Source organism: Pinus tabuliformis, chromosome J, assembly GCF_031772625.1.
Source record: "Pinus tabuliformis cultivar Carrire ecotype Pingquan chromosome J, CPIR1, whole genome shotgun sequence".
In the NCBI taxonomy this organism is placed as follows: Eukaryota; Viridiplantae; Streptophyta; class Pinopsida; order Pinales; family Pinaceae; genus Pinus; species Pinus tabuliformis.
The window spans coordinates 729,252,036-729,828,751 of record NC_142295.1 but is presented as its reverse complement, the minus strand read 5'-3'; the positions used below and the strand labels follow the sequence as shown (position 1 = coordinate 729,828,751).

The following is a 576,716-nucleotide window of genomic DNA, read 5'->3' as shown; positions in this document are numbered from 1 at the left end:
ATCTTTGAAGAGAGTCAACTCCCTTTGAATCTTGGACCTTTTCATTGACCTTGTATCAACATGATTTCATTCCTATAATTCATAAGAGTTAGTTTTTTTTTAGAGTGGAAACAATTAGATAAGGTTTATGTTCTTAGGGTTTTCTAAATCAAACCTTTTCTAGGGTTTACAGACCTTAGATTCTTCAATGTCTTCAAGATTTTCCATATAAGAATTGAAAATTATACAAGGATGCTAGAGAGTTAGTTGCAAACCCTAGAGATGCTATAGTTGAACTTTCTATGAATGAAGATCATTTAATTAAAAAAACCTATTCTTCGTATGTAAGAAAATAATATGAATACTATATCAATTAAATCATCGTTTCTAATGTATCTATGCATACTTTGTCACTATATTTTAATAGATCATTATCTTACTCTTTATGTCAAATCCTAGATGTGACTTCACTATGACCTAGAAGACATGTGCATTATGATTAAAATAGATCATTTGATGCAAGTGAATAAAATTTATACATACCTCTTCAAGTTTTACCTTGTTCATCCTTGCAAAGATTTGATCCCTTGACTTCTTCTTCAACTGGCATGTGTAATCTTCCTCCAACATAGGTGCTTCACATCTAGCAAGATTTAGTGTACTAGATAGGTTGGTTTTATTGATGTAAATAGTCCTTATTATATGTATAGGAGGAAGTCTTGGTAGTATTACTTCTTCATATTCTAGGGTCATAGATATATGTTCCATCTAGCTTCAAATTTGTAGTCACATTCCTTGCTATACTTCTTATTTGTCTCTTTCTTTCACATAGAAAATATTTCAATGATTCATCCACTTTACCATAGACTACAAAAAAAAAATGTATCAGAAATATATTTTGTATTGTTACATGTCTTGGAGACATGCCATACACTGTTTTGTGCTTTAAGCTTGTGGCCACACAATTGTAAAATGATGCTTTGACCTTGACAACATCAACATTGAGCAAGGAACATGATTTTCTTCTGTCATGGAGATTTTGAAAATTGTCAATTGACCATCATCATTTCAAGCGAAGTTCTTGTTACTCTCCACAGTTTGGATTTTGAACGCAACTACTCTTCCTCATGCTTGAACATAAAATTGTTATGACTATAATACTATAATATGTCATATGCTACTAAATTGAAGTTTCTCATAAGTTCGCGTATCCATAGAAGAAATATAATCAAAGGAGCTCGCATAAAATTATAGTTCGGATGCCTTGGATATGTCATGTCATGGATGGCTTGAATACCTCATATATGTAATTCCAAAATTATGTCAGATGGCACAAAATTATAGTACTATGGAGGAGTTCGGATTACTAAGACTGTTTGGATTACCTTACTATCTTGCTTGTGTATATCATAGATTTAAGAGATGGATAATTCATATGTTGCATGAATGTCTTCTTTATACAAAAATTTCCTTCATCAACAAGGATCTTAAGTAAGGGATGATACTATATTCCTTTTTCTGGTTCAAACTTAGAGAAATAATCTTTAGATTTGTAGAATTCTCAAAACTTTGTAGAGTTGTAATCTCAACCTTTCACAAAGAAACAAATGATTAAGGTTTTATTCCTTTCCATAGAGACATTCATCATTTTATTGCTAAAAAAATTTCAAATTCTCTATGTAGTTCATTTTCATCATAGATGTTGTGATGTTATAGTAAGAAATGTTGTCACAGAGCCTTTGTATGAATAATGCTTTTGATATTTGCATATAACAAAGAAATTTGTGCCTCAAAGTATTAGAACTTTGTAGAGTAGATATGTTTCATCCTTCAAATCACATATATTTCTCTATGTTTTGTCCTTCACAATATTGAACACAGAGAGATTGTCATAATTTTGCATTACACAAATATATTGTCACGGGTCACATAAATTCACTTTTATATGCCTCAGACTCCATGTCACATACTTGCGTTTTTCTTAACAAATGAAAACTTGAGCCTTCTTAGCAGATATTAATAGGTGACTTGTTCTTGGCCTTATTTACAAACTTCATGCTTCAAGTTTTTTTTTCATCTTCCAATTTTTTGGTCTTTGTACATTCGTCCTTTATATGAAGATAAAACACTATTTTAGTATAAGACTCTCTTAGATGTTATAGAGTTTGGATCATTGTCTCAAACTTTAATTTGTGTCTCTACAAAACTTTGAAATGATGGCACAAATGAGATATACTTTCTTGCTCCATTGATCTTCTTTAGCTTTTATTCCTTGTTGAAATTCTTATAGATGATATAATTTATTTTCATAGTAATTGCTTGTGACTGATATTCATTATTTTCTTATATTTTTCTTGTTAGTTATGTCATCAAGAAATTACATATTAGCAAAATATAGAGAAAATAATGCACAAGAGACAAGAGACACCAAAAATTAGGCTCCCAGCCAAGGAAAACCCCACAAGGGGGGAACCTAATAAGAATCATTCTCTTATAGAATCATATCAAAATGAGATATCCAAGACCAAGAGTAGACTCACAATTTCCACCAAAACATCAAGTTCAACCCTCCTCTAAGTCACCTTCACACATAAAGTCAATATAAGTCAAACTGCATCAAATCTGGTCGAACTATTCCACTTCCTAAAACTTTGGCCCCTCAAATTTTAGGCCTCCCTAAAATTTTGGGGCTGCAACAATCTTTAAAATTAGGTCTTATATATAACTTCTAAAATTTAGCCTTCTTCCATATGTGCAAGCTCATTCTTCTAGGTTTATTACTCCAATTCAACTTCCTTTATTTTTGTTCTAGTTCAAAAAAAGCTTCTTGAAAGTGTGCATGATGATGGTGCCAGTAGGTCGAACTTTCTACTATAATATACATCTATCTAAGAAGGCAAATAGGTGGCTTTTGAAGCTAGAAACCAAATTGTTCCCAAGGAGGGATGACTTGATAGTTTTGGTGGTCTTTGACTTGATAAAAAAATCATTTTTCTTTTCTTTAAAAAAGTCCAAATGGGATTTGACTCAAGTACAATTTTATTTGACTCAAAATAATTTTCCTTTTTTCTCTTGAGCATGAAGAAAATTCTTTGAAATATAATAATGATAAAATTTAATTTTATTACATTATGAAGGCTAACACTAGTTATATTTTTCATCACTTCACACCGGGGAGACCCCCGAATTGTTGGCGGGACATTTTTCCTCGTCAACGGGTTCAAAATAAATCATCATGAGACGTGGTTAGCAATCTCCCAATAGAACACTTTGAACTTACGGTCCTATGGGGATAAGATTTTTTTAAATGAATATATTTTTAAGAATTATTTAAGGTGACCTCTACCTCCAAAATAAAGACATGCAAGAAATCAAATAATGTTTTATGCCTATTGTATTAGATCTAGAATGTAAATGACTAGGAACTATTTGATAGGATTTACTTACCACTATATCCTCCTTCAGGGTAGCCGCTAATTCTCTTTTATTAGTTTATGTTGTATTTTTCCTCCACCAACCTATAGGAAAGAAATATCTCCAATGACACCCTAAACAATATATCTTCAAGAAAATATAATAACATGAAACAACACATTTGCAATGATGATGAAAATTTCTCTACAATATTTCCCAAGAACAATTGTAATTAATAGGAGGCTATTTATATAGGAGAAAAACTTAAAAACCTCCCAAATAAAATAATCATATATCTCTTACCTCCCATACTAAAAATAGAAAATCTCTAACCAACTAATGAGAATAGAGAAAATAATCAATACAATAAGGTGGACTGAATGCCACATGTACAACCAATTCTTCAAACAAGTGGGTGTCCTCCAAATCAATGGTTGAAAAACACCTCAAGAAAGTATGAGTGCTATAATGACAAGTAATTCCTCCAAAAATTATCTAACAAACTATAACACGTGGACATAAATATGCACATGAAAAGAATGTGCCTTCAAAAAGTACCCTATCCAACTCAATCCAACCTATAACAACCCACAAATGTGGATGTGGATCAAGGAAAGAGGTGAATTCGTCTAGAACATCCAGCAAACACACACATGTGGATAATTATGCCAAGAGAGAAGCTCATTCCATCATAGGTAAGGTTTGATCTAACTCATAGCCTTCTCAACTACCACAAGAATGGTCTAAGGAAGTGTAATCACCTCTAACAAACTCCAACCACCTCACACATGTATTCCAAAAACGTGTAATTAACTCAACAAACCCACATTTGTGAAGGAATCTCTTCAAGTAGAAGGTATTCCCTCCCAAATATTCTCTAGGAAGCACATGTGATGATGTATAGTTCTTATCACATAGTCCACTACTCTGTCACAAATAACAATGTAGTGTCACATCCCCATGCAGATACAAGGATACCAATGTGGTGTCATGAATCCAAAAGAAAATATATAATTCCATATGTTGATGAATGGATCTCAATGCAATGTCACAGATTCAAATGCAAATGCAAATTTTGAAGCATAATACATGGATTTCAAGGCATATATGTGTTGAAAAATCATTTAGTTTACATATTATGGTCGATTTCTCTTTCATGATAATTACTTGTGAGAGTTTGTTGGCTTATTATTACTATATTATCTTCTTCTTCATCAAGAAATTATCAAAATGTACATGAATATCACAAAGAAACAAAATAACACAAGATATAGGTTCAATTCAAGGCAAAAAACTCACAAGGGGAAAAGCCTAGAAAAATACTTTTTCTTATAGAATTAGATCAAAGTGAGATATCTAAGATCCATGACCATGACAAGACTTCACACCTCAAGATGACAAGTCAATCCTTCCTTCCACATAGCAACAAATTCATCAATAACAACAAGACCATCAATATGTCCAATAACAAACGTTTCAATAGAAGATGTGTCATAGCAAAGCTATCATATATATGAGCTCAAGAATACCTTCCTTTTCACGTGAAAAATTTAGACTTCGACCTCTCTTGACTCTGCTCTTCTTTCTTCGTTCTATTTCAGAATGAATGATGATCATATCATACATAAATATTTTCTCCAAATGAGCTCAATTCATCCTCTATACTATTCATAGGGGTTCAAATAGATGTTTCTTCTTGGGCATGGCCAACTTGACATCTTGAGGTGACTTTGACTCAAACTTCATATTTAAAAAATTCATTTTATAGGCTATAAATAAGCCTTTGACTTTGACTAATACAAATAATAATGAGCATGAAGGACATGCTTGAATACAAATAATATTTTGACTTGAGCATGAAATCCATGTTTGAAAAATAAGGATTTATTTTTGTTCTTTTTGTTTTTACATGAAATATACAATGACACAAGCACAATGACAATTATGAAGACCAAACCTAGTTACATTTTACAAAACTCCCTCTTAACTAGGGAGGTATTCATAATTACACATCAGGATACACAAATACTTTCAAATTGAAATATTATCATTAGAAGAGTTTGGATTCATAATCATCACCAAACATCATCATCATAACCAACATTGTCAATTACAAAATAGCAAGGCCTTAACTGAAAGTCTCTAACTCTCCACTAGATTAGAACATAATACTGGGATGTATACATTTGGACACCACCACCTATGCCTCTAAAGGCTCATACCCCATTTGGATGTTCACTAGGTATGTCTTTATAGGACCATTCTTATATTGGATTCTCAATCCTCAAAGAATATCAATCCTCTTCGACTACTCTTATCTTAAATACCCTGTCCTATCCTCAAATAATATTGGTCCTTGGGACTACTTCTATCTTGGATTCCAAATCCTCAAGAAGTATTGGTCCTAGATGATTATCCAATCCTCCATTCTCCCTTACAGTGCTTTCATTAGACTTATGATTGTTAGTCTTTGCTAGGTAGTGCATGACACATGGAGAATACAATGTCCGTTATCACTCCATCTCAACCAGGGAGACATATCCACAAGCCTCAGCTTGTCTCATTCATCAACTACTTGTTATTTTGGTGGAAATATAGTTATAGTTGTAGGGATCCTATCTCTCATCACACCATACCAAACTTCAACCTCCTTGGATGTCAATATTCACATAGCTCTTATTATGTCAACAATTCAAACTTTGTATGGAGCCAAACTCTTTTACAATCTATCTTCATGATAAGGCTTTTTCCTTCATTCTTTCATAACATAATTCTACCTCAAACTCTTCAAAAGTAATATAATCTTTTAAAACATCAAATCTTCCCTTATGCTTTTCTAAGCCATCATTAGTGTTGTCCACACAATCCATGTGTTCCCAAAATGAATCAAGCAATTACCGATATAATATCATCAAATAAATGTCTCAGCTAGTATCATTTCAACTTCCTTACATGCTTATACAATATTCCCTTCCAGGGCGTCAAACTATATCCCAAACAAAACATCATTATCAGAGTTGCCAAATCACAATAGTCTCTAGTCAAGGTTCATTTCAAATTATTGTTGCTAGCTTCCTCTTTGTATGGTATATCTTCATACTAAAAAATATAATATCCTTCAAGCCACTTATGCTTCTAGCTCCCTTTGAAATTGTCATTACTCTCTTTCTTACGTTTTTCAAGAGAACATATTAGATGTTGTGAACATCAACATGTGTACTACGCATATGTCATGCTCCTATACATCAAACAACCATATGGAAGAGTCATAATTTTCCAGTCTAACCAACACATTTCATTCTTATTCTCCCAATTATATTTATGCATCCAACTCTTCCTTCAAAACTTTCTAAGGATATGAATCTTTCTAATGAAGAACCTTTTTCTAAGATAAACATTCTTCTTTTCTTATTGTCTAGTAGCTAAGGTAGGTAAAATTTCATCTGCTGATCCAAATCAGACATATCATTGCCACGTATTTATATTTTTATCATATATATCATAATCATCACATCACTATCATATACATGTATTGTTGCCACAATGTCTATTATCCATTATTGTCCAATAGTGGATCTTCCATCCATCTTTGTCATATAATTTTCTGCATTACCTAAGATCATTGTTATGTTTTCCATTTCATTGTTACACAACAAGGTTATTGTCATAGTCTCCAAGTCACTATCACATATATTACAATCATGCCTCTATCACAAGGATCATAATATCATTGTCAACATGGCCATTGTCTCATTGTCCATATGGATCACTGTTTTATTGTCAATCAAGGTCACTGATATGTTAAGGTTACAATCATGTAAGGTCAATGTACAATGTTATGAATATAATTTATAGAAAAATAATAAAAAATAATGTGAACAATAATAATCATGATTAATGATTAACTAACTAATAGTTAATATTGAAGAGACATGTTCTGAGGACATGTTCGTTTGTGAAAGGGCACCTGCCTACGATATATAAGCAAACCCCCACCCTCATTTGTAATCATATCATCAATTCTTTTATATAATATTCAATAAGTCCTACAATGGATGTCTTGTCTTCGAAGTATTTTGAATATTATTATTGTATAGACAAGTTTTGTTCATAACATTGGTATCAGAGTTGTTAGATCGTATGGCTAATCAACCTCTACATAGAGCCAGTTTAATTCGGCCTTTAGCCATCAAGTATTCGTCAACTTCATTGCTGAGTGATTGAGGATTTTAGCCACACAAGTAATTGGAGGTTCTCCATTTCACCAGTTTCGTCATTCATTCAGGCCCTTGACCATTAAAAAAAATGTGATTTTTTTTAAATATATATATATATATATATATATATATATAGAAATGAAAATTTTATTAAAAAAAATTATCAGTGAAAAAAATATTAAAGAAAAAAAATAGAAAAAAAATGAATTACCTGTGACCATCCACAATCGCCGTCACCACCTCGACTGCATCCAACTTACCGTCACCGTCTGAAACACAATCTATCATTCGAAATCTTCAAAAATATAGAACCTTCTGCTCTTGTTCCTCTCCACTTCCCGCATGCTGCAACCACCATTCCACCGTAAATCTATCCTTACTGCAACCTTTTTACCGATACTATTTGTTTACCATAGACCTTTCCTCTACCACAACATGTAACTTCCTCTGCCTCTTTCCTCTTGTACGCCAACATTCCTAACAAGTCGTTACCATCTGGATTGGAAGCCATCTTTCCCACCACAGTTCCTTTCATGCCCTACTAATTCCGGATTTATTGTCACTCGACATTGCTCAACTACACATTGCATCCAATTCGCCATCTATGAACAACTCCTCTATTGAATACAATCCATAGAATTACGGACATAATCTAAATCATGTCAATTCAAAAAGTCACAACCTTCCATAAATTAATCAGTCACTAAATTAATCTAATCGTAGTTGCAGACATAAACATGTTTTGGATTCTTCATTCCAAGAATTGAAAACAAGTCTATGCAATTCCATTCATAAAAATGGCGATAATATATACAAAATATTTTTGTTTTATAAACCTTTGGAATTCAAATATAAGAGTTTTTAATATATTTTACCTCGCTCCTATGTGGTTTATTTTTTATGTCAACCTTGATCTCCTCACTTCCAAGCTCGATCCTCGCTATTCTATTGTGAATAATACCTGCAGGAGAGATCAAACAAAGACAATAAAGGAAAAACATAGCATATGCATTCTATTGTAAACCATACAATGGATCAAGGAACATCATACTAAGAAAGTATGCATTTACATGCTTATGGAAAGTAAACATGCATTGTATTAATAATAAACACAAGAGAGAAGCATACAACCACTTCCTTGATGTTGGAAGCCTCCTTCGGGATAGGTTTCCAAGTCTAAGCCAAGACCTTCAAGCACTCCTTTCTCCTTCACAAATTGGTAGCAATTAGGCACAATTTAGCAGTAGCATGACCAATCTAGTCTAACCAACCATTTGAGGGTATAAGGGAATGTATTTATAGGGAAGGAGAGGGAGTTAGGGATCCAAAAAAGGGGGAAGAAGGTCCACATCTTAAGGGGAAGATCCCTAAAGGTAGGATCAAGGACTCAAAATGGGAGAACTCGACCATATCCTTATTCAACAATAACCAACTCGTCGTTCTCGAGGCTTCTAGTAAGAGAAGCTTTTGCTCCATTTTTGGAGAAACTGCCTGAAGAGGATTAACGTAGATTTTCCTATCCAAAGTCACATTGCCAGTGCTAGTCACTAGTTAGACCAAAGGGTACTAGCATAAGTTTGCCTGCTAAAAGTAGTGATGGGCTTGCAAATAGGGTTTTTTGACAAGCTCTTCCAGAATTACTTTAAGGCATTTCTTCTTCTTTTCTTCATGGATGCTTTGATCAATGTTTTTCATGGTGAATCCATTGATAACTTTTGTCTATTTGTGACATTTTGGACAGAGTTCGACATCTCAGGGTATGAGACAGGGAGTGTGACACATTACTATATAGCAGATGCCCCCTACAGCATGAAGTTAGAATAGGAAGTGATGGTTGAAGTGCTTTACAAGTCAAAGCAAGGAATTTGGAGAACTACCATCAAGAGACTTGTAAATCAAACATAATACAACATATATGTCATCTATGATTAGGCATTTAACAATACAGAAATCTACAGCATGGGCGCCACAACCATCCGACTATAAATAATCATGTGTATGGATCCATGGTATGGATGCAACCATTCGACTAGAAAGGATCATGTGTATGGATTCACGACATGGACACAACCATCCGACTAAAAAGGATCATGTATATGTATCCATGACATGGACACAACCATCCAATTAGAAAGGATCATGTATACAATCATGAATACTAAATAAATCCATGAAACCTGGACTTATCAGATGAAATCCAGGGTATTCATCTCTATCTCTATTTGGAAAGAAAAGTATGAATCTAACTGTGTAAGACGTGTTGAAGTTGAACATTGTAGAAAATACTTGATTACTGGTCAATGATGTGAACCATTAACAGGCACGAGAGAAACCACCAATAATGTCAATGGATCTCAAGGTACAATAGGACAATTCTAGATAATGAGCTGAAGTCAACAGGATGTGATCCATCAAAGAAGGAATATAATGTTTCCCACAACATCGAAATGAAACATAGGAATTTTTAAATTTGGTGAGAGCGATTCAGAATTGTGGTATAGAATGTCAAATGGGGTATAAGAGGTTTTAATTTGTAGACGAAACTTCTCTTGAACATATCGATGATACAGCTCCGGAGTTTGGCAAAATTTGACTCAAAAATAGGATTAAAGGTCATGGTGACAATGTAATCAAATGAGAGGAAAACAAATTTCCCAAAACCTAGTAAGACAAGAAACAAAATGAGTATAACCCAAACCCTACACGAGATACAGATAAGTGTCATGTTCAAGAGAGACATGTTGCCTTTATAAAAAATATATGATATATGTTTACTTCCATTTTTCCCCACTATTTAGCGAGTACCTCTTTATTTTTAATCCCACGTTTGAAGAAGATATCATTGCTTGTCTTATAATTTCATCCTTCGGATGAATCCATCCTAGTAAGTTTAACGAGCCCTGGGAAGGAGTAGCTCGGTCTCTTCATGGTGACAAGTCCTATGTCGTTTAATGTTAGGTTCCTATACTACTAGTGATTCCCCCATTAATATTTTCATTGTAGCCCCTTATTGTTACTGTTGTGCCCCAGTTGTTCCCACATTTTTATTATTGTGCCCCATAGAAGCCCACTATTGTTATTGTTATGCCCTTGTATTAATATTGTTATGTCGGCTTTGATTATATTGTGACCCCTTAGACTCCTATATATAGAAAGGAGGTTTTGTCATTTGAATCATCTAAGAACTATTCATTTGTGTAATGTAAAGGAGGTTCTCCCCTTGAAGAGGTTGATTTTGAAGTCGTTTACCTATATTTTCTTCTATTTTGTGAGCTCGTTCATAACATTTGGTATTAGAGCTTTGGATTCTAGGGTTTCGCTGCTCCAAACAGGTCATTGTGGCATTTTTTCTATACAATTTTTTATACAATGTTTCAGAAGCTAAAAAAACACCCATTTGAGCTGAAATCTTGATGATCCTTGGGTCCAAATTTTAGAGCTTGTATCACTATATTTTTGGATATGTGATACAAGGAAGTTAGGGTTTTTGCAGGATCCAGAATTACATCCCAAACAGGTGATCTTGGGAAAATCATCATAACTTTATCTTTGAGTATTAGATTAAAATTTCGTAAGAAGTTAAAGAAAGAAGATGGACTATAGTTTTTGGTGTGTCATTTGTAGGTCTAAAGGTTGAAACATTGACATGTGGAACTTCGTACAAGTTCGCTCTATTGAAAAAGTGTATAATCATGTCATCTTGGGAGATTGGGCATAACTCTTTCTTGGAGAATCCATTTTTGATTAGACTGGTGGCATTGGAAAGCGAACTCAGAGGGATACCATAGTTCGCATTTTCAGACCTTTGAGATCCGAAATTTTAGAGATACATCAGATTCAATATCATGATCCTACAAAACAAAAACAAGGTGTATAATATTTTTGAAAATTTGCATAAGTCTTGTTTGAAAACTTAGTTTGAAGTGATTAAAAGGAAATAGTGAAGAAAATTATCATTAGTTGATGCCGATAAGAAAGAAAATGGAAACACCTAGTAAGCAACCTGAAATCTCTACTATGACATGTGAAGAAGAGGAATAAATGCAACATGATATATCAAAATTACGAGACCAAGTGCAACAAATTTTTCTCTCACAAAAAGTAACAGAAGCTAAGATGAATGGTTTGAAAGACAACACTGAATATTGGAAGAAAGACATGGACGATTGGAAGGAAGGTTTGAAAGACAACATTGAATATTGGAAGAAAGACATGGACGGTTGGAAGGAAGGTTTGAAAAAGTTGCTACAAGAAGGGCTTCCTAATGGCGAAAAGGTAGTAGAGAAAACTCATAATGAGAACAAAAGAAATGCTAATCATGATTCAAAGAAGGAAAACATTGAATTTGAAGAAAGATGTGGAAGGTTTGAAAAATTTGCTACAAGAAAGGCTTCATAATGGCAAAAAGGTAGTAGAGGAAACTCATGATGAGAAAAAAAGAAATGTTAATCATGATTTCATAGACTCTAACGTTGGATTAAAGACCCACAATGTTCCAAATATTGATATGAGGAAGTTTGATGGTAAGGATCCCATAACATGGATACTACAGATGGAACAATATTTCGATCTCCATAATGTGCAAAATACACAAAAGGTATGCATTGCAACTTTATATTTGGAACCCAATCAGTTTGTATGGTATCGATGGCTTTTCTCTCGTAAACAAATTGTCATTTGGTCAATTTTTATGGACGAAATGATAGCACATTATGAGGATACAAAGAGCAACACCTTTTTTCTCCAATTAATAAATCTCAAACAAAAGGGTTCAATGGTGGAGCACATTGAGGACTTCCACAAATTGTATATAAGGGTAAATGATATTATAGAGGAGCATATTATTGATGTGTTCATAGGGACTTTAAAGGATAACATCCAACATGAGGTTCACCTTTGGGAACCTTATTCATTGGAGAAGGCATTCATGTTAGCAAGAAAAATTGAAAGCAAAATTATGGCAACAAGGAAGCCTACCACTCACAACTATAAAGACGAAAGCATTGTTGCCCCTAGCCTTCCACAACCTACAAGCTTGACACCACAACAATTTGAAGAAAAAAGAGCAAAGAGGCTTTGTTATAGTTGTGATAACAAATACACTAAAGGTCATAAGTGTGCCAAGAAGAAATTATTTTACATAGATTGTGAAGAGGAGGAAGAAAAGGAACAAGAAACGTCAAAAGAAGAGGATATACATCAGGAATAAACCCTAGAGAAAGAAGAAATGAATCCAACCATATCTTGTAATGCATTGGTATGAATTACTACTCCTAAAACTCTCTATATAAAAGGACATATCAAGAAGAAAAAGGTAATAGTGTTGATTGATTTGGGTAGTACCCATCATTTTATTCATTGTAAGATAGCCAAGGAATTGAATTTCTTCCTATATCCAACATCAGAGTATCAAGTGATGGTTGCAAATGGAGGAACCATAAATTGCTCTGGAAAGTGCCATAATATCAAGCTATCCATGGGAGAATATGCATTGAATAATACTATGCTTTCTATTCCAATGGGTGGTGCTGGTGTTATACTAGGAGTCCAATGGCTACAATATTTGGGTACGATATATTTTAATTTTCTAGAACTTTTCATGAAATTTTGTTGGGAAGGAAATGAAGTTGAATTAAGGGGCATCACAAGGAAACCAGGAAAGATAATTAGCTCTAATGGCATGATAAAGCATCTAAAGAAAGAACAATGGGGCATAATTTCACAGTTATGTTCACTAGAGGTTCCCACATTGAAATCATCTATTTATCTAGATCTCCAAAAAGTCTTGGACGATCATTCCAAGGTGTTTGAGACTCCCAAAGGTCTCACACCTATTCGTAATAATGATCATGCTATTCATTTGATTCCAGGAAATGTTCCTCCAAACATTAGGCCTTATAGATATCCCTATGCCCAAAAGAGTGAAATTGAACATATAGTTGCAGAAATGTTAGAGGTTGGTATAATTCAACCTAGGAAAATTTCTTTCTTTTCTCCAGTAGTATTGGTGCACAAGAAGGATGGATCATGGCGCATGTGTCTGGATTATAGGGAGATCAAAAAGCTCATTATTAAAGATAAATTTCCCATTCCCGTCATTGATGAATTATTGGATGAATTACTTGGAGAAATTTTCTTCACCAAGTTGGATCTTTGTTCAGGATATCATCAAATCAGAATGAACACTAAAGACAGTTTGAAAACAACATTTAGAACTCATGAGGGTCATTATGAATTTTTGGTCATGCCTTTTGGCCTTACCAATGCACCTTCTACATTTCAAGGTTTTATGAATTCCACTTTAAAACCCTTCCTTAGAAATTTTTGTTAGTATTTTTTGATGATATAATAATCTACAACAAGTCTTGTAAGGATCATGTTCAACATGTTGATAGGGTGCTCAAACTATTGGAGGAGAAACAATTACATGAAAAAACCTCCAAATTTTTCTTTGGAGTACAAGAGGTGGAAATCTGGGTCATATTTTATCTCATGAAGGTGTTAAGAGAGACCCTAGAAAAATTAAAGCCATTAAAGAATGGAAAATCCCCACATCTATAAAGCATATGCAAGGATTTCTCAAGTTGATAGGGTATTATTGCAAGTTTGTTAAGGATTATGGGAAAATAGTAGCACCTCTAACAACATTACTGAGGAAAGATGCATTTTCCTGGACTCCAGAAGCAACAAGGGACTTTTAATATCTTAAAGAGGAAATGTACCAAGAACCGGTCTTAGCTACACCAGACTGCACAGAAACCTTTATTTTGGAATGTGATGCCTCAAGAAATGGAATTGGTGTTGTTTTAATGTAAGAAGGAAGACCCATTTCTTTTGAAATTCATCCAATCAAACGAAAGTATTTACACAAAGCTATTATGAGAAGGAAATGATGGCAATACTACATGCACTTAAGAAATGGCGACCTTACCTAATGGGAAGGCACTTCAAGGTAAAAACAGATCATGATAGTCTTAAATACTTTTTAGAACAAAGATTAACTTCAGAAGAGTAGCAAAAATGGGTCACAAAGATGTTGGGTTATGACTTTGAAATCATCAAAAAAAAGGGAGGAAAAATGTTGTTGCAGATGCACTCTGAAGAAGGGATGAGGATGTGAAAACATTGCTTTGTGCCATCTCTATCATCCAACCAGATTGGGTAAATGAAGCAAGGGATGGATGGAAGAATGACGAAGAAGTGTGAGCACTCATTCAAAAGTTGCAACAATATCCCAATACATCTGATACATTTAGCTGGAAATATGATTCGTTATGGTAAAAAGATCGCTTATATATCTGTAAGAATTCCCAACTCAAACAAAAGATTTTTCTGGAATTGCACACCTCTCCCTTACGAGGACACTCAGGATTTTTAAAAACTTACCATAGGGTTAAGAAGGAATTTTTTTGGGATGGCCTTAAATCTGACATTCAAAGGTTTGTGGCATAATGTTTGGTTTTCCAACAAAATAAAGTTGAGACAATTAAGACCTCGGGTCTATTACAACCTTTATCCATTCCAAGTCAATGTTGGGAGGAGGTTTCAAGGGATTCTATCACAGGTTTACCCAAGTTTGAAGGAAAGAGTGTCATCATGGTGGTAGTTGATAGACTTACCAAGTATGCAAACTTTTGTGCATTATCTCATCCATTTAAAGCCAGTACATTTTCTACTACATTTATGGAAACAATTCAAAAGCTACATGGAAACCAAAAGATTATTGTAAGCAACAGAGATCTCATTTTCACTAGAAATTTTTGGACTGAATTATTTTCTTGTCTAGGTACTCAGTTAGCTCATAATTCATCTTATCATCCTCAATCTGATGGGAAAATTGAGATAGTGAACAAATGTTTGGAAGGATATCTTCGTTTCTTTGTATTTGATAAATAGACACAATGGGTCAAATGGTTGCCTCTGACTAAATGGTGGTATAACACTTCGTTCCATACTGCAACAAAAATGACCCCATTTGTAACACTTTATGGATATCATCCACCATCCATCACAACATATTTAAGAGAAAATTCTAAGGTTCAAGCAATGCAAGATCACATCGAGCATCAACAACAAGTTCTCCAAATCTTAAAGGATAACCTCACTTTGGCGCATAATAGAATGAAACAACATTCATATCAACATCGCATCGAAAGAAGTTTTGATGTAGGTGACTGGGTATTTCTACGACTACAACCATACAAATAAATGTCCCTCAAGCAAGCTAAGAAGGATAATAAATTAACACCAAAGTATTATGGTCCATACAAGGTGTTGCAAAAGATTGGTACTATGGCATCCAAATTGGAGCTTCCCGCATCTTCCTGAGTGCACCCAATTTTTCATGTTTCATGCTTAAAGAAGGTTATAGGTGACAAGCTCCCAATTCAAAAAATATTTCCATAACTTGACGAGGAAGGAAAAATCACATTGGAACCTGAAGCAGTCACAGAAAAATAACTTGGTAGCTGCGAAATCGATCAATTTTAGAGTATATCATTAAGTGGAAGAACTTACTCGCTAAAGATTCCACATGGGAGGATGAGAATTTTATACAAAAGCATCCAGAACTACTCAAGCATTGAGGACAACACTTTTTTGAAGGAGAAGGGCATGTTAGGTCCCTATACCACTAGTGATTCCCCCATTACTATTGTCATTGTAGCCCCTTATTTTTATTGTTGTGCCCTAGTTGTCCCCACATTGTTATTATTGTGCCCCATAGAAGCCCACTATTGTTATTGTTGTGCCCTTATATTATTATTGTTATGTCGGCTTTGATTATATTGTGAACCCTTAGAATCCTATATATAGAAAGGATGTTTTTTCATTTGAATCATCCAAGAATTGTTCATTTGTGTAATGTAAAGGAGGTTTTCCCCTTGAAGAGGTTGATTTTGAAGTTGTTTACCTATCTTTTCTTCTGTTTTATGAGCTGGTTGCATAACATTTAAGTTTTACGATTATGATGGAGGGGTAACTCGACATGTTTTTCATGTTTACAGAGTTCGAAAAAGAGGCGGAAAAGAAAACTCCAAATGTCCCTTTTTGTAGATATTCTCTCGAATCCGAAAAGGTAGAAAACAATATTCAATAGAACCTCTTAGTGATGTCTGACTAAGGTATTCCTTTTCATAGCTAGTCCATCTCAGTCCGAAAAAGGGTTAAAATTATATTGAGTATACTTATTTTCATTTACTTTTACAAGTTCAAAAAGACAAGTGCTCACCAATCTTTTCATATTTTTGGAGTCTGAAAAGAGATGAAAGAGGACCCCACATGGAGGAATGAGTGGTATAAAATGATAGAAATTGGTTCCAATCATGATGCAACTACTCAAAACATGTAAAGGTAAAGAGCTTGGCTAATAATACCACTCATCACGGATGTTACTCAGGCAAAGGTAAAACAACAAAGTGAAAATGTATGATCGGCCAAAGAGAAGGTGATGATGGAGAGGAAAAAAACAAGGCACATCTAGCAAAAATAGGTTGGTAAAAAAACAATCAGGAGAGGTAAAAAGGGAAATAGTTTCATTTTTACATAAGCTTGAAACATGGGAAACTATGCTTGAGGATACTTGAAAATGGTTTCATTTTTTCATAAGCTTGAAACACGAGAAAAAACTATGATTGGATTTGGTTTCAGTTTTACATAAGCTTGAAACGGAGAGAAACCATGCTTAGATTTGGTTTCAGTTTTACAAAATCTTGAAACAAAGATAAATTATGCTTGAGTTTGGTTTCATTTTTGCACAAGATTGAAACAAAGATAAACTATTCTTGAGACAAGTTTGCATGCCCCTAACATAATGACTCAATTCGAGGTACATGCCCCCCAAGATTCATTTCATTCACCGAAGCAGACTACTAGTTACTAATAGGTGGATGGAATGAAGGTTCGCTTACGAGATCAAGTGAAAGACTCGACTGGGATTTTACGAGATCTAATCAAAAACTCGAATTGGAAGAGGATTTGTTTCATTTTTAACAAGCTTGACACAGGAAAAGAACCATGCTCATGACACCTTGTTTTATTTTTTAATGAGGTCGACATAGTAAAAGAACTATCCTCACGGGGACCTATTTCATTTTTAAACGAGGTTGACATAGTAAAATGACTATCCTCATGACCCCTTATTTCATTTTTTAATGAGCTTGACACAAACAAAGGAACTCTTTCTGGGAACCTATTTCATTTTTTAACGAGGTTGACATAGTAAAAGAACTATCCTCATGACATCTTATTATGACCTACAATAAGTCATAAGCTTCCAAGAGGTTCTTAGCAGATCGGAGAACAGTGCTTTGGAAGAGATACATGTGAATTGATCTAATGGAAAGATAAGGTTCCATGCCCCAAATACATGATGCACTATATCACTGACTAGATTATAAGTAGATGCGGGCATGGAGTAGGTGGCCACATAATTAACCTGCGGCGAGGGTGATACCACTTGCATACAAGGACCATTTATGGAATATTGTTGATTGGGAGTCAAATTAGGACCAATAAACGAAAGTGAATCAATGACCACAATTATTCCTTCATGCGGGAAACATATGAAATGAAAGAGAGAAGAGAAAAGAGCTCCCATGACATAAACATAGTCACGACGAGGAGTAAATTAAAATCCAAAGGGCCTTGAAAAACCATCATGTTGAGATAGATGTTTTTTCCTCCCAAAGTAATAGGAAACTTAGGAAGGATCCCTAACGGTTGATTGATTCCTCTGTTAAAAGCTAGCAAATTATAGGTAACAGGCATAAGCTGCAGAGAACCTAAAGCTTACTAAGTAGTTGAAGACATAATACAAACAGACACACCTTCATCTATGATTGCACCAGGTATGGGTATATTATAAGCCTGAACTGTGATCTAAAAAGGAACATAGGAAGGAAGACGATATCCTGCCAATCAACTCCAATCAAAGAAAGTGACTAAACTACTTGGAGAGGGTGCCATTGGAATGGGAAGACTACCCTCGTGTGTTACGGGAACAAAAGGATCCCCCCCTGTACCATGGGAATTGGAGGGTCACCCCCCTATATTGTGTGAATAGGAGGGTTGCCCCCTTATACCATGGGAACATGAGGATTGGCCCCTAATTCTTTGGAATATGAAGAAACTAGAAGAACTTGAGTAGTATGAACTTCACTCCCGAAATGATAGATATGATCAACTGAAAACAGAATCAGGTCAACCATTTTTTCGAAAAATGGTTGGTCAGAAACAATCTAATGGGATTCACTTTCAGAGAGAGTGGGATTGACTATATATGAACTCTAATCAATCACTTGGTCAACTAGTTGATGAGGGGAAAGCTTTCGATAACCTGTCGAAAGACAAGGTTGAGAATATGTAAGGTTATCCAACATGTTAGAGGCTTCATCTATATAAGCAAAAAGGTGAATGGATGATGCCCTTCACACACCCTACAGGGAAATTTAAATTTTCCCTTTTTCTCATGGGCTTTACTGTTACTAGTTGAAGGTTTATCACCAACATGATCTCCAGAGGTTGATGACAAAGGTCGATGTGAACCTGTGGACCAAACTTCTAATATCTTGGGAATACCAGGACATTCTCGAAGAAGGTGGTCACCCTTACAAAGCTTGCAAGGGAATTTCACTTTACGAGGTTGATTGGAAGGTTTCTCAACATCAATTGCATCAATAGAATTGATTGCTTGGTTTCCCCCTTGATTGTTTTGCTTCTTCTTAATCTTCCTTTTCTTCTTCTTATCCATCTAGTTACTATCTTGCATGTTTTCACCAGAAAACAAAGATGAGGAATAATACCAAAAAAGCAAAGAAGGCAAAGGGTCAACTTTAAGATCAACTGGAGGTTGATATGGTTCAGGTGGAGGAGATCCCGGTTGAGGAGCAGCTTGGACAATCAGAACCATAGGGGTCGAAAATAACCAAACCGACAAACCAATGGTAAATCCAGGAAGGGTAACGTCGCCATATAGGGAGCACCAACATTTACAAAAGAAGTAAAAGGACTAGGATTCCCGTCAGAGGGGTTTCCTTGGTTGGTATACTAAAGAATGGTTTCCCTTAGTCTCAACTTAAGGTCTACTAAGGAGTATTTCCATAGGAAGGATATTATTTCACGGTCAATAAATTTTAGAAATTAACAACAAATAAATCAAAAAGGGGTAACTAGGCATAAAGGTTTACCAAGCAACCATGAACTGCAATATACACCTTGGCAAACCAAGGAATTAATGTATGAAATCCAATCTCCCCAAATGTTGTGTTCAGTGTATCACTGTATACAAGGCGACATACTCGTTTAACTTTGGATGGATAGCAACCTATATGGGGCTCCCAATATATACTCAATGATACGTGGGAGAGAAGTTCGTAGTAGTGTTGTCTAATGCATAATTGTTCGATGAGAGCGTTCCTATATACTTACCATGTGTGGAGCACCTCCTGTATACTCGAAAGTATTGGAGAACGGTCCTATACACTTCCGTACATGGAACGAGATTTCACCCCCATGATACAATGCTAGAAAATAATGACAACTCATTCTTTTAACGACACGAGAACATGTCTCTAGCCTAGACCTCTAATTGTTTTTCATTAATGACAAATGCTCCTTAAGGTTAATAGAGGTAAATTTTAAGTTGATATTCAATTAAGTTTCGATTTTAAGGCTCAAAATGATGTCACCTGAACACCTATGATGCAAATACCATGACAAAATGATTCTTTCTTATTCGATGAAAGCTAATCTAGTAAGGGAAGAGATTCAAACAATGATGCAACAATGAAGAATGCAACAAACAAATATTTCCTAACTAGATCTTTCACTTTCATTTTCCAAATACAACCACCAAAAGAAAAATGTTTTCAATTTTTCTTTCAATGAATGAGAAATCACTCGATGCACTTTTAGCTTTCAATCACTAAACAATATAACCTATGTCCAATGATAAATCTAAAAAAATGACTTTTCAATGCAATGTGATCTAATGCACTTTACGAAAAGTAAATTATGAGATGAAAAATAAATGAATGTAAAATCAATTTTTTATATGGTCTCAAAAGAACTAATAATGCTCAAATAATAGAAAATCAATATTCCTTCAAAACATATAAGCACCAAACAACAATTTTAATTGACTCAAAGAATCAAAGACTCAACCAAATTTTACTTTCACCACTTCAAACAACGAGAGGGACTTTTACACACCAAAAAGGAACTAACACAATTCAAAGAAAATTCAATGCACAAAGAGTAAGAGGATTACCTCAAAGATGAAGACACACTAGGATTTTTAGCAGAAACCCTAAAATTTCTTGATTTTAAGGATCAACACTACTTTACATAGAAAACTTCCCACTGACAGGGTCACCAACTCCCATTTTCATAGAAAAAGTCATGTTGACAACACTACTTTACACAACAAAAGCCATGTTGGAGAAGAAAATGGACTAGCGTGGGCAGATATTGAAATATAGGGTTTCCAATGTCACTGTCCTCGAAAAATCAGTGCGACTGTAACTGATAAAAACGTGCTAAGCGAGGAAATTTTAGGAGAAACAAGTATATCTCGAGAAAAACCCTAGACCTGATACCCTAAATGACTGACTACTCAGAATACAAACTCAAAGGCAATCAAAACCAAGGATTATTGAAAGGTGGCCAAACTAATAAAAAAGGCCAAACAAAAAAAAGGAGGTTGAAAGGGCTATAGGCTCCCCAACAGAGTCGCCATTTTGTTATCTAGGAAATCCCTTCTTAAGCGATCCCTCTAGTCCAATGAGTGGATCTAGTAAAACCTGAAACAAATACATGCAAAACTCTCCTAGTTTAAATCATAATGACACGAGAGAGGAAAGTTGGCCTACCTTGCTCCTATGTGGTTGCTTTTCGATGTTGATATCGATCTCCTCACTTCCAAGCTCGATCCTCACTATTTTGTTGTGAACGAATACCAGCAAGAGAGATCAAACAAAGACAACAAAGGAAAAACATAGCATATGCATTCTAATGTAAACCATACGATAGATCAAGGAGCATCATACTAAGTAAGTAGTCATTTAAGTGCTTATGGAAAGTAAACATGCATTGTATTAATAATAAACACAAGAGGGAATCATACAACCATTGCCTTGATTTTGGAAGCCTCCTTTAGGATGGGTTTCTAAGTCCAAGACAAGACATTCAAGCACCCTTTATCCTTCACAAATTGGCAGCAATTAAGCACAATTTAGCAGCAATATGACCAATCTAGTCTGACCAACCATTTGAGGGTATAAGGGAATGTATTTATAGGGATGAGAGGGAGTTAGGGATCCACAAAAGGGGGAAGAAGTTCCATATATTAAAAGGAAGATCCGTAAAGCTAGGATCAAGGTCTCAAAATGGGAGAACTTGACCAAATACTTATTCAATAATAACCAAATCACCGTTCTCAATGCTTCTAGTAAGAGAAGCTTTTGCTCCATTTGTGGAGAAACTTCCTGAAGAGGATCAATGAGGATTTTCCTATTCAAAATCGTGTTGCCAATGCTAGTCACTAGTTAGACCAAAGCGTACCAGCATGGGTTTGCTTGCTGGAAGTAGCATTGGGATTGCAACTATGGTTTTTTGACAAGCTCTTCCAAAATTACTTCAAGGCATTTCTTCTTCTTTTCTTTAGGGATGCTTTGATCAATGTTTTTCATGGTGAATTCATTGACAACTTTGGTCGCTTTGTGACATTTTGGGCAAAGTTCGACAACTCAGTGTATGAGACAGGGGGTGCGCCAAATTACTGTATAACACTACATTAGCTTTATTTTTATGTTACTATTTTATAAGGATCACCACATTTTCCCCATATAGCAAGCAATCAAGGGATCAAATATCATGAAATGATCTATTTTATTCTAGAATATTTCTAGCAACTAATTATTATATATGGATGTAAATTATAGTAAAACAGAATTTTCTATCTTGATAACCAGCTACATCTTCGACATTTCTCTCTTTCCAAGAAGAACAAAAGACACAGGATTTCATTAGCAGAAAATTTGATTGGAGATTTTTTAGTGGTACATTGCACCATGGGATTCCATTCTAGCAAAAATTACTATAGTGGTGGAAGAAAGATCTAAAATAGGAACACCCTACCATGTTAAAGGTCTAGATCATGATTTATAGTCAGTTAAAAGGTTAAATTCAATTAAAGTAGGAAAAACCTACATTGCAATAGGTTTAGAACATGGCATGTGCCAAGACAAAGTCAAAATTAGAAAAATCTCCCACCTTAGAGGAAGCATTAAGGATGATAAAGGGGAAAGAAAAGGAGAGAAGAGGAAATATCAACTTGGTTGTGCCCATGTTTTCATTGAAATGATCCTCTTCAAGGGGGGGGGGTTGGTTGCTTAATCATGTGTGTACCGAGCCCCTGTAGGAAGGATGCTTTGTGCAAAAAGCCATTTAAAGCATATTAAAACAACTTTATGGGGCATTACACATTATATGAGGCATATTCCAAATATTTGGAGGCATGCTCTACCCTTAGAACATTTAGGCAATGACACTTGGTTGGAGGCATGTTTTACATATTTGGTGGAGAGCCTTTTTCATGATGGAGCACCATGTGGCATAGTTGAATGGCCCATGCAGCTACACAAAATTAATGCACAGTAAATAATTTGAAAGATGAGAAGTGACAAGTGGACTTATGCAAAGTCAAAAGAGGCCTCAAGTCAATAATTTGAATTATAAGATAAAAGAAGATTAAATGGAACATCATTTTCACTCTAGAAGAGGGCCACTAGGGTTTGTGGAGCTCTCTAAGGGATGAATTATCATTCAAGAATCCCTAAATCACCTAAAGGAATTGCTAGGGAAGTTCCCATAGGTAGGATGGCACTTTCTATGGATAGAAATCATTTTTCACCTCTTTAAACTCTAGATGGATGAAACCCTAATTTGTTATATAAGAAGGCATAAGTAGATGAAAGACCTACTTACTAAAGGCATGGTTGGTGTTAGACTCCGTCTTGTATGTCAAATGTGAGATTGATTCTTCTTCAAAACCCTGTTTTGAAGAAGAAATCATTAAATGTGTTTTTAGAATATGTATCAAATTCTCCAGCTCTTCAGAAGGCAACAACTTCAGTAGCTCCAATCCTTGCAAAAACAACCAATTGTCATCAGTTCAAAGTGTAATAAAACAAAATGACAAAGATATGCCTGCATTTCCACTTCGAGTTGTGATTATAGCCCCATATAAACCCTTGTTTGAAATGAAGACACTCCTAGCAATTACAAAGTTCGTGTAGAGTTTATTGAGGGCACTTTTGACAAATTTGTCCAAGTCTGGTCTGGCTGTCTCTAGTCTTGGATCTGAACGTTGGATGCAGCAATATTCCAGTGGGCTTAAGCATGGAATTCTTTCCAGTGATATTACTATCTTTCTTTTACACATAAGGATTTCTTTTTTAAGAGGTTGCAGAGGTCATTTACCGAAAGCATCAAGTTATTCTTTTTGGCCTCGACATTTTAAAGGAGGATATGTCAAGAGGGCGTCAGATTTCATCTTTGGATGTTGGTTTAAGATCTTTGGGCTGCAGAGGAGGTTTCCAAATTGGGTAGGCAAGCTTCTTTTCTTTGCTCGGGGCAGAAGCTTTCGTCTTAATACAAGATAGTGAACTGTTAGAGGAAGTTAAGAAACGCAGACTTATTCAAATTACAAGATCCTTGGACACCAACGAAACGGATTTCTCTATCTCCAGTGATCATTCTATGGGGAAATCTAGTTCTGGAGGTTCTGGACAACAAAGGGGATTCAATAAGGTTAATTCTCCCTCCTGCGGTGGATCAAATCATGCAAGTCTTTGGGATTTTCTAAGCATTGTAGTATTATTATGCTTTTCTGCAGTTCAAGATCATGGCATAGAAGCACTCCATTCATTTTCTGCAATTCTGAAGTGTATCCCGCAATCACCATTTGGTTTTGGCTTCATGAAAGATGGGTTCAACAAATCTGTACTGTGGATAATATGTTCATCCCAGAATTTGACAGATAGTGATCCACACCACACTCAGCAAGTGAATTGGATAAAAAAAATATCTTCTAACCATAGGCCAAATGTTTCAAGCAACATATCGCTCCTGTGGGACCTACATTGCATGTTTGACCATACTTGTCACACTATACGTGGTCAATCCTAATTACATAGCATTTGGCTACCTCATCTTTCTTTTGGTTTGGATCATAGGCCGACAACTGCTGGAAAAGACAAGGAAGCGTTTGTGGCTACCTTTACTAATTTATGCCATGCTGGTCTTTATCTTCACCTATGTTTTGAGCAGCTTCCCAAGTTTGCAGATGTGGCTCTCTAGAAGGATATTTCTTTATCCATATACAGGGTCGAAGCCTGGAGCTTCTTTGTTTGAGAATATTTGGGAATCTCTTGCAATTTTGATTGTAATGCAGTTGTATAGATATGAAAGATGATCATCTCGTCGACTTCCCAGCTTTTCATACATATGACCGAAATGGCCTATTAGTTCGTCTGGGATCAGGACCAGGAGAACATTTGTCCTCCTCACTGAAACGTTACATCCAAGAGCTGTTGAAGGTGAAAATGCAGAGTGCATATGTACCCGAATGGGCCGCGGAAGAGAAAATAAAACGCAGAGAAATGGTTGCTCCTGAAGCATGATATATTTTTGTGCAGAGTATTCAAAGTGCTGACAATGAACATCTTTGCAATATAAATAATAAGGAAGAGGTGCATGAGTGTCAGTGGACAGGTGATGAAGACCCTGCGGTTGCTTTTGTGCATTATCGATTCATTATTGAGGAAGAAATTCCTGTAGTCTATGTTTATAAAATTCAGTTACAGAAATGTGTGCAAGGAAGAGGGCTTGGCAACTTTTTGATGCTTATCGCACGCAAGAACCAGATGAAGGCAGTAATGCTTACTGTTCAGAAAAGAAATATATCTGCAATGAATTTCTACACTAGCAAACTAAGATACATAATTTCCAGCATATCACCATCACGAGTAGATCCACTGATCGGAGCAGAGAAGAATTTGGTGCACATCCTTGACACCTGGCCCTTCACTTCAGCCAAAAAGACATCTGTTACTAGAAGAATAGGATTCGTATTCTTATCTATGACCTCAGTTAGTCACACAATGGGGTCTGCGCTCCAATTTTTAGTCTTTTTGGTTAGAGAATTTCGAGGAGAAAGTTGTTCTTTGTTCTATTTATGTAACTTCAGGTGAAACAGCGCCCAGGTTTTTGGGTTGATCTGTTTTCTCCTACAACAGTCTTATTTAATGTATTAAAAATCATTTGTAAAAGTGAGTTAGGAAGAGAGAGAGAGTTCTGAGAGCTGGTGGAGAACAAAGAGCTTCTATTGTACAGTCTTTGACAGAGATTTTAATGAAAAATACAGCTCTGACCCCTGAGATTCCTGTGGTATGACAATTTAGCATAAGTTTTCCTTCTGTTTCATATGTAACCTGTTATGTTTTCATTTCACTTCATGATCATTTCCAATTGAACAAATGAAGTGTTTAGGTAGAATTCATAATATTTTATGCTCTGCCTATAAGTTTGTTCATATTTAATGTTTTCTTCTGTTTGACAAGGATTCATTCCCTATGCCCTTGTCAACTCCTCAGCAGTCTTGCCATTTCATTTAATCTAAATTTGATGTTAAATTTCTTGCCTACCTTGCCTCAGGAGATAATCTATGTTTTTTATTATATTTCTCTGTTCAAGCTGTTTCTTTGCCCCATGCAGCCCAGAAAACCCCATTATCCATTAAAACTCCTTTTTCTATCAATTTACTAGCCTAAAATCAGTTTCTTTTAAAGTCATCTCAGCCCCTTTTAGAAAAATTTTTGCTGAGATAGACCGGAGAGAGCCCTCTCCTATCCTCGTAGGGCTAGCTACGAGGCTAAGTGGTTTGATGTTACCTGGAGTTTCGCCTTCTTCAGCCTGAGGAAAATTCGAGCGCTAACATATTGGCGACCATACTGGGGAGAACATTCGACTTGTTGATTGTATTGTCCCAGTACATGAAATCAAATTGCAGATCTGATGCTGATGGTGGACATCAGTCAGACACATATGCAAGCTGAACCATTCACCTGGTGACTCCAACTCGATCTAGACAGTCCAGTGCTCGCTGATCCATTTATGCAATGGTGGGGTATGTGGCAAACCCTGCACTTTGTGAAGCTCTAAACGAAGTTAGAGAGTGGTTAGTGGATATTGAAATTAATGAAGAATTTTTCAGTACCTTCCTTCAGTGTTTGAAATCTCCGAAGTTTCATCTTGAAACTAAAACTGGTGCCTGTGAGTTAATTGTTGAAAAACTTGAAAAGGAGATTCAATGTTTAGATGAGCAGATCCAGTCATATGATTGCCAAGACCCTAAAAAGTTTTTGGAAATCCTTCCTCCTTCGCAACAAGAATGCATAGAATTGCCTACAGATGTTTACATTGACAGTGTGCAGCTGGAAGTGTGTATTGCAGAGTTGGGGCAGCCAACAGAGTCCGGCTTCCGCGATCCAATGGCAACATACATGGACACATTTTTCAGTTTGATTGATAGATCAGGCTATCTTGTACGTGACCAGGATCATTACGTGCATGAAGGGCTGCCAGCAATTACATCTGTGTCCTGGCGGAAGCATTCTCGAGCGGCATCATTCTCAGGTTTACTTGAATGGTTAATCTGGCATTTCAGTATTACCTGATCTATTGTTTGTACAGCAGATTAGGGTAGATTTTGTAAATAAATAAGCAGCCAAAGGGCAGTATTTTGTTCCAGTTTTATTACAGTTCTAGTTTGAAGTTTGCCGAATTAGTCTTTCAATCAATTTAGTCAGTTTCCAGTTAATAAGTTGAGTCTTCAGTTGTGTTGATTTGTTGAAATAATGGACTCCATTGCCCAATGAATGGAGGCATTGTCTGCTCTCCCAAAGTTCTGCGGTTCTTGGCACCTCCACGAAGCGGCAGCTGCCATCCCAAGTGGAGCCAATGTTAGACTCCGTCTTGTATGTCAAATGTGAGATTGATTCTTCTTCAAAACCCTGTTTTGAAGAAGAAATCATTAAATGTGCTTTTAGAATATGTATCAAATTCTCCAGCTCTTCAAAAGGCAGCAGCTTCAGTAGCTCCAATCCCTGCAAAAACAACCAATTGTCATCAGTTCAAAGTGTAATAAAAACAAAATGACAAATATATGCCTGCATTTCCACTTCGAGTTGTGATTATGGCCCCATATAAACCCTCGTTTGAAATGAAGACACTCCTAGCAATTACAAAGGTCGTGTAGAGTTTATTGAGGGCACTTTTGACAAATTTGTTCAAGTCTGGTCTGGCTGTCTCTAGTCTTGGATCTGAACGTTGGATGCAGCAATATTCCAGCGGGCTTAAGCATGGAAGTCTTTCCAGTGATATTATTATCTTTCTTTTACACAGAAGGATTTCTTTTTGAAGAGGTTGCAGAGGTCATTTACCGAAAGCATCAAGTTATTCTTTTTGGCCTCGACATTTTAAAGGAGGATATGTCAAGAGGGCGGCAGATTTCATCTTCGGATGTTGGTTTAAGATCTTTGGGTTGCAGAGGAGGTTTCCAAATTGGGTAGGCAAGTTTCTTTTCTTTGCTCGGGGCAGAAGCTTTCGTCTTAATACAAGATAGTGAACTGTTAGAGGAAGTTAAGAAACATAGACTTATTCAAATTACAAGATCCTTGGACACCAACGAAATGGATTTCTCTATCTCCAGTGATCATTCTACTGGGAAATATAGTTCTGGAGGTTCTGGACAACAAAGGGGATTCAATAAGGTTAATTCTCCCTCACTGCGGTGGATCAAATCATGCAAGTCTTTGGGATTTTCTAAGCATTGTAGTATTATTATGCTTTTCTGCAGTTCAAGATCATGGCATAGAAGCACTCCATTCATTTTCTGCAATTCTGAAGTGTAGCCCGCAATCACCATTTGGTTTTGGCTTCATGAAAGATGGGTTCAACAAATCTGTACTGTGGACAATATGTTCATCCCAGAATTTGACAGATAGTGATCCACACCACACTCAGCAAGTGAACTGGATAAAAAAAATATCTTCTAACCATAGGCCAAATGTTTCAAGCAACATATCGCTCCTGTGGGACCTACATTGCATGTTTGACCATACTTGTCACACTATACGTGGTCAATCCTAATTACATAGCATTTGGCTACCTCATCTTTCTTTTAGTTTGGATCATAGGCCGACAACTGCTGGAAAAGACAAGGAAGCATTTGTGGCTACTTTTACTGATTTATGCCATGCTGGTCTTTATCTTCACCTATGTTTTGAGCAGCTTGCCAAGTTTGCAGATGTGGCTCTCTAGAAGGATATTGCTTTATCCATATACAGGGTGGAATCTCTTGCAATTTTGATTGTAATGCAGTTGTATAGATATGAAAGATGATCATCTCGTCGACTTCCTAGCTTTTCATACATATGACCGAAATGGCCTATTAGTTCGTCTGGGATCAAGATCAGGAGAACATTTGTCCTCCTCACTAAAACGTTACATCCAAGAGCTGTTGAAGGTGAAAATGCAGAGTGCATATGTACCCGAATGGGCTGCGGAAGAGAAAATAAAACGCAGAGAAATGGTTGCTCCTGAAGCGCGATATATTTTTGTGCGGAGTATTCAAAGTGCTGACAATGAACATCTTTGCAATATAAATAATAAGGAAGAGGTGCATGAGTGTCAGTGGACAGGTGATGAAGACCCTGCGGTTGCTTTTGTGCATTATCGATTCATTGTTGAGGAAGAAATTCCTGTAGTCTATGTTTATAAACTTCAGTTACAGAAATGTGTGCAAGGAAGAGGGCTTGGCAAATTTTTGATGCTTATCGCACGCAAGAACCAGATGAAGGCAGTAATGCTTACTATTCAGAAAAGAAATATATCTGCAATGAATTTCTACACTAGCAAACTAAGATACATAATTTCCAGCATATCACCATCACGAGTAGATCCACTGATCGGAGCAGAGAAGAATTTGGTGCACATCCTTGACACCTGGCCCTTCACTTCAGCCAAAAGGACATCTGTTACCAGAAGAATAGGATTCGTATTATTATCTATGACCTTAGTTAGTCACACAATGGGGTCTGCGCTCCATTTTTAGTATTTTTGGTTAGAGAATTTCGAGGAGAAAGTTGTTCTTTGTTCTATTTATGTAACTTCAGGTGAAACAGCACCCATGTTTTTGGGTTGATCTGTTTTCTCCTACAACAGTATTATTTAATGTATTAAAAATCATTTGTAAAAGTGAGTTAGGAAGAGAGAGAGAGTTCTGAGAGCTGGTGGAGAACAGACAACTTCTATTGTACAGTCTTTGACAGAGATTTTTAATGAAAAATACAGCTCTGACCCCTGAGATTCCTGTGGTATGACAAATTAGCATAAGTTTTCCTTCTGTTTCATATGTAACCTGTTATGTTTTCATTTCACTTCATGATCATTTCCAATTGAACAAATGAAGTGTTTAGGTAGAATTCATAATATTTTATGCTCTGCCTATAAGTTTGTTCATATTTAATGTTTTCTTCTGTTTGACAAGGATTCATCCCCTATGCCCTTGTCAGCTCCTCAGCAGTCTTGCCATTTCATTTAATCTAAATTTGATGTTAAATTTCTTGCCTACCTTGCCTCAGGAGATAATCTGTGTTTTTTATTATATTTCTCTGTTCAAGCTGTTTCTTTGCCCCATGCAGCCCAGAAAACCCCATTATCCATTAAAACTCCTTTTTCTATCAATTTACTAGCCTAAAATCAGTTTCTTTTAAAGTCATCTCAGCCCCTTTTAGAAAACTTTTTTCTGAGATAGACCGGAGAGAGCCCTCTCCTGTCCTCGTAGGGCTAGCTACGAGGCTAAGTGGTTTGATGTTACCTTGAGTTTCGCCTTCTTCAGCCTGAGGCAAATTCGAGCGCTAACAGTTGGAATAATGGAAGTTTCCCTCCAAGCTTAGTTGAACATCTTTTAGGATGAAGAAGTTAAATAACATTTCAATGTGCTGTTCATGATTTTTCTTTGCTTCTCTATTGTTGACTTGATGACTAGAAATTGCTAGTATGATATTTTATGAAGGTAAAGTTTACTCCAATAAGAAAATTCTAGGGTTGAAATGAAACCCTACTTTTGTCTCACTATAATAATTGTATTTTTTAAAATATATCTGTCACTGTAATTCTCTAGTTAGGGGTATTCAATATATTTTGATGGTTACCCTAGTTAGGATAAAAGGTGAAGTGTGGCATGCTTATTCCCTCTTAATCCTATGGTGAAATCACACTTGAATTGAGGCACTGCTCATTGTTCATTCAATAAAAAGGGAACTATATGTGTCTACCCTTTAATTATGCATGTTTGCATGTTATTACTTTGTTGATTTTGTACTTATTGTGAGGAACATCTTTGGAAGGGATTTCCTTTGATTTTCTACATATTGAATTTGTTCCTTCTAGTTGGTTAGATCATGTCTATAATAAAATAGATATGCCTCCTTACATATAGTAATAATTGTATTTATCAAAGGATATTTGTCATTGCAATTCTCTAGTTAGGGATATTCACTGCATTTTGACGTCTTCCCTAGCTAGGGTTGAAGGTTAATTGTGGCATGTTTAGGAACTCCTAATCCTATGGTGAAATCACACTTGAATTGAGGCATTGTTCATTGTTCATTAAATAAATAAGGTACAATGGTGTGCCTGTCCTTTAATTATGCATGTTTGCATGTTATTATTTTGATGATTTTGTACTTATTGTGAGGAGCATATTTAGAAGGGTCTTCCTTTGATTTTCTACATATTGAATTTGATCCTTGTAGTTGGTAAGAGCATGTTTATAATAAACTAGTTATAGCTTACAGTTTGATTCTTGATCCTAACTCCATCACCCAATTAGATAGATATTAGTCCTAGTAATCCAACATCACTTTATTTTGAAAAAACACCCTAAATTATCTTTTAGGGATTCCAACTTTGTATCGAAGGAGAGCTACCCTAGAGTGAGAGGAACAATTGCTATGATGTGGTAATTTTTTCTTAGGGATATATTGTTCTTTTGTTTGATAATTGCATTTCATCATTTACATATAGAATTCACCCCATAGCATCATAACATTATTCAAATTTACAACACAATTCAACATCATATGCAATTATATAGAAATAACAACAACATCATCAATGCAACGGAACATAAAGGAACAATAGAAGAAAAACATTCACACATAGAGACACCAAGATTGGTCGGATACCAAGGAAAAACCCACTATAGGGAAACCCTTTCAAATTCTTCTTCTTATTAGATTGTTATTGAATGATTCAACAAAGAGAGAGTACATTGATCCATATCTTCAACCATAAACCTATCTAATAAAAGCAACTAAACAAAATTCATGAGATTAACCCAACAATGCCAATAATAAAAAACCTTGATTAAAGACATTGTAATAAACTGTCATTGTCTATAGTCAACTGCCGAAATCTACAGTCAATGGGTGAAAACTGTAGTCAACTAAAAATTCAACCTTTAGGTTCTAGTTGTAGGGAAGATGTGTCATGCATGAGGCTTAAGGCTTCGGTTGAAATTTCTCCATGACATGCCTGTGATTGAGACCCAAAACCTTAAAAATAGAGATGTGAGCTTTAAACCTTGCAATTTCAGACCTATGCTAACCAATCTCTGTGAACTTGCCTCAAACCTGCGTGAGCCAAAACCAAAGAAGAGAATAGAAGAGTGATCCATGTTATTGTTCAAATGAGGTTCACTTCACTTGTATTTATAGCCTTCAAGGGTGTCCAATTTTATTTAGGGCCAACCTAATCAAGTATGCACATGTGGGCTTTAATTAAAAAATACACCTTCCCTTGTTCAAATGGGGCACTTCAATAGTCAAAATTGGTCCTCTCAAAAAGAGAAATCTAGTACCATGGTTGGAATTTTTCACTGAGATGCCAAATTAACACTTCCTCTCATCTAGGGAAAAATTCTAATTGTATCATGTAATCATCACAAGTATCCTGTCATCCCCTCTCAAGTATCTCATCAAAAAATGCTGTCACTATTCATCTTGGTTCATCTCTACTTATTTCTTCTTATCTTTTGATTGTCTCTTCTCATATGATGAACGTTCTCGAATTTAAAAAAAGAAGAATTTGACATTAGAAGGGAGCCTGAGCTATCAACCTCTATCACGTTGGAGTGCACATCTCAATCTAAAACAATATCAGGGAGCACATCTCAACTTGAGACTATATTGGGGAGCACATATAAACCTGGAATCACTGCTAGTGGGTTTCCCAATGCTACCATCTAGGAAACATCATAGAGCTTATCATCAGGGAGCCCAACTCAACTTGGAACCACATCGAGGAGCTTAGTATCAACCTAAAAACATACCAGGGAGAAAATATCAACCTGAAACCTCATTGGGGAGCATATTTGAACCCAAAATCTCATGGGGGAGCTAAACATATTCAAGCCCATATTGAGCAATAAGTGATATAGGGGAGCACATCTCAACCCATCATATTTCCCACAGATCTTCCAAACAATGACACTCAATAGTCATGTGGTAGAAACTTGCATCATAATCTGAGCTTCGGTAAGACACTCATTGTACCAAAGGTAAGGATCACACATACCCAAGCCTCCTCAACCAGTTGGACAGACAGGGAGGGACAATCCCAACAATCCCAACTCATGGATATGATTCCAATTGGGGTATACTCTACAAATACCAAGATAGGGGACCGACATCTATGACCCCATTTTTTAGAGATCCCTCATCCCCATGAGCCCTCTATCTCAATTCCTCACCTTGGGATCTCAGATGTGGGGGGCAAGTTGGCTCAATGTTCTCAATTAGTTCTGCTCTCAATAAATAAGAAACATATCATTGTTCTCATATTTGGTACCTAATTAATCATCAAATCATAATAAAATCAAATATCATATAAATATATATATATATATATATATATATATATATATATATATATATCTCACAAAAAGGATACTTTATTCATCCTCCCTCTCATGGAGGCAGAAACTACAAGCCTAAGCTTGTCTCGCACGACATCGCTATCTCAAATATGAATATATATGAGTCCCAACTATATATGGGAGTCTCTTCCAATTGGATCCCACTCAATATTATCACAATGTATCCCTGTCATATCTAGAACTTGCTCAAATAACTCTTCTAAACAGCTTCTTCAACCTGCCTCACAGCTAGTCGTGATAGCAACATCGTACTCAACCTAGGCCATGCTTAAAGCTACGAACATCTCATCAAATGCATCATGGAAGATCTCATACTAAGGAAACACCCAAATGTGCTCATCTCATCAATAACGATCCAAACAAAATCAGTATATCTATGCAGTCACATATCACAGGAAGAATGTCTTAAACCAAAAATTGGTCATCCAATGCAAGTATCTTGAAGTGTGCTCAATGACAACTAAATGTGTATGAAGAGGATCAATCATGAATTCACTCAAGTTGATTTATGAAAAACATGTATATACGAATGAGTGTTCACACTGAACATTAATGCTTCAATCGATTGTCGGTTGCCAAAGAAGGTTCAACAATATCTCTTCATAACTTATTGAAATTCAATCAGAGTGTCCAAGGATTTTCATTTCCATTTTCCAATAATTCTTCAATAGATTCATGATATAGGTTTTTCTTTTCCAAACTTCAAAAAGTAACTCACCATGTCATGGTCCGTAATTTCGAACTTCAGAGGCCAAATCCCTCTTAATTTGATCACCAAAGGCTCATTAATGGACTATCAATATATAAAGCCAAAATCAATGTCATACCTTGGACCACTTTTTAAGTATAGGTTTGGTTCGACACATCTTCCTGGCAGCACCAGGTGACTGTCAATGTGGACATACCAGGCTTGGGGAGCTTTCTTCATATAATTCTTTTCTATAAACATAACACTTTACGAAACAAATATGCTCAACCTTACATAAATCAATATTGTGTAATCAAATCAACTAAGTCAACTTATCAAGCCTTAGATGTTAGGTCAAAAATAATATCACAATTTCTGCCAATACCCCTAAGACAAACTCTTCGGACCAAATGTCAGGTAGAGCTCACATCCAAATACCAAGTTACAACAACCTTTCATTTACCAAGAATTATCCAATCTAACTTTATTAAGCCATCCTTATAATCATAGCATGAATCATTTCTGCCACTAAATATGAATGGATAGATCAAGGAAAAGTCATATAAGTTTCATGTATATACCAAGAATGAGTCACATAAGTTCCATCCGTTCATTGTGAGATTACTTCATAACGAATCACAACTATCTATACTTAAACCATTGTGCCAAAGACAATGAGGTAAATACAAAATCATTATTGAATACCAATATTAGTCACTGAAAGTTACGATGCTCACATAACATTATCATCAAGGAAAATTATCAGATATCAAGTCAAAACCCTAATTTTCCATCTCTGTGAATTCAATTAATCAATAAGCCAAAAACATATGAAGAATCATGTCAATGTCTTAAAGCATATTTATGAACATAATGACATATTGATATGCATATTCTAGTCACCTGCAAACACAAGTTTGGTTGTTATGAATATAATTTATATAAAAATAAAATAAATATAAATGAATAAATAATTATCATAAATATAGTGATTAGTTTATGAAGAGGCATGTCTCTAAGGACATACCCATTCATGAAGGGGCATTTGCCTAGGTATATAAGCAGACCCTCATTGTAACATTCATTCATCTTTGTTCTATCATATTATCAATAGAATATTATTTACAATAAAATTGTGTATTTTACATTTTAAAAGCATAAACAACTCTAAGTTTTGTCGCTTCAGTGGTATCAAAACAATTCGAGCCTTTGGACGTTATCTGCTGCATAATATGCCATTAAGTTTAGCTCTTGAAATTATGGAACTAAGCGAATCTCATAAATCTACAATTGAACTGTTAATTGAAATTCAAGAATCATTACAACAAATTAAAAGGTAATTTACATAATCCATAAAGTCTTTTAAAACACCAGATTTAACACCTACAATAGAAGTTGAATTAATGTCAAAGAAGATGACTTTGAGCCAAGATTTTTGACAGAGAAAAATATAAAAGAAATAATGAAAAAAATGATTCTACATAAATTATTGATGAAGAATCACTACAATTCAAAGAAGATCAAGAAGAGGTTATGTCAAATAAGGATTATGATGGTGAATATGACTATGCAGCAAGACTTGAAATGAGATTATTGGTATACCCAGAAGAGCCAAACTATATATATTTATTGAATGGAATCCTCTGCAGGTTAGACCATACTCTTCATAAGCCCAAGAACCCACAAATTTCCAAGTCAAATAGAAAAATTATTGCCGATCATAATATTGTCAAGAAATAAAAAAACAAAACCTTTCGAACAATTAATACAAAGAAAAGGGTTGCATTTTCTGAGGCTCCGATTCATCCCAATGAGGAGAAAATGGCATAAGTTAATTCTGTATTTATTGATGGATAACCCCATCCTAGAATGGAGAGGAATCTAAAATAAGCTGACATGGAAGCCACATCATTGATATACCTAGAAGCAGAGATTTTGAAACCAACAGTAAGAATAGTTACAAATATGGAATACCCATTAGAAAAGGCTCTAAAATCAGTGATGGGAGTTATAGAGTTGAAAACCAAGGCAAGGAAAACCCAAAACCAGTCATCATAGTCATAGCATTGAAATACCAGTGCCTATTGAAAATGCAACAAGATGATGGAGCTTAGTGAAAAGAAGTCGCCTTCACTAAGTGGGCTCGCACGCTATTTTTGGCGCAAAGTCTATTTTTAGACATATGGATCATGGTCTATGAGTTGCAGGATGCTATTTATGGATGATTGGTCATGTTGGTAAAAATAGATGGACCTCTATTTTTAGACATATGGGCGGAGTCTATTTTTAGATTGCCAGTCAAAAAATAGAACAGTCGAATATTATTAGCTCTTAATAATATTTGGACTATAAACATTATCTTATCCTCTTGCAACACTTCAGTTCGAGCTACGGATGTGGCACATGCAACTTAAATACACTTTTCCTATGGGTTAGTTGAGCTATTGCATGATGGACTTCAGTTAGAACTCAAGTGATTGAGTTTGGTGGAGTTGATTGAGGAGTTGATGGAGTTGTGTTCAGTTTGACTTAGTTGAACTAGTTGTATTTAGTCTAGCTGCCAAATACACTAGTGATGAGTGATGTGAATTAAGTATTAATTAATTCACTAATTATTAACTCATAAATCAACTAAAGAATACATCAGTTAACTCAGTGCATGGACAGTTCAGTGGAGACAAGTGTTAGAGGTGGGTGAAAGGGTGAGACTACTATTAGTTGTGACTATAGCTGTGCATGAGATTTGCACAATCATTGATTGAGATTGCCAATGAGGATTGCGCAGTACAAGCCAAGGGAATTCAAACTTGGACCTGATCTATTCTCAACTTGGATTGCACAGTAGAGGCAGGCAAACAGTGGAGGAGATTTGAACCTGTGACTTGTTCAGATCTGAGCTAGTTTGTGTGTAGCATGTGGAGATAGTACTGAGTACTTGTGAGGAGTATTGTACTATGTATTGTTACATGTTCTCTATCATTATAATATATAGATAGTTGGGGTTTTTCAGCTGTATGCTTTCCCCATTACATACTGTGTTGATATGTGTGATTGATGTTTCAATGTGCGCATGCGATTGTTTTTTTTAATTCCGCAAATTGATGATCAATGGTAGAGGAGGTTATGTATTATGCATGCATTCTGAAAATAGTGTATAATCAGGATAATCTCTGTGAATAAGTGTTATATTATTCAAATTTCTACATGGTATAAGAGCGAGGTTGATCATCAGATCTATTATTCAGAAAGTGATTACATTTTATTTCTTTAGGCAGAGTCTGTAATCGGGCCAGGTAGCCTCTGGATTCATCCTTCTTTTGGAAGGTGAGATATCCGGTAAATGCCCATATAGTCAATCTCTGTATGAGAAATACTTTGTTCTCACGAATTTTAGATCAGAAGCAGTTGAGTTTTGAGCTAGTGGAATTCAAATTTGCAGCGATGTTTTCTTGGTGTCGAAGTTGAAATTTCTTTCAACGGATTGCGATTGGAGTATGCCCTTGAAGGCAGCTTAAATTATATTGCATGGAAAAATAGGATGGAGGCGATGTTATATGACAATGGGTTGAAGGAGTTCATAGATGCTGAGGTCCCAAAGCCTACTGATGCTACTCAAATTGAGGCTTGGCAAAAGAAGACAACAAAGTGTCGAAGGATTCTGTTGGAGGGTGTGAAGGATCACATTGTATCCAGCCTATATGGAAAGGATTCTCCATACTTGATGTGGAAAGCATTGAAAGATTTATTCCAAAGCAAGAGCGACCAGAGGAAGTTGGTGCTCAAGGATAAACTCAGAAACATAAGTGTGAGAAAGGAGACAATATGACCAAGTATCTCACGAAGTTCACCCAATGCCGGGATGAGTTGGGAAGTGTGGGGGTGACTATTGATGATGAGGACTTCGTGAGCTTAGCTCTCCTTGGTCTTTCGAAGAGTTGGTATTCCTATCAGGACTCTATCAATGGTCGGGAGAAATTTCCAGGATGGGAGAGACTTTGGTCTGATCTTGTGCAAGAGGAGATCAGCGGAATACCAGGGACGAATCTTCATCAAAGGCATCTGATGAAGAAAATTGCACTTTGGCTGCCAAAGAAAAGAAGGGGAAGAAAAAGAAAGCTTCTCATTTTGGTGCGAAAGGCAAGAATCAGGACATGTCCAAGGTGAAGTGCTTTCACTGTCACCAACACGGACATTATGCCACAAATTGCCCGCAGAAGAAGAAAAATAACCAAGCTGATGGATCTGCAGCAGGAGAGGACTTAGCCTCGCAGTTTGAGCTGGATTTTTCGTTGATCGCATGCTTGGTATCAAGTGTGATGGGACCGATATGGTTCTTGGACAGTGGTGCATCTTTTCACATGACATGAGATTGAGATTTGTTTTCTGATCTGGATGAGAAAGATCTTGGAGTGCACATCGAGATGGGCGATGATGGTAGATACAGTGCGACCGGTATCGGTACCATTTCCTTTGAGAGGGAGTCTGGTAAACCCTTCGTATTGAGGGAAGTGATGCATGTTCTAGGATTGAAGAAGAATCTTATCTCTGTGGCGATGTTAGAAGACAAGGGATATGATGTTGTCTTCAACAAGGGAAAGCCTTTCCTGCACAGTAAGACAACTGGAGAAACCCGGAAGATAGGGGTTTGAGCCAAGAACCTTTATCAATTGCATGTATATGGCTGCGTAGCAATGGCATGCAAGGTAGAAGGATTAGTGAGCTGGGATGATGGAGAGCTGTGGCACCGGAGATTGGGCCACCTTCACCATGGAGCCTTGAAGATAATGCAGTAGATTTCTACTGGGCTTCCTAAAGGCACTCTTGCGCATTCAGATCAATGTAAGGGGTGTACTTTGGGAAAATTTGTGAAAGCCACCTTTCACGAGAAGGATAGTCATGCCACGACAATCCTTGAGAGGATTCACAAAGATGTGTGTGGACCTTTCTCAGTAGCTTCGACAACAAAGCACAAGTACTATGTGATCTTTGTTGATGATTTCTCTCGAAAGTGCTGGATCTTCTTCATGCAGAAGAAGAGTAAGACATACTCAAAGTTCTGTGAGTTCAAAGCACTGGTCGAGAAGGAATCTCGGAAGAAGGTGAAGGCTCTTAGGAGTGACAATGATGGTGAATTCATCTCTGGCAAGTTCAAGGTCTTCTGCAGTGCAAAAGGGATTCGAAGAGAGCTCATAGCTCCCCATAACCCATAGCAGAACGAGGTTGTTGTGGAAGAACAGAATGATCATGGGTGATGCATGAGCGATGTTACATGATCAGGGCCTACCTCTTCACTTGTGGGCGGAGGCATGCAATACTACAGTATATGTGCAAAACCATTGTCCTCACAAGATACTTGGCATGAGTACACCCGAGGAGGCTTATTCTAGTAAGAGGCCTGATATTTCCCATTTGAGGATTTTTGTTTCTCCTGTTTACATGCATGTGACGAAGTATGCGAGGAAGAAGCTGGAGCCAACTGCAGAGGTTGGGATATTTGTGGGGTACACTAATATGCCCCACAACTATCGTGTGTATTTTCCAGACAGTCGCAAGACTGTTGTGCGATGGGATATCAAATTTCAGGAGGAGAAAGCCATGAAGTGTTTGCTTGAGAGGGAGCCACACTTGCATGTAGATGAGGAGCTATTAGTTCCTAAGGATGAGCTTCAGGATGTGGATCAGCCACAAGATGAAGTTCATGGAGTGGAAGAGACCACTCATGCAGCACCAACCATCAGAGGGCGAAAGTGCACTATAGAAGTTGAGCGACTGGCTCAAGATGCAGAGAAGGTTGTAGGACCACCTACAGCATAGCGCAGACAGAGACAGTCACCTGATCGGTACACTGGATACATGGCTCTTTCGAGCAAATGTGTCGTGACTGAGCCATCCTCTTTCGAGGAAGTTGTGGAGGATCCCGCATGGTTAGATCCCATGGTGGAAGAGTATGATTCAATTGTTAGAAAGAGTACATGGGAGATTGTCCCAAGACCGGAGGGGAAATCAGTGGTGGGTTTGAGATGGATCTACAAAGTGAAGCAGGCAACTGACGGGAGTGTGGAGAAGTACAAGGCAAGATTTGTTTCCCAAGGCTTCTCATAGATAGAGGGGATTGATTATGAGGAGACCTTTTGCACCTGTCGCAAGGTATTCTTCCATACGGACGATTCTTGCTCTCTCAGCGCAGATGGGGTGGCACATCCATCAGATGGATGTGAAGACTGTGTTCCTCAATGGAGTCATTGAGGAGGAGGTGTACATAGAGCAGCCCGAAGATTTCGAGATCTTTAGCAGCGAGTCGCATGTGTGTAGGCTCAAGAGAGCGCTATATGGGTTGAAACAAGCACCTCATGCTTGGTACACACGAATAGACAGTTATTTCATTGGACTTGGATTCTCCAAGAGTGAGGCGGATCCTAACCTATACCATATTGTGGTGGAGGGTAAGTTGCTGATCATTGTACTTTATGTAGATGATTTGATTTTGACGGGAGATGAGTTGTTGATACTTTCATGCAAGGAGGATATTGCTAGAAAGTTTGAGATGAAGGACTTGGGCCTCCTTCATTATTTCCTAGGATTAGAAATTTGGCAGCGCAGTGATGGACTATTTGTTTCTCAGGGTAAGTATGCCCAGAAGATACTGGAGAAGTTCAACATGCTTGGCTACAAGCCTGTTGATACTCCTCTTCCTGGAGGTTGGAGGAAGGAGGATGCTACTTCAGCGGAGGTAGTGGATGCCACTGTTTATCGACAGTTGGTGGGGTCGCTTATGTATCTGGTCAATACAAGACCCGGTATATGCTATCCTGTTAACCAGCTTTCACAAGCTATGGTTAAGCCAACCAAGCTCTTCTGGAATGAAAGCAAGCATGTATTGCGTTATCTCAGAGGCACATCAGGATATGGATTGTGGTATAGACAAGAGGATGAGGTGAAGATATGTGGCTTCATGGATGCAGATTTGACAGGGAGCCCAATGGACAGAAAGAGCACATCTGGAGGGATCTTCAGTATCGGGTTGACAGCAGTTCCTTGGTACAATAGGAAGCAGAGATCCGTGGCACTCAGTTCAGCAGAGGCCGGGTATATGGTAGCAAGTTTGGCTACATGCGAGGCTATGTGGATGAGGAATATCCTGGTCGGGTTGTTCGAGTCACACTTGGAGCCTACTGCGATTTATTGTGATAACCAGAGTTTCATTAAACTCTCGGCTAATTCAGTATTTCATGATAGATCCAAGCACATCGACATAAGGTACCATCATATCGGAGATTGTGTGCAGCTGAGAATCATGTTACTTTCATACATTCCCACGGAGGATCAGGATGTTGATCTCTTGATGAAGGCGCTCCCCAGGAGCAAATTCGAATACCACAGAGGCAGGATAGGGGTTGCAGATAATCCATATCTTGTTGAGAGGGAGTGTTGAAAATGAAACAAGATGATGGAGCTTAGTGAAAAGAAGTTGCCTTCACTAAGTGGGCCCGCAGGCTATTTTTGGCACAAAGTCTATTTTTAGACATATGGATCATGGTCTATGAGTTGCAGGATGCTATTTATGGATGATTTGTCATGTTGGTAAAAATAGATGGACCTCTATTTTTAGACATATGGGCGGAGTCTATTTTTAGACTGCCAGTCAAAAAATAGAACAGTCGAATATTATTAGCTCTTAATAATATTTTGACTATAAACATTATCTTATCCTCTTGCATCACTTCAGTTCGAGCTACGGATGTGGCACATGCACTCGCCAGAAGGAAATACACTTTTCCTATGGGTTAGTTGAGCTATTGCATGATGGACTTCAGTTAGAACTCAAGTGATTGAGTTTGGTGGAGTTGATTGAGGAGTTGATGGAGTTGTGTTCAATTTGACTTAGTTGAACTAGTTGTATTTAGTCTAACTGCCAAATACACTAGTGATGAGTGATGTGAATTAATTATTAATTAATTCACTAATTATTAAATCATAAATCAACTAAAGAATACATCAGTTAACTCAGTGCATGGACAATTCAGTGGAGACAAGTGTTAGAGATGGGTGAAAGGGTGAGACTACTATCAGTTGTGACTATAGCTATGCATGAGATTTTCACAATCATTGATTGAGATTGCCAGTGAGGATTGCACAGTACAAGCCAAGGGAATTCGAACTTGGATCTGATCTATTCTCAACTTGGATTGCACAGTAGAGGCAGGAAAACAGTGGAGGAGATTTGAACCCGTGACTTGTTCAGATCTGAGCTAGTTTGTGTGTAGCATGTGGAGATAGTACTGAGTACTTGTGAGGAGTATTGTACTATGTATTGTTACATGTTCTCTATCATTATAATATATAGATAGTTGGGGGTTTTCAGCTGTATGCTTTCCCCATTACATACTGTGTTGATATGTGTGATTGATATTTCAATGTGCGCATGTGATTGTTTTTTTAATTCTGCAAATTGATGATCAATGGTAGAGGAGGTTATGTATTATGCATGCATTCCGCAAATAGTGTATAATCAGGATAATCTCTGTGAATAAGTGTTATATTATTCAAATTTCTATAGTGCCTACTAGACATAATGAAACAAATTGTCTAAAAAAAAGTAAAACCATATACAAAGGCTTTGTGAAATCTAGCAAGAAAGATGTATTATCAATTCCCATATTCACTCAGTTCAACTAGAGAAAGTTTAGAAATAAATTTAGACTTCTGGATGAAACTGATTTAGGTGAAGTAATCTATTTTGATATTTCTCCTGCAATGGTTACGGAAGGCCACACCCATGATATGTTCGAGCCATTCCTTCCCATCGATAGAACTCCCAATGCTTCTCTCAGAGTAGAGATGAGAAAATATTTTGCAAAAAACATGGGCACCCAATATACATGATGTAATGTCATTCCAAGCTATCCTCACCTCCTCGCAATGCTCGAATTTCAAGATATGATCACACAAATTCACCATTGTTTTCTCAACGAAGGAGAAAAATTGCACGAGATGAGAAATAAAAGTTGGTCAAACACCTAGAAATGACTCAGGTATCTGCACATGAATCTCCAATTTTAACCCCTAAATCTCCAAATCTTGATTTCAGACGAAAAAACCCTAAAATTGTTAGGTGAAATCATCTCCAGATCTTATTCCTGTACCCTAATGTCGGAAGAAACCACTTTATTTCATAGAGAGTATCTCAGAACCCTCTGTGTCCTTGATGTGAACACATAAAAAATATGGAATCACCTTAAACCCCAAGATCCCTCACAGTACTCTCGATTCATATAAGTTTTAGAAAGAAATTCACAATCCATAGACGAGGGTTTTCACTCTCTATTCCTCTGTCTTCTCTTGATGGAGTCCAACTTTCTGCACCAAAAACATTTCATTTTTGTTCTTGCATATATTATAACGACAAAACCCACAACCCTTCCTTCCACTAGTCTAAAAATCATAGCCAGTATTCTATACAGTTTCTACATTGCTAATTTTCTTGCAAGCCACATCAAATTGCTTGTGGCATGGTCAAATATCTAGTGGCAGGGCTTGTGAAAATGTTGATATATCTATCGGGTTTGTTCAAAAACCAAGATCGCTTGGGAGTCATGGAGGACGCTTAGAAGGCTCTTCGTCTAGTGCTTTCTCTCCTTGACCAGATGTTCAATGTTGATGAACTAGTTCAAGAACCATCTCTAGCTTGGAGGTGTGACATGAATTTATTGGAGATTGTCCATGAAATGCTCCTTGTTCTTTCTGCCTTAAAATTCAAGAACAATAGATGGACTTGAAGCCAACTTATGGTCATGATCATATCATACAACGCAAGAAGAAAAAAATTGAAATCGTAGATTATAAAACTATAAATTAAATAAATAATTAAAGTTTAAACTTAGGTACATTAAAATAATAACAATAATATTAATTAACTTATATATATATATATATATATATATATATATATATATATATATATATATATATATATATATATATATATATATATATATATAATATAAAAAAAATACTATTATTATTATAAAAAAATTAAAAAATGAAAAAAAAACAAACATATGAAGGTGAAACGGAAAAACCCTGATTCCAAGGTAGTACTATCGATGACTTACACATCCTCAATTGATGTGGGAAAACGAAGAAATTGTTAAGGATTAAGCTTTGAGGACAAATTTTTGAAGAGAGGGGCAGTGTTAACAATATAATTTATATAAAAATAAAATAAATATAAATTAATAAATAATTACCATAAATATAGTTAATTAATGGTTCATTTATGAAGAGGCATGTCTCTAAGGACATGGCCATTCATGAAGGGGCACTTTCCTAGGTATATAAGTAGGCCCTCATTTAACATTCATTTCATCTTTGTTCTATTATTTTATCAATAAAATATTATTTACAATATAATCGTGTATTTTACATTTTAAAAGCACAAACAACTCTAAGTTTTGTTGCTTCATTAGTCAACACATTCACATTTTCTCTAGTAAGTCTAATATTCAAACTTCCCTGCTAATAGAACCTTTTAACGTCTGCTCCATATCTGTAGGATTGTCATACTATTAGTGCATTCCTGATTTGATGCATAGAACTTCAAATTTGTGATCTACAGGTATAATCACACCGATAGGATTTCTTCTGTGCAATTTAGAGTCTACAACCACACTCTTAACCTTGCTTCCATGCGGTTAAGGCTTAGAGTAAGGAAAACTGTAGAAATTTATGTGTAGGTTAACCCGATAATGGAATATAAATCAAAGCAGAATACTATAACTTACTTCTACTATCAATTTATGGAAGCTTAAAGATTGAGTTGAATAATATAACCAGAAGAAGAAGAATCAATGCACAATACACATGAAAATAATTTGGGGAAAGCCTCAGCTAAAAACCCCACTATCTGTATTATCATACAAGGTGGAAATACATAGGAATTTTACAAAGCTTTAGCTCTCACAGCTAGCCAGCTCTCAGTACAATCCTCACAGATGCTCACAGGCAATCTTGGCTTCTCACAAGCCTTCCTCTCTGCCTCCAAGCTCTTATTTCCTTGCGTCGTTCCTCTGGGATGATTCTCCTTCAACCAAGTGGAACACTCTCTCACACACTGTCAGAACTGTGCAATCCTCAAGGAATGATTCCTTGACTGCATGCATGAGTTTTCTTTATAATAAAACACATGCAACTGATAGTACACTGTCCTTGTCTTTAATCTCAAATGGGTCTTTCTCAGAATAGAAATGCATGAGTTTCTAATGAGGGAATATTTAGTTAACTGGAGTACACTAGTTGAGTGCATGCATGCATCAACTAGCTGTTAACTCACCATTAGTTCCTCAAATAGTTTGGAACTAATTTAACTGGACTTAACTCAGTAAACTAAGTTAACTAATTACAACTCAAATATAACTCAATCTTATCTCCTTAATTTAAGGGATAACTCTTGCATGACTTCAAAAATACTTCTAACTTGAATTTATCCAACTAATTAATTCGAAATGAATTAATTAATTATTTCCAAGTAGCTGTTAAGACTAAATTTGATTTTAATTCACAATTTAATTCAAAGAAAAATTAAATTGGAATATTCTTGTTGCCACATTTCAACAAAAACCCTCTCTTCTTAGACCTGTTGCAAACCAACACTATCATATATTTGTCTATTCATGTCCAAAAATCATATTTCAACAATAGATATTTTTCTACATATTTAATGCAAATGACAATAGGTGCAGGGATAATATGAAGAGTTTCTACCTCTTAATGAGAAACCACTTCAGTCATCATAATTCAAGTCATCACCCTGTCTATCATAATGTTTTCATGCATCAACAAAGTTGTTAGATCACAAAGTCAAACTATTTCAAATTCTAAAACATATATCCATTATGGTCATAACATGCTAGCTTCAGCTAATCCATCATCATATATGAACATGAAATCAATTTTTTCATCAAGGGTTAGAGTCACATGATTAGGGAAACTGATAGGTGTATCATCATACTTCAAAGATCATAATCATTACATCACAATCATCAAGTTAGGGCATCCAATTTTACCATATGTCATAATTACATTGTCCAATTGATAAAATTATAAACAAGGTCAACAAGAAGATCTTGAATATCCATATTATTGTTATAATTCTATCATCGTGGTTACCATGCTTGTTACAAACACTATTAACAAATTAAAGCTACCGTATATAAGAATCAATGTGCTAGCCTTCTTTATAAGATCAATAAATTCATTATGTAAGATACTTTTCCAAGTATACCAATATATCAAAAATCAATGTTTCTAGGTAGATTTACCATGACTTAATAGAATGTAAGATACTTGTCCAATACCAAGTGCACTATTTCATCATAAGTACCATGAATCAAACTTATTTTCATATGCAATATGATTCATTCATGAAGGTGATCATACCTTAGGGCTTACCTTGCCATCCAATATTTTCAGTTGAAACATAACATTGAAACAATACATCATATATACCTTGTAGATACTTGTGTAGCTTGATATTGGTATCTTGGAGCACTTTGTCAACTTTTCATCAGGTGCCTATTTTCCTTTTTCCAGTAATCGCTCTTCTCTTCCTGCACTAGCCATATTTCCCGCACCTCAGATGATCCTCAATAAGGATCCACTTATCACATCTCATCAAGGAGTTAGAAGTATCCAAATACTCAAATATACATGCAAGAAGTATAATCAATAATCAAATCAATAAATATAAACAAAAATAAAGACATAAAGGAGTAACATAAATAAAAAAGTACTTATCTTCAACGAGAGGTGATCATCTCCCTCTTGAACCAACCTTCAAGAGTTGTGACTATTCATTATCCATATGATAATGTTGCCTTTAATATTTCAAGCAACTTCATAAAAAACCAAGCCTAATTGAGATTATCCCATCAAGGGCTACATCAAATATGTCATAAGTGCTTTGAAAATCTTCACATTGATTATGCTAGGGTTTCTAGACTGCATATCTCAAATCTTTTCCATAACCCATGGTTTCTTTCCAAAGCCTAACCTCATAGTATCCATCAAAACCATATTGCCTAGAGTTTCCTTCAAAGCCTAGTATTCTTTTAGGTCTCCTCCATATTCCCTTGCATTCATCAAAGGTGTCTTCATAGGGGTGATCTTCAGTGACTTTTCTTCAGCCCATCTCTGATACCAAGTTAATTTTTTCTTAGGTCTATATTATTCTTTGCTTTGATAATTGCATTTCATCATTTACATATAGAATTAACCCCATAGCATCATAACATTATTCAACAAAATATGCAATTATATAGAAATAACAAAATCATCATCAATGTAATGGAACATAAAATAACAATAGAAGAAAAACATTCGCACATAGAGACACCGGGATTGGTTGGAGACCAGGGCAAAACCCACTACAGGGAAAACCCTTTCAAATTATTCTTCTTATTAGATTGTCATTGAATGATTCAAGAAACAGAGAGTACAACAATCCATATTTTCAACCATAAATATATCTAGAAAAAGCAACTAAACAACATTCACGAGATGAACCAAACAATGCCAATAATAAAAAAACCCCGATTCAAGAAACTGTAGTCAACTTCCGAACTCTACAGTCAACGAGCGAAAACTTTGGTCATCTAAAAATTCAACCTTTAGGTTCTAGTCGCAGGGAAGATGTGCCATGTATGTGGTTGAAAGGCTTCAGTCAAAATTTATCCATGACATGCCTGCCGCTGAGACCCAAAACCCTTAAAACAAATATGCAAGCTTCGAACCCTGCAATTTCAGACCTGTGCCGATTGATCTCTATGAACTTGCCTTAGAGTTGTGCAAGCCAAAATCAAAGAAGAGAATAGAATAATTCTCCATGTTGTTGTTCAAATGAGGTTCACTTGAATTGTATTTATAACCTTCAAGGGTGTCCAATTTTCTTTATGGCTGAACTAATCAAATACACACATGTGGGCTTTAATTAAAAAATACACCTTCCCTTGTCCAAATTGAGTGTTTCAATAGCCAAAATTGGTCCTCTCGGACCCATGGTTGGAATTTGTCATTGAGCTGCCAAATTAACATGATGCAATGGAAAACCTTGAATTTTGTAGCTATGGTTGGCCTTCATAATTATATTTTTTCTCTTATAATGTAAAAAGAATTTGTAAGACTTTCTTCATGTCATTTTGATTATCTAGCACTTGAAAGAATTTATATATGAGTTGTTCCTCATGTCGGAATTAAAAGAGAAATTTTCGAAATTTGAAATTTATTTTTTGGTTCCAAGATTGTCAAGTCGACCCTCCCTCAAGTCAAGTCAGCCCAGTGAAGAGACAAAACCATTATGGACATGCAAATTACTATATAAAGGTATTCAACCTCCTCCACAAATGCACCATTCGACCACCACACATGAAAGACAAGTTCTGGGAATCCAAGCAAAGGAAAAAAGGAAGAAGAAGGACGAAAAAATGACAAAGATTTCTCCGTAGCTCACATTTCTCTCTCTTATATTTCGCATGTGTGACTCTTTCTGGATAGGGCGATTTTTTGGGTAGTTTTTTGGGTAGGCCAAAATTTTATGTAGCTTCTTGGCAACATATTTTGGGAAGGCCAAAATTCTGGGCAGGCTAAAATTTTGAAGGGTATAAGTTTGACTTGGTTTCACTTGACTTGAAGGCTAGAAACTAGGTGTGACCATATCTTGTTGATATTTTTGATGTGATAGCTGATTAGTCACATTCAATGTATCTCTTGTTGAACTAAACAATTTCTATAAGGAAAACATTGCTGGATTTTTTCCCACAAGTGGGTTTTCCCATGGTAAATGTTGTGTTCTCTTTTTGTGCATTGTGATCTCTACTACCTTTATGACTTATGGTTGAATTTCTGAAGTGTAATTACTTAATGATAAACTGGAATTGCTAAAACAAGATTTATATCATTCGAATTAATTTCCAATAGTTCAGAAATATTGTGCTTGCATCTATTGCACTTGAAATATCAACATGGTATCAGAGCTTTGGTGATGAAAAGGACATTGAGATCACTCTTGAAACCCTAGACCTAAAATCTATTTGCTTGTTTATGACTATGGGTTCCCACATGAAGGTAGAAAACAAATTAGAAGGAACCACAAAATTTAGAGCTTGGAAGACTAGGATTGATCTTCTCCTTGGAAAAGAAGGTCTCTTGGGTATTGTTAAAGGTAAGTTTGTCAAACTAGAAAACGATGAAGATAACAAAAAGTTTGAGAAGGACAATATCACAACCATAAGCATCATTATGGACTCTATCAAGGATCACTTGACTCGTTAGGTTTCATGTCTTCAAGCTTCAAAGTAGATATATGATGCCCTAACCAGTTTGTTCACTATTAACAATATTGGTCAAGCCATGAGTTTGAAGAACAAACATTGTGATGTGAGAATGATAAGGAATGATACTATAGCCTCATACTTTATTAAGATATCTTAATTAAGAGGTCAACTACAAGCAATTGGTAAAGTCATTTCTAATAAGGAATTAGTAGCTACAACACTCAATGCTTTACCTGAATCATGGGATGCTTTTGCAACAGGAATATGTGCTAAAAAATATGCTCAAAAATTTGATTAAATATGGACAAATTGTACTCAATAAGAATCAAGGCTCATATCAAGAGGAAAAATTCAAAGATACAATGAAGATGATTCTTAAGCATATGCAACATGTTTCAATAAAGGTGGAGGAAAAAAGAAGTTTGGTTTTCAAGGAAGAAATAAAGGAAGAAGAAATGAAGGAAGAATACTAGAAGAAAGAAGATATACCCATTAAGGAAAGAGAGACATGTCAAAGATTCAATGTTATCAATGTCACAAATTTGTCACTTTAGACACGATTGTCGTGAAAGATAAAAAGATAGAAAGAGAAAAGGGAAGAAACATCCCTCTATAGTAGATTTTGAAGAACTCCCAAAGAGACCAAAGAATGAAAATCCAGGTAATAAAGAATTCTTCTATTTCTCTACTTTTATTGGTTATGTTATAGATATTGAAGACTTGTGGCTAGAAGATAGTGGTGCCTCAAGGCAAATGATGGGAGACCAAGAAAACCTCACAAGTGATGGAAAGAAGATTAGCCCAAAAGGTGGAACTTGGAGATGGCCACATTTATGTAGTCAAAGGCATTGTAAAGACATCCATTAAGCTAGAATCAAGTGATAATGTTCATCTCAACAACACATTATATGTGCCAAGTTTAAAGAATAATTTGTTTTCTATTTCATGCTCGAAAGATAAAGGAGATAGAGTAGCATTTCTTGATGGCAAAGTTCTTATTTGGCCCAAAGGTTCTAGTATTGATTTTGCTAGAATAATTGGAGTTCGTGAAGGAAGGTTGTATAGACTTTTGTAACAACCCGTTCAAGCATTTGTACATAATGATATTAATCCATGTGAGCTTTGGCATAGGATATATGCTCACCTTCACTATAAAGATTTGTTAGCCTTAAAGAAAATGGTTTCAGGTGTTCCAAATTTGCAAGAAGAGCATGAGGAAGTATGTAAAGGATGTGCACTTAGAAAGAATGTCAAGAAGCATTTTCCAAGTAGCGAAAGGAGATACAAGGAAGTTTTGGACTTAATCCATTTTGATGTATGTGGTCCTATTTCGGTGAAGTCCTTTGGATGCTCTTTGTATTATGTAACATTCATTGATGGTTTCTCCCACAAGACATGGATCTATTTCATGAAGACGAAAGATGAAGTCTTTGAAAAGTTCCAAGAATTCAAAGTTGAAGCCAAAAACTTGAAGGGAAAGAAGATCAAAGTCTTGAGATCTAACAATGGAGGAGAATATACCTCCAAGGAGCTTGTTTCCTTTTGCAAAGAAGCTGGTATTAAGAGGGAGTTGATAGTCCTTTATAATCCGCAACAAAATGGAGTTGTTGAAAGAAAAAATAGAACCATTGAAGACTTTGTCAAGGAAATTATGCATGTCGAAGACCTACCTATGCTTTTTTGAGTGAAACATCAATGATAGTTGTCTATATTCAAAATATAAATCCTCATTAAATCTTGGAAGAAAATACTCCTGAAGAAGTGTTCATTGAACAAAACCCCATGTTTGTCATTTAAGAATATTCAGTTGTCTTGTCTATATTCATGTACTTAAAGATAAACGAAGGAAGTTAGAGCCTTCAAGAAAGAAAGGAATATTCATTGGTTATAGTGAATCAACAAAAACATATTGAATATATATTCCAGGACAAAAACATGTTGAAATTAGCAGGGATGTGACTTTTGATGAGAATGTGTATTATTGGAGGTCTAAAGAATTGGACTCTAATGAGGACGAAAAACATGAAGCTCCCAAGAAAGAAGAATTTGGTCCATAAAATCCTTATGAACATCCCATTGATCATCAAGAAGAGACATAAGGGCCAAGTGAATCAGTGGACCCAATTGTTGTTCCTAAAATCAAGAAAATTCCAGCTTGGTTGAGATCCACTTTGCAGGAAGCCAAAGGACATGCAACACCACATGGAAAGTAAAGCAAGATGCTAAAGAGGTATTCAAGTTATATAACTTTGATGACTAATATTATTGATGTTGAACCTTCCACCTATGAAGAAGTTGGTAAATAGTAAGTTTGGAAGGATGTGATGTTAGAAGAGCACCAATCAATTATGAATAATGAAGTATGGGAAAGTATCCATAGACTTGAAGGAAAATCAGTGGTGTCCTCCAAATGGGTATACAACATCAAACATGTCGTGGACAACGACACTAAAAAATACAAGGAAATATTTATGGCTAAAGGTTTCTCCCAAAAATAGGGAGAGGACTATGATGAGACTTTTGCTCTCGTTAATAGGTACACTACCATTAGATCCATTATTTCTATTGCTTCTTCCATGGATTGTAATTTACATCAAATGGATGTAAAGTTTTATTTTCTTAATGGCATAATTGAAGAAGAAGTGTACTTAGAGCAACCTCAAGGTTTTGAGGTCCATGGTAGAGAGTCTCATGTTTTCTGGTTGAAAAAAATCCTTATATGGACTTAAGTAAGCACGAAGAGCCTATTATACATGAATTAACAAATATCTAATGAGACTTGGTTTCTCCAAAAGTGATGTTGATTCAAAATTGTACTTCAAGGTCGGAAAGAATGAAACTTTGATCCTATTGCTACATGTTGATGACCTATTTCTGACAGGTATGGAGCATATGATTATTCAGTGTAAGAGGGACCTAGCTTCTGAATTTGATATGAAGGATCTTGGATTGATGCACTATTATTTGGGGATATAAGTATGGCAAAAGCTTGCAAAACATTTCTTGGTCTAGGAAAATACATTATCAATATCCTGCAAAAGTTTGGTATGATGGATTGCAAATCAACGTTGACTCCCATGGTTACAAATCTAAGAAAGTTAAGAGACTATGTGTTTGATTTGATAGATCCATCTATGTACTGGAAGCTAATGTTAGAAAATCAAAAGGACAGAAAGATTTTCTTATTCTTGGTAATTACTTGTGATGTTTCTTATTATTATGATTATTTATATCTTATTGCTTTTAGATCATCAAGCAATTACCAAAGTAACAACACATAAAACGATAGACACCAAATGTAGGCACTATGCCAGGGAAAAACCCCCTCGAGGGGAAAACCTCTTTCTTTCAATAATATTCTTTGAGACTCTTCACCCTAGACCAAGACCAAACCTTCCCTCCACACCAAGTCAACCTTCCATAACTTCAACCCCTTTCCAACAACTTCGACTAGGCAACAACTTCCGACAACTGGCAGCTTCTGGCAAAAGAGAAACTTAGAAGACTTCGATCTCCTAATCCAGACAGAAAACAGAGAGAGAGAGAGGCACCAAAATTTCGATATTTCCTTTCTCCTTAGACTTCCCCAAAATCGCACTCACTTCGACTTCCCAACAACAGACTTCACACTTTTCCCAGCTACAAGAGATATCCAAATTCTTGTGAGAGAGTAATACTCCAAATGACTTCGAATAACTTGTATTTATAAGCTTTTTGTGGGTCAAATTAGGGTACTTAGGCCGACTTGGTGTGGAGGATACATAAATCTTATTTGACTCAATAATTAACCTTTTTACATGATCCAAAAGCCTAAGAAGGGTATCTTTAAAATTACAATGACTCTATTGACTCATAATAGATCCAAGAAGTCCTCATGGGGGACTTTGACCTAAAACAAGGTGACCCAAGCATGAAACCTATGCTTTAATAAGTCACAATAATAATAATAATAATTAATTTCTTTATTCTTTTGACAAGTACATTACATGATGTTTCAAATACATTAAATGAAGACCAAACCTAGTTACATTTTCTAACACTCCCTCTTAATTGGGGAGGTATTCATAATGTACAAATAGAATGGAAGATCTCAAACTATATGAACCATGAAGAAATTTAGGCACCACAATTTCATGGACTAGATTCCTGACCAGGGAAATCTATCCATGTGGTCTCTTAACAATTTAGGCACCGCAATGCCACATACTAGATTCTTGACTAGGGAAATCTATCCATGTGGGAATAATATGGACTCAAGCTTTCAGCCTCTCTAGGTACCTTCAGGCTTATTAGCTAACCATTAACCTAGAAATCCAGGTGAAGTTCAGAGTTCAATGACCAACACCACCTTTCCAACTTCGAGAAGTAGACATCAACACAAAGTGTCGGCTAGATGTAGGGGCCTGATTCCTATTATTAGAGTCTCAATCTATTATACACTAACAGATCTATTTTCCTACTCTTTTAAAAGTAAAAAAAAAAAGAACTTGCTGACCTTCTTACATAGATTTAAAAATTTAACATCTTATCACTTTATAATAAGCAACATAAAATAAGGTGAGCATTCCATTGATATCAACTTAACAAGAGTGGTCCATGGAAAATACCTGTTCCGGCGGTTGATGATGATACCTTTGTCTTATAGCTCCTACTGAACGCTCCTTCTCACCGACCCAACTGGATTTACCTCCCAGCCAAATAGGAAATAAATTCCTAGCCCAGGAAACCTCCACAGGTTCCCTAGCCCTCTGTGCCCAAGTCCAACCAGATACAGTGTGTCCTCAAGAAGAATGTGCAAAACTAGATAATGATACTTTCCTCCTCTCAAACCCAAGAAACCTCCACAGGTTTCCAAGGTCTCCCAAAATCATGACAAGGCCAAACAATCACAACCAACCCCCACAATCCTAAGCAAGAATCCAACCCCCTTTTCTTCCTTCCCCCTTCCCTTTTTATACCCTCCTTCCCTTCTCCATCTCAACCACCTCTCATTAATGTCATTAACTTCTAATCCATCCTTACAATTGACTTCTCTTTTCCCAAGTAAGCTAGGGGTACATTTGGAAATGTGACATGAATATGAAATTGAGAATTTAATGGGAAAGGATCATGTCTTCTCCCAAGTAAATCTGAAAAGTACATTTGGGAATGTGAGGTGAATATATATATATTGATAATTAAATGGAGAGGACTATGTCTTCTCCCAAGTAAATATGAGGGTACATTGGGGAATGTGAGATGTAATTACATGGAGAGGACCATGTCTTCTCCTTAGTAAATGTGAGGGTACATTGGGGAATGTGAAATGAATATATATATTGATAATAAGATGGAGAGGACTATGTCTTCTCCCAAGTAAATGTGAGGGTACATTGGGGAATGTGAGATGTAATTACATGGAGAGGACCATGTCTTCTCCTTAGTAAATGTGAGGGTACATTGGGTAATGTGAAATGAATACATATATTTTGAAATAATGGAAGGAGACCATATCCTACCTAATATTAAATTTGAGAAGGTAAGTGGGGAATTTGAATAATGGAAATAATGAATTTTATATTAGACCAATATTTCTCAATATTTTTAGATAATGTAAACATTAACAAAATTTGTAGGATAAGATTTAAGTGGGGCATTACATACACCCCTCCTTCAGAGAACTCCGTCCCGAAGTTAGAATGAATGATGCAAGGAGTTTGAAAGCATAGCAACCAGAGAGAGTTATAGCAATAAAATCGGATAGTCCGACAATGGCATTTCTTCCCATCAAGAGTCTCCAACTGGTCTATATCCTCCTATCCACCCTGGCCTACTTCCATTCCCACCCTATCCGTCCTCTGCTGCTTTATCAGTGGCAACAACCATACTAACCTCTAATAAAACCGACATGGTGGAAGCGTCAAATACATCGACCTAACTTCCCCAGCAGGCAACTGGCAATCGTCATCACACATCTAGGGGAGCGTGTCCACCACTGCCCTCCCACAATTCCAGGTTTCGGAGGATACACAGTGGGAAATGCCTCCACCCCTCCTGCAGAACTAGGGTCAATACCCTAATACAGACCACACTACAGAGCTGGTTGGACTTGTCATCGAATAATCCAGTCAGGTCGTCTTGCCACCTGTCATTTGCATTTTTTCTCGTGTCATAAGAGTGCATATCAAGTAGATACCAAATGAGGTAAAATAATGTACATTATACCTTCCCCATGAGATGTCTCATCCTTCCCTCTTGGCTATCACATAGTTCTTTTCCCCTGCGGGTTAGCTCTCATTCATGCATTTATATAACAACAAGACATATAATCTCACATTACTAAGTCTAGTATCCATGTGTCAATCTAGGAATTCTCGCTAAGTCATTCATTTAAATAAATCATATCCACTTGAGCTATATATTAACCAAAATAATTATGATAAGTTACGCACTAGATAGTCCATCACTAAGTGAGTCATATATGTAGTCCATACATCAACCATTTCTATCATTAATATCAAATCTATCAACTGATTCATATAAGTAGTTTTATGTGTCAACCAAATGCATCAATATTACATAATGTTCATAAATAAATAACATGGAAATATGATCTTAACATAGGTAGCTATCTAAGTCAAAATAGGCATCACAGATGCTCAAAAAGTGAGGGGTAGTCACCATGCATAGTCTCTGCATCCTCCCAGGTAGCAGATCCTGGGCTATACTTGTCCCACTAGACCTTAACTTGGTCCACCGTGTGACGTCTGAGCTGTCAAACCCTACGGTACAATATGCCTAATGGTTCTACCATTACGGTTCCCATGTCCAAGTCCTGCCAATCCAGTTTGTGAGATTCATCAGAAACATAATGTCGTAAAACAGATACATGAAAAACATCATGAGTTTTATTCAAATGGGGCGGCAGTACAAGACGATAGGCAACTGGTCCAATCTTCTCTTTGATCCTAAAAGGTCCTACGAACTGAGGTGACAATTTCGTGCCCTTCCCAAACCAGATGGTGCTTTTGTTGGGCCAGATACGAATAGAAACTTGGTCCCCTACTTCATAACTAAGATCAATCCTATGTGAATCAGCATAACTCTTTTGTCTATCCTGTGCTTCCTTTAACCTTTGCCGAACCTGCTTTACCTGCTCCTCCATTTCTTGAACTAATTCCGGGCCAACTATCACTCGGTCCTCCAACTTTTCCCAACTCAATGGCTTCCTGCAAGGTCTTCCATATAGAGCTTGATAAGGAGGCATCCCGATTGAACTGTGATAACTATTATTATAGGAAAACTCTACCAATGGTAAGTACCTTTCCCACTGAGTCTGATTATCCATGACATACATCCTAAGCATGTCCTCCAGAACCCGATTTACTCTTTCGGTCTGCCCATCTGTTTCTGGATGATATGCAGTGCTTAGGTTTAACTGAGCTCCTAGTGCTGACTGCAAACTTGTCCAAAACCTAGATGTAAATCGGGAGTCTCTATCAGAAATGATCTTTGTGGGCAATCCGTGCAGTCGGATAACTTCATTGACAAACACTCGCGCCACATCCGTAACATCGTAAGTGTCCCTTACTCGGATGAAATAGGCACTTTTGGTCAATTTATCAACTATAACCAATATAGCATTGTGCCTCTGGGAAGTGAGTGGCAAATCCACCACAAAATCCATGGAAATTACTTCCCATTTAGATGTAGGGATGTCATGAGGTTGTAGGAGTCCTGCTGGATGGCGATGATCAGCCTTCACTCGCTGACATTCAAGACATTTGGCGACAAACTGGACTATGTCATGCTTCATGCCAGCCCAAAAGAAGAGTTTCCTTGCGTCTGCATACATCTTCTTTACCCCAAGATGTGCACAATAGAGTGCTCTATGAGACTCTCCGAGGATGGTTTCTCTTATACCCCCTTCCTTAAGTACGTACATTCTCCCTTGGAATCTCAATAGCCCATCTGGTTCAAGGACATATCCTTCAAACTTTGGTTCTATCTGGTTCTTCAAAGAGTTTCTCCAATATCCGCTCCCTTAAATTTACCTTTAAGGCTACTAGGGAGAAAGTTGTGGCCTCCTGCTTAGTGCATCCGCCACTACATTCTCCTTTCCCTTGACGTATGAGATTTCAAAATCATACTCACTCATGAATTCACTCTGTCGCCTTTGTCTGGCATTCAAATCCCTTTGAATGAAGAGATGCTTTAGGCTTTGATGATCTGTTCTTAACTCAAATCTTCTCCCAATGAGGTAGTGTCTCCATAGATTCAAGGCTAACATCACTGCTGCCAATTCTAAGTCGTGGGTAGCATATAACTCTTCATGCTTCTTTAATTTTCTAGAAGCGTAAGCTATTACTCCGCCTTCTTGCATCAATATTGTACCCAATCCCTACGTCGAAGCATCAGTGCAGACGGTGAAGTCTTTTCTCATGTCTGGTACTTGAAGGATCGGTGCACTAGTTAGTAACCTCTTCAGCTCTGTGAATGCAGTGCCACATTCATTTGTCCATTCATACCTAACCCCCTTTCGCTGTAATGTGGTGATGGGTTTTTCAATCCTTGAAAACCCTTCCACAAACCTACGATAATACCCAGCTAGCCCCATAAAACTACGTACCTCATGGGCATTTTTTGGTACTGGCCAATCCATTATGGCCTTCACCTTTTCCGGGTCAACTGAAATCCCTTCTCCTGAAATGATGTGCCCAAGGTAATGGACTTTCTTCTGAAAGAAGGAACACTTTGACAATTTCCCATACAATTGATTTTCCCTTAAACAAGTCAATACTACCCTTAGGTGCTTTTCATGCTCCTTTTCATTCTTGGAATATATAAGAATGTCATCAAGGAAGACTTGCACGAATTGGTCCAAATACTTCCTGAACACACCATTCATGAGGCTCATGAATACTGCTGGTGCATTGGTTAAACCGAATGGAACAACTATGAACTCATAGTGCCCAAATCGAGTTCGAAATGAAGTTTTTGAGATGTCTTCCTCCTTTATCCTCAATTGGTGGTACCCAGATCGTAGATCGATTTTTGAGAAGACCGTTGCCCCCTTCATTTGATCAAATAAGTCATCTATTCGAGGTATTGGGTACCTATTCTTTATCGTGGCTCTGTTTAAGTCTCTATAATCTATGCATAGGCACAGGGAACCATCCTTCTTCTTGACAAAAATTACTGGTGCACCCCAAGGGGAAATACTAGGTCTGATCAATCCCAAGTCTAAGAGCTCCTTTAACTACATCTGCAACTCACAAAGCTCTGGAGTTTTCATCCTATAGGGTGTCTTAGATATTGGTTCTGCATCTGGCTTCAGATCAATGGTGAAATCAATCTCTCTTACAGGAGGTAATCCAGGCAATTCCGCTGGAAAAACATCCTTGAATTCAGCCAAAACTGGATGATCCAGGGAAGGTCCTTTCTGGTCACTTATAGTCTTGACCAAATACAGTTTGCAACCTTGTCTGAGACAAAGTTTTACCTTCATCATGGATATGAATCGTAGGGACACTCCCCTCTTGATTCCACAAATCTCAATTGGCCTACCTTCATCATCTAAACAGATCACCTTCTTCTTGAAACAGTCTACCAAAGCTCGATGAGCTTCTAGCCAGTCCATTCCAACAATTACATCATACATTCCCAATTCTGTGACGTATGCCTTCAACTTAGTCATACACACCCCGATGTTTACCTGACATTGGTCAACACTAGGCCCTACTGCTTGTTTTATTCCAGAAGCCATCTCAACTTGTTTAAAGTCATCGTGCTCATAGGTTGCCAACCCACATTTTTTTAATGCAACTGGTGAAATGAAACTATCTGTAGCACTAGAGTCAAACAAAATTTTAACTTTTATTTTGTTTATCATACCTGAGGTTTCTACCACGGTAGACTAGTGTTCAACTTGCTGATTGTCAATTGTGGCATAGATTCGGTGGTGGCTACCTGTTCCCCCCATTGGTTCTTTTCCCTCTCTTCTATTGTTACTGGTTCGAAACTCTGGGCAGTCCCGCTGGTAATGAGGTCCTCCGCATCCCCAACAAGTGATGCGTGGTGTACCTTGAACCAAATGTTGTGGAGTTCTTTGGAAAGAGTTTCTTCCCTTGGAACCCCTACCCCCACTTGTTGTTCCTCGCCTATGACTTTGATTTGTACGCACCCTTGAAACTGTGGGTGAAGCTGCACTAGAAACCATTGAAATTCCTACTGTTGGTGTTCTAGGTATAACCCTGTTTCCATATGGTGGTGGCCTCCGACTTCCCCCCCTTGGGAAGGTACGAGGGGCCTTCCCCATAAACCCTGTTTGACGTGGAAAGATGGCTCTGCCTTCACCCTTTAAATCTAGGTGTTCTTCGACATAACGAGCCTGTTCTACAGCTTCTGCAACTGAGGATGGTTTCCACATTCGTACCATTGCCCTAATCTTAGGTCTCAATCCATACATAAAACGATCTGCTTGGCGCTGGTCAGTATCCATGTAGGAAACGTACTTGACCAATTCCATCAATCGAATTTCATATTCTTCTATAGTACGACCTCCCTGTATCAGGGCATGGAAGGTTCCTACCCATTGTTCTTCATAATATGCTGGTAGGTACTTCTTCCTGAACCTCTCCTCAAACAATTCCCAAGTAACTATGTCTGGAGTGAGGTGTAGTTGACGCTCCAAGTTACCCCACCAATTCAGAGCACTATCTTTGAGTTGGAATATTGCTATTTTGGCTTTGGAATTGGAATCGTAATCCCTTAGTGCGAAACACCTTGCCATCCCCTCTAACCATGCTTCTGCACGCTCACTGGCATGACCTCCTACAAATTCTGGGAGTTTAATCTTCTGGAGCTCTCTAGTAATGTCCTCAACTGGAGGTCTTCTATCATAATCTCTAGATCCCTCGGGGTTCCCTAACCTTGATGAAGGGTGTTCCCTAACCCTGATGAAGGGTGTTCCCCTTCCATTTCATTTGTTTGGCGTCCTCTTAAGGTTTCATTAATTGCTTCCAAGGAACGCAGGATGATAGTCAATTCTGGTGAAGGTAATGGGTTATTTGAAGGAGGTCCTTGTGAAGACTCTCCAAGCCCTTGGTTCCTTCGTGTTTTCACCATTTTGATTTGTTCAAAATCTGTGTGATATCTAAGACTTATTAGCATTATTCCTAACATTTTCTACCACATTCTAGATAGTTCATAGAGAACCCTAAGCAATAGATCAATTCAAGTTATGCAAGTTACTTCTTAGCCACAAAATTAAACTTTAGAACATGTTGATCTGTTTATTTTGGGAAGGCTGCATTTGTGTTTACTTCGATATTTATGCATTTAAATAACTTTGTTTATGCAAAGAACAAGTAGGAGATAGTAAACCAGAAAATGCAGTAAAGGTTCTGATGTGTTAGATTCAAAAAATTTCACAGAATGCATGTTTAACATTTATCTCAGCTACATGTAATATTGGGTTTGGGCATTAAACTTCATGCAAAAACTTGAAACTGAGTAAGGGCTACAGAAAACGATTTTCTTCATTTATGAATGTCTAAAGTGGGCCCCAATTGGGGGTCATAGATATCTACATTCGTGTTTACCAAGGTATTTTAATAGTCATTGATTATGTGAACTAATATTTTATTGCACAAAGTGGAAAAACCCTAACCCAGCTCCAACTCCAAGAGGGTGAAGAGAAGATTATAAAACATTCACAAGAGTATTTTCTTCTAGAAAGGAGTTTTCCCTTAAAAAAAATTGGGAGTTGACTCTCCCTCATCTTTCCTTCTACGTGTTTCATTCCATTAGGTTTTCCATATACGATTTACAACAAGAGAATGTAGTATTGATAACTTTCTATATCCTTCCATGAGTCCCCATCATATTATAGTACTAGAGGAATAAAATTTATGTTTTTGCATTTATTTATTTTTTGATAAATAAACAGAAAAATTAAGATAAAAGGATGAGGGAACCGGTGATATTAACAACTGTACAGTGCTATTTAGTGGCAACAAAATTTTCAAATCTTACATGGTATATATTTAAAATAAATGAAATTGGAATCTAATACCCATTCCTATGATTTTTCCTTTATTAAATAATAGAAAATTAATAATTGGTATCTTCTGCGTACTAAATAAGGAATGGAAGCGATGAAGTCTCCAAAGCTCCCAGAATCATACTTATGTGTTAATAACAAAATAAATTTGTTTCTAGATTTACGACCCCTCTGAAAAACATTGTAGACACATGAAATACCTACTTTGGCACTAGTGGTTGTACTCAAGTTATGTTACTATTTATATCTCCACATGATGGGATTATTATTAAAATTGAAGCATTTTCTCATGATTCCCTTGGTTGTGGGCAACATGGCCATTCATAAATGACTAAAAGGTTGTCTAAGGATGTGCCCAGTGAAATAAATGCATTGAAAAAGTTTTTCAATAACAGAATATTGTAGCTGCGCATTATCTTCCGTGAAGAAAAGAACCAGTCGTGCACTCAAAATCTGTGGATGTTGAGGCTTTCTATTAATTATTATTTTTTGTTATAATATAAATAATTTTATTATGAAATATTTAATATTTGTTATTGAAAAAATAAAATAAATACTTATATTTTGACCGTAAAGAAATTGCAAATTCCAAAGACCAATGTATTTACAATATATCTGATACCAAATATGTCTATATTCTTTTGAAAAATGAATAAATGTTTTCGTTTAATGAAATGTATTAGACTCGTCATTGAAATAAATTTTAAACTAGCGATCAATGTCCAAAGACATAGGCATCTCATTCCATTATTTCCAAAAAAAAATCTCATAAAGATTATTCCCAACACTTCGTGTCAAAAGAAGAACAGGAAGCTCATCCAGTCGGTGGCACCAAAATATCTGCTATTTCGTTTTCAAGGCTCCAAGGAAAAATGTTTATAAATAATTACTGCCGCTCAAATTATTGCTACTAACATTGATGACAAATTTCGTGGGAATCTTAGATGTCTACATAATCTGTTGCTTAATGGAATTTGGGGTTTGTAAAAATATTAATGTTAACTAAAATTTGAATTTGAATTGGAATCTATGCTTTATATTCAGATAACGCTAAGGAACAATTAAGTGGGCATGATGGTTGATATTAAATTCAAGAGCTGATTAATAAAATTTATTGTAAATTTCAAAATAATTAAATAATTTACAGGGTGTGGCTTTTCTAAAGCTCCGCAATGGAGCATATGTGCTCCAAGTGTTACAAAGACCATTTTACAGAGAGCTCTGATTATTTATCTTAATTTCATTAACCTATTTATTTTATTTTTTTTGGCTCCACAGAAAGAGAAATAAGTCTTCAACTATGTAACCCTTGGTGTTGATTTGGTAGAATCTGTTGGAAATGTTGCTCAATTTAATCTTTATATAAGGGAAAAACCAGAGGGTACAAACAAGGGATGCCAAGTGTTACACAGTAATTTGTCATTGTCTTCCTGTCAGTCACCCTACTGTGTCAAGAATTCACAATAATCAAGTTCATGCCTTCTGAACTGGCCCAAAACCCACTTTTCCAAAGTTTTCCTCATCAGCGCGTCTGTTTCTAAAATATCCGCGCTGACTGGCGGCTCGTAGTGTATTCGGTGCGCTGCCAGCGCGGAAGCACATCACTTTTCCGCACTGGTCGCATTTTATGAGCCAGCGCACCTCTCCTTTGTATTGAGTCGCACTGACCTGACTTTTCCAGTTATTGAGGCGCGACGTCAGCGCGTCAGTCGCCTTATAATCCGCGCTGATCCTGTTTGGGCGAATTTGTTCCAACAGCCAGCCTTCCAGATTATTCCAGGCTTGGTTGTTGGCTTTGTGAGTATCGACTCCCTTCTATGGCATGTCTGTTCGACCCTTTGCAACCACTTCCCTCAAGGATAAGCTCATCCTTCCACCCTTTTAGGAGGCTCCTTCTCCTATATAAACTTCCACCATTACCATGAGCAGCGAGTTTTGGAATAGCTTGGATTGTATAGAGCTTATAGTGCTCAGATTGCTACTACTATAGGTATTTGGTGTGCTAGGTGTGGAAGTGATTGATAGCTTAGGGAAGGTTGTTTTGTGTTGCTTGTGTGAGAGAGAGTTTCTTGTCTTGGGAGAATCATTTCCAAAGGTGAATTCTTGAGACGCTTGCTGACTGGCCCCTCTTGAGAAGGATACCGACGTCAGAACATTTGGTTGTACTCTTCTCTATCTTGATTAATAATAGATGACTGCTATTATTGTTCCATTCTCATTTGTACATGCAATGGTTAAATGTGAATTACATCTTTTCTGACTGATGTATGGTTGCTTTTATTAGATTTCACGCTTGCGTTTGTTTCCTCTTCGTGTGTGCAGGTATCTATTCGCGGGGATCGCGGAGGATTGTGACCAGCCAAAGCGAAGGAGCGAAGGCAGCATCTCTTCGTCAAACGACAGCGCTGGAATCCAAGTAGGTGCTCTTTACCTCTTGTTTAATTGTAATTAGGAACATGCATAGCAGCATTGTGTGATTGTTGCTAGACCCTTGCTGGGCTAGTAGGGATCGCCTCTATCCGTAGAGGGGATTTACCTCTCCAACAATTTTGGTGACTCCACTGGGGATCAGCCTTTTTGTCTCTTGAGTCCACTTTTGTGTTTGAATTTGATTGTTCTCCCTTTTCGAGATTCCGAGATTGTTCCTCTGTTTATAAACTTTCTGGGTGCATCTGGGAAGTGTTTTAACTTTTAAAAGGTCTTTACCTTTGGTTTGGGAAGTTTTTGCTTTGGCTTCACTTGTTTTTACCCTCAGCGCGCTTTAATTCAAAACAGACGCGCTGACGTCGCGTCCCTTCTTTTGTGTTGTCCTTGTCATCGCGCCTGTACCATCAATAGTCGCGCTGACCTCGTTTTTAGAGACAGCGCGCTTTATCCGTGTGCTTCCGCGCTGACGTCGCACACCTGCTTCTTTGTCCTCCCTGTCATCGCGCCTGTGTGATTAATAGTCGCGCTGACCTCGTTTTTCTGAGACAGCGCGCTTTATCCCTGTAGTTCTGCACTGACGTCGCAAAGTTGCTACGGGACCTCTCCTGTCAGCGCCGAGTTGCTGAAGGCCACCCGCGCTGATCCTGTAAAACTTGTTTTTGTCCAGATTAGCCTCCTGAACTTCTTGCTTAGCTTTCCCCTCTTCTCTCCACTTGATTTGTGACTTGTTTTTCATTATCTGAACTCTGAGCTGCTTGCTTGCGAAGTCTTGTTCCACAGGGTTTCGTTTTGCAAATACCTTCCTCATTGCTTTCGCTGCTTGGTTTGTGTTTCCGCCATCACTTTTACAGTTGCTGGATTGTGTTGAGTCTCTAATTGACTGGTTGTAACTCTCACCCTCCGGGTGTTTTCTTTTCTCCATTGATTTCGCACTCTAGCCCTAGGGCATCTAGTGGCCGTATGTGTGTCAAGCCTTCCGCAGGGATCTTGTTTGCGTATTTGACCGGCCAACTTCAGATTTGTTGTTGCACTTGTTCGGTGATTGTCGAAGTGTTTTGGGTTGTGTTTCCGAGTGGTTTTCGCTTCCTACTTGCTTGCAATCCTTGCTTGTCTTGCCGAGCTTAGATCACATAGCTCGTGCACAACTTAGTTTTCCTTTTGATTTGGGAATCTTTGTTGGATGTTTTGGGAACTTTGTGTGCTTTCATTAAGTGATTTGCTTGGTGTTCTGGTTCCTCCAAATTCATTTAGATGCTTTGTGCCATTGAAAGAAAATCAAACTAGTAGCTTTGCTTTTGAAAATTGAAAAGGAAGAGAACATTTCGTTGATTTGCATTTTCAAAAGAAAAAGTTTCCTTTCCTCGCTTTTAGCTGCATTAGGTTGTTGGTTTGCTTGTATTCGTTTTGTTTGATAAAAAATTGTTTACCTTCTCATAGCTAGAATTCATCGAACAAAATGAAATTCTTTGGCATGTAGTCTGCATCTAGGTAATTGTGAGAGAACATACGATAGAGCTTGAAATCGAAACTTAATTTCAAGATCAACTATAAAATGAACCGAATGAATCTAAAAACGCATTGGAACTAAGCGCAAACATCTAGAGGTCTAGGTTAGAGACGTGTTCCGGCGTCTTTAAACATAGTCACTATTGTTTCACATTAGGTTGGGTGATCCCTCCTTCTGTGACTCGATAGTGGTCTAACACGGACTGCGCTCCCACGTACCATCGCGTATATAGGGAGACCCCACTAGGCTTTTATCCTTTATCCATAGGAAGCTGAGTCTGTCGCCTTGTGAACCGTAACGCACCGAACACAGCATTCAGGAAGATTGACTGCAGTACGGAAAGTCCTTGGCTCTCATACGATTGCTAAGGTGTATAAGCAGTTTTACGGGTTGCTTGGTAAACCTTATACCTAGAGTCTCCAGAGCAGTCATTTTTTATCCTTTTCGGACTCCCTAAATGAAAAGGTGCCTGTGAGCGTCTTGTCACTTCATGCTCATTAAACATTCGAAGGAGACTGGAGTCAGCTTTTTGTCCTTTTCTCGACTCTTGAAACATGAAAAGGTCAAGTTTGGTTCCTGTGTCTTAAAAGTTTATTCGGCCACGATAACATCACCTGGTTAGATCTTGTGTGCGTTAGCTTGCGTAGGTTTCGTTTTCGTTTGCTATGGCAACTTTTCCGGGATTCACTAACCCAGGTTCCCCCTCTGGTGGGAATCCAGGACAATTCCCTCCTCTTGGGAATGTTGGTGCTCCGTATATGGCAACGTTGTCCCTCCCAGGGTTAACTGTCGGGTTGCCTGTGTGGTTGTTTTCAACCTCTTTGGTCCCTACCGTATCGGCTGTTAGTTCATCAGTCCCTCCACCTGAACAACATCATGTTGATCCTAAGGTGGACCTCTCCCCTTCGACGCCTACTTCTACATCCTCCTCTTGTGCTTCGCCTGGTGAAATTCTCGATGTAAGTAACCAGGTGGCTAAGAAGAAGAAGAGGAAGACCAAGAAGAAGAAGTCCCCTAGGGGAGAGCCTACACACACAGTCCCCCTCTCAAGTCCAGCTATCCACTCCAGTACGCCTGAAGTCGGGTCACCTTCTGCTCCTCCGCAGAAGGTTAAGTTTCCTTATCGATTATGCAGGGAGGACCATCTGCTTCGTGATTGTCCTGGCATTCCCAGGGTATTAGAAGTTTGGTCTCACGATCCGGCCCACCCCTCATCGTCCACTGTTGATCATGGCGATGCTACCTCACCAATTGGGAATGGTAAGGACAAAGGGAAGCTTCGAATCCCCTGTCGACTTTGTGAAGGCAAACATCCCCTTCACCTTTGTCCACTTATGGATAAAGCCTCTGCTGTATTGGAAAGTCTTGCTGCCCCTCCGAATCCATTTCCCGCTGGTTATCAAAGTCTTTCTACATGTGTAGATCGCTCCCCTGTTGACAAAGAGATTGTTTCAGATTCCCCTCTTGTCCAGGTCCCTCTTCCCGAACCTGGCTGTTCCCAGTCTGTTCCAGACCCGTCGTTGGTCGGAAAGGGTGTTGATTCGAGTTCACCTCCTCTCAAGCACTTTGTTTCGGAAGAGCAAAATTCTCATGTTCTTCTCGTCTCCTCAGATTCTCCCGAGTTTGATAAAGGTTCTCCTGAAACCTCTCCAGAGAATTTAGATTCGGTTCTTTCCGAGCAGGGGGGTAACCATATGGTTCCCCCACCAAGTAGTTCAGTCATCTCCTTTGATTGGAGTCGTTTGACTGCCCCTCCCCTTCCGTCCCATGTGCCTTTTTGGGTCACCGCCTATGCTTGCAATAAGGCGCTGCCCGGCACTGTGTTAGACGAAGGAGCATCGGTTAGTCTCATGCCCGTTACTACTTGGCGAGCTTTGGGTTCCCCATCGCTCGTACCTGTCGCGCCGCATCTCACCGCGTTTGATGGAGGAACGAGTCAGCCATTAGGGATCCTTGCCAAGTTTCCTATTACTTTGGGAGGCAAGACTGTCTATATAGACGTCTCAGTTACCCAAGGTTCTCTAGACTTCAGTCTTCTCCTTGGTCGTGATTATGTGTATGCCATGGGAGCCCTTGTTTCTTCACTTTTCCGTGTGGTTTGTTTTCCACACGATGGAAGAATCGTGACGTTCGATCAATTATCGTTCGTTCGTCCACAAGCCCCTCCGACGCACTCGTCTTTCCCTCCTGGCTTTCATCCACAAGTTGCATCTGCCTCGCCGCAAATCAACTATGTGGCCACCTACCCCGTGCCCGTACCCAGTGATGACACCATCGTCCATAGTGTCCTGGGGGCATTAGGTCCTGATTTCCGAGACGTTGGCCTTCCCTCCGGAGCCACTTTCTTGGAGGCCTCCACTTCCCGTTCATTATGATGAAGTCTGAATGGAGTACGGTTCCTTGTCTTGTGTCAAGCTCACTAAAAAATGAAACAAGGCGTTCCGAGGATAGTTTTGCTAATGTATCAACCTCGTTAAAAGAATGAAACGGCTTTGTTCCGAGGACAGTTCTTTTACCTGTGTCAACCCCGTTAAAACAATGAAACATGAGCTCGTGCAATTCGAGCGCAATAACCTTTTGGTCAACCTTCAACCCATTTTCAATGGCTTGAAGCTTGGGGGGCATGTACCTCGAATTGAGACACGATGCTGGGGGCATGCCCGTTTCCTTTCCCATCAAGCATAGTTTGCACGTGTATACGTGCCTTTAAGCTTGCATCAAAAATAAAATCCATTGTTCAAAGCATAGTTTGCATACGTGATTATCATGTGTGTTTTTTAAGCTTTCATAAAAATAAAATGCATGTGCGCATTCCGCAATGGGTCGTTTGTTATGCAGTAAATACACCAGATCACAGGAGTGTCAAACAAACGCATAGCATATAAAACACATTATCATATGTAAAAGATCCATCTAAGAATAAGCATATGTAAATAAGATATTTTCCCAAGCATAGTTTGCATGCGTGCGTGTGTGCTTTTAAGCTTGCATTAAAAACATTAAAATATATGGGTCATGTGTTTTGCAAATCCATACATAAGATCACACTTGTACTGAACATTTGCATAACAAAACATCATTATATGTAAACAAGATCCATCCAAAAATCGGTATGTATATATATATATATATATATATATATATATATATATCGTGTGGCGCACTGAGGCGCTCAAAAATAAGTGTATGTGTCAAAAATAAAGAGTCACTGTTCTCCATACATGCGAGACATATGTCTCTCAAAAACATCAAAAAGAAACCTAGGCGACTACTGTGCTGGGTTGTGCTCTCTATAGCACACAGCCGCTCGTGCCACCCGCCTCAACAGGCGGTGCACCCTGGGTGCCACCCCCACTGTATGGATCTGGTGCTCTATGGGAACCTCCTCGACTCCCTGATAGTCTGGCATGCCCTCCAGCAACCCCTCAAGGTTGCGAGCTATGGTCTCTGAAGTATCAACTCCTAGAGGGACTAAGGCAAGGACATTGGCTCCTTGCCCCTCTCTCCGTGCCTCTGGGGCTAAGCCAATGGGTCTAACAGGTCCCACATCTGCACATAGCGACATCTGTCAAGACATATGCATTAAAATAAAAAATATATATATATTAAAAAATTCAAAAAAAATCAAGTGTCATACCTCCATCATCCCAGTGATCTCCCGCGGGCAGTGGCATGTCGGGATCGTTGCGGAAATCCATGCCTGCGTACGGCCAATCCTCAACGAAAACGATCTGCTGCTCCAGCCACTCTCGAAAGACCACTCCCCAAGTAGCTGGCCGGCCACCACCCCCGCGTGGCATGATGCAAGCCCATCGAGTGGCCCTCGTCTCCCGTGGACTTCTAGGAGGATCCACGGCTATAGTCTGCAGCCGCATGACTGGTACCCGCTCCAGAATGAGTGGGAGTAAGAGCGACCCATAGCCAAACTGTTTCGACCCTCCGCGTCGACAGTTGTTGAGTTGCCTCTTCATGTTGTTGGTCACTGCAGTGGCCCAATAAAACACTGTAGGTTGTAGACAATCAAGAGCTAGTAGCAGGTGGGTCTTCGAGGCCTCGTGGTTGGCCAAGCATCCCGCTGCCCGGGTCACCATAAAAAGGATGGTGCGGAGGACTATATCTCTCACCGTGGGAATTGACACCTTCCCACTCCGCGTTTTCTCCGCCTCTAGACATACTCGAGCCATGAGTTGGTCGAGAGTCTCGCCGCTGGGCCACTGCCCCTCCAGAATGGGCCTCGCACCCCGGCGCGACAATCCAGTCAAGAAATATATGTCCATGTGGTCGAACTCAATGTCTTTACCGCGGATGGTAAATTTGCCATCTATTGGGTTCCATGACCGGATCAGGAACTCAAGTAAGTCATGATGAGCTCTCAAGCGTGGAGTCAGGAAGAATTTTAGAAATCCACACGCCTGCATGGCATCTCGGCAATCCGCTCTTGCAAAAGCGGCTACATCCTCAACATCATGAGCCCTCTCTTGCCACTGGAAGGCCATTGCGTCCTGCATGAGCATTAAAAACAATTAGAATGCTGGCTAATAAAAATTTCACGTTCAAATTATAAAAATTGAAATTTGACTGCGCCAGCGCGGCTGTTTTTAATACAGCCGCGCTGACCATGGCGGGTCTTTTGCATTTTCTCCAGGTCAGCGCGGAAGAACACGGGTTTTCCGCGCTGACCCGAAATCTGGTACGTGTAATTTTCATCGGTCAGCGCGGTCCCGAGCGGGAAACCTGCGCTGACCGAGAGCGCACCAATGGCTCAAAAAACCGCCCGATTGGGCCAATCCCACCGTCAAAATACTTATAAAAAAAAAAACTCAAAAAAGGGCGCATGGCAAGAGGAACCTACCTGGAGCAAGCCGTTCGCCGAATGGTGTCCGCACGAGGAAGAATTGGCTCTGTCAACTTCGCAGCTTCACAACGTTCTCAAAGGCTCAATTTGGTAACAATGGTGAAAATGACTATTTACCTTTCTATTTATAGTAAAAATGGCTCAATTGACTATAATTTTTTATGAATATGGGTTTTTGGTCATGCTTTTACCATGGATTTAGCACTTCTACATGTTTCCATATATTTGTAACATGTCGAACGGATTTATGCGGGTATTTTTATTGTGCAGGTCCTCAGAGACGGTGAAAATCATCATGGTCCTAAAATCACTTGGTCCCAAAATGTCGTCTTTGAGCTCTTTTCTGACATGAAACAAGAAAAGATGGCCGAGCCTCCTTTCAGCTCGTTAAAGGGAACGAGAGGCGGTCATTTTAAGCTCTTTTCCGACCGTGTAACTTAAAAAGATTGCCGGGTGTTTGTCGTTTCGCACTCGTTATCGGCTCTAAAACGACGTGTTTCCGACCGCTTTTTTACTTTTTCGGGTCAAAAGCACTATTTACGAAAAGCACTCCTCGATCGTAATGGTCGGGCGGTTCTTTCAAGCATCGTTTTATACTTTTCCGGGCTCGAGAGACACAACTGTACGAAAAAGGACCCCCCTGGAGTCTCCTTTTCTGCTGTCTTTTCAGACTCTCTAAACAAGAAAAGACGCCGAGTTTTTCCTTTGTCAGGCTCGTTAAACACTTGATGACATCGGGCATTGTCGAAATGACACTCTTCAAGCATATGCTATCCCCGTCAAGCTTGTCATCCAAAAATAACCGGGGTACCTGCCAGAAATGGTGGGGAAAATGGAACTGTAATCATAGTCGTGTCGGCAGTATGTCGCTCTTGAACATGGCACTCTTCTGCTTCGTGTCTGGGTGGGCCCATCTCATCTTGTTTTTCACTGGCCTCCGTGGGTTTGGGTTTTCCTATTTGACCTCTCATCTGCTCATTGCCATCATCACCATACCCTCTGCTCATTCGATGTCAAATACTGCCAAATCCGTTATGGTGCCGCCGATATGTTCAAGAGAAGTTGACCTCTGCAATAGTACAACCTCATCTGTTGTCTCACACAAATCATTTTTTCCTCTGTCTCGTGTCGATGATGTGGGAATCATTATGGCCCACCTTCGATCAAGGTCACTTCCTGTCGACTTCAGCTCATTATCCAGGAAGGTGACTTAGAGACTCCCTTCAGGTGCCTTAGAGCCTGCATGCCCTAATGGCAGGTTCTTCGTGTTCGACGCGAGGTTTACATCATTGGCCTCCGATCGAATGATTCCGTGGGTGTTCGACACCAGCTCATTGATTCACATGCCGCGGATTGTACCTATAGTACCTTGAGGGCCATTGTCATTATTGGTGGTACCTCTCGCGTCTGTTAACAGTTCTCATCATTGACTGGTAATTAGACGATGTTCATGCATGTTCGACTCCAACTCATGTATTCACATGCTTGAACTTGTACTTTGTTCGGATCGGGACGGAGCGCAAGACCCTGGATCCCTGTCTATTATGGTCCAGGTTCCGATTTTGTGGATGATCATTACATGACTCATTGATGGATGGCTGCGCCCATACCTGAGTCTTCATGGATGGCTGCGACCATACCTTATTATTATTCTGGTCTCTTTAGCTGGGTGGCTGCGTCCATTCCACAGACCTTGTCGCATGTCTTTTGGATGGCTGCGCCCATGCCTAGACTACATGTACTTGATTATCAGAGATATTCGGTCCTTCCTGGTGGTGTTCCGGTTCGGCAAAGTATTGTAAAGCATTTCACCCCTCCCACTCTCTCGGTCTTCATGCTTTAGGGGGCATCTGTTACACAGTAATTTGTCACTGTCTTCCTGTCAGTCACCCTACTGTGTCAAGAATTCACAATAATCAAGTTCATGCCTTCTGAACTGGCCCAAAACCCACTTTTCCAAAGTTTTCCTCATCAGCGCGTCTGTTTCTAAAATAATCGCGCTGACTGGCGGCTCGTAGTGTATTCGGTGCGCTGCCAGCGCGGAAGCACATCACTTTTCCGCGCTGGTCGCATTTTATGAGCCAGCGCACCTCTCCTTTGTATTGAGTCGTGCTGACCTGACTTTTCCAGTTATTGAGGCACGACATCAGCGCGTCAGTCGCCTTATAATCCGCGCTGATCCTGTTTGGGCGAATTTGTTCCAACAGCCAGCCTTCCAGATTATTCCAGGCTTGGTTGTTGGCTTTGTGAGTATCGACTCCCTTCTATGGCATGTCTGTTCGACCCTTTGCAACCACTTCCCTCAAGGATAAGCTCATCCTTCCACCCTTTTAGGAGGCTCCTTCTCCTATATAAACTTCCACCATTACCATGAGCAGCGAGTTTTGGAATAGCTTGGATTGTATAGAGCTTATAGTGCTCAGATTGTTGCTACTATAGGTATTTGGTGTGCTAGGTGTGGAAGTGATTGATAGCTTAGGGAAGGTTGTTTTGTGTTGCTTGTGTGAGAGAGAGTTTCTTGTCTTGGGAGAATCATTTCCAAAGGTGAATGCTTGAGACGCTTGCTGACTGGCCCCTCCTAAGAAGGATACCGACGTCAGAACATTTGGTTGTACTCTTCTCTGTCTTGATTAATAATAGATGACTGCTATTATTGTTCCATTCTCATTTGTACATGCAATGGTTAAATGTGAATTACATCTTTTCTGACTGATGTATGGTTGCTTTTATTAGATTTCACGCTTGTGTTTGTTTCCTCTTCGTGTGTGCAGGTATCTATTCGCGGGGATCGCGGAGGATTGTGACCAGCCAAAGCGAAGGAGCGAAGGCAGCATCTCTTCGTCAAACGACAGCGCTGGAATCCAAGTAGGTTCTCTTTACCTCTTGTTTAATTGTAATTAGGAACATGCATAGCAGCATTGTGTGATTGTTGCTAGACCCTTGCTGGGCTAGTAGGGATCGCCTCTATCCGTAGAGGGGATTTACCTCTCCAACACCAAGGAATTAGCGACAGTGCAATACTAGAAGCGACTAAACGAAAACGATGTGAGGTAGAATCTGCTGGAGATGTTGATCAATTTCATCTTCATAAAAGGCAAGGAACAGAGGGTACTAACTGGGGATTCCAAGTGATTAGTGGCAGTGCACTAGCAGAAGTGAATCATTACGGGTCCAATCTTCTTCCAAAAGCGTCAGAGCGTCTAGTGAATTTATCAGACAATGGCATTGTTCCAATTGTCTGTAGTGATGTTACAGATGAGTGCTTGCAGAGTCCTTATTCTAAAAGGAATAATGGGATTGTTTCTAGGAAAACTTCAAGTCCTAGGCCATGACTAGGTTCAATCTTGGACTCTAAACATTAGCACTAGGACATATTCTCTATCTGTATCAGTGTATTAAGAAAATGCCAAATCAAAACTGAAACTAGCCAGTTCAGTTAGTTCAACCCTCCCATCACAAAAGCAGACCTTGAACTGGACTATTGGTTGGTTCCGTAGTGAACCACCTGGTTTGGCATGGAATCAATTAGGTCACCTTGTTCCTGTTCTAAATAGGTCTAGACCCATAGAAAACAACAGTGAAATGCTTAAACTGTTTAATAATGCAAGGGACTACCTTAGAACGTGTAATTCTTAAACTACTTATGAAACTTCATGTCAGAAAAGAAAGAGCTGAAAGAGTTTAATTGAGTGGTGGCTAGGAATGGTGCTATATCTATGAGCACATAGTTATTAATAGTTATAAATTATAGAATGGAAAGAAAGCCTGTGGGTTGTAAGAGTTTTCAATGGAACAAATGAGAATGTTTGAGGTTCATATGTTTTGGTTATTCTAAAGAGTTCTAACATAGGAAACTTCTTAGAAGGTCCACTCCTTTTCAATTGAACACAGTTGTCAAAAATAAAAGGATGAGAAAAAACATAACAACTAAACACATAATGGTCTACACAGAAATTCTCAGAACTGTGTGTCAAATAAGCCTTTTAGATACAACTCAAGCACGCAATGCCAAATCAGTCACAGTATGCACCAGGTTGAAAAAGAGACCACAACAATTATATGTGAGTTGAGGTAATGATGAATCCACATTGTAACTAAGTTTGACATCTTGGCCATACATATCTTCTTGTTGATTCAATGAGGATTCAGAAAATATAATGTATGTCATTAAAAAAATGGTATATACTACACATGCATATGATCATATATCAATTTGGAGTGCAAATCTGGAGTTACTACCATTTTAATTTTCAAACAGAATATTTAAATCAAGTGTCCTGTGTCATCTAACTGAAAATGGACCTACTTAAGCTCACACCTTGCATAGACTGCTCTTCACTAGAAGCCTCGTGTTAACTGATTTCCTTTGATCTACGATGCGACCACATATCTTATACAAATAATAAAAGCACCACGATCAAGACTAAAACTAATCAACATTCGAAGTGCATCCTTACTCATAGTACCATCACCAATTTGTATAACATAATGCCACTGCTGCTCTCTGTAATTGATTTTTCCACAGGAAAATCACATCAAGCCCACAGTTTCAGAAACCTCAATACAGATCCACTTAATCTCGCACTCCCTATAAGCACGCTTACTTCTCCCTCTGACCTATAGAGACCCTATTTTGTGGATAAGACTAGTGCATTCGAGTTCTCCAATTTACTATATCATTGCTATACCAAAGGTTTGCTTCAGTAATACTACATACGACAAATTCAACCATATTTGAAAAAGGATAATGAGGAAAATGAAGAATAATCTTAGAACTCTGTGTTGTGTAAATGAAACATTGCATCATCCTTAAAAATTGGATGGAACAAATTTTTTTTTTTTCTAGCAACAAAATACATTATTCGTTACTACCAATGGTCGTCATAAATTCAACCTCACAAACAACTTCCCCGCCAACATAAGCCTTCCCTTCCATTCTTGCAATGCCAAAACGTCTTTGTAACTTCACCTGATTCACATAACCAATGTGTCTCCTGCTACAACAGGTTTTCTAAACCTCACCTTGACTACTCCTGCGAAAAAGAAGTTCTCACGGGAACCACCCACTTCAGGTTGCAACATCATAAGGCCTCCAACTTGTGCCATTGCCTCAACCATGAGAACTCCAGGCATGATTGGCCTCTCGGGGAAATGGCCAGGGAAAAAAAAATTATCATTTATCGTCACATTCTTAATGGCGACAACTAACACACCAGGTTTGTACTCCACCACTCGATCAACAAGCAGAAATGGGAATCTCTTCATCAATTGCCATGGCGATCGCAAAGCCATCACCCTCTACGGATCAAACGATCTTAAGCTTCAAACATTAGAAGAATTTTTTGGACCTTTTTATTGAAATTGGCCTCGAAATGGAGAAAGGAGAGCCGCGAATTCCTAAATATGGGGTGGCAATTCCACTGTGCTGACGAATAATTGAAGAAGAAACCAGAGAAAAGGGGTTTTGCATTAGATTAGAGTAGCCATCACGACAACTTCCCTCACTTCCATCGAGATCTTAAATGTGGCCAAAATGAGAAAGCCCCTTGTTCATGAGTGATTATTAGAGATTTTCACTTCTGAGTACTTCAATTTATTTAATTATTATTATTATTTTATTTTTTAAAGTAAAATCCAACATCAACCTAAAAATTATAGAAGTGGATTGGTTCATAGGTCTCAGTGTTTGAACTTGGCTCTGATACCAAGTGTAGGGACCTGATTCCTATTATTAGAGTCTCAATCTATTATACACTAATAGATCTATTTTCCTACTGTTTTAAAAGTAAAAAAAAAAAAAGAACTTGTTGACCTTCTTACATAGATTTAAACATTTAACATCTTATCACTTTATCATAAGCAACATAAATTAAGGTGAGAATTCCATTGATATCAACTTAACAAGAGTGGTCTATGGAAAATACCTGTTCCGACGGTTGATGATGATACCTTTGTCTTATAGCTCCTGCTGAATGCTCCTTCTCACCGACCCAACCAGATTTACCTCCCAACCAACTAGGAAATAAATTCCTAGCCCAGGAAACCTGCACAGGTTCCCTAGCCCTCCGTGCCCAAGTCCAACCAGATATAGTGTGTCCTCAAGAAGAATGTGCAAAACTAGATAATGATACTTTCCTCCTCTCAAACCCAAGAAACCTCCACAGGTTTCCAAGGTCTCCCAAAATCATGACAAGGCCAAACAATCACAACCAACCCCCACAATCCTAAGCAAGACTCCAACCCCCTTTTCTTCCTTCCCCCTTCCCTTTTTATACCCTCCTTCCCTTCTCCATCTCAACCACCTCTCATTAATGTCATTAACTTCTCATCCATCCTTACAATTGACTTCTCTTCTCCCAAGTAAGCTAGGGGTACATTTGGAAATGTGACATGAATATAAAATTGAGAATTTAATGGGAAAGGATCATGTCTTCTCCCAAGTAAATCTGAAAAGTACATTTGGGAATGTGAGGTGAATATATATATATATATATATATATATATATATATATATGATAATTAAATGGAGAGGACTATGTCTTCTCCCAAGTAAATGTGAGGGTACATTGGGGAATGTGAGGTGTAATTACATGGACAGGACCATGTCTTCTCCTTAGTAAATGTGAGGGTACATTGGGGAATGTGAAATGAATATATATATTGATAATAAGATGGAGAGGACTATGTCTTCTCCCAAGTAAATGTGAGGGTACATTGGGGAATGTGAGATGTAATTACATGGAGAGGACCATGTCTTCTCCTTAGTAAATGTGAGGGTACATTGGGTAATGTGAAATGAATACATATATTTTGAAATAATGGAAGGAGACCATATCCTACCTAATATTCAATTTGAGAAGGTAAGTGGGGAATTTGAATAATGGAAATCGTGAATTTTATATTAGACCAATATTTATCAATATTTTTAGATAATGTAAACATTAACAAAATTTGTAGGATAAGATTTAAGTGGGGCATTACACTAGATGTCTTTGAAGGCAATGCTTCACTAAAAAAGCCTCAACTCTCCTAGATCCAACAGATCAAGGATAACCAATCTCTCCCAATAAAACTGATTGGTAACTAGCATTCTATAAACACCTTCGAGAGATTCACATCTATAGTAACAACCCCAATCAATAATATACTTTCACATGTACATAATCAAATACAAACCTCCAGGGTCTTCCAGAAAACTTGATGTTTCTTCTCAACTTTTCATAGTAGGACTATCAACCAAATATTTGACAAAATATTCCTCAATCATACACTTTCCTTTCCTACTTCCCTTGCAATAAACATATCCTACGAAATTTATTCTTCAATCAAAACCAAGCTATGCCCTCCCTCTCAACTAGGGAGCATCTCATTATCTATACTTCCTCTTAATCTTAGAGAGATATCTTCTATTCATGATTTCTCAAGGAGATTAGCTTCTTTTTTTCGTCATCGAAGAATCTTTCATGGCTTCCAACCATTTCATCAGAGTTATCCTCATCATGCCTATCACATCAATGAGCATCTTAACCATATTGAATATTGTGTACCTGCACAACATAGATAGAAAGTACAACCAACTCTATAGAAACATGAAGTTAGCCATATCAAAATCACAGAAGCATTTAAACTTTATACATATTAGATACCCAGACTTAATTACAAACAAAAGACATATACTCTTCAACATATTTCTAGGGACTTTGTCATAAACCCTAGACTACTTCATAAAAAATTTCATGTTAACTAGGGTTTCAATGTTTCTTCCAAAGTTATGACATACCTTTCTTCAACACATAGCAAACCCTAGAAACAATTGAAACAAATATAGATCTACAAGGTATCTAACAAATTTTAGAATTCATATGTTAGACTTTCAACTAGGGTTTCATTCAATTCATAGATTTCATACAAAAGAATCAATCACCATCAATCACAAATTAGTCATTAACATGACTTACTTCCATTAGGGTTAGTTGCAAACCCTAGATTTCCAATCAACCATTAATCCCATCCAAAATTCTCAAATTATCATATTTTCTTCATACATCATAGATTTTTACGTCTACTAAGGTTCAACTCCAAAACCCTAGAATTTCGTTTTCAGAATCTCAACAATCATTAAATAAATATATCTCGAATTGTTATATCACACATACTAGACAATTTAACTACTACTAGGGTTTAGCTGCAAAACCCTATATTTTCAAACATTATCATCCTAGAATCTCATACAAGGACTTCCATTAAATCCTAAAACTTATGACCATCAATAACCAGGTCAACACACATATCTAGGAATTCATAATCATTCATAAGCATATCATATGTCTGACAACATTAATACATCTGACCTAGACCAAGCTAGGGTTTCAACCAAAAGGACATATTTGTACATGCCTAGATTTCATCATCATGCAAATACATTTCATATCATGTGTTAGTCAAACCCAACTTCACAAAAATATCAAATAAGAGTTAGACATACAAACTTGATTATACTAGGGTTTGATCAGACAAAAACACTCGTACCAAGGAAATCATTTCTAAGACATTGTAAGGGTATTGCTCACACATTCCACCAAACCATAATGAGTTAGAGTTTTAATGTAGAAACATAGCAAACCTAACATTACCAGAACTTCAATGGTTTGAGATTTTAGGCCTTATCATTCAACCCTAACAAGTTAGGTTTTCCTGATCATACCAAAATCCCAAACATGACATCATTAATAAACTTCAAATAGTATTTCACAATATCCCTAAGTTGTTTAGGGTTTCAGACATTCACATTATCATACCCTTAGGTTAGGTTTTTCCATAACTTGTCTAGGGTTCTACACAATTAGTTAAGAAAATGGGTGGGGTGGGTAGATTTATTAAGTAACGAATTACCCAAAACAAGAATCACTATGATTCAATATAGATAGACATAACAATGTTAGTAGATTATCAAATGAATAATCCTTTCAATATAAAGAAATGAATGTATTCAAAACATACCTTTATTCCTTGACCAATATTGTCTTGAAAGGTCCTCCTTCATACTTCTTACAAATGCTTTTACTAATCAAGACAATAGATGGAGAATGGTGATTAGTATTTAATATAATTAAAAACTAAATGAATACATGAAACCAAAAATTGAAAGGAAATGATATACCTATATTAGGGAGTTGTTGGGGGCTCCCTCCAAAGCTTGAGGGATACCTAAAAACTTATAAAAACAATAAAAGTGTCTTTTCCAATATATATTAAAAACCTATAAATTCTAAAACATATAAAACAAGATATCTAAAGCTATAAGCAAACGACTTAGTAGTGTAAGTCCCTAATGTCAGATTCTTCATGGTTGTCTTTCTTTGAGTCTCCTTCCTCAAAAAAGTTCGCAGGATCTCTATCTATCTTCTTATTCTTTGAATTGTTGGGACAATCGCTCTTGTAGTGACTCTTCTTATGGCATTGATAGCATTCTATCTTGGACATGTTAACTTTGTTCCTTGGTCCTTTCGATTTATGTCCTTTATGTTGAGCAATGTAGGAATTTGATACTCCTTCAGGATTGGCAACTAATGAGATTATTAATTCTTCCTGACTGAAAACAGTTGATATTTCTTCAAAGGTGGGGGCTACCTTCCAACCGTTGAGTTCTGCAAAAAATGCACCCGAAGTAGGTGGCAATCCTAAGAGAGAAGTGATCACAAGTTCTTTATCTGGAACAATTTCATCAATGGCCAAGGGATCATCCCTGATTCTTGCTATCTTCATAAAGAAGGATGCCACAATTTCTTCTTTAGTCATCTTTGTGGTCCTTAACTCATTCTTCAAACTTGCTACTTAACCAATGTTCTTAATAGTAAATAATTTTGAAAGGGCTTCATACATTTCCTGAGCATGATCGATGTTAGCTATGAATGGGAAAAGGTTTTCCTTTATTCCTTCTACCATCAGAGTCATGGCCACCAATTCTAATTCCCTGTATTTCACTTTGTCAACATCACTAGAATCCTATATAGGCTTCTTTATGTTTCCTTTGACCAAGTCTAGAACCTTGCTCTTCTCAAGGATTAGGTCATTCCTCTTCTTCCAGGACTTGTAGTTAGAGGCCCCTTCAAGTTTTTTCTCTCCCTTGATTGTGTTAGACATCTTCCTTGAATATAGTAGACTCTTTCCCTGAGATATTCCTTTTGAATGGTTCCTTGATCAAGTGCTTGAGACTGCGTTTACTTCCTTCTTCACCAAAGCTATGATACCATGTTAGAAAATCAGAAAAACAAAAATATTTTCTTATTTTTGATAATTACTTGTAATGTTTCTTATTACTATGATTATTTATATCTACTTTCTTTTAGATCATCGAGCAATTACTAAAGCAACAACACATAAAAACAATAGACACCAGATATAGGCACTATGCCAGGAAAATACCCCCCTCGAGGGGAAAACCCAGTCAAGAAATTCTTCCTTTTAATAGTATTCTTTGAGACTCTTCACCCTATACCAAGACCATACCTTCCATCCACGCCAAGTCAACATTCTAGAATTTCAACCCCTTTACAGCGAATTTGACTAGGCAACAACAAGCTTCTGACAACAAAGAAACTTAGAAGACTTCGATCTCCCAATCCAGGACACGAAATAGAGAGAGAGGCACCAAAATTTTGATTTTTCCTTTCTCCTTAGACTTCCCCAAACTCACACTCACTTTGGCTTCCCGACAACAAATTTCACACTTTTCCCAGCTACAAGAGATATCAAACTTCTTGTGAGAGATTGATACTCCAAATGACTTCGACTAACTTGTATTTATAGGCTTCTTGTGTGTCGAATTAGAGTCCTTAGGCCGACTTGGTGTGGAGGATACTTAAATCATATTTGAATCAATACTTAACCTTTTTAAATGATTCAAAAACCCAAGAAGTTCTCTTTAAAAGTACAATGAATCTATTGACTCAGAATAAATCCTAGAAGTATTTAATGGGGACTTTGACCTAAAACAAGGTGACACAATCATGAAACCTATTCTTTAAGAAGTCAAAATAATAATAATAATAATAATAATTCTTTTCTTTATTCTTTTGACAAGTACATTACATGATGATTCAAATACATTAACTGAAGACCGAACCTAGTTACATTTTCCAATAGCTAATTAGATTCGTTGATGTATCTGGTTAATACCAAGCCAGACATTTTCTTTGCAGTGAACACGTTGAGCTAGTTCTAAGTGTAACCTAGACACAATAATTGGATTGACGCAAAGCACATATTGAGGTGCTTACATGGTATGGTTGACCTTGGTTTGAGATATGTCTCAAAAGACGATGTTCAACTGAACAATTATATATATGCAGATTGGGAAGCAAGTGTTGAAGACATGAAGAGTATTCCGGAGGTTGCTTCAATTTGAGCTTCACTATGATTCTGTGGATGAGCAATAAGTAGACATTTATCGTACTCATACTGTCGAGGTAGAGTATATTGTAGCTATATTGGGGAGCTGTTAAGAAGTGTGGCTTTGTAAGTTACTTGCGAGATTGTTTGAACATGTGCTCGAGTCAACTATGATATATTGTGCCAATCAAAGTTGTGAAGATGACAGTGAATCTATTGTTCCATATAGGTTAAAACATATTGAGATCAAGTACCACTTCATCCGAGACATTATGTAGAAGGGATGAGTGAAGCTCCAGTTTGTCTCCACTAATGAGTAGATTGCAGATGCTCTGACAAAGTCTCTATCCCATGCGAAGTTTCTATACTTTAGAGACAAGCTTGGACTTGTGGAGAATACATTTCTCATTGAGAGGGATTGATGATGAGATAACAACATGGATTGATATTCTCTCTGTCAAGCACTATGACCCCCATTAGGGAGATTATCTTAGTGTCAAGGACTATGAACCGAATTATGGAGAATGGTCTAGAGGACTGACATTCTTCCTGTGTCATGTATGACCTAAATTAGGAAGAATGGTCTTGGAGCATCAACTTCATTTAGTATTGGGCCTCAAATTACTCTGTTAAGAGTGTGGCCTTTGGTGATTCACCATGTGTCAAGATGTTGACCCAAATTATGGTGGACCAAGACTAGTCCAAATGCCATGTGTCAAGTATTGACCTGAATTATGGAGACTAGTTGATGCTAAATGATGTACCAGATGTATAAATTACTGACCCGTAATATGGTGGGGAGATACCATAGGTATAAGGTAATGACCTGAATGATGTTTGTTGGCATTATGACACAGGTGTGGTGTTTTCCTTGATGGCAACTCACTCTGGTGACAAATCACAGTTCAGGCTCTCAGAATGAAGGAAAAGATATATATGCAGGTTCACCTTGACCAAGTCACATATACACGTGGGTTAGACGTTCCAAAGACGCGTATGCGTATACACGCACTTTCATGCAAGGAAAAGTGTGTACATGTGGGAGAACTTACTTTTGGTCCGTGGTATTTAGTTCTTGGTATTTGAACCTATGATTTTGGACCATGGTATCTCGTCCGAAGTGTTGATCCCAAATATTGGGTCCATGGTATTGATTTGTTATGGTTTTGGACCGTGGTATGATGAAAGGCCTAAGACTATAAAAGAGGAAGGAGATCATTTGGCAGAATAATCATCTGAATTATTGAATATCTAATGCAGAGCTAGATCCGGAATACTGGTGATTGATTTATGGTGCATAGCTAGATCTGAATGAAGGAGGAACCTAAGCGCAATGAGAAGTCTTGAATAAGTAGAATCTTTGAGTGATTTTTGATCTGTTATATTTGGCACAGGCTTGATTTATAAATCTGATAATCTGGGTATAACTAATGTTTGAATATTTGAAAGAGTGAATTATCTTTTATATATCTATACGCAGGTTCGTTTCATTAGAAGGGCGTATATACGCTGGCTCAGCAAATCAAAACAGCATATATGCAGGTTGGTGTTAACACAGAAGTGTATGCACGCAGGTTTCTGATTATTGAAGTAGCGTACGTCTCTTGAATTATGTTCTAGCTGCTTCTGTTTATTGCTGCATTGTTCTGGGTTCAGAATTGGTGTGTGGTTACTGTTACTGTGTACTAGGTACAACTGTCAGAGAAGTGTCTATTTGACTCAGTGTTGATTGGTGAAAAGGAGATTGTTTGACGTAGAAATCCTTGAAGTTTGATTGATGTTATTCATGGATCTAGTCTAAAAATTTATGAAACGTGGTCCTTGGAAGAAAGAGAAGGTTGTAGCCTTCTGTAGGTCAGCACCTACGTACTAGTACCTTAGCTAGTATAAGAGCTAAGGGGGTTGTAGCTCCCTTCCAGGAGAGGCTGGAGAAAGAGAGAAGGTTGTAGCCTTCTGCAGGTAGAAGCCTATGTACTGGTATAAGTCTGCACCAGTACAGAAACATTGTAAAAAGAAGTTTCTAATCAAAAGAAGATAGAGACGAATTGCAACAGGTGGCTTTTACCCACATTGGGTTTCCACCTTATATCTTGTGTTCTTGTGTGTGATTGTCTTCTGCTCTATTTTACTGTTCCTGGTTACTGTTTATATGATTCTGATGCACAGATTAATGATCAACATCTGTAGAATAAATTAAATTATAATTTTGCATGGTATACGCTAGTTTTATTATATGTAGTTGCGTATATATGCAGTTTTCCCTAACTGAAGTAGCATATATGATATGGGTGTGAAATGAAAAATAATTGACTTGATAATACTCATTCATCCTCCCTCTTAGTATTATTTCCAACAATTGGAATCAGAGCAGGTCCTTCAGAAGAAGCTTGATCGCTTGAAGGAAGATCTATCATCATGAGCAACTACGAGAGAGAAGCATCGATCAGGCCACCAATTTTTATGGGACCAACTTCGTCTATTGGAAGGTAAGAATTACAGCCTATCTTCAATCTCTTGGTACAAAAGTCTGGGATATCATAGATACAGGGTACACATTTCCATCAGCAACTCCTACAGATCCGGTTGGTAAGAAGCAGTATGAAACAAATGCAAAGGTTGTCAATACTCTATTAGGGAGTCTATCTCAAACAAAATTCGTCAAGATTATGCAGCTCAAAACCGCAAAAGAAATACGGGACAAGATCGTTCTGAGCTATGAAGGAGATGAACAGGTAAAACGAGAAAAACTTCAAACCCTCAGAATTCAGCATGAAAATCTCAGAATGCACAAAGATGAAAGTGTGGCTAACTATTTCCTACGTATAGATGAGATTGTTAATTGTATGAAAAACATGGGTGAAGAAATAAAAAAGGTTGTTTTGGTTGAAAAGGTTCTAAGATCTTTGTCTTCTAAGTTTGAATCAAAAGTTTTTGCAATAGAAGAAAACAGAATCTATAGAGCATTACCATGTCGCAGCTACATGAAATTATAATTTCTTATGAAATGAGGAAAGGGGGACCATCAGATAGAAGAGAAGCCACATTCAAGGCCTCAGGAAAAGGAGATTCCTATGACTCAAGACATATGTCAGAAGAAGAGGAAGAATCAAATTTTGTCAAGAACCTTCAACGAGGTTATGGAATATTCAGAGGTAAGTTACCTTTAAAATGTTTTGTTTGTGGAAGAGTCGGTCACTATGCTACCAAGTGTCCTCATAAAGATAAGCTTGACAAAGGTAAGGAACTAGTTAGATGGAACAGAAAACAGAATATAAATAAGAAAAGTTATTACACTCATGAAGACAGTGATGGACTTTCAAATAGTGATGAACATGAACAAGGTAATAATTATAGACTTTTAATGGCTTTTAAAGATGATGATTTCTTGGATGCTATCGATGAATAAGGTCTTTATGAAGACATTTCTAAACTCAAAATTTGCTTAGAAGAGAAAAACATGATTATAGATACTCTGACATCCCAACTTGCTGAAATGGAGAAACACGATGAAAAATTAGAATGCGAAATTGTGTGACTTAGAAAGGACATTAAGAAAACAAAATCTCTTAATCTTAGATTTGCTAAAGGCTCTGAAACTTTAGATGAGATTATCAAAGTGCAGCGTTCTCCTCTAATCAAGACAGGTCTTGGGTATACCAAAGAAACATCTCAAGCACAGAATCCATCTACCTCCAAAAGTTATCTTGAAGCTGCAAGGAGAAGTGAGCAAAGGCCCAATGGAGATCACCAGGTAAATCAGGGACAATTTACCTCAAGAATGAACAAAGACTACCAGGTAAATCGGGGGCAATCTACTTTAAGGATGAACAGAAGCTACAACCAGCCACAGGTAAAACATTCTCAATTTGCCTCAAGAATGGATGTCAATAGAAACTACAATCATTTGGTTGGTAGATTTGATAATCACAGGAGTTTATTCAATGGCCAATGTTTCTCTTGTCATAAATTTGGTCACAAAGCAGCTTAATGTGTTGCCTATAAGACAATCATGACTAGAGAAGCTCAAAAAAAAAGATGACTGGGATCATGAAAAGGACCTACAATAACTTTTCTGCTCTTGAAAATGAAATAGAATGTTCTATTTGTAACAAATTCGGTCATGAAGATTCTGAATGCAGGAGCAGGTTTCTGCAGACAACTCAGAAGGAACAAGCCTCAAGTGCCAAAAAATGGAGAATGAAAGAACCGCAACTAGAAAGATGTGGTATATCCTTATATGCGGAAGGGCAGGAAAATCAATGGTACATCGACAGTGGATGTTCGAAACATATGATAGGTGATAAAGAAAAACTTCAGTCATATAGTGCCTTAGAAAATGAGAAGAAGGTCTCATTTGGAAATGACACCCCTACACTCATAAAAGGTAAAGGTTCTGTTCTTTTAAAAGAAAAGGTCAAAGCGGGAAATGTTATGTATGTTGATGGCTTAAAGCATAATCTATTGAGTGTCAGTCAAATGTGTGATCAAGGAAATGAGGTGATATTTCAATCAAATGGATGTATTGTTCGTGAGCTTGATACAAGAGAAACAGTGATCAAAGGCGTAATGACTCCAAATAATCTATACATTCTCAAGGGAGGACAACAACAATGCTATATGAGCAAGAATGATGAACACTGGCTATGGCACAGAAGATTGGGGCATCTAAGCTTCTCTCAGATAAGGAAATCATGCAAATATCAGGCAGTTCGTGGTCTTCCAGACAATACAATATGCAAATCATGTCAGTTTGGCAAGCAAACCAGAACTAACTTCCCTGAGAAGGAAGGATCAGCTAGCAAGCCACTTGAACTTGTCCATACTGATGTATGTGGTCCATCTAGGAAAATTTCACCTCGAGGAGAAGAATATTTTATATTATTCATTGACGATTTTTCAAGGATGTGTTGGATAGGACTTATGAAGCACAAAGACGAAGCCTTTGAAAAGTTCAAATCATTCAAAGCCTTGGTGGAGAATGAATCAGATCGCAGAATCAAATGCCTCAGGTCTGATCGAGGAGGAGAATTTACCTCGAATGAATTTTTCGATTTTTGTGAAGAACATGGAATAAGAAGGGAATTCTCTACAACTAGGACTCCTCAGCAAAATGGAGTAGTGGAAAGGATGAACAGAACGGTTCAAAAAATGGCTCGTGCTATGCTTGATGAATTTGGAACTCCCGCAACCTTCTGGGGTGAAGCCGCATTTGCAGCAGTTACTATTCTCAACAAGACAAACATCCGGGTAAACAACACTCAGACTCCTCACGAACTATGGTATGGTAAGACTCCCACGGTAAAATACTTCAAAATTTTTGGGAGCAAATGCTACATCAAAAATACTGATGAAAATCTTGGCAAGTTTGAACCTAGAGCAGATGAAGGCATTTTCCTTGGTTACTCTTCTCACAAAAAAGCATACAAGTGTTACAAAAAAAGGCTTGGAAAAATCGTTGAAAGTATTGATGTAGTGGTTGATGAAGAAGAAAGCACTCCTAGGCAGGTAAGATCTGAAGACTTCGAAGATGATGAGGACTATCCATCAACATCAAATCAGATTCATGATGAAGAAGAAACCCATGAGGCACCAGAAGAACAGATAAGGATAGAAGAAAAGACTCCATCCAGGTACGTTCAGAAGAATCATCTAGAATCTCAAATTTTGGGGAAAAAAGAGGCAGGTGTACAGACAAGAAGGACCATTTCAGAAGCTTCAAGCTATCTAGCATTTCTCTCCTCCACTGAACCACGAAATGTAAGAGAGGCATGCAAAGATGAATGCTGGGTAAAAGCCATGGAGGAAGAACTTGAGCAGATCAAAAAGAATAACACTTGGGAGTTGGTTCCTAGACCAAAAGATAAGAATTCCATAGGAACAAAATGGATATTCAAAAATAAGTTGGAATGAAAATGGAGATGTGATTAGAAACAAGGCCAGACTTGTTTGCAAAGGGTATGCTCAATAGGAAGGCATTGACTTTGAAGAAACTTTTGCACCAGTTGCCAGACTAGAGGCCATAAGGACGTTCCTTGCTCTTTCTAGCTTTCAGAAGTTCAAAGTATTTCAAATGGATGTGAAGTCTGCTTTTCTAAATGGAGACTTGGATGAAGAAGTGTATGTTGAGCAATCAGATGGGTTTATCCTTGGAAATGATCCAAATCTTGTATGCAGACTCAAAAGGGCTCTCTATGGCCTTAAACAGGCTCCAAGGGCTTGGTATTATCGCGTGGATAAATATCTCCGTCAACAAGGTTTTATAAAAGGATCAACTGATAGCAATCTTTATATAAAAATTGACAATGATAAGTTGCTAATACTTGTTGTGTATGTTGATGATATCATCTTTGGTAGCAATGAAGAAGACATGAGTCAAAATTTTGCCTTAGTAATGCAGAAAGAGTTTGAAATGTCTATGCTTGGTGAGCTCACATATTTTCTTGGTTTACAAGTCCAACAAAACAAAGAAGGCATCTTTCTATCACAAACCAAGTATCTCAAGCAAATCTTGAAGAAATATGGGATGGAGGATTCGAAACCAGTATGTACCCCTATGGTGACAGGATGCAGCCTCAGCACAAATGATGAATCGGTAGTAGTACATCAACCAACCTACAGATCCATGGTTGGTAGCCTACTCTATCTAACAGGTACCCGACTAGACATTATGCATGCAGTGGGAATAGTTGGAAGGTTTCAGGCAAATCCAAAGGAAACTCATCTTCAGGCAGTTAAGAGAATTTTCAAGTATCTTCAAGGAACTCAAAACTATGGCTTATGGTATCCTAGAGGTACAGATCTCACACTTCATGCATATACAGATGCGGATTGGGCAGGAAGCGTGGATGACAGAAAAAGCACTAGTGGTGGTGCATTCTTCATGGGTCCTAGATTAGTATCTTGGTTCAGCAAGAAACAAAGTTCTATTGCTTTATCTACAGCTGAAGTAGAATATGTAGCTGTTGCATCTGGTTGCACACAACTCCTTTGGATGATGCAAACATTGCAAGATCTTCAAATCATTTGTACTCCACCTATCTCCATTTTTTGTGATGATACAAGTGCTATCAGTATCTCAAAGAATCCTATCATGCATTCAAAGACTAAGCACATACCCATCAAGTATCATTTTCTTCGGGAACAAGTGCTGGAACAAAAGGTCAATTGGAGTATGTTCCCTCAAAGGAACAAGTTGCTGATATTCTCACCAAACCACTGCCCAGGGAGACATTTGAATACCTCAAACAGAAGCTGGGGGTAGTTGATGCCTTATCTCGCTATTGAGTCCTGTCTGTGGTTGTACGCGAGTTTCATGAGGAGGATCCGCGCACATACGCCGGTTTTTGTGGATAAAGTCGCGTATATGTTGGTTTGAAGGAAATCAGTGGGGACAGACTCTGGTTGAAAAGAGTCTAATAGGGGTTTGACAGAGACCATCTGGCACGGATTTACGGGGAGCAGATAAACTTCTAATAATGCATTGTTTGCATTACCTTAGAAGCTCTTGGTTCGTGTACACAAGCTATTTTTGGTTTCAGGTGGATCAGGTGCCGAAGGAGAATAGAAGGAGATCATGGTTGCTGATCTGAATAGTGATTGACAGATGTTGTTGATATTAGTTATTAGTGAATTTCATAGTCTTGCTCTAGATATTTCGTCTCTATGTCATGTATATCTTTTATTATCAAGGTCATGTAATGGCCCATTTTGGTTTCCCCACTATGCCTGGGATGAATGATGTAATGTACTTGGTTGACATTTTCTGATATATCCCCACTTGGTTGGGTGATGGATGTATGTATAGAGTCTTTTGGTGATAGGAAGGTCATTTATGATGTATAAGTCATGGTTCTTCTTGAAGAACATCTTTTTGTAGATCTTGCCTACAGTCAGGGGGAGCATGGTCAGCACAACAGAGCAGAAATTTCAGCATGTACTCAGGGGGAGCATAATCCTTTGCCCTTGATGACAAAGGGGGAGAATGACTTTGAGGATCTTGGGGTTGCCATCAAGTCCAAAGGGGGAGATTGTTGGCATTATGACACAAGTGTGGTGTTGTCCTTGATGGCAACTCACTCTAGTGACAGATCACAATTCAGGCTCTCAGAATGAAGGAAACGATATATACACAGGTTCACCTTGACCAAGCCGTGTATACACGCGAGTTAGACGTTTCAAAGACGCGTATGTGTATACATGCACTTTCACGCAAGGAAAAGCGCGTACATGTGGAAGAACTTATTTTTGGTCCGTGGTATTTAGTTCTTGGTATTTGAACCTATGGTTTTGGACCATGGTATCTCGTCCGAAGTGTTGATCCCAAATATTGGGTCCATGGTATTGATTTGTTATGGTTTTGGACCATGGTATGATGAAAGGCCTAAGACTATAAAAGAGGAAGGAGATCATTTGGAAAAAAATCATCTGAATTATTGAATATCTAATGCAGAGCTAGATCCGGAATACTGGTGATTGGTTTATGGTGCATAGCTAGATCTGAATGAAGGAGGAACCTAAGCGCAAGGAGAAGTCTTGAATAAGTAGAATCTTTGAGTGATTTTTGATCTGTTATATTTGGCGTAGGCTTGATCTATAAATCTGATAATCTGGGTATAACTAATGTCTGAATATTTGAAAGAGTGAATTATCTTTTATAGATCTGTATGCAGGTTCGTTTCATCAGAAGGGTGTATATATGCTGGTTCAACAAATCAAAACAGCGTATACGCAGGTTGGTCTTAACACAGAAGCGTATGCACGCAGGTTTCTAAATATTGAAGTAGCGTACGTCTCTTGAATTATGTTCTAGCTGCTTCTGTTTATTGCTGCAGTGTTCTGGGTTCAGAATTGGTGTGTGGTTACTGTTACTGTGTACTGGGTACAGCTGTCAGAGAAGTGTCTATTTGACTCAGTGTTGATTGGTGAAAAGGAGATTGTTTGATGCAGAAATTCTTGATGTTTGATTGATGTTATTCATGGATCCAGTCTGAAAATTTATGAAACATGGTCCCTAGAAGAAAGAGAAGGTTGTAGCCTTCTGTAGGTCAACACCTACGTACTAGTACCTCAGCTAGTATAAGAGCTAAGGGGGTTGTAGCTCCCTTCCAGGAGAGGCTGGAGAATGAGAGAAGGTTGTAGCTTTCTACAGATAGAAGCCTACGTACTGGTATAAGTCTACACCAGTATAGAAACATTGTAAAAAGAAGTTTCTAATTAAAAGAAGATAGAGACGAATTTTAGCAGGTGGTTTTCACCCACATTGAGTTTCCACCTTATATCTTGTGTTCTTGTGTGTGATTGTCTTCTGCTCTGTTTTACTGTTCCTGGTTACTGTTTATATGATTCTGATGCATAGATTAATGATCAACATCTGTAGAATAAATTAAATTATAAGTCTGCATGGTATACTTTGGTTTCCTTATCTGTAGTTGCGTATATACGTGTTTTCTCTAACTGAAGTAGTGTATATGATCTGGGTGTGAAATGAAAAATAATTGACTTGATAATACTGATTCACCCCCCTCTCAGTATTATTTCCAACAATGTTACCATGATGATGATGTTGATTTACCACATGTCAAAAATGTTTGACCTGATTATGGTAAATGGTTGAAACTATTGGATTACCATGTGCCACAATTCTAACCCGATTACGATGATGATTTGTTTTTTTTTTTTTTTCCAAAGAAAAAATGAACTTTTTTTATAAGAAGTAAAAAAAGTTACATGCAGATGAGTTAACATTCTGAAATGTCTTCCTAATAAAAGGCCAGCCTCCTCTAGAGAGGATCCTCAGCACACCTACCTCGTGCTGCCCAGAAGTAAAAACACAAGCCCTCGGCCTAGACAGCCGAAACCAAAGGATGAAAACATAGTCCAGATGACCCAGATCCAGCTGGGCCTCCTTTCAAAAGGAAAACAACCCAGCTGATCCATACCCAAGTATCATAAACACAACAGCTCAACAAAAACGGAGCATCAATGTATCTGAAAGTAGTAAAATAAACAAGAGTTTTTTAGACTAGTGCTACTAGATTTCCATGAAAAAACAACAAAAAGAACTCTAGAGCAACTAGCAAAAGGAAAAGCTATGCATATGGAGGGAGATCCGACACACGGATCTGTTCCTGGATCTGCTCAGTTATTCTCCACGAGCCCAGATCTTGTTGTAGACCTGCCTTAGAAAGCCCATCTGCGACCTCATTGAATTCCCTGTATATATGTTCAATGGAGAAGACATTAAACTGCTGTTTTAAAGATTGTATTTCTTCTAAAAGGGGCAACAACATATAATTCTGACATCTGAATTTCCCAATGACCCAGTTTATAACATTCAAAGAGTCTCCATAAATCTGTATGGTGTGGATGTTTTTTTGGATGAGCCAACAGAGCAGAAGTTTTAAGGCAGAGAGTTCGGCAAAGTTATTTGATCTCGTTCCAGTTCCAACCGCAGCCTTGAGAGTGTGAGCGTTATTAATGTGAATGCATATCCCAGCACCCGTAATGTTATTTTGAGCAGCACCGTCGAAAAAAGCCCACGGGATCCCTTCCCGAATATTTGGTGCTGTTCTCTGATTTCGATTGTTTTGCTCCTCATTCAAGGGAATGCTATCAAAAATGGCAATGCTTTGAATGGCCACTGCAGCCACGGGAGATAACTTTTCTCTAAAAATGCTACGATTTCTTGCAAGCCAAACACCCCAGCAGATGATGGGGGGCAAATTCCTCAAGTTCCTCTCCAGAAAATGATTCCACCAGTATTCCCAGGTTGCATTTAAATCGACCCCTTCCCATCTTAGTTTTACATTCAGGAGCCTTTCTGCCTCTATCCAAATCTGTTTTGTGAACGGACATAGCAAGAAAAGATGGTCAATGGTTTCTTCATCCGCGAAACACAGAGGGCATCTGCCTGGTCCCTGTTTAAACCGAGCTTGCAGAACATCCCAGGAGGGGATTTTATGGTTTAAAGCACACCAGAAAAAAATCCTAGATTTTTTTGGGCATTTTAGCTTAAACAAAGGTTTTGACCACCAAACAGGAGGAGTCCATCCTTTATTCTTCACCAAGAAGATATAGCCAGCCTTTGGGGAGTAGAGTCCTGATTCAGCATGTGCCCAGACCAGAGAATCTGGCCTATCCATAATTCTGACATTTGATCTTCTCAACTCCTGAATATAACGCTGCCAATCATCTCGCCAAAGGACATTTAGACCAATATCCTCTCCAGTCTTCCAGGCCTGGCCCCAAATAGAAGTCTGCTCCATACTAGCTATCTGATTTAAACTTTTTATACCCATGCCCTCCAGATGAGTAATCAGTTCCGGGGAAAGGGCAAAAACTTCACTGCAACCTACCCAAGGGTCTCTGCCAATCCTCAGACTTTCTCCATTCCCAACTCTCCATGCCAAACCTTGTTCAATTACCTTAAAAGCCTCCGAAGTGGCTTTCCAAATGACAGAGCAATTCCTCCCTTTCTTATTAGGCCTTCTTATCCAATCTTCAATCGGGATGGGATCAATGTATTTCCTTTTTACCACCTTCGTCCAAAGATTCTCCATTATTATGATTCTCCATCCTGATTTAGCAGCTAGAGCCTGGCTAAAATCTACAAGATTTTTTAGCCCCCAACCTCCCCAATCTTTTGGCCTTGCGATTTTGTCCCATGCCACCCATGGGAGAACAGACTCTTCCTTGGACCCCGACCAAAGAAATCTACTGCAAAGCTGCTTTATTTTGTGGAGGATTCCTTTGGGTATCCATGTCAAGGCTGCCCAGAAAACTGGTATAGCCTGCAATACTGAATTCACCAAAGTGAGTCTTCCAGCCCTCGACAGCCATTTGAAACTCCAATGGGCAATTTTTTGTTCAATCTTTGCTACTAACCAATTCCAGTCCTGCTTCCTGTAGGAGGTTGGCTTGAGCCAAAACCCAAGGTATTTAAAGGGCTGCTCCATATTACATGTTCCAAAGGGCAGCTGAGTCTCAATTGCTGTCTCCTCTTGCCTACTGAAACCCTCAAAAATCAGCTGAGACTTTCTGTCATTTATTTTAAGTCCTGTTGCTTTTAGAAACAGATCAAGTATAGACTTTAGCTCTAATATTTCAGATATATTCCCATTTGTAAACAACAGAATGTCATCAACGAAAAGCAGATGGGTGATGAAAAGGTTAACAGCAACTTCCAAACCTTTGATCAAACCTGAACTTTTAGCCTTTGAGATAAGCCTACTTAGACCTTCTGCCGCAAGGAGGAAGAGCAGAGGGGAAAGCGGGCACCCTTGGCGAAGTCCTCTTTGGCTCTTGAAGAAATGGGAAGCAGCTCCATTTATCAGAACAGCAAAATTTACATTTGTGATGCATCCCATGATCCATCTAATGAAACCTGCTTGAAAACCAAGGTGCATCAAAAGCATCTTGAGATATGTCCAATTGACCCTGTCATAAGCTTTGGCTAGATCAATTTTAAGCACTGCCCCCTTCTTATTTGCCTGCCTGAGACTGTGTATTGTTTCTTGTGCTACTCCAATAGCCTCATGAATCTGCCTCCCGTTTAGGAAGCCAAATTGTTCCTTTGAGATATAGCAGGATAGGATAGGTTTCAGGCGTACCGCAATAATCTTTGTTATAATCTTGTAGATGGTATTGCATAGAGAGATAGGCCTGAAATCTTCAAAGGAGCCAGGATCCTCTTTTTTCGGAATGAGGGCAATGAAAGTTGCATTGAACGGCCCATATATTTCTCCTTTAATTCTAGACTCCTCCACCACCTCAGAAAGTTCTGCCCCAATGGATTCAAAGAAATGAGTGAAAAGTTCTATGGACCAGCCATCAGGTCCAGGACTTTTGTCTTTTGCCATGGACTTTATAACACTCTCAACCTCCTCTTTTGTCACCTCTCTAAAGAGGTCTTCTGCCTCCTCCTCCTCCACAAAACGAGGAAAGGCCTGAGCAGTCCTGATGATTTCTGGTAGATTAATATCCCCCGGGTCAGCAAAGAGGGACTGAAAGTGATCTTTCCCCATAGCAGACAGATCTTCGAACGAAGATGCCTCCCTACCTTCCGAGTCCCTCGGCTTCCAAATAGTGTTTGCATTCCTCCTCCCTTTTGCATAGTTGTGGAAAAATTTTGTATTTTCATCCCCTGCTTTTAGCCAGATAGCTCTGCTTTTCAACCTCCACTCTTCTTCTTTATCCAATAAAATCTTCGCCCTCTTCTTTTCCAACTCCAAAATTTTCTCTTTTGATTCCAAAGATGCATAGGCGTCAGCCTCTGGTTCTTCCAGAACCCTCAGGGCTTCATCAATGCTTACTAAATCTTCAGATTGTTTCCTCCTCCTTTCTGAGGCCCAGACAATGGTTGCTTTCTTCAACCTTTTTAAATTTTCCATGAACCTCCCAGCTTTGCTCCCCTCAAGGTCAGGTCTCGGGTGCCTCCAAGTTTCATGGAAAAGCTTTATGTAAGATTCCTCCTAGAGCCAGAGAGCATTGAATTTGAAAGGCGAGGCCGGCTTATGAGGGGGCTTTGAGAACTCAAGGAGAATGGGGAAGTGATCTGAAATTCCACCTTCCCCTACCCACTGCCTGAATAACGGAACCAGAGATGCCAATCTCTCGCTGATGAGGAACCTATCCAACCTTTTAGCAATTCTATGCTCCCCAGTCCTCCTGTTTCTCCAAGTAGGTTTAGCTTTTATGATGTTTACATCAATCAGCTGATGAGACAAAAGAGCATTTGTAAAGAAATCCGTCAAAGGATCCTCCCTTGCAAGAGGTCCCCAGGCTTCCGAAGTTCCCATGGAAAAATTAAGGTCTCCCCCAATGATGAGATTCTTGTCCTGTACCAAACTTTTGGAGAGAAACTCATTCCAGAACGTTGCCCTTCCTTGACATGGTCCATAGACATTTACAATTGTCAGAGGGAAATCAAACTCTGATGATACAACCTCCATTCCCAGGACATTTTGGAGTCCCCATGAGGATAGCACTTTCAACTTTCCTTTTTTGAAACCCATAGCAATACCTCCCGAGTGACCAGAGGCATCTGCAGCCATGAAAACCCATCCCGGGAGAAGGGAGCAGAGAGCTGCTTCAACTTCCATACTCTTTCCTAAAGTCTCCTGGAGGAAAACAATATCAGGGTTGCAGCGAGAAATAAGGTCTTTTAGAGCTAGTTTTTTAGGTTTACTAGCTAAACCCCTACAGTTCCAAGAGAGGCAGATCATTTGATAACCGTCTCAGGGGATTTTGCTGCTCTAAGCGCCCCAGGGATTGTCATCTGTTTCCCATCAGCAACATCAAAAATTTCTTTTTCCTGAGTAATGTGTAATCTCGATTTTCTACCTCTGCTCTTTTTTGTGTGGCATTTTGGAGTTTCTAACCCTAATCCTCCTACCGGTTCCATGACCTCATTCGAGACAATCGGTTTTTTGCTAGAGGATCTCAGGTTATAGGGCCGTGATACAGAGCTAGGTTCACCACCAGTCTTCAAAGGGGGAAAGTCCTCACCACCCAGATTTATGGAGACTGACTCAATAGAAAGGTTATCAATTTTTTTCATCACATCGTTACATGTGTTCAAAACAGAAAGCCCCCCAATACAAGAATCAGATATAATAGAGGAATGCTTTAAAGCTGTGGACGGCATACCCGATTGATTGCAGTTTGTTTCGACATTCGGCTCCATGGTGGTGTCCTCCATCGGCTGATTGTTTGCAAGATCCATCGGCTCTCCTTCCTCCTTGGAAAAAACTGCCTCTGTCTGATGAGAATGGTCCTCCCCGTGAGTCCCCGCGCGCACAGGCTCCTCTACCTGGGTCTCATCCTGCCCTATAGGCTCTTCCCAGCCCTCTGTCTCCTTTTGAAACCTCCTCCTTCATCTTCCCAGCGGGCAATCACGCGCCAAATGACCATATTCGTGGCAACAGTGACAGCGAAACGGGAGATGTTCGTAATCGAGTTTCTGCTCAATTCTGTAATCCTTATAACGAAGAGGAATAGATTTTGCTAGGCCCTCCTTTGGATTGAGTTTAACCAGAATCTGTGCCACCCTTTTCTCAAAGGTTTGTAGGTAGGATCTATCTGCATCCAGATAAGTCCCCAACACATTTCCAATCGACCTGAAGACCGAGTCCGCCCAGAGGTATGGGGGAAGATTTGGTATTCTTACCCAAACCGGAAATTCGTCCATCCTTTCTGTTTCACCATCAAACAGAGGCGTCCATCTCTTGAAAAATACCGGCCTATTCCCATATGCCCAATTCTGACCTTCGACCCACTCCATAGCCTCCTTACAGTCGAATTTGACCATAAACCAACCCTTGACCAGCGCATTTGATTTGAAGGTGGCCGCCATCGAACCCGCCCACTGATTCTCCGCCCAACGCCTAAAGGCTACACCTGAAACAGGCTGACCTCTAATTCTGCCCACCAGCGTGACCCCATCCACATCTAAAACATCCTCAACCTGCATATCCATCCCCAGAACCACCTCTTCAAACTCCCTTGTCTTTAAAGGTTTTGATTTCTTGCGTTTCCCCCCTAATCTTCTAACATCAGATGTCTCGAACTTGTCTCCAGGCTCCTGAGATTGTTCTTCATACCTCCTTCGGTCTCCATTATCCGCTCCTTCTGCATGCTCGATCCTATTACTTGTCTGGGTCTCGACAAGCCCTTCAATCGAACTGCCACTATTCCCTTCCCCGGCTAGAACATGAGGCAAACCGAGGCTTTCACCCAAAATATGCCTGACTTCTCTAGCCGCTTCCCCTACTTTCGGCCCCAAAAAACCCTGATCCAAATTTTTAGGGAACAGGTCCCTATTGACCGCACACTGCTGTGAACTCTTCCCAGATTCGATTCCAGAGGATTTTATACCCCCAACAGGTCTCCAGACACCGACATTTTGAACCGAGTTTATAATATCTTCTAAACCCCCAGATGGGGAGAAAATTTTTGAAGGGGATGGTAACTTACCAGACTGCAGATGAGTGCCCTCGTCTTCCCATGATGGCTTCGTGTCAAAGGTGGAGCCTTTTACAGCTTCTTTCCCAGGAGTTCCCAACAACCCCGACAGGTCCCAACTTGCTTCCGACAGAACTTTGACATAACTTGTGGCTCTAGTTGTATCCCCCACGCCCGCAGCAACTCCTGACCCTTCTTTCTTCTTGCCAAACGACTCTCCCAGAGCCTGTGCAGCAAACTCCCTTCCCCAAACGGTTATCAGGTCTTCCGGAGAGGGTTCCATCTCCAACGCTTCGCTTGAGTTTACCATTGTTTTGGTTTTGACCGGAAATATAGCCTTCCAACCACAGCCCGAGACAGTCGCTTGGTAAACCGCTTACAGCTTATGCTCTTAGGGTTGCAGCTGGCCAGAACAGTGAAAACTTCCACGAAAATTACTGAAAGGTTAAAAGTATTGAAACTGCCCCCGTGACCAGGTAAAGCAAAATCAACAAACCGCCGTTTGAAAAGGGGTTTTTCCTTCCTAGCTGTCGCCATCGGCTTCCCACCACGCTGAGTACTGTACTTTCGCCAGCGCTGCCTTCGCCGTACCTGCGTGTCGCCTGCGGAAGCCTGCTCTACCTAGGCCTAGGGCCTAGGGCTTCAAGAACGAAACCCTCCTCTGCCATCCTCACTTTTTCAGCTCTCAATCATGATGATTTGTTATAACCTTTTCTTAAAGAAATTTGTTCACAATGAAGAACATCTGTCTAGTCATTATGAATACCCCCTAGCTAAGAGGGAGTGTTGAATTTTGTAGCTATGGTCAATCTTCATAATTATATTTTTGCTCTTAGAATGTAAAAGGAATTTGTAAGAAATGTTCTTCATGTGATTTTGATTATCTAGCCCTTGAAAGAATTTATATATGACATGTTCTTCATGCCAAAATTAAAAGAGAAATTTTAGAAATTAGAAATTTGAATTTTTGGCTCCAAGATAGTCAAGTCAGCCTTCCCTCAAGTCAAGTTGGCTTAGTGAAGATGTGATATTCCCACTTAGCAACACTGCTAAGGGGAAATATCAATTTTGCATAAATTCGCACTTGCACTTAGGAAATGTGGGTTTAGAGGCCCCACATGAATTTTTGAGTAAAGTGAAGCCCAAACATTAAAGGGAAAAGGAGGAAAATTGAGCTACTAGTGGTACATGGGGGCTACCTTGTTAGGTCCCTCTATTACTAGTGTAACCCCTCATTGTTATTAGTACAACCCCCTTATTATATTTTAGTGCCCATGTAGTCCCCATATTGTTATTATTGTGCCCCATAGAAGCCCACTATTGTTATTAATGTGCTCTTACATTATTATTGTTATGTCGGCTCTGATTATATTATGACCCCTTAGACTCTTATATATAGAAATGAGGTCTTGTCATTTGTGTCATCCAATAATTGTTCATTTGTGTAATATAAAGGAGGTTTCCCCCACGAAGAGGCTTATTTTGAAGATGTTTATCTATCTTTTTGTGAGTTGGTTTCATAACATTTGGTATCATAGCTTTGGATTCTAGGGTTTCGCTGCTCCAAATAGGTCATCGTGGAAGTTTCGATATAACTTTTTTCGCTACGAAGTCTCAGACGCTTAAAAAAACCATTCGAGAAGAGATTGTATGAACCTCGAGTCCAAATTTCAGATCTTGTCTCACTATATTTTCGGAGATATGATCTGAGGAAGTTGGGGTTTTTGCAAGCTGTAGAATTTCATCTCAAACCGGTCATTGTGGAATTTAGGGAAAATTTTAAGAACCCCCCCTAAATTTACATGTATAATAAATGGGCGAATCTCCATGGTATATAGGAAAAATGGAAGGCGATTTTTTCATTAATATGATATGTAAATATAATTTTTTGGCGAATCTCTCACCAAGCATGGCGAATATTTTACTCAATTATAAAATCTTGTGTTTATTGAATACACAAATGAAATCATTGCATTTCTTTAAAATATCTTTTGAAATCAAAATTACCGAAATTACATATCGATAACCTAGTGGGTGTAGGATAAAATTCATCCGTGCCATTCACAGAAAGCATGAGAAAAAACCTAATACTATATATAAAACCAAGAAAAAATCAAATTCGTCACTTCTAGGGACCTCGTAACCACCTTGCCAATACACAAGTATGTTCCTGTTTGCAATTAAGAAAATTACCCAAATTACAATCTGCTTACTCCAGCATATGTTGGAAAGTTATAGAAGGATGACTAGTGCAATCAATCCATTCCTTTTAGCCCTGGATTTGTTTCAGTTTAAAACAGAAGTATACAAATATACTTGTCCAATGTCTATGCTTTAACCATTCACCTTAAGATGTTTTTACAATATAATTTCCTAAGTCTATTCAATATCTTCATTATCATAAAAGTAACCTATATCCATCTTAACTCCACATCTACCACTCTTATGGGGATGAAATCTATTTATCCCTCTTAGCACTTGGTAGACCTAGAATTAAGATGGATCTAAGATGATAGAATTTCCCCTTTAAATAGTCTATGCTCACATGAATACCATGGTATTACCATGGGTCAATACCATGGGTTATCATAAACTTGGAGCTTAAAGATTACTATTAGTAATTTATAAAAATTAATAAAATTAATAGTTGATTTTTATTTTATTTTTATTTTAACCAAGCTAAAATGTTTAACATGCATTATTACTATTAGTAATTTATAAAAATTAATAAAATTAATAGTTGATTTTTATTTTATTTTTATTTTAACCTAACTAAAATGTTTAACATGCATTAAATTACAACATCCATTTTTACTCAGATCAAATATTTTTTCACTCTATGCTAGTTTGCATATCACGATATTTGATACCTCTCGGGGGTTAGTAGATCCAGTGTAAAGATGGATCTATGCTAGTTTAATTCCCCCATTTAAGTAGGCTACATTCCAGGTGAATCCCATGGATCAATACCATGTGCCATTTTGGTGAATACCATGGGTCAATACCATGTGCCATTTTTATTTTTATTAATACTAATATTAGGGTTAATAATGTTTTTTTCCATGATATTAATAACAATCTAGTCCATGGTATTTGCCCCATAGTATTTTGCCCATAGGTTTCACCTACATATAACGCATTTTTTGAGTGTTCGTAAATATAAGGTGACTTATGGAGTAAATATAAAAAAATGTTTTATTTGTTTACCATACCTCTCGTTTATTTATATTTTTATTAATTTACCATACCTCTTTTACAAATATGGTATTTGGCCCATAGGATTCACTTAAATAAAACCTCTTTCTTGAGCCTTCATAAATAGAACGAGGGTTATGGACTAACTATAAAAAGAGGTTTTATTTATTTACCATGCGTGTAGTTTATTTATATTTTTATTTATTTACCATACCTTTTGAGTAAGTATAAAAAGACGTTTTATTTATTTACCATACCTCCACTTTACTTATATTTTTATTTGTTTACACCCTTGCATGTATATAAGGTGACTTATGGAGTAAATATAAAAAATGTTTTATTTATTTACCATACCTCTCATTTATTTATATTTTTATTAATTTACCATACCTCTTTTATAAATATGGTATTTGGGCCTTTGGCCCATAGGATTCACTTAAATAAAACCTATTCTTGAAAATGGGCGAATGGATTCACTTAAATAGAACCTATTCTTGAAAATAGGCGAATGGAAGGTTGTAACTCCTAATTTCAAGGGCTAAATTTACCTTTTTTACCCTCTCCCTTAAAATAAGGTGGGCTATTTGAGGTGATTTGTAAAAATGTACTATGATACAAAATATTCGCCCACTAAAAATTTAAAACCCCTTAATTTCGCCAAAGGGCGAACATTCGCCCCTAAAATTTCTATGGTGGAATTTTTTCTATAATATTTTTTCTACAAAGTTTCAGACTCTGAAATTAAAACCCATTGGCGCGGAAACCTTGGTGAAGCTCGGTCCGAATCTCAGATCTTTTCTCGCTATATTTGCGAAGATATAATCTAAGGAAGTTATGGTTTTTTTCAAACTCCTGAATTACATTCTAAACAGGTGACCTTAGGAAAATCGTCATAACTTCTCTCTGAGCAACAAATTGAAATTTTGTAAGAAGTTACAAAAAGAGGACAAACTATAGTTTTCTGTGTATATTTTTTAGGTCTGAAGGTCGAAACAATGACACGTGGCACATCGTACAAGTTCACTCTACTGAAAAATTATATAATCAGGTCATCTTAGGAGATTGGGCATAACTCTTTATTGGAGAATCAAATTCGATTAGACTTGTAGGGTCAGAAATAGGACTTAGAGGGCTACTGCAGGATGCAATTTCAGAACTTAGAGATCTGAAATTACCGAGTTACATTCATTTCAAGATCAAGCTCCTAAAATCAAGAAAAGGAGATATGAGGAAGTTTGATGGCAAGGATCCGGTAAATTGGATATTACAGATGGAGCAATATTTTGATCTACATGAGATTCAACTGTTAAAAAAGGTACATATTTCATCTTTATATTTAGAACCAAATCAATTTTTATGGTATAAAGGGCTTTGTTCTCATAAAGCACTTGTCACTTGCTCAATTTTGACGGAAGAAATGATAGCACATTATGAGGATACAAAGAATAACACCTTCTTTATCCAATTGATAAATCTCGATGAGAAGGGTTCAATGGCAGAGCACATTGAGTACTTTCAAAAATTGAATATAAGGGTAAATGATATTCCAGAGAAGCAAAGGATTGATGTCTTCATAGGGACTTTAAAGAATAACATTCAACATGAGATTTGTCTTTGGGTACCTAATTCATTGGAGAAGACATCCAGGTTGGCAAGAAAAATTGAAAGCAAAATTATGGAAACAAGGAATGCCACCACTGACGATTATAATTATGGAAGTGTTTTTTATCCTAGCCTTCCACAACCTACAAGGTTTACACGAAAACAAATGGAAGAAAAAAGAGAAAAAGGGCTTTGTTACAATTGTGATAGCAAATACATTAAAGGTCATAAGTGTGCTGAGAAGAAATTATTTTACATAGATTATGAAGAGTATGAAGAAAAGGATCAAGAAACATAAAAAAAGAGGATATACACAAGGAACGAACCCCACAAAAAGAAGAAATGAATCCGACCATATATTGTAAAGCATTGGCAAGAATACCACTCCTCAAACTCGCAAGATAAAAGGACATATCAAGAAGAAAAAGGTTCAAGAAGTGAAAGATCACGTTGAGAAAGAAGAAATGAATTCAACCATATATTGTAATGCATTGGCCGGAATTACCACTCCTCAAACTATCAAGATAGAAGGACATATCAAGAAGAAAAATGTTCAAGAAGTGAAAGACCACATCGAGCATCAAGAAATGAATCCAACCATATCTTGTAATGCATTGGAAGAAATTATGACTCCTCAAACCCTCAAGATAGACAAACATATCAAGAAGAAAAATATTCAAGCAGTGAAAGATCACATCGAGCATCAACAACAAGTTCTCCAACTTTTAAAGGATAACGCCACTTTGGTGGTAACTCATTTTGGTCATTCATGATTATTTGAGAATTGTCTTAGACTAGCATCCTTGAGTTGAAGCCAAGTATGCAAGTGTGGTTGAGCACAAGAGGTTTCTGAGAAAAAATATCAACCCTTGCCTCAGTAGACTTCGAGTCCCAGCCCAAGGAGGGAGTATCATTTATTCCAATTCGATCCAGGAAAAGCGAAGTGCGAGTTTAGGGGAAGCACTAGCAACAACAATGTAGTCCTTGGAGGTGTCACACATGGGATTTGAGGAGAGAAGGGAGTTTGGGGTTGAAACTTGAGGAGGAGTCTGGGGAGGAGAATTGTTGGAGATTGTAGTCATTTTGGGGGCTTTCAACAGAATATTTATCAGGTGGGTCGAATTACCCAGCAACAATGCCATTGAGGGAAATTGGGCTGAAATTCCAAAGTCAACGATCGACAAATTCCTTCGTGGGTTTTTGTGACTATTTGGTGGAGAGCCCGGGGTTAATTTCAAAAAAAAAATTGAGCACCATAGGAGGTACTATAAGCTATTCTTCACATCTAGCAGCTCATTTTCTAGGCATTTTAGCGCAGAACCAAAGGGAGATCAATCAATACGCTTGGGGGACTTCATATTCTTCACTTGGGCTTAGCTAGCTTGCCTTGGGCAAGCCCAGGTGCATACTTTCCAAGCATCCACTGTAACCTCATGCTTTATCAATAAAATGGCTCAGAAACATAGTTTTTGGCTCTATTTCGCGTTCTGATATTTTCGCAATTTTTTTGTGTTTTTTGTCTTTGTATGCTTTGTTTATTACTGTAAATTTTTCTTAGGGATATTATAGTGGTATTAGGTCTCATAGTCTGGCTCAACCTGTGCGGAGCAATATCAGTCTATGACACAAGAGGACCAACAAAAATGTAACTTACAAGAGGGAGAGGTACAAAAGCAGAGAGAGGCAACTACAAATCACCCCAGATCTAGAGGTTGTTGAACCAGAGGTCGAAAGGCCAAACATGGGGGATAACGTGGGAGACAGGGGGAGTAAAGAGGAGGAGTTTTCCCAACATCTTCTCAAGTCCATGTGTTACAGATCCATTTGGGCACATCAATCCCATCATCTAGATCAGTGTATTAGGGCTCATCAAACCTTAATCTCAGTTGTTTCATGCCCTAAACAAGTCACCCTTTTGAATGCCTCCTTCCCAAACAGTTTCATGACTTGAAGGCATCCAGAAATAACCTCTAGAGGGACCAGCGTAGGTAAGCCCTTGTAAAGGTGCGCTGCAGAGCAGTTGAGTCCACTACCAGGGTGCTCTGCAGAGCACTTAGGCTTCCTTTCACCTGTGCTAAGCGAGATTGAGTGAAATTCACATAGGGTTTGGGGAATATTCTTATCTTTTGGAGTCATTTGGAAGGTTCCCTCACTTATCAACTCCTATGAGCTCGAAAATGGATGAGGAATGAGTTAAGGTACATCCTATCCTCTCATCCCTTCCTCCATGGAACTAATTCTAAGTATGAAAGGCCATTCAATGCCACCATTTATGACAAAACCTCCTTCATCTTCCTATAAATTGACCACTCATCTAAGTGATCAGGGGTTGGATTATGTTGAATTGTAAGGAGATAATGCTGCTATGAGATTTGGCTTTGAAGCAAGTATTGTAATGCTACAAGTTTTTCATGCTTTTGATGTGATGTGGATGGGATCCAAGTTGAAGGAATGGCTTTGAATCAAACATCAATGGTTGTAATTCATTCTTCTACCTAATAAAATGTTTGAACCTTTCTCCCATATGTTTGTATTGTTTCATAATGCTTATATGTGTGAATTGTATCTGATTCCTTTCACTTATATTCAATAGGTCATGTGCTTTGATTGGTTATTTTTTTTCTGTTCTGTTCACAGGTACTTCTCAAGCATATTAAGTACGGGAAGGAGCGACAGGATTGATACAAGGGAGACGAGAGGAAAGTGGAACTACAAGTAGGTCTTCTCATCTTCTCATCTTATCTATTGCTTATAAGAAAAGTATAAAACACTTTAAACTGTTGTTCTAGATACAGCTACTTATCTAGGGAATTAGTATTTATCTGTAGATACCAAATTCTCCAACACCATGCAATATTTATCCAAAGGTATTGAGGAGCTGAGGAAAAAAAATTGCAGCAACAATAGGGGCAAAGGGATTCAAGGGGAATTCCAAATTGGTGAGGGCTCCGGTACTTCGCATCACCAAGGGGGTCATGGCCCCAACACAACCCTCATTCCCAACACACCACCCAGGTACACCATTCCTACATATATAGCATCTGGTGCTGTAGGGCTGCAAGGGCAAGGGGAGATGCCCATGGGGGACTATTTTGTAGAGTATCAGTCATATGGGTCTGACTTTAAAGAGGCCATTACCTTCAGGGAATTTTGTCAGCTAGAAGGTAATAACAAGGGAAAGGGACAAGGTGGAGGAAGCTATACTTATTGCACTGATTTATAGCGCACCATGGGGAGATTGTTCCTCCAAACTTTCTTTAGGTCATCCAAGAGCTCAACGAAAGCATGGGTTGAGAAGATGGATATCTATTTCTAGCTTAATTAGATGACAAAAGGAGAGATCACTTTGCATTTAGAGGGAGAAGCCCATGAATGGTGGTTCCTTAGGCTAACCACAATGGGGCATGTCAGAGTGGCAACCTACGAGGATTTCACTAAGAGGGTGCTGGAGCGTTTTGAGAGGAGAGACCTAAAGGAGAATTTTGGGGAGTTGACAAGGATCAAACAGATAAGAAGCGTTGAGGCCTACATTTCAGAGTTTATGAGGTTGTCAGTGATGGTGCCTAATCTATTAGAGGCTAGGAGGTTCTTCATGTTTGTAGAGGGGATAACATAGCCATTGAAGGGATGGGTGAGGTCCAATAGGTCCACTACCTTGCATGATGCAGTGGGGAGGGCCCGAGATTTGTAGGATGCCCTACCTAGGGCTAGAACACCGTTACCACCTAGACAGGGATTCCATCAGGGGGGAAGAGACACAAGGGCTCCACCACTGAGAGCCAACCAAGCCACCACACCCAGACATACAAGTTATTTTGGACAGGTACTCAGTGGTGTTTGGAAACATATTGCCTGGGCAACCTCCTGATCGGGGTTTTGAGCATACTATTGAGTTGGAGCCGAGGGTACAGGCTATGATCACTACAACTTATAGACATCCCAAGGCATACATGAATGAGATTGAGAGGGCCATCCATGAGTTGTTGGCACTTGGGCACACTAGGCCTATCTCTAGCCCTTTTGCTTCATCAATTATCCTCCTGAAGAAGAAGGATGGGTCCTTAGGCATGTGCATAGATTACCAGGCCCTAAACAAGAAGACCATGAAGAACCTTTACCCCATCCCACGCATAGATGAGCTGAGGCTTGGCTTGCGCTTGGGGTACCACCAAATTAAGGTAAGGGAGCAAGATGTCCCTAAGACAACTTTCAAGTGCCACTATGGGCACTTCGAGTTCTTGGTTATGCCCTTCAGGATGACCAACGCACCAACCACCTTCCAATCTTCCATGAACCACGTATTTCGTGGGCAGTTGTGATAGTTTGTGTTGGTGTTCTTCAACGATATACTGATCTACAACCGAAGTTAGGAGGAGCACTTACAACTTTTAGAGACAATATTCCATATTCTGGAGGAGCAACAATTCTACGCTAAGTTGTCCAAGTGTGAGTTTGGTTTGACAAAGATTCTCTATCAAGGGCACATTATTGAAGAGGATGGTGTGAGAGTCCATGAGGAGAATATCAGGACTATCTGAGATTGGCCAGAGCCCTAGAATGTGACGGAGCTGAGGAGTTTTCTGGGCATCTGCACCTACTATTAGAATTTCGTGAAGGGCTTCTCGCAATTAGCAATCCCTCTCACTGATTTGGCGAAGAAGGGGGTGTTCGAGTGGACAGATGGGGCACAGGAGGCTTTTGAGTGCCTCAAATAGGTCATGAGCAGCTGCCTAATGCTGGCACTCCTTAATCTTTCACAACCCTTTGTGCTTGAGTGTGATGCATCAAGGGAGGGTGTAGGAGCAGTTTTGATACAGGGGAACACTTGATAACTTTCGAGAGCTGGAAGCTACTTCCCCATGAGAGATTGTACTCCATTTACGATAAGATGATGCTAGCCATCATGCATGCACTAGCCAAGTTCAGGTAGTGCTTGGTGGGAAATAGATTCCGGGTCAAAACATATCACAACAGTATCATATTCTTCTTGGAACATAAGAAGTTGCAGGAGAGGCAACAAAAGTGGGTGAGGAAGCTCCAGGCATACGATTTTGACATTGAGTATGTCAAAGGGAAGCAAAACGTGGTAGAAAATGTGTTGTCTAGGAGGCTGGATACCCTTTCATTATTGAGCATTGCACTGGATTAGCAGGCACGGTTGTTGGTGGAGTATTCCAAGGACCATTTTGCATGTGAGGTCCTTGAAAATGCAGTGGTGGATGACCAGTATAGGGTGATGAACGAGGTGAAGAACCAGATTTAATTGGTACCCAACTCCAAATTAAGGGAGAAGATCATGCAGGCATCCCACGACTCACCAAATCTATCAGGGCATCATGGGTTTACCAAGACTTACAAGACCATAAGGGAGCACTTTGCATGGAAGGGCCTTAAGGATGATGTTCTGAGGCATGTTCAGGAGTGTGACACATGCCAGAGGAACAAGGGAGAGCAAACACACCCTGCTGGGTTATTAAATCCTCTTCCTATTACTGAGTGGAATTGGGAGAGTGTGTCAATGGATTTTATCACCGGGTTGCCCACAATGCAGGGCAAGGACTGCATATACGCGGTGGTAGATTGATTGATGAAGTTTTCACATTTTTTAGCCATCTTAGCCCGATCCTCGACCTCACTAGTGGCCGAAATGTTCTTCAAGGAGGTTTTTCGACTTCATGGTCTCCCGAAGACCATTGTCAGTGATGGGGAGAACAGGGTCATGGGAGGATTTTAGCAGGGTTGTTTCGACTAGTGGGCACAAAGCTCACTCTGAGCACCAATTATCACCCGTAGACAGATGGGCAGACGAAGATTGTCAAAAAATGGCTAGAAGGTTACCTGCATAACTACGTGATGGGTCAGTAGCGTGCATGGATACAGTGGTTGTACATGGGCGAGTACTATTATAACACCACATACCATATGTCCATAGGTATGTCCCCATTGAGAGCCTTGTATGGTTACGATGCATTATCTTTTACTGACGTGATGTTTGGAGACAGCAAAGCCCCTAGGGCCAAAGATTGGATACAAGAGAGCCAAGATATATTGAGGGCTCTCAAAGATAACTTGGAGACTATGCAAAACCAACAGAAGCTCTACGTAGATAGGGGTCGAGTAGAGAGGAAATTTTGGGGACTTAGTCTTCTTGAGGCTCTAGTTGTACAGATAGTCATCACTCAAGTAGAAGGGGGTCGAGAAGCTAAAGCCTCACTTCTATGAGTCGTACCGAGTCACTAGGAGAGTTGGGGAGGTAGCATATGAGCTGGAGCTACCCCCAGGGAGCAAAGTACACAACATTTTTCATGAATCTTTCTTGAAAAAGGCACTGGGGCAGCAGGTGACAACGACTACGAAGCTACCACCTATGGATGATGAGGGGCACCTAGTTAAGGAGACAAAGGCTATTTTGGACACCCGTGAGACGCACTTGCAGAACAGGGTTATCAAGGAGTTCTTGATCAGATAGAAGAACCTACCGAATGAGGATGCCACTTGGGATGGAGAGAAAAAAATTCAACATCCTTCATTACAGTTGCTTGAGGACAAGCAATGTTTTGGTAGGGAGGACTGTGATATTCCCACTTAGCAACATTGCTAAGGGGAAATATCAAAATTTCCAAATTTTAGATGAATTTGCACTTGCACTTAGGAAATGTGAGTTTAGAGGCCCCACATGAATTTTTGAGTAAATTGAATCCCAAACATTAGAGGACGGAGGAGGAAAATCGAGCTACTAGTGGTAAGTGGGAGCCACCCATAGAGAAATGTCGCCCACAAGGAAGTCACACACTCATTAGATGGATTTTGGTGGGGGAAAGTTGAGTTGGGCCCACATGGGCATTTTGGAAGCTCTTTGACAAAAAGAGGAAGATGCACTCATTTTGGCCATTCATGATTATTTCAGAATTGTCTGACTAGCACGCTTGAGTTGAAGCTAAGTCTGCAAGTGCTGTTGAGCATAAGAGGTTTCCGAGTGGAATCTCAACCCTTGCTTCGGTGGACTTCGAGTGCCATCCCAAGGAGGGAGTCTCATCTATTCCAGTTAGATCTAGGAGCAAAGAAGTGCGAGTTTGGGGGAAGTACCAACAGCAACAACATAGGCACTGCACAGTCCTTGAGGTATCACGTGTGGGAGTTGAGGAGGGAAGGGAGTTTGGGCTGAAACTTGAGGAGGAGTCGGAGGAGGAGAATTGTTGGAGATTGCAGTGATTTTGGGGGCTTTCAGCAGCAAATTTATTAGATGGGTCAAATTACCTAGCAACAGTGCCATTGAGGGAAATTGGGCCTGTTGTCGCACAAAGTGTCTAGGCACCGCGACAATTTTCAGAGTAAGGGTTGTCACTCTTAAATCTTTACTCACTCTGTTTAGACTCTCTCCTAGACAAGTCAAGGGGGGTAGTCCTTAAGAAAATGGATGAAATAACCTGTGGAAAACAAACTCTAGGATATTTTAATGATGGACAACCTTATGAATTTAAATGAATCTCGATTAATTCAGATGAATAGATTAAACACCAACATAAACAAGACACGACCACAAGATAGAAACAATTATAGACTAACGCCTTTACATTAAATTAACTGTAGATAAAGTAAAACAAGTTATCCATAACACTTTACAAATATATGACGAATAATGACAATCATGAATAATCAATATAAATGCCCAAAACTGTATCACGCAAGATATTCTAGATTTAAGATGATTATCGTTAATGACCAAGATCTAGAATTAATTAATTTTCTCCAACAGTCAATATAACTTAAAACATTTATCGTACTTTGACCATAGGAAAATCATAAAAATGCATTTAATGACCAAATAACACTAAGGAACTTTAAATTTAAATTTTAATTATTCCTTAGGCAATAACTAAAGAAGGAAAATAAATCAACGGGTTAAACAAAAAATAAATAAATAAAATAAAATTTATTTTAATGGGCCATAGGCTACATTAAAATTTTTAATGTTTAAGCAAAAACCCCTTCAATTTATTTTAAACTCTTTAGTCACCAAAGATTTTTTAGACTTTAAAATTTTGAAATGTTTTAATGTTTTTAAAACTTTTAGAATTTCTTAAAATTTAATGTTTTTAGATTTTTTTTTTTAGAAAATAAAAATAAAAAAGAAGAGAAAAATAAAATGTCAAAAGGCTAACTTTTTTAATTTTTTTTTTTTAGATTTTTAAATATATTAGATTTTTTTTAGGTTTTAGAATTTTAAAATAAAAATGAAACTTAATAAGTCCTAATTCAAGCTTAAATTTAATGAAATTAAAAAAATATACACCCTAGCTAAAACTAAACCAAAAAATATATACAATGAAAATAAAAATAAACTAACCCTAACTAAACTCATAAAGCGTGAAAAGTAAACCTAACCAAAAGACTAGTGCAATGAAACAACAAAAAGGAAATTGAATGAATTTTTTGTTGTTTGCAGCTGCAGGTTCGAATGGCGAAAGGAGAGCAAAGGAGGAGCAAGTTTTTGCGAGTTGAAGGATGAGGTTGGAGATGAGCTCGACGGGTAAGCGAGATACAACGTGAAACGCTGGACAACAATGGTGAGAATGACAGGTTAGGAAGAGAAGACGGCGTATGGAGCAGAGGGGCTGAGGCAGCGTGAGGCAGGAGAAAGATGGAGGAGACTGCAGGAATGATAGAAATGTATTTATTTTTTATTTTTATTTTGTTTGCAGGTTTAGGGTGAGAGCAGAACGCGCAGAGGATAGAGAGGAGGAGCAGGGTTATGAGGGCCGAGGGTTTGCAATGGACAGTAACATAGGGCAAGGAATGAATGCTGCAAATGAAGAAATGGGCTGATAGATAGGGGATGAACACAAATGGCAGAAATGGGCAGCGTACAGTATGAGAATAAGCTGCGGAAAGAGATAATTTCACGTGGGTTTTCGCAGGCAGTAAAGAATTTTTTTTTCGAAAATCTCCTAGAGAAGAGAAAAACGCGTAGCCAGAGAGGAATAAATCCCAGCCAACAAACAAATCCAAAAATCTTCTGTTGAAAACCCCAGGCAGCAAAAACGATTTCAAAAAAACAATTTCAAAAAAGCCTCAAGAAGACAACCCAATAAAACCCAGAAATTTCTAGATTAACTTGATATGTTTTGATTTGAGATTTATAATCGAAGCCCCTTCCAATTTTTCTATTTTTTTTTAAACCCTTGGACTATAAATAATGCCCTTGCAAAAGCCTCTTTTTTTTTATGGCCAGATCTTACCCTCCAAGGCCCAGATCCGGCTTCAAAATCAAATTTCATCTTCAGATCTGCAATCTACTCCTGAAAACACAAACACCCAGAACCTAGATATACAAAAAAATGAAACCCAGAAACCCTAGTTATAAAAAATAAAAAAATAAAATTACAGCTCTATGGACAGGGACAACAGATCTATCAGATCTGGTGAGTGCGAGTCCAACTCCACTCCCAGATTTGATAATCTAAGCCTCTTAAAAGCCAAATTTATCAATTTAGCACAAAAAAATTTGAAATTTTGATTTTAATTAGAGGTGCTTCGTCCAAAACCCTTCATGCATCATCAATAAAATTTCTCATGATAAGCTCAGGATCAAATAAAGCTAGGCTCTTCAACAAATACTAATCGGGAGTTGGCTGGTCCAACTGAAAACTTCTCTGAATGCTTTATGATCTAAAAATCAAGAATTCCCTGCACAACTCAATTCGACCATTTACGTGGAGCGAGAAGACGATAATAAAATTAAGATTTAATAGAGATCCCTGCTATTATATTCAAAACTTAAAATACCATTTAAATCCCAGTGATTGAACAAGATACTTGTGCTCAAATCACTCTTCAGAAAGCTATCATCAATCGCTAAAAGGAAATCTATGCATGAAATAACACATCTTACAACATTTCCACGAAGAGTAACACCAGCGGAAATTAACCCCAAAGTCTTTCTTTATTGCTCATAAAAAAGATTACAAGAGAGCTTTCACTTAGCACATGACTCCAAGATCAAATGATCTCAACTAACAACTAACCTCCTATTTAAAGATAAATCTTCCAATGGCTAGTTCGAGTGATCCTTATCAAAGTAATCTTGACCGTTGATAAGGATCAATTTTTTTTTAATCTCATCCGTCGAAATTTCAAATTATTGAGAAAATTTCAAATTTTTCAATTAAATGCATTTTAATTAATTTAAAAATTAAATTTTTGAATTAATTTACTTAAAATTTTGATTTTGACTTAACTCCAAGGACCAAAGGCTTAAAATTTAGCAAAATAATCAATTTACCTTAGTCCCTGGACCTCTTAAAATTTATTTTTTAAGGACCAATGAGTTTTGCCTTCGGAGAATTTAAATTTACCTAGGACCTAGAATTAATTAAATTTCTAGTTTAGGATTTTAATTAATTTTGGCCAGAAAATTTAAATATAATTAACTTATGAGGGGATCAATTATTTTTCCAATCCTCAAGACACTTTACATCATAGACTCTCACAGACTATCCATTTCTGTGACACAAATATAATCCAGTAGACTAAGCAATTTGTAATAAAATAACCTAACCAAATAGTTATGATCCAAATCACTTATACATAGACTCGATCCATAACACTAGGACTCACCTAAGATCCTGGTGACAAAATTCATTCCAACTTTGGGGTAAGGCTGAAGGAAAACTCTGCCAACCATTCGAGAATGGATCGGTTAGACAAAAAATTTCTCGGAATGTAGATTGCCACCAGAAAAATAGGTTTACCTAGGAAATTACATACATGACATAGATCTACTGAAATTATTTACATCACATACATGCCGAATGAGTTTATATTATAACATGAAAATCAGGCTAATGATGATTGCTAGATGACGCGGACACATCGATTAGGTGCTATCCCTTTTGGGAAAAAAATGGGTGTACTGCTATGGGTCGTTGACACATAGTGGTCAACATCTAGCTCTACTTGGGGATGCGTTGCTGCACTATAGGAATGTGAGAATCCAGAATCTGCATCCACGAAACACACAATATAACATAAGTAGCGTCCATTCAAAATCATCATATAACATTAAGCACAGGGAAGATATAAGCTCTTCATTTATTAACTAATTAGTAACATGAAAAGTAAATCTAATCCTAAAACAGAAATGAAATGTTGAAATGACAAGGTGTAGGGTTAGAAATACAATACAGAGGATGCCCTATGGCATCAGATGTCATCTTTGAAGAATAGCTTGAGAATTTGGCCATTCGCAGGTAAGTCAAGTGGTTTTCCATCCAATCTGCTCAAGTGGAATGAATTTGGCCCAACAATGTGTCGGATAATGTATGGTCCCAACTACAAACTGTCAAATTGCTTATGTTTTCTTGGTTTTTCATTCTTGTGATACCAAAGGAGTACCATATCTCGAACCTGCAAAGATCTAGATCGATATGATTTATCAAAGCTTTTCTTAATGTTAGATTTACTTTTACATATATTATTAAAAGTTGTTTTACGAGTTTCATCCAACTCCACAATCTGATCAATTCTATTTTGAATGACATCTTTATTAGTGGAAAAATGTTGAAGGAGTTGTTAAGCTGACAATTTCAGGTGCACGGTAAAGTTACATCCAATCCATAAACTAATTCAAAGAGACTTTTACCAGTAGCTTTCTTTTTAGTAATCCTATCTTCCCATAAAGCATACTTGATTTTGCTATCCCAAGATCGCTTATTATCTCCTACTATCTTATTGATAATGGTTATGACATTTTTATTACTTGATTCAGCAAGTCCATTACCTTGAGGATAGTAATTTGATGAATGAGATAAAACAATGCCATACTTGAAACAAAAAAGATGAAAATTTTGAAGAACTAAAAGCCTTGCCATTATCAGTAGTGATCTTCGCAGGGACACCAAATCTAGTAATGATATTATTTTCATTGAAATCCATAATGACCTTTTCAGTGGCATTCTTAGCAGGGATGGCTTCAACCCATTTAGTGAAATAATCAGTAGCAGTCAAAATCCATGAGTAGCCATTGCTAGACATTTCATGAAACTTTCCAATGAATTCTAGACCCCAATGTTGAAAAGGTGCCTCCACAACCACAGGGTGTCAGGGTAGGGAAACAAGCTTCTGTTTCCCAGTGAATAGTTGGCAGGCTTGACAACTTCTAACAAACTTATGCACATCATAAAAAATCGAAGGCCAATAATAACCAACTCTCAAAATTTTGTGGGCAGTAGTTCAGCATAACGACTACCACAAAACCCCAAATAAAACTTAAAAACTAACTTCTTGGACTCAATTTCGTCAACGCACCTAAGTACTATGCCCTCGGAATTTCTCCATCTAAAGCCATCCTTCATGAGGCAATACTTAGTGGCTTTTAATCTAAGAGCCCTTCTCTTATGAGCGACTAAATGGTTAGGACATGTAAGATTTAACAAGTAATAAATGATGTCCTTGTACCACTCATGCTCTCCTAATCTTTGCAGCTTAGGTGAAGATGAATCATTAAGATAAATCAAACCAAGTGCTTTTTCATTACCTTCGGTCATCATTTGAGCCAAGTCTTGGCCTTTAACTAACTTGGTGGGTCTAATCTCTAAATCATATTGTTGTATTTTAGTAATCCACCTAGCACGAGTCCCTAAACAATCAGTTTGATTTAATATATATTTAACCACAGAATGTGGGACAAAAGCAATGATTTTGGAATAACCCACATAAGTCTTGAAATGCTTAAGAGATTTGACTAAGGCATAGGATTTATTTTCCATGGTATTGTATTTTAATTCAGAATTTTGAAGCGCTCTACTCATGAAAGCAATAGGCTACTCGTGACCATCCTTATTTTTCTGCAATAAGACATCGGCAATGGTATCTTCAGAAGCGAAAGAGAAAACCATGAAATCCTTAGAGTAATCAGGACTAACTAAAATAGGGGCTTTTGCAATAGCACATTTGATTTCCTGAAAAGCCCTTTTGCCATCTTATTTCTAAACAAATTTTACATCTTTTGCCAGAAGACTTTGAATAGGCTTAGCTACTTCCGCATAATTTGGGATAAATCTTCTAAGAAAATTTGTTTTTCCAAGAAAAGACTAAAGGGATTTAAGATCATGGGGAAGAGGAATCTTTTGGATTGCCTCAACTCTTTCAGGATCAATTTTGATTCCATCTTTAGAAATGATGTGGCCAAGTACTTTCCCTTCAATTACTCCTAAAACAGAGTGAGCCGGATTTAAAGAAATCATGTACTCTCTACATTTATCAAAAACTTGCCTAAGATGACTTATATGACTAATACCATCCTTAGAAAAAATAGTAAGATCATCCTGATAAATTTCGATAAACTTCCCAATTAAACCTTTAAAGGCATAATCTATAGCCCTTTGAAACATAGCCCCAACATTAGTTAATCCAAACGACATTCTAATATATTCGTAAGTACCCCATGGTGTGGTGAATGTAGTTTTGTGACGATCCTCCTTCTTAACCCACACTTGATGATATCCAAAAAAACCATCTAGCAACAACATCATTCTAGAACCAATTACTATTTGCAACATAGTCACCATGTTTGGCAAAGGGTAATTATCTTTCTTACATGCTAGATTAAGGTTTCAAAAACCGACACAAAGTCTTATTGTACCGTTCCTTTTTCTAACAATCACCAGGTTGGAATACCATGTTGAATGCCACATTTGGGCAATAATTCTTGCTGCAAGCATCTTTGAAAGCTCATTTTGAACCAAAAGGGCTAACTTAGGATTTATCTGCCTAAGCTTCTGACGAAAAGGTTTATCATTTTCATCTTTCAAAGGCATAGTGTGCTCTATGACATCTTCCCGATAACCTTTTAATTCATTGTAAAAAAATGCTAAAACATCCCGATATTCACGAAGTAAATTGGTTAACTTTTTTCTTTCTTCAACATTAGTACCCTTACTAATTTTTATGATCTTCGGATCCCTAGAAGTACCAATGTTTACCTCGATATATTCGCCTGGATCCATTTTATTTTCCTCTTTCATCTTTGTGGCATCATGTTGATCAAAGCGTTGTTCTAAAGAAACCACATTCCTAGGAGTAGGATTTATGATATATTCATGATCATCAAATCCAACCTCCTTATAATCTCTCCGAAAATTTTCAAACTCATCCAAATTGTCAAGAAAACGAATCACTTGTTTTTCATTATCAAAGACTTGCTAATGCTCTGAGTTATCTGGAACAGAAGGCCTAATTATAACTTCCATTTTTATCTTATCATTAATCAGTCCATCAGATAACACCAAAGTAGAAGCGCGATTCAGCCATAGGTGATCTGGGATGGGTGACCTCCTGGGAAGTCCCGGTTACCGGGTGCAACCCCCGGAAGTGATGATTGATGCTATCGTTTCATTTCACTAGTTTCAATCCCACTTCTTCACCCCTGTGAGCATCACCGGATGCAACGAGTGCTAAGTGAACTATTCAAAAAATCATGAGAAATTAGTTAGTTACGACTACCTCTTATGGAAATGGTCATACGTGAATGACTTACTAAACACAGTTGAATCCCAAAATGATATCTAATATAATGCACTGCGTAAACCCCCCAATACTTAAAGTAGAAGCAGCTATGGAAAGCTCATCTGCCAAACTATTATGCTCTCTTGGGATAGCCTCAAAGTCAAGGGCATCGAAATATTCGATAATATCCCATATAACATTTCAATAATTCCTTAACCTTTGATTTTTACATGTAAATTTATTTTTAATTTGCATGATAATTAAGTTAGAATCTCCCTTGATGCTAAGCAAACTAACTCTTAAAGCCTTTGCCAACTCAAGACCCAACAACAAAGCCTCATATTCAACAACTTTGTTGGTTGCTTCAAATTCCAATCGATAGGCAAACTTGAAAATATGACCAAGGGGTGATTTTAATATTATTCCTTCACCTTTACCATGCCTAGACGATGCACCATCAAAATACACGCACCAAAATTTATCCTTGAGATCCCCAATTTTTTTATCAACCTTATTGTGAAACAGGAAAGTATTCCCTCTGCGGACAGAGGCAACCCCTCTAGCCCTAGAGTGGGTCTAGTCACAAACAAGGACAAATCAACAACAATTCTCCTTAAATAGTTCAAGTTGGAGGCCTACTTCAACCGGTGGTCGATGGAGTTTCGTTGCGCTGCTCCAGCTTCCGCTTCTTTCTCCTAGTGAGTAATCAACCTGAAACAAAGCAAGGAAATACAACAAAGCACATAACTGTATACAACAAAGAACTATTTACCCATAAAGTCAAGAAATCATGAGTTATCTAGTACATTGCATATGAGACATAGGAAAACATCATTGATTGTATTAAATATAAAATAGAGTAAGCTTACAACCCAAGTCTTGACGTCACAAGCCTTCTCAGGAGGGTCCAGCTAGCATGTTCCTCAAGCATTCACCCTTGAAGATGGATCTCCCAATACAAGTCTCTCTCACTCACAAGTTTCACACAAGATCAAAAGCACTTCAAAACCTTCCTCAAGCTCTCAAACAATCCCACACTTGTCACACCAGCTACCTATCAAGCTCACAATACTATCAGCAACACTCCAAAGACTAAGAATTCCAAACTATCCAAAAACTAGCAGCACATAGCAATGGTGAGAGTTTAAATAGGAGGAGGAGTCTCCATGAATGGTGGGAAGATGAGCTTATCTCCAAGGAGGGTAGCACAAATGATGGAACAGCCATGCCAGAGAAAGGAAGGCGACATAAACAAGGCCAACAACTAGGTCTGGAGTCATCTGGAAGGCCGACTGTTGGAACAAACTCGCCCAAACTGGATCATTACGGGCACATAACTGGTCTGCCGCGCTGACATCGCTATTGCATAATGGAGCTAGTCATGTCATCGCGGGAAAATATAAGCAACAGTTGCGTTGGCGCATGAAAATCGACCATCGCGGGAATCACGTGTACTTCCGCGATGGCAGCGCGTTTGGACTATTTTGGAGCGCTCATCAGCATATTTATTTGGCCAACAGACGCGATGAGGCAGAAACTTTGGCAAAGTGGGTCAATTGGAAACATTAGAGAGCATGAGCATAAATTATTTTGGACTCATGACACAGTAGGAAGACTAGGAGGAAGGTAGTGACAAATTACTGTGTAACAGATGCCCCCTAAAGTATGAAGCCCGAGAGAGTGGGAGGGGTGAAATGCTTTACGAAACTGACTGAACTGGAACACCATCCGGAAGAACCTGCACGTAAGTACAACTGATATCTCTGATAATTAATTACATGTAGTCTGTGCATGGGCGCAGCCATCCAAAAGACATACGAAATAGTTTTGTGGTATGGATGCAGCCACCCAGCTAATGAGACCATGATGATAATAAAGGTATGGTCGCAGTCATCCATGAAGACTCTGGTATGGTCGCAACCATCCATCAATGAGTCATGTAATCATAAAACCAATCCACGCAACCCGAACATGTGTAATCTGAGTTTGGGGTCTTGAACCCATCCGATCATAGTAAAAATCCTAACATGCAAATAGATGTGTTGAGGTCGAGCATGATAGAAAATCGCTTGATTACCGGTCAATGATGAAAACCGTTAACAAGCGTGAGAGAAACCACCAATAATGCTAATGGCTCTCAAGGTACTGTCCAGCACAATCCACGAAGTGTGAAAAAGGGAGCTGAAGTCGAACACTCGTGGAATCACCCAATCGACGACCAATGATGAAAGTCGACCGTCAGGTGCGAAGAACTTGCCATTGAGGCATGCAAGCTCTAAGGTACCAAAAGGGATCTCTAGGTCAATCTCCTGGATAATGAGCTGATGTCGACAGGAGACGACCCGTCGTAGGAGGGCCATAATGTTTCCCCCATCAACGACACAAGATAAGGAACAAGTGGTAGATGGCGAAACAGAGGACCAGAGGAGAAGGCGAGGGTGTAAACTGCAGAAGGATTATACTCTTGAACATATCGGCGACACGACTCCGGAGGGGGGTGGCAGCATTTAGTCATCAATGGATTAGAGGCTCAAAGGAGACGGCATGAATCGATTGGAAAGAGGCTAGAATGATAACCCAAACCCACGGAAGGCCAAATGACGATGTATGGATATCCCAACCCGACAAAAAGCAAAAGTGTCGATGTTCAAGAGTGACTAGCTGCCATAAACAATCAATGATAAACCCACTGTAGAGCCCAACCTAGTAATAGTTTAACAAGCCCTAGGAAGGAGAAGCTCGAGTCTCGTCATAGTGACGAGTCCAATGTCGTCAGGGTTTAACGAGTCCGACATAGGTAAAACTCGAAGTCTTTTTCATGTTTAGAGAGTTTGAAAACGACACGGAAAATAAAAATCCAGGGGGGTCCTTTTTCGTAGAGTTGTGTCTCTCAAGCCCGAAAAAGCATAAAACAATACTCGAAAGAACCGTCCGACCATTACGATTGAGGAGTACTTTTCGTAACTAGTGACTTCGACCCAAAAAAGTAGAAAAGTGGTCGGAAGCACGTCATTTCGTAACCAATAACGAGCCTGAAACAACAAAAACCCGGCAACTTTTTTGTGTTTAAACGGTCGAAAAAAGAGCTTAAAGGCGACCACCTCTTGTTTCTTTTAACGAGTCAAGAGGAAAACTCGGACATCTTTTCATCTTTAAATGGTCGGAAAAGAGCTGAAAGCATACCTCCATTTTTATTTTCTTTAACGAGTCAAAAAGGGAAAAATACTCGGCAATCTTTTCATCTTTTACGAGTCAGAAAAGAGCTTAAAGGAGACTTGTCCTGGAGGAATGAGTGGCATAAAGGGTAGCAACTGGTTCTGGCAATGGTGGAACTGCTCAAAACATGTAATGGTGAAGAGGTTGGCTAATAAAACCACTCATCGTTGCGGTTCCTTAGGAAAGGAAAAACAACCAAGTGAAGGCATATAATCAGCCAAAGAGATGGTGGCGATGGGATGAAACAACCAAGGCTCATCTAGCAGAATTTAGCGGATAAAACGGCAATCACGAGATGTAAATGAGGTATGGGTTCATTTTTACACAAGCTTGAACCATGGAGAACTCTGCTTGGATTCGGTTTCATGTTTACACAAGCTTGAAACAAAAAACTATGCTTGTTATAAGTTCGCATGCCCCCAGCATAATGACGCAAATCGAGGTACATGCCCCCCAAGCTTCATTGCATTCGACGAGGTGGATGGAATGAAGGTTCACATTCGAGATCTTGGAAAGACTCGACTTGGATTTTACGAGATCTTAATCAAAGACTCGATTTGGAAAGGGGAGTTGTTTCATTTTTTAATGAGGTTGACACAGTAAAAAAACTATCCTCATAACCCTTGTTTCATTTTTTAACGAGGTTGACATAGGATCAAGAACTTTCCTCAAGACTCCTTGTTTCATTTTTTAACGAGCTTGACACAAGACAAGGAACTGTGCTCCATGATCCTTGTTTCATTTTTTAACAAGGTTGACACAGGAAAAAACTATCCTCGTACACCCTGTTTCATTTTTTAACGAGGTCGACATAAGATCAGAACTATCCTCGGGACAACCAATTTCATTTTTTAACGAGGTTGAGCCAGGAACAAACTATCCTCGTGACTCCTTGTTTAATTTTTTAACGAGGTCGACACAAGATCAGAACTATCCTCGGCACCTTGTTTCATTTTTTAACGAGGTTGAGACAAGAACAAACTATCCTCGGGACTCCTTGTTTCATTTTTTAACGAGGTTGACACAAGATCAAAGACTATCCTTGGCACCTTGTTTCATTTTTTAATGAGGTTGAGATAAGAACAAAATATCCTCAGGACGCCTTGTTTCATTTTTTAACGAGGTTGACACAAGATCAAAACTATCCTCGGCACTCCTTGTTTCATTTTTTAACGAGGTTGACACAAGATCAAAACTATCCTCGGCACTCCTTGTTTCATTTTTTAACGAGGTTAACACAGGAACAAACTATCCTCGTACCCTTGTTCATGGGCCATTCGAGAACATGGCTCCAAGAGGTCTGCACGGGATGGAAGAAATGCACTCTGGGAGGAATACATGTTATGATGCACCAATGACAGATCGGGTTCCAATGCCCCCAGTACATGACGTAAGAGACCATCTGCATGATCATCAGCAGATGTGGAAACATAACAGGTAGCCACATAATTGACCTGTGGCAAGGAAGGTACTGCTTGCGAGCAAGAACCGAGAAGGGATGACAGCTACGCAGGAGGCACCGGGGGACTAAAGAACGATAATTGATCAATAGTCACCATTCTTCCATCGTATGGAAAACAAACCACACGGAAAAGTGAAGAGACAAGGGCCCCCATGGCATAAACATAGTCACGGCCAAGGAGAAGACTGAAATCTAAAGCACCTTGGACAATCAGTACGTCTATATAGACGGTTTTGCCTCCCAAAGTAACAGGAAACTTCGGGAGGATCCCTAAAGGTTGACTGGTTCCTCCGTCGAAGGCCAACAGATTCTATGTGACCGGCACAAGCTGTGGGGAGCCCAAAGCTTGCCAAGTAGTGAAAGGCATGAGACTAACCGACGCACCCTCATCCAAGATAGTGTCAGGTACTGCCTTATCATAGGCATGTACTGTAATCTGGAAAGGCACATGGGATGGAAGGCGGAATGTAGTCAAATGACTCCAGTCGAAGGAAACAACCGAACTACTTGGTGGGGGAATCATGTGATTGCCCCCTGCTCTACAGGAGCCGAAGAAGGACCCTCTTGATCAACGATGATAGGGGGGTCATTCTCAGACTCAGGAGAATCTGATAAGATGAGAAGAACATGAGCATTATGCTCTTCCGAAGCAGAGTAATCAACAGGTAGTGAACCCAAGTCGACACTCTCTCTGACCAATGGTTGGTCGGGAGCAAGCTTAGTACAGCCAGGCTCGGAAGGAGGAGGGGCAAGAGAAGAATCTAAGTCAATCTCTTTGTCGATGGAGAGAGGGTCTGAAGAGAGCCTCTGATAACCAACAGGAAGTTGGGATGAAGAAGTTGTAAGACTTTCCAAAACGGTGGAAGCTTTATCCATGAGAGGACAAAGGTGAAGGGGATGGATGGCTTCACATAGTCTACAGGGGAATCGAATCTTCCCGTCCTTCTTACCGTTGGCAGTTGATAGGGTGGCACCGTCTTGAGCTTCAGAGGACGATGAGGGACGAGCCGGATCGTGAGACCATACTTCTAGGATCCTAGGAATTCCAAGACAATCACGAAGAAGATGGTCACCCTTGCATAATTTACAAAGAAACTTAACCTTCCGCGGAGGAGCAGAAGGTGGTTCGTCCTGGGGTGGACTCGGAGCGGTAACTACACAGGTGGCCTTGGATTTATCAGACTTCTTCTTCTTCTTAGCCTCCTGGTTACTAGATGTGAAACTTTCACCAGGCGGAGGAGGAGAGGAGGAGGAAGAAACAGGGGAAGAAGGCGTAGGCTCAACCTTGGAATCAACATGTCTTGGTTCGGACGAAGGAGACGGTGGAACAGAAGTCATGACACTCGAGGGACCACCGAGGTTGCCATACGAGCAAACCGATGGTTATCCCAGGCAAGGACAATGTTGCCATATATGGAGCACTGGCATTTCCAAAGGAAGGAAACGGACCAGGATTTCCATCTGAAGGAAAACCTTGGCCGGTAGGCTCGGGGGATGTCGCCATCGAGAACGAGAAGGAACCCTACTCAAGCTAAGGTAAACAAGATCTAACAAGGTAAATGTGAATCGTGGCCGAATAAATTTTAAGACACAGGAACAAAACTTGAACTTTTCATCTTTAAAGAGTTGAGAAAAGGACAAAAGATGACTCTAGTCGCCTTCGAATATTTAATGAGCCTGAAGTGACAAGTGCTCAGATGGACCTTTTCTTTTAGGGAGTCCAAAAAGGAACAAAAGTGACTACTCTGGAGAACTAGGCAAAAAGGTTTACCAAACAAATCCATAAAACTGCATATACACCTTGGCAGTCATATGAAAACCAAGGACTTTCCATACAGCAGTCAATCTTTCTGAATGTTGTGTTCGGTGCGTTACAGCTTGTAAGGCGGCAGACATGACTTCCTATGGATAAAGGATGATAACCTAGTGGGGTCTCCCCATATACTTGACGGTACGTGGGAGCTCAAATCCGTACTAGACCACTATTGAGTCACAGAAGGAGGAATCACCCAACCTTGAGTGGAAACAAAAGTGACTAGGTTTAACGACGCCGGAGCATGTCTCTAGCCTAGACCTCTAAATGTGTGTGTTATGTTCCAATGCGTTGTTAGATTTATTCAGTTCATTTTAAATTTGATCTTGAATTAGGTTTCAGTTTTCAGGCCTTACCGTATTGTTATAGACATTTTTGTGCCTCGCGTCAAGGAGCATGGAATGTCAATAATTACAGGGATCCTCAGTCCCTAAATATGTTGTTCTTACCCCTAAAAGAACAAGGTCATCAAACAACAACACTTCCAATCAGTTCTCCACCTGAAAACACTTCAAAACAGGCTTATTTTGGATCATGTCAGCTGCTTAACTGAGCATCTGCGCTGTATTGCAACTGTCCCACTCTGTACCTGCGCTGGAAGTCAAAAACAATGAAGGCTACCTGCGCTGGGCGAGATTGGCCAAGTGGCACAGTCCTCCTGCAAGGTGTCAATTGCCCAGGAAGCTTCCAAACTGACACTTGGTTCATCAGATTCGCCTTGTGATGAGTAAGAGGTACTTGATCACCATGTGTAACCAAGGATCTCCAAGTGGACTCAAGAACTGAAGATTAACTGAAGAGGGAGAGGACACTAGTCAGCTCTATGCCAGCCTCAAGCTGACTCATCCTCTCTTCTTCTCTCCTATATATAGAGCTCTTCTATGAGGTCTAAGGAGGCTGGAATTTTGTATAAGCAAGGAGGTGCTGTTGGTATACTGCTAGGATTATTGGGTGATTGTTTTACTAGAGGTGAAGAAGAGAGTTCTTGCTGCCGAGGAGGTGCTGCTGGATTGGGGCCAACATCATTGGTTGTAACTTCCTCTGGAACCCTGTTACTTTCTATCAATAAAGTTTGCATGTTCTTCTATATACTTGTTTTACATAGATGCTTTTGTGTTTACATGTATATTTGATGCAACCTAATCCATGCTTCAATTATGATTGCTTGTATCTCGTAGTTTGCTCCTTTTTGTTGTGCAGATTCTGTGTGTAGCTGAATCGGCTTGGAGAGTAAAGAGCTGGGAACGGGATACAAAGCGAGAAGGACAAGGATCGACTAAGCGCAAGACACCAGGGTGGTTGATCCTCTTTCTATTCTCTCTGTGCTTTCATAAAGATGAACATGAAAACTTTGTCATTCAGTTGTTGCTAAAGTCTGTCACCTTTAGAAAGGGTTAGTGTCATCCGCATCGGATACTTTTCCCCACAACAAACTGGCGACTCCGCTGGGGAGCCTAGTATCTTGTTGGTGTTTGTAGTATTTTGCTATTCATTTCTTGAAGAAAAGAGTACCAAATCGAAAAGCTTTTGACTATATCAAAAGCGAAGTAGAGGGACTGCTACTCTTGCTCATTTGCTGAGCAAATTCAAGATTTGAAGAGCTTATCTACAAAAGACTCTTTACTCTTTGTGATAGATCTTCATCCTCTTGATCATCCCTTAGCCTGTACTTGACCTATAGCTTTTTATTTCAGCAAAAACAGTGCATTTTTGAGCTTTTTATGACCCGGAAACCCTTGTAAACGCAACTCTCGTGTCTCAGTGCAGGCTGTCCAAAGGCAGTCTGCATTTCAGCGCAGGTACTCCCTTCGGGAACTGCGCTGAAAGTCAAATTGACAGACCAGAGCCTGCGCTGATCCAGTTAGGCTATGTCCTCCTGAGGTTTCCCATTGTGTCTGAGCCCTGTTTTCACTGATTTCTTGCTGATTGCTTGCTGGTCATTGTACTTGCTGTAGACCACTTCTCCTTGACATTATTCCGCCTCAGTTGTGTGATGAAACTGTGAATGTTCTTTCAGTATTTCTTGTTTCAGTTCCAGTTTCCCATTGTGAAAAGCGAACCAGTATAGCTGTGACCTCTTAGATCCTGAACTGTAAAAGTGTCTTTGTGATCTTAAGAGCTAGTTTTATTACTATTCATGGCTGTTTGAGTTTGTTTGTTTTTCATCTTATGGTTTGAATTCATATATTTTTAGTGTCGAAACAAGTACCTGTAAGGTGTCTTTTCATTTTAGACAAAACTTGTTTGTTTACGCTTCAAATTGAATTCGAAAATTATACAACAGTTTCCTTTTGTCTACATCAACATTAAGGGAAAAGAAAAGAAATACATGCATCTTGCATTTGCATTTTGATGAGTTTGCGTGATTGATCTAGGAGAAAGTGCATTAGTTTGTGCTTTGTACTCTGTGTGGAAAGATAATGTTTTTTTTCTCCCCTCAGTAGTTAGGATTTTCAAAGCTAAAAAGATTTTAAAGCTTGCTTATCATTTTAGCTGCATTTAGGAATTTGTACCTATACAACTCGTGGTGATCCTGAAAGACAAACTGTTAAGAAAGATCAACATTAAAATAAACTCAATTTACATAACAACGCTTTGGAATTTAACGCAAACATCTAGAGGTCTAGGTAGAGACGTGTTCCGGCGTCGTTAAACATAGTGACTGTCGATCTCTACGAAGGTGGGTGATTCCTCCTGAGAGTCGGTGGCACTAATACGGACTTGTGCTCCCGCGTACCGTCGCGTATATTGGGAGACCCCTATAGGCTTTTATCCTTTATCCTTAGGAAGCCGTGTCGGCCGCCCTACTGATCGCGATGCAGTGAACACAGCATTCACGAAGATCGACCACCCGTACCGTAAAACGTATTCTGTGGTTTCGCGAAAGGTTTGGCACACCCTCTGCCTAGATCTCCAGAGCAGTTTCTTTTGGCCTTTTTCAAACTCTATAACTGAAAAAGTCCAACCGAGCATTTGTCACTTCGGGCTCGTTAATATATCGAAGGCGACTAGAGTCATCTTTAGCTTTTTCTCGACTCTTAAAACATGAAAAAACAAGTTTGTGTCTAAAAGCGTCGTTAATAAAATTTATTTTAAGCGGAATAATCATCACCCTTCCCTCGTTGATCTTCGAAGTTAGTCCACCACAAGTGGAAGTTCCTGTAAAATCGCTAAGAAATCTATTGGATAGACTAGATATGTCTGAGCAACCGTCGACATCTAGGACTGTGTCGTCCGACATAGCAGCAGCAGAGGCTCCTACTGCTACTCCAACGATGTTCGCTGGTATACCATCTGTCTCGGCAAGTTGTCAACAACAAGCCGGAGTCCCATCAGGGACGATGACATGGTTAGTTCCTATTTCTTCGTCCGGATTATCATCTGGTATTTCTTATGTTGAAACTCGCCAAATTGATCCATTTAGAGGTCAACCTGGGCAATCGATCCCCTTGAGTTCCGGATTGATACCATATGGGGGGCAGTATGCCTTTTCATTACCTCCTTCGGGAGGATGCCCATCCGTGAGTTCACAACAAAGTTCAGGTCAAACTGGAATTACATCCAGCAGTTGGGTACCAATACTGCCTCAACAACCAGGAGTTGTATATTCTATGCAACCAGTCCACCCTGGGTCGAATGTTACCACTATACCTGGTATGGCGAATGTGTCGCAAGTACAAACGCCACCTGTTGTAATACAACAACCTCTTGGCTCAGCGACTCAATCACAATCTCAGGGTAGTGCCTCCTTATCTGGAGCGACTCAGACTCAAACAAGTACTGTGACTCCTCATCCTGGTCAATCATCCGGTATTGGTCAACAGCAGATGGTCCAACAACCAGAGCTGCTTCAATCTCAACAACCGCCTTTCCAGCAATCATATCAAGGACCTGAGCAACAAGTCTTTGTAAGTAATGGACAACCATACTATAATGGTTACGCCCATCAACCTTGTCAAAGTTGTCAGCATTATGCTGGTCTGCAAAGACCCATTGCTCAGGCGATACCATCTTATCCTGGATATGCTTCGCCTAACCTGAATCAACAGTTGCCCTTTGTAGCAACTCTAGAATTACCAGATCTAAACCGGCTGACGAATGATCCAATTGCTTATGCCCCTTGGTGGCCAGCGATTCCACATAAACTTCCGTCAGATATTCCTAAATTTAATGGAAATCCGGGTGAAGACCCGTCGAATCATGTGATGACATTCCATCTATGGTGTTCATCGAACACCCTGAATGATGATTCGATAAGACTTCGCCTCTTCCAGAGGACATTGACAGGTCCAGCGGCTAAATGGTACATTGAATTGCCAAGAGCCTCTTTCGACAATTTCAGCTCCTTAGCCACGACTTTCTTAACCCATTTTCAATTACCGATAAGGTATGAAACAGGGACGGAACTCCTTACCAACTTCAAACAGACAACGGCCACTCACATATCTGATCATATACATGAGTGGCGACGTCGTCATAGAATGGTAAAAACTTACGTTCCCGATCAGCTGTTAGCTGAATGGTTTATAAAGTCATTACTTCCGGCTATAACGGAAGATGTGGCCAAGGGAGGAGTCGTAACAGAGGAGCAAGTCATTGCTCATGCTCAATATTTAGACTTAGTATATACTCAGTCGGGCACGCTCTACGACAAAATACCTGACGCCCCTAGACCTGAATTTTCAATTCCTCCCCCTCCTGGATCGAATACTAACTCTCACGCCAGTAATGGCGTGACTGGAAAACGCAAAATTTCTAATCAAAATGCGAATGAAGAACTTCTTACCTCAGAAGTAAATGCCATGTCGACCGACAAAGGCAAACAACTGAAGCAACCAGGGGGCAAGAAGAAAAAGACAGGAAGAAAAAGGAAACCCCCGACAGGGTGTCATATATGCGATGAGGATCATTGGACGAAAGATTGTCCACATATAGCTGAAGTTAAGAAACTCTTCAAGAGTTCAAAAACCCCAGCAGTATTGACTGATCCGTTTCCTAATCCAGGTCAAAATATGGTTGCTAATCAAAATGCTTCCACATCCCAAGTGCTTATGTTGTCTACCTCGAAGCAACAGAATAATGCTTTGACAAGGAGTAAAGATTACCGGAATCCACAGCGGTCGAATAACAACGCTGATAAACAACCTAGTAGTTCGACAACAACTTTGAACGAAATTGTGCCGCCCATCGTTCCTAAGCCAATAATAAACTCGCCAAAGGGAGTAGTACACAAATCGACATTTAATCCTCGTGCAAATGTAACACAGGATTATAATATAATAGAGGACCTGGCTCAATCATCGTCCGCTATGTCGACACCTGAGGTAGTGCAAAATTGCACCTCCCAAGAGCAAGCTTTATTATCAGCTATAGGTGAGATTGGCCCAATGGATTCCAATCTTGTGGCCTTTGATCATAAAGGATATGACCCTCAGTTACCAGCTCAACTAGCTTTCCTTATTCAAGTGAAAGCCCTCAACAAAACTGTTCATCGAACAATTATTGATGAGGGGGCATCTACATGTCTTATGTCAATGAGTTGCTGGAAAGAATTAGGATCACCACCCTTGTCAAAATCGTCAACGACGTTAAAAGCATTTGATGGACGATCATACACTCCATACGGGATTTTAAGTAACTTGCAAGTTGAACTGGGGGGCAAAACAGTAGGGATTGATGTTGAAGTAATTGATGGAAACCTCGATTACAACATCCTATTAGGAAGGCCTTGGATCTATGCCATGGCCGCGGTTGTGTCGACCTATTTCAGGAGGATTGCATTTCCCTCCCAAGAAGGAATTACAATCATCGACCAACAAACTTTTCTCCCCAACAGTTCACAAGTTACAGGAAGCATTCCAATGATCCATGCAAGGAATCATTTTTTCCAAAATATCGGAGTAGGTTTCCTAAAAGACCCTGCCTTAATGGGTACTTTCGCCCTACCGCCTCCAAGTAATCTGGCGGAAGTGGCCACAGTGGAAACCTACAAAATGAAATCTAATCCAATCTTCTGGTTGGATTCGGAAGATTCCTAGATATTTTGTCGGCGCCGAGGATAGTTCTTTCATTATGTCAACCTCATTAAAAAATGAAACAAATCCCCTTTTTCAAAATTCAAAGGTAAACCTTCATTCCAATCACCGAGTTGATTGCAATGAAGCTTGGGGGGCACCCTCCTTTGACATGCGTCATTATGATGCTGGGGGCATGCAAAAGATCCGAGCAGTTTTAGCATCATAGTTCATGCTCGTTAAAAAATAAGCATAAGCTTTTGAGCAGTGTTTTGGCGCATTCAAGCTCTTTAAAAAATGAACCCAGTACCGGTAAATAACCTTTTGAGATCGTAAATTCATCAGCCATAAAAGCCTTGGTCGTGTTTGTGCACCATCACCTCCACTTTTCATTTGGCCGATCATTCACTTCCATTCGTGTGTTTACCCATTTTGAGGAACAGCTGCGAAGAGTGATTTCACTTAGCCATCCTTGTGACACTGCCGTAATTGGGAAATTCCAACCTGTACCTGGAATCTGTAGCTATCCCTGTTTATCACTCGTTCCTCAAAAGACGAGTCTTCTTTCAGCTCTTTTCACTGACTCGTAAAATATGAAAAGTTTGCCGAGTTTTGGCCTTCCAGCTCGTTAAATGACCGGAACGCTATCCCTCCTCTAAATTTTAATCTTTTTGGACTTGAGGGATTATTGCACAAAAAGATCGAGCGCTTGCCTGGTTCAGCTCGTTAAAAGTACCGAACAGCCATCCCTTCTGTATTGTTTTATACTTTTTCGGACTTAAGGGATTAGCTGACGAAAAAGGAATTATGGAGTTAACTTTCTGTACCTTTTTAGACTCTCTAAAAATGAAAAGGACCGAGTTTTCCTTGTCGTTAGACTCGTTAAAATGATTAAATAGCGACAAACTTGTCTTTAGACGAGAACGAGTTTCCCTATCGCTAGGCTCGTTAAATCATAGCGATGGGCTTGCCCGAAGGGCAGGTTATAGAACAAGCATATGTTATCCTCCTCAAGCTTGACAAAAATAAAGAGGTACTGGTCAGAAATGACTGGGGAAAAATTGGGAGAACATCAAAATTTAAAGGTAGCAAGTCACTCTTGAACATGACACTTTTCCTCCGTACCACATCGGGTTGGGTTGTTTCATTCACCGGTCTCATCACCATGGTCCTCGCCACACCATCCACATTTGGGGTAATGCTACCGATCCATCGCATCAGTGTCGTTATATGTTCAAGAGGGGTCATCCTGAAAGTATCAACCGTGTCCCATCCACTGCCATACATTATCCTTCATCCATTCATGATCGCCACCCTGAATCATATGTCACAGTTTGTTTTCACCTCCACTAAAATCATTAGCTCCGTTCCGTGTCATTGATGTGGGATTCATTAAGGCCCTCCTTTGACGGATCGCTTCTTGTCGACTTCAGCTCATTATCCAAGAAGTTGATCTAGGAACACCCCCATCAGTACTTTGAAGCTTGCATGCCTCAATGGCAAGTTTCTCACTTCCGGCGACAGGTATACATCAATGACCTTCGACCAGAAGATTTTGCGTGGCGTTCGACGCCAAGTCCTTTTTCACGCCACGTGAATTGTACTGCAGTACCTTGAGGGTCATCGTCATTATTGGTGATTCCTCTCGCGCTTGTTAACAGTTTTCATTATTGACCGGTAATCAAGCGATGTCTTTCCATGTTCGACTTCAGCGCAATTCTCACATGGATCGACTTGTACTTAGAGTGAAGATCGAACGAGTTTGAAGACCCCGGATCTAGTTTCATCCATCCGGGCTGCGATATATATTCAGGAAATATAAAAACATTTGCCATGTACATCATTGCAGCAGATGATCATCCTATTCAAAGGATGATAGTTTCAGCAGAAAATTATCAGTCTATCTTCAGACGATCGTCTGTCATATGTACCAAAATGTATTTATAGAACGCTGAGCATGGGAATGCCCGCCTCAGCTAGATCATGAGAATAATGATGAATGAAAAATAATGTATTGTATTGTATTGTATTACAGGGCACTCTCCTCAGCACTGGAACGAACTTCGGATCCTCTAGCTAAAGCATTTCACCCGATAAACGGCCTCATACTTTAGGGGGCAACTGTTATAGACATTTTTGTGCCTCGCGTCAAGGAGCATGGAATGTCAATAATTACAGGGATCCTCAGTCCCTAAATATGTTGTTCTTACCCCTAAAAGAACAAGGTCATCAAACAACAGCACTTCCAATCAGTTCTCCACCTGAAAACACTTCAAAACAGGCTTATTTTGGATCATGTCAGCTGCTTAACTGAGCATCTGCGCTGTATTGCAACTGTCCCACTCTGTACCTGCGCTGGAAGTCAAAAACAATGAAGGCTACCTGCGCTGGGCGAGATTGGCCAAGTGGCACAGTCCTCCTGCAAGGTGTCAATTGCCCAGGAAGCTTCCAAACTGACACTTGGTTCATCAGATTCGCCTTGTGATGAGTAAGAGGTACTTGATCACCATGTGTAACCAAGGATCTCCAAGTGGACTCAAGAACTGAAGATTAACTGAAGAGGGAGAGGACACTAGTCAGCTCTATGCCAGCCTCAAGCTGACTCATCCTCTCTTCTTCTCTCCTATATATAGAGCTCTTCTATGAGGTCTAAGGAGGCTGGAATTTTGTATAAGCAAGGAGGTGCTGTTGGTATACTGCTAGGATTATTGGGTGATTGTTTTACTAGAGGTGAAGAAGAGAGTTCTTGCTGCCGAGGAGGTGCTGCTGGATTGGGGCCAACATCATTGGTTGTAACTTCCTCTGGAACCCTGTTACTTTCTATCAATAAAGTTTGCATGTTCTTCTATATACTTGTTTTACATAGATGCTTTTGTGTTTACATGTATATTTGATGCAACCTAATCCATGCTTCAATTATGATTGCTTGTATCTCGTAGTTTGCTCCTTTTTGTTGTGCAGATTCTGTGTGTAGCTGGATCGGCTTGGAGAGTAAAGAGCTGGGAACGGGATACAAAGCGAGAAGGACAAGGATCGACTAAGCGCAAGACACCAGGTTGGTTGATCCTCTTTCTATTCTCTCTGTGCTTTCATAAAGATGAACATGAAAACTTTGTCATTCAGTTGTTGCTAAAGTCTGTCACCTTTAGAAAGGGTTAGTGTCATCCGCATCGGATACTTTTCCCCACAACACGTATGTGTGTAACAAATCCTAGGATGTAGCTAGAATGAATGAAATATCCCCTTTTTCGATGAACACCTACCTATGGGAGGGTAGAAATATCATTCCCAAACCAAGACAAGTGAATGCAAACTCTAAGAAACACAATGCATCAGTATACTAATCTCACGATGCATCGATACTACTAATGAAAGATTTAAAATTTGCTTTCCAATTTCTTAAACATGAAAATTCGTAATGCAAATGTACTTTCACTTTCGTATGATAAATGAATGCAAACTGTTTTTTTTTTTTTTTTTGTGAATTCAAAGAGACAAACAAGCAAGTGTGAATTGATCAATCCAAACAATTGTGATCTATGTTTGGTAGTGAAGAAATCGAATCAACATAAAAAATTGGTTCAATAATCGACACTAAAAATCAACTAGCAAGAAAACAAGCAGTGAAAAAGCCTCAAGCAAATCAATAAGATGGTTGTGGATGAACCTTGAATAGACAAGTAACCCAAGCAAACGGTTTCTCGACGAAACTTCTAAAGGGCTAGGTCACATGGTCTAAAAAACACAAGACTCACTCAAATTAAATCAAAGAGACAGTGCCCCTAACCAAAAGCAATCAAAACAAGCTAATGAGAGACAAGGAATAACAGGGGATAAGAAAAATTGATGAATTCAGGAGGTAAAGTTATAAAAACAACTTTTCAAGAATCATCGCAAGTTGTACACTGACAACCCGAGATGATCACAAATTTTACACAGACAACCCGAGATGTCATCGCAAATTTTACACAGACAACCCGAGATGATCGCGGAAAAACACCTATTTTCTGCGATGATGTGATTTCAAGAGTCGTCACGGGAATTAAGCTATCAACCCAAGATCATCGCGGGTAAAAAGCTACAAAGTGGCGATGACATCGTGACTGTTAGGCTTTTTTCCGTGATGATGCAAAAAACAATGACAAATGAACAAAAACTCACGAACCAAAACCAGTCAACCCTTCAATCAAATAGAGGTATTTCCCAGATCAACCCAGGAAACTCAAAAGACTGATAATTAATCCCCAAAAACTTGAAAAGAGACCAAAACAAAAACTCAAGGCAAGAGTGAACAAGAAAAGAACAAAGGCCAGCTCCCCAGCGGAGTCGCCAATTTGTAAAGAAGGAAAGTGTTCCCTCTGCGGACAAAGGCAACCCCTCTAGCCCTAGAGTGGGTCTAGTCACAAACAAGGACAAATCAACAACAATTCTCCTTAAATAGTTCAAGTTGGAGGCCTACTTCAACCGGTGGTCGATGGAGTTCCGTTGCGCTGCTCCAGCTTCCGCTTCTTTCTCCTAGTGAGTAATCAACTTGAAACAAAGCAAGGAAATACAACAAAGCACATAACGGGATACAACAAAGAACTATTTACCCATAAAGTCAAGAAATCATGAGTTATCTAGTACATTGCATACGAGACATAGGAAAACATCATTGATTGTATTAAATATAAAATAGAGTAAGCTTACAACCCAGGTCTTGATGTCGCAAGCCTTCTCAGGAGGGTCCAGCCAGCTTGTTCCTCAAACATTCACCCTTGAAGATGGATCTCCCAATACAAGTCTCTCTCATTCACAAGTTTCACACAAGATCAAAATCACTTCACAACCTTCCTCAAGCTCTCAAACAATCCCACACTTGTCACACCAGCTACCTATCAAGCTCACAACTATCAGTAACACTCCAAAGACTAAGAATTCCAAACTATCCAAAAACTAGCAGCACATAGCAATGGTGAGAGTTTAAATAGGAGGAGCAGTCTCCATGAATGGTGGGAAGATGAGCTTATCTCCAAGGAGGGTAGCACAAATGACGGAACAACCATGCCAGAGAAAGGAGGGCGACATAAACAAGGCCAACAACTAGGTCTGGAGTCATCTGGAAGGCCGACTGTTGGAACAAACTCGCCCAAACTGGATCATCGCGAGCACATAACTGGTCTGTCGCGCTGACATCACTATTGCATAACGGAGCTAGTCATGTCATCGCGGGAAAATACAAGCAACAATTGCGCTGGCGCATGAAAATCGACCATCGCGGGAATCACGTGTACTTCCGCGATGGCAGCACGTTTGGACTGTTTTGGAGCGCTCATCAGCGCATTTATTTGGCCAACAGACGCGATGAGGCAGAAACTTTGGCAAAGTGGGTCATTTGGCAACATCAGAGAGCATGAGCATAAATTATTTTGGACTCATGACACAGTAGGAAGACTAGGAGGAAGGTAGTGGCAAATTACTGTGTAACACTTATCATGAGAAAGAACTATGGAATTAGACATGATAGCATAATTCTCAATCTCAGATTGTTCTTTAATTATCTCATTATCAGGTCTCTTAGGATCTTCAACATGGAATCTTCTCTCAGGTTCTCCATTAAGTCTCACAAAACCATCACCTCTAGGAGAAGGAATCATAGCATATGACCAATTCATTTGAATACTCCCTCCTAGGTCAGAGGCCCATTTTCTAAATAAAATCACACCCCAAGCATCAGACACATCAATGACAACAATGTCAATAACAATCATAATGTCAGGGTAAATTGATAAATGAACTTGTAAATCCTTGATCAGACCGTGAAATTCATTCTTCTTAGAATCCATGGCACATATATTGTAGTAAGGCCTAGAAACTCTTAAATTAAGATGTTCCATGACCCTCTTGGTCATGACACAAGTTGATGCACCAGAATCCAACATGCAATTATTCATTTTATATCCATTAACCATCAAAGTAATAAATAATGGCAGATGATCCTTGTTATCTGAATCTAAACTTTGCAAATATATAGGAGAAGATTCCATTCACTTGAGGAGCTTCAATAGCTTTTAGTAACTTAGCCCTTTGGGAAGGAATCTTCGCAATTTCGGCAACAGGAACCCAGATTTTTTCATTATTAAACCAACTTCCCAAATCGACATCTAATCCAGAGTTTGAACCTGGGTTAAAAATTCGAGGGGGAATTTGATTCCCGCTTTGATATTTATCCCTTCTTTGATAAGTTAAACCCTTATCTTTAGCAATTTCCATGATTCGCTCTGGAGAAGACTTTTCACCATATAATTTTACTATCATATCATCTTCACTCAAAATTATTTATACTAAAAGTTGATGTGGGAGGCATAACATCTCCACTGTTTTCCTTAACTCCTATCCAATATTTCATAGACAAAGAAAACTCTTTACCCACTACATTTATTTGATTACTTGCCCCAAACATTCCATTATCCAAAATCCTTCTAACTATGGGGAAAGTAGCCTCCTCATGAAGAGTATCAGAAGCCCGACAATAAGGTGGGGCATTATTGACCAAATTAGTATGTTCACGCGGATTAGGTGGTCTCTGCTCACTAGATTGACCTTTCTTCTGCCAATTGTTATTTCGATTATTATTATTATTTCTAGGCTAGAAATTTTGCGTTTAAGCTCTTTTCATTTGGACCAACCTATTTTGCAAAGTAGTTATTTCCTTAACATGGTTAGAGGTTAATTTCGCTTGGTTAATCTCCATGTTTTCAATTTTTTACAATAATTTCTGAACAAGGTTGTTATCGGATTTTTGAACCTCTTTTCCTTTAGGTTCTTTCAATTTCGTTGAAGCCTTATCAAAACCTGAGATTTCAGACTTCTCAGACGCTGCATTATCTTTTTCAAGCTCTATTACTAAAGCTTGACAATCCCTATAGTCAGGAAGTTTAGCATGTCTTAACTCATAAGAGGGCTCAGGGCTAAAGGCATCAATATAAAAGTCCCGAAGAGATTTATCAGTAGGTTTATAATCTTGAGGTAATTCCTTAATAATATCATTGAACCTCTTGTTAAATTCTTCTGCAGTCTCATTTTCTCTCTTTTTAATGATACTAATAGCTTTTACCAGATGTCTTCCTTCTCTCTTATCTTCATACTTTTCCTTAAAGGCATTAACAATCAATTGCAAAGAATCAAATGAATTTTAAGGCCTTTCTGTAAACCAATCTAAAGCATTCCCCTCCAAGGTGAGAACAAAAAGGGTCATTTTTGCATCTTCATGATTAAAATCAGTAGCCCTTGCATACTTACCCAACCATGAACTAAAAGATTTTAAATGAGAGTTAGCGCTAACTGCATTATTGCCCTGAAAGATTGGCAATTTATCCATTCCATGCTTTGGAATATCATTGGGATAACCTTGAATGTTAGCAAAGTTACAAGGGGTGAATATGTCCATGATGTCGTGCTCAACCAAGTTAGTAAAAAGCAAACAGAGATCAGAGAGGGTTGCTTGTCCGAGATTAACAAGAAGGGTACGAGAAGAAAGTTTGTGTAATCGTACTCTGAGAGCCCTTTCAGGATTAGGAGCAGGGTTAACCAAACTACTTGGATGTCTTCTAGTATGCACTCTTGCAGAAGATAGAGGTAGAGGAGTCTCCACCCGGACAAAAAGTCTAACTTGAAATAACCCAAAAGCAAGGAGCCAAGGACAAGAAACTTATTTTGGCAAGAGACGAAAGGATGAGAGGAAAGAAATGAGATAAATATCGAAGGAACCAAGGACAAAAGAACTCTATCCCTGACAACGGCGCCAAAAAATGTTGTTGCACAACTTGTCTAGGCACCGCGACAACACTCAAAGTAAGGGTTGTCACTCTCAAATCCTTACTCCGTTTAGACTCTCTCCTAGACAAGTTAAGGGGGGTAGTCCCTAGGAAAATGGATGAAATAACCCGACGAATCTAAATGAATCTCGATTAATTTAGATGAATAGATTAAACGCCAAAATAAACAAGATACGACCACAAGATAGAAACAATTATAGACTAGTTCATTCATGCCAAATTAACCATAGATAAAGTAAAACAAGTTATCCAGAACACTTTACAGATATATGACGAATAATGACAATCATGAATAATCAATATAAATGTCCAAAACTGTATTACGTAAGATAGTCCACATTTAAGATGATTATAGTTAATGACCATGATCTAGAATTAATGAATTTTCTCCAACAGTCAATATAACTTAAAACATTTATCATACTTTGACCATAGGAAAATCATAAAAATGCATTTAATGACCAAATAACACTAAGGAACTTTAAGCTTAAATTTTAATTATTCCTTAGGCAATAATTAAAGAAGGAAAACAAATCAATGGCCACATTAAATTCGAAAATATATATATATATATAATTCGAAATTTTTCATGGGTCATAGGCCACATTAAAATTTTAATATTTAAGCGAAAACCCCTTCAATTTATTTTAAACTCATTAGTCACCAAAGCTTTTTTAGACTTTTAAGATTTTAAAATTTTTAAATATTTTTAGAATTTTATGTTTTTTTTGGTATTTTAAAGTTTCAAGATTATATATATATATATATATTAAATTAGAAAATAAAAATAAAAAAGAAGGGAAAAAATAAAATTTCAAAAGGCTAGCTTTTTTAAAAGTATCTTTTTTTGTCCTTTTAAAATTTTAAATATATTAAATTTGTTTAAGTTCTAAAATTTTAAAATAAAAATGAAACTTAATAAATCCTAACTCAAGCTTAAATTTAATGAAATTTAAAAAAGTATACACCCTAACTAAAACTAAACCAACACATATATTACAATGAAAATAAAAATAAACTAACCATAACTAAATTCATAAAGCGTGAAAAAGAAACCTAACCAAAAGACCAACATAATGAAACCAAAAAACCATGGAAATCGAATTAATTTTTCGTTATTTGCAACTGCAGGTTTGAATGGCGGAAGAAGAGCAAAGGAGTAGGTTTCTGCGAGTTGAAGGATGACGCTGGAGATGAGCTCGACGGGAAAGCGAGATACAACGTGAAAGGTTGGACAACAATGGTGAGAACGATAGGTTAGGAAGAGAAGACGGCATATGGAGCAGAGGGGCTGAGGCAGCGTGAGGGAGGAGAACAATGGAGGAGACTGCGGGAATGATAGCAGCTTATTTATTTTTTATTTTTATTTTGTTTGCAGGTTTAGGGTGAAAGCAGAACGCGCAGAGGATAGAGAGGAGGAGCAGGGTTATGAGGGCCGAGGGTTTGCAATGGACAACATAAGGCAAGGAATGGATGCTGCAAATGAAGAAATGGGTTGATAGATAGGGGATGAACGCAAATGGCAAAAATGTGCAGCATACAGTATGAGAATAAGCTACCGAAAGAGAATTTCACGCGGGTTTTGGTAGGAAGTACAGAAAAATAAAAAATAAAAATAAAAAAATTGAAAATCTCCTAGAGGAGAAAAACACGCAACCAGAAAGGAATAAACCCCAGCCAAAAAACAAATCTGAAAATATTCTGTTGAAAACCCCAGGCAGCAAAAACAATTTCAAAAAACCGATTTCGAAAAAGCTTCAAGAAGATAGCCCAATAAAACTCAGAAATTTCCAGATTAATTTGATATGTTTTGATTTTAGATTTATAATCGAAGCCCCTTTTACATTTAATTTTTTTTTAAAGAAACCCTTGCACTGCAAATAATGCCCCTGCAAAAGCCTTTCTTCTTTTTTTTTTTTTTTTGAAATGCCAGATCTTACCCTCCAAGGCCTAGGTCTGACTTCAAAATCAAACTTCACCTTCAGATCTGCAACCTGCGCTTGAAAACACAAACACCCAGAACCCAGATATACAAAAACATGAAACACTAGAAACCTTAGTCAGAAAAAATAAAAAAATAAGATTACAGATCTATGTACAGAGACAACAGATCAGATCTGGCGAGTGTGAGTCCAACTTCGCTCCCAGATCTGATAATTTAAAGCTCTTAAAAGTCAAATTTATCAATTTAGCACATAAAAATTTGAAATTTTGATTTTAAACAGAGATGCTTCACCCAAAACCCTTCATGCATCATCAATACAATTTTTCATGATAAGCTTGGGATCAAATCAAGCTAGCCTCTTCAACAAATATTAATCGGGAGTTGGCTGGTACAACTAAAAACTTCCCCGAATGCCCAATCATCTAAAAATCAAGAATTTCCTACACAACTCAATTCAACCATTAAGGTGGAATGAGAAAACGATAATAAAATTCAGATTTAATAGAAATATCTACTATTATATTCAAAACTTCAATTACTTTTTAAACTACAGTGATTGAGCAAGACACTCGTGTTCAAATCACTCTTCACAAAACTATCCTCAATGGCTAAAAGGAAATCTATGCATGAAAATAACACATCTTACAGCATTTCCACGAAGAGTAACACCAGCAGAAATTAATCCCAAAGTCTTTCTTTATTGCTCATAAAAAATATTACAAGAGAGTTTTCATTTAGCACATGACTCTAAGATCGAATGATATCAACTGACAATTAACCTCCTATTTAAAGATAAATCTTCCAACGGCTAGTTTGAGTGATCTTTGTCAAAATAATCTTGACCATTGACGAGGATCAAATTTTTTTTTAATCTCATCCGTCGAAATTTCAAATTATTGAATAAATTTTGAATTTTTCAATTAAATGCATTTTAATTAATTCAAAAATTAAAATTTTGAATTAATTTCCTCAAAATTTTGACTTTGACTTAACCCCAAGTACCAAAGACTTAAAATATAGCTAAATAATCAATTTACCTTAGTCCCTGGATCTCTTAAAATTTAATTTTTAAAGATCAACAAATTTTGCCTTCAGAGAATTTAAATTCACCTAGGGCCTAAAATTAATTAAATTTCTGGCTTAGGATTTTAATTATAATTTTGTCTAGAAAATTTAATTAATTAACCTATGAGGGGATAAATCATTTTTACAACCTTCAAGGCACTTTACATCATAGACCCTCACAGACTACCCATTTCTATGACAAATATAATCCAACAGACTAAGCAATTTATAATAAAATAATCTAACCAAATAGTTAGGGTTATTCCCAAATCACTTTTACATAGACTCGATCCATAACACTAGGACTCACCTAAGATCCTGGTGACAGAATTCATTCTGGCATTGGGGTAAAGCTGAAGGAAAACTCTGCCAACCATCCGAGAATGGATCAGTGAGACAAAAAACTTCCCCGAATGTAGATCGCCACCAGAAAAATAGGTTTACCTAGGCAATTACATACATGACACAGATTCGCTGAGATTATTTACATCACATACATGCAGAATGAATTTACATTATAACATGAGAATCACGCTGATAATGATAATTGGACGACGCGGACACATCGATCAGGGGCTATCCCTTTTGTGAAAAAATGGAGTGTACTGCTATGGGTCGTTGACACGTAGTGGTCAACAGGGTTGAAATTCCAAAGTCAGCAATCGACAAATTCCTTCGTGGGTTTTTGTGGTTATCTGGTGGAGAGCCCGAGGTTAATTTCCCGAAATTTTATGAGCACCAGAGGAGGTTCTATCAACGATTATTCACAACCAACAACTCATTTTATGTGCATTCCAGCGCAAAACAAAGGGATATCAACCAGTACGCTTGGGGGACTTCATATTCTTCAATTGGGTTTAGCTAGCTTGCCTTCAACAAGCCCAGGGGCATACTTTCCAAGCACCCTTTCTAAGCTCGTGCTTCATAAAAAATGGTTCAACAACACAATTTTTGGCTCTATTTCGTGTTCTAATATTTGGGCAAATTTTCTGTATGTGTTTGTCTATGCATGCTTTGTTTATTATTGTAATTTTTCCTTAGGGATATTACAGAAGAGACACCTATTCTGGACAAGTAGATCACTATATAAAAGCATTTGACCTCCACAAAGGCACCATTTGACCATCACACAAAAAAGACAAGTTCTGGGCATCCAAGTGAAGGACAAGAGGAAAAGAAGGATGAAAAGGACAAAAATCTCTCTCTAACTTGCATTTTCCTCTCTCTAAGATTTCATACATGTGACTCTTTCTCGGCAACAGTGTTTGAACATGCTAATTTTTTGGGTAGTTTTCTAGGCAAGCAAAAATTTTGGGCAAATATGAGAAGGCCAAATGATTGAAGGGCAAAAGTTTGACTTGCCTTGAGGGTTGGAGACCAAGTTTGACATAGCTTCTTGATGTCATAGTTGACTAGCCACATTAGACATATCTCTTGTTGAACAAAAGAATCTATATGGAAAAGGTTGTTGGGTTTTTACCACCAAGTGGGTTTTCCCAGGGTAAATCTTGTGTTCTTTTTTTGTGCATTGTGATCTCTACTATGTTTAGAATTTATGGTTAAATTTCTAAAATGTAATTGCTTTACGATAAACTGAAATTGTTAAAAAAATATCTATATCATTCGAACTAATTAACAATAGTTCAAAAATATTGTGCTTGTATCTATTGCACTTGAAATATCAACAAACCTTCTTAAGTGCCTTTAGGATTTCATTTCATTAGTGTAGATGTGAGAGGTAACAAAACTTTTGGAAATAGGTAATCATTAGTATGGAATGTTTGCTTCGAGAAAACAGAGACAGGGCCGCTTGCAACAAAGGCAATGAATTGAAAGTGCTTTCTTGCATCATCAATTAACAAAAAGCATATCTACACTTCAAAACTTGTAGTTTAGCAACTACCAATTCTACAACGAACATGACATCATAATCAGTATTTTGTTCTCAAGTCCTTGTTCCATGATTATTTCATTTAATGTGATTAAAACTCAATTGCACAAAATAGAACAATTCCACTTTAACATGAGTATATTGTTACTATTTTCCTTACAAAATATTACAAAATAGAACAATTCCACTTTAGTATGAATATATTATTACTATTCTCCTTACTATTTTCTCTTGAAGTATGGATATCTTGAGAATACAAATATGTCTGATATACTGAAAAATCCATACACGCTTAAATAACTCTGTCGATATGCACAATTTCAAAGAAAAAGATGGATCATCTTGAGAATACAAATATGTCTGATATGCTGAAAAATCCAAACATGCTTAAATAACTCTGTCAATATGCACAATTTCAAAGAAAAAGATGAAGATAAAGCTGGCCTGATCTTTTTATGATTCTTTTTAAGTGTATCGGTAACTGTCAGAAAGATAGAATTGAAACAATGTCGACATTTACAAGATCCAAAAATAAGATTAATAAACAATGAGAAACAACAAAATGAATCTTGCACGTTACGATGTCCATCAATGCCTTCTGCATATTTGTTGTAAACTGTTTAGATTAACGTTCCCTACCATAAAATTATATAGCCTATAGCTTTATATATATATATATATATATATGCCACATCTTTACATGCGCTTCCTTCTACAAGTACAATCATAAAGAAACTGGAGGAAACCACGAGCACGTTTGACTTTGGGACCAGAAATAAGCTTCAAAGCTTCCGCAACCTTTGAGAACCCGATGTGATGAGAATTGAAACCATCACTTTTCATGCATGGCCGGGGAACTTCTCTAATAAGTTTAGGGGGTGCAAGAGCCCATTGCATTGCCCAAATAGCAAGTGGTCGCATATAGGCCAATGATCTGTATCTTCCATCAGAGTCCCAAGATTCAGGGGTTTGAAACGAATATCTGCACACAGCAAGTAATTGTTAGTAATGACAAAAGTAGAGACATCTGTAAACCAATCTAGCTACTATATTTCTGAATTTACTGTATTATGGAAGAAGGGATATCCCTGTGATTTATTCCTAGGGTAAATTTCAGATGTTGCGATCTTTGGACCATGCTATCAAACAATCTTGTGCACATCAGAGACTTTGAGGTGCTTTTAATGTTCATACTTTATAGGAATGAATAGTATATGAACTAGAGTCCAAACTACCTTCTAATAACATTTATTATATGAATATTTCAAGTTTCGATAAATCAGTTCCTTGAATCCGTATCTGTTCAAAACACAAATCAACACCCAACTCTCAAAATTTTCATCTTTTGAGTGAGAATCTCAAGATAGGCTACACTACTGGATTCAAAATTGATTGTGTTGTTTGCCAGAAAGAGCAGATGGTGAAGCATGTTTTTTGGAGTTGGAGGGTGCACCGCTCTTACTGGGAGTGGGTTGCAATATAATTTTCAATGCCTTTGTGGGTCCACATTGGTGGGAGAGGTCTGTACTCATGGTCACCTGGATAATTTAATGAACCAGCCAAGAGTTTTGATGTATTATCCAACTCACTGGACTTCCTTTTCAATGGAGTATAAAAACATTCAACAGGGATTACACCATGAACAAACTAAAATTGGGGGAACAATTGACGTAAAGCCTGAATTTGCTGCTCAAATCACAGCCAGGCCAGATATGTTTAAGAAACATATCTAGTCTCTAGGGATTCAGGTAAAAGCTGATAATTAGAAACTGCAACACAAACAATCAGCCATTCTTTTCAAGCAATATCAAGTTTCGATTTTAACCGAATTTCAGCAATTCATCGGATTTTAATTAGAGTAAAATGTTTGTAGTTTGCAAATCAATGGTTGTGAAGTAGTACATTGAAGACAAATTATCACTCTAATTTCTCACCATTACTAGCATTTAAATTTTTTAATGATTCACATATACTGAAAAACGATTTCTGATGATTAAGGTAGGGAAGTAGGGCCTTCCTACCTATGTAGAGGAGGCTTCACTGCAGGCCCTTAGCTTCTTGATGTAACATGATTTATATATATGTATTTATATATATTTTCTCCAAAAATACAAGAAATGAATCTAAATTTGAAACCTGGTTTGTGACTTTACAGATGAAGTGATTGTGTAGATTGTGTTACTGCCATTTTCCTTGTTACAACTTGCACCCTACTTAAATCATCTATATTTGCATGTTATTCTTCCATTGTGCAAATGCTACTCAGCATCTATATTCATCTACATTTGCAGAACCTAGTTTGAGAAGCAAACCATTCACGCCGGAAGTTAAACATGTTAAGAGTGTGACAACAATTAGTTAAAAGAAAAAAGTAAAAACCTAAATTTACCCAAGTAAATTTTATGGTTACTGTTACCCACCAAAAGTGGGTAAACCCATAGGAGAAAATCTTTCTCCTACTCTGGTCAGCCGACTAGTCAGCCACCCTACATTTGCTCAGTGTATGATGATATGCCACATTCCTCTGCCATTCGCACCAGTCAGGCACATCTCACCATCCGGCACTCCTCTAGAAAAATGGTGGGTCGCCACTCAGTGTTGAGAAATAGAGTCCTAGATAGTTTAATACTTGATTCCTCTTTCTTGATAATTACTCGTGAATGTTAGCTGTCTTCTTATTACTTTTATGTTCTCTTAATCAATCAATCTTACAAATATTCAAAGCATAAAGATATACAAAGAACACCAGAAATTAGGCTCCAAGTCAAGGCAAAACCCCACAAGGGGAAAACCCAACAATCCTTCTCTTATAGAATCAAATCAAAATGAGATATCCAAGAACCAAGAACAAGACCAAAACAGCCACAAAGATTCCAAGTCTCTAATCAAGTCGAAGTCAACGAAAGTAAACGTTGGTCAAAACCTCTGAAATCTAGTCAAGTCATATAAATTTTTGGCCCCGTAGTAGAGGCCTAATTTTGGCTCTGTAATGACCTCAAAAAACCACAGAAAATTTGCGTGTGAGCAGAACTAGGGCAGAAAACTCATCTTCTCTCCTTTGATTTTGGCTGTCTTTTCTTCTTGATTAGGTGAAGAAATGATGACGATATGTTGATGAATGAATGACCTTTGAAGATGTCGAGTTGACTTGTATATATAGCTGTCTAGAAGGGTCGAATAGGTGCCACATAGGCCGACTTGTCCAAGGAGGGTTGACTTGGTCTTTGTGTTGACTTTTGACTCGAAAAATTATAATTCAAATTCTGTTCTTACAAAAGTCCAAATGAGACTTGACTCAAATATATTTTCTTTTTGGACTCAATAAATTCTTTTTGACTCTTTTGACTTTATAAACATGAAGAACATGCTTTAACCAAAAATAAAAATAATAAATAATGAATATGATAAATATAGTAATGATGAAATTACATTACATTATGAAGACCGACACTAATTACAATTTCAACACTCAACAAGTACTTTCACTATTTTGGAATCAAGTGCTTTTAATTAATGTTTTAGGCATTCTAACATGGATAAAGGGGTGATTCAGATGATTCACTAATCTTGGTTGTAAACTTGTTCTCTCACCTTACTAGGGGGGTAATTTTTGACCCTAACCCAATGGGACCTCCTTTGAGGCCTTAGGGTTATAAGAGGGGCACTATTTGGGAAACTTGGATTGAAGTAGCGTGTCCATAACCTTTCCATACTTACCACTCTTCACCATTCCCCTAATTTCACATCCATCCTTTGGGTTTGTTGTCATTGGTTCATTGGGATTGACACCTTCATATCCTCATCCTTGAGTCAAGGCTGGAAACTTTGCCCTGGAGGTTGATGTAGCTAAAAGAAAGGTAAAAGCATAAATTGGCCACAATTAAAGAAAAGTTAACATGCAAAAGATGACTGGGACATTAATTAGCACGTGGGAAAAAGCAAAGAATGAGCTCTACCCCCCTCATTAGCCATCACCTATTGAGCACTTGATGCTCCATCACATAATAATGAACCCTTGCATCTCCCAACCTTGATGAGCGAGAAGTTGACTCATCAATAAGGGGTAAATTAATGCTATATCATTGAAAGCAAGGTTGGACATCTGAGCTATGCTCTTCATCAAAGCATTATCAAAAGGAAGTAAAAGGTGCATCTAAGGGGTGGCAAAAGTAGGGCGAAGAAAGGGGTAACTCATGCCTCCACGATGGCTCCCTCCATACATCTATGCATTCAGGATGATGGACCTCCATCAAATGGTCCCATGGCCATGACACCTTTCCAGGAAGCATTCCCCTCTATTGCCACATTATTACAAACACCTATGAATTGAAGGGTTGACCTAGGAAATGTCACTTGCCCTTGAGGGTTGGAAGCACCTAATAGGGTTGAACATTTAGCCATCCCTGACAAGCTAGGGAACACTTTTATGGGACATAGTCTAGTTATATATTTGAAGGTGATCCCAGTTTGGTCTTATTGTGCCCTTAACAATTAAGTATGGTCCACTATGATGCATCTATGGTCATGCTCTCTAACGAATGGTAACTTTTACTTGAGTTTGAGATGGTTTTTCCAGGTGGTCTTCCATACCCCAAAAAAGGCCTTGAGTGCACGCACTTCATGCATACACTACACCCGATGCCCAAGCCGTACCACACTCCTGGAGAGTAGCAATGACCTTCCAAAAGTAGCATTGTCACTTCAGAGTAGAGCATTGAGCATTTTGATGATTCCAACAATTGACCCTCAAAGCACCCCTAGATGTTGCAATGCCGATCTAAATTTGCTTAGTGTTGGAGATTCTTGATGATGTACCCAATGAAACTAGCATGCCCCCATGTTCGGCTTAACACTATTTGATGGGCATGACTTGATCTCGAGTCCAAATGATGATTTTCATCCCTAGGATGACAAGGGAGGGCTTGTACCACCACTTGGAGCCCCAACACTTGAGAGATATTGTGCCATGTCATACTTATACCCCCCTTGTAGATAATGGGCGACACCCAGAGTGGGTTTTTAACATAGAGGCATTTTGAGGAATGTCTTGAGGACTTACACTCAAGGATAGAGTTGATTATGGTGATTCGACATCCACCTTTCCCATTGGCCCCACTACATGCATTTTTAGAGCATTTATTGCCCCAAAAGTTCATGATGTTTTGCTAGAGGAGAGTTTCAATGCACACGTGTGGGATTTTGTGGCTTATTTTTGTTATATTGAGCTATTTGATTGGCTTGTAACCCATTTTCTTCATGTATACTAAAAATTAAACTTGTCACGGAGCTTTTAGGCTAATTATTGAGTGATAGAGCTCATTTATATTTAGGATCACTCATTTGTCATTTCTCATCATGACTCTTGGATTTTGGCCTCTCTTTTTTGGTGCTATTGCTATTGGAGATAGGCTTATGTCTGGGAGATGTCTTTTTGGGATTGAAAGAAGGCTTTTTCCCGAAACAAGTGTAAGTTTTATTGCAGATTTCTCATTGTTTTACATGTAATTAATTATTGCTAGGGTTTTTCTTTCTTACATGTCTAAATGCAAATCATTTATGGAAAATATTGGTTGATTATTGATGTTAAATATCACTTTCTTGAAATCCATAGGGGGCCTCCTAGAGAGCTTCACCTATTTAATTTCTCCCCTCACAAAAGAGATAGTTAGGGTTTACATAAGTGAGAAAAGAAGTTTCCCCCCTTACTCCATGCATTTTTCATCATCTTTTGAATTAGCCCTAAAGACACCATCACCCAAGTAGGATTAGGCACTGGTAACCTTGGCATCGATAAAAAATTTAGAAAACCTAAACATTTTCTCTCTTATTTTCTAAGTCATTTAAGGCAAGCCGCTAGGGCATTTTTGTAGGGTCAAATTCAATTAGCGCTCGTATCGATGAACATTGGAGGTAGTACAACTTTGATTCTAACCTTATTGCTCCTTGTAACTCAAAATATAGCCTTTTGCATGGATGAATTTACCCTAGAAGGGTTGAGGTCATCTTTCTCTAAGAATTATGCGCCCTAAAAAAGCCTTGATGCTAACTAGGGCTTGAACTTAAGGCTTAATTTAAGGGTTTGCCTTATTCATTTGTTGATTATATCTTTAGCAAACTTTTTCTTTGCTACATGTATGCTTAAGAACCCCCTTTGTTGCTATACATGCTAGAAACTGTTAGCCATACATGTCATATCTAGGCTTGGTACACTGGTCAGTAGTCTTTTGAGTTCAGAGAATGTTTTATTACATTCTTCAGCCCATTCATACTTAACACCTTTACGTTGAAGGGTTGTAATCGGCTTTGTAATTTTGGAGAATCCCTCCACCACAAATCTTTGGTAGTAACCGGCTAAACCTATAAAGCTTCGTACTACATGTGCGTTTTTCGGTATTGGCCATTCCATGAGTGCTTTTACCTTCTCAACGTCTACTAAAATCCCTTCACCTGATATGATATGTCCTAAGTAATGAATCTTTTCCTGAAAGAATGAACAGTTGGATAATTTTCCATACAACTGATGTTTTCTAAGGCAGGACAATACTATTCGTAAATGATCTTCATGCTCTTTCTTATTGTTGGAATAGATGAGAATATCATCTAAAAATACTTGTACAAATTGATCAAGATATTCGCAGAAAACACTGTTCATAAGATTCATGAATACTGCTGGTGCATTTGTTAATCCAAATGGTACCACAGTAAATTCATAATGTCCAAAACGTGTCCGGAATGCAGTCTTAGAAATATCGCTTTCAGAAATCCTTAGCTGATGATAGTCTGATCGAAGATCAATTTTTGAAAAGACAGCAATTCCTTTCATTTGATCAAAAAGATCATCGATTTGAGGCATAGGATATCGATTCTTTACTGTAGCTCGATTCAAGTCTCGATAATCTATGCATAATCTTAAGGATCCATCTTTCTTCTTGACAAAAATTACAGGACCACCCCAAGGTGATATACTAGATCGAATATGTCCTATATCCAATAGTTCCTTTAATTGAATTTGCAATTCTTGAAGTTCTGGAGCTGTCATTCTATAAGGTGTGTTGACCACTACGTGTCAACTACCTATAGCAGTACACCCCCTTTTTTCGCAAAAGGGATAGTGCTTGATCGATGTGTCCATGCCATTGGACTTCCATCATCAGCCTGATCGTGTTATGTTGTAAACCCAGTCTGCATGGGTAAATTGTAAATAATCTTAGCAAATATGAGTTATGTATGTTGCCTAGGTGGACCTAATTTTCTAGTGATAATCTACGTTCCAGAAGGTTTTTTGTCTCACCGATCCATGATCGGCAGAGTTTTCCTTCAGCGTAACCCCAAAGTCGGAACGAATTTTGTCATTAGAATCTTAGGGGAATCCTAGTGTATTGGTCTGCTAGATTATGTTTGGTCGCAGAACTGGGTAGCCTATGAAGGTCTATGTCAAATGGGTTTTCCCCCTTGAAATGTAAAATTGTAAAAGTCATGATGTAAAGTGTCTTGAGGGTTAGAAAATGTTTTAATCCCCTCATAAGTCCTAGGTCCTAGGTGATTTTTCCAAACGCTAAGTTTGAGGATCCAAAAATAAAAAAATAAAAAAACAATAAAAAATAAAAGATATAAATAATAAAAAAAAACTAAAAAAAAAAATTAAAAATAAATAATAATAAATTAAAAATTATAAAATTAAATAAAATAAAAATTAAAAAAATAATAATAAAATAATAATAAGTCAATTTTTTGAATAAATAAATGCAGAATTTTAATTGTTTAATATATTAAAATGCATTTAAAAATTTGACGGATGAGATTAAAAGAAATCTTGATCCTCATCGACGATCGAAATTAGTTTGACATAGATCACTCGAACTAGCCGTTGGGAATTTTTCCTTTAAATAGGGTGTTAGGGGTCATTTGAGATCAGATTCAATCTGGAGTCTTGTGCTGAAGAAAGCTCTCTTGTAAACTTTTTTTTGTGCAAATAAAGAAAGACTTTGGGGTTGAAATCTCGCTGGTGTTACTCTCCTGAAATGATGTAAGCTGCTTTATTTTCTACATAACTATGTTTTCAGCCATTGGTGATAGCTTGATGTAGAGTGATGTTGAACACAGGTGTCTCATTCACTTACTAGGGTTTGAATGGTAATAGAATTTCTGAAGTAATGGCAGGTATCTCCATTGGATCTGGAATTTAGTACTGTTTTTTCCCTCTTTATTGATGGTTGAAGTGAGCTGTGCAAGAAATCTAGATTGAGAAGATCAGTAGGCATTTGGGGAAGTTCTCAGCTGAACCAGCCAACTCCCGCAAAGCATTTTCTTGAGGAGCCCAACCGGTTTTAATTCTGGGTCTATCATTTTAATTTATCTTTTGAATGCATGAGAAGTTTTCTAAAGTGCCTCATAGTAAATCTAAAGTTTTGAAAATATTTTAGTGGATAACTGACAAATCTGTGTATTGTAGAGTCATAAAGCTGTAATTATTTAGTTAAATTTTGGGTTTTTTCCTTGTATATTTTGCCTCTGCTTTTCCTATTTTTGCATATTGCAGGAAGAGATTTCTTGTTGGAAGCCAGATCTAGGCCCTGGGGGTAAGATCTGGCCTCACAGCCAATTTTTGCAGGGTTACCGTTTTGTTGTCCGAGGGTTTCAAATACAGTCACTTGCAAGTCTGGAAATTAATTGCAGGAATTTCATTAGAATCAAAAGGAAGTTAAAAAAAATCCAAGGATGTCCAAAACCGTAGGCGAATCTGCCCCGATACACGCAGTTTCCTTCCCACACGGTGATCAGTAAGGAAAATCAATTTATTTTATTTTATTTTTTTATATTTATTTTTTTATTTTTATTTTTTTTTGCCACTGCTACTCCTTTATCCCACACTTCCTACGCTCCTCAACTTCCTTGATTACCTGCATATTACCTCACTCAGTCATCCCTCCACGTTGTTGCCTATTTTCCTTCTACCGCCGAGCTCCCTCACTCTCCAAGCTGCCAGATCTGTGTGCCTTCCATTACCTACGCACTTGTATTCACCTCTCCATCTACCTTTCAATTTTTTTTCCTTATGCTGCTCCTTCCTCTCACGCTATTCCCATCACCGAACCCTCGCTTCTCCAACTCTGCGTTTTCATCCACAATTGCTGCCATTCATCGTTTCAAACTTGCAAACATCCATTATTTCAACTCTTTCTTCGTGACCCTAGTTCATCTCCACGCAGCCTTGGAATCCTTCACGCTGCCCACGTTGTCTCCTCTTCAACCCGCGAATTTCCTCCCCTTCCAACCTGCCGTCAAGCAAATCTGCGTCGTCTTCTCCTTCCTACAGGGAAAACAAGTTTTCGAAATTTTTTGAATACGGGCCAGGGTTCTGCATTGAGTTTTATTACATGCGTACAATGATGTAATCTTAAGATAGGTTAAGTCTCTTATGCGTTTAATTTAGTTTTTATATCCATAAGTTAGGTTTATTAACTTTTATTTGGTGTTGTTTTATTTTAAAGTTTGGCTTTTCATTTTAGTATTATGTTATGGTTTAAATTAAAAAATAAAACTAAAAAGCTCTGATAGATTAGAATTTAAATTTGTTAAATTTTGGTTTAGTAAACATTTTTTTTAGATTTCTCTAAATTTAGTTTTAATCTTGTTTAAAGTTAAATTCAATATATATATATATATATATATATATATATATATATATATATATAAAAAAATCATAAAAAATTTGAAAAAAAAAATAATAGTAATAATAAAAAAAAAAATAATGTTTAGAAAAGGCATAAAAGGCTTCTTTTAATTTAGTTTAGATTTGAGTGTTATTTAGATTTTAGATTTAAAGTTTCATTTATTTAGACTTTAGTTAGCTTAGTCTTGTTTTATTTGAAAATATAAAAATATTTTGGAAATTTTTTGCTAGTTTCAGTCTTGGCTCAGGGATTTGTCATGTTTGCGATATATCTTTTCTGCTAAGGCTAAAATTTTGATGTGGGATTAATATTTATCATTTTTTTATGTGGTTAAACATGCTCAAATGTTCATTTGAAAATTAGCCATATGAAAGTGATAACTTGTTAGCATTTAAAATTATGTGGTTATTTAAAGCATTTAATCTTTCATGTTTTAATTGCTGGAATATCGTTGAGCCATTGAGCATTTATCGATTATCTTGCATTTGGTAAAAGTTAACCTTTGTTTGAGTTATTTGATGGTAAATGATTGTTAATGAGTTCATATTTCTGCAAGCATTTGATAAATAATCATTCAGTCATTAACTCCATAAGGCACTGGTCTATTAACTTAATAAAATTAAATAAGTGCTTGTTTTCCCTCGTGTCTCCCAACCCAACTGGTCCACAGATGGTCATCCATTGTCCCATAGGGTTTACCCCCCTTAGCCGCGGGAGACAGGCTTAAACGGAGAGATCGGGGATCAAGGTGACAGCCCTCGGTCTAAGCGTTGTCATGAGAATATGTGCGATAAGAAGGTGTTTTAGAGATTGGTTGAGTACCAAGTTTCAATTCAATAGTGAGATCTAGCTCTCTTACAGGGGGTAATCCTGGTAGTTCCTTTGGAAATACATCCAAGAATTCGACTAACACCGGATATTGTTCTAAGGATGGTCCTTTTTCTTTACTTCTTGAATTAAATATGCCTGACAACCTTTTCTTAAGCAACGCTTAATTTTCATTGCTGATATGTAGCGTAAAGATACTTTTATCTTGATTCCTTAAATTTGGATCGCTTCTCCTTCATCATTTATACCTAGAATTCTTTTTCCATAACAGTCTACCCAAGCTTGATGAGTTTCTAGCCAATCCATACCTATGACAAGATCATAAGTTCCAAAGGTTGTGACATAAACTTTTAGTTTAGTCATACAGACCCCCACGTCAATTTTGCATTGATCCACACATAAGTCTACAGATTGGAGTTCTCTTGAGGCCATTTCTACTTGTCTGAAATCATTTTGTCTGCGAGCTGCCAACCCACATTTGTTTAATGCATATGACGAAATGAAACTATTTGTGGCACCAGTATCAAATAAGATTTTGAGTCTTATACCATTAATAATACCTGAAGATTCCACTACAGTGGATTGATGTGCCGCTTGGTCATTGTTGACTACTGCATGAATTCTATGATTACCTTGATTATTTGACATTGGTTCCTTTCCAATCCTATGCAATATACTTAACAAAGCTTCTGGACAATCACATTGAAAATGCAGTCCTCCACATCCCCAACAGTTAACCTGTGTTGGTCCTCTTGAATCAAGACGTGAATTTCTACATAAAGAGCTTCGTCCTCTCATGTTGCTTCCTCTCGAATTTCTTCCTCTGTTAGCAGTTCCACGAGATTCCCATGGACTTGTGCTTGACGATTCAGCGACTATAGTATTAACTGCCATGGGCGCTCTTGTTCCTACATTTCTTGGGATAAATCTATTACTATAAGGTGGCCTTGAACTACCTCCCCTAAAGAAATTTCGGGGAGTCTTTCCTGGAAATCCTGATTGTAAAGGTTCTACTGGCCCTACATCCTTTTTGATTCCTAAATGTTCTTCTGCATAACGGCCACATTCTACCGGCTCAGCTACTGATGATGGTTTCCACATGCTCACCAAGGCCCTGATGTAAGGACTTAACCCAAATATGAAGCGTTCAGCCTGGCGTTCATTAGAATCTAAGTAGTGAATATATTTCACAAGTTCCATAAACCTTATCTCATACTCCTCCATTCTTTTATTAACTTGAACTTATGTATGAAAGGCCCTGGCTTGTTGTTGTTGAAAATATGGAGGTAAATACTTTGCACGGAATCTTTATATCATACTCCTCCAATGTTTTATTACCTTGAACTAATGTATGAAAAGACCTGGCTTGTTGTTGTTGAAAATATGGAGGTAAATACTTTGCACGGAATCTTTCCTCGAACAATTCCCAAGGAACATCATCCGTTGTGAGGTGTAGTTGTTTTTCTAGATTTCCCCACCAAATCAAGGCGCTTTCCTTTAGGTGAAATACAACAATTTTTGTTTTTGCAGAAGAAGAATATTCTCTTAATTTAAAACATCTATTCATTCCTTCTAACCATGCTTCAGCACGTTTTCCAGCTCGACCTCCTGAAAATTCTGGGAGTTTAATTTTCTAAAGCTCCCTAAAAATATCTTCCTTTGATCTTTTATACTCACAATTCTTTGGTTCAGCTGGATTGGTTGCTAAGGGTTGAATTTCTTCTTTGGTCTTAGCTATGGTTGACCCTTTTAATGTTTCCAGTTTCCAATGAGTTCATTATCACAGTCAACTCCGATGCTGGAGCCATTCGTGTTGGTGATGGTCTCAATAGAGATGATGATGATGGTGGTGGCGATGGAGATGACGATGATGACAGTGGTGGCATTAACGGTGATGCTGCCCGATCACGTCGTCGTTGCTCATATGTCCTTACCATTGTAATGTTTCCTGTATACATAATAAAATTTTATAAAAATTTGAAGTATACATTTAGACTTGACATATAGTTTTTGCAATTTCACATTTATAAACGGGTATAGTCTTTTTTGCTATTTTTATCTGCTAGGCAGATCTTACTAGTACCGAGGTCAAGGAAGATGGTCTCGCGGCCTCCTTGTCCTAATGCAAGGAATGCTATCTTAATGCGTAACTACTAACAATACTTTTCTAATGCATGAGTTTTCATAAATCCTCAAAGCCTAACCATGTAATAAAATCATTTAATTATTAGTGGACTCATTTTAATCTATATTATTATTATTATTATTATCATTTTAAAGATTTGTAAGTAGGTGGTCTAGGGTCCTCTTGCATGTGAATTTAGATATTACATTTAGCAGTATTCTCAGGAATGCAAATCTAGTGAATTATATATATATATATATATATTAAATTCGCACTTCAAATACAAGTTGTAGCAAATACGTGCTCCAAGCTGTCAAGTTCGACGTCAATTATACATTAAAAAAAAAAAACTTCCATTCACTCATATTTTTGAACAGTCAATTTTCTGACGTCGACGACACAGTCACTAGCAATATGGCCTACCTAGTGGTGTATTAAATGGCGGATCACATGGTAATTATATATATATATATATATATATAAATAAATAAATAAAGCCTCTGAATATAAAAAGCCAATTTGATTATATATAAAATGCCAATTTAATTACAACCGGCTTGATTGATTCATCTCTTGGTTAGAATAACCTTTGAGGGACGTAGGATATGCAGTTCTGCATTGAGTTTGTATTAAAAAATGAAATATCAAAATCTAATTTATTTGCGGAATTAATGCGTATGTATGTTTGCATGTTATTTATTATTTCAACCTTTTCGAAATTGATTGGGTATATAATGGCCCCTTCATCGGCTCCTTCCTTTGCTTTATACGGGACTTTGACTGTCGTTGGCTTATAAAATGGGCTTTCGGTTATCGATTTGAGGGCTTGTATTATGAGTTAACTGGCCTCGAGATTGGGCCTTTGGAGCCTAACAAATTTTATTGGTAAAACTGGACTCTTGATTTTTCTAGCATATGCTTTTCTGGCTTCCCAAAAGAAAGGGCATATATTCAAATATGCCTTAAAAGAAACCGCCATGGAGTCCCTCAATCTCTATTTCGATTAAGTTAACAAAATGAAAATAGAGATAACAACACCCAACCACGTCATCATCGTAAGAGTTTAGATGCTTCGTTGTGTGAAACATCGCTTCCTGTAATTTCATATGAAACATAGATCTAATCCTTTTCGTATATGATATAGAGTGGAGTTTGACATTTAATATTTTATATATATATATATAATAAAAACATCACTGGGCTTCAATAAAATCAGCCGACTGAACTTGAGCGTGTCAAGTAAACCTCGACTGACCGAACTTGAGATTATGTGTCAAGGAAGGCTCGAGCAAACTGGGCAGAAATTAGGGAAAAGTGACATCTTTCATAGTTCTGCTTTATACAACTAATTACCTATGAATTACTTAACTATTAATTTTCGCATTTGCATTCGATCAAAGATTCGGATCTCTTTATAAGGTCCCATGACACGGTGGCAATGAAACCTAAAAATCAAATTTTGATGCTAGTTCCATACCAACGGGCGATAAACAAAGGCGACCCCTGACCCACTTCATTTAGAATGCATATGGCACCTATTGAACTCGCCATTATTAAGTAGCATATCTTCATTATATGTTTGGTTAAGATATCTCGTCTTCACCTAAACTATCCAGGTATCCTAACTGGTTTGGTGTCAACAATATGTTGACTGTGAGCATGTGTTCGTGTCGAACAACTTTGAATTTAGCTGTCGAGCAAAAGTGATACCCTTCTGTCAACACCCCGAGTGATAAATAATAACCCTCTTTGCAATATTAACGAAGGATCGAAGGCTATCTCATCTCTGCAAAGGACCGAAGACTGTTCTAGGAAAGTAGTAATTCGATTGAGAGCTATAACAAGTGCGGAACAATGTTGGAAGAAATTGAGACTCAGAGACTCTTGTGGACCAAAGAAAGAGATCAGTGAAGACCGAGACTCTGTCATACAGTGCAAAAGAGAAAGATTGAAGTATGAGTGCCGAGGAATGCAAGAGATAGGACAAAGATATTAAGGGAAAACCATGAATGTGCTTCAATCAACAGAGTATATGGGTTCTATGATGAATGCAAGCGCCGATTCAATGTTCATCTATGGAAGACTTTTACAGATTGTTTCAACTGTTTGCCTGTTGCTGCACTTATTGATGAAAAGATCCTTCGTATGCATGGGGGCCTTTCTCCTGAGTTGCATAATTTGGATGAAATCAGAAAAATTGCAAAGCCTACAGATGTTCCAGATCAAGGTCTTTTATGTGACCTTCTTTGGGCTGATCCAGATAAAGATATTGTAGGCTGGGGTGAGAATGACAGAGGTGTGTCATACACGTCTGGACCAAATAAGGTCACTGAGCTGTTAAGAAACATAACCTGGACCTTACTTGGCATGGATAAAGTTATTTATGTATTTGGCTCATTGGTTGGGCTGGGAATGATTTCAATATGCACTGTCATCATATAATAGGAATGTACCAATTACCTAACTGGGCCATATGTTTGTGGCAATTGTTGTTCGATGATCATAGTCTTGAAATCCAGCTTACTTCATAGGAAGCAGGGTTTTTATTTAACAATGAGATTGGCTGGGTGCTCCAAAGCTAAAATATTAAGTAGACTGAGCTTTGGAAGGCATACAGGGCCATTGAAATAATTGGATTCACTTGTACAATAATAAGTGCAGGCTTAGTTTCTCAAGAAGCCATCATGTCAGCTTTTCATATGGAAAGGCTGGCTTATTTTTGGCATGTTCAACTTAGAAACAAAAACAACCAGAAAGGCTGGTTAATCTGCAAAAGCTTGAAAACGATATTTGATGTTCCTGTAAGGTCTCACAAGGTTCTAACTGGATCTGATGCCAAATGTAAGGTCTCAACTGAAGTAAAGGACCATTTCTGATTCTATAAAATATTTACTAAACTGTTTATCTATTTTAAGTTGTCTATCTATTTTAAACAGAGTATGGAACTTTAAGAAAATTTCTGTTCTAATTTATGCAAAAACTTCATATAGCTAATTGCTTCAATTAATGAAAAGTACTTACCTGGTCTGCTGCGAAGGTCTACTACGGATGAGAATGTTTCAGAACCCCTCCAGTTTGCTCGCGTTTACCAAAAGACCGAAACCACCCAGCCAGATTGAGCAAAACCTCGCTACTCAATCCAGTAAGCTTCTCAGTTGAAGCAGACTGTTCCCCCATGCCCAGAACCTCAGAACAATCCGTGCTCTTCCTTCTTGTGGATAATTTCAGTTTATGATCCTCCTCCTCCTTCCCTTCTTCCGTTCCTTTCTCCCTGTTAAATTCTTCCTTCTGGTTTATAAACTGATTCTTGGCGGTGGTCGTCCTTCCTCCAACACCCACCACTTCATTTCCTCACGACACCCTTCCCATGTCGTGTCATCTGTATTTTTTTTAAAAGTATATTGATTTTTAATTAACATTCCTTTTTCTGATTTTATTTTAATATAAAGGTTAGACTTATATTAAAATACTTTATCATTTATATTTTTATTATTTTATTAATTTGGTTAATATAATTTATTTAATGTTATTTTTATAAATAGGTCGTTACAATAGTAGTACACCCTTTTTTCGTAAAAGGGATCTATCGTGTTCGAGTGTTCGCACCTTTCAAATTTCATCATCAGTCAGCAGTTTTGTAAAGATGTCAACCCATTTTGCATATGTAATAATGTGAATAATCCTAGTCTGACCACATCTGTATGTAACAACCAAGGTAAACCTATTGTTTTGTTGACGATTTCCATTTTAGGAAGTTTTTTGTCTCACTAAGTCATCTGTGTCTCTAGACACAAATGATCGACACAGTTTTTCTCTCCACCCTCACCCCAAAAATAGGTTGGATTTAGTGGTCAAGATCTTAGGCGAGTCCTGGGGTTTTAGATCGAGTCTTTGTAAAAGTAGCTTTGGAATAATTTTAGCTAATTGGCTAAACTATTTTATTACAAGTCACTTGGTTTACTAGATTATAGTTTTTGTGTCGCAAAAATAAGTAAATATTGAGGGTCTACAATGAACATGTTTTCCCCCTTCATGTATTAAAATGTAAAATCTTCATGTAAAAAATATTTAGTGCATGGTCCCTTATAATTAGATACCATGGCTAAATATTAAAGGGGTGGAAAAATTATTAATCCTCTCATAAGTCAATTAATTAAATTTTCTGGCAAAATTAAATTAAAATACTAAGCCAGAAATTTAATTAATTATGTGTCTCAAGTAAAATTAAATTCTCAAAAGGTAAAATTCGTGGGTTTTAAATAAACTAATTTTTGGAGGTCCTCGGCCAACGGAATATTGAAGAAATCAAGAAATTTTGGACCCTTGGGCCTTGGTGGTTAAGTCAAAGTCAATTTTTTGAGGTAATTAACTGAAAATTATTATTTTTAATTAATTAAAAATTAAATGAAAAATTCGAAATTCCTCAAAAAGTAAATAATTTCGACAGAAGAGATTAAAAGAAAATGAAATCTTTTTCAACAGTCGAGATTACTTTGACGAGGATCAAAAAAACTAGCTATTGGAGATTTTATCTATATATTAGAGGTCAATTGTCATTCAATTCATTCGATATTTTGATGTGTACTAGCCCTTGAAGCTCTTGTAAACTTTTATGGAATAACACAACGCAAAGTCTTTGGGGTTTTACTTAATAGCAATGTTCCTCTCCGGTATCTTATGGTAATGTCTGTTTAATTTTTTGTTGATCTTATTTATAAATTGTTGGTTAATAGCTCTTGTAAATCAATTTATTGCACAGGTATCTTGTTTAAATTGTTGAGTTTTAAGATAGCATTAATATTTTTATTTAATTGGCATGTATCTCCAATCTTTGAAGATTTAATCGTTAATTTATACCTCTATTAATTTGACGATTTATATTTTAAGCAATGTTGAAAATATTTGTATCAGCAAAATATCGGCGAAGGTCCAGAAAACATCTTATCAACACTGCTTAAAATATAAATCATCAATCGGCAAAAATATCGGCAAATATCGGCAAGCATAAAAAATAATTTTTTCAAATTTTTAAACATAGCTGATATTTTGCCGATATCGCGATATTTTGCTGATATTTTGAAAATATCGCAATATTTTCAAAACTAAAAATATCGCGATATTTTCTCGGGGATATATCTTTTTGTCGAAAATATCACGATATTTTCGAATATCGTCGATATTATCAACAGTGATTTTAAGCGTGTAGAAGTCATCTTTATTCAGAGATTATGGGCGTTTGGGAAAGTCCTCAGTTGGACAAGCCGACTCCTGAAACTTAAGATCTGAAGAGTCCTCTACATTTAAACTCTAAGATTATCTAACAAAATATATTTTGCAAGGATTTTTTGGGCTAGTACCTAAAATTTTAAAAATTTATTTATCTTCAAAAAGCTGTGCTAAATAGTAAGATTTAGCTAGAAAGAGCCTAAGATCTACAAATCTGGGAGCGGAGTTGGACTCATACTCAAATCTGATAGATCTATAAATTATTTGTATAGATCTATTATTTACTTGTGTAGATATGAAATTTTGTAACATAATTTTGAATTTTAACACTTGGGTTTTTGGGATTTTCTCTATTTTTGTACATATTGGGTATTGGATTTTTCTCTTTTCACTTTTGCAGGAATAGATCTGAGAAATCAGCCAAGGAAATCTTAAGATCTGAGCTAAATCTAGACTTTGGAGGGCAAAATCTGGGTTCAAAGATTGTTTGCAGGAATAGATTTGAGAAATCAGCCAAGGAGATCTTCAGATCTGAGCTAGATTTAGACCCTGAAGGGCAAGATCTAACCTCAAACTTTTGTTTGCAGGAAAAAAACGATAAGATATTTCATTAAAAGCTTTAGATATGAGATTATTTGAGAAACGCTGACTTTTAAGATAGATCTAGACATTGAAGGACAAGATCTAGTTTCCAAAAATCTTGTGGGGCCAACCATTGAAGATTTTGGATCTAAAGCAAAATATTTTTTTCAGAACAAGGGTTTCAAGTTTTGGGGCTCTTAAGCCTAGATCTGTCTTCTCCTAGCCCAACGCTAGCCCTCATTGGCCCTAGATTCCCTTTGCTCCATTTCTGATCTGAATATTTAAATTTTCTGACGCTGATCTTTGGTAGTTTTTTGCAAAAAAATTGGTAAAAATTAGTGTTTCGAGAATTGAATTTTTTTTGCCAACTTGGGCAAGTGATCTTCAAGGCCTAGGGCTTAAGGATTTAATCTCTAAACCCTCTTTTTCCTCACTGTTTGCTACCATAGTCATATACCTTTTTAATAGTGGTGAAAAACACATCTAAGTGGTTTGAAATTAACTGAAAAAATTGCTAAATACATTAATAAGTCACTTATGTTTGATGGGTATCAAAAATTCAGCCTAAATCTACATTTTTGGGTGACTAGTGTCTCCGAATAATTCTGTTTCTGAACTTTGAAATATAATAGTGGCAAAATTCATGTGGGTTAACCTAAAATCAATTCCTAAGTTGTCTAATACATTAAGGAATTAATTTCTTGAATTGGGGCATCTATCATTAAGCCTATTTCATATTTTAACTGCTGACTATAATAAGTATTTCAGATCTGATATAATTCTGGAAATCACATCATAACAAGCTGCAAATTTTTGATAATTCATGTGGGCAAGTTTGGAAAATTTTCGGAAATCTTTTGGCATAAAGATAATATTGATAGCTTATTGTTTTCATTGTCATATAGCTGTTGTCATAACATTTGTTTGTTGTTATTCTAAAGTTTTTCTTACAGCTGTCCTAAAAAACAATTTTTGAAAATTAAATGCTCTAACATCATTGTGAAAGTGACTGTCACAAGTTTTCAGATGACTAGTATATTTGTTTGCAGCAAGCATTTCTTTGCGGTCATAAATCTTTTTCATTTTTGGTGCTCCTATTGTCTCTGAAAACATAATTGTTGTCATAGATATCATCTCTGAAAATAAGTGCTTTTGTTTCATTTGTAAGCGCAATTGTTTGCATAGATTACATCAACAAATTTTAGTGGATTTTTGGATTTTGGATTTCGAGTCTGAGTGTTGTTGTCTTTTGATTTCCTACTTCAAAATCACATATATAAGCTTGCTGCCCTAAAGAACATTTAAGTTGGGAATAGTCGATATTTATCTTTTCAAAGCATTTTTCGTGCCTTGACTTGTGAATGGTAATTGCATTGAAATATAATTATCTTTGAGCTAAGTAGCACTGAAGGTGATTTACTCCATTTGCATAATATTCAGTGATCTGAAGATAATTGAATGTTTTGAATCTAATTGTCATTGGCATTGTCTTGGAAGAATCCTAATTGTCTAAAGAGAGCGTTGATAATCTTATTGAAGAATTGTCGTTGAAGCATAAATTGGATAAATTCTCTAATTCTCTTTCTTGACATTAATATCACTATTGGCTTGTGGTTATCATAAATGTTTGGCATATTAGTGATCTTTCTTTAAGAGCATATATCTTGTGGCCATCTTGGTTATCTTGTGTATTTTATTGGCACTTGAAATATTTGGCACTTTGTTTTGTATAAGATTGTCTCTTTATTTCATTAAGTACTCGTCATAAAGTTAATCAATACTAAGTACTTGAGCCTTAAACGATCTTACCTCAAGACTACTCACTCATCCCTTTGCTAGTCCCATCTTGCATCTCTTTTCATCATAATAACATTTTCCTTAGCAGCAGTTTCCCATCCTATACTTGGTCCTAAATTTCTTAGCAAGGTAGTTTACTCCACAAGGCAATGGTATCAATTGTCTAAATCGAATCATTTAAGTCTTACTAGATCTAAACAAGTATTTGGTCGCTCAACTATGTCTCCCAGATTGGTTGGTTCTCAACTGATCCTTCTTCATTTCATTTCTATAGGGTCTACCCCCCTTAGTCTGTTGTAGGGAAACAACTTAAATAGAGAGATTGAGGATCAAGGTGACAACCCCCGATCTGAGCCGTTGCCGCGGTCCCTCGACATTCTGTGCAACAAGAAGCATGTTACAAATGTATATCAGTCTATAGGATTGTCTAGTAGCCCTCCAAGACAAGCACAGGTTATTCCTCTTCAAGTCAGCCTCAAGATAAAATAAAGAACACATGTTAGCTTCACCTAATGGAGACACAACTGTTCATATGTTCATGTTGGCTTATTTATGTTGGACAACAACTATATATACAGGGCTAGGGTCTTCGCATCATAAGACTACAAAACTCGAGCTAACACAGAGAAGTAGAAGTTCGGATCATTTTTTGAAACAAGTTCGAACATTACAGTGGAGATATTTTGATGAAATTACAGTGATTAAGGTTTTGTATTATCACAAAGAAGAAGTCTCTTTGTCCCGGTGTCATTACAGTTTAGAAAACCACAGTCTTAGTGCCATCTCAGTGTGACCACAATTCATTGCTATCACAATTTTGTTGACCATCTCAATGTGCTCGGATAGGAGATGATCTCAGTGTGACCACAGTTCGTTGCTATCGCAGTTTTGGTGACCATCTCAGTGTGCTCGTATAGGAGATGATCTCAGTGTGACCACAGTTCGTTTTGATGCTACCACTGTAACTATGTTTCGGTGCCACCACAGTGTGAAGGAATCGATGTTATCACAATGAGAAGGACCCAATGCCATCACAGAAATGAGATCTTGGTGATGACTCAGTAAGGAGATCTCAGTGTCATGTCAGTGACAAGGTTTCGGTGGTGATAATGTCTTGGTGCTAAGAAGATCGAAGTGTAAGAGGAGTCGAGAAGAGGAAAAGAGCAAAAGGTTGGCAGTCAAGAGAACTAGTGTCTTGGTCTTGGAGTGGCAAACAGGTCAAAGGTCTTGGTCTTGGTATTCGTCATTTGGAATCTATATAAGAAGAATTTGTGCAAGTTTTCCTCTCAAAGAGTGAGAGGTTTATGTCCATGCATTGGTAGTTGTTTGATGAAGAAGAGCACTAATAACCTAAGTAAACGAAGATCCTAATCTAAAGAAGTAAAAAGCACTCACAAGCAATTACTAATTAAAGAGAAATCACTTAATACTTGATGCCCTAGATTTCTCAACAAATATGACAACGGTGGGCACACATACCCTTTTCTCAACTCATGTTATTCCTCCTTTCCAAAGTCGTCGAAGGATTTAGGCAACTTGGTTGACTCATTGGGTTAGGTGACTAGTTCATGGCCGATACACTCCCGGATCTTAGAATTCCTTTGCCTGGCTTACCTTTTTATTGATGCTTCCTAAACTTACCAACCCTAAACACCACAACTGATAAGACACCAGTTCATAAACTTCAACTTAGTGTGGTCCACAAACGAGCTTACTAAACACTTTCCTTCTTGAAACATGACCAAGACAATTGTAAGGGTGTATGAATGTAATGGAATATCTCATGGCACAACGTAGTTATTGAGTAAGTGGTTATTTTCGGCATGAGTGGTAGTGCTAACTTTGTAGTGGTTTGATACATTGTAAACCACAGTCGTCTAGATGTACCGAAGCAAGGTTTCGTTTTGTTTTTTTGTTTTTGTTTTTTTGTTCCGAGTTCGATAGGGTGCAATCCATGCATTATTGGGTCATCTTGATTATGTTAGTATAACTTGGTCTAGTGTAGAGTTCGGTAAAGTGTGTTTCTTTACTATGTACATTTGTAACTTACAATCCAACGGTCACGATATGTTCTAGACATGAAGTGATCCGGCAGTTCATTCTCTTTTCAGTATTACCGACACTTGATCCGTGGCTTAACACCCGATTGGTCCATGATCTCTATTTAAAGAGCATGGAAGGTCATTTGTAGGGTGACCGTTCATGAGAGAAGCTTATGTAAATTTTATTTCTTTTACTAATAAATTGCCTGAAATGGCCACGTTGGCTCAAGCCGTGGACTGTTTCTATCTTTGAGGGTTTTAACCACGTCAAGAATACTGGTGTATTGATCTGTGATCTGTATGTGAGCGATGTCTTTTGGTGTTCTATTTGAGGAACTTACCCTGTAAATTCCTGCATGGCATAAGACCTATTTGAGGGCCGCATCCATTGGTGATCCAAGTTCGAAGCCGATACAACTGCATCTGATTGTCGTTTCCTAGATCTATTGTTTCTCACTAGTTTCGGGCTGAGAGGAATGCTCTATTGTGTTAGGAGCATCTGTTCCAATGAGGAACCCCTTTCCTTTCACGCGAAAAGGTTTTCAGTAGCCCTAGCTACGTTATTTTTAAGATCTGGAGGTATACAATTTTTTTTGCAGTTCTAATTATTCATCTCTCTGTTTATTTCGGTTTATTTAGCCCTCTGTTTCTTATTACCGGATCTACACATTTCATTTCTATGTATGCTCTTTTCCCTGCGACTCTATGTGATATGGGCAAATCAGAAACAGAAAGGAAGGATTTTTCTCATATGTATGCTCTTTTCCACCATGCCTTTGTGTGATCTCAGAAAATCTAAAACATTGAGGAAAATATTTAGTTTCCGACGAAAGCTAACTTCAAGCCATAAGGTTTGGTTTTTTTTTTGCATGTCTATGTTGGGTTGTGTGGTTTTTTGTTTTATAGGCAAAAAGAACTTTTTCAAGTAAGCACGCATTCCAAAGCTTCAATGACAAAAAAAAAACACCCCTTCCTCTTTTCCAAAAATTATTAACCTTTTAAACTAGTTCACTTGGTCCAAAGTTACTTTATGAGAATAGAGGTGTTGGGTTCAAGTCTTTCTTTCTGTTGAGTTACTTTTTCAAAAAGCACATGTAACTTATGTTTTAAAGTTACTTTATGTAAAAGAGTTTTCACCCATTATAAAAAAGTGAGTCACTTATAATTCTAAAGTCTCTTTATCTTTTATTTAAGTTACAATTTAGTGAGTAGCTCATAAAGTACCATTGTAAAAGTGACTTTCACTTATTTATAAAATTGGATCACATAAAATCTTTTTTAAAGTGAACTAATTAGATTAAGTTTGAAAGCGGGAGAGGAGGAGGGGGGGAGGATTCTTTTTAAATATAACACTATCATTCACTTCCGCACATTCACGCTCTTCGTCAGCATCTTCAACAACTTTCCCTGAAAAACCCATAACTTCTTCATCCAAAAGCCGTTTTCAGAGCCTTTTTTTTTTCTATCAGCCTAATTTTTAGAGATCTTTCCATTGGAACACTTAGTTTCAGCATCTACAGCTTCAGTTTATGTTAAAATGGAAAGTCCATGTCAAGTTACTCTTGACAGCGCCAACTACTTCCAATGGTGGTCCTACATTGTGGATTTACTTAGAAATAAAGCTTTTTACAGAATAGTCTCATGCCAAGAAACTAAACCTAAAGATGAAGATAAGGCAACCAAATGGGAAAATAGGCAAGAGCAAGCACGTGGGTTGATAGGGATGTCTATTTCTCCAGACCTTAGATTCCATATCGCAGAACTTGATACCCTTAATGAAGCAATAAAATAGCTCAATAAAGTTTTTAAAATTAAAATTGAAATTAGAGCATCAACTCGAAAATGAGTTGCTAACGTTGGACCCCAATAATTTTTCTTCCATTGAAGATTTTTTCTCCAAGTTCAAGACCCTTAGACTTCTCTTGGAAGGTGTTAAGGTTAAGAAAGAAGATGGTAGCCTTATCTATTTCATTCTTACTAAATGGGGACCAGTCTACTCTGTGTTTGTTTCCACATTCCATTCTACTAGAGAAGCATTTATTTCTCAAGGACAAGACTACAAGTCCCCCTCTTTTGATGCCTTTTGTGATTCTTTAATAAGAGAACAAGAAAAACTCTTACATCTTGGTCTTCTTAATCTTGGAAACTCTTCTAAGAAAGCCTTAGCTGCCCAGCAGCAACCAAATTCAAAGAATCCTAAGAAGCAATATCCTAAAAAGAATGGTCCTAAACCAAACAAGGGTCGTAAGCAATTTCAGTCTCAAAATAAAAAATCAATTCAACAAAATGATAAAGCAAATAAAAACAAAGGGAAGAAGACTGATAAACATTGCAACTTTTGTAAATGAGATGGCCACTTAGAATCCAAATGCTTTAAGAAGATGGAAGCCTTGGAAACAACAATGAAAAAACATAACATCAATTTGGAGCATTCTTCAACTTCAACTTCATCTTCAAGGATATCACTTTCTGCATGTGGTTGTCAAACATCTCGATCTGGTTATACACTAAATGTATCTTTTTCTTCTCATTCTCATGACTGGCTCATTGATTCTGGAGCTTCTTATCACATGGCCAAAAACAAAGCCATGCTTTCTTCTTTAAATGATCGTAACACCAAAAATATATAGGTTGGTAATGATAGATCTCTTAGTGTTGTAGGGATTGGAACTATTCATCTAGACAATGGTCAATTTAATGATGTATTATGTGTTCCAACCTTATCCTACAACCTTCTCTCTATTATCAGATAACTCATTCAGAGGAAGGTAAAATCGTTGAATTTTCACCTCACGATGTTGTAATTAAGGACCTAAGAGATCCTAGCCATATTTTAGCTACTGGCATTGCTGATGATTCTACAAGGTTGTATAAGTTTAACAACTTTGAGTCATCAACTCTTCCCTCGGTATTTGTTGCTCATAATGATGAAGTGAGCAAACTTTGGCATGAGCAATTTGGTCACTTAAACTATCGCTCCCTTCAAAATCTATGTAAAGAAAATATGGTGACAGGTCTTCCTATGGTATCTTGCAGAGATGGTGTTTTATCTGGATGTGTACTCGGAAAACATCATCGGGATAGATTTGAAAAACGTGTCTCTTGGCATGTCTCAGCCCCTTTACAACTTGTGCATAGTTATTTATGTGATCCACTTCCAGTTATTTCATTCTCTGGCGACAAGTATTTCTTAACTTTCATTGACGATTTCTCCAGATGCACTTGGGTATACTTCTTAAAACTCAAGAGTGAAGTATTTAACATGTTCTTGGCCTTTAAGGCCTTTGTTGAGAAACAATCTGGACATCAAATTCTCAACCTGAGATCTTATAATGGCAGAGAATATGCTAACAACAAATTCATCAACTTTTGCACTAAGCATGGAATTCAAATGCAACATATTGTTCCATATACTCCACAACAAAATGGTATAGTTGAAAGGAAGAATCACACCTTGAAGGAAATGGCTAATTCTATGCTTCAATCTAAAGGACTTAGTCTTAATTTTTGGGCAGAAGCAATTAACTATGCAAATTAAATAGTAAATCGCATTCCTACTAAGGTTTTAAAGAATATCACTCCAAAAGAAGCATGGAGCTCAATCAAATCAGATGTAAGTCACTTTCGTGTTTTTGGAAGTTAAGCATGGGCCCATATTCCAGGTGAGAAACATAAAACTTTAGAACCTAAGAGTGAAAAATGTATTTTTGTTGGATATTCTGAAGATGTCAAAGGATATAGACTTATTCCACTTAAGTCTAAAGTAGTTATCATTAGAAGAGACGTAAAGTTTGTTGAAAATATATCAGCCTACGAGCCTAGTTCAGCGGATGTGCCACCTCTCTCTATCCCTTCTACTTCTGAAAATATTTCTTCTTCAAATGATGACAACGAGGATGACAGTCCTCTCCCACATTCTCAGGATTCTCCTTCAGCTCCTCAGCTTCCAAAATGGGTCCGTGCTATTCGAGATGCAGCAAGAGTTCTTGCAGGTGATCCTACAAATCAATGACATACACATTCTCAGTTCGATAGAGCCTCTTTATTGGCTCAAGCCTCTGCAAATTATGATCCTGACACCTTTGTAGAAGCTTCAGGCCATCCTGATTTGGACGCAACTATGAATGAAGAATATCGTTCATTATTGGCAAATGATACATGGGATCTTGTTCCTCTTCCAAAGGGACGAAAACTTGTTAGCTACAAATGGGTTTACAGAACCAAGTATGGACTAGATGGAAAAGTTGATAAAGATAAAGCTCGTCTTGTTGCTAAAGGTTTTTCACAAGCTGAAGGCATTGACTATTCTAAAACCTTCTCCCCTGTTGCCAAATTGAACTTTATTCGCCTTGTTCTTTCCCTTGCTGCCTCTTTCAAATGGGAAGTCCATCAGATGGACATTAAATCTGCGTTTTTGCATGGGGACTTGCATGAAGAAATCTATATGGAACAACATCCTATGGTTCTGGACCTATTACATAAGCTTGCAAGAAACAAAATGCCATTTCTCTTTCTTCAGCATAAGTAGAGTATCGTGGCACCGTAGAAGCTAGTAAGGAAGCCCTATGGCTTCGTCAGATCTTATCAGAGTTTGGCTTTCAGCAGCAGCATCCGACTACACTCTGGTGTGATAATCAAAATGCCATTCAACTACGCAAAGATCCAGTCCAACATCAGTGTTGCAAACACATTGAACTACACATGCACTTCATCAGAAAGCTCAATCATGACCATGTTCTTGAAGTGCAATATTGTTCAATCGATGATCAAGTTGCAGACATCTTTACAAAGGCTCTCACAAAGGCGAAGTTTACTAAACTTTGATTTATGGTTGGAGTTTAGGAAATTGTCACTAAGGGGGGATAGGCTCTAATGCCTCCTTCCTTCTCCTATTGTGTCATATTTGTACATCCTTCAATCCTATCCCAAGTTGTTCTTAAGGGGGGGTGTTAGAATATTCTGACACAGGAAATAGTTAAGTATAACTTTGTCTAGTGTAGAGTTAGGTAAAGTGTGTTTCTTTACTATGTACATTTGTAACTTACAATTCGATGGTCACGATATGTTCTAGACATGAAGTGATCCAACAGTTCATTCTCTCCTCGGTATTACCGACACTTGATCCGTGGCTTAACACCTGATTGGTCCATGATCTCTATTTAGAGAGCAAAGAGGGTCATTTGTAGAGTGACCGTTCATGAGAGAAGCTTATGTAAATTTTCTTTCTTTTATTAATAAATTGCCTGAAGTGGCCGCGTTGGCTCAGGCCGTGGATTGTTTCCCTCTTTGAGAGTTTTAACCACGTCAAGAACACTGGTGTATTGATCTGTGATCTGTTTGTGAGCGGTGTTCTTTGGTGTTCTATCTGAGGAACTTACCTTGTAAATTCCTATAGATTAGGTTTGTCGCCACCCTCAACATGTGACTACGACATAGATCATTTAAGGATATGAACATATATATATATATATATATATATATATATATATATATTACTTAACTCTGTTATAAGAATATATAATTTTATTTTATTTTACTTCCTTCTAGTGCAATAGACCATCAGTTAATAATGCACACATTAGAGTATGATGTCCTGAGTTGAGTGTTGTCATGAGGGGATTACTTGAGAAGTCATTGGGTGTCGCCGAATCCCAATATCGATCCTAAGAGAGTCATTACAGATCTTGATCGCGAGTAAGTTGGCTTTCGCAGTCCTTATTGTGTAGAGATCAAAATCCTCGCAGTAAGGGGTTTTTGTAGGAATTTACAGGGTAAGTTCCTCAGAAAGAATACCAAAAGGACACCGCTCACAACCAGATCTCAAATCAATACACCAGTATTTTTGACGTGGTTAAAACCCTCAGAGTGCAAGGAGGGAAACAGTCCACGGCCTGTCCCAACGTGGGTACAGACAATTTATTAATCAAAGAATGAAAATTTACATAAGCTTCTCTCATGCACGGATTACCCGAACAATGACCCTCCATGCGCTTTAAATAGAACTCATGGACCAATCGGGTGTCAAGCCACGGATCAAGTGTCGGTAATACCGAGGTGAGAGTGAACCGTCGGATCACTACATATCGTGACCGTCGGATTGTAAGTTACAAAATGTACAACGGTAAAGAAACACACTTTACCTAACTCTAACCTAACTCTATACTAGACCAAGTTGAACTTAACTATATCCTATGTGTCGGAATATCCTAACATCCCCCCTTAAGAACAACTTGGGATAGGATTGAAGGATTTACAAATATGACACAATAGGAGAAGGAAGGAGGCACTAGAGCCTATCCCCCCTTAGTGACAACTTCCTGAACTCCAAGCATATATCGAAGTTTAGTGAACTTCGCCTCTGTGAGGGCCTTTGTGAAGATGTCTGCAACCTGATCATCCGTTGGACAATATTGCACTTCAAGAACATGGTCATGAATGAGCTTTCTGATGAAGTGCATGTGTAGTTCAATGTGTTTGCTGCGCTGATGCTGGACTGGATCTTTGCATAGCTGAATGGCACTTTGATTATCACACCAAAGTGTGGTTGGATGCTGCTGCTCAAAGCCAAATTCTGATAGGATCTGACGAAGCCACAAGGCTTCCTTACTAGCTTCCACGGCACCACGATACTCTGCTTCTGCTGACAAAAGAGAAATGGCAGCCTGTTTCTTACAAGCCCATGTAATAGGTCCTGAACCAAGAGTGAAGACATAACCGGCAGTAGACTTCCGATCATCAAGGTCACCAGCCCAATCAGAATCAGTGAAACCAACTAACAGAGGAGCTGCTTTGGCACTGTAATGAATCCCAAACTGTACTGTACCTCGAACATAACGAAGTATTCTTTTAGCTGCTTTCCAATGACTTTCACGGGGGTTTTGCATAAAACGAGCAACAAGGCCAACAGCAAAGGAAAGATCAGGACGAGTATGGGTTAAATACAAGAGTTTTCCGACAAGTTGACGGTATAAGGTAGCATCAACTTCAGGAGAAGTACAAGAGACTGAAAGTTTGACTCCAGACTGAAAGGGAGAAGGGGCTGGCTTACAGTCTTCCATGTGAAAATGACGAAGAATATCACAAGCATACTTGGACTGGGAAAGGAAAATACCTTCTTGGGATTGCAAGACTTGAAGACCGAGAAAATAGTGTAAGTGTCCTAAGTCTGTCATTTCAAATTTCTTTTTAAGGCTGGACTTCACATGGTTTATAAGGTTGGGATCACTACCAGTAAGAATAAGATCATCAACATAAAGAACAAGGATGATAAGAGAGTTGCCCACTTTCTTGGTGTAGACAGTATTGTCAGAATGACACCTAGAAAAGCCAGATTCTAAAAGAAAGCTATCCATTTTGGCATACCAAGCCCGAGGAGCTTGTTTGAGGCCATAAAGGGATTTCTTAAGTCGACAAACGAGGCTGGAGTCTGTTTGTATGAAGCCAATGGGTTGTTCCATATAGATTTCTTCCTGCAAGTCCCCATGCAAGAAGGCAGATTTAACATCCATTTGATGGACTTCCCATTTTAAAGAGGCAGCAAGGGAAAGAACAAGGCAGATAGAGTTCATTTTGGCAACTGGAGAGAAGGTTTCAGTGTAGTCAATGCCTTCAACCTGTGAAAAGCCCTTAGCAACTAGACGAGCCTTATGTTTATCAACTTTCCCATCTGGTCCATACTTGGTTCTGTAAACCCATTTGCATCTAACAAGTTTGCGTCCCTTTGGTAGAGGAACAAGATCCCATGTATCATTTGTCATCAATGAATGATATTCTTCATTCATAGCTGCTTCCCAATGTGGATGGCCTGAAGCTTCTGCGAAAGTGTCAGGATCATGATTTACTGGAGCTTGAGCCAGTAAAGAAGAGGCTCTTTCAAACTGAGAACGTGTACGTCGCTGATCTGTAGGATCACCGGCAAGATCACCTGCTGCATCCCGAGTAGCACGGACCCATCTTGGAAGTTGAGGATCCTGAGAAGGTGGGGGAGGATTATCATCCTCGCTTTCATCATCAGAAGAAGAAATGTTTTCAAAGATAGAAGAGATAGGAAGAGGTGGCACATCCGCCGGACTAGGCTCGCAGGCCGATTTATTTTCATCAAATTTTACATCTCTTCTAATGATAACATTTTTGGACTTAAATGGAATAAGTCTATAACCTTTTACATCTTCAGAATATCCAACAAAAGTACATTTCTCACTCTTAGGTTCTAAAGCTTTATGCTTTTCATCTGGAATATGGGCCCATGCTTCACTTCCAAACACACGAAAGTGACTTACATCTGGTTTAATGGAACTCCAAGCTTCTTCTGGAGTGATATTCTCTAGAACCTTAGTAGGAGTGCGATTGATTATATAATTTGCACAATTAATTGCTTCGGCCCAAAAACTAAGACTGAGTCCTTTAGATTGCAGCATACAATTAGCCATTTCCTTTAAGGTGCGATTTTTCCTTTCAGCTACACCATTTTGTTGTGGAGTGTATGGAACAGTATGTTGCATTTGAATTCCATTTTCGGTGCAAAAGTTGATGAATGCGTTTTTAATATATTCTCCACCATTATCAGTTCTTAGCTTAAGAATGTGATGTCCAGATTGTTTTTCAACAAATGCTTTGAAGGCCAAAAAAGTGCTAAATACTTCGCTCTTGAGTTTTAAGAAGTATACCCAAGTGCGTCTAGAGAAATCATCAATGAAAGTTAAGAAGTACTTGCAGCCAGAGAATGAAGCAACAGGAAGAGGACCACATAAATCACTGTGCACAAGCTGTAAAGGGGCTGAGGCGTGCCAAGAGGCACGTTTGTCAAAACTGTCCCGATGATGTTTTCCGAGTACACATCCGGAACAAACACCATCTTTGCAAGATACCATAGGAAGACCTGTCACCATATTTTCTTTACATAGATGCTGAAGGGAGCGATAGTTTAAGTGACCAAACCGCTCATGCCAAAGTTTGCTCACTTCATCATTATGAGCAACAAACACTGAGGGAAGATGGGATGACCCAAAGTTGTGAAACTTATACAACCTTTTGGAATCATCAGCAAGACCAGTAGCTAGAATCTGTTTAGGATCTTTTAGATCCTTGATTACAACATCATGAGGTGAAAATTCAACAATTTTACCTTCACCTGAATGAGTTATCTGATAGACAGATAGAAGGTTGCAGGATAAGTTTGGAACACATAATACATCATTGAACTGACCATTGTCTAGATGAACAGTTCCAGTCCCTACAACATTAAGAGATCTATCATCACCAACATATATATTTTTGGTGTTACAATCATTTAAAGAAGAAAACATGGCTTGGTTTTTGGCCATGTGACAAGAGGCTCCAGAATCAATGAGCCACTCATGAGAATGAGAAGAAGAAGAAGATACATTTAATGCATAACCAGACTGAGATGATTGACGATGACATGCAGAAAGTGCCGTTCCGGAAGTTGAAGTTGAAGTAGGCTCCAGATGGATGTTATGTTTCTTCATTGCGGCTTCCAAGGCTTCCATCTTCTTAAAGCATTTAGATTCTAAGTGGCCATCTCGATTACAAAAGTTACAATGTCTGTCAGTCCTCTTCCATTTGTTTTTATTGGTCTTGTCATTTTGCTGAAATGATCTTTCATCTTGAGGCTGAGTTGGTTTAGGACCATTCCTTTGAGGATAAGACTTCTTAGGATTCTTTGAATTTGGTTGCTGCTGGGCGGCTAACGCTTTCGAGGAAGAGTTTCCAAGATTAAGAAGACCAAGGTGTAAGAGTTTTTCTTGTTCTCTTATTAAGGAATCACAAAAGGAGTCAAAGGAAGGGGGTTTGTAGTCTTTGCCTTGACAAATGAAAGCTTCCCTTGTAGAATGGAAAGTGGAAACAAATACAGAGTAGGCTGGTCCCAACTTAGTAAGGATGGAATAAATAAGGTTACCATCTTCTTTCTTAACTTTAACACCTTCCAAGAGATATCTAAGGGTCTTGAATTTGGACAAGAAATCTTCAATGCAAGAAAAATTATTAGGATCCAAAGTAAGCAACTCATTCTCAAGTTGATGGGCTCTAATTTCATTTTTAATCCCAAAAACTTTAGCAAGTTTTTCTAATGCTTCATGAGGAGTTTCAATTTCTGCAATGTGGAATCTAAGATCAGGAGAAACAGACATTCCTATCAAACCACGTGCTTGATCTTGTCTATTTTCCCATTTTTCGGCCTTGTCTTCATCTTTGGGTTTCTTCTCTTGGTCTGTGGCTATTCTGAAGAGACCTTTACTTCTAAGTAAATCTCCCATGTAGGCTACCCATTGGAAGTAGTTAGTGCTGTCAAGAATGACTTGGCATGGACTTTCCATTTTTTGAAAAAAAACCTGAAGCTGAAGATGCTGAAAGTAAGTGGTCCAATGGATAGATCTCGAAAAAATAGGCGGTTTTAAAAAAAACGGCTCTGAAAAAGGCTTCCGGATGAAGAAGTTATGGCTTTTTGAAAAAAAAATTGTTGACGTCGCCGGCAAAGTGCGCGAATGTGCGGGAATGAAAAAATCCGCCCCCACAAAATGGAGACTTGAACCCAAGACCTCTACTCTCTTAAAAAGTCTTTGAACCAATTGATCTATACAAAATATTTGAGAGAGAGAGAGAGAGAGAGGGGGGGGCCTCGATTTGCGTGCTTGCCTTGGGAAGGCTCTTTTCCCCTACAAAACACAAAACACAAAACCCAACACGAATATGCAAAGAAAAACGAACTTTACGGCTCAAAGTTAGCTTTAGCCAAAAAACTAGAATTTTAAAAAAAATCTCAAAGTTAGCTTTTAACCGAAAAACTAAATATTTTTCTCAATGTTTCTGATTTTCCAAGATCACACTAAGGTGCAGGGAAAAGAGCATACGCATGAGAAAAATCCTTTCTTTCTGTTTCTGATTTGCCCAGATCGCACAGAGTCGCAGGGCAAAGAGCATACGCAGAAATGAAAGGTATAGATCCGGGAAAAAAAAGGCTAAATAAACCGAAACCGAAATAAGCAGAGAGAAAATGACAGTAAACTGCAAAAAAAACACTGTATACCTCCCGATCTGAAAAATGACGCAGCTAGGGCTACCGGAAACCTTTTCGCGTGAAACGAAAGGGGTTCCTCACTGAAACAGATGCTCCGAACGCAACAGAGCAGTCCTCTCGGCCCGAAAGCAGTCAGAAACAGCAGATCTAGGAAACGACAGCCGCATGCAGTTCTACCGGCTTCAGATTTGGATCACCAACGGACGCGGCCCTCAAATAGCTCTGATACCATGTAGGAATTTACAGGGTAAGTTCCTCAGAAAGAATACCAAAAGGACACCGCTCACAACCAGATCTCAAATCAATACACCAGTATTTTTGACGTGGTTAAAACCCTCAGAGTGCAAGGAGGGAAACAGTCCACGGCCTGTCCCAACGTGGGTACAGACAATTTATTAATCAAAGAATGAAAATTTACATAAGCTTCTCTCATGCACGGATTACCCGAACAATGACCCTCCATGCGCTTTAAATAGAACTCATGGACCAATCGGGTGTCAAGCCACGGATCAAGTGTCGGTAATACCGAGGTGAGAGTGAACCGTCGGATCACTACATATCGTGACCGTCGGATTGTAAGTTACAAAATGTACAACGGTAAAGAAACACACTTTACCTAACTCTAACCTAACTCTATACTAGACCAAGTTGAACTTAACTATATCCTATGTGTCGGAATATCCTAACAGTTTTGAGCTGTCTCTTAATGTTTTTTTCCCACCTACTTGTTAGGAGTTTAAGGATATAATGGAAATAAAGGACACGGTCCATTTGGGGTTTCTTGCAAATTTTCTACATGGAAGAATAATAACATAATGAGAACATCGAAAGGTTCATGTGTAGTTTTTAGTAGACACTGTTACTTGATGAGCTGTAAAGACACGTGAGACTACCAATTGCAGTTTATCGAATGTTTTTAGTGCATGACAAAAGAAATTGGCATAGAGATGAAGACTCGTGTTCGTGTTTATATAGTTCATACTTTATCAACTGATTTCTATGTGTCGCGTCAGCATAGCGAAGCTTTATCTCTAGGTTTGGGTTGGTCCCAAGCATGGCTAGTATTGAAGAATTGTGGTCAAGTATGTTCAAATTGTTAGGTGTATAGTGACCATGGGGACCCATCTAAATAACAATGGCTAGTTTATAAACTCTATGTTGGGGTGTATGTTTATATCATTTTATTTTCTTTCATTTGCCATGTTTCCTTAGTATAGTTGTATGATTCACTGTTGGAATATGTCACTAGGTTCGTCTTCATTGAGACATGTAATCATGATTTTATGCAATTAATGTAACGAGAAAAATAAATTTAATATGGTTATTCTTGAGGCATGTGTTTCATGCTCAAGGTTATTTGATTTATAGGTCAAGCACCCATCAAGTGCTTCTATGGATTGTCATTGAGTCTACAAGTAAATTGAGTCATTGTCATATATGGAAGACCCTTTTGGGCATGTTACATATTGTAAATAAAATTTGTTTGAGTCAATCTAGAGTCAAAAGGCCCTCCAAAACCTCATCATAGTGCAAAGAACAAGTTGGCCTTCAAAGGAGCAAGTCAGCCTATCTAGAAGGACAAGTCGACCTATTAGGGCACTCAAGGAAGCCTATATATAGGAGCATTCAACCCCAATCAATATAGCATCGATCAAGCAACCAAGAGCAAGCAAGAAGTGCGAAAACGATAGGACAAGAAGCCTCTTAGATACTGAGGAAAAAAAGGAAGACCAAAAGTTTGGGACTACTTTTGGGCCTCCTACACCTCACACGTGCGAAGAAATTAGGGCTTCTATCTATGTAGGGAAGTCGATTTCCAGTACCATCAAGAAGTCATTCATTGGTGCCAATAAGAATTGCTTTTGAGGACCGAGTTCACAAGGAAAAAGACGGAGGCCAAGCGGAAGGGAAAGAATAAATATTTCTCCTTTTCTTCTCACACATGCTATCCTAGGGTTTCTGCAGAAGAGATCGAAAATCGCAGGTCAGAAGAGGCCGAGATATTACAATCAAGGTGTAGGTCTGAGCTTATGATGTGAAGGTAGATTTGAAACAAAGAGACTTGGGTTGACTTTGTAAAGAGTAACGTCTAGAAGAGGAATTGTGACATGGTCTTGGAGGGGTTGTTTGACAAGGGTCATAGGTCTTGGAATTCGTTAATTTAAGTTCTATAAGAAGAGGATTTCTTGTGGGTTTTCCTCTCAAGTGGAGAGGTTTTGGCCCTGGCTGATAACCTGTATCTCATGATCTCTTGTCTCATTGTTCTTTATTGTTTTTGGTAGTTGTTTGATGATAAGAACTCTAATTATAATTAAGTAAAAGAAGACGCTAATCAAGTCAAGTAAAATACATCACAAGCAGTTACCAAAGAAAAGAGAAATCATCTAATCTAGTTGCCCTAGATTTCTCAACATTCATATATCTCGGTATAAGTGCTTAATGGTTACATAACTTTTTAACTAACTTACATAAATCCCATGAAATTAACTACAATATAGATCACATTTTCAAATTTATTAATTGTCCTGAATTTCGACAATATGGGGTCTAGTAGCGGCATAAAAACTATGTACATCTTAATATCTTAACTAAGAGAGAGAATTAAAAAAAAAAAAAAAATCTTACATAAGTTAAACTCTTTGAGTAGATTTCTTAATTTTTTTTAATTAGCGCTCGACTCGTTCCTCGTTTGAATTAAGAGTTAAGGGACAATTATGTTAATGTCTTAAAGTGCACAATAAATAAATGAATAAGCTATTTTAAAATAATATATATATATATATATATATATATGCTATTTTAAAATAAATATATATATATATGCTATTTTAAAATAAATAAATAAATATAATATATATATATATATATATATATAAAACACGTAAAAGATTAATGAATTAATGAATTTTATGTGATTATTAAAACACATATATCTAATTCTTACATAAGTTAAACTCTTTGAGTAGATTTCTTAATTTTTTTTAATTAGCGCTCGACTCGTTCCTCGTTTGAATTAAGAGTTAAGGGACAATTATGTTAATGTCTTAAAGTGCACAATAAATAAATGAATAAGCTATTTTAAAATAAATAAATATATATATATAATGAATTTATGAATTTTATGTGATTATTAAAACACATAAAAGATATATGTGATTATAGGTAATTTTTAATGTAAGATTTCTTTTATGAATTTTAGAACTCCATTCATATTTATATCAATTTTTTAGTATTAACTTTACAATTTATTTAAAACAAAAATATTTATAATTAAAATACTATAAATAAGTAATTTAATAAAACCAAGTTATCTATACTTAAAATTCAACCATTTATAACCTCTTGACATTTGTCTTTTATTCAAGGAATACTGGATATTTTATATAATATTTTATTTTGTTTCATATATATATATATATATCCTAAAAACATCAACCCACAAAATTGCTAAACATCATAAGATGGAAGCCATGTAGGAACCATATGAACAAATTGTAACATGACGGCATTTTTAAAAATGGAATGTTGCATGAAAAGGTAAAAGATTTATGTGATTATAGGTAATTTTCAATGTAAGATTTCTTTTATGAATTTTAAAACTCTATACATATTTATATCAAATTTTCAGTATTAATGTTACAATTTGTTTATATATATATATATATATATATATAATTTAATAAAACCAAGTTACTTATACTTAAAATTCAACCATTTATAATCTCTTGACATTTGTTTATTATTCAAGGAATACCAGATATTTTATGTAATATTTTATTTTGTTATATATATATATATTCCTGAAAACATCAACTCACAAGATCGTTAAACATCGTAAGAAGAAATCCAAGTCACGTAGGAATCCTATGAACAGATTGTAACATGGCGGCATTTTTAAAGATGAAATGTTTCATGACATTTGCTAAATATCGAAAACATTGAGCTAAAACCATTAATAAACAACCCCTGATGAACTATAAAGACCTACGTAGTATAATAAGCATGGTTACACATTCTTACATATTAGAATATATTTCCCTTCAATTTACGACAAGGAGGTAACAATACCACCCTACTTGACCTCAGTTTCAGTAACACTCGCCTACAAGTAATAATAGCAGAAAACCTATACTTGCATATGAGCTTGAATTTACGAAGTTGTATTTACGAATCTAAATTGTACCTCAGATACTTATCACCATATTTTTTTGGCAAGGAAAAAAAAAGTTGTGAAAGTAGAAACATATCAATGGCAACACCGACTGGCAGCATTGCCACCGCCATCGCCACCACTAGCACCGCCATCAACACCAACTGCTTCGGCGTCTGAGCTAAGCATTATAATGTGCTCATTAGAAACAAACTTGGAAACTCTAAAACGGCTTTCGATAACCAATACCAAGGAAGAGTGACCATACCTTGAGGAAGGAAACCCAGAGGGTTCCAAAGGGTTAGATTATAGATAACCTCATGAGGATATTTCTAGGGAACTACAAAAGATAACGCTTCCATAATTTTCAGGAGGACGTGCCTGAGAGTGTGTTGAAGCATGGTTGGAATGAATGACAAGGTGTTTTGCGCTAAGAGAATATTCTTCCGTCTCAAAGACAAAGATTGTTATATTTCAGCCAAGAGAAAGTGCTTTGATTTGGTGAGGAAATCTAAAAAATCAATTGCATCTCACATCTGACAACGTTCCCTAGGAGTTGACAACGTTCCCTAGGAGTTGTTCAAAGAAAAATTTCGCACAAATTATTTTCCACCCTACTTTCAAAAGCAATAGGCCAAAGCCTACCACACATTAATCCAAGGTAACAAAACAATGGAAGAATATGAAATATGGTTTATGGAACTCGTAAAACACATTTTCTATCTAGATACTGATGAATGTCAAGATGAGCATTTTGTGTATGGATTATATCCTCAAATCAGGGCCATGGTTAGAATGTGGAGGCCATCATCAGTAGTAGAGGCAGTTGAATGTGTCTGCTATGCAAAGGAGAATTTATGGATTAAAAGAGATATCAGGCTGACAAGACCCCTACATCCAGTGTTTCGAGCGAAGACTCCCCGAAACTTCTTTAGGGGTGAGTAGCTCAAGACCACCTCTTTATGGTAATAGATTTACTCCAAGAGGAGTAGGAGCAAGGGCTCCCATTACAACTAATGCTATATTCACAGAATCAACAAGATCTAACGTAAGTCCGTGGAACTCTCGAGGAACTAATAATAGAGGAAGAAGCATGAGGACGAAACTCCTTTTCAAGAAAATCACATTATGACACAAGGGAACCACCCCAAGCTAATTGTTGGGGATGTGCAGGACCTCATTTTTAGTGTGATTGTCCAGAGGCTTCATCAAGTGTGATGCATAGGGAAGGAAAAGAACCGTCATTAAATACCAAAGGCAATCATAGAATCCATGCAGTAGGCAACAACTAGGCAAAACATCAGTCCACTGTAGTGTTGTCCTCAAGTACTATTAACAGCATAAAACTCAAAAAATTATTTGATACTAGTGCTATTGATAGTTTCATTTCTTCAAATGCATTAGATAAATGTGGGTTGGCAACACACAAGCAAATCAACTTTAGATAGGTAGAAATGGCTTCGAGGGAACTTCAGTCCATAGAATCAAGTGTTGAGGAATGCAAAGTTGATCTAGGGGTCTGTTCAACTAAGTTAAAAGTATATGTCATAGCCTAGGCACTTATGATCTCGTCATTGAGATGGATTGGTTAGAAGTTCATCAAGCTTGGGTAGATTGTTATGCAAAAAGAATTCTCTGCATAAATGATGAAGGAGAGACAATCCAAATCTAGGGTATTAAGAGGAAGGTATATTCAGGCTTCATCTTAGAAATACAAATGAAGTGTTGCCTAAACGTTTGTCAGGTATGTGAAGTTAAGGAAGTAAGCAAGGAAAAAGGGCCATACCTAAAGCAATATCCGGTGTTATCTGAATTCCCAGATGTGTTTCCAAAGGAACTACCAGAATTACCTCCTGAAAGGGAGCTTGACCTCACAATAGAACTAAAACTTGGTATAGAACCAATATCTAAAACACCCTACAAAATGGTGGCTTTGGAACTAGAAGAATTACAAATTCAACTGAAGGAACCACTGGACATAGGACACATCCAACCCAGTGTTTCACCTTGGGGTGCTCCTATAATTTTTGTCAAGAAAAAGGATGATTCCTTGTGACTATGCATAGAATACCAAGACTTAAATCGAGTTACAATAAAGAATAGGTATCCAATGCCTTCAATTGATGACCTCTTCGACCAAATGAAAGGGGCTTCGGTTTTTTCAAAAATCAATTTATGGCTGAGTTATCATCAATTAAGAATTAAGGACAGTGATATTTCTAAGACTGCATTCCGAACACACTTTGAGCATTACGAGTTCATGGTGGTACCATTTGGATTGACCAATGCACCAACAATATTCATGAATCTTATGAATAGTGATTTCCACAAGTACCCCGACCACTTTGTACAAGTCTTGTTAGATGATATTCTCATCTACTCCAAAAATGAGGAGCATGAAGAACATTTGTGGATAGTATTATCTTGCCTCAGGGAACACCAATTATATGGAAAACTATCCAAGTGTTCCTTCTTTCAGAACAAGATTCATTACCTAGGTCATATTATATTTAGTGAAGGGATCTCAGTGGATCCTGAGAAGGTAAAAGCAATCATGGATTGGTCGATACCAAAAAATGTGCATGAAATGCGTAGTTTTATAGGTTTAGTTAGATACTATCGAAGGTTTGTAGAAGGGTTCTAAAAAATTGTAAAGCCTATCCCAACCCTCCAACGAAAAGGGTTTAGGTACGAGTGGGATGAGGAATGTCACATTGCATTCTCTAAGCTTAAAAGATTGTTGACCAGTGCACCAATCTCGTGAGTACCCAACATAGACAAAGACTTTATAGTATGTATTGATGCATTGTACTATCCCCAATTTTGAAATTTCGTTTAATAAGATTAACAGAGTTTGTTGGGGAAGTGCTAAGCCTAGCACGATTTTGTAACCTGGGTATTGGAGACATTTTGGGTACATGGGACTTAGGAGAAATAAAAAATTCCAACCTTAGTGGAATGTGTGGGCCACTCCTCATGGAATACACACCCCTTGGAGGAAAAGTCAATAGTGTGGGAAGGTGGTCGAAATAGTTGGCTAAGGGACCCACAATGAGAGGGAGGTAACAATTATCAACAAGAGGGTTGAAGGCAGCATAGGGCACTTTTGATAATTTGTCATTTTACGCATTGTCGCTCAAGTTGTTCAGCTGAGTCACAGATATTCTTTAGCACCAGAGATTTCCAACGGGAAATCTCACCCTCTTCTTCAATGGACCACGAGTGCCACCCTAGGGAGGTAAATTCTACCCATCTTTGGTAGCTGGGAGGATACCACGTAGTAGCATGAGTTTTTGGCATCAGTGGGACACAGAAAATGGAGCTATGCAGGGCTTGGAGTGGTATTGTGCCAGAGGGAAGAGATTTGTCGTTGTTGGGCTATTTCCTCACACAAATACTTGTCGAAAGGAGGAAATTTCCAGGAGCAGTAGTGCCTTCCTCAATAGAACGAATTGGTGTGGATGGGCCTACGTCATTTATCCTCAGGACTGTGCAAGGAGTTGTGGAGCTGTTTGTGGGGAGACCCGGTGAGAGGGATTGAGGAGTTGAGATTGATTGGAAGGAAAATTGGAGGAGATTTCCTAACCTTTGAGGAGAAGAAAATACTCCAACTACCACATATAACATTTTCCAGCAGCAGAGGAGGGCCAAGCATTTTGGGGTCAATTTTGGAGCGTCAAAACTAGGACAAACCCTTTCTAGGTGACTCTGGGTTTGTTGAGGAGAGGCTAATATTAATCTGGCAGAATTTTCTGAGCATTCTAGAGGGCTCAAACAGAGGTCTCTTTCTAGCTAACAGTACAGATTTCAAGGGTAGCAGAGAGCATAGAGGTGAAGTCACTTCCCATCATCCGAGCACCTTGTTTTCTCACCTAGGATTTTTCTAGCTTGCCTTTGGCAAGCCCCAGTGCACCTACCATGATATATAATAAAATGGCTCAACTTCTTTGGGGATAAATAGTTAATGTGTTGATATTTTGCGATGTTCTTATTTTTGGTTGCATGTAAGAAATTTATGGTCGTTATTACTTAATATTTCAATTAGGAATATTACAGCGGTATCAGAGCCAATCTTGGCCAATTATGGGGCAACCAACGAGATCAAGGAAGATTGTGCATGTATACACAATGGTGGGTTAAACAGTAGACGACCCACAGCTCAAGGGGGATTTAATATGCGCGAATTCCTGACCTAGTTGATGAAGGTATCGAACCCTGTGGGGGTGTAGCCACCTACACAGGATTGTGGGGAGAAAGTAGATACACCCAGTGTGACGTATGGGGTTACCCGTGTTGGAGACTCCCTTGACCACGTCGGTTGACATCTTAGTGGAGAGAGTAGAGCATACCCTAGTAGTGTCGTCAATTGAGGTACTAATCGGGGTTGTCTCCAAGTTTTTGGGTGATAGTGGCACACAGTAGATGGGTGAGGTGCCAGGAGACGTGTCCACCCTTAATGAGGTGCCAGGAGATACAAAGGTACTAGACGATGGTCGCACACAACAGTGTCATCGGTTTTAGACTGATCTTCTAGCATTAAAAAGGAAGGCCACATTAGTACGAGAGGTTATTCTGCTGCAAAGCGAGGAGCTGGAGGGCATGGGAGTGGTTTGTGCCGAGTCAGCGGCCAAGCTAGTTCACGTTGGGGAACGATGGTACAGTTATAGGGCACATTGAAGAGTCGAAGCAACCCTCTTTAGGCATACATAGACGGGGCTAGCAGCACTGTTGGGTCACCTTTGCCCATTGGAGAGAGACGAAGCTACCTAGTCAGCGTTCATGTGTTGACTTGGATAGTGGGACGAGACGACCTGAGTGGCACAGGGTGCAGCATCTGCATGTTGGGGTTGTTTTTTGTGAGGGAATTCGTGCATTCGATCCCTCTCTTGGGGTTGGTTGGCGAGAGATTCTGAGTTGGTACTTGGTGGAGTGGGCTATGGAGATGGTGGAGGACCCGAGTGTAGCTCAACAACAGCTTCCAGGCATTAGGGATACCGGCAGCCCAGACTGGCATTGGGATCCGGGTGGGACTACCTATCATTTCCCAAGCATGCCAGTTGACTATGACCTAAATGGTACAGTTGACATAGCAATTGAGTGCGTACATTCCCTAGGGGAGTTTCGGTCAGCACCAATGGCCAACTAGTTTATGGACAGACTCCTTGGGTTGTCTTGGTATGACGATTGTACACAGGATCATGGGATGATCAACATACTCTCGCAAGAGTTTGTCGTAGGAGGTGGCATTGGCAGGCTACTAGATGGTGCCTTGTCTGGATCTAGGGATTCTTCACATTTGTGTGGGGCACAAAGGACATAGAGGAGAAAAGCTGTCGTGGCATCACTACTGACACATGGGGAGATTCACTTCATGGGTCCCTCAGGGAGGATTTGGAGTGGAGATCCATTCATCAGAGTGTATGTTGATGCGGTGGTGGAGGTGATCCTACCGATCAGGTGTGGACTGATATGTAGGGATGCAACTCTAGGCCATCACATCTAGGGATGTGTGAGAGCATCTAATGTTGAGCAGCGGTCTACAGGTGGGCATGGAGATGCATGGTGGTGTGTCGTAGTGTGTTGGATTGCATTGTGGAGTAGGAGTACCTTACATCACATTGAGTACACGCGGGGAGTGATTGGTGCCTTGACACAGACAGGGCATGAGACAATACATGATTATATAGTGGTAGCCAGGGATATCCTGTGGTGTACAAGGATAGACTGCGACATACAGTGGCAAGCCGAGGAGTGTGGTGGTACTTGGTGCTATGCAGTGGCATATGGTGCGACACAGGGGCCCATGGAGCATTACCTCCAATGAGACTTATGGACAAGGACATTACGTGTACTGTTAGGTGCAGCTCACACGGGATTGACGAGGACGCAGTTGAGCCCCTGAGGACACCATGTTTAGGGGAGATAGGTCTTCGATTGGTTTATCAACAAATCTAAGGCAAAGAGAGGAGCATCCATAGGGTTATTCTTCAAAACCCCTGTAGACTCTTGATCATATCCTTGGGGACCTACCCACCCATCACTCTCCAATGTTGCTTACAGTCACAGGGCGTCCGCTTGCTGCCCCTTGATGCTCTCTGTTCAGGCGGCGGGACATGGGGAGACTGCCCTAAACAGTTGAATGAGACACTGCGTGTCATAAGCGGGGAGGAGACTCTTCAGTTGAGACGTTTGGTGTAGGCACAAGCTGACGAATACAGGATTAGGGATGGTGTAGCTTATTGTCGAGGTAGCATAGGTCCCACTCTTGGGCTCACACATGGGGAGTCGATTACGAGGGCACGGAATGATACACTTTTGGCGACACAGTCCAGGTTGTCATAGGAGCTTGAGGGATAGTGGATGGTAGACTTCGTCTACAGGAAGGTACCCAGACTACGAGTAGTGTCCAGGTGTATCATCTAGAGTTGGGATAGCAGATTTCATTGCGTGGTCTGGCAGGAGCAGGGCAGGTTGGCATGCGTTGGATGGACTCTGGATACTTAAGGTCCACCCATGGGATACATACAGGGGTCAGAGATGAGGGCTAGATGGTTTCTAGCAAGTAGCAGCGCTACGCAGCCAAATCCCATGAGTGGGAGTTATGAGCTTCCAATATGGTTGGGGGATCCAGGGATCCGATGGGCAGGTGGATCACTCCACTTTGTAAAGAGCAGGGCATGGCAGAGGGTGATCCAATTCACCTTGGGTTTGACACATGGGGGATCACTGAGACCTCCACTGCATGGCGAGGCAAACTTATCCTGTTGTTGCTCAGGGTCGAGATTGGAAGTAGAGAGGTAGATGTTGGCATCATGGAGATGCCCTAGCAAGATGAGCTTGGCCTTCACAGATTATTCCCCACCAGGCCCCAGGAGAGGAGGATACAGTCCACACACGATCGGGAGTATGTCATAGTCAGAGTAGCGCAACATTAGCATGGTGGTACCTCTTCGAGATTAGTAGGGGACCTCAGCATTACAACTCTTCACAACTCAATAACCTTTAGGGATGAACTGGCTACTACAAGGGGAGATCATGTAGATATTCCATTGGGCTTTAGCGAGTCACTGATGGAGTGGGGGACGTCATTAGCATAGCAGGTTGGTCAACATGATGATATCAGGAGAAGCTCATGTAAGCAAGACGCTATCTCTGCACGGATTGGGGGTATATTCGAGAGTTTACTCTTGGAGTGCATGGCATGCACTACGTGGTAGGGAAGCTTCAGAGTTGGGCATAGTGCCACATTATCATGATACCCTACTGATTGATGGTATGCAGAGGGATTCTCGTACTTATAACGGACAGGATAGTGAGTGGAGCAAGGGGAGTTTCATGTTGGACAGGATGGCTTGGGATCCTGGTATTGAGGGATTCCTTCATGTCAAGACAGTGCAGAGGTTTGGGACGATTCAATGCCACATCTGGTACCCTGACACATTTTGCAGTGAGAGTGGGGATCAACAGCGAGAGAGGATGCTTGTTCAGGCATTGCTTGGGTGCAAGCAAATTTTGATGGGGAGGACTATAATATCCCCGATTTTGATTTTTGATTTTTGATTGAATAGGATTAACGAAGTTTGTTGGGGAAGTGCTAACCCTAGCACAATTTTGTAATCTGGGTATTGGAGACATTTTAAGTACATAGGACTTGGGAGAAATCGAATATTCCAACCTTAGCGGAATGTGGGGGCCACCCCTCATGGAATATGCACCCCTTGGAGGAAAAGTCGATAATGTGGGAAGGGGTTCGAAATAGTTGGCTAAGAGACCCACAAGGAAAGGGGGCCAACAATTATAAATAGGGGAGTTGAAGGGAGCATAGGGCACTTTTGATAATTTGTCATTTTACACATTGTTGCTCAAGTTGTTCCACTGAATTAGAGGTGTTGTTTAGCATTAGAGGTTTCCAAGGGGAAAGCTCACCCACTTCTTCGATGGACCACGAGTGCCACCCTAGGGAGGTAAATTCTACTCATCTTTGGTAGCTGGGAGGGTACCACCCAGTAGCACGATATTTTGGAATCAGTGGGACGCAAAAAAGGGAGCTACGCGGGGCTTGGAGAGGTATTGCGTCAGAGGGAAGAGATATGTCATTGTTGGGCTATTTCTTCACACAAATACCAAGAGCAGTGATGCCTTCCTCAGCAGAACGAATTGGTGTGGTTGGGCCTACATCATTTCTCCCTGGGAATGTACAGGGATTTGTGGAGTTGTTTGTGGGGAGACCCAATGAGAGGGATTGAGGAGTTGGGATTGATTGGGATATGATTGGAGGGGAAATTTGGGGGAGATTTCCTAGCCTTTGAGGAGCATAAAACACTCCAACCAGCACAGATAACATTTTCCAGCAATGGAGGAGGGCCAAGCATTTTGGAGTCAATTTTGGAGCGTCAAAACTAGGACAAACCATGTCTGGGTTTATGTGCTTATTGAGGAGAGGCCAAGAATAACTTGGCAAAATTTTCTGAGCATTCTAGAGGACTCAAATAGAGGTCTCTTTCCAATGAGCAATGTCGATTTCAAGGGCAGCGCGAAGAATAGAGGAGAGGTCACTTCCCATCATCCAGGTACCTTGTTTTCTCACCTCAGATTTGTCTAGCTTGCCTTTGGCAAGCCCAGGTGCACTTGTTCTTACCTATTGCACTCCTACCATGATATATAATAAAATGGCTCAACTTCTTTGGGGATAAAATGTTAATGTGTTGATATTTTGCAGTGTTTTGATTTTTGGTTGCATCTAAGAAATTTATAGTCGTTATTACTTAATATTTCCATTAGGAATATTACATGCATCCAAGCAAGGATTAGGTGTAGTATTAATGCAAGACAAAGGAGTAATAGTGTATGCATCAAAGATGTTAATGTTACTTTTTGTAGCATCAGACGTGTTCTAGCCACAAAATTTGGCGGAGAGGCTAGAATACATGTATTCTCCAAAACCCAAAAATTGTTTCTGGAAATTCCACCCAGAAGTGCCTTAATTATATTATTAACCAATTTTTTAATTATTTCCTAAGTCTAAACTTAGGGAATATAGTTAATTAGTCCTATTAATTAGGTTGTGGTGAGAATTATCTAGAAATTCACATGGATCGACATGGAATTAATTTGGGTCATCGATTATGATTTAATCTTGGTTGTTGGTGCTCCAACAAAAGATTATAAGAAGTCGATGGGTAGATGCAAAGATAGACTAGGGCGTATACTTAGTTGCTGAAGCAGATCGATTTTCTCAGTGGCTGAAGTTTGGTAAGAGAAATTGAGTTAGAGAGTAAGTTGCAGGTGGGAGAGAGAGGGCATCAACAATACTGTGAGTGTGAAGGACAAGTCTAGAAGGGACAGCACAGAGGAGAGACACAGTTCATCAACACAAAGGAGTGACATAGACATTATGAAGAGGGTGACGCAGTAAGGCTAGCAAAAGGGCAGAAGGTCCTCTTCAGGGTCAAAAAAAACTGTGGAGTGTGAGAAATTCATCAATAAATTTCTCTCAGTGATTCTTCCTCTATTTTGGCTATCTGTAGCTCGTACAAAAATTATTGCTAAAGATTAATCAAAGAAACTCTCATCTGCTGCACTGGTTTTCCCACATTAGGTTTTTCTAGGTGCAATTGTCCAAAATTAACTTTGTCATTGTGGTGATCTATGTGCTAGTATTTTTCCTTGCATTTATTTTCTATAGAATCTTATTCATGTAGACTACGTGTATATGTTTTCATATTTGCAGTAGAAAACTACAAATAATTTGTTTAATCAATTTAACAAATAGAAGAAATAATATCAGTTGCTGCAGTAGGATTCAGGATCGTCAAATTTTCACATGGTATCAGAGCACAGGTGAAGCGGGAAGAGCTCGGTAGCAGATGGAAGAAGGATTTTGAAAGCACTGCGTAGGCAGCAACAGTTCGAAACCCCAAAGAGGGTGTGCAATTCATTGGCTAGGTGGGCAAATTTTTGTGGAAAATTAATTCTCTAAGTGAGTCAACAGTGAATAAAATTTTCCAGGTCAGAGGAAAAGGGAACAAGGCAACAGTTTCCACACAGCACTGGATGTGTATTTTGCAGCTAAGAATTCGGTGTTGGGAAGGAAAAAGAGCACATGAAATGATGGATAGTCAGGAATCCTCATAATTATCTTCCAGATTGGAAGATGAGTTTGTGTGTCTATCAGTTTCGACATCAACTAGTGTATGGTATATTAATAGTGTAGCTTTAGCTCACATAACTGGAGTAAGGGAATATTTCTTGAGCTATCAAGAGGAGCAAATGGACTTCCAGATCACTATGGGAAACAAAGTTAAGTGTACTCCAGTAGGAAGAAGTACCATAGATTTTCAGATGGAAGCAAGAACCAACATTATCGCCTCTAATGTACTGCATGTGTCAAGATTGGGTGTGCACCTAATTTCAATATCTTAGTTGTAGAACAAGCGGTATGATGTATACTTCGTGGGAAAGAAAGTATATGTCAAGCATCCCAGCTGGAATAAGGTGAGACAAATTGGAGCTCGAAGCAACAGGTGCTATACACCGCAGATCGATTCTCCAATGGCACTGATAGGTAGTGATAACAAAAGTAGGAAGGAGTTGAACGAACTATGGCACAGGAGGATGGGACACTTGCACCGTGGAGCACTTAGGATGCTTAGAGAGACTGTAACAGGAGTTCCATCTCTCAGCACTGAGCACGATGATCTATGCCAAGGATGTTTACTTGGGAAGTACGCAAAAGCAACGCTTCCCAGAAGTGACAGTAGAGCCAATGGCGTGTTGGGATTTATACACTCAGATATTTGCGGCCCTATGTCCACCAAAGCTCTCAGCTGTGGCGAGTATTACGTCACCTTTATTGATGACCATTCCAAAAAAAACCTAGATCTACTTCTTAAAGACCAAGGATGAGGTCTTTGATCGGTTTTGAGAGTTCAAGGCTCTCGTAGAAAACATGACAGGGAAAAAGGTAAAGGTACTACGTTCAGATAATGGTGGAGAATACACGTATAAACACTTCACAGATTTCTGCGCAATGGAAGGTATCAAAAGAGAGTGGACAACTCCCTACAATCCACAGCAGAATGGAGTAGTGGAATGGAAGAACAAAACTATAGTTGGGGCAGCAAAGGCCATGTTGTATGATCAAGATTTGCCTAGATTTCTATGGGTAGAGGCATGCAACACAACAACGTACATTCAAAATAGGACACCTCACAGTCACAAAGCATTGGGGAAGAAAACGCTAGAGGGAGTCTTCACTAGGAAAAAACCTGAGGTAAGTCATTTAAGGATATTCGGGAGTGTGGCCTATTGTCACATTCCAGATGAGAAGCGCAAAAAGTTGGATCAGACTGTAGAAAAGGGGTATCTTGTAGGATATAGCGAGACCTCAAAGGCATACAGAATCTACATTCCTAGCAACAGGAAGATTGTAGTGAGGCAATATGTAAAGTTCATGGAAGACAGAGCTTTCAGAAAATCTCAAGAGATGCTTGTAGGAGATCAATCATCAGATGTTCAATTAGTCCATCAGCAACAGGGACCGTAGGTAGAACAGGCAGGGGGACAATCACAGGATTCGAGTACAGTGACTAGTATCAGCATCTCCTCAATAGTAGGAGATCCAGGAAGTTCTCAGTAGACAAAGCAACAAGAACAGGTGGAGGAACAAATTGAACCTCCCACCACCAGTGGTAGGACCTGTAGGGAAGTGAGTCAGACCTTGAAGGACGCAAAAGAGTTTGTTGTAGCTTCTAGAACCGACAAGAGGCAGCACAAGCAGCCTAACAGATACTAGGCTTTGGTGGCTCAAGTTCCAGAACCCTTTAGTTTTCAGGAAACCGCACAACATCAAGTGTGGATGGATGCCATGGTAGAAGAGTACAATTCTATCATGACAAATTATGTTTGAGAGGTGGTGCCTAGACCAGAAGATAGATTGGTAGTAGGTTCAAGATGGATCTACAAGATCAATTACATTGCAGATGGAAGTGTAGATAAGTATAAGGCTAGATTCGTGGCAAAGGGGTATGCACAGAAATAAGGAATAGACTATGAGGAGACCATCGCCCCAGTTGCCAGATATACCTCTTTCAGATTCATCATATCCCTAGCAGCGCAGACGGGATGGGAAATTCACCAGATGAATGTCAAGACATCATTCTTGAACACGGTGATAGAAGAAGAGGTGTACATAGAGCAGCCTGAAGGCTTTGAAACTCATCAGAAGCGCACTCATGTACACAGATTGAAGAAAGCCCCGTATGGGCTCAAGCAGGCACTCAATGCATGGTACAGTGGGATTGACAGTTATTTGCAGCGGTTGGGATTCATCAAGAGTGATGCAGATCCCAATCTTTACTATCCGATGGTGGAGAATAAGTCTCACATTCTAGTTTTATATGTAGAAGATTTGTTTTTGGAGAATAAATCTCTGCATATATGAAAACCTTGATGGTAGATACTACCAGTTTGAGGCACTTGATGTCAAATGACTCAATTGGATTTTATCATTGAAGATGTAATTGATAAAATTTTAAGCATTGTCCGTAAAGGTTAAAGAACTAATTTGTTTTTTAATAACTTGAGAAAACTTTAAATAACTTCAGAGTGATATGACAAAAGAAAGTGTGAAATCCAGCCCTTTTTTATTCACTCAATATAGACTCAGAAGGATGAATAAATTGTCTTGTTTTTGAAAGTCAGTTACAAATGAAAAGTGTTGAAAAACTTCACATATACGTCATCAGTAAAAGATAATATTAAGAGAAAAGATAGACAAAGATGAAAGGCTTACCCAAGACCATTCTCTGACCAACTTGCTTCAAAAACTCCCCTTGCAGTTGTAAAAGCTTGTTGCACCATCCCTTCCTGTATCATAGTGGCAGCAACTCCATAGGTTACACCTGTCCATATCTCCCTTGATTGCATTGCTGATGTGTCAATTTTCCCATCTGGTTGCATTCCATTAACTGCACCTAGCTTTCCATTGTTTACCTTCATTACATTGAATTGATAAACCTTTTCAAGTGCACTCTGAGCTTTCCCATCATCAACAATTGGTGCCAGACCTGAAGCACGTGCATACCACTGTCCAGCCAATTGATCTGCCTGAATGGAAGTGCTGAAACTACTGTTACTGTTATCATAGTTGAAATATGAGCCATTCCACAGCTTCTCATACACAGCTTTCGCCTTGTGATATTTAGCTCGAAAATGTTCTCCAGAAGCTTTATCATCAACTTCATCTGCCATGGCAGCAGCTGCCTGAAGGGCTGCCACCCATAGCCCACCACAATAAGCACTAACACCTGAAACAGACCATGCATCATATGTTTGATCTGGGAAACCTTCATTTTCTATCATTCCGTCTTTATCTTTGTCAAACTGATCCATGTAAGCCATGGCAATATAGACAGAGGGCCAAACAGCACGGGCAAATGATTTGTCACCAGTTGCAACCATGTCTCTGTAAACTTGTAGGACAAATTTAGGGTTAAGATCTTTCCATCTACTAGAATCATGAACATTGTAAGCATTCAACTCACACCACGGATCATCAAGTCCAAGATCGTGTGGCACTGCACCTAAAACCTTTCTGACACCGTATTCACCTTCAAATAAGAACTTCACCTTTTCTGCATCATGCATCAAAACAGCAGCAGCAAAATCTCTTTGGATGCTGAGCTCAAGTTTTGGAAATAACATAAGCAATGCAAAGGATGCATAGAAATGCACGTCATACGTATTCCACATCAAATACTCAATTCCTTCTAGGTAAAGAAACTGCCCAATATTTTCCTCCTTATCATTCAGCAACGATGGTCCAAAGGCTGAATTAGAAGTAGATGGACTGTGCATTTCTGACAATATTGCACCCATTTTATCCAAAATTTTCATTGAAGTTAAATCCACCGCGTTTCCTGAAGTTGCAAGGGAATCTCCTTCAGCATTCTCGATCTTTTGAGATTGAACAATGTGCTTCTCCAACTCAATATTTCCAAATGGTAATGCATCTTGTACTCTTGCACTTTTGTTATTTATTCCACCATAAGTAGCTATCCTATTGGAGAAAGGTTTCTGTGTGGATTTTTCTCTATCCTGAATTGCAGGTAAGCCATCTGTATAACAAGCATCAGAATCAGCTCAAAAAGTTATGCCCAGTAAATTCAAGACCAACTCCTGCAGACGAAAAATATTGAATGCATACCTGTCCAGAGTGTACCTCCTGAAACAAGATAGTATAATTCATTGAACAAAGTAGCACGATACCTACAATACAGCAGTTACCCAGATTCTTAAGCACTCTAAAGCTAAATGATTTCTAAGAAAAGAATATGAGAGTAGTAAATATTTACAAGGGTTTTTGAGAATGAAACATACCACGTTGGGAGTTTATCATCTTGTAGTATAGGATTTTGCCAACTTTCTATAGCTGACTCCCAATTTTGATACTCTGTAAATAATTGCAAATGTAAGTTAAACAGCTCTGGAAGTATGAAGCATATATTATGAAAGATCATAATATGATATTACAATTACTGTGGGAACTATGTGTAATTTGGTAAGAAAAACATTGTGGGGAGGATGGCTTACATGGGGAACTACTGCAGGAGCTTGAACGTGATAAGGTAAATTGTTGCAGACCACAAGCTCAAGGAAGAAAAGATATACATTGAGCCTTAAGGGCAAGAGCAAGTGGAAATTCCAAGAGACTTAAAGGGTAGGAGAAACAACACTTGGCTTCTTTCAAGTGAGGCAGTTCAAAATAGCACGAGAAAATAAGCAATTTGCATTACTAGTCATTAATATTAGTTCTTCTAATGTATCATGCCACATTGCCAAGTCTCAAAGGCAAAATAGATCATGCAAAAGTGAGGGGATACAGACCAGTCCAGGCAGGCAAATGTACAATTTGGTGTCTTTATAGTATATACATAATAATTTGTGAAGTTCCTATGAAATTGAATTGGAAGTGTATTAGATATATTGGCAATTAGTTCCATGTGACAAAAGAGAAGAAAGAAAGACATTAGCAATGATAACTGGTATCACGCAAACTTGCACTTTTTGAGATAAAGTGTGAAAGCTCAAGTGCGATCCAAATGAAACGAAGAGGAAGGCCATTGTCACCTGAACAATCCTCCTCTCACTTTTGACTAGCTCCCCACTGACTCAAAGGGGTTTTTATAGGTCAAGATTGCTAGGACTTAAGGCAATGAATTCCAAGGTGATATGAAGAGTAAATCAAGCAAAATGATTTTTGGTAAAACTTTAGGGTATGAAAGTTGATGGGGGGACTTGAGACTAGTGTCTTTTCATTGGGCATATGGGATCAACCAAGTCTCCTTGAGAAGGCATGAAATGACTCCAGTGTGATGACTAAGGTAGTCCACTATTAACCCTAGAAGACCGAACCAGTAATTTCACATGCTCGCAGATAACTTCAAGGGAAGATTCTCAACCAGAATTTTCTGGAACGAACAAAGTTCGTTCTAGCAAGTTAAACACTCCAGAAGACTTGGAATATGTAGATCTCTATTGAGATACAATAATATATATTAAATGTATGAATGAGAATGAATGCTACAAATGGGAGTGAGGGCCTGCTTATGTACCCTAGGCAGGTGCTTCTTCATGGAGGGTCGTGTCCCATTTAGACATGGCTCTTCAGTATTAATTACTAATTAAGTAATCATTATTACAATTATCATTACTATTTATATTTATATTATTTATGTATATTTTATTCAGAACATTGCCTTCCTCTTCAAAAAGCTTTGTCCTCAAAGCTTGTTTGTAATACCCCCAAGGAAAATTAATAGTAAATATGCAAAACAAACATAAACAAAAACACCATAAAATAGTGACAAACAAGCAGATCATAAAATGGCACCAAAACTTTGTTGTTGAGCTCTTTTTATTAATGAAAATGGGTGTACAATAAGGTGTTGGAATGAATGCACCTGGGCTTGCTCAAGGCAAGCTAGCAAAGTCCCAAATGACAAATAAGACACCCTCCTCTAATCTGATGCTATGTTGCTCAAGCTCTGCGCTGAAGATATCCAAAAGTACGTTACTAGATGAATGGATCTGCTGCTAAGACCCTCTCTAGTGCTTAGAATATTCTGGGAAATTAATTCCAACCTTTCCACCAAATACCCAGAATAACCCACGAAGGATTTGGCCTTCGCTTGACTTCAGAAATTCAGCCCTATTTCCCTTCAACGGCCCAGCTGTCGGGTGATTCAACCCACCTGCAAATTCTGCTGCAAAAGGCCTCCTCAAAATGCTTCCCTGACCTTCATTCCAAGTTTCAGCGCCAATCTCAACTCACTCCTCCACCTCGTGGAGTGCTCCCACAAAGAACTGCGTTGTTGTACTTGCTCCTCTCCCAGGAATTCGATCCTCCTGCTGATAATGCAAAAATGGCAAGGTGAAACTCCCTCCTTGGGTTGGCACTCGAAGTCCACCGAAACAAGGGCTGAGATCTCCACTCGGAGACACTCGTGTGCTAAACAACTCTTACAGACTTGGCTTCAACTCAAGCGTGCTCTTGTCTTAGACAATTTTGTAAATAATGAATGAATGAGCAAATGAGTGTCTCTTCCTCCTTTTGTCAAGATGCCTCCAAAATGCCCATGTGGGCCCACATCGAACTTCCCACACCAAATCCGCTCCAATGAGAGTGTACTTCCCATGTGGGCCAAAAGTCTCATGTGGTGGCCCCCACACTCCACCAAAGCTGCAATTTTTCCCTCTAGCTCTAATGTTTGAGTGTCTCTCAAGACAAAAGTCAAATGTGAGTCCTCTAAGCCCACCTTTCCCAAGTGCATCCGTGCAATAAACCAAAAATGAACAAAATTGATATTTACTTAGTAAAATACTAAGTAAGAATATCACATTGTTGATGAAATGGCTTGATCTCTTTTTCTGTTTCGAATGTCTTCTCGTCTCGAAACTATCATCTTTGTTGACACAAGTTGATATAATCCTTGGAGTGATATATAAAATTGTCACACAGAGAAAGGATTTGACCATCCTAAATTAATCTTTTGTGGAATATTTCGATTACTGGAAACTTGTGATGAATCATTATCACTGGACTGAATTGCACGCACTTTAGTATCCTTCTGAACATAAGTTTGTTGTTTATGTTCTGAGTGATACAGATTAATAGATTGATTGAGATGTCTATACTTGTGATTCAGATGTAGATAAGGAGTTATTTTGGTTTGTCCTTCCTCTATCATGCGTGTGGCAAGATTCTGATTTACTTCAAGTCACGATGTTGTTGAGTTATAGAACCTTCACTTGGGATGTTTAGCATCTGAACTGCAACATCTAAGTGTGCCTTTCTGAGTTGTGATGTTCACTGAATCAATATTTATTCCTTTCTCTTCAACTTGGACTTCTACATTCAACGTTTCCTTCTTGATAAATTGTTGTATCTTATTTTCCATTGACTTCTTGTCCTTCTTAAGCTTCTTAATTTGTGTCAGTAGCTATGAGAGCGTACTTCCCATGTGGGCCAAAAGTCTCATGTGGTGGCCCCCATGCTCCACCAAAGCTGCAATTTTTCCCTCTAGCTCTAATGTTTGAGTGTCTCTCAAACCAAAAATCAAATGTGGGTCCTCTAAGCCCACCTTTCCCAAGTGCATCCGTGCAATAAACCAAAAATGAACAAAATTGATATTTACTTAGTAAAATACTAAGTAAGAATATCACATTGTTGATGAAAAGGCTTGATCTCTTTTTCTGTTTTGAATGTCTTCTCGTCTTGGAACTATCATCTTTGTTGACACAAGTTGATATAATCCTTGGAGATATAAAATTGTCGCACGGAGAAAGAATTTGACCATCCTAAATTAATCTTTTGTGGAATATTTCGATTACTGGAAACTTGTGATGAATCATTATCACTGGACTGAATTGCGCGCACTTCAGTATCTATGTTGCAGGAAACGTAAGGCAAGGGGGCGTTTCCGTACAGAAACGGGTACGAAACGCTGAAACGCATTTGGTACGGCCCTGAAACGCGTTTCAGGTCGTACTGCCATGTTTCCCGAAACTGAAACGTGGCTAGTATGGCCTGAAACGCGTTTCAGGGCCGTACGACTCACCTTTCAGCGTTTTACTTGTGTTTTTTGTTTGTTTTAAATTTAGTTTGTTTTCTAATTTATTTTTAGGTTATCCTAGTGCCTTCTAGTTGCTTCTAGATGCCTGTCTAAAGTTATAAAAGTGAACTTTTGTCCTAGTGTTGATATGCAATTCACGGTAATGTTAAATTCTTAAAGTAAAAGTGATATTCTCCTTTATTTTTCATTTTCATCCTTTTACTTAAATTTTTAACATTACCATGAAATGACTCAGGATGTTTGAGAGTGGTTTCGCCCTCATTGGATTTCATATGGAGAAAGTAGAATTTTAGATCTCACTCAAAATCCAGTAGACTTATCTATTTTTCAGGATTTCAGGATTAGGGGGATTGCAATGTTTCCATTGGATTTTATCATGTACTAGGGTATGGAACTTGTATTTAATCAAGAGAACCAAGCCCTCTATGCAGGGGAGACTCCCAATAATGAAGAGCATGTAGGGTACTAGGGTATGAAACTTGTATTTAATCAAGAGCACTAAGGTCATTTGACTATGTAGGAGGAGACTCCCAATCAAGCACGAGACAAGAAATTAGAAATTTCTCATGGCTGATTTTGGATATTTCTATTTTCATTATGTGATCATTCATGAGTAAATGTGATGTAAATTTAGAGACTTATAGTTTATGCATTGACAATTGACAATTTTATCATAATGTAATAAATTAGAATGTATCATATATGCTTTATGATTGCACATATTTCTTAAATGTCCTAAGATATATATATATATATATATATATATATATATATATATATATATATATATCGTGTTTCCCCGTTTCCAAAATTTGGGGAGGTCGCGTTCCGTATCGCTTCCCGTTTTGGAAACTCGTACCCGTTTCCCCGTTTCGTGCAACTTAGTTCAGTATCCTTTTGAACATAGATTTGTTGTTTATGTTCTAAGTGATACGGATTAATAGATTGATTGAGATGTCTATTCTTGTGATTCAGATGTACATAAGGAGTTCTTTTGGTTTGTCCTTCCTCTATCATGCGTGTGGCAAGATTCCGATTTACTTCAAGTGACGACGTTGTTGAGTTACAGAACCTTCACTTGGGATGTTTAGCATCTGAACTGCAACATCTAAGTGTTCCTTTTCTTCAACTAGCTTGTCTCCTTTCTGAGTTGTGATGTTCACTGAATCAATATTTATTCCTTTCTCTTCAACTTGGACTTATACATTCAACGTTTCCTTCTTGATAAATTGTTGTATCTTATTTTCCAATGACTTTTTGTCCTTCTTAAGCTTCTTAATTTGTGTCAATGGCTTTTCACTATGGTCTTTAAGCCGAGAAACTTCTTCATTTTTGTCAGCGGTGATCTCGTCAACTTCTCTTTGCATATTTTGTAATACTTGTTTACCTTCTTGAAAAATTACATTTGAGATATCTAGTATGTCTTCTAGTATTACTGAATTCAGCTTCAGTGTAACATCTTGTAGCATTATATTTTTCCTTTTGTAAGAAAATATCAAAAACTTCTTCATATTCAAGATGAAGGAACCTAGGGTTTCCATCCAGGGTGAATATAAAATAATGTCACCTTAATCGCTCCATAGGGTTTGAACTGAGAATTGTGATACAAATGTATAATCTCCAATGTTTAATTGTAAATTGGTTATGTCATATTTTTTGTTGTTATAACAATCTAATTTTTCGCTTATATTTGACTCGAGGATCATTAATTGGTTTGCGATTTTAGGTTTTATATAATTTTATCTTTGGCTGGCGAGATAGAGATAGTAACATCTTTCCCTATGAGAGTTCCCTTAATTTTAAATAGCACTTTAGCATAGTTGGGTAAGGTTTCTAAACATCTTTCGTTGCTAGTTTCCATATTTTTGTATTTTTTTAATGGATTCTATATTATTATTATTTTCGGGAAAGTTTATCATTTTGCTTCCTTATACCTTGTAAACTTTCAAAATTATATATATATATATATACATACATATATATATATATATATATATATATATCTCCTTTCCACAATATCTTTAATATTAAATTTCCCTTTAATAAATTATTTTGCACAATGCATATAACTAACTTTTACACTTAGCGCTTGTATTTACATATCAAAGTATTGACTATAATGAATCAGTGACCACAATTTTCAAATCAACATGGGAGGTTTATGACAATTTAGAATGGAACTGTTCTTCGAATCAGAAAAGTCAGAATGGTGGCTAGGGAGATGAGACATCAGTGTTTGGCATTTTCAAAAAAAACAGGCTAATACAACAAAAGTCGGGGAAACATGGCAAGATGAATGGGCGTAATACGACAAAATTGGTGGAGGAATGACTACGACGAAAGATTTGCTTGTACAGGGTGACAAAGCTCTGTGGCAATGGGGCAATTAGTTATTGTGGCAACGTGTGTGGCAACGTACAAGATTCGTAGTCACATATGATACAGTAGCAATCACAATAACTTATAAACATTGACAATAAATTCAAATAGAACATAAAATCATATGCATAAGACAAGCCAAGACAAGAGGACATAAGATGTGGTGCATGTCAGGCACAAACCCCAATGTGGGGAACCCTTTGATCAAATCTTCTTATTATTCTTCAATAGTTCAGCAGAGAGAGTACAAATACAAGTCCAAAACAGATCTGCCAAATCAGCAGTCAAATCAGCCCTAACCAGAAAGTCAATGGTGGTCAAAGCTGCCCCAAAACATCCTCCAAACAACAGTCCAATTCAGCCTTCAAATCAGCTCAAATTCTTTGGTCAAACCCAGTCAAAGGAGAGAGAAAGTCTGCTGTAATTTTCTGCGGTCAAAACAAAAGTCAACCTGAAGTCAATGTTGGTCAAACTGTCCCCAAACACCTCAATTTCTATGCCAATAAATGTGGCCTCCTAAAATCGAACTTTTGGCACAAAAATCAAGGTTAACGTTGGTCTACGCCCTGAAATCTGCAACCTATTTCACCCAAAAAAACTCGGCCTCCTACCACACATGTGAAGTAGAGAGAGAGAGGGCACTGCCACACGTGCGAAGAATAAGAGATGACTCCAATAATGTACGACCCAATCAATAGAGAGAAGAAGATGTGATGAGATGATAACCAAATGAGGAAAAGGTCTTTCTTATTTATACACTTCGTTGAGGGTGAAGAGACGCACCTATTTGGGCTCCATGAGCCTACATTTGATTGGAGCTAACCTTGACAATTTCTCCATAAGAGAAATAAATTCATAATTCCATTTTTGCTTGTCAGAATGAGATGATCTTTATATCAAAATTGTACCTCTCTGAAAGAGGAATCCAATGCAATAATCATCTCCATCATATGAGTTGTCCTAAGGTGGAATTTGGCCCTACTTGCCAATTTTAACACTCCCTCTCAACTAGGTTGAATTCCACCTGCCAATCCATCATCATGCCATTCTGTACCATCACTGCTCTGCTCTGTTGAACCATGAAGTAATAATGAAGAAGTGATCAAGAGTGTATCATACCACTCTCCACTGACTAAAGTCAGTCCTTGATCCCAGATCAAGTTGTTGAACACCATGCATCCTAGTCATAGGGAGTACGGTAGTACACGATGCATTCATCAGTAGTGCTATGGTCCCTAACCAGCTTTTCCCAACTCATTGGCCCGATGAGAGGTACTTCCCATGAGTTTCGGACTCTATGGGTAGGATGTGTGTCCGGGCATCATCAGAAGGTGTGTGAAAATTCTTAAACTGGAATTCCTACTACAACAACTAATGACATTTCTCCTACTTGTTAGATTTACATGAACAAGTTATTTGCATTTTCCTACGGAAAATATTGAAATGCATACACTGCAGCCTTCACTTGATTAATTTATATGCGGGAAAACCAATGCAACAGATCTGAGGGTTTATTATTATTAAGCAGTAGCAAATTATGAATACATCTCTGAATACCTCAAGGTTTATTCAGTTACAGAGAGAGAAATACTGGCAGAAAGATTTGTGAGATTACCTCACACAATCACTGAAAAAAATCCTGGCTCATCCGAACACTGGATGAGGTGCCTCTAGCAGGCCTTGTCCTGCCTCTGCGCAGTCCTCACGCAATCCCTGCGTCAGCCCCTCTAAGCACTGCATCACCCAGCCAGCTGATCTATTTGCTGCCCAAAATCACTGCTCTCAACCTCCCAGCTTTTAAAACTGACTCTGCTGTGAAATTTCGGACTCTCTCTCACCCTCTGCGCTGCTTCTGCATGAGAGTCGCTGGATCACTCTCTACCTCTCTCTGTTGATGATTCTCCAACTGAGAAAATCTCTCTCTTTGGATGCTATCTTTGCCTCTCAACTACAAGAAATTTACTCGATCAAGATTTCCTCCTAAGAACTTCTCAATTCAGAAATTCGATCTCTTGATCTCTCGATGTGTTTTCCAAATGACCCTCAAGCTTCCTTAAATAATCTTCTCATTGACATTCAACGGCCAAGTTTAAAATCTAATCAATGGCTAAGATCATTTTAGCTTGATCCTCGTCTTCTTCTAGAAGTTACACCCACAATTAGATTAATACCCATTAATATTTTTAATTTCCTAAGTTTGGAATTAAGGGCCCATTAAAAAGTATTAATTATTCTAATAAAATTGTTTCCGGGTGGAATTTCTCAAAACACTTTATGGGTTCTTTGAAATACATGTGTCCAATCATCCCTACAAAATTTGAGGCCTAGAGCACATCCGATACTACCCCAAGTCAACACTACCTCTTAGCAAGGAATGTGCTCTAGCAATATATGTTGCTACATATTGCTCTGACTCTGAAGCATCGCCCTCTGCGCTGTTGATGTCTGACATGTTGTTCACCAACTACTACATTATTGTTGCAATTGTTCTGTTGCTAACACTGCCACTGTCAAAACTACATCCGTACTACAGTGTCCTCTCAAGTGTTGCATTTGTGTTGCTGCTAGCATTACCACCGCCAACTGCCACTGCACTACAAACTGTTGCTACTACTCTATCAACAGCAAAAAAACATCCAAAATTACTGAACTAACTGTGTTTAGTATGATACCACGTGAATGTTGGAGCCTGGCTGCTGCTAGTCTCTACACTAACCCTCTGAATCTACTGCACTGTTGCCGACCTCTGCTCTGTGCCATCTACACTGCTACCAACTATGCTCTGCGTTGTTCGGTCTATGGCTCTCTTAGCCACTGCAATTGTCTCCCCAACACTCCTCGGCACGATCTGACACTAGTCCATCCTGCTACTTCTGATCTAGGCTCCCGTAACAAGGAATTGATACGAAAGGTGCGTTCCTCAAGGATCCTGCCCATCTGTATCTCTTTCGAACTACAGCTCCAAATCAACCCACTGCCCTCCTACAGGTATCTCGGTTGTCATGGAGAACTCCTCCTCTTCAATCTTTGTGGGTGCAGCCTTCGGATCGTGCTTCTCATCCTTGTCCTTCTTCTTGAGAGGACACTGAGTAGCATAGTGAGCCATCTCACCACACCTAAAACACTTGATCTTCAAGACGTCCTTCTTACGTCTCCGCTGCTCCTGCTATGCCTTCGATGCAAGGGCTGCATTATCCTCCTACCACACCTAAAACACTTGATCTTCAAGACGTCCTTCTTACGTCTCCGCTGCTCCTGCTATGCCTTCGATGCAAGGGCTGCATTATCCTCCTCCTTGGGCTTTGACCCACTGCTGCTGCTTCCGTCAAGTTTAAGCTTTCATCAGTAAGCTTTGAGGACAAAGCTTTTTGAAGAGGAAGGCAATGTTATGAATAAAATATATATAAAAACAGTAAAAATAATATAAATAATAATAGACATAAACAATGATTAATTAACTAATAATTAATAGTGAAAAGGCATGTCTCTACAGACATGACCGTTCGTGAAAGGGTACTTACCTGGCTATATATACAGGACCCTCACTCTCATTTGTATCATCATTTTTATTCATACATTTAATATATATTCTTGTATCTCTCAATGGAGATCTACATATTCCAAGTCTTCTGGAGTATTTAAACTTGAAGAACGAACTTTGTTTGTTCCAAAGAGTCTCCCCACAAATTGTTAGTGTGAGCTATACTTTGCAAAGTTACTTGAAAGTACAAATCCCCTCAGTGACCACTGAAGAGACTCCGCATACAACATAAATTGCCATCTAAAGCTTCACTCTATCTCCCCTAACTGAGTTAACCTTGACCAAGTCAATATCAAATTATGCTGTCAAGTGTCCTCCCCAATACCCCCACTTTCAGCTAAACTTCAATAATTCAGTAAATATGAAACTCCTTTTTGTTGTTCAAGACCAAATATAGAAAGGTAAAATATATTAGATGATATCAGATAATATCAAATGCTTTTTCCTTAGTGAGGACCAAAGACAAATAGGTAAAAAGCATTAGATTATGTCACTTTATTGCATTCCACACTTCGAAGAACAAAAACAACATTTACAAAACAAGATCAAAAAATACAAGTAGTAGTTTCTGTAAGTCCAAAACACATAAGCCTGGGCATGAATTGAAGGTTCCTACCAAATGTTTCCCAATACAGAATACTGGTGCAGCATGCAAATCAATTTATAAAATAGCAAAAATTACCAATGAGGGCATCCCGGACAAGTTTTGTTGCTGCATTTCCGTCAGCGCCATAAAATTTTGTATAGCGTCTGCCATTAGATAAGCAAATAAAGTGAATCTTGCAAGATATTTTAGAGGAACTTTTTCCCGTATGCTTCCTTCAATAGTATCCAAGACATTCATCTGCTTACCTTTTATATGATTTTCCACTAGGAAAGCTGACTTCAGGATTGTCCCATGCTAATGCAAATGTAACAATGTTTTCTCCATGAGGTGGAACTACTACCGAAGCTGCAACAGCAGCACCAATTGAAGTGCCCTGTTCTGAAGGAGGTGAAGGTGTGCCACAAGTATTTTCATCAAAAGACCCATGCTGAAATTAGAAAAATAAGCTGTAAGTTCAACTTCTAAATTATGCTATTTCATTACAATTCCTTTATAAGAATGTATATGTTCTCAGGTAAGTTCCCTGTTTACTTGACAGAACTTGAAAACCCGGAGAACTATTGGCCATGCACAACAGGTAGCTGAAAAAACTTGACATAATGCTTAACATGTGTTTATGCCACTTTATATATCTGAGAATTCTGAAAGCATTCCATTAAACATATGACACATTTTAAAAATTTAGAACCAAAAACTCATTTAAAGGAAAATTATAGAGATATATATCGGGAATTAACATAGGAATGTTGACCCTAGACAGAGATGCATGAAGCTTTATATCAAATCTACAAAATGATCAAATATCCTTCCCCATTTATTGGAAGTAAACCATTATAGTTGTGGATAACACAAAACCTAAGTTACACAAATATGGATGTGGATACAGATACAAGTATTGTATCTAATACAGATACTGTTTCTAGTGCACATAAAAAGAGAGTTCTCATGATATTAGCAGACATGATATGTGAAGATCATCATCACTCAAAATCTTCCTTAATGAAACCTCCCAAGGAGTGGCAAGATTGATCAGTTAGGAAGTATCTATGTCACTTGTTAACAATGCATTGGACCTTATAAATCCTACTGTTAGCCTACAATTCACTATTCATGGATATCATTCCAGGTGAGCTCATTGTTACAGAGTTCACCATTCAGCATCAATGGTTTGTGAGTACATTATGGGGTGGATTAGTTGGTTCACTGACAGAGCAACAACAGTTCATTGACTTTCAGACTTGGCACATGGTTGCATGCATTTACTATTTCGGGATAGATGGTTGGACAGAGTTCAAAAGGGTTATTTTCACACAAGTGCATGCTGAAGATATATTAAAAGTACATGTGGACAGGTGAGGCCATCAAAGCAGGTGCCCCAAACTTACAGATGCCGTGTAGAATCCAGAGTACATATTGGAGATTGAAGACCCTAGGAGGTGTGATCAACGTGAATTTGCAATGTCATTTTTTGCATGATCTAATCATATGTTTGGACACCCTTTGTGGAAATATACACAGAATTCATTTTTTAGCCAAATCTGAAAAGTTGCCTTTTTTAGCAGTTTTTAGAGGGTGATCCGATCAGTGTTGCGAATATCGCGATTCCTTTGCCCAAACAATTTAATCGTCGATGTTTTCGGCGATTTTTTTATTTTCAAAAAATTGCGGAAAAATCGCAATCGGATGTGAAAAAATCGTGGGTGCTCCGAGCAGTGGGTTTTTAAAGCGATTTTTGGGTTTTTGTTTGTCATTTTTTGCAGACAGCGGGCTTGTTTGAGAGCTGAGGAGGAGAGGAAGTCGACTACAAGGGCAGAGGAGGAGAAAAACGAAAGATTTTAGCATCCCAAGCAAGACAAATTCGAGATTGGAACAAATTTCTTCAGCAAAGCGTGGTTTCTAGGCATGGGCACCAAATTTAGCCTTTTTTTTTTTCTTGTTTTTGCTTGGATTTCTATAACCCACTGATTATCAATAATTTTTGAGTGGCTTTGATTGTGTTCTTTTTCTCATTTTTGTTGCATAGAGTGGAGAGGGTTCATTTTGGACAAAATGCAAAAACTTGATTGTTAGATTTATTAGTTTCATTTCTTCTTGTGCTCTATTTTTTTGCATCATTTTTGTTTGGGTTTGAATGTGCATTTTTTCTATTACTGTTGCTTTGAGTTGAGGTTTTTTTGGTCAAAAATTCCATGTGTTGTATGTAAATTTTATTTTTTATTTTTTTAACTTGCAATTCTTCTTGTGCCCTAGGTTCAATTTCAAACTTCATCTTACATTAAAACTCAAGAGTTCAACCAAGTTACAAACATGCCAAGGAAATTGAACCCTTTGTGGGAATTTGGTGAATTTGATGGAGGGTTTGACAGATCAAACTTGTCTTGCAAGTTGTGTGGGCATCATATGACGGGGGGGTGTATAGATTGAAGTATCACCTTGCACGAATCCCTGGACATGAGGTAGGGCCTTGCACCAATACAAATCCAAAAATTATTCGAAGAGCCCTCAAATCATTGGAAGAAATAGAACAAACCAAACAGTCCAAGTCAGCGATGAGGACTCAACTAGCAGGGAATAGAGTGTTAGGAGGTGAATATGAGAGTGGCACTGATTCTACTTCAGCATCAATATCTACAACCAACCTTGTTGCTGCCTCATCATATTTTGTTCCTAGAACCACGGCTTGTTCACAACCATCTATCTCTTCAATACTTAAAGAAAAGGAGAAAGAAAAAACTGACAAGTTGTTGGGCAAGTTTCTTCTTTGGAGTGATATTCCTTTCAGCTTTGCAAGGAATAATCCATTTTTCCAGCTTGCTGTTGATGCTATTGCAATTGTTGACCCAGGGTACAAAGTCCCTTCTTATGATGACTTTAGAGGTTACATTCTTCAAGATGAAAAAGTTGACTGCACCAAAAAATTGGAGGATTTTAGGGCATCATGGCAACACACAGGATGCACTGTGATGTCAGATGGTTGAACCAATCAAAAGGGGAGAAGCCTTATAAACTTCTTGGTTAATTGTCCCAAGGGGACAATGTTTATGAAATCTGTTGATGCATCTACACATATCAAAGATGCAAAATTATTATGTGATTTGTTGGATGTGTTTATTTTGGAGGTAGGTCTAGAACATGTTGTCCAAGTCATAACAGACAATGCTGCAAATTATGTTGCTACTGGAAAGATGCTTATGGAGAGACATCCTACTTTATTTTGGATACCTTGGGCTGCACATTGCATTGATTTGATGCTGGAGGACATAAGAAAAATTCCAATTGTCACAGATATTGTTGACTCATCAAAAAACATTACAAAATTTATATATAATTATGCATTTGTGCTTCATTTGATGAGAACATTCACCAACAACAAGGAGTTGGTGCGCCCCGCCATTATACAGTTTGCCACCAGTTTCATATCTCTTCAATCCCTCTTGAACTCTATGTGGGATGTGAAGAGAATGTTTCTTTCAAATCAGTGACATGCTTTGGCATTTAGCCGCAAACCAGAGGAAGAGGCCATATGCAAATTAGTTTCATACTTCTAGGCAGGAGTGCAGGAAGTGTGCAGCATTACTGAACCTTTGGTAAAGGTTCTTCGATTAGTTGATGGTGACAAGCTCGCAATGGCCTACTTGTATGAGGCCATGGACAAGGCCAAAGAATCCATTCGGACTTACTATGATGATAAGGGAGATGAGGGGTTTCAGAAACAACTCCTCCTATGGGCAGTGATTGATGAACGATGAAACAACACACTCCATCGTCCCATTCATGGTGTAGAGATCTACCTGAACCCCGCATTTGCTTACCCCTGTGGGTTCTTATTTGATGTTGATGTCATGGATGGATTCTTCACTTGTGTTCAGAGGATGGTGCGTGGCACATTTAGCTTTGAAATGGCAGTGGTTGATAGGAAGACTAAAATGGCAAAGTATTTTTTAGTTTGTTTCAAATTTCATTGTCTCTTCAGTACCTGGCGGACAGCATGTCAAACATCAGCAGTGCAGAGGCCGATGTTATGAAGTCAGGGTGATGCTTCAGTGGGAGGCATTGCTAGAGCACATTCTTCGCTAAGAGGGAGTGTTGATTTCTGGTAGCATCATATGTGCTCTAAGTCTCAAATTTTGCAGGGAGGCTTGGGCACATGTATTCCAAAGAACCCAGAAAAAGTTTTGGGAAATTCCACCTGGAAACAGTTTTATTAAAATAATTAATTATTTTTAATGGGACCCTAAGTCTAAGCTTAGAAAATTAACATAATTAATGGATATTAATCTAACTGTGGGTGTAACTTCTAGAAGAAGACGAGGATCAAGCAGAAATGATCTTAACCATTGATTAGCTTCTAATCTGGGTCGTTGAATGTCAACGAGAAGATTATTTAAGGAAGCTTGAGGGCCATTTGGAAGATACACAGAGAATTGATCAGTTAGATCGAATTGTTGAAGCGAGAGGCAACGCAATGATTTGTAGTGATCATGCAGAGAGGGGCATAGAGAGTTTTGGCTAGAAGATCTTCTCCGAAGCAAAGAATACTCAGCAGAGAGGCAGAGAGATACAGAGGAGGCAGCGTAGAGGCCAGAGAGGGTGACGCAGAGATAGGAAGGGCTCATGCAGGACCCACTCAGAGCAACATAGGAGCCTTCCACATAGAGGTCCGAATTCGCTGGAGAGTTGGACGTTCTGAGCCGAGAGGGCCAGAATCAGCTCCAAATAGCAAATTGATTCCCAGCAAAGGTGACGTAGTGCCTTAGAGGCTGACAGAGGCCCATGCAGGGGCAGCGCAGAAGTAGCCGAGGAGTCATTGGTTCAGCGACCGGATTAGCCGAATATGCTGTCTAGAGTGAGGTAATCGCACTAATTTCTTCTGCCGAGTGATATTCTTTGTATTGGATTGCCAACGATGCATCAAGAGGTTGTATTCAAAAATAATTTCTGCTTAATAATAAAAACCCTCAAATCTGTTGCACCGGTTTTCCTGCATTGGGTTTTTCCGGGGACATTTCTCCAAAAACAACTGTGGCATTTGTGTTGTATCTTTCTCTATTGTTCAGTTTCTTGTTTCGGCATATTATTTAAATGGCGTAGACTACAGTGCATGTATTTCGATGTTTGCCGTAGGAAACTACAAATAACTTGTTCATCTAACAAGTAGGAGAAATATCATTAGTTTCTGCAGTAGGGATTTCCAGGTTTGAGGAATTTTCACAACCATATGTATATATTTATGCTGTCACTCATAAAGAGGGTGAACCACTGAACACTTCGGACCAGCTCTTTTTGGATCAGCTCATTTTCATGAACAATGTGAAAATTGTCACTTTTTCTACTCTCAGGGAGTCTTTTGCCTCTCCTGTTCTAGATGGTCACAGAAAATCTATCTGAAGGTTCTTTCAAGAATGCATACTTTCAACTATGCATCAGCAAAATGTAATTTGAGTCATTATGTCAATGAAGAAAGTTAAGATTTTTTTCCAAGAGGAAAAAACTCTAACTGCAATTTAACTAACAAACAGCAATTCAAAAGCAGCATCCCCTTCTCCCAATTACAGATAGATTGTACAATGTATTTTCTTCTCTTAAACATTAAAATATTTATAAAGAAAGACATTTGAAAGATGAGATAACAGGGAAACGCATTAAACATTGTTATTACTATCTGACCTCTTTAATTTGAGACCACATGTCTCTAGCTGAGAACTTGGAGTTGCTTCCTGAAATTGAAAAGCAGGGGCATACAGACACACTAACATCACTTGTTTGCTGGGATGCTATAGCAAATGTCACTGGAGGAAGATCTTTTGCTGTCCTATAACCATAAACACCGAAGAACGAAACTAGATAAGGAATCATTATAGAGATGATCCCCTCAAGAAAAGATTAGCTAGGATTGTCCCAGAACCAAGAGCAGTCTTACCCTATGTAAGTACAAAGTACAACAATAAGCAGTTAAAGGTTGGAAACATGCCTGTGATGAAGAAGCGCTCCTTGCACTCCATCTTCCGTCCTGATAATTAATTAGATCCTTAGATATTTCACATGAAAAAAGAGAATATCTGGAAAAACTAACAATACAGAATGACAGGCTGCTAAAGAAAATGACAATCAAATTTAATCAGGAGAAAAAGATTTTGATTACAAGAAGTAGCATCTCACATCATTGAAGAATTGACATGACCACCAGAAAACTCTGACTTTCCACCAATTGAATTCTGTGCATAATGGACACCAAGTGTTAAAATAGTTTCAAAGGCTCAGAAAAATAGTTTGAATAAAGGAGTATGATGCATATATTAGTTGTTTGTCCCTTGAAAGCTCCAATTCAACAGAAAATTGGACCAGCTTGACATTGTGCCTCTATGTATCAATTTCCACGGGGTTAGTATATTTGCTAATAGTCAATACTAATATTAACAAGCATGGACTAACATATAAATTCCAAATCCCTTTTAGTTCTTCACAATCATTGAAATGGACCAAGATGTCTCCCAATTCTACCATCATAGTGGAGTTCTGCAAGAATCATAACTCCAAATGCATTTTGCAGAAAATAACCATATCTTTGTGTGGCCTCAAAGCTATCCTGCATGGCAGAATTGCTTGTGCCATAACATAGTATAAAATAATTTTATTAAATGACCAAAGAGTAGGTCAATGGGACCCAAAAGTACAACTACTAATATATTGTCAGAGTGGCAATGCTGCTCATGAAAACTAGAAGAATAAGGATAAAAGACAAATGAGTCTGAAAGTATAAAGATATAGCAAAATGAGAAGAAACCACTCATCATTAGGTAGAAACGTAGAAGGAGAGGAAGATCAAACATTAATTGCTGCATCAACCACCATGGAAATAGACGATGAAGATAAAGCATTTGCTTCTGCATCAACGACTTGCAAGGTGCCTATGCACTGCCTATAAAATGTCATTAGAGTGTTACCTGAGGCCAAGAGGGTTTGGTTTGGGTGATCCTAGGAGAAAGTCAAATAGTGAATAGAAGTTCTCCCAACACTAGAGGCTGCTGAAAAGAAACTAGTGATGGAAGTTTGGGCATGCAATAAGGGTTGGTTGGTTGATCCACGTTGAACCTTAGTACTCCTCTATGGCTTCATGGAAATAATTCTACCAGGAAACAAGCAAAAGGAAGTGTGAGGCCATAGCGCTCTAGTACCGTGTGTATCCAAGATAGGGGCCTTTGGATGGCGGTTTTTACCACCTGTAGTTGAAATAGGCAAGAAGAAAAACGTAATTTGTCTTATAGAGTCCAGCATATATGAACCTCATAAGATCATTGATATATGTGCAATCACATCATGAATGAAGAGAGCCAAGCACCTCTAATCCGAGCAGCAAAACAAGGGAGCATGAGAGTCCTCGTGAGCCTTAGTACAAACAATGAATTATCCGGCTAATATCATAATAAAGGAGACATCTGAAAACAAGATGCTCCTCCAACTCAAACTCTTGTAGATAGCACAACTGATAGATAATTTCCATCTGTGAGATGTGATAATTTCATTTGATTTAGAGTTGCTCGGAGAAAACTGTAAATTGGCCAAGCGAAATCCAATGCCATCACATAGCTACAAGAATTGATCGCAATACAACATCATCTTAGGATTGAGACTGGAGGGGCAATTCAAGAAACTTAGATGTACGACCAATATTGTCATTTTCTAACAAACCTATTTATCTCCCATTTAGGAGGTAGGAGATGACTAGAAGCAAAGAAGCTAAAAGTCCTCCAAAAACCAACACCTTCATTAGCCTTAGGGATGCATTGAGGCAATCTCATTAGATGAACAAAGGGCCAAATAGGAGCATCTCTACTACCCTATAGTTGAATCACCAAGGGTGCAAATCCTCTAGTGAAAGAAGACTAGTCTTAAAATGCTCTTGAAGCACAATGGATGAGAACCAAACTTTGCCTAGGCAATGGCTCGAGGGATATTTTGTTTACATCAAGGCGGGATATTAGACTCTTTCAACACAAGGCTAATTACGTCGTAATAAGATAGCTCTTAATCATGATAATTAGTTTTTTGAAGTACTCCCAGAGTGTTTACACTATGTTTGGGGTGTTTAAGGAGATTTCAGATACATGGTATATATTTTGCTCTTGGATGATCCGAGATGGATTGGCATTGTAAGTCTGTAATATCCCCATTTCAGTTTTCTCTATATTATAGCCAGGATGGATTTCCATAGCACAGGATGGCCACGTCAGGGAAGCAGGATTATGTCATTATGGGCCCTGGGGATGTTTTAAGGAGTTTTACGTGGTTCGACGATGTCCTCTTGGCGTTTTCCACCATCATGGGTAGTTTTGTACAGTTGCTTTTGGTTATACTGAATTATTATTATTTATGTTATCATTGAGCATAACTCAATTAATTACGCTTAATACGGCATTCCGAGAGGAATATCTAATGGAACACCTTGGTGTAATAGCTCATTGGAACTGGAACGAGAACATCTACAGGATGGGATGTTGAGAAGTAACCTCTAGTAGCTAGAGAATGTATGGTTACAATTTTCCACAAATTAAATTGACTTTAATTAGTCACGAAATTAATTAAAAGAAAGGGAATATGACTAATTGAGGAGAAAAGAAAAAAGTAACTTCTAGAAGGATAATAAAGTAAAAATACTTCTAGAAGATTGGAGAGCTATCTATTGGGCCTTTAAAAGGAGGGGGAGATCATTTTGGGACAACCTGGTTTATGGATTATTTGCTATAGTGTGGTTGGAGAACGAAGTTCCTAGCTTCTGCAAGCCCAGGGACAGAAACCCTTGGGCTTCCATTATGAGTGTGTTGGACGAAAACCCAACAATCTTTGAGCAGATTTCATCCGTGAGATGAAATCTCACGGTGCTTCAGTGGCGTTTTGGAGAGAAGATCTGCAGCAGCATATTTATGCATCAAGGCGGGGATCACACAGATCTCCAATTTGGGCAATATTTCCAGTTACAATTCAGAGGTTGCATCAAAATGGAGTAGATTAATTAGGAGGCTATTTACTTATCCAAGCCATTTTCTGGCGCTGAGTTGGGCAGAGCTTCGAACCAGCTGGTCAATTGGGCCACTCCCACTTATGGGGGTCAATTTCACTACCTAGAATCAGCGCAAACCATTTCTAGGTTTTTTGGGTTTGGGGAGAGGAGCCCATGGTAAAATTTTCTGAATTTTCTGGGTAGTTTTTCAGAGCAAAAAACCTTGTTCCATTCATCAGCCAACAACAGTTTATTTACTGGATCACTTGCTATAGCATTCAAATATTTCTGCCACTTGAAACAACATTTCATTTTTGGGTTTTTCTTAGCTTGGCAAGCCCAAGTTCTACCATTCTATCTCTAATGTACTCATTTTCCATGGTTAATAAAATTCTTCAACGATTTTGCTTCTTATTTCCAGTGTAAAAATTACATCTAGTTATTTTGTAGTTGTTTCCCAGTTGTGTTGAGTTTCATCTCTGCATATTTACTGTGCTTTTCAAGTAGGAATATTACAGCGGTATCAGAGTTGTGCATCCCACCAACCTGAGGGTTCTTGTCAAAAGATCAGATTTTTTTTATTTGCACGCATTATTGGATCTAGTTATTTTTCTCTACATTATAATTGAAGGGCCATGCCCAGATTATTATCTTCAACAAGGTTGCATATCAAGTGTTCGATAAAACTCCTCAAAGAGAAATTTAACTAATTTAACAAATTATTTTATTTTTTTCAAAAGCTCATCATTTCTCTCTAAGTCATGGTCAACTTAATAGAAATCAAGAGCGAACATCATTCATCCTTATCTTTGTGGGGTGAAGGTTTATTTGGTGGGTAAAATTATTGTTAACACAAGGCCGATTTAATTCTCACACATTCAAAGGTCGAGTATGATTTAAGTAAGCGAGGAGGTCGTGTTCCTAGTTTATTTGGGTAGGCTTTCTTCGGCATATTTATCATTGCAAAAAAGCGGGTTTCCCATTATTTCTCAAGGAATCGAGGCAAATTTGGGGAGAGAATGACCAGCCACAAGGGATGTCGAATTGTACAACTCACATAAAATTATTGAAGGCTAAATAGCATATTTAAAGAAAATTTAGTCAATGTTCCTTTCACCAAGGAATAATTTGAATTTATCAAGGGTCGATTTAAGCTCCATGAGATCTAGTTATCTAAGGTCGAGTTTCTTATATCTTTGCAGGCCAAAGACTTTTATGACAGAGCTAGAAAATCAAGGGTTGAAATTATTACTACAATCGTAGGTTGAATTCACTATGGTGATCATTTGTGGTATACTCCAACTCAAGGACCAAATTCCTCTACATAATTTCCAGTATTTGGTGACCAAAGGCTATCATTAAGAGGGTCGAGTTATTCTTAAGAGGAGGTTGTATATGTAATGTTCCAAACTTAAACAAACAGTGATATACAAAAGCAAATGTAATTCATTAAACAAACAAAAAAAATGCTCAATACATAATAGAAATGAGAACCAGCTGAGCCATTTTATTAATGGAGTGGAGCAAGTACAATAGTGCGGAAAATGCACCTGGGCTTGCCTCAAGGGAAAGCTTGACAGAACCTAGGTGTCAAATAATAATCTCAATGCTAGAAAGAACTGCTCCTCTAATGCTCTACGTTTTCTCCTAGTAACTACCACTATTGGCTGGAAAGGAGCTGCAAGAAACGTCGCCTCTGGTGCTTAGAAAGTGATGAAACTTCAGCCACAAACTCCTTGGCCAAAACCCACAAAAATCCAAAAATGGTTTGGCCCGATTTGGACTTCCCAAAATTGACCCCCGAAGGCACTGTGAAATCTCGATATTTCTACACTGTCTGTTGCAAAGATAAAGCTAGAAATTCCACCTCCGATGCTCAGAAAATTCTGAAACTTTATATTTGGGATCCTTGTCAAAAACCCAGAAAAACACAGAAATGGTTTGGTCGTATTTTGACCTCCCAAATTCGACCTCTTCTATGGCCCATGCCCTCCAAACAGCGCTAGAAATACGGCTTGCAAGGAATGACCACTAATTCCTCCTCCAAGCTCTGAAATAGAAGCAAACATCACTCCAAATATCTCTTCTAACTTCCACGGCAAAGCTCAGCCTCAAGGACTGATACTTTACCCACCAAATGAGCTCCCACACATTGCCTCTGTGCTGGCCTAGGTAGTGCGAAAGTCACACTGCCAACCCAGAAGCTCAATCAACTCCCAAACTCTCCCAGATGTTGACAACCCTCCCTAACCTCCTCTCCAAGAATTCTCACATCAAATCTCCACTGCTAAGCACCACCAATGAACTCGACCTCCTCTCCACTGTGTCCCCTAGTAATATGCACAACCTGGAAGGGAATGCTACTGCTGGGAATCACAATGTGATCCTCCTCCTGAAGAAAAGAAGAAAACATTCCTAGGGTGGCACTCGAAGTCCCCCGAAAAAAGGGTGGGCTATTCACCTGAAGAACTCGTGCTAAACAACCAGTGACTGTTAAAATTGGCAACTAGGGCCAAACTCCATGTGGGTCATCTTATTTATGGCAGCTGATATTTTTCTTGGATCCCTCTCATGGAGAGGTGTAGCATTGATCTAAAGATCATCCGATTCTGATAAGTATTCATGGAGTTATGAATTTATTTGTGTTACAAGATAATTCTTCAAGGTTGGCCAGCAACTAAATAACACCCACATGTGCTCAACGTTTTAGTATAAAAGGAGATGACATGAGGGTCATTACACACACTTCACTCTTGATTTCTCTCCACTTGTTTTGGGTTTTAGTGGAAGAGAGTTCAAGGAGTGGAAGCCCTAGACGTTGAAGGAAAGGAGGTTGCCCTAGCCACAGCAAAGAAGACAGGCCAGCGAATCTATGGAAAGGATCTACATTGACCTAAAGGAGCTCATGGAAGAAGTGTAACGTAGCTATGGAGGAGGTCTTAACAAGCCCTAGCCGCAATCCTAAAGCAGCCCTAACGTTGTCCTAAATCTGCCCCAACCACAGGTTTGCCCAGCCCTAACTGCAAGTCTGTTCAAGCCCTAGACGCAGGTCTATTGAGGTGTCTTGGCTGCAAGAAAGGGCAGTGTATGATGCTACAAGAAGAGGCCAAGGCAGCGAGGGAGTTAAGGTCTGGTTCAAGGCTAACCGAGTTGTTGTTAGAGGGTCAAGGAGCTGAGCTTGGAGGCCGAGTTGAAGAAGGGTGATCACAGGTCTATTTGGGGCAACGAAAAGGTAAGGGAAGCTTGTCTTGAGTGGGCTATAGGTGACAGCGTGGGAATGTGGTAGGCCGCAGTCCTAACCACCTCAAAACAGGGACAACGTGGAGAGGTTGAGGGCTCAAACATGCCCAAAACAGCAACGTGCTAGGGGAGGTGTCTCATGAGGGTGTGCCGCAGTTTTCCAGAGGGTTGTTCAAGGACTGTGTGAGGAGTTTAGGGCTGCCCTAGTGCCCTAACCAGAACAATCACGAACAACAATATATAAACTGTTTGGAGCAGCGTTTGTATGGTGTGTTGGCAGCTAGATACATGGGACAGCAAGGTCACTTGGTGGAGAAAGCAAATGGGACAGCAAGGCTATGATACTTGGTGGAGAAAGCAATAGGACAGCAAGCTATGACATGGTACAGCAAGGCTACAATGGGACAGAAGCATTAGCATGGTTGCAAACTCATTAGGACAACAACACGGTACAACATGGTAAATGGGACTTATTATGAGAGGACTGATAGCTATCTGATGAAGCTGAGATTCACTAGGAGTGAAGTCGATCCAAACCATTACTTGAAGGTTGTGGATGATAGACCTCTCATACTGGCACCTTATGAGCACGACCTCTTTCTGACAGGTGCATACCCTCTTGTTTGCAAAAGTAAGAGGGAGTTGGATTCCAGATTTGGAATGGTAAGCTGCAAGCCCGTGACTACCTCGATGGATCTTAACTTCAGAAGTTATGTGGTAGGGATGACGGCCTTGTTTTGGGAAATTCCTTTGAGTTTCATAAACTCATTTGCATTAATGTTCTTGGTGAACTTCCATCCAGATATATGTTTTGCAGTTAGCATGATGAGCTCATATATGGTTGAGCCTCACTAAATCTGTGCTAAGAAACTTCTGAGATATCTTTGGGGCACAATCTCTCATGGATTGAGATACACTGCCGAAAATATGAAGCTGCATGATTATTCGAATGCTGACTAGGCAGGCAGTGTGAAGGATCGCAAGAGAACTTCTGGGTGCTGACTCTCCTTGGGTTCTGCTCGATATCCTAGTTGAGCAGGAAGCAGAAGTCGGTTGCTATAAGCACCGCTAAGACTGAATTCATAACTACGAGTATGACCTTGTGTGAAGCTGCCTAGTTGCGGAAGCTCTTCAGTGAGTTGTTTGTACACATGATGGATACCATCGTGATCTTTTGTGTCAACCAGAGGGGGATTTGATTATTGAGCAATCTCGTATTCTATGATTGCTCCAACATATATATTATAGACATCAGATACTACCTTATCTGGGATATGGTACATCGATGAGCGAGGAGGCTCCATCGCATTGAGATTGATGTACAGGTCGCAAGCATTCTATCAAAGCCCCGGGGAAAGGTCAAATTTGTGACTTTCCCGAACAACTTGCAGTCGTTGTGAGACCCTCTTATGAGGATCCTGCACAATGCATGCATTGAGCTCTCGGAGCTACGGGGGGCTTCGGTACTTCTTGGAACAACAAGAGACCATAGGGTGAATCACCCTCCCCAAATGGCACATTGTGTACAGAGTGAATGGTTCAGCCTTACAGACATCAGATACTACCTTATCTGGGATATGGTACATCGATGAGTGAGGAGGCTCCATCGCATTGAGACTGATGTACAGGTCGCAAACATTCTATCAAAGCCCCGGGGAAAGATCAAATTTGTGACTTTCCCGAACAACTTGCAGTCGTTGTGAGACCCTCTTATGAGGATCCTGCATGATGCATGCATTGAGCTCTCGGAGCTCCAGGGGGCTTCGCTACTTCTTGGAACAACAAGAGACCATAGGGTGAATCACCCTCCCCAAATGGCACGTTGTGTACAGAGTGAATGGTTCAGCCTTCCCCTGTGATACCCCGTGGCGACTTATGGACAAGATAAGTGGTTCTCCTGTCGACGCATCCTACCCATGCAGTCTGGGACTCATGGGAAGTACCTCTCATCTGGCTAATGAGCAGGGAAATGGGGTTAGGGACCATAGTAGTACTATCGACGGATGCATCGTTGTATCTACCGTACTCCCTATGCTAGGATGAGCTCCATTGATCTGGGATCAATGAAATTGATTTGGGATCAGTATGAGTGGTTTGAAATACTCTCTCTTGATATTGATCTGGGATCAATTAGAACTGACCTCGGGTCAATAAGAGTGATATGACTCACTCTCTTGGAACTGATCTGGGATCAATAAGAGTGGTATGACACACTCTCTTCATATGGAACTAACTTCGGGTCAATAGAGAATGGTATCAGACATTCTCGATCAATTCTTCTTCTTCATGGTTCAGCAAAGCAATGCAAGGTACTGATGGCAGAGATAGTACAATCGGATAGATGGATCAACAGATGGAGTTCTCCCTAGTTGAGAGGGAGTGTTAAAATTGGCAACTAGAGCCAAACTCCATGTGGGTCATCTTATTTATGGCAGTTGATATTTTTCTTGGATCCCTCTCATCAACTGGTGTAGGATTGATCTAAATATCATCTGATTTCGATAAGTATTCATGGAGTTATGAATTTATTTGTGTTATAAGACAAGTTGTCAAGGTCGGCTAGCAACTAAATAACACCCACATGTGCTCAACGTTTAGTACAAAAGGGGATGACATGAGGGTCATTACACACACTTCACTCTTGATTTCTCCCCACCTGTTTCGGGTTTTAGTGGAAGCTAAGATACCGGAAACGGCTCCCTGAAGGGCCAAAACGCCGTTTTACGTTTCAGATATGTATTCACCCCAGAAACGGCAAAAAAAACGGCTTAAAAACGTTTTTGGTGATTTGGAAACGTATCGAATTTTTTTTTTGCCGTTTTTCAGGCGTTTTCATGGAAAAAACCTTCCGTTTAAAAAAAACCGATACGTTTCAGAAAATCCTAAAACGTATTTCAAAATTTTCAAAACGTTTCAGCAAAATCGTGATTCGTATTTAAAAAATTTCAATACGTTTCGTCGCTGATAACTTGCCCGCCGGGAACAGATTTTCAGAATTTGGCATTTTAGGTTTTGAAGTGGTTTAACTTTACGGCACGGTTTATTATTCATTCTAGTATCTACCCTAACCTAATCCCTAAACGACAAGAGCGCTGACTGTCGCCGCTGAGTTCACTGCCCAGTGACGCCGCTGAGAGTTTCGCTCCCTGTTGAAAGCAGTGTTGATAATATCGGTATCGGGAAAATATCGGCGAGGGTCCGGAAAATATCTTATCGGCAATATCGGCGAAAATATCGGCAAAATATCGGCAAATATCGGCAAGCATAAAAAATGCATAATATATTCATTTTTTTCAGATTTCTAAACATATAAAGCAATAACAACATGAACTAAACACATTGGCACATAAATATGGAAGGCATTGATATATATGATGTCAAATAGAAATGATACATCAAACTTCAAAGGCGATACCAAATCCTGCTGATCCCTGATAATTGTCCAATCAAGGACTCAAACAAGATAACATCACATATCCTACTGATCCCTGATAGTGATAAATTGATAATTGTCCAATCAAGGACTCAAACAAAATAACATCACATATCCTGTTGATCCCTGATAGTGATAATTGTCCAATCAAGGACTCAAACAAAACAACATCACATATATAAAACTTTAAAAGTATTTCATCATCATGAGTTATAAACTTATATGTAGCAAAAGTTGCAAAACAAATAAAACTAGCAGTTATCTATCTGAGACCATTGGCCTCTCCCTAGCAGCTTTCTTTCTGTCTTGTTCAGCAATTGCTTCACGAGTTTTTTGTATAACCTCTGCACTAGAAACCATACAAGGCATCACATCTGCATCATATGCAGAGAGTTTAGCCAGATGGTATTTCAATCGTGTAATCCCTCCTGACATCTTGGTCCCACACAAGTTGCATGATATATATGCCTGATTTGCCCCACCAACAGCCTCCCCATACTCCCAAAATGGGTCCAAGGCTTTTGGCATATTTGACATTTGTAGTGAACTGATTCAAACCTAGGGCACAAAAAAAACAAAAAATTGGCATTAAACCCCCCAACACAAAATGAAAAAATAATAAGTAATAACAACCTCATTCAAAAAAAATTACTACATTATTTGCATTTTGCAATGTGAATGAAAAATGGCAATAAGAGGGTGCATAAGAAAGTTGAAAAAAAAAATGAAGCTTGCTGTCCAAATATGGAGAAAACCCTTGCATTGGTTCATGGGCATGAAAATCATAGCAAATGGAAAAAAACAAAGAAACAAAATGTTGGTAGGCAAAGAGGCAAGCAAGCATAACCCTAAATCTATGAAAAAATCATTAACATAGAGGTTTTTAAGAACATACCTGCTAATGGAAGAAATGAAGTTTGTCTCACTACTCTTCAATCTTTGATCCACAAAAAAATCTTAATTGGTGGTGATAATCGTCGTTTGATCTTCAAACCCTCCTTGACAAGCACCACAAAACTCTTTCCCTTTCTTCTCCAACACTCAGAAACAGAAATGAAGAAAAAAAAAACCAATTTTCGTCTTTTATAGCCGCGGAAAAACACGCCCGGCGATATTTTAGATCACCGCGCGATATTTTCGAAAATATCGCCGATATTTCGTAAATCTCGCGATATTTTCAAGATCCGAAAATATCGCGATATTTCCGATATTCGGCGATATATCGCCGATATTATCAACAGTGGTTGAAAGTTACTGTCACTGAAGTTTGAACCTGTCGGCATCGTTGGACAAGGTACACAACTTATCACTGATCAGCTGTCTATTTTTATCGTTCGATTCATCTCCAGAGTCTACACTGTTAGCAGCCAGGAAAAAACGTTGATTTTTGGACTTCATTTGATGGTATTAAACTTTAAAAGTTTAAAGCAGATACTGTATGTGTGTGATTGCTTCCCTTAGTTTTTGAAGAAGGTTCTGCGAGGTCCTCTTTACACTGGGTTATGGACTGATATTTTCCACACACAGTGTGCTCTCCTTCAGCTAGAATTTCAGCCTCTTCTATGCCCCTTCACCACTGGAAATCGAACAGCTTGGATAGTCAAATCTTTTCTCTGAAACATGAGCTTGTTTATCAAAGAATACTCACACCTGTGACACGAATCTCCTTCTTGAACAATGCGATTACAACTACTTAGAACCTGCCCCGAGAACTCACTATAATCTGCTCAGAAAACTGGCCCGAGAACTCACTAATATCTATGAACAATTGATATTTGATTGTCACCTGCGATTCAAGCTCCTTAGCTTAAACTCGGCCTCCAAGGGATTCAAAGTTCAAACGCCGTAGAGTCTAGACTCTTCCTTGTTCTCTGCTATAGAGTTTCTAAAGGCTTTATAAGTTTATAGTATATACTAGTCTTTGAATTTTTGAAAGGGAGGGTTTGACTTTGGGACAAAAACATGTTTAGAAACAGTTAGTCCAAAAATTGTTTGCAAGTCTCGGACCATAACTATGTTTGTTGCCCACAGAATTCAGAGTCCAGACATTGACATCGTAGCAATCTCAAAGTTCTAACTCAAAAACAGCAGGCTAGGCCAGTATATGTAATATGTATACACTATACAGGAACACAATGCACATGCATAACGGTTAACCTTACCTAGCCCTGGCCCTTTGCAGCAAATTTTGCTTGTCATTGACTTGTTTAACTAACAGCAATGGACCAAGCCTTCGAATTCTCACTACAACACACAGTCCAATTCACCTGAACGTGACTACTTGCTCTTGGTTACATAGAAACAAACCACCTAAGCATTTTAGTAGCAAAAGACTTTTGGAAAACACAGCAGAAAGCTAAGAATCCACCTCACCAATCTGGAGAGTGGTAGGGCAGTGAAAAAAATTCAAGATAATCAAAGAGTGGATCTTAAGTTGTCATCCAGTGAATCCTAACTTAAAAATTATAATATGTGAAAAAGACAAACATTAACAGTTAACTGCTGCTAGTGCTGACTAGTTCTTCAGTTCTTCTTAATAAAATTAACTCGAACTAGGAAATTTACATCATAAAGAGCTGTTGCAACTTGCAGGCATACACAATTATTATTACACACATAATTCATGTTCAGAGATCTTATACAAAAAAGACATCTCCTAGCCTACTAGTGCTAGATATAAAATTTACAGATGTCTTTGGGCAAAAACTTAAAAGTCATGTTCTTGCTGCAGTTATTAATTTGATAAAAGACTCCTAATATACTAATGGGTTTAAAAATATATAACCGTTAATGAAACTCGTAATGACTGGCAGCCTCATCCAGGCTGAAGCCTGACATTAAATAGCAGCCAGTAGCCAGCCTTGCTTTCCAATTTCCATAATCTTCAACTAGCTGGTGCACAGTTTTTTCTTACTTTAACTCCCCATGGGCTGAAATAACTGACATTCTTTTATTTGAAGCTCCTGACTGGGATCTGTTGCTCAGATTTACAACCATATTCTTCGTCATACTAGAATGTTCTGCTTCTAAGGTGGCTATTTATTGTTTCTGCTGAATTAAGGTGCCCATAATTAGAATTTACACAGATTGTGTAAGAGTTCCGTGGTCATTGTCATGTACCTTTGCAGTGACTGAGAAAAGGAAGGTCCTGAGTCCTGACTCCTATTACACTGATTTTGCTCATGATTGTTGATTTTGTAGCTTTGGAAGTTCTTATGTATAGGGCCTAGGCTTGTGCCTAACATGCAGGAGAAGAAGACTTTTAAAGTTTTAACTTTTTCAGTTTTCACTTGTCACAGTTCACTGTCACAGTCACAATTCACTGTCACAGTCACAGTTCACTGGTAATGATGGTGTTTGTGTAACTTGTCATGTTGATAACTTGATGTTTGAAATTTGAAACAAAAACTTGATGATATGTTGAAACTTGAAACTTGAAACTTGAATCATGAATGTTATAATAATCGTTAATGATGATGGCAATGTTGAATGTTTATGCCATATGGCATATGTTGAAAGTTGAAACTTGAATTGATGATGATGAATCATGAATCATGATAGATCATAGATGATAATTTAGATTCTGAAATATGAATGGTAATATGAATTTTTTATTTTTAATATATATATATATATATATATATATATATATATATATATATATTTTATTATGTGCCGCTTCCTGCCGTATCGTATCCAGATTTTTTGAAAATTTGCTGTATCCGTTTCAAACTCCATACCCATATCCGTTACCGTATCCGTTTTCTGGTAACTTAGCTTCTAGGTGACGTGCTCTCTCACTGCCATGTAGGTCTTTCTGAATCCCTGGTGCCAAGACAAAGGGAAATCATGAGTTGCATGAAGGATACGCTCTCTCAACTGTGACCCTGGAACCAAAAATATGCGCCCCTTGTAGTATATAACCTCGTCCATCACTCGGTAGAGCTCATCTGCATAACTACCCTCCAAGATCTCACATGCCCAGCGATCCTTGGAGTACTCCACTAATAGTTGTGCCTTCCAGTCATGGCAAAGGCTCACGATTGAAAGTCCTAGGGGTCTCCGGGATAGTGCATCGGCTACCACATTGTGCTTCCCCCGCACATACTCGATATCAAAATCATAGGCCTGCACCCTTCCGACCCATCTTTGTTGTCTATTGTTGAGGCCCTGTTGCCCCATCAAGTGGCGAAGACTGTTGTGATCTGTCTTCACCCGAAACCGGTCACCCACCAAGTACTTTCGAAACTTGGCTAATGTATGCATTATGGCCAACATCTTCTTGTCATATATGGAATACGACCTCTCATGAGGTAGGAGCTTTTGGCTCTCGAAAGCGATAGGGTGCCCACCTTGGGACAAGAATGCCTCGATCCCCTCACCCGATACATTGCACTCCAATGTGAAGGGCTGTGTGAAGTTCGGATGTGCTAATAACGGGCAACAACTCATCACCTCGTTGAGGCGATCAAATGTTGTCTGAGTTCCATCTGTCCATGCAAAAGCCCCCTTCTTTTTAAAATCAGTGAGGAGTGTTGCCAACTGTGAGAAGCCCTTAACGAACTTTTGGTAATAAGTGCAGATGCCCAAGAACCCTCACAGCATTGTCACATCTCTAGGTACTAGCCAATCACGAAGAGCCCTGATTTTCTCCTCATGCACCTTGACCCCATTTGTGTCGATGATGTGTCCCAATTAGAGCATCTATGTAAGCCCAAACTTACACTTGGACATCTTGGTGTAGAACTGTTGCTCCTCCAAGATATGTAACACCGCCTCTAGATGCTCCAGGTGATCCTCCCACGTCCTACTGTAGATCAAGATATCGTCAAAGAATACCAGCGCAAATCTCCTCAGTTGACCTCTGAGCACATGGTTCATGCATGACTAAAAGGTAGCAGGTGCATTGGTCAACCCAAAGGGCATGACCAAGAACTCAAAATGCCCATAATGACATCTGAAAGTTGTCTTCGGGATATCTTGATCCTTCACCCGAATCTAATGATACTCAGACCACATCTATCTTAGAGAAGTATTTGGCTCCTCTAAGCTCATCCATCAACTCATAAATACGCAAAATGGGATACCGGTTCTTCAATGTCTTCTTGTTCAGTGCCCTGTAGTCAATGCACATGCGTAGAGTTCCATCCTTCTTCTTTGACAGTAAGACTAAAGAAGCGAATGGACAGGAACTCGGTTTGATGTGACCCAACGCACAGCAGGTTCCAACTCTATAGTGTGCTCAAACCCCCTATCAGGTGGTTCCCTTGGTGGTATATCTCCAAAATCTACTGGATATCTATCTAGTATAGCCTGTATGTATGGATGTGGCAGCTTCGTCCATGCCCCAGCCTCTGAAATCCTTAACCCCACTGCCCATGTCATGTCCCCATGCCTCAAATCGGCCTCCATCATGTGGGTTGAGACTGTCTATGGAGAATATGAATGCATGCCCCAAAGAACTCCATCTCTAGTTTCCTCCAATCGATGGTAACTCGGCCAAGGGAATACAACCATTGGACACCCATCACCACATTGGTGTCTAGTACATCCACCACGAAGAAATGGTCTCTCATCGAATAGTTCCCATGGTCACTGTCAAAGCGGGGACATAAGGAGTGCACTACATAGTTCTGTCTCCTGGTTCTAGAACTAAAAACCCCTCGAACTCTACAGTGGTGATGCCTCTCCTCTGGAACATCTAAGCATCAATAAAATTGTGGGTGGCCCGACTGTCTACTAAGACTGAGACATGTTGCCCCTACACTATGCCTCTAATGTTCATGGTCAAAAGTTTGGGAACCCCACACAAAGAGGCTAGGACTCCCACAGATGGTGCAAAAGATGCTCCCTCGGGTGGTGGTGGTGGTGGTGGTCCCCTCTCTACCAGACCCTCACTGTCTCCCCCACCATACTCCAACTCCACCTCATCCTCCTATTTGTTGTCTGAGAAGACCTCGATATAATGGCCCTTGCCCGTTGTGCATCGATGGTTGGGTGCCCATGGCTTCCAACATGTAAAACACAACTTCCTCCTCCTAAGGTCTCTCTTGGTCTCATCATCCAGCTTCCCTCGCCTTTGGACTACTCTCTATGTTGGGGGTGGTCAATGTCACTCCCCTTCTAAGGGTAGGGAGTGTGTAGTGGAAAGGGTGTCCAGGTCTTGGGGATGGCCCCTTGAAAATCTCTCATATAAGTCAATGTCATGTCCCTTCTCAAACACATTTGTAACAAGGTGTTGCTACACAATTTTGGCTAAGGAAGAGAACCCACCATTTTTGTATTAGGGACTTAGGAGGCAATTTAACTATATCTAGTTGCTAGTGGAATGTGGGGGCCACCCACATGGGAGTTCGAATTGGCCCATTCGAATAGCTTGGAGGGAAAGTCAAATAGGTGGATGGAGGGGCCCACATGACGCTAGGGAGGCCCAATGAGTTATGAGGGAGCAGGGCTCATTTTGGATTCATTCCTGCACCTTGCAATCAAAATTACTTGACTATTTGCTTTGTTGTTTAGCTGAGTCAACCGACTGTTTAGCCACGAATCTCTCAAGTAGGAAATTCAACCTCTACTTCAGGGGACCATCCGTGCCCACCCTAGAGAGGCAGTTCCATAAGTATTTTAGGAGTTTCAAGAGTGTGTTACAACACTACCATTCAGCCACAACAGGGAGTGCGTATCTCTTGCTAGCTAGAGAATATGCAGGAGGAGTTTGGAGCTATCAATGATCAAGCATTTGCCGAGAGAGTTAGAGGATTGGTAGAGCAACAAAGAGCCAGCCTTTCTTGTGAGTTTTGGAGCCAGCCGAGCCAACATCCCAGCAATTCGATTTATAGTTACCCGGGGCCTACGCAGAGAGCCATCACTAAGCTCATGTGGGAGTTCGAGGAAAGAATTGTAGAGTTGGAGTTGGAGGAAGGAATTGTAGAGCTAGAGCTAGTTAGGAGAAGTAGGAGATCGATTGGAGGGCCATTTGAGGAGGATTTGGAGTTGGGAGAGCAGAGATTGACAGGATCAGTCACAGCAAAAGAATTCGAAATTGGAGGGCCAAGCTATGAATGATCAATTTTTGAAGGTTGGAACCAAGGCAAATCCTTTCTGGGTTTTTCTTGGTTTTGGGCAAGGATCACACTCCTAATTTCATAGAACCTTTTGGGAAGATCTAAGGGGTCAAACAGGGGTCCCTACTCAGCCAGCAGCTAAAGGAGCTAAGGGGAATTTGGGCCAAATTCTGAGGTCAACATTTGGCCAATTCCTTCGTGGGTTTTTCTGGGTTTAGGTGAAGGAGCAAGGAGCTGAAATCTCATAATTTTTTGAGCACGGGAAGCAGTGATTCCAGCTCTTCGAAGTCAAAAGACAAAGCAGTTTTTTGGGGGCAGCACAGTTCAGTTTGGTGCAGCGATTGTAGCAGCCTTCAGTTCAGCATTTTCTCACCTGGGTTTTGTCATGCTTGTCCATTGAGATAGGCCCAGGTGCACCATTCTATTTTACTATTGTATTTTGCTCCTGAAGAAGTAATAAAATGACTCAGTTGTTCTCTATTTCCAGTGTTTCCATGGGTGCTTAATGTATATTTTGGTTTTCTAGTTGTTGGATTGTTTGCATGCTTTGTATATCACTTATATTCCTGTTTAGGAACATTACAGTGGTATCAAGGCCATAATATTGGCTCAGCCTGTGGGAAAGATTAGAATCAAACAACATGGCAGTCACTTGGAATGAGGTGGTGAGGATACAACAAATGATGATTTACATGGGGAAGAAGTTGATTCATTCCTCAGTCAGGAATTCGAACATGATTGCAACTGATGTGCAGTTATTGAGGGAAAACTGGAGGGCATACCAATCATTGGGTCATGGCATTCATGCATCCCTCTCTTTTTGGGAATTCTGTGAACTAAGGGATATGCACAAACCAATGGAGATTCAGTGGGATTTTGCAGAAATGATGAGAAGTATTAAGAAAGAAGATGAAAGAGTAGTTGAAGTGGCCATGTTTGGCAATAAAATAGTTGAGCATAAACCCATTGATGAGGTATTCAAGGTTGTGACCGAGTTCTCAAGTGATAACAAAGCACCACAGTTTGGTGAGGTGCCAGAAGACAGCTCCACTGTTGTTGAGGAGCCGATAGGCACAGAGGCCCCCAGATCTATGATGGAGTTGCCAGACGACAGTCGCCTACTGTTGACTGGTGAGCATATCGTGCATATTGGGTTGTCTATGGAGGAGCAGTGGAAGGCTCATGTCAAGCCCATGGTGGAGGAGGATGTGCAGCGATCCCTTGGGCTAGCCATTAACGAGGGGCAACATAGAGGTCACGCATTGGGTTTTTAGCACAGTTCACTTCAGAGGCCCACTGGCAGGGTCTATAGCATTATCAACCCACCCTTATGTGTTGGATTGAGGGAGGCCGAGTTGTCTAGACGTACCCGATGGGGTGGATAGGTTAGCAGGACTGAGCTGAGCATGATACCACATCAGCTTGGAGGGCTTGTTCCTTCCACAGAGGATTACACATTCGATCTCTCCTTTGGGATTGGATGGCGAGAGGTACTGAGCTGGTACTCGATGGAGCAGGTTAGGCGGTTGGATACATCCATGGCCACATGTCAGCAGAGGCCATGGATTACTAGAGGGACTTGAGGGTCGGACTATTTTTGTGATCCAGGTGGGATTTTCCATCACATCGTAGAGCTAGTAGGTGATGGTAGTAGCTACGGGATGGATTTGACGCTTGAGCGCACCCACATTTTCAGATCTCCATCAAAGCCCCAGTCAGCACTAGTGACAGGATGGTTTGACAAGCGAGCAGACAGATTTCATGAGTTGTCTTGGCATATTGACGGTGCATGGAGTCACAAGGTGACTAGATTACTCTGGCAGGAACTAATGGAGGAGGTGGCATCGACAGACTATCAGAGAGGGCATTATATGGAGAGAGTGCTCTCTTACTAGCATATGGGACATAGTGACTATTGAGGATAGCCGCAGTAGTGGCATTTTCGTTAGCATGTGGGGAGTCGGGCCGCTTAGGTCTTTCAGAGCAGATGGGGAGATAGAGCGCACATCATGGACGGCGTACTAGCATAGAGGTGGATATTTTGGCTCATGTAGGATACTGTATGTTACAGGGTGGTACGACAGTGGGCAGTGGTACACAGGACTACACAGAGTTATGTCATAGGGTCCAGTGTTATGTAGAGGGATGCAGTCTGATGCATACAGACCCAATGTTAGGCTATAACATCCATTGTGTGCAAGGCTATGGAGCGAGGAGCAGGGACCTGCAGAGGAGCATGGAGATGCAAGGTGGTGTGTCATAGTATGTTGGACTGTGCTGTGGAGTGGGAGTGCCTCACATCACATTAAGTACATGCGGGGAGTGACAAGTATAGTGACACATGCAAGACCCAGGCCAGTACAGGATGGCATAGCCGTAGCTGAGGGTATCCAACAATGTACAGGGGTAGGCCACGATGTACAGTGGCATGTCCAGAAGTACTGGGATGATCGGTGGTATGCAAAAGTGTATAGTGTTGCACAATGAGGTCATGGAGTGTTGCCTCCAGGGAGACCCTTGGACAGAAACATCGGGCATACCTTTGGGCGTAGTTCACCCAAGATCGTCGAGGACACAGAGGAGCAATACTTGATGGTATCTGTGGGGACTCATATGCCTAACCCTCTTCGACATCCCTCACGGGCGCAGTCGATTTTGTTGTCGACTTTTTTCACTTTGGGCATAAGCGACGGGGGACGAGGAGCTCACCCAAGATATTTGGGTGAGACTCAGCGCACTAGGGGGTAGAATTTTCAGCAGTGGCGTTGGGTTGGTGCGTCGATTGATAGCAATAGGGTGGGGGATGAGGTGATCATCTGCAAGGGTGGCATATGGTTCAACACTGAGCATACGTCTAGGGATCTAGTCCCGAGGGAGACATGTGTCACTCTTTTCTTGGGGCATGTCGAGACCAAGCATGAGCAAAGGATAGCGGTTACGACTGAGGTAGTTTCAAAGTATGTGTCTGGGCTCCAGACCTTATATTAGCACATTATCAAGAGGGCGGATGGCAAACCCAAGGGAGATGGTTGGCAAGGACAGGGGGGATCCAAATACCCTGAGTTGATTACAAGTATCGGATACCCATCTTTTGGTTGCATTCAGGGGGTAGCTCTTTGGCACATGTGGCTTCCAGCGATCATCAGTAGTACACAATGGCAAGCACATGGCAGATTAGCATGCATCAGATTAGCCCACGATATATGGAGCCTATATATTGATCACATGCAGGGACTAGAGACGAGGGCCAAAGGGATTCCATCAGTTGACAGGACTATGCCGCAGCAGGTCTGGCTATGGGATGCATGGATTCATTTGATCGATAGATCACCTGTGATGAGTGGAATCATGGCAGAGAGTGATATAGTTCTCTTGGAATGACACATGGGAGTTCACAGAGGGTTTCATCATATGGGGAGGCAGACATTCTCTGTTGCTACACAGGTTTGGAGTTAGATTTGGATGGGTAGGCCTGGGTGCCATGGAGATGCCCAAGCAGGATGTGTCTCGCCTCTTTCAATATTCCACCATCGAGTTCCAGGAGAGGAGGATACTGACTGCGCACGATGGGGAGTATGACATAGTCAGAGTAGCGCAACTTTAGCATGGTGGCAACACTCTAGGACTAGCAAGGAACTGGGCATCACAGCTCTTCACAGCTCAATAACCTTTAGGGATGCGTCAACTACTGCAGGGGGAGATCATACAGATCTTCCATTGGGCTTTAGCGAGTCACTAATCGAGCAGGGGACTTCTGGTACTTTCACCAGACCAAATAATGAGTGGAGCAAGGGGAGCTTCATGTTGGACAGGATTGGTTGGGATCATGGTATTGAAGGATTCTTCCATATCAGGACAGTGCAGAGGTCATGCACGATCTAGTGGCACATCTTGGACCCTGGAACATTTTGGAGTGACAGTGGGGAGCAACAGTTAGAGAGGTTGCATGCTCAGGCATAGATTGAGGACAAGCGGTTTTTGGTGCATGGGAGGAGCTTGCCGGATGAGGATGCCACCTGGGAGGGTGAGCACATTTTGGAGCACCCAGCTTTGAGGTTACTTGAGGGCAACATTTGGGAGGGGAGGACTGTCATGTCCCTTCTCAAACACATTTCTAACAGAGTGTTGCTACAAAATTTTGCACAAAATTGGCTAAGGAAGAGAACCCATCATTTTCAAATTAGGGACTTCGGACGCAATTCGACTCTATTTGGTTGCTAGCGAAATGTGGAGGCCACCCACATGGGAGTTAGAATTGGCCCATTCGAATAGCTTGGAGGGAAATTCGAATAGGTGGATGGAGGGGCCCACATGAGGCTAGGGAGGCCCAAGGAGTTATAAGGAGGGAGCAGCTCCCATTTTGGATTCATTCCTACACCTTGCAATCAAAATTACTTGATTGTTCGCTCTGTTGTTTAGCTGAGTCAATCAGTTATTTAGCCAAGAATCTCTCAAGTGGGAGATTCAACCTCTACTTTGGGGGACCATCTATGCCTGCCCTAGAGAGGCAGTTCCATTTCGGGAGTGTGTTAAAACAATACCATTCAGCCACAACAGGGAGTGCGTATTTCTGGCTAACTAGAGAATAGCAAGGGGATTTTGGAGCTATTAGTGATCAAGCATTTGCCGAGAGAGTTAGAGGATTGGGAGAGCAACAAAGGGTCAGCCTTTCTTGTGAGTTTTGGAGCCAACAGAGCCAACATCCCAGCAGTTCGATTTACAGTTACCTGGGGCCTACGTAGAGAGCCATCACTAAGCTCACGTGGGAGTTGGAGGAAAGAATTGTAGAGCTGGAGCTGGCTGGGAGAAGTAGGAGATCACTTGGAGGGCCATTTGAGGAGGATTGCTAGAGTTGGGAGGGCAGAGATTGACAGGATCAGTCACAGCAACAGAATTCAAAATTGGAGGAGGGCCAAGTTGTGAATGGTCAATTTTTGAAGGTTGGAACCAAAGGAAACCCTTTCTGGGTTTTTTTTGGCTTTCGGGCAAGGATCACACTCCTAATTTTATAAAATATTCTAGGCAGCTCTAAGGGGTTAAACAGGGGTCCCAACTCAGCCAGCAGCTAGAGGAGCTAAGGGGAATTTGGGCCAAAATTCTGAGGTCAACATTTGGCCAATTCGTTCATGGGTTTTTCTGGGCTTAGGCCAAGGAGAAAGGAGCTGAAATCTCATAATTTTCTGAGCATGGGAAGCAGTGATTCCAACCCTTCAAAGGCAACAGACAGAGCAGTTTTCTGGGGCAACACAGTTCAATTTGGTGCAGCAGTTGTAGCATCCTTCAGTTCAGCATTTTCTCACTTGGGTTTTGTCATGCATGTCCATTGAGACAAGCCCACGTGCACCATTCTATTTTACTATTGTATTTTGTCCTGAAGAAGTAATAAAATGGCTCAAAATTTCTTTATTTCCAATGTTTCCATGGGTGCTTAATGTATATTTCGTTTTTTTTATTGTTGGATTGTTTGCATGCTTTGTATATCACTAATATTCCTGTTTAGGAACATTACATTCATGGCCTCCAGTAGAGTAGAGGGTTTGTGTGACTTCACTAGTCCACGTAGTGGCTCCATCAACCCCTCTACAAATGTGTATACTTGCCTAGCATCCAACAAATCTGGTACCATGACTAAGACCCTCAGGAACTTCGGAATATAATGTTATGGATGTCCTGTTTCCCTGAGCTAGGTCAACTCCCTAAAGTAAGCCTCAGGAACCCTTCGATCAGAACGCTCCACTACTCTCCGTGTGAAATCCTCATAGGAGGTCACGCTGGAATGTCCCATAGTGGACGAGCCATGAAATCAATAGTCATGTGCCTCCCCCTCCAAATGAAAAGTGGCCATTTTAATGGCCTCTACCTCTGTCATCCTGTTGAACTGGAAATAGGTGTCCATCTTCTCCACCGAAGCATGAGTTGTGCACTATTGATTTTGGGTCGCATCAAATGTGCTCTAGATGCGAAATTTCGTGGACGGGCTAAAATAGATGAGATCTCCAGAACCCAGAAATCGTTTGGAGAAATTCCACCCGGATGAGGAGTTATTAAAATAATTAATATTTTTAATGGGTTCCTAAGTCTAAGCTTAGGAAAATAAAATATTAATGGGTATTAATAAGAATATGGGTGAGAAACTTCTAAGTGATGAGGATCAAGTCTATTTTAATCTTAGTCGTTGATTAGGGAATTAATCTTAGTTGTTGATTCATCAACAGGAAAAGTATAAGAGGACGCTTGAGGGTCAGTTGGATATACACTTGAGAGATCAGTCAGTTCGATTTTTCTAGGGCATGGTTTGTTGAGAAAATCGAATAAGTGATCTAAGTTGCAGTGAGAGGGGCAGTTTGGCAGAGGAACTTTAGTCTAAGGCCGAGAATACATAGCAGAGAGCAGAGCAACACAAGGAGAGAGCGCAAAGGGAGAGCTCTAACGCAGTGTCGTAGTGTCACAGTGATGCAGTGACGTTGTGTCACAGTGACGCAATGGAGGCTAAGGGGTCTCAATGATGCAGTGACGCAATGAGCAGCTACTAGAGGAGGTGACGTCATTCCAACGCAGAACTTGGAGCAACCACTGCTGCTCAGCACTGGGAACAACGCAGTCACTTGTGGGGTTTGTTCATCCAAGTGTTGGTCGGGTTTATTCTCTGTTGGGTGAACCAGAGTTGGTGCCCTAGTTGTATTCAGAAATCTACTTAATAATACAAACACTCTATATGCTACACCGATTTTCCTACATTGGGTTTTTCCGGGGACAATTGTCCAAAAATAACAATGTCCCTTGTGTATTTGTCTCGTTCTATTTTTAGTTCATGATCTTTATGTATGTGTAGTCTACAATAGTGTTTTCATCAATGTTTAAATAATTAAACCCATGTTGCTTGGGAGCGGGAGCGGGAGCGGGGAGCGGGAGCGACCATTTTCAGAAGCTCCCGGTTTGGGAGCGAATCCGGGAGCGATTTTTTAAAAATATATATATTTTTTAATTTTTGATACATATATGTCAACAAAAACATGTAGAATGATGAATTAGACATAAAAAACATAAAAAAACATAGATTGATCATTGAACCATATCACATCAATCATCTAGAAATTATAATCGTCATCAACCATGTCCACAAGTTAGTAAAATACATATTACAACTACAACATATTGAGTCTCATCATCATGAATCATGATTCATCAAATTCAATCTTAAAGTTTCAACTTCAAGCGTTCAAAATTGAAAATTCAATAACATTTATCATCATTGATCACCAAAGTTGTACTTGTAAGCTAAGTTTAACCATTACAAGAAGTAATATCTAATTTAACATGTTAATTTTGGTGATCTAACTTCTAACTTCTAACTGTTAACATGATATGAAATGTTATAAATTTATAAAATGAAACATGAATAATGAAATGAAATGAAACAACTTTAGTCTTTCACGAAGCATCATATTCATAATTCACATCATTACCAATGAGTTATAATTGCCAAGGCCGAACTTCAAACTTCAAATTTTCATTGTCACAGTGATATATTGTTTACAAAAAATATCATTATGATATGAAAGAGTCAAGAGTCAAGAGTCAAGGACTCAAAACTCAATAGTTATGAAAACTAAAGTCTAATAGAAACTAAAAAAGACAAGTAAACTGTAAATCAGAATCTACATGTGGCCCTTGCCACGAGAGTCTCCAGGAGTATAAGCAGGTCGTGGTGGTCTTCTAGGAGTCTCCCGCACAGACCGATGACCAGAACTAGAACCTCCACGTGAGGGTGTAGATGGAGGTGGCGACAGCAAAGGAACAAGACTCGGACCTCGAGAATTGCTACTGGATGGTGGAGGTGGAGGTGGAGGTGGCATGGCTACTGCAGCTGCTTCATCTTCATCCCTCACAAGTTCCTCTTCCAGTTCTTCAATATGTACAATGCCATCCTCCAAATTGTCATCCTCTGGGTGATTGTACCAAATTTTATATGTGGGATCCTCATAAGCCCAATCACAGTAATGACTCAACAACCTCAAGTTGTAGTGCACATAAACCAGGCTTTCTGCTCGGTTTTCTTTGAGTCTGTTTCTTTTCACATTATGTATGTAGCTGTAGGTGTTCCAACACCTCTCTGCAGAAGAAGTATTTACAACCTGTGAAAGAACTTTTTTTTGCCAATTTTGGCAAAAGTCCATGCCTGCCATATGTTTCCCACCATGTGAGAGTATCAAATCTATCTCTATCGTCCATTGCATGGAAGTTGCCATACAAACCAGTGCCACTGAAGTATCTGCCTATTTCAAGGTGCACAGCTGCACATTCCTCCCTGTCAGGTACCAACTTTTCTAATGCTTCCAAATATCCTTTAGTTACCTCTGGATCTAAATGGGGTTTGGTCCTAACCCCACACCCTGCTGCAGGTTGGCCCAGCCAAGATGTAGAGTAGTATTTTGGCGTTAAGGATATACGCCAAGCAATGTAGTGGAAGATTGAGCCTATTCCATCGTTCACACACACAATCATGAATCAGTTTGTACAAGTTGGGATCTCTATTATGAACAATGTCTTTTATTTCCCCCAACATGGTATCCATTTGCTCATACACCTCGCCAATCACTGGTTTGTCTGTATCTGCAAACCGAATCATGTGATAAATTGGCTTGGTGAAATCCAATACTTGCCTCACACTTGTCCAAAACTGCCCATCAAGAGCGGCCTCCTCCACCATTTCAAAACCTGCCATGTCAGCTACATTTGTAGCGCTTTCCTTTAATACCTGCCAATGTGGACTTGATACCATGCTAGCTAATGCCTCTCTTACCTTCAAAAGGCGCCTGAAGGTGAGGTAATAGCTACCAAATCTGGTCTTCGCAATCTTCAACAACTCCAATCTCGAGTGACTGCGGAAAAGGCCATGGGTATTGCTATGATTTGTAATAAATTTTATCATTTGTTTGCCTTTCTTGTACAAATCACCAATCCATTGGTATTGTTCATTTTTGTTCTTGACAATATCATGCAACAGAAGGTTCAATGTGTGAACCAAACATCCAGACCAAAAGATGTTCGGGTATTTATCCTCAATAATTGCTCCCGCTGCCTTACAATTAGGAGCATTATCAGTAATGACTTGGATGACATTGTATGGGCCAATACGCTCAATTGTTTCAAGTAATGCTTCTGCAATGTTGATGGCGGTCTTGAACTTGTCTGAATAATCATGTGCAGCTAGAAAGATGGGACCACTAACAGACACATCAAGAACACTTATCAATGGCTTGCCTTTTACATTTGTCCATCCATCAGATACAATGGGCACCCCATGCTCAGTCCAAGAACTTGTCATTCTATTCAAAGAATGTGATATTTTTGCTTTTTCATGATCAAGGCCAACAGTTCTTGCCTTGTCATACCCAGGGTTCTTGCATCCTTTAGGGGCATCATTTATGGCAAAAACCATTTCGCGCCAATAAGGTGAGCGAAGAACATTGAATGGTATCCCACATGCATAGAGAAACCTATAAACCTTTGAATCCAAATCATTCCTACACCCCTCATCAAGGAAATCTGATATGGTTCTACGCCTTAAAGATGATGACCCTGTGCCTCCATAACCACTGCCTTGGAAGGATGCTGAAGGAGTTCTTTGTGATTGTGAGCTTGGTTCAAAGAAACCCCTTGATTTTTTTGATCTGTGTTGGGCTTCCTCCTCTTCTCTTATGTATTTGGCTCTATCTGCCGCTGACACCGCTATACAAGTTTTGATTCCTATTTGTTTGTCTCCATCCCATGGCCTTTTCCCGCAGAGGTGTCTTCTAGCACGGGTATATGAACCTGTGTAGTCAGTGTTGCAATGGGGGCAATGAAATTTAGTGGTTCCACCCCCTCTCCCTATTTCAGCCCTGTTAACATATTTCCACAATGGAGTTTGGTCTTGTTTAGTTTTTTGATCCTCCTCCAGCTCCTCCTCACCGGGGTTTTCACCAATTTGACTTTCTCCAGCTTCTTCATCCCCCTCTTCACGTTGACCCCTCCGTTTCCTACTCTCCAACACCATAATAACCATAAAAGGGACCAGGAAGAAGAAAATGCCAAGAAATATAGCTAGGTCCATGGTGTTTGATGTTTGTAGGGTTTTGATTCCTGAATCTACAAATTAATTTAATTTATTGGGATTAATTAATTTAATTTATTAATTTAATTTAAATTTATGATTTTTAAACTCAATAAACTAAATTAAATTAACTAAATCACTACCTAACTAACTAAACTAACTAAATTACTAAGCTACTTACCTCTACAGGCTTGCTCCTCGCTCCTTGGCACTTGCTCCTCGCTCCTCAGCACTTGCTCCTCGCTCCTTGGCACTTGCTCCTCGCTCCTCAGCACTTGCTCCTCGCTCCTTTGCTCTTGCTCTTGCTCCAAACTCTTGCTCAATGAAGTCACAATGAAATTTTTTAAGCCCATTGGGCTTTTAAAACCAAAAAAAAAAAAAAAAATTAGATTTTTTTTCGCGTCCGCGGAAATTTTTTCCGCCAGATCGCTCCCGGCCTGAGTCGAAACGCTCCCGGAGCGATTTTTTACGCCCGGGAGCGACGGAGCGATCGCTCCCTGAAACGCTCCCGAACAGGGCAGGGGGTGTAAATTTTTTTTAGGGAGCACGCTCCCGAAAATCGCTCCCATCCGAGAGCGATTTTGGGAGCACACTCCCGAGACGCTCCGGCCCGGAGCGCGATTCGGGAGCGGGTTCGAGGGGGTGGGGGGGGGGGCGCTCCCCCGCAACTATGAATTAAACAACTTGTTGAATGTAAAAACAAGTAGGAGATGGTAAACCAGTGATTGCAGTAGGATTTCTAATGTGTAGATTCAGAAATTTTCACATGGTATTAGAGCATTGCAAATCATAGAAGATTGAAGACACCAGCAGGGAGATCCAGACATTTTGCTGCAGGGAGGCAGCTATCCCAAGTGGCAGCGTTGTTCGAGAGCCAAGAGGCAGAGGGAGAGTGACGCAGTGCTGAAGAGGTGACGCAGAGGCTCACGCAGTGCCTGCATCAGCATTCTGAGCCAGGTAAGGGTGACGCAGTAGTTGGGAGGAGCCCACGCAGTAACTGCATTAGTTGTCTAGGACAGCGCAGAAGCAGAGAAGGACAGATCAGGCTCACACAAAGCCATGTCTTCTTTCCGAACCAAGGAAGGAGTGATGCAGTGGCCAGGAGGAGTTGATCTAGCTCACGCAGTGATTGCGCAGAGCCAAAGGAGCTCAGATTCTTCAGTTGTCGGGACTATGGGAGCAAAGTAGATTCGATCTAAGGATTTGGTGGGACGCTGTTACTGTTGGGGCAAAACAGTGTCTATGGAGACAGAGCTGAGGTAGAGGGAGTCACTGCCTTGATAGATTTCTAGCCAAAGAAATCTAGATTCGGGTTGCAGCAGCAAAGGAGGATTGGAGAGGAGTGATTCGACATTTGATCGGAGGATTTCCATGAAGGAAATCAGAACTCAGAGGGAGTCTAGAGGAGCTTGTTCCTTAGAGGGTTTCTTGCACCAAAGAAATCCAGATCCAAATCTTGTTGGATTAGCAGTAGGAGAGGACAAAGAGAACTTGTCCTATATTTGTTGAGCAGAGATGGCGGTCAATGGATTGAGGGATTAGGACAGATTTGATGGAGCCTCCAATTTTGTCACCTGGCAGGCCAGGATCCTGGCATTCCTTGACAAATATTGCATCAAGGACTATGCCTTGAAAGTAGTTGTTGTTCCAGTCGACGTCGATCCGTTAAAGAAGTACAAGGAGGCCCAGGCGAAGGCCAAGTGCATGATCCTAAACGGGGTCAAAGATCATGTGGTACCACACATTGTTGAGGACACAACAAGGGAGATATGGGAGACGTTGACCAACTTGTACCAGGGCACTTCCATTCAGCGGAATATGCTATTAGAAAATCACCTGAGACAGTACCAGATGTAGAAGGGAGAGGAGATTGATCCCTTCCTCCTCAGGTTGCAAGAGATTCACGACCAATTGACTTTCGTGGGGTCTACGCCGTACGGCAAACCCTGAGTTCATGGTCAGGACTGCCCTGAATGCAATCACCGAGGACTGGAAGACATTTTTCCAAAGTATCTTGGACAGAGCGACTCTCCCCAGTTGGAGGAGATGTGGGCAGCTCTTCGACAAGAGGAGATCACGAGGTTGACTAAGGCAGGGAGTAGCGGCAAAGGAGCCCGAGTCAAGAAGGAGGAGGATGCATCTCTCACATCATCGGGACAGCAAGGGCAGCAAAAGAGAAAGAAGAAGGGTATTTCCAAGGTCAGATGCTTCAAGTGTGGGGAACTTGGACATTATGCCACTTAGTGGCCCCGGAAGAAGGGCAAGGAGGAAGCTTCTGAATCGAAGATTTCTCTAGCGAAAGCTGATAGGGAAGGCGAGGATGACGATTGTGCCATGAGTGCTCATGCGCCTCTGGAGAAGAGGTGGGGCGACATGGAGTTGTCGTCGAGAGGACTAGATGAAACAGGGGCAAGATCCTTGAGGTACCCAAACTCTTGGATCACATACGGCTACAAGAGCCCTTAACGACAGTAGTAAAGAGACGGGTGTCAGATTGGAGCGAGGTGTGATGGAGCAATAGTGGTAGAGCTAAAGTGCCAACGCAGTTTGCAGCAACATAGTAGCAGCAAAGAGTCAGCACAGATTAGCAGCAAAGGTAGCTTTAGCATCACGAGGCATCCACGCTGACCAGCATGTCAGTGTTTGGGTGAGTTTTTCAGTTGCTTACTTCTCAGCAACTGAGTTGCAGTGCCGCAGTTAGTAGTGGCAATGTTATGGGCAGCATGATGCAGCGTTTTGAGAGGGAGCTATAGTACAAATGTAGCAGTGGCAGTGGTAGAGTCATGGGCAGCAGTGCAGTGGATGAAGGGCATCAGGCCAAGAATCAGTAGCACAGAGGACCGATGCAATGGATCAATGTAGTACTTTTGTTGAGAAGTGTTACTAGAGCACATTCCTCGCTAAGAGGGAGTGTTCATTTTGGGTAGCATCGGATGTGCTCTAGCTCCGAAATTTTGTGGAGGGGCTAGCATACATGAGATCTCCAAAACCCAGAAATTGTTTGGAGAAATTCCATCCGGATGAGGAATTATTAAAATAATTAACATTTTTAATGGGTTCCTAAGTCTAAACTTAGGAAAATAAAAATATTAATGGGTATTAATAAGAATATGGGTGAGAAACTTCTAAGTGACGAGGATCAAGTCTGTTTTAATCTTAGTCGTTGATTAGGGACTTAATCTCGGTGGTTGATTCATCAACAAGAAATGTATAAGAGGTGACTTGAGGGTCAATTGGAGATACACTTGAGAGATCAGTCAGTTCGATTTTTCTGGGGCGTGGTTTGCTGAGAAAATCGAATAGGTGATCTGAGTTGCTATGAAAGGGGCAGTTCGGCGGAGGGAATTCAATGCAAGGCTGAGAATACATAACAGAGAGGCAGAGCAGCACTAGGAGAGAGCACAAAGGGAGAGCTCTGACGCAGTGTCGCAGTGGAGGCTAAGGGGTCTCAATGACGCAGTGAGCAACTCCTAGAGGAGGTGACAGTTCCAACGCAGAGCTTGGAGCAACCATCGCTGCCCAACACTAGGAACAACGCGGTCATCTGTGGGGTTTGTTCATCCAAGTGCTAGCCGAGTTTATTCTCTGTTGGATGAGCCAAATTTGGCACCCTAGTTGTATTCAGAAATCTGCTTAATAATGCAAACCCTCTATATGTTGCATCGGTCTTCCTGCATTGGGTTTTCCCGGGCACGATTGTCCAAAAATAACGGTGTCCCTTTTGTATTTGTCTCATTCTATTTTGAGTTCATGATCTGTATGTATGTGTAGTCTGCAATAGTGTTTTCATCATCGTTTAAATAATTAAACAACTTGTTGAATGTAAAAGCAAGTAGGAGATGGTAAACCATTGATTACAGTACGATCTCTGATGTGTAGATTCATAAATGTTCACACGCACTTGGTAGTGCCATCGCATGTAGGGAAGTATATCTTCCCAATGGTGTGCTGCAACTCATAGTTATGCGTGCCATGGCCTCCATAGCTCCTCCCCTTCTCATTTCGCTTGAACTAGCAAAAATCTCTGAAAGATAGTGCTTCTATCAAGTTTGCTCCCATGGACTGCCACTCCCTGAAATTCCCTCCAATAGGCGATTGATCATCAACTCCTCCCGGTGCCAAAGGTAGGAAAGAAGGTAGTGTGGCTCTAGTTGGCCCACTAGAGAATGGTGGTTGCGCAATAGGTGAAGAGTGGTCAAACTGTTGAGAGGCTCCCAAAGTCTCTCCAAATAGAAAATCTCAGTGAGTGCTTTGTTCCCAGTTGTTCATTTTGATCTCATCTAACATCTCTTTTTGCCCCTTTGCCAAATCACTCAAGGCCTTCAAGAGATTGTCAAAGGCCATCTCCTCTCTGCTCTTGGGCTACCCCATATCCTTTGCTATCACTGCCTTCCCACAGTCCTCCGTGTCTGGAGCGATCTCTAGCTCCCTCTCCCTGTTTCGGTACCTTTGCCTCCTATAAGTAGTATTTTGTCTGTCCTCCTCACTCATAGGAAATTTCCCCATGGTTGAGCCAAGATCTAAGCTCTGATACCATTGTAATGTCCCAAAATAGGAAAAACATTGATATGCAAGAAAATAACAATTTTTCACCACAATAATTTTAAAGCAATTAGAATTCACCCATAGCAATCAGAAATATGGAAGTAGCTAAGACATTTTATTATAAATTAGTGTAAGAGTACAAAATATGGAAGGAATGCACCTGGGGTTGCCTCAAAGCCAAGCGGAGCAAAGCCCAGGTGAAGCAATGACAATCCATAGCTACAATTAACTATCCAACTGTTGCATTGCGCAGTCCCCAGTAATTCAACATTGTCTGCTACAAAGATAAGGCTGAAGACCCCACCTTTGGTGCTCAGAAAATTCTGCAAAGTTATATCTAGGCTCCTCAAGCAAAACCCATAAAAACCCAGAAATGGTTTGGCTTGGTTTCGACCTTCCAAAATCGACCCCCAAAGAGCCCTACACCCTCCAGAACTATTGAAGCACATTGACTGTCAATACACCAATAAAATCCTCCCACAACACTCCGGAAAGGTAGCAATCATCTCCACTAATACTTCCCTTATTTCTCCCGGCAAGGAATAGCTTCAATGGTTGAGCCTCCACCTCCCACGTGTGCCCAGTCTCTTCCTTCTGCGCCGGCCCAAGAATCGTGAAATGCTCACTGAAGGGAGCTATCACCTTCAGCCCAAAAACTCACCCAAATGAACAGCAAATCAACAAAGCTTCTTTTCCATAATTTCTCCCGACAATAGCTCCTTTGAAGGATGCAAAGGACCCAACTCGATTTCCCCACTGCGTCCTCAAGGAATATGCACCACAGGAAAAACTTTGAATACAAATGCTGGAAAACACATTGAAAATCACCTCCGGAAGATTATGGATGAACCTCTCTAGGGTGGCACTCGAAGTCCCCCAAAGAAAGGGTGAGTTCTCTGCCTCGGGAACTCGTGCTAAACAGCATGTGACCCGGTTAAGCAGCTCAAGCAACTGAGAAGAAATTCGATATGCCAAAAGATGTCAAATGAAGAGCGATGCCTTCCTTTGTGGAGCATTTTTCCTTCGTTTTTCCCTCCTTTGTGGGTCCCTCACTAAGCCTTCGATTTTCCCTCTCATGCATTTTGAACCATTGGCTTAGGGAGTGCGTATTTCCTTGTGTCGGTGGCCCCACATGCTACTAACAAAATCCAAATAACTTACTTCTAGCTCCTAACTCTTCTAATAAAATCTAATGGGCCCCGTTTCATCCAAAATTGGCCCCAAAATGTAGAAATTATTCCTGTTCGAAAATAATTTAGTAAAGGGCATTACAAAATCTGAATGCAAATGCTGGAAAATTCACTGTAAGTCTCCTCCGAATAGGTGTGAAAGAACCTCTCTAAGGTGGCACTCGAAGTCCCCCAAAGAAAGGGTGAGTTCTCCGCTTGGAAAACTCATGCTGAACAACAAGTGACCCGGCTAAGCAGCTCGAGCAACTGAGTTAATTTTTGATATGCCAAAAGATGCAAATGAAGTTGAGCTCCCTCCTTTTATAATTTTGTGGGCCTTCCTTCCCACGTGGGCCCCTCCACCAAGCAAATCGAATTTCCTCCTAAGAATTTCAAACCATAGGCTAAGTGAAGTGCATTTTTCATTGTGTAGGTGGAGCCCACAATCCACTATCAAAATAATATGACTTCCTTTTAACTCCTAAGTCCTTTACCAAAAATGACTGGGTCCCATTGCCTCCACAATTGTTCTCAAAATTGGGGAATTAATTCTGCTCCAAAATAATTTAGGAAGGGACATTACATAACATCAAAAGATGTCCTTCCCACATAGGAAACGTTGGAATCCTACCTGTCCAAGGTGAAACAATCTTATTAGAGTTTAAATTGGGCTCTGAAGCCAATTATGCTTGCTTTGATACAAACTAGATTCTTGGAGGATCCAGGCGAAAGATTCAAGCCTATAGTCGCCCCCTAATTCAGTGAGGTTCTGAGGATAGTGGTGCCCTTATCTCCCTACAATGATGACATCATGAAGGTGGTCTTTCAATTGATTGTGGAGTCCTATCCGGGACTACATGACACCCAAAGCTCAACCTTTGATAGGAGGCTCGTGATCCTAGACATCATGGTCAAAATCAAAACCTACGCAGTCATGCTTGATCTAAAACAATATGATTTGATCCTTCAAATGTGCCAATCCTTCTTCACCAACATCAAAGAGCATCACCCTGAGGAGGAAAAAGCCAACATGCAAGATATCTTATCTTCATTACTAGTTGGAGGCGGTGTTCTTTGCAAGCAGCTACAGTCAAACTTGTTGGCCATTTGGAGGAAGGAACAAGTTGTCTCACCGGCCACCTATGAGCTAGCCAAAGGGTTGGTTGAGCAAAATAGGAGGTTGTTCAAAAAGAAGCTAACTAGTGTGCACTGGAAAAACCCCAGCACTCCAGCAACTCAGCCTCTTCCAAACAAACTCAATCTCGTTTTGGCAACTCAGAGTCTTCCAAACAAACTTGATCTCCTTTTGGAAACTCAGCCCCGCAATCTCTTCCAACTTAGCCCTCCTAGATCTGCTCAACCCACTCACACTTCTTCATTCTCTGCACACTAGTCCCTGAGCCACTCACACTACAGAGGAAATAACTCTCTCTGGTGAGGACTCACTCACACACTTGTGCTCTTTGTTGTGTCTTCACCTCCATTGCTATCCTCCATTTATAATCTTCATTGAGCCCAAATCTCTAACCCGAATGTCCCCTACAGAAACATCTTGAATCTTCCTTCTAGAACCATCTTGAATATCAATGGTTGAGATTATTTCTAAGTCACTTAAATAATAAAATTATTTATCCTTTGAAAATAACCCACTAGTCCGCAATAATTAATTGACTTTAATTATTGTACTTTTCCTGCATTAAACTTAGGAAGGAAGACATAAATCACTAGAAGAGGCAAATTGAAATAATGTCTTCCACATGCTAAGAAACCAAACAATTGTAGAAGACCTCTCAAAGCCACTCACATCAACAATGAGACATAGAGAGGAATGTGCACTAGTTCTCTCTCTCTCTCTCTCTCTCTCTCTCTTGCTCTTCTACTCTCTCTCTCTCTCTCTCCCCTAAGTCGCTAAGGTTGCTTGGTCTTCTTGTACTATCTTAGAGCATCATGAAGATCCAACGTTAGAGTTTATCCCTTGGAGATTGGATATTAGGCTTTTGTGAAAAAACATAAGGGTACCTTTGTTGGAGAAGAACACAAGAGGAGCTCCTTGGTCGAACAACGGTTTTAATGTTTTCCCTACCTAAGGTTTTGGAGAGCTAGTGGACTTGTACTCTCCTTGAGAGAAGGCTATAATATGTACCTGTACTTCATCTTGGTTCTATAAATGAAGATTTTAGTTGTACAGAACATGTGTGTTTTCCAGATCCAGCTTTTAACATTATATATGTGAAAATTTCCTTAAATTGCAGCATCTGGAAATTTATTCTTCTAACTGACTAAATATGCAGTTTATTTGCTATAGCAAACAACGAATAAATCACACTACAATTCTTCACAAATAAAAACGTTGCGGAAAATAAAATGTTGGAAACTGAGAAAATGCTAGCACACACATAAAAATTTGACATAGTTATTTTTTTACAAAAGTCCCCCAAAAAACCTAATGCAGGAAAACCGGTGCACTAGATGAAAGTTTTATTATTATATGCAGCAGTGAAATTCAGAGTACAATCTAGATACCCAAAACTGGCAATCCTCTACAAGATAATCTGGCCAAAAGATTAGTGAGATAAATTTTGTCCCACCCGACATTGATCCAACTCCAAAACTAGCACAAACAGGGCACTCAAACTGCCCCTGTGTCAGCCTCTATGCTGCCTTTGCGCAAGCCAAACTCAAATTGCGTAGAAGTTGCTCTGATCAAGATGTCCAACCCAACTTTGCCTCTGAGAATGACTCGCTTGGCCTTCTGGAATTTCTCTCAGCCTCCAACAACTGAATCGAACTCCTCTGAAGTTTCCTGGTTAGTCCCTACGCAGCCTCACTGAAGAAAACTCAATCCTCCTGCAACTGACTCTCGGGAACGGAATCTCCTTTGGAATCATTGCCTTTGCCCCTCACTAACTTTGCTTCCCCTCTGGGTTGAACTCCTCTTCGCTGCTCAACTGATGTTGCTGGATAGCGCGTTCTACCAAGGAAAGGCGATCTCAAGTGTGTTTTGCTCCAACCCCATTGACCTCCTCTTATAATCTCTTGTTGGCTCACCAATGGCCATGATTAAATCCTCATCAACAGCGAAAATATCATCTTTGGGTCAATGCATGTGAGTTTCTAGAGAAATCTCTCCTTTCTCAATTAATTGTTGTTTATTAATCACTTTTCCTAAGTTAGACTTTGGAAATTTTCAATTATTGACTAATTAACTTAATTGAGCCATCTCTAGGTGTTTTCTCCTTAAACCTTTTTTGGGATCTAGAGTTCTAGTGTTTCTAAGTCTCTCTAACCAAATTCGAGACTAGAATACCTGTCTGATGCTACCCAATCATCAAAAACTAATACTCTCTCTTAGCAAGGAAGGTGTTCTAGATGATCTCGTAACGTCCTCCCATACACGCTGTTGATGTCCGAAAATTGTGGCAACCTGCCACTGCGCAACTCTAATTCATCTACTTGCTATGTCCCTTCTCAAACACAATGGTAACAGGGTGCTACTACACAATTTTGCACAATTTTGGCTAAGGAAGAGAACCCATCATTTTCGACTTAGGGACTTAGGAGGAAATTCGACTTAATTTGGTTGCTAGTGGAATGTCGGGGTCACCCACATGGGAATTCGATTTGGCCCATTTGAATAGCTCAGAGGGAAAGTCGAATAGGTGGATGGAGGCGCCCACGTGAGGCAAGGGAGGCCTAAGGAGTTATAAGGAGGGAACAACTCTCATTTTTGGATTCATTCATACATCTTGCAAACAAAATCACTTGACTATTCACTCTGCTGTTTAGCTGAGTCAACCAGCTGTTTAGCCACGAATCTCTCAAGCGGGAGATTCAACCTCTACTTCGGGGGACCATCTGTGCCCACCCTAGAGAGGCAGTTCTACAAGGATTTCAGGGGTTCCGGGACAATAACATAGCACCATCAACCAGCATAGAGCAAGGAGTGCGTATTTCTGGGCAGTTAGAGAATATGTGTTGGGTCCCTATAATACTAGTGATTACCCCATTACTATTGTATTTATACCCCTTATTAATATTGTTGTGGCCCTATTGCCCCCATATTGTTATTACTGTGCTCCATAGAATCCCTCTATTGTTATTTTTGTGGCTTTATATTATTATTGTTAGGTCGGCTGGATTATATTGTGACTCCTTAGACTCCTATATATAGAAAGGAGGTTTGTCATTTGAATCATCCAAGAATTGTTCATTTATGTAATATAAAGGAGGTTGCCCCCTCGAAGAGGCTGAATTCTAAGACGTTGATCTATCTTTTCTATCTTTTCTTGAGCTGGTTTCATAACATTTGGAATCAGAGCTTTGGATTCTAGGGTTTCGCTGCTCCAAACAGGTCATCGTGGAATTTTCGCTATAACTTTTTTTCTGCGACGTTTCAAAAGTTGCAAAAAAACCCATTTGAGAAGAAATCGCACTGAACCTCGGGTCCGAATTTCAGAGCTTTTTGCGCTATATTTGCGGAGATATGATCTGAGGAAGTTGGTCTTTTTGCAAACTCCTGAATTACATTCCAAACAGGTGACCTGGGGAAAATCGTCATAACTTTCTCTCTGGGGATCGGATTGAAATTCCGTAAGAAGCTACAGAAAGAGGACGGACTGTAGTTTCTTGTATGCATTTTTCAGATCCAAAGGTCGAAACAGTGACTCGTGGCACGTCGTACAAGTTCTCTCTACTGAACTAGTCTATAATCAAGTCACTGTGGGAGATTTCGCACAACTCTTCCTTGGAGAATCCAATTTGGGTCAGACTTGTGGCATTGGAAAGAGGACACAAAGGGCTACTGCAGGTCACAAATTCAGAACTAGATGATCAGGAAGTACAGAGATACATCAGAGGCAATATCGAGCTCCTACAAAGTGAAAAAAGTTGTGTAGATTTTCTTAAATTTTTGCTTAAGCTTGGATTGAAAATTTATTTTGAAGGAATTCAAAGGGCATAATAGAGCATTATTATCAGTAATTGATGCCCCAAGGAAAAAAATGCAAACACCCAGTAAGGAACCTGAAAGCTCTAGCATGACTCATAAAGAAGAAGAAAAAATGCTATATGATATATCAAAATTACAAGAACAAGTGCAACAAGTGTCACTTACACAAAAAGCAACAGAATCTAAGATGGATGGTTTAAGGAAAGATGTAGAAGCTAAGATGGATGGTTTAAAGAAAGGTGTAGAAGCTAAGATGGATTGTTTAAAGAAAGGTGCAGAAGCTAAAATTGATGGCATGGATGATAAGATGGAAGAATTGAAGATAAATATGAATAAGTTGCTACAAGAAATGGTCACTAAGGGTGAAAGGGTACTAAAGAAAACTCATGATGAGAACAAAAGAAATGTTAATCATGATTCCATAGACTCTAATGTTGGATCGAAGACTCACCATATTCCAAAAATCGATATGATGAAGTTTGATGGCAAGGATCCCGCCACATGAATATTACAGATGGAGCAATTCTTCGAACTCAATAATGTGCAAAACACACAAAAGGTACGTATGGCAACTTTATATTTGGAACCAAATCAGTTTGTATGGTATCAATGGCTTTGCTCTCATAAACAATTTATCACTTGGGCAATTTTTACGGAAGAATTGATACTGATAGCACATTATGAGGATACAAAAAGCAACACTTCTTTTAGCCAATTGATAAGTCTCAAACAAAAGGGTTCAATAATGGAGCACATTGAGGAGTTCCAAAAATTGAACATAAGGGTAAAAGATATTTCAGAGGAGCATAGGATTGATGTGTTCATAGGGTCTTTAAAAGATAATATCCAACATGATGTTCGCCTTTGGGAACCTGATTCATTAGAGAAGGCATACAGGTTAGCAAGAAAAATGGAAAGCAAAATTATGGCAACCAGGAAGCATACCACTCACAACTATAAAGACGGAAGTGTTGTTTCCCCTAGTCTTCCACAACCTATAAGGTTGACACCACAACAATTGGAAGAAAAAAGAGCAAAAGGGCTTTGTTACAGTTGTGATAGCAAATACACTAAAGGTCATAAGTGTGCTGAGAAGAAATTATTCTACATAGATTGTGAAGAGGAAGAATAAAAGGAGCAAAAAAGGTCAAAAAAAGAGGATATACTCCAGGAACAAGGCCTAGATGAAGAACAAATAAATCTGACCATATCTTGTAATGCATTGGCGGGAATTACCACTCCTCAAACCATCAAGATAGAAGGACAAATCAAGAAGAAAAAGGTAATAGTGTTGATTGATTCAGGAAGCACCCACAATTTTATTCATTGTAAGGTAGCAAAAGAATTGAATTGCTTCCTATATCCAGCACCAGAGTGTCAAGTGATGATTGCAAATGGAGGAACAATAAATTGCTCTGGAAAGTGCCTAATATCAAGCTATCCATGGGAGAATATGTATTGACTAGCCCAATGCTTTCCATTCCAATGGGAGGTGTTGATGTTGTACTAGGAGTCCAATGGCTACAATCCTTGGGTACAATAGCTTTTAATTTTCAAGAACTTTTCATCAAATTTTCTACGGAAGGAAAGGAAGTTGAATTAAGGGGTATTGCAGGGAAACGAGGAAAGATAATCAGCTCTAATGGTATGACAAAGCTTCTAAAAAATGAGCAAAGAGGTGTAATTGCACAATTATGTTCGCTAGATGTTTCCACATCGGAATCATCTATTTCTCCAGATCTCCAAAAAGTCTTGGACAATCATTCCAAGGTATTTGAGACTCCCAAAGGTCTCCCACCTATGCGTGATCATGATCATGCTATTCATCTGATTCCAGGAAGTGTTCCTCCAAACATCAGGCCGTACAGATATCCCTATGTCCAAAAGAGTGAAATTGAACGTATGGTTGCAGAAATGCTAGAGGCTGGTATAATTCAACCGAGTCAAAGTTCTTTCTCTGCTCCAGTAGTATTGGTGCACAAGAAGGATGGATCATGGCGCATGTGTCCGGATTATAGGGAGCTCAACAAGCTCACTATTAAAGATAAGTTCCCCATTCCTATCATTGATGAATTACTGGATGAATTGCATGGATCAATTTACTTCACCAAGTTGGATCTTCGTTCAGGATATCATCAAATCAGAATGAAGACTGAAGACATTCTGAAAACAGCATTTAGAACTCATGAGGGTCATTATGAATTTTTGGTCATGCCTTTTGGCCTTACCAATGCACCTTCAACATTTCAAGGTTTGATGAATTCAATTTTCAAACCATTCCTTAGAAAATTTGTGTTAGTATTTTTTGATGATATACTAATCTACAGCAAGTCTTGGAAGGATCATGTTGAACATGTTGACAGGGTGCTACAACTATTGGAGGAGAAACAATTATATGCAAAAAGATCCAAATGTTTCTTTGGAGTCCAAGAGGTGGAATATCTGGGTCATATTGTATCTCATGAAGGAGTTAAGGTAAACCCTAGCAAAATTAAAGCCATTAAGGAATGGAAAATTCCCACATCCATAAAGCATCTGCGAGGATTTCTCGAGTTGACAGGGTATTATCGCAAGTTTGTTAAGAATTATGGGAGAATAGCAGCACCTCTAACAACATTATTGAAGAAAGATGCATTTTCATGGACTCCGGAAGCAACAAAGGCCTTTGAACATCTTAAAGAGGCAATGTGCCAAGCACCAGTCTTAGCTACACCGGACTTCACAAAAACCTTTATTGTGGAATGTGATGCTTCAGGAAATGGAATTGGTGTTGTTCTAATGCAAGATGAAAGACCCATTGCTTTTGAAAGTCGTCCAATCAAGGGAAAGTTTTTAAGCAAAGCTATTTATGAGAAGGAAATGTTGGCAATACTCCATGCACTTAAGAAATGGTGACCCTACCTAATGGGAAGACACTTCAAGGTAAAAACGGATCATGATAGCCTTTAATACTTTTTAGAACAAAGATTATCCTCTGAAGAGCAACAAAAGTGGGTCACAAAGATGTTGGGTTATGACTTTGAAATCATCTACAAAAAAGGGAAGCAAAATGTGGTGGCAGATGCACTCTCAAGAAAGGATGAGGATGTGGAAGCATTGTTGTGCACCATTTCTATTATCCAACCAGATTGGATAAACGAAGCAAGGGAGGAATGGAAGAATGACGAAGAAGTGTGGGCATTTATTCGAAAGTTACAACAAGATTCCAGTACGTCTGATACATTTAGCTGGCAAAATGATTCGTTATGGTACAAAGATCGCTTATACCTCTGTAAGAATTCCCAACTAAAACAAAAGATTCTTATGGAATTGCACACTTCTCCCTTAGGAGGGCACTCAGGATTTTTAAAAACTTACCACAGGGTTAAAAAGGAATTTTTTTGGGATGGCCTTAAATCAGATATTCAAAAGTTTGTGGCGGAATGTTTGGTTTTCCAACAAAATAAAGTTGAAACAATTAAGACATCGGGTCTATTACAACCTTTATCCATTCCAAGCCAATGTTGGGAGGAGGTTTCAATGGATTTTATCACAGGTTTACCCAAGTCTGAGGGAAAGAGTGTCATCATGGTGGTAGTTGAAAGACTTACCAAGTATGCACATTTTTGTGCATTATCACATCCATTTAAAGCCAGTACAGTTTCTACTGCATTTATGGAAACAATTCAAAAGCTACATGGAAACCCAAAGATTATTGTAAGTGACAGAGATCCCATTTTCACTGGAAATTTTTGGACAGAATTATTTTCTTGTCTTGGTACTCAGTTAGCTCATAGCTCATCTTATCATCCTCAATCTGATGGGCAAACTGAGATAGTAAACAAATGTTTGGAAGGATATCTTCGTTGCTTTGTATCTGATAAACAGACACAATGGGTCAAATGGTTGCCTCTGGCTGAATGGTGGTATAACACTTCCTTCCATACAGCAACAAAAATGACCCCATTTATGGCACTTTATGTGTATCAACCACCATCCATCACATCATATTTAAGAGAAAATTCTAAGGTTCAGGCAGTGAAACATCACATCGAACATCAACAACAAGTCCTCCAACTCTTAAAGGATAACCTCGTGTTGGCACAGAATAGAATGAAACAACAGGCAAATCAACATCGCAGTGAAAGAAGTTTTGATGTAGGTGATTGGGTATTCCTACAGCTACAACCATATAATCAAATGTCCCTCAAGCAAGCTAAGAAGGATAATAAATTATCACCAAAGTATTATGGTCCGTACAAGGTGTTGCAAAAGATTGGTACTATGGCATAAAAATTGGAGCTTCCTGCAGCTTCTCGATTGCACCCAGTTTTCCATGTTTCATGTTTAAAGAAGGTTATAGGCGACAAGCTCCCAATTCAAACAATATTGCCAGAACTTGACAAGGAAGGAAAAATTATATTGGAACTGGAAGCAGTCACAAAAACAAGAGCTCGACAGCTACGAAATCGATCAATTTCAGAGTATCTTATCAAGTGGAAGAACTTATCTGCTGAAGATTCCACATGGGAGGATAAGAATTTTATGCAGAAGTATCCAGAACTACTCAAGCGTTGAGGACAACACTTTTTTGAAGGAGAGGGGCATGTTGGGTCCCTATAATACTAGTGATTACTCCATTACTATTGTATTTATACCCCTTATTAATATTGTTGTGCCCCTATTGCCCCCATATTGTTATTACTGTGCCCCATAGAATCCCTCTATTGTTATTTTTGTGGCTTTATTTATTATTGTCAGGTCAGCTGGATTATATTGTGACTCCTTAGACTCCGATATATAGAAAGGAGGTTTTGTCATTTGAATCATCCAAGAATTGTTCATTTATGTAATGTAAAGGAGGTTGCCCCCTCGAAGAGGCCGAATTCTAAGGCGTTGATCTATCTTTTCTATCTTTTCTTGAGCTGGTTTCATAACAATACGCAGAGAGAGATAGAGGCCAGCAGAGATCAAATTGTTTGTCGGAGAGTTAGAGAGCTAAGATAGCAACAGTAAACCAGCATTCTTGTTGATTTTTATAACCAACAGAGCCAGCATTCTTGTAGTTCGAATCGTTGGGCTAGGGGACAGCACAGAGGTCACTCAATAGTTTTTTGTGGAGCTTAGGAGCGAGTGTTTTAGGCCAACAGCTCACCCAGGAAGTCAGGGATCGGATAGCACAGTACTTTGGGGGCATTTCCGGGAGGATTTACAGGCAGTTTCCAGCAGGCCGAGTTTTGCAATTGCAGCTAAGGTTGGGCTCAAAGGGGGTCGAAATTCATAAATCTAAAACAACCCAAATCCTTTCTGGGATTTCTGGGTTTTTGACAAGGATCCCAAATATAAAGTTTAATAATTTTCTGAGCACCGTAGGTGGGGATTTAAGTCACATCTTTGCAACAGACAGTGTAGAATTGTTGGAGATTGAATAGCGCCTTTGGGGGTCGATTTTAGGTAGTCCAAATAGGGCCAAACCATTTCTCGGTTTTTGTGGATTTTGGCCAAGGAGTTTGTCGCTAAAGTTTCATCATTTTATGAGCACCAAAGGAGGAGTTTCTTATAGTCGCTTTCCAGGTAGCAGTGAAGTTTTTTGGGAAGCACAGAGCATTAGAGGAGATGTGATTTCCAACATTTGAGATCATTGTATTATCACCTGGGTTCTATCATGCTTGCCATTTAGGCAAGCCCATGTGCATTCCTCCATACTATTGTACTTGCTCCATTGATTAATAAAATGGCTCAGTCGATTCTTAATTCCAGAGTTTTTATGAGCATTTGTTGATTGTTTAAAACTTTTGCGTTGTAAATCGTTTTTGCTTTGCATATCACTATTTATTTAAGTTTGGAACATTACAGTGGTGTCAAAGCATGATCTTGGCCCAGTTGTGGGAAATTAGCCAGAAGATCATAGAAGCTTTAGGTATGAGTGCACAGTGACGGGTGAAACCAGAGACAAACCCATGCCTCAAGGAAAATCCAGTTTGCAAAAATTCTGGGGTAGAATTCACTAGGATGATGAGAGGTTGGCCCAGTTGAGGAGGGTGGCAAACCAAACACATCCTCTCCCTTACAACAAAGACATTAGAGGTGAGCAGGCCGTGCGGGTGCAACCATCTACATCGTGTGGGGAAAGTCGACTAGATCAGGGCACCAGATCTCCTGAAAAGGAGAAGACAAGACAAAGATGGTTAGAGGGTGAGACCAAGGAGCGCTTTTGCCAGTGGATACCTGGCTTTAGATATGAGGATCCTGAGGAGGAGGTTGAGCATGATGCTGAGAGCCCACAGGATGGTGAGGAGCACATCAATATACCTGGTGTGGCGCATGAGTCACCTTTATTAGAGACCTCTTTGATAGCCCCAGTTGACACCCTAGTGGAGAGGATAGAGCTTACTCACATAGAGCCATTTGTTGAGGGGGTGCCATCCCTGGACGCCAACAATTATTGAGGTATCTAGAGCCATGACCGAGTTTACAGGTGACAGATGCACACGAAAATTCGATCAGTTTCAAGCCGACCTTCTAGCATTAAAAATGAAGGTCGCGTTAGTGCGAGAGGCAATTCGGCAGCAGAACAAGGAGCTGGAGGGCATTAGAGCGGTTTGTGCCAAGTCCACAGCCAAATTGACTCACGTTGGGGAGCAGTTGGATTCCCTACTAGTACAGGTGGAGTGCACGTTGGAGCGTGAGAGAAGCCATCTTCGGGCATACATAGACGAGGTTGGCAACACCGTTAGGTTACCTTGGCCCATTGGACAAAGGGACACAGAGCTGCCTAGTTAGATTGTATGTATTGAACAAGATACCGAGATGAGACACCTTGAGTTGCACAAGGTGCAACACCTGCATGTTGGGGTTGTTCTATGTGCAGGAGTTCATGCATTCGATCCCTCTCTTAGGGTTGGGTGGTGAGAGATTCTGAGTTGGTACCCAGTCGAGTAGACTGTGGAGATGGTAGTGGACAGAGGTGGAGCTCAGCAGGAGTTTCCAAGCACTAGGGATGTTGGAAGCCCCGACTGGCATTGGGATCCGGGAGGGACTACCTATCATTTCTCATGTTTGTCGGTTGACTACAACCGGGATGGTGCAGTTGACCTAGCAGTTGAGCATGCACATTCGCTAGGGGAGTCTCGGTTAGCACCAGTGGCTAACCAGTTTATGGACAAACTCTTTTAGCTTTCCTAGTATGGCATTTGTACACCGGATCACTGGGTGATCAGCATACTCTGGAAGGAGTTTGTCGGAGGAGGTGGCATTGGCAAGCCACCAGACGGTGCCTTGCATGGAGTTGGGGGCTCTTAACTTTTGTGCGGGGCACAGAGGACGCAAAGGAGCGGAGCAATGGTGGCATCATTGTTGACACATTGGGAGAGTCACTTCTTGGATCCCTCAGGGGGGGTTTGGAGGGAAGATCCATTCATCAGCGGGGATAATAATGCAATGGTGGAGGTGATGACACTGATTGGGTGTGGCCTGACACGCAGAGACATAGCTCTAGGCCAGCATATCCAGGGATGTGTAGGAGCATCTAGCATTGAGCAGTGGTCTACAGGTGGGCATGGAGATGCATGGTGGTGTGTTGTAGTGTTTTGGACTGTGTTGTGGAGTGGGAGTGCCTCACATCATAGTGAGTACATGCCGGGCGTTATTGTCCCTTCCGCCTACACCTACCTACAAGTCAGTGAGAAAAGCCTTCAATCCCACAAGGTGTGGTGGGTGGCAGAGAACTCAGAGAAGGGGTTGTCACACTAATCCTAACTCTCTCTGTTTGAGCTATCTCCTAGGTTAGCTAAGGGGGGTGGTCCCTAATGAAAAGTTAATTTTAAAAGAATGTGAGTTTCTTGGAGAATTGTTAGAGTTAAATAAATCATTTCTTTAAGATTTATAAGAAAAAAATTGATATGAACAATAACCATCACAAGATAAACATCAAATACATAAACAACCAGTGCCTTCCAATTATTTGCTCTTTAAGGAATGAAATTGTATTTTGCTTAAAATGAAGTGAAATGTTTTCAAATGGAAAGCCAAAATAAACCTGAAAAGTGAAACACTAAATTGTTAGCACAAGATATTATAAATGCTTTCAAGATGAATAACTCTACAAATCAAAGCATGGAAACTATCTTGCTCGAAAAGATACAAAAATAACTCAAATGTTAAACCAAGATGACAACAAAGTATGTTACAAAAACAATCTATAAGAAGCTAGACCAGAGAGTATGAGCAAACTCTCCTCTTTGAATAGCCATGACTTAGGTCTTTGAAATAGCCAGATATTGATAAATGAAGTAAAATAAGTAAAAAATAAATTTTTCCAAGTTTGATATTTTGATGCAAGAAATAAAAACTTTAAGAAACTTGAAACAATCCCTACAAGACACAAATAAGATATAGATGAGACTTTGGGATTCAAAACATGCGGGTTCTACTTGAATATTTTTCAAGAATGGGTTGATTCCTCCGAGAATTTCCTCTCACACTTGAAAACCTTGACTAAATAATGATTCATCTACAAAACTTCACCACAAATCATTAAATCGACATGAAATTATATAAGTGCAGTGGAAAAAATTTCTAGAGATACATCTATTATCCACTAGAAGATTTCTTTTCCTAAAGCATATAATTAATTCTTATGCTAATATGAGATAGTTGCATACTAACATAATTTGAAACAAGCATGAAAAAATAATGACATGAGGAAATAAATAGAAGTATAACAAGAAATCAAGAATTTACCATACATGCAAGGAGAAGAACACCATCACGCTTTACCCCAAAGACTGTTGTATTATATTGCAAGTAGTGAATACAATCCCCCAGAGTCTCCTCAAGCATAATAGATTGTATTACATCATACAAATGAGAGCCCATGGCTCTATTATATAGAGAGTTGGGAGCAAATCCCAATGAAGAATGACAATGATAAATGGCATTGGAGCCAATCCCAAAGAAGTGATTAAACAAGTGGCATGAGGTAACAATCCCAAAGAGAAATTCGAATTTGTTGAATGGAGCTCCAATGCCAAGTGTAAAAATCGAATTCTAGAAAATGGACATCATTTTCTTCTTCCCTTATGTGCCAAATTCGAATTTTATAATAGAATGACAAGTGTATATAGGTGGTAACCCATGTGGGGACAATTTCTCACAAAAATCTCCACCAAATATTCTCCCAAATACTCTCAAATGTGCATTAACTGTTGGCATTATGATTCAAGTGTTGTCCTTGATGGCAACTCACTCAGAGGTTGGTACAGGTGCTCAGAGACTGGTACAGGTGATGACAACTTATCTAGTGGACAAATCTCAGTACAGCAGGACAAGAAAGAGATATACGCAGGTTCAGCAAGGCGAAACAGCGTGTACACGCAGGTTGGCTTCAGCAAAAGCGCGTGTATGTGGAAACGTACCTTTGGTCCATGGCGGTTAGTCCTTGGAAGTTGTGCCTATGGTTTCGGACCATTGTGTCTCGACGGGCGTGTCGATCCCTAGTATTGAAGTTGATGGTATTGTGTTACTATGGTTTTGGCTCTTGGCATTGAGCAAGACCTAAGGCTATATAAGGAAAAGATCACTAGGCCAAAGAGATGAAGTGTGAGCAAGTGTGAGTGATGAAGATCTGAGAAAGTGTGTGATCCAAGTGCTAGTTATGGGTTGGTGATCTGAACCAAGGTTTCACCCATGTGGAGGATGATGAATGATGGAACGAGATCTCAAGGCTTGGAATGATTATCTTCATATGGTTTGACTCTGGATAGACTAGATCTACTGACGCATGTTTATTATTATGATCTGGGTATGCTTTGATGTCTGATATAGCTGCAGAGTTTTAAGGTTGAATTTATAGATCTGTACGCAAGTTGGTTTTGGTAAAAGAGCGTATACACGCAGGTTGGGGTCATCCAAGTAGCGTATACAATGTGAAGTATGATATTTGAATATGGAGCTGGATCTGGTTGTTGCTATGATTGTCTGATGATTGTTGACAGGGTTACAGTGATTCAGAATTGGGTGTTTCAGTGATTGATGATGCAGGTTGTGCTACAATGATGATTGTCTTATGGATCTAGTATGAAAATGTATGAAACATGGTCCCGGGTAGATCGTAGGCCGGCACCTACGTATTGGTAAACATATCAGCCAGTACAAGAGCCAAGGGGGGTTGTAGCTCCCTTCCAGGAGCAGCTGGAAAACGAGTGAAGGTTGTAGCCTTCTGTAGGGTTGGCACCTACGTACTAGTAAATGGATCGGCTAGTACAAAAGCTATGAGGGTTGTAGCCCTCTGCAGGTTGCAGCCTGCGTGCTGGTAAATGACTGCACCAGTGCATTGTAAAAGAAGTTTCTTATTAAAGAAGAAAGAGACGAATTGCAGCAGGTGGTTTTCACCCACATTGGGTTTCCACCTTATATCATGGTGTTCATGTGTGTGGCTCTTGTGTGATGTTCTGTTCTGTTATTCTGCACCTGTTTACTGTTAATATGCTTAATAATGATCTGATGCATTTACTGAAGATTAAGATAACTGAATTATAAGATCTCTGGATATACGCGGGTTTCATTAGACACAGTAGCGTGTACACGCGGGTTCACTTAATTGAAGTAGCGTATATGTTTCTGAGTATGAAATAGAAAAGTTTGATTGATCTGATAATACTGATTCACCCCCCCTCTCAGTATTATTTCCAACAATTGGTATCAGAGCAGGTCCTTCAGAGAAGCTTGATCGCTTGAAGGAGATTCGTAGAACAATGGGGAAGAAAGCACGTCAGAAGAAGAAGACAGCTCAAAAGAACAATGACAACCTGTCGTTGTGTGGAAGCAAGTATTCAGATCCAGAAGCACCTCAGATTGAAGATGGACAAGCAAATGAAGCGTCAGATCAAATCATAGATCAACAAGATCTACCTAGCAAAAGGGAGAATGCCCTCAAAGAAGAAATCATCAGATTAGAAGAACAGTTGGAATGTGCCTTCAAAGTTCGAGAAATGCTGCTAGCACTGAATAAAGAGCAAGAAAACGAGATCCTCAAACTAAGGCATCAGTTGGATGAAGAAAGGAAAGTTGGAGAGACCTTGAAGAAGCAATGTCTTGAAAAAGAAGAACAACATCAAGTTGAGGTAAATATCTTGAAAAGCAAATTAGAAGAAAAGGATAAGCTTTTACGATTTCAAGATAGCTCTAAAGTCTTGGATGATATTCTTAGTAGTCAAAGATCTCCTGCTATCAAGACTGGTCTTGGTTTTCATGAATATGTTGAAGATGAATCTAGTTCACAAGGTGAGGCAAGAAACTCTAATGAGAAATCTGAAATGCCCAAAAAGGAACAACCAAGGAAAGAAATTCCTCAAGGAAGATTCTCTACTCCTAACTATGGACGTGATAGACGATTATTTCCTCCACTGAATAATGTTGAATGTTATGTGTGTCATAATCTTGGACATGTTGCAGCCATATGTAGAAGAAGACGGTTTCAAGACCATCATGCAGAAAGATCATCACATTCAAGATACTTTAATGGATATTGCTTTTCTTGCAATATGTTTGGCCACAAAGCTGCTGATTGCTACAAGAGGAATATGAAACATGTAAGATGCTATGCATGTAACAAGTTTGGACATAAAGCAAGAGATTGCAGGAACAAAGCTCATGATAAGAAGAAATCATCAACATGCGTGAAGATATGGAAGAAGAAGGAAGTTCAGTCAGAAAGATGTGGCACAGCACAGGGTACTCAGCACAGCACAGACATAACAGACTCAGGGGGAGCTGAAGGTATAGAACTTCAGTGTTCTGATTCTCATACGCAAGTTTCATGAAGACAAGTCGCGTATATACGCGAGTTACATGCTGCAAAGTCGCGTATATGGAGAAAGGGCAGCAGAACAGATGGTTATATGGAGAAAGGGCAGCAGAACAGACCCAGGTTCAGTCATGGTTGGCTCAGGCTCAGGGGGAGCAAAACAGACTCAGGAAATGGTTGGCTTACACTCAGGGGGAGAATATTCTTCGAATAATGCATTGTTGGCATTATGGTTAGAAGGTGTTGATAAAGTCTATGAAGCTAAATGATACATCTTACTGTTTAGGAATGGTATTGCAGGCTGATGCTTATGGTACAGATCATGATGCTGTTGATGGCTTTCATAAGTCTTGGTCTAGATATTTCATCACTATGTCATGTATCTCTTTTATGATGTCAAGGTCATGTAACGGCCTATGTTAGTTTCCCCACTATGCCAGGGATGAATGATGAAATGTTCATGTATTATCATGTATCTTCACATGGTTAGGTGGATGAGTCAATATTGGGATATCCCCACTAGGTTGGGTGATGAATGTATGTTGAGTCTTTTGGTGATAGGAAGGTCTTCTATGATGTATAAGTCTTTGTTCTTCTTGAAGAACATCTTTTGCAGATCTTGCCTACAGTCAAGGGGAGCATGAACAGCACAATTCAGCAAGAGCAGGATGGATAGATTGGTACACTTTGGCATACACAAAGGGGGAGCACATTTGGAGATTTCAGCATGTACTCAGGGGGAGTATGGACAGCAGTATGGACAGCAGAAGGTATACCAAGGAAGAGAATATCTTGGTCCACCCTTTGCCCTTGATGTCAAAGGGGGAGAGTGACTTGGTGTGGTGGTTGCCATCAAGTCCAAAGGGGGAGATTGTTGGCATTATGATTCAAGTGTTGTCCTTGATGGCAACTCACTCAGAGGTTGGTACAGGTGCTCAGAGACTGGTACAGGTGATGACAACTTATCTAGTGGACAAATCTCAGTACAGCAGGACAAGAAAGAGATATACGCAGGTTCAGCAAGGCGAAACAGCGTGTACACGCAGGTTGGCTTCAGCAAAAGCGCGTGTATGTGGAAACGTACCTTTGGTCCATGGCGGTTAGTCCTTGGAAGTTGTGCCTATGGTTTCGGACCATTGTGTCTCGACGGGCGTGTCGATCCCTAGTATTGAAGTTGATGGTATTGTGTTACTATGGTTTTGGCTCTTGGCATTGAGCAAGACCTAAGGCTATATAAGGAAAAGATCACTAGGCCAAAGAGATGAAGTGTGAGCAAGTGTGAGTGATGAAGATCTGAGAAAGTGTGTGATCCAAGTGCTAGTTATGGGTTGGTGATCTGAACCAAGGTTTCACCCATGTGGAGGATGATGAATGATGGAACGAGATCTCAAGGCTTGGAATGATTATCTTCATATGGTTTGACTCTGGATAGACTAGATCTACTGACGCATGTTTATTATTATGATCTGGGTATGCTTTGATGTCTGATATAGCTGCAGAGTTTTAAGGTTGAATTTATAGATCTGTACGCAAGTTGGTTTTGGTAAAAGAGCGTATACACGCAGGTTGGGGTCATCCAAGTAGCGTATACAATGTGAAGTATGATATTTGAATATGGAGCTGGATCTGGTTGTTGCTATGATTGTCTGATGATTGTTGACAGGGTTACAGTGATTCAGAATTGGGTGTTTCAGTGATTGATGATGCAGGTTGTGCTACAATGATGATTGTCTTATGGATCTAGTATGAAAATGTATGAAACATGGTCCCGGGTAGATCGTAGGCCGGCACCTACGTATTGGTAAACATATCAGCCAGTACAAGAGCCAAGGGGGGTTGTAGCTCCCTTCCAGGAGCAGCTGGAAAACGAGTGAAGGTTGTAGCCTTCTGTAGGGTTGGCACCTACGTACTAGTAAATGGATCGGCTAGTACAAAAGCTATGAGGGTTGTAGCCCTCTGCAGGTTGCAGCCTGCGTGCTGGTAAATGACTGCACCAGTGCATTGTAAAAGAAGTTTCTTATTAAAGAAGAAAGAGACGAATTGCAGCAGGTGGTTTTCACCCACATTGGGTTTCCACCTTATATCATGGTGTTCATGTGTGTGGCTCTTGTGTGATGTTCTGTTCTGTTATTCTGCACCTGTTTACTGTTAATATGCTTAATAATGATCTGATGCATTTACTGAAGATTAAGATAACTGAATTATAAGATCTCTGGATATACGCGGGTTTCATTAGACACAGTAGCGTGTACACGCGGGTTCACTTAATTGAAGTAGCGTATATGTTTCTGAGTATGAAATAGAAAAGTTTGATTGATCTGATAATACTGATTCACCCCCCCTCTCAGTATTATTTCCAACATTAACTTCACAAATTCGAATTTCCAAGTAAGCAGCTTTCTCCTTTAATGCCATAAATTCGATTTTATTTGAGCACGTCATTTCCTTGATTTTAGAAGTCCACATCACCTTGGGACTTCACTTTAACTCCCTTATAATTTTCCACCTCATTTCCACAACATTTAGCATTTGTGGATATTTATTTTTCTCCATTCATTTAATTTTTTGCTTAATTAATTGCCAGATTTCCCACTAAACTTAGGAAAAGTGGGTTTTGAATGAGGGTGACGTGTAAATTTCATTACTCATACCCTATACAACTTCTCTAGATATCACTTATTACATTACAAGTACAATTTTATTTGCAAATTTTGACCTGTGAGAAATCTAAAAAATTAAAAAATGACTACCTAGACCTAACCAAATTCCACGAAATTTTTTGTGTTATCTAGTATGGTAGTATACATTGACTCTAGACACTAAGATGTGTTAGGGGCTCAACCTTCAAACCATCACCCCGGCTTTGGAGCAAAAAGTGAGTGAAAAAACCCAGAAAATCATCCGCCTCTGAAAAATAAAGGATAATTAACCACATAAAAAAAAACACTCCAAGGTGTACTCATTTGCTGATAGGGTCCCAACATCCTAGGCCTGTTACATACTCAAAACTCATCATTACTAGTATCACTTATTACAATTCCCTGTAGGGTGTGGAATATAGGTACAAGAAAGATGATAAGAAAATAGAAGTAGAGTTAAAAAACTTTGTTGATTGATGATACCTAATGGTACAAGTGTCTTCTGGATCATCCTTGGGCATAGAGTCTTCATATAATTATCAGGTGCCACTCTAGTGGTCAACAGGAATGACAGGTGCAGTGACAGAAATAGGAAGCAGGATAGTACAGGATGGCATCGCTGCAGCTGAGGGTATCCAACAGTGTACATGGGTAGGCCACAGTGTACAGTGGCATGTCCAGGAGTACTGGGATGATCAGTGGTATGCAGAGGAGAATGGTGTTGCACAACGAGGTCTTAGATTTTTGCCACCAGGGACACCCGTGGACAAAGATATCGGGCATACCTTTGGGTGCAGTTCACCCAGGATCGATGGGGACACAGATGGACGATACTTGATGGTATCCGCGAGGACTCACACTCCTGACCCTCTTCTACGTCACTTATGGGAAAGGGTGATCTGTTTGTTGTCCATTGACACTTTGGGCAGGAGCAGCAGCAGACGGGGAGCTCACCCAAGATATTTGGATGACTCTTGGTGCGATAGAGGGAAGACTTCTCAGCGGGGTCATCGAGTCGATGCGCGAGTTGACAACCACAGGTCAAGGGATGAGGTGATCACCGACAGGGATGGCATATCATTCATCAGTGATCCTATGCCTGGGGAGCTGGTCACAGGGGAGACATGTTTCACTCTTTCCACAAGGCATGTCTGTACCATGCATGAGCAGAGGATACTGTGTATGGTTGAGATAGTTGTCCAGTATGTATCCGAGTTCCCGACATTGTATCGACACGTTCTCCATATCAGACACTAAGACCAGATCAGTGCGGTCCTGGGGGGGCCAACCCACCAGACTACACTAGCGCTCCAGGATTGGATCCACCCCTGGGAGGCGCCCTAGAACCTCCAGGCGACAGCAGCGACAGCCCAGTATGCCCACAGGACAGCAGACTTTGACAAGCTTCTCTCAGTTTTCTTCTCTCGACCTCGGATGTTAGGAGTAGGAACTGGACAGGGGACTCCTTCCCCCCTTCTTCTTCTTCTCCTTCTCTGCTTCATCACAGTGCTTTGTTTTGAAGCCGAGAGCTTCTAGCTTCTACATTTACACTTAGATTATAGATGTGTTTTCTGCTTTTTAAAAGAAATGTTAAAGGGGACCATTTGTTCCACCGGCTTAGCATGATGTAATCATTGTAATTGATAGTCCTATCGACCTATTATGGTCATTTGTTGGACATTAATAAAATTATCTTATCTTATCTTATCTTATCTTATCCATGGGGCCGATAGCCGAACCAATGGCGATGGTTGGCAGGAGCAAGATGGATCCACATACACTGAGTCAATTGCGCGTATCAAATACCCATCTATTGGTTGCATTAAAGGGGTAGCTATTTAGCACACGTGCTTTCCAGTGGTCATCAGTGCTACACAGTGTCAAGCACCAGACAATTTAGCATGCCTCAGATTAGTTCATGATGTATGGAGCCTATATATGGGTGGCATGCAGGGACTAGAGATGAGGGCCAAAGGGATTCCATCGGTTATCAGGGCTATGCCACAGCAGGTCTGCCTATGGGATGCAAGGATTCAGCTGATCGATAGATCACTCGTGATAAGCGAAGTCGTCGCAGAGAGTGATATAGTTCGCTATTGGGATGACACATGGGGGTTCACATAGGGTTTCATCATAAGGGGAGGCAAACATTCTCTATTGCTGCACAGGTTCGAAGCTAGATTTGGATGGGTAGGCCTTGGTGCCATGGATATGCCCACCCAGGATGTGTCTCGCCTCTTTCAGTATTCCACCATCGAGTTCCAAGAAAGGAGTATACTATCTGTGCAAGATGGGAAGTATGACAGAGTCAGAGTAGCGCAGCGTCAGCATGGTGGCACCACTTTGGGACTAGCAGGGACCTGAGGTGTCACAGCTCTTCATAGCTCAACAACCTTTAGGAATGCACCAACTACTGTAGGGGGAGATCATATAGATCTTCCATTGGGCTTTACCAAGTCACGAATGGAGCAAGGGACTTCTGGTACTTGCACCGGGCAGGATAGTGAGTGGAGCAAGGGGAGCTTCATGTTATTAAAAATAAGGTAGATTTTTCACTCGGATAGCAGGATTATCTTTCAGATAGTATATTTGTCATTCTTCATAGAGAAAGTCATAATCACAAATCTCGAGTTTAAGAAGTAAACAACTATGAAGCATGGTGTTATCGGGAAAACTAGTGTCCATTCAAAGCTGCTAGTCCCACTAAGACGGGTAGCTATCTTAGAAACAAACAAACTAAAGTTACTTGTGTTTTCCTTTATGAGAGATAGATGAGAGAAAAACAAAGAGTACCAACCTCTGTCTTTCGCTAGTCTCCTTGCTTGTTTCCTCTCTCCTTTGATAGAGCTTTCGCCACTCCTTTCTCACTTGTCCCGCTTCAAAAAACATTTGTAAAGTCAAACAGCAAAATACCATCAAAGCATAGAGATCTATAACCACAAACGATGTAGGATCAGATGTACATTAACCATATAAATGCATATACAAATACAAAATTCAAAGATATACAAGCATATGGAGGAAAACTCAAATAGATTTGTTGATAGAAGTAGTAGAAGAGAGGATTACAACCAAGTTGTCTGATCCAGCATCATCCTCCCAGCATGAAAGCCCTCTTCACCTCATACAAAGCAAGATCACCCAACAATGTCTTCAAAGAGAAACCAACAGCACTTCCTTACAAATTACAAAATTCCAGCCTCTGGATCTCTAGGATGAGGGATCCATATATAGATGTTTGCAGGAGCATGAGTCAGCTTCTGGGATTTTGATTAGTGTCATTTCATTGATAGTCCCTAGCTCCAATTGGAGATTTCATGATCTCTTACTCATCCCTGGGCAAATTCAGAGAAGCAAGTGTCATATGAACAGTTTCTAGAAGATTCTTTGAGTTTCCACCTAGCACATTGCTTCTGCCATTTGTCTGCTCTCGCTCATTGCACCCTACAGAAGGGCTTTTCAATATGCATCGCACCCCCCATGTGTAACAGGTGAGATGCATCGCACCCTCAGCATGGAGCAGTCTGTATGGTCTAGTTTTGACCAGTTTTTTAGGGAAAACTTCTGGGAAGTAATGTAATCAGCTGACCTTGTTCCTTTAGGGTATGAAACAACACTTTTAAGGATTTAGAAGCTCTTGGTTTATGGACATATGTGATTGGGGTCGCAGTGCCCAAATATGTCTATAACACATGGGAATTCAGATTAGGATGTGTTGAAATACCTTATATGTCACGTTAATGATTTTTCTATGGGTGGTGGAATCTTCTAGTGAAAACATAGATTGAATACCATGGACTTGTGTAAGGCTTATTGCGATAATTGTTTTTAATGATCTTAAATTAAATGAGAAGATCAATTCGTAGAAAAATTGGGATTTTAGAATGGGAGCTTATTTAATCAATGAAGACCAATGAAAATTTTAGAATACACTTTTACCCTTATTCTAGTGTTGAATAAAAATGTCGTGAAAAATAATGTGTCTCTAGTTTTGGATCAAAGGACCCTCAACTTTCTTCGCAACTTTTGTGGTCACTGGCCATTTGTGAAATGAGTAGGCATCTTTAAAAATGTGGTGCCATTTAGAAAGGAAATACTAATAGTGGCAGGGCAAAGACAATTATTCCATTCGTTTATTTATTTCTCATTTGTTTGGTCATATTGTGAGCTACAATATATATATCATGAAATTGTTTTAGTACTAGTAAATATAATAAATTTGAACCTTTGGCATTTAGAGGACATTTCTCTCAATAAGTTTGAGAATCATGCTGGAAACAGTTTTTGAAGTTTGGAGTCTTTTACTTTTAAGTTAACTAATTGGTTTGGAAGATGAAAAACCAATAACTCGGAATAGTGGGACTTTTATATTCACTGAGGTATTAAAGAAATTATATGCTTGAAACTTATACTAGCGCCTTCTAGTGGAATTGATAGTGCATTAATCCGTTGCTTGCCAATATTTTGGTTTTGGTACCACCTTATAGCATATCCAGGTTCAAATGTTATTTTCCATGGTGGACAGTTGAATCTGTTTCAACTCTAATAGTTATCAAGGGGTTTCACAAGGTTGTCACATGAGTATCTGTGATGCCCATTTTGACTTAGATAGCTACCCATACTAAGGCTCTATTTTGCAGTTCCATGTTATTATTTACGAACATTATGTAATATTGATGCATTTGGTTGGACACTTGAAACTACTTAGGTTTGATTTTGATGATGAAAATGTTTGTTGTATGACCTAATGTATGACATACTTGGTGATGATTTATCTAGTGCATTACTTATCAGAGCTATAGTTTCTTCATGTATGGCTTAAGTGGATATGATTTATCTAATAAGTATCGTAATGAAATTATGATTTGTTTCCAATATGAACTACAAAATTGACATGTGGATACTAGACTTAATAATGTGATGATTATACGTCTTCTTGTTATATAAATGCATGAATGAGAGCTAACCCACAGGGGGGGAAGAACTATATGATAGCTGAGATCTACTCTTCCATTGAGGGAAGGTCGAGACATCCCATGGGGAAGGTATAATGTACATTATTCTACTACATTTGGTATCTACTTGATATGCACACTTATGACACAAGTAAAATGCAAATGACAAGTGGCAAGACGACCTCACTGGATTATTCGATGACAAGTCCAACCAACTCTGTAGTGTGGTCCATGTTAGGGCGTTGACCCTAGTTGTAAGGAGGGGTGGAGGCATTTCCCACCATGTATCCTCCGAAACCTGGAATCGTTGGAGGGCAATGGTGGACACGCTCCCCTAGACGTGTGATCACAATTGCCAGTTGCCTGTTGGGGAAGTTAGGTCGATGTATTCGATGCTTCCACCATGTCGGTTTTCTCAGTGGTTAGTATGGTCGTTGCCACTGATAAAGCAGCAGAGAACAGATGGGGTGGGAACGGAAGTAGGTCAGGATGGATAAGAGGATATAGATTAGTTGAAGACTCTTGATGGGAAGTAATGGCATTGTCTGACTTATCAAATTTTACTGCTATAACTCTCTCTGGTTTGTTATGCTTTTGAACTCCTTGTATCTTTTCACTCTAACTTCGGGACGAAGTTTTCTGAAGGAGGGGTGTATGTAATGCCCCACTTAAATCTTATATTGCAAATTTTATTAATGTTTACATTATCTGAAAATATTGAGAAATATTGGTCTAATATAAAATTCATGATTTCTATTATTCAAATTCCCAACTTACCTTCTCAATTGAATATTAGGTAAGATATGGTCTCATTCCATTATTTCAAATAATATATATATATATATATATATATATATATATATATATTCATCTCACATTCCCCAATGTACCCTCACATTTACTAGGGAGAAAACATGGTCCTCTCCATTTAATTACATCTCACATTCCCCAATGTACCCTCACATTTACTAGGGAGAAAACATGGTCCTCTCCATTTAATTACATCTCACATTCCCCAATGTACCCTCACATTTACTTGGGAGAAAACATGGTCCTCTCCAACTAATTATCAATATATATATTCATCTCACATTCCCCAATGTACCCTCACATTTACTTATAGTCCTCTCCATTTAATTATATATATATATATATATATTCATCTCACATTCCCAAATGTACTTTCAGATTTACTTAGGAGAAAACATGGTCCTCTCCCATTAATTTTCCAATATTATATTCATGTCACATTTCCAAATGTACTCCCATCTTTACTTGGGGGAAGAGAAGTCAACTGTAAGGATGGATGAGAAGTTAATGACATTAATGAAAGGTGGTTGAGATGGAGAAGAGAGGGAGGGTATAAGAAGAGAAAGGGGAAGGGAGAAAATGGGAGGTTGGGCCTTGCTTATGATTTTGGGGGTTGGTGGTGATTTTAAGATTTGTTGTGATTTTGGAGACCTTAGGAACCTGTGGAGGTTTTTTGGGTTGTTGAGAGGAGGGAAATATTGTTCATCTTGGTCTGGATCATTCATCTTGGACACACACACTACATTTGGTTGGACTTGGGCTCGGAGGGCTAGGGAACCTATGGAGGTTTCCTGGGCTAGGAATTATTTCCTAGTTGGCTGGGAGGTAAATCCAGTTGGGTTAGTCAAGAGGAGCGTGTAGCAGGAGCAACAGCTCAAAAGCATCTCCACCAGCCACCGGCACAGGTATTCCTCTATAGATTACTCATGTAAATTTATTAAAAAGAAATGTTCACTATAAGTAATAAGGATTGTAATGTAAATGGTAAAATTTTCATTGTTTAAAAGTCTTGTAAGAAAGTAAATTATTGTCTCTTATTGCATTTAAATTCTAGAGAAATAGCTTTGTTAAAAAACCTTAGGATAGGGTTGTTACATTCATGTTGGACAGGATGGCCTAAGATCCTGGTATTGAAGGATTCTTTCATAGCAAAACAGTGTTGAGGTCAAGGACGATTCAGTGGCACATCTGGGACCCTAGCACATGTTGCGGTGACAATGGGGAGCAACAGTTAGAGAGAATGTTCGTTCAAGCATTGCTTGAGGACAAGCAAATTTTGGAGCATTGGAAGAACTTGCCGGATGAGGATGCCACAAGGGAGGGTGAGCACACATTGGAGCACCCAGCTTTGAGGTTGCTTGAAGGCAAGCAACATTTGGGAGCGGAGGACTGCCACGTCCCTTCTTAAACACATTTGTAACAAGGTTTTGCTACAAAATTTTGGCTAAAGAGGAGAACCCATCATTTTCGACTTAGGGACTTAGGAGGAAAATCGACTTAATTTGGTTGCTAGTGGAATGTGGGGGCCACCCACATGGGAATTCGAATTGGCCCATTGGAATAGCTTGGAGGGAAAGTCGAATAGGTGGATGGAGGGGCCCACATGAAGCAAGGGAGGCCCAAGGATTTATAAGGAGGGAGCAACTCTCATTTTTGGATTCATTCATACATCTTGCAAACAAATCATTTGATTGTTCACTCTGTTGTTTAACTGAGTCAACCAGCTGTTTAGCCACGAATCTCTCAAGCGGGAGATTCAACCTCTACTTCGGGGGACCATCCATGCCCGCCCTAGAGAGGCAATTCTACAAGGATTTCAGGAGTTCCAAGGCAATGACATAGCAGAACCAAGCAGCACGGAGCAGGGAGTGCGTATTTTTGGGCAGCCAGAGAATACGCAGAGCTAGATAGAGGCCAACAAAGATCAGATTGTGTGCCGGAGAGTTAGAGAGCTCAGATAGTAGCAGTAGACCAACATTCTTGTTGAGTTTTATAGTCAGCAAAGCCAGCATTCTAGTAGTTCAAATTGCTGGGCTAGGGAAGAGCGTAGAGGCCACTCAACAGTTTTTCATGGAGCTTAAGAACAGGTGTTTTAGGCCAAAAGCTCACCCGGGAAGTCAAGGATTGGATAGCAAGGGTCAGCCCAATACTTTGGGTGCATTTACGGGAGGATTTACAGACAGTTTCCAGCAGGCCGAGTTTTGCAGTTGCAATTGAGGTTGGGCTCCAAGGAGGTCAAAATTTCAGAAATACAAACCAGCCAAAATCCTTTCTGGGTTTTTCTGGGTTTTTCTGGGTTTTTCTAGGTTTTTGACAAGGATCCCAATTATAAAGTTTCATAATTTTCTAAGCACCGAAGGTGGGGTTTTAAGCCGTGTCTTAGCAGCAGACAATGTAGAATTGTTGGGGATTGAATAGTGCCTTTGGGGGTTGATTTTGGGTAGTCCAAATCGGGCCAAACCATTTCTGGGTTTTTGTGGGTTTTGGCCAAGGAGGTTGTGGCTAAAGTTTCATCATTTTATGAGCACCAGAGGAGGAGTTTCTTGCAATCCCTTTCTAGGCAGCAGTGAAGTTTTATAGGTAGCGCAGAGCATTAGACAAGCATTCATTTCCAGCATTTGATATCATTCTATTATCACTTGGGCTCTATCACACTTGCCATTGAGGCAAGCCAAGGTGCATTCCTCCATACTATTGTACCTGCTCCATTGATTAATAAAATGGCTCAAGTGGTTCTTAATTCCAGAGTTTTTATGAGCATTTGTTGATTGTTTAAAAAAAAATATGCTATAAATCATTTTTGCTTTGCATATCACTATTTATTTAAGTTTGGAACATTACACTACTACTCTGAGTAGAACCAACTTGCATTTCAAGTTTTACTTGTAATATTGTTATCTAATGTACTTATCATTTTAGTGATTAATTGGCTCATTGTTATTTCACTAATGCTACTTGAGAAATTCTTGTACAACTACAATATTTGCAAGTAATATTTTATTTGTTCATCTTGATCTAACATTGGTTTTGCAGGACTACTTATCATTAGTACTTAAAATTTCCATTTCAACAAGCACTTATCATCTATATTTGAGCAGTGATTTACAGGGCACAGGTTCATATTCTTATTATCTTGTATGTTGCATTGACTATCATTGAATATGCATCTTTATATTGCTCATACATTTACATGCTTGCTTATATATTGATTCAAATTATATTTGAGAAGTAGATCCATTAACGTTAGTCTCCTAAAACTTCACATTTCACTTTATTAACCTTCCTAGGGACCACCCCCCTTAGCTTAACTAGGAGAGGGATTTAATGGAGAGAGTTGGGATTAGGTGACAGCCCCTTCTCTTAGTTTCCAACCCAGATCACACCTTGTGGGGTTGAAAATTTTCCCACATTCACCTAGGTGTGCAAACGAGGCAGCAACAAGACCTATCATGTAACATTGGATTCTCAAATAGTTTGATGAAACTAAATCATCACAACAGATACTATTCAACTCCATCCACTGACCAAACAATGCCACTAGCAGCTTCCGAAGCCATATAGCCTCACATGTAGCCATGCTCGTTGCCATGTATTTGTTGAAGAATGTAACTAGGTTCGGTCTTCATAAATTGTACTTGAGTCAAAATGTAATATATTTGTCAAAATGAATTTTATTATTAATTGAATTGACTTGTTAAAGCATGGGTTTCATGCTTGGGTCAATTCTTATAGGTCAAGCCTCCATTGTAGGCTTTAGGATTATTTATGTGGGTCAAAGTCAATTAGTTTATGATGTTGATTTGGGGTAGCATTGGATGTGCTCTAGCCACAAAATTTGGTGGAGAGGTGGGGGCACATGAGATCTCCAATACCCAGAAAGGGTTTGGGTGGATTCTAAACAGACCAGGAGATATTAAAATAATTAATATTTTTAATGGATTCCCTAAGTCTAAAATTAGGGAAAATAAAATATTAATGTGTATTAATATGAATATGTGTTAGAGTGGTCCAAAAGACATGGATCAAGCCAGATCTAATCTTAGTCATTGATTAGGGACTTAATCTCGGTCGTTGAATCGTCAACAGGAAAAGTATAAGAGGAGGCTTGAGGGTCACTTGGAGAACACACCAGATGATCAGTCATTCTACTCTCTAGAGCGGGGTTTGCTAAGAGAAATAGAATCAGTGATCGGGAGAGCAACTGAGAGGCATTGAGTACAGAGGAACAGAGAAGGCAGAGATTGTGCTGGGAGAGCAGCGCAGCAGCCAAGGAGGGTGATGCAAAGCCAGCAAGGGCTCACACAGGGCCACACAAACGCAGCCAACTGCTGCGTAGAGCACCAAAGGGGCCAGCGTAGCTGACGCAAAGGCTCCCAGAGATGAGGCAGGGCCTCCTGGGGCTGACACAGGCCAAGAAAGTTTGATGCAGGGCCAGCATGAGACAGAAAGGGGCTGACGCAGTCCAGATTGGGCAAATGTTGGGGTTGCAGGAGCAGTTTTGTGCTGAGTAGCTATCGGAAGGGTTTTCCGGGGTTTCAGCCAGGAGATTCCTCTCAAACTGTGAGGTATAGCTGCTAAGGAAATTCTCTGTTGGGTAGGCCAGTTACGACACCTAGATTGTACTCTAATATTGCTTGATAAGGAAACCCTCAGATAGTTGCACCGGTTTTCCCGCATTGGGTTTTTCTAGGTACATTGGTCCAAAAATAATGGTGTCATGTGGTGTGTTTGTTCTTGTTTCTTTTAGTCGTTGATCTATAATATGTTGAGCATGCACTAGTGGTTATTTTCAGTATTTACTTTGTAAATAACTTGTTAAAGAAAAATTAACAAGCAGCTAGGAATAAATCAGAAAAAGTGCATGAAGGGTTTCTAAATTAAGTAAACTTAGAAACTTCAACATATTAGTCAAAGACCCCTCCATCAAGTTTCCTTCAAGATGGCTTCAAATCTATGTTGCAGTAAACGCCTAAAATAGTGGCGTACTGGTACCGAGGATGGCCCGAAATGCCGTTGGCTGTATCATACAGTGTTTCGCTATTTTGAAACGTCGTACAGTACGGCCAACAGCGTTTTGTCCCCGTTTTGATTGCTACACGCCACGTTTCGGGCAACAGAAAGACGAAATTATTTTTTTTTACCTTTTTCAGCCATCTCAAGGGGTGAAGAAGGGTCTGGACCCCTTCTAACACCCAAATGTCCAGATTTAGAGCTCTCTCTTTCTACTCTTGATATTTGTGCCAGTGGTGGTGCAAATGCAACTGGAAGTACTAGTAGAGTTGCCTCTCCTATTGAACAAGCATCTTGTTCTATCTTTCTTGATGAGGATGAGGAGTTTTATTAGTAATAATATGTTAATGTAGCCATAATTGTCTTTGGGTCATGTTTTATTTCAGTTTTAGCACATATAGCTTCACATATAAAGGTTGATTTTGGAGCCTTGGATGTAAAGCCTCATCTATAAAGGCTAATTTTGGATCTTTGCATCATGTAATCATCTGTTAGAGTTAATATAAATTTGGATTTCCTTCTAAAATTTCATTTATATGTCTCATTCTTTCTTTTCTTGGAAAACAATGTGTTAGTTAATATTAATATATATATATATGATGTTTCGGTCGCGTTTCCATTTTCCGGGGGTCGCGTTTCTGGCCGTCCCCATTTCGGAAACTTCTAGACGTTTCGGCGTTTCGTGCAACTTAGCTTCAAATAGATCATCATCTAGTCGACTACATTCAAGTGAAATCATGTCAGCCTCACCTAAAATGGAGTCACAATTGTTCAAGCTATCATGTTAGCTTATTTCAAGAAGGAACAACTATAAATACCAGCCTATACCTCGCTCCACAGTTCAGTTAAGTAGCTCGCATAAAATCACAGAAGGACAAGTTCGGATATCTCTGAAATGAAGTTCGAACATCTCTAAAATGTAGCTCAATTTATCTCTAAATTGAAGTGTGGATATCTCTAAAGTGAAGCTCGAATTACCACAAGTTTGGTGCTACTACAATAACTCTGTTTCGGTACCACAGCAGTGAAGATGGGTATAACTACAGTGATCATGGTTCAGTCTAAGTTTAAGGGTATGATTACAGTGATAAGGTCTCGATGTTACAACAATGAATATTTCAGTGCAAATCAGTGAGAAGGGTTCAATGTCACTACAATGAGGAGGTCTCAATGTTGAGTGCTATTACAGTGACGATCTCTCGATGGCATTACAGTGACAAGGATGACTTGATGGAAGGAGTCTCTAGTCTAGATTATAAGGGTCTTGGTCATCTCATCTTGAATCCACTGGAGGAAGAATTTTGATCGGGTTTTCCCCAAAGAGTGGGGTTTTGCCCTGGCAGCATGCCTACATCTTGTGTCCTCTTCTATTTGTTGTTTGGCATTAGTCTTGATGATAAGAAAAGATAAATTGAAAGATCTAATAATAATAACGAGAAGCATCACAAGATAATGTCATAATAAGAGAAATAGATTAACTGCTACCCTTTGGATTTCTCAACATGGTATTAGAGTTATGGTCATGATCAAAGGTAGTTTGAACAACACTTGGGTGCATTTGTATTGAAGATCAGTTGGGTACATTTGTTGAGTATCAAAGATCAAGAAGGATTCAAAGGCATCTCGTACGACTAATATCAAAAGGTCCAAATCATAATAAGACAGATTTTTCACTACAGTGAGACAGTTCAGTCTTTTCAAGAATGGGTTCTAAAGCATTTCATTTTGGTGACGACGCAGTTTGATGAAAATATAACTTCACTATATATATTGCAGAAGATGTTTTCGATGCTACCACTGTGGCAGGGTCTCGGTACAATGACATGATCTTAGTGCAATGATTAAATTCTCCATGCTATCTCAGAGAAATAGGTTCGGTACTACCACAAGGTCTCGATGCTATTACAGAGATGATTTCAGTGACCACAACAGTGGAGACTCTCAGTGACATATCACAGTAAGGAGATTTGGTAATATCACAGTGAGGTAGTATCACAATGAAGGAATTCGGTAAAAATCACAGTCAAGAAGAAAGAGGATTCCAGTTCGGACCTATTCAAAACATCTTCAGAGATGTGATGTCAGAATCACAGTCATGAAGTAGAATGTGGGCTCATTGATATGTTCATAGTTGAAACTCTAATTGTTGAAGCAGTAACAATATCAAAACACTGATATAAGGGCTGAACCATTGCTATGATATCTATAAGATCGAAACAGTGAGAAATTTTGGTTTATTACAGTGAAGAAAACTCAGTCATCACAGGACCAAAGGATTGGCCAAAGTATAAGGCACCTTAATGAATTGTGTCATCACATAAAGAATCCAAAGTCTATTCAATCGAAAATGAAATTGATAGTCCAAGGAACTCGCTTGAAGAAAGGGTAATTTGAGGATCTGAGTACAAGAAATCAAGTATTTTAAATTAGAGGTATGTAATCACAAGGTACGTATGTTCATAAGTTTTTAGATTTGCAATATATCTAATATTTAATGATTCTTTCTTATAGCTAGGCTAGAATAAAGATTGTAATCCCTAGATAACTTATATCCTTATCTTCCAGGGTTTACATGTAATCTAGGATGTCAAATAAAAAGTCCTACTAAGGTTTGAAAGAATGAACAGCTTATCATAAGATTCCCTCCTCCATGATTATGTAGAAAATCTAACTTAAGAAATTAAATTATGTCCTTGGTATCACATGTTGTGCTTGTAAGTATGTACTACAAGTATAAAAGATGATGGCTTAATAAAAAGAGAACACCTCAAGGAATCTTTACCAAGTTTTCCAAGGAAAATCTCCAGGTATGTCTGAAACTATACACCTTACAAGATTCTCTTAAAAGTATGATCATCTTATTTTTGAAGTTTGCATTACATTACGAACATTGTTATGTCTATGAATCATAATGATTCTTGTTTTGGGTGATTCATCACTTGATAAATCTACCCTCCTTACATCCTTAATTGATTTTATAGAACCCAAGACAAGTTCTCTAGAAAACCCTAACCCAAGGGTATGCTATTGATAATGTCTGAAACCCTAAAACTGCTTAAGGTTATTGAGAAATGTTATTTGAAGTTTTTGTTGATGATGTCATGTTTGGGGTTTTGGTATAATCATGAAAACCTTAACTTGTTAAGGCTAAAATGATGTTGTTTGAAATCGTGTGTCCTCTTCTATTTGTTGTTTGGCATTAGTCTTGATGATAAGAAAAGATAAATTGAAAAATCTAATAATAATAACGAAAAGCATCACAAGATAATGTCATAATAAGAGAAATCAATTAACTGCCACCCTTTGGATTTCTCAACATTATTTTGCCTTTGCAAAACTTAATGTAACAAACTTTTGCTTTCTGTTGTACCAAGAAACAACCCCTGATCCCATGCTAAAGCAACACCGTAAGGTGTTTTCCTGTCCACTGCATTACTTGCCTAGTCTGGATCAGTATATCCCATCAACCTGACACCATCACCCTAAGTATACCTCAACCCATACTCAATTGTATCTTGTAGATACCGCAACACATGCTTTGCTATTGTCCAATGCACTCTCTTTGGTTCCACCATGGGTTAACAAAGAGTGTTGACCACAAAGCAAATGCCTAGCCTTGTGCTGACCAAATACATGAGAGAGCCAATAAGTTGTCTATACAAGGTGGGGTCCACTACCTCCTGATTCAATGCATTAATCTTTTTCCAATTGGTTATCATAAGTGTAGACATGGGTCTACAGTCCAACATCCTGAATTTCTTCAAAATCTCCATAGCATATCTCCCTTAACCAAGGAAGATCTCCCCATCTGTCTACCACACCTTGAGTCCTAGAAAACAATAAATCAATCCCAAATCCTTCATGTCGAAATTTGCTGCTAATTCCCTCTTGTAGTCCTGTATGAGCCCTAGTAACAATCAAAAATAGATCCACATATAAAATGAGAAAGAGTGGTTCACCTCTAACAATGAGATAGTAGACATTTGAATCTGCCTCACTCTTCATAAAGCCCATTTCCTGCAAGTAGTTGTCAATCCAAGCATACCATGGTCTGGGACTTTGCTTGAGTCTGTATAACACTCTCTTCAACCCGCTTACATGGGTCTCCCTCCCATGCGTCAAGAACACATTCTTGGCATTCATATGATGGATCTGTCATCCCATCTATGTTGCAAGTGAGATCACGACCCTAATGGAAGTATAACTGGCCACTAGAGCAAACATCTCTTCATAATCTATTCGCTCCTTCTGAGAGAACCCCTTGGCTACGAACCTTGCCTTGAAATTTTCTATGTTGCCATTTGCGACGTGCTTGATCTTATAGATCCAGTGGAAACCAACCACTGCTCTATCCAACGGTCTAGGCACCACCTCCCATACATCATTCAACATGATGGAGTTATACTCCACCATCGCATCCTGCCACACCTGGGGTTGTGCAGCCTCATGATAGCTAGAAGACTCATTGTCAATGAGCTCACTCATCAACGCTTTGTACCCTAAATATCTCTCTAGCGGTCTCTTGTCCCTGGTGCTCATTCTAGAAGCTTCCATAAACTCTTGCACATCTCTCAATGTCTAAAGTACCTCTCAATTCCTCCTCCCACTTATGGTGGGTGGAGCTTCAAGCTCCTCATCCTGTTGCTACTCCACATGTTGTGAACTCTTTGCAACACCTATACCTGTGCCCGTACTGCCACTATACTAATCCTTGTGTGCTGAGCCTGAGATCCCTGATCATCACTTGGAGCTTCTGTTAGCAGACTCTGATCAACTAACCATTGGTAACTTGCTAGATCCCGTGAAGGATTTCTCCTCCTGTAACTTTATGTCCCATCTCATGATGATCTTCCTGCTAACAAGAATATACATGTTGTATGCCTTGGAGGTTTAACTGTAACCAACGAAATAACCCTTCTCTGCAGTAAAATCTAGCTTGGTGCACTTCTCATCTGGAATGTGACAAAATGCGATACTCCCAAAAATCCTAAAATGCCCAACTTCTTGCTTCTTTCCTATAAATGCCTTCTCAGGTGTCACCTTTCCCAACACCTTGTATGAGGCCCTATTCTGAATGTACATTGTTGTGCTACATGCCCCTTCCCAGAGATATATAGGCATGTCCTGATCATATAGCATGGCCCTTGCTGCTTCAACTATCGTCATGTTCTTTCTTTCTACAACCCCATTCTGCTGCGAGTTGTGTGAAGTTTCCCATTCCCTCTTGATTCCTTCCTTTGCACAAAAATCCTTGAAGGCTTTCTCGATGTACTCGCCTCCATTATCTGTCTGAAGAACCTTTATCTCTTGTCTGTCGAGTTCTCCATAAGAGCCTTAAACTCTTAGAAGCGACTAAAGACTTTATCCCTTGTCTTCAAGAAGTAAATCTAGGTCTTCCTAGAGAAGTCATTAGTAAAGGTCACGAAATACTCATAACCCCTGAGAGATTTAGTGGACAATGGCCCACGGTATGTATCAAATCTAGAACACCCTTGGCTCTATCGTCACTCCCTGAAATGCTACCTTTGGGAAATTCCCAAGTACGCAGCCTCTGCACAAGTCATCATGTTTTGCGCTTACTTCTGAAACACCTGTCACGGTCTCTTTTGGAGCAACTTAAGTGCTCCATGATGAATATGACTATATGTCTATTATTGTTGTTGCTCACTAGTGCCTTTGGGGCATCCAACTACAACTTGTTGCTTGTCACTCAAATCTCCTTTACTGACTTCCAATCCTGGTGTTTTATGTACACCTTCTGTCCTCGAAAGTATACGTCGTACTCCATATCGTGAAGAGCAAAACTGAAATCAAGCTCATTCCTGAACCTGGCACATGCAACACATTTGTAACATTAGTACTCTTTCCTGACTCCTTCTGAAACGTAATTGTCCCTCTCCCAATTGGAGTACACTTGGACTTGTTTCCCATTTAAATCTGGAAACCTATCTCCTCGGCTTTGTAGCTAGAGAAATACTCTCTAACCCTTGTCATATGACATGATGCCCCACTGTCAATATACCAAACTCATGTGGTGGTCGAGCTAGATAAACAAGCCATGAGAGTGAATTCATCTTCAATTAATGAAGACAATTCGTCAATATCCACTAAAGATGTTGTCTGATGTTTCTTCTTCTTGTCACCCTTCTTCCTGTTCGAACATTCGCCGACATAGCGTCGATGCTAACCGCATGCAAAACACTTGACTTTACTCAAGTCCTTCTTTTTCTTCTCTCCCTTGGAGTTAGGCCCTTTGCTTGAGCCCTTCTTGGCTTTGCCATTTCCCACAAAAGCAACATTCTCGTCATCCTCACGCTTCTAGATTTTACTGTTGCTGCCATTCATAAGGCTCAACCTAAGCTCTTACTGAGTGAAATCGCTCCACAAATAATCCTAGTTAGGTATGTCTTGTCTTCCATTGATCACTTTGACAAACACACTGCACTGCATTGAACACCCATTTAAAGCAATGCTCACAAGCGCATCATCATCTATCTTCTCTCCAACAGCTACTAACTTATTCTTGACAAGATTGATATTGGTGAGGTAACTGACCACGCCTTCTTTCCTGTTCATTTTGGTGTTTCTTAGCTTCTCTCTAAGGATCAGCGTCATGTTTACAATAGCATTCTAGAACAACTTCAAGATGGCATCCCACATCTTCTTGGTTGTATCCAATTCTGCAATATGGGGAATGATGTAATCTTTAACCCCATCCTAGATAATATGCCTAGCCTTGGCATCCTCCTTGCGATAGGTGACTAACTGCATCAAATCTATTAGTATGGCAACAATTGTTGTAGCGTACTCCTTCAGTCCATGCTCCTCATGCAATAATAAAATTCTAGATTTCCAGATACCAAAGTCCGATGCACCATCAAATCTATCTTGATCCCTCAATCCAGCTAAAGCCATTTTTGAAACCCTTGAACAATAAACCCCAATAAATCTGCATAGATCTAAAGAGAAAATATGTGTGATAAATCCTTCGATTTCTCCTTCGAAACCCTCACACTCAAATCACCAATGACCTCAACATTTCACTGCTCTGATACCATGTGAAATTTCTGGCTACCTAGAAGGTGCTATTAACCCATTTAATTATTTCCTATTGCGTATTCACAGCAAATTAATTCTTCTACGGGAGGTAACAATTAACAACATAAACAACACCAATCACAAAAATGAAATTACAGGAAATATATGAGAAACCAATCACACAATTTACACCAGTATTTTTGGACAAGACATCCCTGGAAAAACATGCTTAGTCTTCAAAACCTGCATGTACTATCTTCTCCACAATCCAGGGAGCTTTCTTCCCTTTAACCACTAGAGCCAGGATTTCTAGTGGTCAACTTTTTTCTGTATGGACCATTCATGGGCAGCCACTCAAATTTCCAATTTTCTTGCTGTAAAATTACCATAGTTTGTTTATATTTGATAGTATCATCTCTTTATGGAGGTTTCCCGTTACTTAAAGGCCATGAGCTTGGATTTTTTGTCCTCAAGTACATGTAAATGCTATTTCAAATATTCGTTTCCTAGCTTTACTTTCTCAACCCTGTCCCCCATTTGTTTAATGGTTTCTAAAAGGATTTTGATTTCCTCTGCCATGATTGACACTTCCTTCAAGGGATTAAGAACTAGTGGATAGTCGTCAGGTTGTCATGGTGTACAGACTCAGATTTCCCTTCAAAAAGGTGGGGTTTTTTAATGTAGTTGTATTTGCTATCATGCCGGGGCAGACCCACGTTATGTTGGGGCCGACTGCTATGATGTTCATCAACACCAAGCTTAAATGCATCCCAAAAATGTGTCCTCCCACAAAAATAGGCAGGTCTAGGTTGAGCAAGAGGAGATCCTGTTCACAGAGCAATGGGGGGTTTATTCAAAATGCAGTGGGCATGTGTCTGCTTGTGCAGTGGGATGCGACCTAAGGTCTGTTCTCAAAGCTAGAACGTGGAAGCTAAGAGAGTGGAGTAGATGCTGAGCAAGAATAGAGGTCAAGTACAAGGGGCAAAGGCACATGAGTTCACAAGGGTCAACAACACAAGGTCAAACTCAAGCTAGGGAAAGTAAGGCCAACCACATGTTGAAGTAGGGGAAGAAGGGAACGAGCTAACCCATATGCAAGCTAGCACAAACTAGTTTGGTTCTATGGGAGCACAGAGTAAACACGAGAAAGAAACTCCCTGGTATACCTAGGCTAATGTGAGCTTAGAGCATACCAGGTATGACATGGGAAAGGAACTTCACTGACCCAAGCTGATGTGAGCTCAGAGAAAACTAAGGCCAACATAGGCTCAGACATGTGTGGCAGAGTGCTACAGATCCATGGACCCAAAAGATCTTGGTTTTTTTAACCACCCAGCTCACACCATCCAGAGCATGTGGTATCATTAGATGTCATTTATATATAGTTTGTGCGGCTATCTATTTTCAAAACTGTTACATGAATTGTGTGGGGACTGCCTGCAACAACTGCTTTACATGACAAACCGTATGAATGTCCTAGACAGATTTGTGGATGAGACAAAATGCAAGATTTTGGGTGATTATGACAAATTATATACCTCTAACCTGCATAATCTTAGCCAAAGAAAGGTAATCCTCTAGATTGATTTAGCTTGAAGTTAATTCAGAGAACATAAGCAGAAAAGGCTCAAGAATCACAAATCTAAAAATGCAGGGTCTAGAAGTAATAGTGTTTTTTGACAACTAGATGGGCAGGCTTGATTATTGAGGTAGAAGTGACAATCAAAGGCCCTAAATATTATGCATCTTTATTCCTTATACTATATGCCTTGCAATGAATTTTCATTGCTCTTCTAAAATGGATAATACACATGATACACAATAAATAAATACAGTTGAATTCCATCAAAATGATGATTAAGACTAAACAATTAGATCAGTAGTTTTTTCCATCAATTAATGCAAATTTAATGGTATTGTAACTTTAACTGAAAGGATATAAGCATCATGCACCATGAAAATTACAAAATGTAGAGAATAAAAACATGTCACCAAGAAGACTTGGATTACAGATAATGTGTTTTTGTGGGTTCTGCTATAGATCAATGAACTTACAGTCCAAGTGAAAAGCAAGCTGACATTTGCAGTAGTTTTCCCTGTATTTTTTAGCTGAATAGCCCAAGCGAGTCCAGCGAAAACAACAATTACACTGAATTAGCGTGGGAAGATATTTCAAAAGTTGGCTATACTTAGATGTCACAATAAGAATGGATGGTCACTCACCGTGTAAGAGAATACAGCTACTGGTAAACTACTCTCTTTGTAGTTGTGAGGAATAAAAGGAGAAATCTGTCGGGAGGTGATTTTTAGCTCAGGGTCTGGCTCACCTGTTTGAAGACAACAAATTAAACAGATCTCCAAGGAAAAATTCAAAAAATAATTTCTACCAGCAGATAGAATGCATAAATCTTCAGCTGAGTATTACCATCATATACTGTCCATGCCCGTGGGAAGAGAGCATGGTAAGTAGAATGTTGTCCATCTAAGTTCCAGTCCCAAGACAATATACCCGAATTTTGATTTTGCCTGGGGAGTTAATAAAACATGTTAATGTAATGAAAATCTTATCTGCAGAACCATATGCAGTAGTAGGCTAGCATTAAATGTCATACGTCTTAAATGACGGTGATTACTCAACATAAACCTTTTCCTATTAATGTAAAAGCTCTCCCTTAGTAATCAATTAGTTAATAAAATGAGAGGCTAGTCCATAAATGTAGCCTTGCATCTTAACTATAAAAACATTCAGAGAATTCAATAAAATGTCCTTTCCCTCAACATTCTCTCATTCTCTCAACGTGCTCTGCAGGGACATGCTCAAACAAAGTTAGATCCACCTCACTCAAATCAATTTCTAGCAGCAGAATCTCATATCATTATTCAAAGGATCTACACATATGCATCAAGGATTTCAGCTTACACCATTCTTTCAGCTCTTTTGTCTTCTGATCTGTCATGGCCTCTGTGGTTATCCTGAGTCAAACTAAATATAGGACAAGGTAAAAATACTAATTCATAGCAGAAAATATGATGGCAGCCTCATAGAAGCAAAATCAAAGTCAGCCTCCTTGAATAAGGAAGAGTCTATAGAAGAAAATATGACTCTGTAATAGCAAATCGACCCTTATGCTGGTGATCATTACCACATAAACTCTTACCTAATGGGAAAAGTCCCAATCCACTCGGTGAAAACCTAAGGGAAACTTGGAGGGATTATCCAATGTCACCACAACCCACTCCTGCCCTTTAAAGTGGCTCTTCTCCAATTAGAGAGGGACTTCCTAACATACGATTTCTGAAGTTATGTCACGAAATCTCAAGGTGAAAAACGAGAAGTTAATTTTAGCAAAACAAATTTATAAAAGTGAAAGATTATATAAAGGGTGATAGCAGGATCAAGACTATGTTAGTTTTTGATGATTGGGTAGCATCAGACAGGTGTTCTAGTCTCGATTTTGATCAAATAGGCTTAGAAACAGAAGTACTCCAAGAACCAAGAAAAAGTTTCAAGAAAAAACACCTAGAGATGGCTCAATTAAGTTAATTAGTCAATAATTAAAAATTTCCCAAGTCTAACTTAGGAAAAGAGATTAATTAACAGCAATTAATTGAGAAAGGTGAGATTTCTCTAGAAACTCACATGGACAGACTTAGAAATGATCTTAGCTGTTGATGGGGATTTAATCATGCTCATTGGGAGCCAACGAGAGATCATAAGAGGAGGTCGATGGGGTTGGAGATAGACACACTTGAGATCGATTTTCCTTGGCAAATCGACTTATCCAGCAGCAGCCGCTGAGCAGGGAAGAGGAGTTTGAGCCAGAGGGGAAGCAAAGTCATCGCAGGGCAAAGACAGTGATTCTGGAGGAGATTCCAGTTCCGGAGAGTCAGTTGCATGAGGGTCGAGTTTTCCTCAGTGAGGTTGTGCAGAGACTGCGCAGGATGCTTCAGAGGAGTTTGATTCAGCCAGAGTGAGGGTCGATTCAGTTGCTGGAGGCCAAGAGAAATTCCAGAAGGCCAAGCGAGTCATTCTCAGAGGTTGAGTTGGGTTGGACATCTTGATGAGGTCAGCTTTTAGGAAGTGCAAGTTTGGCCTGCACAGAGGCAGTGCAGAGGTTGACGCAGGGGCAGTAGTGTGGCCTCTTTGTGCTAGTTTTGGAGTTGGATTAGTGTCGAGTGTGACAAAGTTTGTCTCACTAATTTTTGGCCAAATTATCTTGTAGAGGATTGTCAGTTTTGGGGATCCAAATTGTAATCAAATTTCACTACTGCATATAATGATAAAACCCTCATCTGTTGCACTAGTTTTCCCACATTGTTTTTTCTGAGGACATTTGTCCAAAAATAATTATGTCAAATTTTTATGTGTGTGCTAGCATTTTGTCAGTTTGCAGCATTATATTTTTGCGGCGATTTTATTTTTGAAGAATTGCAATGTGATTTATTCATTGTTTGTCATAGCAAATAAACTAAATATTTAATCAGTTAGAATAATAAATTTCTAGTTGCTGCAATTTAGGGAAAATTTCACATGGTATCAAAGCAAGATTGACAAATCAGAGGCTCAAAGACGAAGTGAGAGAAATTTCGCAGTTCAGAGGGAGTCTGAGAGAATTTCTTCTAGGTCTGCGCACAGGCTGGCCAGGCAGTGCGAATTGCTGGACAGGGATTCGATTCCCCAGTTACAGGTGGCAGGAAGAGATCGATTTGTCCAGTAGCAGTTGCATGTGGCAGGAGGAGACTGATTTTTCCAGTAGCAATTCCAGCAGACAGTGGTGATGCCGAGAAGCAGTTCCAATAAGCATATCAACATTAGCATTGAGTATATCAGGGCGCAGTAATTTGCAGCAGTGTTTGCAATAGCGGAATCGACGCCAACTGGAAGAGAAATAGCACAGAGTGGGATTTTTCTCAGAGTGCTTCCAGATTCAATTTTCTGAAGGAAGTTCTTTATTTCCAGTTGCAGAAGGTCAGGTAAGTTTGTTAGACTAGCCAGTTTGAGTTGTTGAGATTGCAATTCATGTGCCAGTGTCTAGCAGAAAACATCTGGAAGACTGAGCGAGTTGTCTCAGGGAGCAGTTGAAGGCAGAGCGAGGCAGTAGTAGGAGTTCTGTGTATTCCAGGAAGGAGTACAAGTAGGAGAGCAGGACAAGAGGAAATTCTTGTTTATTTCCTAGTTATGGGTTTTGCAGAAAATGGCCTCGACAGGACTTCGAGATCAAGATAGGCTAGATGGAGCCTTGAATTATTGTATCTAGAAAGCCAAGATGACTTTCCTGCTAGACGAGCATGATCTCAAGACGTATGCAAAGAGGGTTGTAGTCGTACCGACAGACTTGCAGCAGCTAGAGAATTACAATAAGGAGATGGCCAAGGCGAAGCAGTTGATTCTCAATGGAGTTTGAGATCAAGTAATCTCACACATTGGGCTCAAGAATACAGCCAAAGAAATGTGGGATGCTCTCATAGCACTCTACCAGAATCCTTCCAGGAATTGTGAGATGTTCCTAAAGGAGAAGTTGAGAACCACCAGGATGGAGATGGGAGGAGGAGTTACCCCCTACCTCACCAGGATTCAGGATATCTAGAATGAGCTTGCCACAGTTGGAGAGACACCCCAAGATACTAAACTGGTGCATGTAGCTAACAACAGTTTCACCGAGGAGTGGGCTACTTTCGTCCAAGGTATTAATGGATGAGATCAGCTACCAAGTTGGGATCAATTGTGAGCAGATTTCATGTAGGAGGAGATGCAACTTGCTCTACTCAAGAGTAATCTCGGTGGCAGCAGCAGAAGATTGAAGAGTGTGGAGGAGGAGGAGAACGTAGCCCTTACGTCAAAGGGAGAGGCAAAGAAAGCTCCCAATCAAGGACAAGGCTCACAAGGAGGAGAAAAGAAGAAGGATTTGTTGAATATCAAATGCTTCAGGTGTGGCAAGTTTGGTCACTACAATACCGTGTCCTCAGAGGAAGAAGGAGAAGTAGGAGCAAGCAGCAGCTTCGACAGAGATTGACCAGTTGTCCTCCAGGTTGGAGGAAAACTTCGCCTTGTATGCAGGTATACCTCCAGGAGAGAGGCAAGGAGACATTCAGCTCTAAGCTCCAAAGTTGCGTAGAGTTGGGCAAGATCCTTCGAGGAGAGCATCAGATAGGTGTTTAGCATTGAGCATGTGTTTCCTCATGGATCAATACCCTTGCTACATGGGACCACATTATTCAATAGCAAACGGATCAGTGTTGAGGTTGGCGCAGTCAGAACTTGAGGGACAATTGCAGTCAGATGTTGAGGGGTGCAGAGCAGTCGCAACGCAGATAGTTACTCAGTGGGCAGTGCATACGCTAGTAGCAGTCATAGACTCAAGAGGCAAATGCGGAGCCACTACGTGGGCACAGATGGTTCAAAGTATTATCTCTCAATTGTAGTAGTTGAAGTTGCAACAGCACCATGAGATCAGTTACAGTGCAAAGCAGAGTTAGCAACAGTACATGGCGTACAGTGCAGGGTCAGCAGTAACGTAGATGCAAGTTGGTTCAGCTCAGAGTAGCAGACGAATCAGAGTTGCGTAGTGGCTTGATGGGCAGTGGCAAGTTGTCACAATTGTCAGACATCAGCAACGTGTGTGGGAGGATGTTATGAGATCATCTAAAACACCCTCCTTGCTAAGAGGGAGTGTTAGTTTTTGATGATTGGGTAGAGTCGGACAGGTGTTCTAGTCTCGACTTTAGTCAGAGAGGCTTAGAGACACAAGAACTCCAAAACCCCAGAAAACATTCAGGAGAAAACACCTAGAGATGGCTCAATTAAGTTAAGTAGTCATTAATAAAATTTTCCTAAGCCTAACTTAGGAAAAGTGATTAATTAATAGCAATTAATTGAGAAAAGTGAGATTTATCTAGAAACTCACATGGATCGACTAAGAAATAATCTTAGTCATTGATGGGGATTTAATCATGGCCATTAGTGAGCCAACCAGAGATTATAAGAGCAGGTCGATGGGGTTGGAGAAAAACACACTTGAGATCAATTTTCCTTGGCAGATCGAGCTATCTAGCAACAACAGCTGACCAAGGAAGAGGAGTTCGATACAAAGGGGAAGCAGAGTCAGTGACAGGCAGAGACAGTGATTCCAGAGGAGATTCCAATACTGTAAAGTCAGTTGCATGATGGTTGACTTTTCCTTAGTGAGCCTACACAAGGACTGCGCAGGAAGCTTGAGAGGAGGAGTTCGATTCAACTAGAGTGAGGGTTGATTTATTTGTTGAAGGCCGAGAAAAATTCCAAAAGGACGAGTGAGTCATTCTCAAAGGTAGAGTTTGGTTGGACGTCTTGATCAAAGTAGCTTCCAGGCAGTGCGAGTTTGGCCTACGCAAAGGCCGACGCAAGGGCAGTTCGAGTGGCTTGTTTGTGCCAGTTTTGGAGTTGGATCAGTGTCAGGTGAGACGAAATTTGTCTCACTAATTTTTGTCCAGATTATCTTGTAGAGGATCGCCAGTTTCTGTAATATTCCTAATGGAAATATACAATTATAAACAAAGCAAACATAACCAAAAACACACTGAAAAATACTCAAGCATCATAACACCATTTTAAAGCTAGAAACTACATTGCTGAGACATTTTATTAATAAATAAGAGGGTACAATAAGGTGTTGGATATCCTTGAAATTATTTAAGGTATTTTCTCCTTAATTATGGCGCATTAAGCAATATGTTTGGTGATGGGTGAGGGTGTAACTTCTATCTGAAGCAGTGTTGTGATATTCAACATTTATAGTCAATTTAAAATATATATAATAGTGCAGTACATGCAATACATGTATATGTAGCTATCATATGCATGCACCGTATGCATGCTAATATTCTTGTGCTCTCTATATTAAAGATGGGTCATTACATGATTTCCCAGATCTATTCCTGCAAACAATCTTTGAGCCCAAATCTTGCCCTCCAGGGTCTAGATATAGCTCAGATCTGAAGATTTTCTTAGCTGATTTCTCAGATCTATTCCTGCACAAGTGAAAAGAGAAAAACCTAATACCCAATATGTACAAAAACAGAGAAAATCCCAAAACCCAAGTGTTAAAATTCAAAATTATGTTACAAAATTTTAAATCTACACAAGTAAATAACAGATCTATACAAATAGTTTACAGATCTATCAGATGTGAGGAGTATGAGTCCAACTCCGCTCTCAGATCTAATCATTTAAGGCTCTTAATAGCCAGAACTATGAAAATTTCCACAAAATATTTAAAGATTTTGAAATTTTAGAAAAGTACTAGCCCAAAAACACCCTGCAGTAGAAATATTATCTTTAAGAAGAGTTTCAGCATAAATCACATGTAGAAAACCTTTGTTGATGTGTTTCGAACCAACTAGTGTGGTTCATCGTTGGGACAAGTTGAGGAGTCAGATCATAGCTGCGAGTTAAATAGGGAGAGCAGCTCTTCCAAACGGCTAGGTGTAACCATTAACGGCTATAAAAACGGCTAAATTATATAATAATATTCTAATGTTAATTAAGGGTCAATAGTAATATAATATAAAGTCAAAGTAACTCATTATATTCGTAATAAATAATTCAATAATTTATATAATCATTAATGTATTAAATAATAGAATCTTGTACTATTTCATTTTTATTTTTAAATATTCAATAATATATATATTATAACATATTATATATTTGAATCTTATACTATTTCATTTATAAATTTTATTGGTAATTAATTTATTTAATTAATTTAATTATTTAAGTTCAAAGTCAACCAAGGTGTAAAGGGGTCTCCATAACATTTTATTAAAAAATAATAATTTGGTTATTAATTAATTCTTTTTTAATATATTTAAATAAATTAAAAATCAAGGTCGAGGTTTTTTTTTGGAAATAATAAAAAATTATTAAATAGAATTAATAAATTATTTTTAATTGTTAGTTGAAAAAATTTATTATTCAATAGAATTAATAAATTATTTTTAATTGTTAGTTAAGAAATTTTATTTATAAGTGTTAGTTAAAAAAAGTAAATAAATAACTAAAATAAAATAAATAAATAAATAAAAAATAATAATATTAATAATAATTTTGGATCAAGGTAAGGGTAAAGAACATAAAATTAAAAATTATAAGAGAAGCCATCTAATAGATCTAGGGATGATAATATTAAGATCTTAATGATAAGGTGTTATTAATAAAAATAATAGAACGAGAGTTAAACAAAAAAAAACAAAAAACGGTAAACAAATTGAAAAAAGAAAAACAACAACAACAACAACAACAAGATGGTCAAGAATATGACCAAAAATTAACCAAAGGAGAAACCAAGAGGATGGAGAAGGATACGGGATAAGAAAGGGGAAAATATAGAAAGCTAGAAAAGGTCAAACAAGGGAGGAGGGGGAGGTAGGGGAAGGCTAGACTAGGAAGAAAGGGCAGGGATCCAGCAACTACTGATCTTCCAGCCGTCATCTCTATTGAGATTGTTTGGCCTCCTTTCAATCTCAATGGCTTCCCTGAATTTACAGTGATGGAACTGCGCAACATTGGCAATAACCTTGGCCTCCTCAATACAAACCTGATGCTTGGTCTTTTCCGCATGCTCTGCTAACGCTGAAGACTTTATATTATATTACTATTGACCCTCAATTAACATTAGAATACAATTATATAATTTAGCCGTTTTTATAGCCGTTAATGGTCACACCTAGCCCTTTGGAAGAGCAGATCTCCCTATTTAACTCACAGCTATGATCTGACTCCTCAATTTGTCCTGACGATGAACCACACTAGTTGGTTCGAAATGCGTCGACAAAGGTTTTCTACATGTGATTTACGCTGAAACTCTTCTTAAAAATATTATGGATCACAGAAGCCTCAATTCAATAAAAAGATTATTGTTAGATAAATCTTGAGCCTTATATGAAGTAGGGTCTTCAGAAAATATGTGTTGGGAGTTGGCTGGTCCAACCGAAGACTATCCCCAAATGCTCAATGAGAACCAAAGAGATTTTCTGCAAACACTAGATCAACCATCAAATCAAGTAGAAAATAGAACAACAATAAAATTCTGAAGAAATAGAGATACCTGCTACTTCAATCAAAATTAAAAATGTTAACCTAGACCTTCGGAATACTGAAATCTCATCTTTGAGTCCCGGACACGGGTAGGAGGAGTTGTGCGAGCATCTATAACAATCCTGGACGCTCTCTGTGAACTGTATGTCAACATCTATGGTAGGCCAAACACTCCCTAGACCATTCTATGCGAGCGTCCGGGGACCAACTCACCAGATCTACTCCAAACCCCTAGACGCTCCATTCTAGTTACTGTGCGTGCATCCAGGACAACCTAGACGCTCTTAGGACCACTCTGTGCAAGCGTCCGAGAACCAACACCTCCAAATCTGCCTCTGAAACCCTAGACACTCCCATAGGCTTCTGTGCTAGCGCCTAGGGCTCTCTAGACGTTGTCTTGACCACTGTGTACCAGCGTCCAGGGACTAAAATGCTCAGCTCTATGCCAGCGTCCAAGAATCCGAAAACTCTAGATTAGTGTAAGCTTCATCGCTGAGATTTCGGACCCTTGCGCAAACTTTCCTTCGACAAACCTGTGTGAACCAAGTCAATAAGAGAAGAGAAGATGGCTTTGATCAATTGTGTCCAAATAGCTTAAGGTCTCTTATATTTATAGGCTTTCATGAGGGTCCACTTGGGTTGAAGCCAACCTGTCCAATTTCACATGTGCTTAGGGCCGACCTAACCCAATATACATGAGTGAATAAATAAATTTAAAAACCAACTTTTGCTTATCCAAATAAGGTGATCTTTAGGTCGATCTTGGTCCTCTCAAAAAGAGGAATCTAATGCAATCATCATCTCAGTCATTTGAACTGTCTAAGGTGGAATTTGACCGCAGTTGCAAAAATTAACAGATTTTGTGAGGGTCGAAATTCCTCAAGGGTTCCTAGTTCCTTGCCATGGGTCGAGCTACAATTTCTAGGAGTGTTGGGTGAATACCGATATTCTTCCTTTTTGCGAAGGGTCGAATTCTTGTTCCAGAGGGCCAAGTTTAATTTCCAGATTTGCCAAGGAGGGCGGAATGGTTTTATAATTTATTACCCACCATTTTGTGGGTGATATCCTTAGGAGAATTTTTTTTTTCTCCAAGATGGTCCTCAGCCAACAACCAGCAGTCCCTTACAGCCACTATCTAGCTCATTGTGCCATTTCTCCGCCACTTGAGCCAAGCATGTGGTCCCTCACCCATCTGCCATGATCATATGTTTGAAGGTGGGCCTCCCGAACATAAAGGTATGCCTTGTCATTCGGTAATTGAGTATTGTAGTTTGCTTATCATAAACACTTCTGAGCATGGATTTATTGGGGGGTTTGGCGGAAAGAGTGGGTTAGGTCTGTGCTCTTGTCCCCTAAACCCCTTTTCGATATTAACCTTGGATTCTAGTCTTGCGGGATCTCTTTTACTGACCATTTGGCTTTAGGGATGGTATTTCACAGGAAACCCTGATTTTGGTTGGTGGTCCCACTCCCTTATCTTCTTATAATACCCCCTTTCCACGCAGTGTTACCCCATTCATCATTTCTCCCACTTGCGTCCACATTCCTCCACTAGGTCCACAGAGGGTTATCTCACCCCTTCCCCTTGCCCGCACCTTGGGTCAGGCCCGGAATGATGCCTGGAGGTTGATGCAGCTAAAAAGAAAGACAAAAGCATACTTGGCCACATTCAACAGGAAAATGCACCACAAAATGCAAAAGATGGTTGGGACAAATACATTTAGCACGTGGGAAAAAGCCTATACATGAGGTCTACCCCATCATCATGGCCATCACCCTGGTTCCTACAGGTTCTATGAACCTCCTTATCATATAGGAACCCATGATTTTCCCAACACCTGGTAAGCAATGAATCGCCCTACCTTGAAACATTGTATCACTGCTATATCTTATGCATCATGCTCTTACCCCTTGAGCCCCGAGCAGTTAATCAAAGAAAATCATAAAAACACAAAAGGCATATTAAGAAGTGTGGAAAAATCAAGGTCGAGGAACCTCATGTACCATGATTGCTCCCTCCCATACATTATAAACCCAAGTGTGGGCTTCCCTTTTATTAGCTACCTGTGTACCCCAGCATGTGGCTCAGGGCTGCCCCTTCTCATCCCCTACTTCATTCACCTATCTGTCATATGCCACCACCTTCTGAAGGATGTACCTTGAACATATTATCCTCTTTAGAAGTAGAAACCACCCAACAGGATACTTGGTTAACCCCATTTGGAGTTAGGAGACATTGGCACATCCCGAAGCCCATTATGGAAGGGCATGCCATTATGAAGTCCCCCCCTATGGTCCACGGTTGGTTAGCTCATTTACTCGATTTCTCTAATGACCTGTTGTACTGGAAGGCTAGGAGACACATTAGATCTTATGATGCAGGATTGCAGATGGTCTCCATCTGGAGTTTGGTCTCCCTATACAGGGTCCTAATCCTCCAGAGAGCTACATTGGCACATGTAGGATGTGTGTTGAGAGCCATGGGCCTTCGCAGCAGTAGACAGCACTCCATGGATCCCCAAGGATGGTCAGAGATGCTCAAGATACTCCCATTATACAAGGAAGATGCACGTGGTTCACCTTTACCCAGTCGGCCCCACAAATGTACCATGCACTTAGCAATTGACCTAGGACTTGTAGGATGATGTGGCATCCCCAACACCATCATTAGAGCCTTTGCAAATGATCTACAGTCATCTTCGACCCATATGGAGACCCATGAGATTATTATTGTGCCCCCACACCCATTGGGAGCACCATAGGTTTATTGTTTGGAGAACAAGGGGCCAACCCCTTGTCCATCACTTTGCAAGGTCCTACTCTTCATTATGGCACTCATGGACCTCATCAGGTCTCTTAGAGGGCTCTACGACATGTATTATTCATCATTTGACCTCTTATGAGGCGTATTCTTTCATTTGTGAGCTAGTTTGGTGAGCTTGTCACCAAAAGTTAGAATATGTGCACATCATTTTATTTTTAGGGCTTATGTAGGCCAAGGAGACTAATTCGAACTCCTCATTAGTGTATAAATACAAGTGAGATGAATTCATTTTCTCATCGTCATTTTGGATTGGATCTCTTCTCTCTCATGAGAATTTCCCACTTTTTCTTAGAGGATGAATTGGAGCTTTATGGATGAATTTTGATGTGTGGATTTGGTCTATCTTATCTTGGAGCTTCTTTCTAGTCAAATTGTGGATGGTTGGATATATTCTATTACATGTAATACATGATTTTAATGTTATTCTTGTTTACTTTATCATATACATTGGACTGGGAATTTTGTTATTTCTAGGGCTAATCGTTGCATGCATTTACCGCTTAAATTGTGAAATTTTGTCTCTATTATAGCATCTCTCAATGTATGGGCCATGTAATGTGAATGAAATCTCCTAGGGATAATTCTATCAATGAATTGATCTTGATAAGCCATCACCTTTTGCACATCGAAGTATAAAAGCTACAAGATTGCTTCTCTTTGACCTAGAAGGCTAGCGAAGTAGTCTTGAGGCCTCCTTGACCAAGAACCAAAGGTCCTCACTCATATTCATCATAGACTCCATTCTCCCAAGATTAAGGCACTGATCTACCAAAAGGTGGTCACCTTAAACCAACTTCTTTCACCTTTTCCTAGGTCTAGCCAAGTTGGGTCACCTAGGGCATCATTTTCCCAGTGAACTAGCCTCCAAAAAGTTCGATCTCCTAGCCCCTCCTGTGTTGGTGTTCCCTAAGACCTCCTCCAAATTTGAGGCCATTCCAATAGTGGAGTTGTGAGAAAATCCAAGCCCTAGCTCCGAGATCAAACTTTGCCCTAGCATCCCCAAGGTTAGTACCTTATTGGATCAATTCAACACCTTTAAGTGAATATTATTTCTTTGATCCTTTTCCCTACCTTGTCTAGGTTAAGGACACCATTAGTTGCTAAACTCCTTCCTCCTAACCTAGACTGGGTCCACTTGGTCTCGTGTGGTCTTGTTCCTTTAAAAGGGCAATTCTTCAAAAATCATCTACGATACCAATTTCATAAGGATTTTAGGGATTTGGAAACTCCTTCACAAGTCATATCCCATAAACCTAACCCTCGAATCCTCCCATCCTTCTACTAGAGGACATTGTATCTTGCTTAGAAAGCAAGCAAGCTCTATTTTTCAACCTCTTCTGGAAAGGGATTATTTGGGTCACTCCATATCCACTTATTGACTTATCCTTCATTGGTGACTCCATAATATACCGGGTCTCCTCCCATCAGTGAAAGTCCGTAAATAGAATGGAGTCTTAGCTGAGGTGACAGTGGGCTAAGTCTCCATTTGTTGCCCTTGGTCTAGCACTTGCCCTTTAGGGATCCCCTTTAAGTCCCCTACTAGTTTGAGCGATAACAAGCTTATTTGTGGAAGGTCGAATTGGTGGGCAAAATTCCTAGGGGACGATATGCTCAGTTCATGGAGGTCGAGTTCACTTCCAGGAGGACCAAATTTGGTGGAGAATCTTCAAAAAATTCCCACGTTCCTTCAATTTGTTACAGAGATTTTCCAGTTATTTGAATGAAAATACTATTGTTGGAATGGAATTTTTTGGGCATAATTTTTGGTTGTAGCATGGATTCTAGTTTGTCCACTATATGTTTGTAAAATTATCTTGTTGATAAATCAATAGAATTGTAGATTAGGGTTTATCTCTCTTACTTGATAATTACTTGTGAATTTGTTGGTCTCTTTATAAATTTATATGTTATCTTCTTTCATCAAGCAATTACCAAAGTACAAAAACATGAAGATCACAAGAGACAAGAACACAATGATGTAGGCTCCAAGCCAGGGCAAAAACCCCACAAGGGGTAAAACCTATGAAAATACTCTTCATATAGAATCAAATCAAAGTGAGATATCCAAGACCCAAGACCAAGACAAACACTGCCACACAGAGCCAACTCAGCCCTCCTTCAATTCTTCTTCATCAAGTCAAAGTCAACAAAGTCAATGTTGGTCGAACATCTAAAATCTGGTCATCTCCTAAAATTTCGGCTCCTAATTTTTCAGTTCTTGAAATCTTGGCCCTTGAAATTTCGGGCCTGCAACACCTTAGAAAAATTCATAGAACAAAGGCAGAAAAATCTTCATCTTCTCTCTCATTTGTCCTCCTCTCTCTTTCGACTTCGCTAGTTTTTTCTTCTTATCTTACCATAGAGGTCAATATACATGATGAGTAAATGAATAGTCTCTGTTAGCCACCACCTATGGGTAGTGTATATCGGAGAAAAAAAATTCTCCTAGATTGTCCTCAGTCGGCAGCCAACAGCCCCTTGCAACCATTAGATAGCTCGATGTGCCATCATCTCTGGCACTTGAGCCAGCCATATGGTCCCTCGCCCACTTGTTATGATTGTATGTTTGAAGGTGGGCCTCCCGACCCTGAAGGTATGGATTTTCATTGGTATAGTTGAGTAAATTTCCTTACTTGTCGTGGACACTTTTGGACATGGATTGGTGGGGAGATTCAGCGAAAAGAGTGGTTTAGGTCTATACTCTTGTCTCCACTGCCCGATTTCATGGTTAGTCTTGTATCCTAGCCTTGTGGAATCTCTTTTCCTAGCCATTAGCTTTAGGGTTGGCACTACATGGGAAATCTTGATTTTGGTTGCATTGTCCTGTTTCCCGACACCATGTACATCATTCCTTTCCACTCATTTTAACACCATTCATCTCTTTTCCCATCCAAGCCCACATGTGTCCACTGGGTCCACATAGGGTTAGCCTCCCCCACCCCTTGTCCACATCTTGGGTCGGGCCTAGAATGATGGCCCGAAGGTTGATGCAACTAAAAATAAAAATAAAAAAGCATAATTTGGCCATTCTCAACAGGAAATGTAACACAATGCAAAATATGGTTGGGGCATACAAATTTAGCACATGGGCAAAAGCCAAACATGAGCTCTACCCCTTATCCATGGCCATCACCCTCGTCGTTATGGGCCCTAGATGAGCCCTCTTCATCATTAAGGAACCCATGATTGTCTCAACCACTGGTGGGCAATGAATTGCCCCACCTTAAGGGGGTATCCACTGCTATATACTACACATCATGCTCTCATCCCTTGGAGCCTCGAGCAGTTATAAAGAAAAATCAATCAAAGGCAAAGGGCATATGAAGAAGGGTGGAAAAAGAAAGGTCGGGGTAACTCATGTACCATGATTTTCTCACTTCCACACTCATATACCCAACTAGGGGTTTCCCTTATTATAGCTACCCTTGTACCAAGACATGTGGTCAGGATGATTCCCCTGATCCCCACTCCATTACATTACTATATCATTTTCCACCTGCACCACTTGAGGGATGTACCATGTACATATCACCCCCTTTAAAGGTTGAAACCACCTAATAGGGTCCTTCATTAACACCTTATTGAGCTTGGAGACACCTATACATGCCAAAGACCACTATGGAAGAGCATGCCACCATGAAGTGCCCCATTGATTCCATGACTTGTAAGCTCTTTTACTTGATTATTTTGATGATTTGTTGTATTGGAGGGCAAGGGGATGAAATGAATCTTATGCAGGATTGCAGGCGAGTCTCCATTTGGGGCTTGGTCTCCCTATACGAGGTCCTGGCCCTCCAGAGGGCCACATTAGCACTTGTAGGGTGAGCGTTGAGAGTCATGGGCCTCCACCATAGCAGAGAGTACTTCATGGATCCCCAGCACCACTTATTGATTGTTTGTGTTGCACCTTTTGGATGAGGATGATGCACCTGGTTCACCATACCCAGTCAGCTCCACACTTGCACCATACACTTGGCAGATGATCCGGAGTCAAGATGAGGGTTATGTCATCATCCTAGGCCTTACAGATGGTCTAGAGGCATTTTCGATCCATTTGGAGACCCATGAGGTGTCCTTGTGTCTCTCACACCCACTTGGGGGCACCACAAAGATTTGCTTGAAAATAGGCCAACCCTTGTCCACTATGTTTGAGGTCCATTCTTGCATCATGGCACACTCGGGACTTCACTAGGCCTCTTCAAAGGCCCAACAACTCACTTTATTGATCATCCTACCTTCTAGAGAGGCTTGTCATTATGTTTTTGAGCTACATTGGTGGGCTTGTCACCAAGGGATATTATTATTGCATATTATTTTATTATTTGGGGCTCAATTAGGCCAAATTAGGCAAATCGAACTCATTAAAGATTGTATAAATAAAAGTGAGGTGATTCATTTTGATCATCATCACTTGGATTGGGATTTAGTAGCTCTTGTGAACTTCGCATTCCCTTTTGGACGACGAATTTGGATGGTATGGATGAATTTTGATGTTTGGATCTATCTCTCTTGTCTTGGAGCTTCATTATTGGCATAATATGATGATTGGATATACGCTTTTATACATGTAAGTGATATTTTCATGCTTATTCTTGTTATTTACTTTTGTCACATGAATGTTTTTGGGATTTTCACTATACACGTCTGAAATTTACTGCTTTCTTGTACGAAATTGTGGAAATTTTGTTCTTTTATAGTGTTGCATCATTGCATGGGCCATGTATGAATGGGTAAATGTTCCTAGAGTTTATGTTGTTAAAATATACCTTAATAAGTCATCATTTATTGCATATCGAACTACAAAGATCTCAAGTAGTTGCCCCCATGCCCTAATGCCACACGATGCTGCTTGAAGACCTCCTTGATTGGGTGAACCTCTTCCAAACCATAAATTCTCTTGACTCCATCTTCCCCAAAGTATAAGGCATTGGTCCTTCCATATGTGATCACTTTAAACACATATTTCTCTCACCTCTCCTCCTCTTTTTAGGCCTAGCCTCCATAGGTCATCTAGGGCATCTATTATCTCATGTTCTAGCCATCAAAAGAGTTCGATCTCTTGCCCATTATTGTGCTAGGGTTTCCTCTAGAGGCAAATTTCACAAAATTTCGATGGTCGGATCTCGAGATATTGCAAGCCCTATCCCAAGGATTGTCTCTTGCCATAGGTTTCCCTTGGCTTGTGAACTCATTTGGATCATTGCACTTTATTCCAAGAAGATTTATCCATTGATCCTCTTCTCATTCACAATTAATTCAAGCCTCTCATTCAGTAATCAATTCCTCTTCCTTGACCTAATTCTGGGTCCACTTGGTCTCGTGTGGTCCCACAATGTAACAACTCCAATTCCACAAAGATCATACAGAGATCAATTCTCCTTAAGGATTTATAGGGCTAGGAATCATCCTTACAAGATATATTCCTAAACCTTGGCCTCAAGAATCCTTTAGGCCCTTCCTAGAGAGCCTATCACCTTGCTTTCCAAGCAAGAAAGCCATACATTTGAGTCTCTTTTAGGAATAGGCCTTGGGAATCACCCTTCATCCTCACATTGATCTATTCATCTAATGGTTCCTCCTATACCGGGTCTCCTCCCATCGGTGAAATTCCGTAAAGCGCAGGGAGCCTTAACCGAGATGACAGTGGGCTATCGCTCCATTGTTGCCCTCGAGCTAGTAGTTACTCTATAGGATCCCCTCCTAGGACCCCTGTTAGTTTGAGCGGTAATAATTTTCGCACTGTTGTCGGGGACACGACATGTGTGTCTTGTTCCTCACACGAAATTATTGACATATCATTTTGGCGACTTCATTGGAAGAACAAAGCCCTAGTTCTTCATTGAACCTCAAAAGTCAATGCTTGTAGGGTGAAGCAAGCATTTGTTAAGGCAATTTTAATTCACCCGAGCAACTCCCATGATATCAATATATAAAGATCAATGACTTTTAAAAGGCTTCATGATTGGTTTCTTGCTTTGGATATCACATGGGTTCTAGTATGTAAGACCCATAATTCATAAAATTGACAAGTTTAATAATTGTAAAGCTCTGAGAACAATCTATGAGTATGAAGAGCCCTAACTTTTAAATATAACCAGAGACTAAAATTTCACAATCAAAATAGTAGAATGAAAGCCCTAATTTAACCATTTATCCAGAAATGGAGCCCTAAATTTATACTTTACATTAAACATTCCATAAAAGACATAAAAGATACACAGATTTCCAATTTACTCATCCATGCAAATAATTGGGATTCAGAAAAATACCTGGTTATTTGTTTGAAGGTATTTGTTGTACCCGCTCCCGCTACCAAACTGACTTTTCCTCCCAGCCTATCTGGGGATTAATCTATCCATTCCCTAGATCCAGAAGACTTCGTATTTGAGGTCTTCTGGCCCCCGTGCCCAAAACCCCAAGAACAATTACTCAATTTACCAAATTTCTCTCCATAGATTCCCTCTGTAAAACATCCTCCACAGTTAAAACATCCCCATAGTTAAATAAAACCCTTCCCTGTGTTCTCCCCCCCCCCCTGTTTGCTTCCTTCCTTCCCTCTATATTCCAAACGTCATCGCCCTTCAACCCTCACCGCTTCCATAATGAGGTATGGTTGCTTGACCTCTGTCCGTTATGTGGCTTCTCACCATGTATAAAGAGGAGGTCATATTCTTATTTATTGACACTCATCACTTAATATCTCCTTTAAGTGACTATTAATGGAGTTAAGAAATTTTCCTTTTATTAGAGAATTAATTTAAATTTTATTAAATTATAACCTTTTAATATTTAATTTAGAACTTATATGGTTAGTTCCTTTCATTTGATATGCAATATATAATATATAATTTTCTTTTAGTTAATAAAATCCCCTTGTTTTTATATATATTTTTGAATGATGTACTAATTATATATATGATGGTGGTATATATATAATAAGTACTTCGCAACATATATTCTTTAGATTCTAGTAGGTTAGTTTTATTTAACACTTCGATAATTAATTCATTATCGTATTCTTGGACATTTCCCATAATTAATTAGTATGCATACTAGTGTAGTGCACGCGATACATGGATATGTAGCTATCATGCATGCTAATTTTTCTATGTTCCCTATAACTCGAAAGGGCCATTACACAGGATACCCAAATGTCCTGGATTGGAAGTTCATGTGGAATATGCCACAAATTGAGGGTGATCCATCCACAACAATTGACCACATAGCAAAACATATCTAGCATGCTTCCGAGGTTAATGCAGTTCATCTAGATTGCCTCATGGAGTTATTTATTGCCTCTATTTAATACAAGCACCGAGGTTGGCTTGACTCAAGTAAGCCTGAAATCATTTCATCTTTTATCAAGTTGATCAACAAATTCTTGAAGTATAAGGGACCGAAATTCCAATCTAAAGAAGTTGCATGTGAGAGCCTAGAGGTAGCCCTCCGAAGGTCAGGTCTCATTAGTCAAGATGAAGAGGTTGGAGATAACCTTGAGGATCTAAGTGATGAAAAGGATGATTTTGAGAACACATGCGTAGGGAAAGATGAGTCTATGGAAAGTGAAGTTGAGACTAACCTTACCTTTCTCAATGATATTACTCTTGATGACTCTCCCTTTGAGAACTTTGAGGAAGGTGGTGTCATTAAACCCTTGGAAGATGACATTGGAAATTACTTCCACATTGAATAGGAGAAATGGGAAATTGTTGGTCCTCAATTTGATTATGCTCCCATTTATGACACCGACAAGGAAGGTGAGGGTGAGATTGGTCTTCCATTTCTCTCAGGCATTATTTGTGATGACATATCCATCGATACCCTTGGGAAGGAGAATTATTATTTTCCTTAGCATGAAGAGGGGCAGTTGGAAGTAATCGATTCTCCTTTTAGGGGAGACCCAATCTTTGATACTAATAATGATGAAATCGATAAAGCTCCTACCTACCCTCCTTATGATTCTATATTCAAATCACTTTAGCCTTTAGATTATGATTTTGAGGAGGAAAAATTCTTTCCCAAGTGACCATGAGCCTTTTCCTCCTTCTAAGCATAGTGTCAAGGAAGAGCCCCTCATTAAATATAGTTTACTTCCTCGAACACACCCTCATGATTATGATCACTCCTTAATCGCCCCTCTCCAATGTGACCATCACATTGAGAAACATGTTTATCGTACTCCTTCCTTCCATCATCCTCCTTTCCCCTCTCATCATGACCTTCCGGCATCCAAAAAGCATAATATTATGAGCAATGATTGTGATAGGGAGTTCTAGAGAGTGATCATTCATTCCACCATTGTGTACTTAGAGGGAAATCCCCACACTTCTAGATTGACTTATTTTCCTTTTCCTAGGGTTCTTTTTGCCTCAAATGGCGATCATATTTTCCCACCTCCCACCTTCATCATCCTCCATGTGATTGGGTTTACATTCACTTTGGGATTTGTTGCATGGGTAAACATATAGGAAGGCATATTTATATTGATTTGATGATATGTTAGTTGCATTGTCTTTATGATTACACTTAATATTAGCTTTGTTGTATGCATGTTAGGGTAGGATGCATTGCATGCTCATTTCCGCATTAGAACCAATATCATATGATATTATCATGCTACATTAGTTGCATTTAGATTAAAATTGCATTTAGAGGAAATTTTAATTCTTGTTGATCTTATGGCCTAATATTAAGCATGGGTGATCATAAGACACCACAAAAAACATGTTTCCTCGTGTGCTTGGTCTTTGATACGTGCGGGTAAAAGGTCTGCAGACAAAAGAGATTGTCTGTGTTTTCATGACCTCCCGTTCGTGTAGCTTCATGCACCTCTCCGAGAGCTCATGTCCTAGTTGGAGCTAGATGTTATCAACCACCTGTGGGTAGTGTATATAGGAGAATTTTTTTCCTAGATGGTCCTCAGTGGGCAGCCAGCAGCCACCAGATAGCTCGAAGTGCCATCTTCTCCACCATCTGAGCCATCCATGTGGTCGCTCGCCCACTTGTTATGATTGTATGTTTGAAAGTGGGCCTCACAACCCCGAAGGTATGGCATTTCATTGGTATAGTTAAGAAAATTTCCTTACTTGTCATGGGCACTTTCGGGCATGTATTGGTGGGGGGATTTGACGGAAAGAGTGGTTTAAGCTTGTACTCGTCTCCGCTGCCCGATTTTGTGGTTAGCCTTATATCCTAGTCCTGTGGAATCTCTTTTATTAGCCATTAGCTTTAGCGTTGGCACTACAAGGGAAATCCAAATTTTTGTTGTGTTGTCCTGTTTCCCAACACCATGTACATCATTCCTTTCCACTCATTTAAATCCCATTCATCTCTTTTCCCATCCGGGTCCACGTAGAGTTAGCCTCCCCCTCCCCTTGTCCAAACCTTAGGTCGAGCCTGGAATGATGATCTGGAGGTTGATGCAGCTAGAAAGAAAAGAAAAAGCATAATTTGGCCACTCTCAACAGGAAATGTAACACAAAGCAAAAGATGATCAAGACATACAAATTTACCACATGGGCAAAAGCCAAACATGAGCTCTACCACTTATCCATGGTCATCACCATGGTTCCTATGGGCCCTAGATGAGCCCAGAACCCATGATTGTCTCAACCACTGGTGGGCGATGAACCGCCCCACCTTAACGGGGTATCCACTGCTATATACTACACATCATGCTATAATCCCTTAGAGCCCCGAGAAATTATGAAGAAAATCAATCAAAGGCAAAAGGCATATAAAGAAGGGTGGAAATACAAAGGTTGGGATAACTCATGTACCACTATTTTCTCCCTCCTACACTCATACACCCAGGTGTGGGCTTCCATTATTATAGCTACCCTTGTACCAAGACATGTGGTTTGGATGAGTACCTTAATCCCCACTTTGTTCCATTACTATATCATTTGCCACCTGCCACTTGAGGGATGTACCATGGACATGTCACCCCTTTTAAAGATTGAAACCACTTAATAAGGTCCTTGATTAACCCCTTATTGAGTTTGGAGACACCTGTACATGCCAAAGACCACTATGGAAGGGCATGCCACCATGAAGTGCCCCATTGATTCCATGACTTGTAAGCTCTTTTACTTGATTATTCTAATGTATTAAAGAGAAAGGGGATGCATTGGATCTTATGCAGGATTGCAGGTAGGTCTCCCTATATGAGGTCCTGGCCCTCCAGAGGGCCACATTGGCACTTGTAGGGTAAGTGTTGAGAGCCATGGGCCTCCACCATAGAAGAGAATACTTCATGGATCCCCAGCACCACTTATTGATTGCTCCTGTTCCACCTTTTGGATGAGGATGATGCACCTGGTTCACCGTGCCCAGCTGGCTCCACACTTGCACCATACACTTGACAGATGATTTGGGGTCCAGATGAGGGTTATGTCATCATCCTAGCCCTTACAGATGGTCTACAGGCGTTTTCGATCCATTTGGAGACCCATGAGGTGTCCTTGTGCCCCTCACACCCACTTGGGGGCACCATAGGGATTTGCTTAGAAAACAAGGGGCCAACCCCTTGTCCACTATGTTTGAGGTCCATTCCTGCATCATGGCACACTCAAGACTTCATTAGGCCTCTTCAAAGGCACGACTCATTTTATTGATCATCCTAACTTCTTAAGAGGCTTATCATTATGTTTTTGAGCTTTCTTGGTGGGCTTGTCACCAAAGGATGTTATTATTGCACAATATTTTATTATTTGGGGCTCAATTAGGCCAAATTAGGCAAATCGAACTCAGTAGAGATTGTATAAATAGAAATTAGGTGATTCATTTTGATCATCATCACTTGGATTGGGATTTAGTAGCTCTTGTTAACTTCACATTCCCTTTTGGAGGACGAATTTGGATGTTATGGATGAATTTTGATGTTTCGATATATCTCTCGTCTTGGAGCTTCATTATTGGCATAATATGATGGATATACTCTTTCATACATGTAAGTGATATTTTCATGCTTATTCTTATTATTTATTTTTGTCGCATGAATGTTGTTTGGATTTTCGCTATAAAAGTCTTAAATTTATTGCCTTCTTGTACGAAATTGTGGAAATTTTGTTCTTTTATAGTGTTGCATCATTGCATGGGCCATGTATGAATGGGTGAATATTCCTAGAGGTTATTTTGTCAAATATACCTTGATAAGTCATCGTTTATTGCATAACGAAGTATAAAGATCTCAAGTAGTTGCTCTCATGTTCTAATGCCATCCAAAGTTGCTTGAAGACCTCCTTGATTGGGTGAACCTCTTCCAAACCATAAATTCTCCTGACTCCAGCGTCTCCAAAGGATAAGGCAATGGTCTTTCCATAGGTGATCACTTTAAACGCATATTTCTCTCACCTCTCCTCCTCTTTCTAGGCCTAGCCTCCATAGGTCATCTAGGGCATCAATTCTCACATTCTAGCCATCAAAAGACTTCGATCTCTTGCCCATTACTGCGCTAGGGTTTCCTCTAGAGGCCCTCCAAATTCATGAAATTCTGACGATGAGATTAGAGATACTGCAAGCCCTAGCCCAAGGATCGCCTCTTGCCCTATGTTGCCCTTAGAAAGTGACCTCATTTGGATCATTACACTTTATTCCAACAAGATTTACCTATAAATCTTTTCTCATCCACAACTAAGTCAAGCCCATCCATGAGTGATCAATTCCACTTCCTTGACCTAATTTTTAGGTCCACTTGGTCTTGTGTGGCCCCACAACCTAACAACTCCAATACCATAAAGACCATACAAAGCAATTCTAATTAAGGATTTCTAGGCCTAGGAATCATCTTTAAAAGATATATTCACAAACCCTAGCCTCAAGAATCCTTCAGGCCCTTCCTAGAGAGCATATCACCTTGTTTTCCAAGCAAGAAAGCCATACATTTGAATCTCTTTTAGGAATAGTCCTTGGGAATCACCCTTCATCCTCTCATTGATCTATTCATCTAGTGATTCATCCTATATCGGGTCTCCTCCCATCGGTGAAAATCTGTAAAGAGCAAGGAGCCTTAGCGGAGGTGATAGTGGGCTATCACCCCATTGTTGCCCTCGAACTAGTAGTTACTCTATAGGATCCTCTCCTAGTACCCCTACTAGTTTGAGCAATAACAATCTCCAAAGTGGTCAAGTTGCCCTCTATATATACACATCCAGGAGGTCGAATAGGCGGCTCTTAGAGCCTAGGCCGACTTGTTTCCAAGGAGGGCCAACTTGGTCTTGTGCTGACACTTTTGACTCTTTTGACTCAAAAATAAATATTTTTCTTTTTCATACAACAAGTCCAAATGGGATTTTGACTCATGACAAATTTCTTTTGACTCAATAAAACTTGGAAGCATGAAGAACATGCTTTGACTAGAAAATATTAATAATAGTAATAATTTATTTTTCTTCTTTTTGCTTTTACATGAAATACATATTGATACAAGTACAATGATAATTATGAAGACAGATCCTAGTTACATTTCTAACACTTCCTATTAACTAGGGAGGTATTCATAATTACACAACAGGATAAAAGGATATTCAAATTGAAATATCTTCATAAGAAGAGTTCAGATTGATAAGCATCATCATAACCAACATTGTCAATTACAAAATAGCAAGACTTTGACTGACAAGCTCTATCTCTCCACTAGATCAGAACACAATGTTGGGAGGCATACATTTGGACACCACCACCGCCTCTCAAGGCACATACCCCATCTGGATGTTCACTAAGTACGTCCTTACAGGACTATTCTTATCCTTGGATATCTCCCCTATCCTCAAAGAATATTGGTCCTTAGGACTACTCTTATCTTGGATTCCAATCCTCAAAGAGCATCGGTCCTCGGGACTACACCTATCTTGGATTCCCAATCCTCAAGGAGTGGAAGTCCCAGATGCTTACCCAATCCTCCATTATCCCTGCCAGTGCCTTCACTAGGCTTACGCTTGTTAGTCCTAGCCATAGTGCATGACACATGGAGAATACAGTGTCTACCATCACTCCCTCTCCACTAGGGAGGTAATCCTTACTCCCTCTCAAACAAGGAGAAACAACCACAAGCTTAATCTTGTCTTCATCAAAGCATTGGCTACATATTCTTCTGGTGAGATCCACTGTAGTTGCTTGGCTCTTATATGCATCACATCATAACAAGCTTCGATCTCCCTAGATTTTTGTCAATCTTCTCATAGCTTTAACATGTCATCAACTTCTTATGGAGCCAAACTTCTTCACAGTTGATTGCACAAGCCTTCACATCTTCTTTCGAAACAAAATTCTTCTTTCATGTTTTTCCAAGAAATTATATCAACGTTTTATCACCATCAGTATTGTCAATCAATGTTTTTTTGGATGAATCAGTTGTCGATACAATGATATCAGAACTCTTCAACTTCCTGCAAAAGGATCTTGTCATTGATCTATCATCTTCTCCTTTTTTACCATAAACTTCTTTGGGTTATCTGTCAATCTTCAATTAATATTGTATCCATCCAAGATCTTATAGAGTCAATTTCGGCATTTGGCTTTCTGAAGTCGATATTACTTCCTTCTCATTATCTAGCTTCACATCATATTAGCTCCCAAGCATCAATGGTATCTCTAGCAGCATTAGTACCAATCAATCGAACAAATCAAATTTTCCCTCTTTCCAATTGAGGTTGGTGAAATTCTTGCCATCTAATCGATTTTTCCTTCTTTAATCTTCATGCTTTGCCACATTCTCACAACTCTTCCATCTGTTGATCAAGCTTAGATAGATCTTGCCTTGATCTGCAACCTTTATTAGAAAACCATGAAAGAACAAAAAGGCAAAGTACAAAGATAATATAGCAGTAGTGGCAATCAAGGAAATGTAGGGTACTTATCTTTTTGAAGAGGGTTAGCACCCTCTTAATCTTGGACCTGTTCACCAACCTAGTTCTCACAATGTCATTATCATCAAGGCTTCGATATATCTCTTACAGTGAAAACGATTAGATAGGGTTTTTGTTCCTAGGGTTCCTTTTAGTCCAAATTGTGCTAGGGTTTATAAACCCTAGATGCCAAAGTCTTCAAGACCTACCAATTTTAAAGTTCTACAATCACACTAGAGAGTTAGTTGCAAAAACTTAGCTTCGTCAAGGTCTTCAAGATCTATCATGTTAGAAATTGCAAATTTCTATAAGCATGCAAACACTAGAAATGCTTTCTTGAGATGAAGATCATTTTATTTACTGATCACAAAAACCTAGATTTCAAGGAAGTAATCTAAATGCTAATATATCATCTATATTATGACCTCTAATAAACTTGTGAAGACCCTTATTACTATCTTTAAAACATCATCACCATGACTTAGAATAAGCAATTGACATAGATCATGAAATGCACAAAGATTATACGTAGCTTTTTCAACTTTACCTTACCTCTTTTTGCAAAGATCTGATGCATTGACTTGTCTTCACTCTTCAGTTGTCATGTACTTGACTTATTCCAACAAAGGTGCCTCCATCCTTCAACCATTTTACTCAAACACGAACCACAAAAAGTTCTTTGAGCTTCTTTCTTTGTTTTTGTTTCTTTTCAGGTCCTTCATCTTCTGCTTCATGTAGTTTCTTATTCTTAATCACATTCTTTGCTATAAGGAGATATAATACTACTTCATGGAGTCTTAGCTTCTGGTGATCATTTTGGTCCCTTTCATAGACTATATACTTTGGTCTTATTGCTCTTGTAGCATCGAGTTGATCACTGAATCTTGCACAAAGATATACTTCATCAATCGTACAAAGTTTATGGTTTGCATTTTAACTTCTTATTACAATGCATACGAAGAGCCTTATGATACATTTCAATATTTAATAAATATGGTCTTTTAGAGCTCAAATATAATCACAGTGTCTTGGAAAGTTTAGGCTTCAAAATTTGCCATAGAGAGCGAGGTATACTTCTTCAAATTTCTTATCCTTCAAAATTTGAATGTCTTGGATTTCAGATGTCTTTGCATAGAGGAGAACTTCATTTGCTGGACAAACTTTGAACAATGACTTCTCTTTCAATATTAAGCTAGAAAAAAGGCCTCAAACTTCACACGTTACTCTACATCTTCTTCCACAAATTATAGAGAAAATTGTAAACTTTAGTGATGTAGAAGATTTCGATGTCATTTAGTTATTTGGTATCATCATGAATCCTGGAACCCTATAACAATGCCTCAATTTAATTTGTTTTGTGTAAAATAAAAATAAAAATATAATATATATATATATATATATAAACAAACAAATGAAAATCCCCTTATACACAAAAATGATGCCCTGCACACGAATTTTAGCCCTCAGAGGCTAAAATTGGCAATTCTTCCTCGAAACTTTTCTTGTTATTGCACAAATTTAATCTTTTTGAGTCCTTAGGCACTTGTGCTCTTTTCCGGGGCAAATTCTAACCAATTCCACCACGATGACTTTTGTCAAATAGTTGATGGTCAACCTGTAACTTCTTCAATCTGCCCCAAATTTGGCCCTATTGTCACACAGATTGTCACGACAACGCTCAGACCGGGGGCTGTCACCCTGATCCCCGATCTCTCCGTTTAAGCCCGTCTCCCGCGGCTAAGGGGGGTAGACTCTATGGGACAATGAATGACCAACTGTGGACCAGTTGGCTTAGGAGACACGAGGGGAAACAAGCACTTAATTGATTTTATTAAATTAATAGACCAGTGCCTTATGAAATAAATGATTAAGCGATTATTTATCAAATGCTTGCAGAAATATGAGCTCATTAACAATCATTTACCATCAAATAACTCAAACAAAAATTAACTTTTACCAAATGCAAGGTAATCAATAAATGCTCAATGGCTTAATGATATTCCAGCAATTAAAATTTGAAAGATTAAGTGCTTTAAATAACCACGTAATTTTAAATGCTAACCAGAGATCACATCCATATAGTTAATCTTTAAATGACCATTCAAGCATATTTAACGACATGAAAATGATAAATATTAATCCCACATCAAAATTTTAGCCTCAGCAAAAAAGATATATGACAAATCCCTGAGCCAAGACTGAAACTGGCAAAAAATTTCCAAAATATTTTTATATTTTCAAATAAAACAAGACTAAGCTAACTAAAGTCTAAATGAAATTTTAAATCTAAAATTTGAATAACATAAAACCCAAAAAAAAAAAAATCTAATCTAATCTAAGTTAAAAGAAAAAATTTCATATTTTTTTATGAGAGATTTTTATATTTTTTTATTTTTAAATCAAAAACAAAAACTATTTTTTTATTTACTTTAAAATTAAAACAAAGCTAAACTTTTAAAAATTATAAATATTAAAACTAAAGCAAATTGAATAGATACAAAACTTAAAGATATCTAAACTAAATTAAAAAAAGAAACCTACGCTAAATCTTTACATATATCTAAACTAAATAAAAAAAAGAAACCTACGCTAAATCTTTACATATTATCTAAACTAAATAAAAAAAAGAAACCTACGCTAAATCTTTATAAAATGAAAACATGTGTTCATAAATCGAAATTAAATTAAGTCAAAGAGTACGCAGGTGAGTTCGATGGTAATGGGTTCACGGTTTGCTTGACGGCAAATAGAGCAACTTTGGCAGCTGGACGAGGAGCAATAGACACGGCTGAGACAGTGTGGAGCTGAAAGGAGCCGCAGCAGTGTATTGCAGTTGTTGTGGATTTCAGTGGCAGCGTGGAATAAGGTAGATGGGTGGCAAAAAAGAAATGCGAGGAGGAGGGCAACGTATGAGGAGCTAAGAAGGAGAAGTGGATCTGCAGTGTTTTGCCAATGTGTTTTGTTGCTAACTGTAGGTTACAAGCAATAAGAAACGAGATGGAAAGCGTGGGACGGGCTGCGATGATGGGCGCAGTGAGGATAGGAGTGAAACGTAGGAGAAAAGCAAGCGTAGAGATGGGAAGAGTTGTGTAAAAGGGTCGAGACAGCTGCAAAGCTTGAAAACAAAGTAGTGAAACCCTCAAAAAAATCCAGATTATATTGTCTCGGATTTATATATGAAATCCCTGCAGATTATTCTTCAGATAAAAATTTGAAAACCCTGGATTGCAGAAATAACGCCCCTGCAAGAGATTGTTCTGATGCAATAGCAAGGAGTTGATCAAACCCTTGGAAATCTTCAGAAAACCCTGCAACCTGTAATGGAAAGACAAACAACCAGAGAATATATGTATATAAACCAAAACCCTACAAACCAGCTACAATATTTACAACTTTGTGACTCTATAACAGCCAGATTTGTCAGTGACCCTCAATAATATTTTCAGAATATCAGATTTACTATGAGATACTTCAGAAATCTCTCATGCAATTCAAGAAAAATAAACTTTAAATGTCAAACCCAGAATCGAAACTGGCTGGGCTCTGCAAGAAAATGCTTTGCAGGAGTTGGCTGGTTCAACCGAGAACTTCCCCAAACGCCCACTGATTTTCTCAATAAGGGTTTCCTGCACAACTCACTTCAACCATCAATAAAGAGGGAAAAAACAGTATTAAATTCCAGATGCAATGGAGATACCTGCCATTATTTCAGAAATTCTATTACCATTCAAACCCTAGTAAGTGAACAAGATACCTGTGTTCAACAATACTCTACATCAAGCTATTACTAATGGCTGAAAATAAAATTATGCAAAAAATAAAACAGCTCACAGCACTTCAGGAGAGTAACACCAGCAAGATTTCAACCCCAAAGTCTTTCTTTATTTGCACCAGAAAAAGTTTACAAGAGAGCTTTCTTCAGCACAAGACTCACAGATCGAATCTCATCTCAAATGATCCCTAACACCCTATTTAAAGGAAAATTTCCCAACGGCTAGTTCGAGTGATCCATGTCAAAATGATCTCGACCGTCGATGAGGATCAAAATACCTTTTAATCTCATCCGTCGAATTTTTAATGCATTTTAATCTATTAAAAAATTGAGATTCTGCATTTATTTACTCAAAACTGACTTATTATTATTTTATTTTATTTTTCAAAATTTTATTTATTTTTTAATTTATTTTTATTTTATTTTATTTTATTTTTTATTATTTTTTATTTTTAAATTATTTTTTATTTATTTTTTATCTTTTTATTTTTGGATCCTCGAACTTAGCCCTTTGGAAAAATCACCTAGGACCTAGGACTTAGGACTTATGAAGGGATTAAAACATTTTCTAACCCTCAAGACACTTTACATCATGACTTTACAATTTTACATCTCAAGGGGGAAAACCAATTTGACATAGACCCTCATAGACCACCCAGTTCTGCGACACAACTATAATCTAGCAGATCAAGCAATTTGTAATAACCTAATCCAAATAGTTAGAGTTATTTCCAAATTACTTTTACATCGACTCGACCAAGTACACTAGGAGTCCCCTAAGATTCTAATGACAAAATCCATTCCGGCTTTGGGGTTAGGCTGAAGGAAAACTCTGTCGATCATGGATCGGTGAGACAAAAAACGTTCCGGAACGTAGATTATCACTAGAAAATTAGGTTTCCCTAGGCAATTTACATACATGACTCAGATCTGCTAAGATTATTTATAATGTACACATGCAGACTGGGTTTACAACATAACTCAATCAGGTTGATGAGGGAAGTTGAATGGCACGGACACCTCAATGAAGCGTTATCCCTTTTGCGAAAAGAAGGGGTGTACTGCTATGCGTAGTTGACACGTAGTGGTCAACAGGCCCAATCAGGCCCATTGTTGAAATTTGACCTTTGATACCACCTTGTAACTTCCCCAACTACCCCTAGACAACAGGACATAACCAGTATTGCTAAAATTTATTAAAAAAAATTACTAAAAAAGCAATAAAACCCTAACTCTTCCATGGTTCCTCTTGCACCTCGCAATTCCTAGTTAACATGAATGCAATACTAAATGCCATTACTACTATGATTAACACATAAAACATAAATACACAAATGCACAGCAGAAAAAATTTCATAAACAAATAAATGCATCAAACCCTGAAACTATGGTATCACCTTAAATACAGTACAAAAATATGAACACTTATTTTGCATAGGAAGTCCAATTGGTTGTGGGCTATCCACGTTCCACCCAGCCATAGACAGCATGGTTCATCAATCTCAACCATGGGTCACCCCTTAGCCGAGGCTACAACTCCATAGGCAACAGTATAAACTAGAAAAGAGCAATACATCATTTTCCAAGGTATCAACCCAACAACCACGGATCCAACCTCGGGCTCACGCTTCCCCCAAAACCTGCACCCAAGTGGCACACCCCTTCTCTATGCCCTGTCAATCTCTTGGCGATGGCCACCTTCGAGGATGCCTTGTGGCCAACCAAGAGCAGTCTCAACTCTGGGATTCTAGGAGTTCATGCTACTTCCAAGCACCCTTCCATGCCATAAACCGACTTGGTTCCCGATCAGTTCTAGAACCCAAGCACAGGGCTCACCAATTGATCACCTAAACCAAACAACTCCCAGCGAACTCTAAAACCCAAGCATAGGACTCACCAACTAGTTGCTAAACACCGAGTTCACCAAAACTCTAGTTAGTTCCAGAGTCCAAGCACATGACTCACTAATGGAAAATCCCCAGTTAGTTCTAGAACCCAAGCATAGGGCTCACCAACTAGTTCATAACTGAAAATCATTGTCCAGCCCAAGCCCCTACATGTACCATGAATGATTAACCTCCTCATAGGCAAAATACTCATCCTTTAAATATGCATGGCCTCTCTCTTCCATGTGGCACCCTCTAAGGCCACGTTGGCCCCAAGTGACCTTTTCTCCCCAACACTGAACACATCAACACATTTCCTTTGCCACTGTGGAGTTACATGCCCCCCATACTTGTTACCATGGAGTGGACTCCACAACCAATCTATTTGTATTATCATATTATATGTACAACCAATTACATCATATTTACAATCTCAACCCTTTGGCCACTTAGCCAAAATTGACATATATACCTATGCACACTAGCCCCAAAATATATAAATATAAACACATAGGCACGCAAGCCTACAAAATTACTATTATTCACGAGCCTAAATATCAATGTACAAATATTTACATTATCATAAATGGGCAAGGGTATTACAGCAACGATACATTATTGACCAACAAGCTGATAAATAAGGGATTGTGACTACCAATTCTTCTTCTTTGGTATATTTCTTATACTACTAGAGGGCAATCTTCATTAACTTCATCAAAACCAAGGATTTTCTTTATAGGCAAGAATCTCTGCCAATTCAAGGAAAGTAACTGACACATTCACCTTTGATTAAACTTGGGTCAAATCAACATTAAAATCGTAATTTATATTTATAGAAGGCCATTCTGATGAAGATTCACTAGGAGTTCCAATTGTCTATACAGATTATTTACTTACAAGAACCCTTTAAAAAATTAGTCTTGTTACCTCTGAAGTTTTCACTTGGTGCAAAAAAGTCCTAATCACAAGTGTGATACCCCAAAGGAAACTTATGCAAACAACCCACTGTCACATTAGTGACCTTGCCTTTTTCACTTTAGACTATGTAAAAAAATGATCCTAGCCTGGGGGTCTTCCCTATGGTTGACTAAGCTCAATGTGTGTAGTAGAAGTGGGATCAAATGAGAGCTTAGCAACAAAAAAACAAAAGGAAGAATGGTTTTGTATGTTTATGTTTTGAGGTGATGGAGGAAAGAGAAGATCATTACCTTATCCAATGGACTATGGGGTTGTTACCACACAAACTAGTACCCTTGCTCAAAGTCCCAAACATAGGTGTTATGTTGATTTTCTTAAGTGCAATGTAGACTGTTATGAATGTAATTCATAACAATTAAATAAATAAAATAAATATAAATATTAAATAATTAAATATTAATTAGGTTAAATAGTCATTAACTTAGGTGAAAAGGCATGTCTAAAGGACATGCCCATTCACAAAAGTTCACCTGCTGAGACATAAAAGCAGGGCCTCATTGTAAAATTCAAATCATCTTATACAATTTTATATATTAATAATTTATTATTATTAGATACCTGTGTGTATTTTAACATATTAAGTCTTCAAGCTATCAGTTTTTGTGTTTCAGCATAGTTTTTATGCTACAGTGGTATCGAAGCCATGGTACACGATATAATCATGCGGGTCTTTGAACGTTGTTTGCCACACAATGTGCCATTACGTTCACATCCTGATTACATTGAGCAATTTAGTAAAATTCAAGAAGCATTTCAGCGTTTAGAAAAATCATTTGCAGAAGTTAAAACATGTTGAAAGGAAATCGATAACAAGGAAGATAATAGCAACAATGAAGAAACGAAACTAGATGAAACAGAAGAAGAAGAATCACTATATTCTGTAGAAGATCAGGAAGAGGATATGTCAATTTCAGATTATGATGAGAATGAAGATGATCTTAAAGATGAAGATGGCCACGACTATGATAATGACGTTCACAGTAACAATCACAGAAGAAGCGCAACAGAATTGAGAAGATTAAACAAAAATGAAATTTCCAAGGATGATAATTGTGGCAGTGATGATGAAATCATAAGAAAACCCGAAAACAGATTGTTTGACCACCAAAAGTCATTTTTGTCGTCCTCTTTGGGAGAAGAACATGAAGAATCACACAAAAGTATAGTCAACTCTACATCAACAGAAAATGTCAGAATCTCTCCAATGAAAAATTATGTGGTCAAGCATGTCTATGGTGTTGACTACAATCAACCACATCTTATATACTCATATCAGGTTGGGAATACCAAAATGATCAAGCATAAATGCCTAACGTTGAAAATGAGCACCAAGACATCATGCGAAGACCACATGGTAGAGGTAATCAAGATATCATAAAGCCGAGAAACTTCCTGAAAGGAGTTGAGGGGTATGGTGACTTCACTGTAGAGGAGCACATCAATCTTGACACAACCATATGTGACATGTGCAGGCAAAGTCCCCCTCATAACTATGCATATGAGTGGTTTGACTTATACAAGAAATCCATTGAAGAGTATCTCACAGATACTGTTTTACCAGCCTTGAGGAGACAACATGATGATGGGTTTATGTTAAAAGAATTTGTGGAGCGTTGGAAAATTTACAAGGGGCAGAGAACAAATCGATTGCGCTTTAGTGTGGAAGATTATTCCTTGCATTGCAAAGATGTTCGAACCCGTGCCCTCCACTACGAGCTTTGTTAAGGGAGTAAACAGGCTCACAGAGGGCTCTGGGCCTTCAACGTCATCACACCGACACCCTCTAAACAGCAAAAAAATGTCTGATATGTTTTTCACCACTATCACATATCGAAGCCCTGTCTGTTGGAATCTTCGTTCATTTCACCGCGCCATCGCCTTCCAAACACCTTGTCCCTGTTTTCACTCCATTCGTATCCCTATTCTAGTTCGCATTCACCGACAACTATGACATCCCTGCTATGTTCTCCCTGTTCCACATCCCCGTCGCCATACTCCCGAACACCTTCGATTCGTTGTACCTACGTGTTCCTCGTCATCCATTGTGGTCTGATCCTTCGACCGTCCACGTCATATGTCCACCGAAGACCCTCCTTAAACCCTCCACTCCACCTGTCCGTCTACGCATTCCACTTCGTCCCATCGCACCTCCTATCATCGACTGTTCGGTTGACTACCCTACCATCGTCGTCCAGTATTCGGCTATCGCATCTCTTAAATCGACCACCTCTCTGCCAAACTCCATTCCTCAATGCACTCAACAGGTCTGCTGCATATTTAATAACTGTGTCACAGACTAACCGCTCACTATTTGCCCTTGAGCATCTGACCAATCCTGACCCAGTCAACTATCTACTGACTAATCGTGTGCACCACACCTTTCCATAGAGGCAGTCTCCCATCCACACTGCTGCGTACCGGCCACTGCACCATAACCATATTCTGGATTCCCACACACTGTCACTCGATACAAATTTTGCGTTAATAAGTTGTGGAACACTGAAACGTGTCATTTGATAAACTCGTGCCTATTCCAATCACAATTAAATCATTCTACATATATAAATCGATTATATATATTATATATTAAGAACTTTAATATAGTTATATATAACTTGATTCATTAAGATTATATATATATATATATATATATATTATTAAAAATAAAAAAATAGAGTAAGTTAGGGGAAGAATAAAAAAAATAAAAAATAAAAATCAGTGTTTAAAAAAAAAAAATATATATATATATATATATATATATATATATATAATTATTATATTAAAAAAAATAATAATTATTATTATTATTTAAGTTATAAAAATAAAACAAAAATATTATAGAGTTATAAAAAAAATATATATAGAGTTAAAAAAAAAACTTCTTAAAAAAATAAAAAATAAATCCAAAGGAATATCACTAATTAGCTATAAGACGAGAGGAAGGTCACATTACATACATCGAGATGACATACACTAAGTGAAGAAAACGACCAAGCTTTGAGGACAAAGCTTCCGAAGGAAGAGGCTATGTTATGAATATGATTCATAACAATTAAATAAATAAAATAAATATAAATATTAAATAATTGAATATTAATTAGGTTAAATAGTCATTAAGTTTGGTGAAAAGGCATGTCTAAAAGACATGCCCATTCACGAAAGGTCACCTGCTGAGGTATAGAAACGGGGCCTCATTGTAACATTCAAATCATCTTATATCATCTTATACAATTTTATATATTAATAAATTATTATTATTAAAGACCTATGTATTTTAACATATTAAGTCTTCAAGCTATCAGTTTTTGTGTTTCAGCATAGTTTTTATGCTACATAGACTAGCACAATATTTCTGAAATACTGATAATTACTTTTGATATTGATCTTCTTTTATTTTATTCGAATATGTCATTCAACAATTATACTTTAGAATTCAACCATAAAGAATAGTAGAACAGTAGAGATCACAATGCATAAAGAAGAGACAAGATTTACCCTAGGAAAACCCACCAAAGGGAAAAACCCAGCAACCTTTTCAATAGGGAAATTCATTTGTTCAACAAGATATACACCTAGACCTATGATCAAACCTAGTCTCCCCCAACAAGTCAAGTCTCCAATCTGATCCAGCAATTCACTCTATTGAATTGTCCCAAAAATTTGACCTTCTATGTCTGTTTCAGAAACTCAACTTTCTATGACTGCTTCAGAAACTCAGCTTTCTGCGATAGAAACTATCTAGAAAATATGTGAACCAGAAGAGAGAGAATTTATCCACATGTGCAAGCTTGAGAGAGAGAGAGAGCTAATTTGTCCTCCTTGTACTTCTTGATCTTTGCTAGGATGCCCAAAACTTGTTTTCTTGAGAGAGTGCAAATTAGTGTGGACGAATGAGGTCAAGTTGCCTTTATATAGTGATCCAAATTAACTTGGAAGGAGGCCAACTTGACAACTTTTGGAGCCAAAAATTACAATTCAAAAAATTCAAATTTTCTTCTTTAAAAAGTCGCAATGGGACTTTGACTCAAGATAAATTTTCTTTTGACTCTAGCATTTGAAATATGCTTTACAATAATAAATACAAGTACATCAAGTGACCAAATATACATTATGAAGACTGACCATAGTTACAAATTCAACACTCCCTCTTAACTAGGGAGGTATTCATAATCACTATCATAGGTGTTCTCAAGTTGACAAATTTCTCTAAGAAAAGGTTATATCAAATCATCATCATCATGATTAGCATCATCTACCATCAGCATCTGCTAGTAGCCATATCCAGGGTGGTACTAAACCCATGGCTCACCATCAGCATACCAGGACTCACTCCTCCAGAGTGATCAGTCCTAAAAGTTGAAACTCAACCCTCCTGGGGAGTACTAGCAGGCACTCACTCAACCCACCTGGTGAGTACTCGCTCAACCCTCCTAGGGAGCACTTCCTCACCCCTCCTATGGGAGCACTTTAGGGCCTAACGCTGAGAGACCTCACTCAACGTACCTGGTAAGCACTCGCTCAACCCTCCTAAGGAGCACTTCCTCACACCTCCTGGGGAGCATTTCCTCACCCCTCCTAGTGATTGATCGGGTCTTGATGCTAACAGACCTCACTCAACCCTAGCCAAGGGAGTGATCAGATCTCCTCACCAAGAGGCACTTACTCAACCCTACCCAGCGAGTACTATGAACCTCTCAAACCATTCTCCCTTTCAAGAGAATGTCCATCCATGTTGATGTCATATCAACACTCCCTCTCAATGAAAGTGGTAATCTCCACAAACCTCAACTTGTCTTTGAAGGACACGAACTTGTCTCTAGGCAGCGGCTTCGTCATAACATCAGTTGGCTGCTCATTGGTGGAGATGTACTCAAGCCTAATTGCTCTCCTCTTCACCATTTCACAAATGTAGTGGTACTTGATCTCAATATGCTTCGACCTATCATGGAACACAGGATTATCTAAAATCTTCACACAACTTTGATTATTGGAATATATCACTGTCGGTTCCAACTCTTGGTCGAACAATCCTGCAAACAACTTTCGAAGCCACACTACTTTTGTACACACTTCATTTGCTGCAATGTATTCTACTTCTACGGTGATGAGTGCAACAGACCTTTGCTTCCTGCTCATCCAAGATATCATGGCAGAGCCCAAGCTTAATCATACCCTTGAAATTCTCTTTCTATCATATCACTTCCTACCCAATCAGCATCTATGTATCCCTAAAGTTGTACATCCTCATTTGCAACATATCTCAGACCATATTTCGCAATACCGCATAGATATCTCAAAATGTGCTTCGTTGTAATCCAATATTCATGCCTTGGTTCAACCTAGAACTAGCTCAACATATTCACAGCAAGGTAAATGCTTGACCTAGTGTTAACCAAATACATCTCTGGTACGTCAATGGATCTACCAAACTGGATTTGAGCCTCTTAACTTCTTCAAATTCATCACCATGGGAATATCCATGGATTTATAATCCATCATACCAAACTTCTAAAGGATCTCAAACACATACTTTCCTTGACCAAGGAAGACTTTGTAAGGTTTCTGTCATAATTCCAATCCCAAGTAATAATGCATCAACCCAATATCCTTCATATCAAATGCAGAAGCCAACTGCTTCTTGTGTTGAATAATAAGAGGCTCGGCACCAATCAAAAACAAATTATCAACATAAAGTAGTAGGATCACAGGTGCATTCTTTACAACCTTAAAGGTTTGGATCGGCATCGCTTTTGGTAAATCCCAGTCACGTCAAATAGCTTTCAATGTGATCATCAACCAAGCTCTTGGAGCTTGCTTAAGTTCATAAAAGGCCTCCTTTAACCTGCAAACATGAGACTCCTTCCCATGCACCTCAAATCCTTGAGGCTACTCTATGTACACCACTTCCTCGATCACACCATTGAGGAATGTAATCTTTACATCCATTTGATGTAAATTCCATCCCATCGAAGCAGCGAGAGAGATGATGGATCTAATGGTGGTGTATCTGGAACTTGGATCAAAGTTCTCATCATAACCTTCTCCCTCTTTCTAAGAAAATCCTCTAGCCACGAATCATGTCGTGTACTTGTCTATACTTCCATCTGCAGCATGTTTGATCTTGTATATCCATTTGGAAGTTACCACAAACTTCCCTTCCTACCTTGGCACAATCTCTCAGACATCATTCTTCATGATCGAATGATATTCTTCATTCATAGCTTCCTTCCACACTTGTTAGCTAGTTGCTTCTTCATAAGTGGAAGGTTCTCCATCAATCATATTAGTCATCAGAGTTACATAACCGGAAAACATTTTAGGTTTCTTAATTTCTTTGGATGTGGCATCAGTAGTTGCATGTCCTTTTGCTTCTTCCAATGTAGATATAAGCCATGTTGATATTTTTCTAATCTCTGGAACAACAACTGGTTCCACTAGTTCATGAGGCCCTTCTGACTCTGCAGGACCTTTTTTAGAACTTGATTGCTCATCTTGAAGCCTCCTTCTTTACTTCATCAGAGGAATCCATGGAGACTTCTTTAGATCTATTCTCACTACTTGAAAACGGTTTCTTGATATTCTTTCTAAGAGCACAACCTTTACAAACACCTTCATGTTCTATCTGCAATTCAAGGACACCTGAAACTATTTGATTCAATTCAGGTAATGCTTTGTAATGAAGATGTCCATACATTCTATGCCATAGCTCACTTGGATTGATTTCTTCATGAACTAGGGCTTGAATTGGTTGACTCACAAGTCTATACAATCTTCCATCATGAATCCCAATAACCCTAGCATTATCTATACTAGAGCCCTTGGACCATACAAGTACTTTGCCATCCACAAAAGCTACTCTATCTCCTTTATCTTCTAAACATAAAATAGAGACAAGATTCTTTTTCAAACCTAGTACATATAGAACATTGAGATGTACATTATTACCAGATTCCAGCTCTATGGATGTTTTTCCAACTCCTTTGACTACATAGCTATTATTGTCTCCAAGATACCCTTTGAGACAACCTCTTCTCCGTCATGCTAGTAAGATTTTGCGATCTCTGATCATGTGTCTTGATGCACCACTATCCACCAGCCACATGTCATCATCATCTGCAATAGAACCTATTAGAGTAGAAAAATAAAATAAGTCCTTGTCACCTTTGGGCTTCTTTGGATGTTCATCTTCAACATCAGTTGCAGAAGCATGTTGTTTTCCTTTCCTCTTTTTGTTGTTAGCCAATTCAAGATAATCCTTCTTGAAATGTCCATATTTCTAACAACCATAGCATTGAATTCTTGACATGTCCTTCTTTCCTTTTCCCTGAGAGCCACGCTTCTTCTTTCCTCTACTTCTCTTGAAGCGAGTTGCAAATGCTTGAGTAGCTTCTTCCTTCCTATCTCTTGATATGAGTCTTGATTCTTCTTGAGCACAAGAGGCCCACAATTCTTCAAATGAGGGAGTTTCCTTCCTGCTGCTTATACCTGCTGCAAATGCATCCCATGATCTAGGAAGACCATTGAGTGTTGTAGTCACAAGCTCATTCTCAAGAATAGTTTCTCCAATTGTTGCAATTTGGTCCTTTATTTGAGAAATCCTTACAAAATATGAAGCAATTGCATCATCATTCGTCATCATCACATCACGAAGTTCATTCTTCAAACTCATGGCTTGACCAACATTCTTGATAGTGTATAGATTTGTTAGGGCATCATACATCTTAGAGGTATCCAACTTTGCAATGTAAGGGATAAGATGATCTCTAATGGAGTCAACAATGAAGCTCATAGCATTGATATCATCTTCCTTAAATTTCTCCTTTCTTGCCGCATCTGTTGGTTCCACACAACTTTCCCTATCACGATATCCAATACTTTGTTCTTTGCAAGAATGATATCAATCCTAAGTTTCCAAGCCCTAAAGTTTGAGACTGAGATAATGGCCCAATTCAGAAAATATGAAAATGAAAATGCCTTAGATCTGATCCAGTGAATCTGCCTTAGATCGTTGTTCGATCTGCTTGGTAGATCTGGATCTCCAAACTTCCTTTTTTTACTACCTCAAACCCAACACTCTTGTATACTGTGTCTATCCTCTCCTTAGCCTTGCTTTTATAACTTTAAATTGAGCTAAAACCCTAAACCTAACCCTAATCTCAAAGTGGTTGACAACAAAGATTAGATCTCATCTAATTGAGATCAATGGTTGAGATTAAAACGTATTCACTAAAGTAAATTGCTTTACTTTTCCTAAGTTTATATTAGCTTAATAAGCCAACATATTAATATGGTGCATCATGGGTGAGATGCCTTGAAAGTAAAGTCAAAAACATTGTCTCTCAAGCGAGGAAAGTGAACCATATCCCTTGTTGAGTTGGGATTGAAATCCATTACTCAAATTAAATCATAGTTGCAGCCCTAAAAAGTGTACATTGTGGTGATCTCAATCTCAATCCCTTTGAAATAGAAGTGATAATCTTGGACACTTCTAACATCATAACCTTAGTTTTAGTTAGGTCAACCATTAACTCTCTGTGCAACCAGAAAACTAGAAAGGGAAACAATCTGTCTCAAAATCCCCTTTAGAGCAGGAAGCCAAGAGGATCATGTCATCAATGGTTAAAAGCAAAGAATCAAGATATGATGCAAGAGACAACCATCCTTTCCTTGTATGTCTTCCTCAATAAAATATTCCATCCCATCTATATGTAGATCCCAAACAAGGTTGGAGAGCAAGGGCAACCTTGTTTGACTATTTTTGCTCTAAAGTCTAAATGAAGTTTGAAAATCCATGACTAGTGACCGCTATAAAGACAAACAATGATAGACTTGTAGAGAAACTTGAAACATGTCGATAAATGTAATGTTATATGTAAAAAAAAATGTTAGTGGTAAGCTAGAATTAAAAGATAGATATCTTAATGTTAGTTATTAATTTATTAGTCAACATAATTGGTATTCTATCAATGTAACAACACTCTATTTGTAACCGGTTATATAGTTACATAAGGGGTTAGTCCATAAAGACATTGTGTCTTATCTGTAAAGGCATTTAAATTATATCAATAAAAACAGAAAGGAAAAAATGATCTCTTTGAGGATCAACCCCAATTTGCGTGATTCTTCCTCTCTAGTTGTTTTTTTTGTCCAACAAATGCCTACAAAAGTAGTGTAATGTCCTCTCCCAATTGATTGGCTAAAGGAGGACGAAATAGCCTATCCAACACCATAGGCTACAGTCTTGATAAAGTGGGGAGACCCAATTTTTCCAATGTTTGGGGCAACATTAGGAAAATATTTGGGTTGGTTGGAGAAAAAATACAATTTGGGAGTTGCATTGCAAACCCTCACATTTGAGAAAACCCCTCGAGGGAATCTATAAATAGAGGAGACTTGGAATCAATTTGGCATTATCAATTTGGATCAAAATATATATATTTCTTGAGTTGTGGCCCTGAGGGTTTTAAGACCCCTCTTCATCTACTAATTTCGGAGGTGAAAGATTCCACCCTAGTTAGTTATCATTTGTTATGCTCTTAACCTGCAAAATGATACCCAAATACAAAATATGGGAAGAAAAGATACCCAGAACACAGAACAGCAATGATTTTATTATTCAGAGAGTAATGTTCACTTGCCTTTTCGAGGGGGCAACCTCCAATAGAGCAGAGCTCGCTTACAAAATAAGACACGATGCCCCTCGCAGGGAGTCTCTATCCTTTATATATAACTCATACATGCAATACCACGGATCAATACCGTGGGTTTTATTAATACCATCTATCTAATACTACGGCCCATTTGCAACTAACTGTGGTCCCGTCATTAATTGCGGGTTAACCACTTACAAATATTAATATGGGCTTTATTGACTCTTGAGTATGACGTGATCCCATTACATAAATAAGGGGGCTAGGGTGGGACCCTAACATGCCCTCCCCCTTAAGACTAGCCTTGTCCTCAAGGCTGAAACTGCAGAAACTGTTGAAGAATAGTGGTTGGTTCCCAAGTTGCATCTTCCGGAGAGGTGTCTTTCCATTTGACGAGGACTTCCTTAATCATGCGGCCACGCAGGTGCTTGGCTCGTGTGTCTAGGACCTGTTCGGGTTGAAGCCAAATTGACCCTTCTTCGTCCAATTCAAGTAGACTGGTCTGAATTCTGCAATTGTTCCCAGAGACATGGAAAACTGGATGGATTTTTGCAGTAGGCGGCAAGGCCAACTTGTAAGCCACTTCTCCAATGCGCTGAAGTACTTGATATGGTCCGTAGAATTTGGGAGATAGTTTCTGACAACCCTTGTCTTTGAGTGATGTTTGCTTATATGGTTGCAGCCGTAAAAAGACCTGATCCCCTTCTTGAAATTGGCGCTCTGAGCGATGCTGGTCTACTTGTTGCTTCATGCGGTTTTGAGCTTGATGAAGATTCTCTCGAAGATGGGCGAGCATGGTGGCACGGTGTTGTAGGAGTTGATCCACTGCTTGTACCTTCGAGCATCCCTTAATATAAGAAGTAGGGGAAGGAGGGAGTTGACCATAGACTGCTTCATAGGGAGTCATTTTGGTGGTGGCATGATAGTTGGTGTTATACCACCATTCAGCCAGAGGTAACCATTGTACCCAAAGATGTTGCTTTTCTGAAGTGAAACACCTAAGGTAGGTTTCCAGACATTTGTTGACGGCTTCAGTTTGACCATCCGTTTGTGGATGATAGGAAGTACTGAGTTTCAGTTGAGTGCCTTGTAGCCTGAAGAGTTCCTGCCAAAAATTACTTCTGAAGATTGGGTCACGATCGGACACAATAGAAGTGGGCATGCCATGCAATTTGAAGATCTGATCCATGAAAGGTTGAGCGACCAAAGTTGGTGTAAACGGGTGGGGCAGGGCGCAAAAATGAGCATACTTCGAAAGTCTGTCCACAACCACCATGATCACTGACTTGTTTCCTGACTTTGGAAGACCTGTAATGAAATCCATACAAACCTCTGTCCATATTGATGCCGGGATGGGCAACGGTTGTAATGTGCCTGGTGTATTGATTGTCTCCCCTTTGTGTCGTTGACAGACATCGCATTCGGCTACGAAAGTAAGGATGTCCTTTTTCATACCTGTCCAAAAAAATGATCTTCTGGTGCAAGCATACGTCTTCTGAAAGCCTGAATGTCCTGCAATGGGGGATGAGTGCAATTCTGCCAAAATGCGACTTTTGAGGGTGAAGGTTGGTGATATGACGACTCTGTCCTTATAGCGAAGAATCTCATCCTGCCACGAGTAGCCCTTGTTGGAATTTGGATCCGTCTGCAATTGAGAAATGAGTTGGGAGAGCCTGGGATGTGAAAACCATTCCCGACGAGCTTCTTCAATCCATTCTGGAATGGGAAGGGAAATTGCTAGCAGGGTACTTTCCTCCTCAAATTGGCGAGATAATGCATCTGCTACCCTATTGTCTTGCCCTTTCTTGTAAATGATCTCATAATCATATCCTAGCATTTTGGCTAGCCATTTATTTTGTTGTGGGGAGGATAGGCGTTGCTCCAAAAAATATTTAAGACTGTGATGGTCTATGCGGATTTGGAAACGTTGCCCCAATAAGTAAGGTTGCCAGGTCTCTACTGCATGTAAGATGGCCATCATTTCCTTCTCGTAGGCAGATTGGCCCAGATTCTTCCCACTGAGTTGTTGGCTGGTGAAGGTCAAAGGTCATCCTTCCTGCATTAAGACTGCCCCAATACCCGTACCCGAAGCATCACATTCAATGACAAAAGATTTGGTGAAATCAGGTAGTGCTAAGACTGGAGTGGAACACATGGCATTTTTGAGAGTTGTAAAGGCCTGTTGTGCTTCCTCATTCCAGAAGAATGAATTTTTCTTCAGGAGTTGAGTGAGGGGCTTTGCTATGCGACCATAATTGCGGACAAATTTGCGATAATAGCCTGTGAGACCCAAGAATCCTCTTAGGCTTTTCAAGGTCCGAGGTTGAGGCCACTCCTGCATTGCCTGGATCTTTTTAGGGTCCACCTTGACACCTTCACGCCCCACAATGTGGCCCAAATACTCAACTTCTTCCATGCCAAACGCACACTTGGACATTTTAACAAATAATTTATGCTTGCGAAGCAGTTGCAGGAGTAGATCTACATGCTGAAGATGTGCGGCCCAAGTGCAACTATAGATGAGGATGTCATCGAAGAAGACAAGGACAAATTTCCTGAGATATGGTTTGAGAAGGTGGTTCATAAGGCTCTGAAAAGTAGATGGGGCATTACAAAGACAGAATGGCATGACTAGGAACTCATAATGGCCTCCATGAGTGCGGAAAGCAGTCTTTGGAATGTCGACTTCCTTCATGCGAATTTGGTGGTAGCCTGAGTGCAGATCCAGCTTAGTGAAGAATTGAGCCCCATTGAGTTCATCCAGCAAATCATCAACCACTAGGATGGGAAATTTATCTTTGACTGTCAACTTATTGAGAGCCCTGAACTCTGGACACATCCGCCACTCCCCATCTTTCTTGAGCACCATGACCACCGGTGATGAATAAGGACTAATGCTGGGACGAATGACACCTGCTTCCAAAAGTTCCTTGATTATTTTTTCTATTTCATTCTTTTGGGTGAACGGATATCTATATGGGCACACATTTGGGGGTTGGGCCCCTGGAACCAAGGTGATGTTATGATCATGTTCCCCTCTCGAGGGTGGAAGCTCATGAGGCTTGTCAAAGACCGACAGATGGTTATTTAAAATCTGTTGCATCTCCGGATGAATTGGCAGAGACTTGGTTGCCACTGCCTGGATGGCATTAAATTGAGCTATAACTCCATGATGGCCCTTTTTTAGCAATTCTTCCATCCTATGCGAGCCGATGATAGAGGGAGCTCCCGCCTGGAGTCCCCGGAGGGTATTTGTGGAGTTGTTCTACTTAAAACTCATATATAACTCCTGGAAATCCATCGTGATAGGCCCCAGAGTGCGGAGCCAATCAGCGCCGAGGACAATGTCGCATCCTCCCATGTGTATGGCAAACATGTGGGTCTTCAACTGATAATCCCCCATTTGAAGTTTGACATTTTCACAGCGGCCTTCACATTTCATTGTGCCCCCATCCGCGATTTGAACTTGGAAGTTAGAAACTACTCGTACAAAACAATGCACTGCTTCCGCGACTTTTTGATGGATGAAATTATGTGTACTTCCACTATCAATCAAGACTACTACTGGGCGATGTTTAATAAAACCTCTGATTTTGAGAGTTTGAGGTGAAGAAATCCCTGCCAAAGCATGCAGCGAAATAACTGGTTCGTCAGGTACATTGTCCTGTTGGTTGTTCTCTTCTACCTCATCATGTTTCTCCAGTGGTGGATCTTCCTCCGATGAGCTTTAGTCAGTGGCATCAATTTGAAAAAATTTGGGCTCCTTGCATTTATGACCTGGGGAGTATTTTTCATCACAGTAGTAACATAATCCTTGCTTTCTTCTTTCGGCCATTTCTGCAGGTGACACCTTTTGGACCTTAAGTGTTTGAGTGGTGCTGTGAGCCTGTGGGGAGCGACCCTTAGCGGGGAAATTTGGGCGACTGTACTGGGCTGCTAACGCATGTTCCACGTTACGAGCTACCTTGCAAGCCTCTATCCACGTGGGAGGGTGGTGCAGTTGGACTTGGGCTTTTATGGCTTCTTTAAGACCGCTGATAAAACATTCCGTGTAGAACGCATTTGAGAGATCCCAGGTGCGGAAGGCTAAGGCTTCGAAGGCTGTAATATATTCGTCCACTGTGCCAATTTGTCGGAGCTTCATAAGACGACCCAAAAAAGAAGATTCTTGGTCAAAGCGGTCTTGAAGAGCTTTTTTGAAGGTGGTCCAAGCCCGAAAAGGTCCATTGCAACATTGATGCCATTCCCACCATTGCCACCTTTCATTGTCCAAGTACATGCTCGCCACCATAAGCTGAGTATCATCATCTAAGATGTTATTCAAATTGAAATACTGCTCCATTTGTGCTATCCATGCTGTCGGCTGAGACCCATCAAATTTATGCATATCCAACTTGGGACGTCGCTGACGAGATTGTTGGTGGGTGCCCCAGACGTGAGGAGAGTGGCTAGACTCACCCTCACTGTGTCCCTTGCCATTATACGCCTCCTCGTGGGCTTCCTCCTTGCCCTTCAAGATTAGTTTCGATAGGCTTTCAATTTGAGTTTGGATGGATTGCAAGGTTGTTTCAAGGTTGTCCATCCTCTCATTGGCCATAGCTTGAGCTCTAGTTTCTACCATGCACCAATCAGATGTTCTTGAGATTTGGGACCGCCCAAAAAAAAAAATTCAGTAAGAATTGAATGGTACCACCTTGCTCAGCTCGTCGTCCTGATCCTGATGGGCTAGATCACCAATAAGCGCCCCGGGAGATTTTTTTTCTGAAAACTCCTAACGGAGTTTTACTCCCTTGTCAATATTGCAGTCGCCAAATCTTCAAAATGTCAATGTTGCAAAAAGACCTGCGAAAATTATGCCCCGGTATAGGAACCCCAGGCACTACTCAGATCTGGTGGATCTGAGAGATCTGAATGGCGGATCTGATGGCTTTGCGGCTCTGATGGATCTAATAGATCTGAATGACTGATCTGCAAACTCGAGACTGCGGGACTGATGTCTGCTGCTGCTGCACCCCTTTGCACAAGCGGATCTGGAAGAGATGATGCGTGATCCCCCGACAGAAAAGGGAACTATGGTCTTAAGGAGTGTCAGGTGCTACAGATCGCAATATACATAAGGGTCTAGCAGTAGTACTCGACCCAATGTTTCAGGGCTCTAACTAAGGAGGATCGACCGTACCCTGAGCCGTACAACCCGACTACCCTATCGTACGGGCGAGTAATCTCTCCGAGTGCTATTCTTGGTGTACTGTAGCCGCAAGACGGCCGACGGTTTATCTATGGCGAGGTTTCAAGGGAGCCTAGGGGGCTTCCGATATACCCAGAGGGTACGTGGAAGTCAGTCCGTGCACAGTTCTGTCTAATGCACTACTACTCAAAGGGGTACCCACAGGAGTTACAAGGGAGTCCAACAGACGTGACCACCTCTTGTATTTCCTGCGTGCATGCCTCCCCAAATCCGCAGGTTTATGCGCTCAACGACAGATCCCGTGGTTTAAAAATGCCGGAACACATCTCTAGCCAAAAAAAAAATTGTTAAGAAATGGAGATCCCACCGGCCCTGGAAAGTGCTCTGATACCACTTGTTATGCTCTTAACCTGCAAAATGATACCCAAATACAGAATATGCGAAGAAAAGATACCCAGAACATAGAACAGCAATGATTTTATTATTCAGAGAGTAATGTTCACTTGCCTCTTCGAGGGGGCAACCTCCAATAGAGCAGAGCTCGCTTACAAAATAAGACACAATGCCCCTCGCAGGGAGTCTCTATCCTTTATATATGACTCATACATGCAATACCACGGATCAATACCGTGGGTTTTATTAATACCATCTATATAATACTACGGCCCATTTGCAACTAACTGTGGTCCCGTCATTAATTGCGGGTTAACCACTTACAAATATTAATATGGGTTTTATTGACTTTTGACTATGACGTGATCCCATTACATAAATAAGGGGGTTAGGGTGGGACCCTAACATCATTCCTCATTCATCTTTTGTTGTTATCTGTGTTGGAAAATTTGTGGACATTGGCATTGAACAAATTTGTCTAGTACAACTTATTCACTTGAAGAAACTCAACACTAGCTTGATTAATTAAGGAAAATTCTTTGTGCTGATGTGGAATATTTATCTATGTCTCAAGTCAGCAAAAGACCATCGATCCATTGATTTCTATGAGTTTTGTTTGCAGCTTGGAAGATGAGTCTGATTTAAGGATAGCAAGGCATAAACCACAATTGCAGGGAACAACCACAAAGTCACAGCCACAAGGGCCGAAGTGCCATGTCTGACTGCAGGAACCGCAAGGAAAAAATCTTCATTTTGGCAGAGTATTTTGGAGCAGCTTTAATCTGGTTCAATGGATTGTATGGTTGATAAATTTGTTTAAGGAGATTGAAGTAGTAGCATTATTATTGTGTATTTTACAAAATCTATTATTATTACGAATTGGGATTGTATTGGACCATTGGTGGATCAAGTGGATTTGATAGGCATACTATTCATATGGTAATCTTCCCTAATTTATTATGGTTTTGAGAATCATATTATTGTTGAAGTATTTATATAAATCATGCATATCTCTTGTTGTATGAATAGATGAATGTGCCTCGTTGTTATGTAATCTTCTCTGATTTATTTGGAAACCCTAGTCAGCATTAGAGCTCCAAGGGTAATAAAATTACCATAGGTCATTACAGTGGTATCAGAGATGAGCATCCTGCTAAATTGTGAGTGCATGAGCCTTGTACACCTCTAAAAGATACAAGAAATGTCACAGTAAGAAAGAAAAGGATTCCAGATCGTCACGACAACGATCAGATCGGGGGCTGTCACCCTAATCCCCGATCTCTCCGTTTAAGCCTGTCTCCCGCGGCTAAGGGGGGTAGACCCTGTAGGAAAATGGATGACCAACTGGGAACCAGTTGGGTTGGGAGACACGAAAGGAAACCAGCACTAAATAGATTTTATTATTTTCATGGACCAGTGCCTTATGAGTTTGATGTTTAAACGATTACTTACTAGATGTTGCAGAAATATAAACCATGTACAGCAATAATTTATCATCAAATAACTTGAACGATGCAAGATATCCAGTAAATTCACAATGTTTTAACGATGATCTAGCAATTTTAAAACTTCGAAAGATAAAGCTCGATACACAACCACGTAATTTTGAACATTAACCAGATATCATGTTCATGTAGCTAATCTTCAAAATGATCATTCATGCATGCTAAATCACATAAAATGATAAACATCAAAATTTTAGCCTTAGCAAAGAAGATAAAGCGTGATAAACCCCTGAGCCAAGACCGAAAAAATATTTCCAAAATATTTTTATGATTTTCGGATAAAACAAAAATTAAATCTAAATGAAATTTAAATCTAAAGAAAATTCTAAACTATTTTTTTTTAGATCTAACTTTAAACAAAATTAATTCTAAACTAAATTAAATCAAAAATCTAAACAATAAGAAAAGAAACTCTTTATGATTTTTAAAGTTTTATAATTTTTTATGTTTTTCTTTATTTGTTATATTTTTAACATGAAAATCTAAAAAAAAAAATAGCTTAAATCCTAATCTGAATCTATAACTAGAGAATAAGACCTTAAATCTAAAAATTAAACAAAACTAAAATCCTAACTAAAGAAAAAAAAAATTTTGAACTTTTTATGAAATTTTTATGAAATTTTTTTAATTTTTATGATTTTTGGATTACTTTAAAATTTAGACAAAGCTAAATATTAAACATTCGAAATATTAAAAAAAAAAACCTAAAAAAAAAAAAAAATCTAAAACACAACCTAACCAGAATCACAACGAATTTATTTATTATTATTATTTTTTTTTCTTTTTTTTTTTAAATCTAAGCCTAAACAAAATTAAATAAATCTAAACTTAAAACTAAAATTTAAAATCTAAATATCTGAATCTAAATTTTAAAATTAAAATCCTTTTGTCAAAATTAAAATGGAATTAATCAAGACCTAACTAAAAAGAATCTTTGAACAACGATAAAAATAAATTCTAAAAATCTAAACATACGAAATAAAAAGCTGAAAAAGTCTAACTCTAAAACTATGTGGAAATTTAATAGAAATTATGTTACGTCTATTTGAAATATGGTTTCATTAAAACGCAGGTAATTCAAAAAAAAAATCAACGCAGCAAACCAAAATCGAAACCTTTGTTCAGCGCGTGCAGGTCGAAGCGGTTGACGGCGGCAGCAGGAGAGCCGACTGGAAGACTGCGCGAGGGTGATTGAAAAAATTCCTTGTTATTTCCTTTCTGTCTGCAGGCTCTTACAAGCTCACGCATATATATTTACGCATGTCAAATTTTTGGTTTTAGTTGCTGCGTATGCAGGTCTGCGGCTGAAGAAAAGTCGATGGAAGAAGAAATGTGGGTTTCTGATGCAGGTTTGAGAGCGAATGATGTTGCGGGAGAGAGAACGTGATTATGGCAGCAGGTTAGGCGCGTGGGGGACTCAGGTAGACGCGTTTTATGACTGCGTGAGAGCTGTGCAAGGAGCTGAGAATCGATAGCAGGTTTAAGAAGCAAGTTTGCAGCGGGTAGATGGCCAACCGGTAGTTTCGATGGCGGAAATATGCAATGGAAATGCAGCGTGAAGAGGTAAACACACAAATGACTGCGTGAGGGTTTTGAATGTAGCTGCGTTGTTGAGACCAGGTTGGTGGCAGGACGGTGGTGAAAGGAAAAGACGGCTGAGAAATCAAAAACGTGTTTGGAGGCAGCGTAGGAAGCTATGATGGGAAATGATACTACATGGAGAGAAAACAGCGCCAAAGAGAAAAGGAATTGCTTGAGCGGCACGTTTGAAAGTGCGTGAATCAAGAAAACGCTGGACAGAAAGTCGAATCCTACAGGCAGCGCTGAGTAATGTGGCCACGCAGATCTGCTTCAAAAAAAGTTAAGAATGTCCCTATAACAGAAATAAACACTGAGAAATAGCAGGAAGTTGATTAAACCCTCGAAATCTTCAGAAAAACCCTGCAACCTATAACCTGCTGAAGACAAGAAAACCTAAAATAATACGTGCAAGAAATGAAACTAAAAACCCTAAACCCAGCAAAAGAAATTCACAGTATTTATAATTTCTTGACTCTTAAGAAGCCAGATTTATCAATAATCTGCAGTAATATTATCAAAATTCCAGACTTATTATGAAATACTTCAGAAATCTCTCATGCAAATCAGAAAACAAACTTAAATAATAAACCCAGGATCGAAACTGGCTGGGCTCTGCAAGAAAATGCTTGCGAAAGTTGGCTGGTTCAGCCGAGAACTTCCCCAAACGCTCAATGGTCTTCTTCAATAAGGGTTTCCTGCACAGCTCACTTCAACCATCAATAAAGAGAAAAAAAGCAGTACTAGATCTCAAAAGCAATGGAGATACCTGCCATTACTTCAGAAATTCTAATACCATTCAAACCCTAGCAAGTGAACAAGATACCTGTGTTCAACAATACTCTACAATAAGCTGTTACCAATCGCTGAAAATTTAAAATATGCAGAAAATAAAATAGCTCACAGCACTTCCAGAGAGTAACACCAGCAAAATTTCAACCCCAAAGTCTTTCTTTATTAGCACCATAAAAAGTTTACAAGACAGCTTCTTTAGCGCAAGACTCCAAGATCAAATGATCTCAAATGACCCCTAGCACCCTATTTAAAGGAAAAATTTCCAACAGCTAGTTCGAGTGATCCACGTCAAAAATGATCTCGACTGTCAATGAGGATCAAGATATCTCTTAATCTCATCCGTTGAATTTTTAATGTATTAAAAAAAATTGAAATTCTGCATTTATTTACTCAAAATATTATTATTTTATTATTTTAGGTTTTTTACTTTTTTTTATTTTTTTATTTTTTGTTATTATTATTATTTTTTTTATTTTTATTTTTTTTTATTTTTTTTTAAATGGATCCTCGAACTTAGCTTTTGGAAAAATCACCTAGGACCTAGGACTTAGGACTTATGAAGGGATTAAAACATTTCTTAACCCTCAAGACACTTTACATCATGACTTTTACAACTTTACATCCCAAGGGGGGAAACCCATTTGACATAGACCCTCATAAACCACCCAGTTCTGCGACACAACTATAATCTAGCAGATTAACACACTAGGATTCTCCTAAGATTCTAATGACAAAATCCATTCCGGCTTTGGGGTTAGGCTGAAGGAAAACTCTGCCGATCATGGATCGGTGAGACAAAAAACCTTCCGGAACGTAGATTATCACTAGAAAGTTAGGTCCACCTAGGCAATTTACATACATGACTCATATCTGCTAAGATTATTTACAATTTACACATTCAGACTGGGTTTACAACATAATATGATGAAGTCGACGATGACTGTTGAGCACGGACATGTCGATCAAGCGCTATCCCTTTTTGCGAAGAAAAGGGGGTGTACTGCTATGGGTAGTTGACCGGTAGTGGTCAACATACCCATAGTATAGTTATGGAGGAAAGAGGAGGGCAAGGAAACAAGCCCCTGGCATCTTATTGAACGCAAAATACAAATGGCCAACATGCTAACGCAAGGATAGAGCAGATGGCACAACTTATTGTCCAAGCTATAAACAATCTAGGTAACAGTGGATTGAGTGTTGGTAACAGGACTGGTGCCAAAGGAAGCAGCAACCACAATCCTAGCTCTTCCAATATTGCTACTCAAGCTAACAGCAAGGCAACTAGTGGAAGAGGTCACAAAACCTTATTTCCTCGATTTTTAGATAATAAGACAACAACAACCAAAGGAGTAGCAAAGAAAAATGGACTCCTTGATGAATACTTCAGGAGTATGTGGCACTAAAAGAGAATACACTGGCAGCCATGTCTTTCCAAGAATTCAGCAACATCAAATACAAAAATAGACCCAAGGGATAGATGATCCAATGTACAAGGTAAGTAAATTATACCTCCCTTCTTTTGATGGATTAGCTAAATGTTCAGCGAGAACTTGGGTGCAAAAATTGGACACCTACTTCAATCTCAATCCTATGCTAGAAGCAAACACTATCCAATTTGCCACGGTGCATTTGAAAGGGGAGGCAGTAGTACCATGGATTGATCACCTTGCAGAACTCTGGTATAACTTCTTACGTGGACTTCACCCAAAGGTTGCTAGACTGATTTGATCAAAAAGACCTAGAGATATACTTTAGAGAGTTGGCATAACTCAAACAGATTGGGTCACCAAATGAGTTTATCACAAAATTTGAACGAATTGCGGTCATGGTATCAAACATATCCAAAGAGAAATTGATCATGCTCTTCACTAAGGGATTAATGGAACCCCTGCATGGTTTGGTTAAAGCATTCAATGTTAAATTTCCATGAAACTCTGCAGCTACTTAGATGAATAACTTGAAAACAAGGCAACTGAAACTGAAACCAAATTTACTTTCACCAAGATACAGAGTTTCTTAATAATTTATAAGCAACGGAATAAAACACCAAAGATAAAAACACATCACACAAATTGACATGTTTGTTTACTCAAGAAACCCAACAGGGAAAACCTGTTATCTTTGTTGTGGTATTTTATTGATTGTTCTTGAGCAATTGGATCTATTACAAAGTAATTTGTCTCTAAGAAGACACACTACTACTTCTCACAAATCTCAGCTGATACAATTGATCTTGGCTTGCCTTGATCACTACTTGATCTCGGCCCTCTAGCATGCAACTGTTTACCCATTGAATCCTTGACTTGCCCTTGCAATCCCTTATCCCTACTCCTTGATCTTTGCACACTAGCAACCTTCTAAATCCTTGCGCAAATCATCCTATTTCCTAGCGCAAGTCTAGTTCCTATTTTGTAGCACAAATCCCCCTATTCTCTTACGCACTTGTGGTCTCCTATTTCTTAGGACACAAGCTCATAAATTTGTGCACAATCTTCCTAAATCCTTGCGCGCTTTTGATCTCCTATTCCTTAGGACAAAAGCTCTTTGCGCTCTCCACAATCAAGGATAATCTCACAAACCTTGCGAATTGTCTTGTCTCACAAACCTTGTGAACAAAACTTCTGATTCCCTGTGACTTCGTCCTCCTCTTTATAGACCCAATTCGAGCATGCAAGGGACCTAGCTCAATTTAGAAACTTGATTTCTGATTGACAGGTTAACTGAGAGTCCAACTGATTCTCTCTCCAATCAACACTTGGAGTATTAACTCGTTTTCCCTTCAATCAAAAAACTGAAGACTAACTCGCACTAGCTAAACTTGTAACTGCCACGTCGTTCTGTAGTTAAACTGATGAAGACTCCACTTAACTGAAGCTCCAACTCTACACATGCCATCTTGATGATTATTCCAATAAACTATAAATAAACTCATCCTAACTAAAGTCTAACTCATGAGCTTGCACTCATACTGAGAGAAAGACAACTCAAGGTCTTCAGCCAAGGCAAAAGCCAAAATACCTTTACTCGCTAAATTTCCAACATTTAGGCCCGCCACTCTACAAGATGCCATCAAGAGGACACAAGATATGGCAAATGCATCAACTGTAGCTAAAGTTCTTTCCAAGCCATCCATCCCTTAAAAAGACAAGGATTAAAAGCCCTTTCAATGTAATTGGACTAAGAAGGACAGGTTGGATGATAAACTCAAAGCGAGCTAAGGAGAAAGAAACTATGTTTCACTTGTTAGGAACCATGGGAGCCTAGACATCGATGCTTAGGCAAAGGAAAAATCCATTACATTAAAGTAGTCTCTGACAGCGAGGACAAAGAAGAACCCACCCCAAATGATGAGCCTAGTAGCCCTGAGAAAGAATAGCCACATGAGGAGGCTAAAGAGGAGGAAAAACCTCACGAGGAGAAGAAACCCCAACCAGGTATTACACTTTCAGAATCAAGGGAGTTATCAAGAGGCAACGCATCATAGCCTTAGTGGATAGAGGAAATATGCTCAACTTTATTGAAGCAATGCTAGTAGCAAAAAGAGGTCTTCCCGCATAAGAATTCGAAGGCCTCGAAGTGATGGTAGCAAATGGATATAGTCTGGATTGCACACAGAGATCCCAAGTCTAAGTGTAACACTCGGTAATTACACTGTCACTATTGATTTCTATGTAACAGATCTTGCAGATACCAATGTTGTGTTGGGGTTCAAAGGTTATGATTGTTGGGAAAAATCACCATGAATTACCAAGCAATGGGGATGGAACTCAGAGAATCGAATGGCATCGAATGGATGCCATAATTAGGCATGGAAACATAGCATATGTTGTAGAATGTGTGATAACAACCAAAAGACACCCAGTAGTAGCAGCCCATAGTACAAGGCAAACATTCAACAAGTGCTAAGTAAGCATGACCAGGTATTTAACAAGATTCCCCCAGGACTACCTCCTAAAAGAGGGTTGGAACACAATATAGGGTTGGAAGAAGAGGCCAAGCCTGTAATCACCACACCATACTGACACCCAAAAAGATTCAAGGATGAGGTAGAAAAGGCAATCCAGGAATTAATCAACATGGGCCACATCAGGCCCAGCTCAAGCCCATTTTCCTCATCAATAGTTTTGGTTAAAAAGAAGGATGGCACATGGAGGATGTGTATTGACTACCGAGCACTCAACAAAAATACCATCAAGAGAAGTTACTCCATTCCCAGGATCGATGAAGTATTAGATGAATCGCACGGAGTCGTATACTTTTCAAAGATTGACCTACAATCAAGATATTATCAAATTCGGGTTAGAGAGCAAGATGTGCCGAAAACAGCGTTCCAATATCACTAAGGACATTTTGAATTTTTGGTCATGTCATTTTGGCTAACCAACACTCTTGCCACACTCCAATCTTGTATGAACAACAACTTCAACAAGCAGTTAAGGAAATTCTTACAAGTATTTTTCGATGACCTCCTCATAAACAGAAAGACATGGGAAGGGCACTTGGGACATTTGGACGAAATTTTGAGCATAATGAAGGAACAATCACTTTATGCCAAAGCTTCAAAGTGTGAAATTGGGATGACAAAATTTTGTACTTGGGACATATAATCAGTGCGCAAGGGGTGAAGTTGCATTAGGAGAAGATTCAGGCAATAGTGGATTGCCCTACTGTTAAATTTTATGGTATGTTCTATGCTTGCAACAATTACTTCAATGTCTTATTAGCCCAATAATAATTCCACTTGATAGCAATCACAATAAACTTCAGCAATCACTTTGTATTTACTTTAATCATCATTGACAGTAATTGTAGATAGAACATCATCAACAACATGCACAAGAAGACAAGCCAGGATGTTAAAATTGGCAACCAGGGAAAAACTTCATGTGGGTCATCTTATTCATGGCTAATAATATTTTTATTAGATTCCTCTCGTCGAGAGGTGTAGGATTGATATAAAGATCATCCAATTCTGATAAGTATTCATGGAGATATGAATTTATTTTGATTATGGAATTATTATCAAGCCGACCTACAACTCATGTAGGCTCAGAAGCCCAACAGTCGCATCTATTCACCCACCAACGTTGTGTATAAACATAAGAGGACTTTTCCTCATTTGGACTCACTCATCTCATCACAACTCTCTCTCTCTACTGCGCAGATATGAGTCTCTTCTCTACTGCGCTGAAATGGGTCTCTCTCTCTCACACATGTGAAGCCGAAAGCTGTTGAATTTGAAGCTGCAACTGCAGAAGTAAAGATTGACTTGCGTGGCCTAGAATATCTCCTCTTTGGAACTGTGCTGTAGATTCATCTGAACCTCCTTTGAAAGCCGCAACTTTTGGTGGTGGAATGAAGTCAATCCGACGAACGGTTTGCAAGATATCGACTGCCCTAGTTTGAAGCCAGAAACTGCTAAAACTGAAGCTGCAACTGCAGAAGTAAAGATTGACTTGCGTGGCCTAGAAGATCTCCTCATCTGAACTACGTTGTAGGTTCATCTGAACCTCCTTTGAAAGCCGCAACTTTTGGTGGTGGAATGAAGTCAATCCGACGAACGGTTTGCAAGATATCGTCTGCCCTAGTTTGATAATGAAGCCGCTAATGCTGATGCTACTGATCTAGGGTTTGCTACTGCTGATATGAATCAAATTTATTTTACTATTTCTCTCTGCTGAATTATTGAAGATAAAAGAAGATTTGATCAAAGGGTTTCCCCACACATTGTGGGGTTTGTCCCTGGCTAGCCGCCACATCTTGTGTCTCTTGTCTTGGCTTGTTTTCTGTCGATCATTTAATCTTTTATCTGCACTTTACTTTATGTACATGTGATTGCTAATCGGTGGAATATAATAAGAAAAAGAAGTAAATTGTTATAAGCATAGAACATACCATAACTTAACATGGTATCAGAGCTGAGGTGAAGACAAAGCCCGAGCAAGAGCAAGAGCAATCATTGAAGAGAAGATTGGCAAGGCTATCCTAAAAGAACTATGGGGTCCTCAACACTCTTTCCTGCCAAAGACAAGCTCCGTGAGAAAGCTAACTATCACGGATGGAAGATGTCTATCGATCTAACCCTTGAAGATCAAGGAGTGCTGGACCATGTAAGAGGCAATATTGTTGAGCCTTCATCAAATGCATCTGCTGTTGCCTGGAACAAATGGAAAAATGGAGAAGTCAAAACAAAGAAGATCATCCGGGACTCTATCGACAAGCACTTGGTGGCCTACATCTCTGATCTAGACACCTCCAAGGAAATCTACGATAGACTGGTGAGTTTATTTAAAGTTAATGATGCAAGTATGCAAGTATACTTCTTAAGAATCACCGAGATCAAGAACGATCTCCTATCTATTGGGGAAACCATTACTGACAGAGAAATGGCACTCACAACTCTCGGAGGATTACCATCTGAATGGTATGTGTTCAGGACTACTCTTCTGAACAATAATGTAATTCCTAGTTTCGAGGAATTAATGGCTAGATGCATTCAAGAACAAACAAGGGTAGAAGAGCAGGAAATGCCCTTGCCTAAAGGTCCTCCTGCTGCTTTTTCGCTAAGAAAAGAAATAATTCTGGGTCTAAATTGAAAAAAAAGGCTGGATTTAAGGGTGGAAGAAAAGGACGATGTTTCATTTGCAATAAAGCAGGTCACTATGCAAGGGAATGCCCTGATAGAAAGGACTCTCACCATGACGATGATCAAAATCCCTCTCATGGTAATCGAAGGAATGGAAAATTCAACATCAAAGGAAAAAGGAATGCGGGAAATCAAGGAAGAGGGCAACCATTCAAGAAGGCTAGAAATTCCAGGTATGAATCTAACACTGTTGACGATAAGCAGGCTGAATATTATCTACCAGCTGCTCTATCTACCTCCGCTCCTTCGGACTCAATGGGAATTTGGCTCATTGATAGTGGTGCCTCAAGACTCCTCACTGGTTACAAAGAAGTACTCTATAATCTGGTAGAGAAAGAAACTAACCTGGAAATTGTCCTTGGAGATGACATGAAATACCCAGTGAAAGGTGTAGGCAATGTTTCTCTTAAACTGAATCAAGGTAATACGATTCACTTACAAGATGTATTATATGTACCTGATCTCAAAAAGAACCTGGTATCCATCTCGGCAATGGAAGACAAAGGCTATAAGGTAACCTTCAGCCATAGTAAGGTACGCATATGGAAAAATAATGTTAAATATGCTTTCACTCTTGGGTTTCGAGTTGATTCTTTATATCAAGTCGATGGAAGTCCGCTAGGTGTCATGTCTTGTGACACAACGCTTCAGTCCGAACTTTGGCATCGGAGGTTTGCCCACCTTCATTACAAAGCTCTACCCGATGTAAGACAGATGGTAACAGGGATGCCTGAATTCCAAGTAGAGAAAGAAGGTGTATGTCTGGGATGTGCCGAAGGAAAGCTCAAAAGGGGACCATTCCCTTCAAGTCAAAGCAAGACCTCCGATATATTACAACTAGTTCACTCAGACATATCAGGTATGATGCGTGTGAACTCCTTGGGAGGATACTCATATTATCTCACTTTTACAGATGACCATTCTCAAAAGACCTGGATATACTTCTTGAAAAAGAAGGAAGAAGTGTTCCCTTGGTTCCGACACTTCAAAGCCCTAATCGAGAATCAAACCGAAAAGAAGATCAAGATCTTAAGAACTGACAATGGGACTGAATATGAATCTAATGAGTTCCATGATTTTTGTAAAGAGGCATCAAGAGGGAGACTACTACACCATATACTCCTGAACAAAATGGTGTGGCAGAAAGGAAGAACCGCACAATTATGGAAGCTGTCCGGGCCATGCTACATGATCAAAGTCTTCCTAAGTTTCTATGGATGAAGTTGTAAACACTGTCGTATATGTACAAAATCAATGCCCTCATCAAGCATTGGGTTCCAAGACTCCTGAAGAAAAATTCACCGGTAAGAAACCTGATGTTTCTCATTTTAAAATTTTTGGAAGCCCTGTATACTTTCATGTGCCGAAAGAGAAAAGAAATAAATTGGGAGCATCTGGAAAGAAGGGAATTTTCGTGGGCTATGGTGAAAATGCTAAAGGCTATAGAATCTATGTAGCCGGTCAAAGGGAAGTCATAATTAGTCATGATGTCACCTTTGACGAAGATATGGCTCTCAGCAAGGTGATCAATCTTCCAACTTTGAGGAGCTCTCAAGAAGCCGACACCAGGGAACCGAAAGAAAAGGATGATGAATCAATGCCTGATGTAGAAGAACTCATGGATCCGATTGATCCTCCTTCATATGAGCCTTCCTCTTCTAGGAAGAGGCCTTCATGGCTTAAGGGGTTACTTGATGATGCTGAAGGACATGCTGCACCCCGAGGAACCTTTCGTGAAAGTAAGAAACCTAATAGGTATCAAGGATACCTGACCATCATGAGCACGATCATACAAAATGAGCCTTTATCATTCTCAGATGTCGTCAAGCATCAAGTATGGAAGGATGCTATGACCGAAGAATATGAGTCTATCATAAAGAATGATGTTTGGGAAGTAGTTCCCAGACCCCAGGACAAGACTGTTGCTACTTCCAAATGGCTTTACAAGATAAAGCATGCAGCAGATGGAAGCACGGAAAAGTATAAGGCTCGTTTTGTTGCTCGAGGTTTCTCCCAAAAGGAAGGTATAGACTATGATGAGATATCTGCACCTGTTGCCAGATATACGACCATCCGCTCGATCATAGCCCTTGCCGCTTCACAAGGATGGAACCTACATCAGATGGATGTCAAGACTGCGTTCTTGAATGGCTCGATCAAAGAAGAGGTCTACGTGGAGCAACCCGAAGGATTTGAGATTTATGATAGAAAATCTCATGTATGCAGGTTGAAGAAAGCTCTCTATGGGCTGAAGCAAGCACCCCGAGCATGGTATGAGAGGATCGATAGCTACTTGATGAAGCTGGGATTCACTAGGAGTGAAGCCGATCCTAACCTTTACTTTAAGGTTGAAGATGACAAGCCTCTCATACTGGTGTTGTATGTGGATGACCTCTTTCTAACAGGTGCAGACCCTCTCATTCACAAATGTAAGAGGGAGCTGGCCTCTGAATTTGAAATGAAAGACCTAGGACTGATGCACTACTTCCTAGGACTTGAAGTATGGCAGAAGCCAAGGGAAATTTTCCTATCTCAAGGGAAATATGTGGTAAAGATATTGGAAAGATTTGGTATGATGGACTGCAAGCCTGTGACTACCTCGAGGATCTTAACTTTTAGAAGTTATATGGCAGTGATGTCGGACCAGATTTGGGAAATGCCTCTGAGTTTCATAAACTCATTCGCATTGATGTTCTTGGTGAACCTCCGTCCGAACATATTTTTTTGCAGTTAGCATTGTGAACTCGTATTTGGTTGAGCCTCACTGGATTGATGCCAGGAATCTTCTGAGATGTCTTCAGGACACAATCTCTCATGGATTAAGATACACTGCCGGAGATGTGAGACTACTTGGATATACTGATGTTGATTGGGCAGGCAGTGTGGTGGACCGTAAGAGCACTTCCGGGTGTTGTTTCACCTTGGGATCTGCTTCGATATCCTAGATGAGCAGGAAGCAGAAGTCGGTGGCTTTGAGCACCGCCGAAGCAGGATATATTGTTGCTAGCATAACCTCGTGTGAGGTAGTCTGGTTGCGAAAGCTCTTCAGTGAGCTGTTTGGATTTACATTGGATACCATTGTGATTCTCTATAACAACCAGAGGTGGGATTCGATTATTGAGGAATCCCATATTCGTCGATTGCTCCAGTAGATAGACATCATCTTGGATATGGTAAGTTGATGAGCAAAGAGGCTCCATCGCATTAAGATGATGTACAGGTTGATACACCTTGTCAAAGCCCCGAGGAAAGATCTAATCTGTGATTTTCCCAAACGACTTGGAGTCGGTAAGAAACCCTTGTACAAGGGTCCTGCATGTTGCATACATTGAGCTCTGGGAGCTCTGAGGGCTTGCGGTTATTACTGGAGCAACATACGACCACAGGGTGACTCACCCTCCCTTGGTGGTGCACACTGGAACAAGATGATTCGCTCTCTTGTGGGACAAGATGATTCGCTCTCTTGTGGAACAGGATGATTCGCTCTCCTGTGTAGCAGGATGATTAGTTCTCCTGTGAGGCCTGGATTGATGTGTTCTCCATGGCGATTGTAGCAGGATTGATGTGTTCTCCTGTGAGGCCTGGATTGATGTGTTCTCCATGGCAGCCTGGATTGATGTGTTCTCCATGGCAATTGTAACAGGATTGATGTGTTCTCCTGTGAGGCCTGGATTGATGTGTTCTCCATGGCAATTGTAGTAGGATTGATGTGTTCTCCTGTGAGGACAGGATTGATTAGTTCTCCTGTCGAAGCATCCTACCCAGGAAGTCTGGGACTTATGGGAAGTACCTCTCATCTGATCAATGAGCAGGGAAATGAAGTTAGGGACCATAGTAGTACCGATGGACGCATCGTTGTAACTACCGTACTCCCTACGCTAGGATGACCTCCATTGATCTGGGATCAATGATACTGGTCTGGGACCAGTGGTAGGAGTTGTACCATACTATGACGCTGACTTCGGGTCGGTTGAGACTGGTCTGGGATCAGTGGTACATACTCTGAGACTGACTTTGAGTCAGTGGAGGATGATATTGGTCTGGGACCATTGGAGTTGTACTCACTATGACGCTGACTTTGGGTTGGTTGAGACTGGTCTGGGACCAGTAGTACATACTCTGAGACTGACTTTGAGTCGGTATGATACATCCTCGATCATTTCTTCTTCTTCATAATTCGGACAAAAGCAGAGTAGAACAGAACAATGCAAGAGTAGAGCAGAACAGAACAAAATAGGACAGATCAGTGCAGGGCAGAACAAGACAAAGCAGAACAGGCAAAATAGAGCAAAGCAGCGCAAGGGTCAGGCTGTACAAGGCAGTGCATTTGATGGATGAATAGTAACGACCGATAGACAAATTGCAGATGAAGTTCTCCATGGTTGAGAGGGAGTGTTAAAATTGGCAACTAGGGCAAAACTTCATGTGGGTCATCTTATTCATGGCTAATAATATTTTTATTAGATTCCTCTCGTCGATAGGTGTAGGATTGATATAAAGATCATCCAATTCCGATAAGTATTTATGGAGATATGAATTTATTTTGATTATGGAATTATTATCAAGCCGACCTACAACTCATGTAGGCTCAGAAGCCCAACAGTCGCATCTATTCACCCACCAACGTTGTGTATAAATATAAGAGCACTTTTCCTCATTTGGACTCACTCATCTCATCACATCTCTCTCTCTACTGCGCAGATATGAGTCTCTTGTCTACTGCGCTGAAATGGGTCTCTCTCTCTCACACATGTGAAGCCGGAAGCTGTTGAATTTGAAGCTGCAACTGCAGAAGTAAAGATTGACTTGCGTGGCCCAGAAGATCTCCTCTTTGGAACTGTGTTGTAGGTTCATCTGAACCTCCTTTGAAAGCCGCAACTTTTGGTGGTGGAATGAAGTCAATCCGACGAACGGTTTGCAAGATATCGACTGCCCTAGTTTGAAGCCGGAAACTGCCGAAACTGAAGCTGCAACTGCAGAAGTAAAGATTGACTTGTGTGGCCTAGAAGATCTCCTCATCTGAACTGCGTTGTAGGTTCATCTGAACCTCCTTTGAAAGCCGCAACTTTTGGTGGTGGAATGAAGTCAATCCGACGAACGGTTTGCAAGATATCGTCTGCCCTAGTTTGATAATGAAGCCGCTAATGCTGATGCTACTGATCTAGGGTTTGCTACTGCTGATATGAATCAGATTTATTGTACTATTTCTCTCTGCTGAATTATTGAAGATAAAAGAAGATTTGATCAAAGGGTTTCCCCACACATCGTGGGGTTTGTCCCTGGCTAGCCGCCACATCTTGTGTCTCTTGTCTTGGCTTGTTTTCTATCGATCGTTTAATGTTCTATCTGCACTTTACTTTATGTACATGTGATTGCTAATCGGTGGAATATAATAAGAAAAAGAAGTAAACTGTTATAAGCATAGAACATACCATAACTTAACATTTTGGCTAACCAACACTCATGCCACACTCCAATCTTGTATGAACAACAACTTCAACAAGCAGTTAAGGAAATTCTTATTTGGCTAACCAACACTCTTGCCACACTCCAATCTTGTATGAACAACAACTTCAACAAGCAGTTAAGGAAATTCTTACAAGTATTTTTCGATGACCTCCTCATAAACAGAAAGACATGGGAAGGACACTTGGGACATTTGGACGAAATTTTGAGCATAATGAAGGAACAATCACTTTATGCCAAAGCTTCAAAGTGTGAAATTGGGATGACAAAAATTTTGTACTTGGGACATATAATCAGTGCGCAAGGGGTGAAGTTGCATTAGGAGAAGATTTAGGCAATACTGGATTGCCCTACTGTTAAATTTTATGGTATGTTCTATGCTTGCAACAATTACTTCAATGTCTTATTAGCCCAATAATAATTCCACTTGATAGCAATCACAATAAACTTCAGCAATCACTTTGTATTTACTTTAAATCATCATCGACAGTAATTGTAGATGGAACATCATCAACAACATGCACAAGAAGACAAGTCAGGACAATGTACACAGAGATTTAGGCTAATGCCAAGGCAAAACCCCACAAGGGGAAAAACCAACCAATCTTTCTTATTGGTTAGTATCAAATGTTCAGCAAAGAAGAAGACCCAATTTAGTACAATGATGATAAAGTCAAAATAAAGACTTTGGCTATCCAAAGAAAGATGACCAACCAATATCTAATGCCTAAAAAAGAAGCCCAATCTGATCCTACCAAGGTTTGCAATTTTGAAACTGTCAACAACAGTCAATGTGCCCTAACCAGTCAAGTCAACCTAGATCAAAGTCCAGTCAAACTGCCTCCAAAGAGCTTGATCAAAGCAACAAGGAACGCGGCCTCAAAAGCTAGTCAAATACAACCCAAAACAGTGAAGAAAAACCAATCAATGTTCTGTGGCCAAAGTCAATAGTCTTGCCTGCAGTCAACGCTAGTCAACATGCTCCGAAAATCTCAATTTGTGTGCCAATGAATGCGGCCAGCCCAAACAAAATATCACTAAGTCAAAACACAGTCAAACAGTCCCAAAAAGTCCTTAGTCAACATTGGTCAAAGTTGGTTGAAACAAAAAGTCAACGCATAAGATAAAACAAGGCAAAAACCCTCTGCATGTGTGGAGAAGAAGCTACCTCAGATGTTGTGCGAACCAATCAAAAGAGAGAGATGTTTTGTGTGATTAAGATATGCCAAAATGAGGAGATATTATGTTGTGTTGATAGTGATCAATGTGGGGGTCAAGGTTCATGACATTTCACCAATGAGCTGACTTGAAGATGGGGCCGACTTGAAGATGAGGCCAACTTGAAAAAGAGCCATTTGTAGGTGTGTAAAAATTCTGATTTTCAAGGTGAAGGGAGATGCCATCAATGGTGATCCAAAGGTGTAATGAGCCATCAAAGGAGGGGCGTTCAAGTGGGGGGAATTAGCCCTAGTTGTGATCTTTAACACCTACACCTAAGAAACTGACAGAATTACGAGGGTTCTTTGGAATTTGTAACTACTACCGACGATTCGTCAAAGGGTTCTCGTTGTTAGGTGCACCTCTGACGATCTTAAAAGGGGCATTCAAGTGGATAGAAGAATCAAACAAGGAGTTTAATAATCTCAAGGAAGTGATGAGCTCATGCCCAATATTAGCACTTCCTGATTTTAGTCAACCTTTTGTATTAGAGTGCGATGCTTCAAGAGAAGGAATATGATGTGTACTTATGCAAAAGGGACATCTGATTGCATTCAAAAGCCAAAAATTCTAGGATCCAGAGAGACTTTACTCCATATATGAAAAAGAGATGCTAGTTATTATGCACGCTTTGGCAAAGTTCAGGCAATACTTGGTAGGGAGCAAGTTCATAATCAAGATAGACAACAACTTACGTCATATCTTGGAACAAAAAGACCTAAACGAAAGACAATAGAAGTAGGTATCTAAGGTTTGTTAACGCTCGAAGTAGCAGGGGCCCTAGGTGGGGATCCTATAGAGCAACTACTAGGTCAAGGGCAACAATGGAGCGATAGCCCATTGTCACCTCAACTAAGGCTCCCTGCTCTTTACAGACTTTCATCGATGGGAGGAGACTTGGTATAAGGGGATCACTAGATGAATGGATCAAATAGAAGGATAAGGAGTGATTCTAAAGGCCTATTCACAAGAGAGACTCAATAATATGGCTTTCTTGCTTGAAAAGCAAGGTGACATGCTCTCTAGGAAGGGCTAAGAGGATTCTTGAGGCTAGGGTTTGGGAATATATCTTCTCAAGAGGTTTCCTAGACACGAAAATATTTATGGAGAATTGGCATTTACGTGATCTTTGTGGAATTGGAGTTATACAGTTACAAGACCACACAGAAACTAGGTCAAAGGTATGGATTTGATCGACCAAAGAGGAGGTTGACATAATTAGGGAAGAGAATAGGATCAAAGAACTAATTTTCTTTTGAAATTTGAATGTAATGATCCAAGTGAGGACACTAATCCAAAATCAACCTAGAGAGAGAAATGATCCTTGAGCTAGGGCTTGTGATATCTTGGGATTCCACTATCCGATTGTGCTCAAATTTGGAGGGACCCTTGAGAAGACCCCAACGTAGTTGTGGACCAATTTTCAAGGTGTTTGGATGGCTACAAAAGATTTTGTGTGATGCCCTAGGACACCTTCTGGTGGTGAGGCCTAGAATTAGGAAAAGTAAAGAAAAGAGAGGGAAATTTGACCACCAAAGGGATACGAGGATCAGTGCCTTATTGCTTGGGCTTAATAGAGTCAAGATACACATAGATCGAGAATTCCGTGTGCTAAGGAGCTTTAATTGATCTTTGTTAGCCTCCCCAAGGGCAGGAACTAGGTCAATACGGATTTATACTTCAAATTTGTCAAAGAGATGAAGTTTCGAGGTCTTTCAACCTAAGAGGTGCCTCTATGAACGTTCACCCACTCTCTTCAAGTACAACGCATGCATTAAATCACTAATTCGAGGTTCCCAAAAGAATTTTGAATTACTTTAACCCATACAAGAATAACGATAATCATAACATGCAGTGAAACAGTGAAATAACAAGAATAACATCAAAATTCGACTTACATGAGAGAGAGAGTATATCAATTCATCAAATTGCATTAGAAAGAAGCTCCAAAGACAATAGCGATAATCCAAACATCATAGTGCATCAAGAAAGCTCCAAAAGTTTACTCAGCAAAAAGTGTGAAAATCTCTCAAGTGGTACTAATCCAATCCAAGTGATGATGATGAAAATGAATCATCTCACTTCTATTTATACAATCCTCTAAGGGATTCGAATGGCCTAATTTGGACTAATAATGCCCCTAAAATAAAATAATGTGCATAATAACAATACTTTTGGTGACAAGCCCACCAAAATAGCTCAATAAAACAAGAATAAGCCTCTCAAGAGGGCAGAATGATCAATATAGTGAGTCGTTGGGCCTTTGAGGAGGCCTAATGAAGTCCTAGGGGTGCCATGATGTAAAACTGGACTCCAAACATAGTGGAAAAGGGGTTGGACCCTTGTTTTCCAAGCAAGAACCTATGGTGCTCTCAAGTGGGTGTGGGGACACAAGGACATCCTCATGGGTCTCCAAGTGGATCAGAAATGCCTGTAGACCATTTGTAAGGGATAGGATGATGACATAAGCTCTCCCTCTACAGTGGGAAACATCCTCTGGACCATGGAACATCTGCCAAGTGTATGGTGCATGTGTGGAGTTGGTTGGGCATGGTGGACCAGGTGCATTATCCTCATCCAAAAGGTGGAACATGAGCAATCAATGAGTTTTGTTGGGAATCCATGAAGTACTCACTACTATGGTATAGGCCCATGGCTCTCAACGCTCACCCTGCAAGTGCCAATGCAGCCCTCTGGAGAGCTAGGACCCCTTATAGGGTGACCAAACCCAATATGGAGACCCACCTGCAATCTTGCCTAAGATTCAATGCGTCCCCTTGCCCTCCAACACAAAAAATCATTAGAATAATCAAGTACAAGAGCTTACAAGTCATGGAATCAATGCAACACTTCATGGTGGCATGCCCTTCCATAGTGGGCTTTGGCATGTACAGGTGTCTCCAAGCTCACTAAGGGGTTAATCAAAGACCTTATTAGGTGGTTTTAACTTTTAAAGGGGGTGATATGTCCATCGTACATCCCTCAAGTGGCAAGTGGAAAATGATATAGTAATGGAACAAAGAGGGGATCAAGGGAATCATCCAGACCACATCTTGGTACAAGGGTAGCTATAATAATGGAAGCCCACACCTAGGTATATGAGTGTAGGAGGGAGCAAATAGTGGTACATGAGTTACCCCAACCTTTGTATTTCCACACTTCTTCATATGCCTTTTGTCTTTGATTGATTTTTCTTCATAATTGCTTAGGGCTCTAGGGGATTATAGCATGATGTGCAGTATATAGCAATGGATACCCCCTTAAGGTGGGGCGGTTCATCACCCACCAGGGGTTGAGACAATCATGGGTTCCTTAATGATGGAGAGGGCTCATCTAGGGCCCATAGGAACCAAGGTGATGACCATGGATAAGGGGTCGAGTCACCCACGTGGTAAATTTGTATATCCTGACCATCTTTTACATTTTGTGTTACATTTCCTGTTGAGAGTGGCCAAATTATGCTTTTTCTTTTCTTTCTAGCTGCATCAACCTCTGCAGCATCATTCCAAGCTCAACCTAAGGTTTGGATAAGGGGAGGGGAGGCTAACCCTATGTGGAAAACATGGACACATGTGGACCCAGATGGGAAAAGAGATGAATAGAGCTAAAATGAGTGGAAGGGGGTGATGTATGTGATGTCGGAAAGCGGGAACACGCAACCAAAGTCGAGATTCTCCATGTAGTGCCAACCCTAAAGCTAGTCGCTAGTAAAGGAGATCCCACAGAACTAAGATACAAGGCTAACCAAGGAATTGAGCAATGAAGAAAAGAGTACAAACCTAGCCCACTCTTTCCGCCGAATCCCCCTACCAATCCATGCCCAAAAATGCCCATGACAAGTAAGGAAAATTACTTAGCTACACCAATGAAAAGTTGGCATACATTCGTGATCTGGAGGACCACCTTCAAATATACAATCATAACAAGTGGGTGAAGGACCACATGGCTGGCTCAAGTGGCGGAGATAATGACACATCGAGCTATCTAGTGGCGGCAAGGGGCTGCTGGCTGTCGGCTAGGCATGGTGAACCAGGTGCATCATCCTCATCCAAAAGGTGGAACACGAGCAATCTACGAGTGGTGTTGGGGATCCATGAAGTACTCTCTACTCTGGTGGAGGCCCATGGCTCTCAACGTTTACCCTACAAGTGCCAATGTGGCCCTCTGGAGGGCTAGGACCCCATATAGGGTGACCAAGCCCAATATGGAGACCCACCTGCAATACAAAAAATCATTAGAAAAATCAAGTAGAAGAGCTTACAAGTCATGGAATCAACGAGGTACTTCATGGTGGCATGCCCTTCCATAGTGGGCTTTGGCATATACAAGTGTCTCCAAGCTCAATAAGGGGCTAATCAAGGACCCTATTAGGCGGTTTCAACCTTAAAAGGGGTGACATGTCCATGGTACATCCCTCAAGTGGTCGGTGGCAAATGACATAGTAATGGAACGGAGTGGGGATAAGGGGATTCATCCAAACCACATGTCATGGTACATGGTTAGCTATAATAAGTGAAGCCCACACCCAAGTATGTGAGTGTAGGAGGCAACAAATAGTGGTACATTAGTTACCTCGGCCTTTGTTTTCCCACCTTTTCATGTGCCTTTTGCCTTTGATTGATTTTTCTTCATAACTGCTCAGGGCTCTAAGGGATGAGAGCATGATGTGTAGTATATGGCAGTGGATACCCCCTTAAGGTGGGGCGGTTCATCGCCATCCAGGGATTGGGACAATCATGGGTTCCTTAATGACGGATGGGGCTCATCTAGGGCCCATAGGAACCAAAGTGATGGCCATGGATAAGGGGTAGAGCTCATGTTTGGCTTTTTCTCATGTGCTAAATTTGTATGTCCCGACCATCTTTTGCATTTTGTGGTACATTTTCTGTTGAGAGTGGCCAAATTATGCTTTTTCTTTTCTTTTTAGCTGCATCAACCTTCGGGCATCGTTCCAGGCCCGACCCAAGGTGTGGGCAAGGGGAGGGGGAGGCTAACCCTATGTGGACCCAATGGACACATGTGGACCTGGATGGGAAAAGAGATGAATAGAGCTAAAATGAGTGGAAGGGGGTGATGTATGTGGTGTCGGGAAGCGGGACCACACAACCAAAGTCAGAATTCTCCAAGTAGTGCCAACTCTAAAGCTAGTGGCCAGTAAAGGAGATTCCATGGGACTAGGATACAAGGCTAACCACAGAATTGGCCAGTGGAGACAAGAGTACAAACCTAGCCCACTCTTTCTGTCGAATCCCCCTACCAATCCATGCCCAAAAGTGCCCAAGACAAGCAAGGAAAATTACTCAACTACACCAACGAAAAGTTGGCATACCTTCGAGGTCGGGAGGCACACCTTCAAATATACAATCATAACAAGTAGGCGAGGGACCACATGGTTGGCTCAAGTGGCGAAGGTAATGGCACATCGAGCTATCTGGTGGCTACAAGGGGCTGTTGGCTGTCGACGAAGAACCATCTAGGAGGAAAAAATTCTCCTATATACACTACCCACAAGTGGTGGGTAATAAATTCCAAGCTTATGATTTTGACATTATATACATAAAGGGTAAAAAGCATGTTGTGGCCAATGCACTTTCCAGGAAACCAACAACATGTTGTAATGTTCCTAAGTAGGAATGTGAGTGATATTAAGCAAATACATAGTGCAGCAGCATATAAAAATAAAAACACACATTAGACATCCATGAAAACGTTGCCAATCAGGAACTACTAAGCCATATTATTAAAAATCATAGGGCTAGATACAATATGAAATGGATTGGTGCACCTGGGCTTGTCCCAATGAACAAGCAAGACCAACCCCAGGTGGGAAAATAGCTGAGCTGAAGGTTGCACCACTTTGCACTGCACTGCCCTGCTGAACTTCGACCTGCTGGAAGGTACCCAAAAACTGCCCAAAAAATTATATCCTTTCAAAGCCGGAGTCCATGGACAAAACCCAAAAAAAAACCAAAAAGGGAATTTCGCTGGTTTTGACTTCGAATTTTCGGCCTCCTTAGAGCCTCTCCCTAGTTTCCACTGCCAAATTCGACTTATAGGAAACAGCCTACAAATCCCTCTACAAACACCTCTGAAATGTTGGTTTTACCTGTGTTATCCAACTCCTTGCTCCCCAGATGGCTCTTGGCCAAGATTGACTGCTCTCCCAAGTCCACACGAATTGCTGCTGCAGGGCTCTGCGCAATCCTACCACCCAAAAATTCGAATAACTGATGCACTGGTCTAGCTGGCTGCAAACTCCAACGAAATTGTCCTCAACAAGCAGCCCCCTCAGTTCCCGGAACTCCTAGCAAGCAATGAATCTCTTTGTTGGCTTCCAACTCCTCCTGTGTGTTTCTGGCTGCCCAGGAAGTACGCAGTTCCCTCTTTGCACTGATGGCTAAAGTGTGTGACTGTACCGAACTCCCTAAAACTCCTGTGGAATGGCCTCCCTAGGGTGGGCACGAATGATCACTGAAGAAGAGGTTGAATCTCCCGCCTGAGAGATTCCTGACTAAACAGCCGGTAGACTCACTAAGCAGCAGAGCATACAAAAGAGTGTTTGTTTGCAAATGTTCAAGATGGTTGAAAATGAGAGTTGATCCTCCTTTTATTACCTTGGACCTCCTTAGCCTCATGTGGGCCCCTCCATCCATCCATTTGATTTCCATCCAAGCTCATCGAATGGCTTTGAATTCCTCATGTGGGTGGCCCTCACATTCCACTAGATGCAAAATAAAGTTGAATTTCCCCCATAGCTAAGTGTGGGGTCCTCCTCCTAAGTCAAAATTGTGCCAAAAATGTGTAGTTGCACCCTGTGACTAATGTCCATGAGAAGGGACATGACACATGTTCCCTCATGGAGATCATAGAATAATGGAAAGCTCACCTCTTAGTGGAGTACGCCAAAAACAAGTTTGCCTGTGCACTAACGGATGGACTCATCCAAGACGACAGGTACATGATAATCAATGATATTATTTTCTATGAAGACAAGATATATTTGGCCCCTAAATCCACACTAAAGGAGAAAATCATGAAGGCTACACATGAAATACCATTAGCAAAGCACCAGGGGTTCTTCAAAACCTACCAACAGATCAGGGAGCAGTTTTCCTGTAAAGGCCTCAAATATGATGTATTAAAATACGTCAAGGAATGCATAATATGTCAACAAAATAAGGTCGAGCACACGCATTCCGCAGGTTTACTCCAACTCTTACCAATTCCGTAATAAAAATGGGAAAGCATCTCAATGGACTTCGTTACAGGGTTGCCCAAAGCACAATGCAAGGACTACATCTACACAATGGTTGATAGGTTGACAAAATTTGCATATTTCTTTGCAATTCCAACTAATTATTCAGCCAAATAGGTAGCAGAACTATTTTCAAAGAAGTCTTCAAACTCCATGGACTACCTAAAAATATAGTTAGTGATTGGGATAGCAGATTTATGAGTGCATTTTGGCAGGAACTCTTCAGGCTAACGGGAACAGAATTGACTCCTGGCACTAGCTACCACCCCCAAACAGATCGCCAAGCAGAGATAGTTAATAAGTGGATTGAGGGATACTTACGTAACCACATGATCAACAAAAGGCATGGATTAAGTGGTTGTACCTAAGGGAGCATTGTTACAACACCACTTATCATTCATCTATTAGAACAATGTCATTCATAGCACTGTACAACTATGATGCCCCATCTTTTATCGACTTGGCCCTTAGAAATAGCAGGGCCCCATTAGCTAAAGACTGGATACAAGAAGTTAACTTGGGACATTCTCAAGATACTCAAAGAGAACATTCAAGCTGCTCAAAACCAGCCAGAACGCGGCTTCAAGGTAGGAGACCTCATTTTCTTGAGATTGCAGCCATATAGACAATCTACACTCAAGAAATGCAGTGCAGAAAAGTTGAAGCTGAGATTTTATGGACCTCATAAAGTTCTTTGAAGCGTTGGCGAGGTGACTTACGAGTTAGAGCTACCGATAGAAAACAGAATTCACAATGTCTCCCATGTATCATGTCTCAAGAAGGCTGTCAAGTAGCAAGTCACCACTTCTATCGCCCCCTTTGGATGAAGGACAACTGGAGCTAATTCCAGAAGCAATCATGGCAATGCGAGAAAAGAGAATGAGGGGTAGGGTGATTTCAGAATATCTTATTAGATGGGAAAACCTACCCAAAGAAGATGCAACATGGGAAGGAGAATAAATTTTACAGCACTCGAATTTCAAATTTCTAGAGGGCAAGCAATTTTGGAAAGGGGGATTGTAATGTCATCTCCCAATTGATTGGCTAAAGGAGGACAAAATAGCCTATCCAACCCTGTAGGCTATAGTTTTAACTTTTGATAAAGGGAGAAAACCTAATCTTTCCAATGTTTGGGGCAACATTGGGAAAATATTGGGTCAGCTAGGGCAAAAAATCCCAAATTGGGGGTTGCATTTTAACCCCGCATTTTAGAAAACCCTTTGAGGGAATCTAGAAATAGAGGAGAGTTGGAACCAATTTGGCATCATCAATTTGGATGAAAATATATATGTTTCTTAAGCTGTGGCTGTAAGTGTTTTAAAACCCCTTTTCATCTACTAATTTCAGTGGTAAAAGATTCCAGCCTAGTTAGTTATCATTCCACATTCATCTTCTGTTATTATTTGTGTTGGCAAATCGTGGACATTAGCATTGAACAAATCTGTTTGGTACAGCTTATTCACTTGAAGCATCTCAGCACTAGCTTGATTAATTAAGGAAAATTCTCTGTGTTGACTTGGAATAGTTATCTCTGTCTCAAACCAGCAAAAGACCACCTATCCGAGGCTTTCTGTGAGTTCTGTCTGCAGCTTGAAAGATGGGCCTGATTTGAGGACAGCAAGGCATAAACCGTAACTGCAGGCCACAGCCACAGGGGCTGCAGGGCCAGGGCCACATCTGGCCACAAGAACTGCAAGGAAAAATTCTTCATTCTGGCACAGTATTTTGGAGCAGCTTTGATTTGGTTCAGTGAATTGTCTGGTTGCTTAATCTGTTTAAGGAGATTGAAGTAGTAGGATTATTATTGTGTCGTTTACTAAATCTATTGATATTGCAAATTGGGACTGTACTGGTGGATCAAGTGGAATGGACAGGCATAATGTTCATAAGGCAATCAGCCCTAATTTATTGTGGTTTTGAGAATCATATTGATGTTGAAGTATTTATATTAATCACGCATATCTACTGTTGTATGAATAGATGGATGTGTGCTGTTGTTACATAATCTTCTCTAATTTATTTGGAAACCCTAGTCAGCATTAGAGCTCTAAGGGCAGTAAAATTACCCTAGGGTATTACAAGTAGGTCCATGGGACTGCTGAGTACAATAATGCCAATACATAGTGGGAATGTGGAAAATGGCTCCTAAATAAAGCAAGATGCAGGAAATAAAGCACAGCTTTAATCTATGAAAAAATGAGCACCAATAAAACCTCATTCTCTGCTGAATCTTCTCTCATTCTCTCAATGAGTTCTTAGGAGCCACGTACTCTAAAGAAGTCACAATTAGTATCCAATCAATCTCACACATAAACCCCACATATGATTCAATGTGTATTCAAAAACAGATGAAAATGGCTCGTATAATCAGTTCTCAATTGAAATAGACAAATCAGTAAGTTATTCATACAAACTTACTTGAGTTCTTTGGGGCATCCAGGAAATAACACCGATGCATAGTTTTTCTCCCCCTGACGAGAAACAAATACCTACAATGAAATGGAAAACATCAACAAAAAAGAACATGTTTTGGTATATTCTCTTCAACTTATTTCAACAAAAAAGGCCAACAAATGGCATTCTCTTAATGTAAAGTTTGATGCAAATTAGATTCTATGAATCTATTGTTTAGTTATGCATGACCTATACTATAAGTCTATGATAGAGAAAGAAGCCAAAAACAAGAAAAATTGATCAGGTAAATATCTAACTAAATTTCCATCAGTTATGCAGAAAGACAGTATTACATGAACAAGTCCTAGTAAGACTCAATCAACCTTTATTGCAGTAAAGCATGAACAAGGTTTTACTTAATTCTAGCATAATTAAAGATAGTCCACAACACTTTTAGCAACTCTGATTGCACCCCATAACCAGTTCTTGAATCTCTCAGGGATTATACCACAAGGTACAAAAGCATGGACATATGAAAAGAAAGAAAAAAACAGCTTGTTAGCATCATCAATATAACAATCCGTAGCTTAAATATTGTTGGGAACTTGGGAGTAAGCACAGTTTAGAATTTGCCCTTTTCTATGATGAAGTTACCTAACCATAGATTAGTTTTCAGTGGATAATCCAGAATTCATTTCCTCTTATACAAGAAGACACATCCTTAACCATCACTGCCACTTGGAGAAGATATCCGTAAGGAAATAAAAAAGAAGCCACGGCAAAACTCTGAAGCATGTCAGCAATTTATCCTTATCATTGCCAGAGGAGGCTCGAGTTCTTGCCCAAAAATGATTAAAGAAAAGTGTGGGGTTCTCAAATAATTTTTTTTTATTAAGAATTACAGTCACCCAGGAGTTTGATCCTCCACAAATGGTATTATAGATTCCAATTTGAGTTGATCATAAGATAAGAGAAGGTGATTTTATCAATGTGCAACAATGACCAAAAAGTAGGTCAATGAAACTCGGAATTACGATCAGTGATACCAATCTGTGAGAGTGCCCATGTTCAATTAACTTTATTGAGAATCCCAAAAGTGTTGAGCAAGAAGTGCTAGCAGAATTTGGTCAGTCATAAGAATTTGTTACCCAGATTGGATTCAAACTGTTGGGCCAAACCCCCAATAATGTAATTAAGCTCTTTAGTTAGAAAGTCAAATATGTAAAGAAGCCACATAATAACTGTGTTTTATGTTTATATTTTGCAAGGCCATCTTCTTCATGCCCTTACTTTGTAAACTGCATGCATTCATAAAGTACAGAAAATGAAATCACTGCTTACTGAAAACTGGTTTGCTATGATAGGAGCTTCATCGCAACTGCCTGGTATCAGCTGCCAACGCCTAAAGTCACCTCGATAACCTCTTCCTATGCTCCCCGCACTGCAAAATGTTTGGTTCGGTAGATTGTAAACATAACAAGAACAAAAATTTGCTCTGTTAAGAATATAAAATTTGTGACAGAAAATAATTTTTTCCTTTGCAAAAAAAGCTGAATCAATGAAAGAAAATATATCATGACAGGTCATTTTTTAACGCCTGAAATTGCAATTCTGTCATATAAATAGACCTACCCCATCCCTCCAAGTGGAACACCGTGACAGGAATCCTTTGCCTCATTATTGAAGGGATTAATTATTGGCCTCTGCATATTGGGATCAAAGAAGTACCAATATGAACAAAATACACTGTTTAGGATAAAAGATTATTTACCGGGAATTTGTGAAATTTCCAGCTCTTATATTATAAGAAATACCATCAAACATTAGATGAGGTGACATGCAAAAAGTAACTACCCTTCCTTGAGAAACTTCTTCTTGAACATGACGCCACAGTCGCAAACCTAAACCAGCCTGCATGGAAATTGCATTGACACAGAACATAAATGAAAAATAAGTAAACTTCTTAATCCATCTGAAAGTTAAACAGAAAGCATCTGGTGCTGTACCCCATGCAAACATGCCTTAGTTTATGCAACTTTTCTGAACATGATGATGTGCACATATGTCATATAATGCATTCCAAGTCCATACAATTTGACTCCTTAAGCCTACAGATATGAGGAAGCAACATTAGACCAAAGTCATCTTAAAGACTTTAACGTACCAGCTTGAATTTCTCCATCAGAGTCAAAGTAAATTCAGTAAGAATATTAGAATGACTGTTTAGTTTACGACGCCATGCAAGTTGTTGAGAAAGCCCCAGATCATGCTGCTCCTGCATAAGGATCATCCATAACATGATCCAGGATCAACCATGTTAGAAAATAATGATAGCCAAAGATATTATGCATAAATAACCATTAAACAAAGTGATTTTTTTGGAAACTCTTGCTCCCAAAAATAAAAAAATAAAAATAGAAGTACAAGTTAGAAAGTGAAAGCATTGGCTAGATGAAAAATCAGAGAACCCAACTATGGATAATAGGTGCAAGTAAGCCCAAAGGGCTAGATTAACCAGTTGTTGCCAATGTTGCTGGGCATTTAGCTGGTTCCATGCCAGCAGGTACCAAGTTCAAAATTCCAAATCCTCCTAGGTGAAGCACACCAGTCTATGCCAACAAGCTTAGTAGGGATGCCATCCACAAATCTGTGGAAGCATCCTTGGGTTTCCCCGCAACAATTTTCTTGGAAAAAAATTAAAAAAGAGGTGTAAATATATGGCAGATGTGCCCACCGAAAACTATAAGAAATGCTTCAAGATTTTAGACATCTATTGCCATTTGGCTAAGAAACTATTTTTTGAAATTGCCCTCCCATCCAGCCTCATAAGGGAAAAAATGAATACCGTAACAATGGCAACTCACTGTCAAAAGACAAATAAGACAGCCCAGCCAGGAATAAAAGGACTGGCATACTGCGGATTTACCAACAGAATATAGGAAAAGACATCTAAGATATTAGACACCATAAGAAAATAATCAATACAACAATGTGTGCATAAAGAAATAGAGAAAATTAAAAAAAAAATGTTACATAAAGTCTCCAGAAATTGACAGAATTCTGACAGTCAAGGCAAAGTTGAGACATCTTGGCATCATTGCTACTGCACAGCCTACTTATTGAATGACAACCAACATAAGTCAGACTTCTCAAACCATGCTTACACCTTTTTCAGAAGTGTCAGGATGACATTCCCACACTGAAAATTTTAAGTCGATAAGTCATATTTGAAACCAGTGTAATACTAACTCTCAAGGTGCAGCCTGCAGGAGCTCCCATTTCCTTCATTAAGTCCCTATATTGACGACAGCTATCTCCTATGAAAGATCTCTAAAAGAGGAACTATCTTTGAATGCCACACATTTCATTGCCTATGCAAGTTTTGTGAATATATGCATTGGATTTCCGTTGTAATGCAGCTGAGGTAATTGTTTATAGCCATTGACAATCCAGTGAACATAGACAACTTATAGTCCTATCAACGCCCTTTCCATTTTGTCATAAGAACTCTATCGTTACCTCATAGCTTACAAACATTCACAAATAATGATTCAGTGAACCCCTTCTCTGTAAATAAACTTGACAATTTCAGCATACAATATATGAATTTTATAACATGGTTAGGCATCATGATGTGCAATTCCAATCACAATATCCACCTACCTGAAAAAAGGTAAAACCAAATCAATCCTGACCTGAAGAAATATGTATTGGAAACTAATTAGTCTCACAAATTAGCAAAGCAAAGAACCTATTCAGAAATTTAACAGCAATGGACACAAAATTTATACAAGTAAAATAGAATTAATAGAATATGCCTGCCATTAATGGCAGGGCCAAAAGCACCACAGAATCGCCAAGAAAACAATGGAAGAAGTCAAACCCCTCAAGGTATAAGCTTAACTTCGACAGAACCCTAGTTGCAATCCAAAATAAGAAGGATACAGCACAATTATCAGAAATAAAATGAAATAACCATGAATGACCAAAATATGTCAATGGGACTAAGTACAACATTTGACAACAGAAACAAGGAGTTGCATCAACTCTTGGGTTTGCTGCAACTGTAAACTTCCTCTGGCTGGACGTTTGAGATCAGGTTTGAAGGTTGCTTGACAATGACAAGCAAGGAAACTGACTTTTATGCCACAACCTGAATATGGGTTGTTCTGATTTCTCAACAGAGGTTATGATGCATATTCTGAGTATGTCAACCTACTTCAGAGGTTCCTTGAGGACCAAGCAAAGTGTTGATTTTAAGGAGTGTTGGCACATAATTTCTGATCCATGTATGCAGGGATCTGTCTCTCTTTATGGATTATCACCATACCTTGGCATGTAAACCAGAGGTTTCCAGACCTCTAAACTTGTTTTAGGGGCTTTTAGTGAATTATTGCAAGTGATAGACCTTCTATAAGAGGATCACTCCATTTCATTTTTCATCATCATCAGTTGTGGATTTCGACCTCTCTAAAAGAGCTTGACTTAGCCTATTATGCTTCGCTACTTGAGGAGATGATCTTATGTGGGTTTTTCACTCCATTTCATTTTTCTTCATCATCAGTTGTGGATTTTGGCCTCTCTAAAAAAGCTTCACTTCGTCTATTATACTTCACCACTTGAGGATTTATGTGGGTTTTTGCTATTAGAGATTAGTTTATGTATTGGAGATATCTTTTTAGCATTGAAAGAAGGCATGTTCTTGGAAAATTTGTGAGTATTTACTGCACATCTTTTATGGTGTTACATGTAATGAAATATTATTAGAGTTTTCTATTTGTTCCTTGTTTAAATGCAATTTTTGATCCAGAAGTCTTGTTTAATTGCTGCATGTTTAATCTATTTTCCTTGAAATCCCTAGAAGACTTCCTAGAGAACATTCTTCTAGTTAATTTATCCCCTCATAAAAAGATAACTAGGGTTTGGGACTAAAAACTAGGGTTTTCCCCCTTACTCCATGTATGAATTCGATATCTTTAATGGTTTAAAGTTTATACCAAATCATTCTTGACCTGAAGAAATATGTATTGGCAACTAATTAGTCTCACAAAATAGCAAAGCAAAGAACCTATTCAGAAATTTAACATCAATGGACACAAAAATTATATAAGTAAAATAGAATTAACCTGTAGAATATGCCTGCCATTTATGGCAGGGCCAAAAGCACCACAGAATCGCCAAGAAAACGATGGAAGAAGTCGAACCCCTCAAGATATAAGCTTAACTTCGACATAACCTTAGTTGCAATCCAAAATAAGCAGGATACAGCACAATTATCAGAAATAAAATGAAATAACCACGAATGACCAAAATATGTCAACGGAACTAGGAAGTATAACGTTTGACAACAGAAACAAGGAGTGCCAATCGCATTAACTCTTGGTTTTGTTGCAACTGTAAACTTCCTCTGGCTGAACATTTGAGGTCAGGTTTGAAGGTTGCTTGACAATGACATGCAAGGAAACTGACTTTTATGACACAACCTGAACATGGGTTGTTCTGATTTCTTATCAGAGGTTATGATGCATATTTTGAGTATCTCAGCCTCCTTCAGAGGTTCCTTGAGGACCAAACAAAGTGTTGATTTTAAGGAGTGTTGGCACATAATTTCTGATCCATGTATGCAGGGATCTGTATCTTTTCATGGATTATCATCATACCTTGGCATGTAAACCAGAGGTTTCCAGACCTCTAAAATTGTTTTAAGGTCTTTTAGTGAAATATTGGAAGTGATAGACCTACTATAGAAGGAGGATCACTCCATTTCATTTATCATCATCATCACTTGTGGATTTTGGCCCCTCTAAAAGAGCACGACATAGCCTATTATACTTCGTTACTTGCGGAGATGTGATCTTATGTGGATTTTTTCTATTGGAGACTAGTTTGTGTATTGGAGACATCTCTTTGGGATTGAAAGAACGCATTTTCTTTGAAATTTGTGAGTATTTACTGCATATCTTTTATGGTGTTACATGTAATGAAATAATTGCTAGGGATTTCTATTTTTTCCTTGTCTGAATGCAAATTTTTATTCGAAAGTCTTGGTAAATTATTGCATGTTTAATATATTTTCCTTGAAATCCCTAGAAGACCTCCCAGAAAGCATTCATCTAGTTAATTTCTAACCTCATAAAAAGATAGCTAGGACTTGGAACTAAAAACTAGGGTTTTCCCCCTTACTCCATGTATGAATTTGATATCTCTAAATGTCTAAACCCCTTAAGTTTCCATCACCCAAGTAGGAAAAGGCATTGGGCTTCCATTGATGATCAATGTGTGAATTCTCCAACATTGGGATTAAATTTATGGACAACACTCGGTTGCTCTGTATATGGCCTCCAGGGGGTTTAAGCTTGTTATGATACTGGCAAACTTCACTAGGTTGAAAGACTATGTCTGCAATTTTTGGAATTCTAGTTGGTGAATTGGAGAATGACTGGTCCATTTGCCTAGTCAGTGGCAATGTTGGAGACAAGGGGATTGGCAATTCTAATGCATTGCAGACTTTCCAGCCTGAATGTGTGGTGAATCCCCCTACAGCTCCCCCAAATTTGGTCCAAAATGCTACATTTGTTTTTTTGGAGTCGTCAAATGCCGGGCTAACTGGTCAAGGCAAAGTAGCTAGTCTTGGGGTTCGTAACTACAAAGGGATTCACAACCAATTTGAATTGTCTTCGGCCTCCATGTATCCCTTTGTCTGCATGGTTGATATCTTCTTTGTTTGTTGTAAACCTCTGCAATTTGAGTCTCTATCTGTCGATTAGGAAACTTTTACTCTACATTTTCAGAGTTGGGGGTTCTCTAGTTCCCCCTCCAAGGTTGCTTGGGGGTGGGAGCGGAAGCGGGAAGCAAGAGCGGAGAGTGACATTTTCAAAAGCTCCTAGATCAAGAGCGAATCGGGAGCGAATTTTTATATAATATATTTTTTTATCTATTTTGATGCATATATGCCAACAAAAGCATGTAGAATGATGAATTAGATATAAAAAGCATAAAAACATGGATTAAACCATATAAAATCAATCATCTAGAAGTTATAATCTTCATCAACCACATGTCCACAAGTTACAAATTCTCATTTATATAGCATGTAAGGGTGCACATAACCAAAATAGCATCGAGTGCAATCCATCTTTGAACCGAAAATACATCAACAAATAGGCTCTAGATGGTCTCTAGCATCCAAAAAAATCATGCTACAACAAATACCTACATATCATCAAAATCATTGCCTATATTGGGATCTTTGTCATTAATATCACCCTCTAAGCATTAACATAAGATAGAAAAAACGTAGCATATCAAGTCAAGATTTTGTTTGAGTGATGGGTACATATTTTAGTAGGGTCATGATAGAGGAGTTCGCAATCAATGTCACTAACACAAGGTACATAGAGGGCTTGGTACTCTTGATTAAATACGAGTTCCATGTTAGTTTTTGTAGCATCGAATGTGTTCTAGCCACAAAAATTGGTGGAGAGGCTAGAATACATGAGATCTCCAAGACCCAGAAATAGTTTCTAGAAATTCCACATAGAAGTGACTTAATTAGATTATTAACGAATTTTTTAATGTTTCCTAAATCTAAACTTAAGAAAATTGGTTAATTAATCAGTATTAATTAAGTCAAGGTGAGAATCATCTAGAAACTCACATGGATAGACTTCAAGATGATCCTAGCCATTGATGAAGATTTAATCTTGGTCGTTGTTGTCCTAACAGAGGATTATAAGAGGAAGTTAATGGACACTTTGAGAATACACTTGAGATCACCAGAAATTCGATTTCTAGAGTAGCAGCAGTTAGCTGTCGGAGAGCCAGAGATCGAAGTAGTGGTGAGTGAGGGATAGGGACAGTGAGTCCAAAGGAAGTTTTCCAGATCCGGAGAGGCAACAGCAAGAGGGTTGAGTTATTCCCAGTGAGGCAGCGCAGTTGCTTCAAATTGGCAGTTCGATTTGCTGGAGAGAAATTCGTTCTCAATTCTAGAGGTCGAGCAGAGGTCCCAAAGTGTCGGAGAGACGATTTCCTCAACAAAGGCAATCAAAACGACTTCATCAGAGATTGTTTGGAGGCTTGACGTCGTACAGACTACACAGAGTAGCACAGAGGCTGATGCAGAGGGTCCAGAAGGCCGAGATTTCTGAAGGCGAGTTGTGTCAAGATCGTTTGTGGAGGAAGGGTAATTCCCTTGAATAATTTTGCCCAGATTTTCTTGTTGTGTATTGTTAATTTCAGGCATCCAGATTGTACTTAGATTTTCACTGTTGCATAATAAAATAAAACCCTTATCTATTGCATCAGTTTTCCCGCATCGGGTTTTTTCGGGGACTTTTGTCCAAAAACAACGATATTATTTTTATGTGTGTACTAGTATTTTCTCAGTTTCCAACGCTATTTATTTTCCACGGTTGTATTTGTGAAGGTTGCAATGTGTTTATTTCGATATTGCCATAGAATAAACTGAATAATTAATTTATCAGTTAGGAGAAATAATACCAGTTGCTATAATAGGATTCTGGTATTGGAATTTTCACATGGTATCAGAACGTATTTGATCAGTCGGAAAGCTCAGAAGCGAAGGAAGGAATTTCGTTGTTCATGAAGCGCAGCAAACCGAGTTGCTCGAGGAAGTTCGATTTTTCAGAGCATAGAGGCAGGAAAATTCGACTTTCCAAATTGAGTGATTCCAACAGGCAGAGGGAGCAGCTCAAATATTTCATTGGGCAGATTTATGGTTGGGCGCAGAGGGTTTTGCAGTAGTTCGCTAGAGAAAAATCAACATTGGGTGGAAGAGAAAAGCACACACAACAGAGGAAAAATTTTCCTCATGGAACTTTGAGTCTCAAAAGTTCGAATTTCCAGTTGTAGATTGGCAGTAGCAACTTATAGGATCACACATTCTAGAAGGGAGTGCGAGTAGTAGAGTAGCAGTCGAGCATAGGGAAAGAGGGAGTTTTTGACTTGATCAGAGATGGCCACAATTGGGCTGAGAGATCAGGATAGGTTGGATGGCTCCTCCAACTATGTCATCTGGAAGGCCAGGATGTCCTTCCTATTGGATGAATATGGCCTAAAGCTCTACATAGGCAGCATTGTGGCAGTTCCCCAAGATGTGGATCAACTGAAGGAAAATAGGAAGGAGATGGCTCGTGCAAAGCAGTTGATACTAGATGGAGCCTGGGACCATATAGTCTCACACATAGCTGGCAAGTATACTGCCAAAGAGATGTGGGATGCTCTCGCCACATTATATCAGGGCACTTCCGAGCAGTGGAAGATGTTCCTGGAGGAGAAGTTGAGATGTATCAGGATGAAGAAGGGGGAAGGCATAGATCCCTTCCTCACCAGGATTTAGGAGGTTTGAGACCAGCTTGCAATTGTTGGGGCAGCGCCTCAGCCAACAGAACTAGTGAGGCTGGCACTGAATAGTGTCTCTAAAGAGTGCCAAGTATTTGTCCAAAGCATATTGGGCAGAGACAAGCTACCGGATTGGGACAGGATGTGGGCCAATCTATAGCAGGAGGAGTTGAGGCAAGCTCTGCTAAAGAGCTCCATCAATGAAAACAGTAGCAGCGGACCGAAAGTGGTGAAGGAGGAGGAAAATGAGGCCCTCGCATCAAAGGGTCTCGGTCAAGGGCAAGGGGAGCAAAGAAAGAAGAAGCACCTGTCAAAGGTCAAGTGATTCAGGTGTGGTGAGCTCAGTCACTACAGTACGCAATGTTCTCTTAGGAAGAAGGACAACTTAGAGAAGCAAGACCAGCAGGAAACTTCTGTAGAGATTGACAGGTTGTCGTCCACGTTAAGGGAAGACTTTGCAATATTCTCAGGTATACCTCCAGGAGTGAGGTAGGGAGATTTGATACTGTAGTCCCAGAGAACTACAGAGATTGGGCAGGATCCTTGAGGAATCCACCTCATGGATCATTACCTGGCTACGAGGGCCCACAATAGTCAATAGCAGGATAGATAAGTGGCAATTGATGCAGTCAGTACTAGAGTGACAGTTGCAAACTAGTAGCAGTCAGATGTTGAAGTGTGCAATGCAGAGTTGGCAGCAGTGCAAAGTGGCATAGTGCAGAGTCAGTAGCAGCACAAATTCCTCAATGACAGTGCAGATGCTAGCAGCAATCATGACTAGAGAGACAAATGCATCATATTGAACACAGTTGATTTAGTATTTTGTATGTTTTTCAATTGCAGATGTTGTAGTTGCAACAACAACAGATGAGAGGGAGTTGCAGTGCAGATGCAGAGTTGGCAGCAGTATGGCAATGTCGGCAACAACACAGTTGCAGCATTAGAGTTACACAATAATTGGTGGGCAGCAGTAGCCAAACATCAGCAGCGTGACAGAGATGATACAGAGACAGAGTGTTGTAGCAGGGTGTGCAGCACTAGAACACATTCCTCGCTAAGAGGGAGTGTTAGTTTTTGCAGCATCAAATGTGTTATAACCACAAAATTTGGTGGAGAGGCTAGAATACATGAGATCTTCAAGACCCAGAAATCGTTTCTGGAAAGACCACCTAAAAGTGACTTGATTAGATTATTAACGAATTTTTAAATGTTTCCTAAGTCTAAACTTAGGAAAACTGGTTAATTAATCAGTATTAATTAAGTCAAGGTGAGAATCATCTAGAAACTCACACGGATCGACATCTTCTCACCTAGAAACTCACACAGATCGACTTCAAGATGATCCTTGCCATTGATTAAGATTTAATCTTGGTCGTTAGAGTCCTAACAGAGGATTATAAGAGGAAGTTGATGGGCACTTGGAGAATACACTTGAGATCACCATTAATTCCATTTCCTTGGCAGATCGATTTTCAAAGTAGCAGCAGTCAGTTGCCGAAGAGCCAGAGATCGAAGCAGTGAGTGTAGATCGAATATGGTTGTTACTTTGGATATGCCCATTCAGCATAACATGGTTTACAATAGAGCTATTACCTTTAGTTCTTATACTTTCATAATTACCATGCTTTCTTGTTACTTACACTATTACAAAGCTTGATGTGATAATTGTGTCCTGACAAAATTGAATTGATTTCTTTTTTTGTCCTTCATTTGAGCCATCCTTCCTTATAGATTATGAGATTATAATGTATCACGTACTTCTACAAAATCTATTTGAAATGGGGATTGTGCCCACTAACCTTAAGTCAAAGTTTCAAACCAATATGAAGGACACGTATAACTTATAGCAACATCCTTTATAGGGAGGAGACCTAAGTGCTTCCTAATTAAGAGACTTGTCCCTCTCCTTTGTAGTCGAGCCTGCTTGCGCAACCTCTAGGAAACCATTGCAGTTGTAGTAGCGGAAAAGCTCAAATCCGCTACTAAAAAGCATCGCAGTTGTTCCTCTTCCCTTTGGTCGAGCCTACTTGTGCAACCTCGCAGTTGGCCATCGCAGTTGTTTCCCTTTAGCTTAAACGGTTGATGAGGAATAAGGGTTAATGAGGCAATGTTAATGTGCTTCCCGGGTATACTGGGATGTCTCTACTGGCTCCGAGTATTTCCTCAATGGGAACTACGAATAAAGGAATGTAACGAATCACGAACACTAAGATTCATGGGGGAATATAGACGATAAAGAGAGTCATTGGTTGATGAGCTTTCACACAACGGTTCATGAGGTAGTGGGAACACTGAAATGCTTCCTTCCAGTCCTACGTCAGATTCCTTAGGAATAAGGGTTAATGAGGCAGTGTTATTTCCCACGTAAGATTGCTTAAGCACAGTGACCTTGACCTTATAGGTCCGATTAGGATAGTGATACGACTAGGACAGTGACCTTATAACTGGAATTAGCTTAGCTAGGTTAATGAAGGGTCCAGTATCTCAAGGTGGGTTTCCTTCCGTAATAAAGAATAGATAATCAGTGTAGTCTAACATAAGGACCATGATCCTAGGACTTCTATAGTGCATCTCTATCTCGTAGATACATATATGGGTAAGCAGTTCGTTCGGTGGCTTACTCGGACATGTCCACCCGCTCCCTCCCTTTGGAATAACATGCCCCAATTCCTTCCTCTCCCTATCAGTCGAGCAATTCGTTCCTTGCATTTCACTCCCATTATGGGGGCCCAACGTTTAGACCTCTGTGCTTGCTTGCCTAAGAGTAAAACAACTAATAAATCTCTCTATCTATATATAATAGACAGGGTCCTTTTAAAGGAAGCTTGGGTATGCCAACACAACTTTTCATAATTGTCAATATAATAATTGTTTCCTTGGAGCATACCTGGGACCATAATAGAAGGTAAGAGATGGTAAGAAGGTAAAAGACTAATAGCAGGATAAAGGGCGCATAACCTCTAAGTAAGGAGAGGTGAGCTGGCAGGAGGCATAACGACAGCTAAGGCTTGGTTGACCCTGTGAGATGATGGCTAAGGCTTCGTTAATGTGCGCCTGACTAGGCATATCTATGTAGATGGGTGATATGGGTGTTTATTCTCTCATTGATTGTCGGATTTATTTTCAGCTTTCCAAAGATCTTGGCTTTATGAAATAGAAAAGTCCTAATATAAGTAACATAACTTTTAGCGCATGTTTCATGCTCATTCCTGTAACCTTTAATGAACCAAGTAAGTGTCTAGTTCAGTGTCTATTGTCTATGCCATATGCATGCCTTTATTGTGCCTAACTATTGTGTTTTGGCTGATGTCTATCCCGAAAGTAAGGGGCGAGTTCACGAGTGAAGCTACTTGTTCGCATCAGACAAGGAGCCGCGAAGCCTGATGATCGGCAGGGTGAGGGTGGAAACGTGAAACCTATTCATATGGGTGAGGGAGACAAAAAGAAATATCCTTCCTTGTACTGAGGTAGAGCTTCAGGATGTTAACTAATAGGAATGAAGGATGGTAACTAGCAGGTAACTCCAAGGAGAGGGAAGGTCTTCGCTATTCTAACTCTTTCCCACTCCTATTCCTAGCTTCTTTGAATCAATCTATTCTTCTTCGCATATCCGCATTGGGTAAGTGCGGAAGTGCTTAAGAATTAAGGAAGGCAGACCACTTTCTTATTCCGACACTTTATTCCTACTTCTTATAGCTCCTAGGTATGCGTTGGTTGTTTCTCCAGTCTCGAATCCTCGCTATTAGCATTACGCCAAAGTGCCTACTGTTCGCTCTAATTAGGTTATCCTACTCCCGCAAATCATTATATATAAAAGGGCAAATAGCTTCAAAGTCAAAATAGAATATAGTAGAGTAGTAGAATAATTCATTTTAGTGTTTCCATCCCAATATGTTAAGAGTAGTTAGTTCCTGCCTAAATCCAAATTTTCGAGGGAGGGACAGTGAGTCCAGAGGAAGTTTACAAATCTGGAGAGGCAGTAGCAAGAGGGCTGAGTTATTCCGAGTGAGGCAGCGCAAAGGACTGCGCAGTTGCTTCAGGCTGGCAATTCGATTTGCTAGAGAGAAATTCGTTCTCAGTTCCAGAGGCCGAGTAGAGATCCCAGAGCGCTGGAGAGACGATTTCCTCAGCAGAGGCAAGCAGAACGACTTCATCAGAGACTGGTTCGAGGCTTGACATCATATAGACTGCATAGAGCAATGCAAAGGCTAAAGCAGAGGGTCCAAGAGGCCGTGTTTTCTTAAGGCAGGTTGTGTCAGGATTGCTTGTGGAGGAAGTGTAATTCCCTTCAATAATTTTGCCCAGATTTTCTTACTGTGGATTTCCAGTTTCAGGCATCCAGATTGTACTCAGATTTTCACTGCTGCATAATAAAATAAAACCCTTCTCTGCTACAATGGTTTTCTCGCATTGGGTTTTTCCAAGCATTTTTGTCCAAAAACAACGGTGTTATTTTTATGTGCGCTAGTATTTTCTCAATTTCCAGCGCTATTTATTTTCCGCAGTTTTATTTGTGAAGGTTGCAGTGTGTTTATTTCGATATTGTTGTAGCAATAAACTGAATAACTAATTTATCAATTAGGAAAAATAATACTAGTTGCTGCAATAGGATTCCGATATTGGAATTTTCACATTCCATACCCTAGTACATGACAAAATCCAATGGAAACAGTGCAATCCCCCCAATCCTGAAATCCTGAAAAACTGTAAGGTCTGTAAAGCCATTATAAATACAGTAAAGGGTTTTTCATCATGAGCCTGTGATTAATTTTCTGAAATTTTACAAATTAACTAACAGAATTGATGAGGGTACCTACCTGTGCACCTGCAGTTGATGATGCCTCAAGCTACTCTGCTTCGATTACCAAAAGACCGAAACCACCCAGCCAAACTGAGCAGAACCTCGCTACTCAGTCCAGTAAGCTTCTTAGTTGAAGCAGACGGTTCCCCTGTGCCCAAAAACCTCAGAACAATCCGCACTCCTTCTGTTGGTAACTCCAGTTTATGGATATCCTCCCTTTAGTATCTCCTTCCTTCGTTCTTTTTTTCTTCCTCCGAATCCCCTCAAAAAAATTTCTCTGTGGTTTATATCTTGTTTCTTGGTGGTGGCCGCCCTTCCACCAACAGCCCACCATTTTGCCTCCACGTGACACCCTACCATGTCACATAATAATTATATTTCTTTTATGATTTAATAAAATACTTCTTTTAATATAAAGATCCTAAGGTTATACTAAGTACCCTTCCTTTAATTAATTTATTATTTATATATATTTTTTAATCATTTTATTAATCTATTAATATAATTTTATTAATAATCTAAAATATATAATTATATAACCATCTTTTAGGATTTAGCTTAATTTTTAATATCTATCTTTTATAGTTATGTTTACGTTATACATTTTAAATTTAGTATTTACCCATTAATCATGATGCATTAGGAAATATGGGTGTTGAAGGGTGAGTAGAACTTCTATTCGAAGAAGTATCATGATATTTAATACTTATAGTTAATTTAGCATATAAATACTAGTGCGGTGTATGCGACACATGCATATGTAGCTATCATATGCATGCATCGTATGCCTGCTATTATTCTTGTGTTCTCTATATTTATAGATAGGTCTAGGTCGTTACAAACACTGATAAGTTTGTTGGATTTTGAGTGAGATCTAAAATTCTACTTTCTCCATATGAAATCCAATGAGGTTTGAACCACTCTCAAACATCCTCAGTCCTTTCATGGTAATGTTAAAAATTTACGTAAAAGGATGAAAATGAAAGATAAAGGAGAATGTCACTTTTACTTAAATTTACTGTAAGAATTTAACATTACCATGAATTACGTATCAATACTATGGCCATAGGCTAGAATATTAGGCTGCTGCACTCAAAAACTCTTCTTTATTTGAAAAAAATTGTGTTTGGAACATCTTTGTGAAAAAACCAGAAGGCGATTTTTTTTGCGAGAGCACGCTCCCAATTCGCTCCCTCTCGGACCGCGCTTTCGGAGCGGATTCGATGAGGGGAGCGCTCCCCCACAACCCTATCCCCCTCTGCCCCTCCCTGGTCCTCTCAATTGCCCTCATTAGGCCCTTCAGCACCTCTCTCAACCACTGGATCCGCAACTCCTCTTAGTACTGCAAATTGGCTCCCTACCATTGATAAAGGGTCAATGGTGCTGAGAAAAGAATTACCAGTTGTAGGTGACAACAGTATTCGAAGCAGGGGTCCTCAGACTATAGAATATTTACACCTTGAAAACATGGATTTAAACTGGAAATTACACCAACAATCAAATACAATTGTCTTCCTCATTGAAGAACTTCAATCTTTAAAGGCCAAAGTCCAGAGATGGGATGATGAAATGGATGCCCTAAACAGGCTTATCAATGACATGCAAATGCAATTAGCAACAGAGGAAATTCAATGCTCAACAAGTACTGCTTCCAACAGCCTCATAGCAACTTATCAATTAATCTCAATAGGCCCCTGAATGTTGACCTCTCTCTCTCTAGTCCATGAATTCCTGCTATAAATATATCCTTTTATTGGGTCATTTTTGCAAGCGATATGTTTGTTGATTGTATGCAGTATGCAACTCGTCTATAATAGTTGTTTTGATAGTAGAAGTTTTGGTTCCACCTCTCAGTCTTCCTTTGAAGGAACAATTGCATGGAAAAGGAATGTAAACATCTGCCAAGTATTTCGTTGTGACCAGGCACACACTTAATAGAAGTACTCAATTTTGTTTAAGTAAAAAAACAGAAAATATACAATGACAAGAACAAAAAATAGACACAGAGATTTTTCTCCTAGAACCCAAAATCGGGAAAACCATATTGATTTTTCATTATGTTCCTTTCAATATTACAATACATTATATACATGTTGAAGCAATCATAAACCCCCGATCCATTAGCCCTGGATTAGAACATAATTGTAACTCCCTTGACCGAATCTATAAAATACCATGGCAAAAACCATCATGCGCAAATCCATGGGTGGGTCCACCCCCATCCTTGGGTCCACCTAAACCCCCATCGCAACGTAACAGCGGCTACGGCTAGACATACAGAGAATGTAATTATGTAACACATACCCAACAGATTTGTCCCCTCAACCACACCATACCTCCATCTTAAAAATCGATGAAACATAGATAATAATACTTTAATAGAGGCATCCTTGAAAGATGTGCAATGCCAACCACCTTGACCAAGCAATTAACTAACTTGAGGAATATGCCCTCAAGAAACATGCCAAGGTTAGATATTTCTTCAACAAATAATATGATAATCACCAAGAAGAGTACACCTAGAGAAGAGTGCCAAGGAGGTTAGATCCATCAAACATTGAGCTAAAACCAAGTTTTCTTTTTTCTCCAAAATCATGAGCATAAAAATAGTATTATAATGTCTGCTTGCCTCAATATATGTGCCAAGAGAGAGTGCGCTCCAAGGAAGACCGTAAGATATGTCAAAATAACCCCCACCCAAGTGTGAAATCATGTGAATGAGCTAGGGAACTACCTTAATAAGCTTTCAAGTGGTTAACATAGTGTCAAATCACCATAAAAATGCATGCAATAAGGCTAGTGCTCCATCAAGGAATGTTGGACACATCATAACAAAGTGGTTCATGTGTGCAATTCCCTCATATCTCCTAGGACATTCTAACTAGGAGACTTCAAACTCGAAATATCTAGACAATGTGAACAACGAGAAAGTAAGCTAGTGCCCTCAATAAGAATGATCTCCAAAATTGCAAACCATAAGAAATTCAGCATCCAAAGTGCTAGGGTGCTCCATCTTAATGAAGATTAATCACAACCAAACCATTATAGGGCAGTCCATGCAGCAGCTTCATGCTTGTTGGTTGGACGTGGACTTAATACATAAGGTACTGGCAACCCTTAATTTAACCATCACACCAAGAAGCAAATTATTAACACTTGAAACTTAGGGAGACCCTAAGTTGATGGGTTCCCACTACATGAAATGCATGAAGTGTTTAATAGTTGCTAAGCTGAGACAACCCAAACATGCCAACACTGCCAAATAATGAGGGTGCACCAGAACATCAAGAGTTTAAACCATTAGGCACATGCTAACTCATCAATTAGGCCACCACTAACATGCTAGAACATCCCATCCCACACTCACCAGCAACCATCGTGGCAATAATTTCACCCCAAGATAGCACCATTTATAAGCCAAAACACAAATGCACCCCCTGTCCATCAAAACATCTATCAATGTGATCTTGCAAGCTTGATCCTTGTGACAAAAATTCACTAGTGTTGTGATGAAAATCACAAGTGCAAACCTCATGTAACATGAGGGGTAACAACCTGTACGAAAGGGGTTGGCCCTGTGGTTGTTTATTGTGCTGTGGTTTTAAGTTTTAATTGTTATAGCACCAAAAACCTTTCACACAGCAAGCCCTGTAATTTCAATTACCAAGATAAATTAATGCATAGGAAATCCTGGTATGGCTTATTTCTTTTTGCCTGTTTTTGTGCTTGCTCGTCTGTGTATTTGAGCTTTCAGTGCAAGCTGTGCTAAAGTGACTGAGATTGTAACAGGAAGGGGTGTCCTCTAGTGTCAGCATCACCAAATCAAAGATGAAGACATATACAAGACAGCATAGTAGCATACTGAACAAGATCAATGTTGTTAAAAGCGCGAGCGGGATTAAATCGGCGCCGGGAATGAAGCGGAAAAAATCGGAAAAAGCGGGAAAAAAGCGGGAAAAAGCGGGAAAAAAGCGTTTGGTACAAAAATATTCATTTTTTTTCAATTTTCATTATAAATCGCGCTGCCAGGGACCCCCAAGCTTTTTTACGAAAAAAGCGCGCTTTTTTCGAAAAAAGCGGCAAAAAAAATTTTAGGTGCTTTTTTTCCCATAAAAAGCGCGATTAAATCGGCTTAGGGAAAAAAGCGCGCTTTTTTCAGAAAAGTGCGATTTAATCGCGCTTTTAACAACACTGAACAAGATGCTACTATGAGCAACAAATGCCCCAGCTACTTTTATCATTTATCTTCTGGATGGACACTATATTAGCAAATCGCTGAACAAATTTTTACTTGTTTTTCCTTGATGATACTTTGACGACTTTTAAGTTCAGAGGAGAACATAATGATCATATCAGGCTTTTATTGCAAGCGCTTAGGGAACAATAGCTTCATGTCAAACTCGGTAAATGCTGTTACTAAAAATCTAAGTTTTCTTCCATTTCCATCCAGTTACATCACTGCAGTGGAAACGTAGGGATGTGGTCAAAGGACAGGTTTGGAGAAAAGGATGCTGAGGCAAGAACTCTATTTGTAATCTTCGACTTCTGTAATAATACATATTCCAATGTCAGCCAATCACTGATATAAGATCCTTTCTCTGTAAGAAAAAAAGATTATTCACTATTTCGTGAGATGATCATTATGTTTAAGGTATTATTACATCAATGTATATTTACAGCAAATCACTGTATTGGTCATTTGCTTGTGGAAGTCTTGGAATTAATTCCTGTCCATAAATATTGGCTTATTAGAGAGTGATCCATTGGGAAGAATTCCCCATGATAGGCACTTGTCATGTTATACTTTTATGCAAATTTAGTTGTGCACATTCCGCTTTCAGTACAGTAACGAAGGTCCTTTAAAGAATGCTGGAAGCAGTTGCAAATTCTCATCCTGGTAAAGAACATAACTATGCTTTTGGGAGACTGATATCAACAGCAAGTCAATGCTAGTCAAAGAAAAGAAATTATTGTGGTATTTCAGTGTGCCAATATTTCAGGTGTTTATAGTAAACTCTGGATGGACACTATATTAGCAAATCGCTGGACAGATTTCTACTTGTTTTTCCTTGATGATACTTTGACGACTTTAAGTTCAGAGGAGAACATAATGATCATATCAGGCTTTTATTGCAAGCACTTAGGGAACAATAGCTTCAAGTCAAACTCGTTAAATGCTGTTACTAAAAATCTAAGTTTTCATCCATTTCCATCCAGTTACATCACTGCAGTGGAAAAGTAGGGATGTGGTCAAAGGGCAGGTTTGGAGAAAGGGATGCTGAGGCAAGAACTCTATTTGTAATCTTCGACTTCTGTAATAATACATATTCCAGTGTCAGCCAATCACTGATATAAGATCCTTTCTCTGTAAGGAAAATAGATTATTCACTATTTTGTGAGATGATCATCATGTTTAAGGTATTATTACATCAATGTATATTTTACAGCAAATCACTGTCATTTGCTTGTGGAAGTCTTGGAATTAATTCCTGTGCATAAATATTGGCTTATTAGAGAGTGATCCATTGGGAAGAATTCCCTATTATAGGCACTTGCCATGTTATACTTTTATGCAAATTTAGTTGCGCACATTCCGCTTTTAGCACAGTAACGAGGTCCTTTAAAGAATGCCAGAAGCAGTTGCAAATTCTCATCCTCGTAAAGAACATAACTATGCTTTTGGGAGACTGATATCAACAGCAAGTCAATGCTAGTCAAAGAAAGGAAATTATTGTGGTATTTCAGTTTGCCAATATTTCAGGTGTTTATAGTAAACTCTGGAAATTATTTCAAAAGAATAAGGCTAGGCAAGGATGCTATCTTTGACTCATTCCCTAATGCACACAACTTCTAAGGTGCTTTTCCTTCATTTCTTTCACATAGAATACCATCTGGGAATGAATCCTTCGATCAACCATCCGAATTTAAGATTTCCAAGTTCTCCTGCCATCCTGCCTCAATTTGCCATGGATCAACTTGGACCAACAACCCTTGAATGCTAGTTCTTCCAACAGAACTTGTGCTGGACCAACCTAAATGAGCTTGATACCCAACCTGTGTGTCAAAACAGCAAAAAATTGGCAAGGCCAGACCTCAATAGCTTACAGTTAAATACCAGCCCTACACACAAAATTATGCTTAGATCTCAATCATCCCAGCATATGCAATAAGACAGCAAAAGTCTTGTGCTAAATTCTCCATTAGCCAACTAAATTCTAGTTAAATTGAGTACTACCAAATCAAAATAGCTATTTGTGAAGACAGATCAAAACTTCTGGTTAAGTCGGACCCAACTAGTGCCTTAGGGTAATTACCCACGCTTCTAATGCCCTGCACAAGTTATCCAAACACAGTGCAACTGCACTGAACTGCCAAAGAATAGACAGGCTTCAAGAAAATTCAAGTCTATTTCCGAAAAGTACGCTTGCAATTACCTTCAATTCAATCCACTAAAAGCATTCTAATTTTCACGCACCGATCAGTTTAACTATGCAACCTAAAAAAGTTAATAGACAGCTAGTATTCAACATCGTGCTGTGGGAATGTCAAATCAGAGGTTCTCCACTACTAAAAGGAGCTGCAGGCTACATAACTTTGAGAGTTACACGGAACAAACCAACAGTAGCAGGCCACACCAGTTTGAGATCGGAAGCTTCGCACAGAGAACTGGGCATGCTGAGAGTACAGCACAGGCTAGCTCGAGAGAGAGAAGAAAAATGGAATTGTCAGGCTGCTTAGGAGGATTTACCTCACGATTTTTTAAAATGGAATGAACTAACATCTTATTTAACCTCTGGAAAATCATTGTACCTGCCGATATGCTATTGCCTTAATTATCAGCATTACTTTGGGAACTGTGTCAAATTCATGACATATAGAGAGAAAATCAACATACCTTAGTAGCGGTTGTTTTCTGCGCATGATCTTCGGAAGAAGGATCCTTTTTGCTATTCATTGATTCTCCGTAAGCCATCCCGATATCTTTGAGAGCAGCCCAAGCCAGAAAAATCACTACTTAAGGATCTCTACAGTTAAATATTATCCAGTACGGATTTATAAATCAAAATCAATATCAAAGAATACACCGTTGAAAGCCCATTGATAAATTGCGAAGAACAAATATCATGGATTAAATCTGAGATCTGGAACATACCTGAATGGCAGGGTGCCTTTGTTTTTGACAATTCACAGGTTTTCTTCAGCAATTGTATCCTCCTGTATGCCGATATGTTAGAATACTGTAATCTGCTTTAAATAGTGAACGTCAAAGAAAAATGGGCATAGATTCATAGTTGAACATACGCCTCTACTTTCTTAATATTAAGATTTAAGGCCAGCAATCATTGAAATTTAATATATTTTTATTCATGCATTCTGTGCCCAGACTTCTTTCTCAGAATGTACATTTTAAGCCGGGTGGATTATACATATTTTAAAGCCACTGACTTGAAATTGAACTAAAATTTGGAACAACTGAGATAAACCTGTATTGAACTGAGTTTTCCGAGAAGAATCGCTGGAAAACGAGAAGGTAAATTGCGTATATGGACGAGAAGTAAAGAGAAAGGATTGGGGGAGTGGGGAATGCGTGATAACTTCTATCGCCCCCATGCAGCAGTAGGACCTTTCACGGGACGGCAGCCCTGCCCTTGGCGTGAAAGATGAACTGTTTCCCTGGGGTGGGGAAGTGGGGGGATTTATATTAAAAGATCAAAAACAATTTAATTGTTCCCCTACGTTTAACAGATTTCGAACCATGGACGACCGGAAGTAATACACCAATCCAATAAGTCAGGCGAAAACCATCGGCATTATGCGGACTTGGACGTTACAGGACAGGATGTAGTAAGTTATTTATAAATGAGATGAGTCTTGCGCTGTGGTTTTCTAATTGCATTTTCGCAGTCTGGAAGCATTCTGCGAACTTGGGACGTGACAGGACAGGATGTACTAAGTTATTTATAAGGATGAGTCGGACGCTGCGGTTTTGTAATTGCATTTTCGCAGTGTGGAAGCAGGTGGATTTTGACTCAGGTAACAAGATTGTGACCTGGAGGACCTACATGGCAGTACTGTTCACGGAAAATTGAAAAACGTGACAGGAGGGGATGTTGAAATCTTGTTGTATATTTAGTGTCACGAAGCGTTTTGAACACGATTCCTCCTAATCATGCACGTCAACGCCCAAAATATACAGGTAAAAAATTATTATTGGCCGGTGAGATTTTATTAGCTTTGTACTTATACAACTGAAGATAGATTCACTAAAACTAAAATTACTCTAAATAAAATATTATATTTAGATTTAATTAATATAATATTAAATTTAGATTTATTTAATATTTTTTTAATATCATAAAATCAAAATTATTGAATATTGAAATATAATTATTATCTCATTTTAAATTCACAGGTAATCTAATATTATAAAATTAAAAATATTATAATTTAATTTAATTAATATAATATTAAATTTAAATTTATTTAATATATTTTAATATTATAAAATCGAAAATATCAAAACTAGTGAATATGGTAATATTATTATTATTTCCTTTTAAGTTGACATGTAATCTAATATTATAAAATTAAAAATAATTTTTATAAGTAGAAAATTAAAAATATAAAACTAATTAAATTATGATAAAAATATACAAAGCCATAATTAAACGAAAAAAAAAGGCAGTATATTCATAAAAGACAAGAGAATATCTTACAGCTTATTAACATAGCTCCTAAGAAATTCTGGAGGCAAATTCTAACTAGGAAAACTAAAGATAATGATAAAATTGCTTTACACCACTGGAATTTCTATCTTAAAAAGCTTTATGAATCTCCAAATGTCATGGATAACTTTGAAACCATGTTCACTACAAAAGAAGTTTTCTCATTAGAAGACATTGATTTTGGGATTAATCATTTGACTAATGGGAAAGCTAAGGACATTGGAGGTCTTGTCCTCATCCCCCACATCCACAAGCTTTTCAATCAAGCAGTCAAGCAAGGGTTCCCTAAACCTTGGACTCAAAGCCTCATTATCCCTATTTTTAAAAGTGGGGATACAAATAACCCCTCTAATTATCAGACAATTATGATCAGCCCTCTCCTAGCCAAGTTATATGGTCTTATTTTGGAAAAGAAGTTGAGCATATGGCTTGAAAGTGAAGGTAAGCGGGCTAAAGACCAAGCGGGTTTTAGAAGGCAGCACTCAACAACAGACCACCTCGTTACGCTTAAGATCATTGTGGAGGAATGCCACAATGATAAATCCAATCTTTTATGTTGCTTTGTGGACTTTAGAAAGGCTTTCGATACGGTTCCTAGAAACAACCTATGGAATAGATTAGAAGAGCTAAAGGTTCCTTTTGAGTTGAGAGCTGCCGCTATAAGGTTATACGAGAATGTAATTACCAAGTTAAAGAGCAAGGAGGGGTGGTCAAAAGATATTAAGTGTAATATAAGAGTTAAACAAGGTTGCCTCCTCTCTCCTACCCTATTTGGCATTTACATCGACAAGCTAGAAGGTTGTTTAGAGGAAGCAGGGTGTGCTGACACGATCTTAGCTGGGATAGTCATCATCCTTCTTCTCTACACTTACGATATCGTTCTTCTCGCAAGATGTCCATCTGATCTTGATAAGCAACTTAGACTTCTTAAGGATTTTTGCTCTACCATGGGTATGATTGTTAATACTGACAAAACAAAAGTTATGATTATCAAATCCAAGAAGGACACTTACACTAATTTTATATATGAAAATAGTAACTTGGAGGAAGTGCCTTCCTACAAGTACCTAGGAATTGATATTCGTCACAAGCTCAACTGGAACTATAGCATTGAGAAAATGATTAGTGGGGGGTGGAAAGCTTATTTTGGTCTTGAAAATAATTGTAAAACGGCAAACCTCGTAATGTGAGATAGAAAGAAGTTCCTCTTTGAAACTTTAGTCACTCTGGTTATCTTATATGGATGTGAGGTTTGGGGTTGTAGCATCTCTAGAGAATCCTGGAGAAAGATTGAGCAAATCCAGAAGCGTTTTATAACGTATAACCTCAAAATTAAAAGCAACACACCCTATCCTATTCTCCTTATAGAAGTGGGTCTTTACCCTATCGAGAGCCTAGCTATGACTAGGCTTCTGTTGTACAAGCACAAACTCAATAACATAGGAGACCATAGACTTCCTAAACTAGCTTTAAATTCCAGCCAAAACCACCTAAGGCTCAAGCGAGGCTGGTATAAAGACACCAGGGCCTGGTTAAACCATTGGGAGATCGACGAGAATGTTGCATTGCAAAACATTAATAACATTAAAAATATTGTTACTTCTAAGTTCAAAGAAAAAATGTGGTGTGAGAAAGATTTAGCAACTAAAAGAAAATTAAGATATTATAAGGAGGTCATCAACCCCACCCTAGAAGATCAAAAGTATCTCTTTGTTTTAACTAGCTCAAAGAAGAAAATTAATATAGCCAAAATTAGAACAAACTCTCATGAGCTCCATAGTGAAACGGGTCGTTGGACAGTTCCTAAAACAGCATGGATGGAAAGGTTTTGTCATCTCTGTGAGAATGCAAACATCGAGGATGAAAATCACTTCCTCTTAGAGTGCCCCGTGTACAACCACATTAGATCTCAGTTTCAAAATCTCTGTTGCAACACTGGCCTTCCTAGCCTTTTACAATGTCAAAATTACAGTGAGCTCAGAAGGCTTCTCTCCAAGTTTTTTGAGCATAGGAATAAAATCTTAAATCAAACTAAATAACTCATTTCTTTAGGTCCGATAGACCAAATTTTGGTCTCAAATGGACATTAACCATCATCATCATCATCATCGATATTATATAAAAAAATTAAGTTATGATTTTTTTTAAATAAGTTTTGGAAGGTTTTTTAGTATATTTTTTGGTCTAATTTGTTTTAAGTTTGAGTTGTGAACTCTCCATAATCTAAGTGCTCCATAAATTTTAGGGCACATTGAATCTATATATATAGTCAAAAACCAATTTTATGTCAAAAATCAAAATTTAATTCATATTATTAAAATTAAGTCAAAAACCAAAATTTAATTCATATTATTAAAATTACGTGAATTGATTTGCAATCTTCTTAGTTATGTATTTTACTTATTGGGAGGTATTTTGAATTAATATAATGGTAAAAATTAACAAATATTGGAAAATAGTTTTGATGTTTAAAATTAGAATTTGTAAAAATAATAAAATAAAATTTTAATTTTTTTAATGATGATGATTAACATTTTTATTTAACTAATATAGATTTATTTTAACTCCATGTCTAGAGGGATTAGATTTTCTAAAATGCAACTTTAAAAAGACTTGCGTCTTAAGATTTCATCTCTTAAATTTCTTTTAATGCAATATGTATGAAATTTTTTGGCAAAAATTATTCATAATTTTATTGATAAAAACAAATTTGTAATATAACAAATTGAATTGAGTAGATTTATTATTTTTATTATTTTATCTTTTCATAAGCTAACACAAAATTTTCTATTAATAACAAAAAAAAAAAAATTACATTGAAGACATGCATATCAAAATATCTAACCATATATCAAAGTTGCCAAAGCGCAAAAAGACTACCTTGATCATCATTTACCATTGGTTTTAGATCACACGGGTAGTAAACATATACGTTCCCAAACAAAAAATAGTAAATTTTTGAGTACTAAAATGCAAACTACAAAAAAAAATTCCATCAAGTACAGTGAAACAAGAGTCCAATGAAAATCGACCATCAGTTTGCTAGATGGATGCCATGAAAAACGTTGAAGCCACTAGTGCACAGTGTGTGTTGAGGATAAGTGCCAAAAATGTGTTTTGCAAACCTATGGTACCCTTCGTTTGAAATCGCCACCGAAGAAAGGGGAGCTCCATTGATAAGTGGAGCGTTAGTCGGTTGGACGTTGATGACAGTAGGATTGTCAGTGATATCTTTAGAGTTGGAACCAGAATCCGACACTACGTACTTTTCCACCCTTTGCAAATGTATCAATATATCATCCAAATTGTAATGAACATTCCTTAGGAGGTGTTTTATGTCCTCATAACCTGCAAAAACTTTGTAATTATCCACTAGTTTATTGCAGAGCACTAGACGAAATACGGTGTCCAGTTGTTGATAGGTTGCGACAGAATGTAAGAAATGCAATCTTATTTTCCTAGATTTCCCAGGGTCAGGAATCCATTTGAAATCTTTATTACCCACCTCTAAATCAGAGAAGTAGGCCTTACGCCAAATTATTTGGACTCAAGGTGTCGATTCTCCTTTCTAATCTTTGGAGGAACCGAGTCAAACAAGGTGGCCACCGAGTTCCATCCAAATAAATGATTGTGTTGAGAAATAGAGCTACTACTTGCACCTCCCCATCGGGTTGCCATTCTCTGACAAGGTGGCATAGTCACTTCGAGGTGCGCAAGATTTGCACTAACTTGACTGACCCCAAGACTAAACCCAAGATTGATAAATTGACTCACAAAGCAATGAATTGGAGAGCTCCCAAACATGACTATGTCATCCCCATAACCCACATAGCAAAGTATTGGATGACGCCCAAGTAGAATGAAACCCTTACAGAACAAAATCCCAAGAAGGGTTATATCTTCCTCCAAATATGAAGAAAAATCAACTCTAAATTTCAATGACCCTTGGTTGATTTCAGTAGCTTGTGAACGAAAAGCAATTTAGATGGTGGAAATAGACATTGTAATATACAATCTCAGACAGTTGGAGAACCATGATTCTTTAACTCCGAGGAGACAATTTAAGACAACAAAATACCCACAAAGTGCAATAACTGAAACTCCTCGCATATCGACCAAATTTTGTTACCATACTCCAACAAAAGAAATTGGTGGTGACAATTTGACACAAATAGACAACCCACATATTACAAAGGCAAAAATTATCCACTACATACCAGACTTTGTTACCAGACACCAACATGAAACCATGTGACCTAAAATTAAGCATATTAAGCCATAAAAGTCTCCATTGCATCTTCAAAAATCCATGGTCAAAAATGCTATTAAAACCAAATCGAAAAATTCCCTTGATACCAAACCCCACATACCAAAATCGGGAAATTGAATGAGACACCTAGAAAATATGAGCCTTGGAGCAATGACGATGGAAGCACAACCACCAACTCGAAGACAAGCCATGAGACTACAGTATGCAGAAACAGGATGAAGAACACTGACCTCTTTCAAAAATTCGAAGGCCTTTGAAACGATAAACCCCTAAAACCTTGATTCCCTCTTTTGGGTAAGTGTATCTTACTGTATCAAGAAATGGCTTCCAAAACACCCAGCACACATTGCAGATCATCACATGATAAACTACAACACAATGACCATAAAACCTTTCAACATCTCTAAAGAATACGACGTACGCTCACCAACCTGTGACCGATCTAGAACATTTATAACAACTAGAGTAGGAGAAATTTCGTGAGGTCGAGATACCATTAATCTTCTTGTGAAGGACATAGATAAGACAAGTGTTAATTGTGGCATACGTCTTAAGGAAGACATTCTTTTATGTTGCGGCGAGCCATAAATGAGCTCAGAGTGTGCATTATTCTCTCCCCCGATTGAGTGCGTCGTAGCCATTATGGCAACTCCACCAAATATTGTATGATACACACCAGTGATCAAATTTGAACACATCAGAGCCCTTCAAAGGGCCTCTGGCACGTCACAGAAGTAGGGAGAAAATTTTACTAGTCAAAAAAAATTTAAAATTTGAATTTTGCCATTTTAAAAAGAAATTGGAATAATATTATAAAAAAATTTAAGAAGGGTTGTTAAGTTGTCAACTCGTCTAATTTTTTTTTTTAAATTTCATTTTTTCTGAAATCCAGACTTTGAGAATTTCAATTTCCAACTGTCAGTGCATTGTGCCTCTATCACAAATTACAATAGTTAAACTTGTAAATTTCCTTTCTCAACTGATGTTAAATCCCATTTCAGAAACAACAGTTTCCGAGTTGCTCCCATTTCAAAAACCACAGTTTCCTTTTGAATTGTATTTTCTAATTTGGGCCTAAAGCTTTCCATGCTAGCTTCAAATGAAATAAAGCTAGATTCAAATGGAATAAAGCTTTCCATGCTAGATTTTACAGAAAGTCGGTGACGATCGAGATTAGGGCCAACCAGTGCAGAACGAAGAGGAAAACATTTCGGAAACAAAAGTATTTCAATGAAACACATTAGGTTGTTCCTATGTTGAATGGATGGATGAATTAGCTTGTTTCTATGTTGAATGGATGCATAAGGTACGAGAGATCTAAACTTTCTTCATATTAATATGAACAGCAATTGGAATCTCTAATTTTTCTGGTTTCTGTTTCAGTAATTCATTTGTTATTTGTAGGTGTTTCTGGATTAACATTTCTTTGTCAATTTGTTTTTAATTTCTTTATTCCAGCTTCGAGGGTAGAGCATTGGGTGCAAAGCGCCTAGTGAATAGTAACAATACTACTATAATTTCTTGATTCAGTGTCTAGGGCAGAGCATTGGGTGCAAAGCGCCTAGTGAATAGTAAGAATACTACTACAGAGTCATACTTTTTTAAGGTACTGTATATTGTGGTGTTTATCGATTTGATTTCTTTGTGAACAATAATTCATATAATTATTTTCAAAATTGGTAAGATGATTTGTTTGTTCATTCATTGTTTTCAACGACTTTGTTGAGTGTGTAGGGTGGAGAGTTTCCTGTACAAAGATTCCGGTGAGCATTGTTTCTCTCAAGCAATATCGTTCTAAGGTACCTTCCCAACTTGTCTAGACTTTTCTCTAGACTTCTACTCCTATTCTTCATGATTTCGCTCGTGTTGGTGCAGTCTGTTCAATGAGCAATTATCTCACGAGAGAGCTACATTTTTTTCAAATTATGTCATTATTATTTTTATCTATTACTAATAAAAACCATTAAGGCTTGATAGCTTTCGATTTGATAATGGTAAAAATCACCGCGTCTTAATATCTTTTCATTTATAAGTCTATGTGCTCAGCAATAGCAAGGTGTGGTTATACTATGTTTTAGAGTTTTTAATTGAGATTTGGTAAAACAATTTTTGTTGGATTATGTTATTTCAATGATCCATGTTGTTATATCATGTTTTGGAATTTTTACTTAGAATTTAGCAAAATCATTTTTATTAGATTATATTTTTTATTTATTAATATATAAATAAATTATATATATATATATATATATATATATATATATATATATATTCAATGAAAAATCAAACTATGATTCTAATAAATTTCTGCCAAACAAATTTGATGGAAAATATCATAAAAAACCTGACAACATAGAATAGTTACACCAGCGCTTCACAATCAATAGTTGTAAGTGTGAGATGTTACAACAGATTCGATTTTGACAATTTTACTTGTATGGAATTGGAAGAATTGAGGTATTGAATTAAACATTGTACTAAATACTGATATAGTGAAGATATAAAAGAAACTTTGGTATGCACAGGAGAAACAATCTATCATAAACATCTTACAAGCTAGAATGAAAGTTTTCCATACAACATTGCTGGAATTGGAGGTACTGTATTGAACAGTGTACTACATACATACACACACAGATATATATGTGTGTGTGTGTGTGTGTGTGTGTGTGTGGAGGTATTGAACAGTGTACCATATATATATATATATAGATACACACACACACGATGTGCTCAGTGGAAAGATTCTATCATTAAGTAAAACTGTTAATCTCGCAAAGTCTCAAACAACAAATCCATAAACAATACACATTAACCTCACAAATTCTCAAACAACAAATCCATAAACAATACACATTAACCTCACACATTCTCAAACAACATATAAGAAACGACATGCTAAGCATTGGAGAATTATTACATTTGAACTTGGAACTGTTGTATAAAAGAAAAGTTCAATATATAAAAAAATGAAGCTTTTGAAACGCTGGCAATTGAAGATTTTTAGAAGATCAAAGATCATGCCTTGAGTTTAGATTAATTACCATATGCAACAATTATATACTCTATTGTAAATGCAGATTAGTAGGTCTTCAAGCTATTCTTGTTGGAAGGGAATTCTAGTGAGAGGAAACACCAATTCCTACTCCAAATAGATTAGTACAAGTTCCTTCTCTAGGTGAATTAGTACAAAGACCAAGAAGTAATGATACAACAAGATAAATGTCAAACCACAAAAGCAAAGGGAGCAAGACATTACAAAATATGCATGATAGAAATTAGTTGTGGTAAGGGAATTCCTGGCCCCCAAGAGTCGAATTGTAAGTTGTTGAAATGAAACAGATAAAGAAGGGCAGAACTGCCATTTGCATGAAGTCCAAACAACAGAGAATGCAACAAACATGTTAAAAAGGGGCCATTCTTGATGTTGTAAGGCAAGGGAGAAGAGTTTCTTTTATCAAAGAAAAAAAAATGCTCTGATGTGGTAAGCATGTTTTTCTTAACTTTATGGGTATTATCATAAAGTTTAGTTTAGTTGGGTAACATTTAAGGAATAACTCTTCAACTAAGGTGCTGAGTGTGGGCGAAGGTATTTATTCCACCAAAGATACTCAGTTAATCCTAGAAACTATTGAAACTTGTTTATATGAGCAAAATGGCCCAGTTGCTCCCAAAAAATTGAAGAAATCTAGCTATCTGAGCAAAATGGCCCACGGATGGCAAACATGTCCTATTGGGGAAGTTAAATTGATGTAAAATATAACCATTCCTTAGAGCAACAAGGAGTTCCATCTCCTTAGATACTTTATTCAAATGCCACATCTATTTTACTCATCATTCGAAAACTACCAAAAGCACTCTTTCAGTCCAATGTAGCATGTTTGTAATTACAAATCCCATTAACCATAGTTTGATCATGCATCGAAAGAATTTCCTTTTACTATTTGGATAACATTGTATTTCTTACACATATTTTCTTCACTACTCGTATCAATTTAATATGGAAATTTCCCATACCACATCAAATGACTCTTGGCATAGTGGAATTTGTGCTATGAAATCATCTTATTGAGGCTCTTCTGCCCCATGTTTTCTTCAACTGCATGTTGAGATGTAAAGTTTTTCTTTCATCTCAAACTAATTCTTTTTTGGATGTTCTTACACCAATCTCTGCGTAATATAATAGTAATTCAAAGACAAAAAACATAACATTTGGCGATCATATGTTATGAACACAGTTGCCCTATCACTTGTTAGTTACAATGTGCATGAAGTGTACGATGAATATTAGACTTGCAGATGTGTTGGAAGGGGTTATTTTTCTTGATAAACTGAGGAATATCTTGTAGCTTGCAACATTGTAAAGGCATTGAAAACCAATAGTATGTTGTCTTCGAACTCAATATTAGTTCCAAACTATTACCGATTCACCATGTGTTAAAAAAAAATTTGAAGATAATTTACTGTTGTCAATTGAATTGCTTCTTTTTTTATGCTTTTCATTATGGAAGGGCAACCTGAATTTGCACCCTTCTAAATAAAATTAAGACCTGCCCTTCAAATTTGATCACTGATACACACCAGAGACGATGAACAAAAATAGTACCTTGTAATGCCTGTCTTCCATTACCCTCGCGGTTTGATCAAGAAACATCATCGATTTTTTATGTTCCATCCTCCAAACGTTGTGTTTCCAAGTATGGACCTCATGTAAACACATGTGAGTACCATCACACATTCCAACGAGAGTTTCATTATGAGCTCGTTACCCACCCACATGGGAATATTTTTATTATTTTCTCAATTGAACAAACATTATATTTTATTAGTATTATTTTTTTTATGTAACTCTTCACTGCAACATTTCCCCATAATGGAGCTAACATTAAATTTTTTAATTTAATTTCAACCCTGCCATCCCATTTATTTAATACTCTGCTCAACATCTCAGCTAAAGTAAGGGATTGGTTGAAATTCTATAAATTTCATAAAAGAAAACTTTTTAGTGACAAAGCTTTTGAAACTGACATCTAATTTCAATATATAAAAATAATTTTAAGAAAAAGTGGTTTCGAATTCATCTCTCTATCGTAATGGTGAAAAACTCTTTCACCCCAAAACATCTTAGGAATTCAGGGACATCACTATGATGATCATGCTTATTTGAATACAATTTAAATTATTTCATTTACTTTAAATAATTTTTATTTCTATTTTAAACCTCTAATCAAAACTTTCAATTTTACCAAAATATATATATTTTTAATTTTATTATAAAATATAAAACATTTAAATGAAAGTGTTAAATTATTTTCAATGTTAACATCAAATTTCATTTCAATTTTACCTATATATATATATATATATTTCCCCTGGAAAAATCCGTAATTTTTCATTAAGTAGGAAAAATTACATATTGTAGATGCTATTGCATATGCTGTAACTGTGTCACTATGGACTATGAACATAATAACATGCTATAAATTGTTCCAGACACACCTCGCAGGGCGATCTGCTATAGTCAGCTGTGGAAAATATATACTGTAGTATGCTTGTTTAGGCCTGTGCATGAGCCACGCAGGGCCCTTTCAAAAATTCAGAATTTGTCAAAAAATTTGTATTGTTTCAGAATTTACAAAACCAAAAATAGCTTGGTCAATGACCAAGGTCCCTCTGATAGAGTGGATCTATATATGGCCGGTGGTAGTACTGGTATTCATTTGTCCCTCTCTGCTCAGTTATCACCCATTCGCCTCTGGGCAATAACGCGGCCTCCTTGGATAATTTGTCAGCAATGCCGTTATGCTCCCTGTAGATATGAGAGCAAGAGATATTGTTAAATTCTGCCTTGAAAATATTTACCTCGTTTAAAATGATGCTGAGTGTGTGAATGTGACAATCAGAAGTGCCATTGAACCAATTTACAATAATCTTTGAGTCCCCAAATATATTTATATTGTTGCACTGGTGTCCCAAAGAGAAATGCAATAAGTGGCGCAAGGTAATGAGCTCAGCATAATTATTTGTTCCAGCACCCAATCCCATCTTGACTTTATAGAGGTGTTGTTCACTGATATGCAATATGAAACCTCCACCACATCCTTGTTGGTTTGCAGCCCCGTCAAAGAAAGCCCAGGGCGTATTTTTGTCTATACAGGGAGGAGGATGAGGTCGACGCTCTCTAGGAGGCGGGGGATCTGGCAGTTCCTGTAAGCAGAAATTATCCCAGCCTCAATGTGAGGCCAATGCGCTGGTCTGTTGTCGAAGATGTGACGGTTTCGGGCTTTCCAAATGTACCAACTGACAAGCAAAGGTAGGTTCTGGAGATTAGATCCCCTATGTCTATTTGACCAATCGTCCCAAGCGCTGCCCAGATCAATACCCTCCCATTGCCCAGTATATCGGATAGAGGTAGATAAGGTACGCCAAAGGGAAAGTATAACGCTACAACGCAGAAAGAGGTGGTCTGTAGATTCAGATGCACATTTGCACAGAATGCACCAGGTGGGCCCTTGAAAAGCTCTATGAGTAAGTTGTTCCCCGGTAGGCACCTTGTCTCTCAGAATGCACCAGAAGAATAATTTGGTTCGCGGCGGAGCCGTGAGTTTCCAAATGCTTCTCCACCAGTTTGTAATTGATTCTGGTCTCTTATGAAGATTTAAAGAAATGTATCCTGATTTTGGAGAATATTTGCCATTCTCGGCCAGGCACCATACTAATTCATCCGGTCCCTCTTTAATTCTGATGTGAGATTCAGATAGCGCTGATATATACTCTTGCCATTCCTGGTGCCATCTAGGAGGTAGATTAATTTGACGAGCCGATTTCCATGCTTGTGCAAATATCCCTGTGTTCTGTTGATCTGCAATATGTGAGAACACCCTGATCTCATGGGAGTGTAGATACATGATGAGGTCTTGTGAGAGTAGGTGTCTACCTCCACTTCCAATCCACGGATCCAGTCCAATCCGTGCCAGGGAACCGTCATTTATCCTCCACACCAGATTGTCTCTTATATGGGGCAGAGAGTGAATCAAAGCCTTCCACACTGATGAGATACCTGTCCTCGGCCAACTAGGCAGTCTGACCCAATCCATCAAGTGTTGTGGCCAGATGTATTTATGATATGATATATGAGTCCATAGATTCTGACTAGTCAGCAGGGTCCAGCCCATTTTTGCTGCAAGGGCTTGCGTAAATAGAGGGAGGTCTTTTAATCCCCATCCCCCCCATTTCTTTGGCAATGCAATCTTTTGCCAGCTGATCCATGCGAAAATTATTTTGTCTTGAGTCCCAGCCCAAAGGTATCTGTTGCACAGTTTCTGTAAGCGAGATAGGATATTCCTGGGTATCCATGCAAGTGCCATCCAGAAAACTGGGGTGGCTTCCAGGACCGATTTGATAAGAACCAACCTTCCCGCCCTGGATAAGTATCTGTGACTCCAGCTGGACAACCTTTTCTCCAATTTTGAGACAAGCCAAACCCAATCTGCTATCCTCTGACTGGTGGGTTTTAACCAAAAACCCAGATATTTGAGTCCTCTATCCATTGGGTGGATACTGTAAGGAAAGACCTGATGAGCATAATGAGATTCATGGACAGATGTACGAGCAAAAGTGATAGTAGATTTGGATTGGTTGACAAGCATCCCAGTGGCTGATGAGAAAAGGTGAAGGATCCTGGAAAAGGAAAGGGAATCCCGGATGCTGCCATCCAGCAGGATAAGCACGTCATCCACAAATAGTAGGTGGGTAAGAAAGTAGTCATCCGAGATCTTAAGGCCACAAAGGGCTCCTTCCCTCTTGGCCGATGCAATTAAACGACTTAGGCCTTCCATAACAATAAGGAAGAGGAGGGGAGATAAGGGACAACCTTGCCTAAGCCCCCTTTTAGAGTGGAAGAAATGGGAAGCCGAGCCATTTATAAGAACACTGAAGGTGGGGGTGGTAATGCAGGCCATGATCCAAGTAATGAAATTATGAGAAAAACCCAGATGGATGAGAAGCATCTTGATGTAGAGCCAGCTGACTCGGTCGAAGGCTTTAGACAGGTCGATCTTGAGGATGATACTTTTGAGATGTCTGGACCAGATAGAGTGTAGGGCTTCTTGCGCCGATCCTATGGCTTCATGAATCTGTCTGTCTTCGAGGAAGGCAAATTGTTGAGGAGCAATATGTCTAGAGAGAATAGGTCTGAGACGATTGGCAATAATCTTGGAGATGATCTTGTAAAGACAGTTGCACAAAGATATGGGTCTGTAATCATCGAAAGAGGATGGGGAATCAGACTTTGGGATGAGAGCAATAAAAGTTGTATTGATGGCATGATATAGAGATCCAGTAGTTCTGCTTTCCTCCACTACCTTCAGTAGGTCTGGCCCCAATAACTCATAGAAAGCAAGATAGAACTCAATAGTCCAGCCATCCGGGCCTGGACTCTTATCCTTTTTGAACCATTTTAATGTGCCTTCTAGTTCCCCAGAGGTAACCGGTGCAAAGAGCTCTTCTGCATCTTCCTCATTGACAAATCTAGGGAAATGACCTGCCACATTTATGATATCAGCCAGATTTGCACCGGGAGGACTCTTATAGAGGTTCCTGAAGTGAGTAGTACCTAGCCGGGAGAGCTTGTTGAAAGAGTCAGCTAGGCCTCCCTCAGGTAGAGGAAGATTCCAGATAGTATTTGCAACCTTTCGACCCTTTGCATAATTTTGAAAAAATCTAGTATTGTCGTCACCAGCTTTCAGCCAAATAGCTCTGCTCCTCAGCCTTTGAGTTTCCTCCCTCGCTTTAAGAATATGGGCCTTTTGATTTTCCAGCTCGATCAAGCGCGCCTTATCATCCGCTGAGATGAATCCCAGACTTCGATCGTCTAATAAGGAGCTCAGTTCAACTTCAATGTGAGTGAGCTGTGCATTTTCCCGAGTAAGCTTTTCCTTGGCCCAATTGATAGATAGGTGTTTTAGCTTGGATAGGTTATTGCAGAACCCTTTTGCCAATGATTCATCTCTGTTGATGGGGTTTGCATTCCAGAAGTCAGATACCAATTTAATGAAATCAGGATCCTGCAACCAGACGTGATTGAATTTAAAGGGGGCTTTCGGCTTTTGGTGAGGACCTTGGATTTCCATATATATAGGGGAATGATCCGAAATACCCCCTGAGCCTACCCATTGCTTGTAGTGATGGAGTTGTTGAATAAGCAGACCCTTCATCAAAAATCTGTCAAGTCTTCGGGCCAAAGCTGCTTCACCCACTCTCCTGTTTCTCCAAGTGGGGAGTGGTTTGTGCATGGGGACATCTACAAAATTGGTCTGATCCAGAAGATTTGTCATGTGCCCTGTGATAGCATCAACCTGTGCCGAAGACCCCCAGGATTCACTGAACCCTAAGGAAAAATTTAGGTCCCCTCCGATGATAATGTGATCCAATGCCAGCATCGAGAGATTTAGGAGATGGTTCCAGAATTTTTCTCTCTGATGACAGGGTCCATATACATTCACGATCCGAAGATTTTTACTGAGTTCAGCAGAGAAAACATCGATGCCCATGAATCCCGATCCCCCCCAAGATGCATCAACCCTAATGGATCTAGGGTTATATCCAATTGCCAGCCCCCCCGATCTCCCAACAGCATCTATAGCCACAAAATTCCAGCGCGGGACCAGAGATTGCAGAGAATGGGTAATGAACTCGGCCAGACCGAGGGTTTCTTGTAGCAAAATAATGTCAATCGGCTCTACTTCAAAGAGTCTCTGCAAGGCTAGTTTCTTGGAGGCACTAGCCATGCCTCTGCAATTGAAGGACATGCATTTCATGGGGGAACACTTCTCGGGGTATAATTTGCTCTAAGGACCCCGTCGAGAGTGGATTGACGGCCAGAGGCTACCTCTGCCCCTGCTCGCAAGATGGCTTTGGATAGATCAGACTTCCTCCCTCTGGAAGTCAAAGGACCAGAGCCTGGTAAAGAGAGCCCTAATCCGGCCTGTTGTGTCAGAATATCCTTGGAGTGGGATCGTGAGCGGAGGAAGTATTGGTGAGTAAGGGAGGCCCCAGAGGATGTCGGCGAGATGGAGGAATTAGAAGGAGAAAGCAGAGATGGGGTAGAGGAGGCGATTAAGGGAGGGGCCGACATGTTACAGTGTGCCGTGGAAATCTGAGCCGATGAGACTACAACAGATGAGATATTATCAAATGATGAGGAGGAAGGGTTCAGAGAAATACCCGAGACTTGTGCGGCTTCAGCGGCAGCACGAGCTCTGGTCATCGGCGGCGAAGATGTTCCATGTTCATTCACCCCTGTCTTGAGAAGAGGAGAGATTGCCGCTGAGGTAGGTCCCGTGGGGGGAGGACGAGAGACCGCCGGTGAGTTGACCCTGGATGGAATAGGAGTAACCTTGGGGGAGTCCTCTGTTTTCCTGTTAAGTGGGCAATCTTTGTAGAGATGTCCCACCTTATGACACCGTCTGCAGCGAAACGGAACCCCTTCATAATCCAAGATCTGGATCCTGCTGTACTTCCCCCACTGTAGAGTTATCTTTTCCTCCAGTCCTTCACGAGTGTCCAAATGGACCAGTATATGGGCAAGGGTTCGGTTTTTCGATTCAACAAATGTGCGGTCGTGGTCCAAATATGTTCCTAGGGCATTTCCAATTCTGATAAAAACATCCTCGCACCAGTACTGTAATGGAAGCCCTGGCAATCGTACCCAGAGTGGTCCAGCCCCAATTTGTTCTCGCTCCGGGTCGAATAACGGGCTCCACCGCTTGAGAAGGATCGGAGCCATCTCGATGTGCCAGTACTTGGCAAGTACCAGATTCGTGTAAACTTCCTTTGCAAAATGTAATGAGAACCACCCTGTAGGAATTTACAGGGTAAGTTCCTCAGAAAGAACACCAAAAGGACACCGCTCACAACCAGATCTCAAATCAATACACCAGTATTTTTGACGTGGTTAAAACCCTCAAAGAGAGAAACAGTCCACGGCCTGAGCCAACGTGGCCACTTCAGGCAATTTATTAATCAAAGAATGAAAATTTACATAAGCTTTCTCTCATAGACGGATTACCCGAACAATGACCCTCCATGCGCTTTAAATAGAACTCATGGACCAATCGGGTGTCAAGCCACGGATCAAGTGTCGGTAATACCGAGGAGAGAGTGAACCGTCGGATTGTAAGTTACAAAATGTACAACGGTAAAGAAACACACTTTTTCTATACCTAACTCTATACTAGACCAAGTTGAACTTAACTATTTCCTATGTGTCGGAATATCCTAACATCCCCCCTTAAGAACAACTTGGGATAGGATTGAAGGATTTACAAATATGACACAATAAGAGAAGGAAGGAGGCACTAGAGCCTATCCCCCCTTAGTGACAACTTCCTGAACTCCAAGCATATATCGAAGTTTAGTGAACTTCGCCTCTGTGAGAGCCTTTGTGAAGATGTCTGCAACCTGATCATCTGTTGAACAATATTGCACTTCAAGAACATGGTCATGAATGAGCTTTCTTATGAATTGCATGTGTAGTTCAATGTGTTTGCTGCGCTGATGCTGGACTGGATCTTTGCATAGCTGAATGGCACTTTGATTATCACACCAAAGTGTGGTTGGATGCTGCTGCTCAAAGCCAAACTCTGATAGGATCTGACGAAGCCACAAGGCTTCCTTACTGGCTTCCACGGCACCACGATACTTTGCTTCTGCTAACGAAAGAGAGATGGCAGCCTGTTTCTTACAAGCCCATGTAATAGGTCCTGAACCAAGAGTGAAGACATAACCGGCAGTAGACTTCCGATCATCAGGGTCACCAGCCCAATCAAAATCAGTGAAACCAACTAATAGAGGAGCTGCTTTGGCACTGTAATGAATCCCAAACTGTACTGTACCTCGAACATAACGAAGTATTCTTTTAGCTGCTTTCCAATGACTTTCACGGGGGTTTTGCATAAAACGAGCAACAAGGCCAACAACAAAGGAAAGGTCAGGACGAGTATGGGTTAAATACAAGAGTTGACGGTATAAGGTAGCATCAACTTCAGGAGAAGTACAAGAGACTGAAAGTTTGACTCCATATTGAAAGGGAGAAGGGGCTGGCTTACAGTCTTCCATGTGAAAATGACGAAGAATATCACAAGCATACTTGGACTGGGAAAGGGAAATACCCTCCTTGGATTGCAAGACTTGAAGACCGAGAAAATAGTGTAAGTGTCCTAAGTCTGTCATTTCAAATTTCTTTTTAAGGCTGGACTTCACATGGTTTATAAGGTTGGGATCACTACCAGTAAGAATAAGATCATCAACATAAAGAACAAGGATGATAAGAGAGTTGCCCACTTTCTTGGTGTAGACAGTATTGTCAGAATAACACCTAGAAAAGCCAGATTCTAAAAGAAAGCTATCCATTTTGGCATACCAAGCCCGAGGAGCTTGCTTGAGACCATAAAGGGATTTCTTAAGTCGACAAACAAGGCTGGAGTATGTTTGTATGAAGCCAATGGGTTGTTCCATATAGATTTCTTCATGCAAGTCCCCATGCAAGAAGGCAGATTTAACATCCATCTGATGGACTTCCCATTTGAAAGAGGCAGCAAGGGAAAGAACAAGGCGGATAGAGTTCATTTTGGCAACAGGGGAGAAGGTTTCAGTGTAGTCAATGCCTTCAACCTGTGAAAAGCCCTTAGCAACAAGACGAGCTTTATGTTTATCAACTTTCCCATCTGGTCCATATTTGGTTCTGTAAACCCATTTACATCTAACAAGTTTGCGTCCCTTTGGTAGAGGAACAAGATCCCATGTATCATTTGCCAACAATGAATGATATTCTTCATTCATAGCTGCTTCCCAATGTGGATGGCCTGAAGCTTCTGCAAAAGTGTCAGGATCATGATTTACTGGAGCTTGAGCCAGTAAAGAAGAGGCTCTTTCAAACTGAGAACGTGTACGTCGCTGATCTGTAGGATCACCAGCAAGATCACCTGCTGCATCCCGAGTAGCACGGACCCATCTTGGAAGTTGAGGATCCTGAGAAGGTGGGGGAGGATTGTCATCCTCACTTTCATCATCTGAAGAAGAAATGTTTTCAAAAGTAGAAGAGATAGGAAGAGGTGGCACATCCGCCGGACTAGGCTCGCAGGCTGATTTATTTTCATCAAATTTTACATCTCTTCTAATGATAACATTTTTGGACTTAAATGGAATAAGTTTATAACCTTTTACATCTTCAGAATATCCAACAAAAGTACATTTCTCACTCTTAGGTTCTAAAGCTTTATGCTTTTCATCTGGAATATGGGCCCATGCTTCACTTCCAAAAACACGAAAGTGACTTACATCTGGTTTAATGGAACTCCAAGCTTCTTCTGGAGTGATATTCTTTAGAACCTTAGTAGGAGTGCGATTGATTATATAATTTGCACAATTAATTGCTTCGGCCCAAAAACTAAGACTGAGTCCTTTAGATTGCAGCATACAATTAGCCATTTCCTTTAAGGTGCGATTTTTCCTTTCAGCTACACCATTTTGTTGTGGAGTGTATGGAACAATATGTTGCATTTGAATTCCATTTTCGGTGCAAAAGTTGATGAATGTGTTTTTAACATATTCTCCACCATTATCAGTTCTTAGCTTAAGAATTTGATGTCCAGATTGTTTTTCAACAAAGGCTTTGAAGGCCAAAAATGTGTTAAATACTTCGCTCTTGAGTTTTAAGAAGTATACCCAAGTGCGTCTGGAGAAATCATCAATGAAAGTTAAGAAATACTTGCAGCCAGAGAATGAAGCAACAGGAAGTGGACCACATAAATCACTGTGCACAAGCTGTAAAGGGGCTGAGGCGTGCCAAGAGGCACGTTTTTCAAAACTGTCCCGATGATGTTTTCCGAGTACACATCCGGAACAAACACCATCTCTGCAAGATACCATAGGAAGACCTGTCACCATATTTTCTTTAAATAGATGCTGAAGGGAGCGATAGTTTAAGTGACCAAATCGCTCATGCCAAAGTTTGCTCACTTCATCATTATGAGCAAAAAATACTGAGGGAAGATTTGATGACCCAAAGTTGTGAAACTTATACAACCTTGTGGAATCATCAGTAATACCAGTAGCTAGAATTTGTTTAGGATCTCTTAGATCCTTGATTACAACATCATGAGGTGAAAATTCAACAATTTTACCTTCACCTGAATGAGTTATCTGATATACAGATAGAAGGTTGCAGGATAAGGTTGGAACACATAATACATCATTAAACTGACCATTGTCTAGATGAACAGTTCCAGTCCCTACAACATTAAGAGATCTATCATCACCAACATATATATTTTTGGTGTTACAATCATTTAAAGAAGAAAACATGGCTTTGTTTTTGGCCATGTGATAAGAGGCTCCAGAATCAATGAGCCACTCATGAGAATGAGAAGAAGAAGATACATTTAATGCATAACCAGACTGAGATGATTGACAACGACATGCAGAAAGTGCCATTCCTGAAGATGAAGTTGAAGAATGCTCCACATGGATGTTATGTTTCTTCATTGCGGCTTCCAAGGCTTCCATCTTCTTAAAGCATTTAGATTTTAAGTGGCCATCTCGATTACAAAAGTTACAATGTCTATCAGTCTTCTTCCATTTGTTTTTATTGGTCCTATCATTTTGCTAAAATGATCTTTCATTTTGAGGTTGAGTTTGCTTAGGACCCTTGTTTGGTTTAGGACCATTCTTTTTAGGATATGACTTCTTAGGATTCTTTGAATTTGGTTGTTGTTGGGCGGCTAACGCTTTCTTGGAAGAGTTTCCAAGATTAAGAAGACCAAGGTGTAAGAGTTTTTCTTGTTCTCTTATTAAAGAATCACAAAAAGAGTCAAAGGAAGGGGCCTTGTAGTCTTTTCCTTGACAAATGAAAGCTTCCCTTGTAGAATGGAAGGTGGAAACAAATACAGAGTAGGCTGGTCCCAACTTAGTAAGGATGGAATAAATAAGGTTACTATCTTCTTTCTTAACCTTAACACCTTCCAAGAGATATCTAAGGGTCATTTGGACAAGAAATCTTCAATGCAAGAAAAATTATTAGGATCCAATGTAAGCAACTCATTTTCAAGTTGATGGGCTCTAATTTCATTTTTAATCCCAAAAACTTTAGTGATTTGTTCCAATGCTTCATGAGGAGTATCAAGTTCTGCAATATGGAATCTACGATCAGGAGAAATAGACATCCCTATCAAACCACGTGCTTGATCTTGTCTATTTTCCCATTTTGCAGCCTTGTCTTCATCTTTTGGTTTCTTCTCTTGGCCTGTGGCTATTCTGTAGAGACCTTTACTTCTAAGTAAATCTTCCATGTAGGCTATCCATTGGAAGTAGTTAGTGCTGTCAAGAATGACTTGGCATGGACTTTCCATTTTTTTTAAAAAACTGAAGCTGAAGATGCTGAAAGTAAGTGTTCCAATGGATAGATCTCGAAAAATTAGGCTGTTTTAAAAAAAACGGCTCTGAAAAAGGCTTCCGGATGAAGAAGTTATGGCTTTTTGAAAAAAAATTGTTGAAGTTGCCGGCAAAGTGCGCGAATGTGTGGGAATGAAAAAAAAACGCCCCCACAAAATGGAGATTTGAACCCAATACCTCTACTCTCTTAAAATAACTTTGAACCAATTGAGCTATACAAAAAATTTGAGAGAGAGAGAGAGAGAGGGGGGGGGGGGGGCCTTGGGTTGCGTGCTTGCCTTGAGAAAGCTCTTTTTTCCTACAAAACAAAAACACAAAACCCAACACGAATATGCAAAGAAAAACGAACCTTACGGCTCAAAGTTAGCTTTAGCCGGAAACTAAATATTTTTCTCAATGTTTATGATTTTCCAAGATCACACTAAGGTGCAGGGAAAAGAGCATACGCATGAGAAAAAAAAACTTTCTTTCTGTTTCTGATTTGCCCAGATCGCACAGAGTCGCAGGGCAAAGAGCATACGCAGAAATGAAAAGTATAGATCTGGTAATAAAAAAAGGCTAAATAAACAGAAACCGAAATAACCAAAGAGAAAATAACAGTAAACTGCAGATAAACACTGTATACCTCCAGATCTTAAAAATGACGCAGATAGGGCTACCAGAAACCTTTTCGCGTGAAACGAAAGGGGTTCCTCACTGGAACAGATGATCCAAACACAACAGAGCAGTCCTCTCGGCCCGAAAGCAGTCAAAAATAGTAGATCTAGGAAATGACAGCCGCATGCAGTTCTACCGGCTTCAGATTTGGATCACCAACGGACGCGGCCCTCAAATAGCTCCGATACCATGTAGGAATTTACAGGGTAAGTTCCTCAGAAAGAACACCAAAACGACACCGCTCACAACCAGATCTCAAATCAATACACCAGTATTTTTGACGTGGTTAAAACCCTCAAAGAGGGAAACAGTCCACGGCCTGAGCCAACGTGGCCACTTCAGGCAATTTATTAATCAAAGAATGAAAATTTACATAAGCTTTCTCTCATAGACGGATTACCCGAACAATGACCCTCCATGCGCTTTAAATAGAACTCATGGACCAATCGGGTGTCAAGCCACGGATCAAGTGTCGGTAATACTGAGGAGAGAGTGAACCGTCGGATCACTACATATCGTGACCGTCGGATTGTAAGTTACAAAATGTACAACGGTAAAGAAACACACTTTTTCTATACCTAACTCTATACTAGACCAAGTTGAACTTAACTATTTCCTATGTGTCGGAATATCCTAACACACCCTCGGGGCAGAACGTGAACTTCAGGCAGTTCCTTCAACAGAGCACCCAAAATCTCCTTGACCCATTGTGTCAGCCTGTTGGCCGAGTATGCTCGACCACGCACATGTCCAACCAGCACCGTGCACGCCATGACCGCAGCTTCCCCTATGGTCGAGGTCTCGCCAAATCTGATAGTGATGTCTTTTGTGGTCGCCTTTATGCACTTAGTCTTCCTTTTTTTGGTGCGAGGAGCCGAAGGGTGGTCCACCAAAGGGTTTGGGACACCTTTAGGGGAGATATATTTTGCAGGTTTTACTTTCACCGCTGGGGTCTCGAAACAGCCTGAAGGTCGAGGACCTGAGGCAGAAAGGTTTGCTACAGCAGGTACTGGGATGTCCACCGGGGGCACGGTGAGGAAAGTTGAGAGGGGCAGATGGGGGTCAAATGAGGGCGAGAGAGGCGTATAAGTAGAAAGAATATGCAGGGTGCCCGGTGATAGAGGAGGGGCTTCGAGTCCTGGTGAGTCAACAGGGAGCGGCTTAGAGAGAGATGGCACAGAGCAATACCCAGGTAATGTTACGACAGGCGAAGCAGATGGCGGAGTCGGGTCAGATAATGGGTTAGGGTCAGTAACCGACGAAGAGAAACAGGGGTTTCCGAAAATTACCCGATCCGGAAAGGGTTCCTCGGAGTAATCCACTTCTTCCGCCTCCATATTTTCCCCCATATTCCAGCCAGTAGTCGGTAGCTGATGGCGACGGGTGTGAAGACGGTAACGGCAACGGCGAGAGGTTGCAAGTGGCGACGGTACAGGGTTACAGGCTTCAGTAATTGCAGTAAAAACCCTAGGGAATTACCCTAATCCCGCACGGACGACTTTCATCCTTTCTCCAAGGATTGTTTTTTCTCCCGTCGTTCATAAAGCGCTCCCACTCCATTTTAAGAGATATCTCAGTGCTAAATAATTTTCCAATTTTACCAAAATATATTTACTTATTTTATTTAATTTAATTATAAAATATAAACATTTAAATGAAAGTGTTAAATTATTTTAAATGTTAATATCAAATTTCATTACCCAAGTTAAAACATTTACATTTTATAATTATGAAAAAAATAAAATATTTATAAATTACTATAATTATTTTTTCAGAGAGAAAAATTGTAATTTTATTTAATGAAAACATGTACAAAATTACACTATGCAGATGAATTCAAAAAATATATCATCTTTTTAGTTAATTCATATATCATCTTTTTAGTTAATTCATAAGAAGAAGAAAAGAAATATATAAGAAAATACATAAAATTTAACGAGGTTAAGTGTGATAAAAATCACTTAACTTTCTCTTTTTCCTTTCTTTTTCTCCACCTTTGGGGAAACTCCTTGGTTGGGAGCAATGGTTACTATTCCCATTTGATTACCCTCTATCTATGAAGGTGCTTCTTTATCTTAGTCTCAACTCTCAGAGAAGTGAGCTCTCTTTGTGTCACCCGAATCCTTTTCCATGAATAGATTCCCCTTCTACTACTCTAGAATGATGATCTTGTAGATTTAGAACCTTTTTGGATAAAATTCATTGATCAAGACCCATCACCTTCTCCCTCAGTTTGTTGGTTACCAGGTTGAGTTTGTGTTTCTAGATCTGGATGATTTCCTTCTGTTTCTTCTTCTCCATCTTTTATGTTGTTTGTAAATTTCCATCCCCTACTGAAGGGATTGTCTCTTTTTCTTTTTTGGTATCCTTTTGTCTTGTGGGCAAGAATTTTGCAGATCCCTGTTGAAAAACAAGTTCGGCTTCTGAAGGTTATATTCTCATAGGCTAGCAAATGTGTCCACTAGAAATTTTCATGGTTTATAAGAATACGATTAGAAGACCTTTGCTAAGGTCGATTTCTACACATATCCTAGCAAAGGTGAAGATGTCTTTTGATGTTCTGTCTAGGACTATTTTTCTGTAATTGACCAAAATGTTTATGATATTCTCCAACCCCTAGTGGTGCCAAAAAAAAGGGGGAGGTTTGGAAACCTCACCCAAATCGGCATAGTTGTTACCACCATGTTTGTTGCATCAAACACACGAAACCATGGGGTAACAAAAAGCCTAGCTCTATCCCAAAACATGGTCCTTCATTTATGACTTTTCCTTGTCTTGTTATGTCTCGAAATGTGTTATGAAAAAACCTTTATAGCACAATATGATATCACACTTTGTTGTCATAAGTCTTCTTTTGGCCATAAACCATTAAACATACAAATTAAAGTCGTGGCTTGTAGATCTGCAAAAGTCATATTTTACTTTTGGACTTATTACATTTATAGTTGGTACCTTATCCACTTGCTCAACAATATAAGGACCTCGCATGTTTTGAGGTTGGTTTCCTTAGCAACATTCTTCTCTTTTTAGTGCATCCTTAAACGATATAGATCCATTAGGATTTATGTTGGGGTTTTCGTAATCTAAAGATCCACCACACGTCCTCATATTCCATACACTAGTTGAGTTCTTTCCAACGCCATAGTCTTCAAGCGTAGCACTTTACGCCTTCATTCCAAGACCTGGAGGCTGGGATGCTATTGGTATCCCCATATTTAACTCTATAATCTGCTTCAGTTGATCCACTAAGTCACATCCCCGTGTCCAGAAAATGGAGGTCTTCCCATTTAAGTTTTTCATAAAGATATGAAATTTCTCCAGCTGCTTTTGTTTCTTACACCAAGTCTGATAGGGAGCGATCAAAAACTATATCTAGTTGCCACATTGCTTCACAGTCAGGTCTACAGGAATATAAGGAACTAGAAGCCATGGAATCGAAAAAAAGTCTCGCAAGCCTGTACTCTATCAGCTTGACAGAGGAATAGAAATTCATGCTTCGTGATTAAGGCGACTTTGTTGGCCCGTCATACTTCTCTGCAAAAATAATGCACGTAAGAGAAAAAAACCATAGAACCTTCAAGCTATCACCTAGATCTGGTACGAAATAAATCGGCTCTGCAACGTAGATGAAAAAAACCCTTTTTAAGTCTTTCTGATTTCAAATATAGGAAAGAGGGATCGAGCCTCCACTCCATTGCGAAATGAATGAACCCCTCCCCTTCATGTAATGACAACAACGATGTTGACCGCTAGATGACAAGGCGACGTCCATACCCTGTCCAAGATTACTTATGAAATTTCACAAACCGCTTCATTCGCTCGTTGGATACACCGATCTCCTGGACTGAGAACGCCATATCCATTTGAGACGAGCTAAAGCTCGATGGCGGCAACGTGAAAGTCCTTGCGAACGAAAACCTTAGCCATTCTCTTCACTCCTTTGTCCTCGTTCGCAAAAAACATTTTTGCAAATTTCAGTAATTGTATTTTTATTTTTATTAAAATTTTAATATTTTTTTAGGTGGGGAAGGGAAGTGCTCATGCACTAGCAAGGATAAGAAGAATGGAATCTTGAGAGAGCTTCCTAACAATAAAGTTGAAGCTTAAGCCATATACCAAAAAAAAAAGTTTCATGTCTCAACATTTCTACTCTTATGATGGTAGGAAATTTAGATTTAATAGTTAAATATCTTCATTGTAATATCACTCTAACATAGTTTGCATGGGGTAGCTCAAGTGGCAGTGGCTGTGGAAATGAAGTCTCATCGAACCAGAAGTCTTGGGTTCAAACCTTGGGCTACCCTTCCCCAATAGCGGGGTATGTAATGGACATGAAAATCACAGAGTCCTACCAAGCTTACAAAAAAAAAAAATTATCACTCTAACATATTTTAAACCCAGTAAGATTTTCAAACTAATTAGAATATAATTGCAACAAATTCAAGATTGGAAATCATATTGAATCTTAAGGATTAATAATGAAAATTTTGATGGGCTTGCAAACCTAGTTACATAATTCAAGAAAGGCATACTTAGAATAAACAGGGAGGACAAAGTACATCCAATTCCATAATTAATGACCTCCCCCAACACTAAGCAACATGGTATGTGGCAGCCCTCCATAGCATGTGAATTTCAGGAACAAGTTTAAGTGATGAAATGAACTGTATTACGAATCCTTTTAATCCTTTCTTCAAAGGTCTTTAACTGGAAAAGTATTGGAGATTCACTCTAGATATTATGAACATGAAGGTCCCTCATCTCAACATAATGGAATTCCCCTCGAGTGTCTATTCATGGTACAAATATGTGGCAACTAAGCACAATGTTTCATTTAATAGAAGGTATATTGTCTCTATTTTTTTCGTTATTGTCTACAAAATTCTTGACCTTTCATTCTATCTCAGTGGAACTCTCTCCTTGGCCCTTTTATCTTGCAATAGTCCCTCTAGCCCCTTTAGCTCATCCTCCTTTGCCTTTATTATTTCCCCAAAACATTATGACCTTTAAAAAAAAATTATAGTCCTTTGTTTCACATATCTGACCTTCAGTAGCTCGACCATCGCTATCTCTTAGTTCCCATAATGTTTCGTCCTCCCCTGTCCAGAGTCTGAGAAATTTTGTGATATAGAGTGGGACATTATGGGCTACCTAAACCAGAAAGGAAAAGCAATACAATTTGTGGAGCCTAAAGACATTATACTTATGCAAACAAAAATTCATCAACTAGAGATATAGTAAGACTTTTTAAACACTAAGTGGAGAGCTTCAAGAGAACTTCTAATAAGTCAGAAAGAGCCAAATTGAAGAAATGAAATGTACAAGTCAGTAAAGAGTTTTATCCTCCTTTATCTATCAATCTAGAGATACAAGATGAAACTTCAAAGAATAGACACATCAATCATACTCTAGAATGATCAAATGTAAGCCAAAGTAGTAAAATTTTTGGATGTTTTCTACATTCTATACACAATAAAAAGTATAACTCATGAAAATGTTTTGTTGTCATATATATTGGAAATATGGCCAAAGGTCTCTTTAGTAGTACATAGCCTTTACGAATTCTATTGCATTTAGACAAAGATATATACTAACAAAAAATCAAATTACAATAAATTTTATTTTAATAATAAAAAGTTGTTTTATTTTAAACTTTAATAATATTTTGTTGTAAGGTTAGGCACTTTATATTACTTTCAAAAAGAGGTACATATTAGTTAAGCTACTAGTCTGCCACTTGGGAAACCATACGAGTAGAGAGGTTCAAAATATTAATATTACAAATAGCAAAATCTATAAGTCTATCATTTAAACTGTAAGGAAGACTAAAATAAGTATTTTTCCAAAAATTGACAACCATAGTTATAATAGTGCCAAAATATAAGTCCATAACATAAAACCCAGCTCATATGATCATGCTAGCCTGAGGAGAGTCCACCTATATTGGTGGAGGGGGGTCATTGCCTTCATTGAAGGAGATGAAGATGAGATTTTCTAGCATTTTAGCCAGCACATAAACCTTTTTGTCTAGCCTTTCCACCTTGTCCATCATTTCTGCAATACATACTAGTATTGCTTGATGTGTGTCTAAGTGATCTGTGAGCACCATTTCCATGAGAGTTTTAATGTCCCAATACAAATTAATTGTTTTCATATATGAAGTCTGACAAGCCCAAGTAGAACTACCAATCTTTGGGATCCAACTCCTTGTGTCCCTATCAACCTGCTGATCAAGGATGAATCTGTAGCTTTAAACGAACCTCCTCCTCAACCTCTAAGATTATTCTTCGAACTTCATTAGGAATAACCTACATAAATCTAGTCATAAAACAATGAATTGCACAGTGTAAGCCTGAGGCTGAGAAGTTGGGGGCATATGAGTTTCAAAACTGATGGGAGGGTGTAATGTTCCAAACTTAAATAAATAGTGATATGCAAAGAAAAAATGATTTACAGCACAAAAATTTTAAACAATCAGCAAATGCTCATAAAAACTTTGGAATTAAGAACCAGCTGAGCCATTTTATTAATCAATGGAGCAAGTACAATATATCGAGGAATGCACCTGGTCTTGCCTTAATGGCAAGTGTGATAGAACCCAAGTGATAATACAATGATCTCAAATGTTGTAAATGACTGCTCCTCTAATGCTCTGCGCTGCCTAGAAAACTTCACTCTTGCCTGGAAAGTGACTGCAAGAAACTCCTCCTCCGGTGCTCGAAAAATGATGAAACTTCAGCCACAAACTCCTTGGCCAAAACCCACAAAAACCCAAAAATGGTTTGGCCCGATTTGGACTTCCCAAAATCGATCCCCAAAGGCACTATTCAATCCCTAGTAGTCCTACAATGTATGCTGCAAAGATACGGCTTAAAACCCCACCTACAGTACTCAGAAAATTATGAAACTTTATATTTCAGATCCTTGTCAAAAACCCATAAAGGATTTTAGCTGTTTTAGACTTCTGAAATTCGACCCCCTTGGAGCCCAACCTCAGCTGCAACTGCAAAACTCGGTCTACTGGAAACTGCCTGTAAATCCTCTCAGAAATGCCCCCAAAGTGCTGGGCTGACCCGTTCTATCCAATCCCTGACTTCCCAGGTGAGATCTTGGCCTAAGACACCTGCTCCTAAGCTCCACGAAAAACTGCTAAGTGGCCTCTACATTGTCCCCTAGCCCAGCAATTCGAACTGCTAGAATGTTGGCTCTGCTGCCTGTAAAACTCAACGAGAATGTTGGTATATTTCTGCTATCTCAGCTCTCTAACTCTCCAGCAAACAATCTGATCTATGTTGGCCTCTATCTCCATTTGTGTATTCTCTGGCTACCCAGAAATACATACTCCATGCTTTGCGTTGGTTGGTGGTGTTATGTTACTGCCCCGAAACTCCTAAAATCCTTGTAGAACTGCCTCTCTATGGCGGGCACGAATGGTCCCCCAAAGTAGAAGTTGAATCTCCCGCTTGAGAGATTCGTGGCTAAACAGCCGGTTGACTCAGCTAAATAACAGAGTTAACAGTCAAGTGATTTTGTTTGCAAGATGTATGAATGAATCCCAAAATGAGAACTGCTCCCTCCTTATAACTCCTTGGGCCTCCCTTTGCCTCATGTGGGTCCCTCCATCTACCGATTCGACTTTCCCTCCAAGTTATTTGAATGGGCCAATTTGAATTCCCATGTGGGTGGCCCCCACATTCCACTAGCAACCAAATTAAGTCGAATTGCCTCCCAAGTCCCTAAGTTGAAAATGATGGGTTCTCTTCCTTAGCCAAAATTGTGCAAAATTGTGTAGCAGCACCCTATTACAAATGTGTTTGAGAAGGGACATGACAGTACTCCCCTCCTAAATGTTGCTTGCCCTTAAGCAACCTCAAAGTTGGGTGCTCCAATATGTGCTCACCCTCTCAAGTGGCATCCTCATTTGGCAAGTTCTTCCAACGCTCCAAAAATCGCTTGTCCTCAAGCAATGCCTAAACGAGCATCCTCTCTAACTGGCTCCCCACTATCACTACAACATGTTCTAGGGTCCCAGATGTGCCACTGAATCGTCCTTGACCTCAACATTGTCTTGATATGAAAGAATCCTTCAATACCAGGATCCCAGGCCGTCCTATCTAACATGAATCTCCCCTTGCTCCACTCACTATCTTGCCAGGTGAAAGTACCAGAAGTCCCTTGCTCCATCAATGACTCGATAAAGCCTACTAGGAGATTTGGATGATCTCCTACTGCAGTAGATGACACATCCTTAAAGGTTATTGAGATGTGAAGAGTTGTGACACCCCAGTTCCCTACTAATCACAAAGTGGTGCCACCATGCTGACGTTGTGATACTCTGACTATGTCATACTCCCCATCATGCGCAGACAATATCCTTCTCTCCTGGAACTCGATGGTGGAATACTGAAAGAGGCGAGACACATCTTGCCTAGGCATCTCAATGGCACCAAGGCCTACCCATCCAAATCTAACTCCTAACTCGTGCAATAATAGAGAATGTTTGCCTCCCCATATGATAAAACCCTATGTGAACCCCCATGTGTCATCCCAAGGGAAAAATATATCACTCTTTGCCATGACTCCACTCATCACAAGTGATCTATCGATCAACTTAATCCCTGCATCCCATAGGTAGACCAACTGCAGCATAGCCCTGACAACCGATGGAATCCCTTTGGCCCTCATCTCTAGTCCCTGCATGCCACCCATATATAGGCTCCATACATCATGAAATAATCTGAGGCATGCTAAACTGTCTGGTGGCTGCCACTATGTAGTACTAATGACCACTGGAAGGCACGTGTTCCAAATAGCTACCCCTTGAATGCAACCAATAGATGGGTATTTGATACGCGCAATCGACTCAGTGTATGCATATCCATCCTTCTCTTGTCAACCATCACCACTGGTTCGGCTACCCGCCCCCTAGAGAATGTGTCGATGCAATGTTGGGAACCCAGATACATACTAGACAACTATCTCAGCCGTACACGGTATCCTCTACTCATGCATGGTCTAGACATGCCCTATGGAAAGAGTGAAACATGTCTCCCCTGTGAACAACTCCCTAAGCATAGGATCAATGATGGATGATATGCCATCCCTGACGGTGATCACCTCATCCCTCAACTTGTGGTTGTCAACTCACGCACTGAATCGATTCCCCCGCTGAGAAGTCTCCCCTCTACCGCACCAAGTGTCATCAAAGTATCTTGGGTGAGCTCCCCGTTCCCTGCTACTCGTGCCCAGAGTGTTAAAGGACAACAATTAAATCACCCGTTCCTATAAGTGACGTAGAAGAGGGTCAGGAGTGTGAGTCCCTGTGGATACCATCAAGTATCGCTCATCTATGTCCCCATCGATCTTGGGCGAACTACACCTAAAGGTATGCCTGATATCTCTGTCCATTGGTGTCCCTGGAGGAAACACTCCAAAACCTAGTTGTGCAAAACCATATGCCTCTGAATACCACTGATCATCCCAGTACTCCTAGACATGCTACTATACACCGCGGCCTACCCATGTACATTGATGGATACCCTCGGCTGCAGCTATGCCATCCTGTACCGTCCATCCTACTTCCTGCCTGTGTCACTACACCTGTCACTCCTTGCATGTACTCATTGTGATGTGAGGCACTCCCACTTTGGAACGCAGTCCAACACACTACAATACACCACCATGCATCTCCATGGCCACATATAGACCATTGCTCCATGCTAGATGCTCCCATACATCACTGAATATGATGGCCTAGATCTATGTCTCTACGTGTTAGGCCACACCTGATTAGTGTCATCATCTCCACCATCGCATCATTATCCCCGCCGATGAATGGATATTCCCTCCAAATCCCCCCTGATGGATCCGAGAAGTGACTCTCCCTATGTGGCAGCAGCGATGCCACCATTACTCCGCTTCTCTACATCCTTTGTGCCTCGCACAAAAGTGAAGAGCCCCCAGCTCCATGGAAGGCACCGTCTGGTGGCCTGCTAATGCCACCTCCTCCGACAAACTCCTGCCAAAGTATGTTGATCACCCAGTGATCATCTGTACAAATGCCATACCAAGAAAACCAAAAGAGTCTATCCATAAACTGGTCGGCCATTGGTGTTGACCAAGACTCCCTTAGCGAATGTGCATGCTCAACTGTTAGGTCAACTACACCATCTTGATTGTAGTCAACAAACATACATGGGAAATGATAAGTAGTCCCTCCTGGATCCCAATGCCAGTGAAGGCTTCCAACATCCCCAGTGCCTAGAAACTCCTGTTGAGCTCCACTTAAGTCCACTACCATCTCCATAGTCCACTCCACCGAGTACCAACTCAGAATCTCTCACCACCCAATCCCAAGAGAGGGATCGAATGCACGAACTCCTACACATAGAAAAACCCCAGCATTTTAGTGTTGCACCCTGTGCAACTCAGGTCGTCTCATATCGCTATCCTGGTCAATATATGAAATTTGACTAGGTAGCTTTGTCTCTCTCTGTCCAATGGGCCAAGGTAACCAGACAGTGCTGCCAACCCGTTTATGTATACCTGAAGAGGGTTTCTCTCATGCCCCAACATGCACTCTAGTTGCACCAGTAGGGAATCCAACCGCTCCCCAACATGAGTCAAATTATTTGTGAACTTGACACAAACTACTCTAATTCCCTCCAGCTCCTCATTCTGCTGCAGAATAACCTCACATACTAACACAACATTCCTTTGTAATGCTAGAAGGTCAACCCGAAACTAGTGGAACCGCCATGGGCATCTATCACCTATAAAATCGGTCACAACTCTAGATACCTTAGCAGCTATTGGAATCTCGTCCATGGGTGGCACCCCCTCAACAGATGGCTCTATGTGTGTAGGCTCTATCCTCTCCACCAAGGTGTCAATTGAGGCTATCAAAGAGGTCTCTAATAAAGGTGACTCCTATGCCACAACGGGTATATCGATGTCTTCCTCACCATCCTGTGGGCTCTCAAAATCATGCTCAATCTCCTCCTCAAGCTCATGATATCTAAAGCCAGGTCTCCACTAGCAAAAGTGCCCCCTAGTCTCACCCTCTAACCATCTATGTCCTACCTGCACCTTTTCAGGAGATTTGGTGCCCTGATTTGGTTGGCTTTCCCCACATGATGTAGATGGTTGCACCCCCACAACCTGCTCACCTCTAACATCTCTGTTGTAAGGGTGGGGATGGGTTTGGGCTATCACCCTCGTCAATTGGGCCAACATCTCATTGTCCCAATGAATTCTACCCCATAATATCTGCATACTGGATTTCCCTTGAGCCATGGGTTTGTCTCTGGTTTCACCTGTCACCATGCACTCATACCCAAAGCTTCCATGATGTTCTGGCTAATTTCCCAGAGTTGGGCCAAGATCATGCTTGATACCACTGTAATGTTCCAAACTTAAATAAAAAGTGATATGCAAATAAAAAATGATTTACAGCACAAAATTTTTAAAAAATCAGTAAATGCTCATAAAAACTCTGGAATTAAGAACCCACTAAGCCATTTTATTAATCAATGGAGCAAGTACAATAGAATGGAGGAATTCACCTGGGCTTGCCTAAATGGAAAGCATGACAGAACCCAGGTGATAATACAATGATCTCAAATGTTGGAAATGATTGCTCCTCTAATGCTCTGTGCTGTCCAGAAAACTTCAATACTGCCTGGAAAGGAATTGCAAGAAACTCCTCCTATGGTGCTTAGAAAATGATGAAACTTCAGCGACAAACTCCTTGGCCAAAACCCACAAAAACCCAGAAATTTGGCCCGATTTGGACTTCCCAAAATCGACCCACAAAGGCACTATTCAATCCCCAATAATTCTACACTGCATGCTGCAAAGGTACGGCTTAAAACCCCACATCCAGTGCTCAGAAAATTATGAAACTTTATATTTGGGATCCGTGTTAAAAACCCATAAAGGATTTTGGTTGGTTCAGACTTTTGAAATTTGACCCCCTTGGAGCCCTACCTTAGCTGCAACTGCAAAACTTAGCCTGCTGGAAACTGCCTGTAAATCCTCCCGGAAATGCCCCCCCCCAAAATGTTGGGCTGACCCTTTCTATCCAATCCTTGACTTCCCGGGTGAGCTATTGGCCTAAGACACCTTCTCCTTAGCTCCATGAAAAACTGTTGAGTGGCCTCTGTGTTGTCCCCTAGCCCAGCAATTCGAACTGCTAGAATGTTGGCTCTGCTGGCTATAAAACTCAACAAGAATGTTGGTCTATTGCTGCTATCTCAGCTCCCTAACTCTCTAGCAAACAATATGATCTATGTTCACCTCTATCTCCCTCTGTGTATTCTCTCGCTGCCTAGAAATACACACTCCCTGCTTTGCGCTGGTTAGTGGTGCTATGTTACTGCCCTGAAACTCCTGAAATCCTTATATAACTGCCTCTCTAGGGCAGGCACGAATGGTCCCCCGAAGTAGAGGTTGAATCTCCCACTTGAGAGATTCGTGGCTAAACAACCGGTTGAATCAGCTAAACAACAGAGTGAACAATCAAGTGATTTTGTTTGCAAGATGTATGAATGAATCCTAAAATGAGAGCTACTCCCTCCTTATAACTCCTTGGGCCTCCCTTGCCTCATGTGGGCCCCTCCATCTACCTATTCGACTTTCCCTCCAAGCTATTCGAATGGGCCAATTCGAATTCCCATGTGGATGGCCCCCACATTCCACTAGCAACCAAATTAAGTCGAATTACCTCCCAAGTCCCTAAGTTGAAAATGATGGGTTCTCTTCCTTAGCCAAAATTGTGCAAAATTGTGTAGCAACACCCTGTTACAAATGTGTTTGAGAAGGGAAATGACAGAGGGGCAGCTCTACCTCTTCTACCTCCTCTGTGACTAGAGGAGACCCTTTGAGGCACCATGTTAGGAAGAGAATGAAAGTGGAAGAAATGATAGCAAGGATAAACGGGATCAAGACATGTATCAGAACCTAGAGGAGAGAACCAAATAGAGGCAGGGAGAAACCCATAGTAGAAACCAACCCAACTCAAAACTAGGTACCAATCTTAATATTCCATAATAATAGACCTTCGTTGCAGGGAAAAGCCAAAACCTAAAGAAAAGATGAATTGATGACATGGGACTAGGGAGAATACAGGTAAAACAATCAAATACTATTAGAATACCAAGAGAAGGTTGGAAATACTATAACCAAATAAAATAGAGTTTAATGCAAAGGTGATAAAAAACCAAGAAATTTAAAATAGATAAGCCAATAAATACCGTAATTACCACCAAACTGAACTTCAGAACTAATTGTAGTGCAATCCTTATTCCAAGGAGAGAAATATTGAGAACATTCACCTTCGAGCTGAGAGCAACTATTAAGCCAAAAACAAAATCATTGTGATCTAAAGCCTTGCATCATGTTGGTAACCGAACACTCTTAGACAACTAGAACTCAGAGTAAAGGAAACACTAGCAAAAGAACTAGTAAAATCATAGAGGATTAATGCTCAATATACAAAAGGATAAATGAATGATAAAAAACAACTCATCATTCCTAGGCAATTGATGAATTAGAGACCAATATATATCTTCGACCTTAATTCATTTTCGCCTTAACCACCCTTTGTCATAATTCTCCGTGAACATCACATATTCCTCATAACTATAGTTGAAACCATCTTAAGGGTAGACTGCAAGTCTCAATATCCTTTCAATATCTCCCACACATCAACTTCAATCATATATAAATCCTCCCTCAATATAACATCAAATATATACATATGCACAAGATCCATTGTGCATAGAGCTTACCAACTAAAAACTATATTGCTGTAACAACCCCTCCTCCCAGGTCCACCCAAGTAGCCAACCAATCAGGCAAACATGTGATGAGAGAGGTTACTATAAGGGATTCAATTTCCTTGGTGACCTTAAGGAAATGGGATCGATAGAACTCATTAAACAAACCCATCCACATCAACAATTACACCCTTAACAGACATGTCAGTCACTCAGACATCCTGATCCTGGGTCCCACTTATGTTTTAAGCCTCTTAACCCAAAGTCTCTCTCATGCTATAGGCAAGACAGTGACCAACAACTCAAAGTCGCTCTCATAGGCCTCTGTGCCAGCAACTATGGACTTTTCTTAGCAGACCTGTGCCAATGACCCCAAGATTTGAGCCACTTTTCTAGCCCAGAATCCCAACCTCTACCCAGAACTTGCTACAACCTTCAAAATCCATCAAAGACATGATAACAATGCTGATAAATAAAAAATAAACCTTAGGACTATGCCTGAGCATCCCCAATTGGGACTAACATTTTGTCAAACACTTGGCATCAATGCAACCTACAGGTTTAGGATACAAGACAAAGCATAAATGATTGAAAGAACTTATGAAACATAACCAGAAGGATCACCTCCTTCTCCATTGAACTATTATACCATCAATTAGGTCTTGCATCCATCCATTTAACAATTATAGGTAAATACATGAAATAACCATGACATGAACCAGTTATATAACCATGCTTATAACTAGCATTAAACCATATAAATATCAAAGATATGAAAGTAATTAAATCCACATATAAGCAAGTACAAAAGTAAGAGAATTTAGTTTTTATTAATCATAAGCAAATTTGACTAGGTTCGGGACTTCCACGTACCACCCAACCATAGACATGGCTGAACCAAATCTCCCTTTCATCTAGTCACTCCCATGCCATATTCCAAGCATGAATGTGATATCTCATAGAACAACCACTCCAAGAACAACCAAGGGAATCCAGAGGTTAAACCACCTCCACCCTCACCAAATCATGATCACACAAAAATTGATGCTTCGATCAAAACCGAACCGAACTTGGAATGCCATCTGGAATCCATCACTATCCTTGAGGAATTTTTCGTCTCCTTGTCTCTTAGGCTTTACCGCAATCCAATCCTGGATCACTAGATCCTAAATCAAGACCAGTCTCTCAAGTTTTACCACAATCCAAACCCGAATCACTAGGCTGTAAACCGATGCTTCGATCAAAACCAAATAGAACTTGAAATCGCTATAGGTTGTAGTAAACCACCTGGATGCTTACATTTCGCCTTGACCTGCTGACAATCTAAACTTTTAGCCACAAACTCTGCCACTTCCCTTTTCAAATTCAGCAAATAGTAGGACTTCTTTACCGCTGTCAACGTCTTCTGATATCCTGGATGACCCAAGTATGGCTTGGCATGAAATTCCCTCAAGATAAGATTCTTGAGCTCACTACAATTCGACACATAGATCCCATCTCTAAATCTCACCAAACCATTTATTGTGAGATGATAGTCTGCATCTCGATTATTTGTACCTTTACCTGCACCTGTACATGTACCTATACCTGTGCTCTGATGTAACCTGTGCATAATCTCCATGTATTTATCATCCCTTTGTCTTGCCTACAAGATCCTATCCTATAACTCTGTCCCATAAGAGCGCATAAATGCTATATGATTTACATGTACCTTCCTGCTAAGAGCATCCGCAACCTAGTTCTCCTTCCTTTTGATGTATCTGATATCGAAGTCAAACTCACTAAGGGTAGCTAACCATCTAGCTTGCCTGGCATTTAGATTCGGCTGATCAAAAAAATATTTCGACCCACTGTGATCGCTCATCAATGTAAACCTCTTATTAAGAAGGTAGTGCTTCCACATCTTCAATGCGTGTATAATCATTGCTAGCTCAATATCATGCGTTTGATATTTTTGCTCGTGCTCATTCAATTTTTGTGACTCATAGCACAATACCTTCCCTTATTACATGAGAACTCCAACAAGTCCTCTCTTGCAGAATTTGTACACACTACAAACTCCTTGTCCGAATCCATAATCTTTAGCAGTGGTGTATGTGTCAACAACTACTTAAGCTGCTCAAAACTAGCCTCACACTCCTCTATCCATTCAAACTTCTTACCTTTCCTCTGCAATGATGTGATAGGATATGCAATGCGTGAGAAGTTCGTGATGAACCTACGATAATAACCCGCCAATCCCATAAATGATCTCACAGGCTTGTCTACATCCTTAGGAGTTGCCCACTCCACAATAACCCTTATTTTTTCTGGATCAACTTCTATGTCATCCTTGAAAAGGACATGTCCCAAGTAATGCACCTCTGTCTGAAAGAAGCTACACTTGCTAAGTTTAACATACAACTGATGCTCTCTTAGCAATCTCAACATTGTTGCTAAATGCTTGGCATGTTCTTCCCCATTCTTAGAATATACCAATATGTCATCAATGAATACAATAACAAACTTGTCAAGATAAGGACACAACACACTATTCATCAAACACATAAATTTAGTTGGAGCATTAGTCAAACCGAATGGAACAACAACAAACTCATAATGCCCATACCTGGTCTTGAATGCAGTCTTGAAAATATCCTCTTCCTTGATGCGTACCTGATGGTATCCCAATCTTAATTCTATCTTAGAGAACATTGTTGCTTCCTTCAACTGATCAAACAAATCTTCAATCCTTGGTAAAGGTGATACACTCGACCTAATGTACCCCTTTTCCAACATTTCCTTCAGCTGCAACTTTAACTCAACCAACTTGTGTTTGCTTATCCTGTAAGGTGCTTTTGTTGTTGTAGCTTCCCCTGGCACCACCTCAATAGAAAAGTCTACCTCCCTGTGAGGTAGAAACTCTGTAATGTCCTTAGGAAATACATCCTGAAACTACTGCAAAGCTGGGTATCTGCTTAACACATCTACATCCTTAACCTCTTTATCCTTGTCACTAGAAATGTGTACTGCAAACATCACACAACCTTTTCTGCAACTATGCTTAGCTTGCATAGCAGTAACCATCCTCATTGATGTAGGCTTCTTCTTCCCTTGCAAATTCCTCTTTTCCCCATTATCATCCACATACTCAATGGCCTTATTGAAGCAATCCACTTTGGTTTTGTGAAGGTGTAGCCAATCCATACCCAAAAGCATACTATACGAACCCAATGGAAATACATTTGAATGTCCTGTTGTAGGCATGCCATTTAACTCAAATGCACAAGCTCTTACCTAATGGTGAACTCACTTCTTTGTACCTATATCCAACTGTACCAACCAAGATTCTGCATGCACTTATTTTCTCAAACCACACTTATCCACCAGGTCAGGATTAACATAACTATGGTTAGATCCATGATCAATCAAAATAGAAACAACTTGATCACAAAGCTTACCATCCATCTCAATGATTGATGCTTGATGATCCACCTACTTGTTGTCCATAGCTTCATAGATATGAAGAATTTTATGACCAACATCACCAACTGTATGCGCCTCCTGAGCACTGTAGATATGGGGTCTACCACCACTCTGATACTGCAGACAATCCCTCTTACAATGATCCTTACCACATATCCAACACTGCAATGGTTCCCTACCACCACCTCTAGCTTGCTGCTCTCCACATCCTTTCTCAGTTGTATTGAATCTCTTGTAAGGAACTACATTTTCTTTCTCACTTGCATCTTGAGGTCTTCCTCTCTTTGGTGGCCATTTTCCTTTAGCTTTCTCATTTCTTTTCAAGTCATGCTTGGGCTCAACTTTGCGCTTCGACTGCTCATAACAATGTTTCAACTTTCGGATGGCCTCCTCCAACGATCTAGGCTCATCGAACTCAATCCGGTATTTGTATGCAACTAGAAATCCACTGATGAATCTCTGAACCTTTGCCTTCTCCTCCTCGAGGCAAGGCACATATCTCAGAAACTCCAAAAATCTACTAGTATACTCATCATCTGTCATAGAACCCATCCGCAACTCATAAAACTCCTTAGCTTTATCATCATAGTACCTCTCCGACAAGTACTTCTTCTTGAAGATCCTTTCAAATGCATGCCAAGTCAAATCCTCCTCATGTATACCTTTGACATTCTTCATGTCTTCCCACCAAATATTCGCTTTACCTTTAAGACTAAAAGTGGCTATCTTTTCTTTCATGTTTTTTGAATAATCATGCAATCAGAAGAATTTCTTCATACCAAGCAACCATGCTTCTGCATCCTATGATTTCTTCATCTCTCCATAAAAGGTAGGTGGCTTTGCCTTCTTAAACTCATCTGACAAGTATCCCCTATCACTCCTCCTGTAAGGATGATGACGATGACGATCATGATGTCTATTAGAACTAGAACTGGAATAGTACCTGTGTCGATCACCTCTCCTATTCAGAGTGTCCAACAACCTACCATATCTGATCATGTCAGATCTATCCGACCTGTGTCTACTAGGAGACCTATTGCCATATTCCCCATTAGTTTTGTCTTCATGTCCATGGATGATCTGAAGTGGTCCTTGTCGTTGCAAATATGACAAACTTTGTAGTATTGCATTCACCTCTTCTTGATTCTCTTGTGCCTGCATGATTTTGTCATTGTATGCTTTGCAACTCCTTATTTATTCCTTCAGGCTTCTCAATGTGTTTGTCAAGTCAGAAGAGTGCCCCACACCATGTTGCCCATCTAATGAATAGGGAGATTCTATGTAGTCTACCACCTTGCTAGTCATCTGATCTCTTTCTTGTCTGCAATATCATCAAATCAATGTGATACATGTATAACATAATCATAATAGCATATAGACATATATCAAATAAGTGTATCAACACATAAACACCATTCTAGCTAGCGTCCAGTCATTAATGCAAGGCCATATCAACAATGCATGCTATGACCTCATGTATGACAACGACCATTACTCCATTTCACACATTGTCACATGCAACTATCAACATGAATAAGCGATGCCTAATCAACTACACATACATATGAACACATGCAGTCGTTCATAAGTGATTAATTCTTGTAATCAACCTAAAAGATTGATACATGTAATCAAAACATTCAAGAATGCACTTGACATATAGGGATGTAATCAAGCAACATATAATCAACATGTAAGCGACATATCAACATATGCAGCTTGTCATAAACTTCCAATGATGCATCCCACAAAATCACATCAAGCTCTTCCTGACAACCTTACTACAATCACGATCAACATGATGTAGTGCAATAAGCACATGGAATGCAAGTGTAAGAGACACACATGCAACTGACATGCATGCATGACCAAGCACCTTCACCCAAGGAGAGCACAACCATGCTTTGATACCAATCTGTAACACCCCCTCCTCCCAGGTCCACCCAAGCAGCCAACCAACTGGGCAAACATGTGATGAGAGAGGTTACTATAAGGGATTCAATCTCCTTGGTGACCTTAAGGAAATGGAATCGACGAAACTCATCAAACAAACCCATCCACATCAACAATTACACCCCCTAGGAGACATGTCAGCCACTCAAACATCCTGTCCCTAGGTCCCACTGATGTTTTAAGCCTCTTAACCCAAAGTCTCTCTCATGTTATAGGCAAGACAACGACCAAAAACTCAAAGTCGCTCTCATAGGCCTCTGTGCCAGTGACTGTGGACTTTTCTCAGCAGACCTATGCCAATGACCTTGAGATTTGAGCCACTTTTCTAACCCAAAATCCTAGCCTCTACCCAGAACTTGCTACAACCTTCAGAATCCATCAAAGACATGATAACAATGCCGATAAATCAAAAATCAAGCTCAGGACTAGGCTTGATCATCCCCAACCGGGACTGACATTCTATCAAACACTTGGCATGAATGTAACCTACGGGTCTAGGATACAAGACAAGGCATAAATGATTGAAATAACTTATGAAACATAACCAAAAGGATCACCTCCTGCTCCATTGAACTATTATACCATCAATTAGGTCTTGCATCCATCCATTTAACAATTACAAGTAAATACATGAAATAACCATGACATGAACTAGTCACATAACCATGCTTATAACTAGCATTAAACCATATAAATATCAAGATATGAAAGTAATTAAATCCACATATAAGCAAGTACAAAAGTAAGAGAACTTAGTTTTTATTAATCATAGGAAAATCCGACTAGGTTCAAGACTTCCACATACCACCCAACCATAGACATGGTTGAACCAAATCTCCCTTTCAGCCAGTCACCCCCATGCCATATTCCAAACATGAATGTGTGATCTCATAGAACAACCAATCCAAGAACAACTAATCCAAGAACAACCAAGGGAATCCAGAGGTTAAACCACCTCCACTCTCACCAAATCGTGATCACACCAAAACCGATGCTTCGATTAAAACCGAAGAAAACTTGGAATGCCATCTACAATACATCACTATCCTTGAGGATTTTTTCATCTCCTTATCTCTTAGGCTTTACCGCAATCCAATCCCGGATCACTAGATCCTAAATCGAGACCAGAATCTCAGGTTTTACCACAATCCAAACCCGAATCACTAGGCCCTAAACTGATATTTCTCCCTTGGGATTTACCGTGTATCCTGCCAAAATCGGTCAAGGGATTCCTAGGCCTTTGGGAATGAACCTTGAGACCACCTCCGCCCCCGATTCTGAAATCCATTTGGAAAACCAAATCTCAAAACCGAAATAAAAATCCAAACACCATGGCATCTGGAAAAAGGCAAGGCTAGGCTGAAAACCATTGTCATAACCTGGCAAAACCATGCCACCAACAGTAAGAGAACAACACAACAACATGCAAAGCCATGCATGTCCAAACCAGCTAGGAAATCACACATGCAAAAGGTTACCTGCAAGTATTCCTGGTGAAGCTACTTGATCCTGCTCTTCTTCCTTGGTCCTTGCTTTCCTTCCTTTCCCTTTGCTTGCTTTTCCTTTCTTGATCCAAATCTAGAGTGCTCCAAGAAAACTCTAAGTGACCAAGAGTAAGAGAGAGAGAATAATGATCGACCATATCTTTGCAAACATGCCACCTTCAAAGTGCATGCCCACACGCTAAAAAAGATCCCAAAAGAATTAAGAAACAATCATAAAAGCCAAAAGGTTAGCAATGCATTGATCCCTTGGAAGAGGTAGCAGATGAAGCAGAACTCCCAGAAAATACCACAAACAACAATGAAAAAAACATCGCATAGAAGGACGAGATCGACCATATCTTTGCATTATTTTGAATTCAACCATCCCACAACAACAGAGTGAGAAACACATCCCTGGGAAAGAGGTATGTGGCAACAAACAAATACATGGATCAGAAGGCTCTAATTCTAACAAATAAATCCCAACAACTACAATAGAGAATCAAATGTTCATTTTAACATCCACACCCAACACTGGTGCTTGGCTAAAAGTGGAAAAAAATAAAGGTAGAAAATAATAAATTAGTTTGTTGGATGTTTTTCTATAGATCCTGACAAAACAGGATCTGGTTATTATGCATATGCTCTTTAGCATCTACAACATGTAATTTTGCTCATTATGAATAAAATTACGATTTTTCCTTGGGAAAAAAAAGATGTTTGGTGCATTCTCTTCTTTTGTGAGAGATCTCTAAATCGATTTCAATCTATGATGCATGCTTCAATATCTTACTATCTAGCCCTTTGTCGGCAAACCTTTGCTCCATTGGAACAATATGTATGGTTCATAACTTGTCTAAATTTTTTGAAGTGTTAGTATTTAAGCAGTGTGAGGTCAATTTAAACCAAGTGCATTGTTTCGCTCGACAGAATACATTTTTCATGTACAAAGATATGATTTTCTAGAAAAGCTCACCTCATGGATGTTTGCATTTTTTATGAAATGTTGTCTCGACTATTGCAGTTGTTGGTTAGTTTTCGCTTTTTTCCTCTAATTTAATTTTTTTCCTTATGCCTTTTCTGTCAAAGTGTTTTTAACTTATCCAAATGAAGTTTGTTTGTTTGTTTTTAAACCTGAAGTGTTTTTAAGTCTAAAGGAAGATGATTTTTCCATCTAGACCATCTAATTTGGTTTCTCACTTATATTTGTCTCACATTGTGTAGCATTGTGCTTTAATGTTGATTTGCATAGAATTCGTCCATGGCAATATGTTTTTTGCATATAGCTTGTTGAATAAGTTATTGTGTATTAATATTTCTTGGAAAAAAATAATGTAGGGTTGGAATTGTAAATTTTGATAGGTAAAATTACATTACAAAATTGTTTCAATGCATTTAAAATTGCGGAAGTTACCAAATTTTAATCTCGAAAGTGCAAATTTCTACTACAATTTGGTCAAATTACCTTAAAATAATTTGATGCAGCGTTGAAATCTTAAATTTTGATAGGTAAAATTACATTATAAAATTGTTTCAATGAATTTATAATTGCGGAAGTTACCAAATTTTAATCTCAAGATTGCAATTTTCTACAACTTAATTTGCTCAAATTACCTTAAAAAACATTTATTAAAAAAATAACATGTTACTTTATACTTGTATATGGACATATGTAGCCTTTAATACTCTCATTTTCCTTATCATGTGGAACGATTTGACAGGATTGTGGAAATGACTAATTCAGTGTGATATTTGAAGTCAAAACTTTAAAGTGTTGTAACTCTCATTTTTCCATTATGTAAGTCTTTTTCAACTAATATATGTCGTATTTCTCCCACTAAAGAGTCAAATGAAAATGGAATCATCGTTGAAAAAAATGTGCACATGGCACCACAACCTATTTGATATGTATATACAAACTACGAGACTTCATGGAGATGGGGCACTGTATTGTTTATGAGTTACTCCAAACAGGCATATGTAGAATGCGATGTAATATGAAAGAATCTATGGCAATTGGCTATGATACATTAAGCATTATCTCTTTAACCAAACAATGTCATCCAAAACTTGAAGCAACCAATATAAAACAACAATAGGATTCTTCTAATTTGCCATCCTTTCGCTCATACAACACCTAAAATGAGGCAACATTAGTCTAAATTAATCTCTACATGCGGTTTCCACTTAGTAAAAATTGTCGATTCTAGAAAATCAATATTTCTTCACAATGGTTTTGTATCTTTCATTAGTATAATAAGTAATAAATTATATCTCTGCCAACCATCATCATCTCAAAATTTCAATTATTATTTCAATTGTGGATTACCAACTTAACCCAAATACAATAAACAATCTAACTCTAATACAACAATTATTATTTTAAAATAGACCATCACTTTTCTAGTTCAACAATTTCAAGTTAGCAATTCTATTTCTTTGCACTTTTAAAGCAATTGCTAATTTATCAACTATAACTTTATAAATTTATAAAATCTTCTCCATTTTTTAAAAAATATAAAAATATTGTAATATTTCTTTTCTTTCCCTTTTGTAATTTATTATGAACTTTACCAGTTAAGATATTTATAAATTTCAACGAATTAAAAAAAATCAATATTTTATATTTTTAATTTTAATTACATTTTTAAAAATTTATTATTTTATACTTTTAATTTTTTTTAATCAAAATTGAATTGTGTAAATTAAATCTTTAATATTTGCAATTTTATTCTTTTAAAATAATTTTTATTTATATTATATTTTAATTCAAAAATATCTCTTTCTCTCACTATTTTGAAATAATTATTGGAAGTTTCTAAAAGTCATAAAAATATTAATTAATTGGAAAAACTAAATTCTAGAAAGTTGACTGGTTGTTCTTATTATTTTAAGAAAAATATTAATTAATTGGAAAAACTAAATTCTAGAAAGATGACTATCTTGTATATATATTAATGATAAGGTGGTGCAGAAGTATATAGACAAGATGTGTGTTTTCTAAATTCTAGAAAGTTACTTAATAATAAGATTATGAGTGGAAGTATGTATACATATATTTTTAGTATTGACAAGATGTCTATTTTTGTTTTTAAGATATATTTTATTCACATTGAATCATATTCAAATTCATATTTATGACGGTATGAGTGGAAGTATGCATATATATTTTTAGTATTGAGAAGATGTGTAATTTTTTTTAAGTGTAATTTATATTTATATTATAATCATAATAACTGGCGCAAAGTTTAGATATTTTAATTTTATATTATTTATAATTTAAAAAATATAAAATTTATGTATTAATTTAAATAAATTAGTTTATTATATAATTTAAATAAATAAATTTATGTTTATTTTAAATTATAATTTATTTAACAATAAAATATATTATTTTTTAATTATTTAATTATATATGATAACTGAAAAATTTTGATACTTTAGATGTTTGATAAATCAAGATTTATAATAGATTTGATTTTACATAATTTGATTTTTTTTTGTTATTTAATAGTTTTTTTAAAAAGCAAGAGATTACTCAATTTTTTTAGTACTTTATTTCTATGCTTACAGTGATGTCAAAAATTCAAAATCTAGCAAAAAAATTTCCAAATGAAAAGTGTTGATCAACATGTTTTAAAAATGGTAGTGAAAACCAATTGTTGCAAAAAACACCAGAAAGTGTTGATGTTGAAATAACGTCCCCACTTTTTTTTTTTTTTTAACGATAAATTTTCAAGATTTTGAAATAATGGAGTAAAATATTTTATCATGAGTCCAAAAAACATTAAAATCTCAAAAAAAATAAAAAATTACAACAATAAAAAGAACAAAAATAAAAATAAAAATAACAAAGGTAAACAAAAATATATATTAAAAAAAGACATAAAATTAAAAATATGACAAAAGAAATCAAATATATAAAAAGACAAAAAAATAAAAATAAAAATAAAAACAAAAACAAAAACAAAAATCAAATTAATCCAAAAAAGACAAAAAGAAAAGAAAAGAAAAGTAAAACAACAATTAAGAATTAAAAAATTAAAAGCATATAAAAAATAAATAATATGTTAGATCTAAGACTTTTGTGATCCATAATATAGATAGATGTCTTTCAAATTAATCACAATCACATAATTAAGATTTGGAGGACAAACCAACTAATGTCTTAGATCCAACTAATGTCTTAGATCTAAAAAAATTATTATCTTGTAAAAGATAAGAATTTGAAAAAATAAATAATAAATAAAAATACAATTTTTTAAAAAAACTATTAAAAACAAACTAAAAATAAATTAAAATCAAACTTGATTTAAAAATAATAAAAAAAATAAATGTAAATTAAAACTATTTTAAATAATTAAAAATAAATAAAATATATATAAAAAAAACATAAAAAAATATTATATTAAATATAAAAAAATAATAAAAAAAACATAATTATTTAAAAATTAAAACATTAAAATTAAGCAAAAAAATTATTAACAAAACTCATAAAAGAAAAAATAATTTAATGGTAGCTCCTGCTCAACGCCCGAGGCGCGCAATCTATTAACAAAACTCATAAAAGAAAAAATAATTTAATGGCAGCTCCTGCCCAACGGCCCGAGGCACCCAATCTTAGGCGGGCGGAGCTGCCCGCAGCTTCGCCTACCTAGGGCCTTTTCCGCTCGGTGGTAGCTGCCATTAACTTTCTTTTTTTTAATTAGTTTTGTTAATAATATATATTTTTTAATGTTTTCATTTTTAAATAATCATATTTATTTATTTATTTTTTATTAAATGATCCTAACACATGGCTTTTATATTTTATATATTTATTTAAGACTTTTTATAACTAACTAATAACTTAACAATCATTACTTCATCTATATATATATATATAGTTAAAATTCATATGTTTTTTTGACTTTTTATGATAATATAACTTCCGATTTGATAAATTAAATTAACTTATTTTATCTCCTTGGTTCGTCATAGCGGTTGCTGGTCTTGAATTATAGTCGTTGGAGGTCTGCTCTCTCTATTTTAACATGCATAGCTTGATCTGCCCTCAACTTGTCCTGACGATGAAACACATTGGTTGGTTCGAAACGCGTTGACAAATGAAATACCATGTGATTTATGCTATCGTATTCATATTTTTTGTTTTTTGTTTTGTTTTTTTAGTTTTTTTTAATTTGATTTGTTTTTAGTTTTATATATATATATATATATATATATATATATATAAAATCAGGTTTGATTTTATTTTATTTTTAATAGTTTTTTAAATTTTTATTTTATTTATTTTTATAGTTTAAAAAAATGGTTGTTTTTTGTTTTTGTTTTTGTTTTTTTTTTTTAAGATGTTGATTTTTTTTAAGATTTTAAGATTTGTTTTTTTAAGTAATCAATATTTAAAAAAGAGAAATAAGACGACTAGAAAATTTGTTAAGTAATCAACATTTAAAAAAGCAATTGGACATAAAAAAATTATAGTGTCAAAAAATGTAAGATTTAAAAAAAATATCCACATTTAATATTTTAGAAAATTTAAAGTGTAAATTAAGCTCTCTAAAAAAAGGGGTTGATTCTGCATCAACATGTTTCAAAATCAGCATAAAAATCATTTACATTTAAAAACAAATATTTAATTTGATACATAGACAATTTAAAGTGTCAAAAATATGCTCTGAAAAAAAAAAAAAAAAAAAAAAAAAAAAAAAAAAAGAAGAAGAAAAAAAGTGTGTGTATTCTGAATCAACGTTTTTCAGAATCAGATGATTTTTTTGCTACTTCAAAAAAACGAGTCATCATATCAGTTCTCGTTTCAAAGTTTACATTGTTTTACAAAGCATTAAACGAAGTGTTTCTAAATCACCATAGCTTTGTCGATTTAAAAGGTCAAGAAGGTTGGTAGTGTGACAAGTATTTTGAAAGTTAGATTGAATTTGAGTGTAAGATGGACAATGTAAGAGATCATGCATTCATATTCAAACCTCTTAGTGTCACAAAGGTGGCACTCTTTCATCCCATTATGTTTTGGGAATTCACTAATGTCTCCTTTCACTATGAAGCTCATGAGAATTTGTTCTTATTTTAACAATGCTCATTTTCTTCTTAACATTAATCAAGACAAAGATATTTTTTATCTTCGAGATTAAGGTTGATCGACTCTTTATAATATCTTAGTTTCCTTTTCCCCTCTAACTCTTTATCACCCCACAATTTCTCATTAAATTTTGAAGTAATAATATTTTTAATATTATCCTTATTTTGCAAAATGATCTCCTCCTTTACCTCCAATGGTATAACCAATACTAGACATCCTTATAAACTTTATTAGTAAAAGGAAGAGTTACAACCCAATTTTTTTGATTCAATATCACTCTTCCAGTTCAATCCCATCCTCTCCTCATAACAAGCAAGACATTTTGACATCATTACAATACTTGAAAGCAACTCAAGTCTGATACTAACAACATCTCCCTATAATTCAATGATTTCCAACCCCTGATCACTTAGATGAGTGGTCTTTTTATAGGTGAATGAAGGAAGTTATGCCATAAATGGTGACAATGAATGCCCTCCCAAACTTAGGATTTAATTCCATGGAGGAAGGGATAAAGGGATTGATGTTCCTTAACTCCCTACCTCATCCAAATTCGAGCTCAAAGGAGTAGATAATCTTGGGAAACTTCTAGATGCATCCAATGGATAAGAATATTCCCAAACCCTGATGCAATTTCGCTCAAATTCGCCCAGCGCAAGCCAAAGAGGGCTCAAGTGCGTTGCATAACACCCTAGCAGTGTAGTAGACTGCACTACAGTGCACCCTAATGAAGGCCTGCTTGCGCTGATCTTCTTAGAGGCAAATTTTTGATGATTTTAGTCATGGTACTTCTTAGGAAGCTAGGCATTCTGATGGTTGACTTCTTTAGGGCATGTAACAGCTGAATTAGGGTTTGATGGGCCCTAATAGTACTGATATGTAAGTCGGGGTTGATGTGCCCAAATGGATCTGTAACAGTTGCCCCCTAAAGCATGAAGTCGTAAATATGTATGTTGAGTGAAATGCTTTATCTTGTGAAGAGGAGGTTTCGAAGCGGAAGGTGACCTGCATCAATTACAATACATATATCATGATAATTTGATTTTTTCTCATGAACTCGCTGAGGGAAGACATACCCATGCTCAGCTTATAAACTTTCATTACATGTACAGATATAGTCGTTTACAGATATAGACCCATGATGGATGACCATGAATGTAAGGCCATTGTACATTTGATTTAATACTCCTGAAAATATCACAGCCTAGATGGATGAAACTAGATCCAGGGTCTTCAATCTCGTTCAATCTTTCGCTCAAGTACAAGTCTAACCACGTGAATAGATGATCTGAAGTCGAACATGGGAAGACATCATCTGAATACTAGCCAATGGTGTAAGTCGTTAACAGACACGAGAGGAATCACCAATAATGATAATGACCCTCAAGGTACTACAGTACATTTTGCATGGTGTGAATAAATGATTTGATGTCGAACACCATAAAAAATCTTTCGGTCGAAGGCCAGTGATGTAAACCTATCGCTGGAAGCAAGAAACCTGCCATTGATGTATGCAAGCCTCAAGGTACTGAAGGGGTGTTTCTAAGTCAAGTTCTTGGATGATGTGCTGGTGTCGATAAGAAGTGACTCGTCGCAGGAGGGCCTTGATGTATACCACATCAACGACATGAAACGAGGTAAATGATTTTGGAGATGAAAAATCGATTGACGACAGAAGGTTCAGGAATGACGGTCATGAAAATGAAGGTTTACGGTATTGCAAAGGATGAAGTTTGAACTTAATGACTTCTCTTGAACATGTCAGCGACACTAAGATGAATTGTTAGCATTGACCCAAAATAAAGTAATGGATGGTATGATAGACCAACGATGTGATAACCATCAACCTGAATGACCCAACCCACATAGTCACGGTCATGAGGTGAAAGTGTCATGTTCAAAAGCGACTTGCTACCATAAAGTGTTTTCCCCTTTTTCCAATTTTCCCTAGTCATTTTTGACCAATACCTCTTTATTTTTATCAAGATTGAGGAGGATAACATATACTTGTTGTATAATTTCACCCTTCGAGTGAATCCATCGCTATTTGATGCTTTAACGAGTCTAGCGAAGGTGAAACTCGGTCTTGTCTAGATGGACAAGTTTGTCGCTATTTGATGTTTTTAACGAGTTTAAAGATAAAGATAACTTGGCCATTTTCATGTTTAGAGAGTTTGAAAAGGAACGAAAATGAAACTCCACAAGTTCTTTTTCGTAAATTAATCTCTCTCAAGTTCGAAAAAGCGTAAAATAATACAAGAGAGATATTGTTTCCAATCCGTTAACGAGCTGGAAAGGGCAAGCGCTCGACAAGATTTTCATATTTAGGGAGTTTGAAAAGAACTTAAAGAAGACTCCACTTTGAGGAATGAGTGGTGTCTAGGGTAGCAACTGGTTCCGGTGATGTTGGAACTTCTCAAAACATGTTGATGTATGTGAAGAGGCTGGCTAATAAGACCACTCATTGCAACTGTTCCTCAAAAAGGGTAAAACAACCAAGTGAAAGCGTATGATCGGCCAAAGGGATGGTGGCGATGGGTTTAAAACAACCAAGGCTCATCTGACGAAAGAGGCTGATAGAATGGCAATCACGAGGGTTAAACTGAAAATGGGTTCATTTTTAGACAATCTTGAACCATATGGAACTATGCTTGGATTCCGTTTCATGTTTACACAAGCTTGAAATGAAGAATTATGCTTGGATTCAGTTTCATTTTTACGCAAGCTTAAAACAAAAAACTATGCTTGAGATTGGTTGACATGCCCCTAGCATGATAAAAGGGAGAGTCTCCTGTAACCAGATGGAAGTCGCTACGGTGAAGCGGGACAGTTATCCAACACCTTTTTTGCTTCATTCAGATAGGGACAAAGGTGAATGGGGTGATTCCCTTCACATAACCTACAGGGAAACTTAACTTTACCATTAGGTGCATGCCCCCCAATCTTCATTACATTCACCTAAGTAGATTACTTGAGGTTATTAGGTGGATGGGATGAAGGTTCATATATGAGATTAAGTGAACGACTCAACTTGGAACTTTGCTACAGGGATCCTTGTTTCATTTTTTAACGAGCTTGACACAAGACAAGTAACTCTGCTCGTACTCCTTGTTTCATTTTTTAACGAGGTTGACACAAGACTTGGAACTATCCTCATGGGCTTGTTTCATTTTTTAACGAGGTTGACAAAGTAAAAGAACTATCTTCATACTCCTTGTTTCATTTTTAAATGAGGTTGACACAAGACAAGGAACTATCCTCATAGGCCCGTTTCATTTTTTAATGAGGTTGACACAATAAAAGAACTATCCTCATACTTCGATCACAACCCATAAGAGGTCATGAAGGAGAGATCTGGTTCCAATGCCCCCAGTACATGATGTACAACATCACTGAAATGATCGTCAGTTGATGTAGGTATGGAATGTATTGCCACATAATTAACCCGTGGCGGGGATGAGACCATTGGTACAAAAGAATAATTTTAGGGAAGATAGTTGACTGGGAGCCATATTTGGACCGGGAAATGAAAGATGGTCAACGATGACAATTTTGCCTTCATGCAGGAAACAAATCACTCGAAAGAGTGTTGAAACAATAGCTCCCAGGTCATAAACATAGTCGCACCCAAGTAGTAATTTATAATCTAAAGGGCCTGGGACTACCATCACGTTCATATAAATGATTTTTCCTCCCAAAGTAATGGGTAACCGAGGGAAGATCCCTAATGGTTGACTGGTTCCTCTGTTAAAATCCAACAGATTCTGGGTAACTGGCACAAGCGGCAACGAACTGAGTGCTTGCTAAGTAGTTGAGGAAAGGATGCTCACTGATGCACCTTCATCTATAATAGTGCTAGATACAATCATATTACAAACTTGTACTATGATCTGGAAAGACACATAAGAAGGAAGACAAAATCCATCCAGTCAATTCCAATGAAAGGAAGTGACCAGGCTACTTGGAGGGGGTACCGTAGAAACAGGAGAATTAACCTCTTGAGTTACGAGAGTAGGAGGATTGTCCTCCTGTCTTGATGGAACAAGAGGATTGCCCCCAAGCTCATTTGAATCTGAAGAAACAAAAAGAACCTGAGTGGTATCATATTCACTCTCTTCGGGAAAGGTACGATTAGCTGAAGGTGAAATTGGGTCAAATGTTTCCTCGACCTGTTGATTTGGGTCAGGTATAGACTCATAGGATTCACTTTCATAGAGAGTGAGTTTGACCGATGATTGATTTGAGTCAGTCAATTTATCAACTAGTGAAGGATTTAGGGAGAGTTTCCTATAACCAAATAGAAGTCGCTGCAATGAAGCAGGACGGTTATCCAACACTCTTTTGGCTTCATCCAGATATGGACAAAGGTGAATTTGTGATTCCCTTCACATAACCTACAGGGAAACTTAACTTTACCCTTCTTTCCATGAACTTTACTATCACTAGTTGATGGTGTGTCACCAGCATGATCTCGAGAAGTTGACGACACAGGATGATGTGAACGAGAAGACCATTCTTCTAAGTTCTGAGGAATATGAGGACAATTTCGAAGAAGATGGTCTCCCGCACAAAGTTTTCATGGATATCAAACTTTGTGAGGCTTGATGGATTGTTTCTCATCAGATGTCGCATTCAAAGCAATGGTTGCTTGATTGCCCCTCTGCTGAATTTGCTTCTTCTTCTTCTTCTTCCCGTTCTTCTTCTTCTTAGCCACCTGGTTACTAGTACCAATACTTTCACCAGGCGAATAGGAAGAAACAACCGAGGAAGAAGGCAATGGGTCAACTTTAGGATCAACTGGAGGTTGATTTTGTCCAGTTGGAGGTGTACTCGATTGCGGAGAAATCATGACATTTTGAACCAAGGAGGTTGAAAACAACCATACTGGAAAGCCAATGGTAAGTCCCGATAGGGATAATGTAGCCATATAAGGAGCACCAATATTTCTGAAAGAAGGAAAAGGACTAGGATTCCCATCAAAAGGAATTCCTTGATCTGTGAACACCAGATTTTTCGCCATATGTCTCAACCTAAGATCAACTAAGGAGCGGGCGTGGAGGATGTTATCCGCGGTCAATTAATTTAATTTTAATCAAAGTAACAAAAAAAACAAAAGAGTGATGTTCTAGGAAAAAGGATTACCAAGTAACTGTGAACTGCAGAATACCTCCTGGCGAACCAAGAAGTACGAGCAGGCAATCTCCCCGAATGTTGTGTTCGGTGTATCACAGTTTACAAGGCGACCGACTCGGTTACTTAAGGATGGATAGCAACCTAGAGTTTTCCTCCCATATATACCCAAAGGTACGTGGAGGCCCAGTCCGTATAAGCATTGTCTAATGCAAAACCGCACAGTGAGAGCATTCCCATATACTTTATGTATTGTAACACCGCCCTATATACCTGAAGGTACGTGGACGAGCTACAATATACTCACGTACGTGGAATGAGGTATCACAGTCGGGATGTATTGCAGACAAGTTACTGACAATTGCTTTGTTTTACGACGCCGAAACACATCTCTAGCCTAGAACCACTAAATGTTTTCGTTAATGACAATGCTCCATTAGGTAAATTGATGTTTATTTTAAGTTGATCTTGCTTAGGAATTTTCCTTTCAAGTTCACCACGTGATGTATTATGAAATTCCTAGGAATGCAACTATCATGATAAGCATTCTTTTCATTCAATTTAACGATGAAAATCCTAGCTACTTAGGGATAGAGCAATCAAATTTCTTTTGATCAAAGAGCAAAGAGAACAATCAAAATGCAAATTCCCTACACTATTCCTATCAGCACACAAAAACTTTTTCAATGCAACATGCATGTATTTCTTTTCGATTTCCCTTAATGTGAATGAACAAAAAGGAAAACTAATGCACAATTGATCAATAAACTCTTTTCATAAAAATGACGATTTTGCGACAATTTCTTTTCAAGGAAAGGAAGACTTTATGACACTTTCGTTTTCAAAGAAATGAGGAATTATGAAACTTTCAACGAAAAGACTAATCATATGCATACATTAATCAATCGATCTGTCATGAATGAAGTTTTAACGACAATTCAATTTTTGAAGGAAAAGACGATTTCATGACACTTTCTTGCGCTAAAGATCAATCGACCAAAAACTAACTTTCGACTATATATTGAAAATGACAAAGTAAATACATAAGAAACATTTCTCAATCCTAGTCTAAGTAGGGCCAGGTAAGGAGATGAAAAACTACTTTTAGAGACAAGGCATCATTGACATTCAACAAATCATTCAAACAGAAGAAAATTGGCACAAAACTTCAGCTCCTAGATGGGAAACTGACCCTCAAGGGATCAGCACAGGAAGCAGTGAGAGACAATGCACTTCAGCGCACTGGCTCTATGCGAGAAGTGCATTACAGCACACTGTGTCCTTCATTGGGTTGCACTGGTTATAGTAAGCCATTTTGAAGGCAATTTTGACATAGTTTTGACTCAATTTTCAATGAAAGAAGACTGAAATTCAATCAACGACCACAAGTATAGTATGTAGAAATGTCTTAAGAGGCTGATAAGCTACTAAGATGGAAGATCGCTCCCCAACAGAGTCACCAATTTGTTTTGGGAAGTTTTAGTGTCTAGAGATAAACTCTTAAACCCCTAGACTAGTAGCTAAGTCTAGAACAACAGTGCAAAGCATTCTCTACTTTTTCTATAACCAATAGATTAAATAAGACAATAAAGAAGCCTACTTGTAGCTTTCACTTACTTCTTATCTCCCTTGACCAATTCTGTCACTCCTTTCCATACTTAATCCACTTGAAGAGTACCTTCACACAGACAGAAGACAAAAATAGATCAAAGCATATGATAATGATCTATTGATTAAACATAGAATGGAATCAAGTACATAGTACACATATGAATAACACAAGCATATGGAAAAAGATTTGAACACTTTATTAGTAAAAGGAAGAGTTACAACCCAATTTGCTTGATTCAATATCACTCCTCTAGTTCAATCCCATCCTTTCCTCATAACAAGCAAGACATTTTGACATCATTACAATACTTGAAAGCAACTCAAGTCTGATACTAACAGCATCCCCCTATAATTCAATGATTTCCAGCCCCTGATCACTTAGATGAGTGGTCTTTTTATAGGTGAATGAAGAAAGTTATGCCATAAATGGTGACAATGAATGCCCTCCCAAACTTAGGATTTAGTTCCATGGAGGAAGGGATAGATGGATTGATGTTCCTTAACTCCCTACCTCATCCAAATTCGAGCTCAAAGGAGTAGATAAACTTGGGAAACTTCTAGATGCATCCAATAGATAAGAATACTCTCAAACCTCAATGCAATTTCGCTCAAATTCGCCCAGCGCAAGCCAAAGAGGGCTCAAGTGCATTGCATAACACCCTAGCAGTGTAGTAGACTGCACTACAGTGCACCCTAATGAAGGCCTGCTTGCGCTGATCTTCTTAGAGGCAAATTTTTGATGATTTTAGTCATGGTACTTCTTAGGAAGCTAGGCATTCTGATGGTTGACTTCTTTAGGGCATGTAACAGCTGAATTAGGGTTTGATGGGCCCTAATAGTACTGATATGTAAGTCGGGGTTGATGTGCCCAAATGGATCTGTAACAGTTTTGGCTAGAGTTAGAAGCAATTTTAGGAAACCTCTTGGCTTACATGTTTAACTTTTTTTTTTTATACATAAGATACCTAGTCATAGCCATGCTTTTAGTGAGGGAAAGGATTTCTATAATCAAGAGGATATGATAGGGAGAATTACATTTAATCTTGAGATTGTAGGTTACATTTTTTTTTGGTATTTATTCTTTATTCCTCCACAACTCTTTGGAGATACTGCAACCCCAAACCTCACACCCATATAAAATAACATGAGCGATGAAAGTCTCAAAAAGAAATTTATTTTTATCCCATGTTGTAATATTCCTAAATGGAAATATTAGGTGTAAATAGAAGTATACAATATGAACAATAATCAAAATTTGCACACATCCACAATTTATCAATTTGCATAAGAAAAATAAGTTGGAATCTGAGTCATTTGATTAATCTAAGTAATATGGAGTACAAATGAGTGGAACATAGGCACTTGGGGCTTGCTACAATAGGCTAGGAAAGATACTAGGTGAATATGATGGTACCCAAGTGTTGGAAATGGATCTACTACCAAATCTGCAAAAACCCAGAAAAATTGTTGCTGCGGATGGAAAGGGACTACTGATTTAGCCCTTCAAATTGCTCCAAAAATTCTGAGAAATTATCCATGGGCACGGCACCACTTGAACAGCTCAACAAAACCTAGAAATATCTCATGAACCCAAGCGGTGGAAATGGTCTAGAATTAACTGCATCCTCCTCCAACAATTTTTGTTGCTGATTGTTGAATGGAACTAGGAATTATGCCCTCAGGAGTGCTCAAAAAATTCTGAAAATTTAATCCTAGTCTCCTCTCATAAAACCCACAAAATGTCAGAAAGGGTTTGGGTTGAATCCAACGTGCCCAATTGGCCCCAATTTATGCGTCGACCTCTAACTGGATGGCAAACTGGCTGTAGATGAAATCTGCTACAAAATGCTCCAAATCTCTCTTAGAAAATCTCCTTCCCACTAGGTTACTTCCTCCAAAAATTTCCCTTATTCCTCTGTAGCCACATAAAAAATTCTCCTTACCTAAGCGACTACGCAACAATGCCCAGTGAGCCCTTGTGCAAGCTAAGAATTGGAGCAACTCAACTCTGCCAAATTCCTTATCAAAAGAGTTGAGGAACCCTAGTATGGCAACAAAAATATTGCAACTCCCAAGGCTACCAACTAAAATTATAAACTCGGGGTTCGTACAAACTTGAGATGTGTCAACACTATATGTGCATCATGCAATGTGTCCTTCTTTCATTGATCTGATGCAATGAAGTGAATGCCATAAAATCTAACCTAAGCTAGTTACATAAATAAACCATGCTACTCTAATTGCAAACAAATCAAATCAATTATTCTACTTGCAGAATGGAAATCATTAATCTAATTTCAAATTGCTTGGAAAGAAGAAAGTTAATCTACAAAACATAACTAAGAAATTTAGAGACTAAGTCTACTTCACTTGCATTGAATAGTTTCAAATGTGAAAATTGCTTTCTAACTCTAGTTGTTGTTTTGTGTTTGCAGTGGAGGAAGGAGGGGTCTAGAGTGTACCTTGTGTTTCTTTCATCGTGGATTTAGAACCTAGGGGACATTATTCAAGCCTAAGAGACAAAAACCAAGCTTTTCAATCAAATCTTGTCAAATTTACACGTGCTACAAGAGGTGCTACACGAGGCCATGTTTTGCTAAAAGAGGAGATAACTTGTTGAATGTGTTGACCTAGATTGTCATTGACACAAAGAGGAACACATAGCAGAGAAGCATAAACAACGGTATTGAAAGCCAAGTAAGTGTAAGAGCGGGAGATTGAGGAGGAGCCATATCGGGATCCAAAGAAGTCAACAGAGGAGCCAAAAGAGTGGAGGAGTATATAATATAGGCAGAAATCAAGAATACAGATGAAGAGTGAATGCACATGGTTATATTCCAAAAAGTAGGTTTGAAATAGTGACAGTGGTTTTCGGGCAGACTCAAGGCTGTAAGTGGTTTTTAGGGCTGATCACCCGATACCATTCATCGACTGACGCGTGGCAGGAGAAGGAGAGAGGAAACCACCTTATCGAGTGGGTAATCCTCGTGCATGTAGCTCACCCGATATCATTGTCAAGCGTTGGATCAAATGCATTTTGATCTACAGTGCAAGATCACTGAGCAGCTTTGTTGGTCAGGTGTAATATCAACCGTCGAAATCATATATATATATATATATATATATATATATATATATATATATATATATATATATATATATATATTGTACTTGATTTATTGCAAATATCACAATAAAAGCATCTATTCCTGTTATCTACTTCTGTGTTCCAAACATAAATGTTTTTAACTGATATACATAATAATTGAAAAGAAATACTGATTCACCCCCCCAGTATTTCCAACAGAATGCCCAAACAAATCAAATGAAAACGGGATGGGAAAATTTTTGTTATTTAGTAGGATATATTAGGACTCCATTCTAAGTGGAGAAATCCAAAATACCTCTGTTAATATGTGCTAAAAAATAACAAAAAATTACTACTAAAAAAACTGGAAATTCAAGAACTAGTGAGTGAGTTAACCTACCAAACGCCTAACCTAATCAAGTGAAAATTATATGGGGTAAATTTTATAATTAAACTTAATGTTTTTATGAACCAATTCAAGTGGAATCAATTCACATAAAACTCATTAACACGTTCTAAAATATATCAAAAAATTACTACTATTTTAATACAAGGGACTTCGAGAAATTCTAGATTTGTGAACTAGTAAACTAATCCAAGTAGCTCAATGATGAATATGAATTTCCAAATATGTTATAGGGATGAATCATGCTTGTGACTCTATAAATAACTTGAAAAATAACCACTTCAATCATTTAACAAATACTACCTACAACAAAAAAAACATGAATAGTAAATGTCGAAATAAGAGATGCAAGTGAAAAAGACATTCAAAAGAAATAAAGAAATTGCACAAGAGGGATTTGAGGCTCCTAGGATGGCCAACCCCAAGGAAAATCAAAGTCATATGAAGGAAACCAATCTTTAGAAGCTAAAAATGGAACCAAACTTCATTATTTGAATCAATCCAAGTACATCCCTACTAGAAATGGAAGTGGAGCTGCTAAATAACAAGTTTTCTCCACAAGAAGACTAAGACATAGAAGCTCCTACAGGCCAATTCGAATTGGTACTTATACAAAGTGATGAGGAAGCATTCTCCTTGAAAGGAGGAAGCTTTCCCTCCAACATCCCTCAAATAGTGGATTTGGTTCCCAGCACTAGGAATCTGCATTAAATGACAGGGAACATTGTAACGACCAAAAGTCGTATACATAGCGGAAATATTAAAATACTTCGTAGTCAAATACATCCATCGTAGGATAGTAAGTGTAAATTGTATATTATATAAATAATTGATATAAGATGATACAAATGAGAATGAGGGTCATGTATATATAGCTAGGTAAGTACCCTTTCACTAACGGTTATGTCGTTAGGGACATACCTTTTCATTAATTGCTAACTAATTAATCATTAATATTATTTGTTGTCTTTTACATTATTTGTGTTTATTTTTATATAACTTTAGTTTGTTACATTGCCTTCCCCTTCAAAAATCCTTGTCCTCAAAGCTTACTGATGACCGATCGAATCTCTTCTGTCGTTCGGAATATTTTCTCATTTTTGAACTTTCATCTTTGTTGATACAAGACAATATGATGTTTTGAGCGATAGACAAAATTGTCGTACTGAAAATGGATCATACCATCCTAGATTAATCTTCTGGGAAATATTCTGACCGTTGGAGATGTGTGGTGAATAGTTATCTTATGACTGGATTGAGCTTATTTCAGTATTCTTCGGAAGATAAGTTTGTTTATTTTTTGGGTGATATATATTTGTAGATTTATTAAGGTGTCCACTCTTGTGATTCAGACGTAGATAAGGAGTTTTTCTTGTTTGAACTTCCTTAAACATTTTTTATGGCAATTTCTTGATTTCCATCAGGCATCGTTGTTGTGAACTTAACTACTGAATCCTTATTTGGGGTGTCCTCTATTTGAATGACAACCTCTAATTACGTTTTTACTTCAATATGGTTTGGATTTGCTTGAACTGTGAGATTAGTGGTATTGATGTTTGTTTCTTCAATTTGGACTACTACATCTGGGGATTTTTATGCTTCCTTTGCGACAAGTTCTTTGAACCTATTCGTCAATGATTTATTTTCGTCCTTAAGTTTTTGAATCTGTTTGAGTAGATTTTGATTATGATTTTTGATATGTAAGAATTCCTCATTCTCTGAGTCAACTTTATTTTGGCCTTCACGCTTCTCGTCTTTTAAACACTTTATTTGTTCTACTAATGTTTGGTTAAGGCTCTTTAAACATAAATTTTCTTCTTCTTGTTCTAATAAATGCTCCTTGAGTTCCTTCTTTGATGCTTTTGATTTCTTGACTTGTTCAAGTAGTTTTTCTTGGTGATCTTTGAGGCGCAAAATTTCTTTGTCTTTGCTACAAATGACTTCTTCAAGCTCTTTTTGCTTCTTTGATATAGTTTTTTCATTATCTTAAAACATCAAGTTTGAGATATCCTTAAGGTCTTCTAATGAAGATTTTATTGATTTTGATTTACTTGTTATGTCTTGAAGCGTGACCATCTTCCCTTTATAAGGAAACATCAAAACTTGTTTTTCTATGTTTAACATGAATGTACCCAAATCCTTAAACCAGGATTGACCGAGTATAATGCTTGTCTTTTTATCCATCCTAACAATATGAAATCGAGATATGTACTCATAATGACCTATTGTCAGTTGTAGATCACTAATTTTATACCGTTTTTGGTCTAAAATGTTTTTCTTTACACAAATGCTTGGATCTGGAATTAATAGTTGATTTGCCAAGTTGATGTTGATATAATTTTTATCGTTGTTTGGGCTGATAGCGACATTAAATTATCTTGCTTGGATACTTCCTTTTAATGTAATTATTCCGTGATCTGTAACTAAAAGACCATTATAGGAAAACCTTTCTTCCTTCGTCATTTTAGAATTGAGCTCCATCATTTTTTTCAATGATTGATCCCATTTGTTTTGTCGAGATGACTTAAGGTATTATGTAATCTAAATATATAAAATTTCTTTTAATTTGATGGATTGTGAACACTTAACTATCAATTGGAATATTCTCCAAATTCACTTTTTTATGTTTTATAAGAATATATATCTTCCCTTTAATCCACTAAGGAATAAAATTTAATACTACCCTTTTCTTATATTCACTTATATATATTTGAATGTTTCTCTTTATACTTATATAAAGAGATATGTTTTCACGTAACCTTCTTAATTTTTAATATATATATATATATATATATATATATATATATATATAAACTTTATATATTTTTTTTTTTTTTTTACTTAAACATTTTTTAAATACCCCTTTATAATATAAAACTTCTCTTTATATATCTTTTATTTATAATATTTTCTTTTTCTTTTTGAAAAGTTACAACCCTAGTGAAATGCGACTATTCATCTCTTTGGGGTATAATATAAAATATATGTCCACTTATGTTCCTTTGACTCGGTTAATTTTCTCCACATAAAAGTAAAACTTACCATTCACATATAGAGTTTTTGTATTCCTTTTGTTTTTCTTTTACCTTGAAAATACCATGGGTTGCTAAAACCACTGGCTTGTAAACCACGTAATGAACAATCAAGATAATATTATACTTTCCTTACTCTTACGTATAATTTTAAAGATATTTGGAAAGATTCCCTCTTAACTTTATCATGCAATTTTTTTCAATAATGTAGAACCTTTATATATATATATGAATGTTCTCCTTCAAATTTTACACCAGACTATATATATATATATATATATATAGTATATGTTTATATGATTTTTTTCTTTATTTTTTTTTGTAATCTTTATATGTACTTTTTTTTCTTTATTTTTTGTTTTGTTTAATGGCCAAAGGCTTCTAACGAATTAGCGACGGAGAAACTCCCAAAAGTGTAGTGAAATGCTTAAATCTAGACGACAACAATGTTGACGAAACCTGAATGGCCAAGGGTCTGGATCGGAGAGCGTGAATCTGTGTAGCGGTGGAGTGGCCAAAGGATCGAACTACTCTGATACCAATCTAACGACCAAAAGTCATATACGCAGCAAAAATATTAAAATATTTCATAGACAAATACATCCATCATAGGATAGTAAGTGTAAATTGTATATTATATAAAGAATTGATATAGGATGATACAAATGAGAATGAGGGTCCTGCATATATAGCTAGGTAAGTACCCTTTCACTAACGGTCATGTCCTTAGGGACATACCTTTTCATTAATTGATAAATAATTAATCATTAATATTTTTTGTTGTCTTTTACATTATTTGTGTTTATTTTTATATAAATTTAGTTTGTTACAAACTTATTCCTAGATTTTCTCAATCAGTGGAACCCTTGAATTTATCAATAATTTCATGATATTTTGTTCATTTATTATCCAATCTTAGTCCATTGTGTCGTAGGGAACAAGTCCTTATATTATCTCATTCAGAATTTACTCCATATTCTCGCAACAATCTGCAAAATTAAATAATAGTAGGCACATAATATGCAATTATCTCTAAACCTTCCTAAGAACATATTAAAGCTAAAAAAATATTATTAAGTGTAGAAGGAGAGGTTTAATATAATCTTCATGTGTCTAAGAAAGGTTAGACGGGCCTTAATTTGTGTATAATTTGGAGGCCTATCATACCCCCTACTGAAACTGTTGCTCATCCTCTGAGCAACCTATTCATCCTCGTTTCCTTGTGTGATTCGAATCTCATCTCTTCTCAGAGATAAGCTACCATCGCCCTAGCTGGTTTATTTCCATTACTGTTTGATGCATATTTCAGTTTCAAATTTTGCAACAATATTCAACAAACTTCAGGCATGTGCTACATCCTCCACAGAGCATTTTCTTGGGCCAAGCGGGAAGAAATTTTGTTTTTGTTTTTGTTTTGTTTTGTTTGTTTGTTTTTTTTTTTTTTTTTTTTTCATTTTTTTGCAAGAATGTTTTTGGGCGGCGAGTTTTCAGATCAGATATGAAACATTTGGTACAAAATTTACAAAATCAAATACCATATATGGATTCCTTGTGAAAAAATACCAAAATTTAAAAAAAAATCACCCGAATCAGAGTCTGGATGAGGGAGATATCGTTGATTTAAAATCAGCTATGTTGTAGAATTTTTTCTGACGACAACTGGTGGACGACGACTCTCCTATCATTTTTTTGAAGTTTTTGGTGCAAAATTTCAGAAAAACTATTTTACATCTGAGCTCCTCTTGAAAATCACCCAATTTAAAAAAAAAGGATCGAATCGGAGTTCAGATGTGGGAGATATCATTGATTTAAAATCAACTATTTTTTTCATAACTTTTATGACGGTAGAACTGTTGCAGCACGAATTTGAGATTCTAGAGTGTCCAGATAAGAATTTCCATCACATGGGAAGATGCAAAATTGTTCTTCTGCTTCCAAAAATAGGTTATAATAAATATTTTGAGTTATATTGACTGATTTACACCCATTTTAATTCTGGAGCAGCATTTAGAGTGGGTTCCCATTGGAGACATGCCCTCCCACCCCACTTTAGCAGGCACCTGCTTCACATTCATCAGTTTCAACATAGCAGCATTCGGCTTGGGTTATTTGGAGATGTGCCCTCCCACCCCAGGATATGTAGGCACCCGCTACTTCATCAACAACCAACATCACGGTTATGGGTCAACCACATAAAATCCTTGTCATCGAAGTCCATTTTCTCGGCTGCACACTGTTAGTATCACAGTTGGTCACAAGCATTACAGGGTATCTCTATCCTCGGATCTTCATTTGTCATGGTTATGGGTCATCCACAAACCCACACTTCATCGAAGTCCATTTGCTAGGCCGCACATTGTCATCATCACAGTTGGTCACAAGCATTACAAGATATCTCTATCCTCGAATCTTCGTTTATCATGGTTATGGGTTAACCACATAAAACCCTTATCTTCAGTGGCTCTTTATATTCAACAAAGGCTTCGCAGGAGGGAACTTTACACAATGGGGACCATTGCTTCTTAAGGAGGGAGGAATGATCCGAATAGAAAATGGCATCAACCCATGGTACTCATCCACCCATATTATTCATCGACCCATGGAATTTACCCATGGTATTGTAAATGGCATCCGCACGTGGTATTGTAAAATCCACCCATGGTATTCATTCACCCATGGAATTAACCCGTGGTATCGTAACTGGAAAAATACTATAAGTAACAAGTCACATTTTGTAAAAGGACAGATTGTTCGCCACAATGTAGCCTTTACAGTTATTATCGGTTTTAATAAAAAGTTTCATTGTGGTTTTGTTTATTGGGCATTCCCCAAGATCCGAATCATTGTGGTTCTTCATGTATGTTGGACTATTTTGTTCTTAGTTTGTTGGTCCATGTGTTTCTCCTCTTACTGCTCTTCTTGATACTCTTCCATTTGCATTTCTTCCCCTATCCTAGTTTCCCATAGAACTTCTTATGTATGTTTAGGTTGCTTCTTTCTCTTAGGTGATTCTTCAATTGTAATGGTTCCTATTTGTGAGGGAAACACCTTCATTTTGGTTTGTCTTCTTGGTATTCCTCTGGCACTTCTCCTTGCGAAAATAAGATTTTTTGGCATCCATTACCTCATTAATAATGTCATTCTTATTGAAGTCGAAGCCTCTTACTGGTGATACACATTCTTGGCCATGACACATCATACTATTGATCAAATTATTATGAATACCCTTGACTAGCATTCTGAATTATCTTTGCTCATTAAATTATGGAATTGAAATCACTTAACATAGAGCTCTTTCTTCTTACAGAGGGAGAAATGATGGTCATTAAACTGAAGCAAAATAAACGAATGATGTGACGACCAACCTACTAACTTGGATACCTTTCACCCTTGGAGAATTTACCATTATACATCCCAAACTATCTATAGCAAATCCTTTGTAGCTCTGTTGTGTTTCTTTGTAACTTGTAGCAATTAATTAATCAATATCCAACATCCTAGTAGAATTTTTTTTCTCTTGTAGCCCTCTATTAAATTCCTGTAACAATTTGTCTATCTCATGTAGCAACTTTGTTCCTTCCTGTAGAAATTATGTTTCTTTTGTAGTAGCTTTGTTTTCTCCTATAGCATTGCTGGCGCTCCTGTAATAACCAACCTGAATCATGTAGCAACTATTCTTTTCATTCTAAGAGGTGGTGGGTCCACCTTTTTATTCTTTTATTTTTATTTTTTTATTGATTTTTTCATTAATATTTTTTCTTTAGTTTTTCATTGCATGCAAAATAAACTCAAAGTGCTTTGAGTTAACTGAGTTGGCCCTCACCTATCCATTCACACTCCTTTTCCTCCATAACGACTAAATGATTACACCCCACTTTCTCAAGTCCTCTTCACTTTTGTCTTGTCGTCTCCCCCATGTGCTGATGTCTTGGTGGAAAAGTGAAGTTAATTGCTAGATAAGGCTGAGGCTCCTTTGCTACTAATTTTGGCTATAAAAACATTTTCCTTCATACACTTACAACATTTTTTGAGCTAAAATAAGTCTGTTGGAGAGGTTTTGAGGATTGCATACTTCGGCCTTACCCTTGATGTATTTTTTCATGTGATATTGAGGTTGTTGATATGACTGTTGAAGCTACCTTTTGTGGTTCTAAATCTGCTAGTGATGATCGTTTGATGGTTGCATGTTGCTTTTGAACAAAGGTAATGGATGTTCTGTTGGCTTCTTGAGGTTTCATCTTCTTATGCTCATTATCCCATGTATTGGCTTTACTCTGAATTTTTTTTTTCTCTTGAATTGTCACTATAGGTCTTGTTGATGGTGGATCAAGTTGTTGTTGTTGGAGATGATCAATCCATGGTTCTCTGGAGCTGATAATTTCCTTTTTTTGCTTGTACACATGTCTTCACAAGATGTAGTTGGTTGATGGAACCTTTCTTGCTTGTAGGTATCTCTTTAGTTTCCGATCTGTTATTGTTGGAGTGGATGGATTATCTAATGGTGTGCCCCTTCTCACTTCAGAAATGGATTCATGATGCTCAAGGTGGCTGGATCTTTTACTCTGCAGGTGAAAACAATTGATTCTGGGATTTGATGTGACTGTACATGTGCTAAAGGAGGAATATCCTTCCTGTGGCAATCACTTAATTCATGTTTTGAGACCTCATATTGCATGTAAGATTGAGGGAAAGTCATAAAAGGTATAAGGACATGGTTAAAATCATCAGGAAGTGGTGTAGGTGGTGGAAAAATTGAAAGCACATATTTTCTCTGTGTGTGTGTTTTTTTATTATATATATGGAAAACTGGAAATTGATGCTGACTTTTGGCTAGATGGAGCAAATGGGTGATAAAAGTGATGTTGCTTGACCTCTCTCAACATTTAATAATGAAGATATGACCTTTCAACCTCTTTCTCTAATCATATATGCCTCCTGTAACACTTTTGGTTGCTCCTATAAACTTTTAGGACAATCTCCTATAACATAATTGTTTTATCCATATCTCTTAAACGATAGATTGGATTGACTTGAATTTTTTTGAGAATGTTTCCATCATCCTTATGCAGCTCCTCATATAAAATATTGGTTAACAGATGCATGAATATCAAGAAAAAATAAAAATGGATGTAGGTGATGGAGGTCGATTTCTCGAAAAGTGTGCATTGGAATTTCCTGAAATTCTTTGAGAATGTTACCATCATCCATATGCATCTCCCCATGAAACAAATCAGCCAATGGAAGCACATTTTTTGAGATACGGTAAAAATAATTTTCTGCCCTGTGTATTTTTGCCTCCTATAGGAAAACATAACCCTCTTGTTGCATTTTATGACAGTGAGGAAAATGAATGAGAAAGGCTTGGAAATGTTGGGTGTATGTTGGAAATGGATGAGGGTGATGGATTGACATGGACTTGGTCATGTTGGGGCATCTGAGAAAAGGAGGAGTAGGCCCCAGTTTGACTTCCTTTGACTAGGTTTTTTATCATTTTATTCTTTTGGTGCTAAATTGTTCTTGTTGCTTGCAAAGGTTGGAGAGAACCTGCATTCATCAAAGAGAGATACGTGGAGCAAAGAATTTTTTTCATTTTTCTTTTAGGCCTACTAGTTTCCTCAATGAGGTTTTCAACTAGTAAGTTTTCCTAGGTGCCTCAAAGGAGGTTTTCACCTAGGATCTTTTCCTTTTCTCTTTTCCCAACCCATTCACTGCCTCATGGAGGTTTTCAATCAATGAGCTAATCTCAGGCGCCTCAAACTAGTTTTTCACCTGAGATTTTATTCTTTTCCTTTTTTTCTCTCTTTTTCCATTTTTTATTTTTATTTTATATCCTACTCCACTTGAAAAAATAAAATCTCTTTCAAGTGTAGGAATACTTCTAATGAGGCCATGTGCACATCAAGATGACATATAAACTCATGTGTAGGCTCAAAATATATGGTTTGACATGTACCTGAATTTTAGAGACCAAATGCTTTGACTTTGATGATATCAAACACTATTGAAGAAGAGAGTGATGCTCCATCTTGTTGATTTTTTGGAACTAAACCTCAATATAGATTATATTCCCTTGGTTTGCTTGCTCATCTGGATCATTCTTCATGTTTTATTTTACCATGAAATTCAAATCTTCCTCTTTTTGCTGATTATTCTCTTGAACACATGGATGATCTTATGGTAAACATGAGGAAACTTTTTCAATTTCTGATTTTGATGTCTTCTCTCCATCAAGTGCAACCCATAATTATTTGGTCTCATTTGAATCTTCTTCTTTTGGATGTTGTCCTTCAATGACATCAAGATAATATCTTTTTTTCAATACTCTTCCTGAGCTAAGATGAATACCATTTAGATCAAGAGGAGTTGTTTGGAAGTACTGTACCTCAACATTTTAAGTGGGTTCAACTACTGCCTTGTGTGGGTTTGGAAATGGTGGTACATGTAGTTGAGATGGATGTGGTTGGGGTTTTGGTTGTGGTGGAGGTGGATGGTAGGGATAGCATGGAGTTGGGTATGGAGGATATTGAGGATATTTTGGATTTCTCCCATAAGGTTCTTGCCAACCTTGTTTCCAAGATTGGTTTTGGGGTTGAGATGACCAAGGTTTCCAAGGAAAGGGTGTGCTCCAATTACTTTGAGATGGATGTGCATAACCTTGAAATTGTGAATTAGGTTCTTGCATCATATCAGGTTGACTAGGCTGCCATGGTCTTCTTTGAGCTACATAACATAGCTGCTTTGGTGATTGACTTGCTCCATTGTCCTCTTGGTAAAATTCCTTCAACCTCGGTAATGATGGGAAATATTTAGTAGCAAGTGATTATGCATCAATAACACAAATATCAACACCTTCTTTTTTCTCATCTTGCATTCTTAACATTTCTACATGTTTTCTTAGATTGCTAAGAATTTATGTTTTAAAGTTATCAAGAAAATTTCCAAGTTCAACTTGACTTACCAATCTTGATGTTGATTTACTTACTCTTTCCCTTCCTCTTGATATGCGCTTGCATGTTTCACAAATTTCTTCAAATGATAATTGGTATAAATCCCTTCTACTAATGAGATCAAGGAGATCAATCCAATCATCCCTAATTGTTCTAAGTAAGCAGGTTTTTAGTGTTTCAAATCCTAAATGATGCAATTTTTCCCTCTTAACATTATACATAAATCTCTCTATTATATCCTCAAGGCTCTCATCTTCATTTTCAGTCATTACAAAAATTTCTTCTTTTAAGATCATGATTTTTATATTTTTCTAGAATTATATTTTGCATATCATTCCATGATCTTATTGAATTAGTCCTTAAACCCATGAACCATTTAAGAGTTCTATCCTTCAATGTTGCCGGAAACAATCTTAATTTTTGAATGTTTAATAAGTAGCCATAAGATCTACAAACAATTTCAAATTCAAAGAGAAAGGTTTCTGGATCCTCTGACCTCATACCATGGAAGTTGGGAAGGAAAGATGGAGGGATGCTCTTCATATGGACACTGATATTAGTATCTTGAATGATAAATCCAAGATGATCTTCTATATTGTCATCATCTCCATCCATTTCTTCTACCTTCTCTACCACCTCTTCTTCTTCTACCTACAAAAGTGGATGGTGATGTGGCTCTTACTACACCACATGATTAATTCAGGGGTTTTGGTGTTGGAGAAGTATATATATTTTTTATAATTTTTTTTGAATAAGAATTCTAACACAATACAATTTTCTCTCTTTGAAATGAAATATGCCTAATGAAATTTTTGTTCTTGCAGAAAGTAAAAGAAATGAATCAACTATGGAAGAAAACAATGGATACATTGACACCTCCCCGACAACGACACCAAAAAGTGATGAGCCCTAGTATTACAACAAGAATGTTTCAACTCCCAAGGCTACCAAATTAAATTATCAACCCGAGGTAGATACAAACTTAAGAGGTGTCGCTACTGTATGTGCAGGATGCAATGTGTTCTTCTTTTGTTGATTTGATGCAATGAAGTGAATGCCATAAAATATAACCTAAACTAGTTGCAGAAATAAACCATGCTACTTTAATTGAGAACAAATCAAATCAATTATTCTACTTGCAAAATAGAAATTATTAATCTAATGTCAAATTGCTTGGAAAGAAGAAAGTTAATCTAGAACACATAACTAGGAAATTTAGAAACTAAGTCTACTTCTCTTGCATTAAAGAGTTTCAAATGTGAAAATTGCTTCCTAACTCTATTTGTTGTTTTGTGCTTGTAGCGAAGGAAGTAGGGGTTTATATTGGTCCTTGGGTTTCCCTAATCATGTATTTAGAACCTAGGGGTCATTATTCAAGCATAACAGAAAAATTAAGCTTTTCGAGAAAATATGGTCAAATTTACACGTGCTACAAGAGGATATAACTTGCTGAATGCCCAAGTAAATAAAATGAAAATGGGATGGGATTTTTTTGTTATTCTTTACGATGTATCAGGACTCCATTCCAAGTGGAATCATTTCAAAATACCCCTATTAACACGTGCTCAAAAATAGTAGAAAATTACTACTCTAAAAGCTAGAAATTCAAGAACTAATGTGCTAGTTAACCTACCAAATGCCTAACCTAATCAAGTGAAAATGCTATGGGATAAATTTTGTTATTAACTTGAATGTTTTTATGACCCAATTCAATTGTAATCAACTCAAATGAATATCATTAACACACTCTAAAAAATAACAAAAGACTACTACTATTTTGCTACAAGGGACTTCTAGAAATTCTAGATTTGTGAACTAGTAAACCAATCTAAGAAGCTCAATGATGAATATGAATTTCCAAATCATTTATAATGATGAATCATGCTTGTGTATCTATAAATAATCTACAAAAGAACTCACTTCAATCATTTAAAAAATACGACCTACAACAAAAGAAGCATGAATAATAAATGCAAAAATAAGAGATGCAAGTGAAAAAGACATTCAAAGGAAATAAAGAAATTGCACAAGAGGGATTTGAGGCTCCTGGGATAGCTAAGCCCAAGGAAAATCAAATTCCTATGAAGGAAACCAAGCTTTAGAAGCTAAAAATGGCACCAAACTTTATTATTTGAATCAATCCAAGTACATACCTACTAAAAATGGAAGTGGAGTTGATAATAACAAGTTTTCTCCATAAGAAGACTATGAAATACATGCCCCTAGAGGAAAATTCGAATTGGTACTTATAAAAAGTGACGAGGAAGCATTATCCTTGAAAGGAGGAATCTTTTCCCTCCAAAATCCCTCAAATAGTGGATCTAGTTCCCAACACTAGGAATCTGCATTAAATAATAGGGAACAAATTCCTAGATTTTTTCAATCAGTGGAGCTCCAGAATTTGTTAATAATTTCATGATGTTTTGTTCATTTATTATCCAAGCTTGTTCCATCTTGTAGTAGGGAACAAATACCTATATTATCTCATTCATAATTTACTCCATATTCTCTCAATATTTTGCAAAAATAAATAATATTAGGCACATAATTTTCAATTATCTCTAAACCTTCCTAAGAGCATATTAAAGCTAAAAAATCATTATTAAGTGTAGTAAGAGAGGTTTAATATAGCCTTAATGTGCCTAAGAAAGGTTAGATGGTCGTTAATTTGTGTTTAATTTGGAGGAACATCCCTTGTAGATCAACACAACCCTGCAACTAGCCACATGCATGCATCAATTGATCATTAAGACAATGATATAAACTATGATGGTAAAGATGAGTTAAATTGAATAACGTCTATTCTACACCACAAAACTATTATGATCATTGAACTAAATCCTAAGTTGCAGAAAGTAAATATGAATAAGGACAACTAACATCTATTTATTTCCAAGAAATCATAAACAAAATGTTTTTAGACTAAGATTGTAAATCCTTCCAACCATTATCCCACAAGAGAGGTGATAGGGAAGCCTACAAGCACAGGTCACATATTCTCCTTGCCTAAGCGACTGTGCAACAATTCCTAGTGAGCCCCTGCGTAGAACAAGAATTGGAGCAACTCAAATCTCTCAAATGCCTCACCAATAAACCTACAATTTGACAAGAAACTCCAACCCTTTTGCGAATAATTCTCTACAAATTGGCTAGCCCAAATTCCCATTTTTTTGGCCCTTCCAAGAGCCACAAATTTATCTCCCATGCCCAAGGAAAACTCACTCCAATTGAAGAAAATGATTATGAATATTCCCAATGGAAACTCTAAAAAATTACCTCACTAGAGATACACTTGAAGTTTTACGAAATGACGGCGGAATTCCCGCTCGGGTAATCCTTGTGCTAAACAACACCGGTTGTCTTGGCTTAGCAACCCTTTCTCTCTCTTCCCACTAGTGTGAATTTCCTTCTTGGGCCAAATTTATCTCTCTTGTGGGCCCCACATTCCACTAGAGTTGCAATTCCCTTTTTTCCTCTTAGGTTCCAAGGCTGAAACCACCTCCTCTTCCAAAAATTGTCTCTAATGCGGAAAATCAAAATTAGGGATATTGCACATGTCTAAAGATCTATTGACTTCAATTATTTCAATCCCATAATCAACTTTGTGTCCTCCATTTATCCTTTTCTCAATGCTATAATTCCAATTAAGCTTGTGATCGATATCGGTTCCAAAATATTTGTATGAAGGAACTTCCTCCAAGTAGTTGTTGTCATATATGAAAAGTATCATATATAATATTTTTGGATTTAAATATTATGACATTAGTTTTGTCAGCATTAACATACATACCCATCTTGGAGAATTATTAGTTGCTTGCCAAGACTGTCATGGCTCCTTGCCAAAAGAAAAATATCTTAGCATAAAGCAGAAGATTCATGATTATACTAGTAAGCATGGAGCCAACACAACCTACATCTTCTAAACACGTCTCTAGCTTATCAATGTATATGTCAAAGGGTAGGGATAAGGGACACTCTTGCTTAACTCCCATATCACATCTAATTTTTTTGACCAACCCTCAGTGGTCCTAAAATAAAAAATAACATTCTCATATAACCTTGTCACAAGAACCCTCAACTCAGGAGGAATCATTATCTCTTCCAACCTCCTCCACAATTTTGTTCAAGGAAGAATGTAAATAAATTTTCTAAAGTCAACGTCCATGGGGTCTTGGATAAAAGGTGATCAGGTGCATTGTTGAAGCACTCCTAGATGTCAAGTGACCAATTCAATTCCTTACCATATTCAGGTGTTATTCTTGGACATGACCATGATTTAACCTCACAGTTGCCGAACTTACAAAAAAAAACTTTTCTAAAGTCAACAAAATAATAGAATATATCAAGTTTATTATTGCAACATTTCCTATACACTGATCCTGAGAGTAACAATCTGATCCACGGTTGAATGATATCTCCTAAATCCATCTTGGCCCTTTTCTCTTTTACCATGGCTTTCTAGCCCAGACTAATCTTCTTTTCCAAAATAATCCCATACAACTTGGCTAAAATGTGGCTAATCATAATGGTCTAATAATTATAGGGCATGCTTTTATCCCCATGTTTAAATACAGACACTATCAAGCTACACATCCAAGGCTTAGGGAAGGCTTGATTCACTACTAAATTGTAGGGTTCATGTAAGTGAGTGATGAGAATAGACCCTCCCATTTTAAAATTTCAACTTGGTAGTCTTCAACATCCTTAGCTTTCCTATTACAAAGCTACTTAACCCTAAACTCAATGTCTTCCAAAGAAAAAATATCATGCTCTATAGGGGCATTCAAAATGGTGCCTATGGCATTAGGGGATTGATAAAGGTTTTTAAGGTAGGAATTCGAAATTAGATTATTTTATTTAGTTTTAGGAATTAAATTTTTCCTCCAAAACTTTCTAGGATTAGGTTTAAATGTATGCAACAACTACTTTGGATTTCTATTTATATAATACATTTTATTCCTTTAACAAGTGCTATATAGTAGCTAGTCCTTGTCACTTAGTTTACATATAGCTAAAATTATATGTATACCTTATGTAATAATATGACGATAAATATAGCTAAAATTATGTGTATACCCTATATAATAATATGATGATAATGTTAAAACCAAAAGACATGAAATAAAACAAAAAACACATCGCATACAAGACATTAAAATATCTATATATATATATATATATATATATATATATATATATATATATATATATATATATATATATATACACAGACACGCACAAGAAAACCCATGAAATAAAACTAAAAACATATTGAATATGGTAAACAGATAAATAAAATGAAAATAGTAATAAAAATAAATCTATAAATATTATAAAATATTTAGTTTCAAACTCAATTTATTGTTTAATATCTCCAAGAATTGTATCCATATTTAAATTTAGTGTAGCTTTCAATTGACCATTTGTCATGGCTATTATCAGAAATAATAGGGGCATGAGGGTTATCAAAGCAAGCAACATATGTTCATAAGCGTTAAGTTGGAAGTTTATGGGTTGTGGATGTATATAAATTTTAATTTTCCAAAATGCATAGTAAAAATGTCCATAGTGAGGATATTGATAATGATGTCTCCACAATACGCATGGAAGAGCATGCATCATCGACATGTTACATGTACCTCATTATCAATATAACCACATTTATTAAAATTGTTTTTTAAAATTTAGATATAATAATCAACATATATCATATAAATATCAATGTACATGCATCGAGTCAATTTAGGGAGCTTCACAGTTGTTCTACTTAAAATTTTGCCTCTCTGGTAAAAAATCGACATCACATAGTTGATTTGACGGTCAAATCATCGAGATGTCTTTTGAAGGAGGAATTGTAAAAAGATTAAGTTTTGGTGCACTGAATATTCTGTCATTATGATAAAAATCAGTGTCATATTTGTCAACATGTTCTTTCAAGTATGAATGATATTTTGATTAGGGTGTGTCGCTACGAAAATTTTGACATTTTGATCAAAATCGGTGTCGCGTAGTTAATTCGATCATACATTCTGGAAAAGCTCTGGGGATCGATTGATCAAAGGCTAAATCTTTGATTTTATACTTGCCTCTCCTTTATAAGAAATGACATGACATTTTACTTTATTTAAAAGTATGAAGTTCTATAATTCAATGAATATTGTTTTTTTTGTTGTTGTTTGTGTGATGAGACCCTTGTACTTTTGGGTTCGTTAATCAAAGAAATAAGAAATAACATCTACAAATTAAAGGTCAATCAAGTTGAAGATAAATAAATTAAATTATTTGTAAAAAATAATAAATTTCAATCTGCAATGTTAAACTATAGAAAGTTTGCATTTTTTTGGTCAAACCCAAACTAATATGGGTTTGACCAAAAAACCCAATGCATTAAGTATTGCCTACAACAAGGTGATACAGGAAGATACTTGAAATTCTCAAAGTTAAAAAGTCTCAGATACTTGCAAAACCAGCACCAAGTCGAAGAGCTCGTCATGCTGATTCTGGCAGTGTATTCAGTTTCGAAAATGGCCTCCGTATGAGTGAGAAAACACACTCTGAAATTTATGGCAAACATGGAAAAAAATGGGCCTTTGCAGGCCAAGTGGCAATCTCATATCATGAAAAGTGGAAATTCAAAGTCAACACAAGTGGTCAAAGTCAACATAGGTACAATTCAAAGGTCGGATGGGTAGGGTTGGGGACGAACCCACGACCTCTGCCTACACAATGCAAAACCTTACCAATATGCCATGTATTTCATTTATTAAATGATGGGTGCAAATATGTATTTATTGTTTAGTATTATGGAGGGTAGAGGTGGAGGAGCCCACCACATTTGGTGGCCCCACCAACCCAAAGCCAACATTATATGGCAACGAAAGTGTTGATATGTGGTAACAGAGATATGAGGCAGTGTTAACAAGAAGTTCAAACTACGGGAGTATTGTTGTGGCACAGGAGGTGGCACTCAATGGCACAGACCAATATGTTAGCAGTTTATGAATTAACATGTCACGTGCCATAGGTTTCAACGTAGTTCCACCACTGCGTTTGGTTACAATATATGCCAAATATATATATTCTGCCAACCTATAACATTAATACCAAATGTTATATATTAAATTCAATGCACCATATTTAAACTATGTTGTAACGTATTGCAATATATCATATGGTTTTCAAACCATAATGCACCAACTTCATATTTGTTAAAACAAAATGCCATATTTTCCATTCAAGTCCGGGAGGTCCGTGGGTTTGACCCTGGGACCTGCCCATGACCTTATAAAATGATATGCCATTGCGCCATCAAGGGGGGTTGTACAGTAAGGCTAAAGACTATATAATATCTGTGCCTACAAATGCCCTTTTGGGCATATCTTGGCCATCCTTGGGCCTTTTTGTAATCTGAAAGTTTCGTTGAAGAGATGAGGCCGAGAGCTATTAGTTGACAGAAGCATTCTGATGTAAAGAGACTTTTGAGCATTCTTGATACAACAGACGCCCACTTGGAAGCAACCCCAAATATGTAGTCCAGGAGGGATGAACTCCGTCATCAAAGTTATGTGTTCTTTTCTTTTCTTTTTGTTGTTCATGCTCATTTTCAGTTCTCAAGTTTATGTTTAAGTCACTTAAAAACTCAATTTTCTCCCATTCATTCACATAAAAGAAACCTTAGTTAATATTTGGTGAAATTGAGCAAATAGTCAATTCCATGTTTTTAGATAACAGGGATAATAAGATATTTGTACATATTTATCTAATGAATATTTTAAGTGATGCAGAAACATTTTCTTCAAGTCAACAAGACCTAGGAGGTCTTGTCACATTTACTACAAGGAGCGGGTTCCCTTAAATAATTTTTTTTGTAAGTTTGGTAGGACTACATCTTCATCATGTTCAACTTCTCACCCCAATCAGAGGGATATCACAAGATTTGAACCCAAGACTTTTGGTTCAGTGAGACTTCATTTCCACGGGCATTGCCAATTGCGCTACCCCAAGTAGACAAGTTCCTTTCATTTAATTTAAGTCAAATTAATGTAGTTACACATAGGAAATTTTTGGTTTTCTAAATAAAATTGGGGATTAATTCCTCATCAACATGTAAAATATTATTTGAGGAGAGTTGTTTAGAACTTAGAGGAAATATGGAATAGTTTAGAGATATAATCTCCATGTGTTTTGAGTCATGTAACGACTTTACAATTGTTAGTAGAATTCAAGGATCTAAGATATTTTAGAGACTAGTCATTAGATATTTTAGGCTTTAGTTTGGGATTTAAAACTAATTGTGGTATCAGGCTATTTGTATAAATGAATTGTAATCTGCAAGCATAGTGGGTGGCTAGGGTAGAGAAAATCCCATAAACTAATGTAATCATGCTAGGTTTTGAATGAATGAGATTGTGTGTTATTCTCATCCATTTGTATGTGATCTCTATGTTTTGATTCACAAGTTATCCTTTGTGAATGTTAAGCCTTTGGAAATTTTTATTTATGTGTTATTGTGAATTTGAGATTTTGTGTAGACAATCGAGTCCTTGTAAGGGCGCTGATGTGCAGGACAAAATGAGCATGGGAAAGCTTAATTTTATAGAAGGATTCATTGTTACGAAGGGAGAGAAATAACATAGTAGTTATGAGTCAAGATCACAGATCAATCCTCTATTATCGACAAGATGGTGTTGTTCCAGAATTTGACCTTTGATATAGAGAAGAGAAAATATCGTGAGTGAAGCAAAGTTAAACCAAGGAAGAATTTCCTATCAATTGAAGTAAATATTATCGTTGAAGTCAAAGTTCTGAACCACAAGGTTCTAGCCTGATCCATTTTTTTTTGCAGTCAAATTGTACGTATCTAGTAGTTTGTCTGTCAATGCTGGTAAGCACGATTGTCGTTAGACCAAAACCCGCAAGTGTTAGTCAACGATCGCATCACTAGAGATAAGGATCCACGAGAGATGGTTAGTCCATGTTGTGAAATACACATGGAGCATTTGTTTATCCAATGTCCAACAATCTCCCCCCCCCAACGCGAGTCAGGTGCGTATCAAACTCATGACATATGCTCTGATACCACTTGTTGGGAAGCACGATTGTCGTTAGACCAAAACCCGCATGTGTTAGTCAACGATCGCATCGCCAGAGATAAGGTTCCATGAGATTTGGTTAGTTCATGTCACGAAACACACAGGGAGCATTGGTTTATCCAATGTACAATAGTCCAGACCAAACATGAGTGTAATCACATGCTTATAATTGAGTCCCATATTTCCAATTGAGGACAAGTGTAATATCTGACGCAGGACCCACAATGCGAAGATACCAATGCAAGTCATTAGGAGCATTCAGCCACATTTGAGCTTGCAAATAATCTATATGTTAATTTAAGAGGAAAGTTGAGTGAGGGGTTGGAACACTCGAATCTCGGATCATTTGGAGTTAAATGTAGCTAGTATATCTCTAGGGTGGACCCCACATATTTGGTCTCCATAAGATATATCTAGGTTGACAAGCAGACATCCCCATGGATTAAATCCTTTGTGAGTGGAGTACATCCAAGCCAAGACATATCCAGATGAAGCATAAGGTGGATCATTTCAGGTGAGGACCATGCATTTTTTGGGAAGCGTGTCAAATTAATCCAGTTGATGAATAGATCTAGCTCAAGGTGGACCTACCTGGGTCAATGTAAAGTCATTCAGATAGACAACATATCTAAGGCATAGTAGAGAGTGTTATATTTAAATCCATTCAGACCTTAGATGACTAGATTGAGGGACAAAAGGCTTAACATATTTCCACTTTAAACCTCAGTTCCAAACAAAAGACACATGACTTAATATGAGAATTAAGCCTTGGGGCTAAGGGCACAAGAAATTTTAGGTTTGTGCATGTGATGTGTAGATTGTTGTTGTATGTTGGTTATAGCTCCTGTGAGAGTTAAAGGAGCACTAACAACACATAGCTATGGGAGTTTAGAAAACTTTTGTTCGAGATCAAAGGGGAGATTTAGAGGATCATAAAATGAGATCAAAGGCCATTAGAGAGCAGGTTGAGATTAATTTTATCCTAATGATTAGGCCACCATACTTATCAGGTATAAGGGATGCCCCAGTCAAAATCAAATTTTGGTATCAAAGAAAATCAAAGCTAAACTAATTACTACTTATAGAGAATTGTTGGTAGAATTAGAAGGAGATCAAAGTTGAAGAAGTTATTAGAGTTGCAAAATATATAAGCTAAATGTTTGAGTCAAAGAGAAATATGTAGGCACAAAAGAATTGAGGGAGGCCCAAATGTAATATAATTATATTATTTGATAATAAATCTAAATATGTGTTGATAGGTGAAAGCAAGGAGTTATGGAAGTTGAGTAAGGAGATAGAGCACAAAGAATCTTGTACAATGAGAAGACAATTCCAGTCAAGGAGCAATGTTGGTGAGAATTTTCATAATAGTTTGGAGAATACTGATAACATAAGAGTCTTGTAGCAGTGTGAAGCAAGAACTTAGAAAAGTTCTTGAAGTATAGATATGATGAGGTTTGATAGGTAAAGGATGGTCTATAAAATTTACAATTGGAAATTGGACAAAATATTTTTCTTGAAGATAACAATAGAGAGAGGAAATTTGTGGTAACCCTTGAAACAAATATTGCATAAAAAAGATAAGAACAAATTCCACCTAAGGTTGGGTAGAAGTTGTTGAAACAACTCCACAGTTGCAGATGTGGGTAGAGTTGTCTAGAGAAAGGAGCAGGTGAAGCTCTTTAAAATGAGTAGAGCGCATAAGCTTAGAAGAGCAGAAGAATCTTAGAAGGTTCTATAGAAGGAGAGATATTGTTACCAAAAGCCCAAGTTTAGAGGTGAGAAGTTCGGTGAGGGAGTTGTAGCAGGGTGAAATAGACTTGCTATTGTAGAGGCTTATTGCGGGTCACAAGTGGATGAGGAAAGTTCATAGAGAAAGAGCAAAGATAACTATTGATGATTATGAAAAGGGTTCATGTGTAAGACATTGATAAAATGGAGGATAATTCCAAAACAAATTTCATAAGGATGAAAATGATGAGTCAGGAGAAGTTTGATAAAGAGGACATTGAGATGAAGGAATAACTCAGTATAATGATGATGCTACTACAAGAAAATTCCAAAGACTATAGACGTGGATGGAGAATGAAGAATCGGGTTACATGGAATTTTAAGAAATTGCTTGTAAGAAAGTTGAGGAAAAAGCTGAGGCACGTGATGATTGCTTGGTTGAAGGAAGAGGAACTCAGAGCAACTAAGTATGAGGAAGAGGAAGTTCACTATTATGAACCAGAGCAAGGATCATTCCTTGGAGAGGATGATGATGAGAATTCTAATGAGAGACTTCATGAGAGTGTTGTGGATGACTTGAAAAGTTCAGATTAGCATAAAGATATGATAACAAAGACCACAAGGAGGCTAAAGAGCATTATGTTTTTAAAACTAATGATTTTTGTATGAGTGCAGGTTTTGCAAGTTTTGAAGGTGATGGAATTTTCATAAGAATAGAGGAAGAACATAATTAGAATTATGTTAAGAGAGAGGGAGAGACAAAATTGCCTTATAAAGGAAACCAGAGTGAAGATCATGCACAATGGACAAACGCATATATGAAATAACAATTACAAGAAATTGTTGTTGCAATGAACAAGGAAAAGTTAACTTATGAAAGCAACCATAAAGAGGATGAAGGATATGAAGAACAACATTTAAATGCAATGCTCATGAAATGTGATGAAGAGATCGAGTTGTTGGAAGAGTTGTTGAGAGAACCTAAGAATGAAATTTTATTTCATTCAAAATAGGAGGATGATGACAGAAATGAGAAGATTCCAACATGTGGAGCAAGGGATGACAACTTTGGAAGTGCATATTTGAGTGAAGAATTGAGGATGTTCGAGGAATGACAAGTCAACCTAAGGATTAAGGAGGATTGCATGGACATTGTAGACAAGAAGAATGAGAAGAAAGACAACAATAAATGTCACCAACGGACTGTAAAAAAGGAATTAGAGAAAAATGCATATGGAGGGACAAAAAATTACATTTTCATATACAATGGTGAAGAGAAGGAAGCAATCATTCTTAGGGCTAATGGATATTTTTGGAGATTTAATATTTGTTGCAATAAATTTATTTAATGTGCAGATGTAGCTAAAAGTGAGAGTTTGGAAGATGAAAGTCAATATTTCATAAAGCAGTCATGGAGGAGGCAACAAATTGCCTTAAACATCTTTGAATAAATGTCTGGTGATTAAGAAAGGAAGTCGGGAGCTTACAAGAACAACGAAATGACAAGTGAAGCCAAAAAATTTATAGATTTTGAAGCAAAGTTGCAATTGAGCATTGACAATAACATGTATCAACAAAGGGATATGTTGGACATAGAAGTTGATGGGTTATGTATGATGATGAATAACTTAAATAAGAAGAGATGTACTAAAGTCATGAGAGCATACAACAACAAAAATTAAATGACTACAAGAGAATACATCAATAGGGAAAGTGGAGCACTGTAAATTAAGGCATGTAAACCTAAAATATTGAGGGAAGCAACAAAAAATCAACAATTGTAAGAGGCAAGTGGAAAACAACAAAAAAAAGTTTGGGATCCATGTAGAGAAATTGCAGTACAAGCAAATGTAATTTGAAAATGCCATACAACAAGATGGAAGTCAGAAGACTCATGACCAGGAGGTCGTGTTTTTTTTTACATTTGGAGTCTCATGCAGGAGCATTTTCTTCAAGTCAAAAAGACCTAGGACGCCCTGTCACATTTACTAAAGGGAGTGGGTTCCCTTAATTTAATTCAAACTAATGTAATTAAACATAGGAATTAGTTTTTATAAATAAAATATGGTATTAATTCCTCATCAACATGTGAAATATTGTTTGAGGAGAGTTATTTAGAAGTTAGAGGAAATATGGGGATAGTTTAGATATATATTTTCCATGTGTTTTGAGTTATGTAACAAATATACATTTATTAGAAGAACTAATTATGGTATCATACTTGTTTGTACAAATGAAATGTAATCCTACGGGCATAGTGGGTAGCTAGGGAAGAGAAAAAGCCATAAACTGTGTGTAATTAGGCCATATTTTGGATGAATGAGATTCTGTGTAATTATCCTCCATTTCTATCTGATCTCTATGTTTCGATTGAAAAGTTATCCTTTGTGAATGATAAGCTTGTGAAAATTATGATTTATGTGTTGGTGTGAATTTGATATTGTGTGTAGAAAGTTGAGTACTTGAGGGTGAGTTGATGTGCAAGACTAAACACGCATGGACAAGCTTAATTTGATAGAAGGTTTCATTGTTACGAAGGGAGAGAAATAAATGAGTAGTTACGAAGTCAAGGTCACATGTCAATCCTCTGTTATAAGTGAGGTGGTGTAGTTCCATAATTCGACTTTTGATACAAATTTGAGAACGAAATGTCTTGAGTGAAGCAGAGTTAAACTAAGGAATAATTTCATGTCAATTGAAGTAAATATTTTTGTCAAATTCAAGGTTCCCACTCGCAAGATTTTGACCCGAGCCCTTAGTTTTGTACTCAATCCCTGTGTATTCAGTAGTTTAGCTATCTGGACCGAACACAAGTGCAATCACTTGTTTATAACTAGGTCTTATATTTCCAATCAATAGAAAATGTAATATCCAACCTGGGACCCATAGTGTGAAGATATTCGATGTAAGTCATTTGGAGCGCCGAACCACATCCGGGCTTGCGAAGTATCTAGATGTTAATTTAAGAGGAAAGTTGAGAGAGGGGTTGGATCACCCATATCCCAGATCATCCATAGTCGATTGTAGCTAGCATATATTCAGGGTGGACCCCACACATTCGGTTTCCATAACATATATCCAAGTTGACAAGTAGACTTCCAAGTAGATTAAATACTTTGCGAGTAGAATACATTAGGGCCAATATATATCTAGATGAAGTGGGTAGGTAGATCATTTCAGGTGTGGACCCCACAGTTTTTGGGAAGTGCATCAAAATCATCTAGCCGATGAAAAGATTTGACTTGAGGTCGACATATTCAGGTCGAGGAAAAGTCATACGGCTAGACGACGTATCTCGTGCATAGTGGAGAGTGGTATATTCGGATCCATCTGAACCTCAGATGATCAAATCGAGGGACGAAAGGCTTAACATATTTTCATTTTAGCCTTCAGTTCCAAATTATAGACACATGAATTAACATGATAATTAAGCCTTGGGGTAAGGGCACATGAAATTTGAGTTTTGTGCGTGCAATGCGTGAATTGTTGTTCTGTGTTGGTTGTAGCTCATGTTAGATTTAAAGGAGCGGTAACAACACATTGCTATGGGAGTTAAGAAAAATTTTGTTTGAGACCAAAGGGGATATTTAAAGGACCCTACAATAAGATCAAAGGCCATGATAGAGTAGGTTGATATCGATCCAATCCTAATGATTAGACCACCATGCTTACCAGGTAGAAGGGATTCCCCAATCAACCTCATAAAGATTCACTAAGAGCATCCCTAATCACTTTTCTAGTAATTTTACAATCATTATCATACCAAGGGTCGACATTTCTATTTTTTTTATACGACACCTCAATAGACAACTTACTAGTGAAAATGGAAAGGGTTGTAGTAAAATTATGATAGAGGTTTTTGATGTTATCCTTAAAGTTAAAAGGTGTAAATCCCTATTTAAATGCTTTAAGAAGAGATTCATTTTGATTTTATCAAAAAACACACACCTTTAATTCTCATAATTATTTTGCATGTGGTTTTTGTGCATGGAAAAGATTAGAGTTAAGGTCAAAGGTCTATGGTAAAAGTCATGCTCATGGTTATTTAAGAGGTCAAAATTAATAATTTGGTTGGAAACATGGATATGAGATATCACATAATATATGACGCTACTACCAAGCCCATGAATACAAGTCCTTTGGATGGAGTTTGGCCACTTGATTATACCAATACAAATTATAAGGTCTTAAGAACTACAAATCTTGAGTAACTCGATACCAAATAAATTCTCAATCAGGTCTTTATAATTTTTTTTTTTTTTTTTGGTATTGACTAGCTAAAATAAGGCCCTGCTTTAGCCAAAGAGGATTATGGTTGGAATAATTTCTTAGAAAAATAACTTGGTTAGTTGTGGTTCTAGCATTAAAGTATCCTAACAAAATGATATTACCTTCATTCCTTAGGCTGTGAATATCCCGTTCTAGGGTATTATAAGGGCAATTTTTATCTAAATTATTTTTGTTATAAAGGTAGAATTGATAAATGCGAATAACAAATTGTAATATAAATCCTCTTAGAATTAATTTTAAATATTTCAATCCAAATGTATTGATTGAGAGGGTATATCTTATGAAGCCAAGTGTGAGGAGAAACATTTATTTTTATATAATAGGTTATTCCCTCCAATCCCTTTGCGAGAGGATTTATTGTTCCATGCAGACCACAAAATGAACCCATCAATGGGAGGGACCTTAGACCCATCATACTCTTAAGTTTCAACTAAAAAAATTCAATTTCACTAAGGATCCAACTTAACATAGAACCTTTAGGAAAGCCATGATAGTTCTAGAAAATAATTTAGAGTGTTCCAAATTTCAAATTATTACTCTCATTTTGGTCTCTATCCCTAATAATAGTTTTATTATTTCTAATGATTTCCCACTTGCCTTCCTTTCTGGCTTCCTTTACTTTTTTATCATCATTTCTCAATTCAAGCTAGTTTGTTAGAATGTAGTCCTCATTTATAAAGATCCGTGTCCCTTTTAAGCTTGGATATTTAATAAGTATGCTAAATTTATGGTCACTATAGCTTACCCTAACACATATCAATATATCTTTATGTTTGAGTATTTTTCCCAACTTTCTTGCTTCTATGAGATAATTTTTTTCAATTTGTGGCTTATTTTTTTAGCTTTTCTTTTATTATTTCCAGTGTGTTCTCATCTTTCTACTCTTTTATACCAGCGGTTATAAAATTCAATGCTCTTTTATTGCGCTTATGATCCAACTCAATTAGCTTGTTCATTTCCTCCTTGATGGATTTGATGTCTAATTTATTTTCTGTACTACTTAAAGCTAAAACATTATTTAGATTATTTTAACTCTTTAATCGTCTCTCAAGGTACAATTTTCTTCAATCGTTAATTGTTTCTAGTTTTCCATTTCTTGTAGCCCATCTTCCACTTTTTGTAGCTGAGTTTCAAATCCTAATATTTTATTCTATAACAATTTGAATTTTGTTCTTGAGCATTGTAGCTAATCTGTTTCAATATGTTTTGCTTCTCTTTCTTCTCTCCTTTTTCTAATGAATTAATATGACCATAAAAACTTTCTAAGGTGACTTTGGTCAGACTCCCCTTGCTAGGTTGAGGTTTTGACATATGCGGTGAAGTGCTCATAATTAAAGAAAGAAAATAAACAAATAAATGAAACTTATGCACTTAAATTATGAGTGGTCGAGTATATTCTCATGGAGTATATTTCCGCATAGTTCTTGCAGGTATATAGGTATGTTGCTACATAGTTCTTGCCGATATAATGTTGTAGATCACAGAATATATATATTTGACTAAATAAATTTTCATAACACCTTAAATATTCATTATGGATAAAAATAATTCACATAGAGACTGTCCACAGGATGTATGCTAGGAAAATCAATGCAAATATTCATCCCAAATAATTAATTATGATAGATATATTGAAGAATGTATACCCAGAAAAATATTTATAAATATCTAGTGTACACATATTCATTTCTTTCATTTATTTAAAAAAAAATTGTAACATTAGGACATTTTAAAACTTCTTATACAGTTTATCTCAACAACTCGAAATAGAAAAAGAAAAGTACTTTAATTTATTAATATAAATATTATAACTCCTTATATATAAATATAAAACTATAATATTTATCAAATTTGAAAATATACATAATAATATATAGATTAGCCTAGATCCATCTTAACTTCGGATCTACCAAGAGTTAAGAGGGATCAAATCACTTGAGGTGCAAACCTCTTTTAGAGTGAAAATAGGTTTGCAACTCATGAGATTTGATCCCTATCAGCACTTGGTAGATCTAGAGTTAAGATGGATCTAGGCTAGTGAAAATAGGTTTGCAACTCATGAGATTTGATCCCTATCAGCACTTGGTAGATCTAGAGTTAAGATGGATCTAGGCTGGTAGCATATATATGGGTGAAAGCATGAAGATGGGTTACACTTTTTGGGCCAAATGTGGCGAGGAAATTTCAAGTTTTTCCTCTTTTATTGAATTGCACCCCTCAAAATTCATATATGAATTATAAATTTTGTTTTAGAGTAAAAAGACACTATGTGGAGAATTATGTTGTTGTCCTAATGATGTGTTGTTTAATCTCTCAATTTTCCATTAAATGTAATATATGCCCTTGCAAATTTAGCAAAACTTATAGGTATGTGCGTGTTCACGTAACATAACTTAGTATAAAATGTGTAATTTAAAAAAAATATGTGAGCGGCGAGAACTAAGTTTTTCATATTAAAAATTTATTTTTTATGCAAAATTATATTTTTTATTATTAATTTTCGAAGTTGGCAAAGTAATATTTCAATTGCATTTTAGAGACATGTGTTCACGTAAAGTTTTTTTCAACTCTTTAAATAAATTGTAAAACCAAGAGTACCCTTGTGAAAAGGACTCGCAAACGAAGATAGTGGTATTTTTGAGTTTTTTGTTGTTGTGTATATTTTATGTTATTGAATTTTTATTCAGCGCCTTTGAAACCGTCCAAAAAAATTCAAGTGTTATGTTTAAAAGAAATTATATGAGAAATATCATATGAATTCGAAAGTATCAAATTCATGTGCCAATGCATAGAAGATTCTTTCACGAATCCAATGTGATCAACTCTGCCACTTAAGGACAAATTTTACCCTAAATCCGATATGGTATGAAATGGGATTGCAAAGAAATCTGCAGAAGAGGTGTTGAAACTATAATTTTTAGGACTTCAAGAGCTTGATCAAGCGCTTTAAACACTAAATCGACTGTTTAAATTCAAAATTCAAATTTCTCGATCGAGCGACATATGTGGTTAATCAGCGGCTCGATTGAGCTCAAAGGCTTGATCAAGCCATTAAAAAGCTAACCTGCCTGCACCCTTACCAACTTTTAACTCTTGATCAAGCCGTTAACTTGGGTTAGAAAATGACTCAGTCGAGAGTTTTTTAAACACTCGATCGAGCTATTTTTAAGCTCCTCAACAACTCAATCGAGCATCCATTTTTCAACAAAACGCGCCCTCGTTTAGTCATAAAGTGTAACCCAACTCAATGCTTTCACCCACACACACCCACACACATTTTCTTACCTAGGAATATCATTTTGCAACCCATGGGTTGTCAAAACATGGAGCCTAAAAACCGCCAACTGTAAATTGATTATTTTACCTTAATTTTATTTTTTATTTTATTTTTATGTAATTTGATCAAGTAAGAATATTTACATAATGACGTTATAACATCTCTTCCATACTGGGCCAGAGAGCGCCTCTCACCATAAAAGTACTAATTAACTAATTAAGGCATTGTTTAAACATACTATGTTTTGGAGTTTTTGGCCAGAATCCGACGAAATTATTTTTGGCCAAATCTTAAGTTTTGCTATTTATAATGTGTTTTGATCGTATATATGGATTCAACACCCTCAAAAACCCCTAAGACACTCAGATTGCGGAGAAGAGTTTACTTCTCAAACTTGTGATTCCAAGAAATCCTTGTTGAATGCTCGACAAATTAAATAGAAAAATATGCTAAAAAGCTTTCCAAAAGGTAGAACAAATAGACTACGTCATTAATTAATAGATAAATATAATGTTCATATAATTTTTACATAGAAACCCCTATAGGGGTGGATAAGCTCGACATTAATAGTGTGGTAGGAAGCAGATTTGACCCTCCCACATCTTGATGAGATGACACATGCGGTGTGCCTGGGACAAGTGTTGGCAGGATCCTAAAAGGTTCGATATGCTCAGCGTTTGGTTTATAACCAGGTTGGCAGGTTGACTCTGAAAGTTGGTGTTTCAAGTTATGGGCAATTACGAAGGTGGTGAGGGAAACACCGAGTAAACACATGCTGTCAGCCTATGCATTCTCTTCAATTTGGTGATATATGTGTCTAAGACTACAACATGTTGGTAGGGTCCGCGTCATAGCTCCATTGATGAACTGACTCACAGGGTGTGGGATCCTGTAGCAACAATTTGTTGGAATTTTCCTTGTTGCTGGCTAAAACTAGAGTGGGAGAGTGCTTCACTTCTTTTGCTCTTTGTTCTTTGGTTCAAGGGTTCTTTTAGCGGCTATCTGGCAAGTCACCTTGTCTTGGTCTTTGGATCACAAAAGTGTTGCTTTTGCAGGAAGCTTGGGTGTGGTCTTATTTCATTTCAATTGTGTCCTCTCTCCCTCGTACATTACAAAACCATTATGGGGTTTTTTAGTTGGAAGTGGTAATTACTGCGTGTTTTCGACTGTTGGTTGTTTTGGGGTTGGGAGTTGGAATTTGAAGTTCTGGGTCTTTTGTTTCTATGTCAGGGGTCTGAGTCTTTTGGCCGCTTGGGGCAATGTAGACAAGGGGCGTCTTTGGGGTTTTTAGGGGATAAGTTTATGTGACCCTAATGGTCGACTAGGTGGTGCTTGGAGGCACTCTTGTTGTTGAACTCAGAAGCTAGATAGCACCGTTGGTCTCCCCCACTTGGGTAATAGTTCGATGCAAGTCTTGGTGGCCTGGTGAAATTGAAACGATGCTTCAACAACGTGGGCAGGCTCGGTGGGGTTTGGGACCTCGTGGCAAGCTGGTTGGATGTGGAGGTCAGTGAGGGAAGTGGAAGGTGATGGGGGTGTGTAGGAGGCTTTTGAAGGTGAATTGGCTCATGGCTGGGTCCCATCTTCAAGCCGCATGGATCTTCCACCCTCTATGGACTCTCTGGACCTACAACTGCGTAATGTTATTGCACTTTTAGAGGATCCGGGTCGACAACGACATGAGGACTATAATGAAATGATAGTTTTTATGAATGATCTACAACATAATCAGTGGGATATCCTCGATCAATTGGCTTCTCTTAGATGGAGTCAAAGGTGAACAAATGACTGACTTGATCAAGCTGAGGGTTTGTTTGCTCATCTGGAGTTTCATGTTCACAATGATCTTAGGCCTTTGGAAATACTTGATGTTGGTCATGCACCGACACTTCCTCATGATCCTTGATGGTGATCGGTTGTATTTTCATTCTCTATGTTTTCTGGGCTTTCTGATCATTTTGTTTCTAGATACTATGTAAATTTTGGCATTTTGCTATTAGTTTTTGTGTTTCCCTCCTGGCCAACAAATCCAATAAGAGTTAGACTAGGAAAGCAGAGACATTCTTGCATATCGCTTGTAATATTTTGACGAATTAATAAGAGTTGATTGACCGACAAAAAAAATACACAACTAAAAATAATTAAAAGATATATATCTTTCTATCCATCTAAAAATTTGATCTTTTCCATATAAAATTTTGATAGGAAAAATATATTCATCAAACAAAACAACGAAAGTAAAAATAAATAAATATTAATTTGATTAAAAAACATATTTATTAATTAATTAAAAAATATATTTATTAATTTAAACATGGTAAATCCTAATGTTTGTCCAACTTGAAAAGTATATAAAATTACAAAATGCTAAAAACCTATTAATGACCCCATACAATGTCCTCTCAAAACTTCATGGATCCTTAAAAATGATACATTTCTTTTTCTCTATATAGAAGTTGGAAGTGATTAATACATTTCTTTTTCTCCATCTAGAAGTTGGAAGTGGGAAATGGTTGTCTCACACAAATGCAAATGCTAAAAACCTATTAATAACCCCATGCAATGTCCCCTCAAAACTTCATGGATCCTTAAAAATGATACATTTCTTTTTCTCCATATAGAAGTTGGAAGTGATTAATACATTTCTTTTTCTCCATCTAGAAGTTGGACGTGGGAAATGCCTCTCTCACACAAATTCCGTGTTTATAATTGAACAGTATTTAAAAATTCCGTGTTTATAATTTGATTTATAATCGAAAAGTATTTAGAAAGACAAAAATGTGGTTAAAATTAATTAATAATTTCTTTTCAAAGATGATTTTTATAAATTATACATCGATGTCATAGCTAGTCATTTCATAGAATTGAGATTCATTCTAGATTCCGGTGCACTGTGTATTCAAAGTTTTGGAGAAATACACATTTAGTCAAAATTCTACTACCTTTTCACAAATAAAAGTGTTGCTCCTTAATGGTCCCCTTTATGAGGATTGTGACTGTCAATACTACAAACTATGACAATGAAATTGCGCATGCTACAAACTATGAGAAGCATTTGTCTTTTTCAGGTCCAGCAGGCCTGCACTATGGTTTTGAATGTCAACGTATGCCTCGTCTTTTATTAAGAATGCCTATTGTTTGAAAAATAGTATATACATATATTTTAAAAGATATTAAAACATATATAGTTATATTTATTTATTTTATTTATTTACACCGGTAAATAAAAGATTCCAATGTTTATATTAAATAATATAATTTTATATTAAAAAAAATGATTGGTTAATTATTTAAATTTTAAAAAGATTTGTAATATATATATATATATATATATAAATGATTTATAAGAAAAATAATTATAAATAGAAAAAAAATAATCATAAATAAATTTTTTCAATGCCAATTATGTATATACGATATATATAGTTAAAACATTTTATTTGTTTTTTTTTAATATGGATTATAGAGAGATAATTTTTGTTTCCACATAAAAACATTGTAACTTTTTATTATATTGGAAAAAGTTACGTAGTGTAGATGGGTCCAGTGCATTCCATACCTATTAGAGAGGGAATTTTTTTTCAAGATTTGTAATTTATTCATTTTTAATTTGCACTTCACATGTCACATTTTAAATATTAATAACAAAAATGAGAGAGAGAAAGAGATGTAAAATTTAAAAAAATATTTACAACAAAAATAGTTATAAAGAGAGAATCCTATGTATATATTTCTTCTACTTCCAAATATGATTGAGGCACGTATTATCATTTTAATGTGTATAATGTGAATCACAAATAAAATATTTCAATACCATATGTATATAACATTTTAGTAACGTGTTCCTAAAAACAAACATAGATCCATAAATCTATTAATAGCTAGAAAGAATCAAATATTTTGATATGCCCACCTTTCCTTAAGTTTTGCATTCTAAAAAAAGTTAAAAAATGTTTGCTTCATGATTTGATCCCTCTTGGTACTTGGTAGATCCAAAGTTAAGATGGATATATGATGCTTACTGTAATAATTTAAATTAAATGGGTAGTGAACATCAAAAAAAACTTTCCTCCTATTTCATGTTACATCAGATTAAAAAAAGTTAACAAAAATTAAGTAAATTATAATTTAAATTAAATTATTGGGGCCGCACTTGGACTGGTAATCTTTCTCCAACAAAAATAGATCAAATTTGCATGGGGATTGGACACCTCTACCACTAACCAAGCAAAATATTTAGTGTTATGACATGTTAACTAATCCTTCAGGATTATGTTTGTATAATTGTAATTAGTTGTTGGTTTTTATCGATACAATTTTTATCTCGAACCAACCTTACATTTGTATAAATGAATTTCTCATCATGTATGTAATCAATTTCCATTGTGGAGTTTATTCATGGGTCTGTATACAATGGTATCCAAGCACTGATGAAATTATAAACTCCATGTTTGCTTTTGCTGAGGAAGCGATGTTTGAAGTCACAATACTTGCCAATATTGTTTGTGGAGAGGAGCTGCTCGTTACCGATGGGTTTCCCTTTTTTCACAGAAAGGACGACATGTGATTTCCATTATAGTAAAAAAACGTATTAATGTGTTAATCATAATCATTAAAAGAAATTTGAATGTTGAACCATAACAACCATTCTGTTTTGATAGAGTCGTAGACTTCATATGAATGCTTGCTATCTGTAATAGAAATTGTCAAGAGCTTAGGAGACCGTGCTGGAGATTTGTATTGGAATTGCTTTTAATGAGCCCAAATTTATGTGGTCAGTTTGGTTTTATCTGAACGTTATCGTCCTCACACATTTTGACAATTTTTTATTTTTATTTGTTTTCTCTCTGAGGAATCAATTATCAATTTGATCTCCCACTTGTTATATGATTTGGAAGTCTAGTCTCTAATTGCATCTAGAATACGATTATGAGTTCATAACTCAAACAAATCGCTTCCAAGTCAAGATAAAATAACAAATATATATATATATATATATATATATTTTTTTTTTTTTTCACATGGAAAAAAGTCGTAATTTATATTCATATTGAAATAAATTACATTTTGTAGATGCTTAGAGCATATGCAGATAGCTGTCCATGAATTGGACAAGTATACACGAAAAAAGAATAAAAAATTACAGTTATCATCAAAGCCTATACTTTCCTGCCTTTCTTCTTCTCCACCCTACGCCAACCCTGTGAGTCCGAAGGGGGAACAATGATGGCCTGTGAGTATTCCTGCGTGTTCGCTGGTGGTTCTTTGTCGGATTCTGATCCTTCTGATCCATGGGTTCTTTTGTTGCCACAAGCATCCGGTCGTGGCGTTTCCTGCTGCCGAACATGGTCCTCCATTTGTGGGTCTGGTGCTTTTTCTTCATGTGTACCATTCTGTTCCATATTTATATCCGGTTCCTCTTGATTCACATTATGCTCTGGTTGATTGTCCTCTTCTTCCAGCGGTTCTGTGTTCTGCCACCCATTTGGTTTTCTTTGCTGTTTTTTGTTTCCTTTTGTATTCTTTCTGGTCAGTGGGCAAGAATTTTGAAGGTGCCCTGTTTGCCGGCAGCTACGGCATCTGAATGCTGTGTTTTCATAGTCTAGGGGCTGTATCCTCTCAGTGTTATTATAGATTAATGATATTTTATCAGGCAGCCCCTGACTCAAGTCCACTTCAACGCAAAGTCTGGCAAAAGTGTATATCCCTCTGCTATTTCTGTCTTCATCAACTTTTAGGAGTTTCCCCAAGGAATTCCCAATAGCATATAATACTGTGGGGTGCCAGAGATGTAATGGGAGGTTGTGAAGCCTCACCCAGACAGGTGTTGTTGTGATTTTCATAGTATTTGGATCAAAATCAGCAAACCATGGGGTAATAAAGAGACCTGCACTACCCCAAAACCAAGGCCCCTCATTGATGATGCTATCCCTTTCTTCCTCTGTGTGGAATTGAACAATAAAAAAACCTTTTGAACATAGGTATATATTACATTCTGGAGTCCAGCGGGAATGTATCCATTGATGTAAAGCGTCTGATTTTGGCCAGAAACCATTGAATCTACATATTACAGCATGTTTTGTGAAATCAAAGTGTATTTCAGTTACCTCCGGAATAGTAACTTGGAGCATTGCATGTTCCAGTTTTTGTTCTACTATATGTGGCCCAGGTTGTTCTGGTGGTAACATTGGTTTGTCCTGCATCTTTCCCTTCCCCTTTACTGCATCACGAAAGGAGCCTGAGGTTTTTGAGCCAGAACCATTGCAGCCTCCACGCAGTCGTAGATTAAGGTATATGGTTGTATCCTGACAGATCCCATATTCCTGTAGAGTAAGATGGTCCTGTAAGCTACGCCCTGCACATATCAGGTTCTGGAGTCTTATGGGAATTCCCAGTTGGATTTGTATTTTGTTTTTTAGCTCTTGTATGTTTGAATTTTTGCTGAGTCGCATGCAGCAGTGGCTGCCTCCTGTTTGTTTGATGAAGATCTGGATCCAATATTTACCCTGGCATTCCCCTGTTTTTTTAATTTTTCCCATCCCATGAGGTTTCCAGATCTGGCTGTCCCTTGGTAATGGTTCCCAGGCAGAGCCCCTTGGTAAGTAGGTGCTCAGATCTACTTCATATATTGATAGAACAACATTCTGATATTCTATAAAAAGGGTTTTTCCATCATACCTTAAATATAAGCTGCGTTTTTCCAGCCTGAAAGCTCCATTTTTACTGAAGAAAAGGCCTCTGTTAATAGAAAAATATGGGTTGGGCATTTTGTCAAACACTTGCCCCGTAACCTTAGAGGTTCCTGACAGAGGTGGTATTCGAAGCTGGTAATGGAAATCCAAGCTCCTAAGCACACCCGCTCTCCATCTCCTTTCTCTATGGACCCTGATATTCACAATAACAATAACAACAGGGACTGCAATCATCGATTCTGGACAGAATCGAAAGAAAAACTCTGCCCTTATGCCCTGGATGGCTCTTCCCATGGAGTCGCCTGCCGCTTTTTCCTTAAAACCCTTCGAGGCATAGTCTCTCACATGGTTCCCGCAATGATCCGCAATGGCTTTCTCCTGAAGTCCCTTCGAACCGATGTGTGCCAGCAAGTCAAAAGTATCGGCGGGCTGGGAGGAAGCAAGTTGAAACCCCCATGGATCGCGCTCAGAAGCGTGTGCAGTTTTGCCCTTGTCGTCATACAGCCTTCCGAGCCAGGAGGCCTCGAAACCAGACGCACCCGTCACACAGACCTTGGTTCCCTTGCAGTCCTGACCATTAACAAACGATGCCGCCATTTTCAGCAGAGCCCGTGCTGTAACCTTTTTCAAATCTCATCTCGCCATATATATATATATATATATATATATATATATATATCCAATTTTATGTGGTCAGTTTGGTTTTATCTGAACGTTATCCTCCTCACACATTTTGACAATTTTTTTTCTTTTTCTCTGAGGAATCAATTATCAAATTGATCTCCCACTTGTTATATGATTTGGAATTCTGGTCTCTAATTGCATCTAGAATATGGTTATGAGTCCATAACTCAAACAAATCACTTCAAGTCAAGATAAAATAACACACACACACACACACACACACACACACACACACACACACACACACACACACACACACACACACATATAACCTTGGATAGCCAATGTAAAGCACATGAAGCATGGAAAAAGTGTGAATTATTTATGGAAAAAGGCATTTGTAAAACTATCCAAGAATGGTTGCCGATTATTCTCCTTATTGTGTTCATTTATATGCCTAAGTCAATTTTTTTCTAAAGGTTCCTCTTCCAGGTCATAGAGAATATTTGGAACTATCACATTTTCTAAGTTTTGGAGCCATTCATGAGCATGCATATATGATCATGTGAGAATTGCATCAACCCGAGATACCACCATTAAAGCTTCTAAATATTAAAATCCCAACCAATGGTATGCCTCCTAGAGAATGTAGTCATATGGTGCATACTGGTTGAATAAAACTCGATTTAGTTTCTAGGCTTTCAACACTTGTATTGTTGATACCAACACTTATCTTTCTTCTCATAACTACTAAGCAAGATTTCTGTCTTACAATATCCTTTCGGCCCTTAACTGATGGTCTTCCCTTGTCCAGTATCATTAAGTGATACAGTTTTCTCAATTCCTCAAAACCCTTAGCACCTAAATCTGTGAACCCAGTCCATTTGAATAAGCATTCAATGGGCCGTTGAACACAGGTCATTGTGGCATGGTGCTCAAACAATGCGACATATAGGGCTTGGTTGCTGTCGTCACGAAAAAACGAAGAGACATATAGATAATCAGATATCCTTTGCACTTGAAAGTTTGTGCTTCCATAACGACTACTTTCCATTGGTTTTCTACTTGTTGGTTCTGTGCATTGTGTGAAAGTGGGCCTATTGTTGTCTATTTTATTGGATCTATGATAAAAGGGTCGACTTTTGATTGGTTGAACAAATTTTGTACCTCAATAGGTGTTTTGAAACAATGTATTGAGTTTATATGTGTTTCAAAGGGCATTCTCTTTTGAAATTAAAGAGATAACAGGGGCCATAATATCGATTTTGAGATTGGGTTGTTTGAAGTTATAGATTAAACTGAGTTGACTTGAAGGTCTTCATACATATGGCATTTTTGCTACCGAGTATTTTCAGATAACAATAAACATGAATTCGAAATGGTTTAGAGGCAAGGGGGGGATAATCAACAAACTGACAGGCTATAAAAAGTTTTTTTAGAACAATAAATAAAATCTTAAATGTTATAGATGTGGAAGATTAGGCCATACTTTTATTAATTGAAAAACTCCTTGGGATAAGGTTAGTGAAAGGAGAGAACAATTTAGTGAGAAGAAAGAACAACCAGATAAAGAAAATCATTTGAAACTGCTCATTATATTTTTGCTCATTGCAACTTTAACATTAATGATGTTTTTAGTATTGAATTTTCTTCATGGCGAGACAATCACGATTTTGGATTTAGGAGATACATGTCATGTGACTTTTAGGAAATATTTTTTTGAAACATTCAGTGACCAAGCTGATGGAGTAGCATATTTTGCTAACAAATCTCAAATTAAGTCTTCAGGAATTGGATCCATTCATTTAATTATACCAAAACTTTCATATTATGTTCTACAGAATGTCTTTTATATTCTACATTTTCAAAGAGATTTAATGTCTCTTATACATATTCGACAACAATGACATTCCATACATATGTTTGATGGCATCATTGAGATACATAGAGCATATGATCATGAAGTTATTATGACCGGTGTTGAAGAAAGTACACTTTTAAAACTGAATGACACATAATCTATTCTAAATTCTCATGATAGTTCAACTCTTTAGCACAACAAAGTGATATTCTATCTTCTAGTTTATTATGACATGCACGTTTTTGTCACATTAACTATGACAATATCAAAATTATGAGATAACAAGGTATAAAAGGACTGCCTACAATTCCAAGAAAGCTTACATCATGTGATGCTTGTATTTTGGGGAAGCATATTAAGCAACTTTTTCATAGTTCTTCTTTTAGAGCTTCAAGAAAATTATGTCTCAAACATTCAGATTGATGTGGACCTATGTCTGTTGTAGTTGCAAATGGTACTAAATATATGCTGACACTTATTAATGATTATTCGAGATTGTGTTGGGTGTATCTCTTGAAAGATAAGTCACAAGTATTTGAAAACTTTAAAACTTTTCATTCAATGATAAAATGAAACTCAATTGAACATTGGAATTTTCATAATTGATAACAGTGGTGAATATACTTTTAATGCTTTTGAACAATATTTGAAGGAGAATGGAATCAAACATCAGACTACAATACCTTACAATCCGCAGCAGAATGGTAAGTTGATGTCTTTGGGAGAAGCAATGCTTTGTGCAGTTTATATTCACAATTGTTGTCCTTCTTCTGTCATTAATAATAAGTCTCCCTATGAAATGTGGTATAATCGTCTTCTTCTTGTTCAAGATTTTAGAGTCCTTGGTTCCCTAATATACGTATTGATTCCTAAACATAAACACAACAAGTTGGGTGCTAGGAGTTGCAAATATATTTTCTTGGGATATTCTGCTACTTCCAAAGTATAGGTTGTATGATGAGGAGCACAAGAAATTTATTTTTTCATGAGATGTAATTTTTCTTGAATCTGTTGAAGATGCTTGCACTATTGATAGACAACTCAGTCATTTGGATAAATTTGCTTCCAAAAAGTTATATTATGAATCAGATAATGATATTCCACATCCTGAAGGGGGGTTCCCATTTTAGACTAGTCTATGGATTTTCCTTCTATAAATTTGTCATATTTAACAGTGGATAATGATAATGTTTCTGCTGAACAAAAATTGGATGATAGTAATGTTTCTGCAGGATCATAAATCTCTCTTGAAGAGAACGTTATTGAGCATGTTTTTCAATATGAGAAACCATCACAACCACTTCAGTAACCTTTACGAAGATCCACATGTGTTTAGATATTTCCAAGTAAGTATGGTGACTTTGAAAGAGGAAGTTCTTCTAAAGGTGATGTTACTTCGAGTTCGGGTAACATTTCTCATGATTGTGAGTTTAATTATTCTACAATTAATGAACCCAGTTCTTTTGAAGAAGTTGCTAATTGTGATGAATGGAATGATGCGATGAAAAAGGAGTATGATGCCCTCATTAAAAATGGAACGTGGAGGTTAGTGGATCCTCCTGCTGAAATCAAACCTATTGGTTGTAAATGGGTATATAAGATCAAGTACAAGGCAAATGGTTATCTTGATAAATACAAGGTAATACTTATAGAAAAATGCTATGCTCATAAGGAAGGTGTTGATTACACATAGACATTTTCTCCTACAATGAAATGAGGCACAATTATAACTTATTTTTCTCTTGCAGCTCAAAAAGAATGGAATATGCATCATGTGGATGTAAAAACAATGTTTTTGTATGGTAATTTGAAGGAAGATGTTTATATGTTTCAACCAGAAGGTCTTGTTGTTAAAGGAAAATATCATAAGGTATGTGAATTGGTGAAAGCTTTATATGGATTGAAACAAGAATCCAGTGCATGGTATGAAAAACCAACTGAACATCTTCTCAAGTTGAATTATAAGCTATTTGATCTAGATGATGCAACTCTTTTTGTTAAGAAGGTTGGAAAGTTTGTTGTATATTTGGTTGTGTATGTAGATGACATGATGATTACAAGAAATAATGATGACTATATAGAGTCCATTAAAATAGAATTACTAAAAGTTGTTGACATGATAGATTTGGTTTATTGCATTATTATTTAGGGATTGAAGTTGATCAGAAACCCAAATGCATTTTCATTTATCAGAAGAAGTATATTGGAAAATGATTGAATGTAGGATTTGTAACCCTATTTCTGCTCCAATGGAGCAAAATTTGAAGCTTACTTCCACTGAAGGAAGTACACTTGAAGATCCAACAAAGTGCACATAATTTGTTGGAAGTTTGAATTTTCTGACTACTACTCGTCCTGACACAACTTTTGTTATAGGGGTACTTTCCAGGTTCATACATAAACCCTATGAAGTTCATTGGACTGTAGAAAAATGAGTGCTCAAGTATTTAAAAGACACTCAAACATATGGCATCAAATATTATAAAGTTTCATATTTCCATCCCATTGGCTATTCAAATTCTGATTTTGATGGAGATAAGGAGAATGAGGTCTCTACTTCTGGTTATTTGACGAATCTTGGATCAACAACCATCAATTGGAGATCACACAAACAATCTGTTCCTACCGATTCTACCATTGAAGCCGAATATGTTGCAGCAACTCAAGCTACAAAAGAAATCATTTGGCTTCGCAAAATACTTGAAGACTTGCAGGAGAAATAAAAGGCTTTAACTCATTTATTTTTTGACAATTCTTTTGCAATTCAGCTAGCCAAGAATTTCAAGTTTCACGATCAAAGAAAACATATTAATACAAAATACCACTTGATTTGACATTACGTTGAGGCCAAAGTCATTCATTTGACACATTGTCCTACTTCAAAGCAGATCAAAGATATCTTTACTAAAGCACTGGGACGTGAAAAGTTTGAAAAGTTCATAATATTACTTGGCATGTCAGATGTCCCTTTAGATTAAGGGGGAAATGTTAACTAATCCTTCAGGATTATGTTTGTATAATAATTAGTTGTTGGTTTTATTTTTCCGTTAATGAGTTATTGAGACAACTTTATCTCGAACCTACCTTACATTTGTATAAATGAAGTTCTCATCATGAATGCAATCAATTTGCAATGTGGAGTTTATTCATGATCCTATCTACATGACAAATATTATAATTGGAAATAACGTCTATAAAGCCAAGAGGACATCATTTTGACTGAGTTGGAAGAATAACTTGGCATTGGAAAACAAGAGATATTCGCAAAGGCAGAATATAGCAAGGAATTAGAGCAGAAAAGGGCCAAACGTGTCAGGGGAAGTAACCAATAGAACAAAGATAATGATCCCGAACAACTAGTGGAAGCTCCAGTCATGGGGACTTCTAAACCCACTTAAATAGGTATGTTTTTCAATTTTGTAATGCTCTGCAAATTTAAGTTATTATTGGGTGTTTATTATAGAATCTACAATAGGCATATGTTCCAAATAGTTGGCAAAAAAATGTCATAGCCATAGATTTTTTATTCTTTGGACTGCTGAATACGGTGTTTTTGTAGAACATGATTAATATTTTGAGGGTACTGACCGAGAATCTAGATTTTTATAATACAAAGTCTCTACCCGTTTTAAAAAAATAAAATAAATTATTATATTAATTATAAAAAAAATAATATATGAGTTAATATTCGTGGAAAAGACAACAAACCAACCAAATGAATTCTAATTAACTATATGACACATATTTATATAACATTTTAATCAATTTAGTTAAAAAAACAAAATGATTATAGCTACTTTTAAGATAAATCTCAACTGTTAATTTATAATTATGATTAAAAATATTCTAAAATATTTCTTGAAAATAAATCCTTACCTCCATTTAATAATTAAATTAAAATTTTAAGTGAATATAAATATGCACTACTCTACATTACATACTATCGACATACTGTACATTACATATTATCAACATAATTACATAACACTGTCAAAATGTAAACTCTCAAATAGAAATCCCTTGGCTGTTGAAAAATAAACTCATATAAAAATCCTTCCTAAAAATGATTCTGCAATCTCAACCTCTTCATAGTTTAGCAACAAATTTTAACTCTTGGAATAGAAAAAAAGAAAGAAATAAATTATTTTAACGTCCACGAGGCTAAAGATAGCCTATGGGACAAATTGCTTCTTCATCTGGTTGATGTATTCGACCCTTTTTCTATGAAGCTTCACAATAAATTCTCCCAGCTTCTTGACAAACCCCTCGCGAAATAGATTATCCCAAGAGCTCGCTGCCAGCATATCTGCATAACTTTCCCTGTTGTCTTTGAACGCCTCACATTATAAAATGAAATGCTTTTCTGTTTCCACTTTTCCGGAAGAACATAAAATGCATACCCTTTCCTCCCACACTTCCTTTGGCCTTTTCCAGCACCCTGTTTCACAACAGAGTTGATGAGAATTAGTCCTTAACTGAGCAATAAGAATTTTGGCTCTCTAAGAGATATTGGCCTCTATATACGTTTGTGGAACTTTTCCATAACAAAAGCTTTTATCTCTCTGCTGTTTATGGGACACGCGTTCAAGCAAATACCCCATTTACTAAACCATTTGTTATTTTGCTGCATCCAATTTTTTTTGCTCTTGCACAATCTATCATTAAAGACAACCTTAGGCCATCTACCATCTTCCATTTGCTCAATTTTTTTTAAATACCTTATGACTCGCACCATAACAATTGCTTCAATAGGAGAAGCCCCCATTTCACTTAACAAGATATCATAAGGAGCTGCACTTTTCATCTTAAATTTGTTTGTAATCAAACGCTTCTGAATTTTCTCAATTTGTCTCCACTGCATGTCGGAGGTATTGCTAGCCCACAGTTCACAACCATAGAGAATCACCGTAATCACTAGAAGCCCAAAAAGAGTTTGAGTGGTCTTCCAGCCCCATAACTCTGCCTCTCTACACCTATTTTGAAAAGTATAAAATGCTTTCCAACCCCCCAATGTTCTTTTCTTTCTACAACCATTCTAGCTTAAATTTTTGTTGAAGTCAATCCCGAGGTATTTGTAATCCAAAACTTCTTCTAGAATGTTGCCTTCAAAGTAGAAATGATGCTGGTTATGTTTTCTTTTCTTAGAGAAGACCACTACTTTCGTTTTACTGATATTGACTTGCATCCCCACACTTCTACAAAAATGATCAAGGGATAGTAAGTGCTCTTGCAAACCAAGAGCCGATTTAGCAATCAGAATAAGGTCATCTGCATACAAAAGAAGCCTTATAACAAACTTGCACAAATAGATACCATCACCACCTTGTGAATTTAACCACTCCTCAAGCTTGTCGATATATAAACCAAAAAGGGTAGGAGACAGTGAGAAAACTTGCTTGACCCCGATATTGCTTCTAAAACTTTCAGAAATGCCTGCTGAAGTTCTAATTTTGACTTTCACATCTTCATACAACCTATGCACAACTGCTCTCAAATGTTTAGGAACCCCAAGTTCCTCCATTCTTTGCCAAAGTTTATACCTAGGAACCAAGTCAAACGCTTTTCTGAAATCAACAAAGCAACAAAAGGCTTCTTCATTTTTCTCCCAAACTTTTTCAATGATGTGCCTTAAAGTTATGCAATGATCAACTGTGGAATGTTTAGGTCTAAAACCTGCTTTAAATTTAGCACGCTTATCTCTTTCTTCTGCCCACTTGCTAATTTTGTTTTCTAGCATGCTTCCAAATAGCTTTGCAAACAAAGGGTTTATCATGATGGTCCTATAATTGGAGGGATTATTGACGTCATCGCTCTTGAAAAGAGGTATTGCTAGACTAGTTGACCAATCTGTGGGGAGCCCTTGTTGTATGATGTTGTTGAAGGTTTTTGTAATGTGAGGTGCAAGAATCTTTGAGCCCCACTTTAGATATTCTGCTTGGAGTTCAGCTAAGCCTTTTGCTTTTCCAATTCCCAAATTCTTGATACCCATCTCTACCTCTTGTACCGTGAAGAGTTCAGTATCAGTGTTGACCAAGGGGGGAGGTTCAACCTTGGGAACCTGCTCATAGAGTTGTCTTGCATAATCAAACAATTTAGAAGTTGTAATATTATTTCCAATTTGTAACTTTTTCTGTTGGAGCTCCTTCTGTTGGCATTATGATGCATGTGTTGTACTTGATGACAATCCACTTGTAACAGAACAACTCACTTGTACATGGTAACTAGATGAATCTACAGGAGAGATATCAGATGTGATAGAATGCATGACAGTAGTATTTATAGATGTAATGAAATGCAGGGCAACTTCAAGGAATCAGTTCAGAAGGCAACTCTCTCAGATGAAAGATCACAGTATAGCAAGTAAACAACAAGAATGAAGAAAGAAAGGTATACACAGGTTCACTATATACCAAGACACACATACATGTAGGTTAACTATATACAAAGGCGCATATATCGTACACACACACACTTTCACAGAAGGAAAGGCACGTAGATATTGGAAAACTAAGTTTTGGTCTGCGGTATTTGGTCCATGGTATTTTGGTATTGGTCCATGGTATTTGGTCCGAGGTATTGACCCCAAGTATTTGGTCCAAGGTATTGGTTCTAAGTGGTTTTGGACCATGGTATTAAGTAAGGCCTAAGACTATAAAAGGAGGAGAAGATCATTAGGCAAGCATACTCAGAAAGTCTCAAATATCTAATGAAGTGTAAGGTCCTGTATGCATGTTATGGGTTGATAATGCTTTACTTGATCTGAGCCAAGGAGGAATCTCAACGGTTGCTGGAGGACAAGATCTAATGATGGATCAGGATCTTATGGCTTGGAATGAATCATCTCTATATGGTTTGATCATGCTTATTCTTGATTTGTATACTGACACATGTAATGTTCTGTAAATATTATGATTTGGGTATAACTCAAGTATGGAATAACTGCAAATTATGAATGAATATTTACAGATGTATACGCTGGTTGACTTTGATAAAAGCACGTATATACATAGGTTAGATACATCTAAGTAGCGTATACCATACTATGATGTTTGAAGTTACAGGTGGTTCTGGTTGTTGATGAAAAGTTCTGAGTTCTGGTGACTGTTTACTGGTGTCAGTATTCTGCATATTCAGATTGGTTGATTGTGATTAGCTTCAATATTGATGGATGAGATCTAATAATGGATCAGGATCATAATGACTTATCTTTATGTGATCTAATGGACTAGATCTGGTTTCTAACACACGTCTTATCCTTTTGTATGTAATGATCTGGGTATGTCTGAAGTTGGGAAGTACAACGAAGTTATAAGTAAGTATTTGATGACATATACGCTAGTTCGCTTTGGTGAAATTGTGTATACATGCTGGTTCGGCTCTTCCAAGTAGCGTATGCACTTTGATCCATGATTTTTGATGATACAGTTGGCTCTGAATATTGTTGCAGAGTTCTGGGTTCTGCTCTATGTTTTGGTGATTGTGTTTTGATGACAGGGTTGATTCAGTATTGGGTGATTGGTTGAATCTGCAATAGTTGTATTGCAGTGGTGATTGATTTTGAGCTTCAATGTTGTTGATGGGTCCAGTATGAAAATTGGATGAAACGTGGCCTTCAGATTATGGTGTTGTGATGAAACAAGAAGGTTATAGCCTTCTGTAGGTCAGCACCTATGTACTAGTACATCAGCTAGTAGAAAAGCTAAGGGGGTTGTAGCTACCTTCCAAGAGAAGCTGGAGAACGAGAGAAGGTAGTAGCCTTCTGCAGGTAGAAGCCTACGTACTGGTATAAGATTGCACCAGTATAGAAATATTGTAAAGAGACGTTTCTTATTAAAATAAGATAAAGACAAATTGCAACAGGTGGTTTTCACCCACATTGGGTTTCCACCTTATATCATGGTGTTCATGTGTGATTCTTATGTGTGATGATCTGTTCTGTTTTACTGCACCTGTTTACTGTTTATATGGTTAATAATGTTCTGATGCACTCATTAAAGATCAACTAACTGAATCATAAGATTGCTGGATATACGCTAGTTGCATTAACCATAATTGCGTATACACGCGGGTTGTCTTAACTGAAGTAGCGTATATGAATCTAAGTATAGAAAAGAAAAAGATTATTGATTTGCTAATACTGATTCACCCCCCCTCTCAGTATTATTTCCAACACCTTCCAAAATAATTTGGGATTAATTTTCCCAAGGAAGATTAGTTCTTCCTTCCTTGAAACCATGAAATCAGCCTTTTTCTTGATTAATAACTGCTTGTACGATTTGAGCTTTATGTTATCCTTGTTTGACTCTTTCCACATTCTCCTTGCCTTTTTACATTCCTCGTCAAACCAAGCATTAACCGGAAAGCAATTTGTTTCAAACTTCTTAATTTTTGTTCTTTTGCACTTTGCAAGTGCGCATTGAATTAAATGTGTTAATTCATGACTATGAAGGATGTGAAGTGTAATTTTCTCATTCTCAAAGAGCCTCTCTAGCGTCATTTTGAAGGTATTACAATTTTCTGGTGTCAAAATAATTCTGCCCTATGGGAGATTTTGTTGGACATGCTGAATTTTTGACTCTAATTGTTTTTTTCGAATCCAAGAGAAACATAAATAAATTGGCTTGTGATCTGATTTCAAATCCCACAGCTGATCTCCAACCAAAATTTCTTCTATTTTCTCACACAAACCATGCGATCAAATTACATAATCTACCACACTTGCTCCGTTGTAAGTATTGCAAGTGAAATTACCGGACTTTTCCCATCTAGTCAACCCATTACAAATGACTAAATCAAAGGCCCCACATAGAGTAAGCAATTGTTCACCAAAGATATTGCATCCCTTGTCCTCTGAAGTTCTTTCCTACTGATGATTACTTTCTTCTGTAAGCCAAAGAGGGTCAAAATCATCTTTACAACAAAGAATGCTAGCTTGCTCACTTGTAGTCCTAGCACTGAAATCACCCACTATAAGGACTTCACCTAGTTGCGAATATGTTGCAATATCCGCTTTTAAAATTGCAAATGGATCTTTGTGGTCAAGCCCTCTACCTTCGTAGATTTTTGAAACCTATGGCGCAAAATAGCATGCTGCAATTCTGATGTGGTTTCCATTTTCTGATATTTTAAACCAAATGAATTGCTTATTTGAGTCTTCTTTTTCTAATTGAATAAGACGACCTTCTTTCTCCCTTACTAAAACCATGATACCCCCGTGCCCTTTGCGATTCCCTGCTGTCTTGTTCCACATTGCCATCTTTCAGTATCCTTCAAACAAAGGTGTCTTGCACCCTTCATGCTCATGTGTTTCTATGAGGCAAATTATGTCTCTATTTTCCGCAATAGGCCCTAACCCAGGTCCTCGTCTCCATGGGTAACCTCTACAGTTCCAACAAACTAATCTTAAGGAAACCTGGGTATGATTTGATTGCTATTTATTTTGACATGCAAGACTCACATTTGAGTCTTTGTCCCTGTTTTCCCATACCGACCTTGCTTTTATGATTTCTTGTTGAAGAGTTTGTTGCCTCTTCTTTATTACCATCTTGCTGCTCTGTTTTGGAAGGAGGTCCAAATTGCGCTATCACAACTTTGCCTTTATAAATCCATGCTCTCTTTCCTTCGTCTCTTGCGGCCCTAACCTTTAAAATTTCCTCCCTTCTTTCCTCTTGTTGTTTCACAGTTAAATCTTCTTCTAGGAAAAAAGGAGAACCCCTCAAGAGATGTTTCTTGCCTTGAATAATATATTTATCATGCAAGCTAGGCATAATGACTTTTATGGGCCTAGCTCTCTCCCTGTTAAACTTACCCTCCATGCTTGACATTTTGTCCTTGCCATAACGACTTGTCTTTCAAGAAGTCTCTTGCAAGGTCAAGAGTACATTCATTTTTCCCATAGTCTTTCACCCCTTTAATAATTATGTTTGCTGCCCTATTTTGTCTTTCCTTGCCTTCACTATCTTGCATGTTGTCAACCCGAATATTTGTTTCTCCTTCCTTATTAGCAGAATTGCTAATAACTTGAGCCCAAGTTTTGGAAACTTTGGTGGAATCTCCTTTCATTTCTTCTCTTGCGTTCTCTTCATGGTTGTTTATTTGGGCAATCATTTTCCCTTTATTCTGGGATGATTTCACATTCACCACCTTTGTACTTTCCACTGCAGATTTCTTTATGTTTTGCACATCCGCCTTCATGCGTTGCCATTCTGTCTTCCCTATCAAGAGAGCTTCCTGTAGCAATGCCACTTGTTCTTTTAAAATTTTATTGTTTTCTACTAACGCATTGTTCTGAGTCGTTATTATATGAATTTTATGATCTCTTTCCTGCCCTTTAGCTTCTAAAACCTCCAACCTTTGTTTTGCATTTAACAATTCTTTCACATAAAGATAAGATGACGAGGTGAGAGGTGTGGATGTGGAACTATATAAGACAAAATCATTAATGACTTTTCTTGCCCATGACAAAGACTTGTACTAGGGTTTAAATTATCAATGTCTTTTGAGCAATATGTAGTGAAAAAAATTTGACGTAATAGATGGTTGTTAAAAAGAAGTTAAAGGCATCTGATAAAATCGACATTCTATTGCACTAAAGAATTTTATGAACGAATGAAAGTTGGAGAAGTTAGAAGAGTATGTAATTTATTATTATTTTTATTTATTTTCATCAAACCATCGTAACCTACATAATAATATTTATTAATCACCAAAAATCTTGACATAAAATGAATAATAAAACTAAAACAAAGTGAGCTCTGGTTAATTTCATTAGAAATTTGTGAAAATGATATAAGAGGTGGGTGAAGATTACAACACTTTATTTTATTGGTTGCTATTTATTTATTTATTTATTTTTATATATAAAGAAATATTTATTAATATTTGATTAAAAAGTATTTAATATTTTATTCGTAAATGTATTTCTTATATTATAAATTTAAGGATTACATAGTAGTTAGCCCTTGTTACTTTGTTTAAATATAGTTAAATTAAAGTAGAAAACAATAAAAATATAAAGATTTAAAATTTTAAAATGTTATAATTAGATTAATTTTAAATTGTAATTAAATGCATTATTAAATTTTGCAAATTAACATTATTTGTATTGCAACATAAAAATAATTATTAATAGTTTACATTTGGTTTTTTTGTAGTTTGTGGATATGGTCTTATGAAAATCTTATTATTAGATTTGGGTATAGAGGTGCTATCATAAATTTCTTTTATACCTTAGTTTGTGAATATGGGAAATTTATATTTATTCGTATTACAAACATCTTATTATTTTGAATATCATTCATTCCTTAATAGTGTAAAACTATCATAAATGGTTAAGTTCGCACAAACCTAAGTGACCTTTACCCCTTCAAAATATAATGTAAAAATAAAAATATATCTCTCACATACCATTAATAATTTTTTTTTAAATTACATATGTAATTTTAAATAACCATTTTAAATTATATATGTAATTTTAAATAATATATTTTTTATTAGATTATATTAATCATTAGTCATTTTTTTTTTACATAATCGGTTGCTGTTTGTATTCAAAAAAGATTGGGGAGACTAAGCTCCATTGTTACAAGGTGATATGCATGAGAAGCAGAGTAGGGAAATATAATAGGAGGAACAAAATCCCTTTTGCTTCTATCATTCTTAACTTTTTGAAATACCGAACTAGTGTAGATTCTAACAAACTGAAACAGTAGAAGGCAGAATTTGCAAGTCATGCTTAATCAATGTTTATATGACTGATTTGATGGGGAATGGATTCTTTAGGATTGCCTTCAACACCTGCATTCCTTAAATTTGTTGAGCTGGTGCTAGGAGCGTTACTTTTTTCCAGGATGTACTTCAGGATGTCAATGGACTCTTGGACATGATTGCATCTGTTTGAGAGGTCATTGAATTGATCCTGAAGGAATGAAACTTTGTGAGGAAAGAGATTGAGGTCAGCCTCATGTTTCTTCTTGGTGATTTGAGCATGGGTATCGATTTTGGTGTCCAAGATCTTCTGGTGTGCTTGGATTTGCTCTAGTTCTGCCTGGAGATCAGCACAGTGCAAGCAATCTTTGCTTCTCACCATTGAGTATAACCAGACTGATTTACCAGTGTGCAACAAAAACAAAGGGCTGCTAATGCATTGTTCCAAAGAGCAGGGGTCTAGACTGAAAGGGGAAAAGGGAGCTTGGTGAAGATTGATAGAAGTTAGCCTGAAGAATGATGGACAAGAGCACAATGCAACATGGGATCAGTCAGGAGCAAACAAGGGATAGATCGAACGCAACAAAGGGGAGATAGAGGTGAGATTCAGGACGTAGGAAAACACAAATAAGTAAGGAGGCTCAGGCAGGGGGATAAGGTGGAGCGAAGAGGGAGTCACGAGGAATTTGAGGGATAAATCACAGGTAAGATATGAAAGAGTCAGAATTTCTTGGGGGAAGGGACCAAAGTAAGATTTTCAGATTGGATTTAGAGATATTGTGACAATGTTATCATCATCATAAGATTCGAAGGAGATTTCTGCTGAAACAAGGACCAAATTTAGCATAAAGACATTGTGAATGATAGTGAGGAGGTACCCGATGTTGTTAGATACCTCTGCGGGCGATCTGAAGATTGATTTGCTTCTGTTCATGGCAGGTAACATTGAGATTCGATGGCATTACATCGGAGATTGCCTATGGATTTGGAGCAGGCTCTGCTTGCACGAGAATCAGCCTCCTTGTTGAGGGAGCAAAGTACATGGAAAAAACAAACTTCTTTCATTTGCTGGGTAAGTGCTTGACATCGACTTATTGTTTGTTTCAGGATCACATTGGAGGCATTCCGATTATATACCATCAGACTAATGATGATGGCCGAGTCTCCAAGGATCGTTGTAGTGCTTATGCTGAGTTTTTGAAGCTGAATGAGCCCTTGGTATAGTGTGAGAGCTTCAGCCTTGTTATTGGAGAGGGGGCCTAATCCCCATTCATAAGTAGATTTAATATCTCCATTGGCATTGCAAATGATTCTGCTAGCCCCAGCCATTCCTGGGTTAAATTTGGAGGCCCCATCAAAGAAAAGATAATGTGTGTTATAGTTTCTGAGCCAGATAGAAAACTCCTCGTCTTTCATTCTTATTTTCCAACTATAATTAGAGTTGTTGCATTGACTGCTAATGTCACTCCTACTTTGGCCACTGTTACTTTTATCCAACAAATAACATATGAAATTCCTTTCTTCGACACAGAGATCAGCGATGTCAATTTTCCCTTTACTTTTTACAAATATTGCTTCCAATGTAAGGCTCCATGCCTTGCTGCATAATTTCTTGATGTTGGTTTCTTTGTCTTTGAAGACCATAAGGTTTCATGCCATCCATATGTTCCACAGAAGATAGCAGGGGATATCATTCCAAACTCTTCTAGAAATATTGTTCTTGTTTCGTTGCCAAGGATAATTCCTCTTCCAAAGATGCAAAACTTCAACAATGGAGTTGAGGAAACCCCAGGGGAGATGGATGTTTAGAAAAAATTATTTCCAATAGGCAGTAGCAAAGGGGAAAGAAATGAATAGGTGCTGGATGGTTTCTTTAGCTGCTTGGTAGTTTGAGCAGTGGGATGGGCCAATTATACCACGTTTTTGTAGATTGTTTGAGGTGAGGACTTTCCCTTTTAGGAGGACCCAAATGAAGAATTGTATTTTTGGAAGGGTCTCTGGTTGCCAAGTAATTTTCCAATGTGCCAAAATGGGCATGGGATATTCATTGCTACAAAGATGTTGGTAAGCTTCTTTGATTGTGTAATTGGAGCCTGAAGGGTCCCAATGGAAGCCATCATCACTGTTTTTTTGGTAGGGGCAATGCCATGGAGATGGGTTTGGAGATTAGAAAGACTTGCTTCAAGATCAATGGGTATTTCTGGGAAGATCCATCCTGTCCAAAGCTGTGAGTGAATGTCCCACTGAGATATCTGGTCCAAATAATGGAGCCCCATGTTGTCGAGAAAGGATAGAATCTGATGAGTTCCAGGTCTACTGCTAATGGGCTGCTGGCCCATTATTCTATCTGCCCCAATTATGATATTGTTGCCACCCTTGGGAACCTTGGAAATGTTTTGAGCAAGAAAGGGAATTGCTTTCTTACACAGCCCCCAGATTTTAGAGCAAGCTCTGATAGGGATATCATGATCCAAGAGGTGCTGCCTTGGAGAATTAAGGTATTTGGCTTCCAGCACATTTTTCCACCAAGCGGATTGGCCACTAATGAGTCTCCACACAATCTTGCCACCAAAAGCCAGATTTAAGAGATTTGGTGATTTGATTCCTAAACCTCCATGCTCCTGGGGTTGAATAACATGTTTCCAATTTATAAGGTTGTATTTCTTTCTTTCATTTTTCCCCCTTTCCAAAGAAAGTGACAGAGGATGGCTTCCACTTTGTGATGAAAACTGGCAGGAGCTTGCAGAAGCGTAAATTGATATAAGGGCAAAGAAGAAAGACCTGATTTAAGAAGAATTAGGCGTCCTGCTAGATTAAGCCAAGAGGAGCCCCATTGCTACACTTTCCTTTTCATTTTATCTATGATAGTGTCCCATACTTCAGCTTTCAGAGGACCAGCACTCACTGGCATGCCCAGATAAGAGAAATGCCCCCAGTCTAACTTGCAAGGGACCCCAAATGTGCTGGCAATGTTATGAAGAGTTTGAGCAGATGTGTTCCAGCCATAGATGCAACTCTTGAGATAGTTGACCATACCTCTGGAGTAGCTCATATATTTGTCTAAGAGGGTTTTGAATCGACGAGCTATGATATTGGAGGCTCCTCCCATTAACAGTGTGTCGTCAGCAAATTGAGAATGATTTATGTTTTTGACTCCATTCCCAAATTTAATACCAGTGATAAGACCGATGCGTCGATTATAGTCCAAAGCCTTACTGAAAGACTCAACCATCAAGATGAACAGGTAAGGAGAAAGGGGATAACCTTGTCTTAATCCTCGAGAAGATTGAAAGGAAGGCCCTGGTCTACCATTGATGAGAGGAGAGATCCAAGGACTTGAAATGCATGCTTTGACAAGGTCGAGGAAGGGCACAACAAATCCCATTTTCTTTAGAACAGTAAAGAGGAATGAGTGCCTAACTCGGTCGAAGGCATTGGCTAAGTCCAGTTTTAAAATGAAACCTTTTTCTTTCCTAGTTTGGCTGGAGTGTATAGCCTCTTGGACAAGAAGAATGGAGTTAGAAATTTGTCTATTGGCCAAGAAGCCTCCTTGATTCTCAAAGATGAGTGAGGGGAGAAGAGGTTTAAGATGAGAAGCGAGGATTTTGGTCAGAATTTTATATGAGGAATTGCAAAGTGAAATGGGCCAAAATCGGGAGAAAGATGAAGGTCAATTCTCTTTAGGGAGGAGGGCAAGATGGGTGGCGTTGGTGAAACCTTCGATTTTGCACTTGCGTTGGGCCCATTTTATCATCTTAACAAGGTCTTTTTTTATTATTCCCCAGTAAGTTATGTAAAATCAGATGGTGTTATCGACATATTTGGGCACTACAACCCCAATCATATATGTCCATAAACCAAGGGCTTCTAAGCCCCTAAAAGTGTTGTTTCATACCCTAAAGGAGCAAGGTTAGCTGATTACATCATCTCCCAGAAGTTCTCCATGAAAAATTACTCAGAACTGGTCAAAGCAGGACCATACAGACTGCCTAGTGCTAAGGGTGTGATGCATCTCACCTGCCACATGCAAAAAGTGCGATGCATATTGGAAAGCCCTTCTATAGGGTGCGATGAGCGAGAACAGACAAATGGCACAAGTAATTTGCTAGGTGGAGACACTGAGAATCTTCTAGAAGCTGCTCATTTGACACTTGCCTCTCTGAATTCACCCAAGGATGAGTAAGAGATCATGAAATCTCCAAGTGGAACCAAGAACTATCAGAGATATGACACTAATCAAAATCCCAAAAGCTGACTCACCCCCCTGCAAACATCTATATATGGATCCCTCATCCCAGAGATCTAGAGGCTGGAATTTTATAATTTGCAAGGAAGTGCTATTGGTTTCTCTTTGAAGACATTTTTGGGTGATCTTGTTTTGTATGAGGTGAAGAGGGCTTTCATGCTGGGAGGATGGTGTTGGGTCAGACCAAGTGGTTGTAATTCTCTCTTCTACTACTTCTATCAATAAAGCTATTTGAGTTTTCCTCCATATTCTTGTGTATCTCTGAATATTGTGTTGATATATGGATTTGTATGGTCAATATATATCTGATCCTATATTGTTTACAATGATAGATCTCTATTCTTTGATGGTATTATGTTGCTTTGACTCTACAGGTGCTCTTTGAAGCGGGACAAGTAAGGAAGGAGTGGCGAGATTCTATCAAAGGGGAAAGGAAACAAGCAAGGAGCCAAGTGAAAGACAGAGGTTGGTACTCTCTGCTTCTTTCTCATCTATCTCTCGTAAAGGAAAACACAAGTGACTTTAGTTTGTTTGTTTCTAAGATAGCTACCTGTCTTAGTGGGACTAGCAGCTCTTAATAGACACTAGTTTTCTCGATAATAGATGGGGAAACCATCTGGGCCAGGAGCCTTGTCTGGTTGAAGCATCCAGATAGCTCTTTGTATTTCTTCTTCTTCAATTTCCTTGGTTAGATTTTCATTGATTTCCTCACTGATCTCCGTGGGAAGGTGTTGTAGAAGATCTGAGTAATCTTCAGCTTCTTTTGTCTCAGTTAAGAGGACGCTGTAATGTTCTGAGGCAACCTTTTTAATAGCATCTTGTGTGGTTTGGAGATTTCCTTCAGCATCGGTGATGGAGGTAACATTGTTTCTGATTTTCCTGACAGTGGCCTGCTTATGGAAGAAGGCAGAGTTTTTGTCACCTCCTTGCAGCCATAGCTGTCTTGATTTTATTCTCCATTTTTGCTCCTCCACTCTATTGGCACGATATAGCTGGAAGTAGAGATCGCCTTCGAGTGCTTTGTATTCCTGGGAGAGCCCTCGTTCCTTTATCATGCTGTGAACTTTCTCCAATTTGCTTTTTATTTCAGTTTTAACCTTCTCAGGTTCCTTGTAATAATTTTTTGCCCATTCCTTCAAGGCGCTTTTGGTCCTTTTCAGCTTGTTTTCCCATATGTATCCCAATGACCCTTCTATGTGCTGACTCCATGTGAATTTGACAATCTGATCGACAATAGGAATGCTGCTCCACAATGGACTATATTTAAATGGAATGGGCCCTAAGGGACAGTGGGCTTCGAGAACAAGAGTTGTGGGATAATGATCAGACACTGAATAGGGGAGTACAACAACGTATGCGGTGGAGTAAGATGAGAGGAGCAAAACATTCACCAAAATCTTGTCTAGCCGCTCCATGATATTGTCTTTGCCCAGTCTGCGATTATTCCAAGTAAATCTGTGATTTTTTGGTGCAACATCAACTAGATCGTGGTCCTACATGATGGTTTCCAACCTAATCATTAGTCATTTTTATAAACAGGAATATAAAATGATTATACTCATTAGCAATAATTTTATCACCTTCCCAAAACAAATTGTATCATAAATGCCCATCCTACACCTTCATGTGATCTATGTACTTTGGTTAATTAATAGAGGTAATGGACACATTAATAGAGGCAAAGGGCAATAACATGTTCAATTTGATAGCCAATCAAATTGAATAGAAATAAATTAAATTATTTTTAAATAATCATATATTTCAATGTGTAATGTTATACTATAGATTTTTTTGCAATTTTTTTTGGTCAAACCTAAACTAATATGGGTTTAACCAAAAACCCATTGCAATATCCTTGAAGCATGGATAATAATTCGACTTGTTATGCTATAAGTTTAATTAGACTTCATTTTGTTCATTAATATATTATTATTTTCATTATAAAAGAATTTTATAAGTAATATATTATAAGTATTGGGAAAGGATAGAAGATACCTATAATTTTATAAGTAGTATGTAGTATAAAAAAGATATATTTAATAAAATTAAGATTTTGTTTTTAAAAAGATATATTAAAAGTAAAATTAGACCAAAAAAATATTTTGAAAAATATTTATCAATCAATACCTATTAAAATTAGAAATATTTTTTTAACATTTTATGAGAATAGTTCCATGAATGAAGATCCCACAGTAAGTATCAAACAATATCTTATACTTACACATTCAAGAATCATAAACAAGTATCAAACAATATCTTATACTTACACATTCAAGAATCATAAACATCTAGTAACGAATGGTAATAACTCAACATTTGCTAGACAATACATTTTAAATTCAACAAATTTGTTTCTTTGATAATCAAAACATTATTTCATAATTTTTATATACTTTCCTTTTTTTTAATAATTTTATTCATTTCAAAAAATGATATTGAAATAATTTTATTTATTTCCCAAAAAAACATCAAAATTATATCTACCGACGTGAATGTGGCCATTATATAGAGTAAAGCATTATATAAAATAACTATTAAATTAACAAATTTGAAAAATGAATGAAAAACTACTATATCAAGTAAGATTTAATAATTTATAATTATGATAATTAAATAGAGTGCTTGCATGTTATTGATGGTCCCAAAAATGGTAATGGGACTATCAAGAACACACACTTGTAGGAATGTGTGCACACTTGTAGGAATGTGTGGCATCTAGACTCGACAATTCCTGAATTGCCAACTAGGATTTCTAGTAGGCACGACACATGAACTTGCACTTGTTCATGTGCATCCTACTTTTTATATGTCCACAACAAATTTTTTCCCTCATTTTGTACAATGCAACACATTTTTGGGATTTCATTAAGCCACATATTCTCTCCTTGGTTTACATTAAAAGTCAACAAATTTGACCTCCTTCAAATTCCAAGTAAGCATTCCAATGTAATTTTTTTTTGGTTCAAAACTGGAGAAAAAACTAATGATGCACTACACATAAGCACGTTATTGATTTGTTGGAGACCTAGTGTCATGCCCCTAGGGCACACCTCTAAGCTATAAGCTTCCAAAGTCCCCTGAGGTGTGTGGCATTGACGTGGTTTCTTCTCAATGGAAAAGCTAACTTGAGTTTACTAACACCCACACTACGTCTCTAGCCTATGTTCTCTTGTAGCGAGATAGATATCTTACTTCCAGATTTATATCCAATCAAATCTCAGTATAATAACCACTTCATTTTAACTTTAACTTTAATTCACTTTGGTTACGATTAAGTGTAGTTATACAATTATGTTCTTCGCAATATAAAAACCAGTATAAAACATGCACAAAACACTCCTTCAAGATGGGAGGGGAAACTCCCAAATAATTCCCCTAACTTCGTTTTATAATTTCGCACAAAAAAAATTTCAATAATACATTACTTCTTAATTTTAGTTGGGTCGAGCTCCTAAACAATTCACTGCCTCAACAATTTGTACAAGATTACAATCACAAGAGCCGAGTTCAGTCCTTCGACTCACAACCCACAACCGTTCAAAACAATAAGCCAACCCATGATTATCCTATGGCGTGCAAGACTCAAAACAACAATCCTTCATTCCAAACCCACAGATAAACTTCACCTTGCTCTTCTTCCTTGGATTACTTGAAGAGTGAGCTCACATCATGAACTCGACTCATCTTCTTTCCCTTCTGCATAACTTCTTGTGCTATGCGATATGTGTGTTCTTTGTTCGTTTGGTTGGTGTCTCAATTCGACTCCTCTTCTCCTTATTTATATGACTCCTCCTTCCCATGAATCATCATGTCCCTTTTTATGGGCGTTGAGGACAACTTGTCTTCTCCTCGAACTGATCTTCCTTTGTTTGAACTGACCACTCGTACGAAACCCCAAATTCCTCGTCGTTCATTCACCACATCATTTAGTGACAACTAGTCTTTGCAATTCGTTCATTTATCGTTAAGGTAGGTGCACCTTGTTTCTAGTTCGTTCATCGTTTGGGTGGGTGCACCTTGTTGCTCTTTTTTCATCGTTTGGGCAAACACACCTCATTGCTTGTTTGTTCCTCATTTAGGTGGGTGCACCTCCTCTCTTGTTCGTTCGTTCGGGTGCACCTCATTGTTCCAAATGGGCGCCTCGTCTCTTCGCTACCATCAGTTGTGCGTTTCTTGTCCTCACCATCGGTTGAGTGCATCTTGTCACTTGTTTTGTTCATTCCATCATCAACTAGTCTTCAAACAAGCGCCCCCATTGGGTGTGCCTTATCATGGGCACGCCTTCTCTTCATGTAAACTCACCGACTCATCAAGTCACCGAACTTAACTTGGCTTGTCCTAACTTGGGCATGCTCGTACATCCAAGTATAAGGAATTCACATCCTCCACCACTTCAAAATGGTTGTCATCCTAAACAACACTACCCTTGGTAAACTTATTTACCAAGGTTCGAAGAGTGTCCATCATCATGAGAAACCTTCGTATCTTCATCAGTATGGAAGAACCATTCATCTTTCAGTCATCTAGGAAAGATCCTCTTGCGTCATTGCTTAAGATTATACTCCCAAGCAACCTTCATGGATTCTTCAACTTCTTCATAAACCTCCATTAAGGCTCATCAAAACTCAGTGTAGAATATCTACCAAGATCTTGTGGTTATCAATCACCATGTGTCACAAGTATCCACACTACCCCTCCTTCATCATGGAAGGCTACTCCCTCCATATTCTAGTTGCAATGTGTCAAGTCATAACTGCCACCATGTCAATTACCGCTCCTTCATGTATTGTGAACTTTGCTGTTGTACTCCAACACAAACCCAACATATTTTCACACATTTTCTTATCGAGATTGATGAAGGAATGAAATGATATATAGATCCAAACAAGAACACAGATCTCCAACAAAAACTAAACTTCAGTTCATTAATAACAAAGTACTGAAAACTGTTTACATGCAGAATGAAAATAGATTAGTTCGGGCGATGATAACTTATCTTTAAGAAGAGAAGTGCTGACTGCATGCCTTCTGAACTATGTTACAATGAGGCTCTTAGGATTTATTATTATTGAGAAACAAGGGAAACTCCTAAACGTCCCAAAACCCTAACCTTAGGAGATGAAGTGCCAAAAGTTCATGGGCTCCATTAGGCTCAATTGATACACCAATTTCTCGGGGTCGTAACTTTAGCATACGATCTCCATTTGACGTGTATGATACCTCGTTAGAAATATTTATCTGAGGACTACAAATTTATACTAAAAATTGTTAGTAGAATTTATGGTTTTTCTCGTTTAAAAAAATTTCGTTTAGGGCCTCAAATGACTCTGGAAGTTCATTACCCGAAAAACTACTAAAAATAGCAAATTTTGCTACAATTAAGGAAACTGAAAGAAATAATGCTGGGGGTCCAAGTGGAATAGGTAGGTTGCCACTAATACCCACCTGAATCAATCCTCCCCCCTTAGGAAGCAATGCCCCCATTGCGTTGAGTGCCTCCATGAGATGGGGAAATTTCTGCTGAAATTGGTCCTTGGTGAGCCACTTGCCCTAGTGTAGGGGCTGACCAACTTTGACAACTCGATATAGTTGGATCCTCTATTTGCAAGTGTTCTTGACCTATGTGTCCATGATCCAATCAATAGTGGCTTGTTCAATGCAGTCTGGGTTGAGCTCTGTTGATGTCAACTGCTCAACAATGTTTGATGTGTCCAACAATGGTGGAAAGTATGGCCGAAGGTGGTCCACATTGAATACGAGGTGCAAGCCAAGGAATGGGGGGATACTGAGCTCAAAAGTGTTTTCTCCCACAACTTTAGTGATGGTGTAAGGCCTGTATCAGAGTGGTTGAAGCTTCCGATGGGCTCCAACAAATTCTCTTTCTACAAATGTAACCAGACATTTACGCCCACCTAAAACTTATGTGGCACCTGATGTTGATCATTTCATTGTTTATACTTGACATTAGATTTATCCAAGATTCATGTACATGTTGGAAAATGTGTTGAATGCGCTCAATAAACTTGGTGGCTTTATCAACTTTAGACTAAACATGGGCATAATCTTCTTGTGCAGTTGCAAAAGGTAGTGCAACATCAAGTGGACATAATGGTTGAAATCCCAAGACCACTTGAAAGGGGTTGTGTCTGATTTAGCTATGGAGAGATCTGTTATTATTGTGTTGCACATAGGGAAGACTCTCATCCCATGTTTTCAGATTCTTAGAGTTGTACATGCGTAATATGTGCACAATTATCCTGTTGATGACCTCTGTTTGACCATTAGTCTGGGGGTGCAATGCAGTCGACTTGATGAGCTTGGTGTCCAACAATGACCAAAGGTTTGACCAAAATGAACTCAGGAACCTATTATCTCGATCTAATATAATGGTCTACGGGACCTCGAAATGTACCCATACTCGTTCAAAAAAGAGTTTGGCAGTGGCTTATGTTGTGATACTCTTCTTGGAGGAAACCAATATGGCCATATTAGAAAATCTGTCAGTGACCATAAATACACAGTCATTATCATGCTTGGTAGAAGGAAGGCCAAACATATAGTCCATGGATATGGATTCCCAGGGCTGGTTGGGAGTAGGCAAAGGAGTATACAATCCTTGCTTCTTAATGGTTGGCTTGGCGATGGCACAAGAAGTGCAGGATCTGATATATTTTCTGACATCTTGTTGGAGGCTTCGCCAATAAAAGTACTTATGCAGTACTTCCACTGTATTCTCTACACCAAAATTTCCTACGGATTGACTGTTATGTGGTGGTGAATTCTAGATTATTCTTATAAAGTTACGACCATCCAGAAGTCTTGTGCCCACAAGATTTGAGCATAATGTTCAGAGCCACAACATATGGTCAAACAAGGCAACTTGCCACATGATTGGTGCTTCCCTTCTTATACTTAATGTTTAGATGAAACTATTGCAGTTATGTGGACCATTTTTTATGGCATTTGTTCTGCAACTTCCCTTGTGTTTGTATAAACTGAAGGGGTCAGTGATCTGTATGGATGATCGTCTCCTTCCCCAACATGTAGTATTTCCATTGCTGGTAAGACTACATGATGGAATACCTCTCTTTATCATAAGTGGGAATACCTCTCTTTATCATAAGTGGGGTATCTTCAAATTGTATTAGAAAGTGTCTCACTATGATATGCTACCAGATGACCTTGTTGGGTAAGGATTGCACCAATAACATAGTCAGAGACATCTGTCTCAATTTCAAATGGTTGTTGCAGGTCTAACAATGTGAGCACTCATGTGGAGCAAAGGTGGTGCTTCAACTTAATTAACGACTTCTATTTGGACTCAAACCATAAAAAAAATTCTTTTGCTTAGCCCTTCATAACTTGACTCAAAGGCCAAGTCGTATGAGAGAATCCCAACATGAATCTTCTATAGAAATTGGGAAGGCCCAGAAAGCTGTGAAGCTTTATTAGAGTGGTCGGGGATGGCCAATCCCGAATGACTTGGATCTTAGCCGGATACATATGCATGCCCTACACATCAATGATGTAACCTATATATTGGACTTGAATCATGCCAAAGGTGCATTCTTCCAAGTTGGCTCATAGCTTGTGTTGCCGTAGGGTTTGAAGGACTTGCCGGATATGCTGTAAGCATTCCTCCCAACTCTTGCTAAAGATGAGGATGTTGTACAAATTTACCACCACGAACGAGTTAGTGAAGGGCCGCATGATGTCATCCATCAACCTCATAAAAGTTTCATGGGGTATTCACTCAATTAACCTCTGACATATCGTGTGCGTTTGTGGCATTCTAAAAACAATACCCTTTGACTACATATTGGAAAATACCCCTAAAAATCACATTATTTAACCCCTACCAATATGAACCCAATACACCTTCCCAATTTAAAAAACCCCTACTTTCACTAAATATTGTAGGTATCCATTTTCCATTAACATTTTTTTATACCCCTTTATGTTTTTCATTAATTTTGAGCTCCATTTTTATAACCACAAATATAAAAACCCTTTACCCCTTATTATATGCTCAATATATTATGATCTAAATGGAAAATGGCATCAACCATGATATTCATCCACCCATGGAATTTACCCATGGTATTGTAAGTGGCATCCACTCATGGTATTTATCCACTCATGGTATTGTCAGTGACATCCACCCACGGTATTCATTCACCCATGGTATTTTCCCATGGTATTGTGACATCCACCCATGGTATTCATTCGCCCATGGAATTGACCCATGGTATTGTGACATCCACCCATGGTATTCGTTCGCCCATGGAATTGACCCATGGTATTGTGACATCCACTCATGGTATTCATTCACCCATGGATTTGACCCATGGTATTGTGACATCCACCCATGGTATTCATTCGCCCATGGAATTGACCCATTGTATTGTGACATCCACCCATGGTATTCATTCACCCATGGAATTGACCCATGGTATTCTAACTGAAAAATACTATAAGTAACAAGTCGCATTTTGTAAAAGGACAATTTGTCCTTTTACAAAATGCGACTTGTTACTTATAGTATTTTTCAGTTAGAATACCATGGGTCAATTCCATGGGTGAATGAATACCATGGGTGGATGTCACAATACCATGGGTCAATTCCATGGGCGAATGAATACCATGGGTGGATGTCATAGTACCATGGGTCAATTCCATTGGTGAATGAATACCATGGGTGGATGTCACAATACCATGGGAAAATACCATGGGTGAATGAACACCATGGGTGGATGTCACTTACAATACCATGGGTGGATGTCACAATACCATGGGTCAATTCCATGGGTGAATGAATACCATGGGTGGATGTCACAATACCATGGGTCAATTCCATGGGTGAATGAATACCATGGGTGGATGTCAAAATACCATGGGAAAATACCATGGGTGAATGAATACCATGGGTGGATGTCACTTACAATACCATGGGTGGATAAATACCATGAGTGGATGCCACTTACAATACCATGGGTAAATTCCATGGGTGGATGAATATCATTGGTTAATGCCATTTTCCATTCGGATCATATTGTGTTATTTTTTCATCAATTATATCCCCCGAATGCACGTGGTATGGTATTGCTCCCCTAGTGAAGCCCTCGTGAAAAGCTGGAGGGGAATTTGTCAACTAGAAAGGCATGACTAACCACTCAAAAAGGCCCTCTTTGGATTTGAAGGTGGTCTTCCATACATCTGTGGGCTCTATTGGAACCTGGTGATATTTAAACTTCAAATCAATCTTTCTGAAGTATTTGGATCCCTTGAGCTGATCAAGAAGGTCATCAATCCATGGGATCAAGTATCTGTTTTTGACAGTGATTTTATTCAGTGACTGATAATTAATGCAAATTCTTCAGGTCCCATCCTTCTCTTGTATAAGCACAATTGGGCTCCCATAAGGAGAGGAGCTTAATTGGATGTGCCATTTTTGTCACAACACCTGGATCTACTACTTGATCTCCTCATTTTCCAGAAGAGAGTGACGATATATTGGCTCATTGGGTAGAGGAGCTCTGAGATTCAGATCGATTGAGTGCTTGACCTGACAGTGCAAGGGTACTCTTGTGGGTGAGGAGACGATGTCCTTGTATTCTTCCATGACCTTATCAACTTGATTTTTCTGCGTGGAGGGACCTTTTCCAGGGGCCATGTATATGGCCACAATATTCCCCTTATTTTGAGAATGAGTTAGAAAGAAAACAAATTTCTTAGTCTGGGAGATGATCTTTCTGCATTGCTTAGCAGAGATCAAAGAGATGATGGTAGGAAAAGCTACTTCCGGTATCCTATATAGTTTCCCACCCAAATTAATAATAACAGTGTGAGGTATGGACTCATACACAACATGACACTTCCACAAATATGGCTGGCCTAATAAAACATCACAAAGTTCAAGAGGAGCAACATTGCATAGTACCTCATCCATGAAGGGCTTGATGTTGTAGGGAAGGCGACACTACTGACTGACACGAAAATCTCGTCCTTGGTGGAGCCACCCGATGGTATATGGTTGTGGGTGTGGTGTGGTTGGTAGTCCCAACCGCTTAATGACCTTTGCTGAGATGAGGTTTTTTTGGCTCCCATTGTCTACAATGAACTGTAGTGGAAGAGATGCTACCCTTGCTCTGGATCTTCAGGCTCAATCTTCTGGACCTTGGTGGTGGAAACAGTGGCATTGGTTTCTGTGTCAATAATTTGCTTCCCCATGTCATTCCCCTTGTCCAGTTCTGGTTCAGAATTAGAACATGCATTAGACTATGAAGCTTTTAGCTCAGCCACCAATGACTGCTTGGTGCGACACTCATTTGTGTTGTGGGTGGGGCTCTTGTGGAACTCACACCACTTCCCTATGTCCTTCTTCATCTTCGTGGTGCCATTTTTTTCTTGTGGCTTCAATGGGTTTTCCTCGACTACTCTTCCTTGGATTTTTCCTTTGTTCTGTGATTTGGGGGCGCTCTTGCTTTGCTTTTGATTCACAGACCCAAAGTCACGCTTCTTTTGTTTAAATTTTTGTTAAATCTTGGAAACATATTGGTATGCTGCACCAAGCGAGGAGATGTCCAGGAACTCCATTTCTTCCTGAATGTATTTGTGCAGATAATCACAGTACTTGAGCACCAGATGTCGCTTGGAGTTTTTCATACCCAACTGTGTGTGTAAAGTATGAAAAACATTTGTGAACTCATGCACATCTTGGTTTGTTTATTTCCATAGTGTGGTCAATTGTATATACTTGTCTTCATAGCTCCCCATAGGGTAATATTGTTTCTTGACAACATCTTGGAAAGAGTTGCAAGAGCATGTGACGATAAGCAAAGAGGCTTCCTCAAACCTTTTCTCACAGTAAGTTTCCCACCAAACCTTAACATGGGGGGCGACCTTCAGTAATGCAAAATTAATCTTTTCCCTATCGGATAAACTATGGACCGAAAAATAACCTTCTAGTAGATTACACCATTTATCTACAACATCTGCATATATATGACCTTCGGACATAGGGATATCGAAGTTAACTTGTACCTTGAAGGGGTCAGCAGCTTTGAAGTGACTGTCGGATGAAGATGCGTTGCTTATGGGCATCCAGCAAAGGATGTGGGCAAAATTTTCCATCATCTCGTTCCTTTGCCACTCAAGGGCTTCTTCGAGAAACATTTTGATAGGATCTCTTGCTCCCTCATCTTTCTTTTCTTCCACCATGGGAGGTCATCATTTTTAGCAGGGACAGTCTTGCAAGGGCTCAACAAGTTCAAGTCCCAACTCCTTATACCCCGACCTCGTTGATGACATGCATGAAAAAACAGAGAGAGAAAACCACTGTGATACCACTGATCTATATTTATGAAGGAAAAAAATTAAATACAGATTCAAACATAAACATAGAGCTACAACAAAAAATTAACTTCAATTCATTAATAACAAATTACATAAAATTGTTTACATGCAGAATGGAAATAAACTAGCTCGGGCGATGGTAGCTTATCTCTGAGAAGATAAATGTCATCTACATGCCTTCTAAACTATGTTACAATGAGGCTCGAAGGCCTTTTTATTATTGAGAAACAATGGAAACCCCTAAAAATCCAAAAAACCTAACCCTAGGAGATGAAGCACAAAGATTTTGTGGGCCCTGTTGGGGTTGGTTGGTACACCAACTTCCTAGGGTCGTAACTTTGGCATTCGATCTCTATTTGACACGTATGATACCTCGTTAGAAAGATCTATTTGAGGACTACAAGTTTAGATTGAAAATTTTTATTGTAGGTAATGTGTCTTCTCAATTTCCAAAAAAAAAAAAAAAAACATCATTTAGGGCCTCAAAATGGCTCCAGAAATTCAGGACCTGAAAAACTGCCAAAAATAGTAAATTGTGCTACAATTAAGGAAAATGAAAGAAACAATGTTGAGGGTCCAAGTGGAATAGGCAAGTGGCCACCAATATCCACCTGGATCATTTTCAACTCCCGTGACTCATACTAGTTGGGTAGCTAATCTAACCATCACGTCCAACCCATGAGAAAGCACCTCCTCACATCGTTAATGGTTATTTCTCCATCCTTCTCGTCACATATTTAAACTTCATGAAATCCTCCACATAAAATGTTTCTTCAAGCACCATATGTTCATACTTTAGGCATTTTCCTTCTAAGGTCCCTTTATCTTGGGGGTGCAACACCTCCCACTTTTGATGAGGTGTTGCACTTACCCCATCTTCAAGGCTTTTAGTGTAAAGTAAGGGTTAGGAATTTGCCTCCCTGACTTCTGGTCACCAATTTTTTCGACTGATGTTGTGACTTTAAATACTTCTGCATTCCATCTATCTCTTCCTTTGTACATCCCAACATCGTAAACTTCATCTCGATCAACTGAAAATCATATATGCTTATAGCATATCTCCAAAAGTCTACAATATTTCCTGGATTTCTACTTACCTTCACATCTTCATAACTCATCTAGGAAGAAGCACTTGGACCCCTTCTCTCTCTCTAGCACCATTCTAACTAAGGTACATGGTGGAAACCTCTTCATTCTTCACATTGAGAGATGTTGCTTCTCCTTCTCCAACTTCCTTCTTTGAAACTTGCACATGCAAGTCTACAAGCTTCTTCTCCTTGTAAACTTGAGACAATTTTCCAGCCTTCTACACATTCAGGTCCTTCTCATACAACACCATGGATGAGATCCTTGGACGACACCCCAAGCAAATCTTCCTACTCATTGGCATGTTCACAATATTTTCTCTTGCTACAATCAAGAGCAAACCTAGGCCCATCATTGGTATGGCATAGGTTGCTAATATAAAGTCAATCCAAAACAACATAGCATGATCATCGAATGGAATGACTCTTAAATCCATTCTCCCAAACCACAAACCCACCTTCATCGGTGTGTCCTTAAGAATTCCTGACACAACTTTCATTTCCCAGTTGATGGATTTGAAGACACTCAACTCCTCTTCCACCTTCTTTTTCCCCTTCAAGGATTTTACCACTTTCTTGCTTGAAGCTACCCATAGCTCCCAAATCTACTAAAGACAAAAAATTCTTTCCAAGTATTGCCACTTGTACAAAAACCAATCCAAACACTTTTTCATCCGGTGAGGCTTTTTTCTTCTCACACTCTCCTACTTCCATGATCCTATCAATCACCTTCATTTCTTCATTAGTGAAGTGTCCATTCGACCCTGTCACCACATACATTGGTTTCGATCAATCACTTTCTTTAGTTTCCTAACTTATGCACTTGCTATTGCATTAGGTTGCTTCCTAGTGGACACTACTTCTCCCTTCCATTCTTGCAAAGAGATCAAACCTGGATTGACCTTGGTATACCTCTTCTTTCTACCCCGTATTCTTTCCTCCTTCAACTGTTGCTCCACAAAACTTATTCAACATTTGTTTTCATGATTAGTTTCTTCAATATTCATAAGAAAATCTATTTCCTGACTTTCCCCATCTGACACATCTAAATGAGCTTCAACCTTCTCCTCACACGGCTAGCCTCTTCCTTCTTCTCCGGTTGAACTTCTTCATAGTCAAGAACTTCCTCAACTTTTTGTTAGAAAACATTCACGTCCTTGCACAGTTCCACCATATTCCGTTCAATGTGATTCATGATTTCCATGAGTTTCATGGGTTCATCATGGCGTTACTGCAATATAATTCTCCAAGAATCATCCTTCTCACAAACAACCATCTCCCTTGACTTCTCAAAAATGTCTTCCTTCAAAAACTTCTCTTCTTCAACAATTTTGAATCCAATTGTCACAAATGCCAATGTATTTTCTTCAAAAATATGTGTCTAGTGTTCAATAAGCTCTGATACCAACAGTCATGCCACTAGAGCACACCTCCAAGCTATAAGCTTCCTAAGTCCCCTAAGGTGTGTGACACTAGCATGGTTTCTTCTCAATGGCAAAACCAACTTGAGTTTACTAACTCTTGTAGCGAGATAGATATCTTACTTGTGGAATTAGTATTCTATCAAATCTCAATGTAGTAGCCACTTCATTTTAAATTTAAACTTGATTCTCTTCGATTAAGATTATGTGTAGTTATACGTATATGTTCTTCGTGTTGAAAAATGTAACTAGGTTCAGTCTTCATAATGACATGTAATTATGATCTTTGTAAATCATAAAATGAAAGAAATAAAATTGTTTTTGTATGTCTTGCTTGATGGGTTTCATGAGCAAGAGATTTTACTTTATTAGTGGCTACCATTGAGAGCCTTAGGATTTATAATTAGAGTCAAAAGAATCAATGTCATGTATGAAGAGCTCTTCTTGAGCATGTGTCATATATATATGTAGTCTATTAAAGTGTCTGACATCCCTCCAAAAGACAAGCACAATCCTCTTGAAGTCGACCTCCAAAATTGTATGGAATAACAGATGTCGTTTCACCTAAAGAGACACACCCCTTTTCTATATGTCATGTCAGCTTATATACAAGACAAAATACTACAAATATGTGGCTATGATCTTCACAGAAGTAAAATACACAAGTTTGATTTTCCTTTGATATTTTCGAACAGTTTCTCTGAGATTTTTGGGTAACAGTACATAACCAAGTTCAAATCTTGGGTGGCTTAGTGAAGTATTATAGTTCAGATATTTCAAGATTTGTATGAATTTCGGATTTGTCCCTCTGTAAATTCAGGTAGACAAGGAAAGTGAAAAGTTTGAGATTCAGATGACTGATTTGAAGAAGAAGTTTCAGTATCCTAAACAAAAAAACTCAGTTCGGAGAGGAGGCTAGAATAAGGTGTGAAGCATATGAGCTATATATGATTCAGATCACAATGAATAAGTGACAAGTCTACAATATACACAGTAAGGAAATAGTGTCTTGGTCTTGGAGGGGATGATTGGTCAAGGGTCTTGGTCTTGGTATTCGTCAATTGGAATCTTTATAAGAAGAAATTGTGTGGATTTTCCTCTCAAAGAGTGAGAGGTTCTAGCCCTGGCTTATAGCCTACATGATGTGTCTCTTATGTATTTATGTTCATGCATTGATTACTATTTGATGAATAAGAACACTAATAATCTAACATGAAGAAGATACTAACCTAAGAAGTAGAAAGCATTCACAAGCAATCACCAATGGAAGAGAAATCCCCTAATGTTAATGTCCTAGATTTCTCAACATGGTATAGAGCTAAGGTGCTGAAGTCAAAGGAAGGGAATATGATCGAAAAGACATTCAAGGTTAAAGTTCCAAGGAAATGCATCAAAGAAAGTTGAGGCTATCAAAGCAAAACAACAAGATCTACATTGAAGAATCAAACCTTAGATTGAAGAAGCAGTTTGCAACAACAAGAGCTTTTGTTTCTATAGTTATCACCAAAAGGCCACAAAGACCCTCGTCAAGTTGTCTACAAGGAAATATAGCTCAAAGGAATTTAAATAAGAAGGTCACATCATCTTGGAGAAGGTCGAAACCCTAGAAGCATTTATGATCTACACTACAAGAGAGGTTGAAGTATATTAATGGCAAGAAGGAATTATCATCATTTTCAAGGTTATAAAGCAAGTAAGGATCCTCTCCTTTCCCTAGAAGAAGGTCACCCAAGGAAGCAACAAATCATCCTCATCAAAAGGAGCAACCTTTTGTATTAAAGAAAGGATTTTTGATTGGGAAGAAGATGATCTAAGAGGGAGCACTAATGCATCTTCTTCAACCATCATCAAAGTGATCAAGTAGAAGAGTTCATCTTCACTTGTCAAGTAAGTATCTTTCATTCTTTAATAAATTTGGTAAAATGACTTCGTATTTGCAAGGAGATCTATAAATTGGATGGGTCATAGAAATTCCTTGCATGAACAAGGAGGATAGACATAGTCCTCTAAGAAGATGAAGTCATTGAACATATCAAAAGGTCTCCTCTGAATTCATGGAAAGGGATACTTATGAAGGATCCCCTCAATATTGGAGACATCAAAGAGATGCATATGATAAACTCATTCTCTGAAGGTATGATAAAGAAGGTCACATCTGATCTACACAAAAGTAAATATATCAAAGGATGAAGGATCTCTTCATAAAATCTCATCTTCAAGATCTAAAAAATAAGATAATCATCATTGATCTATAATGCACTAACTGATAATGAAGGTAAAAAATATCCATGGGATAAGAAATTTACCTCATTCAACAACTTGTGATTTCTATGCAAGATAGAAGATGATAAATTGAAGGAAAAAGTGTTGAAGGTTAAGGACTCAAAAATTTGCTGGAACAGTGGAAGGAAAGGAAGTTTGGAAAATTATGAAAGAAGAGAATAGCTGAGATTCATTGCTATGGAAGTAAAATATTATGTACTTTACAGGAAATATTGTTCTTAGCTCAAGAAGGACAATAATAAGAAGGAAGTTGAAAGATGGAAATTCGAGGAATAGAAGCATTAGAAGAAAGAGCTCGTGACATCACGATAGGGAAACATGAAGGACCACTAAAACAAAATATATGTTAGTCAACCTTGAAGGATATAGCTCTTGGAGATATCATTGGAAGATCAAAGGAAGAAGTCATCTAAGACAAGTCTCATCATACATCGGTTTAAAAGGGAAAACATCTACTGAATATAGATATGCGAGATGGAATTCTCATTGGAGGATTTACCGATAGAGAAAGGAAGAAAGTGTTTCATTAGGAACTCCAACTTGTGGAGTTCATGAGAGGATGGCATGATGACATGAGAGATGAAGCAGATCAAGGGGTTGAAGATATTTTCAATCAAGGAAGTTGCTGAAAGAAGCCTAGATGGCCTAAAGGTAAAATGAGGCATGTATGCTTGTATTTAATATTATAAATTCATGTCATATGGTTGTAGGTAACAAGGGCCACTACTTCTATTTTGAGAATCATGATCAAAAGAAAGGAATCCCCTCCTATGAAAGAATTTTGGAAGGCATGAGAAACACTAAATTAAATCAACATAATATGTCCTCATATGAAGTATGAAGTGGTTGAATATGATTGACGAACTATGATGGGAAGACCCTAGGAATGAAGTGTGTGAAAAGGTAGGTAGATATCGATAATATGCAACGAAGGTAGAAGGCATCCAACATCCAAAGTCCAAGAATATTTGACTAGAATATCTCCCAGAAGGATGTGAAGACTCGATGGAAGTCAGAAAAAGATAAAGACCCTTGACACTGAACATTTGTGGGAGATGTGTCAATCTGCATACATGATGCTTATACTTACAAGAAGACATCATGGTGAAAGATCATCACAAAGGTAAATGTGATTTTAAGTGTTCAGTGATTATTAGTGAACTAACATCTAGTTGGGCTTATGTAGAAATGTAAAAGGGAAGATCCATGAATGACTTCTAAGCAGACCATATGGAAGGATGTAATGTTCTTCCAGAAATATGGTATGGAAGGAGAATAAAATGAAGTAAAGCCAGATGGAAAATATGACGGATCACTTTCTGATGAGTTAGGGAGATGACTAACTCATGGAAAAAAGTGATGGATGGTCTGTGCCCTATATATAGAAGTTCCAAAAAGTTGAAGACCCCTTAAAGAAATTCCTGACATTGAAGAAAGGAGCTCTTCATGTAGCTAAGTATTCTAGAGATGCTATAGGGCCCTGGTTAAGAGCGAGCCTGAGAAAAGGTTTCTTAATTGGAGGAAACTCAGAAATTTCTAAGTTGAAATCTTAGGTACATTCCTCTCTGATAAGAATGAGTACATCAAAGGAATAAAATTCCTGGGATAAGAAGGAGAGATAAACATGTTGTTATGTGCTTTAGCTGAGAAGACAAAATGGAGGGTTGTGTTATCATTTGGCATTTGAGGCTCTGGTAGGATGAGTTAGGGAATCCCATGGAAGAGTAGTCGTGGGGGACCGATATCTTTTGGGGGCTGGGCAGTCTAAGAAAGGAAGAGTCATCATGGAGCATATCCTGAGAGAACCTGGGTGGGGTATGTTCTGAGAGAGACAATGATGAGGATGTCTATAAATAATTTGTCTAGCCAACATTTTTCTCTATGGAGAGATATATCTATTAGTCAAGGCCTTGCTATATAAATGTTGGTTAGTATGATGCTATACAATTGAGTTAAAAATCTGAATTCTTCTTATCAGAAATTATTTAGATTGAGAATTACCAAGTACCATTATGAATACCTCCCTAGTTAAGAGGATGCATTGAAAAGTGGGTTTGGTCTTCATAATGACATGTAATTATGATATTTATATATGATAAATTGAAAGAAATAAAATTATTTTTGTGTGCCTTGCTTCATGGGTTTCATGAGCAAGAGATTTTATTTATTAGTGGCTCCCATTGAGAGCCTTAGGATTTATCATTAGAGTCAAAATAATTAATTTAATGTATGAAGAGATCTTCTTGAGCATGTGTCATATATATATATCTATCTATCTATATATATATATATATATATATATATATATATATATATATATATAGTCTATTAAAGTGTCTAACAACCCTCCAAAAGACAAGCACAATCCTCTCTTGAAGTCGGCCTCCAAAACTGTATGGAATAACACATGTCAGCTCACCTAAAGAGACACACCCCTTCGCTATATGTCATGTCGGCTTATATACAGGACAAACTACTATAAATATGTGGATATGATCTTCACAGAAGTACAATACACAAGTTAGATTTTCCTCTGAGATTTTTGGACAGTTTCTCTAATATTTTCGGGTAATAGTATAGAAGCAAGTTCAGATCTTAGGTGGTCTAGTGAAGTATTAAGGTTCAGATATTTCAAGAGTTTGTATGAAGTTTGGATTTGTCCCTCTGTAAATTCGGGTAGACAGGGACAATGAAAATTTTGAGATTTGGATGACTGATTTGAAGAAGAATTTTCGGTACCGTAAATAGAAAAACTCAGTGTAGAGAGGAGGCTATAGTAAGTTGTGAAGCCTAGGAGCTATATATAATTCGGATCAAAGTGAATAAGTGACAATTCTACAATATATACAGTGATGAAATAGTGCCACAATCTCGGTGGAACCTCAGTAAGGGTCTTGATGCTATATCTGTGCAATCATAGAAGAAAGATCTCGGAAATATGACATCATGGAGATCTCACAGGTCAAAGTGGAAGAGGAATCAAGAAGAATTGTGGTTGTTAAGAGAACGTGTGTCTTGGTCTTGGAGGGGCTGATAGATCAAGGGTCTTGGTCTTGGTATTCGTCAATTGGAATATATATAAGAAGAATTTGTGCGGGTTTTCCTCTCAAAGAGTGAGAGGTTTTGGCCGTGAATTATAGCTTACATGATGTGTCTCTTATGTATTTATGTTCATGCATTGGTTACTATTTGATGAATAAGAACACTAGCAATCTAACATGAAGAAGATCCTAATCTAAGATGTAAAAAGCATTCACAAGCAGTCACTAATGGAAGATAAATCCCCTAATGCGAATGTCCTATATTTCTCAACACTTCGCAGTATAAAAACTAGTATAAAACATGCAGATAAACACTCCTTCAAGATGGAAGGGGTAACTCCCAAAAAATTCTCCTAACTTTGTTTTATAATTTCGTACAACAAAAATTTCAGTTGGGTTGAGCTCCTAAATATCTCACTGCCTCAACAATTCATAAATGATAACAATCACAGGAGCTAAGTTGCAATCCTTCGACTTGCAACTCACAATCATTCAAAACAGCAAACCAACCCATGAGTATCCTACAAAGTACAAGACCTGTAGTGAAAATCCTTTGTTCCAAACCTGCAAACGAATTTGGCCTTGCTCTTCTTCCTTGGCTTGCTTGAAGGGCAAGCTCACTTCATGAGGTCAACTTTTATTCTTTCCCTTCAACAAGACTCCTTGTGCTCTGCGACATGTGTGTTTTTCATTGGTGTTATTAGTATCTCAATTCGACTCCACATCTGTATTAGAAATGTTTTGTCATTAATGGAAAAGCATGGTAAATTGGTGCAGATTCTTTTGAAGGCATTTATAATGTAGAAAATCACTTAAAGGCATGATGGAACCCAAGTATGTGGGAAGAGCTCCGAAATATCTTTCTAGTGGTATGTGGAAGTGTTGATAGCCTAAAATGTCAGCATCAACATTGCGGAAAACCACCTAGTCGGGACATTAGAGCAGTTCCTTTTCTGTTTGGGATGATAGCTCCTACTGGAATTATGGGACCAATTTCCCTTTATATGAAATTATAAAAAATGAGTTGAATAAAAGCATAAAGCTATGATATAATTAAAACTAAAAATAAAGATCAATGACTTAATATCTATCCCGGGAAAGCTGTTTGTATATGTGATTATAAATATTTTGTAATTTACATGACAATGTAGATTATCGTGTAATTATGAATTTAAAACAGGAAAGATAACTAATTTAATTAAATAGTTAATTAAATTAGCTTATAAAATCATCACATATATGAGATATCGTTGTTCATACATACAATTTATGATTCCAATCCAACATATCAGTGGTGACGATGTACAATTGTTATAGCACATATATAATGAACAATATCAATTTTCCATGCAACTCTTAAACAAAAGAATAATACATAGATAATAGTACCCGATATATTTTTTCTCTGCTCATGAGAAAAATGGTGGTGGTTCAACTATGTATTAAGAAAAGCTGAAGTTACAATAGTGCAATCTTGAGCCTTCTTTAAAAAATTCAGATTCTCTTCTCATAACAATAGGAGGGGATTTATAGTTTCATATGAAGATACAAATATAGAAATTAGAGTAACAAATCTAGGTGATTTAAACAAATGTAGACAAAATAAACCAAAAGAGACAAATTTAGAATTTGTTGTAACAAATTATCTAAGTCTGTGAAGAACACTGTGCTCCTATTTGTTGCTATAGATTGTAGATATATGTCATGTTCTTTAACTTGGGTGGATACCTTGGTTGAATTCGCATATGGCCGATGAAGATTGCGTCTCTTAATGTTGGAAACGTTTGAGTGGTGATATTGGATAAACACATGAGCATCAACCACCGACTATATGGTTTGACCAAAAACTACCAATGACTTTCTAAGTTTATTTTAAATAGTTGATCGATAACTTTGACTCGCTCTTTGGATGACTCTTGCCACATTTTAGTGACTGGTTTAATATCTAGCAATTCTCCTTTGGGGAAATTTGATATGTTATTTTCCTGAAATAAGTTATCACTAACTGCCTCAATGAGATTATTAGAAATATCTCTGTCATGGAACACTACTACCTCTGTATGCTTAAGACAAACTTCCCATTCTCTAAAAACAATTTCCTTATGTGATTCTTCAATTCTAGGAAGATTAGATAATCTTCCATTAGCGTTGTCTTGCCATGTAAGGAAACCTACAATTTTTTCTTCAATGTCATAAAAATAAGTTATGACATCTGATAAGTAATCAACTAGGGAACTGGCTGTATTACACAAATCTTGAATAATTGCCAACTTTTGATAAAATACAATTTGTTGTTGAGCAAGGAGAGTGTTTAACTCTTTTGCTTCCTTCTTGAACTCTATCAATTCAGGATTAACACTTAGCTATTCAATCCTGCTCTGCAATTCCTATATTTGAATGTCTCGGGCTTGCAAATCAGTATCATATTGAACTTTGAGGGCATCAAAACTGTTCTGGAGTTCAGTAATTTGTCCTTGCCATTGCTCGACAATATTTTGTTTCTCACTTTTGAAACTCTGTTCCAAATGCACAATTTCCACCTTCTTTTTCTTTTAACAACTTTTGCACTTATTAGGCTTTATCCATTGTTGCTGAAGCATAGGATCCTGTGAATTGAGTGAGCCTTCCCAAATCCTCTGTAGGAGTGGTCAAAGAGCCTTTCCATACAACCTCAAAAGAAGCATTTCCAGGGACTAAAGCCTAGGACTGATCAATTTTTCTTTTCTTCCTCTCTCTTTTGACAACAACCTTGTGCTGAGGACTATAAAAGATATCAAGTGGAGGAATTTCTTCAACCCTTAACACAACCTCGGATGTTGGGAAATCCAGTATAATTTCAATGTCTTCATCTCCTAAAGGCTTCTTAGAGGCCTTTGTTGTTATCAAAGTTTGTTCAAGACTTTTGGAAGTGTCTTGAACTTTCTCTTGTAAGGGAGTCTTTAAAACTTGAGGTTCATCGACCTTAAGATGATCCAGGTGGATATTGGTGGCCACCTACCTATTCCACTTAGACCTCCAGTCAGTTTCATTTATTTCCTTTTTTATTTCAACATTTACTATTTTTAGCATTTTTTCGGGTCCTAAACTTCGAGAGCAGCTTTGACCCCCTAAACGACATTTTTTGAGGTCCGCAACAAGTCCACAACCTACAACTACAACTATGGGCCTACTGTAAATCCTATTGTACTCGGAGAGACCATTCCAACAAGTTATTGTATGCGCTAAACAATGATAATATGACCAAGTTACAACCCCGAGAAGTTGGCTGCTTAACTAACCCCAATGGGGCCCACAAACTCTTGGCGTTCCATCTCCTGGGGTTAGGGTTTTCCCTTGTTGTTCAATAATAAATAGGCCCTTGAGCCTCATTGTAACATGGTTTAGAGGCATGTATCCACCACATCTCTTCTTAGAGATAAGCTACCATCGCCCGAGCTAGTTCATTTCCATTCTGTTTGTAAGCATATTTTAGTATTTTGATATTAATGAAATGAAGTGTTATTTTTGCTGCATCTTCATATGTATGGTTATATTTTTAATTTTTTGTGTTCCTGTTTAAGTTTGGATAAGTGTTATCAAAGCGATCTTCTCTTTCTCTATTTTTCTTTGCATGTCCCCAACGAGGCCAGGGTATAAGGAGTTAGGGCTCAATCTAGTTGAAACTTTGCAAGACTAGCCTCGCAAACCACAATGGCCTCCGATGGCGGAAGAAAAGAAAGATGAGGGGGCAGGAGATCCAATGAAAATATTTCTCGAGGAAGCCCTCGAGTGACAGAGGAATGTGATGATGGATAAATTTGCCTAGATCCTTCAACGTCTACCCACAAGCGACGCATCTTCATTGAGCAACCACTCTAGAGGTGCCACTCCTTTTAAGGTACAAGTTAACTTTGAAATTCCCATATTTGAGGGTCAGATAGATGCAGACGTTGTAGATAAATGGTTGAATCTATTGGAAGGATATTTTTTAGTTCATGACTTTTCAAATCAGGAAAATATTACTTTTGAACTTCTCAAAGCCGCCCCACACATCAAGGATTGGTGGGAAACATAATGTGAACAAAAGGGTGAGAGGGAATCCTCACTATTTTCAGCTCCACCCACTTGGGGTTCTTTCCAAGACACCATCAAGGAACAATATTACCCTGTTGGGAGCTACAAAGACAAATACATAAAGTGTACCATGCTATAGTAGGGAAGGGACCAAGATGTGCTTAAGTTCACAAATGTTTTCCATACCCTCTGCACAAAATTGGGTATTAAGGATTATGAGTGGTGTTTGGTACTCAAGTACAACAACTTCCTGCAAAAGTACATTGAGGACAAGATGGAGTTCCTAGACATATCCTCGCTTGGCACGACATACTGATACACTGTCATGATTGAGCAGAAGTTTAAACAGAAGAAGTGAGACTTTGGAGCTGTGAATCTAAAGCAAGGAAAAGGCGCCCCCAAACCACAAAGAAAATGCCAAAGCGAAGGAGGGGTGACCCAGGACAACACACAAAAGCCGCAAGCCAAAGACAAAGAAGGACATTGGAAAATGGTGTGAGTCCCATAAGAGCTCCACTCACAACACAAGTGAGTGTCAGGCCAAGCAATCATTGGTGGCGGAGCTAAAGGCTTCCTAATCATACGCATGTTTTGACTCTGAGTCAGAACCTGACAAGGGGAATGATAAAGGGAAGCATATCATTGATGTGGACCCCAGTGCCACCGTGGCCACCATCAAGATCCAGAAGAATGAGCTTAAAGATCTAGAGGAGTGAGAATGCCTCTTCCGCTCACAGATGTGGTGAAGGGTTATCCATTGTAGTTCATTGTCGACATTGAGAGCCAAAAGAACCTCATTTCAATAGAGGTCATGAAGCATTTGGGCCTATTGACGACAATACATCTGTAGTCATACACCATCGAGTGGCTTCATCAAGGACTAGATCTCCTCGTCAGCTAGGAAAGCGACCTTCCCTAAAGGTTCAAGCCCTTCATAGATGAGGTACTGTGTGATGTTGCTCCTCTTGAAGTTTGTGATGTATCATTAGGAAAACCATACTTGTGGAAGTCACATGTTGTATATGAGTCTAGACCTCTCTCTGTGATTATTACTTTGGAAAATAAGTTGTATAGGATACCAGAGGTAGCCCCGCTTACTGCCATCTCTTTGATCACTGCAAAGCAATGCAGTAAGATCATTTTCCATACCAGGAAATTTGTTTTCCTTATGACTTTCCCTCTGGGCAAGAAGAAGGTTTTGGCCACAACTTCTAGATAGGGCTCCTCTGCACAAAAACAGTAGATGGATAAGGTCATGGAGGAGTACATGGACATTTTCACCTCACCTACAATAGTACCTCTAAATTTTCAGGTTAAGCACTCCATCGATCTGACCCTGGGCATGGTTCTACCCATTGGACTGATTTATCGACGCTCTATTCTGGAGAACAATGAGATCAAGAGGTCGATTAAGGAGATTTTGTAGAAAGGGCACATCAGGCCAAGATCATCACCATGTGGGAGCTCAATTGTATTGGTATAGAAGAAGGAAGAGACTTGGAGACTCTGTATTAACTATCGGGCACTGAACAAGATCACTGTTCAGAATAGGTACCCAATCCCATAGATTGACGATCTTTTAGACCAAGTCAAGTGGGAAAATTAGTTCAACAAGATTGAATTGAAGTCTGGTTATCATGAGGTGCCTATCAAACCCTTCGATATGTGGAAGACTACCTTCAAATACAAGGAGGGCCTTTTTGAATGGTTTGTCGTGCCTTTCGGGTTGAAAAATGACCTTGCAACCTTCATGGGATTGATGGATGAATTCTTGCGACGCTTCACCAATGCATTTGTGGTGGTGTATTTAGATGACATCTTGATCTTAAACCAGAGTTGGGAATAGCACCTCCACCATATTCAACATGTCCTTCAAACCCTGCGACAGCATAAGTTGTGAGCCAATTTGGAGAAATGCACTTTTGGCATGACCCAGGTTCAATATCTAGGGTATGTCATTAATGATCAGGGTGTGCATGTGGACCCAACCAAGATACAATTCATTCGAGGTTGGCCATCCCAAACCACTCTAAAAGAGCTCTGCAGCTTTATGGGTCTTGCCAATTTCTACTGCAGGTTCCTATTGGGTTCTCTCATATCACTTGGCCTTTAAGTCAAGTCACCAAGGGTCAAGCGAAAGTAAAGTTTTTTTTGTCTGAAACCCAATAAAAGGTGTTTTCCAAGTTGAAGCATTGCCTCTACTCTGTACCAATGCTCACATTACCAGACTTGCAACAACCATTTGATATTAATACAGAAACTTGGGACTATGCTATTATTGCAGTTCTTACTCCGTAGGAGCATCCAATGGCTTACCACAGTGAGACACTTTCAGACGCAGTCCAAAAGTATCCCACTTATAACAAATAAATGTATTCCATTATTCATGCCTACCATCAACGGAAGCATTACATTATGGGGAAGGAAACGGTCATCCACACAGACCACCAATCCCTAGAGTTCAAACAGACATAAGGGAAGTTGCAGAATGATCACCATCGGAAATGGTCCACATACCTACAACAATTCCATTTGAACATTAAGTAAAAGAAGGTTAGCATCAATAATGTTGCAAAATTCCTCAATCAATCACCAATCATAGCGCTGATCATTGTGCTCGACTCCTATGGGCATGAGACTTCATGGTGGATTCATCTTTACAAGCAATCCAAAATTTGGTAGCACATACTAGACACTCCTGGAAGGTAAGAAGGTTCCAAGTTTTCACCTCCAGGATGCACTATTATGCCACCTAGGACACATCTGTGTTCCTTCAAGTGAGCGTGCCAAGATGATTTGGGAGTTGTAATATAGTCGGGTCACTGGACATTTTATAGTAGAGAAAACAGTGGTAGTATTGCAGAAGTACTTTTATTGGCTGAACCTTTGTCAGGATGTTGGGAGGTACATTAAATCTTGCACTACTTACGCCATTTCTAAACCAACCATTAATAAGTAAGGCCTATATACTCCTCTTCCTACTCCTAGTCGACCTTGGGAATCCATATCCATGGATTACATGTCGAGCCTTCCTTCTTTTAGGCACAAAAATGATTATGTTTTGGTGGTTGTTGACAGATTCTCTAAGATGGCCATTATGGCGCACTGCAAGAAGAGTATCACAACATAGGCCACTGCTAAACTCTTCTTTGAGAGAGTGTGCATACACTTCGGGATCCCATAGTCCATTGTATCAGATCAGGACAATAGATTCGTGAGTACATTTTAGTCAAGTCTCTGGTTGATGCTGGATACCAAAGTTACTAATTCCATGTCTTTCCATCCCCAAACTAATGGCCAAATAGAGGTCATCAAAAACATGATCGTACACATTTTATGCATGTACAAATCGAAGCATCCACGCACATGGAATGAAATCCTCCCTTATGTCTAGCATAGATACAATAGAGCTCTCCATTGATCAACGAGCCACAAACCCTTTCAGGTAGGGCGGGGAATTCAACCATTATATCCCACTGATGTAGCCATACCATTTGTAGCTACTCAGGAAGATTTGGCTCATGTTCAATCCGAATCCAACAGACCTAACAACTTCATTGAGCTCATTCAACACATCAACCAACAGGTCCATGATATATTACATAGAGCCAATGCTAATACAAGCATCACCATGACCAACATTAGGTTCCACATTAATTCCAGGTGGGTGACAAAGTTTAGCTACATTTGTAGAAGGAGAACCTTGTTGGACCCCACTGCAAGCTTCGCTTGCTCCGATGTGGGCCATACATCATCACCAAGGCTATGGGGGACAATGCCTTCGAGCTCAACATTCCACCGTTCCTTTGTTTGCACCAAATGTTCAATGTTGACCGCCTTCGACCATACTTTCCATCAATGCTGGACACATCTGACATTGCAGAACAACTCACACCAATAGAGCTAAACCTAGACTGCATGGAACATGCCACAATTGATCATATCATGGATAAACAGATCAAGAATAATCACCAATAGAGGATCCAACTATATCAAGTTGTCAAAGAAGGCCAAATCCTTCCCCAGGGAAAGTGGTTCACTAGGGACCAGATTCAACAAAAATTTCCTCACTTCATGGAGGCTCTACATGCAATGGAGACCATTACTTCTTAAGGAGGCAAGAATGATCTAGGTGGATATTGGTGGCCACCTGCCTCTTCCACCTAGACCTCCAGTGAGTTTCATCTATTTCCTTGTTTATTTCAACATTTATTATTTTTAGCGGTTTTTTTGGTCCTTAACTTCCGTAGCAGTTTTGACCCCCTAAACAACATTTTTTTGAGGTCTGCAACAAGCCCATATCCGTACTCGAAGAGAAATTTCCAACAAGGTATCATACGTGCAAACATATATAATATGACCAAGTTACAACCCCGAGAAGTTGGTTGCCCAATTAACCCCAACAGGGTCCACAAACTCTTGGCATTCCATCTCTTGGGGTTAGTGTTTTGGTTGTTTAGTGTTTTCCCTTGTTTTTCAATAATAAATAGGCCCTTGAGCCTTATTGTAACATAGCGTAGAGGCATGTAGCCACCACAACTCTTCTCAGAGATAAGCTACCATTGCCAGAGCTAGTTTATTTCCATTCCCTTTGTAAGCATATTTCGGTATTATGATATTAATGAAATGAAGTGTTATTTATGTTGCATATATGTATTTATGGCTATATCTATAATTTGTTGCGTTCCTATTTAAGTTTGGATCATCAAAGCCTGGTTATATTGCTCCCATATTTCTTCAAGTTTGGTATTATGCATAAGCCCCTCTTCCTGAGAGGAAAAGGAAGCACTCGTTTCCCTTGATTGAGACACATCAACAGTCTATGTGGAACCAACAACTATGACGTCATCTTGAATTGTCATTTCTTGAGGTATTCTCAATGAATCCATAGGCAAATTAACAATCCTTGTGGCTTTGTACTGGGTGAATTGAATAATCTCTTATAGAGTCAACTGTTGTTCTGCTTGTGCCATAACCACTGAATAAGTAGAAGCCTTTTCAAATAGATCATCAAACTTGTCTGGCTCGTGAGAAAGCTACTGCGGTAACCTTTTTGACAGTTTGATGGAGATCATACTATCTATTAGGAATGGTGGAGAAAGTGAGCTCTTGAATAACATTAATTTCAATGCTTGCATGCTTGAAATTATCCAAAGCATATATACCACATAGAACAGGTAAAAAATGCCACATTTTCTTATTTGATTCCTTTAAGACTTTTGAAATACCATTTCCTACAGTTTGGTATGCTATTTCTCGGGAAAGAAGCTTGTCAGGGACAAATAGAGGCAAGACATGTGGGTGAGAAAGACTACCAAAGGCTCGAACATAGGTAAACCATCATAGATCCATATTTAAGTATGAATCTAACATGAGCCAAGAGGGATCAAATTTCTTCACCTGCAAACTTCTTTAAAGTGTAAAATACAACGTGTTTTTTTTTCTATTGTTGAAATTGTATTTTTGAATGCTAAACAAAGTATATATAGAACCAAATAAATGTTTTAACCATACAACTTTTTTTTTTTTTTTTTTTTAATTTTTTTTTAATTTTTATGGTTTTTTATTATTAACATATTTTTAAGTATATGTCAATATTAATTAGTATTACAATATTTTATCAATAATCAAATTATAAGATTTAAACATTTTACTCACACATATTTTTTCTTTCACTTTTAATACTTTACCACACACACACACACACACACATATTTTATAGTCGACATTATTTTTCTATTTAGAACATAATTTTTGAATTTTGTTTTTATTTTAAAGGGGAACAGATGGATGAACAAACTTACACATCCCTCTCATATTGGGTTGTAGAATGAGCCTCTCATCTCAATAACTCTTCCCAGAACCAGTTTCCTATCGGGAGCAAATCTATTTCGGCTTCAGGGAATACCCGAGGAGTTCTATAAAAAATGATATGGTAAATAAATAGCATAACTGCATGACAAATTTTGTAAAAATGAGGTTGATACTCTGAATCCAAAAGAATATTATGATATATGTGGATAGGGGTCGGGTATTCTAAAGTCCACTTCCACCCCATAGAAGTGAAGTCCATAGTGAAACAAAGTGCGTCCATTATGTAAGAACTCATGTAAAAGGGAGGAATTATGTTTTCTAAAACTTTACACTTGCTTCTAAAAGCCAAGATATGAGAGGCTAGATTATTTGAAAGTATATTTCCCCAATGAAAGATATATCCTTATGAAGCCCCATCAATCAGTGGTGTCCATTGATCAGTAAAATTGTGTATTAGGGTAAGAAAATAGTCTACACATCATAAAGGCTAATTGGAAACAAGGACCAGCAAGGGAGTCAACTGCGTACTTACCCGATTCCTCTCGTTTATGCTTATTTGGATCTCTCCTCCATGCTCTAATAGGCTGTGACGCATGGTCATGTTTCTTCATGAATTTTTCCACAAAATTCTTGTCATATTTTGATTGAGGCTTTGGAAAATGGTACATTGCACTCAAATCCTTGCCGATGAATGATCCGATGACCGTATGCTTCATTGTCACAAATTTTCTTTTGGAAATACTCAAATTGTCAACCACCCATCAAACCATGTTTGTATAAGGAAGGATTCTAGGTCATGCCACAATTTTGTGCAAGAATGAATTAGTAACATCACTATAGGTAGTCCGAGACTGGGGTAGAATCATTGGCTGTAACTTTTCTATGTGTGACCTCGGGCCCTTCATCCTCAAATATTTTATACATGGATTCCCAAGAAGACTACCTTGAGTCTTTGGTGGGGATTGTGTCTAAGAATAACCTTGGCATGGCATTTTTATCTTCTGCACTTTCCAATAGAGGCATAGCAGATTGCTATTGTGAAACATGTTTCTTCTTTTCTTTCGCTGCCTTAGACATTTCTTCACTGTTGCGATGGCCGGGACTAGCCTGTAGTAAAGACAAAGGGATGAGCGATAAACTTTACTTCACAGAGGACATAGCGCAAATAATGAGATTTTACACAACAATCATCTTCTTTAAGGAAAATCATGATAGAATCAAAGTGTAATGAATGTAAGAGTTTATTATTTTGAAAATAATAAATTCACCACTCTTAAGATTTAAGTGCAAAAATGTGAATTCACGTGGACTCGTCCAAATCAACATATTGGAAGAAAAATATCGGAGGAATGAATCGGGGGTGCATTTGAAAGTTACAATAATGGTAACTTGCAGTAAAAGGAATTCGATGAAGTAATGGCTATTGGAAGGAGGTGAGAAGTGATATTGGAAGATATATATCGAAGGTTGCATATCGGAAATTTAGTATCGGGGGTTTAAGAAATGGAAATCCAATATGAAGGTTCCGATAGAGAGGTTTTAACGGAAGTATTAGAGCTATGGACAATGGGATATATCAAAGATATTGGATATCAGAAGGGACGAGCATTATATGTGACAAGCATAAGAGCTGAGAGATATCAGAAGTATGGAATATCATAAGTGTCACACTTTACAAGTTACGATATATGGGAGGGCTGATGTAATAAATGATAGCTGTGGGGCCGACGACAATAATAATATTCATTTTATAGAAGTGAGCGCGACTTAAAAAGAACCTTTAATAAATCCCTTTAATCAATAAAGAGATCATCGGAGAAGCACTATATTGGAGAAAGGTTTTATCGTAACTTTCACAAAAGGAAAGTTACGGATCATCGGAGAAGCACTATATCGGAGAAAGGTTTTATCATAACTTTCACAAAAGGAAAGTTACAATATAACAAGGACCCGATGGAATTCTTCCGATAATGCTTTGACTTTTAAGAGAAAGGGCCTATCAGGGTTTGTATTTTATTGTAACATTTTAAGGGTTAAGATCCAATGTATGGGTTTAGATGTGGGAAACCTTTAGGCCTAATAAATTTATAACAAATTAAAAAATGTCCCAATTTTATTAAAAAAATAAAGGATTTTATTAAAAGGAAGAAGGGTCCCCATTATTTATTAACAAATAAATAAAGATAAATGGGGGGTTGTTGAATGCTACAATAGGAAGATGAAGGAAGAGCACTAATGTACCATTCAATCTGCACATCAGCACCAGGTGTGGAAGTGTACTCTGGGATATTATTTAACAATTTGTTAAATCTTGAGTTAAAATCCTTAATTTTCTCATTTGGATTGGTTTTGAGATTTGACAAATCATTAATTAAAGTAGCAGTTGTTTGGTCATCCCCAAATTTCAAAAATAATTGTTCTTCAAACATATCTTAGTCTGTGATTGATCCAACAGGTAGGAAGAAATACCAAGACCCTATAGATCCTCCAAATGTGTAAGGGAAAAATATTCAAATACAATCCTCTTTTGTGACTCCATTGAGATTGATGGCCAACATGAAATTGTGAAGGTGTTCCTCTGCAGGCAAACCATCATCTAGATTAAACTTGGATAACCATATCTCTTTATGTTTAGGAAGGGGATGTAATGGCTGTGTCATTTGAACTACCCTTGGATCGTTCCATGGTCTATTTTCCATTCTGGGATTAGTAGGAAAATACAAGTTGCAGATGATGTAGAGGTTGTAGGAGATTGAGCAGTTGAAGAGGTTTTCCCTGTAGCACTACTAATTACAATAACACAAGTTGATTACGATTGAGGAATGTTAATGTAAGGAATCAAAGGATGATAATAATAAGTTAAAGGAGTATGGGAAGAAGCAGGATCGACAGAAGGAGTATGAGGTGGGGAGGATGATGTAATCCACTAGTTGAAGACAAAGTCTCTAGATGTTTTTTTTTTTTTTTTTAAATTAATTAATTAATTTATTCTTTATTTTCTTTATATTTCCGATGAGTGGGTGATGGAAACTCAAAAGGATTGACTCCAAGTTTCTCACTCTGAGATCTAGTTAACACACCAAAAGACTATAGGGATGAAGAAAAACTTCCTTAAGATAAATCAGATTGAGTAGGTTTTCCTCTAGAAATTGAAATTCCTTCCAATCTCTGAATCAAAGTCTAAACTTCAGGGGACTCTGCAGGTGCTTCCATAGAAGTTTGACTGATTGACTTCGTAAGTGTGCTAGAAGATTTAGTGGATGTTGCAACAACTCCATATCTAGGATTAGGAGAATTAGAATGGGGTCTTGAAGTTGGTGGTGACTTCGAGGGAGACTGACTCTTTGATTTGGGATTAGACATTGTTTCCATTCATAGTTTGATGACCCTCCTTCTAGCACACAAAAATGTTGATAACATGAAATGTCAGCATCAACATTGAGGAATACCACTTGGTTGGGACCTTAGAGCATATCCTTTTCCATTTGGGATGATAACTTCGATTGGAATTATGGGACCAGTTTCCCTTTATATGAAATTATAAAAAATAACTTGAATAAAATTATAAAGCTCTGATATAACTAAAACTGAAAATAAATATTAATGACTTAATATGTATCCTGGGAAAACTATTTGTATATGCGATTATTCGTAATTAACATGAAAATGTAGATTATCATGTAATTATGAATTTAGTTTGGAAATACTCAAATTATCCGCCACCCATTGAACCATGTTTGTATAAGGAAGGATTCTAGGGCATGCCGCAATTTTGTGCAAGAATGAATTAGCAACATCACTATAGGTAGTGTCCAAGATTGGGGTAGAATCATTGGCCGTAACTATTCTATGTGTGACCCTGGGCCCTTCATCCTCAAATATTTTACACATGGATTCCCAAGAAGACTACCCCGAGTCTTTGGTGTAGATTGTGTTTGAGAATAACCTTGGCATGACATTTTTGTCTTCTACACTTTCCAATGGAGGCGTAGCATATTGCTGTTGCGCAACAAGTTTCTTCTTTTCTTTCATTGGCTTAGAAATTTCTTCACTGTTGCAGTGGTCAGGACTAGCCTGCAACAAAGACAGAGGGATGAGTGATAAAATTTACTTCACAGAGGAATTAACACAAATGATGAGACTTTACACAACAATCATATTCTTTAAGGAAAATCATGATAGAATAGAACTGTAATGAAAATAAGAGTTTAAGATTTTGAAAATAATAAATTCACCACTCTTAAGCATTAAGTGAGAAAACGTGAATTCACATGGACTAATCCAAATTAGCATATCAGAAGAAAAATATCAAAGGAATGAATTGGGGATGCATTCGAAAGTGACGATAATGGTAACTTCCAATAAAAGGAATTTGATGAAGTAACGACTATTGAAAGGAGGTGAGGAGCGATATTGGAAGATCTATGTCGAAGGTTTCATATTGGAGATTTAGTATCAGGGGTTTAAGAAATGGACTTCCGATATGAAGGTTACAATAAAGAGGTTTTAACAGAAGTATCAGAGATATGGGCAATGGGATATATCAGAGATATCAGATATTAGAAGGGATAAGCATTGAAGGTGATAGGAATTAGAGTTGGGAGATATCGGAAGTGTGGAATATCGTAAGTGTCACACTTTAAAAGTTACGATATATGGGAGGGCCGACATAATAAATGACAACTGTGGGGCAGGCAAAAATTATAATATTCATTTTATAGAGGCGGGCACAACTTATAACAAACTTTTAATAAATCCATTTAATCAATAAAGAGAGTATCAGGGAAGCGTTATATCGTAGAAAGGTTATATCATAACTTTCACAAAAGGAAAGTTACGATATAACATGGACCCGATGGAAGTCTTCTGATAATGCTTTGACTTTTAAGAGAAAGGGCCTATTGGGGTTTGTATTTTATCTTAACATTTTAAGGGTTAAGCTCTGATATATGTGTTTGGATGCGGGAAACCTTTAGGCCTAATAAATTTAAAACAAATTAAAAAATGGCCCAATTTTATTAAAAAAATAAAGGATTTTATTAAAAGGAAGAAGGGTCCCCATTATTTATTAATAACTAAATAGTGATAAATGGGGGGTTGTTATATATTACAATAGGAAGATGAAAAATGGCCTACTGGTTTGAAAGTTAGAGCTAGTCGAAGTTTAGGACACCAAATTCAAAGTTGGCAGAGATGAAGGTGATTGGAGACCCTTTTGGCACATAGTTAAGTTTGGCAACATTGCCAAACACAATGAAGTCTTTGGTGGAGCTGCTATCCAAAGCTTAAGGTTGACTTGGAGCAACAATGCAACAATGGCAGCATGTGATTGGTTCATGGAAGAGCCCATAAAACAACCTAGCCCAATGGAGGTAGGTTGATAGTTGTGCCCAAGAAGAACTTTGAGAAATGCAAAGAAGAAGGACCAGAGTCATGTCATCCAGAGTTAATTGGTGGGAATGTCTAGTAGTGGATTGAGCCCCACATGTCCCACTGACGCATCTAGAGGAGTTCCAACAGGGTTCGAAGCACATTAGTTAATATGATTGAGGGTGTAAGAATGGGTGGTATTCCCACATTGTAGATATGGAGATCAACAACGGAGGTTCATTTTCACACCCCCCTTCTCAATATCACAAAAAACTAGCAAGGGGTGTCACAACTAGTGGTATTGAGAAACAATGGTCTTCCAAAGCATTGGGAAACATGGAAAATGAAGGAAGAGACAACACAGTGTTAAAAACCTTTGGGACCCTTAGAACTTTTATAAAGGAAAATGGATGAAAAACCAATGGCTCGGGACCCTTTCTCTCTCCTCTGATAGGAGGACACATGGTAACGTGCTATTGGTTGAAGGTGGAGCCTAATGACGACTCATCCCACTGGACCCATCCTTGAAGCTAAAATAACGTGTAGAAGTTAAGCGCTGGGATTAAATAGGCGGTCTTCATGGCAACATTTCATTGGATTGCAGGGATCAAGTAGAAGCATAGGTGGTGATGATGTTAGTGGTGACGAGTCCCAGTAAGAGGTGGACATGTGGTAGGTGTTTTTTTGGGCTTTTTGGGTGGCTAAGTGGTCCATTTCTGCGTGACACGTGGGACACTCACAGAGCTAAGATATATCAGAAGTGTGGAATATCGTAAGTGTCACACTTTACAAGTTACGATATATGGGAGGGCTGATGTAATAAATGATAGTTGTGGGGCTGATGACAATAATAATATTCATTTTATAGAAGTGAGCGTGACTTAAATAAAACTTTAATAAATCCCTTTAATCAATAAAGAGATCATCGGAGAAGCACTATATCAGAGAAAGGTTTTATCGTAGCTTTCACAAGAGGAAAGTTACGGTATAACAAGGACCCGATGGAATTCTTTCGATAATGATTTGACTTTTAAGAGAAAGGGCCTTCAGGGTTTGTATTTTATTGTAAAATTTTAAGGTTAAGCTCCAATGTATGAGTTTAGATGTGGGAAACCTTTAGGCCTAATAAATTTATAACAAATTAAAAAATGTCCCAATTTTATTAAAAAAATAAAGGATTTTATTAAAAGGAAGAAGGGTCCCCATTATTTATTAACAAATAAATAAAGATAAATGGGGGGTTGTTGAATGCTACAATAGGAAGATGAAGGAAGAGCACTAATGTACCATTCAATCTGCACATCAACACCAGGTGTGGAAGTGTACTCTAGGATTTTATTTAGCAATTTGTTAAATCTTGAGTTAAAATCCTTAATTTTCTCATTTGGATTGGTTTTGAGATTTGACAAATCATTAATTAAAGTAGCAGTTGTTTGGTCATCCCCAAATTTAAAAAATGATTGTTCTTCAAACATATCTTAGTTTGTGATTGATCCAACAGGTAGGGTGAAATACCAAGACCCTGCAGATCCTCCAAATAATACAATCCTCTTCTGTGACTCCATTGAGATTGATGGCCAACATGAAATTGTGAAGGTGCTCCTCTGCAGGCAAACCATCATCTAGATTAAACTTGGGTAACCATATCTCTTTATGTTTAGGAAGGGGATGTAATGGGTGTGTCATTTGAACTACCCCTGAATCGTTCCATGGTCTATTTTCCATTCTGGGGGTAGTAGGGAAAAAAACAAGTTGCAGATGATGTAGAGGCTGTAGGAGATTGAGCAGTTGAAGAGGTTTTCCCTGTAGCACTACTAAGTACAATAACATAGGTTGATTACAATTGAGGAATTTGAATGTAAGGAATCAAAGGATGATAATAATAAGTTAAAGGAGTATGGGAAGAAGCGGGATTGACAGAAGGAGTATGAGGTGGGGAGGATGATGTAATCCACTAGTTGAAGACAAAGTCTCTAGAGTATATATATATATAGTTATATTTCTGATGAGTGGGTAATGGAAACTCAAAAGGATTGACTCCAAGTTTCTCACTCTGAGATCTAGTTAACACACCAAAAGACTATAGGGATGAAGAAAATCTTCCTTTAGATAAATCAGACTGAGCAGGTTTTTCTCCAGAAATTGAAATTCCTTCCAATCTCTGAATCAAAGTCTGAACTTCAGGGGACACTACATGTGCTTCTATAGAAGTTTGACTGACTGAGTTTGGACGTGTGCTAGAAGATTTAGTGGATGTTGCAACAACTCCATATCTAGGATTAGGAGATTTAGAATGGGATCTTGAAGTTGGTGGTGACTTCGAGGGAGACTGACTCTTTGATTTGGGATTAGACCTTGTTTCCATTCATAGTCTGATGACCCTCCTTCTAGCACAAAAAAATGTTCATAACCTGAAATGTCAGCATCAACATCGAGGAATACCACTTGGTCAGGACCTTAGAGCATATCATTTTCCATTTGGGATGATGGCTTCGATTGGAATTATGGGACCAGTTTCCCTTTATATGAAATTATAAAAAATGACTTGAATAAAATTATAAAGCTCTGATATAACTAAAACTGAAAATAAATATTAATGACTTCATATCTATCCCCAAAAAACTATTTGTATATGCGATTATTATTTGTAATTAACATGAAAATGTAGATTATCATGTAATTATGAATTTAGTTTGGAAATACTCAAATTATCCACCACCCATTGAACCATGTTTGTATAAGGAAGGATTCTAGGGCATGCCGCAATTATGTGCAGGAATGAATTAGCAACATCACTGTAGGTAGTGTCCGAGATTGGGGTAGAATCATCGACTGTAACTATTCTCTATGTGACCCTGGGCCCTTCATCCTCAAATATTTTATACATGGATTCCCAAGAAGACTATCCCGAGTCTTTGGTGTAGATTGTGTTTGAGAATAACCTTGGCATGACATTTTTGTCTTCTACACTTTCCAATGGAGGCGTAGCATATTGCTGTTGCGCAACAAGTTTCTTCTTTTCTTTCATTGGCTTAGACATTTCTTCACTGTTGCAGTGGTCAGGACTAGCCTGCAACAAAGACAGAGGGATGAGTGATAAAATTTACTTCACATAGGAATTAACACAAATGATGAGACTTTACACAACAATCATATTCTTTAAGGAAAATCATGATAGAAAAGAAAAGTAATGAATATAAGAGTTTATGATTTTGAAAATAATAAATTCACCACTCTTAAGCATTAAGTGAGAAAACGTGAATTCACATGGACTAATCCAAATTAGCATATCAGAAGAAAAATATTGAAGGAATGAATCGGGGATGCATTCGAAAGTGACGATAATGGTAACTTCCAATAAAAGGAATTCGATGAAGTAACGACTATTGAAAGGAGGTAGGGAGCGATATTGGAAGATCTATATCGAAGGTTTCATATCGGAGATTTAGTATCAGGGGTTTAAGAAATGGACTTCCGATATGAAGGTTATGATAAAGAGGTTTTAACAGAAGTATCAGAGATATGGGAAATGGGATATATCAGAGAAATCAGATATTAGAAGGGATAAGCATCGAAGGAGATAGGCATCAGAGCTGGGAGATATCGGAAGTGTGGAATATCATAAGTGTCACACTTTAAAAGTTACGATATATGGGAGGGCCGACATAATAAATGACAACTGTGGGGCGGGAAAAAATTATAATATTCATTTTATAGAGGCGGGCGCGACTTATAACAAACATTTAATAAATCACTTTAATCAATAAAGAGATCATTGGGGAAGCGTTATATCAGAGAAAGGTTATATCATAACTTTCACAAAAGGAAAGTTACGATATAACATGGACCCGATGGAAGTCTTCCGATAATGCTTTGACTTTTAAGATAAAGGGCCTATCAGGGTTTGTATTTTATCGTAACATTTTAAGGGTTAAGCTCTGATATATGTGTTTGCATGCGGGAAACCTTTAGGCCTAAGAAATTTAAAACAAATTAAAAAATGGCCCAATTTTATTAAAAAAATAAAGGATTTTATTAAAAGGAAGAAGGGTCCCCATTATTTATTAATAACTAAATAGTGATAAATGGGGGGTTGTTATATATTACAATAAGAAGATGAAAAATGGCCTACTAGTTTGAAAGTTAGAGCTAGTCGAAGTTTAGGACACCAAATTCAAAGTTGGCAGAGATGAAGGTGATTGGAGACCCTTTTGGCACGTAGTTAAGTTTGGTAGCATTGCCAAACACAATGAAGTCTTTGGTGGAGCTGCTATCCAAAGCTTAAGGTTGACTTGGAGCAACAATGGCAGCATGTGATTGGTTCATGGAAGAGCCCACAAAACAACCTGGCCCAATGGAGGTAGCTTGATAGTTGTGCCCAAGAAGAGCTTTGGGCAATGCAAAGAAGAATGACTAGAGTGATGTCATCCAGAGTTAAATGGTGGGAATGTCTAGTAGTGGATCGAGCCCCACATGTCCCACTGACGCATCTAGAGGAGTTCCAATAGGGTTCGAAGAACGTTAGTTAATATGCTTGAGGGTGTCAAAATGGGTGGTATTCCCACATTGTCAATATGGAGATCAACAACAGAGGTTCATTTTCACCCCCCCCACCAACCCCCCCCTCCTTCTCAATATCACAAAAAACTATCAAGGGGTGTCACAAATCGTGGTATTGAGAAACAATGGTCTTCCAAAGCATTGGGAAACATGGAAAATGAATGAAGAGACAACACAATGTTAAAAATCCTTGGGACCCTTTGAACTTTTGTAAAGGAAAATGGATGAAAAACCAAAGGCTCGGGACCCTTTCTTTCTCCTTTGATAGGAGGACACGTGGTAGCTTGCTATTGGTTGAAGGTGGAGCCTAATGACGACTCATCCCACTGGACCCATCCTGTTAGCTAAAATAACGTGTAGAAGTTAAGCGCTGGGATTAAATAGGCGTTCTACATGGCAACATTTCATTGGATTGCAGGGATTATGTAGAAGCATAGGTGGTGATGATGTCAGTGGTGACAAGTCCCAATAAGAGGTGGACATGTTGTTTTTTTGGGCTTTTTGGGTGGCTAAGTGGTCCATTTTTGGGTGACACCTAGGACACTCACAGAGCCTCGCGTGGGAGAGGTGGCGTAAGAATGACGTCATTCCATAAACCAAACTGAAAAAGGTTTGAGAGACGCGAAATGGAGGACTTACGGGATAAATGGGCATCAGGTAGACGTGGATGATGTCAGTGATAAGACAACCCAAAATTGCAGTGACTGGACCATAATGCAACGAGCAGGTGGCTCCACAGGACATGTAATCCCGTAAGGTCTATTTTGGAGGTGTTTAAGGGAAGAAAAGATAAATGTTGGGATAAATGTGTCGGGAACCAAGCACTTGCACTTGGTCCCATACAATGAGAAGATGGTGCGAAGATATTCTGAAGAAGGCTTAACGAGTAGTTAAGCACCTAAACGATTAAGGTAGAGGTCATAACATGAGGTCTTATGGGCCAATAACAGAAAAGGGGCCAACACACAGGGGCTAGAGGCAGTCATCGGTGGCATGGCAGATTTTTTGGATTTTTTTTCCAAATAAAATGGCAAACTAAAGTTGGCACTAGTGTTAAAACTATAACTAAACCCTGTAAAAGTTCTAGATTGCCAGGATAAGTAGTTTTGATCATTTTAACTTACATAAATAGGTGATCAATATTTGATGCCTTGAAGAAGAAATGTAGAAGTATGAAATAAAAAAGAGAAAGCAAAAAATAAAGAAACTCATGCAAGAATGCAAGAAAAGAAAATAAGCCAAAAATAACAAAGAAAAATTCTTTATAAGAAAAATCGATTGAGGAATTATGCAAGTGTGTCATAGCAATATGCGAGTTGGTTTGAGGTCGCTGTGTGTGATGGTGTATTTCTCAGTTATCATAGATTGTTGAAGTTGGTGTTGGAAAAATTGTTTCATTGTGTAAGAAGATGTGGCATTCATGTTCTAGTATGAAAATGGATGAAATATGAATCATTGATGTCAAGCAAGTTGTAGTTTGCATATTAGGGGTTGTAGCTCTTTCCAAAAGGTATTGGTAAATATTTTGGGTTGTAGCTCCATTCAATTGTAGCTGATAAATTATGGAGTTGTAGCTTCCTGCTGGTTGTAGCCATAGAAATTTGTAACAACAAGTTGTAACCTGCCTTGTGATGAAATTGAAGAGCAATTGTGAACAATTTGTGTGTTCCTTGTGTTACTGAAATGATTTCATGTCATGTTAATATGAATAAATTGTTTATGGTGTCCTAGTATCATTGTACAAGTAAACAAAATTGTTAAAATTCCTACAATATTGATTCACCCCCCTTCAATATTGTCTTGGTTTCTAACAATAGGTATCAGAGCCTGGTTACTTCAGATCAGTTTAACAGATGGAAGAAAGATCATGGACCATGGCAAACCAAGAAGGAGGATTTACCAATAGGGCACCTATGTTCAAAGGAACAAACTATGTATTTTGGAAAGTAAGGATGAAGACCTACATTCAATCACATGGAGCTAATGTATGGGATGTTGTGGAAGAAGAATATTAAAATCCTCCAACAGTAATTACCAGAGATCAAAATATGGAGTTCACATGTAATGATAAAGCCATGAATGCCTTGCTTGCTGGCCTACCTGAATCATAATTTTTCAAAGTGATGGATTGCACATCTGCCAAACCTATCTAAGACAAGGTGAGTAGCTGATATGAGGGTGAAAATAAGGTAAAACAAGATAAACTTCAACATCGTAGAATGCAATTCGAGTCTTGAAGGATGTATGGTGATGAATATATTGCAAAATATTTTTTAAGAGTTGATGAGGTTGTGAATACTATAAGAGTCCTTGATGAGAATCTATATGAAGCTATATTAGTTCAAAAGGTGTTGATATCTCTTCCTGAGAGACTCAATCCCAAGGTTTCATCCATTGGAGAAATGACCAATTTGAACACTCTCACTCTAGGCCAATTACTTTTCATCCTTACTTCCTATGAGACGAGAATATCAAATGGAAATTCTACAACAAAAGAATCAACCTTCAAAGAAGATAAGAAGCCCATGGAGGAACATAATGATTCATGTTGTGAATCTGATCAAGAAGAAGCCAAGTTTGTGAGGAAGATCAAGAGAGGCTCAGGAAATTATGAAGGTAAGCTATCTTTGAAGTGTTTTAATTATGGAAAAGTTGGTCACTATGCATCAAAGCGTCTTGAAAAGAAGAATAAAGACTATGATCCAAGATAAAAATTCATGGAAGTACAAAAAGATAGAAAGAAGGCTAAAAAGAGAGGTCTCTATGTTCAAGAAGAAAACTCCTCTAAAAGTGAAGTCATCCACTCCTCAGATGAGGAAAGAGATAATGAAAGTCCAAAAGAATTCATGTTGATGGCCATAAATAAAATGAAAGTAGAAGCTATCAATTCCGATGAAGACGAGGCAAAAGTAGATCTAGAAGTAGAGCTGGTAAGTACAGAAAGAACGAGAAAAAAAATCTCAGAAGGAGTGATTGATTCAAAAAAGGCTGAAGTTGTTGAATAATTTCTCTTGTAAGTATAAGAAGGTAAGAAGATTCAAGAATCCCTAAACCAATAGTTGAATGAGAAGAATCAAGTTTCTGAAAGGCTTGAAGGTGAAATTGTTTTGTTGAAGAAAGAGTTAGAAAAGGAAAAAATGCAGCTGATTTTCAATCAAAAATTTGGAAAAGGGACTGATAACTTAAATGAAATATTGGAAGCACAATGAGTCTCCAAAGATCGAATTGGTCTTAGATTTGAGGCTGAGTCCAGCATACTAGCAGAATTAAAGGGTAAGAAACAAATCATTTTTGTGCCAACAAAAAAGGAAGATACAACACAACAACAAAAGAGAGATATGCAACCCAAAAACCAAACAAAGGATTATCAACAACAACAAAAGAAAAGCACTGGCCAAGCAGATCAAAATTCCTAGAAATCAACCCAACTTAGAAGATAAACTTCCAAGTATGTTGATATTTTTTCGGGACATTGTTTCACTTGCACCAATTATGGTCATAAAGCATCAAACTACAAAGTCAAGCTATCCTACAGGCAACTTATATCCAGAAGAGGGAATCAATAGAGGAAAAGGAAACCCATGTACAACAATTCCGTTTCTCCCTTGAACTATCTAATGTTATGTTTTAAGGGTCAAAATTTTGGGCATATAATAGTTAATTACAAACTTAAGGAGAAGAGGCATGAACCAATTATTGAGAAAATTGAACAAAAGCCCAAGGTTTGGAAAGAAAAAGAGAAAATAGAGCAATGTGATATTGTTTTGTATGCTTATAATGAAGGGAGTCATTGGTATGTGGACAATGGTTGTTCCAGGTACATGTTAGGAGATAGAAGCAAGTTGTTGACATGGAAACTAGTCGATAAGGGTAATGTAACCTTTAGCAACGATGCACTTGGTAAAATTGTTGGTAAATGAGTTGTCAGTCTATCAAATGGCAAAGGTAAAGTGAAGAATATCTTATTTGACGATGGGCTGAAGCAAAAATTGCTTAGTGTGTCTCAGATGTGTGATTAAGGCTATGATTAGATTTTCAAAGCTAAAAATTATCAAATGGAGTTTGCTGACATAGGTGAGATAGTTGCTAAAGTAGTGAGAGCATACAACAATGTGTACATTCTCAAGAAGACAAAAAAAGGTTTTGCTTATAAAAAGATGATGAGAGTTGTTTGTGGCATAGGAGACTTGGAATTCTGAACTTTGATCCGATAGTCAAATTGAGTAAGAATAATGTTTTCAAGGATCTACCTAGGCTGTCATAACCAAAGAATAAAATATGAAAATCTTGTTAATTGGGTAAGCAAAGTTGGGTACCATTCATGTCAAAGGAGAGATCATCATGAAAGCCATTGCAGTTGGTACACATGGACCTGTGTGGACCATCAAGAACAAAATCATCCACAGGTAAATTGTATTTCATGCTAATAACTGATGATTTCAGTAGGATGATGTAGGCTACTTTTCTTAGAGAAAAATATGAAGCCTTTGAAAAGTTTAATGAGTTCAAAGCCATGGCTGAAAATGAAACTGGTTGTAAAATCAAGATCATAAGATCTGATAACGGAGCTGAATTCACTTCAAAAGAGTTTGATGAGTTTTTCAGGAAGCATGGCATTAAAAGGAAGTTCACGATAGCAGATGCTCCCCAATAGAAGGGTGTTGTAGAGAGAACAAATAAATCTATACAATAGTTGGCCAGAGCTATGATGGATGAAAGAAAAGTTAAACAAATATTTTGGGCCAAATCCATTCACATAGCAGTGGTGATTCTAAGAAAAGCTCATTTTAGACCAAACAATGAAAAAAATCCCTATGAGGTTTGGTATGGAAAACATTTGAATTGTTAAGAATTTCAAAGTTTATGACAACAAGTGTTACATCAAGAGGAATGATGATAAGCTTGGTAAATTTGATGTAAGGGTTGATGAAGGATTTTTTTCTGGGGTAATCTTAAAGTAAGAAAGGATTTAGATGCTATAATAAGAATACCAAGAGGATTTTTGATTGCATTAATGTCAAAGTGGATGAATATCTTGAATATGAAGACAAACAACCAACAAATACTAGCACTAATGAACCCATCATAAACAATGAGGAGGATCATGAGCCAATTTCAGAAGAAGACAATAAAGATCCCACCAGTCCTCAAGCCAAATATCCTTCAAGGTATGTGCAAAAGTATCACCCAACTAACCAGATTGTTGGTGATTTAAAAATAGGTGTACAAACAAGAAGGAAGTTGCTCAAAACCCTTGTGCAATCACATGTAGCCCTGCTATCCAAGGAGGAACCAAATGATGTTTCACAATCTAGTCTAGATCAAAATTGGTTAAAAGCATGCATGAATTATTGAACCAAATAGAGAAAAAAATAGATATGGGAACTTGTTCCAAGACCATCAAACAAGAATGTCCTTGGCACGGAATGGGTCTTTAGGAACAAGTTAAATGACCAGGGAGAAGTGGTAATAAACAAGGCAAGGTTTGTATGTAAAGGTCATGTTCTAATTTAAATTCTAGATTTTGATGAAACTTTTGATCCTCTTACAAGATTAGAGGTAATCATAATGTTTTTGGAATTTGCTTGTTTTAAGAAATTAAAAATATATAAAATGGATGTCAAATCTACCTTTCTTAATGGATAGCTATAGGAAGAGGTTAGCATAGAGTAGCCAGATGTGTTTCAGCTAACAAAGAAGGCTGATTATGTTTGCAAGCTTAAGAACGCCTTATATGGTCTCAAGAAAGCCCCTAGGGTATGGTATTCCAAGCTAGACAACTGCCTGCTCAAGTGTGGATTCAAAAGAGGTGCAACTAACAATAATTTATACGTCAAAGCAAAGGATGGAAAACTCATAGTGGTGGTTGTTTATGTTGATGACATTATTTTTGCGAGTGATTCAGACTTCTTAACATGCCAACTTGCAACGTATATGAAGGCCAAGTTCAAGAGGTCAATGCTTGGAGAACTTTCTTATTTTATGGGATTATAGATTACATGGTCTCCCAAAGGGATATTCATTTCACAAAGAAAATATCTCAATGAAGTGTTGAGGAAGTTTCGCATGGAATAATGACTTTTTGTGAGCACACCAATTGTGACAAGTTGCAAGCTTAGTAAGATTGATGAATCACCAATAGTTGATCAAACTTTATACAAATCTATCATTAGATACCTATTGTATTTGATAGCTTCAAGACCAAACATTATGTAGGTCGTTAGTATTGTCAGAAGATTTCAAGAAAGCCCGAGATAGAGCCATCTACTAGCATCCAAGAGGATTCTCAGATATCTCAAAGCAACAACAGATTATGGACTATGGTACCCAAGAGGTAGATATTTTTCGTTGACTATTTATACTTATGCTAATTGGGTAGGTGATATAGATGATTGAAAGAACACTTGTGGTGGTGCATTCTTTCTTGGAGAATGTCTAGTTTCATGGTTGAGCAAGAAACAAGCCTCTATCTCTTTATCTACAACTAAAGAAGAATATATTGCAACAACTTCTTGTCACACTCAACTATTGTGGATGAAGCAAACCTTATAGGATCTACAAGTGTTTTATAAACAACCTATACCCGTTATTTGTGACAACATAAGTTCCATTAGTATGTCAAAGAATCATGTTTTCCAGTCCAAGATAACACATATTCCAATCAAGTATCATTTCTTGACAGATCAAGTTACTAATCAGATTGTGAAGTTTGAGTATGTCACTCCAAAAGAACAGGCTGATATTTTCACCAAACCTCTCCCAAGAGACCAATTTGAGTACTTGAGGTAAAGATTGGGAGTTTTCCCTTTTTCCTCCCTCCACTAGCTATTTCTTCAAGAGGAATAAAGGCAACTGGTATACCTTCAACATATCAAGATGAAGTTGCTAGGTCCAAGGATCAATAAGATAGAGGTGGATTTTTGACAGGGTGAGCGTGTTGGTGTCTTTTCCATTGATGTAAAAGGGGGAGAGGTCTTAGTGATAATAAAAAAAGAAAGAAGAGTCTTGGAGCAGTCATGGTGAAACAAAATAGCAATAACGTCACATTAAAAATATAGCATAAGAGAAGTGCATCATAGAGGGAGAAACACTCAAAGGAGAGATATGCATCAAAAGGAAAAATTTGAGACGGTTGCCTTTATGAGGATGTTTCATTTGATTATGGTGTTTCCATCAATGCCAAAGGGGGAGAATGTTATAAATGTGTTTTCATTGATGGAAAAGCATGGAAAAGATGGGAAAATTTGGCACAAAAGATGACATAAGGTGACTGCAAGATGAGCAGAGCATGGTGAAGTGGTGTAGATACTTTTGAAGGAATTTCTATTGCAACATATGATTTCAAGAGTCGATGGAACGTAGATGCACAAGAGGACAACATTTGATTGGCTCGCAAGGACAACATAGATGCACAGGAGGAACATGTCATCAACAATGATGAGGCCCAGTAAGAGGTGGACACATATCATATGATTTCAAGAGTCGATGGAAAGTAGATGCACAAGAGGACAACATTTGATTGGCTCGCAAGGACAACATAGATGCACAGGAGGATGATGTCATCAACAATCATGAGGCCCAGTAAGAGGTGGACACATGGTAGGTGTTTTTTTCCTTTTTGGGTGGCCCAGTGGGCCATTTCTGTGTGACATGTCGACCACTCATAGAGAACCATGTGGCACAGGTGATGTCATCCTAGATGCCAAACCTATGAAGGTTTGAGCTAGGAAAAATGGAGGATTTACGGGTTGAATGGGAATTGGGAAGACATGGATAATGTTAGTGATAAGCATGCCCTAAACTACAGTGGTTGGAGCAAAGTGCAGTGGGCAGGATGCCCCACAGAACTTTTAATCCCTTTAGGCCCATCCCGGAGGTGTTTAAGGATAGAAAATAAAAACATCGGGATAAAGGTGCCAGGAACCAAGCACCAACACTTGGTCACATAAAATGAGAAGACCATGGTGTAGAGGAGTTATAAATAAGGTTTAAAGAGCAATTAAGTGCCTAAAAGACTAAGACGAAGGTGATAGCACGAGTTGTTATGGGCTGATAACAGACAAGGGGCCAACACATAGGGGCTAGGGGCAGTCATCAGTGGCATGGCAAAGTTTTTGGCATTTTTTTTCAAATATAGTGGCAAACTAAAGTTTGAAATGGAGTTAAAATTGTAGCTAAACCCTGTAAAAGTTCCAAATTTCTAGGATAAGCAGTTTTGATCAATTTAACTTGCAAAAATAGGTGATCAAGATCTGATGACTTGAAGAATAGATGTAGAAGACTGAAATAAATAGGAGAAAGCCAAAAATAAAGAAACTCATGCAAGAATCCAAGAAAAAGAAATAAGCCAAAACTAACAAAGCAATTTTTTTATAAGCAGAATTGATTTAGGAATTCTGCAAGTGTGTCATAACAGTATGCGAGTTGGTTTGAAGCTATCAATGTGATGATGTATTTCGAAGTAATCACAGATTGTTGAAGGTGGCGTTGGACAAATTATTTCATTGTGTAAGAAGATGTGGCATTCATGGTTCTAGTATGAAAATTGATGAAAGACGAATAATGATTTCAAGCAAGTTGTAGCTTATAGATTAGGGGTTGTAGCTCCTTCCAGTAGGTGTTAGTAAATATTTTGGGTTGTAGTTTCTATTTTCTTTCCCCTAGGAAAGAACTGAGCTGATCAACCCCAAAGGGGATCAAGCCCCGCGACCTACTAGCTGAGCCTTTTGGGTTGTAGTTCCATTCAGTTATAGCTGATAAATATGGGATTTGTAGCTTCCTGCTGGTTATAGCCAGAGAAATTTGTTACAACAAGTTGTATATTTTCTTGTGAATAAATTGAAGAGAAGTTTTGAAGAATTTGTGTGTTCCTTGTGTTAGTGAAATTTTTTCATGTCATGTTCATATGAATGAGTTTATGGTGTCCTAATACAATTATATACGTAAAAGAAATTGTTAAAATTCCTACAATACTGATTCATCCCCCCTCAGTATTGTCCTAGTTTCTAATAATTGGTATTAGAGCCTGGTTACTTCAGATCAGTTTAACAACCGGAAGAAAGATCAAGGACCATGGAAAACTAGGAAGGAGGATTTACGAACATGGAACCTATGTTTAATGGAACAAACTATGTATTTTGGAAAGTACGGATGAAGACCTACATTCAATATCTTGGAGCTGATGTATGGGATGTTGTGGAAGAAGAATATCAAAATCCTTCAGCAGTAATTACCCCCCTCTTAGTATTGTCCTAGTTTCTAACATTCTCCTTATTTATATGAGTCCTCCTTCCCATCAAATGCCACATCCCTTTGTATGAGTGTTCAGGCTGACCTCTCTTCTTCTCGAGTCGACCTTCCTTCATTTGAGCTAATTTCTCGTACGAAACCCCAAATTCCTCATCACTTGTTCACCGCATCATTCTGTGTTGTCTTGCCTTCACAACTCATTCATTCATCGTTTAGGCAGGTGCACCTCGTTGCTCGTTTGTTCAATCAGGTATGCCTTTCTCACTTCATTCAGGAATGCCTCATTGTGCCAACTAGGTGCCTTGTCTCTCACCGCCCTTGGCATTAAGGGAATTTAGAGGTCTAAAATGGCCTTCCTAAGAAAAATGTACAACAAAAATAAACTTTATAAGAACCAATAGGATTGAAGATGATGTTTTCAACCATGGGGGATGATTCACCTTTTTTGGAGTAAAAAATTAGAAAGATGAGAAAATTAATAAATAATAAAACTACTTTTTCAACTTATCTCCCTAAGGTTTTACTCATTTTTCAAGTGGGAGTACTCGTTGGATGCAAAATTTAGTTCCTCATCCAAGGATTACCCATGTTTCATACTTTAGATGGACCTTGCTACACGAAAAATGAGAAAGACATGAAAAAGCATGATTGCAATCATGTTTTTCATGTATTTCTCATTTTTCATGAAGCAGGGTTTGTCGAAAGTATGCAACATGGGTACTCCTTGATGAGGAATCAATTTCTGCATCCAATGAGTGTTGCTGCTTGAAATTTGAGTAAACACATAGTGAGATAAGTTGAAAATATGAGTTCAAAAATTAGTTTTTTTTTGTCTCTCTAAAATTTGATGATGCAATCTAATATTATTATATTATTTCCACTATTATTTTATAATTTTCCATAGGAGGCCCATTTTAGACCTCAAAATTCCCCTAATTTGATGTGCATATTATAGTCACCCTTTGTTAGGCGCATATTGTCATTACCTTTGGTTGGGCGCGTCTCATTGCCACCTTAGGTTAGGCGTGCCTTGTCTTCGCCTTTGTTTGTTCCATCACCGATCCGTATTTAGACAGGTGCCCTGGCTGGGTGCACCTTGTCTTCGTGCCAACTCGTCGACTCGTCAAGTCATTCCACTCATTCCATCGAACTCATTTCAAACATGCTCCTCATGCGCTCGTCACCAAGTATTTCCCTCAAACTTAACTTGGCTTGGCCTAAGTTGGGCACATTTAGACATCCAAGTCTGAGGGCTTGACACCTGGTTACTAAGGATCATAATGAGAACCCAAACCCACCATCCCAAAATTCCAACTTATAACAACCAAATCCTAGCCCAGAACAAAGAAATCCCATTGTTGAAATTGATGCATCCTTAACTACTTTGAGGACAATCATACATGATATTCAAAACACTAGGGGGCCTTCATGATTGTTTCTAACAAGTGTGCTAAATTCAATCATATCATCTGTTTCTAATGCCCAAGGCCTATGAATTAATATTTCTAATTACAAGGCTAATATATATGAATACTATAAAATTGGTCTAAGTAAAGACCAAGTTAAAGTATTGAACATTACCAAACAATATTTTCTATCATTGTTCGTTGACCCAAGAAGCAACCAATAGATGTCGAATAACAATAAATACATTTGTATAAACTAGTGCACTTACCAACCATTCTGAGACAATTGGATGGGTAAGTTGTTCATGTTTTTTGATAAGCCTCCATGTAATGATAGGGAGGTTCCTCTATATTTCTTTAAGGAATTATAGGTAGCGTTTTGGCTAGGACTCCATGTCAACTAGTTTAACATTGAAGAATTATAGAAGGTGGTCATGGGTTTGCCTATGATAGAGAATGCTAGGCACAATGCAACACTAGGCCCTAATCCACGAAGATGAAGGCCTAACCCCCTTGTACAACATCCTCTATTAGTGAAGAAAATTATTGAAACCAAAATTGCAATACTCAAATTGACTCACACATTTGTACAAGATGGCACCTTAGCAGCATCATTGCACCAAGAGCGACCAACAACTGATGTTGCAGGAGAGGCTCGACCATGAGATTATAGAACAAGGTTTGATCAAGAGAGGCCACATGGAGGCTCATGTAAGCCTCATACATGTACTACCTACAAAAGAAATTTTTATTGGCTGATAGAGGCCTCTAGACTAAGGTTTTACAAAGAAGGTTATTAACTTACCCATCTCTACATTCTTCATATAAATGGATATGTGTGTGTGTGTGTAGTTTATTGTATGTTTTCTTTATATATCTAATTATATGTTTTTTGTAGATGCTACATGCTGATAGAATTTCCCCCACCCTAAAAAATGTGTCAATGCTAGTTTTTTGCACTGATGCAGTAGTGGAAGTTACTTTTTTATTTGGTGTACAATATACTCAAGTATGGTGAATTAAAATGATATATCTTTACAAAAAGTTTCAAATATTTTCAATCCATATTATAGATTATTTTAATTTTAGTATAATTGTGATGTTCTTTTAATGTTTCTACATATTGCATCACATAAGGCTAGGAACGATATGGTGTAGGGTAAAACCCGCACATAACCACAATATGCATAAATATGCATCCACACTTTCGTCCCAGGTGTTTAACTCTCCAATGGAGTTAAAACTACAAACCATGAATGGTCAAGGCCCTTTTATCTTGGTTCCTTTATATCGGAACCCAATCGCCCCACCAAGTCTCCCATCAGAACCTTTAAACAGGCTTTAAGCCTTTGGTTATGACTTTGTTAAAGTCTTCCTTTAGAATCCTTCTATCAGAATTAAAAACCCTTCAGCAATGCACCTTTACATATCCCTTTAATCGCATACACATAACCACCCCTCATAACCTTGGTTATATATATAACACACATTATTATATATCGGCGCTATATCCCTTTATAATCGATTTATAAAGGAAAATATATACATAACATACCTTTCCATCCTTCGTATGGTTACTGCGCACATACTGAGGCTAACTCCATCACAATCGGCCTTCGCATGCTCCCCGACCTTACCACATATGTGGTTCATCACCCCTCCGACTCCGAAATGCGACTATCGGAGTCGTTAAGTCTATGCTCTAGCCTTAAAAGGCTCGCGCAACTCTTTAACACAATACAAAGGAGTTACCTTAAACTTCCGCTCGAACCATATATAAGACCAAACTTCAAATTTCTTAGTCCCGCATTCATAACTATCGTCGGGTCCGCCTCTTAGTCCATCACCTTTCTGCCGTGCCGATCTCCATTCACTGATTACCCGATACCTCCGATCTCCACTTCCCCGATATGCGATGGCCGATTTAGTCGTGACCATCGATTAGGATCGCGATCCGACAGTCGATGATTAATCGCGCGATAGCAATCACTCTATTCCAAAGGTTTATTCGAGTCCATTTTGCAATGGTTTCCGCCGATGCGATACGATTAGGACCATTGATATCGAGAGATCTAACGGTTCCTGTGCATTCCTTTTTACTTCTCTGCTTGCTCCTTTTACTTGGAAATTACGTTGTTTCCTCAGCGTTCTCCTTAACTTGGGTTTTCTTCAAGGTTTTGCTCTAATAACTTTAAAAAGGTTCCTCGCCGATGCAACTTAATCTCGACCGTTAGTCTTTCAGATCTAACGGCTGCTGAGCATTACCACTCCATTTCTTCGTCCACCTGTTTACTTAGATTTTTGCACCTTTTCTTCAATTTTTCCTCTGTGGTTTAGTTCTTCTGAAGGTTCCTATCCTCTGTTATTTCACTTTGCACTCTTCCTCACGAGTTTACTCTTGGATTCTAAGATCCCTTATGATTCCTCTGAATCACTCTCTCCTCCACGCATTCTTCAGAACTCTGCTTGCAATCCGCTGTTACAATACCTACGAGTTCACACCATAATCAATCATAAAACACGCGATTCATACACTTTGACACAGTCAGGAATAAACTCTGAATATGTATATGTAAAAAAAGGATTACATTCGAGACTTCTCCGTCTCGCACAGGCCTACTTTTCAATGTCAGTGGCCTCTTCTGACTCCGACTTTGCCCGTAGGCTTACATATATACCAGGAGTTCTATTGAACTATCATGTTTGACTCCTATATCCACTGAATTGACTCCTAAATCTATTGAATCGACTCCAAAATCTATTGAACTGACTCCTAGATGTACTCTATCCTCTATGTCCACTTCTATTCTCCTTCTAATGCCTAAAAGCTCTCTCTCGCTCCTAGAATCATGAACTGTTCTAAGAGTCATAATTGACTTTAGGCTCTTTTGGCCTTATTACCACACATGTCCTCATTTATTTGAGAGCACTTATAATTTCCTCTCACATATCTAATTAAATCACTTAAAGGCCTAGATATTACCTTAGCTTGAGACTTAGGAAAACTATTTCCTAAAAATACATGACCCCCTATGTCTATTTATTTACAATGATTTTCTCTTGGCTGAATGCTCCCGCATCAGATTCACAAAGTAGAAAATATTCATGATCTCCTGATCACGTGTCTTCTGGTCTTGGTCTTCCTAGATCCCACACTTTGTTCTGTAACTGTCCACATGCTTTGTTACCTTGTTGCTGCTGCACTTCTGTTGTCTTTTGATCCATCTTTTTCTTCTTGTCAATGAGGTTCAAGTTCTGATCGATCTTGCTTCCTGTTGCTACTATTTTTCTCCATTTGAACTGCTTCATCATCAGTTGCCACATTTTTTCAATTTCTGTTTCTATTGCATCCTTAGACTAGTCCATATTCTGCTTCATATTTCTGCCTCCTTCTCTTTGTTTCATGTTCCTGTTGCTGTCCACTAATTCTCTAATCTGCTATTCTTTTTCTTGTTCTGTTATTCTTGCTTTGCTTGCTTCAACCTTTGCCTTGGTTGCTTTGTTGTCTTCTCTTTTACTTGCTGCCTCCCTATCATCCTTACCCTCTTTCATGATTGAATCATGACTGTTCAACACTTTCTCCAGCAAATTAACTTCTCTATTACATGGATTGAGTTCTTCCATAGAATTCTCTTCTTTCACTTTTACTTGGCTGTTCACTTGTGCCAAATATCCTCCAGCAATTGCAACAAAACCCGAATTCACAAAACACTTGTTAAAATTAAAAACACAAAGCTACTGTACCTTGTTTTCCTTTGGCAACAATTCAGTTTGCCGCTCTATTTCTTTCTCCTCTATTAGCACATCAGTATGCTGATTTGAATTCTCAAAAGAATTCGTGAGACTGTCAACTAGTCTCTCTTCCACACCATCTGTCCTAATGATGTCTTCCTTCTCTTGTCCACTGTAGTGAACTACTTTTTATGCAATCATACTGTCATATTCGGAATTCTCCAGCAAATATTCTAGCAATGTAATTTCCCTGTGACACTTTGCTAATATTTCATCATCACTTTCAATCCTAAGTTCTTTATGTTGCAATAAGTCACTGCTTCTCTCATTTAAGAGACATTCTTCATCTGTTATGAAACCAGCTCAAGAAAAGATAGAAAAGATAGATCAACGCCTTAGAATTCAGCCTCTTCGAGGGGGCAACCTCCTTTACATTACATAAATGAACAATTCTTGGATGATACAAATGACAAAACCTCCTTTCTATATATAGGAGTCGAAGGAGTCACAATATAATCCAGCCGACCTAACAATAATAATGTAAAGCCACAAAAATAACAATAGAGGGATTCTATGGGGCACAGAAATAAAAACATGGGGGTAATAGGGGCACAACAATATAAATAAGGGGTATAACTACAATAGTAATGGGGTAATCACTAGTATTATAGGGACCCAACATGCCCCTCTCCTTCAAAAAAGTGTTGTCCTCAACACTTGAGTAGTTCTGGATACTTCTGCATAAAATTCTCATCCTCCCATGTGGAATCTTCAGCGGATAAGTTCTTCCACTTGATAAGATACTCTGAAATTGATCGATTTCGTAGCTGTCCAGTTCTTTTTTCTGTGACTGCTTCCGGTTCCAATATAATTTTTCCTTCCTCGTCAAGTTCTGGCAATATTGTTTGAACTGGGAGCTTGTTGCCTATAACCTTCTTTAAACATGAAACATGGAAAACTGGGTGCAATCGAGAAGCTGGAGGAAGCTCCAATTTTAATGCCATAGTACCAATCTTTTGCAACACCTTGTACGGACCATAATACTTTGGTGATAATTTATTATCCTTCTTAGCTTGCTTTAGGGACATTTGCTTATATGGTTGTAGCCGTAGGAATACCCAATCACCTACATCAAAACTTCTTTCACTGCGATGTTGATCTGCCTGTTGTTTCATTCTATTTTGTGCCAACACGAGGTTATCCTTTAAGAGTTGGAGGACTTGTTGTTGATGTTCGATGTGATGTTCCACTGCTTGAACCTTAGAATTTTCTCTTAAATATGATGTGATGGATGGTGGTTGATACCCATAAAGTGCCATAAATGGGGTCATTTTTGTTGCTGTATGGAAGGAAGTGTTATACCACCATTCAGCCAGAGGCAACCATTTGACCCATTATGTCTGTTTATCAGATACAAAGCAACGAAGATATCCTTCCAAACATTTGTTTACTATCTCAGTTTGCCCATCAGATTGAGGATGATAAGATGAGCTATGAGCTAACTGAGTACCAAGACAAGAAAATAATTCTGTCCAAAAATTTCCAGTGAAAATGGGATCTCTGTCACTTACAATAATCTTTGGGTTTGCATGTAGCTTTTGAATTGTTTCCATAAATGCAGTAGAAACTGTACTGGCTTTAAATGGATGTGATAATGCACAAAAGTGTGCATACTTGGTAAGTCTGTCAACTACCACCATGATGACACTCTTTCCCTCAGACTTGGGTAAACCTGTGATAAAATCCATTGAAACCTCCTCCCAACGTTGGCTTGGAATGGATAAAGGTTGTAATAGACCCGGTGTCTTAATTGTTTCAACTTTATTTTGTTGGCAAACCAAACATTCCACCACAAACTTTTGAATATCTGATTTAAGGCCATCCCAAAAAAATTCCTTCTTAACCCTGTGGTAAGTTTTTAAAAATCCTGAGTGCCCTCCTAAGGGAGAAGTGTGCAATTCCATAAGAATATTTTGTTTTAGCTGGGAATTCTTACAGAGGTATAAGCGATCTTTGTACCATAATGAATCATTTTGCCAGCTAAATGTATCAGATGTACTGGAATCTTGTTGTAGCTTTCGAATAAGTGCCCACACTTCTTCATCATTCTTCCATTCCTCCCTTGCTTCATTCATCCAATCTGGTTGGATAATAGAAATGGCGCACAACAATGCTTCCACATCCTCATCCTTTCTTGAGAGTGCATCTGCCACCACATTTTGCTTCCCTTTTTTGTAGATGATTTCAAAGTCATAACCCAACATCTTTGTGACCCACTTTTGTTTCTCTTCAGAGGATAATCTTTGTTCTAAAAAGTATTTAAGGCTATCATGATCCGTTTTTACCTTGAAGTGTCTTCCCATTAGGTAGGGTCGCCATTTCTTAAGTGCATGGAGTATTGCCAACATTTCCTTCTCATAAATAGCTTTGCTTAAAAACTTTCCCTTGATTGGACGACTTTCAAAAGCAATGGGTCTTTCATCTTGCATTAGAACAGCACCAATTCCATTTCCTGAAGCATCACATTCCACAATAAAGGTTTTTGTGAAGTCTGGTGTAGCTAAGATCGGTGCTTGGCACATTGCCTCTTTAAGATGTTCAAAGGCCTTTGTTGCTTCCGGAGTCCATGAAAATGCATCTTTCTTCAATAATGTTGTTAGAGGTGCTGCTATTCTCCCATAATTCTTACCAAACTTGCGATAATACCCTGTCAACCCAAGAAATCCTCGCATATGCTTTATGGATGTGGGAATTTTCCATTCCTTAATGGCTTTAATTTTGCTAGGGTCTACCTTAACTCCTTCATGAGATACAATATGACCCAAATATTCCACCTCCTGGACTCCAAAGAAACATTTGGATATTTTTGCATATAATTGTTTCTCCTCCAATAGGCTTAGCACCTTGTAAACATGTTCAACATGATCCTTCCAAGACTTGTTGTAGATTAGTATATCATCAAAAAATACTAACACAAATTTTCTAAGGAATGGTTTGAAAATTGAATTCATCAAACCTTGAAATGTTGAAGGTGCATTAGTAAGGCCAAAAGGCATGACCAAAAATTCATAATGACCCTCATGAGTTCTAAATGCCGTTTTCGGAATGTCTTCAATCTTCATTCTGATTTGATGATATCCTGAACGAAGATCCAACTTGGTGAAGTAAATTGATCCATGCAATTCATCCAGTAATTCATCAATGACAGGAATGGGGAACTTATCTTTAATAGTGAGCTTGTTGAGCTCCCTATAATTAGGACACATGCGCCATGATCCATCCTTCTTGTGCACCAACACTACTGGAGCAGAGAAAGAACTTTGACTTGGTTGAATTATACCAGCCTCTAGCATTTCTGCAACCATACGTTCAATTTCACTTTTTTGGACATAGGGATATCTGTATGGCCTGATGTTTGGAGGAACACTTCTTGGAATCAGATGAATAGCATGATCATGATCACGCATAGGTGGGAGACCTTTGGGAGTCTCAAATACATTGTAATGATTGTCTAGGACTTTTTGGAGATCTGGAGAAATAGATGATTCCGATGTGGAAACATCTAGCGAACATAATTGTGCAATTACACCTATTTGCTCCTTTTTTAGAAGCTTTGTCATACCATTAGAGCTGATTATCTTTCCTGGTTTCCCTGCAATACCCCTTAATTCAACTTCCTTTCCTTCCATAGAAAATTTGATGAAAAGTTCTTGAAAATTAAAAGCTATTGTACCCAAGGATTGTAGCCATTGGACTCCTAGTACAACATCAGCACCTCCCATTGGAATGGAAAGCATTGGGCTAGTCAATACATATTCTCCCATGGATAGCTTGATATTATGGCACCTTCCAGAGCAATTTATTGTTCCTCCATTTGCAATCATCACTTGACACTCTGGTGCTGGATATAGGAAGCAATTCAATTCTTTTGCTACCCTACAATGAATAAAATTGTGGGTGCTTCCTGAATCAATCAACACTATTACCTTTTTCTTCTTGATTTGTCCTTCTATCTTGATGGTTTGAGGAGTGGTAATTCCCGCCAATGCATTACAAGATATGGTTGGATTTATTTGTTCTTCATCTAGGCTTTGTTCCTGGAGTATATCTTCTTCTTTTGACCTTTCTTTCTCCTTTTCTTCTTCCTCTTCACAATCTATGTAGAATAATTTCTTCTCAGCACACTTATGACATTTAGTGTATTTGCTATCACAACTGTAACAAAGCCCTTTTGCTCTTTTTTCTTCCAATTGTTGTGGTGTCAACCTTATAGGTTGTGGAAGACTAGGGGCAACAACACTTCCGTCTTTATAGTTGTGAGTGGTATGCTTCCTGGTTGCCATAATTTTTCTTTCCATTTTTCTTGCTAACCTGAATGCCTTCTCTAATGAATCAGGTTCCCAAAGGCGAACATCATGTTGGATATTATCCTTTAAAGACCCTATGAACACATCAATCCTATGCTCCTCTGAAATATCTTTTACCCTTATGTTCAATTTTTGGAACTCCTCAATGTGCTCTATTACTGAACCCTTTTGTTTGAGACTTATCAATTGGCTAAAAAAAGTGTTACTTTTTGTATCTTCATAATGTGCTATCAATTCTTCCGTGAAAATTGCCCAAGTGATAAATTGTTTACGAGAGCAAAGCCATTGATACCATACAAACTGATTTGGTTCCAAATATACAGTTGCCATACGTACCTTTTGTGTGTTTTGCACATTATTGAGATCGAAGAACTGCTCCATCTGTAATATCCATGTGGCGGGATCCTTGCCATCAAACTTCCTCATATCGATTTTTGGAATATGGTGGGTCTTCGATCCAACATTAGAGTCTATGGAATCATGATTAACATTACTTTTGTTCACATCATGAGTTTCCTTTACAACCTTTTCACCATTATTAAGTATTTCTTGTAGAAAATTTGTCAAATCTGTCTTCAAATCTGCCATGTCTGTCTTCAAATCTGTCTTCAAATTTTCCATGTCTCTCTTCAAATCTGTCTTCAAATATATCTTCAGATCGTCCATCTTAGCTTCCACGCCATTTATCTTAGATTCCACGCCATTTATCTTAGCTTCTGTTAGCTTTTGGGAGTGTGACAATTGTTGCACTTGTTCTTGTAATTTTGATATATCATGTAGCATTTCTTCCTCTTCTTCATGAGTCATGCTAGAGCTTTCAGGTTCCTTACTAGGTGTTTTTATTTTGTTTCCTCGGGGCATCAGTTACCGATAATAATGCTTTACTATGCCCTTTGAATTCCGTTAAACCAAGCTTACACAAAAATTTAAAAAAAACTACACTCCTTTTTTCACTTTATAGAAGCCTGATATTGAATCTGATGTATCTCTGTAATTTTAGATCATCCAATTCTAAAATTGCGATCTGTAGTATCCTTCTGCGTCCTCTTTCCAATGCCACAAGTAATTGTATTCTACAAGGAAGAGTTATGTGAAATCTCCCACAGTGACTTTCTTTTAGACAAGTTCAGTAGAGCGAACTTGTACAACGTGCCACGAGTCACTGTTTCAACCTTTGGATCTAAAACACACATACAAGAAACTATAGTCCGTCCTCTTTCTGTACCTTCTTACGAAATTTCAATCCAATCCCCAGAGAGAAAGTTATGACGATTTTCCCCAGGTCACCTGTTTTGAATGTAATTCAGGAGTCTGCAAAAGACCAACTTCCTTAGATCATGTCTCCGCAAATATTGCACGAAAAGCTCTGAAATTCGGACCCAAGGTTCAGCGCGATTTCTTCTCAAATCGTTTTTTTTTGCAACTTCTGAAACGTCACAGAAAAAAAGTTGTAGCGAAAATGCCACGATGACCTGTTTGGAGCAGTGAAACCCTAGAATCCAAAGCTCTGATACCAAATGTTATGAAACCAGCTCAAGAAAAGATAGAAAAGATAGATCAATGCCTTAGAATTTAGCCTCTTCGAGGGGGCAACCTCCTTTACATTACATAAATGAACAATTCTTGGATGATACAAATGAGAAAACCTCCTTTCTATATATAGGAGTCTAAGGAGTCACAATATAATCCAGCCGACCTAACAATAATAATATAAATCCACAAAAACAACAATAGAGGGATTCTATGGGGCACAGAAATAACAACATGGGGGTAATAGGGGCACAATAATATAAATAAGGGGTATAACTACAATAGTAATGGGGTAATTACTAGTATTATAGGGACCCAACATCATCCTCCTTTACTTCAGAGTTTTTATCTTTTGAAAGATACTTCCCCATACTTTTGACAGTTTCAAAAGATTGCTCATCCTCTGCATAACACTCTTTTGTTAGTGTTCTTTCTCCCAAGGTTAAATCCTTTTCATAAGTTCCTTCCTTCTTAACATCCTTCAATAGATGTCCTTCTTCCTTACTAATCGTCTTAACATTTTCCATGGCTATTTCAACTGTGCCTATCATCATGGTGAATTGATGATCCTTTACTATGTTTTTAGCTAACATAGTCTCTTTTCCAAGCTTGCCTTCAATCTCTTGTTGTTGACTTTCTCCAAGAGCTATCCTTGTCTCACCATCTACATTATCATTCTCCTGCATTTGTTCTGCATCCATAAACAAACTATCAATCTTAAAAACAATAGACTCTATGGTCCCACTGGATGGTTCAGCCATCATATCTTCTTGCTGTTCTAGATCCTTCATATGATTCAGAAATTCTTCGATAGTCTCTTCTTCAATCTCTTCAAGCCCTTCACTTGGTTGCTTGATATCTTTCTCCAGCTGTATATGAGATCTATCTATCTCATCTTCTTCCAAAACATAATTTAGATTCTACTGGTCTTCTTCCTCTTTTATGACAATATCAACAAATTGTCATTCTTTACATGTTTCACCTGCAAACACACATAAATTGTCAGTTTTAAAATCATGTGACCCTTTTCCCTCACTTGAAGTTTTAGTCTTCAAGTATTCATCTTCACTTTCTTCCAAAATTTCTCCTTTGTCTGGTTCACAAATGTAATCTTCCATTTCTAACTCAACTTCCTTGAGTTTTCTTTGCAGCCACCTTACTTGCCTCTGCTGTAGCCTTCTTTGTATTTCGTGCCACTTAACTCGCTTCTTCCTCAAGACCCAACCTAGTCTCTGGCTTCCCTCAAGCATTCTTCTTAATGCATTGAGTTGTTCTTTCAACTCTGCAATCTCTTTGTCACTTTCCTCTTGACTCATCCTCTTGCCATTTGCCTTGGCATCCTCTTTCTTCATCTTTCTTCTGCTGTGGCTTCTCTCTGAACCTCTTCTATGATTATCAGTAGTCATCTTCTTCCCTTCTTTCTTCATGAGCTTCTCACTCATCTGCAACAAGCCTCTTCTACAGCTAGTCCTCCTTACTGCTATCTTACCTCACTAAGCTCTCCTCACTTAGTCTTTTGGTAAGCATAGGTCCTCTATCTGGAACCTTCTCTTGAGCAACACCTTTGCTCCTTCTAGGCTTCTGCAATTTCTCACTTCCTCTTGAGAACACTTCAACTATCCTCTTTGTGTCCAATTTCTTGTTGGATTCTTCAGGTTCACTGCCACTTCTCTTTTAGAGTATTCTCCTTACTCTGCCTTTAAGAACTCATCTAGTTTTCCTCTCACAGCTTCTCTTGCTGTCACCTGTGCATTAGTATAAAAACACACATTCTCAATTTAAAATAGAACATAACATATTACCTCTCCTTCAAGACCTCAGCATGATCTTGTTTCACCATTCCACCTGTGCCTTGGATGGATTGTCCTCTGTCTTGTCTCTAAGTCCTCTTTCCTTCAGAACTTGCATTAAGCAATCTTGCTTTCTCTTTCCTTCAAGAAATCCTCTGTTCCTATTTACTCCAAGCCTCTGCTGGAACTGCTACAATCTCCCACTGTAGTCTCTATCATTCATCCATTTAACTTATGCACATTATCTTCTTCTGTGTGCAACCTCCTTTTCATAGAAATCTTTCCTCGCTCTGATTTCAAACCTGCTCTGATTTCAATTCTGCTATGACTTCAATTTTGCTCTAATACCACTAATGGTGCAGGGTAAAACCCACACATACCCACAGTATGCATAAATATGCATCCACACTTCTATCCTAGGTGTTTAACTCTCCAATGGAGTTAAAACTACAAACCATGAATGGTTAAGGCCCTTTTATCTTGGTTCCTTTATATCGGAACCCAATCACCCCACCAAATCTCCTATCAGAACCTTTAAACAGGCTTCAAGCCTTTGGTTATGACTTTGTTAAAGTCTTCCTTTAGAATCCTTCTATCGGAATTAAAAACCCTTCAGCAATGCACCTTTACATATCCCTTTAACCGCATACACATAACCACCCTGCATAACCTTGGATATGGATATATATATATATATATATATATATATATATATATATATATATATATATATATAACACATTATTATATATCGGTGCTATATCCCTTTATAATCGAATTATAAAGGAAAATATATACATAACATACCTTTCCGTCCTTTGTATGGTTTCTGCGCACATACCGAGGCTAAGTCCATCGCAATCGGCCTTCGCATGCTCCCCGACCTTACCACATATGTGGTTCATCACTCCTTCGAATTTGAAATGCGACAAAGGAGTTACCTTAAACTTCCGCTCGAACCATATATAAGGCTGAACTTCAAATTTCTTAGTTCCACATTCATAACTATCGTTGGGTCCGCCTCTTAGTCCATCACCTTTCTGCCGCGCCGATCTCCATTCACCGATTACCCGATGCCTCCGATCTCTGCATCCCCAATATGTGATGGCCGATTTACTTGTGACCATCGATAAAGATCATTATTCGACGGTTGATGCTTAATCTTGTGATCACAATCACTCTATTCCAAAGGCTTATTCCAGTCCTTTTTGCAATGGTTTTTGCCGATGCGATACGATCAGGACTATTGATCTCAAGAGATCTAACGGTTCCTGTGCATTCCTTTTTACTTCTCCGCTCGCTCCTTTTACTGGGAAATTATGCTATTTCCTCAGTGTTCTCCTTAGCTTGGGTTTTCTTCAAGGTTTCACTTCGATAACTTTAAAAAGGTTCCTCGCCAATGTGACTTAATCTCAACCATTAGTATTTCAGATGTAACGACTGTTGAGCGTTACCACTCCATTTCTTCGTCCACCTATTTACTTATATTTTTTCACCTTTTCTTCAATTTTCCCTCTATGGTTTGGTTCTTCTGAAGGTTCCTGTCCTCTGTTATTTTGCTTTGCACTCTCCCTCCTGAGCTTACTCTGTTTCTTCAATTGGATTCCAAGATCCCTTATGATTCCTTTGAATCATTCTCTCCTCCACACATTCTTCAAAACTTTGCCTGCAATCCACTGTTACAAGACCTACGAGTTCACACCATAATCAATCATAAAACATGCGATTCATACACTCTAATACAGTCAGGAATAAACTCTGAATATATATATGTAAAACAAAGATTACATTCGAGACTTCTCCATCTCGCATAGGCCTATTTTTCAATGTCAGTGGCCTCCTCTGACTCTGACTCTGCCCGTAGGCTTACATATATGCCAGGAGTTCTGTTGAACTATCCTGGTTCGACTCCTATATCCACTGAACCGACTCCTAAATCTATTGAACCGACTCCTAGATGTACTCTATCCTCTATTTCCACTTCTATTCTCCATTTAATGCCTAAAAGCTCCCTCTCGCTCCTAGAATCATGAACTGTTCTAAGAGTCCTACTTGATTAGGATCTTTTGTCATTATTACCACTCATGTCCTCATTTATTCGAGAGCACTTATAATTTCCTCTCACACATCTAATTAAATCACTTAAAGGCATAGATATTACATTAACTTGAGACTTAGGAAAACTATTTCCTAAAAATACATGACCCCCCCTATGTCTATTTATTTACAATGATTTTCTCTTGGGTGAATGCTCTTGCATCATGATACCCACCTATGATGGGCATAGATCACCATCTTCCCAAGTATCATGTGTCAACTTAATTTTTTAAAATTTTTATTCTGTTATTGTTAGGTGATTTAATTGCCTATTAAATCCCTATTATTTAATTGTCAACCTGGGGGTTTCGTAAAACTTAGAAGCAAACCAAAATATATGGGACCTCATATGCAACTATAACCAACTTTAGAAGATAAGTTATGGAGACTGAAGGGAATGCAATTTAACTAAGTAATTTCTAATTCATTATGTAATAAGCAAGAGAAGTGGCTCCTAACTTAGGAGAACCAGATTTGTCCTTCTTCTAGAATACTACTTCATGAATAGAAATAAAAAACCACTAATGGACAATAGCTTAAGATGAATAAACAAATAATAGAAGAGACTCCTAACTAAGGAGGTCCTTGCTATTCTTCATTACAAATTCTTTCATCATTAATTCCATTGTTGGAAAATTGGAAATTCAGAAAATCACTTGAAACTAGAAAAAGAGAATGAATTTCAATTATTACTCATATCAAATGGAAGTGAGCCTAACTTAGACCCTTGTTTGTCCTTTCATATGCTGATAAGATTTAAACTAAAATTCATTAATTAATGATGAAAAATCTTCAAACATCTAAGTAATTAAATGAAAATAAAATTTATAATAAAATAAATCTATAATGAAATAAAATCTATAATGAAATAAAATGTTTCTTTGATCCTTTTAGAGTGAGCTCAATTCTCTTAAGAACAAAGTGACAAACTATTCCATAAATTCATATACTACATTAAGACAATTTATATCTAAGACTATAGAAAGAAAAACTTATTCTATTCCATCATAAGTTAGGATACATGCTCCAAGAGTCCTCCCTTTGGAATGGAGGAGGTACTCCTATTTTTAAAAAAACATAAGCAACTAACTCATTAATGGGGATCCACTAATCCCTCCTAGATCTACAAATCTTTCATATGGTTACAACCAATATGAGACACATATTCCTTTATCCATGTTTTTTCTCCATGAGATATGCTTGACCCCTATCCCAAATCTCCTTCAAATATTCAAGAGAATTCGAATTTGAGTCTTGGAGGCCACATAAGAGTGTCTTGGAACCTTCAAAATCACCTACACATGTCACCAAACTCATTCCTCCTTTAGGTATAAACAAATACATGTTATTTTTCTAAATTTTAATCATAAATTCACTTTAAATACATAAAATAAATAACTTTGGAAAATGAAAATATGAACCCATATGGTAATGGAAATATAATGATAATGTGATGAAATGAGGTGACAAAATGAGGACAAACGTGAAAATGTATGTTAATTTGGTGGCACAACATACCCCCCAACTTATGTTATTGCATGTCCTCATGCAATCTATTGCATTGATTTACTTTAATCATGATTTGATCTTTTGAATTGTCTTCATTTTATATGAACTTTGGTTGATGTTAATTCTTCTTTCATCTTCGCATAATCATTTGATAACTTTGTTCCTTTTGCAAAGTGTCATTTTGAAAAATATTTGATTGCAACATATTACTTTGGTTGGTTCTTGTGTAACAATAATTTTGTTATTTTTGTGTTGCATCAAAAGACTTTGAAAACATTTAATCAACCATTCATTATATGATCATCATTTTCAAAACATGTAACGTTTTGAATCATAATGCAATAGTAGTTGTTTCGAAAAATATGTTGGTTAGGATGGCATGTGTATAAATTAAATATAAAACATATGAAAGGTGATAATGGAATATGAATGTGATATATATCGCGAAATGTGAATATGAGGCATGAACATGAATTCCCCCTCCAACTAGAGATATGACAATGTGAAAAAAGAAGTGTGGAACTTGCCAAAGTTACAATTTTAAGCATTTTAAGGAATTGCATAACTAAAAATTAGAAAACCACATACCTTCACTTACCCTCAATGTACATGAGTTATGGATGCTGAAGAGTGTGTCTGCTGATGCCGTTGGATCATGGAGTATGTAAAAAAAGGAATTTGGATATTCTTTTGTGTTCTCTTTGGGGATGACAAGGTTTGAATCTTTATTGCTACTATAACAAATTGATCTGCTGCAAACCGTTAAAATGATATAGTCTTCAATCGTTACAACACCCGATGGTACAATTCTAATCATGCGAAGAAATGTGTCAATGTCGAGCATGAAGAGAAGTCATTGGATTACCGACCATTGATGCATGTCGTTAACCAATGCAAGGAAACTCACCATTAAAGTCATTGAGTTCCAAGGTACCTAAGTACATCTTGCGAAGGGCGAATAGATGAGTTGATGTCGAGCCACTTACAAGATCCAATGATCAAGGGACATTGGTGTGTTCCCATGATTAATGGCAAGAGAGCTTGTCATTAAGGCATACAAGCCTCAAGGTACTACTAAGGACTCTATCCTTGAACCTAGATAATGTGCTGATGTCGATAGGCCAAGACTTGTTAGAAGGGAGGCCTTAAGGAATCCTCCATCATCTAACTCGAGCAAGAAACAATAATTTTGTAGTGGATCAAGGTTTATTTGGAAAAATGAAAATGAAATGGAATGAATCAACTTTGTAGAGGAGTTGAATGTTTTTATTGATGGGTTACATGTTAGTGAAAGTGAGACAGGAAAATGACTGTGAAGGAAAATGAACAATGGATCAAGGTTTTATTTCAAAACATGAAAAGGAAAATGGAATGAAAAATTTATTGACTGAAAAAGTGAGAATGCAATGAAGACACTGGCATCTGAAAGGCTTGCAAGTGATGGATCTGATTTGACATCATGTGCTCATGCATTGACGTTTCATCTTTGTTGTTGCTTTGATCATTCTCTTGTTAAAGAAATGTGGTCTTTGAGAGGATTTTCAATGATGTGATAGATATGATGACATTCTTCCCCTTGGCTTACCCAAAATCATGTCCTCATGATTGAAGTCTGACTTTTGATGTTTCTCTGATGATGTATTTATGAAATGTGGTCTTTGAGAGACACTGTTTGCTTGTGGTCATCTGTTTATCTTCCTGGAACCTGCAAAAACTTAGTACTTTTTCTGCAATGAAATGTAAGTTCATCATAAGAGAGAGGTGATCAATCTCTATATTTATGACATTTACAAAAAATAACTGAGAATTGGTACTAATAAAACAAATTCATGAAAGAAAAACCGAAATAATTTGTACTTGTGTCGAAACTAGTGCCTCATTTTACTTGCTATATCTTGTCAGCAATTTCTTCATTCTTTAACTATTTCAAATTTTGATGATATATTTCTCATTGTGTAGATCTCGTTGAGATATTTCCAACGACGCTTGAATCGTCGAAATCTGATATCGTATGAGAAAGTTGTGCTTATTTGAAATTTTGGGTGAAACATTGAAGTTTGTCATGAGGTTTCTCAGTCGCAGGATTGCGTCCTTCCTGCATCTAAAAATCTTGTCTATCTTCTTTGGCTAAGCCATGGCATAATATTTTATAGTTTGTAATGCCATTGGATTATGTACCTACAAAACTCAAAGAAATATGATCATATAAAATACTTTATGAAACGAAAACACATGTATGCAGGATTCAATCTTCCATCTATAGGATTCTCTTTGAGGCATTTTGCAAAACAATAATCCTGTAGATGAAGCACCCTTATCGTTCTTCTTCTTGATCCATTTTCAGTGTTGAAAAATGAGCTGGTAGATGGAGGGTGACTTTGTGGCAGTGGGTGACATGGCAAATGAATGATGTGACATGTTGACTGTTTGACTGATGATGTGGCGATGAATGTGCAATATTGGCCAATGTTGTGTTGCCATGTGGTGGAAAATTTTTAATTAATGTCGTGTCAAAATTGTAGAATAATTAACAAATTCAAATCCCCACAAGATTTAAACTCATGACCTCCATTATGTTATTTGAATGACTTACCAATAAATTACAAGTCACATTTATGAATTTAATGGATTTTTGGAAATTTTAATTATTCTAAAAATGAAAATTGAAACAAAAACTTGACGAGTGGCTAATCTAAATCCAAGGTTTTTAGAAAAATATGATTCCAAAATATTTTCCAAATCATTTTTTATATCTTTTGAATTCGTCTTTCTAAGATTTTTAGAAAAATGGGATTCCAAAATATTTGCCAAATCATTTCTCATATATTTTGAACTTATCATTTTTACCCAAAAAGTGGATTTTTTTAACTAATTTTTATTCTATAAAAGCTTGAGAAATGTTTATGATATATATATATATATATATATATATACTTTTTTTAACTAATTTTTATTCTATAAAAGCTTGAGAAATGTTTATGATATATATATATATATATATATAGGTTTTAAACATGGAGAAAATATTATTTAATGTTTTTTGTTATTTAATTATTAATTTTTTTTTTATTAATTTGAATAAAATATAAAAAATTTATTGATTGATTTTTTTCTTTGCAGCTTCGCAACTGCTGGGTGGCTGGCCATGGCTCTGTGGTTGGCCGTGGATGGCTGTGGCCTTGGCCTTGGCGGATGGCTGCATTTAATTGAAAACCTTTTTTTTTTTCACGCAACCTAGCAAATAAGGCTCCAGAGAACCCCGCAATTCTATCAAACCGTTATGAATTTTGAGGAAATTTCACAGGTCAAACATAATTCATCCCGTTCTAAGAAAAACTCATGTTTTAGATTTTTGAAATTCGTTTTCATTTGGTCACAACATGCTTTTTAAAAATTACGTTTTTAACCTCTGCCAATTTGGCCTCTGCATAGGTAACTCCTCGGTGAAATTCGTTTTTTTTTTGTTGGTTAATTTGCATTATCTCATTTTCTTTTTTGTGTTTTTATTTATTTTTATTTCTTTGTTTTTAATGTTGTTTTAGTTTTGTGTTTTAAATTAATTTTTTATCTCAAATTTGTTTAAATAAGATGCCTCTGCCCAGGTAACTGCTCCGTAAAATTGGTTTTTTTTTGTTTTGTTTTTTAAATCAGGAGAATGCACAACTATCTTTATTTTTTTTTGAAAATCACACATAACATTTGCAACAATTCATTTCGTTGGCTTCCATAATTTGTTTTATTTGTTTAAATTTGATTTATTCTCATTTTTATTTTATTTGTTTAAATTTGCTTTATTCTCATTTTTATTTTTGTGTTTTTATTTATTTTTATTATTTCTTTGTTTTTTAATTTTGTTTTGGTTTTGTGTTTTAAATTAATTTTTTATTTCAAATTTGTTTAAATAAGAAAATCTCTTTTGTTTGTTTGTTTGTTTTTTTTTTTTTTAATTTACAAGTGTTCCATTCACTTTTAATATATATATGTGTGTGTGTATGTGTGTGCGTGTGTGTTCCATTTAAAATTTAATGAAACATTTAAAATTTTTTACATTCCATTTTAAAATTTCATATATATATATATATATATATATATTATTTAATTTTAAAAGAAACAAATAATGAAAGAGATTTTTTTTTTTTTTTTAAATAAAAGATATACTAACATGAAAATTCTTTTTTCTAATCCTCCAGGTCACACAAAGCGCAGGAGGAGAGCATACTCAAGTTTTTATTAGTCCATTCATTTCTTTTAAAAATTTGTTTGCAAAACATAAAATGAAAATAATCGTTCTCTTACCTAAAACCAACATTCTTCCACCTTCGCTTGTGCTCCTCGTTTACAATCATTTTTATTGAAAATTTTCCTGCCAATGATTAGTAGATGTGCCACTATTATTGTACCACAAAATCGCAAATTTATCCTAAAAATCACAAAAACTTGTTTTTTATTGTTAGTCCTATTCTGTTGAAAAAGAAATCAAACATTATCTTAAGTATAAGAGAATTTCCAATGCATCCATTTCTGCAACAAGATCATGAGTAGACTCATATCCAAGTTTGAAAAGTAAACTCTATTGAGTTCTTGGACATGATCACAAAGGCTGACTAGTTGAAACCAAATTTGAATGTGATCTTTGGTTTTTTTATTTTCTTCAACTATCATAACACGAAGCTCTTCAGATCTTGTTTTTGCAATTGGATTTTTATTTTGCTTTGTTTTGTTTTTTTAATGAATGGGGGTTCTTGATTTTAACTTTCTATGTTTTCTATATGCAAATGCAAATAAACTTAGATGAAAAATGCCTAAATGCATCTAACCCCAAATGAAAATGACCTTAAAAGAAAATGTTTCCTAAACAATCCTCCTAAATTAGTTACATCTAAGTTTGCTTCCCCGAAAACGATGCCAAAATGTTGGGTGGTTTAATTGTTTGTGAAATCCATATTATTTAATTGTCAACGCGGGGGTTTCGTAAAACTTAGAAGCAAACCAAAATATATGGGACCTTAGATGCAACTATAATCAACTTTAGAAGATAAGTTATGGAAACTGAAGGGAATGCAATTATAAGCTAATTAAAAGTACATATTACAAATATAAAATTTAACTAAGTAATTTCTAATTCATTATGTAATAAGCAGGAGAAGTGACTCCTAACTCAGGAGAACCAGAATTGTCCTTCTTCTAGAATACTACTTCATGAACATAAATAAAAAACCACTAATGGAAAATAGCTTAAGATGAATAACAAATAATAGAAGAGACTCCTAACTAAGGAGGTCCTTGCTATTCTTCATTACAAATTCATTAATCATTAATGTCATTGTTGGAAAACTAGAAATTCAAAAAATCACTTGAAATTAGAAAAAGAGAATGAATTTCAATTATTACTCATATCAAATGGAAGAGAACCTAACTTAGACCCTTGTTTGTCCTTTCATATGCTGATAAGATTTAAACTAAAATTCATTCATTAATAATAAAAAATCTTCAAACATCTAAGAGTGAGCTCAATTCTCTTAAGAACAAAGTGACAAACTATTCCATAAATTCATATACTACATTAAGACAATTTATATCTAAAACTATAGAAAGAAAACTTTAGTCTATTCCATCATAAGTTAGGATACATGCTCCAAGAGTCCTCCCTTTGGAATGGAGGAGGTACTCCTATTTATACAAAAACATAAGCAACTAACTCATTAATGGGGATCCACTAATCCCTCCTAGATCCACAAATCTTTCATATGGTTACGACCAATATGAGACACATATTCCTTTATCCATGATTTTTCTCCATGAGATATGCTTGACCCTTATCCCAAATCTCCTTCAAATATTCAAGAGAATTCGAATTTGAGTCTTGGAGGCCACATAAGAGTGTCTTGGAACCTTCCAAATCACCTACACATGTCACCTAACTCTTTCCACCTTTAGGTATAAACAAATACATGTTATTTTTCTAAATTTTAATCATAAATATACTTTAAATACATAAAATAAATAACTTTGGAAAATGAAAATATGAACCCATATGGTAATGGAAATATAATGATAATGAGATGAAATGAGGTGACAAAATGAGGATAAATGTGAAAATGGAGCGAAAATGTATGTTAATATGGTGGCCCAACAAATATATTCTTTTGGTTAGTTAAAATATTGTAAATGTGTATGTAAGTTGGGTCATTTTCTCATTGGTCCACTATCTCACTGACATATTGTTCGCTACCACCCACTATTCCACTATAATTTGTCCCTTGTTATCATCACATTTTCCCACCTTTTTGGGATCCAACTTTCCTCCACTAGGGAACTTCCATCATTGCTACAAACCATGGAGGTTAATCACTACCCACCTCCACCACATTTTCCATCCCATCGACCCATAAAGACTACATCCATAAACCATCCAATAGTCCCCCCTATCTTCGTGATGGTTTCTCTATGTAGCCTCCATGCACACTCCTAATCCATCATCCCATGATGGCATTTCAATGGATGCCAAAATGGATGTTGCCTCTGAGCAGGTTGTGCATCTGATTTCTCCACCTACTAAAAAATCTTGATCATTTCCTGAGACATTCATGGTAAGATTATTCATTTATGAATTTTTTATGTATCATGAATGGAATTTAATTTTAGCAAATTTGTTTAAATTCTATGCTTTGACTCTTATAATTGTTACATGGCAGTACAACAGGGAGGTTAGGGTCACGCAGGAGGGGATAATCCTTGTGACTAGATGTATCATATGTGATGAGTTTTCTTGGCTTGAATTTAAAATATTAGTTTGTAAGTTTGTTAATTCATTGTGGATTTTTTATTATGAAATTGTTGTTTCTTTCTATAGACACAAGAGAGATGAAGCACAACCAAAAAGAAAAAAAATTGAACTTATTCTTCTAGCAAAAGGAAAAATCCTCCTTTTGGCACTTTTGGAGTCCATTTGCTTGACCATAAACTATAAGTATCACGGTTTGTACAAAAGAATTATAAGGTTTTCTACCCTTAGATCTTCATTCACTAGATAATTCCAATATACAGGGGGTCTCCCTAGGAGTCCCATCTGGGAAATATGCCCAACTACCATATTCTTAATGATTTACCTTGGCTACAATAAATGACACGAGAGAAATGCATATATTTTTGAGATGAACAAGTAATTTAGCGTTGTGATGTATTCAATTGAAAAGTGTATAAATCCCCTTTAATGAAAGGGAAGAGAAAGTGAGTCTATAAAAGAAAAGTAATAGTACTATCCTAGTGAAGACACACACATATATCTAAAATAATTTTTAGTTGTCTTACGAAATACTTCACAAAGAAAATGTGATCATGAAATAAAGAGACACACAATTCAAAGATGCATACTAAATCCACTGAAATTGTTCATTTTCATTAGTATGTAAAAACATAAAAATACACCACAAAAATGAAAGAATAGTCTTACAATCATTCATGACATATGCATGAAATTGTGCTAGATCCAAGAGCTTCAAATTAAATGAAAGTCCCAAGATACACCATTATAATGATACAACACTAGTTCCAATAGTGGAATGTTAAGCCACCACTTTCTCTTCAAAAAACTAATCGTCTCTCCAATGCCTAGTGTTAGAAGCCAAGGTGAAAAGTCCTTTTCTTGAGCTATGAGGGTGTATATATAACAAATGAGCTAACTCTCCACCTTCCTTGTGACTATTTGTTATGAAACCAGCTCACAAAAAGATAGAAAAGAGAGATCCACGCCTTAGAATTCAGCCTCTTCGAGGGGGCAACCTCCTTTACATTACATAAATGAACAATTCTTGGATGATTCAAATGACAAAACCTCCTTTCTATATATAGGAGTCTATGGAGCCACAATATAATCCAGCCGACCTAACAATAATAATATAAAGCCACAAAAATAACAATAGAGGGATTCTATGGGCACATTAATAACAATATGGGGGTAATGGGGGCACAACAATATAAATAAGGGGTACAACTACAATAGTAATGGGGTAATCACTAGTATTATAGGGACCCAACATGCCCCTCTCCTTCAAAAAAGTGTTGTCCTCAACGCTTGAGTAGTTCAGGATACTTCTGCATAAAATTCTCATCCTCCCATGTGGAATCTTCAGCGGATAAGTTCTTCCACTTGATAAGGTACTCTGAAATTGATCGATTTCGTAGCTGTCGAGTTCTTGTTTCTATAACTGCTTCCGGTTCCAATATAATTTTTCCTTCCTCGTCAAGTTCTGGCAATATTGTTTGAACTGGGAGCTTGTCGCCTATAACCATCTTTAAGCATGAAACATGGAAAACTGGGTGCAATTGAGAAGCTGCAGGAAGCTCCAATTTGTATGCCATAGTACCAATCTTTTGCAACACCTTGTACGGACCATAATACTTTGGTGATAATTTATTATCCTTCTTAGCTTGCTTGAGGGACATTTGCTTATATGGTTGTAGCCGTAGGAATACCCAATCACCTACATCAAAACTTCTTTCACTGTGATGTTGATCTGCCTGTTGTTTCATTCTATTCTGTGCCAACACGAGGTTATCCTTTAAGAGTTGGACGACTTGTTGTTGATGTTCGATGTGATGTTCCACTGCCTGAACCTTAGAATTTTCTCTTAAATATGATGTGATGGATGGTGGTTGATACCCATAAAGTGCCATAAATGGGGTCATTTTTGTTGCTGTATGAAAGGAAGTGTTATACCACCATTCAGCCAGAGGCAACCATTTGACCCATTGTGTCTGTTTATCAGATACAAAGCAACGAAGATATCCTTCCAAACATTTGTTTACTATCTCAGTTTTCCCATCAGATTGAGGATGATAAGATGAGCTATGAGCTAACTAAGTACCAAGACAAGAAAATAATTCTGTCCAAAAATTTCCAGTGAAAATGGGATCTCTGTCACTTACAATAATCTTTGGGTTTCCATGTAGCTTTTGAATTGTTTCCATAAATGCAGTAGAAACTGTACTGGCTTTAAATGGATGTGATAATGCACAAAAGTGTGCATACTTGGTAAGTCTGTCAACTACCACCATGATGACACTCTTTCCCTCAGACTTGGGTAAACCTGTGATAAAATCCATTGATACCTCCTCCCAACGTTGGCTTGGAATGGATAAAGGTTGTAACAGACCCGGTGTCTTAATTGTTTCAACTTTATTTTGTTGGCAAACCAAACATTCTGCCACAAACTTTTGAATATCTGATTTAAGGGCATCCCAAAAAAATTCCTTCTTAACCCTGTGGTAAGTTTTTAAAAATCCTGAGTGCCCTCCTAAGGGAGAAGTGTGCAATTCCATAAGAATCTTTTGTTTTAACTGGGAATTCTTACAGAGGTATAAGCGATCTTTGTACCATAACGAATCATTTTTCCAGCTAAATGTATCAGACGTACTGGAATCTTGTTGTAGCTTTCGAATAAGTGCCCACACTTCTTCGTCATTCTTCCATTTCTCCCTTGCTTCATTTATCCAATCTGGTTGGATGATAGAAATAGCGTACAACAATGCTTCCACATCCTCATCCTTCCTTGAGAGTGCATCTGCCACCACATTTTGCTTCCCTTTGTTGTAGATGATTTCAAAGTCATAACCCAACATCTTTGAGACCCACTTTTGTTGCTCTTCAGAGGATAATCTTTGTTCTAAAAAGTATTTAAGGCTATCATGATCTGTTTTTACCTTGAAGTGTCTTCCCATTAGGTAGGGTCGCCATTTCTTAAGTGCATGGAGTATTGCCAACATTTCCTTCTCATAAATAGCTTTTCTTAGAAACTTTCCCTTGATTGGACGACTTTCAAAAGCAATGGGTCTTTCATCTTGCATTAGAACAACACCAATTCCATTTCCTGAAGCATCACATTCCACAATAAAGGTTTTTGTGAAGTCCGGTGTAGCTAAGACCGGTGCTTGGCACATTGCCTCTTTAAGATGTTCAAAGGCCTTTGTTGCTTCCGGAGTCCATGAAAATGCATCTTTCTTCAATAATGTCGTTAGAGGTGCTGCTATTCTCCCATAATTCTTAACAAACTTGCGATAATACCCTGTCAACCCAAGAAATCCGCGCAAATGCTTTATGGATGTGGGGATTTTCCATTCCTTAATGGCTTTAATTTTGGTAGGGTCTACTTTAACTCCTTCATGAGATACAATATGACCCAAATATTCCACCTCCTGGACTCCAAAGAAACATTTGGATCTTTTGGCATATAATTGTTTCTCTTCCAATAGTTGTAGCACCCTGTCAACATGTTCAACATGATCCTTCCAAGACTTGATGTAGATAAGTATATCATCAAAAAATACTAACACAAATTTTCTAAGGAATGGTTTGAAAATTGAATTCATCAAACCTTGAAATGTTGAAGGTGCATTGGTAAGGCCAAAAGGCATGACCAAAAATTCATAATGACCCTCATGAGTTCTAAATGCCGTTTTCGGAATGTCTTCAATCTTCATTCTGATTTGATGATATCCTAAACGAAGATCCAACTTGGTGAAGTAAATTGATCCATGCAATTCATCCAGTAATTCATCAATGACAGGAATGGGGAACTTATCTTTAATAGTGAGCTTGTTGAGCTCCCTATAATCCGGACACATGCACCATGATCCATCCTTCTTGTGCACCAATACTACTGGAGCAGAGAAAGAACTTTGACTCGGTTGAATTATACCAGCCTCTAGCATTTCTGCAACCATATGTTCAATTTCACTTTTTTGGACATAGGGATATCTGTACGGCCTGATGTTTGGAGGAACACTTCCTGGAATCATATGAATAGCATGATCATGATCACGCATAGGTGGGAGACCTTTGGGAGTCTCAAATACCTTGGAATGATTGTCCAAGACTTTTTAGAGATCTGGAGAAATAGATGATTCTAATGTGGAAACATCTAGCGAACATAATTGTGCAATTACACCCCTTTGCTCCTTTTTTAGAAGCTTTGTCATACCATTAGAGCTGATTATCTTTCCTGGTTTCCCTGCAATACCCCTTAATTCAACTTCCTTTCCTTCCATAGAAAATTTGATGAAAAGTTCTTGAAAATTAAAAGCTATTGTACCCAAGGATTGTAGCCATTGGACTCCTAGTACAACATCAGCACCTCCCATTGGAATGGAAAGCATTGGGCTAGTCAATACATATTCTCCCATGGATAGCTTGATATTATGGCACTTTCCAGAGCAATTTATTGTTCCTCCATTTGCAATCATCACTTGACACTCTGGTGCTGTATATAGGAAGCAATTCAATTCTTTTGCTACCCTACAATGAATAAAATTGTGGGTGCTTCCTGAATCAATCAACACTATCACCTTTTTCTTCTTGATTTGTCCTTCTATCTTGATGGTTTGAGGAGTGGTAATTCCCGCCAATGCATTACAAGATATGGTTGGATTTATTTGTTCTTCATCTAGGATTTTTTCCTGGAGTATATCTTCTTCTTTTGACCTTTCTTGCTCCTTTTCTTCTTCCTCTTCACAATCTATGTAGAATAATTTCTTCTCAGCACACTTATGACCTTTAGTGTATTTGCTATCACAACTATAACAAAGCCCTTTTGCTCTTTTTTCTTCCAATTGTTGTGGTGTCAACCTTATAGGTTGTGGAAGACTAGGGGCAACTGCACTTCCGTCTTTATAGTTGTGAGTGGTATGCTTCCTGGTTGCCATAATTTTGCTTTCCATTTTTCTTGCTAACCTGAATGCCTTCTCTAATGAATCAGGTTCCCAAAGTCGAACATCATGTTGGATATTATCCTTTAAAGACCCTATGAACTCATCAATCCTATGCTGTTCTGGAATATCTTTTACCCTTATGTTCAATTTTTGGAACTCTTCAATGTGCTCCATTATTGAACCCTTTTGTTGGAGACTTATCAATTGGCTAAAAAAAGTGTTGCTTTTTGTATCCTCATAATGTGCTATCAATTCTTCTGTAAAAATTGCCCAAGTGATAAATTGTTTACGAGAGCAAAGCCATTGATACCATACAAATTGATTTGGTTCCAAATATAAAGTTGCCATACGTACCTTTTGTGTGTTTTGCCATTATTGAGATCGAAGAACTGCTCCATCTGTAATATCCATGTAGCGGGATCCTTGCCATCAAACTTCCTCATATCGATTTTTGGAATATGGTGGGTCTTTGATCCAACATTAGAATCTATGGAATCATGATTAACATTAATTTTGTTCACATCATGAGTTTCCTTTACAACCTTTTCACCATTAGTAAGTATCTCTTGTAGAAAATTTGTCAAATCTGTCTTCAAATCTGCCATGTCTGTCTTCAAATTTGTCATGTCTTTCTTCAAATCTGTCTTCAAATCGTCCATCTTAGCTTCCATTCCCTTTATCTTAGATTCCATGCCATTTATCTTAGCATCTGTTAGCTTTTGTGAGCGTGACATTTGTTGCACTTGTTCTTGTAATTTTGATATATCATGTAGCATTTCTTCCTCTTCTTCATGAGTCATGCTAGAGATTTCAGGTTCCTTACTAGGTGTTTACATTTTCTTTCCTCAGGGCATCAGTTACCGATAATAATGCTTTACTAAGCCCTTTGAATTCCTTCAAACCAAGCTTATGCAAAAATAAAAAATAAAAACTACACACCTTTTTTTTACTTTGTAGAAGCCTGATATTGAATCTGATGTATCTCTGTAATTTCGAATCATCCAGTTCTGAAATTGTGACCTGTAGTAGCCTTCTGTGTCCTCTTTCCAATGCCACTAGTCTGAACCAAATTGGATTCTCCAAGAAATAGTTATGCACAATCTCCCGCAGTGACCTGATTATAGACTAGTTCAGTAGAGCGAAATTGTATGAAGTGCCACGTGTTACTGTTTCAATCTTTGACTCTGAAAAATATATAAAAGAAAACTACAGTCCGTCCTCTTTCTGTACCTTCTTACGCAATTTCAATCCGATTCTCAGAAATAAAGTTATGACGATTTTCCCCAGGTCACCTGTTTTGAGTGTAATTCAGGAGTCTGCAAAAAGACCAACTTCCTGAGATCATATCTCCGCAAATATCACGCGAAAAGCTCTGAAATTCGGACCCAAGGTTCAACGCAATTTATTCTCAAATGGGTTTTTTCTGCGACTTCTGAAACGTCACAGAATAAGAGTTATAGTGAAAATTCCATGATGACCTGTTTGGAGCAGCGAAACCCTAGAATCCAAAGCTCTGATACCAAATGTTATGAAACCAGCTCACAAAAAGATAGAAAAGAGAGATCCACGCCTTAGAATTCAGCCTCTTCAAGGGGGCAACCTCATTTACGTTACATAAATGAACAATTCTTGGATGATTCAAATGACAAAACCTCCTTTCTATATATAGGAGTCTATGGAGCCACAATATAATCCAGTCGACCTAACAATAATAATATAAAGCCACAAAAATAACAATAGAGGGATTCTATGGGCACATTAATAACAATATGGGGGTAATGGGGGCACAACAATATAAATAAGGGGTATAACTACAATAGTAATGGGGTAATAACTAGTATTATAGGGACCCAACACTATTGACCTTCCCTCATGACTCTTGAGCTCTCATGTGACTTTTAAAATTCCTATATGACCCTTGAGCTTCTAAATGACTTAGAAATTTCTAGCGACTTTTCACATTCCATGTGGGACCCTTGGGCTTCCACACATTTTAAATTTTATCATTTTGGAAAATACAATATTACATGTGGAAAAATATATTGAAAACATATGACTCTAGTGGTGACACTTTGAGAGGCCATGAGTTGGCTATGGTGATATACGAATTCATTGTAGTGCATCAATGCCAAGCTCTTCTCTTTACTGCTATCTGCTCAACTTCATGATAGATATGCTTGTACTTCATCTTCATCCTCCAAAGGGATGATTATGATATAGAGTCTTCCATGTCATCTTATTCTTCATTCAGTTGTCTTAGTTCAATATCCCTTTGTCTCTTTAACCTTTTGTGTCTTGCCTCCACAAGTGTCTTCTTACAACATCTTCTTGATGTCCTCCTCGAGCATCATCCTTGCATGATAAGATCATAACACCTGTAAGTGAAGTTCATTCATGGAAAAAGAATACCAATCCCAAAATCACCTAGTCTACCTTGCTTCTTATGCAACATGTTGACTGTGATGCGATAATGCACAAGATTGAGAAGAGAGGCATTCTTGAGCACAATTCACTGGAGTAGGAGGTAAGGCGCGAGGGAGTAGGCACCGTGGCTACATAATGTGTAGTTTACAGAGACATACACGTGAGTGATTATGCATTGGGAAAGTCTAGTAGGTAAGAGTGACATGCTTAGGCATTGTGATTGCGCAATGCGTAATTGATGAAGGAGAGGACCTAATGATCCGGATTTAAACAGGAACACAACAAATTACAGAGATAACCATATACACAAAGATGCAGCGGAAATAATACTTCATTTCATTAATGGAAAATACTGAAATATGCTTACAACCAGAAATGGAAATAAACCAGCTAGGGCGATGGTAGCTTATCTCTGAGAAGAGATGTGATGGCTACATGCCTCTGAACTGTGTTACAATGAGGCTCGAAGGCCTATTTATTGTTGAGAAACAATGGAAAAACCCTTAACATTCCAAAACCTAACCCTAGGAGATGAAACGCCAAACTGTGGGCCCCGTTTGGGGTAAATTGGTACATCAACTTCCCGGGGTCGTAACTTTGGCATATGATCTCCATTTGACGCGTACAATAGCTCATTAGAAAGATCTATCCGAGCACTATCATTGTTGGAACGGGCAACATGGGATTCCCCAAAAAACGTCGTTTAGGGCCTCAAAACGGCTCCGGAAGTTCAGGACTTGAAAAACTGCTAAAAATAGTAAGTTGTGCTACAATTAAGGAAACTGAAAATGCTGAGAAAGACAATGGTGGGGTCCAGGTGGACTTGGCAGGTGGCCACCAATATCCACCTGGATCATTCCTCCCCCCTTAGGAAGCAATGGTCCCCATTACGTTGAGCTCCTCCATGAGATGAGGAAACTTCTGCTGAACTTGTTCCCTGGTGAGCCACTTGCCCTGCTGAAGGAGTTGGCCTGCTTTGACAACTCGATACAGTTGGATATTCTGTTGGCGAGTGTTCTTGATCTGTGTGTCCATGATTCGATCAGTTGTAGCTTGTTCCATGCAATCTGGATTTAATTCTGTGGGTTTGAGCTGTTCTGCAATGTCGGATGTGTCTAGCAATGGTGGAAAGTATGGCCGAAGGCGGTCCACATTGAACACTGGGTGCAGGCCAAGGAATGGGGGAATGCTGAGCTCAAATGCATTGTCTCCCATAGCCTTAGTAATGGTGTAAGGACCATATCGGAGTGGTCTCAATTTCTGATAGGCTCCAGTAAGGCGTTCCTTTTGCAAATGCAACCAGACTTTGTCGCCCACCTGAAACTTGTGTGGCACCCGATGTTGATCATGTCGCTGCTTGTACTTGGCATTTGATTTCTCAAGAATGTCATGGACCTGCTGGCGAATATGTTGGATGCGCTCAATGAAGCTGGTGGCCTTATCTGTTTCGGACTGGACATGAGCTGAATTCATGTGAGTAGCTGCAAGTGGCATGGCCACATCAATGGGGCATAGTGGCTGGAATCCCAAACCCACCTGAAAAGGGCTATGGCCAGTGGAGCTGTGAAGAGCTCGGTTGTAGCTGTGCTGAACATAGGGGAGGCTCTCGTCCCATGTGCGTGGATGCTTTGAGTTATACATGCGCAAAATGTGCACAATCATCCTATTAACAACCTCTGTCTGGCCATCAATTTGAGGATGGAAGGCTGTGGACTTCGTGAGTTTGGTGTTCAGCATTGACCAGAGACTGGACCAAAATGTGCTGAGAAACCGACTGTCCCGATCTGAGATGATAGACTATGGGATCCCAAAGTGCACCCACACTCGTTCAAAGAAGAGTTTAGCAGTGGCTTCTGCTGTGATATTCTTCTTGTAGGCCACCATAATGGCCATCTTCGAGAACCTGTCGACGACCACAAAAACACATTCATTTCCATGCTTAGTGGAAGGAAGGCCTGACATGTAATCCATGGAGATGGATTCCCAAGGTCGACTAGGGGTAGGCAACGGGGTATAGAGGCCTTGCTTCTTAATGGTCGGTTTGGCAATGGCACAGGCAGTACATGATTGGATGTACTTCCCAACATCCTGTCGAAGATTCGGCCAATAGAAATAATTTTGCAGTACTGCCACTGTTTTCTCGACCCCGAAATGCCCAGCAGCCTGACTGTAGTGTGCTTCCAAAATCATCTTGGCACGCTCGCTTGAAGGAACAAAAAGGTGACCGAGGTGGCATAATAGGGCATCCTGGAGGTGAAAATCTGCAACATGCCGACCCTCCAAGAGTGTCTGGTATGTGTGGCCGAATTCTGGGTTGCTTTTGTAGAGAAGTGGCCAATCAGAAGTCTCGTGCCCACAAGAGTTGAGCACGGTGGTCAGCGCCATGATCGGTGGTCGACTGAGGCAATCTGCAACATTATTGGTGCTGCCCTTTTTATACTTGATATTCAAGTGAAACTGTTGCAGGTATGTAGACCACTTCTGATGGCGATCATTCTGCAATTTCCCTTGGGTCTGTATGAACTGCAGGGGTCGGTGGTCTGTGTGGATGACCGTTTCCTTCCCCAAAATGTAATGCTTCCATTTTCGGCAGGCCTGTACAATGGAATACATCTCTTTATCATAAGTGGGGTACTTCCGGACTGTGTCTGAAAGCGTTTCGCTGTGATATGCCACTGGATGTCCATGTTGAGTAAGGACTGCCCCAATAGCATAGTCAGAGGCATCTGTCTCGACCTCAAATGGTTGTTATAAATATGGTAACGCGAGCACTGGTGCCGTGCAGAGGCGATCCTTCAATTCCCTGAATGCCTTCTGTTGAGATTCAGACCAAAAGAATTTTGCTTTCGCCCCTCCCTTGGTGACTTGACTCAAGGGCCAAGAAATATGAGAAAACCCCAGCACAAACCTGCGGTAGAAGTTGGCAAGACCTAGAAAGCTGCGGAGCTCTATTAGAGTGGTTGGAGAGGGCCAATCCCGAATGACTTGGACCTTGGCTGGATCGACATGCACCCCCTGTTCATCAATGATGTATCCCAGATACTGAACCTCAGTCATGCCAAAAGTGCATTTTTCCAAATTGGCACATAGCTTGTGTTGCCGCAGTGTTTGGAGAACCTGTTGGATGTGGTGGAGGTGCTCTTCCCAACTCTGGCTGAAGATCAGAATGTCATCCAAGTATACTACTACAAAGGAGTTGGTGAATGGCCGCAAGATGTCATCCATTAGCCTCATAAAGGTTGCAGGAGCATTCGTCAATCCGAAAGGCATGACCAACCATTCGAAGAGGCCCTCCTTGGATTTGAAGGCAGTCTTCCACACATCTGAGGGTTCGATTGGTACCTGGTGATATCCTGACTTCAGATCGATCTTGCTGAAATATTTCGCCCCCTTTAGTTGGTCTAGGAGGTCATCAATCCGCAGGATCGGGTACCTATTACGGACAGTGATCTTGTTCAGCGCCCGATAGTCAATACAGAGTCTCCACGTCCCATCCTTCTTCTGTACCAACACGATCGGGCTCCCAAAGGCGATGAAATCGAACGGATGTGACCTTTCTGCAGGAGCTCCTGAATCTGCCTCTTGATTTCATTGTTCTCCAGAACGGAGCGCCGATAAATTGGTCCATTGGGTAGCGGCGCACCTGGGGTCAGATCGATGGAGTGCTTGACTTGACAGTGCAGAGGAACCTCTGCCGGGGAGGTGAAGATGTCTTCGTACTCCTCCACAATCTTGTCCATCTGTAGCTGTCATGCAGAGGGACCCCGTTTGGAGGCCGCGGCCACTGTCTTCTTCTTCCCTTGAGGGCGCATCATCAGGAAAACAAATTTCCTGGTTTTGGAAATGATCTTACTGCATTGTTTTGCAGTAATCAAAGAGATGGCGGCAGGTGGTGCTACCTCTGGTATCCTGAACAACTTATTTCCCAATGTAATAATAACAGCACGGGGCCTTGATTCATACACAGCATGTTGCTTCCACAAGTATGGTTGTCCTAGTAATACATCACAAACTTCAAGGGGAGCAATGTTACACAATACCTCATCCGTGAAGGGATTGATGTTGTATGGAAGGCGACACTGCTGGCTCACGCGAAGATCTCGCCCTTGGTGAAGCCACCCAATGGTGTATGGTTGTGGATGTGCTGTGGTTGGTAAGCCCAACCGCTTCATGACCTCTTCCGAAATGAGGTTCTTTTGACTCCCGCTATCAACAATGAACTGTATCGGGGAGCCCTTTACCCACATCTGGGAGTGGAAGAGACGCTCCTCCTCCTCTGGATCATCAGGTTCATTTTTCTGGATCTTTGCGGTAGCAACAGTGGCACTGGGATCCGCATCAATGATCTGCTTCCCTTTTTCATACCCCTTATCGGGTTCTGACTCAGAGTCGGAACATGCATCTGATTCTGAAACCTTTAGCTCAGCCACCAGTGACTGCTTGGCCCGACACTCACTTGTGTTGTGAGTGGAGCTCTTATGGAACTCGCACCATTTTCCAGTGTCCTTTCTCGGCTTCGCGGCGTTGTTCTTTGCTTGCAGCTTCGACTGGTTGTCTTGGGCTGTCCCGCCTTGGCCCTGTCCTTTGTTCTGTGGTTTAGGGGCACCTTTCCCCTGCTTTGGATTCGCAGATCCAAAGTCTCGCTTCTTTTGTTTAAACTTCTACTCGACCTTGACGACATATCGGTATGCTGCGCCGAGCGAGGGGATGTTTAGGAATTGTATTTCTTCCTGGATGTACTTGTGCATGCAGCCACGGTATTTGAGTATCAAATGTTGCTCCGAATCCTTGATACCCAACTTTGTGCGAAGGGTATGGAAAAGATTGGTGAACTCCGACACGTCTTGGTCCCTTCCCTGCCGCAGCGTGGTCCACTTTATGTATTCATCCTCATAACTTCCGACAGGGTAGTACTGCTCCTTGATGGCATCCCGGAACGAATCCCAGGTGGGTGCAGCTGAAAATAGTGAGCCAGTACTTTCATCCTTCTGCTCGCAGTAGGTTTCCCACCAGTCCTTGACGTGGGGGGCTGCTTTGAGAAGAGCAAAAACAATCTTTTCCCGACTCGAAAATTCATGAACAGAAAAATAACCCTCTAGTAGATTTAACCATTTATCTACGGCATCGGCGTCTATCTGACCCTCGAATATGGGGATTTGAAAATTAACTTGTACCTTAAAGGGTGTGGCGTTTCCAGAGGAGCTGTTGGAAGCCGATGCGCCGCTTTTGGGTAGCCGCTGAAGGATCTGGGCAAAGCTGTCCATCATCGCGTTCCGTTGTCGCTCGAGGGCTTCTTCGAGCAAGATTTTGATGGGATCTCCTGCCCCCTCGTCTTTCTTCTCGTCTGCCATGGGAGGCCGTCGGGATTTGCGAGGCTGGTCTTGCAAAGGTTCAACCAGTTCAAGCCCTAACTCCTTATATCCCGACCTTGTTGGGGACATGCAAAGAAAAACAGAGAAAAAGCAGACCGCTCTGATACCACTGATCCAGATTTAAACAGGAACGCAACAAATTACAGAGATAACCATATACACAAAGATGCAACGGAAATAATACTTCATTTCATTAATGGAAAATACTGAAATATGCTTACAACCAGAAATGGAAATAAACCAGCTAGGGCGATGGTAGCTTATCTCTGAGAAGAGATGTGATGGCTACATGCCTTTGAACTGTGTTACAATGAGGCTCGAAGGCCTATTTATTGTTGAGAAACAATGGAAAAACCCTTAACATTCCAAAACCTAACCCTAGGAGATGAAACGCCAAACTGTGGGCCCCGTTTGGGGTAAATTGGTACAACTTCCCGGGGTCGTAACTTTGGCATATGATCTCCGTTTGACGCGTACAATAGCTCATTAGAAAGATCTATTCGAGCACTATCATTGTTGGAACAGGCAACATTGGTCCATTCCATGGACCCGAAAAAACGTCGTTTAGGGCCTCAAAACGGCTCCGGAAGTTCAGGACCCGAAAAACTGCTAAAAATAGTAAGTTGTGCTACAATTAAGGAAACTGAAAATGCTGAGAAAGACAATGGTGGGGGTCCAGGTGGACTTGGCAGGTGGCCACCAATATCCACCTGGATCACCTAAACAGTTGAGCATGGGAAGGGTCTAGGAATGACCTGACTATCCACTAGAAGTGAAAATTGTTCGACACTAGGAAAGGTTTTTCAAGGACTATGCATTGGGAAAGTGTAGTTATTAGACAAGATTGACCGAGCTCTAGGATTGCACAATGCGCAATTGAAGGAGACAGTCCTATATTACTATGCAATGCGCAGTTCCAAGTGGAAGGAGTTTCACCTCTATGGCTTGAGAATGAACAGTGCACAGTTGGAGAAGGCTGAAGGAGCAATGATGATTTGCGTAAGTTGAGAGGACCAAGAAAATTTCCAAAATTGACTAAGTGTGGGATCAGTGAAGCATAAAGATGACAGTAAAAGAATGTTACAGTAATTTGAACATGTGTAGGTTTTAACCTTGTACAAAAATTACCTACAAACAAATTCTAAAAATAGAAAATATACAATGGTGAGAAATATAAAACAAATACACAGAGATTTCCCCTAGATCCCAAAACCGGGGCTACCAAATTGATTTTTCATTATATTCCTTTCAATGTTACAATAAATATATATACATGCCAAACCTTTCATAAAACCCAATCCATAACCATGGATGAGAACATAATCATAGTTCCCTTGACTGGATATACAAAATGCCATGGGAAAAAAACCATCATGCCCAAAACCATGTGCGAAACCCATGCACAAAAGCATAGATAGGTCCGCCCTCCTAATATAGGGTCCAATTTTTTTTTCTCAGGCCGCTGCCCCGGGCCTTGTGTGGGGGGGATACCACCCCCTTGCAAACCCCATACAAGGGAGCTTCTGTCCCCCTTGTGACCCCATATCTATGCCTGATGCAACAAAGAGGGAGTTGGTCCCCCCCCCACTCTAACCCCCTGGATTTGCGCATGGGGCTAGTCATGGAAAGAATATAACACACACCCAACAACATGATCACACACTCATAATGACTACCCACATGGCAACGAAACACTTAGTACCCAAAACCAACCTTCATTCACTGAAACAACAACAAAACAACACTTACCTCCAAGTGCAACACTTACTATATACCTTTCAACATAGTTTTGACTGAAAAAATAAAGTGCACAATACCTTAGGGATGAGTATAATGCATATCCTCATGATAGATAGGATCTAATAATTCAAGAGACTACACCAGGCTCGCCTCTTAAAAGATGTGCCAAAAATATCTTTCACAAAGAACGACACTTCCATTAACAAAAGACGACACTTGGGATTCTTTTAGAAAGAGACTTGATAACTTAGAAAACAAGTGTCAAATCATTCTAACAAGTAGAAATGATAGTTCACATGATCAAAGGGAGGCTACAAAATTTGAATGCAGGATAAAATTTGGAGGGTGTTGTGGCAGCGACAACCCTTGGCAATTCACCCAAAGAACTTCAAATTTTCTGTTTAGGTCTAGCTTTATGCATAGTTTCTAGTCATTTAGGAAGTATTGATTCACTGTGTGGATTACCTCAGTTTCCTCATTTTTCCTAGTTATAGGTATAACCTCTCCTATTCCCTTTCTTGGCTGAACACATATACAAGGCTTTCCATATCTTAATTGTTTCGATACATGAGAAGGATAGTGTTTATTTTCCAGTTTAAGATGATTATAGTTTTAGTTCCATCTCGGATGTTGCTCCACCACCAATAGGCCTATTCAGTACCTCGACAGAGTCACTTTAAGGAAACACAAGCATTGCTTCACTGTTGTCAAGCCTATTTAGTACCTCAACGAAGTTGTTTGATTCACCTCTCTATACAGGAAGCCTTTCTCTTATTTCACTCGCTTTATTTTCAATATGCTCATTGGCATTTTATCAGCCTCTATATCGCCACGGTAGAATAGGGATCCCGACTTACTGAGAGAAAGAGAGGTAATTCCTATTGAAGAGACTCTTTTATACCTTTGAAACTAATATACTCGCTTTTAGTTTTCTACTTTCCCTTATCTACTCAATTGGATAGGCAAGAAACACCATTTAATTACAATACCAAGTCAAGAAATGAAGATCCTAAAATAGATACAGGCATCATGGTTTTTCTTATAGCTTACCATTTGAATGAATCGTATTTTTCATTCAGACATCATTGAACTTAAGGTTATCAGACCCAAGCAAAGACAAGGGACCAAAAGTTAAGCAAGTGTTGATGTATGTCACAAAGCCCTTTAAACTTTCGCCACATTTATCAGAACAAAACAAAACACTTTCACACAAGGTCTTATTTACATACAATAACCATAAAAGGACGATAAAGGAAAGGACAAGACATAACATGAAAAAAAAAGAAAAGAAATATGTACATAGGTATAAACACAACCCTTGGTT

General features: G+C 38.5%; 4 protein-coding genes and 1 pseudogene across 5 annotated transcripts; 3 read left to right on the top strand and 2 right to left on the bottom strand.

The window, feature by feature from the left end:
• The first annotated feature begins 25,072 nt into the window (after positions 1–25,072).
• LOC149228810 (uncharacterized) lies at positions 25,073–25,861 on the top strand (annotated as a pseudogene).
• A 3,200-nt stretch (positions 25,862–29,061) lies between these two features.
• Positions 29,062–29,784, top strand: LOC149228809 (uncharacterized). Its single transcript, XM_089380871.1, has one exon. The coding sequence runs from the start codon at positions 29,062–29,064 to the stop codon at positions 29,782–29,784; it is 723 nt and encodes a 240-aa protein (XP_089236997.1).
• Positions 29,785–142,822: 113,038 nt separating this feature from the next.
• Positions 142,823–377,830, bottom strand: LOC149228808 (uncharacterized). 2 transcript variants are annotated; one of them, XM_089378372.1, is made up of 20 exons: positions 377,363–377,830; positions 377,032–377,093; positions 376,774–376,903; positions 357,882–357,992; positions 357,572–357,628; positions 357,350–357,420; positions 357,059–357,158; positions 355,742–355,812; positions 282,673–282,773; positions 282,471–282,574; positions 282,303–282,356; positions 210,677–210,732; positions 210,489–210,527; positions 210,185–210,329; positions 204,763–204,944; positions 204,593–204,660; positions 194,236–194,308; positions 194,063–194,124; positions 192,650–193,973; positions 142,823–143,376 (listed from the first exon to the last, which is right to left on the bottom strand). In XM_089378372.1, the coding sequence occupies exons 3-20, from the start codon at positions 376,849–376,851 to the stop codon at positions 143,091–143,093; spliced, it is 2,982 nt and encodes a 993-aa protein (XP_089234498.1). In that variant the 5' UTR covers positions 376,852–376,903; positions 377,032–377,093; positions 377,363–377,830; the 3' UTR covers positions 142,823–143,090. The 2 variants fall into 2 exon arrangements, with proteins under 2 accessions (XP_089234498.1, XP_089234499.1); XM_089378373.1 differs by having other exon boundaries at positions 376,774–376,859.
• Positions 377,831–475,037: 97,207 nt separating this feature from the next.
• LOC149228807 (uncharacterized) lies at positions 475,038–486,466 on the top strand. The gene is made up of 3 exons (XM_089380870.1): positions 475,038–475,175; positions 475,350–475,406; positions 486,182–486,466. The coding sequence occupies exons 1-3, from the start codon at positions 475,038–475,040 to the stop codon at positions 486,464–486,466; spliced, it is 480 nt and encodes a 159-aa protein (XP_089236996.1).
• A 3,606-nt stretch (positions 486,467–490,072) lies between these two features.
• On the bottom strand, positions 490,073–490,903 carry LOC149228806 (uncharacterized). The gene has a single exon (XM_089380869.1). The coding sequence runs from the start codon at positions 490,901–490,903 to the stop codon at positions 490,073–490,075; it is 831 nt and encodes a 276-aa protein (XP_089236995.1).
• Between the last annotated feature and the right edge of the window lie 85,813 nt (positions 490,904–576,716).

Bases quoted from the DNA above. Each gene is read 5' to 3' on its own strand.
- LOC149228809 (XM_089380871.1), top strand. From the start codon at position 29,062: ATGAAAGATGATCATCTCGTCGACTTCCTAGCTTTTCATACATATGAC.
- LOC149228808 (XM_089378372.1), bottom strand. From the start codon at position 376,851: ATGGCTTACGGAGAATCAATGAATAGCAAAAAGGATCCTTCTTCCGAA. The intron at 204,945-210,184 runs GTCAGATAGTAA...TTCTAATTTCAG, and splicing joins TGTGGTCTCAAATTAAAGAG to CATGGGTCTTTTGATGAAAA. The intron at 143,377-192,649 runs GTAAGCCTTTCA...TGCTGTGTGCAG, and splicing joins TGGTCAGAGAATGGTCTTGG to ATATTCGTTTCAAACCCCTG.
- LOC149228806 (XM_089380869.1), bottom strand. From the start codon at position 490,903: ATGGAGCGGCTAGACAAGATTTTGGTGAATGTTTTGCTCCTCTCATCT.
- LOC149228807 (XM_089380870.1), top strand. From the start codon at position 475,038: ATGAAAAAGGAGTATGATGCCCTCATTAAAAATGGAACGTGGAGGTTA. The intron at 475,176-475,349 runs GTAATACTTATA...GGTAATTTGAAG, and splicing joins GTTATCTTGATAAATACAAG to GAAGATGTTTATATGTTTCA. The intron at 475,407-486,181 runs GTATGTGAATTG...TGTTCATGGCAG, and splicing joins TTAAAGGAAAATATCATAAG to GTAACATTGAGATTCGATGG.